A 576,716-nucleotide genomic window follows, 5' to 3' on the forward strand; every position below is an offset into this window, starting at 1 on the left:
TAAACAGCATGGTGTAAATGATTAATAATCAGTTTTGTGCTTGGATCTCTGAGAAAAGTGGAGTGGATGAAAGGTAATCTCTGAGCAGAGGTATGTAGGGAGATTAAGAGTTCACCTAGAGGTTGAATGGCTGGCTTAGTTGCTTCAGTTGTGTCCAACTCTTTGTGACCCTATGGACCATAGCCCACCAGGCTCCTCTGTCCATGGGATTCTCCGGGCAAGAATACTGGAGGGGGTTGCTGTTTCCTCCTCCAGGGGATATTCTCAGCCCAGGGACTGAACCTGCGTCTCTTTATGTCTCCTGCATTGACAGGCAGGTTCTTTACCACTAGCATCGCCTGGGTTGAATTGAGAGAATTCAAAGCAAAGGGAAGAAGGTGCAGAGGCCCCAGGTTGAGACTTACAGTTGGGTATCTGGAAGCTCTAAGGATCCTGTAACTGATGAATGTAAAGTATATAGTCAAGCAGGGACCAGGCAGGAGCTGAAGATAGATGAGTGGACAGGGGCCAGCTCAAAAGCAGATTTTTGTGCTGAGCTGAGGAGTCTGACTTGATTCTGTAAGCAGTGGGAAGCTGTAAGGTTTAAATGGATCTGTAATGTGAACACATTTTTGCTGTAGCTTTGTAGTTCAGGTGGCATGGAGGAGGGCATCTTGTATGGAGGCAGAAGCTCGAAAGAATGAGATCAATTAGAAGACCACTGCCATAGACAAGGTGACTGATGATAGGAAACGGAGTCAGTAGTAGAAGTGGAAACGGAGGAGGAGAGACACAAGAGATAATTAGGTGAAAAATTGAGACGTGCTGGTAATTTTATTTTTGATGTGTAGGAAACAAAAATATGGCAAAAGACATCTGGTTCTTAGGTTTTCCAGTAAAGCAGTGGCGTCACCAAATAGTCAGCTTTGGCCATGATAATTCTGTACAACAAATAATCCCCAAATCCTGATGGTTAAGCAGCAAACATTTATTTCTTACTTTTGAATCTTCAAGAGGCTATACTTCAATCAGCTTTGGTGGCTGTGATCCAGATCACAAATCAGGGTCTGGTCTGCTTCATGTGTTTATTCATTTCAGGACCCATCCTTCAGGACTGAAGGGTGCTTTTACCTGGTATCTGCTGTTCTGGTGGCCAGAGGATCAGGTAGGAACATGCTGTACCTCCTCAAGGGTCTGATTAGGATTAAAAGGAATCCGAAGGAAGGATTTCCCAGGAAGTAAGGGAAAAAAGAAAGAAAGGAAAGAGAAAAAAAAAATTTGCACATATGGAGAGGTATATTCCTCTATTTCACTGTGAGGTCACTTGGCAAAGGGCATGTATCTTAATTGTATTTAATCATATTATTAGTAGAGAACTCCAGAATCTATCCCACAACTAACAGGATACTCATGTAACGTAGTGATATAATGCCTTCGGCTTAGGCATGTAATTCTAAGCATCTCTAGTACATCTAAATGGACATATGGACAATTGAATAGTTGGGTCAAGAAAAATATCAGAGCTGGATTTATGAACCTGTTGGTCATTGAGTGTCAAGTAATAAATGAAACTGTGGAAATAGGAAGAATTGTCTAATCAGAGTGAAAAGAGAAAAAGAGAGTTACAGATGGAGCCCTGAGATGAACTGCATGTAGATAATCTGAGAAGAAGCTTCCCTGATGGCTTAGTTGGTAAAGAGTCTGCCTGCAATGTGGGAGACCTAGGTTCAGTCCCTAGGTGGGGAAGATCCCCTGGAGAAGGAAATGGCCACCCACGCCAGAATTCTTGCCTGGAGAATTCTGTGGACAGAGGAGCCTGGAGGGCTGCAGTCCATGGGGTCACAAAGAGTCAGACACAACTGACTGACTAACACTTTCACTTTTAATCTGAGAAGGAATGGTTAGAGGATTAGTTGAAAAATTTGGAGAGAGAGCGGTGGTACTGAGGAGAGAAGAGACTTACAAGATGGAGGGAATGGGAATGAATGGTCCAAGGATGCTGAAATTCGTTTTAAATTGGCCTCCACAGAGAACTGGTGTGAAGACTGAGATCTTATCTAATCTGAGAGGTTTCCTTTTAAAACTAAATTGCAGATTGATGCTCACAGAATCACTAGGGAAGCAACAGATAATGTAAATAAAAGCCAGGGTATGGTCCCTAGCACTCAGTAAATGGTAGGCATTATAATCCTATTGAAACTATGGAGCTTTTTGCTGCCAGTTTCATACAGAATTTGATGTTAGACCATTTTGCTTTGCATTTTATCAAAAAGCATGTTATTATTAGACCCAGGAGAAGCAGAAAAATGTAACATGATGTGATTTTTATGGCATCACCTTGAAGTTAATTATGGTGAAATTCTGGTGTAGTTGTTTTCATTAATTTGATGTTAAAAAGGGAAATTGAGAGTTTTTGCATCCCTGAGATATCTCTTACTTAAAAGCTGTTTAATCCAAGGCATTCTTATCATTTTGATCTTAGGGCTGAAGGAACCATTTGTTCCCTGCCTGTATGAATCACCTTATTTTTAAGTTCTGTCTTTATATTGCCAAATCAGAAAGAAAGCTGAAAAAACATATGTTTCAAAATATACATGTACTTTAGATTATGGAGGTGAAATATGCACTTTTCAGAATTGCTTCTGATTTTCAGGTAACCACAGGGCTTGCAGTTTTTTTCCTCATAATTTCTTCCATCCCTACGTGGTTCAGAGTCCTGCTGTCCTTCCTGGCTGAAAGCATATGCTGTATTTTACTTTATTAACAGAACATTGGTTATCAAGTTCTTTATCTTTACTGATTCAGCTTTAGGGAACTGGCAATTAGTAATCTCTAGAGGGCCCACCATGAAGAGTTTCAGTAATTAGATTATAATGCAAAGGTTTGCTTAGTCACAGTATTTTTTAAAATTTTAATTATGATTTTTGGGCGATGACCCCAATCTTTCCATCTTTTACAACCAACTGCCTTTTCAATGCTGATTTTCTGCAGTTTCTCTTATTGTGTTTATTCTCTTTTTAAAGTCTGTGAGTATAATTAAAACTATCCTACCTTTGAGAACCTTGTGTCGTCACCTAGCAGAATAAATGAAATATGGATAGAAAGACTGAGCATATAAATTACCTCTAAAAAAAAAAATGCCTTCTACTTAAAGCTTTTTGATTCCCTTTATTTTTTTTTTTTTAAATTCTAGAGCTTGATGGCTATTTTCTCTTTAGCCCAGTGATCTTGTTATTAAAGCATCCTTGTAAAGGTAATATAGCACACATGCCTCATAGTTATTAGCCAAATTCTACTATATTCAAATATCAAATCACTTTGCAAATGATACCTCCTTCCTTTAGCAAAATAGCTTGGGGTGTGGAGGGGTCTGGGGGTGTTTAATTGTTCTGAGTGACATGCAGGAATTCTGCAAAAGTAGTGGAAATGACTTTGTGTCTTTTAAACAAATATTCATATGTATTATAAAGGTGCCACTCTCAGTATAGAGTCTCATAAATCAATGACATCAAAAACATGTGCAGAACAATTTATATGAAAAAATTGTGTAACTAATGCAATAGAGCTGACCTTTGACCTAGGAGAAAGGGTATGAGGATGAGGCAGAGAAGAAATGCCCCAAAAAGCCTTAAGCTCACAAACACACTAGACTTAAAATCTTTGAAATGCACTGAACAGAGTATATTCTTTTAAATTATTAATATCTTTGAAAACCCTAATACATTATAAAATTGTTATTTGTGAAGTAAATTTTGTAAACCTGCGATGGCTTCACATTTTATCATACAGAAACTGAATAAAGTTATTTTAGAACCGGAAGGCACTTCAGACATCATCTAACCCTACTTCCTCATTATATAGGGGAGGGTTTTGAGGCCAGGCTTCCCAGGTGGTGCAGGGGTAAAGAATCTGCCTACAATGCAGGAGACCCGGGTTCAATCGCTGGGTGGGAAAGATCCCCGAAGAAGGGAATGGCAACCTACTCGAGTATTCTTGCCTGTAGAATTACATGGATAGAGGAGCCTGGTGGGCTACAGCCTATGGGGTCGCAAAGAGTGGAGCATGACAAGCGACTAACACTTTCACTTTCACTACTTTGAGGCCAGGGGAATCTTCAAGTACTTCCCCCAGGTCATGCCACAGGTGAATACCAGGTCAAGGCAGATGGATAATGTATGCTTTTTAAGTTTTTTAGCACTATTAGGGGAAAAAATAGGTACACTGGACTTACTATGTACAAAGTGATACAATTTGGCCTGAAGCTTAAGCAGGACTATAGCTGGGTGATTCATGACAACATATTTACTTGGATTTGGGTAAAAGATGATGGTATTCATGCATTTTTAAGACAGGTTCATTTTAGAGCAGAGTTTTATTGAACTAAAAGTTAATCTCTCTCTCTCCTCTCCCCAGCCCCAAGATAATTCAAACTTTCAACTCCTGTCTTCCTTCTCTCCCTCAGAAAAAGAGAATCATACAAATGAACCAAAACAAATCAACCAAAACAGCTAATTACAGTTAACAGGATTATCAGTTTATTTCAGATGAATTCTAATTTTAATTTGTTCTGGTTTTAATTATCAGGAAAATTGTTTAATATCACTGTTTCCTTTTTGAGGTCAGCCATTTTTGGGCTTCTAAAAATTCTTCTAAAAATATATTTCTTGCACATAAATATATATTATTGCTTTATAATATTCATTTCAGATTGGATCAGATAGACTTGGGAAAAAGCCAAGGGCAGGGGACTGTGTTTTACTGTGGCTATAATTCAATCTGTTTATATGTATATTAGGTTGCATCACAGAAAATTTAGAGAATGATTTCTGAAAGGATTCTCAACATGACTAAAGTCTGAAAAAAAAAAGGGAATGAATACTATATTCCTTAAGGATAATCATACTTTTGTTCCATCTTTATAAGGCTGATTGTGGATGAATTCTAAGAGTGCATTTTAGATAGGATATGACTTTCAACAGAAGAATGTACGCGGATCATGTTTTTAGTTCTTTTTAAAGCAAGTGGTAGGAGAGAAGGGTGAACCAGCCATCCTTGTCTCCCCTACCCTCACCCCCACCAATGTTATCTTATTAAAACTGGAGAAGTTTAACAGAAACAATGATAAGTTTTTTTTTTTTTTTTTTTTTTTTTTAAATTTTATTTTATTTTTAAACTTTACATAACTGTATTAGATTTGCCAAATATCAAAATGAATCCGCCACAGGTTTACATGTGTTCCCCATCCTGAACCCTCCTCCCTCCTCCCTCCCCATTCCATCCCTCTGGGTCGTCCCAGTGCACCAGCCCCAAGCATCCAGTATCGTGCATCGAACCTGGACTGGCAACTCATTTCATACATGATATTTTACATGTTTCAATGCCATTCTCCCAAATCTTCCCACCCTCTCCCTCTCCCACAGAGTCCATAAGACTGTTCTATACATCAGTGTCTCTTTTGCTGTCTCGTACACAGGGTTATTGTTACCATCTTTCTAAATTCCATATATATGCGTTAGTATACTGTATTGGTGTTTTTCTTTCTGGCTTACTTCACTCTGTATAATAGGCTCCAGTTTCATCCACCTCATTAGAACTGATTCAAATGTATTCTTTTTAATGGCTGAATAATAATGATAAGTTTTTCAGTGTTCCTTAGCTTAGGGTCCTTTTCTGGTTGAGTCCTATAGGAAATGAAGACTCCTACAAAGAGACAAAAAATGACAAACCACTGTTGTTTCATATCCCAGGCCAGGAGTCTTATAGGATCCATGAGAGTTGAATGTCAGGGCGGAAGGTCTCAGATCATTACCATAAAAAGCTCTTTGGCACCCTGTGTCATAGAACAAAGTGTCAGGCCAGTCCCCATTACTAGTCGCCTGTGGTGCTTTTCTTAAATAATCAGTTCCATTCAGAAAGAGATTTTAAGGTCCTTGATCGTCAGTCTTTCTATTTCACAAGCAGTAATTTTTTAAGGCTAAATGGTCCTGGAGGCAGAATGTTTTTGAAGTAATGTTTAGAAAAAGAACTTATATCCCAAAGCTGACCTGATTCTTTCTCTCTTTTCCCAAAGGTCAGATGCAAGCTCAGTACTAAGGGCACTGAAGTTGAGCTGTGGACAGAGGCAGGCGGCATTCACTCCAGCTCCATGTTCCAGCAGGGGAGGGCCTAGGAGCTAATAAACAAGTGGGAGTCAATTTTAGGATGGTTGCCAAATCCCAAAGGGGAAATCAGACAAAGCCTCCTTTGCCCTACTCTGACCCTACAGCCTCAAATATGGGTGCTTATTTTTCTTCTTTAAACTTTTTAAGAGCATGAAAAACCTAGTAAGTGAAGATAGCCAAGATAACATTGCAACCATGCTATATATAAATGTGTATCTTTCTCAAAAGTGCATTTTCAGAGTCCCAATTAGAAAATGTGCTTCACCACTTTACTCTGCATATGCCCCAATGAATTCCAAGAGGTCACAGAGGCAGTGTGCAACTTCCCAGAGTAGAAGAGCTTGCTCTTTAAAGAGCTATTTTTAGCTTGGAAGGGGGAGTGTAGGCCAGGAAGTGCCTGGCAGGTATGTCCTACAGCAGGGATCTAAACTACAGGCCTGAGCTAAGCCTCCTGATTTGCTCTAGGAAAGGGTAGTTCTGCTGATTGTCACTGCTATTTTGGGGGGTGAGGGGTTGCCAGCTTTCCTCAGGGGAACTCAACCTGTAGTCCTGGGAGACCTCTTGTGTAGAGGGTACACTGTGTCTGGGCCCTGACTGACCTGAGCGGGAACACTAGAGCCCGAGGCATGCAATAGCCACGCTCCAGGAAATGACAATCCGAGACTCATTAAAAATCACGATTCCATTTTGATGTTCAATAACTAGGGTTCCTAAGGTAAATTTCAAACCAACACTTATATCGAGTTGTTATCCTTCAGAGTGCACCTTTCCAGGCCGGGCACTAGTGACGGGTAGGCTTGCCGAGGTAGCAGGCGAGGGAGGAGGAAGAAAAATGTCCCTGGCCGCACTTGGACTAGCGGACCGAGTTTGGACCCCTTGAGGAGGTGAGGTGCTGGCGGCCCCACTGGCAAGAGAGCGCCTGGTCCTAGGATGTCACCGGACATGGTCGAAGCTGGCCTGAAGGAGTGCGATGGACAGGGTGAAGGGGAGAAGATGAGGACAAGGTTTGAGAGGGAATGGCAAGGGTGAGGTAGAGACACATATACAGAAGAGGAGAGAGTCAAAAATCCTGAGAGAGACCCAGAAAGGGGTAGAAAGACACCGAGGGACAGGCATAGAGTACAAGAAAAACAGAGGAGACAGAAAAAATATTGAGGGTAGAGACAGCAAGGGAGATATGACGAAAAACAGTGACAGCGGGAGTCAGAGCAGAGTCGGAGTCCGGGAAATACTGGTTGAGGAAGAAGTATTAGCAGTGAGGGAAGTGGCAAACGCTCCAAGCTTCCTCCATCACCCACCTCCCCTCACAGACCACCCCCCACCCCTTCCTCTCCCTTGCCCAGCCCGCGACGAGGAGTGGAGCGCAAGGTCGCCCAGTCCTCTCGGCGGTGGCGCGCTGAATGGCTGGCGGTCCGCAGCGCCCGGGCCCCGGGGCTCCCAGCTACAGGTCCGCGGTGCCCCGCTTAGGCGCTCAGGGTGGGCCGGGCAGAGCTGCACCCTCCTGCGCCCATCCCCGCCCTCCGCACCGCCCCACGACGCTTCCCGCCACTCCTCCGGCAGTCTCAGTCCTCCTCAAGCCCCCCAGGGGGAAGGGGGCACTGCGGCCGCCAGAGACACCGTGAGAGCCACTTCTCCCAGCGGGCCCGGCCCGCCCAGAGCCTGGGAGCGGGATCTGTGTGCACGGGGTCCTAGTTGGTCTCCGAGGAGTCGTTCACCCACGTGCCGAGGTCATTGCCTGAGTCAGGAAGGTAGGCGAGCCGAGCGGCGAACCTGCGGAGAAAGCACCGGGGCACCGGCGCCAAGAAGCCCCGCGCGCTCCAGAGCGTCCCCCAGCGGTCAGGCAGGACCGCGGCCAGAACCCGCGACTCCGCTCCGGAGTGGCTTTCGGGCTTCTCTGTGTCGCGGGGAGAGGTGCAGCCGCGGATGACCCGGGATCCTACAGGCTCTGGCCGCCCCACCCCTTCCTCAGAAACTCCAAACTGCTTGCGCCTGCTGTGTGGCATTTTTTTTTTTTTCTTCCGAAAGGCCAGCGTCTTATCTCTCAAGTTCAAGTCCTGAGGACTTGCCCAGCCTCTTCCCCTGAAGTCACTTCTACCATCCTTCGGCATCCTTGGGAAGCAGGGTGCCTTGGACTGCTCGTCCCAGAGCCAGCGCGGGCAGTCCCGTCCTCCCTCCGGTGCCTGCCGGAGCCCGGCGCATTCGCTTCGCACCCTCCCTCTCTTTCTCCCTCCCTTTCTCCCTTCCTCTCTTTCCTCCTCTACTTCCCCCTCCCTCTCTCGCCTCTTAAGTTTCCTGCACCGTGAATCCAACTGTGCCAAGCCTAGGCTCCCGCGGAACCAATCCTGAGCGCGACCCGGGCACTGGGACGCCGACTCCGGCGAGGGGACGAGGCAGCGGGACCCGTCCGCGCCCGAGCATGGAGATGAAGCGCCAGGGAGGGCATGTCCGGGGCGCCGGAGACGCCAGGCCCGAGTAGCTAGCTCCTCCATGGAGCCTTCCCAGAGCGGTCCTTGCTCGCTGTATTCGCCCCCAGTCCTGTGCGGTACGTACCCTTCGCTTTCACAGTCCAGATACGGGGGATATCTTGGGGTGGGGTGGTGGGGCAGCACGAAGGGGCGGCGAGGAGAGCCACTGGTTGGGAGACGGAGTGCGCCTGGCGGTGACCCTTACAGACCCGGGCAGGCTTCCGCTCTAGAAGTTAGCAACTGGCTGTGCCCCTTGCCTCGAAAAAAGTAGTACGTGTGTATGCGCGTGTTATCTCTGTGTGTACCCGGCGCTCGAATGGGTAAACTGAGCCTGGCTTTCCTGTATGCAAAATTGCATTCCCTTTTCCCACCCCCACCGCACCAAACGCGCGGAGATACCCAGCACCTAATCCTGGTCAGCTCTACCTACCCCGTCTTCTCCCCACGCCCCACTCGCTCAGTCTTGCTCGCTCGCTCTCCCTCTCTCTTTCTCTCTCCTTCTCTCTCTGCTGGTGTGGATGTGTGTGAGCACTGCCAGGGCTGGCGAAGAACCAGCCGCCGCCTTTAGTCCGAGCCGCCCGGCCATCAAACGCGGGCAGGTCTCGCTGACAGAGAGGCTTGGGCTCTGAACCAGCCTGCACGCGGCTCTGTGTGCCCCGTCACCTCCCGGCTCCACCGCCCGGGAACTCGCACCCGAGGAGCGCAGGGCGCAAGGAACCTCTCCACCTCCAACCCTCCTGCCCGCCTGCCTGCGGACGACGGCGCGCTCTCGGGTTTCAGGCGCTGGATTTACTCGCTTTTGCATTTCTCCTGCCTCCCCCACCTCCGGGTTTTTTGGTCCACCCCTCGCGCCACGACCCCCTTTCCCTGCTTGGTCGCCAAGCCTAACCTTGCCCGCGTGGTCATGGGATGTCTAATTTCATTTGTATCTAGGCTGCTGAGAGCGCTCCTGGCTCTGTAAAGTGGATGTCAGGTGGATCTATGTTTGTGAAGGAACAAAGACTCAGCGAAGGCACCGCCGAGGAAGTTTGAGACGCGGGAGGATGCAGGCTGCGTGCTGGTACGTGCTTCTCCTCCTGCAGCCCACCGTCTACTTGGTAAGTCGCTGCCAATCCCGCGCCCCCTCGATCCCACCTTGGTCGCGAGGCCAGGCAACTGGGGGCGCGCGGGAGGAGGGTGAGACCGTCAGTTCAGCGGGAGCGGCGTTCCTAGCGACGGTGTTGGGACAACTTTGGCAAGCTGGTCTCTGGATCCCTGTGGGATTTTCTGGGGTTTCCAGCCCCGATACACCCTCTCCTGTGCCTGATTCTAAACCGCGTCCAGGGCGCCCTAGACACCCAGAAACCGAGGAGATAGCTGGACGGGATGCTTTATGGGGAGAGATGGCAAAGAGAAGGGGTGGAAGACAGGGAACTCTCAGTAGTTCATCCAGAGGCTTTGAAGGTGAATCCATCCGCCTAACCAGCAGATTGGAGATGTGGCACGTAAAGAAGTGCGGGCAACTTTGTTGGGCTTGCAGGGTTCAGACGGGGCAAGTATAGCTGTCAGATAGGAAGACCACAAGCCTTCGGATAGAGTTAGGTCCGAGATGCTCCAGCAAACATATAAAGGCTCCCCCTCCTTCTCTCCCAGTCTCTCCTTTCCACTAGTACCCCAGTTCCAGTGCTGAGCCCCTTACTAGGGACTGGCAGACCATGTCACCAGGGAGCAAATACTGCCTAGTCCTCCTGGAGCCGAGTTTTCTGGGCTCTGGACTTGGCACACTGTTGGAACTGGGATTGTCATGGGGTGGGGGCTGAAAGGGAAGCACTTTGCCGTGGTGGTTGTGGATGGGTAGTTTGGTAGCTGTGGGCACCGCCTGGAGCCAAGACCCAGAGCGCAGTTTTTTGGGTCTGGCTTCAGGGAGGGCCAGGGACAATCTTATCCTGCTGGTGAAGTTGTGTGCCCAGAGCACGGAAGTCCATAATCCACCTCCGGGCCGCAGGAGCACACGGAGGGCTCTGTGTGTTCTGTCTGGGGGCAAGAAGCACTGGGGAGGCCCGATGGGTTGCGTAGTGAATGGAGTGAATATTGCCATTCTTTAATCCCAAGGGCTTCAGAATCCACAATCCTGGGTGTAAAAGGGTTGCTATCCCTGCAATAGAGAGCGTTTCCCAGCCGTTGTCTTGGTGCCTGTGACTTCAGGGCTGCTAGTCGCGTGAACTCTCTGTATGCTAATGAGTGTGTAAGTATACGTGTGTGAATATGAATGTGAGGGTGTTTCAGCTTGAATCCAAGAACCTTCAGTGTATGTCTTTGCACCTTTATCGCCTGACCATGGCAGCTGCGGACGCCAGAGGGCGCTGCACGTCAGTGTCCTCGCCTACAGGACACCTTGGGGTAAACAGGTGAAAGCTGGGGCAGCCAATCCTAAAGAACGGCCTTTCTGACTCCGTCACCGAAGTCTGTGACTTCCCCGGCTGGAACGCAGACAGAATGCAAAAAGTGTCCTTCCCATTTCTCATCTTCAATCCACCTTGCCCCCACCTGTGTCCAGTAAACCCTATGACATTGAGAGCTTAGAGATGCAGGGCAGAAAGTTTGGCCTAAGGAAACCCAGGAATTGCTTATTGAAAGAAAGGGGAGGGACCGCAAAGTGAAAGCGACCGAGGGGGAATATGAAGGATTCCCTCGACCACGGAAACCCTCCTGCCCCTCTCTCTGCATACCTTTACGCAAGACCTGAACCTCCGGACTGTTCCTCCGTCCTTGAAATGTGCTCACGAACGCACGGCAAAAGCTCGCGGCTGTGGTGCAGTTTATTGCTTGGAGCAAGTATTTCGATAGTCTGGAAAATAATCTATCAAAAGCAGAAGTGAAATCAATACGTTGTGTTAAATTTTAAATGTGTTTGTTGGCAGTTAAACCGTTTTCCACTCATTACAACAACAGTGCTGGATTTATTCTAATGCTCTGCGTTCTCAACAACAAGCGCATTAATTCTCCTTTAATTGTAAACTGGGAGCATTTGAAAACCATTCAGTGTGCAAATTATGCTGATTCAATTACCGTTTAGTTACAGACTTCATTACCTGAATGCCTTTTGGCAACACAGAGAAAGGAGACAATTTTTCCAGTTTCACTCAAAACCATACAAAATGTGAACAATAAAATAGAGAAGGCGATTTAGAAGTCCATTCTTTTTCTCTTGGATCTAAAGTTGTTTTGTGTTTCGGGGATTAGAAATCAGACACACCACGAAAAACAAAAGGCTGGTGGCTGTGACCCAAGGCAGTGTTTCCAGGGATTGTAGTCCCATGGTTATTTGTCGGCAAAATCCGGAGCTGTTTTCCTAGAGGAGCAAGAAGCTGATTTTCCCCATGAAAATGAATTTAGAAGGGTGAATTGGGCAGTTAGAACAGGATGGCTTTAGGCAAGTAAATAAGTGGAAACCCTTGATTAAACCTCTAGGGCAATGAGGTGGACCAAGAAGTGGTCAAAGCTTCTCTCTCCATCTGTTTTATTGAATAGCAGGTACAGTAATTGAATTTATCATTTGTTGGTAGTCACACCCCACAACAGCCCAGACCTCTGTAAGAAACTGCAATAGATGCCTTCAGGTTGTCGGGAAATGCTTCAAGTTGCTCTCCAAAAAGTCAGGGGTGGCATAAACCTGATTTTATTTTTCCCCTTGAATTGACACAATCCAGGGAGGAGTTTAATGAATAATTTTTTGTGTGTCTTTATGGACTCACACAAGTTCAGTGACAGGGGCACTGTTTGTACCTTGTCTCATAGCTGATATTACAGTGCACCTTTCTCTTTAAGACCCTCGAAACCCAGTTATATTTCCCAAGAACTAATCACACATTATGTTTGAGTAGTAGGATTTGTTTAGGTATCTCCTGTACAACAATATTTAGGCATCTGCTTATATAGAGAGATATGCCTAAATACTCCCAAATTTGGGGAGGTTTATTGAAAATGAAAAACAGTTCTCTAACCAGCAGCTCAGTGTTCTGTATTTAAGCCATGGTTCCCTGCTTATATTTAGGTGAATGTTCTCAGAGTATGTTTCTTGGCCCAGGGTTCTTTGAATACCTGTTCTAGGTTGTATATTTTGAGTCTTTTTGTGTTTTGAGAGATCAGTCTGTTCTGTTTCAAACGAGAAGCTTATTTTAGTACTACTGCAATGGCAAGTTAATTAGAAATGTATCTGTAAAGTTACCTTCTGAAGCATACTAGCTAAGATACTCAAAAGTCACCACAGGATTAACTCCAGCCATAAATGCAGGGAAGTGGGAAATCTTTTTTTTTTTTTTATTTTAATAGAGGCAAGGAAGTCTTCTGTTTACTGAATGTTATTGAATTGCAGATTTAAAAATCTGAAGTCAGCAGGAGAGGAACCTATAGTGTAACAATACTTGTTAAAAATAAAAAAGTCCTGTAATCTTTATTCTCCTGTCAGTTCTGGACTGATTCCAGAATATTTTCAGTATGATATAATGGGGTAACAGACAATAGCATTTTAACAGAGTTGAAGCACATACTGAATAATCTAGGGAATTGTGGTTTCTGACTGTGAAGAATGGGGGTGGGTCCTACACTGAGTTGTGAGCTGAAGGACAGGTATGGGCACACAGAGAGGGACCTCCCAGCAAAAGTCAGAGGGGTCCTGCTTGGGGGTCACCTGTGACAATTTTCAGAGTCAAGAAGTAAGTCTAATGAGCAGTCCCAGGGCATGTTAACAAAAAATTTACTCAGAAACTGAATCCCTAGATTCTGACCAGAGGTTGAATGATGTTACTGTGATCAAGTCAAATATTCAGTCTATTCTAAGAAGAGTTCCCTTGTCCTCCCAATGTACTCTCCACCATTTCTTCTAGGATATAAATTTGCTAATGATCTAGTTGTTTTTTTTTTAATCAAGAAGGGCAAAAAATGGAAAGTTCTTTCTAAAACTTGTGCTTAAAAAACCATTCTGATTCGTCTATTCCCTCGAATTTAGGGTATCTTTAAAATATGAATTCCATGCCAGTTGTTTAACAGAGGTTAAAGTGTGGTTAATATGTTTATGGAATGCTACCTCTACACTGTTAGAAGCCAGACTGTTTGGGTGAATTCCACTCTTTATGAAGATGGCTGTTAAGAAATGTGGAAACTAAGGGAAAATTAGCAGGAAAGGGACCACCAATGCTTATCCTTTGGACTAGATATATATATCTCCCATCCTTTGAAAATTAAGCCAGCTACCCACTGAACATTTTAATTAATTTCAGCTTATTCCTGAAAAGAGAAGCCCATTAACCACTAACAGCGGCTGTTCAGCGTTCTCTGTTAAGGCCAGTTCTTGGAGGCAGTACTGTAAGTTACCCAGTTCCATTGAATTTCCTCACTCTTCTGCCCTAGCTGAACCTTCCCTATATAGGATTAAACCTAACTTTGTGAAGGAGCCTATACCCCAGCAGCACAAAATGAGAATTCATGTCTCAAGACCTGTTCCAGGGCTCTGTAAGAGGAGAAGGTGTTACTATTCCAGGTATTTCCCTGAAATATTCAACCCTCCACTGATCAGCAAAACAGCTCCCTGGGTGTGTGGAAAGCGCTTGGCTGGTTGCACTTCTGCTCACTTCCAGGAGGATGAGAGTGGTCTGGGGCCTTCCAGTGACAGCTTTGGGAAAACCGCTTTCAGTATTAGAAGGAGAGAACTAGAATTGCTCCAACTTCCTCAGCAATATTTTCCCAGAAAGCCATTAAGTTCGTGGCTCCTCTTTGTGTGAAGTTGATTTCCATTTGGCTTCAAATTGTTGACGGCTATTTCCTCCTTAATGAAAGTGTTGTCTGGGTGAAAAATATATCAGGTGGCAGGGAAATTGGTTGATTTTTTTTTTTTTTTTTTGAGATTGGTGCCCACTGGCTTACTTTTCTATCTGAGGGAAGATTTCCTGTAGACTACAGAAATTGACAGTATTGTTCCGGTAATAACCACCAGCGACAATATTTTCAAGAGGGCATTTGAGTGATGAAAGCATTTGGATATTGCCTTTTCAAATAAGCAATTTTCTGGGCTTCTTTGGTTTTTATAAGGGGTGGGGGAAAAGGGGCCAGGCATTGGCAGAGGGATGCCTTCTTGGTTTCACTTAGTTCTGAAATACCCAGGTACTTGTCAGCCTTGTTTGGGATTCCAGGGTCTGAACAGCTCTCAGTGAGTTTGACTGTCCTGGTGGTGATATTAAGGGAATCCTCAACATCAAAAGGGAATCCTCTTCCTTGCACTCTTCTGGCTATAAAGAAAGCTGATGGAAGCTGTGAAAGTTTGTCTGCTCTCAAGTGACTAGTTAGGAAGTGTACCTTCTTTCAGATTTTTTTTTTTAAAGACAGTGTCTAGGTCTGATTCGATTCAGGAAAGTTCCCTTAAAGCAACTCTGTGCTTTAAGAGCTTCAGATCTCATTTCAAGACCTTATCGAGTCCTCTCCATTTAAATTAATAGGGAGAGGTAGGCGAGTCAGGCCGTCAGGTCAGAGACTTCCAGGAGCCGCTGGATGGCCAGTCGGGTCTGCTCCCTCGCCTCCCACTACATTCTTCTAGCCAGTCCTGCCGACTGTTTGCAGGAAGTTGCGATCTTGATTTATCCGCTGCTTAAGCTTGCGACCAGCTTTTGCTCTAAGTCAGCACTAACCCCTTCCGGAGCTTGGTAAACACAGCGCGCGCGCATTTTTCTGCTGCCGATTGGCATGTTGACGACTCCGCTTGAAGGAATGTGACAATAAAGTGGGAACCAAAGCTTGGCAAGCACTTAATCAAGGATAAAAAGGTTCCGCTGTAAGGATGTCACTCAATTTATTGTGAAAGTCGAATGAATTACGTTTAATGAAAGTGCTCCCCAGATGAATATTACTGGCAATTTCCTGAGTTGGCTCTGTCAGCTCAAGATGAGAAAATGCCAACCCAGATCAGGAAAGAGCGCCCGTCTCAATTACTATGCAAGCTTTCCAAGAGTGGCTTTTTATTGAGATGATATATACCGGCGGCTTCTTCACGCTCCTCGGCGCGCCCAGGAGCGCGTGTGCGCATTTTCCAAGTTTGCTGTCTTACCCTCCCGGGTTGCTGGCTGTTGTTTAAACTTCTAATGAGCTCGCCGCGATTCAGCTGCGGGCTGAAAACCTAATTACTTCCTCTGTAAACAGTTTTCCCTAGTATATTTTGTTTACTACCGAGGTGGGGGCTGGCAGGGGGTAGGTGGGGGTGGAGTGGAGAGACTTCCCTTTCTCGGGATCCCTTTGTCATAGAAAGATCCTTGGCGTCTGGTCGGGGGCTTGGGGTATTGGAAGGCAAGGCGGCACCCGGAGTGGGGGCGTTGGTGTGTGCCAGCTGTAGGGTCTCGGGAACAGCCAGAGTACAGCAAGTACCTCTCCCGCCGCGGCTAGCGAAACGCCTTCTCTGGTTCCTACTTCCTTTAAATTAATGAGGGCTTTTTACTTGAGCAAGCCGGAAATACGATGGGGAGAGGGATAGGCAGGCCGCAGCCTCAGCTCACCGCTTCATCTGCATGAAAATGGGAAACAGTGAGGCTTTTCTTGTACCATTTCTATCTCCTACAATAAGACAAATCGCTGCTTATAAAAACCTAGTGTTTCCTTAGAAACTGGCTCCTGGGGGCTCGGCTTGTCCCTGCGGAACCTGACTCTGGCCAGGTCGCCCCCATCATCCCCGCCACCGTAATGGATTCTGACAGGAAGGATCCGAATCAGCGGCTCGAGGCGCGCAAAGAGAGGCTGGGCGCCTTCGCCCCACCGGAGGGAGCAGGCGTCCTCCTGACAAATTCCGCCCTACGTCTCAGACCCCCTTCCCACCCATTGATTTTCAAGGCCATTTCAAGTAGTCTTCTACAGTTAGAAGCGAGAAACTTTCTTCGACGTAGGCTTCGTACCCTTGTCTCGGAAACTCAGTCTTCCGACCGAAGCCTCGGAGTGTTCACGCCGGGAAAGTTGCCCAGTTGGAATCCCCGCCTTCACAGCTGCGAGCTCTGTTGTTTGCTTTTAGCTTCAGGTGACCTCCAGCAGTCCCAAAGGGTTTATGAAAACGCAGGTGCAGCCCTCTCGTATCTGGACCCCAAGCCCTCACACCAAAGCGTGGCATCTGGGGGAGCTCTTCGTCGACGCTATTGAGCTTTGGTACTCCTGGGGTAGCAGGCAGAACTGCAGCGATTCTCCGAAGGGAGGCCGCAGAGCGGAGAGCGAATGGGGCGGTAGCTGGCGGCCTGCGGCTGGGCAAGCGCGGCCCGCAGAGCGATTCTTCAGGACCGCGGACAGCGCCACAGGCTCCGCCCCGCCGGGGGCCAGCAGCCTGGCCTGGCTTGCAGCCGCCTCCCAGGCTCGGCCCCTGCAAGCGGAGTGGCGCTTCCTGCGGACTCCTTGCTACCGCCCAGTCGCGACCTTAACGACCCGCCTCCCCCTCCCAGTCTTTGGGGAGCACTAAGCTGAACTGAACTGAAGTGAACTGAAGCTCCGATCGCTAGGTCCCCGAGGTTTCTTGCGGTCTTCTCATTAGCACCCCTTCTCCCGCCCCCTCCCTGGTTGCGGCGTCACGTGTTTGCCACAGAATTTGTCCCCAAGGAGATGAATCCTTCTTTTCCTCCACTTTCTCCTCTCCTGCCCCTCTTCCCTCACACAGTTTGTTACATCTACCCCTCCTCCCAAACAGAAACGCGAATCCAGTGAGGTAGAGCTGTGTCTTTAACAATGTAAAAGCCTCTTTTGACAGACAAGGAAACTGAGGTAGGAGGAGGGGAATCAACTGTCTCGAAAGAGTAAAACCAAGAGGGGAAAAGTGATTCCCGCCCTATCTCCCACCTGCGGGGAGCACGGCTGAGGCCCCCAAGTTCCCCTCCAGGATGTGCGCCTTTAAAAAGCAGCGCGGATTGGGGTGGGGCGAGGGGTCCTAATTATTATGAATTTCCAAAGGAGCAGTAATTATTCACGGAGAGCAGGAGAAACCACGGCCCGAGCAAGGGAATCGATATATTTGCTATCGAAAGTGCCTGGCTCGCCTTTAATGCAGACGAATGGGGATGTAGCCTCATTATTTTCCGTGGTTAGGCTCCCCGGCGTGGGGCCTGAAGCCGCGTGAAATCTATCATCATTAGATCCAGGATGGGGAGAGGGGTAATTTCTCCTTATTTATTTAGCAAAACAAACAAACATCCCACCAACCCTAGCTCCTCAAACACGGATACACAGCCGTCGTCCCTCTTCTTCTTCCCCTCCTCTCGCCCCCTTGCTGTTGCACACTCCCCCGGGGCCTTCCACAGCGCTCCAAAGCCAGACACCGCGGTCACTTAAAGTGCGCGCACTTCCTCCTCGGCGGCGGTCACACGTTGATTTGGTCCAGAAATAAGACGGAGAGTACCGAGCGTTGGCGCTAGGGGTTCTCTGTGTCAAAGGCGAAGGTTGGCGGGGAAGTTCCGTCCTGTGCTCTCGCCCCTTGCGTCAGAGTCAATCCTTTCTGGACGCCCGATTCTGCAAATACCCGCAGTATTAAAGGAGCAGCGGTCTGGCAGGTAGTGTTCCATCAACCCGTGTGAGAAGCCAGCTTGGAAAAAAATGGAAGCCTGTGAGAGCAGAACGAATCTGGAGGCGAAGAGAGGTCGGAAATTGAATAGAAAGGGAAGAGAAGGTTTAAGCATAACGCCTCCAGGGTATTCTCGAGGGCCCAGTGAGAACGGCCTCTTCTTGCTCCAGGTGAGATGCTGGCCTTTTGCCTGCAGGCCAGCGAGGTGCAGTTTTCCAGGAGTGGGAGTGGGCCCCACATGCTCACACTGAAGTCGCTGAACTGTTGAGGGTCCTGCCTAGTAGATTGCGTAGCGTTTCCCCATTGCTCTTCCTTTGTGGAGCCCTCACTCCATGGCACAACCTTTCTCACTCTCAGGAGTTGTCTGACATTTCTGGTAGGCCCTTGCTGGGATAAAACTTGTATTTCTGTACAAGTGTCTTCACTGTTCTTTAAAGTGAGGGGTGTGTGTGTGTGTGTGTGTGTGTGTGTGTGTGTATGTGTCTGTCTGTCTGTCTGTCTGTGTTTGAGTGCTTGGTCTTCATCTGACCGCCCTTCCCTTATTTTAGCACATCAGTGCTGCAGAGAAGATAGGGAGTGGCCCTAAAAAGAAACCTCTAACTCCACCTCCTTAATTGCAGTAAAACTATGATAATTATAATGACATTTATAAGAACATTGATAAGAACAAAATTTAAAATTGTAGACTTCCTTACAGTCACTGAATAATAATAATATCCTTCTCCTCTGGGATTTTCTTTTTTTCAGAGCCCAGCTTCTCATGGTATATTATGACTACTCAGTGTCTTTGTTTCCTTTCGGGCAGAGACAGCCAGCCAACACAATACCAGGACTATATGATTTATTGGCATCTTTTCCCCCACCATCTTCATTTTCAGAGGCTTTATAATTAAACTCTGTGAGATGTATGTAACATAAATCCAGTGGAGGACCTTTTTATTTATATTTATATAGCCTGCTGAGAAAGGAAAATTAAGGAAGTGCTTATATTGAGGTAATAAGCCTGCTTTGATATTAACAGAAATATCCCTTTAATTTACTTTTCTCAAGTCTGGTAAAACACTGTCTTTATGAAACCAGACCCTATCCCATAGTCATGCCTATTTAAGGAGAGATCCCAATCAAGTGAAAAACACCTTTATTAGCTTGTACTAACTTAGTGGAAAAAGCCCACCAGGCTAACCACTCGCTGGAAATACATACTAGGCTAAACATGGCAAAGTTGTAGTATGATGTGGGGAGCTGAGCAGCTAGCTGCGCACAGCTACAAGGCCCTGCATTTTTTGGCTTATTGCTGCCTCTGACCCATAACACTGCACATTTACAAACAGAGTAATAGGGCTTCCAGAGCCAGCATAGAGACATCATGCTGTACATCAACAGAAATATTAATAAAACCGTCAGTCTTAGGCTAAAAGGAAGGAGGCACAGATTTCTTTCTCTAAGATAAGTTATTTCCAGAAAGATTATGATAGAAAGTCTTGTGAAAAGGTCCTGGCTTGGAAGAGCCTTTTCTATGTACAGGTTAAATACACTTACACATGTAAGAACAAGACTGGGTATACATCTGTACATCTACTCTTTGAAGGAGTCCATGGAAAATTATAATGGGGCAATTCTTTTCTTTTTGTAAGTCGTTGGACTTGAAATTCCAACTTGAGTCTGACAGTACCATTTCCTTGATAGGGATCTAGTACCTGATACTACACTGTTGTTCTGTTTATGTCAGTATTTTCAGCTGTAGAATGAACACAGCTTGGGTGAGGAAGAGCTATTGGCACGATAGCTGGAATTTTAGTGAAGTATATATATGCCAACCTCTCCAACAGAACTTTGGAAAATGATACTTCTTGTAACCTTGTAGCTGAATGCTATTAGAGGCCCACAGGTATATAAAACAGCTTATATAAAATTAATGGACTGCTTTACATTCACAAGCTCTTACTTGTGAAGCCCTTGTAAAAAATCACATCTATTTAAAATAGGAAGAATATAAAGTCAGGTTTGGTGTGTAATCAGTAGGTGTAAATGGTTCGGTGAAATATTTGTTTTGAGTGAGTTTGACAATGTGATGGAAATTTATTGTTCACCTTTGTTCACTGATGTGCTAGTCCTAAGGCTGCTTCTTCTTTTATGTACTTGGACAGTTTTGAAACTGATTATAAGCTTCAAAGGCAACATCAAAGTACATAATCAAAATTTTAGGAAAGATGCATTTATTGACTTAGTAGATTGCAAAGAGATCCATGAGTTACCATGAAGTTACACACACACACACACACAATACCCTCCAACATTGCCTTTTTGTTTTGTTTAAAATGATCAACAATATACTTATTGGCATTGCATAACTAGATATTCTATATGCATTTTTTAATAAGAAAATGGAATCGAGTGCCTGATACTGCACTGCTCTATGCAGTATGTTTTAAGTTAGCATCAAACTTCATAAAAATAGACTTTCTGAATATAATGAAATTATTAAAGTAAATCTCTTCTTGTTTTTCATTCATGTGGGCAAAATTTAGAAAAATGAGAGAGCCTCATTCTTTTTTCCCTCCAAACATATATTAAAGATGACATTTTTCTTTAATCTGTTACTTGGTTTATGATCTCAAAGACAAGCCATAAGCCCCGCTATGGATATTTTTTTCCTTATTGTGCATTTCATTTGGGGAATGAAACATTTTTTCCCCTCCTACTTTATTGAACTGAGAATTTAATTATACACAGCATGAAAGCATAGCGACATCTTCAAAATCTTCCTCCTTCTGCCCGCTTCACTCAGAGTTTACTGGGTAAACTTCTAGAATAGTCATACTTTGTTTTTTCTCCTTGTAAAAATGGCCACTAGACTACTGTGTTAACATCTCCTCTAAATGAGAAACAATTCTCTAGTTTACCAGTCATCTACATGCATTGCTAATGCTGCTCAATATTTGATGGAATACTCTTTAAAGCATGTGTTGGATTACCTGAGATTCATTATACTTTTTGTTTGAGAAGTTTTCAATGAAAATGCCACAATTAAGTCCAGGTTTGATTCTAAAACTGAATTGTAGAATGATTAGTTGTGATTTGTTGTTGGAGCAGCTATGGTGTTGGTAATAGGGCTGACTACATGGTCTCTGAAATTGGAAATATAAAATATCTTTACTCACATATTTTTTCCAATTAATTTGTGAATAGTTTTTTGTACCAGGGCACCATCATTTATTGTCTTACAGAATTAAATGCAGAGAAAGATGCAAACCACTGCATATGAAAAGACATTATGCAAGTGTAGTTACTGTAGTATTTCTCTGGTCTTGATGTGAAACTTAATTGCTATTGATGTCGAGATTTTGCAGGACATGGCAGAGTTTTTGCCTCTTTCACAAGAAATATGTAATTGAATGATGAGTGCCTTGTGTTATATTTTCAACCTTAACTTCTTTGCGTTTAATAAGGCAGAGTTATGAATAGCTGTACCAAAGGCAGCCACCATCTCTAGCCATTATCAAACTAAAGCAGATCTGGCAGCAGCACATGGGAGCTGAGCACCGTTTCCAGATCTGCAGCTCTGCTGTCAGGCTGAAAGGCTCTGGAGTGTGGAAGCATGAAAAGTGAATGATTTGGCCTGAGATGTTTAATCCTACCTTGCATTCTTGACTGAAATCCTTCACAATTAGAACAGCTCTAATTAATGTGTGGCCAGATGGATTTGCATATTTCTCAGATTGATGGTTTCCCCCCTTGGCCCCCCAGACAAATGCTGAAAAAAAATGAGAAGTTTTAACAGAAAATTGACGTACCCAAAGATGGTTGATATGCTCCCAGAGACCACTACTGCAAGCTAGGTGGATGATATCCTGGCACCTATGCAGTGTCAACACTGAATTCATGGTAGGAACGGAAGAGTTATGATGAGAAAGTAGGGGACTTCCTGGTCCAGTGAAGACTTGGCCACAGGAGAGAGAAAATAGGCCCTGTTCAGTCAATTAAAATCTCTCTTCTTCCTTTCTTTCTCCTCTCTTATCTCTCACTTCAATTCTTAAGGGAAAAGGTATTGATAAAACACTTATTAGGAGAAAGTGAAAAAGTGAGAGTGCTAGTCACTCTGTGGTGTCCGACTCTGTAGCCCACCAGGTTCCTCTGTCCATGGAGTTTTCTAGGCAAGAATACTGGAGTGGGCTGCCATTCTCTTCTCTAGGGAATCTTCCCGACCCAGGGAGTGAACCTGGGTCTCTTGCATTGCAGGCAGATTCTTTATCATCTGAGCCATCAGGAAAGCCCCATTAGAAGAAAAGAGAATGACAAGGTATTTTCTTAATTCTAAGACCTTGGGCAAACTTTTTAACCTCTCAAATCTTAATTACCTAATCTGTAAAATGAGGCTAACAATACCTCCTACTCCACAGAGTTGTTATTGAGTATTAACCTCAATAATGTGCTACAGAGAGCTTCGAAAGGTGGCTAGCACATAGTGGCAAATCAATAGTAAAGGAAGAAGGAGGAGGGAAAGGTTTATGAACCAGGTTCCCATGCTCCCAGCATAGCTGTTCCAGGGATGACACACATCTTGACCCTAAGACCAAGCCCACATTTTGTTGCCCTCTTGTAGCTGGTTGACTGCTGTATAGTTTGCCCAGGGCTGCCCAGTAAGCCTTATGAATTTAATGGGAATAGTAACCACTGTGATTAAAACAAAAGAAAATGGCCTACATTTCTATAACAACTATCCAAGTGTTTACAGAAATGAAGAGATGATTCAGTGGCAGGCCCAATGAACAGACTGCCCAATTGAAATGAGAATTCTTGTGATGTTTTAATTTTAGGTGGCAAGCACTGTGGACAGTTATTAAGATCTAATTTTAAGTATTGATTAATTTGTGGACACTATTTGCTTTTATTTACTTTTAACACTTGACATTCTTTTAAAATTTGCATACAAGGTAATGCAAATGTACAGCCCACTGGGTTTTAAAGTCCAAGGACGTCTGGACAGGGGATACAAGCTGCCTTTCTGCTTTGAAGTTCATTCTAGCTGCACACTTGGATGTGGTAGCACATTAACCACCCCCCCCCCCCCCCACACACAGAAGTACTAGATGAAATAGTTTAGTGGGATGAGAGACAGCACCCATCCCATCTGCTGCTCAAAATATCTCCTGTAGGCTGCCATATGCCTTCTTCCAAGGCATTGTTCTGGGTACCCAGGAAGGGTTCCTACAAAGAGACAGTATTTTGTGTCTTGGATTTGACTTGAGAGTGGGGAAGGTGTGGAGATGACTGCAAAAGATAAAATCTCCTTTCTTGTTTACACCCTGAGCCAAACACTGTGCCCAGTTTTTGCATTGCTTTTTAAAAAAATTTAGTTCTCTGGCTACCATTAATATCAATGAGTTACCTTTAATATCATTGGGCTTCCTCAGTGACTCAGTGGTAAAGAATCCACCTGCAGTGTAGGGGACAATGCAAGAGATGTGGGTTTGATCCCTGGCTTGGGAAGATCCACTGGAGGAGGACATGGCAACCCACTCTAGTACTCTTGCCTGGAGAATCCCATGGATAGGGCAGCTTGGAGGATTACAGTCCATGGAGTCCCAAAGAGTCAGACAAGACTGAGGCAACTTAGCACACACATGCATGCAACCACATGTATTAATGAGGCATATACTCTAGTTTCGGAGAAGGCAATGGCACCCCACTCCAGTACTCTTGCCTGGAAAATCCTATGGATGGAGGAGTCTGGTAGGCTGCAGTCCATGGGGTCGCTAAGAGTCGGATACGACTGAGCGACTTCACTTTCACTTTTCACTTTCCTGCATTGGAGAAGGAAATGGCAACCCACTCCAGTGTTCTTGCCTGGAGAATCCCAGGGATGGCGGAGCCTGGTGGGCTGCCGTCTATGGGGTCAGACAGAGTCGGACACGACTGAAGCGACTTAGCAGCAGCAGTAGCATACTCTAGTTTTTCTTATGGCATTTGAGAGCCCTATTTTTCTGACAGCTGGTCAGGTACAACAGAAGAGGCAAACCTATATACTTTCTCATATTATTTTATAAGCAATATCTTTGCACGTTGATGCAAACTAAGAAAGTTTTAAAAATCGGTCTAGCTTAATACCTTATAGTCAAGATAGCCCCAAACCTTTAACTAGCTTAGCATAGGCATTTTTACTGTGGGTTGGATATGTGATTTAAAAGTAAAATAGAAAAATGCTCACAAAATATTTTATAGAATTGCTCAGCCTATGCTGAATTTAGGAATTTTTCTATTTCTGAAGAATAAAAGTAGATCCAAAATATTCCTGCCCAAAGCGGAAGCCCTTTGGCATGAGATGAGGGTAGAGAGTGTGGCTTCATTTCAGTCTTGTACTACATTTGACCTTGGGAGAGCTCAGTTATGCCTTGGGGCAAAAAATTAAATGTTCCATTTTGCAGCAGTATCATCCTTCACCTTTATGTGGATTTAAAAATGTAAATAAAATTGCTTTCTGTAAATGGTATACATGAAGGTCATATTCATATTCTCTGCAAGGATTTCAAAATGCCATTTGACCCATCATTGGCTCAATGGATAATAATGTATTCTATTAGTTTCTAGTAATCTACTTTTTAAGCATTTTATGACCCAATATTTTTACACTTAGTTCCTAGTTTGTGAAATAAGAAATCAGAAATAAACCTTTTAGCACTTCATTGTAGATTTATTTATAGAATGTGGGCTTTCAACTTTGAACTTTTAAAAATGCCAAGTCTTCCCAGAATACAGTTGGGCTGAAAAATCTGCGATGAGAGAAGAATGTGCTTTTGAAAAATTTTGAGGGCTCAAGCTTATTCTAATTATTATCGCTGTTCCTTTCCCTGTAGGTCAGTCAGGAAATGAGATTTGAGAACCCTCATAACAGAGTGCAACCAATGGACTTAGAAAGTAAAGTAACTGCTCTTTTGAGAGAGATGGTGTTTGAATTCTTTTCATTGCAATGGGGATAATAAGACTCTGATAGATCCTTGTATTTAATTGTCATGATTTTGATCGTTAATGACTTTTGATTGCTTCTTCTGGAGGCACCTGTCAGCCGTTTCTGAAGCACAGATGGCTTTATCAGCAGCAGTAGGAGTTCCTTTTTCTTACTAACCTTGAGCTGAACAAATTATTTTTGGTAAGATGAGCAGACCAATGTCATCACAAGTTTTCTTGTCTTTGGGAGATTATTTTGCTTTTTGAATAATGAATTGAGATCTCTCTGTTTCAAAAACTTCCAACTGTTTTTTAAATTGTAGAGTGTATTAGTCATGAGTATTCTCTGAGTAGATACATTATGAATATTCAATGACCAAGGCCATAAGACAAAGATGATAATATACCCATTTGCTTGAGGCAGTCTTGTTTTATGCCTATCATCTATATCAAAAATACCTTCTCACTACTTTCAAAAGTGTTTTGGTGTAGATAATAAATTATATGGTCCTCTTATATACAACTTAATCTTGGATGGCTGAGAAAGGTTGGTTACAAGTCTTTATGAAAGGCTTATGATTAGGAAATTGTTGAATAGACAAGAAAATCATTCCCATCTTTTATGCTCTGTTTCATATGGGACATTCAGGGTCTTCATGAACTTGGGTAAACAGAGTTCACTACCGTAATGTGCTCCATGGAATGTATTCCATACTCTTTATTTAAAAATTTGGTAACATTTAAAATATTTGTACTGCACAGTCATGGAAAAAGCAGATAGAAAAGGACTGGATTATTAGCCACTCACAGGTCCTGCAGGGTGGTACCTGCATGGAGAATTGCTTTGGTCCAGGGCCCAGAGACTGAACATTACCAGTGTTAACTCTAAGAAATAGACTCACTGTAACAAGAAGATCATGTTGATAATGCACTTTTGCTGTGAGGAGAATATCTGAAATTCTATTCAGACCACTTTCCTTTCATTATGGTAACTCTGGATAATCCAACTGGTAACCAAAACTTTATACACACATATTCTGAAGCTGTATAGTCAAAGCTATGGTTTTTCCAGTAGTCATGTATGGATGTGAGAGCTGGACCAAAAAGAAGGCTGAGTACTGAAGAATTGATATCTTTGAACTGTGGTGTTGGAGAAGACTCTTGAGAGTCCCTTGAATGGTAAAGAGATCAAACCAGTCAATCCCAAAGGAAATCAATCCTGAATATTCATTGGAAGGACTGATGCTGAAGCTGAAACTCCAGTACTTTGGCCACCTGATGTGAAGAGCTGACTCATTGGAATAGACCCTGATACAGGGTAAGATTGAAGGCCAGAGGAGAAGGGGACGACAGAGGATAAGATGGTTGGATGCATCACCGACTCGCTGGACGTGAGTTTGAGCAAACTCTGGGAGATGGTGAAGGACAGGGAAGCCTGGTGTGCTGCATTCCATCAGGTTACAAAGAGTCAGACATGACTGAGCGACTGAACAACAACAAAACTTCATATACATATATATGTATACATGTATATGTAAGCCATATATACATATGGTTTCCCTGGTAACTCAACAATAAAGAATCCACCTATTAATGCAGGAGATGTCAGTTAAATCCCTGGTCCAGGAAGATTCCCTGGAGAAGGAAATGGCAACCCACTCCAGTATTCTTTTTTGGGAAATCCTGTGGACAGAGGAGCCTGGCCAGCTACAGTCCCTGTGGTTGCAAAAGAGTTGGACGCAACTTAGTGACTAAACAACAACAACTATATATATATATATATGTATACATACATGTATATATATTTGACTTTGGGGTTACTTCATAAGAGGCATAGTAGAACCCAGAGTAGAGTCAAAAGTTCCCTTTTTCTGTCTTGTGTCTTCCTATCCTTGGGAGTTCTGAGCACGCATCACCTTGTCTGCCTCTATGAATCCTTATTTTCTATGCTGACAAACCTATTCGGTCTTTTTGATACATTTTTCTCTAGATGTTTTACTCTCACCGATGAAAGTTCAAACAGCTGCTCCTGTGGACCTATTGGATATTCTTCCGATTCCCATTTTTTATTTTCTTACATCTTCCAAAGGCACTAATTTCTTCCTTAATGTCTTGGTTCTTGATGGGCTAGAACCTAATTGACACCCTTGATCCTTCATCATGTTTTACATTTGTGTTTTTTTTTTTTTAGGGCTCTGCATGGCCTTGAGACTAGGAATGTGAATACATGATGTTGATTTAATAGGTTTCTTTTTTCTCACCTCTGCTGCTGCTGCGTCGCTTCAGTCGTGTCTGACTCTGTGCTACCCCATAGACGGCAGCCAACCAGGCTTCCTGTCCCTGGGATTCTCTAGGCAAGAACACTGGAGTGGGTTGCCATTTCCTTTTCTAATGCATGAAAGTGAAAAGTGAAAGTGAAGTTGCTCAGTCGTGTCTGACTCTAGCGACCCCATGGACTACAGCCTACCAGGCTCCTCCATCCATGGAATTTTCTAGGCAAAGGTACTGGAGTGGGGTGCCATTGCCTTCACCGTTTCTCACCTCTACTCAGGGGCTATTCATAATGGGTAATTCAAGCAATTAGGCCACGTCATTTAGTGTTTAGTGGATGAGGGCAGAAGATGGTGTTTTCCATGCCTCTGTGCAAATGCTTGATCTGTTTTTATAGTACACATCCTGTAGGCATGTCTTGGTTTTTCCAGTTTTCATGGGATGATAGAGGTTGGTGCCTGATAAAGCATTAAAAAAAAGTGGGGGATAGGGTGAGGTGGCTGTGGGGATAGATACTAGAAGCACTTCACATTCTCTTGTGTTTTGCAAATGGACTGAAGTTAAGTGGATCCTCCTAGGTAAGAAGCGTCAATGCAGATCACTCCTTCTGACGGTTCAGGACATGAATGTGCTTCTTACTTTGCTTTTCTGGGAAAATTTCATGAGGTATTGTTCCCTTCGAATCTAATTTGTGCTGGTTTCTGGCAGGGACTGTTAAAATTTTGTAAAAATTTAATTTTTATTTTTCATTGTGGTAAAATATATATAACATAAAACTTACTATCTTAAGTTTTGCGATACTTTTGAGTGTACAGTTCAGTGTTGTGAAGTACCTTCGCACTGTTGTGCCACCAATTTCCAGAGCTCTTTTCATCTTGCAAAACTGAAGCTCTGTCTATATCCATTAAACAACAGCTCTCTATTTCTCCCTCCCTCCAGGCCCTGGCAAATACCATTATGTTTTCTGTCTCTTTGAATTTGACTACTCTAAGTATCTCGTATAAGTAGAGTCTTATAATATTTGTCCTTTGGCGATGGCGCTTATTTCTCTTAGCATAAAGCCATCCATGTTCTAGCATGTATCAAAATTTCCTTCTTTCATAATAAATTTACTTAATCGGACCATATTTATCAACTTTTTTATTATTTGTTGATTTTGAGTCATATAAAACTTTAGTCTACACCCAGATAATATAATAATTATCCATATTTTCTTTTTGCACATATTTGGTTTTACTTTTTTACATTTAGAACCTGGATCCATTTTACATTTATGTCTTATGTATGGTGTTGTATTCGTCTAATTTTATTTTTTCAAATGGCTAACCAGACATTCTGGCAACATTTGTTTAAAATTCTGCATTTGCTTTGGTGGTTTCGGATGGTGATTTTTTCATATACTAAATATCCTTGCATCTGTTTCTCACCCATTGGTCTGTTTGCCTCTATGCTCCAGTACCACACTGTGTTAATTAAAAAGGCTGTCTTCTTCTTGCTGTTGTTCAGTCACTCAGTCATGTCTGACTCTGTGACCCCATGGACTGCAACATGCCAGGCTTCCCTGTCCTTCACCATCTCCCCGAGTTTGCTCAAACTCATGTCTCTTTAGTTGGTGATGCCATCCAACCATCTCGTCCTCTATTGTCCCCTTTTCCTCCTGCCTTCAACTTTCCCCTGTATCAGAGTCTTTTCTAATGAGTCAGCTCTTTGCATCAGGTGGCCAAAGTATTAGAGCTTCAGCTTCAGCATCAGTTCTTCCAATGAATAGTCAGGATTGATTTCCTTTAGCATTGACAGGTGTGATCTCTTTACAGTCCTAGGGATTCTCAAGAGTCTTCTCTAACACCACAGTTCAAAAGCATCAGTTCTTTGGTGCTCAGCTGTCTTTATGGTCCAAATCTCACATCCATACACGACCACTGGAAAAACCATAGCTTTGACTAGATGGACCTTTGTTGCCAAAGTAATGTCTCTGCTTTTTAATATGTTGTCTAGATTGGTCATAACTGTTCTTCCAAGGAGCAAGCATCTTTTAATTCCCTGGTTGCAGTCACAATCTGCAGTGATTTTGGAGCCCAAGAAAGTCTGTCACTGTTTCCATTGTTTCCCCATCTATTTGCCATGAAATGATGGGATGCCATGATCTTAGTTTTTTGAATGTTGTTTTAAGCCAGCTTTTTCACTCTCCTTTTTCACTTTCATCAAGAGGCTCTTTAGTTCATCTTTGCTTTCTGCTATAAGTGTGGTGTCATCTGCATATCTGAGGTTATTGATATTTCTCCCGGCAATCTTGATTCCAGCTTGTGCTTCTTCCAGCCCAGCATTTCACATAATATACTCTCCATATAAGTTAAATAAGCAGGGTGACAATATACAATCTTGACATCCTCCTTTCCCAGTTTGGAATTCGTCTGTTTTTCCTTGTCTGGTTCTAACTGTTGCTTCTTGACCTGCATACCAATTTTGCAGGAGGCAGGTAAGGTGGTCTGATAGTCCCATCTCTTGAAGAATTTTCCACAGTTTGTTGTGATCCACATAGTCAAAGGCTTTAACATAGTCAATAAAGCTGAAGTAGATGTTTTTCTAGAATTCTCTTTCTTTCTCTATGATCCAGCAGAGGTTGGCAAGTTGCCCTCTGGTTCCTTTAACTTTATCTTATGTCTGTTGGAGCTGGTTTTCTCTCATAGTCTTTTTTCCCCTCAGCTTTATTGAGACATAATTGACATATAACATTGTATACATTTAAAGATAGAATGTGGAATATGATGATTTTGGTGGCGCTAGAGGTAAAGAACCCACCTGCCAATGCAGGAGACATAAGAGACGTGGGTTCGATCCCTGGGATGGGAAGATCCCCTGGATGAGGACATGGCAACCCACTCCAGTATTCTTGCCTGGAAAATCCAATGGACAAAGGAGCCTGCCAGGCTACAGTCCATAGGGTCACAAAGAGTCAGACATGACTGAAGTGACTTAGCATGCACACACACACACACACACACACACATGCACACACACACACACACACACATATAAATACATAGGGAAATATTTACCACTATATGGTCTGTTAATATATCCCTCACCTCATATAATTACCATTTCATTGTTGTTCTTGTTTTAGTGAGAACATTATTGCTCTACTCTCACAGCAACTTTCAAGTTTATAATATAGTATTGTTAATTTTGGTCACCATAGTGTACATTAAAAACTTCCTTGGTAGCTCAGATGGTAAAGCGTCTGCCTACAACGTGGGAGACCCAGGTTCTATCCCTGGGTCAGGAAGATCCCCTGGAGAAGGCAATGGCAACCCACTCCAGTACTCTTGCCTGGAAAATCCCATGGCCGGAGGAATGTGGTAGCCTACAGTCCATGAGGTCGCAAAGAGTTGGACGCTACGGAGCGACTTCACTTTAGTGTATATTGGACTTCCCAGGTGGTGCTAATGGTAAAGAACCCACCTGCCAATGCGGGAGACATGAGACACAGCTTTGATCCCTAGGTAAGGAAGATCCCCTGGAGGAGGGCATGGCAACCCACTCCAGTATTCTTGCCTGGGAAGGTCCATAAACAGAGGAGACTGGTGGGCTACAGTCTGTGTCTCAAAGAGTCAGACTCGACTGAAGTGACTGAGTACATAACGTACATTAGATCCATCCCTGCAACTTATTTTCTAACTGAGCGTTTGTACCCTTTGACCAACCTCTCCCCATTTTCCCACCCCTCAGCAACCCCCAGCAACTACCATTCTACTCATTGTTTTGATGAGTTTGATGGTTTTAGATTCCACATATCAGTAAGATCATTTGTCTTTCTCTAGATGACTTATTTCACTTAGCATAATGCCCTCGAAGTCCATGTTGTCACAAAGGCAGGATCTTCTTTTTTTATTTGATGGATAATGGTCCCATTGTGTGTGTGTGTGTGTGTGCCTGTATCTATATCTCACTTGTTTGCATCCATGCATCTGACAGCAGACACTGAGGTTGTTTCCATGTCTTGGCTTCTGTGACTAGTGCTTCAGGGGACATTGGAGTGTGCATATCTCTTTGAGATCGTTATTTCATAGTTTTTGGGTGTATACCCAGAAGTGGAATTGCTAGATCATGTAGTAATTCTATGTTTAATTTTTGAAAAATCTCCATATTTTTTCCCGAGTGGTTGTACTGATTTGCATTCCCATCAATGGTATGCTGAGGTTCCCCTTTTTTCCCAATATCCTCACTGGCATTCATATCTTTACTTTTTGATAATAGCCATTCTAACAGGTGTGAGTTTATATCTCATTCTGATTTTGGTTTGCATTTCACTGATGACTAGTGATGCTGAACACTTTTCATGTATGTGTTGGTCTTTTGCATGTCTTTGGGAAAAATGTCCATTCAAGTCCTCTGCCCATTTTAAAGTCAGATTGTCATTTTGTTATTGAGTTGTATGAGTTCCTTGTATAGTATATTTTGAATATTAATCCCTTTATCAGATATATAGTTTGCAAATTAGGTTGCCTTGTCATTTTGTTGATTGCTATTTTTGCTGTGCAGAAGCTTTTAAATTCAATATAGTCCCACTTGTTGATTTTTGCTTCTGTTGCTTGTGCTTTTAGTGTTTTAGTGTCATATCCAAAGAAATCATTGCCAAGCCCAATGTGAAAGAACAAGGAAAGAAACAGTGTGATGGGCCAAATATTTCACTCCAGTCTGGAAACTAAAATGGACTGAAAGATAGAAATCATCATGTTTCTTTTCAAAGATGCTTTTTTCTTTCCATTGAATTGGAAGGAGAGAAGGTGAGGAAAAGGAAGGAGAGGGAGAGAAAATATTCAGTATGTGCATCTAGTCTATATTTAGAAACTATCATCATAAAAATATTACCCTCTTCAATATGCTGAACAGTTGGCATGATTGTCTGCTTTCTTAGTTACTCAACATGTGAAAATGACTCTAAATATTTTAATCAGCAGAAAAGAGACCAAAAGGGAAAAAAACACAACCAACCAACCAAACAAATAGGAGTCATGAATAACCACCAAAATAAATGTATGGAGATGTCTCAGTTTCCAAGATGTCTGTATATCCCTGACAGGGCATTTTGTGGTGGGGGTGTTTTCCTAAATATTGTAAATGTACAAATATGCTCTTAACCCAGAGCATGTAAAGAACCATTTGCTTTAAGAAAATTCAGTGTCTTATTTATTAAACTTCCTTAGCTTAGGAATTACTGAGTTGTGTGGGATATAACTGATTTGAAGACTATCATGATATTGGTACTGATAAATTCCAAAAGTGAATGATGTTTCTAATATATGCTCTATATATAATTTTGAAAGAAAAATAGAGGACTGCCTTTGTGGCTTGGCAGATTGCCAGTGAACACCAAAATAATGGACAGTTTTCTGTGTCTTTGGTGTTTAGGGTTTAAAGGGGATGGTCAGTTTTAACCACTACAGGCTCTAGAACAAAGCCCTCCTCCTCTTCACTGTGTACTTTGCTTCCCTGGCTGCACACTTCCTTGTCTTTTCTAAGCCCTTAGGTCTTTTCCATGTTAAGCAGCTAATGACTGAAGAAGTGGTGGTATTAGGACAATTCATGGAGAAGGATGCAGAAGGTTCTCTGATGGTATGTTTTAGCCACTAGGTCTTCTTTCCATTTTCCACTGTGTCTCTCACCCCTCAATCTGTGATATACTCAAAATTAAGAATGAGTACAAAACGGCCCTTTAAAAAGGAACACGTGGTTCTAGAGAATTTGCTCGCTCATAGGAAAGGTGGGAAGGATGAGGCAGCTTTTCTAGCAATCAGTGTTCACTGGAGTCTCAATGATGAAACCAGATTTAACATCCCCACTGGGCGATGTAACATTTTTTTGTAAATCATGTATTTCTCTATTCATGGGGATTGCCATGCTAGACATTCATCCTCAGGGGCCACTGCTGTGTATTTATGTGCTTGTGGTAAATTGTGTTTCAGAGATGGGAAACGGATATGGAAAAACATTGTGTAGAAATCTTTTTTCTTTGGTAAATGCAAAAGACAAGGATGATTTTTAAAAAATGGAGTCTAGAAGTCTAACTTTTACTACTGATTTCATCATTTGAGTTGCTATGTACTGTGGAGTGAATTGTGGACAGATGAGCTGAATATTTGTGTCTCAAATTATCAGGAGTAAACTTGTAATGGTATGCCGTGCCATGCTTTCCGTACAATCCCAAATGAGTCACTGAATTATTCTATGAATTATGTTATTATTCTCCTATGTATAAATCTATCAAAAGGGGTACTCTCCTTTTGCAAGCTGTGTTTGCAAAACTATAGTATAGGGCTGAAAAGAAAATGAATTGGCTTAAACTAAAGATCAACTTGTGACCACTTTAAAAGACTTGATTCCAAGACTTTAATCAGCTGGCGTAATATTCCATACGGGAAGAAAATGGACATACTAAATATTGTGTCTTGGTGAGTAACCTCTGGTCCTATTTTCCTTTGTGGTGCTATTAAAAAAGGAAAGGAGTGGATCTTTTAATGGAAATCAGCGCTGTTACAGCTTTAGCAGAAGGGTGAAAGATAAAGCTTCATTTCCAAACCAGGGCATTTCAGCTCACAATGAGAACAGACTTCCCTCTTCCTGCATACTGTCTGCTCAGTCTTGTGGCCCGAGTTGCATTCATTGTCCAGGCAGAATGGCACTTCCCAGAGAGGGCCAGAATTTGAGTAGTGTTCAGTCCAGAATTTTAACATTCACAAGTCATTTGTGAGCACAAGTTGAGAAGAAATTGCCAGATGTTTATCAGCGTCCACTTTTTGTCACTTCTTCCAAAGGTGTTTGGGCCAATATTAAATATCAGATGCTATTGGAAGCCACTAACCTATACAATAAAAAGTGGGTTGATACAATACACATTGTCATTCGTTCGGACCCAATATGAGATGCGGAGTTTTCCATGTGTCCTAAGGGCTGTTTCTTTGCCAATCATTTATTTGCTGACTCTTACAGAAAAGAACAGTTCTTTGGAAAGGTACTCACCATTCTTGTAAAGTCATCAGGAACTTTTCTAGATAGAGCCTCTGCTCTGAAATGGGAAGGAAGGAAAGCTAGGTGCTGGTAATTTATTTTATAAGTGGTGATGCTGAGGCACAGGATAGTTAAATGTCTTACTTCAGTCAGACATGTTGAAGACAGAACTCAAGTCTGCTAACTTTCACCTTGCCAAGAGAAATTAAGAAACACAGGATTTCACTATTTTGCCACTCCCTGTCTGCATAAGGGTGAAAACCTAATATACTGACTTAGGGGGATCTTACCTAAAAGAATAACATTTGGAAAAGGAGATAAAGAATTCTGGTTCATCCTGGTGATAACTGATTAACTCATTAATTATTCCCCAGTCAGGAGTAATATAAATAATTTTGTGATTGTTCACCATTATTACTTGATTTCAAGGTTTCTGTAGTTTGAGCAATTTTATACAGTAATCTGCCCATCTCTTTAGAATTCAGAGGCAGTGGGACCTTGAGTCTGGTCCAAGTGGCTGTGTGTGCTCAGCATGTGACAAAAATGATGAATGAAGATGCAGGTTCAAGGAAACAGAGGTCTTATTGGAATGACATCTGCTTCTCTTCCAGGCCAGACATGACATACCAGGGATCAGTGAATCATGGTGGAAAAGAAACTCGACAGGCTTGAAAACATAACTTTTTTTCTGGCTTATTTGATTTTGAGCAGAAAAACGAACTAAAACAAAAGTGTTGGATTTTTCTATTTCTCATACTCTGTGTATTCGAATTCATAAAGCTATATTAAATTAACTATAAAAGGAAACAAAATTTTGGCTTTATGAGACTTATAATTTAAGCCATGGTTGCCCTCTTATATCTATTCACTTATTAAGGTCCAGCTTGCTGAAAACAAAGATTTGCTTTTGATTTATATTTTCAATTTACTTCCTTGCCATTGATTTCTAACTCTCCATTTGCACCACTGCCCCCCACCACTGTCTAAATAAACTCTTCAACTCAAACTATATTAAATTGTCAGAATAGTAGCACATTACCATAGGTATACTTCCAAACACTGTACCTCATGTGTAGAATAGAGGCTCTCTTATATCCATAAAGCTCAATTGGATATTGATGCTCAGCAGATGGACCTCTAAAAACACTTTGTAGAAGCTATGGGTTCTGTGCATTCAAAAATGGCTTTTAAGAGGTATTTTTGAACTCTTTCATTATGGAAGAGTCATTACTTCTTGGCTTTTTCACTTAATTTCTTGTAGCTTTAAAGAAATATCCTTTGTGTTATAGCCGTTTACAACCATTGGCAACCGATGCAAATGAAACAAATCTCTGCTTCTCTAGTCTGAGTAGTTTAATTTTCTCTCGCAGTTCCAGAGCTTCTTCCTAAATGGGGGAAAGAAACAATCTGTAGATACTGCCTATGACTGGTATATGCTGGGTCAGAATTGGTACTCTGACAGAGAAAACGTTTGTCAAGCTACGTAGTTAAGAATCACGGTGCCTGTGAGAGCTTGGCCTGGAGGCCCAAATCCTTGACATAGTTGAGAAACTGAGGGTCTAGTCACACACCATATTTTTCGTTGGTAGGATGCTTTTCATTGCCCTAATTCTTGGCGATTTTTTTTTTTTTTTCAAAAACATCTGAAAGAAGCCTCAGAAAGCAGGCAAACCAATTTCATTGGTCCATTAGGTCTCATAGCTACTGGCACTCTCCTTCACTGTTCATGCTTAGATTTTCTCAGCATTCTCTTTGGACTAAGTGCTCAGTGAGGATCCACGTAAAATACTTGCATATCTAACCTTGCTTCGCAGTCTTCTGGCAAAGACTGCATGCATGCGTGCTAAGTCGCTTGTTTCAGTCGTGTCTGACTCTGTGCTACCCTATGGATTGCAGCCTGTCAGGCTCCTCTGTCCATAGGATTCTCCAGGCAAGAATACTGGAGTGGGTTGCTGTGTCCTCCTCCAGGGAATCTTCCTGACCCAGGGGTCAAACCCGTGTCTCTTAAGTCTACCTGCATTGGCAGACAGGTTCTTTACCACTAATGCCACCCGGGAAGCCCTTGGCAAAGACTAGGTGCAGGCTATTTTTATCTGTGTGTGTGTATGTGTGTTTCTTTGAAGACTAAGGTAAGCATTTCTATAATCTTTGTTGCCATTGATTGGAACAATTAAAATTTTCAGAACTATAAAAAAATTTAGAAATTATTCAGACCAGTTCCAGTTCACTTCTTGTTTAAGGTCAGACAACTAATTGAATGCTTGGTCAAGGTTCCTGGAGCAGCTCTTAATAATGTCATACTAAATGTTTTTATTTCCTTTTTTGAGCTTTGTTTTAACTGAATTGATATATTTTAAAAAAATTATGAAGGTAATTGCTGGCCCACAAAAATAATATCAGGGTCTGAATAAATTTATGTCTAATGAAATTTCATGTATTTTGCCCTTTTTCCTTCATAGTCTGTTGGATTGTTTTGATGGGAAATGATGAACAAAGATGTTCCAAAGAGGCAGGATCTTTGACTTTCAGGTTTGTTGACTTAAGCAGTGGATAAAGGACAGGATGAGTAAGTGAAGACGTGTATCCTAATTCTCCCCAGTGGTTCAGTGAGTCAAGAATCTGCCTGCAATGCAGGAGACGCAGGAAACGTGGGTTCAATCCCTGGGTCGGGAAGATCCCCTGGAGAATGACCTGACAACCTGCTCCAGTCCAGTATCCTTGCCTGAAAAATCCCATGGACAGAGGAGCCTAGTGGGGTACAGTCCAAAGGCTCGCAAAGAGTCAGACATGACTGAGCGGCTAAGCAAGCGCGCGCGCACACATACGCGCGCGCGCACACACACATGTGCATCCTAATTCCAGGACTTCCTCGGTTGCACAGTGGTAAAGAATCCACCTGCTAACGTAGGAGACTAAGGAGAAGTGGATTTAATCCCTGGGTCAGAAAGATCCCATGGAGGAGGAAATGGCAATCCATTCCAGTATTCTTCCCTGGAGAATCCCATGTGCAGAGGAGTCTGGCAGGCTACAGTCCACAGTGTCGCAGAGTCAGACATGACTGAGAGCATGTATGCGCGCGTGTGTGCACGCGCACGCGCACACACACACACACACACACACACACACACACATCCTAATACTCATTCTCTCAGTGTTGGGCAAGGCTTATAATTTAGAGCTGAAATGTACCTTACAGTTGATTTATACTAAATCTCATCTTATTGCTAAAGAAAATGAGCTAAAAAATGAAGAGCTGTCAAATCCAGGAGCACCTAGCTCACTACAGGGGGAGTAAGGAGTAGAATCTGGGACCCCTGACCTCAAATTCTTCAGTATTTTTCCTACCCTAAACTACTGTCAAAGTCATTCGGCAGTCCAAGTCTCAATTTTCTCATCTGTTAACTGACATGGACAGGGAGGTCTGGCGTGCTGCAATTCATGGGGTCGCAAAGAGTCGGACACGACTGAGCGACTGAACTGAACTGAACTGATGACTGTGGTATTTGCTTAACTATTTAACAGTAGTATTGAAAAGAGTAACCTGCAATCCATTAGAGATGGGGGGAGGAATGAGAGGGAGGGATACAGAAGGAGAGGTGGAGGGGAGAAGGAAAGTAATGTTAGAGTGATGTAGTAGAGTAAGAATTTTGGGTAAAACAGTACATTTCTGGGTTGAAATGATCATGATGGAAAGCACCACTTTACACAACTTTTTGAAAAGATGCTTTTTGGCATGGAAATGGAATTTTAGGGTAAGGTTAAGAAGGAGCAAATTACACCCTTTTTTTCTTAAACTAAATTTATAAACTGATTATTGTCCTGGGCATTCTTAGCCATCAACTTACAATTACATAAAACACCCCCCTTAGCCCCCTTACCATATGGTAGTATTTTGATGCTGATCTACTAATGATTTTTCTTTGATTTTTTTTCCAAGCAGAAGGAGTCAACTTAATGAACATCTTGAGTTGTCTCTGTGGTCTAATAATTTAATGCTTATCTAAGAATTTTAGTATTTTGCAACAAAATGGTTAATGAGAACATAAAATTATTCATTTTTAACCTGAATTTTAGATGAAATGATATGAGAGAAGGATGACTAATTTTATCATGTAGAGACTTTACTGGATTTTACAAATTAAAGCCAGATACCCTTCATGAAAATTCTTGGAGATGTGACAAACTGATTTATATTCCATTAATTTAATTCTATTTAGTCAGAATCATGAACTTTTGTAATAAAACACAAAATTAATTAAATTGCCCAATAGTATAATTATATCAACAGTGAAAACAACTGTGAGTGCCAGAGTTTTGAAATGTTCAACTGCATTTTCAGTTTAATTTGGGAAAATGTGTAATTGTGTGTGCTATGCTGCTCTCTTCATCTTGCTAGAAATATTAATGCATAAGCACACACTACTTTCCCCTACTAATGACTTCAACTTTGATTCCATCCTATTAAACTTGTCCACTGTGAGTCCTCAAGGCTGGAAGAAACTGTGAGGTTGGGAAGACAAATACACTGAATGAAATGAAGTGGAAAAGGTAAAGGAAATTCAAGGGGGAAAAATTATGGTTGAGTAATAGGAATAAATCCCATTATGAAATCTGTGTATCTGTGAAGAAAATGATAGAAAACAAAAAGAGCTTAGTAGGCAATAAATATTTGTTGCATGAATGAATTCATGAATGAATGATATAGGGTTGGAGACCCTTTGAAAATGAAAACAGCCACGAGGCATATAAAATATGAATGCTTAGCCAAACTAAGCTGTGCCATGGTGACCCACAAAGTTTAATAACGTAAGTGGCTTTTCTTAGGATTACAGTCTGTTACGTGACATTTCTTGTTTTTCTAGGTCCCTTGTTAGTTTTGTTCAGATAAGTAAAAACTTCTCTGCATATAAAAGGAACTTAATAAATGTTTTATTTACAAATTTAGCACAGGGAACTACACTTAATGCCTTGTGTGTGCTCAGTCACTCAGTTGTGTTTGACTCTTTGTGGCCCAATGGACTGTAGCCCTCCAGGCTCCTCTGTCCATGGGATTTTACAGGTGAGAATACTGGAGTGGGTAGCCATTTCCTTCTCCAGGGGATCTTTCTGACCCAGGGATCAAACCTGTGTTTCCTGCTTGGCTGCTGCTGCTGCTGCTAAGTCGCTTCAGTCCTGTCCAACTCTGTGCGACCCCACAGACAGCAGCCCACCGGGCTCCCCCGTCCCTGGGATTCTCCTGCTTGGCAGGTGGATTCTTTACCACTGTGCTACCTGGGAAGCCCCATTAATACCTTGTATTAACTTATAATGAAAACGTTTCTGTAAAGAACATATATAGGTATATTAATAGATATTTATACCTATATCTCTCTATGTATATCTGAGTCACTTTGCTGTACACCAGAAACTAACACAACAGTGTAAATCAACTATGCTTCAATAAAAGAAGAATGACAGTCTATTATGTTTGTGTGTGTGTGTGTGTTAGTCACTTAGTCATGTCTGACTCTTTGTGACCCCATGGACTGAAGCCCGCCAGGCTCCTCTGTCCGTGGGATTCTCCAGGCAAGAATACTGGAGTGGATTGCCATAACCTTCTCCAGAGGATCTTCCCAACCCAGGGATCGAACCCTGGTCTCCTGCATTGCAGGCAGATTCTTCACCATTTGAGCTACAGGGAAGTCCTATTAATATTTTATTAATTTTATCTTAAATTTGTCATGTGCCAATTTTACACCTCTGTTCTTTTTCATTCATTCTTCCTAATGGCCCCAGACGTACTGTTCCAAAGGAAGATGAAGGTAAAGAGGGGCTCTCTTTATATCTTTTCTTGTCACTCTGGTGGTTTTGGATTAGATTCCATTAAGGATAAATTAAAAAAAAATCAAGCAACAGTGTGCATATCTAGGTGTTTTTTAAGCCTTGATAGCAAAATTTATTCCTCTTTGCATGATAGTTGGCTTAAGAGTTTCCTGAGGCAAGTCTGTTTTGTTAGTAAGAAAATGGAATCAGTGGGAAGGTTTTCAGTAAGAAGACCAACTTTCAAATGTTGCATGGACCATTGGATGTCCCTAGCTCTGATATTTTCAGAAAAGGTGTAGGTTAAGTGCAGTGAATCTGCAAGGTTTTTACTTCTTGTACTCAGGAGTTTTTGTCTCCTTGCATAATGAGAAGTAGAAAGTGAAACACCATGAGCCTTGGGCCAGACATACCTGAGTTTGAATCTCAGCACTCCCAATCACGGGTTGCCTATTTTTGGCAAAACTATTTAACAACAGCCAAGACTCTGTTGCCGCATCTGTAAGTAGGGAGATTATAGTTACCATCTCCCAAGACTGTGTGAGAAATAAATGCAATCATACAGGTGAAAGATTCTGGACCTCATTACCTTTCCCCATCTTTTGTTTTCTTTCCTTTTGGCTCTTTATATTTGGAAATTTTTGATATTAGATATTAAGCAGGACTAGCTTACACTGCTGACAGAGTATTATTAAAAATGTGGAAGCTCTTATCTGTTTGGAGAGTTGGGAAAACACACAAGGATCTGAGGACTGTTTGGGGGTGATCTCAGCACTGAGTTGCAGAGGAAAACATTTGGGGAGTGGACCCTGTCCCTCAGCATTTGCTGTCTGAGTGTTTTTAATTCTTTATCTTCCCTTTCTCATGTTACACGATTGGGAAAAGATCCTAATTGGCACAACTCCATTTCTAACTCTCCAGTTTTGTCTCTCTTTCTTTGTTTAAAACATCAGTTGAACAAAGAATAACTTCAGCTACTACCAGGTTCTAAGGAAGAAAAAAAGAAAAAGAGAGAAGGTAAATGAATAGAAGCGAAGAGCCTAGAAGGCAAAGGAAGTCCCTGTAGAGACTCTGGAAAAAGTGAAAGTGAAGTCATTCAGTTGTGTCCGACTCTTTGAGACCCCATGGACTGTAGCCAGCAGGCTCCTCCATCCGTCCATGGGATTTTCCAGGCAAGAATACTGGAGTGGGTTGCCATTTCCTTCTCCAGGAGAGACTCTGGAGCTGGTATCATTAACTTGAAGTAGATAGGATTATCTAGGTCACTGAATTTCCTCCAAATCCAAATAGCTTTATTGTTTGTTAACTGTAGGATTCACACCTCCTCCAAACTTTCTTTTACAAATATACCAATACTAAAATTTCTTAACAGTGAAATTATAGGGCTGAGGCCTATAAATTTGAAATTATTATAGGTATTTCCAAATTGCCCTTCAAAAATTTTGTCCCAAATTGTATCCCTACCAACAATGTATCCTCATCAAGATTTTGATCATCAGTATTTTCAGAGGTGAAAAATAAGAACTTATTTTTATTATTCTCATTTACTTTTTTTTCAGAGTTGGAGTACCTTTCATGTGCTTAAAGCCGTTTGTGTTTCTTTTACCATGGAGGGCTTAGGTTCTTTGCTGTGTTAGTCACTTAAGTTCTCTACACTTCAGTTTTCTCATCTATCAACTGAGGATTTTGGAGACTAAATGAGAATATAAGATTTTTTTTTTCTTTCATAGTACCTGGCAGTAAGTAGGCCATTAATAAATGCTAACTGTTATTGTTGTTTTATCATTTCTGCTACTCCATACCAACACCTTTTCTTTGTCTTTGTTTGAACCTTTCTCTGGATTATCAGAAAAAGGTTTTTTCCTACCCCTCTCTTTTGCTTAAAACAGTTTCTTCTCAGAAACTTATCTCCTCTTCCTCTTTCTCCTCTTCTTTGTTCTCTGCCTGTGAAGTGGCTTCTTCATGCTCTGACTAATGAGGTTTCACAATTCTCATCACTTTTCATACCTCCCTCTTCTTCACCCAGCTCTTTTTTCACCCCCCATATCTAACCAGCCACCAGATCTTATCTATTTTACCTCAAAAGTCAGTCCGTTTAATCTCCTTTCTTCCTAGCCCTCCTTAGATATCTTTATATGCATTGGGAGAGCCTTTTCTACATTCTTGAACTGTGCCCTCTTCTCTCCAGTCTGTCTTCCTTGCTCTTTTGCCAGTTTTTCTTTCTAAAAAATGAATGCGTTATTGCACATCTTTTAAAAGTTATTTGATAGACGCCTGTTGCTCACAGGCTAAAGTCCAAACTCCTCAGCTGGGCCTACAGAGCACTTTGTAGTTTCAGGCTTCACCCCGCCATCCTAGTCTTCTCCATCAACCAAACCATCATCTGGATACGTAACCATTCTAGTTGCCTTGTTCTCTACTCCCTAAACATGCTCCATCTGTTCTCTCCACACCTGTCATTTGCCTGTTAAAGCCTTTCCCATCCCATAGGGACACTTAAATGACCAGTTCTTGAAGTGGTGTTCTTACTTCCTTGTGGCTGGAATTAATCCTTTTTATGTGAAAATAGCACTTTGTACCTATGAGGCCTTTTGAAATAATGTGACTTGTTTTGAAGTAGGAGTCAAGTGGGTCTAGATTCAAATCCTAGTTCTATTAAGGTAACTTGGGAAAGTTATTTGGACTCAATGTCTATTAAAATCTAGTATAACAAAAATGAAATGACGCTTGTCAAAGAGTTTAGTAGAATAAGAGGCACATAGTAGAGATATATTGCATGCCATTTCCTTTTCTTATCCTTGAAGACTGTCTTTGATGGCTCATCTGGAAGTCTCTTGAGAATTCATATAGTGTGTGTACTGTTCATGGGGCTGAGTCCACTTATTGCCAATGATTCCTTTGTACTTACTCTTGTGTGTGTGTGTGTGTGTGTGTGTGTGTGCGCGCACTCAGTCATGTTCAACTCTTTGCAACCCCACGGACTATAGCCTGCCCAGCATCCCTGTCCATGGAATTTCCCAGGCAAGAATACAGGAGTGGGTTGCCATTTCCTACTCCAGCAGACTGCTGCTGCTGCTGCTGCTGCTAAGTTCATTCAGTCGTGTCTGACTCTGTGCAACCCCATAGACGGCAGCCCACCAGGCTCCCCTGTCCCTGGGATTCTCCAGGCAAGAACACTGGAGTGGATTGCCATGTCCTTCTCCAATGCAGGAAAGTGAAAAGTGAAAGTGAAGTCTCTCAGTCGTGTCCGACTCTTGGCGACCCCATGGACTGCGGCCCACCAGGCTCCTCCATCCATGGGATTTTCCAGGCAAGAGTACTGGAGTGAGGTGCCATCACCTTCTCCGCCAGCAGACACTCTAAAGAGCCTTAAAGTTAGCCTAATTAGTTTAGACTTTGGACTTTGATTTCTTTTTGCTTTTTTGAATGAGGAAGAGTCTAAAGCAAAGTGTACTCTAGGAAAACTCTGGCAATATCACACAGGTTAGATGTGAGAGAAAATTTGGAGACCAATTAAAAGATGGATGTAGATACTAGAACTGGGGAGTAGGGGGACAGGGGAAAGAAGTGCTAAGTAGGAATGTTGGTGCTTATAATAAAAAGGACAACAGGAAAAGCTATAGCACAGGAGGCCTTCCCAATCTCTAAAAAAGCTTTCAGTTGCACAAGGAGTTCTTGCTTTGATGGAAAAGCAAGAGTGAAATCCAGTTAAAACATCCAGGGGATTATCATGGCATCCTCACAGAAACACTTCATTTTCCTTTAGAATCTCTGATATAGCCCCTTTCCAGTGTGATCTACATAAAGAATTTAGAGTAGTTGAATTTGCTACATCTTTCTCTATGCTCAGGTGACATTGGGGATTGCGTCTCCTGGAGAATTAATTACTATAAAATGCCTGTCACCCCTGAAAAGCTTCCTTTTAGGTCGTGGTCTGGCTCAACCCAGGTCGAGCTGCGAAGGCTTGTACGTGGAGTGCCTGCAGCGCCTCTGACAAGTAGATAGATGAGCTCTTGTTTCCCATATTGTGCTATTAGACTCCAGAGCCAGTGTAGCTCAGGATACCGGGAAAGTATTGCAAAGCAGGGGGCATTGCACAGTCCCTTTCCAGCTGTTGGCTGTTAGCGACAACATCCATTCTGCTGCTGACACCCTGCTCTCCCCCGCGGCACTTCTGCTTAGAAATTATTTAAGCCACTTAAAGACAGTAGAATATTTAAAAGTCAAAATGCCTGCTTTCTAATTATTCCCTAAACCTCACTTAGCGATAGCTGGCTTCATGTCACACAATGTGACTGTCGTGGGGATTTCAGCAGCCCCCTGAGCAGAAGTGACAGCGTTGACATGTGAGTAACAACACTGGAGTATGCTGTGCCCGCAGCCTTTGACGAGGGAGGCGAGAGGCCCCTCCCCCTCTCTCATCCACCCCAAAGTCTCTGACCCGGAGGACAGTGTGATTTCAATGGGTTGTTCTGAGGTGTTTCGGGGGAATTTTGAGGCTATTCCTTGACTTGCATCAGTTCATTCAGGTCATTCCTAATGAAATGATCTGTGAAAAATGGGGAGCAGTGAAAAGGGAATTTGGTACTGTTGGCCTGTATTGACCCTCCCTGACTTTCCTGAGCATTTTGAAAAGTGGTGACAACATATAAAAGAAGTAATGGGTTAAAGGAAATCAAGACCAGGACCATCATATTGTCAGGAAGTTTGTTGAATAGGCTTTTGAATTTGCTTTGTTACATCTCAAAATGGCATTAAGCAGCTAATGGAGTTGATATATTAAACACCACCCTCATCCATACACAAAATGGACCCTAGCTAATCAGTGACTTGGTGCATCAATTGATATGGGAAATATGAGCTCTTTTTATTAGGTCAGCGAAACCAGTGATGTATGGAGGCACTAAAATGAGATTAGGCTGCTCTTTGCAATTTTAATTACAAATTTTTATGAACAAAAAAATAAAATGTAGACATCTTTGACTGGGAGAATAAAGGTGTCTGCCACATTTGCTGGAGTTCTGAGCTATTGATGTTCCATTTTTCTTTAGCCTCACATCTAGATAAAGATTGGAAGGAACATTATGAATTTACATATTCTCAATTTTCAATATGTAAGGAAGATGAATTGGAAAAAATTCCTTTTATCTGATTTCCTGTGATATTACTCATGAAAAAGTGAAAGTGTTGTCGCTCAGCAATGTCTGACTCTTTGTTACCTCATGGACTGTAGCCTACCAGGCTCCTCTGTCCATGGAATTCTCCAGGGAAGAATACTAGAGTGTAGCCGTCCCCCTCTCAAGGGGATCTTCCTGACTGAGGGATTGAACTTGGGTCTCCTGCATTGCAGGCAGATTCTTTACCATCTGAGCCACCTTTATTCATATTACCCATTAAAAGATGAAAAGAAACAGAAAGATGAAAAGACCCAGCAAACATAGGAGATGCCAAGTCCTAGTCCTTTCCCCCTTAGTCCTGGAAATTTACTTTTCTTTTCATTTGTTTCCCCCATTTGTGTGTGTGGGAGGTGACCTAGAGTAGTGGTAATGAGTCCAGGATCTGGAGTTATTAGGGTTGATGCAAAAACAGACTTTGCATCTGCTAATTAGTTGACTCCCTTAATCTTTCTAGACCTTGGTAGTTCCTATGTCTGTACAATGGAGATAATGCCTCCCATAAGGCTATCTTGAGACTGAATAATACAAATTAGAGAAATATGAAACACTTAGAACACTGCCTGGCACTTAGAGTTGAGTCAGTTTGTTTTATTATTTGAGTATGAGTCCTGCAAAGTCCTCCTGTTGTACAGTACGTTTTACTATATGGAATTTTGTGACCACTTTGGACTTCTCCTAATATGGCCAAGTTTAACTGGAATCTAGTTTGAAAGGTCAGTCCTTTATAAGTCTGTAAAAGGATAATAGTATCTAAATATAGCTAATGAGAAACCATAGAAGCATTGGGTGATAAGGCCACTTCTAGAATCTCCCTAAAGCCAGAGCGTACATATTTGCATATAGTTAGCATATGATTTATAGATGCTTGAAATGGCAACCCACTCCAGTACTCTTGCCTGGAAAATTCCATGGACAGAGGAGCCTTGTAGGTTACAATCCATGGGGTCGCAGAGTCGGACACGACTGAGCGGCTTTACTTTACTTCCTTCCTATCTGTTCTATGTTCAGCCTAGGCTTTTATTATGTCTCTTTTTAGAATACAAATTTCCTAAATTTCCTGAACCTTCTTGCAGACTTTCTTGTATCTTACACTGTTTATTGTTAATTTTCTAAAAGCAGGAGCCTGAAACAGCATATAAACTAGCTAAGTGAGAGGTAGGGTAGGGGGCTGGCAGAAACCTTTGTGAGGGCATTTTAGCCTATGGATGAAAATGTTGAATTTTCAGTCTGGCATCTTTAGATCTTGCTAGAGCATCTAGGAGCCTGGTGGGCTGCAGTCCATGGGGTCGCTAGGAGTCAGACACAACTGAGCAAATTCACTTTCACGCACTAGAGAAGGAAATGGCAACCCACTCCAGTGTTCTTGCCTGGAGAATCCCAGGGACGGGGGAGCCTGGTGAGCTGCTGTCTATGGGGTCGCACAGAGTCAGACATGACTGAAGCGACTTAGCAGCAGCAGCAGAGCATCTTGGTGGTTCACAGGCATCAAGTTGTAATTAGAACCAGTTGGTTAAATGGTGATCAGTAACAAGATAGCAACCATTTTCAATTTAGAGCTTTTTGATTTAAAGTGAATAATCATGAATAGACATTTCTTTGGAAGAAAGGAGTTACTGGGTAGTTTGCCTATTTTCTGCTACAAATTTATTACCAAGCACTGCTATTTATTTTGAGGCCAATTCCAAGTTTTTTGGGCATCTTGTGCTATCACTGTTATTGATTGCACTCTGTAGGGATGCCTGTAATTTGTATGCAGTTAATTAATAAAGTTTATTGAGCATTTCATTGTGAAATAAATTGCACAAAAATAAAAAAGAGGAAAGAACTTGTGATCCATCCATACTCCATGTAAATGAAGTGGAAAAAATAAGTAAAGAAAAATGTTTTGTGCCATGTTTTAATATACTTCCACCAAAATTTCTAAAGCAAATATATCAGGTTATAGAATAAATGATAAACATAAATCCTTCCAGAATATAACATATAGGATGCTGTATGAAATCAAATCTAGAATTGGTTAGAGCATTAAAAGTAAAGTCAGATAAATGTTTTAGCAAATGGCCATGTAAGTGTAATCTTACCTTAGAATTTCTTCTAAAATGGGTAGGCAGATGAGTTTACAGAAACTGAAGAAGATTTAAAACCATTTCAAAAATTTAAAGCATATTTGCATTTTATCTTTGAAAGCCTCTTCTCTGAAATTGCTGACCATTAGATAAAAGGCATGCTTGCCGTAGTCTATATTTATTTTCATGTATCTCATTCTACCAATGAGATTTAGTCCTTGAATAGAAAATCTTGTGCTTGGTTATTGGTTTTGAACTTGTGTTGTGTAACCAAAGATGTGTCCCATGGCCTGCTACTCTATTTTTTCACCATCACTAACCATAAATCAGGGAACTATAGCCTGGAATGCTTCTCCATACCTGAGGTTGTGCACTTGCCCTGAAAATCTCTGAGATAATCTTGGCCTTAGGTAGAAGGTTCAAAGCTTTGGCTTAAGTTTTTGTGTTGCTTGCAGTTGATCTGTTGAAGATACTTTTTCTTTCTTTATAAGTTTCTCCCTAGTAGCTATTTTTATCATCATCATTTCAGTTCTTGGATTAGAATTATAATTCTAATTGTATTGTGTGTGTTTTAGTTGCTCAGTCATGTCCAAGTCTTTGCAACCCCATGGACTATAGCCTGCCAGGCTCCTCTGTCCATGGAATTCTCCAGGCCAGAATACTGGAGTGGATTGCCACACCCAACTCCAGTGGATCTTCCCAACCCAGAGATCGAACCCAGGTCTCCTGCATTGCAGGCAGATTCTTTACTAGCTGAACCACAAGGAAAGCCTAAGAATACTGGAGTGAGTAGCTTATCCCTTCTCCAGCGGATCATCCTGACCCAGGAATCAAACCAGGGTCTCCTGCATTGCAGGCAGATTCTTTACCAACTGAGCTATCATATGGTGCAGAGGGACAAATATATCTTTGTGCTCCCAACTATTTCTTTTCTGAGTCTTGTTTCTCCAGTAATGGTTCCTTCTCCCCTTATTCTTTCATGAGACTACTAGTGTTTTATCTTTCTTTTTCAAAGCATTGTCTCAGGAGACAATGAGAGTCAGATAATAAGATAACCTTTTTCTTATCTTGCGTAACTTCATGATGAACTAGTAGAATAAGTTCACTATGAAGGCTCCCAGAAATCTTTACACTTCTAGATGTGGATTGAAACATACTATATTGAGGATAAAATACATACTTTAACTATTATTGCTAGCTATAGAAGTCTACCAAATGTATCAGTTCAGTCGCTCAGTCATGTCCGAATCTTTGCAACTCCATGGACCGCAGCACTCCAGGCTTCCCGGTCCATCACTTAACTCCTGGAGCTTGCTCAAACTCACATCCATCCAGTTGGTGATGTCATCCAACCATCTCATCCTCTGTCATGCCCTTCTCCTCCTACCTTCAATCTTTCCCAGCGTCAGGGTCTTTTCCAATGAGTCAGTTCTTCACATCAGGTGGCCAAAGTATTGGAGTTTTAGCTTCAGCATCAGTCCTTCCAGTGAATATTCAGGACTGATTTCCTTTAGGATTGACTGGTTTGATCTCCTTGCAGTCCAAGGGACTCTTAAGAGTCTTCTCCAACACCACAGTTCAAAAGCATCAATTCTTTGGCACTCAGCTTTCGTTATGGTCCAACTCTCACATCCATACATGACTACTGGAAAAACCACAGCTTTGACTAGATGGACGTTTGTTGGCAAATTAATGTCTTGCTTTTTAATATGCTGTCTATATTGGTCATAAATTTTCTTCCAAGAAGTAAGTGTCTTTTAATTTCATGGCTGCAGTCACAGTGTACAGTGATTTTGGAGCACAAGAAAATAAAGTCTGTCACTGTTTCCAGTTTCCCCATCTACTTGCCCTGAAGTGATGGGACTGGATGCCACGATCTTCGTTTTTTGAATGTTGAGTTTTAAGCTGGATTTTTCACTCTCTTTTTTCACTTTCATCAGGAGGTTCTTCAGTTCCTCTTTGCTTTCTGCCATAAGAGTGGTGTCATCTGCATATCTGAGGTTATTGATATTTCTCCCTGCAATCTTGATCCCAGCTTGTGCTTCATCCAGCCTGGCATTTCATGTGATGTACTCTGCGTATAAGTTAAATACGCAGGGTGACAATATACAGCCTTGACATACTCCTTTCCCAGTTTAGAACCAGTCCATTGTTCCTGTCCAGTTCTGTTGCTTCTCAACCTGCTTACAGGTTTCTCAGGAAGCAGGTCAGGTGGGCTGGGATTCCCGTCTCTTGAAGAATTTTCCACAGTTTGTCATGATTCACACAGTCAAAGGTCTTGGCATAGTTAATAAAGCAGAAGTAGATGTTTTTCTGGAACTCTCTTTCTTTTTCAATGATTCAACAGATGTTGGCAATTTGATCTCCGGTTCCTCTTCCTTTTCTAAATCCAGCTTGAACATCTGGACATTCTTGGTTCATGTACTGTTGAAGCCTTGCTTGGAGAATTTTGAATATTACTTTGCTAGCATGTGAGGTGAGTGCAATTGTGAGGTAGTTTGAGCATTCTTTGGCATTGCCATTCTTTGGAATCGGCATGAAAACTGACCTTTTCCAGTCCTGTGGCCACTGCTGAGTTTTCCAAATTTGCTGGCATATTTCTGATAGCTCAGTTTGTAAAGAATCCACCTATAATGCAGGAGACCCCGGTATGATTCCTGGGTCGGGAGGATCTGCTGGAGAAGGGATGGACTACCCACTCTAGTATTCTTGGGCTTCCCTTGTGGCTCAGCTGGTAAAAAAATCTGCCTGCAATGTGGGAGATCTGGGTTCAATCCCTGGGTTAGGAAGATCCCCTGGAAGGGGAAAGGCTACCCACTCCAGTATTCTGGCCTGGAGAATTCCACGGACTGTGTAGTCCATGGGGTCACAAAGAGTCAGACACTACTGAATGGGTTTCACCATATGTGTAGCATCTATCATAGGCTAGACATTATGGTGAATATTTTATATATATTATCTCTAGTCCATGCGCCTATTTCTGTAAGATGTCATTATCATTACTTCAATTTTACATGAAGAAGCTGTACTTCAGTGATGTTGGGCTTGCTCATGTCCGTGTAGCCTGTAACTGGAAGAGCTGAGATTCTATGTGTTTTTTGATTGCTTCTGAAGTCAGTTCCCCTTTCACTCTACTTGGCCTCTGAGTGTATCTTAATGTTGGAAATATCAGAGAATGTGGATTGTATGTCTTGTCTAAATACTTAATGTACATGTGCTATAGAAATTCACCTCAAGCTCACTCAAAGTGATTGAGCTGGGCTGAGTTGACCATGGCTCCACCTTATAGAAAGACTCTGCTGCTGCTGCTGCTAAGTCGCTTCAGTCGTGTCCGACTCTGTGCAACCCCATAGATGGCAGCCCACCAGGCCCCGCCGTCCCTGGGATTCTCCAGGCAAGAACACTGGAGTGGGTTGCCATTTCCTCCTCCAATGCATGAAAGTGAAAAGTGAAAGTGAAGTCGCTCAGTCGTGTCCGACTCTTAGCAACCCCATGGACTGCAGCCTACCAGGCTCCTCCATCCATGGGATTTTCCAGGCAAGAGTACTGGAGTGGGGTGCCATTGCCAGACTCTAGTATTTGCCATTTATGATGTATTCCCATTGCCAGATAGATCATGCAGGGACCTACAATGACCACTAAAATGGTTGAAATATAGATTCCAATAGTTACTGCATGTATAAATGCTGTTAGTATACCTCATCTAAGAATGAGAGGGATTTAAGGAGCTAAAACTTTTGATATGTGGTCAAGAGTAACAGACTAACTTTCCTGATAAATCTTGAGTCAGGAAATAGTTTTCCCACAAGGGTATCCAAAATCTCAGAAAATTTATACTTTATTTAAAGCTGAACTGCTTTTGAATTTTAGACCATTCAAGGCTAACTTGAGCTTTGTAGTGAAAAATACAGAGTATGAACAGAGATAGATCTCAGGGAAGGAGACCTGGTGACTTGCTGGGCCTGTGGGAAAGGGGAAGACCCGTACTGAAGCTCGAGGAGGTGTGCGTGCTCAGTTGCTAAGTCGTGTCTGACTTCCCAGGTGGCACAGTGGTAAAGAATTCCCCTGCCAAGCAGGAGATGAGGGTTTGATCCCTTGTCTGAAAAGATCCCCTGGAGAAGGAAATGGTAAGCCACTCCAGTATTCTTACTGGGAAATCCCAGGGACAGAGGAGCCTGGCAGGCTACAGTCCAGGGGTCACATTGGAAACTTGATGAGGAAATGAATATAAACAAAGCACCCACATTTAGAATTCTTCATGACGCATTTCACAGTTTATTTTCATGTGGATTTTATAATGGCTCTTTATCAACTTATTTCAGATGTCTTGTAATCTTAAAAACCTTATTTGTAAGATTTTCTTGTATAACGTTCTCAGGGCCAATGATTGTGAACTCTGCTCCTCCCTACCAGCTGTGCCTCCGGGATCATGAAAAGTGACCCTTTTAGTACAAAGAAGTGGCAGGATAGCATGGACATGAGGATGAGATAGCATCCAATTCTGTGTTTCAGAGACGTAACTGCAGGTTAGGGCAAGAGCAGGAAAAGGAGTAACTGCTGGGAGTTCTTGGGTTTCCTTTCTGGGCAGTTAGGTAGTGGGCAGAAGTAAAATGGTGGCATTTGGGTTTCCAGTGGATTTATATTTGAAAAGCAGAGCTACTTCAGGAGGCTTGGATTTATCCAAATGGGGTCTGATTGGCTTATATGGAATTGGAGTTTAGAATTACAGACAATAGGACATGCCATCTTTGAATTTTACTCTTTAAGTTAGAGTCTTTGAATTTCACTCTTTAAGATGAATTAGGCCAATGAGTTAGCACTCTACCAAAACGATTGCATTTAAGGAAATTTATAAGTAGGATGAGCCCTCAATTTGAGAGAAAGGATTTGTGAGGAGTGAAAACTCTGGGTCACAGACATACCATTAACATAAAAGATAAATTCTCATAAAACTGACCTTTTGTTCAGAAGATAGATGGAAGGGTGAACATTAAAAGTCACAGTATCTCAGTTTTGTAATCAGGGTAGGAATTGCCGAGTCAGCGATTGCTTTGGCAATAGATTGTAAATACAATAGAAGTGACTTCTCTCGGGATTTCAGTTTCTTACTTATCACTGAACATATCTTGACTTAACATGGAACATTAGGAAAATGGATTTGTCCATAGTCTTCAACTAACTGAAGAAACCACTTTTTAAATTCTTAAGCTATCTGTATTTATTCTTTTATTTCCTGGAGAATAGATCAAGAACTTTATAGAGTCATCCTTTTCTCATGAAACCAATTACTCTTTCATAGTTTTCATCATTAACGCGTCTCATCCATGTCACTTTGCTGAAAGATATAGAATGGCGTTTTTAATTCTTCTTGTTCAAAACAGCAGATTCTAAAATAATATGTAGAGTATTATCTCATGGTAAATGGTGCTAACCTTAATGTTAACACTGGTATTTTTCTGGAGAGAGGGATTATAGATACTTTTTCATTTATTGATTTATTTTTTTGCTGTCCTAGACTATGGCTATAACAACTGAAAATGTAGATTGTATTATTTTATCATGTTTACAGTGTAATAACAATAAACCATTCATCATTTATTCCAAACTTGGTGGCCTCCCTGATTATCTCATTTTATTTCTGTAGGCAATGTGTCTCTTTTTGTGCTCAGAAGAAAGAGAAATACATCATTAATATATTTGCAGTCACACTGGAATTGTGTTAATTTGTAACAATTGTGTTCTGACTTGTATAGAAGCTCTGCTTATGCTTGACCTTGCTTAAGACATTTAAGCACTTGGGGACTGTTTCCTCATCTGTATAATAAGGGACAGCACTAAATTAAATGATCCGGCCTGGCGTGCTGCGATTCATGGGGTTGCAAAGAGTCGGACACGACTGAGCGACTGATCTGATCTGATCTGAAAGTCCTTCTAAAATTCTCCAATTTTATGGGTGAACATTTTTCGAAGTATTTTCATACTCGTGATTTTATTTGATTTCCTGAACGCCAAGCAAGGAAGTAAGATCACTGGTGTTTTACACATGAGGGGCTGGACCACAAAGGGGTAGGCTGGTTTGTCCAAAGTCACCCTGAATCTGTGTCAGAGCCTGTGTGAAGCTGTGGCTGTCCTTCTCTGGGCCCCTGTCTCTGCTACTTGGCTGCCTGCTGCAGTGCCTCCAGGGCCCTCAGAGGCTCTGGTGTCAGGAAATGCTGTGAATGCCCTTCTCTTGGTGGGCCCATTGGCCTGGAGGGAAAGAAACTCTGGCTGGGACCTCACATCCCAAGACTGCCTCCCTGGTGGAGAGCAGGTGGAAGAATTCACCAGGCCAAAGCAGGGGAGCTGCTGACTGCAAATCATCCTTCTCAGCCTAATAGAGAGTGGAACTAGGCTGTGGGGGGAGCCAGCCCTTCAGCCACAGTGTGTGTGTGTGTGTATGTGCGTGTGTGTGTGTGCGTGTATGCATGCTCAGTTGTGTCTGACTCTTATGACCCAATGGACTGTAGTCCTGCAGACTCCTCTGTCCATGGAATTTTCCAGTCAAGAATACTGGAGTGGGTTTCCATTTCTTATTCCAGGGGATCTTCCTGACCCAGGGATTGAACCTGGCTCTCCTGTGTTGCAGGTGAACTCTTTACCAGCTGAGCCACAGGGGAAGCCCCTCAGCCGCAATAGATTCCCATTTACCTAATGGAGACAGCGGGCTTGAATACAAGCATCTGGATTAAAAGAGGGAAATGTGCTTGGTTTTAGTTTTGGCCTGGCCACAAGCTTCTAGAAGCCATTACAGTTCTGATACTCCAGTTTCTCCATAGTTTAACAACAGAGTCAGACTACTTCCTCAATGAAAACCTCACCTTGTGGGTCTCACGTTAAAAGGGTAGAAGACTACTAGTGTTATTTGCTACCCTCCAATCCTAGAAGCGGATGATGAGAGCTACTTTATGGTGTTCACATATGGCATGACCGGTGGTCCTTTCCACTCTTTCTTAATTTTTTGATCTGGAGTTTTCAAGGAATGCATTTGGATTAATTCTCTGATATAGGGGAATAGCTGCTCTCAAGTGCCTAGAACAGTAAATGCTTTAGCAGTGCAGCTGTTCCCAACCAAGGCTTGAAAATCATTGACCAAAGCAGTCTGCATCATCTAAGTTAGTTGTTTCAATGCATTACACCCAGGCTGTGTTATCCATCATAAATGTACAAGAAAGCCTTTTTCCCACTGCTATTGATTTTTGCGTGGTGACTATTTGTCTGCACTCTTGACAGGATGACAGTTGGCTGACATTGCTAGCCTTGAGTGTCCTTTCATACCTCCTGCAGTCTAAAACTGGCATGTGGGTGGGAAGATTCAGATTAAAACTCACTTAAATAATTGCTCCCTTATTGGATTTTTTTCCATCTCACTTTACTGTACTGTCAGTTCTAACGTCTCCCTCCACCAAATTTTAGCCCTATTTTTTCAGTATTCCTTCTCCTTATGCTGTTTTCTATAAAATAAATTTGTATTCTCATTTACTAGATCCTAAAGTCATTGTTAGTCAGTAGACAGTTACCTGGGGCAGATACTAACATGCTATGCTTTCTGGAAGAGGAGGCAAGTTGCCAAACCCCAGGAATGACAGACTTTCCATTTAGTTAACTTCTCAGACCTACTTGACTAGTCTGTGTGTATCTACCCCCAAAGAGCAGAGGTTTTCAGCTTGGGCAGGATGCCATTTCCCCTTTATAGGCTACTCAGATTTCATTTTCCACATGAACTGCTGCAGGTATCTTGAGCTTCCTTCAAATTAACCCAGGGGCTTGATGAATAGCTGGACTCGCCTGTGAGTGGACAGCTCATTAGCCAATCTACGAGGGCCTGCTGTGACTATTCTTAATCAAAAAGCCAGGTTTTTAATGGTGGATAGCCAATTAACAGCAAAATGTACCCTCATGAATTTTAACTGTTGCCTTGTCAGAAGTCTTGAATTTGATGTTCCCTTTCATGATGTTTATTTTCCTTACTGTAATTGGGAACATGGGAGGACCTGGTTGGAATTAAGAGTCAGGTGTGAACACAATTTTGGGGATTGTGGTGATTTTTAGGCATGCCTTGTGTTATTTTTTTCTTTCTCTTCAACTAATACAAGCAGTTCTGAGCATGAGTTTCCATCAGTTGAGTCCTGGGAAAAAGGATACAAAAAAAGTAGTAGCAAAGCTTTTTTGGTTTCTGTTTATTATTATATATTTTACAAAATTGAAAAATATAAAAAAGCATATATGGAAAAAACGCAGAAATATAAAGAAGAAAATCACCCATTATTCCATCACGCAAAATAAACTTTGGCTAGAATTTTTTGGGGCTACATTTTCCTGTCTGTGTGAACTTTGTGCCTACTCACATCTTTCACACACACATCTAATAGAATAGATATACAAGTATACTAACCTCTATCTGTTTAGTTGTTGTTTTAATCATTAAGTTGTGTCTGACTCTTTTGCAACCCATGGACTGTAGCCCGCCAGGCTCCTCTGTCCATGGGATTTCTCAGGCATTGTGGGTTGCCATTTTCTTCTCCACTATCTGTTTACACATATTTACAAAAATAAGTAGATTCTGCAAACTATTTTTAACCTGTTCTTATGGTTGATCATTACATTGTGAACATCTCCCTCCAATCATTCCATATATTAGAAAACATGGTTTCAACAGTTTCATAGTTGTTCACAGGTTTTATTCAACCCAGCCATAAGCTTTCGCTTCTTTCTTCTAGATTGCTTCATCTATGCCCACACTTTTTCACCTTTCCATTCTCACTGTCATGTACTTTCTTTTATCTTTCGTACATTATCCACCTTCCACTGGCTTTTCCTTCCCTCTCAGCAGGACTTCACGATGAATACCTTAGGAAGTCATGGCCACACTGTTTCTTCCATGAACCTTCTCCCAAGGTGAGCAGAGTAAGTGTAACTGAGACCTGAGTGTAAGGACCGAGGCAGGTGTAAGAGCAGGGGTGCCTCTGGCGAAGTCTTGGTTCTGGGCATCACCTCTGCTGGTGCGAGGCCGTCCTTGTTGGGCAGAGGCACTCTGATTTGGAGGGTGACAAGTGTGGTTTTCCTGAACTGTGTTCTTCCCTTTGCTTTTTTCCAGTTTCTTAGACTCCTTCTTCACAAGTCCCTAAACTTCAGTCATTTGAATCCCAGGTAGATGGCTGTAGGACATGGAGCCTGATTCCTGTTCTGACCTGTCCCCCATGTAAGAGCTCCATGTAAGTTCTTCTGCTTGGGCTCCTCAGAGGGAGTCTCAGGGACTTGATGCTTTCTTTAATGTTTCCCTTTAATATGAGCCTTCCTGTTCCATAACCAAGCTGTAAAGTTGTACCATGCAGTTTTGGTCAGAAAGCAATGGATCATTTGGGGAGGTTTGGGATTAGGTATATAAAGGCAAATTTGGATGTAATTTACAGTTATAGAGTAAAGAAACCCATGGAATGGAGAGTCTTTATAAGAAATGGCACTAGCCGTACTGAAAAGTCAACTGGACAAAAAGATAACCCTTCATGAATTACATGAAGCTGGCTACCTTCAAATGCCCTCCCGTTCTGTTGCCCAGAGCATGATAATCATTACAGAACAGAAGGAGAAATCTAGTGTGCAAAGTGTTTCTTCTTTGGTGGGAATATCTTTTAACTTCTTCCACCCCTTCTTTCCTTTCCTCTCCCCCCTGCTCATTAAAATGAGGAGGATCTGACATCACAAATCTAATTGTTGGTTAGGGACTGCTGAACAATTTAACTGAAGTAAAACTTAAGTCATAGTGAAATGTTATCTCATACAGGTGTCTGGATTCTGTGACCTCTATCTCTAATTGTTTTTATTCCAGATAATAGCCATGTCCTCCATCCCTGACCAATCTCTCCAAGTTCCATTCACTTTGTGAACAATGAATTTTTTTTTAATTTGTTTTGGGGATAATGAAAGTAGGGGTGAGTCTGAAACAATACATTATTCTGTCAGTTTGGAAAGCAGTTCTTCTATGGCAGGATTCTTAACATTTTTGGGGGGATCATAGTCCTTTTTGTGAAAATGAAGATATTCATGGTTTCTCTATTGTAAAGATTTTGTATTTTCTCATCCCTTTATGGATGTTTTTGAGGGAAATTTGAATTTCCATTAAAGTGAAAAAATGAATCCTTGACTATGGCATGTATTCTTAGCAACACTCTGAGTGGTATCAGAAAGTGTGAGAAAACCCTGGTTCTTCTCTATCAACTGATCACCTTCTCCCCTGAATATCTGACCTACTTTTAAAATCTTTTTTCTATTACTTCAGACCTGGTCGTGTGTCTTCATGTCCCTATCTCAGAGAGGCTCTTTGTCTCTCTCCCTACAGAACCTCTTACCCTAAGTCATTTCTTATCTTAGAAAAGACTAAATTAATTTTTTCCTTTTCCAACATTGCTCTTACCTTAGCTTGTGTTTTTTCTTCTCAAGAATTTCCAGATTCATATTTGACATTGTTTGATACATATGGTGTTATTTTAGTTAGTTTTTAATGATATGTTTTTACATTAAACTTCTGATCTGACATCCTGAAAGGCAATTCTACACATTGTGTTTTCAACCTTAGCTATGAAGTATGTCAACAAAAGGCAGGCTTTCTGTTAATAAATGTATGAACATGCTTTTTATTAATAAATATAGTAAATCTATCATTGCATTTAAAATCTAAAAACAGTGCAGAGCTATTCCCAGAGCTGATTTTTGGAGCAGATTACAAATGTATTTCAAATTGAAGATGGCTGGGGATTTTAGCTAAAGCAAGGTGAGACTTGGGGTTTGTCCATATCAAATAATATCCCCAGAACATTGCATCTGCACAGTTGAGAGAGTGAGCAGGCAGGTGAAGAATTCCTCCTCTCCTTCTTGGTTCTAAAAGGGAGACAACAGTCTGAGGTACAGTTCTAAAAAGAAAAGACACTTCCCTCAGAGATGAGCTAGGACAGCAAGCTTCCACACTTCCCATGAGTGATTAAAAAAAAAAAAAAAAAAAAAAAGAGAGAGAGAGAAAGCTCTGGTTTGCCCAAAGACTGGTATATTACTCCACATTGTGCTTACTTACACTTTTTTATTTCTTTATAATTATGTTGCTTTACTGTAGGTGACTGATGGCCATAGGCTATCACTAACTGAATAAATATATATCTCCTTGGGGTAAGGATGATGATGGGGAAACAGTAGTAATTCTCTTTCCTTTCTAGATTTTTTGCTTAGAAACATATATTAATGTAATATAGGACAGAATGAACTGCATAATTAAAAAAAGGAATATGCCAATGTACCTAATTTTAACACAAGTTTTTAGTGGGCATTTTAATATAATTCTGTGTTTAGTGCTTGAGTTAGTCTAATAGTTCTTGTCTTTTTTTTTTTTTAAGTTTAAGGTGTATAGCATGATGGTTTGATTTACATATATTGTGAAATGATTACTACAATAGATTTTGTTAACATCCGTTATCTCATATAGATACCATTAGAAGAAAAGAAAAAAATTCTCTTTATTATGAGAGATTTTAGGATCTACTAACAACTTTCTTATATATCATAGAGCGATGTTAACTATAGTAACTTTGTTGTACATTATGTCCCTAGTACTTACCTCTCTCTGATATATAGAGATAATAACTGACAGTTTGTACTTCTTGGTCACTTTCCTCCAGTTCCACCTACCCTTGCCTCCCACCTCTGGTAACCACAAATCTGATCTCTTTTTCTATAAGTTCAGTGTTTTTTGCTTTTTCTTTTAAAAAAAAATTAGATTTCACATATAAGTGAAATTATACAGTATTTGTCTTTATTCATCTGACTTATTTCACTTAGCATTATATTTTTAAGGTCCATCTCTGTTGTTGCAAGTGGTAGGATTTCTTCCTTTTTTAGGGCTGTATGATATTCCTATGTATATTCACAACTTCTTCATCCATTCATCTATTGAATGGACATTTACATTGTTTCCATGTCTTGGCTAATGTTAATAATGCTGCTTTGAAGATGGAGATGCAGATATCTTTTTGAATTACTGTTTTTGTTTCCTTTGGATATATTCTCAGGAATAGAATTACTGGATCATGTGGTAGTTCTATTTGTAATTTTTTGAGAAACCTCCATACTGCTTTCTGTAGTGGCTATACCAATTTACAATCCCACCAACAGTAAAAAAGGGTTCCTTTTTCTCTATATCTATGTCAGCACATATCTTTTTGATGAAAGCCATTGTAACAGGCATGAGATGATATCCCATTTGGTTTTAATTAGCATTTCCTTGATGACTTGTGATGCTGAGTGGCTTTTCATGAATTATTGGCTATTCATATATCTTCCTTTGGAAGATGTCTATTCAGGTTCTTTGTCAATTTTTAAATTGGATTATTTGTTTTCGTTATTGACTTGTATGAGCCCTTAATATGTTTTGGATGTTAATTCATTCTCAGATAGATGGACCATTGATTCTTCTAGGAGTCACCTCTTGCTGCTGGAGTGGTGGTGGGGAGGATGGCTGTATCAGAATCATGTGGAGAACTATTTGATATGCTGCCCTAAGGAAACATGTTTTCTGAGCTGAAAATTCATCACTGTCTAGTTAGCCTATTGCCTATTGCTATTCTATGTCTCATCAATATTACAGTAGAAGAAGATTGAGGACTGGACCACAGAGTTAGATTGTTTTCAAGGACTTCACTATAATTACTTGTTTGATTTTATGACTCCTCCATTAGGTTGTAAATCTGTAATGGCTTAGACCATGCCTGTCTTCATTGTATTAATCATCACTTATCTTATTAATAACTTGACCTTTATTACATCAGGAGCACCTGATGAGTAGGTGCTCGTTAGACACTTGTTGAATGAATAGAAGAATGAATGCACATTGAATAGGGAGACATTGCAGATGGAAATTTCTCTGTGGTTTAAGTTGAATTCTTTACTTGGGCATTAGCTTGTGTGGGCACTTGCAAAAAATCTACTGCTTCCCCTGCTGCTGCTGCTGCTGCTGCTAAGTTGCTTCAGTTGTGTCCGACTCTGTGCGACCCCATAGATGGCAGCCCATCAGGCTCCTCTGTCCCTGAGATTCCTTATTCTTTCCAAAATGCCACCAGAAAAACATAGTCAAAAAATTTTATTATTTAAAAATAAGCTAAAACATTAGAGAATGGTTCAGTAAATGGATCAATCAAAGCAAAATTAAAACTATACTTAGAAATTAGGGAATGTAACTCAGGCAATAAGCAGAAATAAATGAAAAGTCAGCTCAGAAATAAAGACTATACTAGAATAAGCAAAAATAAATCAGCACAACAGATATTGCCTTAAAAGAAATATGAGGTGAAAAGGAGGAACATTTTAAAGTTCAAAAAGAAATGAGAAAGGAAGGAAAAAGGTTTTGAATGAAAGAAGATCAGCATCAATGTAATAGGAATCCCTGAAGAAGTAAACAAAGAGAATAAGACAGAATAAACAATAAAAACACCATTATTCAAGAAAATTTTTTAAAGTTAAAAAAAGTTTGAAACTATATATTCAAAAATTTAATTGATAATATCAATCCTGAAAAAATAATACCAAGACATACTCCAGTCACATTTGTTCAATAAAATCATTTGGGCATCTTGACAAAACTGAAAGTGACTTATATGGGAAAGAACATTAGATTATCATCACACTGTTTTTTAGACAGCAATGCTTTATGGTAGAAGAAAATGGAGTAACATATTTTAAGAAATTTATAGGAAAAAATGTGAACCAAAGAGTTTTATACCAAGAAAAACTGATTTTCAAGTATAAAGAGCATGGTCTGTTGTTAATATACAATATTAATTATGTAGTTAATAATAATTTATTTCCTTTCAGAGTTTTCTGAGAAATCTACTAGAGAATGAACATACAATGAAAATTATTAGAGAAAATTATTAGCCACAAGGACTAGTGATGAATGTTAAACATACAGTAACTAAATAGAACTAAGACTAAGCTAAGTCATTTCAGTCATGTCCAACTCTGTGCAACCCCATAGATGGCAGCCCACCAGGCTCCCCCGTCCCTGGGATTCTCAAGACTAAATGAAAGCTAAAAGGAAGTAAGAATTTATAAAATAGCTATAAAATAGTATGCTATAAAATGGAAATAAAGAATAGTCATGTATGGATGTGAGAATTGGACCATAAAGAAGGCTGAGCACTGAAGAATCGATGCTTTTAAATTGTGGTGCTGGAGAAGACTCTTGAGAGTCCCTTGGCCAGTAAGGAGATCAGACTAGTCAATCTTAAAGGAAATCAACCCTGAATATTCATTGGAAGGACTGTTGCTGAAGCTTCAATACTTTGGCCACCTGATACGAAGATCTGACTCACTGGAAAAGACACTGATGCTGAGAAAGATTGAAGACAAAAGGAGAAGAAGGTGGCAGAAGATGAGATGATTAAATAGCATCACTGACTCAATGGACATGAATTTGAGCAAACTGCGGGAGGGAGTGGAGGATCCTGCTGTGCTACAGTCCATGGGGTTTTAAAGAGTTGGACATGACTTAGTGAATGAACAACAACAACAAATAAAAATATATGTGCAAAGGGCACACCCAGTGTTCAGATTGTGGTGGCTTTAAAATAATCAGTTCAGTTCCGTTCAGTCACTGAGTTGTGTCCAACTCTTTGTGAACCTATGGACTGCAGCATGCCAGGCCTCCCTGTCCATCACCAACACCTGGAGTTTACTCAAACTCATGTCCATCGAGTCAGTGATGCCATCCAACCATCTCATCCTCTGTCATCACCTCCTCCTGCCTTCAATCTTTCCCAGCATCAGGGTCTTTTCAAATGAGTCAGCTCTTTGCATCAGGTGGCCAAAGGATTGGAGTTTCAGGTTCAGCATCAGTCCTTCCAATGAATATTCAGGACTGATCTCCTTCACAATGGACTGGTTGGATCTCCTTGCAGTCCAAGGGACTCTCAAGAGTCTTCTCCAACACCACAGTTCAAAAGCATCAGTTCTTCTGTGCTCAGCTTTCTTTATGGTCCAACTCTCATATCCATATATGACTACTGGAAAAACCATAGCTTTGACTAGATGGACCTTTGTTGGCAAAGTAATGTCTTGCTTTTTAATATGCTGTCTATGTTGGTCATAACTTTCCTTCCAAGGAGCAAGCATCTTTTAATTTCATGGCTGTAGTCACCATCTGCTGTGATTTTGGAGCCCCCCAAAATAAAGTCTATCACTGTTTCCATTGCTTCCCCATCTATTTGCCATGGGACCAGATGCCATGATCTTAGTTCTCTGACTGTTGAGTTTTAAGCCAACTTTTTCACTCTCCTCTTTCACTTTCATCAAGAGGCTCTTCTTCTTCGCTTTCTGTCATAAAGGTGGTGTCATCTGCATATCTGAGGTTACTGATATTTCTCCCAGCAATCTTGATTCCATCTTGTGCTTCATCTAGTCCAGCATTTCTAATGAAGTACTCTGCATGTAAGTTAAATAAGCAGGGTGACAATATACAGTCTTGATGTACTCCTTTTCTGATTTGGAACCAGTCTGTTGTTCCATGTCCAGTTCTAACTGTTGCTTCCTGACCTGCATACAGATTTCTCAGGAGGCAGGTCAGGTGGTCGTGTATTCCCATCTCTTGAAGAATTTAAAATAATATTCCTCATTAAAAAAAACTAAAAGTTGGAGAATTGGTTAATTTTAGGCCTGGGGCAGGAAATACACAAGATTAATCTGGAACATCTTATTATACCATGAAGTTAGGAAGCCATCAAAAACTACTGGGGTTTGTCAAAAGAACTCAGGAACCAACTTTAAGATCTTCCCATTGGGACAATTTAAGCTTCAAAAGAGATAATTGCAATTGAATAAAACATATAAATTATGTTTAAATCCATTGATACATAATTTTGTTTAAAAAAACAGCCACTTTCAGAAGATTCTAAGGAACCAATTCATTTTCTTGAAAATGGGTAAGTAGCAGAATTAAGAATCAATATTAAGAATTAAGAATCAATATTAAGAATCAATATCAATAAAGAATCAAACATTATTCTGCCTTTCCAATATGAGCCATGGGAAAACCAAATAGTAGATTATGAGAAGCATTTATATACAAAATTTTTAAACTAATAAATGAAAGAAAAGGATAAAATGTAACTGTCACCATTTTACAAACCGCAAATGAATTACTAGACTTAGGCGTTAAGCCTCTACAGCTACTAATGGAGAAAGAGAGATAACTAGACATTAAATGCTTTTTGATGAAAGGCCACACTAATTAGAGTCTTTGCAAAGGGATGGAAGCCATACCTGGTCAAGGTTCCTACCAATTTGCAGGAAATACACTGGGCAGAGGAATGTGCTGAACTGTACTGTATTCATCAGTGATGTCTGGACTGTGAAAATCTCTGCAGGTCAAATGCCCCAGATACTGGAATAAAAACTTGTAAGGCAAAGAAAGGGATGATTGAGAAACCTGTAGATTAAAAGAGACTTAAAATATGTATAAGATTTAATAAAATGGGCAACACTAAAGTATGATGTCTAGGAATGTGTATTTATGTGATAGAACTTACATGATAAAAAAAATGATTATTATAAAAATTAGGATAGTGCCTGCTTTTAGGAGGAGGGTGGTGTTTGAGATACAGATGGTACACATGGATGGGGTATCTTAGGTGGCTGGCAAAGGTCTATATCTTGACTTAGGTGTGGTTGCAGGATGTCTGCCTATAATACCTCATTAAGCTACACATGTTTTGTGTGGTTTCTTTTCACAATTAAAAAGTTAAAAATCAACAAGAGAGAAATAAGGTTGGACAGGGCTTTTATTTCCTTTCGCAAGTAAATTCTATGATTCTTGCTCTGCTTATATATGTGGTCTGAGACCTTATTAATGCCTAAAGTTCAAAGACTTCTAAAGTAGGGGGCAAATTCATCTTTACATGACTGTATGTCCAATGCTCTAGAGACTTGACATGGTTCAAAACAGTCATAACTTTCTTTGAGAATTCAGCATTTTTCTGTGCTTTATTTGTCTCCAGGGAAAATAATGTGACTTTATAGGTTCTCTGTAATCAGTGAGAATTTCTAACACCGGGGTGTCAGGGATCTGGGCAGTAAATCTCAGTGGACTCACCCACTGTCCTAAGTGGCTTACTTCTGCCATAGTACTCCTTGAATAGCTGCTAACAATGACTGCAAGCTGTACTTTGCAGAAGCTAGAGTTGATCTTTATTTAATCTATCCATCCACTGTGTGAACTTGGCCACCTGGGAGTCGTATGAAGAAAAATGAGTCACCAAGACTTGTAGATAGTGGGAAACAAACTCTCCCTCCTCTGAAGCAGTCCTAGAAATTAAATCTTTTTTTTTCCTTAGTGGTTCACTGTTTGCAGTCTTGGTCCACACATTTAGTCATTGTCAAGATGGATGTTTCTCAAGGAATTATATTTTCATTTCATGGTGAGATTCTTTTTATCTTCCAGACACTTCAATTACTAACAGAAACTGGACGTGAGAGGCTCAGGTAGTAAGGCTTCATGTGTACATCAGCGCTCAGGGATGAGGGTCCCACGTGGACTGTGTTGTGTCCACATCTGATGAGCCATAGCATACTCATCAGCCTTTTCTGATGAGCCTTTTCTGACTCCAGCCTTTTCTGTGGACGATGATAGACATTTCTGAACTTCCATCCTGGGCCCGCCTTTTCACTTAATATCTAAAAAAAAAAAAAAAAAAAAAGAAAGAAAGAAATAACCAGTGATGATCAACACAGTCAACATTTTTTTCTTCTTTGCAGAACTCATGTAGAATAAATTGCTTCATAAATAAGGCTAAAATGACTGTAGAGGGCTGAAGGCAAATGCTTTGCATTAGACCATGGAACTTGTATCAGAGAGGCATTAACAAAGGTGCAATTCATCCAGTTGCAGAGGTGATCAGATGTGTATAGAAACATCTTAAGAGAGAGAGAGAGAAAAAAAAAAAACCTTCCATAACAACATATGTGAGCGCTTAGGGGGATTTTTAAATTTGAGGGTTTGGGAGTATTGGGGAATGAAATAAATACTATGAAATGAAACCCAGAGGTCAGAAGTGAAAGAGTGAGTTCATTTACTTTTAGATTTGATTACAATTTAGAGTCATTTCACTGTGAGGAAGGAATGTAATTTCTAAAGTTGAAATAATAAAACCATTTATAAAATGCTTTATCTTGCTCTAATAATTAGTTTTAAAAATGAATCCCAATGACTTCAGTTCCTCTGAAGTTGTTGCATAGACCTGACTCAGTGCTGCAGACTAGGCTGAACAGAAGCTGATGTCCCCTTTGGACTACTTCCTGTTGCCTGCCCCTAACGCACATGGAGTCCTGTGGACTTGCTACTGAGCTCCCCTTAAGACTGGCTCGGGAGGCCCTGAGCATCTGGCCAATGTAACAGAATCCATGGGCTGGGACTCTGCAGAAGCTTTGGCCCAACAGAGTGAAACTGCTGAACTTCAGCTTTTTCACTAGTTTGCTTAACATTAAAGAGCAGCCTCAGCTTGAACAGCTGGGGCTAAATTGCAGGGGAAAGTGTTTCCATGAGCTTCGCTGGCTTTCCCAAATGAGCTTGTGGAATCTGGCCACTGTCAGCAATGCCCAAACATGCCATCTGATTGTGCCTCAGTGAAATGAGGGCGGTTTCAATTTCCTTTTGAAAGTCCATTTCCCATACAATCAAATCTCCTCTAGTCGGGCCCACTTACTTCTGTTTTTCAGCAGGGAGCTGCTTAGGTGAGGGAAATATTTGGAGGCACTTATTGTTTATATGACTTCAGGGGACTTTAGGGCTTCCCTGGCTCAGATGGTAAAGAATCCTCCTGCAGTGCAGGAGACCTCAGTTTGATCCTGAGGTTGGGAAGATCCCCTGGAGAAGTGAATGGCAATCTACTCCAGTATTCTTGCCTGGAGACTCCCATTGACTGAGGAGCCTGTTGGGGCTACAGTCTGTGGGATCGCATAGAGTCAGACACTTAGGTCTCTTTCTGAGCTTCCCTAGCCTAAACTGACAGATGATGTGCCTTAAAGTGAAAGTTAGCTCAGGAATTAGGTAGACTTTTCCTCTCTTCTGAACTTGTCATTTTGAATCAAGAATGGGATGCCTCAACACACATGCCTGCCTTTCTTCCTTTCTGTGTCAGTGACATCCCTTATGAACACTGATGCCTTTCTACTAAATTTGTGTTCAAATTCAGAATACTTATTAACATGGCTTATCAATGAAACAGTCTGTGTGTTGAATTCTATTCCCTATCCTTGGTAAGAGATGCTTTGGTGACAGTGGAGTAGAGTGGCCCAAGAGACTGGTAAGCTGGCTTCCCCTCCATATTGTAATGGATGAAGCCTTGGATAGAATGGTTAGAAGGACTGTGTTCTTGTCTCACCTCTGTCCCTTATCAGTTAACTAAAACTGCATTTGATCTCTTTGAGACCTAGGTTTCCTCATCAGAATAAATGATATACCTATTCTGAATATCTTACAGTTTGTTGTAAATATATAGAAATAAATAAACGTGTGTGGATGCCTTTGCAAACTGCTTGGTATGACAGAGATAAAAGCGGTTCATAACAGAATGTATTGCAGATTTCTGCTTCCTTCTTTCCTAGACTTAGAGGAACTATTAGGTAGTAGGTACTTTAAGTAAGTACCAGAAACTTCCAGGACTAATAGTGCTATACTAGAAAAAGTACTAGATTGGGATTCAGCATATCTGGGGTTTTGTTTATATCCTATAACAAATTACTTACAACATCTTGGGTGTCTGGGCTCTATATCCATATTTGTAAAACTGGAAGGTTGAATTAGATGAGTGAATGTTAAGCATTGTTTTTGGCACTTGAAACCATATTGCTAATAATAAAATCTTATAAAATCCTGGTTTATAAATAAAATACATGCAAGGAGCTATGCTAAATCATGTGGGAGTGGGATGTCCAGAGACCTGCGTGCCTGACCTCTTCTGAAGTGTCCCAGAGGCGCCCTTGTGGCACCTTAGGGTCCCCTGGAACACAATTCAAAAAGATTAGACATTCTCCAAGATCCATTCAGACTAACGTTCTGTGATCCCAACTCAGCAAAGAAGACTAATTTCTCGATACTTTGATAATTTTTTTCTAATAGAAACAACTAGAAATTTATAGTCTTGGCTGTGCAAGTTAGACCAAATGACACACCTATTTTTTTTTAATTTGTTTGTTTTAATACATTACCTGTAAAAGACCTTGGAAGGAAAGTTATGACCAACCTAGATAGCATATTGAAAAGCAGAGACATTACTTTGCCCACAAAGGTCCGTCTAGTCAAGGTTATGGTTTTTCCACTGGTCATGTATGGATTTGAGAGTTGGACTTTGAAGAAAGCTGAGGGCCGAAGAATTGATGCTTTTGAACTATAGTGTTGGAGAAGACTCTTGAGAGTCCCTTGGACTGCAAGGAGATCCAACCAGTCCATTGTGAAGGAGATCAGCCCTGGGATTTCTTTGGAAGGAATGATGCTAAGGCTGAAACTCCAGTACTTTGGCCACCTCATGTGAAGAGTTGACTCATTGGAAAAGACTCTGATGTTGGGAGGGATTGGGGGCAGGAGGAGAAGGGGACAACAGAGGATGAGATGGCTGGATGGCATCACTGACTCGATGGACGTGGGTCTGAGTGAACTCCGTGAGTTGGTGATGGACAGGGAGGCCTGGCGTGCTGCGATTCATGGGGTCGCAAAGAGTCGGACACGACTGAGCGACTGAACTGAACTGAACTGAACTGAACTGAAAAGACCTCAGAAATGTCTATTGCACTCCACAGAGCCATCTTATCTATGTAGACATTCATGAAACCGCGAATCCTTCATTCTCTTTCCTTGTAACAAACGCAGGTCCACAGACATGTGTTTCCTGTCGTCCATATTGCCATCCACGATGCTGCCTTCGTGCTAAGGTTACAATGGGCACAATCACACACGCCGCCTTAAAGACCTCACACAGTCACAGGAGTTTTCAAACTGTGCCCAGCGAATTACAGCTTATGTATTAGGCAGTGCGTATCAGGACTGTATTAGTTTTTAAGTGTTGGCGCGACGCAGTAGTTTGATTTTGCGCCTGAAATATTTGGTCTGCTTTTTCTGCTGTAGCTTGTCTAGGTTTGCACCGTCAAGCAGGATGATGGCAATGCTTGCAACTGAGGACTCAGTGATGGCAGCCCTCAAGAAATAGATTCTGGCCTCTTTTGTAGTTCCACAAAGCATTTGGACTGTCTTTTATTTAAAAAAAAAAGAAAAAAAGATTTAATAAATACATTTGAAGGATATTTTAGAAATTAAAGCAATAATGAAACGGATTTAGCCCTCCACTTTTTGGATTATAAATTGCTTTTGGATTATTTATCCTGAACTTGGTTAAGTGTCATAGAACTGAACTTCTCCAAAAATGATGAAAAAAGTCTTCAACAAGCTGTCACTTTTGGGAGTAGGAATAGGAAAATGGGCATACATATGTGTGTTTAATTTTTCCGTTTCCTTCAATAAAAATAATGGTCTTTTCTCATCCAGGAAAAATATTGTGTCATTCAGAAATGGACTTTTTCACCATTCAGACTGCATTCCAAACGTAGTCAAATTTCAACAATAACCTTTAACCTTTGTCATAGTCCGTACTGTACTTAGATATGGTGAGCATCAGCTAAGCAACTTGCACAATACATGTAGCTTCTGACCAAAGTACACTTATTAAGACAGCAGACCCACAGCTAGTCTGTCCACTCATCCTGTAGAGTGTCCTCTTCTTAGAGATCTCAGAAGTTTCTGTGAGGGAAATTTTGATTTCTCATCACTTCCTCTTGCTCTGCAGAAAGATGACACAGAGAATTATCTTATTCTCCAGAAAGGCGATTCCTTTATGGCTGAGAATATAATGAGATGGAGGTGGGCTAGGAGAGAGGTTAACTGGGGAAGGGGGCTCAAATGGCAACTTCCCACTTGGCAGTTTTTTTGTATGTTTTAAATACAGTATTAAAAAAAAAAAAGGAGACCCATTTTTCCAATTTCAGGCTGGTACATTTTAAGAGATACATTGGAGCTAGAATACAAGAGGCAATAACTATAAATTATTTTCCTGAAGGGAACATTTTGGATTCAGGTATTGATTAGGATTCTCTGTGAAAATGAGAGGAGCAAAGGTTGATAAGCTCAAATCAATGTCATAAAAACAAAAATAGTAGCTGCCAAGACCATTTGTGGATTAAACATTATTGGTGTTTATCTTGTATTGATGCTGGTTATAAAGATCAGTTTCAGCGTACCTAGTTTTTCCTTTTCAAACTGAATAGCTAGGATAAAATACTTAGAAAAAGAGTGTCTCCCTAGATTTTAAAATTGTACATATATTATGGGTATATTATGGGATCTAAGATAAGTATCATTTCCCCTTTGAGTTTGAACAAGTCAAGAGATGTCAGGAGTTTAAAATATCGTCTTTGTTTTTGATAAAACTGATTTTGGAGAGTGAGTTTTTTATCTGCTTCTGAGTAAATTCCCTTTCTGAAGGCAAAACTAGTCAAAATTCACATCAGCCACAGATAGCAAAATGGCATCCTGAGACTCCTCATATAAGATAGGGAGGGGCAGAGCAGAGTGTGTGCTTCTTTAAGGAAGAGAAAGAGAAGAAGCAGAGCCTAGCCTCTGAGCACTCCATTCACCTTCCAAACTCCTTTACTTTCTCCTTCTCCTCATCTGTAGCATGGCCATTGGAAAAGACCCTGATGCTGGGAGAGACTGAGGGCAGGAGGAGAAGGGGGCAACAGAGGATGGGATGGTTAGATTGCATCATCCACTCAATGGACATCAGTTTGAGCAAACTCTGGGAGACAGTGAAGGAAAGGAAAGCCTGGCGTGTGGCAGTTCATGAGGTCTCAGAGTCGACACAATTGAGCAACTGAACAGCAACAGCAAGCTGGACATAATAAAGACCTACGTCTATCACTTCATTGATTGAGATAATACATTCTTGACAAGCTGGATCTGACCCCTGCCTGCCTCTCCAAGCTCATTCTACCTTTATCTCAACATTCTGGCTGTACAGTCTTTCAGTTCTGGCACACAGCATGTCCTTGTCTCAGAATTTTTGGTTTGCAATTATCTCTACCTGGACAGCCCTTACCATTTTTCTGGATATGGTTAATCCATACTTATTCTTCAGTTCTTTGCTTAAATGTAATTTCTTTAGTTTTTTCCCTGACCCTACTCATTATCTAAACTACCTTCCCTTTTATATTTCTCACTCATAGCCTTTATATGTCAGACTTTATATTTACTCAAATAATTATTTGTTCAGGGTCTATTTTCTCTGACCACAAATTATGCATATGAGAACAGGAGTGTGTTTATTTTGTTTACCATTATACAGAGAGCCTTGCAGAGAACCTGACCTATAATAGTTACTTAATAAATATTTGTTTAATGAATATGTTAAGTGCCTAGCACATAGTATGTGTTTCATTGGTATTAGTTTCCTTCTCTCCTGCCTCAAAACCATCAGCTCACTGGTTTATATGATGGTAAATGCATCTTAGGTTAGCCTCTCTCTTGTTCTTCCATTTTATAATTCTAGTCCATAAGTGGGGCACTCCTTGTGAATTAGTACCATGTCTCTTTAATCACTGTGGAAAATTTTTAAGCTTCTTCAAATACAGTTTTTTAAAAAATTTAACTTTACTTACCAGCTGGCCCTGAAATAAATAGCGCTACCCTCAAATGGAAAATCATAGAGAGCGTAGCTAATCTTCTCATAGAAATAAAAATGAACCCAGGCCTTACATCTTTTATGTTCCTTCTTCCAACTGTGTTCACTTAACAGAAACTACACGACAATTCCATTTTGTGTATTTTGTTCTAATTTAGATCATTTTGTTCTTCAGAAAGGTAATAGAGGACTTATGTCTTTCACACATCTTTCTGTGTCAGGATCTCTGAGTAGGTTTGCCACCTACTGGATGTGTGGCCTGGGGTAAGTTACTTAACCACTTCTAGACTGAGCTTCCTCCTCTGTTAAATGGGCATGATGGTAGGACTCATCTCAAAGGTTTGTTGTTATTGTTCAGCTTCACTCAGTCGTGTCTGACTCTTTGTGACACCATGGACTTCGGCATACCAGGCTATAGTCCTTTACTGTCTCCCAGAGCTTGCTCAAACTCATGTCCATTGAGTCGGTGATGCCACCCAACCATCTCATCCTCTGTAGCCCTCTTCTCCTCCTACCCTCAATCTTTCCCAGAATCAGGGTCTTTTCCCATGAGTTTGCTCTGCACCAGATGGCCAAAGTGTTGGAGCTTCAACTTCAGCATCAGACCTTCCAATGAATATTCAGAGTTGATTTCTTTGGGACTGACTGGTTTGATCCCCTTGCCATCCAAGGGACTCTTAAGAGTCTTCTCCAGCACCACAATTCAAAAGCATCAATTCTTCTTTATGAAGGTTAAGTGACATAATTTGCTATGCATGGTATATAGTTTCTGGCAGAGTTCAGTAAATGATAGCTAATGCTTTTGTTTCTGTTCCACAGTTGTCCATCAACTCTTTTAGTAGTGTACTGAACATCAATAACTGTTCTGAATTCTGTAGTAAGTCTTCTCAGCTCTCAGTATTGATTCTAATGTAGGGTGTCTGGACTCAAGCCTTTCAGAGGCATTTTATGGAGTTCCTTGAATTTGTGAATCATAACACATGGAGTTCTGAAGGAGAGCATGGATATAGAATTTCTGCATAAGAGAACTTCATGTAATTGGCAGCTTCATTATGCAGGGCTGAGATTTGAGGGTAAAATCAGTTACTTCTGCCTCCCCATATGTTAGTGCAGATTTGGCCTGTTTGCAAGATGTCCCGTTCTTTCCTCAGTGCTCCATGTGGGACCTTCTGGAAGGTGGGTGATGTTTTCAGATAGAAGAAACTCTATTATTCAAAGATATCTGAGTTTTTCTGATGTCAGTCTGCTCCAGTTCCAGAAACTTCTGGTGCCATAGTCCAGGGCATTAAACCACTAACCAACCTAATGAGAGAGGAAAAAGGAACTAAAATTTATTGACTGTGAATGATGTTCCAGGTACTGCACTTGGGTACTTTAAGAGCCATGTTCACAATTAGTGGCTATAACACCGCTGGAGGTCTAAGTGGGGCTAATGGTTGAGTGGGTGGTGCTGTTACTATATATGAATGATTGATTCACTCATGAGTCTGTGGGCTGTATAGAGAGAACTTTCTGTTACCTACTAGTGGTCCCTCCCAAAATAGATGTCTGTCAAGTATCCCAAGGTAATCCCAATTTAGGAAGAAAAACTCATGATTTTTGCTTTCTGATTCTGCTCTGTAAAACCACTTAGGATTAGTGTTTTGAGTGGTTGTCAAAAGGACTGGCCACAGCATTCCCTCAGCTCCCTAGCTGGATGCTCAATCTCTGTCTGCTCTAGGTTCAGAGACCAGTTTAATGGCTGAAATCAGAAAAACTTCTCTGCATCTCAGTAACTCAGAACAGTTATTGAGGTTCAATATGCTGTTAAACGGAGAAGGCGATGGCACCCCCACTCCAGTACTCTTGCCTGGAAAATCCCATAGACGGAGGAGCTTGGTAGGCTGCAGTCCATGGGGTCGCTAAGAGTCGGACACGACTGAGCGACTTCACTTTCACTTTTCACTTCATGCATTGGAGAAGGAAATGGCAACCCACTCCAGTGTTCTTGCCTGGAGAATCCCAGGGACGGCGGAGCCTGGTGGGCTGCCGTCTCTGGGATCGCACAGAGTTGGACACGACTGAAGCGACTTAGCAGCAGCAGCAGCAGCAGCATGCTGTTAAAAGATAGAGTTGATGGTCAATGGGTCCTATTTTGGCTTGATTTCTGGTTTAAAGTGATTGGGTTCTTGATTTAATTTAGCCACATTCCACCTTATTCTCTGCGCCTTTACCTTGGTTCCTCTTGCTCTCAAATCCTACTGCATCCTCATTGGTAAAACCAGAAACTTAGGACCCTGAGACCCAGTCTTGAGAGGGATTTCTTCTCAGTTACCTACTAATCTTGCTCTCTGGAAAATCTCTCTCAAGGTAAACTCTTGATTTGGGCATTCAAATTCCATAATTCTCCAAACTATATACTCAACCTCTTTTCTGTTAATAAGAAGTACTTCATAAATACTGCTTAGAAGTTAAAACCAAATAATTCTTCAGATTAAGACTAAATGAAAAAAAAATCATGAGAAACTGAGTCCAGTTAGCATAGAAATCGCTGAACTAATGTTTCAATTCACTTTTTTCCAGTATTTTAGCAGGAGGTTGGGGGAGGGGAAGAAACTATTTGTCCTGGTATATATGCAGGCTGTTTTTTCCAACACATTTAACTCACCAATTGCAATTTTGTAACCAAACTTTGTACTTGGTCCTTCATAGAAAGAGCCCTATCTTTCATTTTCGTTCAACCTTGCAAGTGAAGAGACATGGAAGTGATAACTCATTTTATGTGACTCTACACTTACACTTGGGAGAGCTTGGCTTTCTGTGAAGTACATCAGCTCCAACATTTGTGGGAGCATTTGGACGACCACAGTTTACTAGTATAAAAATCTGTGTTAAAACATGTGAGAATCACTGCTTTCCATGTAAGATGTCAATAGTTTCATAATGGCAATAAATATTTGAGAGAAAGGAGGCACAGGGTTTAACTTATTCTAAAGCTTGACATCCCAAGTGATATAATTTAATCACAACAGCCCCACCCTCCAGTTCTTTAATATTTTACCAAATACATTTCATGAATAAATATTAGTCAAGTACTTCTGGTACTTTGTGATTAAATATTAACAGGGTTATTTTTACAAAATGCACAGGAACATGTCACAGGATTGTGTCTATGAATGTAAATAGGTCTACAGACGTTTTGATAGAAACTTGTGGTTTCTTTTAGTGACATGTGCTTTTGAATATGATTTATTATTAGAAAAACAATTATTTTGCTTCTTCCTCATCTATGTGACTTATGGTTTATCATCATCTGAAAGTGTGATTTTTTTTTTTTTACCAGGGCAACAAAGAATAAAAAATTTTGTAATTTATCCTAATAAGCTTGAATGGGAATCCACTTGTTTTGGACATTTCCAGCCAGGCATAATTTATCCCCATCCTTGGCTGTGAAACAGTGTGGATCTTCTTAACTGAGTCCCTGACAGATGGTTTCAGTGTTTTCAGGACTTCATTTCCAATCATTTTGCCCATATTGCAAAATTGGCCTCGAAAAAGGGTAAAGAGTTGTTATGCTGCATTAACATCCCTTCAGAATTGCTTGCTGTGAAGGGCATGAAGAAATGAAGGCAATCAAGAGAGAAATGCTCGAAAAAATCTGCTTCTGGAAATTAGAAATGTTAGCAGCATACCGATGGTCCCAGGTTACATCACAATCTCCATTTAATTTTGATAGTAAATCCCAAAGACACGTTAAATGCAATAATAAAAACACAAATATCCAGTTAATGTGGCTCATAAGCCATTCTGATGGCATCCATAATGTGGAAAGTTACAAAGGGCTGTAGTGTGAGCTGGCTTCCTGTCGTCTTAAATCCTGCTGCTAGGTACCACCACTGACTATTAGGGGACAGAGATGCTCATAGCACCATTCAAGTCTTGCTACCAGATCGTAATGAAAGCACTCAAATATCTACATTCATTTTCCAAGAAACATGAATTGATCACATTCAGCATGCCAAATTTCCATTTTCTCTTGCAGCTTCAGCTGACTGACTTCTTCATCTAAAGTGCTGTTCTTTTCTTTTTGTCGCCTTTTAGTTTATGATCAAAATCAATGAGGACTGAAGCTTTCCACAGCCATCTATAAAATGCAATTACTGTATACAACACACAGTAAAACTCCCGTGGTGTATATGTTGAGACATAATTTATGCCACTTACCTCCAGAGAGGTATCGATCTTTTTCTGTGAATGTTTTACAAAAGGGTCTCTTGAGTACAAGTGCAAGAAAATATGTGGCTATTGGGGCTGATCTATAATTTGATTAATAATGACCAATCTCTTGAACTTGACTCCTCACTGCACTTTTATTGTGATCTGAACTTAGAATTTTAGCTTTTTTTTTTCTTTTGCCACTCTTTTCAGAGGCATAGTTATTGCTGCATTTTGATGTGCTAATCTTGTTACTTGCCTTATACATGATACAGCTTTCAAGTTAGGCAGCACTGTAGGGGATGAACACTAAATTTGGTCAGAATACTTTAGAGCATCTCCTGGCTCAGGCACTAAATACTGTGTACTTCGAGTACTCTGCTTGCCTCCCTGGATCTTAGTTATAGTCTCTGTTAAATGGAACCAGGAATCCATGTCCAGCGACATTATTTTTGGATGATTAAATGAGGTATGTAGTTTATTTATTCGAGAAAAATTTATCTCCAAGCAGTTTGACAGGCACCAGGCATTTTGACAGGCTTTGCAGGACAGGATGCTAACTAAGACAGACATGATTCCTGCCTTCATGGAGCTTACATACTCCACAGGTATATAAATAAACTCCATATACTTGAAAAATTATACATATGGGAGGTGGCTTCATCATCATTATTGTTATGCTGTCGTTGTTGTTGACATGTCTGAGAGTGGAAAGCAGAATTGTCCTGATGCTGTTCCTGACAGTCAGTCCCATTGGTGGAGGGAGTAGTTAGAGCTAATGACATGGGGATTGTTCTGACGCTGCACAATGAAACTTCTTAATGCTCCAAAGCTTAGCATTTACTTGTTTATCCCCTTAAGTTTGGCTGGAAGCTCTATTTATTGATTATTTCCCTTGTAGCCAGAGTGTTCTAACTGAAAGAGACAGAAAAAGAAGGAAAGGCCTTTTCTTTATTCTCTTCTGAAATGTAATCTATCAAGAGTCAATGAGCATGGGAAGTTCATTTTCAAAGAATAAACCTTCCTGTTTCATCCATGATCCCTCAGGATGTTATCTTGGGTCATCATGTGATGGATAATTCACCATCTCAACTGTCTCTGTGAGGCAGGACAAATCCATGATTAAGGGGTGTGCCCTTTGAACTAGAAGATTTTAGCTGTCACCAGGGTTATGTTGTGGGATTTGATGTCTTCTAAATAATGTGGGGATGATGGTAAGCTTACTTGGAAGAATGTCTCCTTCTGAGCCTTCTGTAATAGCCATGGAAGGAAGTGTGTTTTAAGTCACTTGCAGTTTTAACCCTATAGCCGTAGCTCTTTCAATGCTGCTGAATGAAAGGTAGGGTTCAAACACAGTACTTCACTGTTGTAAAAATGGCACCAGGTCAGTAAATGATACATGATCATAGGTCTTGTGCTTTGACTTTGCTTACTGCTTTTCCCAAAACCTCATGTTCTCCTGGAATATTTGTCTGTACTGTGTGATGGAAGAACATTTTTGTCCTGATAGAATGCAGGATCAACTCAGGCTGATTTTACCTTGAGCAGGAATCTGAAGAGTAGTATAAACTTCGTGGTTATATGACTACAATATATTTTCCCACCTTGACCTGGGGCTAGTGTCCTGTTTTGTGTTCAGAGGAAAATTAATTGCCTATTTTCAGCTCACTGAGGTCAGCAACATAATCAAATGCTCATATATATGCAATCAGAAAGATATAGTCCAGGAAACTTTCCAGTAAGTTCAAGGTCCACTTTTTGGCTTGAGAAGATTCTGGAAGAAGCCACTTTATTCAGACAAGATATTCATATGTACAAGAAAGTGAACTCTTTCTCTCTTGCATGTTGAGAGAATTTTCTGCTTGTTTGTGGCTACAGGAATAACATGTGGGATAACATCAATAGGATAGGGCATTTAATGCTAATTTTATTGGTTTAAATAAGAGTGAGTATCCAAAAGTTAAGTGAAGGAAACCATAGGGAGTAGTTGGTAGATCTTAAAAGCATTTTTCTGTTAGGAAGGGCGATACCTATGTACCCTAGATTTTTTACTGTCTCTAGTATTGGAGGCCCTAGTATCCAAAGGCCTAGAATCAGGTGATCAGCAAGCTCACAGGAGTTATGTATTGTACCAACGTTGTTTTCTGTTTCCTTCCTACAATTTTTTTGAAAGAATAAAAGATTTAGGCAGATAAGTATAATTTCTCTAGGAAGGTATTTATTTCTGCAAAGAGGAGGAGAAACTAATATTTCTTGAATATGTAGACTGTGCTAAACTCTGTGATAAACACTTTCACAGGTATTATTCAGTTTTCCTCTCTTTGTATCAAATTATGAGTAGGAATTAGTTTTTGTTTTACTGCCCAGGGAGCTAGGACTTAAACTTATTTGCTCTGCAACTTTATTTCATGTCTGTGAACCTCAGTTTTTTATTTATTAAATGAGTTAATAATACGTTCTTCATAGATGTTTAGCAATACAGTGTGTATAAAGATCACACATAGTAAAGATTCCATAAAATGATTGCATCGAATTTTTTTTTTTTTGGCTATTGTTACAAGTATATTTCCTCTCCAAATACCTTGACAAGGCAAATCAAATGCAATCAGTCATCTGAATGGTTGATCTTTGTGAAATGCCAACCAGTTGATTCAGTCAAGTTGACAGAATTATCTTGAGCTTAAATAACAGAATTCACTGTTCTTGTTCTAGGCATATATAATTTCATGGGTGAATCCACATATGAGATGCAACTGATTTGGTGGTTCAGCTTTTATGGGCATGTGGTAATACTTTGTGGTAGTGAGAGAATATGATCTTTAGAGTCAGAGAGACCTGCTCAAATCCCAGGGCTGCATCCTGACAATACCTTCACTGAAAGCTGTCTCCTTTATTGAGTTTGCACTTTTATTTCCTCTTGTGTAAAATGGGGAGAGCATAGATTCTTGTGACGTTTTACAAAGGGATGTTAAAATAGAAGTCTCAAGGAGACATCATGCATTTTTCAATGTTCTCCAGAGAAACACAACCAGTAAAATATTTATCTATCTATCTTGAGATTGACTTGCAGATATTTTTAAGGAGTTGGCTCACATGGTTGTAGGGGCTGGCAAGTCTGAAGTTTGCCTGGTAGGCCACCAGGCTAGAAATTCATGCAAGGATGACGTTGCAGTCTTGAATCAGAGGCAATCTGGAGGCAGAATTCCTTCCTTCTCTGGAAACCTTAGTTTTTCTCTTAAGACTTTTGACTGATTATTAACAGATGAGGCCCACCTACATTGTGAGGGTGGTCTTCTTTATTCCAAGTTTACTGAAAGAAATGTCAGTCATATCCAGAAAGTATCTCCACAGCAGTAGTGAGACTGATGTTTGACTAAACAATTGGACCTTATAGTCTAGCTAAGTTGACACATAACATAAACCATTACACACCATGATATAATGGATAAAAAACTCTGAAGGTGGTTTTTCCTAGGTTGAATTCATAGAAGCAATAACCAAAAACCAATTCCACATTTTTCTAGCCCTTTTCATACTTTGAAAATGTGAAAGAGCCCAGGGAGAAGGAACAGGAGTCAAGGTTTGTGAAGAGATGTAATTGCAGAGGGGTATAGTGTATCAGTCTTTCATTGGAAGGACTGATGCTGAAGCTGAATCTCCAATACTTTGGCCACCTGATCTAAAGAGCCGACTCACTGGAATCTGTTGCTGGGAAATATTGAGGGCAGGAGGAGAAGGGGATGACAGAGGATGAGATGGTTGGATGGGATCACCGACTCGATGGACATGAGTTTGAGCAAGCTCCAGGAGATGGTGAAGGACAGGGAAGCCTGGTGTGCTGCAGTCCATGGGGTTGCAAAGAGTTGGACAGACTGAGCAACTGAACAATAGTGAATTGTGAATCTGTACCCTCCCTTGCCCCAGGGGCATTATCTCCTTTGCTTCAAGCTTTGTGAGAGAGATCTCCATAGGTCTACTTGGAAAACCTGAAGTGCAATCCTTGCAGTTGGGATAAGACTTAGAGGACCAAGGCTTACACATGCATGAGTATGGTAGCATGGCCGTGGCTGCCATGGGATTGGTGTGTATTGCTGGACTTTGTTGGGCAAGGTATGTGGTGTTGTTACTAGTGAACCACATGAGAGAGAGCTAATGTGGATGAACACGTGTCTCTCCAGTAAGGCTTCCTGAAGGGACCAAGGGTTCTTGAGGCAAGAATCTAGAGGGTCAACACTAGATTTCTAGAGGCTGAACAAGGAGTAAGTGGAAGTTGGTTAGAATAGAAATAGATCAGATAACCTGCAGCCTTGAGATTCTCCAATAGTCTCTCCCACTAGAGCCCCAGTATAGAGCGCCCACTATAGAGTTAGCTTCAAACTCTGACCAAGAGCATGGGAGGCTGTCACAGCAGCACCAGTTCACATAAGGGCTTTTTCTTCACCCTCTATCTCTATTTTTTATGCCTCCACAAAATGCCGTCCACTAACCACAGAGGCAATGGCACCCCACTCCAGTACTCTTGCCTGGAAAATCCCATGGACGGAGGAGCCTGGTAGGCTGCAGTCCATGGAGTTGCTAAGAGTCAGGCTCGACTGAGCAACTTCACTTTCACTTTTCACTTTCATGCTTTGGAGAAGGAAATGGCAACCCACTCCAGTGTTCTTGCCTGGAGAATCCCAGGGACGGGGGAGCCTGGTGGGCTGCCGTCTATGGGGTCGCACAGAGTCAGACACGACTGAAGCGACTTAGCAGCAGCAGCAGCAACCACAGAGGAGCTGGTATATAGGGGTGGGGGGAGCTCAGGGCAGGGAAATCCTCAAGCCAGCCACACCCCTCTTTCCTACTCTGCAGTCTGTCTTCCAGCCTGAGAGTGCCTGAAGAGGGAGAGGTTTTAATATTAAGTTCAGCGTTTTGATTAATATCATAAACAGCACATTCTACTTTCTGAATTAAAATTGTTTGTAATTTAGAGCAATTGTATTTGCAGTTCAAAAGAACCCAACAGAGAGCAGAAAAGCCTTTTGACTTGCTCATGTTTCCAGTTGGGGTCAGTGGGAGACAAAAGAAAATTGTCTTGAATGCCTGACAAGTAGTTCTCAAATTGTGGTTCCCTAGACCCTCCACGGGAGAAGGCAATGGCACCCCACTCCAGTACTCTTGCCTGGGAAATCCCATGGACGGAGGAGCCTGGTGGGCTACAGTCCATGGGGTCGCTAAGAGTCGGACACGACTGAGAGACTTCACTTTCATTATTCAGTTTCATGCATTGAAGAAGGAAATGGCAACCCATTCCAGTGTTCTTGCCTGGAGAATCCCAAGGACAGAGGAGCCTGGTGGGCTTCCGTCTGTGGGGTCGCACAGAGTCGGACAGGACTGATGCGACTTAGCAGTAGCAGCAGCAGCAGCAGTAGACCCTCCACACCAGTGTTGCCTGAGAACATGTTAGAAATGTGACCCTCCTGAACCCCAGCCTACTGACTCAGAAACTCCGGGCAGTGGGGTTCAGCAACCTCAAGCCCTTCAGGTGATTACGATGCAGGCTAAGTCTTGAGAACACTTGTCGTAGAACAATGTCTGACAGTAGCATATGGAAAACGTTTTGCTCTCCTGCCATGCTCAACTAAATCTACTTAATGACCAATGCCTCTCTCAATATATGGAGACGAGACATGTAAATAACAGAAGATTTAACCTGTTTCCTTACAGCAGTAATATTACAACTGATGTTTCCTCTTCTACAGGAGATAATCAGTCCTGCTCTTCTTATTTTGTGAAAATATTGCATCAAATGAGCTAATGTATTTGAAAATGCTTTTTAAACCATGAAGCACTGTACCGATGCAAGTTATTATTACAAGTACCTTATTTACATGGACATCAGTTTCATTTTGAAAGGGATATCCTTGGGGCTTGCTGATCACTTAGCTTTCATTATCACACTTGTCAAGCAGCTCCTACCATTAACCAATAAGGTATCAAGAAAAAGAACCAAATCAGGGGGGGAATTGGGCAAATTATGGCCGAATGCTTTAATTTCAGTGAGAGAAAAATAGAATTGATGGATTTTGTCAAGGCTGAGATTAGGTGTTTCGAATAAGTTAATGACCACTGGTTTATCAGTATCCCTGCTTCCCCTAAGTCCCACTTTCAAAAATGTTTCTCCCTATCATATAGACCCAGCCTTGGGTGAAGTTAATAACACTTGCAAACCAAAAGCAATTTAAAGATGATATTGACTGTTTTTGAAATTTTCATTTGTGGAAAATCCTTTCCAAGTTGAAAATAATATCTTTTTACTTGTTCATATTGGAACACATTATTTTTCACTTCTTTTTGGGAATTAGAGTGCAATGAAATTTTTGCCTTTTTAGACACTGATAATTTTGTGTCATGAATTTCAGTATTGGTAGCAGTCAATGATCATACTATTCTGAGGAGCTGTTATGTGCACAGTCCTTTTTTTGTTTGTTTTATGCTTGTTTAATCAATAAGACGTGTTCAACTCTTTTGCAACCCCATAGACTGTAGCCCACCAGACTCCTCAGTTCATGGGATTTCCCAGGCAAGAGTACTGGAATGGGTTTCCATTTCCTTCTCCAGGGGAACTTCTTGACCTAGGGATCAAACCCACATCTTCTGCATTGGCAGGCGAATTCTTTACCACTGAGCCACCAGAGAAGCCCACAAAGCCCTGGGATGGATATCAAATGTGATACTTGTTCCAGGTCTTTCTCAGAGCTCAGTTAGATAGAATAATAAGATGTAGACCCAGGAAAGCTGCTACTGCTGCTGCTGCCAAGTCGCTTCAGTCGTCTCTGACTCTGTGAGATCCCGTAGACGGCAGCCCACCAGGCTCCCCCGTCCCTGGGATTCTCCAGGCAAGAACACTGGAGTGGGTTGCCATTTCCTTCTCCAATGCATGAAAGTGAAAAGTGAAAGTGAAGTTGCTCAGTCGAGCCCGACTCTTAGCAACCCCATGGACTGCAGCCTACCAGGCTCCTCCGTCCATGGGATTTTCCAGGCAAGAGTACTGGAGTGGGGTGCCATTGCCTTCTCTGGACCCAGGAAAGGGAAACATGTTATTCAGTCAAAAGAGTAGTAGTTGTTGTTATTCAGTCACCAAGTCATGTCCATCTCTTTGTGACCCCTTGGACTGCAGCACGCATACCACTCTTCCCTGTCTCTCGCTACTTCCTGGAGTTTGCCCAAGTTCATGTCCATTGAATTGGTGATGCCATCCAACCATCTCACCCTCTGTTGTCCTCTTCTCCTCCTGCCTTCAATCTTTCCCAGCATCAGGGTCTTTTCCAGTGAGTCAGCTCTTTGTATCAGGTGGCCAAAGTATTGGAGCTTCAGCTTCAACATCAGTATGAACTCTATTTAGAGTCTAGGTTAGGGTCAGGTAGATAATGCATGTGTGTGGGTGACTTAATGGAGAATTTGGGAATTTTTTTCTCTAATCAGATGGTATCTGTTTTATTTAACATCAAAGTATAAAGTTTGGCAGTTGGCATTTCAGAGTTTGGACTTAGGAATATTTAGCCTGAAGTAAATAGATTTTATATAGTGTAAACCTCATATCAAACAAAATGAGGTGAGGTAGTAATGCTAATAGAAACCCCCACTCCAGGGGCTGGGGTGATGATTAATGGTGTGAAACAGGAAGTATCTCTGACTGTGCCAGTGGAAGATTCTTTTTTAGTTCCTACATCATTTAGGAAGAAGCTATTTGTATGGAAGGGGCTTAAAAACCCTCTCCTCACTACAAAAAAATAACAAGTTGTTTAAGCATAAGAATTTTCCTTCTATCTGAGACCACTCAGACAGAAGGCCCAGGAAACCCCCAGGCTGGACAGTCTTCTGCAGTCACACCCCAGGTTCACAGTGAACAGTCAGTGCTCCAGAACTGTATGCTTTCAGCAAGTGCTCAGGCAACGACCAAGACTTAGTAATAAGGGTCCGATGCAAACACTAGAGATCTCCGCTGAGTTTTGCCAGCCTGCAAAGGCCACTCCAATGTTGAAGATTAGCGAGAATGAGACTTGGATTTGGGTTAAGTTACTTACCCTTTGGTTTACTGCTGAGCTATGAAAGAAGCAGTGTAAAAAGATGGGTGTAAATGAGTGAGTGGGTGTAGCACTTTCCCAGTGCCTCTTAGGTCTGCACTGAGATAGAGGCCCCCAAGTTCTGTAAATGACACTAAGACCTCATGGGAAGCTGGGTCAGAATAGCCAAAGCTGGGTGCCTTATGCTGCTGGGCTGGGGCAAGGCCCAACTAGCCCTTAGAGGTTTGTCTGTTGTGGGAATCTTTCTTCTTCATGCCATGGTTGCACACTTGTGAGTGTGGGCCCGTGCAGCTGGCCTAGGCATAGCTTCCATAGCACCCTGGGCTTCACAGTAGAGGGAAGGGCTGGAGCAGCAAAGAGACTCCCTCTGCAGCTTCCTTAGCTACAGGTGGTCTCTAGTTCCCTCATGAGGAAGAACCACAGACCGGCAGAGAACTCTGTTCACATCCTTTACCATTTGTTTTGTATGAAGTCACTGAACTGTCAAATAAAATGAATAATTTTTTTTCTCTATATAATAGAATGTGGGTTCCAATATTCTGAACAAACCTTTTTGTTATTTTTGTATATTTGTGAGTTAAAATACTATATCCAGGCATTGTTATGTGCAGACTTACACTGGCAGAAGTTTCCTGACCATCAGGGTCAAGATTCTGCAACTCAAATGGGGCAAGACAGGGCAAGGCTTTTTGTGGTGTCTGGGGTGCATGGACTTAACTTAAAAACATGGCAGAAGGCTCAGATGACAGCAAGCTCAGTGTTCTGGAAGTGTGGAGTTAAGTAGTGGTCATTTTGGCATCTTAAAACTCAGTTTCCCTTCAACAGCCTCAAATCCCATCTTTCAAATAGCCCCTAATGGTAAACAGCATTGAATCAGGCATTTGAATTTCTTTATTTATGGTTTCTCTTGAAAATTGATGACTCATTGATTCATAGAAACAGTTCCTGATTGGAAAGTTTTGAAGTTTGTTGAACTGGGAAGACGCAGGATGTTACACACAGACTTTAGGATCTGACTGCTTGTGTAAATTCCAGCCTGGCATTTCCTAACTGGTGATTGTAAGGATTAAATGAATTGCTGGGTTTTAGTACTTTGGCCACCTCATGCGAAGAGTTGACTCATTGGAAAAGACTCTGATGCTGGGAGGGATTAGGGGCAGGAGGAAAAGGGGACGACAGGGGATGAGATGGCTGGATGGCATCACCGACTCGATGGACGTGAGTTTTTGTGAACTCCGGGAGTTGGTGATGGACAGGGAGGCCTGGTGTGCTGCAATTCACGGGGTCGCAAAGAGTCGGACATGAATGAGCGACTGAACTGAACTAAACTGAAGTTTATAATGGTGCCTGACATGTAAGTGTTTGAAAGTGAAAGTGAAAGTCATTCAGTCATGTCTGACTCTTATATAGTCCATGGAATTCTCTAGGCTAGAATACTGGAGTGGGTGGCCTTTCCCTTCTCCAGGGTATCTTCCCAAGCCAGGGATCGAACCCAGTTCTCCCATATTGCAGGCAGATTCTTTACCAGCTGAGCCACAAGGGAAACCCAAGAAGACTGGAGTGGGTAGCCTATCTCTTCTCCAGCAAATATTCCCAACCCAGGAATTGAACTGGAGTTTCCTCCATTGCAGGCGGATTTTTTTTTACCAACTGAGCTCTCAGGGAAGCCCTCATGTAAGTGCTATTACTCTATTTCCAAACACAAGCCTCCTCTTTTGTGAAGGGCACAGTATTGTCTAGACTGCTCAGTCGTCTGCTGCTGTAATGTAGAATTGTTGAAAGTAACTTGTTTCTTAACTAGAATGGTGGTAACCCTGCCCATAACCATTGGAACCAGCTGGTGCATTATATGTAATCTTTTAAAAATTTTTTAAAATCTATTTATTTTTGGCTGTGCTGGGTCTTTGTTGCTGCATGGGCTCTTTTCTAGATGTGGAGAGCAGGGGCTTTTCATTGCAGTGGCTTCATCTGTTGTGGAGTCCGGCTCTTCGGCATGTGGGCTTTAGTAGTTCTGGCACCTGGGCTCAGCAGTTGCAGCTCCTGGGCGCTAGAACACAGGTTCAACAGGTGTGTCGCATGGGCTTAGTTGCCCCGAGGCATGTGGGAATCTTCCTGGATCAGGGATCAAACCTACATTGGCAGGAGGATTCTTTACCACTGAGCCTCTGGGGAAGCCATCTGTAATCTTAATAGCAAAATACAAACTTTTCACAGAATCATCACATTTTAATGCAGGCTTTCTCCACTTTGACCTCTTCACTTTTCAAAGGTTAAACAAGTAGGTGATGGTCCCCTAGCTTGTAGTTAGAGTCTGATTTTGATTACTAGTCTTTATACTCTCAGCTCTAAGAAGTCTCCAACAAAACATAATGTTCAAAGATAAATGCCACAGATGAGGACGCTGTAACCCTAATCTTGAAAGATCTGGTCTGTGATCTTGGAAGCTGTCTTATTAAACCCTTTAATGATACTTGTTTCTGAGTTGTGATCTTCAGCATGATTTTGGTTTTGGCTTTTAGAGCTTTGAAAAAAATTCTGTCAGCTGTCACAAATATGATTTCTGCCTTCTGGCTCTTTCAAGCACTAAGGATTTGTCATTTCTAAATTTCATAATATAATGTGGCTATCAGTTCTCACCATTAAACTGAAGTTGGACTTTTCATGTGCACAATGCAAAAATGAGAAACTGAAATTTGTTATCAAGTAATGAAATGGCAAATGACCAGTTCCTGGAAGCTTTTAGGAGTTGTGCTGTATAACATATGACTGTGAAACAAGGCGCCCAAGTGCCTCGGAGCAGTGACGGTGACACCAGCCATGCAGTCCCTCACACCCAGGACCTTCTAGAACCTAGATTTCTGGGCATATTTAGACCTTTGGAAATAGGATGTCTAGCAGATGCAATTATACAGTGATTCCCAAATGACATATTAAAACAGTCTTGAAAGTCTGGAGTTATATTTCAAATATTAGAATCAAAGCAGTTAGGCACTGGTAAGAAATTTAATGTAACATCCAGTTCAATTGTAAATTTTGTAGATGAAGAAAATAAGATTGTGAGTGGCTTAGCAGTGTTAGGATCATAGAGGTTTAGAGGAGGAAGAAAGCTCATAGATGATCTGATACACCATTAACATTTTAAAGATGAAGACACTGAGAACCAGAAGGGCTGTGTGGCTGGCCTAGGTCACAGTCAGAGCAGCAAGTTGAGATCTTTCAAAGCTCTAATCACAGAGATAATGGAGCTCTAAAGGGATGTATACAAGGTCTTTTCAAGGTTGTGGACACCAGTAGTGGAGACAGGAATGATAGGAATTGGAAGGTAAGGCCCAAGGCCTGTTATACCCATCAGGTTGGCCTGCAACTTGTCTTGCAATGTTTCACATTTACAGAAAAAATTGATTCAAGATGTCATTTGAGAGCGTATCTGTCTTGATCTTTGTTGTTGGGGGTTAATATGTTGGAAGGGAAAAAAAAAGTGTGGTTGAGAACTGGCAGACCTACATCCATCACTGATTGTGCCACAGGATCATAGGTAAGTCATTTGACCTCTTCCAGTTCAGTTTTCCTATCTCAGAAACTGTAGGCTAATATCGTCCCTTAATACTCTACAGAATCATTATGAATGTCAAATTGTAAAAATATGCAGGAAAACACATTTAAAACATACTAATCTTGTTATATGGGAAACCATTTAAATAGAAATGAGTTTTATGATATAGAAGGATGTTCGTAAACTTAACTTATCATCCAGTGTTAACATTGCCTACCAGTTAAAAACACTAAAATATATATGCTTTCACTGTATATTTGTTTTTAATATCACTTAATTAATATAAATGCCTGGTCTTTACCTAGTATGACAGGCAATGGGTTTTATTGTATAAACATATTTAGTGGCAAAAGCTGTAGGTGAAAAAGAAGGAAAACAAATAGTTTTTCTTTCCCCAAGGATACAAGGTCATAGGAGACATTTATGTGATGCTAGAGCTAAAACTTATTCCTTTCTTTTCTGGCCCTCATATTAGATTAATGTAACAAACATTTTAAAAGTGCTTATTATGTAGAAGGCACTGTTTTACACTTAACAAATAGGATTTTATTAATCCTCCTACATCAGTCAGGGTTCAACCAGAAGACAGAAATCACACAGTGATTTGAGTAGTGAAAGTAAAACGTAAAGCATTAATGAGCGTAACAAGGGATTGAAGTAATGAGCGACTGGCTAGTATGAAGTAAGTGAAGTGAAAGTCGCTCAGTCGTGTCCAACTCTTTGAGACCCCAAGGACTGTATAGTCCATAGAATTCTCCAGGCCAGAATACTGGAGTGGGTAGCTTTTCCCTTCGCCTGGGGATCTTCCCAACCCAGGGATCGAACCTAGGTCTCCCACATTGCAGGCGGACTCTTTACCAGCTGAGCCACAAGGGAAGCCCAGTATGAAGTAAAGAGAACTCTAAAAAATATAGGATTAGCAAATGCAGGCGCTGCCACTATCCCCAGGCTAAGAGAGCTCCCAAGGTAGAAATAAACCTGAAAGTGGGTCTCCCCACCCAAGATCCAGACCTCTGGTGTGGCCACGGCACGCTGAGTGGCAGACGAGAAACCAGCAGGGTCCACTGGAGGGACCTGCGCAGAATTCATCCTCGGGGGCTACTGGTGTTGCTAGCTGCTACGCGCTGCAGAAGCTGGGTGTTAGAAGACAGAATTCATTCTCTACAAAAGCTGGCTACTGGAAAGACCACAAGCAGGGAGCCTGATGAACGACACAAGCTGAAAGTGGGAGGAAAACCCCTTCCTTTTCCAGCAACTCTCTGTTGCCCTCTAAAGATGGTGCTTAGCGTCAGGCCCACTGGCAAAGGAGAAATATTTAAAGGGCCATCTCCATTTGTGCAGAGCAGGCAACAAAGATTGAATTTGAAGCTTTGAGGAAATAAATCGATAATTGGAACACCTTTCAATAGTTCTGTGAGATAGGAACTACTGTTATTTTAGTACCCATTTTACAGATGTAGAAACTGAAACGCAGAAAGGTAAAACAGCTTGCCCAAGGAGGGTCACATGGGCATTGAGTAAAGCCAAGATCCTTGTGTTTTTGGCTCTGGCATTTTACTCTAAATTACTCACCTATGAAGCCTCAGTGTTACTTTCTCTCCTGTAATGCATATTCAGCATTATCTCATGGCTTCACTATACTCCAGTTTGATGACATAATGTCATCATATAAAATCCTTAAACTTTAGCAGATTTGTGGCCCTTCTCCTGCTGGTTTTCCGTGTTTCTTCAGTTTTTTCTAAAATTCTATATAACCAAACCAAACCTCAAGTCTCTTCCCTTTTAACATTTCCTGTTGTGTATGAGGACTTCCCTGGTGGCTCAGACGGTAAAGAATCTGACTGCAATGCAGAAGATGCATGTTCGATCCCTAGGTCGGGAAGATCCCCTGGAGATGGAAATGGCAACCCCCTCTAGTATCCTTGCCTGGAGAATTCCATGGATAAGAGGAGCGTGGTGGGCTACAGTGCATGGGGTTGCAAAGAGTTGGACATGACTGAGCAATTAAAACTTCACTTTAGTTGTGTTTGAGGGAGAAAATGTGAAGGAGCAGTCTGTGGTCTCCACATCTACACATTTCTATTGTCTGTTTTCTGCTTTCTGTCTCACTACCCTGGTGCAGACCCATCCAACCTATTACTGGACTGTGAACATGGCCAGCCTGCCAGTATGTCTATCACCAATCAGAGGTCCAGTTCACCTTGAACACCATCACCATATTAGCTTTCATGAAGAGCAGCTTTGGTCATATCACCACCCTCCTCTGTCACCTCCAGTGGTTCCTCAGGCTCCACCCTACTGAAGCACATTCCCTCAGTTCAGCCTGCAAGGCCCTCTGTGCTCTAATGCTGACCAAACAACTCTGCAGGTCTAAACCTCCTGTCTTCTAGTAACACTGGTTCTCATAGCTGAAGGGACTATTAGTGAGTGAGTGACTGAGTGAAGTCGCTCAGTCGTGTCTGACTCTTTGCGACCGTGTGGACTGTAGCCCACCAGGCTCCTCCGTCCATGGGATTCTCCAGGCAAGAACACTGGAGTGGCCATTACCTTCTCCAGGGGATCTTCCCGACCCAGGGATCGAACCCGGGTCTCCCGCATTCCAGGCAGACGCTTTAACCTCTGAACCACCAGGGAAGCCCAAGGGGCTATGAAGTGTTCCTCTAACTTTGTGTCCTGCCTTCATCCTTTGTTTCCGGTATACATTTTGCTGGAAGCTTTTCTGCCTGGCGGCATGAGTCCAATCCCACCTCATCTCAGAATCATCTCAGAAGCTGCTGCTCCCACAAAGCCTTTCCTATTTTCAAATAATCTTTTTCTCCTTTTAAGCTCAAGAGTACTAAATTCTTCTCATATCATAGCTTTTTAGGATAGCAATATTGTTCTTGATCGCTACCCTACTATTAGGTAACAAATTCCTTGAAGGCAGGGGCAAATTTCACTAATTTTCTTTCTTGTATCTGTGTTTCTATGTATTTATCTATCTACCCATCATTTACCTATCATTCATCCAGCTATCTATGTATCTCTGTATGTATCTATCTAACTGATTGATTGTATTTCTTTTGTTAAAAAACTATTTATTTCTTTATTTTTTTATCGTGCTGGGTTTTCGTTGTTGCACGGGCTTTATCTAGTTGTAGTGAGCAGGGGCTACTGTTCGTTGTGATGCTTTTTCTTCTCATTGCGGTGGCTTCTCGTTGTGGAGCACAGGCTCTAGGCATGAGGGCTCAGTAGTTGTGGCCCCCAGGCTCTAGAGCACAGGCTCAGTAGTTGTGGCTCACGGGCTTAATTTGCCCTGTGGCATGTGGAATCTTCTAGGACCAGGGATTGAACTCATGTTTCCTGCACTGGCAGGTGGATTCTTTACCATTGAGCCTCTGCTGCTGCTGCTGCTAAGTCACTTCAGCCATGTCCGACTCTGTGCGACCCCATAGACGGCAGCCCACCAGGCTCCCCCGTCCCTGGGATTCTCCAGGCAAGAACACTGGAGTGGGTTGCCATTTCCTTCTCCAGTGCAGGAAAGTGAAAAGTGAAAGTGAAGTCGCTCAGTCCTGTCTGACTCTAAGCTAGACTCTGACGGTCTAGCCTTGATTGTATTTCTTGAGACCAAGAAATACAGTCTGGTTAGCTTCATGAGTCTCAGTTAGACTTGGCATCAGATTTCCTTTGAAGGATGTGGAAAGGAGACACAAATGTGTCCAGCAGCAGCGTCACAGAGGCTGCAGCCATTCAGGTGCAGTTTCTGTTTCCTGGTCATTGATGAGACGTTTCTATCTCAAGATTAAGAGTAAACGAACGAAGAGCAAGGTGTATCAGGGAAATCATTTGTTCTGGGGTTCACCTGCTCAGCCCCTATTTAGCTCCAAAAGGATCAAGGACATTCTGTAGCACGGTATCCTGAACATAGTAAGATTAAAAGCTTTAACTTTTAATTTTATGTCATTTTGGATTAGATTTTTGGTTTTGCTCTGCATTTGTGAATCAATTTTCCTGCTTATCAGCAGAATGCTGGTCCTCTGAGTCTCTGCTGCCTGTGTTTCTGTCTATATATTCCCTTACTTACCTGTTTTTAATTCCTAACCTCATTTAGGAACCTTCAAATAGATCTTCAAAACTTTCCTACTGACCTGGGATCATTTTCAATGCTAACAACCTGCTTGATCCTTGAAGGCTTGTCTTAGCCTCCTCTTCAGCTCTAGGTCCTTATTGTTTATTGTAATTAGCCCCAGAGTCACCTGAGTGGCCAAAACAGTCATTTATGAGCAATACATCATGAGAATACCTGCATCTAGGAAGAAATAACAGAGCTCAACATTGCAGATTGAGTTCCTGAACCACTCAGCAGAAGTTTTTGGTGGAAGTCATATATATAAGAAAAAATAGTTTTAAAATCACATTTTTCATATTAACAAACTCTAGAGATATATTATTCTCCAGAATAATATATTGTTAGATAATTTTCATAAAACTTTGTAAAATGTGCACTTTTAGTGTCCATTGGGTTTCCCATGTGACTTTTCAAAGATTTCAGTGTGCACTAAAGTTTTGCATACACTTAACATTTAACAGCTGTTAGTTGAATATTGTGTAAGATACACAGTATTTTTGTTCTCAATTATTAGAAATCTCACTGTTTGCTAGAAAACTAAATTTGAAGAGCAGGCAAATATCTCTGTATGATAGCTTATGGTGAACGGAGTTGGATTCCTGATCTCCGAAGAAGAGAATATTTAGCTTCAGGACAAGAGACAAGGCTTGATCACTCAGAGCTTTTGTGTAGCAAGAGTCTTGTTAGAGTATAGCAAGGGACAGAGAAAGCTTCTGACATCGACATCAGAAGGGGACAGAGAGTGCCCCAGTCTTAATCAGTCTTTCAGTTGGTTGCTTACCGTAGAAAGGTCTTACCAGACCCACTCCCACAACATACACTTTAAGATAACAGGATTAGAACTAACAATAGAAAGATTTTACCAGATCCACTCCCAAAACTGGTGGCTCAGTGGGTAAAGCGTCCGACTCTTGCAACCCCATGGACTGTAGCCTACCAGGCTCCTCTGTCCATGGGATTTTACAGGCAAGAATACTGGATGTGTTGCCATTTCCTTCTCCAGGGGATCTTAAAGAAAGTTAGTCTTATAATAAATAGATTGTTGAGGTAACAACTCAGAGCTTAAGGAAAGAAACGTCTTATGTGACTAAGATGAAGGAAAGTAGAAAAAAAAAATTGTGCTTTTCTCCTCCTTGAGGGCCCTGGACTGCTTATCAACCTACCTAAAAATTACCTCTCTTATGTACAAGGTCTTAACCAGGTGATTAGCCTTCTCCTTGAGGACATGTGCCTTTTTCAAGCAGTCCTGGTGTACAGAGAGCACTGTTTCTCAGCCTCAATGTGTGTACAGACCACTTCCCACACACATTAAAAATGTAGCTTTCTGGGATCTCATCCCCACCCGTTTTGGATTCAGTTCTGGAAATGGACCCAGGCAGCTGCACTTTTACAGCATCCAGTGCGATTCTACGCATATAGTGTGAGGACAGCTCTTTAAGAATACTGAAGTCGCCTCTAGAGTCGATGGTCAAGTATTTTAGTAGTTTTTGAGGTGCTTTCTGGGTTGACTTCCAAAACGTCACTTAGGAGTTGTGATTTTCAGAAACAGTCTTCTCAAAGTGTAATTTACATGGCATCAGCTTCATCTGATCTTAGTGGACAAGCCTATATTTTAGCACATTTGCTGAGTTGTGCAACTGTTATGATGACTGTTATCTCTTTGCCTTTGCTTGGGTTCATCTAATACTCAGTCTATCATGCCAGTTGATGACAATGTATACAATACAGTTTCTTGTTTGGAAGTCAGCTAAGTGCTTTGGGAAGATCATAAAGTCAGAAGACCCAAGTTTGAGCTGTGTTTCCATCACCCAGTTGCCCTAAGCTCTAGGGCAAGGGACATGGCCTTTCTGAGTCTTAATCACCTCATTTATAAAAATGGAGATAATGTTACTTAATCTCTCTTCCATACAGCTCTTGTGAAAATTAAATGTGAAAAGGTATTTGGAGTGTAATTTGTAAGTAAAATATTTAATTAATGAGGACCTGCCTTTGGTTGCTTAATTACTGATCCAGGAAGTGAAGAGACATTAATAAGTAAGACAAAAAAATCTTCCTGAACAGATAGTAAGGGAAAAGAGTATAGTCCTCTGAGGGAATATAACAAAAAAATTTTGACTTGAGTGGGGAGTGAGTAGTCTGTGCAAGGAAGGCAGGAAAGTTTTACCCAGGGAGGTAATGTTTGAGATGAAGGATGACAGATGAATTAGCATTCACTAAGCAAGGGAATGATGGTACTAGCATTCTGGGTGGAAGAAATGGGGCACAATGTGGCAGAAGGTACACTGTACATATGAAGGATGTGAACACATGCTGTGGCAGCTGGAGGGAGAAGGTGGTGCCAGGGAGCAGGCCCCAGACCCCGTAGTGCTCTGCAGTGCATGTAAAGGTTCAGGACCTGATCCTTGAAGGATGTTAAGTGCAATAGCAGTAGAGTTTGTGATGTAACCAGATTTGCATTTCTAGCACCTGCTCTGGTAGGATTAATGGGGAGTGGAGGGAGGGCAGAGGATGCCAGCAGGCCAATTTGGAAGCTATTGCAACAGTTTAGATGAGAGACATGGGCTAAAGTCTAGGTCTGTGGCAGACCTAGAGAGATGCTGGTGTATTAGAAATAAATTTAGGGTATGAGATAGATTGGATTTGGCTATAGATTATATTTGGAAGGGGCTTTCCTTGTGGCTCAGATGGTAGAAAGTCTGCCTGCATTGCGGGAGACCTGGGTTTGATCCCTGGGTTGGGAAGATCCCCTGGAGAAGGAAATGGCAGCCCACTCCAGTATTCTTGCCTGGAGAATTCCATGGGTAGAGGAGCCTGGAGGGCTATAGTCCATGGGGTCGCAATGAGTTGTACGTGACTGAGTGACTAACACTAAATAACTAACTATATCTGGGAGATATGTAGAGGGTGGTGCCTGGATGACACTTAGATTTCTGACTTGCATAATCAAATAGTGGTGGTTCATTCAGTAGGATATGAAACATTACAAGGACAAAGTGTTTGAAGGTGAACGAGAATCTCTTGAGTGTATGTAAAGCACACAGCACTGTGTCTGATGGTCAATGAATGGTAGCTGCAGTGAGGATTGTGATGATGTTAAGATGCCTTCAAGGCATCTTAGTGAATATCTTGAGCAGTAATGAGCTATACAAATGTTGGTTATTACTATTATTTTGGTCATAAAACATGGCAAGCACTATATTAATTCATGTTTTAATTTCTTTAACTTATACTTCAAAATTACTTATAATTTTGATTATAAGTTGATCAAAGCCCCAAAGATATAAAGCTTGGATTTTACTGTATTAAACAGGAGGCCATGTTTCATAATCTTCCAAGTTTATTGATTGAAACTGAAAGCTTCAACTAGATCATTCCTCAGAGCTCCTCTAGGGAGTGTTACATTAGAAAGATAACAGCAGGCTTGTAAATTAGTACAGTTTACCAACCCACAAGCATTTGTCACTTCTCCCCTCCTCATGAGAGAACAGAAGGGAAATAAGCAGTCTTTCCTCAGAGTGCCTCCTGCCTCATGATTTGTTTGGCATAAATTGCTACCTGCCTTGTGGCTGGGAAGTTAGCTAATTTAAGGGCTGAATGAGAAAGCTCTGAAAACAGCCAGAGTGTTCTATCGAAGTCGATGGCCAGTCAATAGGGAAAAAGGAGAATAAGCTGATTAATGATGAAATCAGGAACACCCTTTAAAAAGAATCCTTAGGCTTTGCCAAGCTGATTTAAGTGGATCTCGTATCACTAGTAACCTGGTGCCCATCCAAAGTTTCTGATTTCAACTTTAGACAGTTCTCAGTATCTCATTATTAAATCAGGACTAACATTTTTTCAGTGGAACAATACCCAGATAATTGTGACCCATTTTTTTTTCTATTGTAAATTTAGTTGTCTCTCTACCTGTGAAGCAAAATTATAATTAGATGAATACTTGCTTATTTACAGGTGTATTTCAACTCAAGAGAAAATCTAGATGTTTTCAGCTAACAAACTCAGATTGTGAAGGGCACCTGGAGCTAGTGGTTCCTTGGTGTCTGATTTAGGTTAGCATTTTGATTGCTTCATTAATTGTGTGGCATTGCCATGTTGAGTTTCATAAGCTTTGCTATTCTCATCAGTGAAATGGAAATGATAATAATATTTCCTCTCTCAAAGGAAAATTTCCAGAGTTAAATGAAGCAAATATCTACAAAATGCTCTGAATGGTGCCTGACACTTCAAGAGTCTTACTCCATTTGGGCTGCTGTAACAGAATACCACAGACTGTCATATAAACAACAGGAATTTGTGTCTATAGTTCTGGAGGCTGGGGAAGTCCAAGATCAGAGCACTGGCATGTTTAATGTGTGATCAGGACCCACTTTCTAAATCACAGATGGACGTCTTCTGTGTCCTCACATGGTAGATGGTGCGAGGGAGCTCTGGGGTCTCTAAAATAAGGACACCAATCCTGTTCATGAGAGCTTTACCTTTAGGACCTAATTAACTCCCACCTCCAAATCCTCTCACATTGTGGACTAGGTTTCAACGTATGAATTTTGAAGGAACACAAACATTCAGTCTGTTCAGTAAGTATTCATTCACAGAGGGCTATGCTTACAAGTCTCTACCTAGATTAATATGGTGAGGGAGAATGTCAATATATTTCTCCACCAGTGGGTGAGCACAGTGAATAGTCTGAGCCACACAAAAAGAAGCTGTTCTTCACTTCTGAGATCTCATATTGGCTCAACATTTGTCTTCTAAACATCTAATGTCTAGAATGTGAGTCCTGCAGGCAGAGGCTCCCTATCTCTCTCTAACCCCAGCGTCTGACCCTATGTGCCATGAAGGGTCAATCAGTGTGCAATTGTGTAAATAAATAATAGTACCATGATTTATAGGCTTTTCATTGGTTCTCAAGTCTCTGTGGAAGGGAGAAGGCAGGGTCTTCTAAAAGGAAAGGAATCAATCTGAGGTTGTTAATAACATTCCCATTGTCATTTGAGGAGGTGGGGGATATGCAGAAGCAATGGGACTGGATCTGTGGCAAAAGAGAAAACTAATTCTTATAAAACAATGTCTTATAACACAAACACAATCCCAACAAGTGAGGTTTGAAAAAAACAGCTCCATTTTGATGGATATTTCCTTGTTTTAGAACCAGAATCACCTGAAATAGGCATAAAGCACCATGAAACAGTCCAAAGGGTTGCAAAGCATCAGACACAACTGAGCAATTAAGCACACATGCACGCACCATGAGACAAAAATTCCAACACTGCGTAATTTTGATATCTTTGTTAAATGGTACTATCCATTAGTGCACGGCTGCTGAGTCCACTGTTGACCAGCCTGATAAGACTACAAAACTTACAAAAATTATTTAAAAATAAAATGTTGATTCCACAGGGTTATTGAAAAATCCAAGTCATGCTGATTTAATATTGCAAGATGAAGTTAATTTTAGAAGGCTTTCTGTATAATTTGAGTAGCTTAATTCCCCATTAATAAAAATGCTTTGGTGTCTAGGATAAACCCTTTGCTTTGGAGGAGCATGTTTATTTTCCAAAGATGGTGTCTACTTATGCCTTTTGTAGACAGTGCATCATACATGGAGTGTCTTTTTCCTCTCTTCTTTTCTCTTTTCTGTCTCTGAGGGCAAACATCTTTGTTTGCTGAGGGTCTGCAGTAATTAGAGTTACCCTTAGGAAACTGGTGGAGGGCCTGATTCTCCCCATTACATTCCCTCTCCATTTCCTGCCTGTGGGGTTTGTAAGGGAACTTGTGAGGGTCTGCTGTGGGTAGAAGCTTGTGTTTTGTTTGAGGAGAAGAGATTTAGGACTAGGAAAGCTGGGCATGATATGTCTCCTTGATGTGACCTGAGTTTCTTTCATTGTTGGTAACCACGAGCTTCACTAATACCAGTGGAGTGGTTAACACATGTTCCAACAAAGGCGAAACCAGTCTCATCAATGCCTTTGTGTGTTGACGAACAGGAAGTATGGGGGACGGCGTTTTATCATGTAGCCGAGAATTAGCAATGATTATTTCTACTGAAAGCATCTGCTTAATGACAGCTCTTTCAAACTCCATCAGAAAGGAGTTAGAGAAAAATCTGTAGTTATAAATCTTGCACTGAAGGGTTCCATATAGATGCTTACTGTTTCCGAATCACCAGCTCTGAGCTGTGTTCAAACTTTAGGGTGCTTATCACAGACTCTGACAGTCGGACTATGTGCCAAGCACTGCTCTTTGCAGCATTCCTGCATATGCCGGGAAAGGCATTTATAAACAAAGAAGCCCAGCGAAGGGTGGGGTGGGGCTGACATCCAGGAGTGACCCAAGGGTAGTCTAGAGAGGCAAGAACCATAAACTTGACATTTTGCCTCCTTCTGCCCTTGAAACAACTATTTATAAGTCAATGATGAATATAATCATAATCTTATTAGTAATTCCTAGTGTTTGTTATTGTGTAAAAATAATAAGAAGGATATTTTCATAAGCATTATTTCATATAATTATCACAATTACTCTATTGAGGTAATTATCATTCTCATCTCACAGGTGACAAAATCAAGGTTCAGAGAGTTTGAGACATTTGTCTATAGTAGAATTTGGACTTATATGCAGGAGTTATTTTTTCCACATATTTTGCACATACAATTCCAGCATTAGCCCAGGGATGGCGGAGCCTGGTGGGCTGTCTATGGGGTTGCACAGAGTCGGACACGACTGAAGCGACTTAGCAGCAGTAGCAGCAGCAGCCCCATTAAAATATAGGATTAGAGGGAAATGCATAGTACTTTGAAAGTTTTTGAATTTTGATGATTGAAGAAATATTAAATTTTGGTTGTAGGTAGGGTGAGAAGTGGAGAAGGCAATGGCACCCCACTCCAGTACTCTTGCCTAGAAAATCCCATGGACGGAGGAGCTTGGTAAGCTGCAGTCCATGGGGTCGCTCAGAGTTGGACACGATTGAACGACTTCACTTTCACTTTTCACTTTCATGCATTGGAGAAGGAAATGGCAACCCACTCCAGTGTTCTTGGCTGGAGAATCCCAGGGGTGGGGGAGCCTGGTGGGCTTCCGTCTGTGGGGTCGCACAGAGTCGGACACAACTGAAGCAACTTAGCAGCAGCAGCAGCAGGGTGAGAAGTATGGGAACAAAAGCATGGAAAACCTGCTGCTTTTCTGGTAATTATTCCCGGGTCGGGAAGATCTGCTGGAGAAGGGACAGGCTACCCACTCCAGTATTCTTGGGTTTCACTGGTGGCTCAGCTGGTAAAGAATCCGCCTGCAATGTTGGAGACCTGAGTTTGATCCCTGGGTTGGGAAGATCCCCTGGAGAAGGGAAAGCCTACCCACCCCAGTATTCTGGCCTGGAGAATTCCATGGACTATTCCATGGGGTCGCAAAAAGCAGGACACGACTGAGTGACTTTCACATACTCATAAAATATAGGGGTATGTAACTTTAAAAGATACCTGTATATGTATATATTCATATGTGTATGTATTTATATTATACCCACTATTAATATTTATTTTAAATATTCTGTTACAGGGTCAAGCTGAGGGACTAGCATAAATGTAAGATACTTGTTACTCTTAGCTGGAGCTATAGTCTCTCAATAAACACTTGCCTTCTGGCTTCAATGCATTTCAGTTTGAACTTCTGAACCCTTTGACTGGAAGGTTCCATTTATTTTGTCAGGGGATCTTGGGGAATGAATACCTGTAGTTTGCTGGTACTGGTTTGATCTTTGACTCCTTGACCTTGGATCAATAAAGGAGAGGCTGCAATAGATGTTTTTAACTGTGCAAACAAACCTTATTTTAAGTAGAGCAACTTTGGTTTTAACTGGGATCTAAAAAAGAAATCAGACTCGATTTATAATTATAGATAAATCCTCTGAAGAATGCATTGTGTACAGCATTAAGCAATCGTTCCAAACCTTAAAGATAACAGATGAAATGGGGCATTATGAATACCTCATTTATGGGTCTTTGCTGTTTTATCAGGCTTTGTGTTGGTGACTTCTGAGTTAATTCCTATAGAGTTTATATTACTCTTATGTCAGAGTCTGCCATCCACAGTTTTGTATTTCCTTTCTAAGTGTAGGAACTGCCCTGCCTATGCATATTGTCCTGGCCTTTGATTTCAGGTTTTTGCTGTGAGTGGCCTTGGGTCTAATGGCCTCTGGCACCCTGCCCCTCTCTCAGATGTGAAGCTATTGTGTGCAGAGTAGGCTGATCACTCATTCAATCAGAGACCTTGAAATGTCTCCTTCATTTTATAAAGATTGGAGAGGAACAGACTAATGGGCACGGGGGTTGCGGGGGAGGGAAGGACTCTGAACATTGTACCCACAGGGTTTGAGGAAGACCCTTCCATCTCTACCTGACTCTCTTGGCCCCAGAGAACTGGTGGGCTATATGCCACTTTCACCAACATAATACAGCTAATAACATTTATTTCTGTTTTGGTGCTGAATTAGATGCTTAGCTTCAAAGCCTCACACAGCAGGTTTGGAGACCCTGCAGAAGATTCTGGCACCATTTCAGTCTAGTGCAGGCAGCTTCAATAAGACATGGGCCAGGGGACTGATTTAAAGGCACATTTCCTTATATCAAGGTTGACTGAAAGAAAGTAGCCACCAGGAGGTTCTGACAGCCCAGGAATGGGTGACCCTGCCTCGGCAGCTCTGGCCTTTGGAGCCCAGCCAGGGCAGGCATTGGAGATGAGTCTCACCAACAGCTGCAGATGCCACGGCTCAGGATGCATAATCCAAAGCTTGACAGCTGCCAAACTAGCCCCCTGAGTGCCTGAATGTGTTGGCTCTTCTGAAGGAGATGACAGGAAGGAACCAGAGGGACCGCCATGGCTCCTTTCCAAATACAGCATTAAAGGGAAGTCAGGGGAACATTACAATTTCCTCTGTATTTTAAGAAGCACAGGAATCATATAATAATCTTAACCCAATGTATTGCTATCATACCTAGAGGGGGATGTGAGCTAAATCCTGTACGTTTTTGTAGCCCTTTTCAGTTTTTAGAGCATTCATTAATTCAATCCGTTGACAATCCTTTATTAAATGCTTACTCCATGATAAGCAGCAAGAATACAGAGGTTGAATAAAAGCATAGTAACTTACTTTCAGGTGGTGTTTCTCAGACTTTATAACTCAGCCTACTTAGGAGGGGCTGGAGATTCTGTGGCTCACCAATTCCAGCCTCTTCCTCCTTCCAGTGGTAGAAAATTTCAGAGGGTGATTATGATGAATTAACTTTAGGATTACTAAAATACACAGGCTAAAATTTGAATCATAACATCTAGTCTAGTAATGTAGAAACTACTTTATTTTGTGTGTCAGTTTCTCAAGGCTGCCATAGCAAAGTACTACATACTGAGTGATTTAAACAGCAGAAGTTATTGTCTCATCGTTCTGGAGGCTAGAAGTCTAAAGTCAAGATGTCAGTAGAGTCGGTCCCGTCTTAGAGTCGGGAGGAAGGAGCTATTCACGGACTCCCTTTTTGGTTTAGATGACTGTCTTTGCTCTGTGTCTCTTCACATTGTCTTCCTTCTGTGTGTATTCTGGGTCCAAATTTCCCCCTAAGGACACCAGTCCTATTAGATTAGGGCCCAGCCTAATGACTTCATCTTAAAATTACATCTGTAAAGACCCTGTCTCCAAATAAAGTCACATTCAGCTCTACAGGGAGAGAGGAATTTCCCAGGCCCAAGAATACTGGAGTGGGTTGCCATGCCCTCCTCCAGGGGATCTTCCCGACCCAGAGACTGAACCCAGGTCTGTTGTGTCTCCTGCGTTGACAGGTGGGATCTTTACCACTAGCCCCACGTGGGAAGTCCATGGATTTGGAGGGTACACAATTAAACCTAAAACTCTTCACATCTTGCCTGTTCTCAGTCCCTTCTGTTTCTTACATTACTTGTTGCTGTTCAGTCACTCAGTTGTGTCCGACTCTTAGTGACCCCATGGAAGGCAGCACACCAGATTTCTCTGTCCATCACCATCTCCCAGTGTTTGTTCAAACTCATGTCCATTGAGTCGGTGATGCCATCTTATATTACTAGACTGAAGATATGCATTGCTTCTCCCTCTTAGGTCCTCTTCCTCTCCAGATAATTACTGACTTTAATATTGGCAAGACTTGTATATTAATTATTACCATTCTCATTTCTAAGGATGACTCAGAGAGGTCCAGTAGCATCTCAAAGGCTACACAATAAATAGCAGACTTGGAATTCAGTCTTTGGCTTTTCTATCGTTACAGACAAGCTTTGGAATCTTGTCTGCTCTGCTGAAAAATGGTTAAAGGAAATAGAGGAATCCACCCCTAGATACCACCTCAAGATGGTAAATAAAACCTCACTTTCCCTTTTTGCTGCTCACATGATTGTGGATTTTCAAAGGTTATAAGGTATATGGGTCAGCTGGGTAGGACTGGCTATCTCTTTGGTGTTTTACCCTGTCATCTGTGATCCAAACAAACACGCTGCAAGGCAGTATGTCAAGAACTCCAGAAACACTGTTCTGTTTCCCCTCAGGGGAATGTCCACCTTAGTCCACCTCCTGCCCATCTGCTCCTCTCCCCTGGCTACAAGTCATTGGTTCAGTTGAGATGACATAAAACAGATTACACACTCTAAGGGAAATTTACTTTACTGTCTTATTTCCCCAATGTTTTACAGTCAGTTTAATTCATATGGCCCATATGTCCTCTGTCCCACACAGAAGCAGCTGCATACTTAGCACCTCCTGTCTCTTTCCAGGAACATCAGGATACACAGAACAGTGCAGAAAGTGATGTGTACACACACACACCACAATAGATAGTGAGAGCAGGAGTGAGAAAGAAAGAGAGAGATGCTTTACAGTTTTCAAAATGCTTGCCAGACAAAAATGACCTTTTCCTAGTTTCTGATCTAGCTCTGGGCTGCAAATGTTTCCCATAAGGGACCAATTTTGAGTGAGGCAAAAAAGTCTGCATTTCTAGGCAGATGTTTGTCTAGGTGGGAGGTGGGGTAAATAAGAGAACAGTTCTACAGAACTCTCACTAGTCTGTGTGATTCTGCTTCATCATCATCAATTAATATTTATTGAGTCATAGATCATGGGGCACATGGCACTGTATGCTGTTCCGAAGGGTAATATTTTATTTCCTGCCATGGGATCCTGCAGAGTTGCTACATTTCACAGCTAAATGGTAGATATTTTTGAACAGTTGGTTAAAGGGACTCATTTATATATTCATTTATAAAATTACCTCACAGTCTTGGGAATCAAGAGAAACCTTTTATGAGTATGTATCATTTTTAGCTGATTATCACAGAGAGGAAATAAAATGTATACATTACAGTAAAAGCTAGCTTTTCTTTTTCTTTTCTTCTTTTTTTTTTTTTTTTGCTAAAAGTATAGGAAAAAATACAGCTTATTAGCTCCATATTACACTTTGGCCAGGTGTTCTAAAGTGGTTTAGGTAAGACCTAATACATATCTGGACTCATTGCTGAAGTGTGTTTATTGCAGGTGATAGCATCTCTTCCCTTTCAACAGTAGGGAAAACTGAGACATGAAGCACTTTAATGATGTCCATAAACTCACATATGGAACATGGATCTCATCACATACACCCTCTAAGTCAGGGCAAGTTGAATAAAATATAAAAATTCCTTTGTTGTGGCCCATGAGTTGCTTGTTACTCTATAGTTTTATCTCCCTGTAATTCCTCCCCTCTTCCTTTCTTACTCCAGCCCTCCTGCCCCCTCACCCACTCAGCCACTCACATGCTCGTACACACAGTCCTTGCCAAGCTGGACTACTCACTACTTTCTGGTGTAGTCATATATTTTCCTGCCACCAAAGCTTTGATTTTATTGTTTACTCATCTGTAACTCCATAGGCTATTATCCAAGCTCTTGGTTAAATCTTGGGCATCTTTCAGTTCAGTTCATTTGCTCCGTTGTGTCCAACTCTTTGCGACCCCATGGACTGCAGCACGCCTGGCTTCCCTGTCCATCACCAACTCCTGTGGCTTGCTCAAACTCATGTCTATTGAGTCGATGATGCCATCCAACCATCTCATTCTCTGTCATCCCCTTCTGCCTTCAATCTTTCCCAGCATCAGGTCTTTTCTAAGGAGTCAGTTCTTCGCATCAGGTGGCCAAAGTATTGGAGTTTCAGCTTCAGCATTAGTCCTTCCAATGAATATTCAGGACTGATTTCCTTTAGGACTGACTGGCTTGATCACCTTGCAGTCCAAGGGACTGTCAAGACTTTTCTCCAACACCACAGTTCAAAAGCATCAATTCTACGGCACTCAGCTTTCCTTATGGTCCAACTCTCACATCCATACATGACTACTGGAAAAACCATAGCCTTGACTAGACAGACCTTTGTTGGCAAAGTAATATCTCTGTTTGCTCAAAATTCTCCAAGCCAGGCTTTAGCAGTATGTGAACCATGAACTTCAAGATGTTCAAGCTGATTTTAGAAAAGGCAGAGGAACCAGAGGTCAAATTGCCAACATCTGCTGGATCATGGAAAAAGCAAGAGAGTTCCAGAAAAACATCTATTTCTGCTTTATTGACTATGCCAAAGCCTTTGACTGTGTGGATCACAATAAACTGTGGAAAATTCTTCAAGAGATGGGAATACCTGCCTCTTGACAAACCTATATGCAGGTCAGGAAGCAACTGGACATGGAACAACAGAATGGTTCCAAATAGGAAAAGGAGTACGTCAAGGCTGCATATTGTCACCCTGCTTATTTAACTTCTATGCAGAGTACATCATGAGAAATGCTGGGCTGGATGAAGCACAAGCTGGAATCAAGATTGCTGGGAGAAATATCAATAACCTCAGATATGCAGATGACACCACCCTTATGGCAGAAAGTGAAGAGGAACTAAAAAGCCTCTTGATGAAAGTGAAAGAGGAGAGTGAAAAAGTTGGCTTAAAACTCAACATTCAGAAAACTAAGATCATGGCATCCGGTCCCATCACTTCATGACAAATAGATGGGGAAACAGTGGAAACAATGTCAGACTTTATTTTTGGGGGCTCCAAAATCACTTCAGATGGTGACTGCAGCCATGAAATTAAAAGACGCTTACTCCTTGGAAGGAAAGTTATGACCAACCTAGATAGCATATTCAAAAGCAGAGACATTACTTTGCCAACAAAAGTCCATCTAGTCAAGGGAATGGTTTTTCCTGTGGTCATGTATGGTTGTGAGAGTTGGACAGTAAAGAAAGCTGAGTGCTGAAGAACTGATGCTTTTGAACTGTGGTGTTGGAGAAGACTCTTGAGAGTCCCTTGGACTGCAAGGAGATCCAACTGGTCCATTCTAAAGGATATCAGTCCTGGGTGTTCATTGGAAGGACTGATGCTAAAGCTGAAATTCCAATACTTTGGCCACCTTGTGTGAAGAGTTGACTCATTGGAAAAGACTCTGATGCTGGGAGGGATTGGGGGCAGGAGGAGAAGGGGACAACAGAGGATGAGATGTCTGGATGGCATCACTGACTCGATGGACATGAGTTTGAGTGAACTCCAGGAGTTGGTGATGGACAGGGAGGCCTGGCGTGCTGCAATTCATGGGGTCACAAAGAGTTGGACACGACTGAGTGACTGAACTAAACTGAACTGAAGTTTGTCATAGCTTTTCTTCCAAGGAACAAGTGTCTTTTAATTTCATGGCTGCAGTCACCATCTGCAGTGATTTTGGAGCACCCCAAATTAAAGTCTGTCACTGTTTCCATGGTTTCCCCATCTATTTTCCATGAAGTGATGGGGCCAGGTGCCATGATCTTAGTTTTTTGAATGTTGTGTTTTAAGCCAAAACTTTTTTATTCTGGGTATCTTTAGGGAACTACTCAAATCCGACAGGTTCTCAAGGCCTGTTTCATACCCCTTTCTTCCATTATTAGTAAGCTTCTTTTTTTTCCCCCTCTTCCACCATTACACAGCTTTTAGATAATCTATTATAGCCCTTTCCCCTCTTCCCATTTCTCATGCTCTAGCTACTTGGGATTTGCTTATCAGTTGCTGAGTATCTCGTCATTGGCTGAGTGCTCTCTTGGACTTCAAGGCATTGGTGTCATCAATCAATAAACCAATCAATCAATGAATTAAGACAATGTGCTCAATTGTCCACTCTGAAGTAACAAAACAAAGATCAAAGAGCATTACAGTGAGCCTTAAAGAATTGTCTGATATTGTTTTTGCTGAGTAGGAAATCAATTGTTTTGTATGAAGTATTTTTTGAAACTCTTCAGATATTATGTGATGCTCAGAAATCTTGATCCTGTTGAGATTTTCAGTATGTTGATCGATAAAAATAATGTTTTTTCTTTAAAGAAAGTATTTCAACACCTTTGCTTTATTCAAGTTATTCTTGCCCTTAATGGCTAGTTGCCAAGAGGCGGTAGAACTCTAGAATCTTTTGAGTTTAGAACTTTTGTGAGAAGTAAGAGAGAAAGAGCGTGAATCTCTTGTCATTGGTCTCCATTCAAATTGGTTTATAAAACTATTTATCAAACAAAACCATAAATAACTGCAAAGGGGTCCAATAACAGGTTATAGAAGCACAGATAGAAAAGAAAGAAGGCAGTTATTTTCCCATGATAATCCTCTGTTTGGTCATCTTAGGGGTTTTGTTTGTCTGTTTTTTCCTTTAGGGTTAAATCTGATTGGATTTATCATTAAATATTTAATAATCCATGCATAAATTAATACATTATAAATAGACATTAATGATGGATTAATTCAGTCCACAAATATCACTGACTACCTACGTTGTGCAGGTGTAATATGAGGCACCAGGAATACACAGTGAAGGCCGTGGAGGCAGGATTTGCCCTCACTGAGCTTGTAGACTAGTGTGCATGACAGCAATTCAACAGGGGGCAGCAGTGGCATATGATCAGGGCATTACTGGGGAAGAGCAGGGTACTGCAGGGGCCCCCAGATATGGGGACTCAGAAGAAGGCTTATCTATACATGTGGAACTGAAGGTTATGTAGGAGTTCATTGGTCAGAATGAGAAGAGATAAAAGCAAAGGGAAGGGCATGAACGAAGTTCTGGGATGAAAGAGACCATGGAGAGTATGAAGGTCCACATGGCTGAAGGACAGAAGCCAGGGCACACAGTTCAGTGCTGCCCAGATGTGAGACTTGTTTCTGTGGGATCCCACCTCCTGACTGTATGGATGTGAGAGCTGGACCATAAAGAAGGCTGAGCACCAAAGAACTGAGGCTTTCAAACTGTGTGGTGCTGGAGAAGACTCTTGAGAGTCCCGTGGACAGCAAGGAGATCAAACCAGCCAATGCTAAAGGAAATCAACCCCGAATACTCATTGGAAGGACTGATGCTGAAACTGAAGCTCCAGTACTTTGGCCACCTGATGCAAAGAGCCAACTCATTGGAAAAGACTTTGATGCTGGTAGAGATTGAAGGCAGAAGAAGAGGGTGGCAGAGGATGAGATGGTTGGATGGCATCACTGATTCTATGGACATGAACTTGGGTGAACACTGGGAGATGGTGAGGTGCAGGGAAGCCTGGTGTGCTGCAGTCCATGGGGTGGCAGACAGTGGGATACAACTTGGCAACTGAACAACAGCAACCTCTTGGCTGGGAGAGAGAGAAGCGGAGTCTGGAGTGGTCCTAGAGTAAGGACCACTTACTTTCATGTGTCTTACATGTGTGTCTTATGATCTGACTCTGAGCTTCAAGCAGACAGATACTCACACAGGCTAAAGAGGTGCTCTGATTGCTTCTCTTTAAAAGGAACATATGGTGCTGGAATACGGTATCCTCCCAGGAGAGATCTCCACCCACATTTGTGCCTGGGCTTCTGTTTATAGGAAGAATGAAACAGGGCTTGGGGAGCAGGGAGAGAAATAACATTTATTTTCTTATACTCTACAAGGGACACTTACGCAGAGGCAGTTCCTGGCAGGTCTTTGAGATAATATAAAACACGTGCCGTGGAGAGAGCTGCAGAGATGATCTTTGACATCTCTGAAGAACTGCTAAGCATGGACTGAGCTGCCTGGGACTGTGTTTTAGAAAACAGAATTGTATTCGAAATGGAAAGTTTCACATATTTGATGCCCCGAAGCAGCTTCTTTCCACCATTACAATATTTGTCAAACATGCAGATAAAAGGTGGGTAGAAATAGCAGTGCTTAGGTGCTGAAGTTTAGCAGCTGTATTTGTCATACTTTCTAAGCCTGAGGTGTGCTAGAGTGTGACGTGGTACTTTGGGTGTCATGCATGTGCCAAAATACTATCGGATTGAAGTTGAATTTTGAATATATCACTAAAGACTGCAGGTCAAAATACAGTTCCAGGAAAACCCCGGATTTATTTTCTTCCACATGAAGGACAATTTATTTAGCTCTTTGGATTTGTCCCTGGTACTGAGCCGGGAAGGAGTGTAGTCCTGCATAAGAGCAGCGTAAGAAATGCAGTGTCAGTGACACAGTGTTGTGATGTCTCACTTCTCCCAAGGTATTTTTCTATGTACCTGTTCTAGGTCATACTTTTAAAAGAGAGGAAATATTGATAGTATGAGCAGAGAAGAATTTGTAAAATAGACATTTATTTTCTAGCTCCCCGTAGCTCTTTCCAATCAGTGGATTTTGGAAACATACAAGTTTATGTTTAAACCTAATTCCCCTGGGAGGAAGGTAAAACAAGCTCTTCAATTCTTTGTCTTTCCTTCCCCAGGGCCTCTTGCCTCATGACTGCTTTTTCTTCCAAAATGGAGATAATAGCAATGTTATAGGATGTCTGTGATGACACAATGAGTATGTATTTTTATGTAAAGCATGTGGCAGAGGGCGTGCTCAGAGAAGCTGTTTAATTGATGCCTGTGTGTCTTCTTCCCATCATCCTTTCCTTTGCTCCAAAGATCCAAGCTTTAGAGCAAAAAAGCTCAGCCTCATCAGTATTATCTACTTACTCTGTATTATTTATTATTTTGTTAGGAATAGATAGAGCCTTGCTTTGTATACTCATTAAGAAAGAAAGTGTCAGTCACTCAGTCATGTCTGACTCTTTGCGACCTCATGGACTGTAGTCTGCCAGGCTTCTCCATCTATGGGATTCTCCAGGCAAGAATACTGGAGTGTGTTGACATTTCTTTCTCCAGGAGATCTTCCCAACCCAGGGATCGAACCTGCGTCTCCCACATTGCAGGCAGAGTCTTTACTATCTGAGCCACCAGGGAAGGGAAGTTTCTTTAAAAAAAAAAAAAAAAAAAAGAAAAAAAAAAACTGTGTCAAGAAAATGATAGGAAATGAGTTGAATACACTTCGAAAGCATGCTTTTTTAAATGGTGAAGTAAGTGATGCTGACGTTAACCAGATTTGCCCTGTTGTGCAGAGATAGTTCCCAAGTGAGTTGATTAAGTATCACATATTCTCTAATTTACGTCCAAATTCCGAATGACTTGGCCATGGTGTTTGCTTTAATGGTTACCTTTTCCAGCATTACAGATATTGTTTTTGTTTGTTTGTTTGTTTTACCAACAAACACATTTAAACTGAAAACACAGTTGAACTAGGGAATTTCAAGGGAAGAAAACGAACAGGCTACACAAAGAAAGAGAATATGGAACAAGGACATTTGCTGCTTTTTTTTTTTTTTTTTGGTATGAAATTGAATGTAAATACTCCTATCTTGATAAATTGCAAAACAGCATTCCTTTCCCTCTGATTTCTTCTCTTTTTCATCCCTCTGTCTTTTCACTGTTTCATGTTTGTGTGCATTAGTTGAAAGCCAGGTATGGGCTGAAGGATGCTACAGTAGAAAAATAAGAAAAAGGCAAACAAAAGCTTATCAATTTTTACTGTTTGTTAACATGAAAGGGTATATATCGGTGGGCCTGTACTTGCATGTGAATTAAGATGTAAGTTGACATGGAAAAGTATATGGGAAAATATCACCTAAAACTCAATGCCACATTATCAAGTAGTTTTAGATAAATGTGCTAGTGTTATTCTCCAATTCTCTTTGTGATAAAACTCCTTGCTGCTGCTAAGTCACTTCAGCTGTGTCCAACTCGGTGTGACCCCATAGATGGCAGCCCACCAGGCTGCCCCATCTCTGGGATTCTCCAGGCAAGAACACCGGAGTGGGTTGCCATTTCCTTCTCCAATGCATGAAAGTGAAAAGTGAAAGTGAAGTCGCTTAATCGTGTCCGACTCTTTGTGACCCCATCGACTGCAGCCTACCAGGCTCCTCCATCCATGGGATTTGCCAGGCAAGAGTACTGGAGTGGGGTGCCATCGCCTTCTCTGGATAATACTCCTTAAGTATTAGTTATAAAGATATGCAGATACATATTCTTTATTGTATAAAAAAGATTGGGTATATAGACCCCAAATTTAAAGTTGAGAAGTTGAGACTGAAAAGCAGCTTGAGCATGATGTCATGAGGCTCTGGAATAGTCTTTCTATCTCTCATGCTGACCTGGGTGAGGCACTCAGCAAATCCACCACCGTGATCCATCCTCTCCTGCCAGTAGGGAGACAACCTAAAAGAAAGGTTTTATTGCAAGTCATCGTCTGACTTTTCCAGACAATTCAACAATTTCTTTTTAAGGAAAAAAAAAAAAGCAGCAGCATTTGTTTTCCTTCAAAGCATTTTTGTCCTATGATTGAGATGACATGGTTTTTGGACTGCTCCCTGCAGGAGGAGAAGCCAGACGGAAGACAGCTTTCTCTCAGCTCTGGCAATTATAACAAAGTCATAAAACCCCAGGTAAATGGGAGCTCTTTAAACATTTGCAGATATAAATCCGACACAGTAGGAAAGTGACCCAAAGGGAAGTGCTTATTGATCCATTTTCCCCCAAAGCTGTCAGTGACGAATGAACATCATCTAATTTAATAGGAACAGCTCCAAGCCTGCAACCTTGTAGGTATTCTCCCTGGCTTTGCTTGGGTGACTGTTTGACTATGACCAAGAAACTTAACCTTTTCAGGTATCACTTTCCCCATCTGTTAATGGGGATAACAGCATCTCAGCTCTGAGTCTTGCCCTGGAAGGCAGTTCAGGGGCAAAATGCTATTTTGCTGTATTGTATCATAAACATATTTCTTGCCAGGTTTTGTCAGTTCATTTTCTCCTCAATAGGGTCTTGTCCATCACTGTTGATTTCCTTTCATCCTAGAGTTCAAAGCAGTGAAGGGAGAGTTGCAGAGCTGTAGCATTCACATGTAGTCGATTGAGATAGCCACAAGAAATTCTGACATCCCGGTCACATTCATTTGTCTTGGAAGTGGCACTTTTTCATCAGCGAGAAAATGGGGCAAAGAGCTATGGGAAGAGACATAACTTGATCAGATATGATGTTTTCCCTGTCAGTCTTCAGATTAAATCCATCAATAAACACTTCTGAGGCAATTCTATTATATACGAGGCTCAATTCCACGAGCTTTGGCAGAATTCCAGAGATGTGTGTGATGAGTACCTAGAGAGCTCAAACAAGCCGGCTCACTACCAAATGACCAAAGCCCAGTTTAACTTCAGTTCGCATTACCGATGTCCTGGTTTATTTGGGAGACATGATGTGTTTCACTGTGCTGGAGAATCCTTAGGCTCACCCATATCCAGGTCTTCTATTCTTCTGGAATATATGGAAATGCTACACTTTTCAGCTTCCTTGTTGGTACGTAGGCTGTATAACCAGCCGGACCTGTTGGAGAGCATGGTGTCTGTCACTTTGGGGCTGGGGCATTGAAGAGCTGAGAAACCTACCTCCTTGCCCTCTCTTCCCTCGCCATGGTGTCTTTGATGGTCAGATGTTGAGATGGCAGTCCCCAAGATGGAGAGAGCTTGTATCTCTGAGTCCTTGTATGGTGAAGAGACCCTAACATTCCTCATTTATGTGAATGAAAATAAACTTTAAAAGGTTACACTGTTAAGATATAGGGTTTCTTTTTTATACACCACAGCATAGTCTGGCCTCTTCTGCCTAATGGAATGATGAACAAAATAATGAGAATTAAATGGCAACATAAGACAACGACAAAGTAATTGTCACCAGGAAGTATAAGTATATTCGCCAAATAAGAAGTAAGGTCACTGCGTTTCCTTAGCACAAGGAGGATGAGTTCAGTAGGCATGGAAGTGATCTGCGGATATGGAAGCTTTGAATGGGAGGGGGAAGGGGACAGGAGGAAGATGTTCTAAGAAGGCATTAGTGCAATGTTGTGAGCCATGACTTGTGTGGCTCACAAGTGAGTCATGACTTTGTGGCTTTGTGGGAGAGCCTCCATGGAGGACATGGCCCTGCTGCCTTGGATAGGGGGAAGTGAAGGGAAGCAGGAGGCCTTATAATTCAATATTAAAGTTAGAAACCTAGACATACAAAGTAATTATCGTTTTTAATTAAGAGACAGTGTTGTAGAATTTTGGGTCACAGTGCATTACTAACACATTCAGGGGAGAGAAGACACGTCATAACTGCTGACAAGTCAGCAGACAAGTCATAACTGAACAAAGATAATAAGGACCTGTGGGCGATAGGCCATTCCTGTGACATCACTGATGTCAGCTCTGTCCCTCGGCCCCACTCTCTGCCGGGCTAGTTTTTCGGAGGTGTGTAGTTTTCATAGCACCAGTGTACTTTCATTGCAGCATGCTTGGGCCTGTAAATAAGTTTGTTCATGCAATTGAATGTGATGACTAATTATTCCACAACATTGCTAGAAAATGGATCTAATTTGTTTGTATGCAGTTCATATTTTTATTGAGTATGCATTATTGATTTTATAGAGCACACAGTTCTTCGAGAAATATGTTCATGAATTTGTATCAACTTCAGCACCATTCTTTTAAAGCCCAGGTGATGCTGGTTAGGGACTTCGAAATTCAAGTCTGAACTTTGTGATTGTTAATTTTATTCTGTTGTCATTTAGATTAATTTCCTCTTAAGGTAATGGGAAACCAGTTTTCCTGTTTAAAGGCTGAATTGCAGCTCCAGCTTGGTCTCCTCAGCCTGTATCTTCCAGTGAACTGGGTTTGCTGCTGCCTCCCACCTTCATGTTCAGGCTCCGTGCATACCCCGTCTTTCTGATGGTGAGTGTGATTATACCAGGCTCAGAGCCCACTACAGAGGCTCTGAAGGGTCTGCTGAGGCCCTGTGGGACTTCCCCTTGGAGAGGGTCACAGTGTGACAATGGCTTTGCAGGCAGATGGACCTGGATTTCGATCTCAACTCAGACTGAGCTTCAATCTCAGTCACATATTAACCGTGTGACTTTAGGCAAATCAGGTTGCCTCTACTTGCTTGAGTTTCCTCCTCTGTAAAATGGGAATAATGCAGGGCTGGCAGCTTCAGGAATTGTAAGAGATGATGTGTTTCATGTTTGAAGACCACAGACATTCAGCAGGATCACTGCATGAATGAACCCAACCTCCAGTGCTGGTAGAGTGCTAGGACGTCCCGCAGTTGCTGGGCCCTATCCATCTTGAGCCTGCATCTTCTAGAGTTAAGGCAGGGAGCCTCATGCTGCCTCTCACATGTGGTGCCTTATTGCAGGCACACTCAGAATGCCCTAATATTGGAAGATGTTGTTTATTTGACCTCTGTGTTACCTGCATCTTGAAGCCAGGGTCCTCCCAACTCCCATGTATGAAAATTTTTGTGTGTGTGGGTTTTTTTTTTAAATCTTAGGGTTGTATAAAATGAAAGAGTTGATATATTTAACTATACACTTGCTTTTTTATGAGAATTAAGTGCAATTTGCTTTATAACAGTATTTCTAAAACCTTGTCTCAGGGAATACTAATTCTCTGAGATGGTCAAAATATTCTTAGGAGGAAAACAGTAGTCTTCTAAGGATTAATTACATTTGGGGAACATTGAGTTAAATAATAATTTTTCTTAGTTCAGTATTAATCAGAGATTTTGTATTCTAATTTGTACTATGGATCTGTAAGAAACCTAATACAGAGTAGGTATGCAGCAAATATTTGTTCCGTGAATGAATAAATAAAGGAATGGCAGAGTTAAACTTCGATTGCTTTTTCTGGACTCAGTTTTGGAGCTCATCAGTTTCCCTTTGCTCTCACTTTTCACCTTCATCCCTTCCTTGCATGGGTCTGAACACAATTTGTTCTCTTTTTCTACTAATCGTATATATTTATAGACCTGCATGCCCCTGTCCAGATTTTCAGGTGTAAGAACACCAGTGTTTTCAGTATGTCAGTGATTCAGGAATGTTATGTCCATGTTTGTGAGTCCTTATGGCACAGATAGGATGACCCAGATAATTCTCAGTCAGTATCCTCTTGAGGCCCTGCTCTTTCCCCCAGGGATCAGTTCAGTTCAGTCGCTCAGTCTGTCTGACTCTTTGTGACCCCATGGACTGCAGCACTGCAGGCTTCCCTGTCCATCACCAACTCTCCCAGGGATACTCAGCTCTCAAAAAGAGCACCCCAGGGAAGACTTGCTGGTTAGTCTGCAAGGTCTGCTTCAGAGGCTCACCTGCCCTCTCCTTCTCCTCCATACTTACGTAGACTTGGCAACTGCCCCTGGAAATACACAGTGGCTTGTTGGTTTATTCCCTTTCTTTGCCCAAATAAGAAACTGGGCACTGTCTTTTCTTTAGAGAGACAATGCAGAGGTGTCTCAGCTGAGCTAAATGTTATTATTCTGCTTGGATGACATGGGCTATCACAGCTTTTCATTCCTGTTCTTCTAATGCCAGCCAGGACCACAATGATGATAATACCTTATCAGGAATTCCCCTCTAGTCATTTCCCAATAGAACTTTGAAAAGAAAATGCATAGAATTTTTCTGCTACCTGAAATTCAACTAAACCAGACCCAACAACCTAACAGTTTATGACATTCTTTCAAGAATAGCTGCAGAAATAATGGCCACTGGGTTGTAGAAGTGAAAGTGAAAGTCAGTCATGTCCCACTCTTTGCGACCCCATGGACTATACAGTCCATGGAATTCTCCAGGCCAGAATACTGGAGTGGGTAGCCTTTTCCCTGGGTTGTAGAAGGTGAGCCATTTTGAATGGCAGAGATTCTGGTTGGGGTCCTTGTTGCCAGGCGCCTATGTTGACTTATCGCCTCACCTCACATGCAGAGCACATGGAATCAAAAGCCTGATTCTTGCATGTTGACTAAGCAGTAAGCAAGGAAGGAGCCGGCAACAGACTCAGAGACAATCTAAATCAGGGAAGCTCAGACGGCGTCCGAGTTGCTTTCAGGATCTTATCTTCCGTGCACACAGCTGGTATTCCACTTCAGTCTTATTCTTTATGAGGAAGTAGAAGTCTGCTCATTAAAAATGATAAAAAGTGTGGTTTTGGCAACTCAGTAGAGAAGACGAGCCAGATCCACAAAATCAGAAGGGGTTGACCTAGGTCATTAGCTGAGACAAAGACTTAATTATTTTTAAGTTTGGCAGGAATCAGCACAGGTAGGCCACACTTTTGAATGAGACTTCTTTATGAGCCCCCAGTGCATATATTTTCATGGATCCAAACTCTAGGAAGGGAGAGAAATGAACTTGATGGATTAGCCCAATCTTTGATAGTGTCCTCCAAATAGCTTATTCATCCAGGATCCAGTCTGAAATTGTTGTACACACATTTGTCCCTCCTTAAGAGGCCTTACCATAGTGATTTAACATGGCAAAGAGACAAACGTAACTCGATGTGCTATTTTAGTGGGAGAGTTCAGGAGAAGAAGGAACATGGGAAATGGGAAATGACTGGATGTGTTTTGAGCCACTTTTTCATGGCCTAGGCCATGCTAGCTAGTTAACTGATTGGCGAAAAGATTCCTGGGTTAAAAGTTTCCCTCTCTAGACTATTCTTTTAGTCTTCACTTTGTGTCTGACAGAACTCGAAAGGGTGGCCCTTTGACCCAGCTCCCAGAGCGCAGTAACTGATGTACTGAGAGAGAAGCTGTGGTGTGAAGGAACCGTTTCATTTATGGAAAACAGAGGATAGAGGAGGGCAGAAACAAAGCTGCTCTTGCAAAGGCCCTTCCTCCCCTGAAGGGCGAGTTTGGAGGCCTGTGGCGGCGCCCACCACCGGCAACGCAGAGGGCGCCCTTCCCCACCGTGCCTGGGCTGCCTGCTGGTTGACAGCTCTGTGGGGAGCTGGGGTGGGCGGGAGTGCCCACGCAGCCTGGGGCTACAGGCTGGACGTGTTTCAGGCGGATGTGGTGCAATTTAGACACGACTTTGGATGGTAGAGAAGCTTTTGTTTTCTCAACAGATTGCATCCCACGCATAAACAACAAGCACAGACACACGATCCGTTTTGACACGAAATCTGCACAGATGAAGTCCAAGGCACAAACCATATTGAATTGTCTTTGTTTTAAGACTCTGTCTGGAATGATGCCTCATTTCCATATGAAAAATATGTTCCTTTTTGCAGTGGTCTCTTTCCTTTCAAGAAACAGCTTGAAGAGTAAAGGGAGTGGCTTAGGGCTGTAAGGAGAGATGTCAGAGAAATTGCACACACTTGTTTAATGTTTGAAGTTCTAGTTTAAAGTTGAGATGCCTGCTTGTCCTATCCCAGGTGGACCCTGAAAGAGGAGTTGAAGCTTATTAGACGGAAGGCAGTGTATTAGTTTCCAGTTGTTGCTGTAACAAATCACACAAAATTAGCAGTTTCAACCACACCCATTTATTATCTTACAGTTTCTGTAGGTCAGAAGTTCAGCAGGATGTGGCTGGATTCTTTGGTTGGGGTCTCACCATGCTAAAATCAAGGTATCAGCTAGGGCTGTAGTTCTTCCCCGGAATTCAAGGTTCTCTTCCGTGTTCACCGGTTGTTGGCAGAATTCAGCTCCTTTCAGTGGTAGGACTGGTCCCTCTTTCTTTGACAGGTGGCTCCTTCATCATCAGATGTTGAATGGTGTATTGAAACGTCTCATGTTTCAAATCTCTGATTTCCCCCCTTAGTCAAGAAAAAGTTCTGCTTCTAAGAGTTGATATAATCACACTAGACTCACCCAAATAATTTGTATCTCCTCCCTATTTTAAGGTCACTTATTAGTAGCATTATTTATATATGCAACATTCCTTTGGCAACATAAAGAAACATATTCATGAGTGTGGCACTGGAGAGCCAAAATTCTGCCTGCCAGAGGGAAGGAGGAGGAGATTTAAAGCAGGGGATTTAGCACAAGAAAGGTGTGGGCATGGTATATGTGGGAAGGAAAAGGGAGATATGATTGGCATTTTTAGTATTTTTACAATCATTAGTATGAGTTTAAGCAAACTCCAGAAGATAGTGAAGGACAGGGAAGCCTGGGTGCTGCAATCCATGCAGTTGCAAAGAGTTGGACATGACATGGCTGCTGAACAACAAAAGTATGATTGTACTTTAGAAAGAATACTGGAGATAAGGTGGCTAGTTCGGAGTTATGATGGGCTCTACATTTGCTGTGGCTCATTTTTCATGCTGGCAAGAATAGGCTTCACGGCTAGTACTAGTAAAGTGGAGAAGGATCAGACAGCTTATGCTGTTCAAGTCTTGGCCTTGCCACTTATTAATTTACTCCTTTGGTCAAATTTTTCCCCCCATCCCCTTTTTGGTCAAATTTTACTTTATTCTGCTAAGCCTGAATTTTTTTCAGGTGTATAATGAAGATAATAGTAATACCTACCCTATAATAGGTTGTGAATATAAATGAGCTAGGGAATATCCTGGCATGTTGTCAGTGGTCAATAAATGTTTGCAAATTTTCATTTTGCTTCCTCCTTTTCCTGGTTCAGAGTAATTCATATTCAGCTGAAAATATTTTGAATTTAGTTTCTCTTCTCTCTTGTCTACTCACTAGCTGTGTGACGATCCCTTCTTTGTCTCACAGTTTTGTCCCTTTAAAAATGAAGATAACGTGAAAAGTAAGTTGTTGATATTAGAGTACTTTGAAATAATCACTGGTTATTTATGAAAAGGATATGATTATGTAGAGGAAAACAGTCTTGATTTCTTTTAGCTCATTCTTTATCAGAGTCACCCTACAAATGATGGAAGAAGTCCAGGAAATTTCCTATGGGCCCATCATTCAATAAGACATAGAAAAAACTAGTCATCATGAAAAGCTTGTTAGAAATTAACTTACCCCATGGATGGGTGGAGTAAGCTGGCTGGCCAAGAGATGTTAGTTGAGAAATGTCAAAAAGTTAAACTCACCTTCAAATCTCTTCTATCAATGTGTAGTGAGCAACCCCAAATACTAATATTAGAAAATTTGTACTTTTACAATATTAAGACCTACAAAGCAAAGTGGTAGAGTACAAAGAATAAATGGCTCTGCATTCAGGTGGGCTTCAGGACTAACTAGCCATAAAGTCCTGCAGTCTTCTGGGTCGCATTTGTAAACGATACAGGTTGGTGTAGGATCTCTGTGGTTCTTTCTTCCTTTAAGATCTTGTGAATTAGGCTGCTGAGAGAGAATGGGTTCCTAAAACCTTTGATATTTGTAAGAGTTGGCCAACCATTCTGGTGAGCAGCACATGCTCCAGAAGGATTACTCTGAGGAGAGTGGACAGAAGAGAGGGCTGTTGTAGAGATTCTGCCGGCAACAGTGGAGACTGGCTGGCTGGGGCTGGAGCTGCAGAAGAATGAGAAATGAAGTGGGTCAGCGAGGGAGATGGGCTTGCTGGGTGTGGTGAGAGGGAAGGCTGCTGTGCTGACTTACCCACTTTCTTTGCCCTGCTGACCAGTTCTGATTAGAGACCAATCATTCTGACATCCGGTTTGTACTGTAAAATTCTTAGCCTGTTTCTTGGACTGATTGAATTCTTTTGGTGAAGTCTTCATCTACAAATGAGGGTTAATGCTAATTTACTTGTCTGAAGGAGGGGATAAAAGCTCTATAGCTTTTTGAAGTTCATTTAGCAATGAGATGTATTTATTCTGGGAGGTACGTTATCTCATTTGCCTTAAAAGCAGGCAAAAAATTTAACCTAAAGTTTTGTGTATTTTAGTTGTAGGAAAACTAGAATGGGGATCAGCAATTGGTTTTAGTCTGAGCTCTGGCACTTAGAGATATGAACCTGGGCCTCAGTGACCCTTCAGAGTTTCACCCCTATTGGAGATGTGGGGATAGTATCTGACCGTGCCAGTCAGTGAAGCTGTGTGAAGAGCTCTGCACAGCGCTGTGCAGCCAGTAAGTGCTCCATGACGAAGGGCTATTATTTTTTCAATCCTGGTACAGTACCTGGAAATTTGAAATAGTAAAGAAAACATAGTTATTGAATGAATGAACAGCAACAACAAAAGGGTGTTGTGAAGTTCAAAATAAGTCCATGTGTGAAGTGCCACATCAGAGTTAAGTATACCCTGTTTGTTGAATGAAGCAACAGTTTCACACATACAGCAATGTTGTAAAAAAAATTCCCACACCTGAAACATCTCTTCCTACCTAAGTGAGGTGCGTGGTATGATTTCTAGTGTGTTACCTACATTAGCGATACCTCCCCTTGCAACCCTATCTAAACTAGTGTGTGTGTGTGTGTGTGTGTGTGTGTGTGTGTGTGTGTGTGTGTGTGCTCAGTCGTGTTGAATTCTTTGCGACCCCACGCACCAGGCTTCTCTGGTCATGGGATTTTCCCAGCAAGAATACTGGAGTGGGTTGCCATTTTTTCCTTTAGGGGATCTTCCTGATCCAGGGATCAAACCCACGTCTCCTGTATTGTAGATGGTTTTATTTTTTTTTTACTGCTGAGCCACTGGGGAAGCCCATCTAAACTAGAATTCCCTCTAATTACTCTTTACCTTTTATCTGGCCTTCCTCTCCATCTTACCACCTGGCAAATTTATTTGTATTAATTAATATTATCTAACTCTTCTCCCTCCTCCCTTTTTAATGTGAGACCTATGAAAGTGGGCTCTTTTGCCTGTTTTTGACTTTTCTCACTACTACAAATGGCATTTATAGAATGATACATGCACATCATAAGCACACACACACACACAAATATGAATTAATATCTCTTGTGCATGCTTCATTTGTGATAGCAACTTTTCTTAAATGATCAAGCCCTTTTTACCCTATCTACCATTAATTAAAGCCTACAATGGGACTTCCCTAGGGCTGCAGTGTTTAAGACTCTGCACTTCCACTGCAGGGGGCACAGGTTCCATGCCTGGTCAGGGAACTAAGATCCTGCATGCTGAATGGCACAGCCCCTACAAAAAGTCAAAACTATATCACATCTAGTTTTAAAGCAATAGCAATACAATTTCTTGGTGACTCATTGGCAGTATCACTGTGTATAGATGGACCTTATGAGCAGGACCTGGAAGCTGTTAGTCTGTGATCATGTGTGCCTTTAAGGATGGTCAAGATCACTGCTTCCTAGATGGAGGTGCCCTCAGTCCTGACAGCTCCAGAGTTGTCTAAATCAGGAGCAACACCAGTAATTCTGCTCTGTGCTCCGTAAAAAATTAATAGCCATAAAAGTCAAATTGGCTTCCTCACTAGCAAATGAACTTTACTACCTTCCTTAGCTTACAGACTCTTAGTAGCCAGTGTGTAAAAAATACCAACCAGGGAAAGATATTTTCCAGCTTTATAGGCTTAAAAAAAAAAACCCATTTAATTTAATCTGGCACCCAGGCTGAATGTAAAATAGCTGCAAAGCAGTATTGATGGGATGACACATGATATAATTAAATATTTGTATCAGTTCATCAAGTGAAATATAAAAATCATATAAAAAATCTTATAAGATAAAAATCATGCTCAGTAGCATCTGACTCTTTGTAACCCCATGGAGTATAGCCTGCCAGGCTCCTCTGATTATGGAATTGTCCAGGCAAGAATACTGGAGCAGATTGCCATTTCCTACGCCAGGGGATCTTCCTGACCCAGGGATCGAACCCCGGTCTCTTGTTTGGAAGGTGGATTATTTACCACTCAGGTCACCTGCGAAGCCCAAGATAAAAATCAGTCAGACACTTTTAAGCGGGACTAAAGGCAGATGTTTGTTGTACCCCTGCTCCTACGTTGTACATGGTTGTTCTCTTTTTGGAGCATTATCTCATCTGCTGCAAGATTATCCGTTGATATTTTCTGAGGGCCTGCTCTCTGCAGGGCTCTGAATAATATTTAACAACTTTTGAGCCAGAATCTGGGGCCTAAAACTCACCTGGGGAACTTGTTAAACCTGTAGGTTCTTGGGCCTCGTTACAGGTATTCTCATTATACTGAAGGTGGTCCCGATGCCATACTTGGAAAAGTAGTGTCATTTCCACCCACAAGCCCTGGGTAAAAATCCAGGCTTCATCACTTACAAACTCTATGGCCTTGGGCAAGATAATGAATCTTTTCCTAAACCTCAATTTTCTCATTTGTAATTCAAGCTTTTGGATGATAAAGTGCTCTGGATACATTATCATTTAATCCTACTTTCTAGGATAGTGTAGGAGTAAATGAGGCAATGTATGTAAAACATTTAGCTCAGAGTCTGATAAATATTGTGCTGTTACTGCTGCCAGAAGCTAAGATGTACTGACTGCTTACTCTCGGAGGCACACTGTTCTAAGTGCTTTACATGTATTCACTGTTTTAAATCTCAGATAGGTACTGTTTTATGCCTGTTTGATACAGCTGAGCAAACTGAGGTGCAGAGAAATCAAGTAACCTGTGTGCAAGTCACACAGCCATGAGCAAAGACAGGAATCCAGGTTTGTGTGATGTCAGACTCCACATACTTTGTCTGTTCTTCTTTTCTCCTTGAGCCCATCTATCTTCCTTCTTCTAGCTTTACATTTGGTCCTTATCAGCCCCGCACTGGTTCATCTGTTGTTTTCCTCTGTGTTCTGGCACCAGTTCATTCGTTCCTGAAGGGGAACTCTGGACACTGTTATGCTTGTTGTACTCAGTCATGTCTGACTTTCTGCTACCTTATGGGCTGGAGCCCGCCAGGCTCCTCTGTCCGTGGGACTTTTCAGGCAAGAATGCTGGAGCGGCTTGCCATTTCCTGACCCAGGGATTGAACTCAGGTCTCTTGTGTCTTCTGAATTGGCAGGAGGATTCTTTACTACCACGTGGGAAACCCACATTTATTGGTGAAGGGGAACTCAACATACATTCTAAAATAAGAACCTACCTCAAAATTTAAGAACTGCAAATATTCTGCTATTCCCCACCCTTCCCCACAAATATATGTATAAAAGCAACATTAGTTGACAAATCTGAAAAATCAACATAATTTTTATTTTGGCTCAGAGAAGTATATGTACATCAAAACAAATCAGAAAGGAAACATTCAAAAACTAAACTGAAAATTTCATGTTTTTTATGGCTAGCTTGGGCTAGTGGCATTGTAGGTAATTACATTTTTTAGACTTTCTACCTCTTCTGAATTTTGTACCACATTGAACTTATATTACTTTGCAATCAGAAAAAAATCCCTTTCTTCAAAAGAAAGCAAATTAATTGCAAATACATCTTCACAACATTTTTCTTGTATTTCTTCAGGCTACTGCTCACTCTTAGGCACGCATCCTGGTCACCTCCGTAGGACGCACAGAGAAGCTGATCAATATTTTAGTGCCAAGGGGAGGAAGGAGGGACTGGTGAGAGAGAGAATATTTTAAAACTGTGTGAGCTCTGATAGAGTTATGCCTCAGTTCACTGACCTTGAAAATTAACCTAGGGTAACCAGAAGGACTAAGCCCCAGAATAAACAAATAAGCAAGAAAATTCATTTCCAATTTTGTGCAAATGTTAACAACATGTTGTGTTTCCGCAATGCCAAAACTTATTAATTTAAATGAAAAACAACGTCAGTCAAGTCATTGGAAACACACAAAAATCAATATGGGTGTTATTTTATAGATCAGGCTATCACTTTATAGATGGAATTTTTTTACTGTTCCTGTGTTTATTTAGTTACCACTTGAAATAGTTAGAGGTCATACTGGATTCTTCACAGACACTGATGCTTCAGAGAGAAAAATTATGAAAATACCACACTGCAAAAGGAAGTGTGATGAAAAAGACTCTAGTACCTTTCAGGGCCATAAAAGAGCCATCAGAAACATCTTGTTTTCTAATAAAGTGGTTGCTAATTTTTTTTTTTTCCTCTTTGATAGCACAGTGCAATCCATTTACTAGTAGGTTGGAAACCTTTGGGTATAAAGAAATTGTAGACTATATGGAACAATTCTCCACACCAATAATAATCTTCCAACCACATTGATGCGTTAAGCTACTTATAATAGGAGTTGCTTGGTAGCTAATGGGAAAGAAGGTTCTGGAACTAAGGTCTTTCATAATCTTTTGTATAAAAGCAGAGTTTCTGAAATGAGGGAAGATGTTATTGTGAGCGCTTGAGAATGCGGAGAGAAAAAGCCTATTATAGTGTGTAAGCCAAAGAAGAGAGATCATACAATGATGGTACTTTACATTTATAAATTAGAATACTCTCAAATATTTGATGTGTTCTCAGATCTATTTTATCACTCTGTTTCTGTCACAGCTGTGTATCAGCTGGGCATTTTCACCCCAGGTTGATGAAAATACTAAGGCATGGTTAGGTCATTTGCCAAATTTACTGGTCGGGTAAAAATTACAGTGGTGGGCCAGTACACTTTACTAAGTTGGAGTTTACTTATACTCTGTGTTTTCGTCTTTCTTGATAATTTTTCTCAGGGCATAAGAAGATCTGCATGAAAGTAAAAGCAAACAAACAAAAAGAAAACATAGCGCAGCATCAGTTTCCTCTGTCTGCATCAACTTTAATATCCAGAAATGCTCAAGTCAATAACTGTGAAGCACAGTATTCCAAAAATTTTGGCTCATTAACTGTTTTTTTTTTTTTTTTTTTAATCCGGATTCTTTGACATTGTTTATGCCCAGCTGAAGTTAAGATGTAGACAGACAGATGCACAGCAAAGATTATCTGGCTCAAATGATGCATTTTTATGGTAGTTGTGATGTGGTTTTCAATATAGTTTAGATGTTTGTCACCTTCAGGTTTGTGCCAAAAAGGCAGGCCATGTGAACGGCAAGGACAAATGTAGAGATGCATGGTAGAGTCTCATGCTTCACTTGGGATTTTTGGAAAAATTCATTGGAAGGATTTTCCAGTTTAAGCCTATGATGATGGGCCTTTTCCTGCTTTCTCTGCCCCCCTCCCTCTCTCCCCTCCCTGTCTACTTTTTAACAGAAAAAGAGATTGAAATCAGTGAAATTCCTATCATACGGGCCTGATGAAAATATGCGCTGACTCTGTTGGTGACTGAGATTAATTAAGGCACGGCACAGAGAAAACTCAGATGATCCCTTTTTCAGACAAGCATTGTCTTTTCAAACCTCCCTAAATACTTCATCCTTCCACTTTGGCAATTACACTTGTAATTACGTGTTTCATACCAGCCTGTCCTACTTGATTGAATTACCAGAGTGCTAAGACCAGGCATCTCTGTTCACATTTGCATTTTCTTCCTTCTATTCCTATAAATGTGGAGATTTAGGGTAAGAAAATAAGAGCCTGTCTTCTATTTGGAGGACTGGACTCCCATGTTTAAACACATACAGTGTTTGAAGTTCACCTATAATTGTCTAGTAAAGATGGGTCACAGCAGCAAAGATAGGTGATAGTAAGTGGATTCTGGGGTGATAAGAAAATGATTTTAGAATATTTCTCTCTTTGTACTATGAAGATTTAATGAACAATGCACTTTTCTGCTACTTTTGTCTGCTCTTCTAAAAAAACGTGTTGTATAGCATATTCTGTTACTAAAGTCGAATGGCTCTTTTTTGTTGTAGGTTGCACTTTAGGGATGCTAGTTTAGGGATGTTATACCTCCTTGGGTTTACCTGTGAAAGTACATAACAAGCTCAGCTATGGAAAGGAGGCTATTATAACCACTGGTAGGCTTAAGAAAGGGAGTGACATCATCTGGTTCACCTGTTTTGAAGACGTCCTGCTTGCTACGTAGGACATGTATTGTTCTGGAGCAGAGTGAAAGAAGAAAAGCTGTATTAATAGCCTGGGCAAGACAATAGGGTGGCTTAGACTACGGTTGTGGAAATGGACAAGAAGAGAAGTGGGTATGTTTGAGATGCATCTTGGAAATAGGATCAAGAGGATTTATATTGTGGATTGGATACAGGATGTAAAGGAGCTAAAAGTGCCTGATGATTTTTGCCATGAGTAACTGACTGAATCACCTTCCCTGGTGGCTCACATGGTAAAGACTTTGCTTGTAATGTGGGAGATCTGGGTTTGGTCCCTGGTTCGGGAAGATCCCTCAGAGAAGGGAATGGCAACTCACTCCAGTATTCTTGCCTGGAGAATCCCATGGACAGAGGAGCCTGGCGGGCTACAGTCTGTGGGGTCACAAAGAGGTGGACACGACTGAGCGACTACCACTCTCACTATTCAACTGACTGAATAGAGCTGCCTTTTACTGAGATGATGACTCTTAGATGGTGGATGAGTGAAACTGAGAGTTCCATTATGAATTTGAAAAATTCTAGATGCCAAATTATATATCCAACTCTTGTTTCTGGATTAAATTTGCAAATTATTACCTTTATTATGTTTTAAATTAGTCTATTGTTGTTTTTAATTGTAAACTCCTAAGGATGGAATGCTTTGGTGCTCACTTTTGTACTGCTTGTATTTCTGGGCCTCTTAATTAGTTGAATGATGAACAGATGGTGGTAGGGACTTCCACACTGTTTTCCCCGCCCTTCCTTTCCCTTCCCTTCCCTTCCTTTTCCTCCTCTTCCTTCCCTTCTCTTTGCTTCCCTCCTTCCCTCCCTCTCTTCTTTCCTTTTTCTCAGTGCCATCTCCCTGCCTTCTTCAATGTAAGAAGCAGTACTAACCTGGGAACCATCACATTTGGGTACTAGTCTTCGCCGGCTGTGTGACTTTCAAAGTTCTAATGAATATTTTTTGAGCCTCTGTTTCTTCAACTGAAAAGTGAGGCAGTTAGAGGTGATCAGTAAAGTTTCTCTGAGTTCTAAAATTCTGTAATTAGCATTTTTCTCTCCAAAGTGTGCAAATCCAATGTGTACTTGTGGGTTTACCTTCTAACTGTTTCAAGGGAAGGTATTTATAGCAAGAGACAATTTAGAGGTAATCAATTAATCTCACTCATGTGAAGGGTGAGGGAAGTAGAATCCTGAGGTATGCTTCCTCACTTATAAAATGAGACTTAAAATGATAATAATGGCAATAGTAATAACAGTAATAATACTGACATCAAAAAATTCTCCTGGGACTAAAATGAGATAAAACATGCAATAGTGCCTAGCTAGAAAGAAATGTTCATACATGTTGGCTCTCACAATGATTATTGTTGTTGGATGTCATCTTATTTGCCTGAGGATATCCAATCAGCTGGTGGCAGACCTGGGGCTAAATTGTTTCCTTATGAGGCAGAAGCCTTCAATTTCTCTTCTAGGTCCTTCCTGTCTTCTTCAGCAACCAGAGCTGAATACTTGGTACACTGTGGAGATAGTACTCTTACTTTAGGGGTGAAGTAAAACCTGGATTTGAAACCAGGTTCTGGTACTTTTTCCCTGTGTGACATTGGATAAGTATCAAATGTTCCTGAATCTCAGTCTCCTCATTTATATCTCAAAGAGATGTAGTGAGGATAAATGATGTAATGTAATCTGGTACTTGACCATGTCCATGGCATGAATAAAGTCAATAAACCATACTTGACTAATTATCTTCCTTCCACCACACTTGCTAAATGCAGAAAATTCTCCTTATTGCCTACCTAGAGTTATTAGTGAAAGTCGCTCAGTCATGTCTGACTCTTTACGACCCCATGAGCTGTATAGTCCATGGAATTCTCTAGGCTAGAATACTGGAGTGGGTAGCTGGTCCCTTCTCCAGGGGATCTTCCCAACTCAGGGATCAAACCCAGGTCTCCCACATTGTAGATAGATTCTTTACCAGCTGAGTCACCAGGGAAGCCCAAAGGGAGAGTGAAGTTACTCAACTGTGTCCGACTCTTTGTGACCCCATGAACGGTAGCCTGCCAGGCTCCTCTATCCATGGGATTCTCCAGGCAAGAATACTGGAGTGGGTTGCCATTTCCTTCTCCAGGGGATCTTCCTGACCCAGAGTTGGAACCTGGGTCTCCCACTCTATAGGCAGACTCTTTACTGTCTGAGCCGCCAGGGAAGCCCTAGAAGTTATTATATATAGTTTAAAAAAATTGTTTCCATCCATTTACAGATTCTTTTATTAAAGTTGATTACTTTTAATTTAACTATTTATTTTTGACTGCTTTGGGTCTTCATTGCTATGTGCTCCCTGCTGAGCAGGGAGGAGCTAATCTTCGTTGTGGTGGCTTCTCTTGTGGAGCACGGGCTTTAGGACATGGGCTCAGTAGTTGTGGTACATGGGCTTAGTTATCCCATGGTATGTGGAAATCTTCCCAGACTAGGGGTAGGACCTGTGTCCCCTGCTTTGGTAGGTAGATTCTCAACCACTGGACCCTCAGGGAAGTCCTACGTGTACTTTTTGAAGGAAGGTCTGGCCTTGCAATCTGGCAGACAAAGATATCAGAATCAGACTGATTCCTTACCAGCTGAGCCACCATGGAAGCCCAAAGGGAGAGAGAAGTCACTCAACTGTGTCCGACTCTTTGCAATCCCATGAACTGTAGCCTGCCAGGTTCTTCTATCCATGGGATTTCCCCAGGCAAGAATACTGAAGTGGGTAGCCATTTCCTTCTCCAGGGGATCTTCCCGACCCAGGGATCAAACCCAGGTCTCCTGTACTGCAGGGGCATTCTCTACCATCTGAGCCACCAGGGAAGCCCGCCAGGTTGGAATGTTAGAAGACGACAATAGTGCTTTAAGTCTGGACAGCAATCAGTGTGACTTGAACAGAAGCGTGGAGGGCCATGGAAGGGAGGTCTCTAGAAAAGAAAGAAAATTGTTTGGTTAACCAACATGTTTGAACATAAAAAATATTATTGGTGTTTGAAAGGTCCTTAACAACATTTAGAAAATGTTAGCTATTGTTCATGTAAATCTAAATAAACGAGACAAGAATCTTCAAGAAAATGTAGATAGTAAGGGAAATGTCATCATGGTACATCATTTGGCTTGATCATCAATATTACACATAGAGTTATTTGAACTCTGATTTTCCATGTAGCCCCCAATAATAACTTAGTTCTACTGAAAAGATGGGTAAATGGAAAAAAAAGAATGAAGGTAGTGTGGAAAAAGAGCTAAATTCTCATCTAAAAAGCCAAAAAATCAAATAATAGTGTCTAAGCTTAATAATCGGAGAACTCAGTGGCAACCCACTCCAGTACTCTTGCCTGGAAAATCCCATGGATGGAGGAGCCTGGTAGGCTGCAGTCCATGGGGTCCCTAAGAGTCAGACACGACTGAGCGACTTCACTTTGACTTTTCACTTTCATGCATTGGAGAAGGAAATGGCAACCCACTCTAGTGTTCTTGCCTGAAGAATCCCAGGAATGGCGGAGCCTTGGTGGGCTGCCGTCTATGGGGTTGCACAGAGTCGGACATGACTGAAGCGACTTAACAGCAGCAGCAGCAAGCTTAATAATGGCACTGCATTCCAGTACTCTGGCCTGGAAAATCCCATGGACGGAGGAGCCTGGTAGGCTGCGGTCCATGGGGTCGCTAAGAGTCGGACACGGCTGAGCGATTTCACTTTCACTTTTCACTTTCATGCATTGGAGAAGGAAATGGCAACCCACTCCAGCGTTCTTGCCTGGAGAATCCCAGGGACGGGGGAGCCTGGTGGGCTGCCATCTATGGGGTCGCACAGAGTCGGACATGACTGAAGTGACTTAGCAGCAGCAAGCATAATAAATAAAAAAGCAATATTTATAGTTAGAAACATTAAGGCAATTATAAGGAAAAAAAGCAAAAGTGTTGAAAGTGGTTCCTGCTGGGGAATAGGACTAGGGATTGGGAAGTGGTGGGAAGGAGGCTACTGTGTTTCCTTGTGTGCCTTATATACCGTTTGAATTAAAATGATGATTGATAGAGAAGTATAAAAAAGATGATCTACACCTGTCTTTACTTTCTGTATCTTTCCTAAATGAGATAAATATGAGTTATCTGTGAAATATGTATAAAGCTTTTTTAACTGAAGCATAGCTGCTTTACACTGCTCTGTCAGTTTCGTCTACAGCAAAGTGAGTCAGCCATATGTATGCATATATCCCCTCTTTTTTGAATTTTCTTTCCATTTACGTCACCGCAGAGTAGAGTTCCCTGTGTTATACAGTAGGGGGTCATTAGTTATCTATTTTATTTATTTTAGTGTATATAAAATATATATTAAAATATATATTTTAATATATATCTCAATATATATTTTATATATATAGAGATATATATATATATGTATCAATCCAAATCTCCAGTTCACCCCAGCTACCCCTCTTAACCCCTTTGGTATCCAAATGTTTGTTCTTTACATCTGTGTCTCTATTTCTGCTCTGAAGATAAGATCATCTCTACCATTTTTCTAGATTCCACATATATGTGTTAGTATATGATATTTGTTTTTCTCTTTCTGACTTACTTCACTCTATATGATAGTCTCTAGGTCTCTCCACATCTCTGCAAACGACAGAGTTTAGTTCCTCTTTATGACTGAGTTATAGTCTACTGTACATATGCACCACATCATCTTTATCCACTCCTCTGTTGATGGACATTTAGGTTGCTTTCATGTCCTGGCTATTGCGAATAGTGCTGCAATGAAAAAAAAAAGTGCTGTCTAGGCTCTCACTGTGTTTTCAGGACTACAGTTCCCCCAGATGATGTATAAGCATGCCTATAAAATGCAGTATTGGGCAATAGAATTTTTCATGAAATTTAGATATACTTAAAGTGTTATTTAGGCTACCCACTCCAGTATGCTGGCCTGGAGAATTCCATGGACAGTCCATGGGGTCGCAAGGAATCGGACACAACTGAGCGACTTTCACTTCATTTCACAAGGTGTTATTAGTGTTTGAAGTAAAGTTTGTATTGATTATATCATCAGGAGACTTGTGTTAATAATATTATAAAATATATGCTTTGAAACAAATGCAGGTCACAAGCATTTTTTATAAGTAAATGTGATAATAGAACTTGTTATTTTTTTACTGTACTTTTACCTCATGAAGTATAGGAACTCAGTCTTTTCTTCTTTGGTGACTCTTAGAACCCAGTATGGAATATATAAAAATTTTATGGAAGTGAGCTCAGAGCAAAGAGCATCTACTCCCACTCCCTCATTTTATTTATTTTTTAACTTAATTTTATTTTAAAAAATTTATTGGAGTTTATAGTTGACTTACAATAACGTATCAGTTTCAGGTTTACAGCAAAGTAAATCAGTTGTGTGTTTGTATATAGGTGTATATATATATATATATATATTTATGTGTATATATATATATATCCATTCTTTTTTAGATTCTTTTTCCATACCGTTCATTACAGAGTGTTATATAGAGTTTCCTGTGCTATTCCATAGGTTCTTATGAATTATTTATGATATATACAATAGGGTGTACATGTCAATCCCAATCTCCCAGTGTTTGGCACCCCCTTTCCCCATTGGTAACCTTAAGTTTGTTTTCTACATCTGTGACTCTATTTCTACTTTGTAAATAAGTTTATTTGTACCATTTTTGTTTTAGATCCACATATAAATGATATCATATGATATTTGTCTTTCTCTGTTTGATTTACTTCATTCAGTATGACAGTATCTAGGTTACTGGTAATTCTTATTTGGGAATGAAGGTGAATGATGTCACAGACTCATAGAATCACATGGGAGGTAATTTAAAAAGATAACTTATTTCCCGCCTTGGATGGTCAAGCTATACCTCCAGTGCCATGGGGGAACTTAGATAGTGGTTCTTATCAAAATGTGAGAAAAATGGCATTTAAAAATATTCCACTAAGACCTTACTGAAAACTACATTATAAACTTAATTTACTATTTCCATGGGTTTCCCTGATGGCTCAGTGGTAAATATTCTGCCCGCCAATGCAGGAGACTCAGGTTCCATCCCTGGATTGGGAAGATTCCCTGGAGGATAAAATGGCAACCTACTCCAGTATTCTTGCCTGGAAATCCTATGGACAGAGGAGCCTGGAAGGCTATAGTCCATGGGATTGCAGAAGAGTCAAACATGACTTGGGGACTAAACAACAATTATTTCCATAATTATAGTAAGAGCTGATATTCCCATATAAGGTTTAAAAATAATATTAATGGCATTGAGTCAAGTAATTTTTAAGCATGGTAATATATTTAAATAATCTGCTTGAACTGGTCTTCTGTTTCCAGTGAAAATGAAGTAATGGGGGTTGAATTTGTACTTCTACTGAGAACAACCAAAGATGGACAAAGTGTGTGAAACAACAAGTTTGAAGACATTGGACATTATATTCCAAGCCATAAAACTGTTTCAGTAAATTGAAAGGATTCAAGTCACGAAAATAATCATAATGGAATTAAATTAAAAATCAATAAAGTAGTCCATTTAACAAATTAGCAAATGAAATTATTTATATTATATAACTATTTAAGTGAAATATCCTTGGATTTTCTTTTGGAGGTTGGGGAACCTCTTAGCTCCCACCTCCCAAGAGAAAAAAAAAATCATGTTAAAGTGTATGTAAATGGCCAGTGTAGGAATGTCATTTTATGTTTGAGTTTACACTGGCAAAATAATACGGGTACTACAGGGAAATAAGACTTATTTGGCAAATAAGCACAATGCTTTCAAGAAATAAAACGAATTAGGAGACTTTGAGATCTAGAAGTTTTAATGTATGGAGTAATTTTGTTTTCTTCTTGAATTGCATATGTGGCCTAAAAATCAGTGAAACACATTTTAATCAGACAACATGTAAATAGGATTTAAACATCTTTGAATTAATTTTTTTTTCCAGGATGGTTTTCTTTTGGGGAGATAGACATTTTCAAGTTGATTCTACCATACATGTATACAACTAACTTACTTTATCTAATATTTCTGTTCAATACAAGTACTTCTGTCATGAGACTCTTCATTGACCCCCAAGTACATCTCATCCACTCCCACAGCTTGGCCTTTGCTCATGTTGAATCTCCACATGAATATCTTTCTTGGCTCTTTCCAAACCCCATCTATTTATACTTCCATCTTATGAGCTAGGGACTTCACTTCAGATATTCTGACCTGCTGTTAATGTTCCTTTCTCTGGTACACTTAATAGGAACATTTAATGTTCCTATAGAAGTTCATATATAACCAAGACTAAAGAAGTATAATATAATGCAGATTCTCTTATTCATTATTCTGTGGGTTTTAAACCATAGTGAGTGGTTTTAACCAAGTGAGGATACATATTCACTTGAAAGTGGTGGTAATAATGCAAGTTTTTTCCCAGTCCTTGGAAACCCCAACCCATGAGGACTAAGGGATCAGGAATTTGTATTTTACCAAAGATCCTGCAATATACTGATGTGATATCTGCATATTAATTTTAAGCAAAAACCCCATATCTTTAATGGATTTCAATAATTCAGTGTAGTTTACTCATAGTTTATAGTCCTTCTTTTATATCTTTATATCAACAAGTGGAGTGCTAAGCATATAATGGATTCTCAATAAATGCTCACAAATTAATTGAAGCAGTGCAGTTACACATATGTTTAATGTATGTACTTTTTAGATATTTTTGTTTTTAATGATTGTATAGTCAGGAGGCCTGGCATGCTGCAATTCATGGGGTCGCAAAGAGTTGGACACGACTGAGTGACTGATCTGATCTGATCTGATAGTCAGGTATCTAATTAAATTTTTTTTCCCCAAACTTGTGATTTGGCTTCTCATTTGAATAATAGAATTTTAGTGCTAGAAGGAATTTCTGGAATTAACTTGATTCTCTTAGTTTTCAATGAAATAGTTAAGGGCATGAGAGGTTAAGTGACTTGCCCAAGTTCATGCAGCTAATTAGTGAGAGTTGCATGTACAGAATTCAAGTCTCCAACCTCCCAAACCTTGTGTTCTTGCTGTTGCCCGTGTTGCCTCTTACTAAGAAATCTTCCCAGTAACCCTAGGTAGTGACACAAGTGATAAGATTTAAACATTTGAAAGAACTCACAGCAGCTGTTACTTTAGCTTATTTGGCCAGGATTATTTTGGGTCAGATAATTCATTTTTTGTGGTTATGTCCCATGTGGTAGAAATTTTAGCAGAATCCCTGGCCTTTAATAATTGGTTGCCAATAGCACCCTTTACCCCAGTGCCAATAAAAAATGTCTCTAGACAGTGCCAAATGTCCCCTAGGAAACAAAACCACTCCCCGTTGAAAACCTTTGCTTTAAACAGACAAGCACATAAATGCTTGGATCATTGGATTCTTAAATTCTTGGAAAGACTCGTAAAGGGTCTTTCAAGATCCTTACTAGACAGAGATTTTCACTGGAGGATGCTCAGCATTTGAAGCAGTCTCTATGTGGAGGTGCCATACACATATTCTGTAAACTGAAGGCTAGAGAAGTTGAGTGTGGTGCAATGTTATAAAGCAGAATTACTAAGCCATATGATCTTGCGATTTAGATGGATTTCTATGGCTTTTTTATTTACATGAATTTTTGTTATGTTTCTTTTTCTATTATTCTTAAGTCTACTATGCCTATTATTTCTTTAAGTGGAGCATTATGTTATGATAATGCTTTTCATCATCTGTAATCCAATGTGTATAGATTCTAGACGTGAAACATTTATCTTGTGGATTTTTCAAAAGTCAAGAAAAACTATGCAGATATACCCTTTGGAAAATGTAAATATATGTAACGTTTTATCATATGCAATGAGTCTTTTTCTCCACCCCCTCCCCCCCGCCCCCCACATCCCTTTCCTTGAATGTAGAAGCTCAGGAAAGCCTGTTTGGCCACTTTAGTCAAGCTTGACATTAACAGTAGCATGTCTTAATGGATATATGCTTATCTTTGCTGCTGCGCCGAAGGAAACAGCACTTTCTGCTCTCACAGGATAGGAATTACGAACTGAAGTTTAATGGATGAGCAACATATTATCAAAGAGAATACATCTCTTTAGTGTGAGTCAGAAATAAAGGGAGAGAAGTATTCTTTAAGGAGAGCTTTATCCCATAGAGTAGCTTGTGGAATAGAAACATGAAGCGGGAGTGGAAGGTTGAGTTCTAGTGCTGCTTCTGTCACAAGGACACTCTCTGATTTGGGGATATTTTTTATTTATCCATTAATAATGATGTTAGGCTAGATGATCTTATACATGCATATATTGCATATCTACAGTAAAAATTCAATTATTTATATTGCTCAGAATAAATTTTTTTAGTAGAAAGAAGAAAATAGAACTAGAGAAATGCCCCAAGTAATAATGTGAACTTCATCAGGAAAAACTGTCCTCTTCTAGATTTGAACATGGAATTTTACTTAGAGGACATATAAACATAGAAGCCTTGTATACAATGGTTCTAATGAAATTAAAACAAAATACTAGCCTCCAAATGATTTTCTTCTCCTCTAGCTAAAACAAAATACTGTATTTGCTCCTAGTAATATTCTGCTCAATTAGGTCAATTAGTGGTTTAATAGTCAAAGGAAATAGTACTCAATGATGATAATATTGATGATTTTCATAATTAAAATATGGAAATGATAAATATCAACTGCTTAGACTCCAATTAGCTTATTAATATGCAGCAGAGAATACACACCTACACTACTGATATCATTTTTCTTATTTAGTTCTTGGCAACTAAGCACTGTCAGCCCTTAACATGATTATGTCAAGCTCTCCTACAAGTTAGCTCCTGGCCAAAGTCTGACACACACAGTCTGTATCTGGGTTTAATTATGTTGATGAACAAAAAAAAGTCACTTTTTTTGTGTGTAGGCTAACTGTTCACTATGTGTAGGGAGACAAGCTGTTGCTCTTTTGATTTACCCTAAAGATTGGAACGAAAGGTCAGGGATCTTTTGATACAAGCTAATTAAAATATCAATGATTATACACACCTTGTAAGCTTGTTTTTGGATCGTTGTAGAATGCCGAAATTTCTTTTTCATATATATTATGACTGTAAGTGCCAAGAAGATCAACATATTAACTTTGGAAAGAATACTTGAACATACCTGGGGTTGCTTTTTATTTCTTTACAAAATTGAGTACATTAATGTGTGTTTCTCCCACTCATGCCAGAGGGCAGTTGAGTTTGGGAGGAAAATTGCAAACGTGGAGAAAACTAGGTCCAGTCAGATCATTAATGAAAACAGATGGGCATATTCGTCACTGGTGGTTATTAGGCCTCTGGTCATGTAACTGTGGATATTCCAGCTCAATTAATTGGATTAGCTTTCTTAAAAATTTGTCTCTTTAGATCAAAGTGTGATCTATGAACTACCTCCTTTAGAATCACCTGAATTTCTTAAAATGTGTTCTCCCTGACCTCACAACTAAATATTTTATTTCCTTAGGTCTGGAATAGAGCTTTGGACTAAACACTGCCGAACAAAAAATTCCAGGTGATTCTGATACTCTTTAAAAATTCTCAACCTACTAACTTAGATAGCAGCAGCCAGAATTTAGTCAGAACAAATACCTTATCTTTTGCTTGCCTACTTTTCCTAGTGATCCTCTCATCCCTCCTCCATCTCCAGGCCAGAATAATAGAGTGGGTAGCTGTTCCCTTCTCCTGGGGATCTTCCCAACCCAGGGTTTGAACCCAGGTCTCCTGAATTGCAGGCAAATTTTTACCAGCTGAGCCACCAGGGAAGCCCAAGAATACTGGAGTGGGTAGCCTATCCCTTCTCCAGTGTATCTTCCTGACCCAGAAATTGAAACCAGGTCTCCTGCATTGTAGGTGGATTCTTTACCAGCTGAGCTACCAGGGAAGCTCCTTCCATCTCCTACCATTAGCTTATCTAGGTTTCAATGAACTGCCAACTAATGCCTGCTAATGAGAGCTTAAAGCATTAGACCCTTTTGGGGGCATTTTTACTTTAATAACAGTAGTAGTAGTGTTGGTGTTAGTAGTAATAATATCTGGTTCTATACATTTCAAACCTTGTGTTTATTTACCCACATAATTCTGGTGTCAGAGGCTGCAGGGCATTTTCATATTGTGAAATGACCTTGGCCCTGGACTTTTGTGTGATCATGCTAGATGAGTAGGTGCATTGGGAGGGAGGTGAACTCTTGGAAACACTCCTAAACTGAGATGGTTCACAAGAATTTAGGTCTATGTGGAGGTGATGGTGAGTCACATAAATATATTCCATTAAAATCCAGCTAAATATAATTATTCACAACTCAATTTCCCGTAGGTGGATGCCGATAATCTATGCAATCATTCTGAAGTCACAGTGCATAGGAGAGGAAGGAAAAGAGAAGGGAAATTCAAGGGGGGAGAGACAGTGGTCTTAACTGTAGTTAAAGTATCTTCTTTTGCAAATTTTGGAAAGATATATGATGGTGAAAACACATTGTTGTCCCTCACTGAAGGGGCAAGAGAGGGGCCCTCAAACTCAAGCTTCATTGGCTTTTCAATAAATTTACTTTTGCCTATACCTAAGATAGTGACAGACACCTGGCCGCTGTACAAAATTGATACATAGTAAATGGATGAGTGAATAGAAGAGGTATAATCTTATTCTCCCAACATTTTAGATGAGGAATTTAGCAACATTTCTAAAGTCACGTAACAATAAAATGAAATTCATATTAAGAAGCAAATTTGCTCTATGTGGACTTTGCTAGAAGCCTCAAACATCAATACTTCTAGTATAATCCATTCTTGCTGGGGTACATTGCTTAGCGTGGCCTTGGGTTCAGGGAGCAATTAATTGTGCAGTGATAATCTCTCTCCAAGAAAATTTCCATCTGCAGTTAGGTCCATTCTCTGTTAAAAAGAATCCAGGAGAAGGTAATGGCTAAAAATCAGGTTATTTTTTTCTGGATATTAAAATGCTCTGACTTAGTTAATTTGCGAACTCATAAGAAGGCTATTAGGTGGTTGTATAAATGCTGTTGGGGAGAGAGGGATACAGTTGGCCCTCACTGCCTGTGGGTTCCACATCCCTGGATTCAACCAACTGCAGAGCAGATGGAGGGCCAAGTGTACCATGGTATTTATAGGGGATTTGAGTACCCTACAATTTTGCTGTTCACTGGAGGTCCTGGAACCAATCCCCTGCAGATACTGAGGGATGACTGTATTCATATTTTCTGATGGTTCTGCAATCAGACTGCATAGTATATGTGTGACGTGGCCTTTGACACGAGAACTTTCGGGTCAGTTCATAGTCAGGACTGTATAAGATTGAGAGCGTGATTTCTGGAGTTGGAGTTCCTTAGTACAGTCTGCTGTGTGTGACTGTTAGCTAGTCACTGAGTCCTGTTGTGTCATTATATTTTTTTACATGTTAAATGGGACTGTTTTGAGGGTTGAATGAATTAACATTTTGATTCATTAAGTGCTCAGTAAATACTAATAATTACTGTCATTATTCTTGGTCTTGTCTTTTGACACTCACCAGCTCTTGACACTGGCAAGCAGATTATATTTGTGGGCCTCAGTTTCCTCATCAGTAAATATAATAGTTAAAAGATAGTTAAGATTCATAAACTTTTATAATAGGAATAGCCCCAGATAACCATATATCTTACTCAGAAAAATATTATTTTAAGTCAAAGCTGTTGTAGAACTCCTTGTTTAGTAATTGAAAGACAAAAGCCCACTCATTATCTAGTATCTTGAAAAATAAATGAAAAAAAAAAAAATCCCACAAGTTGGTCTTTTATTTTCTCTTCGAAACTAGTATATTGAAGAGCCAGTCTTGTTGCCTAATGAGCCAAGAATCCAAACCTTGGATTTCATTACTGTTATGATTCCAGATCCCACCAGAGTCTCTTATCAAATGTGGCCTCATTAAGTGCAAAGGCAATGTACTTCTCCATTAAATTGTGCTGAGCTAACTTGTGGGTGATGTGAGCCCAAATGAAATGTACTTATTTTAAATCTGTTCCTATTGGATTGTAGTTGTATATCACAGACAGATATAAACACATGTAAAACCACTTGGGAATCCTCATTTATCTAGACTCTATTCTGAGGAAGTATACTGGATACAGACTTATTTAATGAGGCTCTGTCAGTATAAAAACTAAATATAAAACAACTCCAGTGTGTTATTCTGTGTTGAGTAAGTTACCTCTAGGACTAACCCAATAGATTGGATTCTTTTTTTTCCTTCACAGAAGATATAACAGCTTGTGAACAGACCCTCCAGCATGTAATCTTTACTTTTTAGTAGCCAGGAATTTTGTTAACATATTTATAAGCTTGAAAGAAAGAAGACACATTTAAAATTTTTTAAATATTTATATTAATTAGAGGGTAATTACTTTACAATATTGTGATGGCTTCTGCCATACATCAACATGAATCAGCCATAGGCATACATTTTTATCTGGGGCCAATCTCAGCCAATATCATGTCTGGCCTGGCTCTTGTGGTTCTTACTATGATTGCAAGTTACTCTCAGCAATAACTATCAGAGAAACTTTGAAAAAGTTTATTGTTTGCAAGTACTGAAAATTATTAATATATGGCATACCTGGGGCCACACTGTGAGGTTGGAGAGAGACAGAGACAGAGGACATGGGGACCCAGGGTTCTGCTTTTATTGGGGATGAAGGGGTAGGGACCTAGAATTTCAAGGACTTACTCTTTCTCAGTGAATTTGAAACATAAAAGCAGGAATTTAAATTGCAGAAAAAGGGGCGGGGGGAAGCTGTCCAATAGTTAGTTATCAGGAATTAACCAAGATCTCTAAAACAAGGGAGCCTTCAAGGGAGGATGAGGCAGGAGGCATTTGGCTGTTTATCTATTAATAGTCCTATGGCTAGAAATGTGTTCATTTGAGATAGCCGTCTTTCAAGTGGATACTGCTTTGGAGTGGATGCCTCAGCAATCAAAACTTAAATCAAGCACCTGCATTAGTAAAAGAAAAGCCACTGTCAGGACTTGCGCTGCAGCTTTATAATAATATTTGCTAACATTTGCTTTATTCCAGAAATGGTTTAAGTACTATATAGGTGTTCACTCACTTAATCTGTTTCTACAGAGAAGGAAATAGAAGCAATTTACCAAGAACATATAGCTAGTGAAGGGCAGCTGGATTCACATCCAGGAAGTCCAGTTGGAGTATGTGGTTATAGCCACTCAACTATTACTGTCTCTTGAATTCCTTCGAAATTATGTCAGTTACCTTAAGGCAGAGAGACATACTAGAAGCTGAACAGTGAGGACTGAAGCCACAGAATGCAAGTGTCTATCTGGTTATCTTTATGTCTTATTTTGTCTCCCAGGGAGGAAGAATATTATATAATATGCAGCCCAATTTTGAAATAGGTGGTTACAAAACTTGCCTGAGGTGACCTGGAGATGTTAGTGAAAGCAGGAATAGGTATACGCTTCTGACTGACACTGTTTCTTGGCTGAAGCCACTAGAGAAAGTCTTCCCAGTGACAGCCATCAATGGCTGTAGGGGACAGAAACAAGTAGGAGATAATTAGTGATTCCAGAGGGAAGCGAGAGAACACGAAACGCTTGGGGGTGAAAGGAGGGTGTAGGGATCTGGCTTATGCTAATAACTTCACTGCCAACCTCAAGTTAAAGCAAAATTAATGATATATTTTTAAATGTCATTCTAAAAGTATCTTGCTATTCAACACTTGAGCACCAAACATCCACATTATAGAGTTAGCTCACATTTTTCGTCTCTGAAGTCTTTTTTTCAGAGACAAAGACACATGGGCAAAGTCTACCCAAGACTTTTTTGGGATCTATAATGCTTCTGTATTTTGTAGATTTTGGAAGTATGCTGCTAAGTCACTTCAGTCGTGTCCGACTCTGTGCAACCCCATAGACAGCAGCCCACTAGGCTCCCCCGTCCCTGGGATTCTCCAGGCAAGAACACTGGAGTGGGTTGCCATTTCCTTCTCCAATGCATGAAAGTGAAAAGTGAAAGGGAAGTCGCTCAGCCGTGTCCGACTCTTCATGACCCCATGGACCGCAGCCTACCAGGCTCCTCCATCCATGGGATTTTCCAGGCAAAATTACTGGAGTGGGGTGCCATTGCCTTCTCTTTGGAAGTATAGTAATAATTTATATCTGTAACAATGGCTATTCAATGAACATATTGGGGCTTCCCTGGTGGCTCAGACAGTAAAGAATCTGCCTGCAATGCAGGAGACCTGGGTTCGATTTCTGGGCTGGGAAGATCTCCTGGAGGAGGGAATTTCAGTATTCTTGCCTGGAGAATCCCTGTGGACAGAGAAGCCTGATGAGCTACAGTCCATTGGGTTGCAAAGAGTTGGACTCAATTGAGTGACTCAATTGATTTAACAAATGAACATATTACATGCAAAATAGGAGCTTCCCTGGTGGCTCAGTTGGTAATGCAGGAAACTGGGGTTTGATCCCTGGGTCAGAAAGATCCCCTAGAGAAGGACTTAGAAACCCACTCCAGTATTCTTGTCTGGAGAATCCCATGGATAGAGGAGACTGGTGGGCTGTAGTCCACGGTGTCATAAGAGTTGGACATGACTTAGTGACTAAACCATTGCTATGCTATGCTATGCTAAGTCACTTCAGTCGTGTCCGACTCTGTGCGACCCCATAGACGGCAGCTCAGCAGGCTACCCCATCCCTGGGATTCTCCAGGCAAGAACACTGGAGTGGGTTGCCATTTCCTTCTCCAATGCATGAAAGTGAAAAGTGAAAGCGAAGTCACTCAGTCCTGTCCGACTCTTAGCGACCCCATGGACTGCAGCCTAGCAGGTTCCTCTGTCCATGGGATTTTCCAGGCAAGAGTACTGGAGTGGGGTGCCATTGCCTTCTCCGGACTAAACCATTACCACCATGCAAAACAAGATGAAACACCAACACATTGGAAAATAAAAATTATTTATAATCCCATTATTCAGAAATTTGCAACAACTTTAGAATCACATACATGTATAATTTTAAATCTTGTATTTTGTGAATATTTCTCCAGATCATTACATGTTTTTAAATTTTGGATCTGAAAACACCATTGAATAAATGGAAAATAACTCAGTGCACATTGTACCATAGCCTGATATGTATTTGATATTGAACAATTATATTGTTTAAAGATATTTGTTACTTTTAATAGTAAGTATTTGTTATTTTGAATAGTAAGTATTTTTATATGTAAATATTTGTTAGAATGTTAAAATTATTTTTAAGGTTGTCATTTGTAAGATAGACATTCACTTTCAAAGACCATACAGTCTTAAATCTTCACTAGGGATTATAAAATTATTTTATAGAAACATTGTGCTGATTTTTGTTCTGTCAGCTGTATAAAAGGTTATGGTTCACCAGATCCTCACAAACATTTAGGATTATTATGAAAAAATATCTTAGTTAATTTAATAGGCCAACCATCACATCCTATTCAATTCCCATTTCTTAAATGTTAAATGCCAAACAACTTCATAGGAATTAAAATATTTTCCTTTACCTGTGTTCATCAAGACTGTTTTTATAAGAATGTGGAAAGATTGAGTCAGAACAAATAATATGTTTATAATATCTTATAAAAAGTCAGTAAATTATTAGTAAAGCAGAACTACAATTTTGGAAGAAGGGAAATGCATTCTGTGTATCTTTATCTATGTTATGCATAGATATATTCCTGAGCCTTATTTACTACTCAGAGTATATAATTGATTGCTTCTGCATTCCTTTAACATATAATAACAACTTGAAAGAGAAAAAACACGTGAGCAAGAAAACAGAGTTATACAAATACTGTCAGATGTCTCTCCCCATGTCCAGCCCCTTTGGGTAAAACTGTCTAATGGCTTCTTTGACCCTGTTCACCGAATTAGATTTCAATTTGTTCAAGTAGATCCCAAGCTTTGAAGATGTGCCTTTTCTTCCCCTCTCTACCCTCTGGAGTCTCTTTTGCTTAAACAAAGGACACAAGTTGCTTAGCGGTAAAATTTGTCTGTACTTTTCATAAATTAAAGTGAATCTTCCCAAGTCTGAGAACAATAATTCCATTTGGCTTACCTCCAGTAATCTTCAGGAAAAAAACAAAAACAAAAACCCAAACCCACAACCTGTAAGGAGAGTAATGATTTGTGGAAATCTGCAGGAGGCCTTGGTCCTTGGTCCAGGAGTATTACTGCTGAGAATTACACAAATAGTGTTCCTATGCAATTATCCCAGCAATAACCGACAGCAAGCAAAAATTATAGAGGCCTGATGCGATTTATGCCCAGAGGTTTCTGCGTAGCACTTTGTCTGAATCAAAATGGCTATCTTTATATTTTTCTTTTCTTTAAAGAAAATAATGGGTCAACTCCTTAGGAGAATATAATTTTCTTCCATCTAGTTTTAGATGGCATTAGCACAGCAATCAGATGTCACAGTGAAAGATAAACATGCCTGCTCCCGGGTGCATAAATGGTAAAAATACCAGGTAATGTGGTACCATCTTCTTGGATTTTGCATTTTAAATAACATTAACCTTGTGCGGTGTGGAGTTATGATTTCTTAAACTGTTTTATCTCTACAATGGACAATCAGTTGCATGATTTAAAAATATAGTGGGTGTTGTCAAGTTTTTCTATTGAATGAGAGTGCATAGAACAAATTTCAATTTGTTTTGTTGTTCATTTGTGCATGATGAGTGCCTTGTATTTATTTCCGCGATTCCTTCAATGTCACCATTCAGCTGCCCTTAATTGAAAACTGCTTGTGTTTACTCTTTGCCTGGGAGATTACATTTCAGGATATTTGCAGTAAATTTTACGCAAATCAGATTGGAAGAAAACAATTTTTTTTTCCTTTTTGAAGATATAGGTATTGATGGTAATGTGGGAAGTCCATTTATGAACTCTGGTAGCCATTTAATAAAAAGCAAATGCAACTGCAAAATGAAAGGGGTAGGGGAAGCTCTTGGGCACCAAATCCTTCTCAAATGACCCCTTCTATCAAAGAAGACTAGAAATGAGAGACAGCTTTAGTGAGACTGCCTTTGGAGATTGTGCAGACTCTGTTCGGCTGAAAGGGGAAAAGGCAGAACTGGAAAAACAAATCTATTTCTCTAACTTTAATGCAGTAAATAGAAAATGGATTTCAGTGGGCAAACAAGTTATTGCCTCATTGGGTCTTAAAAAGATGACATCTCCAAATATTGGAAATTTGGTAGCTTTTTATACAATTTTCAATTTCTTTATTTCTGAGGGAGATGGTGCACATTTTTTGATTATTACAACTATTATAATAGAAAAACAGAAACAATCTAATGTTTTAATGTGTTTAAATGCTGGAGCAGAAATTGCCTGGCTCATGGTTATTGTTAAATAAATGCTTCTTAAATTAAATGTTACTTGGCATAGTCTTGGCTTGAAGCCTGAGCCAGTTTCATGACTGTTTGGCTTACTGGGACTGTACACAGGTTTCAGTCCTAACCCAGGACTGGTTTTATAAGGAGAGAGGGACTACTCAGCAGACTTTGTCAGGGTGTTAATTATGTAGCGGTTCAGCTCCAGCTTCATCTATCCAGCCAAAATCTCTTTGTCCTTCAGTCTTCCAACCATCTTATCTCTACGGTTTTAATGAATCACCAAAAACCATCAAGCTAACATGCCAAAGAAGGGAATCAATCATTCTGTGTCATGATCATCTGAATTATTTGTTCTGTTTGATAAAGACTCCATCCAGAGTCTATGGGCTTCCCTTGTGGCTCAGCTGGTAAAGAATTCGCCTGCAAATGCCGGAGACCTGGGTTCAATCCCTGGGTTGGGAAGATCCCCTGTAGAAGGGAAAAGCTACCCATGCCAGTATTCTGGCCTGGAGAATTCCATGGACTACAGTCCATGGGGTTGCAAAGAGTTGGACATGACCGAGCGACTTTCACTTTCACTTTCCAGAGTCTGTAGGTCCTCACTAGGAGAAGGAGCGAGAGAACATGAAATGGTTGGATGGCATCACTGATTCAATGAACATGAGTTTGAGCAAAACCTGGAAGCCAGTGAAGTACAGGAAAGCCTGGTGTGCTGCAGTCCATGGGGTTGCAAAGAATTGGACATGACATCAACTGAACAACAACAGTTGAGACATATCACTAATTCCATATCAGAACATAGTTCTCTGATTAGTTTGGGGATTTCTTGTGGCACTGGGAAAACCTTTCAACTACATTTCCAAACACATTTGTTAGAAGAAATTCTTTGATGTAACTCTGGAATTTAGTATTGAATCTCTAGAGAACTGAAAAGATCATATTAGGAGCGAGGGTGTGACTTTGACCCACAGAGCCTTAAGAGATTTACAAGGTATTTAGGGTGGGGAGCTAAGCTTGTGAAGAGTCAAAATCCTGGTCCCCAGAGCATATGGGACCCAGGGAGCTTGTAAATCAACAAGGAAAACAAGAAAAAGAAAAAAAAAGGATATGAAAATTTTCATGTACTGTCATTGTTTAGGTCTTAGTCTGCTGGCATTTAGAATGATGCTGAAGTTGTCTAAAAATACAGTAATAGACAGGGGGCAGTCAGTCCTTCAGTCTAATGTGACAGATGTGATCTAAACCCAAACGTGGAGATGATGCACTCATCAGTGGAGGACAGAGGTGGACCATCTGGTGTGAGATCAGCTCCCATCCATCAAGATGAGCCTGTTGGTGTTGTCTGGGATTGAAGGTGAGGGTGTTGTGCTGATGGGGTGTGCACATTTGGGCATATGTGGGTAGGTAAGGAAGCAACAGTCCCCAGCACACTGAACTGTGACATAGAAAAACACTTCAGTTCAGTTCAGTCTCTCAGTCGTGTCTGACTCTTTGCGACCCCATGAACCGCAGCACGCCAGGCCTCCCTGTCCATCACCAACTCCCGGAGTCCACCCAAATCCATAAATACACTCAGAAGGTTCTTATTGTATTAGTGTATGTTATTTATATTTTCTTCATACTTTCCATATCGCTTCTCATTTTCAAAATTCAGGAAAAGCAAAATAGTATTTGTGAAGAAAAGAGTTTCTAGAGATATTTTCTTTGACATTTATAAATGAACAGAATATTATTGATCTATTTCCTGGATTCTTTAATTTTTTCAGTTTTAAGTCCTCCTATTACCTAGGAAGGGTTTCCAGGTGGCACAGTGGTAAAGAATTCACCTGCCAACAAAGGAGAGTGTCAGGAAGATCTCCTGGAGAAGGAAATGGCAACCCATTCTGATATTCTTGCCTGGAGAATCCCATGAGCAGAGGAGCCTGGCAGGTGACAGTCCATGGGGGTTATAAAGAGCTGAATGTGACTGAGCACACACACACCCACACACCCACACTCATACGCACACACACACACACACACACAAATACACCTTCTCCCTGGGAAGGGTCTTTGCTTGAAATGGTATAATCTGGCCCAGAACAACAGGGTTTGTAACAGTATGTGCAGGAAGTTCTTTGAAAAGGAGAAGCAGTAAGATCTCAGCTTTTCTAATTGCAGTTTAAAATTTTATTGGATTCTATTAGAACTCCAGAGGGAGATTTGCTGAGCTCAAATTGCTCAGAAATTGTCATGATTTCCTGATTCACACAGGCTGGAAGTCTCATGTAGATCAGGACATATCTAGATGCCATTTTCTCCCAAAGCTTGGCAGTGGGAAGGACAGCCCTCAGATGGCAGTGTGGTAGGGCCCTGCAGTTCAGCTTCAGTTCTAATAAAGGGTAGGTCTTCAATAGAAGGACTGAATGAAAAGATAGCATGCAACGCAGGTATGCTGGTGTCAAGAACCTGTGGTTTGAATGGTCAGGAGTGAACACAGTCCACTGGTTGGGAAAAACTGACATACAACTAATAGACTGAAGTCCAGTGGGAGTTATTTTCCACTCAGCACTCCATTGGTGGCTATATTTGTGAACCAACTAAGAGCAGTTTTTATTGATATGGTCACTTTGCTTTCAGTTCCCATTTTGAAGTGTGTCTCTTTGATGGATGTATAAGGAATCCTCTCAGACACCTCTGACAGAAGACACCAGGCAGAAGATACGGCGAGATTTTGAGCAATCCTGATTCCACAAAAGAGATGACATGGACTGCTGAGTAAAACACAGCAAGCCAGTTTGTGAAGAGACCAGGCATTATATAACAGAAGCACCTAAGTCACTGTTCAGGCTGCTCGTCTTTGAGGGCTAGAGAGGAGGCTTCTGTCTGAAAGGAGAAAAGAAAAACTGTCCCAAGGCTAAAGCACACCAGGTTGTAAAAGCTTCGAGTAGAGATTAGTTGACCCTTTGTCCCGATCTTCCCAACCTCATCTCTTTGTTCTCTTGGCAAGGACCCTTTGCTGGGATTTGAGCAGAATCCCTTACAGGTCTTAGCTATGACTTGCTCATTACTGGTTTTGTTCATTACTTGTTCATTCACATAGGCCATTTCTAACTTACAGAATATATCTTCTGGTGTATCTACTCTTGTGTTTTTGCTTTCCTTCAAAATTCTGGCTTAAATCTAACTTTTGGAAAGCATTTCATGTCTAAGCCAGTCCTGGCCATGTACTCCTTGCTTAGCCTTTTATCTATATATGCAGCAGATGGACCTGGCTTCTGCTTCTATAATTTGTAACCCCTGCACTTGGGTTAAGTACTTGGTAATTCTGTGTTTTGGTTGCATACAGGTAGTCATTCTCCCCAACCATAGTTTTCTATCTAAAGACTGGAATGAATTTATTTGTGCAATGCTTTCTTCCCTCCTCCCTCCATCCAGAACAGTCTAGTGACTGGCAAAGTACAGGCACTAAGCACATGTCATAGTTATAGGTTCTAAAACAGGAAGTATCTTTATGTTAGACCTTTAGAGGAGGTGAGCACCAGAAAAGTGGCGGGAAAAAAGTGATATGTAAAGTGCTATGTTCTGAGGATCTACTGCTATGTAACAGACTATCCCAAATTGTAGTGACTTGGCACAGCAATAATCTTCCATGTAAGCAGACTGCAAAGGAACTGCTTACCTCTGCTCCATGTGGAGTTAGATGGGCTCTGGAGTCTGGAGAATCTACTTCCTAGGTTGCTCAATTATCTGATTCACAAGTTAGCTCTGGTTGTTCACTGGGAGTTCAGCTGCAAGTCTTGGCCAGGGGCCTTGGTTTCCCTCCACATGGGTACCTTCACGAGGTTATTTGGGCTTCCTCTGAATATGGCGGTTGAGTTCTGAGGGTCTTCCAAAAGACAGGAGATAAAAGCTAACTGGCCAGTTCAGGGCTACATTTTGAGGTGGTATAGACTGACTTCATCAGACACGTATTCTACCTTTCTCTGGGTGAGTGGCGTGGTCATATTGTAGAAGACCGCATGCTGTAGGAGAAATTATTTTGGTCATATTTGGAAAATATAGTCTGTCACATGCTGCTTTACTAATGAAATTACTCAAGGTCACAGTGCATAAAGACAGGAAGTGCTTTGACAGTGAACTCTTCTCACAGTTAATGATTAGAGTTAATATTTATTTATTTATTTTTAACTCCGTGTCAGGCACTGGCCTAAAAGATTTATACATGTTCACTCATGTGAGTCTCACAACTCATTTGGGAGACTTATTATTGTCCGTATTTTGCAGATGAAGGAACTGAGATGCAAAGAGGTAATAGTTTGTTCAGGATCACAATATTAAATGGCAAAGGCAGGATGTTAATCCAAATGGTAACTCTAGAACTTGCACTCTTCTATCTCTTGTTCAGTGACTATCTAGAGTGAGACGTTATAATGTAGCACAAAGACACAAGAAATAGCAGCATCATTAATCCAGGGGTTAAGGAATGGCTTGGGCTCATGTGCTCATGGATACTTGAAGCCTCGATGGTTATTATACCGCATGGGTCGTGTGTGTGTGTATCTTTTGCTTTTATCAGATCCTTAAAAGGGTGTACTCCATAAACTCGTAAATGTTAAAAAAAAAAATAAGTCACTCCCTTTTTCCAGAGACAGGCTCACTTTTAAATATCTTAAAACAAGATTAATTAAATTCTTCCTCAAAGCCCTCTGAAGAGACATGCGTGGTACACTGGGGCATACCTGCTTTGGGTCTGTGGCAGACTTGGTCAAATCCCTGAGACTCTTTTGCAATCCTTATAATTTAGGATAAATTACTGACCACTCCCCTCAGGACTCATTTTCCTGGTTTGTAGAATAGGACTGATACTTTAAAGGTTGGAAGGTCAAAATAATATGTTGTGTTTAATGTATTTGGCAGTAATAGATTTTCATCTGGTGTTATTTTCTTTAAAGTTATTTTGAGTTTTGCACAGAACTGGTGCAGTAAAAACATTTCCTTCTCAAGTAGCTGCAACCCTCTAAAGGCAGGACAAATCCCCAAAGAAATCCATATGCCAAATGGCTTGCATGTGGCTATATAAATGGCCCAGCTCACATCTCAGTGTTCAGTAGCATGCCAGGCACCATATTTTCCTCCTTGTGTGAAAGCATCCTGCAGATTTAGTACTAAGTGAAGGGAAACAGAAAATCAGTCCAGGCAATAGTGTCTTCATGTCCTGGTCAGTTCTTCCCTGTTTGTCCTCAGCTTTGAATATACTTTATCTCTTTTGTGTAGACCCGTATCTACTTCTTTCTGCCCCCAGTCTTGCTGTAAAAAGAAAGGCTCCAAGTACTTCACACAAAGACTTGAAGTCTCTCTCCTGCCTTCTCTAATTTGCTGTTTTCTTAATTAAATTGGGGAGAGATTTTTATTTGACATTTACATCTGAAAAACACTTTGATTTTAAATTCTTCTAATTACTTTGGTTTTGGATGGGTTCCTTTATTATCAGCTTTCATGAGGCAGGATGTTATCTGTGTTTTTTTTAAGAACAAACACAGAACTTGTCTTTGTGGGAGGCGGGAGAGCCTGTGTGTAATGGAGGTGGAATGAATGATTCTTCCAGGGTGCTTTTCTCAAGTGACTACTGGGACATCCTTCTAGATGTGAACACTTAGAATAGCTGAGGTCTGAGAGAAGGTTAATAAGGGGTTGATGGTGAAATAGGCTTTTGATTTGATCTTTTTATCTTTTTAGTGTCTGAGAGACAGAGAAACCAGTAAAATTTGCTTATTATTCAGAATATTTACTAACAGTGCTTCTGATTTGATCTCTTTCTTTGTTCCTGGGGCCTTTACTTGTAAGTAGCTTTACTTTTTCAAAATTTTAAAGAAATTTCCAAACGGAGCTAGATTCTTACTTCTGCTAGACACAAGTCACCTATAAACCCACCTTTTCCTTGTAGGTGAGTGTTACTGATATTTAGTAACTTTCTAATCTCTCTTTGTTATTTTTTAATTATGTTTCATCAGACTACAGCAGAATTCAAATTATTTTATGGTTAGAATCAGTTGATTGAACTACGTAGAGTTCTTGCTTGCTTCCCCTTTTAATTGTTTCAGTGATGACTGCTGTCTTTTTTGCTGATTTCCTATTTTGCTATAGCTTTTGTTTTGTTTTGTTTTTTTGGTGTTTACTTGGTTTTTGGAGGTATAGGAATCACAGGAAAAAGAAAAAAAAATGGAATATTGATCACATCCTAATAATTTTAGAACATCGATGTAAACACAAAAATACCTTCATTTGATTAAAAAATTATGCCTTTTCTTTCTTCTGTCACTTCCTTTGTGGTTTAGGAGATCTTCATTTTACGATTTCCCAAGCCATGCTTTTGTTTTATGCATTTTTGTTAGAAATCACAACCAAATTGGGACTTTCCTGGTGGTTCAGTGGTTAAGACTCCATGCTTCCACTGCAGGGGTCACAGGTTGGATCCCTGGTTGGGGAACTAAGATCCCACATGCCTCATAGTGCGGCCAAAACTGCGCCCGCATCCCCGCCCCCCACACAAAACAAGCAAACAGAAACAAAAAAAATCACAACCAAACTCATTTGAATACCAACATTTAATAAAAATATAAATGTGTTGGTTCTCATTTTCTTCTTAATTCCTTAAGACATAGTGACTGATATGCTGAAAATACTTTTTGCGTTAGCTGAGTCCCTCAAATTTCCCGCTGTTAAGTCCACTGATGTGTGAGTTTTCAGATGCAGTTAATCCATTTGGTGTTAACAGCTTGGGCTAGATCTAATGCCTCCAAGTGTAGCTCCTATCAATTCGAAGCAACGTGAAAGTCGCTTAGTTGTGTCCAACTCTTTGCGACCCCATGGACTGTAGCCTGCCAAGCTACTCTGCCCATGGAATACTCCAGGCAAGAATACTGGAGTGGGCAGCCATTTCCTTCTCCAGCGGACCTTCTGGACCCAGGGATTGAACCTGGGTCTCCTGCATTGCAGGCAGATTCTTTACCGTCTGAGCTACCAGGGAATTTAGGGCTGTAGATTTTATGTCATACTCTTTCTTCAGGATAACTCTAAGGAGGCATACAGTTCAGTCATAGAAATTCAAGTACGTCAATGACTACAGAATGCATGATGTCACCAGTTTAAAGTGGGTGTGACGTTCGGAGCCAATTCTCACCTTGCTTGCCAGCTCTGATCCATTTGTGTTGGTTGCTGGAGGAGCTGGTTTTCTGTAAACAGAACCGGAATGGCGTGAAATATTGACGAGATTGATGATACCCTCCATATCTTTCATAGAGGGAAAGTGGTAATGGGAGAGCCATATCTAGGCATTAATTATTTATTAAGAAAACAAAGAAAGGCTTCTTTTCATTTTATTTAGATGCCTTGGCTACACAACAGGATTCTATGTGAAAGGTTAAGATTACTCATTTCTGAACATCTTAACACCCACTTAATTTCCATATATATAGTTATAGTTAGGTCATATGAAAAAATAATAGCATAAGTAGAAGTTTATCATTATTACAGGATTGCAGGTTGTAAAGTTTAATTTCTCAGACTCAACCTTATTTTATGAAACTAAAGACAGTCACAGACTCGCTTTACTCCTTGGCAGTAGGTACCTCGAAGACTGCTGACATTCGAAAACCAGAGAAGCTGAACGCTGACTCTCTAAAGAACTCATTCTAAATTCTAGAAAAAAAGGGCGGTCTGATCTGTATGACTGTGTTTGACGTGATCTACTGTAAGGGAGTGTACTTTGTGGTCACAGAAATGTTCTCATTTTGGAAGCAGCTGCTTATTTGAACCCATATTATTGATATTTCTGTTGCGCCCTCCTTTGGTAGGCTGTTGGCAAGTATTTATTATCCTTTCTGCAATGTGTTGGTTAAATTCCTTTTCTAAGGTGATGGGGCCCTGAGGGAATGTCAATGAAAGAAGAAGAGAGAGGGGAGTCTGGGATGAGCCGTCTGGTTCTATAACTTCCTTCTAGACCATTAGTTGATCTATTAGATCAGCTTTTCTCAACCTTTTGTGTGTAACTTTCCTGGCAGAGTTTGTTGAATTATGTGCAGCCACTTTCAGCAAGCTGCTTAGGTCAGGGGGCTTTTCTTTGGCATTTAGCTCCCACGTATTTAAACAAAACCTCAATTTGCTAAGGTTTTTAACACTAGAGGCTTGTTCTCCTTATCCATTTTTATTACTTCTTCCACTCATTGTTATTCATAACACATCTGGCTGCAGGTTATGGCATTTTGACTGTGTTTTGCCATGCTAACCTCTGTTACCTCTCCTAGGGTTTAGAAAACAGTTCCCTCTGGATTGAAATATTAATGATCATAAGTACAACAGCAACCCCTTTGCTTTTCAGTAATGCAATTCTAAGCCGAAGGGCAGCAGCGCCAATTATAACCACGGGAATCCTATATACTCTCCCAGTAGGATACGCAGATGCACACACAGGGACTCAGCGGAGCTCTGGTACTTGTAACATGGTGCTTCCTTGTGCTTTGGTGTTTTGAGACTCTAAAAGAGAAAAATGATTCCAGCAAGGAGATTCAGTTGGTGAGGGAGAACCATTCTCAACTCTTGAGCTGGCTGTGTAGGAAATTGCCCTTGGGTGCGTGGCAGGGTCTCCTCACCTCTTCTTATAACACTCAGTTGCAGAGACAAGGGAAGCCTCTGTGACTCACTCTCTCTCTCTCTCTTTCTCAATTTCTCCTCACCCTGGGCTGTTTTCAGTAATTAGAATAGCGTAGTAGGGAATGTAGTATAGTAGGTTTTATTTTTGACTCAACTGCCACCTGATAGACAGGCCCTCTATGCCCAGGGACATTCAGCCCAAGGGTAAAAACAAATGAGCGAAGATTATAAAATGGGTCGAGTCACATGGTGTAGGAAGCCTGTGGCAGAAACAGCTCCACAGACTGAATCTTTTGAGGATGGCTTTTCTGCTAGATTATTCCCTAATTCCAGGCTGACAGTCAAAAGCCTTGACTTTAGAAGGCATAATCAGGTTTAATAAAGACCCACAAGTTCCCAACAGGACGGGAGACAAGAGAAAGTAGAACAAGCAGCAGGCAAGGAAGAACTGAGGTAGTTACATAAAAGAGAGTTATGCCCAAACAGTAAAATCACAGAAAATAGGAAAACAAAAATAATTGCCAAAAGACAAACCAAAAACAATTCCAAAACAGTATGTGATTAAGTGACCAAATGAGAGTTATGGATAATGGCACTAAGCATTTACAAATGACCTATAGTGTTCCAGGTATTATTCTAAGTGCTTGATATATATTGATTTATGATGCTTATAACAATTTTGTAAGCAAGGGAATATTTTTATCCTCATTTTATAGATGAGGAGTGGGAAGCACACAAGGTTTAAATAACTTGCCTAAAATCAACTTCATATTCTTAACGGTTATACTTCAACTTCCAATGAGTTTTTCTTTTCTTTACCTTAAACCATCAGTTTCTTGAATGTGATTTTACAAGTATTCTTTAATGATTAATATTTTGGGCTTTTGAAGTTTGTTAACTGGAAACTTTGAAGACTAATTTAAAAATAAATACACTTCATGGAATAGTATTAAGATGTATTTAACATAACTAGGAATGCCTAGCATGAGCCCAATATTATTTAAAAATGTATATATGTATGTGCTGCTGCTGCTAAGTCACATCAGTCGTGTCCGACTCGGTGTGACCCCATAGACGGCAGCCCACCAGGCTGCCCCATCCCTGGGATTCTCCAGGCAAGAACACTGGAGTGGGTTGCCATTTCCTTCTCCAATGCATGAAAGTGAAAAGTGAAATTGAAGTCGCTCAGTCATGTCCGACCCTCAGCGACCCCATGGACTGCAGCCTTCCAGGCTCCTCCATCCATGGGATTTTCCAGGCACATATTCTAAAAGAGTAGGAAGATATACCTCCAGTTATTTCTGAGAGTTTCAAGGATTTACATGTGTTTCTTTTTACTCCTCTGAAATTCACAGTTTTTAAAACTGGCATGTATTACCTGAATAAGCAAAAAAGATGCTATTAAAAGTGAAATAAATACAGTTCAAGCATCATGTTTTAGAACTGGCTCCAGCAGATACTTAATCAAGTTATGAATCCTAATCAACCAGCATACATATCTCTGCTTTTTTTTTTAAATTAAATCTTCTGACTTTATAAGCAAGACAGAACATTGACTTCCGAATCTAAAATAGGATTAGTCAAGCTTCAGAAGGTCAAAATGGAACCAATTCTCAATCACATAATGCAAAGAAAACTGTCAGCTCCTGTTCTAAACTTCAGGTCCTTGGAATCTTTTGCTGTTTTCTTGGTGTATAGCACTATTTAGTTAGGGGAAGAAAAACCACCTTGTGTGTTAAAAAGAGAAGAAAATGTATCTCAACTTAAAAGTCAGCCTTATTTTATGTGGGTTATATTCAGCTATTGGCTTAGAATTTTTGGAGCTCTTTGAGAATGTCTATTCAATTAAGATGGGCTCAATAAAGGACAGAAATGGTATGGATCTAATAGAAGCAGAAGATATTAAGAAGAGGTAGCAAGAATACACAGAAGAACTGCACAAAAAAGATCTTCATGATAATCACGATGGTGTGATCACTCATCTAGAGCCAGACATCCTGGAATGTGAAGTCAAGTGGGCCTTAGGAAACATCACTACCAACAAAGCTAGTGGAGGTATGGAATTCCAGTTGAGCTATTCCAAATCCTGAAAGATGATGCTGTGGAAGTGCTGCACTCAATAAGCCAGCAAATTTGGAAAAGTCAGCAGTGGCTGCAGGACTGGAAAAGGTCAGTTTTCATTCCAATCCCAAAGAAAGGCAATGCCAAAGAATGCTCAAACTACCGCACAATTGCACTCATCTCACACGCTAGTAAAATAATGCTCAAAACTCTCCAAGCCAGGCTTCAGCAGTACGTGAACCATGAACTTCCAGATGTTCAAGCTGGTTTTAGAAAAGGCAGAGGAACCAGAGATGAAATTGCCAACATCTGCTGGATCATCGAAAAAGCAAGAGAAAAACATCTCTTTCTGCTTTATTGATTATGCCAAAGCCTTTGACTGTGTGGATCACCATAAGCTGTGGAAAATTTTGAAAGAGATGGGAATATCAGACCACTTGACCTGCCTCTTGAGAAATCTGTATGCAGGTCAGGAAGCAACAGTTAGAATTGGACATGGAACAACAGACTGGTTCCAAATAGGAAAAGGAGTATGTCAAGGCTGTATATTGTCACCCTGCTTATTTAACTTCTATGCAGAGTACATCATGAGAAATGCTGGGCTGGAAGAAGCACAAGCTGGAATCAAGATTGTTGGGAGAAATATCAATAACCTCAGATATGCAGATGATACCACTCTTATGGCAGAAAGTGAAGAAGAACTAAAGAGCCTCTTGATGAAAGTGAAAGAGGAGAGTGAAAAAGTTGGCTTAAAACTCAACATTCAGAAAACTAAGATCATGGCATCCAGTCCCATCACTTCATGGCAAATAGATGGGGAAAGAGTGGGCACAGGGGCTGACTTTATTTTTTGGGGCTCCAAAATCACTTCGGATGGTGACTGCAGCCATGAAATTAAAAGATGCTTACTCCTTGGAAGGAAAGTTATGACCAACCTAGACAGCATATTCAAAAGCAGAGACATTACTTTGCCAACAAAGGTCCATCTAGTCAAGGCTATGGTTTTTCCAGTGGTCATGTATGGATGTGAGTTGGACTATAAAGAAAGCTGAGCACCAAAGAATTGATGCTTTTGAACTGTGGTGTTGGAGCAGACTCTTGAGAGTCCCTTGGACTACAAGGAAATCCAACTAGTTCATCCTAAAGGAGATCAGTCCTGGGTGTTCATTGGGAGGACTAATGTTGAAGCTGAAACTCCAATACTTTGGCCACCTGATGGGAAGAGCTGACTCATTGGAAAAGACCCTGATGCTGGGAAAGATTAAGGGCAGGAGGAGAAGGGGACAAGAGAGGATGAGATGGCTGGATGGCATCACCGACTCAATGGACATGGGTTTGGGTGAACTCTGGGAGTTGGTAATGGACAGGGAGGCCTGGAGTGCTGTGGTTCATGGGGTCGCAAAGAGTCAGACATGACTGAGCGACTGATCTGAACTGAACTGAACTCAATTAAGAACTTGCATACGTATGCTTCTAGTTGCTCCTAGAAAGGCAATGAAATTTAGTATAGCATAGTACAGTATAGTATGGTATGGTGTGGTGTGGTATGCTATAGTGTAGTATAGTATCTGGAGACCAGAAAGTTAGACTTATAAAAGTATTATATACCAAGGTTATCATTTTCACTGATGGCCTAAGAAGGGAGAAAGCAAGAGTTAGAAGAGACTTTAGGAAGCTCTTTCTGTTAACATTGAGATGTAGTATGAGTGCTGGTAAAGAGAGAGGATTTCAGGAGAGATGGCCCAGATGGTAAAGAATCTGTCTGCAATGCAGGAGACCCTGGTTCCCTCCCTGGATGGGGAAGATCCCCTGAAGAAGGGAGTGGCTACCCACTCCAGTATTCTTGCCTGGAGAATTCCACGGACAGAGGAGCCTGGCGGGCTACAGTTCATGGGATTGCAAAGAGTCCGACATGATTGAGCAACTAATACTTTCACTTAAAGCTACCTTGGGGTGATTCTGGTTGGGGGGTGGACTCACATTCTTGAAAATTCCTCTATCTCACAGGTTGAGACATACTTCACCAGCAAATGTTTTATCTTTTTCCTGGAATACATAGCCACTGTGCTATCCTAGTAAAGCACACAAATGCCTTAAAAAGTGCTGCTTACCCTGGTTAACTCGTCTGCCCAAACTATAAGCCCTGGAGGCAGCTTAGTTAAAAAGCTGATGGCCCAGTAAAATTAAAGGAGCACAACAAACAGCCAAAGCAAATGAATAAGTGATGCTTCTGCAGTTTGTTAATTCCAGGACTGTTCACTGCCAGTCAGAACTTATGCAAAGGACAGGGAAAATGTCCATCTCAGTTCTATTTCATAGAGCTAGGACAATCTCCCCCTCCCCCATTTCTGTTATTGCATCCAGAGGCTAAAAGATATAGATTTAGCACATGCTTTATGTTTATCTGCTTGCTTCTTGGTCAAGAATACCAATAATCTTGCCAAACACTTGCTCTGACGGAGCTGTGTGGTTTTTCTTGTTCATCGTCTGCTCCCTGTCCTAATCTCTTTTTGCAAAACAGATTCATGCCAACTGCAAAAACAACAAAAACGTAAATATTTTAAACCAGTGTAGCAATAAATTAATTTCATGCCTATTGTAAATGATCCCGCTAATAAAAATAGAACTCCTCTGGTTCTTGAGAACACCAGAAGATGTGATTTGCTGGCTTTCTTCTTGGGATGTGACATTGCTCACAGCTCTTCCCAACTGCTGCCAGCGGCTGTGTGGGTCGTTGCTTGTGGGTGCCTGACAACCATCTGGAAGGAAAGTTGGCATCACCTTGTTGAAGGCATATCTCAAATCGAGGGAGTGTGGCTGCCAAATCAGTTAGTAAACACTGTAGCGTCCCTGCTGGATTGAACTCCCAACTCCTGACGGGGATTGAAGATCAAGAAGGAAGGAAGAGGATAAGCGTCACCTGAATGCTTTGCTGACTGGCAATTCATTAAGGCAGGATGTTTTTCTTTTATCCCGGAACTCAATTCAGGTGAAGTGTGGCCTGGTTTTGTTCTTAATCTCATTAGACAGAGCTAGTCCATTGCTGCCCGTGCCTAGAAACTGTGCACAGATGACCATGATCTTTAGAAATCAGAGTTTGAAACAGTCTTTGCTGGAAATAAATGAAGGAGTAGGAGGCATAGAACTATTTTGTTCTTTATTTACTTGACACTTCATTTGCTCGTTCCAGAAGGCACAGGCAGTTGTTCTAAGGAATTTTCTTCTATTATTTTCTGGACTGTGTCCTTTTCAGAAGGTGGATATCAAGAGTCCCCTTAAACTTTGGATCAGAGGTAGCAAACAGTGGAGATAAAATACATCCCTTGTGTTGAGAACTCTTTCTGGTATGATCACCTCTGGCTTATAAAATGGTACCTCAAAGCAGATGTGACCTGGTGTATTTTTTCTTATGATGATTCTCACAGAATTTTTATGGCCTTGTGCAGAAACCTGGAGAGTGAGGATGGATAGATTCCAACCCACTGTCACTGTGGGTGGTTCCTTTCAAAACAAGTAAAACGTGCTTTTACTGTCAATAGATTGTCCATTTTTTCTCACTCAAGAGTATTTCCTAAGAAAATGGCTAGAAAGTGTCTTATACTCATATGTTAAGCATGCATGCAATATAGGATCTTGGCATTTTTAAAGCCAGAACACCAAAGAGAGCATGAGCCAACAGAAAAATTGAACCGTAAAATCTCTTTGCTGCTTAAATCTGATTAAAGAGCTCTGGGTTTCACTGGTGTGTTTAGGTGCTCCCATCACATATTTTGTGGAATAAGCCGACACTGTCTCTTGACCCACTGCTGCATTTTACCAGAATTCTGGGAAAAACATTTATCGTGGGTGTACATGTTTAAGGCCATAACCTGGTGTTCACAAAAATAAATAACAAAAAGTTTCTTTCGATTCACTCTTCTCCCACAAATCTTGCTGTGGTTTAACACCTTTCACTGGTTTAGAGATGGAGGATTCCTTTTATGTCTTGATGTATTAACATTTCTCTTGAAAATTCCCCTGGCTTTGACCACTGCTAACCAGGTGGGATGATGCCAGGTAAGGAGGCCTTGTCAAGAGAATCCAGTCCTTACTGCTGCTTCTTTGTTTGGTTTTGTTTCCAGGAGAGCACAGCATCATGGTTTCTGAGTCTCCCGTAGAGACCAGCAAGGGAGCTTTATTCTCCCCACCTCTTTCGCATCACCTCTTCTGATGACTCAGACAGTTGAACATTTGGAGTCATTGGAAACTTCTCTATGCGACCCTTTTGTATGACTGTGAAACTGTTCCCAAACTAAACCTGTTCCTTAACCTCAAGTGGGTGGATGGAGGCCTGTCATTTACTCAGATTATTTCAAGGAAGAAAATATTAAGAGTAAAGATTCATGATGGCCACAATTTCAGTGAGAACGCTGTGAGAAATCCAAGCCTCTCTGTTGACTTTCTGTCTTTCTTTTTTTTTTTTTAAATTTTATTTTATTTTTAAACTTTACATAACTGTATTAGTTTTGCCAAATATCAAAATGAATCCACCACAGGTATACATGTGTTCCCCATCCTGAACCCTCCTCCCTCCTCCCTCCCCATTCCATCCCTCTGGGTCGTCCCAGTGCACCAGCCCCAAGCATCCAGTATCGTGCATCGAACCTGGACTGGCAACTCGTTTCATACATGATATTTTACATGTTTCAATGCCATTCTCCCAAATCTTCCCACCCTCTCCCTCTCTCACAGAGTCCATAAGACTGTTCTATACATCAGTGTCTCTTTTGCTGTCTCGTACACAGGGTTATTGTTACCATCTTTCTGTCTTTCTTCTCTCCCACACAGGCAGCTCTGATAGGAAGCTTTGCTTTCCTTTTACATTCATTATGCCTTTTAAACTAACTAGGTTTCTTGACTGATTGTCTCCTTAAAGATAAAGGAGAGAAAACTTTATTTTATTCTAAACATGGACATTTTTATTGATGTTATGTTTTGAATGACTCAAAGGAGAAATGTGAAATTATGGAACAAAATATTGAAATATGATTTGCACTAAATCTTTTCAAATTCTACTGTTCTCTTTGTCTTGGGTATTTAGTACCAGGAGATTGGAGCCTGCACATTTTTCAGAGGTGGGCTGTATTTGCTGCTCTCTGAGGTTAATTTTCTGCTAGTGAGGCTACATTGAGTATGATGTTCATAATACTCAATAAACTTGTTCAAGTGTTTCTCAGGGAATAATTTCATCAAAGTAACTCAATTGTGTACACTTTTCTGGGTAGTGCTTAACAAAATCAACTGGTAAAGAGTCCGCCTGCAATGTGGGAAACCTGGATTCAATCCCTGGGTCGGGAAGATTCCCCTGGAGGAGAGAAGGGCAACTCCAGTATTCTTGCTGCAGAATTTCGTGGATAGAGGAGCCTGGTGGGCCACAGTCCATGGGGTCTCAAGGAGTCGGACACGACTGAGTGACTAACATTTTCAATTCACTGACAAAATCATAGACAACTTGAGGTAGGAGTGGTTTTATACTGTCTCATCCAATCTCTTCATATATATAATTCATATAAGGAAGGATTTGTCTGAAGCCAGTAGCTAGTGTGGGTGTGGGAATTAGGAGCTAAGTCTGCTGAACTGAAGGGTGAGGCTTTTGCCAATGTCCCACGCTATTTCCAAGGATGGAGAAACATAATGGCTTTAAAACTTATACTCATCATGAGCCCGTTAAATATAGGCAAATAGAATAGAGAAGATTATGTTGACACTATTGTATCCTAAGGATGGTACAGGTCTCTGTCACTTATAGATGGTACAGACCTCTGTCACAGATGGTGGAGACCTCTGTTACTTGTCCTGAACCAAGATGCTTGACTTTAATTTCCTCAGATACTTTCAGTTTAAAATTTCCCTTGTATATTTCTCTTTGGGATGCAATTTCCTTTGTCAATGAATAGGTAAACACGAGCTAATAATGTACTTTCATTAGCTACATTCTCCTCCCAGATACTATTTTTTTTATCTGATGCTCTGTGAAAATGATATGGATGATGTTTTTTACACAATGCCCAGCATAACAGCTTATTATGTAGACTCATAAAGAAAAGGCCATATTTTTACTGGGTTGGCTATATTAATGTGACGAAGGACAGTATTTTTATTTAAATTTCTCTTCACAGTATTATGACCTCTTAACTATGGTTCTACTTTTTTTGTATGTATGGATCTCCAAAGTTGATGAATTGGTCAAACAACAGGTAATCAAATATCTCTTTCTTAATGTAGAAAAGAAAGTTTACTTAGCAAAATCCTACTTTGAACAGGATAAATGTTTATTGAATCAAATGTTCTTTGAATAACCAAGTACCCTTTGAAGTCTATGTCAATTATAATTTGATGGAGGACTTTTTAATTTGTCCTAATATGAATAATATACAATGCCAGGAGCATAGACATGTCTGGGATTGAGCCCTGCTTCACTGCTTACTTGTGTGGCCTTGGGCAAGTGTCTTCATTGCTATAAACATCAGTTTCACTATCTTTATTTACTTTTGGCCACACCAAGCAGCTTGAGGAATCTCGGTTCCCCTACCAGGTACTGAACCCCTGCCCCCTGCAATGGAAGCATGGAGTCCTAAGCACTGGACCACCAAGGAAGTCCCAGCATCCTTTTTCTTTTTAAATTAAAGTTTATCTACAACACTTTGTTAGTTCCATGTGCACATAGTGGTTTGATGTTATTAGGTTGGTGGAAACATAATTTTTTGCTTGGACTGCGGTTTTGGACTGTGAATTTTAAATCATTATAACGAGGCTCAAACAACATATTTATTAATCAAAATAGGAACCAACACATGTTTTGGTTGTACAATCAACACATTTTTGCCAACAAGAAATAAGCATGTTCATTCCTATAGCGTAAAAATCTGTGATTTGGGATTCGACAAACTCTTGGAAAGCATTTTCTGCCTGCCGCTGGTTGTGGAAGCATTTTCCCTGCAAAAAATTGTTGAGATGCTTGAAAAAGTGGTAGTCAGTTGAATGAGGTCAGGTGAATGTGGCAGATGAGGCAAAACTTTGTTGCCGAATTCGTTCAACTTTTGAACCGCTGGTTGTGCTTGTTGTGGTTGGGCGTTGTCTTGGAGCAGAATTGGGCCCTTTCCTGTTGACCAATGCTGGCTGCCGGCGTTGCGGTTTTCAGTGCACCTCATCGATTTGCAGAGCATACTTCTCAGATATAATGGTTTCGCCAAGATTCAGAAAGCTGTAGTGGATCAGACAGGCAGCAGACCACCAAACAGTGACTATGGCCTTTTTTTGGTGCAATTTTGGCTTTGGGAAGTGCTTTGGAACTTCTTCTTGGTCCAACCACTGAGCTGGCTGTTCCTGGTTGTGATATAAAATCCACTTTTCATCACATATCACAATCTGATTGAGAAATGGTTCGTTGTTGTTGCATAGAGTAAGAGAAGACACTTCAAAATGACAATTTTCTTGATTTTCAGTCAGCTCATAAGGCACCCACTTATTGAGCTTTTTCACCTTTCCTGCTGCTGCTAAGTCACTTCAGTCATATCTGACTCTGTGCGACCCCATAGACGGCAGCCCACCAGGCTCCACCGTCCCTAGGATTCTCCAGCCAAGAACACTGGAGTGGGTTGCCGTTTCCTTCTCCAATGCATGAAAAGTGAAAGTGAAGTCGCTCAGTCGTGCCCGACCCTTAGTGACCCCATGGACTGCAGCCTTCCAGGCTCCTCCGTCCATGGGATTTTCCAGGCAAGAGTACTGGAGTGGGGTGCCATTGTTGCTTCAAATGCTGAGCCATAGAATGGTTGACATTGAGTTCTTTGACCACTTCTCGTGTAGTTATAAAAGATGAGCTTTGATGATCCTCTCCATTGGTCATTGTCGTTGCATGCTTGTCAACTCTGATGGCTGGCCACTGCGCTCCTCATCTTCATGGCTTTTGTCTCCTTTGCAAAACTTTTTAAACCACCACTGCACTGTACATTTATTAGCAGTTCCTGGGTCAAATGCATTGTTGATGTTGCGAGTTATCTCTGCTGCTTTATGACCCATTTTGAACTTGAATAAAAAAATCACTCGAATTTGCTTTTTCTGTAACATCATTTCCCTAGTCTAAAATAAACATAAGGAACTTCCCTGGTGACCCAGTGGTTAGTATTCTGAGCTCCCAATGTAGAGGGCCCAGGTTCAATCCCTGGTCAGGGAACTAGGTTCCATATGCCGCAACCAAGAGCTCACATGTTATAACTAAGATCTGGCGCAAATAAAAAGAATATATTTTTAAAAAATAATAAAATAAACATAAAATAAACAGCAAGTAGTGTCATTAGCAAAAAATCATAAAGTGAGAAATGAGCATTAAAATTATGTATAACATAACCACATTTATTTAAGAATGTATTCCAGTATCAAACAGCAGCATTCAACAATGTAAAACCACAATTAGGTTTGCACCAACCTAACACTATACACGGAGAAGGCAATGGCAGCCCATTCCAGTACTCTTGCCTGGAAAATCCCATGGACAGAGGAGCCTGGTGGTCTGCAGTCCATGGGGTCGCTGAGTCAGACACAACTGAGTAACTTCACTTTCACTTTTCACTTTCATGAATTGGAGAAGGAAACGGCAACCCACTCCAGTGTTCTTGGCTGGAGAATCCCAGGGGCGGTGGAGCCTGGTGGGCTGCCGTCTCTGGGGTCGGGCAGAGTCGGACACGACTGAAGTGACTTAGCAGCAGCAGTAGCAGTAGCAGCAGCAGTATGAATGATAATTTTTAACACTAGAGACTTTTATCAGTTTCCAAGCCAATACTGAATGCTGCATTTAATATCTTTGCATTGTACCCTGACCCATTTGCTGAGCAACATAATGGGTGGTTGGCTGATAATCAATAAGAATTCCAGCTTATAAATGCAAAAGAAATGATATAATCAGAAAAAAGTGATCATTTTAAAACTCTTAAAAATTAGTCCTTGAAAACAAAAGTTAATGACTAAAACTATTTTGATAAAATTTGTTGGAGCACAGAGTAATTAGTAGATCAGGCTGACAATTCTTGAACCTACTGATCAATCTTAACCTCACTAAATTTAGGACCACCAGACATTTAGTCAGTTCAGTTCAGTCGTTCAATCATGTCCGACTCTTTGCCACCCCATAAATTGCAGCACACCGGGCCTTTTGTCCATCACCAACTCCCGGAGTTTACTCAAACTCATGTCCAATGAGTAGGTGATGCCATCCAGCCATCTCATCCTCTCTTGTCCCCTTCTCCTCCTGCCCCCAATCCCTCCCAGCATCAGGGTCTTTTTCAATGAGTCAACTCTTTGCAGGAGGTGGCCAAAGTACTGGAGTTTCAGCTTTAGCATCAGTCCTTCCAATGAACACCCAGGACTGATGTCCTTTAGAATGGACTGGTTGGATCTCTTTGCAGGCCAAGGGGCTCTCAAGGGTCTTCTCTAACACCACAGTTCAAAAGCATCAATTCTTCGGTGCTCAGCTTTCTTCACAGTCCAACTCTCACATCCATACATGACCACTGGAAAAACCATAGCCTTGACTAGATGGACCTTTGTTGGCAAAGTAATATTTCTGCTTTTTAATATGCTGTCTATGTTGGTCATAACTTTCCTTCCAAGGAGTAAGAGTCTTTTAATTTCGTGGCTGCAGTCACCATCTGCAGTGATTTTGGAGCCCCCAAAAATAAAGACTGACACTGTTTCCACTGTTTCCCTATCTATTTGCCATGAAGTGATGAGACCAGATGCCATGATCTTAGTTTTCTGAATGTTGAGCTTTAAGCCAACTTTTTCACTCTTAGTGCATCCTTATTAGCGTCATAAGACATATATAGCACCACCTATGAAGATTTTTGTCAAAAATGATTGAACCTGAATTTAATTAAGCCCCTTGGGGTTCCCTGGTGGTTTAGATGGTAAAGAATCTACCTGCAATGCAAGAGACCTGAGTTTGATCTCTAGGTCAGGAAGATCCCCTGGAGAGTATTCTTGCCTAGAGAATTCCATGGATAGAGGAACCTGGCAGGATATAGTCTATGGGGTCACAAAAAGTTGGACATGACTGAGAGACTAACACTTTCAGACTTAGCTATCAGTTCTTCAACAAATAAAGGATTTGTGAATAGCAAAGGGAGGGGGAGCCATTACAGATGAAAAGAAACTTAACATACATAAGAGTCAAGCGTAATGGGTAGTCATTGCTCATATTCTAATTCAATCACATCACTGTAAGAAGACATTTTTTGACATAGACTGGGTATTAGATCATATTAAGGAATATTAATTTTGTTAAGTGTGATAACTGTCTTGTGGCTATTTTAACACATCTGTTAGGGATATATACTGATGAATTTACATGTGAAATGATATGATATTTGGGACTTGCTTTGAAATTGTTCAGTGATAACACACAAATAAAGTGTGGGGAGGTAAATGAAATCAAGAATCTTGATAATTTTGAAGCTTGGTGATGGGTCCATGGGAGATTATTTGTTCTTGTCTCTATTTTTGTGTCTATTTCAAATTAAAAAGATACAAAGCCAGCTGACAAAGAAGCTTTGTTTTCATCCTCATCCTAAAATATGTAAATTTTTTAAAAGCCAGAACTTATGTTTGACTTAGTGAGAAAGATACATATTCTTCAAGGTCCTATTCAACCTAACACTGAAGGCTGACACCCTGTCCCTTAGGGCAGGTCGGATTGGGTACTCCTTTGCTGTGTCACTGGTTGTGTGCCCATAGGCATTTATCCTAGGAACTAAAGAGTTAGTTTGTATTGTGAAAATAATCGTATCCATAGTCCATGTTGTAATGAGATTTAAATATGACAGTGTGTATGAAGCACTTGGTATGGTGCCCAGCATGCATTCACTTCTCAGAAAATGGAGCTATCTTTGCTTCATTTAACAAAGTCTATTTACGTATCAGGTATGTTCTAGACCTGTGCTTAATCAAGGGAATTTTTATGGAGAAAAAGATGAGGCATCTGTCCATGTGTTATTCTTAATTTATTGAAAATGTTGAATCATAGGAGATTGCTGTTTTATAGCTGTATGAGAAAGAAATACTAGGAGTTCAAATGATTCACCCTAATACTTGAAGTGAGATATAATTATACAGGTAGTGTGGTGCGATGGTTAAGATGCTGGATTCTGATAACAGACTGCCTGGGCTTGAAAATTGGCTTTGATATGAAAAAACTATGTGATCTGAGCAAACGTGCCATTGTTACCCTGTTCATGGTCTGTAGAGGCTTCCCAGGTGGCGCTAGTGGTAAAGAACGGAGACGTGGGTTCGATCCCTGGATCAGGAAGATCCCCTGAAGGAGGAAATGGCAACCCACTCCAGTATTCTTGCCTGGGAAATCCCACAGACAGAGGAAGTGTGGCAGGCTACAGTCCATAGCGTCATATAGAGTTGGATATGACTGAAGGGACTTAACATGCACATATACATGGTCTATAAAGTGGGGATATAATAGTACTTACCTTATAGGATTGTTATGATGATTACACGTAAAACAGATACAATCATGTATATTACACATAATTTACATAGTGAGCCTTGTATATTATTGTTATCAGTGCATGCACAAAGTGGCTTGTGAAGACACCCTGTTGTGGGAAATGCGGCTAATTGTATTAGGTGCTGCCGAATGGTGATAGAAAGTTTCACAGACTATGTGACATTTGAACTTTAGCAGGAAGAGGGAGCCATTAGAGGCAAAGATTATTGTAAGGACAAAAGTGGGAAAGGAGAGTTTCAGAAGCAGAAGGAAGTCAAGTGGGATCAGTTTAGAATCTGAATCTGGGAGCTGGAGAGGATTGGGTCGTGGAACTGTCATGATAGCCTAGGTGCTTTATGTCTTCATAATTCAGTAGGCAAAGGAGTCACAGGAAAATTTTACCCGGGACAGTGACCTTAGTGAGGCAATTAGTTGGAATGGAAGAAAGACTTGCTGATAGCCTGTAAAAATAATCTACAGCCTTGCTGTATCAAACTGTGGTTCCTGGACCAGCAGCATCAGTATCAGCAGGGATCTGTTAGAAATAAAAATTCCAGGACCTCACCCTACCCATGCTCTCAGAACTTACATTTTAACAAGATCTGGAGGTGGTTCATGTGCACATTGAAATTTGAGAAACCCTGGTCTGGAGATAGCTGAGGAGAGACTAGGCTAAGGCAGGGACAGAGAGGATAGAAAAAAGAAATAAGGACCACTAACAGATATATTTAAGAGGTGAAACTGAGAAGATCTGACTGATAAGGATTGAGGAAGGGATAGTTGGAAAGGATGAATTTAAATATATCTGTGATTCCTTATTGCAATTTCTGAATGAGTAATTGAGAATACAGGAAAGAAGGAAGTTTTGGGGAACAAAGTAGGGAAAAAGAATTCATCTTATGGCATGTTGATTTTAAGAAGCCTCACGGCACCCCACTCCAGTACTCTTGCCTGGAAAATCCCATGGACGGAGGAGCCTGGTAGGCTGCAGTCCATGGGGTCACGAAGAGTCGGACACGACTGAGCGACTTGACTTTCACTTTTCACTTTCCTGCATTGAAGAAGGAAATGGCAACCCACTCCAGTGTTCTTGCCTGGAGAATCCCAGGGACGGGGGAGCCTGGTGGGCTGCCGTCTGTGGGGTCGCACAGAGTTGGACGCGACTGAAGCGACTTAGCAGCAGCAGCAGGGACATTAAAAAGTGGACCGAGGGAAATGAAGTCACAATAGTCAGAAAATCTGAAGAAAAGTAGCTTAATGTTGAGGAAGAAGCCAGCAATGACAAATGCTAGCCATATCCCCTCTAGAAAGAAGTGACAGTTGCTCAGTCGTGTCCGACACTGTGCGACCCCATGGACTGTGTAGTCCATGGAATTCTCCAGGCCACAGTACTGGAGTGGGTAGCTGTTCCCTTCTCCAGGAGATCTTCCCAACCCAGAGATGGAACCCACGTCTCCTGCATTGCAGGCAGATTCATATCCCCTTTACTGTTCTATTAAAAAAAACACACAAAAAAAACAAAGGCGTATTAGAGTTGGTTCTCTACTGCACATTAAATACTCTGAAAAAAATTTTGAGCATCTAAAGGCAAACATTTTTGGCTCCTCTGTTAAGCATAAATGCATAAAAATAAAGTGTAAGGCACAGCAGAACCTGATCATTTGTATGTAATTTTCCATATAGACTTGATAAGAGGGAGTTCAGGCTCTGGAATTTGGAGAGGTTAGGGAGTCCTGGTGATTCCTTGGCATCAATATTAGCGGATTTTCTTTATAAAACTTAGTTTGGATGGATGCTGAGAATTCAGATATCTGAGTTCACTGTCTGCTGAGTTCAAATGAGATACTACCCAGGAGTAGGTTTAAGAGGTTATTTAGCCAGACTACGAAATCTCTAAATATGCAATCACTCTCCCACCCAGAGTTGCCAGAGTTAGCAAATAAAAACCCAGGACCTCCCGTTAAATTTGAATCTCAGATACACATGAATAATATTTTAGTATAAAAAGATTATAGCAAATATCAAATAAGATAGACATATACTAATAAAGGAATCACTATTTATCTGAAATTCAAATTTAACTAGGTTTCATATATTTTATCTGACAACTCCCTCCAATCTTATAACAAAGATACATATATGTGTATATATATGTATATATTGAAAATTTAGAGAATTATAGCAAATATTAATGTTTAAAAAACAAAGCTGGTAATTTTGCAAGATATTAGTTAAAATTTATAACATTAATTCATACAAACATCTGTATATCCAATTTGGAGGAATAAGGCAGAATAGTCTTGCTGGGAGAATTATGCCATGATTTTTATTTCTGTGCTTATGATAAAATTACTGGTTTATTTTTTAACCCCTGCATATATTTTCACACCTTGTTCCATAATGTTAGTACAGCCTTTAGTAGGAAGAAAGTCTGTTATTAAGGCGTGAATTTTCAAACAAGCTGCAGATGTAGAGCTGTGAGGGTAGGCTTGATGTTTCTTCGTTTATAAAGGAGACTCTGATGTTAGACAGATGTGCTTCTACTGAACAAGATGGTACTGTATTACAGGTACCATTTAAGAGATATAGAAAATGCCTCTTCAATTGAGCCTATTTTTAGAAATTCCAAGACATGGATCTGTGTTATTCTTTTCTTTTTCAATGAAATTCAGCAAACATAGCAGGCAGAAAATATGATTAAGAAATATCCTATACTGCAAAATTAGTATGGGACCCAGAGAATAAGAAATTAATTCCATCAAGGGGTAATTTGAGAAGATTTCACAGAGGGTGGCATGTGAGCATCTACTTAAAATATATAATTTTTTGAAAAAACCTTTCTGGTGTGTTATTCTGTTTTCTGATTTAAAGGTAATATATGCAGAATTGTTTTTAAAGCAGAGGAGAGTTTATAAAAGCAGCAGCAGCAAAAAAAAAAAATTACCCCAAATCTCAAGATCTAGAATTATCTTGATATTATCAGTTTGGTATATTCCCTTTGAGTCTTTTTCTCATGTTTTTGCATAATTAAGATCATATTTTGCAATTTCTGCCATGTGTTAAACCTTAAACATTTCTTCTTGTCCTTAAAAACCTTTTAAGATCTCTTGACAGCCAACCAATAGTCCATTATACAGATGAATAATAATTTTTAATATAATCCTTCAATATTGGGTTCTTAGGTATCTTCCAGGGATTTTTTTCTCTTTTTGTTATTGTAAAATACATTGTCATACATTAAAAAAAAATCTATAGCTCTTGTTATTTCTAAGACTTAGAAGTAGAATGACTGAGTTAAGTGTATAAAATAACATTAATGATCTTGATGCACATTCTATCAGACTGCCTTCTGAATAGAGTGTCCAAATTTAAACTTGAAGAGTCAACAGAAGGAATGAAAGGGGAGCCCTTAAGGACAGAGGTGGGAAAATGTGATACGTGGTCAGAACCAGGAATAGTCAGATTTGTTTGGAGGATAAGGTATGGATGATAGAAGGGTGAAATCAAGCTAAAAGGGTAGTTTAGAACCAGATTATGCAAGATCTTAAGTGCCTTCTATTCCAGTAAGTCTTCCTTCTGCAGGAAGTTGTGAGCCACAGAAGGCTTCTGAGCAGAGAATGTCATGACTTTAGAACTTTCTTCCAGTTAATTATAGCTTACTAAATGTCTCTGAACTTTTGGACCATGCCCAAATAATATTTAAGGTCATCAGCTATCAAAATTTGAATGTCTGGAAATAAACTATGCCATTGGTTCATCATGTTTAAAGATATCATTGACATTTACCTTATTGAACATAAATTGATTTTTACACACTTCTGTCAGTGACTGCATAAAGCACCTGGAAGGCAGAGGGTGCTAGGTCAACTCTATGTCGCGGAAACCTTTTAATGTGTACTCTGGTGGTATATAGAACTGTGAATGTTATAAAGATTTATTGAGGATTTAAGGTGTTTCTAAGACCTTCTTGTTTAATGATGTGCCCTGTAACCATTCTTGGTTCAGAGCAGGACTAGAACAAAACTGCTATAAAAAGGTCGATTTGAGCACATACTGTCTATTTAAAATCAGGACACTGTGTGTTGCTTTCCCCCAGGTACTCTTTCTCTGTGACACTAAATATTCGTACTAAAAGTTAAAGAAATAAATTACTCAAATATTTGTATTTATTTTTCATCTTACAGGCAAAACTGGGTGATTTTATCTTCTCCCATCACATAGATGCTTTCACAGAGCAAGTGTAGAGTCAGATTACTGTTGCTCAGTCTAGTCAGTGGAAACTGTCTCCTTTTGAAGGGAAGAGATGGGATCTGTTAACTCCTTTTATGTGAGGCATGCCCACAGAAAGGAAGCGAGACACTGCCTGACTCTACAGTCACATGGTTCTTGCCACGGGTTGCTTTCCTGGTGTTGCTGTGTCACGCACATGGGGCTGAGACTACAAAACCTTCCACATTTCACATCTATTTAAACACTGAAGTTTCTGAGTTTCAAATTCAGCTTGATCTTTTTTGTCTTTGGATTCTGTCTTTTGCTGTCATAACATCACTTATCCATTCAAAGGGGGAAAAAGAGATTCATAGCATCCCAAATAGAGCTTCTCTGGCATGGCCGTGCATCAAACATAAATGAACCACAAAACTGAGCATTAACTTTTACTTGAAACAGATAATACTATTGAAAAATAGGGATAAAATTGCATTGATGGTTTGAAATAGCTATTCAAGTATTTTATGGCACCTACTACCAGACATGCTTGGCTAGGAGCATGAGGTCCTCCTTCCAAGTTATCACAGCTACTGGGGACGTTTTGTTAAATCTAAAATGTAATTAGCCTTTCCGTTTTATACTATGCTTGACTCTGACAATAATGCTACATCATTTAAGTGACTAAAGGAGTATTTCTGACCAGGCTTTCTAATTTTGTCATGAGAATGAATTTTTGCTTAAAAGGCCAACCATTTAATACATTTTCCTTTTGCCAATTTAAAGCAAATAAATCAGGTCAGTTCTTTTTATGACACAAAAGGGAAAAATGATAAGTTTTCTTACTTCAGGTTCTTTTATTTTTAAATTTCTACAACTGAAATGTCTCTTCTCTCCTTTAAGTACAAGCTGACAGGTCATTAATCCTTAATGTGGATTTGTACCTCTAGGTATTTTGGGGAGAAAACTCATTAAAATTCTTTTGTTTTATATGTGATGGTCCTAATAGAAATTTGTAATTCATGTTTAGAATTTGTTAAAATGAATACAAAGCATATAAACCCTTTTTTAAAGAGTTGAAGTACACGAGATTACTTCTGACTACAGTCAATGTTTTCACTTTATTCTTGAATATCTGCTGCTAACTTTTCTACAGAAAGAACATAAGTTCTGTAAGCTCCATATTTTCAATATGACTATTTTTATTCCATTTGCATTATCTGAGTAGGTCTCATGTCTTTAATGTAATTTTCTATATAATATTTTCCTATATTTCTGAGGAGCATTGGCTATTTTTTCTTTAATTCTACGGAAAGGTAAGGCATTGGACAATCATCCTGCTTTTCTTAAGGAAATAGATTCTTATTTAATGAAAGTTAGCTAGCAGTGGTTTGTATGTAGGCAATGGAGAGTGCTCTATAAATCCTGGAGAATCTATTATGTATTGTTTTGCCACACTGTATTATCCCCTTACTTCCTTTTTTCCCCTTCCCCTCTTCTACTGACTGAAAGTCTTCTTAATGGAAAAGAACCAACATCAACAAACTTACATTTCAAATCTGTCTAGAAAGATTTTTTACTATCTGTGAAAAGTGTAGCTGCTCAGTCGTGTCTGACTCTTTGTGACCCTGTGGACTGTAGCCTACCAGGCTCCTCTGTCCATGGGATTCTCCAGGCAAGAATAGTGAAGTGGGTTACCATTTCCTTCTCCAGGGGATCTTCCCGACCCAGGGATCGAACCCAGGTCTCCCACATTGGAGGCAGATGTTTTAACCTCTGAGCCACCAGGGAAGCCCTTTTTCCTGTCTCTAAAACCTCCCAACTATTGATAAATTGGGGATTGAGATGCCCTTTTCTCTGACTGTCCAACATAGCTTCTATCTCTTTCTGTTCTAGCCATTGATAGTAATACAAGAATCCATCAACAGATACATTCTTGATGCTTTTATTCTTTTGCTTTTTAATTTTTCTTAAGTAAATCAAATTCTTCCACAGTCTAAACTGCATTCGGGGCATGCATCTGAAATCCTTATTTATTCAGTTCATGTGCTCAGTGAGCACGGGCTCTGTGTTGAGCCTGCTGTAGGGCACGGGAAGCCCAGCAACAAGCATAGCAGTGTCTGTGCCCTTGGGCTGGGATGGTGAGGGTGTGGGTGGGGGTGGAGGAAACAGAGTATCAACACTGCTCACTTTGTCTCATGAGGAGTAAAATTTACAGTTGTGGTAAAAGCTCCCAAGGTGATCTGTAGTGCGGTGAAGTGTATAATAGGAAGAACTAACTTCCACTGAGGCCTTTCCACTGAGAGGAGGTGTCCTTGAAGACATGATTTTTAAGAAAGCGTGTAATGATGGACATTCTAGCCCAGACAATAACATGGCAAGAGAATGTTCTAGGATTAAAGGAAGGCTGGGGGAGGACAGCACGTGAGGAGGGGTCTCGTCAGGTTTAATGGGAGAGTTACATCTGGACCAGCTCACACATGAGTCTACAGGTCATGTTAACAATATGCATCTTTATTCTGTATCTAAGATGTAAAAAGCCATTGATGACTTTTGAAAAGAGGAGAGACATGACAAATCATTTTTTAAAAGGTCAGTGTGGTTGTTAAGGGGAGTAGGGATTAGAGTTTTTAGAGCATGTGTGTTGAAACCTGTGTGGGACTATTATGATGGTCCAGGCTGTAAGGAGTCGATCCAGGGGCTGTTAATGACTTCATGAGGGAGGTAAAGGAGAAGAAGGTGTCCAGGATAACTAACAGGTTTCTGGCTTATTCACACTGAAATACCGTCCTGCTCCTGGGTTCATTAGATCATAAACCCCCATAGGGTCAGAGCTATGTTTCTAGAGTGAACTAATAAGCTTGAATATTAAAGTAATCAATTCTGGTCTGCAATATTCCCTCTTACTCTGAATGGCCTTTACTGTTTCATGGTCATAATTTACAAATATTTACTCAAGTATTTAGAAATTCTTTCTAAAAACAGTGTCAAGAAAAATGCAAATAATGTTATTATTAGAACTTTGAAGTGATAATTATAGTAATGCTTGTATTAGAGAAGAATTCTAAAGGCTCACATCCCCCCCCTGTATTGTCTAATGTATTTGCATAACATTCTTCAGGGTAGCTAAAGTATACATTTCCATAATAAGGATAATGCAGGAAAAAAAGAATTTGGCAGTTTCTAAGCCTCTCACCATTTTTTTTTTTTTTTTGCAATAGACAAGTCTATTTATCTATACATTTGGTTCTTAGACAAATGATTAAGAGAAGACTGGGTTCAGATACTAGAGAATTACTCCAGGACACATGTCCTCTCCAGCTATCACTAACACCTGTTTTGCATCTCTTCCCAAACCAGTCACTGCAACCTTGGCTGTGGTGATTGGGGAGTATGTATGTGCAGTCTTATTGCTTTAGCATTCCTTCTGGTTTTTCCATTGCTAGGCTCAGAAAGTAGGTAGCATGCACTTCTTGGCCCACCCTTTCATCTATTTATCCATGATTTCAGCTCTTGATCCCATCAAACATTTAAGTACATACTGTCCATGAAGAAAGCACTGCACCAGTGACTTTGGACTGAGAAAAAGGTCTGTGGAAGCCAGATTTGATGGGCTTCCAATGTTCCTGTGGAGAAGGCAATGGCACCCCACTCCAGTACTCTTGCCTGGAAAATTCCATGGGCAGAGGAGCCTGGTGGGCTGCAGTCCGTGGGGTCGCTAAGAGTCAGACACAACTGAGCGGCTTCACTTTCACTTTTCACTTTCATGCATTGGAGAAGGAAATGGCAACCCACTCCAGTATTCTTGCCTGGAGAATCTCAGGGACGGGGGAGCCTGGTGGGCTGCCGTCTATGAGGTCGCACAGAGTTGGCCACGACTGAAGCGATTTAGCAGCAGCAGCAGCAGCAGCAATGTTCCTGGCCTTCTGGGGCTCATGCCCTTCTTATGTGAGGACAATTAAGCTGTTTTGTGGCAAGACCTCTGTGGAGAGGGACTGAGGCCTCTGCTTTCTTTCCCCACAAAAATGGGGAAAGGTAATAAATGTTTCTCATTGTTTTAAGCCACCAAGTTTTGGCGTAATTCGTTCCCTACAAAAAGATTTTAACAGTGGCCTCTGTCATCATCTTTTACTTCCTACGGTAGGAGAGGGGGATAGTGTGCACACATCTCAGCCATGTTTCAGTCGGTAATAAAGGAAGCTCAAACATAGCTTCAGCTCAGAGAAATTCAGTTACAATTTGAGATTTTTGAAATTCAAAACATAGAGATAAGAAGTAGTGACTTTGATTTTTGTAGCAATCTGCTGTTTACTTTTGCAATTTATGAAGTGCTCTCACACAATGTGTTATAACCACACCCCTCTGAAAATGGTGAGGATTTCAGAAGAGAAGTGAGGTACTAAATTTGTATTGAGGATGCACCATATACCAGTCGGTGAGCAGGGATCAAGGCAGACAAAAACCTGTTTTCACTGAAGAGGCAGAAACACTTCCATGAATACCATAGTCACGCTTGCTACCAAGGTTCAAGTACTGTTTGCTATGAAAGCATAAAATAGAGGGGAGTCAAAGTAGTATGAGCATCAAGGCTTCTCAGAGAATGCTACAGTTCAGGTGAGACGTAAAACTGAAGGAGTTATCTAAGGAAAAAACTGTGGTAGATGACAGAGAGGCTGAATATTAGTAAGTAAAGCCTCAAGTCAGGGGGGAGCCATCTGTGTTTGGAAAACTGAAAGAAGTCAGGTGTGGCTGGAGTAGGAGGAGGAAAAGGACAGATGGTGCTCGGCTGTGCTGGAGAAGCACGCAGGAGCCGCTTCTTCATTATTTTAGCCCAGTCGTCCCCAACCTTTTTGGCACCAGGGACGGATGCATGGAAGACAATTTTTCCACGGGCCAGGGGGTGGGGAGGATGGTTTTGGGATGAACCGAGGCACATTACATTATTGTGCGTGTTATTCCTGATCTAATGCCACCCCTGATCTGACAGGAAGTACTGGTCTGTGGCCCAGAAGTTGGGGACCCCTACTTTAGACTATGCTTAGACCATGTCTCACATACTTGTGAGAGCTAAACCTCTGAAAAACTTATGGTGCAGGGTTGTATGTAGTTGAACTAAAACTTGAACTTGAGTTTTATTTTTACCTCTTTTCATTTTACAGCATTTGCTATATCTTTATAACAGTATCCTGGTCATATAGAGAGCAAGCAACCAAATATCTACTTTAAAAGGGAGGAAGGCAACTAATATTTTGTGATGGCAAGGAAAGATTTACCTTAAATTAAAACTTATCAAGGTAGAGCCAGAAACTTGGATGTTGGTCTAGGGCTCATAGAAATCAGGTTTTATGACTCAAAATTCAGAATGTAACTCACTTTATTTACTTAATTTCATTTGATCCATATAATTGTTCCACTTGATCACTTGAAGAATCTTTAGTGTGTTGCAGACGAGAGATCACAAGCTGACTTTTAGAAAACCTGAAGTCTTGTCCGGTGAGAGCCAGCCCTGTCAACCCCTGTGTGGGGGCTGCTGGGAGGGAGTCAGGCATTTGTCATCATTGAATCCCCCTGGCTTCAGTACCTATGGAGAGTGAAAGCAATGTTTTTACCTTAAAAAATGACTTAGGGATTTGTCATCAAGAACAGTGAGCAGAGACAAATGGGAAGAATCTATGCTATTCCAGTTCTTTGGTCAAGAACAGAAAAGTGTAAAATGGGTGGTGACTGCTAGTTAGGGAGTACAAATCCGGTTGAGTGCCTGCAGCCTGCTTCCCTCAGAAAGGGAGACATAAGGATATGGATTGGACTTATGACCTTTCACAGAAGAGAACAGAGAGAAGGTGCATCAGGGTTCTCAGAAACTCCAGAGAACGAATAATTTCCCACAGTTTGATGTGATCCACACAGTCAAAGGCTTTGCTGTAGTGAGTAAAGCAGACATAGATGTTTTTCTAAAACTCTCTTGCCTTTTTGACGATCCAGCGGATGTCAGCAACTTGATCTCTGGTTCCTTTGGCTTTTCTAAATCCAACCTGAACATCTGGAAGTTCACGGTTCACGTACTCTTGAAGCCTGGCTTGGAGAATTTTGAGCATTACTTTACTAGCGTGTGAGATGAGTGTAAGTGTGAGGTAGTTTGAACATTCTTTAGCATTGCCTTTCTTTGGGATTGGAATGAAAACTGACCTTTTCCAGTCTTGTGGCCACTGCTGAGTTTTCCAAATTTGCTGGCATATTGAGTGCAGCACTTTCATTGCACCATCTTTTAGGATTTGAAATAGCTCAACTGGAATTCCATCACCTCCACTAGCTTTGTTCATAGTGATGCTTTCTAAGGCCCACTTGACTTTGCATTCCAGAATGTCTGGCTTTAGGTGAGTGATCACACCATCGTGGTTATCTGGGTCGTGAAGATCTTTTTCATGCAGTTCTTCTGTGTATTCTTGCCACCTCTAAAAATCTCCTGCTTCTCTTAGGTCCATACCATTTCTGTCCTTTATTGAGCCCATCTTTGCATGAAATATCCCCTTGGTATCTCTGATTTTCTTCAAGAGATCTCTAGTCTTTCCCATTCTATTGTTTTCTTCTATTTCTTTGCATTGATCATGGAGGAAGGCTTTCTTATCTCTCCTTGCTATTCTTTGGAATTCTGCATTCAAATGGGTATATCTTTCCTTTTCTCCTTTGCCTTTAGCTTCTCTTCTTTTCTCAGCTATTTGTAAGACCTCCTCAGACAGCCATTTGGCCTTTTGGCATTTCTTTTTCTTGGGGATGGTCTTGATCACTGCCTCATGTACAATGTCACAAACCTCTGTCCGTAGTTCTTCAGGCCCTCTCTCTATCAGATCTAATCCCTTGAATCTGTTTGTCACTTCCACTGAGTAATCACAAGGAACCTGATTTAGGTCCTGCCTGAATGGTCTAGTGGTTTCCCCTACTTTCCTCAGTGTGAATGTATGTGCACACACAACCACACACATGCATGTGTGCTCGGTCTCTCAGTCGTATCTGACTCTTTGTGACTCTATGGAGTGTAGCCCGCCAGGCTCCTCTGTCCATGAATGAAAGATAGTGCTCATTAAATATGGGGTTTAGAGGAGACAGTCTATGACTGTGAATTTATACTTCCACTGTCTTTGACACCTTGAAAGATTGAAGGGACCAAGAAAGAGAGAAAGAGGGTTTTCCATGGGGTCCTGCATTTAACTAACATCCACTGATTTATTCCTGGCAGGGAAACATTAGGAAACCAAGGGTTCTTGAAATACTAACAAGAGATTGCTCCCCTAGTCAAGGAGAAGCTATTACTTTGCCTGGAGATTAGGGGAGTGAGAATAGGAGCAGGGCTGATCCTTGGAAAATTGCAAAGCTGCTGAAGAGACAGCAGCTGAACATATTTTCCTTTTATTTTTGAATGTTGCTATGTCTGAAGAAAAAGATATCAGTCATAGTACTGACTGGCAGTGGTCCAGCCAAACCTCTGGATAGCTTAGAATTCCGGTGATTGGCATTTGAGTGAAGTTTCCTGACATCCAAGCTGAATCGGCTCTATTCAGGCAGGCTGATTTGTGTTGGTCATTTTTTTTCCGCTTCTTGTGGGGAGGGAGACAAGTAGCTGTGCTTGATACTGGGCCCTGTGAGGCTTCTCAACAAATTAAATTCCTTTTGGACCATTTAGGGAAACTCTCTTCTTCAAGCTTTTGTCCTTCTAGCAGTGAAATATTTTATGTTCTGGAACCTGGCAGATGAAGCTATATTCTTATAGTCTTGGCATTTTCCTTTTCATTTGGAGGTGTTTGTTTGCTTAACCTAGCCATCCATCCATCCAGTCCTCTAGGGTTTCTGATATCTTCACTTCTGAGGACTCCCAAACCCTTGAGCAGGAAACGGACCAAATGGGATTCACCTTCTACCTCTGCAATTATAGACATTTTGGGCCGAACATCCTGGAATGCTCCAGGTTTATTGAAATTTTCTCTATAGAGGAGTTAGGATGGAAGTTCAGTTCAGTTCCATTCAGTCGCTCAGTTGTGTCTGACTCTTTGCGACCCTTTAGACTGCAGCATGCCAGGCCTCCCTGTCCATCACCATCTCCTGGAATTTACCCAAACTCATTTTGAGTTTGACTCAAAATGAGTTTGACTCCATTGAGTCGGTGATGCCATCCAACCATCTCATCCTCTGTCAGCCCCTTCTCCTCCCGCCCTCAATCTTTTGCAGCATCAGGGTCTTTTCAAATGAGTCAGCTCTTTGCATCAGGTGGCCAAAGTATTGGAGTTTCAGCTTCAACATCAGTCCTTCCAATGAACACTCAGGACTGATCTCCTTTAGGATGGACTGGTTGGATCTCCTTGCAGTCCAAGAGACTCTCAAGAGTCTTCTCCAACACCACAGTTCAAAAGCATCAATTCTTCAGTGCTCAGCTTTCTTTATAGCCCAACTCTCACACCCATATATGACTACTGAAAGAGGAGCAAGCAAATAGTTTATATTCTTCTTTTCTCATTCCCTTTCTTCCTTCCTTTTAATAAATATATATTAAAGACATGTTGTATAAGACCCTGATTCTGGGAAAGATTGAAGGCAAAAGGAGAAGAGAGTGGCAGAAGATGAGATGGTTGGATAGCATCACCAATTCAATGCACATAACTTGGGCAAACTCCAGGAGATAATGAGGGACAGTGAAACCTGGCATGCTACAATTCATGGGGCTGCAAAGAGTTGAACATGACTGAGTGACTGAAAAAAACAACAAAAAGACATATGTGTATTGAGCCTTGAGGGAAGCAATGATAATTGCTAGCATGACATGCTAGTTTAGCATGACATGCTAGACTCCTCACAGAGCTTAGAGTCTAGAAGGAAACACAGGTGTGAAATATACCATTGCCATCTAGTATATTAAGAGCCGTAATAGGAAACTGTAGGGAGCTGGAGGACACAGAAGTAACACTTAGTTTCTTTGGGGGGAAGGTTGGGAAGAGATCAAAAGAGACTCCATAGAGAAATGTCTTTTAAACTAAATATTTAATAGAGAGTCAGGTGAAATGGAGCTAAGCAGAAGGTTCAAAGCAGAGAGTGGTAAATTGAAGAGATCTGGAACACAGATGATTGGATCATCATACATTTAAAAAGGTTTTGAGAGAAGTTCATGCAGATGGGGGGAAGTTTGGTGGTCATGGCATTGGGAGACAGTGTCACTAAGGGTGGGGATGGAGATGTTGAGAAATGGCACTGGAAGGATAAGTAGGGAAAATCCATGAAGAGCATGGAAGTCATGCTTAAGAATCTGTTCAAGTTGAGACTAGAGGCTAACTTAGCCACAGAGATAGAAGGAGGACTCCTGTACTGATGTCTATATTGTCTTCCAGTACCCAGGTTTATTGTGACTTCCCAGACTGGATGCAGAGACCTGACATTCACAGAGCATTGGCATTGCCAGGCATTGTGCAGCGGTTTATAGGCTCTGCTATAACAGTGTCTGAATTTGAATCCTGACGCTGCAATTTATCAGCCATGTGGCCTTGGACAAGTTACATGACTTATCCATAAAGCAGCTTCCTTATGTATAGGTAAAGCTTGGGTCCTAACAGTACCTATAACCGTATGATTGTGTGAATTTTAAATGATGTAAAGTCAGTGCTCAATAGACTCTAAGCATTCAATACATGTTTGCAGTTATTATTATCCCCATTTTGCAGATGGGGAGACTGGACTGCCGAGTGTTTCAGTTTGTGTGTTGCACCAAACTTGGTGATGGAATTGGGGTTTGCATTATCCTGGGGAAGGATGCAACACTCCCTTTTTCTGAGAAGGTATTGAGCCAGGGATAGAAGAGCAAGTCTGGGAGGAGCCAGAGCAACAAGTGCAGAGACAGTGGTTCCCAGACATTTGCCAGATGGCCAGGACTTGACAAAGGACGAGGAGGAAGGCAGCCCCAGCCGCTTCCTTCTTTATCTCCTGTTGAGACTCCTTTAAGAGGCAGCGGAGAGGAAGTTATTTCACGCTACATGGCCTGGTCGTGGATCTCTCCTGCAGAGATGGGACGAAGTGTTCAAGCTTCCCATTGCTAATGGCAGGCAGTCAGAATGCAGTTATCCGCATTGTCTCGGACAATCCCCTAAAACTGTTAACAAGTAAATAAGTTAACTTTTCTTCATCTATTACTCTGCATCGGGTGCTGTTCCATGTGCTTTACATGTATGAACTCAACCAATATTCATAGCAAGTCTGTGAGGTAGTTATTATTATCCTCATTTTATGTATTATTAAACTGAGGCACTGAGAGGTTGCAAAAACCTGCCGAAGTGCATGCAGCTGGAAAGTGGAGCCAGGTTTGGCTGTAGGCAGACTCCAGATTCTGTACTCTTAACCTTCATGCTTAGAACCTTTTAGGTTGTGAAAACTAAAATATTATATCACAGCATCAGTAACTTTGTGCCTCAGTGACTTTTGGAGCTCAGAATAGGTTAGATTTCCTTCTTTCCTTATAAGCTTTCTTCAACAGAACAAGTTAGTTTTACCTGATTTAACAATTATGCATTCATATTTTTATTATATGCAAGTTGTTACTTTAGGTTTCCTGAGGGGACCAAGGGTAAATGAGATGTCTTAGAAGAGGTTGGGATCCAGTTAGCCAAACATTCACGCATAGAGACACACACCCAGAAGCTTAACTCAAGACAAAGTATTGATTTCTATCATAGAGGGATAAAGTGACATGAAAGTATAATCCATAGTATGGGTTCTGAGGAGTTGTTCAAATGCATTTGTGACTTATTACATCTTTAGCCACTGATTCCAAGTGGAATCTTTGGGATCAGAATGGACACTGTCCTTAGGGTCCAAAGCTGTTTGTGTGGATCTTTTTATCATCCAGTTCATTTTATAATTCTGTTGTGGTCAAGGTAGCTCACTTTAAATTATTGTTTATCTCAGTGGCCATTTCCCATTACTTATGATCTTGCATTGGTTTCTTTGGATCTTTAAATATTTCTCTAGCTCATTTTGGTCTCTTTAGACTGACCGTATAGGAACTGCTTAGGTAAGCAGTACAATTTATGACTCTTTATACATTAAAAAAATAAAAACAAAACCTTAAAACGGACTTAAGGCTACTCTGTGCATAAGAAATTTTTATCATTTTGCATTTTGATTGCTTTTCTATATCAGATGTGTCAGTAGTGTCCAAAGTCTAGAGAATAGATCTACACAATATTTTTATAGACCCCCTTTTATTGGTAAATATCAATGATGTGATTCTGTAAAATCATTCCATTTCCAGTAACATGAGATACTTCAGCTGGACTACTTATACTTCAATATCTCTCTTTCTTTTGTGTTTTTAGAATATGTAAGTATGCGTGCCTCTTCAATATATTGGTGCCCATTTCTACCTCTGGTGTCTAAATAAGGCATGCTTACTCTGCCCCAGGGGTGGGGAGATCACTTAGCTTTGTGTTTCTGCTACAAACAATCCTTCATTAGGGATCTTGAATTGGGGTTTTCATAACACACAGAATTTCTTATGGAGTAACTCGGTTGTTTCAGTAAAATTTGATATGTTCATCCCTGGGTAGGTCATAACCAGGGCAGAGAGAGTCTTTGGAACCAGGTGAGTGTGCTCCAATCCTGCCCCTCTTTCATCTGATCCCAGCGTCTCTGACGCTTTAAAGCTTACATCAGTTTTGTGAATCTATTTTCATTCTCGCCCTCATTCTGGCAATGTGACATGCTTTGGCTGGACTGGTTTATTTCAAGAAGCTGCTTTTGTGTTTTAAAAATAAAAGGATGAGTGTGCCTCGCATATGTTGGAGCACTTACAATTAGTTGGTGTTACTCTCTTAAGTGATTGGGCAGGGCAGGCAGACTGCCAGCCTTGGCAATCTTTTCAGATTCTTTTTTTGTGCCAATTTGCAATTTGTGACAGTGCCATGATTTTATCAGGAGCATTTTGTTGAGCTTCAGAAATGACTACTTTTTGACCTGTCTAGGTAGATGCTTGCCTGAAGTCATAAAACTGATTTTTCTTCAAATATTTGTTCCATATTCCACAGGGATATTTGGGGTAATAATTCAGGAAGCTCAGTGTGGAATAGACATTGTCACATTGCCATTTATTATGGAAGGATTTGGCATAGAGTATGCTACAGAGATGGAGAAATATAGTGACATAGAAAGTCTGAGTGGACATACCCTATTTTAGTTGATTAAGTAAAAGTGGAATTAGTTGACTAAAATAAAATTTCAATCCCCTAACAATGAGAAACCTGAAGCACTGAAAATTCCAATCCCCAAACACTGTGTTTGAGAAACTACTATAGCCCCAGAAGGTGAGACTGGAGGGGAGAATGTTGTGGAGGAAGGCTGTGTGCAACTGGGTTTAAGAATTGAATTCTGACTTCAGAGAAGTAAATAGTTTAGTTTGAAATGCAGGATTGATTCATACAAACTTAATAAATGAAATTCTATGTCATGTCTCAGAGTTCCATTGCTGGAATGCAGATAAGGACTAAAGGACTATGGTGTCCAAGAGGAAATGAGGTTCCTGGGTATTGAGATGGTCAGAGAAGATTCCAAGGATGATATAAGTTTTGTTTATTCTTGAAGGGTAGATACAAGTTAAACAGATTGAAAATGAATCAAAGAAGAACATGACCACAAATTCCAGGAGTATGAATACATGTTAAGAGAATAATGAATAGAAATATATTGTGCAAAAGCTTTACATATTATAAGTTGAAAATTTGTCTTAGAATAAAAGTAGTGACTTTCCAATCTTTTTTTTTTCAACCTGTTGCATTCTTGATGGAGCAGTCCCTGGTTCTTTCCTTGGGTTAGTTTTTCTCTCTTGCTTTTATGCATTCATACACATGTAGTTATGTTTGACATGTCTGGGATAAGATATGTCAGCTGACTTGACTTGTGAATTTTAATTCATAAGACTTTGAAGGAAAAAATAAAATACCAGGTAGTAATATAGCCCTTAGAAAAAAGATCATTGTTGACATTATATAAATATCAGGCAATCCTCTATGAATATATAAATCAATGGATGAATAGATATTTGATAGATAATATGAAATAATTTTATAAAACAGGTCATACTATACATCTTTAAAAATTCTATTCTTTATTATCTTTAGTGATATACAGTTTCAAAATACAGAGAATTCAAAATGACATTCTTTTCATTGCCTAGTTATATCTCAAGGGCTGTATTTCTCATAAACTTTAATATATTTATAAAACATTATATATGTATACACACACATTTATGTAGTTGCTTGGGGATCCTTCATGTTTAATTTTCTGAGTTTGCATATATAATTCTAATTCTTATCCACAATGTTGCATTTATTCAGGGGTGACTTTAAAATCTGTTAAAAATATTGTATTGATTGATATCATTGGAATCAAAGAGCAGAAAGATTACTTGAACTAACTCAGGAAAGAGGGAATCTACTGGACCTGTACTAAGATGTCTAATGTAAAGCAAGGAGAGAAAAACTAGGCCTTGGGACAGGAGGAAAAAAGGAATTGTATTTCTGCTTCTCTTAGCATGTTGGCTTCTACATGGTGGAGAATGTGGCTGCTGAAGGCTGCCAGGCCTGATAACCTGCAGCCCTCCATAGAAGGACCAGCTCTCTCCCTTTAGTTCTAGCTCGAAACCATGTCTGATTGGTTTGAGTTGGGTTATATGCCCAATTAATTTTGGATGGCATCACCTGGCACATGCATGGTGATTGGGGTCTGTTCCTGTATATCTGGACTAATATAATATAAAAACTATATACACTCTCCCCTAATTGGTTTCAAATACATTTATAAAATTACACTTGGCTTAAAGTATAGAGAAACAGGGGAGGGGTAGTTAAAATGCTGTTTTAAGATCATAAAAGTTCAGAGCATTCTGGCCCTTCATTGTTTATAGAAATAACACTTGATAGATATACAGTTTATTTACATGCATGCTACATCTTTCTTTTTATCCCTTTACATACTAGCATTAAATAGAAATTCATAGGGAAACTATCTAGGCTGTTTGTGTTTGTAATTTAGAATAAAGCAGTGTGTTGTTATCATTGCAGAAAAAAATGATTCAAAAAAGTTGCTGGTGGAATAAAGTTTGCCTGCTTTCACACCTGGATAACTGACCTTTAGAAAAAGAAAATTTAATTTCTGAAATATTTTTCCTCTGTTCTGGGCTGTGGAAAGCAGACTATAGATGAATAGTAGAAAAGGGGGGACTAATCTTAAAGTATAATATGAGAAGAGATGCCTAAAATAGAATCTGGGAAGCAGAGAATTAGAGGTAGAGATGAACTATCTTTGTTTGGCAGGCTTGACCATTTCTGTTATATTAAGCCACGGGGTGTAAGGTTTAAGAGCACAACTTCTGGAAATTATAATTTTGTATGAGTGCAATATTGGTTCTCCTAAAGTGTAACTCTGTCCACAGGGGGAAAGTAGCTGTGTTCACCAGTAGCTAAGAGAAGATAGCTGAGGGCCGTGTGGGTGAAATCTTGCTAAAAACAGGAGATGGAGGAAGATTGTTTCTGAGCGAGTATACACCAGACAGAGTACCAAGACCAGCCCATTCTCAGCAAAGGCGAGGCTGGGCACTGGACTCTGGGGGCAGGACATGGCAGCATGGGTCACACAAACAGGACAGGTCAGTGAGTCAGAAAAGGCAAAAAGTCATAATCTGAAAAGAAGTTGGTGAATAAGTATTCAATCTTTAACACAATGTGAAACTGAAGCTGGCTGGGAACTGTTAAAAAATACGTTGGTAGAAAGGACAGTGGTATTGGATGGCAGGGTTAGCATTCCAGCTGTGCTGTCCAATAAGTAGCTACCAGCCACGTGTCTATTTTACTTTAAAATTAAGCCAAATAAAAATACAGTTCCTGTTGCCCTAGTCACATTTCAAGTGCCCAAAAGCCAGGGATGGAGGCCATTATATTGGATGGTAGAGGTATAGAACATTTCCATCCTAGCAGAAAGTGCTATTGGGTGGCGCTGAGAGGCCCTGACAGGTGGCGGTAAACCTGAAGGCTTGACGCAACCTTAAGTCTGCACTTTTCGTGGTTGGAGACTGACTATGTTGGAAAAAAGCTTGGATCATGACACTAAAATGACATTTCGGGGCAGCTGAGGTTTTGTATCTAGCTTCACTAGAGAGACAAATATTGCATTGGGTTTAGATATGTAACTTTGCATCCAGGATCCTTCAGTTCTTCCTTCCAAAAAAGTCAACACCCCTCTGTAGGCCACCAGGCAAGGACTTGTATTAGTATCATTAGCCAAATGCTAGTTCGAGTCCCTCTGCTTCCAGTCGAGGCTGCACCTAAGCTTTATAAGACAGCAGGTCAGCTAAACTGTTTTTAGATGCTGCTCCACTTCCCAGTGGAAATTCTTCCTAAAGCTGGTACTTAGTGGCAAGACCAGAACCTTCACCAGTGTCAAGTACACATCTCTTTTCATATACATTCAGTTCCTGTCCTGTTCCAAGAAAACAGTAGTTTAACATCCTGAGACTAAGGTCATATATTTTCTTGCAAAAGCTTAATGTGTTCTTGGTGGGGGAGGGCGCGGATAAAAGATGTTAAAAACATTTTACCTTTTGGAAACATTAATTCTTTGACTTGGTGTATTTATTTTAGCTTAGATCTTCCTTGCCCTCATCAATGATTTTCCAAGGGATATAAACCTCTGTTCATAGTAATTGACTCTGATTGTATTGAATTGGTGAGCACTTGTGGATTTATATATTTATTTTACTTTTTGCTAGATCTTTTTGGTCTTTTTTAAAAAAAGTGTTAAGGAAGAATGTCAAGGCCACTCATAAAGCTCATTCTCTCACTGCCTGAATTGTTCCTATTTTTAAATCAGCTTTTCTTTTTTTTTTAAATTGCAACAGCTTTCTGAGGCTATTAGGCTACTATTCAATTAGGTATTGCTTCTGTACACAATGGCACCCCCAGAGTTTTAAAGTGCTCACGCTGTTTCAGAAATGTTTAATTTGCTGCCAGGGAATCGCTTAGTTCAGAATAGCATGAGGGAAGCAAAAAGGAAAAAAAAAGAAACAGGGCAGTATTTCTCATAGTAAGGTACTAAGGAAAGATAATAAGGACAATGAAGATAAAGGCAGGCACAGACTGTCACCATGAGATAAAAACTGTGTTTCATCTTAAACGACCTTCTCAAGAATGACTAGAGGTTAGTATGATTATTCCCATTTCTCTGTTGAGAAAACTGAGCCTTGAAGAGGTAATTTACTCAGTTACACAGATAATAAATGGTGAATTTAGGATTTGTACTCAAACTGTTTGATTCTAGAAACCATGTTTTTAACCATCACTATTCCTTAGTAGACTAAAATGCCGAAGAAGGTACTAAGCACATTCCGTAGTTTTCCCAAATGTCTTTTCTCAAGTTGGACTGAAAGCATGCTGTTCCTCCTAATTACCTTTTGAAGTTTTAATGCTTTAAGATCCAGATTAACTCTTATATTCTCCAAGAACACTTTCTGTATCTCTCCAGCCAAAATTCGCATCCTTCTCCTCCCTTAACCCTGTAACATTTTGTGCTTCCATTATTGTAATTTTCAAAGTCTGTTTTGTATCAGAATTTTATGTTTGTTCTGTGAGCTTCTGGAGTCAGCATTTTAGCTTGTAAAAGTTATCTTTCTCTGGTGTCTAGAATTGTGTCTTGAATATAGCAGGTACTCAGAATAGTTTTGTTGATTTCGAAACTTCGCTAACAACTAACAAACATTGTATTTTTCTGATTCTGGATTGAAAGAAAGAATAAAAGGGCTGCTTTTTTTCTTTTTTCTCATAGTACCTTCTGTCGCATTTCATTATGTTTGAGGACAAGTTATCTTTTAAAGGTGACTTCCAGGATTACACGCATTTATTCACCAGGTAGTAATTGTCACCTTTCAGTCTTCTAGGAGCCAGGCATGTAATGACCACAGAAACAGATTGTATAGCTTTTTTCTTGGAGTTCAGAATCTAGTGGATGAGACAGATAATCATAAGCAATTTTCTCCCTAAATATACAACTATAAATGATCTATGAAGGAAATAAAGGTGATGTTAGGATAGAGTGATGGAGGGAGTGATATTTAAGGGAAGACTTGATGGTGGGAAAAGAGCCCGGGATGAGTAGAGGGAAGAGTGTTCTTAGAAGATGGAATGTCATGTGTGAGAGTCCTGAGGTGGAAAAGAGCTTGAAGAATGGAGTCTCCATTAGCTTAGATGTTATGGAGTAGAAAATAAAGCAGTGATTCCTCTGGCAGTTAGTTCTCTGCCATGCATGCATGACAGGCTCTATCTGTGTCTGCATGGTTATAGGTTAGACCATTCAAAATTTCCATTTTCTGAAAGAGATTTTAGTGGTCAATTACTTAATGAGTTATTCATGTCTTTTGTAGCCTTGTTTACTTTTGCTTATCAACTAAGAGTTAGTGATCAAACTATGCAGTACTTTGTGCATTCTGGTTTTAAAAGTATTTTATTATGTATTATATCAAATCAGTCACTGTATGAGTGGGAATTAAGCCTTTATGTAGTTTTGTATGTGTAGCATTTCTTAATAATAAGTCTCTTATAAATATAAAAAGAGTTGTTTTTTGAAATTGTACATTTGGTTCAAATTATAGCTTCTTACAAAAGAATCATAATATTTACTATTTGTTGAGTGTTTATATGCTAGGTTTTGTGTTAATCATTTCATTAATGTTATTTCTCTTAATTCTCTACAACAAATGTCTTGGCAAATTTTTGTATCAAGGGCCTGGTAGAAAACACTATAGACTTTGTAGGACACATGACCTCTGTTGCATATTAAACTTTGCTATTTTAACACAAAAGCCTCTCTACATAATATGTAAATAAGTAAGTCTGGCTGTGTTCTGATAAAACTTTATTTCTGGACACTGAAATTTGAATTTTATATATTTAAAAATATCAAATATTCTTTAAAAAAACTTATTTAACCATTTAAAACTGTGAAAACTATTCTTAGCCCAGTGCTCATGCAAAAACAGGCTCTGGGCAGGCTTTGGTCCATGGGCTGTAACTTGCCTATCCATGTCCTCCTGATTGTTCCCATTTAATTGACAAGGAACCTGAGATCAGTGAGAATTAATTTATAACCAGAATTGAGTCTCAGGTCTGATAGATTACAAGTTCCATATTTTTAATCCAAATGCCTCATAGCATTAACAGTTCTGTTGGGTTTATGGAATGATTTCCTAATTGTTTCTGGTGTGTAAATCCTGTTCCCCAACCAGATTGCATGTTTCTCAGAGGAAGACATTCTTCTATTTGTCTTATTTCCCTCTACAACAATGATGGGCTTGTTGTAGCAGGTATTCAAAAATGGCTTAACAGTCCTTCAAACGGTTTATTTGAAAGCAATTCAGAACTGTAGGATTTGGGGGAATACATAGCAACTGTATTTCTATTGCCCACATAATTTAGTCCTCTAAATTGCTGCCCTGAAGACTGATTAGAAAAATGATTAAAATTCTAGGTGCAACTCTCATGTCACATTTGTAGAATTAGTGTCATTTTATTCGTTTTCACATGCAAATCTTGTAAAACACAAAAAAGTTGATTTCTCTTCCTTTGTGGAATAAATTGCCCTTTAGTCCCCTAAACCATAGGGGATTTCTTTAATTTCTTGTTTTGAAATTGTGCCTGTGGAGTCAATTAAAGGTGAATGTAGGAGCTTTTAGAACCTAAAAAAATGAGTAAATAAATGGAAAATGCTTGAAATGATTTGTAATTGTTAAATAATATGTAGGTAGACAGTCTGCCTTGCTGTCTCTGTCTCTCCATCTCTCTCCCTTAAAATTACCTTAAAATTAAAATTCAGATGTGACAAAATTGTCACAGAGATGTATTAACATTTAGGATATAACTAATTCTTTTATCAGTGAGAACTGACTTCTTTTTTCATTTTACTCGTTATTGAGTTACAAGTTGAGAGATTAGCTTTGTTATGTAAGGTACTGGTTATGCAGACATTTTCTATAAATCAAAAGACCTAAAATACAGAGTATTGAGTATTTGGTAGAAAATATATTTAAAGCAGATATACAATATATCACATGCCAGAATACATTTTGTTGTTCAGTCTCTCAGTCGTGCCCAACTCTTTGTGACTCCATGGACTGCAGCATGCTGGGCTTCCCCTGTTCTTCACTGTCTCCCGGAGTTTGCTCAAACTCATGTCCACTGAGTTGATGATGCCATCCAGCCATCTCATCCTCTGTCACCACCTTCTCCTCTTGTTTTCAATCTTTCCCGATTAGGGTTCTTTCCAATGAGTAGGCTCTTATTGGAGCTTCAGCTTCAGCATCAGTCCTTCCAATGAATATTCAGGGTTGATTTCCTTTAGGATTGACTGGTTTTATCTCCTTTGTCCAAGGGACTCTCAAGAGTCTTCTCCAGCACCACTGTTTGAAAGCATCAGTTCTTTGGTGCTCAGCCTTCGTTATAGTCCAACTCTCACACCCGTACATAACTACTGGAAAAACCATAGCTTTGACTATACAGACCTTTGTTGGCAAAATGATGTCTCTGCTTTTTAATACACTATCTAGGTTTGTCATAGCTATCTTTTAGAAACATTTCAGCTTATGATAAAATTTTAAGCTGTCAACTTAAAAAATGTGTCAGTAGATAACAGTGTTTCAAAATTATTTTGGAGGGTATGATGGCAACAAATTTGGAAATCCACTAGTTCAGGGAATTTCTTTTAAAAGAGTTCCTCTGAGACAGGACTTCTTCAAGATCTCTAATGACTATCTCCCGCTAGAGGCATATGTTTTACCAGACTACCCTCTCCACCTCCACATTTGCTTGAATGGTAAATGTAAGTGTGTGTGCTCAATCATGTCCAACTCTATGCGACCCCATGGACTGTAGCAGGCTACACACCTCTGTCCATGGAATTCCCCAGGCAAGGATAATGGAGCAGGTTGTCATTTCCTTCTCCAGAGGATCTTCCCAACCCAGGGAAGATTCAAAACTGTGTCTCCTGCACTGACAGCAGATTCTTGACCACTGAGCCACCAGGGAAGCCCAAATGTAAGCCTAAGATGATAAAAATGAAATGATGCACACACAGGTCACAGTGGTTTTGAAATAAGTCTCTTGAACCTTCTGGTATTTGCAGAAAGAGGAAGTATTTTTTTATGTTTGTTCTGGATAGAAATATGAAAGATCTGTTTTGAACTTTCCTATATTTCATACATGCAGGAATATGTTATTGTTGAAAATGGTAAACAGCTGGGGAAGATTACTGCCTTGAACAGCTGGATAAGGGAGTTAACAGCACCCTGCTTAGAAATCTGGAAACAAAGAAAGTATATTTTCTTAACTACATTTACTTTAGCACTATAGATGCACAGTCTGTATGCCTATAAAACAGCCATTCAAGGTTAAAAAATGCATTCCTTTTTGCTTGTTTGTGGGACAAGGCCTTGAAGAAAATAAAGTGAGTAGATTCTGACCTCAGCAGCCGATTTTCACAAAATTATAGCAAGGACTGAAGGGAAGAGACATGAAGTTGGTTTGGCCTCAGTGAGTCTTCTCAAGCGAGAGTTGGTAGCAAGTTATACTTCTTTGGAAGTTGACTTAACTTTCCTGTGGGTTGGTGAAGGAATAGTGTACTTAATAGAGTGCTGGTGTCCCCAGAGAATCAATGCTGCTTCCAACTGGCACTTCAGATTTAAACAAATTATTGTCTTGTGGAGGAACAACCTTTTCACAAGGTGTTCATGGGGAATAAAATTCCTGAATTTGCTGCAGGCTGAGTGTGTATTTCCATTAATTATTAAGACAGGAAGCAAAGAAGAGCTAGCCTAGGTAAGACTTGAGGGTTCAAGAACCTGAAAGGTACCTAGGTTAACAAAAACAAACTTTTAACTTGGACACCATTAAGTAGAATTTCAAGGCCACTCTCTGGGATTCTTTGGCCACAATTTTTTAATTGCAACATCATCACAATCTTCTTCAGTTCAGTTCAGTCGCTCAGTCGTGTCCGACTCTCTGCAATCCCATGGAATACAGCACACCAGGCTTCCCTGTCTATCACCAACTCCTGGAGTTTACTCAAACTCATGTCCATTGAGTCAGTGATGCCATCCAACCATCTCATCCTTTTTCATCCCCTTCTCCTCTCGCTTTCAATCTTTTGCAGCATCTGAGTCTTTTCAAATGAGTCAGCTCATCGCATCAGTTGGCCAAAGTATTGGCGCTTCAGCTCCAGCATCAGTCCTTCCAATGAATATCCAGGACTGACTTCCTTTAGGATGGATTGATTGATTGGGTCTCCTTGCAATCCAAGGGACTCTCAAGAGTCTTCTCCAACACCATAGTTCAAAAGCATCAATTTTTCAGTGCTCAGCTTTCTGTATAGTCCAACTCTCACATCCATACATGACCACTGGAAAAACCATAGCCTTGACTAGATGGACCTTTGTTGGCAAAGTAATGTCTCTGCTTTTTAATATGCGCTCTAGATTGGTCATAACTTTTCTTCCAAGGAGCAAGTGTCTTTTAATTTCATGGCTACAGTCACCATTTGCAGTGATTTCGGAGCCCCCCAAAATAAAATCTGTCACTGTTTCCACTGTTTCCCCTTCTATTTGCCATGAAGTGATGGGACCAGATACCATGATCTTAGTTTTCTGAATGTTGAGCTTTAAGCCAACTTTTTCACTCTCCTCTTTCACTTTCATCAAGAGGCTCTTTAGTTCTTCTTTGCTTTCTGCCATAAGGGTTCCACAGTCTTCTTGGAAGTACACATATCTGTAATGGTAGTAAGTTTTCTTGTGGTATAAAAAGGAAGCTTCGATTTTAAGAACTTAGGGTTATCTAATTTTGAGAAACCCCAGTATAAGAAAATGTGAAATAAAGGCAAATATGAATTTAAAGATGCATGAACTATCTTTTAGTACATTTAAAATGTGACTGGATTTACAAATAAAACAACTTATTTTTGACTTGAGAAAAAAGTGGATGTTAAAGTCATGTTTACCACAAGTTAAAATGTTGAAAAATGATAGCCATTTGGAAATAATTTGGTAGCTTAGATGGTAAAAGCATCTGCCTACAGTACGGGAGACCTGGGTTCGATCCCTGGGTTGGGAAGATCCCCTGGAGAAGGAAATGGTAATCCACTCCAGTACTCTTGCCTGGAAAATCCCATTGATGGAGGAGCCTGGTAGGCTACAGTCCATGGGATCACAAACTGTCAGACACAACTGAGCAACTTCACTTTCCTTTCTGGTGTATATAGAGACTTCTTAATTTAATCTATATTAAGGAAAGCTATAAACACTGTGATTATAACTTGGTAATTGGTTATAAGATATTGACTTCATCTGCTGGTATTTCTTTGGAAATTATTTTAGTAAAATTCAGTTTCTAATGCTGGAACTTTCCACAATTTGAAACAGTGGAAACAGTGACAGATTTTATTTTCTTCGGCTCCAAAATCACTGCAGATGTTGACTGCAGCTATGAAATTAAAAGACACTTGCTGCTTGGAAGAAAAGCTATGGCCAACCTAGACAGTGTATTAAAAAGCAGAGACATTACTTTGCCAACAAAGATCCATGTAGTCAAAGCTATGGTTTTTCCAGTAGTCATGTATGGATGTGAGAGTTGGACCATAAAGAAAGCTGAGTGCCGAAGAATTGATAATTTTGAACTGTGGTGTTAAAGACTCTTGAGAGTCCCTTAGACTTCAAGGAGATCAAACCAATCCATCCTAAAGGAAGTCAACCCTGAATATTCATTGGAAGGACTGATGTTGATGCTGAAGCTCTGATACTTTGGCCACCTGATACGAAGAGCTGACTCATTAGAAAAAACCCTGATGCTGGGAGAGATTGAAGGCAGGAAGAGGAGATGACAGAGGATGAGATGGTTGGATGGAATTATTATTGACTCAATGGATATGAGTTTGAGCAAGCTCTGGGAGATGGTGAAGGACAGGGAAGCCTGGCATGCTGCAGTCCATGGGATTGCAAAGATTTGGATGTGACTGGATGACTGAACACAAAATAACTCACTTCTATAGATTCTAGAGTGCATTTAGTTGAGCTTAATTTTTTTGTTGTTTATGGTTTTTTGGGGGGAGGGTTGCCTGTTTTTCTTTTGTATTTTAAACTTCATGTTCTAATGAAAAGAGCATTGAACAAAGACTACCCTGCTCCACCATTTTTAATGGGTCATGTACCCATTTGTGGCTCAAATTTACAATGTGCTGTTTATTTTTAAAAGGTTGTTATGAGGCCAGATAGGTAATAGATTCAATTATTTTAAGTTATCAGATAAATTGATTTATAAATTACTATTATACTAAGACTCAAATAACAATAAACTGTGGGAAGTTCTGAAAGAGATGGAAATACCAGACCACCTGACCTGCCTCTTGAGAAATCTGTATGCAGGTCAGGAAGCAACAGTTAGAACTAGACATGACATGGAACAACAGACTGGTTCCAAATCAGGAAAGGAGTATGTCAAGGCTGTATGTTGTCACCCTGCTTATTTAACTTATATGAAGAGTACATCATGAGAAATGCTGGACTAGATGAAGCACAAGCTGGAATCAAGATTGCTGGGAGAAATGTCAATAACCTCAGATATGCACAAAACACCACCCTTATGACAGAAAGTAAAGAAGAATTAAAGAGCCTTTTAATGAAAGTGAAAGAGGAGAGTGAAAAAGTTGGCTTAAAGCTCAATGTTCAAAAAACTAAGATCATGGCATCTGGTCCCATCACTTCATGGCAAATAGATGGGGAAACAGTGGAAACAGTGGCAGACTTTATTATTTTTGGCTTCAAAATCACTGCAGATGGTGACTGTAGCCATGAAATTAAAAGACACTTGCTCCTTGGAAGAAAAGTTATAACCAACCTAAAGCACATATTAAAAAGCAAAGACATTACTTTACCAACAAAGGTCCGTCTAGTCAAGGCTATGGTTTTTCCAGTAGTCATGTATGGATGTGAGAGTTGGACTATACAGAAAGCTGACCACTGAAGAACTGATGCTTTTGAACTGTGGTGTTGGAGAAGACTCTTCAGAGTCCCTTGGACTGCAAGGAGATCCAATCAGTCCATCCTAAAGGAAGTCAGTCCTGGATATTCATTGGAAGGACTGATGCTGGAGCTGAAGCTCCAATACTTTGGCTACCTGATGTAAAGAGCTGCTGCTGCTGCTGCTAAGTTGCTTCAGTCGTGTCTGACTCTGTGCGACTCCTTAGACAGCAGCCCACCAGGCTCCCCCATCCCTGGGATTCTCCAGGCAAGAACACTGGAGTGGGTTGCCATTTCCTTCTCCAATGCATGAAAGTGAAAAATGAATGTGAAAAGTGAAAGTGAAAGTGAAAAGTGAAAGTGAAGTCGCTCAGTCGTGTCCAACTCCTAGCAACCCCATGGACTTCAGCTTACCAGGCCCCGCAATCCATGGGATTTTCCAGGCAAGAGTACTGGAGTGGGTTGCCATTACCTTTTCTGGATGTGAAGAGCTGACTCATTGGAAAAGACCCTGATGCTGGAAAAGACTGAAGCAGGAAAAGAAGGGGATGACAGAGGATGAGATGGTTGGATGGTATCACCGACTCAACGAACATGAGTCAGAAGACTCCGGGAGTTGGTGATGGACAGGGAAGCCTGACATGCTTCAGTGAATGGGGTTGCAAAGAGTCGGACACAACTGAGTGACTGAACTGAACTGAACTGAAGACTCAAAACTTAAAAATCTTAGTTTATAAGTTTGACATGTCTATTGTGCATATCACAGGAAAGACAAACAGTATGTATGTATATTCACTTGCACATTACATAGATTTTCTGGGGATCTTGTATTATTCCTTTGATATAATGATATAAAGTTAAGTAAAGTTAAAGACTAGTAAAATTGTGTTTTTTCAATGTGAGCAGTAAAGTTGAAATTGGGAAGTTGTTTCCTGAAGAATAAGCAAGAAAGCTCATTAGCTCTTTATATTGTACCTGGGAAAGTTCTGTTCAGGCCAAGAAAGACCATATTGGGACCAAAATAAGACTCTAGAAAGGATGAATGTGCTTGAGAATCAGAATTTTAAAAGAATAGCAATACTGGAAGGAGTTAACGAAGACATGTAGATATCAGGGCTCTTGAAAGAATGTTCCTGCTTAAATGGCTCACAGAATCTATTATCTACCACTGCCAGAGTGTTTCTGTTAGAATGAACTTTACAATCTCTCAAGTCAGGTTACACAGTCCAGTTCAACTATCATGTCTGGATCTTTACCATGTGTCCACTGGAACTGCAATATGAACACCACTGACTTTTCATTCTGATAAATGACATTAATTAAGCATTGACTCTGCTGTACAGAAATTAGATTTTCTAATCTTCACAACAGCTCTCTAAGGTATATATTGTCCTGATCCTCGTTTTACAGTTGAAGTCACTGAGTCACAAGAGAGATCAGGTAAAGAGTGGTGCCAGGATTTGAAATCAGAGAGCTCCAGAGCCTGTGTTTCTCATCACTGCTTCACTTCGGGAGAAGCACTTGAAGAGCTCACCATTTTGTAGAGGAGAACAGGAAGCATGTGCTCGTAATATGGTAGGATAAATGCAATCAAAGAACTGTGCACAAAATGCAGGAATACTACTAAAAAAGAACTGCTAATATTGCGTATGGGGGTGTTTTTGTGGAAGGAATTTACAGAGCCAGTGACCCCAAAGCAAAGTATTGAGGCTAAAGAGAAGCTTTCCAAGTGGGTCAAGTGGAGCTGATCATTCACAGCTGAGGAAGGAGTGTATGCAAGTGCGAAGGCCTGGCATGGTAAGATGAACTCAACTACAAGTAGTTCAGTGGTGGGGACGTTTAATGTTAAGTGGGGTTAGAGGACGTGGAGAGGCCAGGAGGTAACAAAGAAATCGGCATCAAACAGCAGAGGTCGGTCTTTTCAGCTGGAGGAAGGGGCTTCAGGGCTTCCCTCGTGGCTCAGCTGGCAGAGAGTCCACTTGCAATGCAGGAGACCCTGGTTTGATTCCTGAATTGGAAGATCCCCTGCAGAAGTGATAAGTTACCCACTCCAGTATTCTTGGGCTTCCCTAGTGGCTCAGATGGTAAAGAATCCACCTGCAATGCGGGAGACCTGGGGTTTGATCCCTGGGTTGGGAAGATCCCCTAGAGGAGGGCATGGCAACCCACTCCAGTATTCTTGCCTGGAGAATCCCCATGGATAGAGGAGCCTGGTGGGCTACAGTCCATGGGGTCACAGAGAGTTGGACAGGACTGAGCGACTAAGAACTGCACAAAGCGCCTCAGCCGTTAATGGGTCAGATTTGTTAGTTAGCTAAATTGCTTAGGTGGGCACATTTGTGGTGGGCAGATGGGGTGGGTGAGAGACCAGTCAGGGGGACAAGGTAGGAATTTAACCAAGGGAAATACCAACTCTGAGGTGGGCAAGCAGTGGATGGTGGATCATCTGTGTTAGAGAATACAAGAACAAGTGCCGTTTGGGGAAGATGGTGAATTTGGTTATATGATTACTAGTTGAGTCCCTTTGGTAGTATTTTATATTTCCTTTTTGTCTAGCATTTCCTTTAATACCACGTTTTAATGTACAAATATTCTAAATACAGTCATCCCCCCTCATCTTTAATTTTGCTTTCTGTGGTTTTGGTTACCCATGGCCAACTGCAGTTTGAAAATATTAAATGAAAAATTCAAGAAGCAAATAATTCATAAGTTTTAAATTGTGAACCATTCTTAATAACATGGTGAAATCCCCAGCCTTCCTGCTTCATCCTGCCTGGGATTTGAATCATACCTTTGCCCAGCCTATCCTACCTGTTAGTCACTTATCAGCCCCCTAGGTTATCAGATCAACTGTCTCAGTATAGCAGTGCTTGAGTTCAAGCACTTCCCAGGTGGCGCTAGTGGTAAAGAACCCACCTGCCAATGCAAGAGACCTAAGAGATGGGTTTTTGATCCCTGGGTTGGGACCAGATCTCCTAGAGGAGGCACAGCAACCCACTCCAGTATTCTTGTCTGGAGAATCCCATGTACAGAAGAGCCTGGAGCACTACAGTCCATGGGGCCACACAGAGTTGGAGCCGACTGAAGCGGCTTAGCAGCACAGGCTCGTGTTAAGCACCCCTCATTTCACTTACAAATGGCCCCAAAGCACAAAAGTAATGATGCTGTTGGTTTGAAAACACCAAAGAGAAGCTCTACAGTGCTTCCTTTAAGTGGAAAGTTACAAGTTCTTGACTTAATATGGAAAGAAAAGTTTGTGTGCTGAGGTTGCTAAGATCTGCAGTAAAGAATCTTCTGAACTTGTTAAGGAAAAAGAAATTCTTGCTAGTTTTGCTGTTGCACCTCAGATTGTCAGTATGATGGCCACCATGCATGGGAAGGGCTTGGTTAAGATGGAAAAGGCATTGAGTCAGTGTGATAAGATATTTTGAGAACAAAAGAGAGAAATAACATCTACATAGCTTTTATTACGTGCATTGTTCTATTATTACTTTAATTATTCTATTTTATTATTAGTTGTTGCTGTTCATGTTTTACAATACTAATTTATAAATTAGACTTTTTCATGTGCTATGCTTAGTCACTCAGTCATAGGTATGTATGTATAGGAAAAACATTGTATAGTGTTCAGCACTGTCTACAGTTTCAGTCATCCACTGGGGATCTGAGAACGTATTCCCTGAGGATAAGAGGGCTACTGAATTGACTCTGAATGATCTATTTTGTGGGGACAGATACTCAGGGGAGCCTGTGTTAAAAACTAAGCAGCTTCTCTCTATTTGCACTTCCAGACTTCAGAGCTGTCTACAGAAGAACCAGAACAGTCTGAGTAAATGGCTATAGCTTTGCTCACATAGTCAGATCCAAGATATAAAAGCAGAGGACAGGGAGTAGCTGCTAGAACCTCTGTATCTGTTCACATGCTTTCTGAGTTGAAAACCAGTCCTTCTTTAGCTTCTGTTAATGCTGATTATATAGAAAATTGCACAACGCTTCACTTTGGTTTGTCCAATTGAAATGCCCTTTTTAATAAATAAGTGGCATTACCATATTGGTCAATTCCCAGATCAATGCGAATCTGAGATTTCTTTTGAGGCAGACGGTGCTCCTATCATTTCAGTGCAGTCAATTAGCAGAGGTGATATGAAAATAGCCAGCTCGGCCACAGAAAGCAAATAGCCTTCAGATGATTATTAAGCAGTTTTCCTTCCTTGCTGGAGTTAAAAGCATTAGGATTTGAATCCTGCCCACGCTCACTGTATACAGCATATGTCATTCTCTCCATCCTTATTGCTATTCATATTGAGGTCAATTATGAGCTGCTGTTTAATGTCACCATGAAATTGTTCAATTATTTTCTCTCAGCGTCTAAGCAGCTATCCTCAAAGGGATTTAGGAGGAGTGGTATTAATACTGAGGAATTCTTAGGAAGCCAGTAGCCCTAGATGGCTCTCCTTTTGTGTCTCACCCCTTCTCAATTATGAGATCCAAAATGCCTGATAAGTTGTTAATGAATAGCTTAGTAGTCAATCTCCTCTTCGGTTAATATTGGGGAAAATAAACAGAGTTCCCTTCGTTGGTGGTGAAGTCATAATTAAAAGAGAGAAGCTGCTGTGTTTTCCACTTCCCCCCACCTCCCTTCATAACTAGACTCTTCGAGAGCCTCAGGGACTTGCGTTTATTCCTAGCTAAAGAACTTTCTTTTTCCATTTGAATGTTGAAGTGAAAGGAGGGGAGAGATAAACATTTTTCTCAGTGAATCACAAGTATCTGTGTACAATGCCAGCTGTTTTTTCAGTTTACAAGTAAAATGGCCTTGGATCTCTGTTCCTATTGTCGTAATTTGCGGGGAGATGCACAGAGAAACGTTTCAACAAAGAAACGGATGTCAGTGCTTACCAAGAAATATGTTTCAGTTACTCCTTTTTCTCTCTATAGCTTGGTTTGGGTCTTCTGACGTTAGTCCAGTTGCTCCTCATCATTTTGTGTTTGCTCTTAGCTCTGTAATTTGGTTATCTCTATAGTGATGCAAAACCAACAAAGTGTTTCTTTGAGGCATTTCAGTTTATTTAATCATCCAAACTATTATGTGCGAGGTACTGTGCCTGATGTTGTCTGGTGAAGGGAAATAGCTGGAAGGATCGGCCAAGGAGCCACTTTCAAGGGGGTTGTGGTATAACCGAGGCAGTGTCCACGGAAGGGCTGACTCTGATCCTGGCAGAATGAACTAAATGTCCTAAGAGGATGTTGGATTGGATCCCACAGGCCTTAAAGGGCCTGTACTTGCCCAGCTTCAAGATCAAAGAAAGAGCCTGGAGTCCACAACAGAAAACAATGGTTTAAAAGGGGAGCTTACATTTCTGAAGCAAGGGCCTGGGGCTACACCCCACCATCAGCGACAGACAGTGGGTAGGACTTGGTGGCAGTCTTTGTTCCATGTAGTGGTGGGAGAGAGGCCACTGGTTATGGGGGAAGTGGATGTCAGGTTGGCTCAAGGGCTACCAGCGAAACCAGCAGTGGGCACCACCGCTTGGATAAGCTAACAGGGGGAGACATTCTGATCTATACTCCTAAGCTGAGGCAAGGATAAGTATGCAGGAAGATAAGTCTTGTGTGTAGGTGTAGGTGAAGCAGATGCTAGTTGAGCAGGGGATGTACAGAGAACAAGAGAACCGCCGTCCTGAGAGACCTGAACATACAGAGGAGCAAACAGAAGCCTATGGGAGAGCAGAGCAAGCACTCTCAAATACACGGCTTCGTGGGAGAAGAAACCTTTGAGCTGCACCTTGAGAGTAAGAAGACGTTTTACAGGCACATGGGGTTGAGCATTCAGGCTGAGGGAATGCCGAAACGGTCACGGATGTTGTTACACTCTATGATCTCACCTTCTTAACCAGTCCCTGACACCACTTTTGTCCTGGCCTTCAGGAGTCTCCTCTTTCCTATTGTTGTACCCCCTCTTCCAGTCTCATTCATATTGATCTCATTCTCAATATTGCTATCATAGTAAGCTTTATAACTCACTAGTTTCATCTTGTCTCCTGTGCCTGATAAGTACAGTAGTGTCCCCCATTGCCCCCCAAAATAAAACCTGAGGTTCCCGTCTTAGTATATGATCCTACAATGGTCTGATAGTACCTATGTCGGCCTTCTTGTCTTTCTGCACTCTAACTCAGGATCACCTATTTGGCAAGCATCTGTCGACTTAAAAAAATATTCACAACCTGAAAATTGAGAGTTATGCTTTATTTGGTGGGAATTTTTAGGACTTCAAGCTCGGGAGACAGCGTCTTCAGTAACCCCTGCTCTGAGGAGGGGAGAGGAGGAGCCAGGTTATATACAAGTTTTGTAACAAAGAGCAGGTAGTCTGAACATAAAAAAATTGTTATTAACTAAAGAAATCCTGATGACCCAAGTTAAGGAATTTAGTGTTTTTTTTTTTTTTTAATCTATGGAAAGATGCAAGAGTCTGGGCTCACTGAAATCATTCCTTTGAAATGTACCTCAGCTTTATATGGGCTTCCCTGGTGGCTCAGGCAGTAAAGAATCTTCCTACAGTCCAGGAGACCCAGGGTCTATCCCTGGGTCGGGAGGATCCCCTGGAGAAGGGAATGGCAACCCACTCCAGTATTCTTGCCTGGAGAATTCCACGGACAGAGGAGCCTGGCAGGCTGCAGTCCATGGGAACGCAGAGTCAGACACGACTGAGCGACTAACACTTGCACTTTCAGCTATATGGGATCAGTATCCCTTGTTTTTCACGTCCTGAGCTTCCTTGGGGCTCTTTGTAGGGAGAGGCTGTAGCCTGATGACTGTGAGGTGACAGGTATCCCTTTCCTTCCTGTGTTCCCTCAGGGTTCATCGGCTCACACTGGAGGGCTGCAATTGCTGATGACTTTGACATCCTTGTTTACTGATATGGCAGGAAATATTCCATTTCTCACAGATGTTTGCACTTATTTGTCTTTCTGTCTTTAATGCTTTCTTCTCTCATCTGCCTGTCAAATTCTAAGTTCAGTCACTTCTATCTCTGTTACATGGCAGTCTGCCAGGTTCCTCTGTGGATGGAATTCTCCAGGCAAAAACACCGGAGTGGATTGCCATTTCCTTCTCCAGGGGATCTTCCCGACCCAGGGACTAAACCTGGGTCTCCTGTGTTGTAGGCAGATTCTTTACTGTCTGAGCCACCAGGGAAGCCCTCATATGGCTAAGGTACATATCAAAGGAATGATTTCAGTGAGCCCAAATAGAGATCAAGACCTGGTTTACTCCACTAGTTCTGCAGGCTAGTGTGAATAGAGCAGGAAAAGAACAACCTGAAATGGTGCTTAAGCAACCGTATTCATATCCAGTTGTGCCCACTTTACCCTCATGTGGTAGGGATATTTTTTGTGGGGGAGAAGTGTTGTTGATGTTAGGTATGTATGTGCTTAGTCACTCAGTCGTGTCCGACTCTTGCCACCCTTTGGACTACAGCCCAGCAGGATCCTCTGTCCATGGGATTTTTCAGGCAAGAATACTGGAGTGGGTTGCCAATTCCTTCTCCAGGGGGTCTTTCTGACCCGGGGATTGAATCCGTGTCTCCTGTGGCTCCTGCATTGCAGGCAGATTCTTTACCCACTGGGCCATGTTAATTTATTAGTAAATAGAATTTCCATCTTTAATGCTTATTTATGTATCTTTTAGTCATAATAATGAAGCAAATACTAGAATAGATTCATTCTGAAGAAAGAGCTTATGAAACAAAAGAACAAAGGATTGGGGAACCAGAACTATTTGAGAGAAATATTAGTTGAAAGGAAGAAAGTGGCATGGTAGAAGCTACGTCTAACATGCACATTTCCCTTGCTAAGAAAAACATGTATTTATGTGGTCCTCAAAAGTTGGATTCATTCAATAATTACTAAGAGAAAGACTAATTACAGTATACTGGTACATGTTTGATCAGGGGCCTCTGCCTGGAATTTTTTTCCTGGGTCAACTCTTTTAATGGATACTGGTAAACCCATGCCAAGGATGGAGAGCAACCATGTAAAAAGTTCATTTGGAAACCAGCTCAGAGGATTTTGCAAGGCTCATTTTATTTCCTCTTTATGCGTCAGTTCACTCAGTGCTTGATCTAGTTGGTTTCTTGTGGTACTGGCTTTCTATCTATTTAGGCCTGGTTCCTGGGCTTCAGATTGTATTTCTCTGCCATTCGTTTGACAGGTGGGAGGTCCACTGTTCTGACCCAGCCTGGCTTGTCGACCTGCAGGAGCTTATAGAATCTGTCCCCAGGGTGGGTGGGTTGATCAGACAGATGTGCAGGTTATGTGGCCTGGCCAATCAGACCTAAGTTAACTTTAAGCTGGTTGCCTTCAGTGATTCTTCTCTCCACTCATGATTTATGAGTTATATTTGACCTTTGGTTAGAAAAGAATATTTAAATGTTATCACATAATATAAATAGACTGCTTTATTCTCTTCAGGAAACTCCATACAAATGCAAATATTCCACTTGTCAATGGAAAGGATATATATATATGTATATATATATGTATGTGTGTGTATATATATATAGTAAATATAGTATATATATATATATATATATAAAATAAAGAATCTACCTGCAGTGCAGGAGACTTGGGTTGGATCCCCGGGTTGGGAAGACCCCCTGGAGAAAGGAATGGCTACCCATTCCAGTATTCTTGCCTGGAGAATTCCATGGACACAGGAACATGGTGGGCTACAGTCCATGTATTTTTTTTCCATATGGTGATCATTCTTTTCTTTCCTGAAGATTATATATTGTTACCATCATTCCTCTTCTTTGGGTGTTTCTTTTTTTTTTATCTAACTTTAAAAAATAATCAAACTTCTTTTCTAGTATATAAATTTTAATCTACCATGGGGTTAGGTCATAGAGGAACCAGACTAAGAAGATATAACAAGAATAATTTTTTTTTTCAAGATCACTTAATACATTAATGGAAAAGAACTAAAATAATGCCACCAAGGTGGTATAACCAGTGACCCTGAAGTTACCAACATTCTCAGTGTGTGACACCCATTCTTCAGGACGACGTCTCTCAGAATTCCCTTTACTGTTTCCCCCTGCCCCCGTTAGAGAGCAAGTAATGTACCAGGAGAGGTAAGTGATGCTGATCCTTGTCCTCACCAATGTTGTATCCAGATCACCTTTTATTGAAATGGTGACTGAGCCCTGGGAAGGAACATCTAGTCACCCTGGAATGATGCTGATCCTTGTCCTCACCAATGTTGTATCCAGATCACCTTTTATTGAAATGGTGACTGAGCCCTAGGAAGGAACATCTAGTCACCCTGGAATATATTATGTCAGGACTTGATTCGCTAGAACCATGATGAAGACAGAGTGCCCTTGTGCTTATCTGATGCCTTCCTGTTTTGTGATGAGAAACTCCTTCCCTTCCTAGATTTGTAATCCAACTGGTTCTTCTTCCTGTAACTCAAGGAGTCACCGTGCTATTCTAGGACCAGACTGCAGGATATTCGGGGAAATGCCATCCTTTGCTGGCTGCTGGAAATATATGGCTTTAAATCAATTTCAATAAAAGTCCTGACCAAAGACCAATGGCTGCATTTTGGCTTAATCAATACTGCAAGTTAAATACTGAAAGTTAAATATGGCTTTGGTTTTTTTTTTTTTTTTTTTTTTGCCTTCAACCTCTTACATTTAGGTAATAGTAATAATAAATAGTGTATTTATATTGATGGATATAGTATATCAGAAAAAGTTTGCTGCTTGCTTTAAAAGATACCAGCAACATTCACTTTGATTATCAATAAGCAAATGGGTATAATTACCTGTAGTCATTCAAAAATATCACTTTTGTGACTATTTTAGTATGTGTTCTTTTACTCATTTCTCTCTGTATTTAAAATGGTTCATAAAAGCTTTCCAAAAATTTCTTTCTGAACCAGAGGTCTGATCACATTATTGCTGAACTCAAAAAGCATTACCTGCCTTCCCGTGCCTATAGCATAGACTCAGGTTTCTTGGCTTGGCTTTTAAGACTCCTCATGGCTTTCTGACCATCTCCCCTCAATCCCCTGATCCTTCCTCTGGTCTGTGTCATTTTAAAAGGTGCGCCCTTATGTGCTTGGTCCCATTGTTTCAAATGTCCTTCCCCCATCATTATCCTTCTTGCTAAGCCTGTTCAAATCCTCCTTCCCTCAGAATGTCCTCAGTTAGAATTAACGCCTTGCTTCACTCTGTTTCACTGCTCATTTCTCTCTATTAAGCATCTCTCTCAGTCACCCTTACCTTAGCTCTAAGTTTGCATGCCTGCTTTCCTCACTAGATTTTGAGTCTGGAGGAAAGGAATTATCATCCTCACACTTTGTTGTGATGGCTTGTTTAATATCAGTTTTTTCCACTCTTCTATAATCCAAATAAAGAGAGGGCCACCTTTATAACTTCAGCACCATGTCCCTGTTTATTGGGCATGTAAATAGTTCAGACTCAACAATATTTGAGTACCATTTATTCTGTGTTGATTTGCAAGCGTCTAGCATAGTGCCTAAAACTTGGTAATGCCTAAGAGATATTGGCTGGATTACATTATTTCTTATTGACCACAAATAAGGAGAAGGCATGGGTCAAACACCAAAGATCTATGACTTGTTCAGATTTTTTGGAAGATTTTCAAAGGAAACAAGCTCATTACTTTGAAACTTACTCAGGAGTATAAAGCATTTTGAACAGATAAGACAGTAAATATTATTCCAGGCAGTAGTGGGTAATACAGTTCTACAGGACCTCAATAGCTCTCATAAACTTTTGACTCATTATTGCTGCTACTATTTTTGTTTTTTTGTTCAGCTGGCCACATCATCATTAAAACTGGATCAATAATTGTGTTATCAGCTACATTCCAGGCAAAGTACTACCCATTTATATAAGAAGACCACTCAAGTCTGCCTTCGTTATTTTGAGTTTTATTGGTCATTTTTGTCATTTGCTTAGCTCTTCCACAATTCATGGTAATTTTTCAGACTTACCTATTATGGCTAGAATTATCTTTCCTAGTTTACTTTTGGATAGAAAATGACTTTACCTTTTTTGGTTGTTCTCTAAGTGACCTTGAAAGGTACATATTCTTCTTACTCTTTCTAAGATCCTAATAAGAAATAGTACATTTTCTTTTATTTCACACCATGTGGTCTCTTCATTCTCTCTTCCTTTATTTGTTGGGTATTTCTTTTAATTAAATAAAAGTCACATATGGTTATATTTTTTTTTCCTTAGTCATCCTTTTTTTTTTTTTTAATTTTCTGGCAAACTAACTAGAAAAGTTAGTCTTCAGATCTATCTGAAAAATAAAAATTTTTTGAAATCTATTATTTTGCATTCTTTAAAATGAATGCCCCAAATTGTTGTTTTCTCATGGGACAAATGCAGTGATGATAGAGTGTTAGCTATATTGTATTAGCAAAAGTGGGCTTCCCAGATAGCCCAGTGGTAAAGAATCCACCTGCCAATGAATGAGACACAGGAGATGCAGGTTTGATTCCTTAGTCGGGAAGATCCCTTGGAAAAGGAAATGGCAACCCACTCCTCTATTCTTGCCTGGGAAATCCCATGGACAGAGGGGTCTGGAGGGCTATAGTCCATGAGGTTGCAAAAGAGTCGGACACAACTTACCAACAAAACAACAGTTAACAAAAATGCATGTAACTGAGACAAAAATTCTGTGAATGGATGTATCCCTTCTCCTAAAGACTGAGCTAGCAAATCTGCCTTCAGTGTTCGTGGCATTTTCTGGGTCAGGATCATGTGCTATTTAATAAATTCTGCATTTCATGTAAGAAGGAGAGGTTTGTATATTCAGTTCTGATATAACACCATGTTCCTTTAACAAAACGTTTATTGATTCAACATTCTCTACAACCATTTCTAATGTAGCCTGGTCCTTTAATTTCTAGTTATCTTCTACAAGTATTTCTTGAGTGTTACAATATTCTCAAACTGCAGTGAACTCTCAAAGGGGTACAAATGGAGTATAAGAAATTGCAATTAGAAAAATTTTCATCTGCATTTTTTCTTTGGTTTTCTTTAGTTGCACTGTTCTTGCTTTCTTACTATGAGATTGCCTTTTTCTTTCCATGTTGTTATTGCTGTTTAGTCACTCAGTTCCGTCCGACTCTTTTCGACCCTTTGGACTGTAGCCCTCCAGGCTTCTCTGTCCATGGGATTTCCCAGGCAAGAATACTGGCGTGGGTTGTCATTCCCTTCTCAGGGGATCTTCCTGACCCAGGGATAGAACTTGGCAGAGGGATTCTTTACCACTGAGCCACCAGGGAAGCAGTCTGCTTTTCTCATTCTTGTCTGACTAAAATTGTGCAAAAGGGACTTTGAAACCAACAATATTGCAAAATACAACTTGCAGACAAAGTTTGAGCTTTAAGCTTTTATGTTTTCCTTTGCATTTTGAAATTTCTAATATTTTATCATCATATTTTTGATTGGAATTTTTGTTGAGTGTTTTTTCAAAGAAGGTGTTACAATCAGGTTCTAGTATGGTGGCAGATTACTGCTGACAATAGCATAATCAAATATAAGTTTTTGGTATATTATATATAATATATTATATAAGTTATAGTATAATTTGTGAATACAAATCACATTCTTAACAAATTTGTGGCTGGTCAAAGCACTGATATTCTGACAGATTATAAGCCCGTAGCCTAACATAAGCCTAACCTTACTTACTTATTACATAAAAAAGATATATAGGTTTCTTCCAAATAGTATAAATTATATGGAGATAATAACATACCTGTCCTTTCTTTGGTGTCATTTTAGATTGATGCTTAAATATCACAATATTAAACACCACTGCTAATTCTTGAAACTGCGTGGCATATGGCATGTTTAATTTTAGGGCTTTATAACTTGTACTATAAGGTTTGAAACCACATCAAGTGAGCTTATGCACGTTCATTTTTAATTACTAGATTCTATTAGAACTGTTTAAGGAATGCATCATCTTTGGTGTGTGCAAAATGAAAGGTGATGTAAAAACACAGTTTTGTGGAGTGGCTTCTGTGTAATTTTGGCTCCCTGGAATGCCAGTTGGGGAATGGCAAAGGCTAATACTCAACAGATGGCAAAGTCCTAAAACCTATAATAATGGCTGCAGTTATTTTCATTACTGTCATTTGATGACACATACAATAGTGTGAAAAGGCTTGAACTGGGTAATCACGGTAAATATACTCAAAGGGACCAGATGCATTTCAAACAATCAAAATGGTGATGGATATTCAGGCTGAGTGCCACTTCGGCACATATTCTAGGTACATTTATTGCTAGGAATTAGAAGCAACATTACTTGTCACAGAGAGGAACTCCATTTCCCCTTTTAGTAATAACAAGCAACAAAAATTGACATCTGCTGTAACACAGACAGATTATTTCACATCCTTTATGATTGTGTGTCATTACCGTGCATATAAATTTAGTTTGCAGATGTTCAGCGTCAGAGATCAAAATACCAATTTTGCCCACAAAAGAGCTGCAATGGATACCGGAAACCTAAGCACTTTTGTGAATAGAATAAGTTAAATCTTTTAGAGAGAGGACAATAACAAGCAAATGAGATTAGCAAGAAAGCACACCAAAGGCTCAGAAAGGAATGTGTGGAAGTTCCAGAAGATCTTAATTGTTTTATTTCCAGCTCTGTTAAGGTACCTATTCTTGATTTTCATTTCCAGAGACTGTAGTTGGAGATGCCTATGTCATTTTCTTCAGTACCATGTGTAAAATGAAGCCATGTTTTTTCCTTGAAAGATAGATTCTGCCAATCAAGAACATTTATTAGATCATCTTTGAATATTTATAATTCTTCCTGTGCTAAATATGTAAAACCAGTTCTTGGTGACTGCTTGTGGGGTCAGGGTGGCAATCACCTACAATGATCTACAATGCTAGAGACAAGCTTACCTTTCGAGGTGCTCAGTACTCAGTTTAAAATCACTGTTCATTCTATGTCTATTTCACTTTATTAATTTTAGGAAGCATGGATAGAATGTGAGAAGAAATATTTTTGTATTTTGAGATACATTATAAAATATCTAATAGTACAAACATAATTACACTTTATGGAAAACACTTTTCCTTTTCCCCACCCCCAAGCAACCTCAAAGCCTAAACAACTTCAAGGAAAGGAAAGAAACCCGAGTCACTTATTTTAACAATCTTGTCCCTGCTCCAAAGGCACTGTTAACAATGTGGATATATTTTGCATTTGCCTCTGGGGATTTACCACTCAATATTAAAACACTTCCCACTGTGACATTTTTTAAACTGTCTCTTTCCTCTGCTGAGCTAACAACATAATGGGGATCAAGAAAACAGTCTGGGACAAGTACAAAATAAAATCCCTGCCGGGCATTGGAAGCTAAGGCATAGTTTTTGACCCTCTTTTTGTTAATAGGCAAAGATACAGGACTGCTGCCCTCTCATACTTTGCTGTTTTCAAAGCTTGTTAAATGAATTGGCTCTTTTCTATCATAAATTTGAAATATTTACACAGAATCCTTAGGTCAAATCTAAGTATATATCCTGTTTGATTAGTGAAAATATATATAGAATTTGTTGTTGTTCAGTCACTATGTCATGTCTGGTTCTTTGTGACCTCATGGACTGCAGCACACCAGGCTCCTCTGTCCTCCATTATCTCCCAGAATCTGCTCAAATTCATGTCCATTGAGTCCGTGATGCTATTTAACCATCCCATCCTCTGCTGCCCCCTTCTCCTTTTGCCTTCAATCTTTCCCAGCATCAGGGTCTTTTCCAATGAGTGGCTCTTCACATCAGGCGGCCAAAGTGTTGGAACTTTAACTTCAGCTTCAGTCTTTCCAATTTATGTTCAGGGTTGATTTCCTTTAGGATCAACTGGTTTGATGTCCTTGCAGTCCAAGGCACTCTCAAGAGACTTCTCCAGCACCACAGTTCAAAAGCATCAATTCTTCCACACTCAGGAAGAATGGAACTTCCACTTTCACACTTCTTTATGGTCCAACTCTCACATCTGTATATGACTACTGCAAAAATCATAGCTTTGATGATACAGACCTTTGTTGCAAAGTGATATCTCTGCTTTTTAATATGCTGTCTAGGTTTTTCCTAGCTTTTCTTCTGAGAAACATGCGTCTTTTATTTTGTGGCTGTAGTTGATATCCACAGTGATTTTGGAGCCCAAGAAAATAAAATCTGTTTCTACATTATCCCCATCTATTTGCCATGAAGTGATGGGAATGAATGCCACGATCTTGCCTTTTTTTTTTTTTTTTTTTAATGTTGAGTTTCAAGCCAGCTTTCTCACTCTTCTGTTTCACCCTCACCAAGGGATTCTTTAGTTCCTTTTCGTTTTCTGCCGTTAGAGTGGTATCATCTGTATATCTGACATTGTTGATGTTTTTCCTGGCAATGTTGATTCCAGCTTGTGATTCATCCAGCCTGGCATTTTGCATGAAGTACTCTGCATATAAGTTAAATAAGCAGAGTGACAATATACAGCCTTGACGTACTCCTTTCCCAATTTTGAACCAGCCTGCTGTTCCATGTCCGATTCTAACTGTTGCTTATTAACCTATATTCCTGTTTCCCAGGAGACAGCTTTCCCATCTCTTTAAGATTTTCCAGTTTTTTGCGATCCATACAGTCAAAAGCTTTAGCATTATCAGGGAAGCAGATGTAAATGTTTTTCTGGAACTCCCTTGCTTTCTCCACGATCCATCTGAGGTTGGCAATTTGACCTCTGATTCCTCTGCCTTTCTAAATCTAGCTTATACATCTGGAAGTTCTCAGTTCATGTATTGCTGAAGCCTAGCTTGAAGGATTTTGAGCATAACCTTGCCAGCATGTGAAATGATTACAACTGTATGGTCGTTTGAACATTCTTTGACATTGCCCTTCTTTGGAATTGGAATGAAAACTGACCTTCTGCAGTCCTGTGGCCACTGCTGAGTTTCCCAAATTTGCTGACATATTGAGTGCAGCACTTTAACGGCATCACTTTTAAGGATGTGAAATAGCTCAGCTGGAATTCAGTCACCTCCACTAGCTTTGTTCATAGTGATGCTCCCTGAAACCCACTTGACTTCACACTCCAGGATGTCCAGCTCTAGGTGAGTGACCACACCATAGCCACCATAGCAAGTTATCTGAGTCATTAAGACCTTTTTTTTTTTTTTTTGTATAGTTCTTCTGTGTATTCTTGCCACCTCTTCTTAATCTCTTTTGCTTCTATTGGGTCTCTGATGTTTCTGTTCCTTATCGTGCCCATCCTTACATGAAATATTCCCTTGGTATCTCCAATTCTCTGAAGAGATCTCTAGTCTTTGCCATTCTATTGTTTCCCTCTATTTCTTTGCATTTTTCACTTCAGAAGGTTTTCTTATCTCTCCTTGCTATTCTCTGGAACTCTGCCTTCAGTTAGGTATATCTTTCCCTTTCTCCATTGCCTTTCACTTCTCTGCTTTTCTCAGGTATTTGTAAAGCCTCCTCAGACAATCACTTTGCCTTCTTTTTCCTTCATTTCTTTTTCTTTGGAATGGTTCTGATCACTGCCTCCTGTACGGTTTTGTGAACCTCTGTCCATAGGTCTTCAGGCACTCTAAGAGATCTAACCCCTTGAATCTATTCATCACCTCCACTGTGTAATCATAAGGGATTTGATTTATGTCATACCTGAATGGTCTATTGGTTTTGCCTACTTTCTCCAGTTTAAGTCTGAATTTTGCAATAAGGAGTCCATGATCTGAGCCATAGTCTGATCCTGTTCTTGTTTTTGCTGACTGTATAGAGCTTCTCTGTCTTCAGCTGCAAAGAATATAATCAATCTGATTTCAGTATTGATCATATGGTGATGTCCACATGTAGAGTTATCTCCTGGGTTGTGGCAAAGGGGCCTGCACAACTCAATGAAGTTATGAACCATGCCATGCAGGGCCGCCAAAGATGATGGGTCATAGTGAAGAGTTCTGAGAAGACCTGGTCCTCTGAAGGGGGAAATGGCAGTCCACTACATTATTCTTGCCACGAGAACCTCATGAACAATATGAAAAGACAAAATTACATAATACTGGAAGATGAGCCCCCCAGGTTTGAAAGTGTTCAACATGCTTCTGGGGAAGAGTGTAGGGCAATTACTAATAGCTCCAGAAAGAATGAAGTGGCTGGCCCAAAGCAGAAATGATGATCAGCTGTGGATGGGTCTGATGGTGAAAATAAAGTCTGATATTGAAAAGAACAATATTGCATACAAACCTGGAATGTTAGGTCCATGAATCAAGGTAACTTGGACGTGCTTAAGCAGGAGACAGCAAGAGGGAACATGGACATGTTAGAAATCCATGAACTAAAATGGATGGGAATGGGTGAATTTAACTCAGAGGACCATTATATCTACTGCTGTGGGCAAGAATCCCTTCCAAGAAATGGAGTAGCCATCATAGTCAACAAAAGACTCTGAAACACAGTCATTGGGTGCATTCTCAAAAATGACAGAATGATCTCTGTTCGTTTCCAAGGCAAACCATTAGCATCACAGAAATCCAAGTCTATGACCCAACCCCCTGATGTTGAAGAAGCTGAAGCTGACAGGTCCTATGAAGACCTACAAGACCTTCTAGAAGTAACACCCAAGGAAGATGTCCTTTTCTTCATAGGGGATTGGAATGCAAAAGTAGGAAGTCAAGAGACACTGAGAATAATAAGCAAGTTTGGTCTTGGAGTACAAAATGAAGCAGGGTAAAGGCTAACAGAGTTTGCTCAAGTTAACATGCAACTCATAGCCAACATGCTTTTTCAACAACCCAAGAGACAGCTCTACAAATGGACACCACCAGATGGTCAATACCGAAATCAAATACATGGAACAGTATGTGTAAATCAAGAAAATACTGGTGGCAATAGCTGAAAACCTGATGCAGTCATAGAATTGGTAGGCAGCTATGATTACATGAGAAGAACATGCAGGTCCTTGGAATATTGAAGAAGACCTGCTTTCTTTTCCTTCAATATTTTTCTGTTTTGAGTATAATGCTAATTTTAATAACTGAGTATTTTCTTGTCTTATTTGGATATAATCTATTTTAAGTTATTTTGACAATCCAAAGAAAAGTTTTGCTGAACAATTTTCCTTGGGATTTAAATTCTGATTTGTTCTGGGACCAAGAAATTTAAGGATATAGTAAATATTTGTAAAATTACTTCAAAGAAATTTGAACCCAAGTAGTGTGAAATCACATTGGGTCATTTTTAATTTAGTAAAAATTATTGGCCTGTCTGTAATGCATACAATACTTGTATGTATTATTGCTTAAATAGGTGTTTAAATTTTACATGCTCTGAATAATTTTAGCTTAAATGAGTTAAAGGCACAATTTAATTAAGACTAATGAGATGCTGAAAGAATGCATTTTGCTTCATACTTTGCCTGGATGGTATCTCTCTTTACAGTACTCATTTACCAGTGACAAATAAAAAAGTCAATAAAGTCCTGTTTTCATCAACGAGACTAATGAACTTCATTAGTTGATCATGTTATCAGTGTAATTACTACATACTACGTTTTGCCCTTGGTTATTAAGGCAATAGATTTCTGCAACTTAGGAGAACTGACTAGGAGGACAAGAACTCAGTTTAGCTCTAGAAATAACCTTGGTCCTTCTTTTTAAAAGCTCACCATTAAATCCTCCAGGAAATACTTTGGATATTCCATATATTTAGTTGCAGTGGTTTTGACACTCTACTTAGGAAATATTTTACTAGAGAACTTTGTTTTGTTATGGTTGAGTGTGCCTTTTTAAGATACTATGGTGGATGGAATCATGGTCCCCAAAACATATGTTGAAGTCTTAACCCCTGATACTTGTAATGTGACCTTATTTAGAACTAGGATCTTGGCAGAAAAAAGTTGAGATGGAGTCATACTAGAGTAGGGTGAACCCTTAATCCAATATGACTAGTGTACTTATCAGAGAAGAAACACAGGGAGAATGCCATGTGGTGAGAGAAGCAGAGGCTGGAGTGATACAGATGCAAACCAGAGTCAAGGATTGGCACTGACCACCACATGCTAGGAAGAGGTAAGGAGGATTCTACCATGAGTCTCCAAGGGAGTATGGCCCTGCCAACACATTGATGTTGGATTTCTACCTTCCATAATGGTGAGGGAGTAAATTCTTATTTTTAAAGCCACCCATTTTATGGTACTTTGTTATAGCAGCCCGAGGAAACAAACACAGATATCTTACTTAAATTGTTAACCAGGATAGATTAACTGCTTAGCTAGTGAGGAGGAGGTGATCAGTTCTTCTCAGGGGTAAATGGGAGGCTCAGAAGTCAATGTGCTGGTCATCAGGACAAACTCTCAAAAATGTGGTGAGATTTACATCAGAGGAATAGGAATGAGGGTAGTGGTTTGGAAGGGGCAAGAGATGGTGAGAGAGAGGTGGAATTAAACTACAGAACTTGGAGTATGTTATTCAAGTGAAAAAACCTTTTCTGTGCCTTTAAAATGTTTGGGGGGTTGGTATGTCACTTTGAAAACATGGGAGTTTTTCATGCATTACAGATTGCTGTTGACAAAACTCCAAAAAACTACCACAAACTTCAGATAAAATGAATCCCAAATAAAAACCTGGTTTTGATGTGATATGAGTGGCAAATGATTGCAAATAATTTTAGTAATTTATATATAAATCAAATGAATTGTATTTTACAATTGACAGTTACCCTGGGGGAATTTTGGATCACATTTAAAAATCACTTGTATAGGAGATACAGCATTAAAATGAGAGCCAGAGGTGGGGGGGAAATATATCTATATCTATATCTATATCTATATCTATATATATCCTTTTTATTAATTTTATATCCAATTATTTATATTCACAAATAGTTACATATATAATTTAATCATATATCAGTCCAAAGATATATCTCAGGCTTTGTAATTTTTCTAGATACAGTTGGTGTCCATGCTAGCTAAGCTATGAAAAGTTTAGAACCTCAATATATAAGCAACTCAAAAAACCAAAACATCCATTTTGATGATTCTTCATTTACTCTAAAACTGGGGCAGGAATGATAAATAAGAGTTTTCGACTCTTGTCTTTGTAGGTGGAGAGTATGACAATTAGGAAACAGTCTGAAAGTTTGTCAGTGGGAGGAAAAAGGAAGAAAATGCAAGCCTTCGCTAATTCATGATTTTGACTCAAATAACAAGAAACTGGTGTCATGAAAACAGATCTTCTGGGGGGAAAAATTGGGATCGTGATGATGCAGTACTTTGAGATACTCTCAGAAGAGCTTAAGGGCAAAGATGTTTCATGGTCCACAGTGCATTCTTATTGATGACAATTTCTGGACAGTTATCTTTGAACTAATATTTTTACAAAGGAAAATCCTTATCACCTGTGTAATCCTCCATGTGTACCTGGGTTTTAGTGATCTCATAATTTTATGTGAACAAAGAATGAGCTCAACATGATACAATTTCTACCAAGCTCTCAGATCTAGTTTTTTCTACTAATGCATCATAACAGAGAAAGTCGTTTTCTGATTCTGCAGTTCTAAGGGAGAACTATCTTTATCTTTTACTTTATGCTAGGCAAAGGAAAAACATTTTTGCAGTTCAAGTAAATAAGGATAATTATTTGGCATTAAGACTTTGAAATCCCTTGGTGAAGGTGTTACAGTATTAAAATGTACTTGTTTGATTTAGAAGTGCTGCTGTTGGACATGCTGAATTTTGAAGTTTAATTTTGATTTATTTCATTGCTAGAGTGATCATTTTGATGAAATCTTAACATTTTGTTTTAATGTTGCTAACCAAAATAACCATACTTTAGAGCCTTTTTGAGACAGTTTTATTATAAATTCACATTTGTCTATGAGTATTAAGAGAGATGATGCCAATCAAAGGAGGTGGCAAGCATTTCTCTTCAAACTTTCCAAAAAGAACTTACTGCTTATCTGTGAACCAGAGCATGAAAGTGAAAAGTGAAAGTGAAGTCGCTCAGTTGTGTCCGACTCTTTGCAACCCCATGGACTATAGCCTTACCAGGCTCCTCTGTCCATGGGATTTTCCAGGCAAGCATACTGGAGTGGGTTGCCATTGCCTTCTCCAGGAGATCTTCCCAACCCAGGGATTGAACTTGGGTCTCCCGCATTGTAGGCAGACTCTTTACTGTCTGAGCCACCAGGGAAGTGAACCAGAGCATAGTTTGACATATACAGCTGTGTGTAACTCAAGCACTCTCCATGGTACAAAATGGAGGTTGAACTAGACAGGAATTTACATTCAATGCCATTTTATACACCTATAAACATTCTCCCCATTTTGTTGTTGTTTGTTTGTTTTGGCCATGCCAAGCAGCTTGTGGGATCTTAGTTCCCTGTCCCAGGATTGAACTCATGCCCTTGGCACCCTCGGCAGTGAAAGCAGGGAGTACTAACAATTGAACTGCCAGGCAATTCCCTCCCCTTTTGTTTTTAATTCATTAGTGTCTATTTCCAAATCTTCATTCCCATGATTATATCACCCTTTGACTTGTTAGGATTACAGATGTGGTAGCTTATAGCTTTTAGTTGAAGGCTAGTCAGCTATCCATATGATATGATTTGATGGGTTCCATGAGGTCCACATGGGCTTTCCTGGTAGCTCAGCTGGTAAAGAATCCTCCTGCAATGAAGGAGACCCTGGTTCAATTCCTGGGCCAGGAAGATCCCCTGGAGAAGGGACAGGCTACCCATTCCAGTGTTCTTGGGCTTCCTTGGTGGCTCAGATGGTAAAGAATCCACCAGCAATACGGGAGACCTGGGTTTAATCCCTGTGTTGGGAAGATCCTCTGGAGGAGGTCATGGCAGCCTACTCCAGTATTCTTGCCTGGAGAATCCCCATGGACAGAGGAGCCTGGCGGGCCACGGTCCATAGGGTCACACAGAGCCGGACACATGAGCAACTAAGCACAGCACAGCACAGCATGAGGTACAGATGCACACGAGGTCATCTTCCCCTAAATCTCTCTTTACCAGCCAACCTAAGGGCTTATGGTTCCCCACATATTGCTTTGGGTTAAATCACTGTGTCTTCAGAAAGCATGTTAAAATATAAATGTGTTAGATGGGAGGAACAATCTTTCTACATAGATTACCTGCCAGAGATCAAACCTCCAAAGAAATAGGCACAAAACAAGAATCTTGACAGAGGAAAGATGACAGCATGATGTGCGTGGTGAAACACTATAAGTAGGAGTTAGTTGAAGGAACTGCAGTAGAGGGTTCTGAGTCACCAGGATTCAGTGTGAGAATCATACATGCTTGGAGGGAATTTGTGAAGAAGATGCTATAAAGGGGAAAGTAAAATTAAGAATATGTTTTGTGCTATGAATCCTTGTGGCACATTGTACAAATATGTTTTCAGTATTCCAAGTGGTCACTTAGTATGTTGAAATTTATACATTTTGTTGAATTTAAATCAAATTCAAGTGGGACTTCCCTTATGGACCAGTGGTTATGACTTCACTTTCCAATGCAGAAGGTGCCAATTAGATACCTGGTCGAGGAGCTAAGATCCCCCATGCCTCGAAGCTGAAAAACCAAAACGTGAAACAGAAACAACATTGTAACAAATTCAATAACGATTTTAAAAATGGTTTGCATTAAAAAAAATCTTTTAATAAAAGTCAAATTCATGGCAAAGTGATGATGGGAGCTAGTAGGTGCAGTTAACCAACCCCTCTGCGTCTGCTTCTCAGCAGAGCTTTGTTGTTTGACCTAGTACTACAAAGTCTATGGTAGTGTGGAAAGTTATCTTGTGGTGACAGGAAGTTCCCAGCACACATGTAACTCTGCAAGAAAATAGCCGAATAAGTCAGACGTACTGACAAACATTTCAAAATTGAAAATTTCTTGAAATTTTCAAGATAATAACGAATATCAAGAATGACTTCCTGGGAATCCAGGGTGTGATAAAGGTAAGCAAGAATGTGGAGTTTATTTTATAGGCATGCTCATTGTTTGGGTTTCTAGTCTTTATTTTCTTTCATTCCCTTTCCTTCTGTTTCTTACCTCCCTCCTCCTTTTCTCCAGTTTGTTCTCTCTTCTTTCTCTTTTTACCTTTTGAATATTTATAGTTATATAATCAACCAGTTCAGAGCATTTGGCTGTAATAAAGGATTTTTTTTTTGGTGAATCCTGACTTCTCGGTCATTCTCTCAAAAATAGTTGTAAGGAGATAGATTAAGGAGTTACAGGAGCACTAAAGAGAAACTTTCCTTGCCTTCTAATTTCATAAGCTTTCCAGTGCTATCACATTAAATCCATAAAGTATTGATTTGGGCAATTTTGCCAAGAGTAAATTAATAGGCATTTGTGTTTCTTAGATTATAAAACAACCTAATCAACCTCCCAGCCTCACAGTAGCTCTTCCTTCCACTTCTGTTACAGTTCAAAAGGAATATTTAAAATATTATATGTTTATGTCTTTTTTAAATATGTGTTAGATTACTACTTACTTTTTAGGGCTTCCCAGGTAGTGCTAGTGGTAAAGAGCCTGCCTGCTAATGCAGGAGACTTGAGAGATGCAGGTTTGATCCCAGGGTTGGGAAGATCCCCTGGAGAAGGGCATGGCAACCCACTCCAGCGTTTTTGCCTGGAGAACCAAATGGACAGAGGAGCCTGGTGGGCTATAGTCCATGGGGTCTCAAAGAGTCAGACACGACTGAAGTGACTCAGCACACACTTACTTTGTTAATATTTTTTCTTTACAGTATATCTCATTCATTCATCAAACCCCTTTTCCAGTCGGGCATCATTAACCTTGCTTTGTAGATAAAGAGACATGGAGGTCAGTAGTCTTGGCAAGTGTTTTGTCCACTCATTGCTATTGCTGATAATAGATAAAAGTATTGGGAAAACTGCAGCTTTATTACCTTGTTTACCTTGCCCGAAGTTAGGTCTTCATTATGCATCAGGGGACTGTATGCTGCAATGAAACTGCAAAAACTGAATAAAGCATATTAAAGATGATCTGTGTGTTGCCAAATTACAGATATATGAGTGTTTTTACCTGTAGCTGTATAGGTAAGTGTCTGCTTTTATTTACTTGTATGTTTGTGTTTTCATACCAGTACCACCTTCTGTTCATTTAAAGTGGTTAAGAGCAGATCCTGGGTTTTCCTTAGAGTATAGGTCTCAGAGGATGTTTCATCATTAGCTCATTCCTTTTACATAGCCAATTTTAATAATTATAGTCATGTCTTAAAGTATGTGCACACTTGTTTCTTCAGCCAGAGAAGCTCCATATTAACTGCTAGCAAACTCAATAACTCGAAAGCTTTCAAACATAGTCTATTGTCCAGGGCTTTTATGGTGCATGTCAACAGAGAGAATGTCTGTGCTCACTCAATTTGCAAACATCTGGAGGAAAATAATGTGATAATTAGGAGGCAACATGGGTTCATCAAAAACAAATCATGCCAAACTAACTTAATTTCTTTCTTTGATTTCTTAACAAGCTGAGTGGAACACAGTGGTATTTTTATTATAGAAAGGCACCCGAGGTAGCTTCTGAACATTCTCAAAAGACCTAGGGAAAATGCAGATGAGGCGAAATAACCGACTGAGGTAGGATATCTTTGTAAAAAGGTGTAGGTAACCATTATTTATGTGTGGTTCAGTATATAGTTAGGCAAAACTGTTAGGTAAATTTTGTTTTATTAGCTGTACCTTTATTAAATATCTTAAACTTTTGACTTTGATGTATATTTTATTTCTTATTATTTTTACCTGGCTATAAGGATTCAATTTCTAAAAATTGGTAGTTGTTTTTTGAGAGAGAAATGTAAACCATGGCCAATTTTTTTCCATTGGAAAATTGTGAAAATCATATATATGTATCTTTGTATCTATACATACAGAGTTATACATCACATGCATGCATTGTGGTAATTCATAATCTCAGTTTCCATATATAACTAATATTATTTTGATAATTGTTCTTTCAGACTTATTTCTGTGTGTAATATGTATGTTTTAAAAAAGTAGAAACATGCTTACTATTTTTTTTAATTATGTATTTTTTTGGTCATACCACATGGCTTGTGGGATTAATCTGACCAGGGATTGAAACTATGCCCTTGGCAGTGAAAGCAAGGAGTCCTAACCACTGGACTGCCAGGGAATGCCTATGCTTGTTATTTTTAAACTAACTTTTTCACTTAATTATGTACTGTTAACACAGTCCCAGGTCAGCAAATGTAGTTTTGTAGACTCATTTCTAAGGGCTGCATAGTATTCCAGTATTTGGATATGCCATATTTATGACTGACTGTCTCTAGTTGGATTATATCTTTGTTGTTGTTATTACTATAAATTATACAAAGATAACTATACTTAATCTTTCTATACAGTCATAAGATAAATGACTAAATGTAGTATTATTGCTATTTTTATTGAAGTATAGTTGCTGTATAATACTATATAAGTTACAGGTGTACAATGTAGTGATTCACAATTTTTAAAAGTTGTACTCCATTTATAATTATAAAACATTGGCCGTGTTTCTTGTGCTATACAATATATTCTTGTCACTTATTTTATACCAAATTGTTCGTACCCCTAACTGTCCCTTCCTGTTTCCTGCTTCTCACTGGTAACAGCTGGTAAGCTCTCTGTATCTGTGAGATGGCTTCTTTTTGTTATATTCACTGGTTTGTCGTGTTTTGTAGATTCCACATTAAAGGGATATTGTACAGTACTTGTGTTTCTCTGTCTGACTTATTTCACTTAGTATAAGGCCCTCAAGGTCCATCCATGTTGCTGCAAATAGCAAAATTTCATGGTTTTTTTTGTATCGCTGAGTAGTATCCCATTGTATATATATGGTTTGGTGGTTTAGTCTCTTAAGTTGTGTCTGACTCTTGCGACCCCATGGATGCAAGGAGCCTGTCAGGCTCCTCTATCTATGGGATTCTCCAGGCAAGAATACTGGAGTGGGTGGCCATTTCCTTCTCCAGGGGATCTTCCCAACCCAGGAATCGAACCCAAGTCTCCTGCACTGCAGGCAGATTCTTTACTGACTGAGCTATGAGGGAAGCTATATATATGTTTGTATATATATATATATCTATCTCACATCTTTCTCCATTCATCTGTTGATGGACACTTAAGTTGCTTCCATATCCGGGCTATTGTAAATAAAGCTGCTATGAACTTTGGGGTGCATATGTCCTTTCAGATTACTGGATTTTGGGGGGATATATACACCAGGAGTGAAATGCTGGGTCCTATGGTAGTTCTGTTTTTAGTTTTCTGAGAACCTTCCGTACTGTGTTCCACAGTGGCTGCACCAGTGACATTCCCACCAACAGTGTACGGGCTTCCCTTTTCTCCATAGCTTTGCTGGCATTTGTTGTTTGTGTTCTTTTTGATGGTAGCCATTCTGACAGTTATGAAGTTCTTTGGCATTTCTAACTAGTGATGTTGAGTACCTTTACATGCGCCTGTTGGCCATCTGCATTTCCTCTTTGGATAAATGTCTATTCAGTTATTCTGGCCATTTTTTCAACAGGGTTGTTTGATTTTTTGATGTTGAGTTGTACAAGTTGTTTATATATGTTGGATATTAATCCCTTATCAGTCATATCATTTGCAAATATTTTCTCCCATTAAGTAGGTTGTCTTTTCATTTATTGATGGTTTCTTTTCTGTGCAAAAGCTTTTTAAGCTTAATTACATCCCATTTGTTTATTTTTGCTTTTATTTTCTTTGCTATAGGAGATAGACCCCCCAAAAAAAAAATATTGCTGTGATTTATGTTGAAGAGTTTTCTGCCTGTGTTTTCCTCTAATAGTTTTTTAGTGTCCAATCATGTTTTTAGGTCTTTATTTTGATTTTATTTTTATGCATCATGCTGGGAATGTTTTAATTTTATTCTTTCACATGCAGCTGTCTGGTTTCCCCAGAACCTCTTATTGAAGAGACTGTCTTTTCTCTATTGTGTATTCTGATGTTCTGTTTTGTGGAGTAATTGACCATAGGTGCATGGATGTATTTCTAGGCAATCTGTTTCATTGATCTGTGTGTCTGCTTTTGTGCCAGGACCATCCTCTTTTGATTACTGTAGCTTTGTAGTATAGTATGAAGTCAGGGAGTGTGATTCCTCCAGCTCTGTTCTATCTCAAGATTGTTTTGGTTATTCGGGGTCTTTTGTGTTTCCATACAGATTTTAAATTTATTTCCTCTAGTTCTGTGAAAAATGTCATTGGTATTTTGATAGAGATTGCATTGAATCTGTAGATTGCCTTAAGTAGTATAGTCATTATAACAATGTTGATTCTTCAAACCCAAGAACACTGTGTGACTTTCCAGTTGGCGTTGTCTTTCATCAGTGTTACGGTTTTCTGAGTAAAGGTCTTTTGCCTCCTTAGGTAAGTTTATTCCTAGATATTTTCTTATTTTTGATGCAATGTAAATGGAATTGTTTCCTTAATTTCTCTTTATGCTAGTTTGTTGTTATGTATAGAAACACAATTTCTGTTTATTAATTTTGTATCCTGTAACTTTACCAAATTCATTGATGAGGTCTAGTAGTTATCTCAGAGAAGGCGATGGCACCCCACTCCAGTACTCTTGCCTGGAAAATCCCATGGATGGAGGAGCCTGGTGGGCTGCAGTCCATGGGGTCGCTAACAGTCGGATACGACTGAGTGACTTCACTTTCACGCATTGGAGAAGGAATTGGCAACCCACTCCAGTGTTCTTGCCTGGAGAATCCCAGGGACAGGGGAGCCTGGTGGGCTGCCATCTATGGGGTTGCACAGCATTGGACACGACTGAAGTGACTTAGCAGCAGTAGCAGCAATAGTTATCTGGTGGCTTCTCTAGGATTTTCTATGTGTAGTGTTGTAGACAATGTATCATTGAATCAATCAAGAATATGAAAGTTATATAATAATGATTTGACGTGTGCTTAATTGCCTTCTAAAAGGTTAAACTAGTTTACATTCCTACCAGCTGTTTATGAGAGAAAGATATATATATATATATATATTCCTATTTATAGACATATATGTACCTATATACTTATGTATCTCTGTCCCTGTCTCTAACCATATATATGTTTATATATGTATACCTATAGGGCTTCCCTGGTAGCTCAGCAGTTAAAGCATCTGCCTGCAATGCGAGAGACCCGGGTTTGATCCCTGGGTTGGGAAGATCCCCTGGAGAAGGAAATGGCAACCCACTCCAGTACTCTTGCCTGGAGAATCCCATGGACGGAGGAGCCTGGTGGGCAGCAGTCCACGGGGTCGCAAAGAGTCGGACACGACTGAGCTACATATGCATGCATTCTTTTAAGAAAAATAGTAGGTTTCTCTTTGAGAAAAGTAAAATTCACTGTAAATACTTTAAAAATGAAAGTTTTCATAAATATTTTAGAAACTACATGTTTCATTATGCAGCTGTGATGAAAGAATTTCAAAGAATAGCCTAAAATTGACTTTTCTCCTGTTTCTCTCTAAAGATTTATCAAAAGGAGAGATTCATTTTTGTGGCAATTATCATTCTTATTGAACACTTTGAAATAAGAATTTTTCTATGCCTCACAGTGACATTAAATTATATTCTTTGTTAATATATTAAACAAACCAAGGCCTTTTAAATGGTATTTGAGATGAAAGATTCTGTTTTGTACTTTAATACTGCAGCAAATACAGTTTCTCAGATCTACGGTTAGGTAGCTCTGATTTCCCATTCTCTTCTCTTCCTCCTTTTTATTTGTTGTGCCTCATTAAAATTTCAAATGAAACCATATGACACTGATTGGAATTGTTTCTGTTGGGGGGAAATGTACACACTAGATGAGAGGCAGAAATTCATCTGCATTTGAGCCCTGCTATTTGTTTGACACAATGGATTTTCAGAAATGTGATTGCAGGAGCTAAGTCTTTAATAAAATTGCTATTGACTGTCCCTGCAGGAGGCAATGTGCATGGCAGCTAAACAGGAAGGTTTGAGCTCTAAGCTCTTTAGATTATTGGCTGTGTAACTAACCTCTCTTAAGCACATTTGTTCATCTGAAAAATGTAGTAATATAAACTCCTTAAGGCTGTTAAGAGGATTCAACAAGATAATTTAAATAAGCACTTGGAATCTAGTAAGCTCTCAATAAATGTTAGCTTTTACTGATATTTCTTGATGAACCAAACTTTCCTTGGATGGTGGGGCATAACCCTTCCTGCATCTTTGGCAAAAACTCCTCTCTGTTTGCCCCAAAATTATTGCATCATTTTGGAGCAGTTATATCAAAATCTGCAAAATAACTCTTGTGTGAATGTTTTTCCTCTCCCTTCTCCTCTTCCTTCTTGCTTTCGTATCTTCCTTCCTTTCCTCCTTCCCTCCTTTTTCCTTCCTTCCTTTCTTTCTTTATTTGCATTTATTGTGTACTACTTGTTTTATATACTCTGCTAGACACTGGAGAAGGAAAAGCTGATTGGCTCTTTTTCCTGGAGGAACTCGTAGACCGGTGGGGGAGACAAATAATAATCAGATAATCACATAAATAAATATAAAGTTGCAAAGATGCCAAGTACTATGTTAATGATAGATACACGGATTATAAGAGAATATAGAAGATTGGAAAGACTTCCCCAAGGAATTGAAACAGGGATATAAATTAATATAAGCGTTAAATGGACATGAGTTTGAGCAAACTCCGGGAGATAGTGAAGGACAGGGAAGCCTGGTGTGCTGCAGTCCATGGGGTCGCAAAAAGTCGGACACGACTTAGTGACTGAAAAACAAGAGTTAAATAGCAAAACAGTAGACCTTTAACTAGTCTCCCTGTATCTGCTATTGCTACTTACACTGTCCTCCACGAAGAAGGCAGAGTCGATCTCATTACAATGAAAGCCAGATTACATTAGAGCTCTGCTCAAATCTCCCATCACTGTTACTGAAAGCTCAGCCTCTCTAAACACCAGTGCCGAATAAAATCCTAGAGACCAGAGTTTGGGGTGAAGCAGAAAAGGATAGCTTTATTACTTTTCCAGGCAAAGGGAGTCACATCAGGCTTCTGTTTGAAAAAACTGTGTCTCGGGTATGGGGAGGGAGGAGGGAAGAGGGTTCAGGATGGGGAACACAGGTATACCTGTGGTGGACTCATTTCGATATTTAGCAAAACTAATACAATATTGTAAAGTTTAAAAATAAAATAAAATTAAAAAAATATAAGAGCAGAAATAAAAATACAAATAAATATTGAAGAAACAAAAAAAAAAAAAAAAAAAGAAAAAACTGTGTCTCAACCTCAGTGAACTTGGTGAGGGTTTTTGTAATGGGGGGCAAAGGTGGGGTCTCTGACAAGATTAGGGTATGAGCAGGGCCTGCAGTCTCTTAATCTTATTTTAGGTGGTGGTGGTGGTGTTCATTTACTAAATTGTGCCCTACTCTTTGCAACCTCATGGTCTGTAGCACACCAGACTTCTCTGTCCTTCATTATCTCCCAGAGTTTGCTCAAACTCATGTCCATTGAGTCAGTGATTTTATCTAACCATCTCATCTTCTGCTGCCCACTTCTCCTTTTGCCTTCAATCTTGCCCAGCATCAGAGTCTTTTCCAGTGAGTCAGCTCTTCACATCAGGTGGCCAAAGTAATGGAGCTTCGGCTTCAGCATCAGTTCTTCAAATGACTATTCAGAGTTGGTTTCCTTTACATTTGACTGGTTTGGTCTCCCTGCAGTCCAAGGGACTCTCAAGAGTCTTCTCCAGCAATTTTGATGCACAATTCAAAGCATAAGTTCTTCGGCACTCAGCTTTCTTTTGGTCCAGCTCTCACATCCATACATGACTATTGGAAACACCATAGCTAAGACTATGTAGACCTTTGTTGGCAAAGTGATGTGTCTGCTTTTTAATATGCTGTCTAAGTATGTCATAGCTTTCCTTCCAAGGAGCAAGCATCTTTTAATTTCATGGCAGCAATTACTGTCCACAGTGATTTTGGAGCCCAAGAAAATAAAGTTTGTCACTGCTTCCACTTTTTCCCCTTCTATTTGCCATGGAGTGATGGGACAAGATGCCATGATCTAAGTTTTTTGAATGTTGAGTTTTAAGCCAGCCTTTTCACTCTCCTCTTTTACCCTCAAGAGGCTCTTTAATTCCTGCCCTTAGAGTGGTATAATCTGCATATCTGAGGTTGGTGATATTTCTCCCATCTCACTTGGTCAGTCTCCTTATCTTGATGAGCTTCTCTGGTCCCTTTAATCTTGCATCAGGAAATTTCTTGGCTATTCCTCCCTTGATCAGCAACTGTTAGAATCTACCCTTTGGAACTCCAGGAAAGTCATAGTGGCTAGAGCCTTGCGTACAAGAAACGGGTGACAAAAAGGCTCTGTGCCTGGGAGTCCCACATGGCCCCACTAAGTTTCATCTTAACTTTCCATCTCAGAGTGAATCTCACGGTCCTTAGCTCATTTTTATAGAGAGCTATCGGAGAAGGCAATGGCATCCCACTCCAGTACTCTTGCCTGGAAAATCCCATGGATGGAGGAGCCTGGTAGGCTGAAGTCCCTGGGGTCGCTAAGAGTTGGACACAACTGAGTGACTTCACTTTTATGCATTGGAGAAGGCAATGGCACCCCACTCCAGTGTTCTTGCCTGGAGCATCCCAGGGACGGGGGAACCTGGTGGGCTGCCCTCTATGGGGTCACACAGAGTCAGACACAACTGAAGTGACTTAGCAGCAGCAGCAGCAGCAACAGCAGCAGCATAGAGCCCTATGTGACTGTCTTCTTGCTGGCTATCTGACCTCATCTTATACCACTCTCTTTCTACGCATTCCTCTCCAGCCACACTAGCCTCCTTGATGTCCCCTGAACACACAGGTAAACTCCACCTCAGAACCTCTCATCTTGCTTCTCTGTGCCCCATACTCTCTTCTGCAGATGCTCCCTGACTCCTTGTTTGCAGCCCGTCTCCTGGTTTGCAAGCAAAATTCAAGTGTCACACACAAATATCTCAGTGCCTCAAAGTTTGCTCCATTAAAAAAATATACACACACACACACAAATACCACTCTTCCTGTCAAAAATGTATGTGAAAGTACCACACTGTAGCCACACTATGGTTTTTCATTTGTTTTATAATGACAATAGATGTTAACTGGATTTATAGTGATGATCAGTTTGTAATATATAAAATATAGAATCATTGTGTTGTATATTTGAAACTAATATAATATGAACTGAAAGTTGTTCAGTCATGTCTGACTCTTTGTGACCCCATGGACAGTACAGCCCATGGAATTTTCCAGGCCAGAATACTGGAGTGGGTAACGGCCATACCCTTCTTCAGGGGATCTTCCCAACCCAGGGATCGAACCCAGGTCTCCCGCATTGCAGGCAGATTCTTTACCAGCTGAGCCCACAGGGAAGCCCAAGAATCTTGGTGTGGGTACGCTTTCACTTCCCCAGCAGATCTTTCTGACCCAGGAATCGAACCGGGGTCTCCTGCATTGCAGGCAGATTCTTTACCAGCTGAGCTACCAGGGAAATGAATGTAATATTGTATGTCAATAATATCTTAATATAAAAGAATAATAAGAATTTGTCTAAAAGCATATAGAGGTTACTAAAATATTTCAAGCAGGAAGTGGGTTAACATGATTAAATTTCTGTTAAAAAAAAAAATGAAAAAACCTTACTCTGGCTACAGTGTGATACTTTCACATACATTTCCCCTTCCTACTCTTCATGTCCTTGTATAGACAAGAAGAGGCCAATTTAACTGTATTTTTTAACGGAGCAAACTTTGAGGCACTGAGATATTTGTGACACTTAAATTTTGCTTACAAACTAGGAGGGGCTGCAAAGGGGGAGTCAGGATTTGACCTTTTACTAATGTATTATTGTTCTTAGAGGTGTAATCACCGTGTCATTCTTTCATCTTGAGGGCCTCCTGAGATTATTCAAGGTATTTAATTCTATATTTGTATATGTTGAATCTGCATATAAAGAATTCATTATATTCTACATATTATTTTTTCTATTTTGCTTGTTTGAATTTCTGCTAAACACACTACCCAGAATTCAAGTAGTGTCTAATTCTGTGTATGTCAATTGACCTTATCGGGACCCAGTTCCTTCTCTTCTCCCAAAGTACATTTTACAGCAGGAATCTGGTAGAAGAGAAAAATCATAAAATTCAATTTTTTTTTTCATTTTATGTCAACATTTTTAGGCAGAAAGACTTTAGGAGGGACAAGTGAGGTGGGAATCAACAGATTCTTGTGGCATCAGTTCGTTATTTTCTCTTTTTGCAAAGGAATTTGAGAACTTGCTTGTCAAGCTTGAATTTAAGATTGTGGCTACCATGATGAACATTTCTACATGTGCTGTGTGTTCATGGCATAGTTTTGCATTTTGGAGGAGCACTAATTTCTGTTCAGAAGAAATCAGGCCTGCTTAGTCAGCACTCCTTGTCTTTGGAATCTTCTCCTTCCCCCACTTAACTTCTGTAATTTGCTTCCGTGTTTTTGTTAACATATGTTCTTGCTTAGGGGATTAAGCTCACCATCATATGTCCATTGTGACCCTTTACTATGGTTGTGGTTAATCCTGGCCCTACTTTCTGTTTGCTTAGGCAAATGAGGCTCAGTGTTCTTTCAGATATCTTTTAAAGTAATGATATCAATAATTTAAGATTTAATAAGTTTGCATATCCTGGCTGACCCTGTTTGACCAACATGTGTTCATAGTGTTAGTTGTCTCTTGAGCAACCTCACGGATCTCTATGGATCCATTTAGCTATGAAGTAAAATCATATAGTAGTGTAAACTCAGTGTAAGACATTTTTGGAGAGATCTCCTATATCCCAACTTATTTTTCAATTGGTTAACTCAGTTCCCTCAAATAGGAATAATGCCTCACATTTGTATAACACTCTGTAGTTAACAAAATACACTGAGAGGCATGCTTTTATGTGGCTTTGCCCCCAACAATTCTGTGAGGCAGGCTGGACATGTATTATTATCCTTATTTTACCAATGAGGAAAAAGGAATTGAGACTTGCCTCACCTGCTTACAGCAAGTAAGTGGCAAATCTGAATCTAAAAGCCAAGACTTAAGATTTCACTTGACTAGGTGGTTTCTCCACATAATCATGCTACCTCCTAGGCACAGCTTTCCCAGCCATGAGTTGCTGTTCTAGGCAGTGTTGAGACCCTGGCTTTCTCAGCACTCAGTGTAATGCAGGATTATTATTATTTTCTGTATACCAAGACATTAAAGAAGCCTGGAAGCACAGTCTTAGTACTTAGTGGAAGAAGAGAAACCTGCTTAAGTCACTGAATGAAAGATTTAGTATATGCCTAGTAGTCTGTGAGTTCAAATGTTTCTCCAGTATACCTTCACCCACTCTCTAATACCTGTATCCATTTGCCTCCAAGGAACCTCCCCTCCTGACTCTCTGTCTCTGTGGCCCCAGGAAGCCTACTAACCACAGTGACCCAGAGGTGTGGGTGTAGAGGTGTGGGCCTCTTCTGGTCCTGGTGATTGGCTCAAAGGTGCTCATAGGATTCAATCAGAGAGACGTCCTTTGTGACTTTTGGGAAAGAGAATATGACCACCCTCCTGGAACTGAACCAGGAAGCATGCAGACTGGAGCTGCTGCCATCTTGGCTCCTCCTGAAGCTAAGATTGTAAAGAAGGGTGGCTAAGAGATAAACTGAGCCCTGCTAATATCATTTGATATCAAAGTAGCACACACTAGCTCCATACTTTAGAGTTATAAACTAGTAAATTCCCCCTTTCCTTAAAATAATTGGATTAGGTTGTTGTCACTTGAAGCCTAATGAAGCCTAATACATTTCTGCTTGAACAACACAAAAAGTCATTTGGACTCTTTCACAAGTGATTAGAAGTTTTTATTTGTCACCTTAGAGGCCTTGGGAGACAGGAATGATTTAGAAATGAAGGTTCCAATTTGATATTATCTCTTCCAGCTTAAGTGTGTTTTTCTTCTGTCTCTGGAAAGATGATTCATAACCCTATGAATAAAAACTATCACTGTATAAAGTTTCACAGAATCTATGTTTACAGAAGGTGCTTTTGTCACAGTCTGTTACCTGTGTTAATTCAACAAATAATTACTATTATGACACTGAACTAGGCTAGGGAACAAGACATCATCCTTGCCCTCAAAATGTTTAATTTAGTTGGTCGAAAAGACACATTATTGTGGAAAGGAAAGTAGTTACAAGTCAGTAGAGAACTAAATGTGATTTGAGTGTCACTGGGGAAGGCAAAGGAGGACAAGGCCATCAAAGATTGAAAAATGATAATCTCCATGAAAGAGACAGGGCTGGAGTCACGTCTTTAAGATTTGGGCAGGTGACGTGCAAGAAGTCCTTCCAGGAGCTGAAGCATAGCATGGACAAGGACTCTGAGACAGGAGAGAACGGTGATGGAAGATGGTAGTGACTCAACAGGATGGGATGCAGCAGAGGAGTAGGGGGAGGGAAATATAGCTTGGAAAATTCCATCTGTTACTTCTGAGAACAACTTTGGAATAAAGCTCTTTGCTTAGGATTTGCATTGAGAAACCACAGTAAGATAGTAACCTTTGAGCATTTACTGTACACATGTGTTGGTGTTCAGTTGCTCAGTTATGTATGAACCTTCGTGACCCCATGGACTGCAGCACGCCAGGCTTCCCTGTTCTTCACTATCTCCCAGAGTTTGCTCAAACTCATGTCCATTGAGTCAGTGATGCCATCCAACCACCTCATCCTCTGTCACCCCCTTCTCCTCCTGGCCTTGGATGAAACACTTCACAAGGATTATCTCACTTAATAATGTTACCTTTGAAGTGGTTATTGTGTTTACATCTTATTCAGACTTACAGTTGTTTACCAAGCCTATGAGTGGTTGAGGCAGAACCACGAAGGTCAGTTTGCCTTTGAAACATATGCAGTTGTGTTGGTCATGAAATTCCCTCTCCTGTCTAAGATGAACGGAGCAGTCACTTTGCACAACCTACTTGATAATCATGTTCTCACAGTTCAATGAGTATTCATATTTTTGGCACGTTTAATATTCAGAGTTACTATCTACACATTCTTAGAACTACTGGGTTTCAAGCATTTGAAGAGCCTCTTTTTTAACAGGAAATGCATTTCATTTCTTCTAGACTTTAAGCAAGAGAATGAAATCTCATGAATTAGATTCAGTTAATATTGAGAACATCACAATAGCTGGGATGCACTTGTATCATTATTATTTTGTTTTTCTCCAACAAACAGGGAAGGTAACTGTCTTTATTCCCATTGTAGGGACTATAAAACTGAGATTAAAAATATTTAAGGAGCTTGCCTAAAGGCATACCATTAGTGTGGGCAGAACTGTGCCTTTTAAAGTCTTGTTCTTTCCCACTCCCTTAGGCTATTGGTGGCTGAAGGGTATGGTTCTAAAGGTTGGCATTTGTTAGTATTAAAAATTCCAAGTAAGTACTGAGTATTAGTGATGCCTTGACAGAGATTAATCTTCTTTCAAACTGTACTTCTCATTTGGAATTCTCATTTGTCTGTCTCATTTTTTAATAATCTGTCAACAAGTCAGATAACAAACATTTTTTGAGTATATATTTTTATGTAATATTATGCATATTATGCAACTTAAAAAGAACTTTGCATGAATTCCACACTAACAGAACTTAAAATATGGTTGAGGGACCAGGTAGAAAGTTACACAACAGTACATGAACAATTGTGTGGTATAAGAGATGCATGATCTATGACAAAATATTAAACAATTGCTTTAACTAACAGCTAATTGCCAAAAGAATGATGTCACATAAATATTAAGGTCAGTGAGTTCACAGGAAGAAAACAATTATAGGCCTTGGAGTGGTTCGGAAAGGCTTCATGAAAGAAGTATGTGAAGTCTGGAAGGTAGGACTTGAAGAGATGAGAGTGTCCTGAAAAGCTGAGAGGTAGGGAAGAATGTGGTGTGCTCCAGGGAGCAGTTTGCCTGAAACCAAGGTTGGAGTAGGGAACCACAGACGTGGGTCAGGACCAGCCTGAGAAGGTCTTAAAAAGAAAACAGAGGAATGGTGTTCTGGAGGGGTTGGTTAAGAGGGGTGGGAACAGGGCAGAATTTTGCAGAGGAATTAAAACATGAGGGGAGAGGAAATAAAGGTTCACTTGGTATATAAGAAATTGGGGAAATTAGGTGAAATAAAGAGGATAAATTAAAGTGACTGAAACAGATCTAGCCTCTGCAGGCTATAGGAGAAGAGGTAAAAGACAAATGCATATCAAGGAAGCAATCAGATAAATTCAAGCTATCTGGCATCCTCTTAGACAAAGTAAATGATCATGAATAATAAATAGAAGGGAGGAAAATAAAAAGGAAATCAAAGAGATAAGATATTTAAATAAAACCACAACTTGTAAACTGTGATTGAATTATAGTTAAAAACCCCACAGTAGCTATGAAAGCCATTTGATGTAGAATATTTGAATGTGGCCTAGACTTTGGATATTAGTGGATCATTATTTATAGTTTTGATAATGATATAGTGGTAATGTATGAGAAAGTTCTTATTCTTAAGAGAGGAGTGATGTATGCTGACAAGTATCTTAATATCTGCTCTTTACTTTCAAATTACTTGGCAAAATATGTTGCTATTCAGTTGCTAAGTCATGTCTGACTCTCTGCGACCCCACAGACTGTAGCACCCCAAGCTCCCCTGTCTTACACTGTCTCCCAGAGTTAGCTCAGATTCACGTCCATGGCAAAATATATGTCTGTGTGTATGTATATCTCTACTGTATGTGTATCTGTGTCTATAGGTATATTCATACCTATGCCCATACTCATCCACCCTCATTCCTATCTCTATCCCTATACTTAGAGCTAGATCCAGACATGGTGGTGGTGGTGTATTTGCTAAGTCATGTCCGACTCTTGTGATCCCTGGACTGTAGCCTGCCAGACTTCTCTGACTATGGGATTCTCCAGGCAGTAATACTGGAGTGGGTTGCCATTTCCCTCTCCAAGATCCAGACAAAGAAAATAAATATTATTAATATATATTTATGTGATATAATGTTATAAATCATGAAATCTAGTTTGTTTGTCTACAGATGAGCACTGTGTTATTCTTTTAATTTTTCTGTATGTCGAAGATTTTATGATAATAATTGAGCCAGAGGGAAGAGGGAGAAATAGGTCAGGCCTTGGAACCTAAAGCAGAAGCAGTGTGAGTGGGAAAGAAGGAACAGATGTGCAGGGATAATTGGCAACTCTGGGAGATTTGTTTTACCCAGAGCATCAGAGGACTCTGTTACGCATGAGTTTTGACATAAGGCCTTGCTGATTGGATGTGGTCACATTTATATCAAGACAGGAAAGTCTTCAGGGGAGGTAAGTTGGGGAGAGAGTATATTCTGTTTCAGAAGGTTTAGTTTTGAGTGAACCTGGGCTTTCCAGGTGAACACTTGTTGAAGGAAGGTGGCCCAAACTCTGAGGAAATAGAGCCAGTCCAGAGATGCCACTTTGCTATTCAGTCACGGAAGGTGATGGTTGAAATCATGGAATTGGAGACCAATTAGGAGCAAGGAAGTGCTCAAAAAGGAAAGTGAGATAAGGCTTGAGAAATGCCTGTAGTTAGGTGGGGAGAAGAATACATGGTGGCCACAGAGCAGATAGAACAGGCCAAGTCAGAAGGAAATAGGTTAGCATCTTGAAAAAGATCAAGGGAGGACATGACGCCCAGCAAGCAATCTATAAATCTTTCTGAACAAATGAATGAACAGAGTTTTAAAAAAGTCTGTCAAAGTAGAAAGTTCATCAAAGTAAAGAGATAGAAAGCAGTCAAAAAATTGGTAAGTCAACAAAAAAGGTATTTAAGATTGGGTGTTAAGAAATTTAAGAGTTTATTTTAAACTCCGACTAGAGATTTATGCGAGAATTTTGGAGTGGTCCTTGAGCAAGCACAAGTCAGCATGGGGAAGAAAAGATGAGTTGAGGATGGCTCTTAAGGGCAGCTTGGAGACAGAGAAACCTGAGTTCAACTCCTGGCTCTTAAATCATGAAAGACTTCCCTGGGCTTCAGTTTTTATTTCCCTAAAAAGTGGCTGGACTAACTAATGTACAGTATTTCTCTCAATGTGTACAGTCTGTTGGCACTTATATTTTTTTAAAAAAAGGTATGTAGACAAGATTGTTCTAAGTTCCATTTTATGGTGTCATTTTAAGAATCCTATGCGTCCACAATTGTGTTGACTACTGAGACTGTATAAACACTTTACTGTCTTTCTTTTGCGCAAACTAATTAAAAAAGTGGATTTATAATCAATTATTAGAATAGTCGATACATATATCTATACAATATTTTGATATAAATAAAATGTGACTTGGTTGAATTGCAAAAGTATATTTTAATTTTTTATTTCCACTATCAAAGTTTTTTTTTTTTTAAGAATCTGTCGTAATTGGTTGCTATGCAATAATAGTTATTTCTATAGGAAGTTAGGGGAAGACCTACTCAAAACTCTTTACCTCTTCCCTACTCCTTTATAAAATTTGTATATCCTATTAGGTCCAAATATACAGAAAAGATTATGCAGATGGTACTATTCTGCTTAAGTGACAAACCTGGAATGATAAATGTCTTCTCTGGTCAATTAACCTCTGACAGAGCTCTCAGTGACTAAAAGAAATGCTGTGGAATACAGTCTCAAGTAGACTATAAAACATGTGAATTACAGATCCTCTGAAGAGGAGAGTGTTGCATTAGAAATCTACCAGCTCCTTTCAACTCTACAATTCCCCATTTCTCAGAACATTTACCAGAGCTTGAGCAGAAACTGGCTCATAACCGGTGTTCTTAACAAAGCTTTCTGATCTTTGTTATCACAAAAAGAGATAAAAAAAAAAAAGTCTGAAATGCTTCTTATGATTCAGGCATCATCTGTTATCCTAGATCAATGTCAAGCTAAGGATTTTTGGAAAGGATTTTGGCAAAGTGCAATTGTAGATTAACCCACAACAATCCGTTAGATAAGTAACATAATGGGAGATTTAAACACTGAGTCAGAGGCCTAGGCTCTAATCTTGAGATGACTGATTTTCTCTGTGACCTTCAATTAGTTACATAATCTTTTAGTTTGTGAATCTGTTATCTGTGATGTATGGACACCATTTTTCTTTTTGTTAGTGTAAATATAGGAAATGCAAGGTGCTGTCCTTTCTCATGTTCTAGGGAGATCCAATCTTCTTAACATTTCTGCTCAGAGACCTCTTTCTCTTTAAGCACATCAGACTTCACTGCAAACAAAGGATGCATTAAATCTGATAAGGAAAACCACTGAAAAGGGCCAGAAACTTTCAGTAAAGAAAGTGCTGACAAGCACATCATAGTGGGTGGGATGTACCATGATTGGATATGCATAATGAATTAACATATCTTTGGGTCTTAGTCTCCATTGCAGCCTATAATTTATTGAATTTCATAGAGCATAAATCTGACATTTCAGAATATAATCATGTCATGCAGTTTCTTTTTGGCAGATTCTAATACTTTCTCTACTCTAGGTACTTCTTTCTGCAGAGGGTGTCTTGGCACCCAGCTTAGAATCCCTGACTTTTTCACTGCCCTGAAGGACCCTTGAACAAGTACTTGAGTTTCCATCTTTTCCTTTTATTTTAAAAAATCATTTATTTACTTATTTATTTTTGGCTGTGCTGGGTTAGTTGTAGTAAGCGGAGTCTCCTCTTCCTTGCGGTTCTCAGGCTTCTCATTTTAGTGGTTTCTCTTGTGGAACACGGGCTCTAGGTGTGTGGGCTTCAGCGGTTGCAGTTCTCTGGCCCAGGAGTTGTGGCTCGTGGGCCCGAGGGTGCATGGGCTTCAGTGGTTACAGCATGTGGCCTCAGTAGTTGAGGTTCCTGGCTCTAGAGCACAGGCTCAATAGTTGTGGCACATGGGCTTAGTTGCTCCTCGGCACATGGAATATTTCTGGACCAGGGATCAAATCCGTGTCTCCTGCATTGGCAGGTGGATTCTTTACCACTGAGCCACCAGGGAAACCCCATCCTTTTCTTTTAAATGTCTCTTTACAATGGTTAGTAAGGATGGGGTTCATTAGCATACTTTGCCAGTGTTTTGTGCTAATATTACACTCAAGTCTGAGACTTCTGGTATACACAGCTAACGTCTTCTTTAATTATGCATTTTGTGGATTCAGAATGCTGCATAGGGCTCTTCATGATTTGGTTCACGACAATGGCACTCTTTGTGCTGGCATGCTGCACTCTCAAATTTCATGCTTTCATAACAGCAAGTGATTCCCCACATGCGATGTGGTGCTTATCATCGTTGCTTGTTCATGATTCCCTTTTTCTTGGGATGCTTGTTCCCACACTGCCTACTTAGCTCCTTCTCATTCTGTACAGCTCTGCACAGATTTCCTCTTTTGTAGTTGATCTTTCCTGATCTCCTTACTTTCATCTTCAACTAAGCTAAGAGCCTTTCTGCACATTCTCTTAATGTTCTGTAATATTTCTGACTGTACACCTCTCATCTTGTTTATATTTGTGTTTATATATGTTAGCTCTGTTAGACAATGTTATCCTTGAAAACAAGACTAGAATTTTCTTAATCTTTGTATTCCAGTACCTAGCACAGTGCTTGGCACACAGTAACTGATTAAATAACCATTAAGTGATAGTGAATTGGCCTACTTGGAAGGAAGAGGAAAATTACAGACTCATGCAAATTTTCACATATGCTTGGTGTCCCAGTAACTATTTTTTGGGTAGCCGGGCACTCGTGTGTGTGACTTTGGGCAAGGGAACAAAGGGAATGTTCATTGCCTAAATGGAACAGGATAGGGAACCGCTTGTTAGGCTAGAAATAAAGGCCATTTGTAGATCGGCAAGCCTACGTGGGAGGGGAAAATGGACTCAGGGATGTTGTCAACACAATAAGCTTCTTAATCATGCATTATGCATTCTTTAACTAGTATCTCATGTAAAGCAAAACAAAAAGACTTCCAGGTCTTCAGTGCTCCAAATTGCCATGGTAGCAGCACCACCATTCTTGGCTCTTGGAGTAGTAGGATTGCAGGGGGAATGGCCTGACACTATTAGGCAGATTGCCAAGGGGCTGGGAGAGGTTACTGAAGCATTTTATTACTGACACCGAAGAAATGATTATAGATCTTGAAGCTGGAGAGCCCACCATACCGTGGCAATGAGATTCATTGGTTTCTAGAGAGTTTTGCTGTAACTTTTAAAAGGAGATTTTTTGAAAATGATAGTCAAATGCACTTCAATGCATTAAAAAGAATAACCATTTTAAAAGTGAAAAGGTAGAAGCTGCTAGAGAGTGAATTCAAATCCATGCTTCTTAGCAACCAGACCAGATTTCACCCATAAAAGAAGACTAGAGCTACAATAATAATAATAAAAGAAGCCTCTTTGGTCTCTAGAGAATATAAAAGCATATTAGAGAAAAAGAACCACTTTGAGTTCTTTAGATGAAAGGCACGGCATGGATGTAAAGTATTTTTATAAAAAGAGAAGGACAAGGAAGAAGTGATGTCTAGACGGGATAGGTTATCTTGGGTATATACGAGAATAAATGCCAAAGTCAAAATGAGAGAAGATCATGGACAACTAGAATCATTAAAATATTCAGAAGTTGTTGTTATTATTATTATTATTATCAAGATGAACATGACCTTTTCCCCTCTGAATCAAAGTAAGGGAAATGTAAAGTAAGACTATGTGGATGACTTGGCAACTTGAGAATATTTCCTTGAAAGGTTTTCACAGTGAAGCGAGATGAAAAGGTGCAAATATAAACGTCACTCATATATTACAGAGTTAGATGTCATCTATCTTCAGGCTACATTTCAATGACATTCTACACAAAGACTAGGTTTTTAGTGACTCAACCAGGCAGGGAACACTGAGGCACTTATGCATTGTTCCTTGATCATCTGAGGTCAGAAGAGTCCTCATAAGCACAATAGAACACCTAAAAAAGAAGGAAATAAAAAGGAACTCAAAACCAACAAAACTAACTTTTTTTTTTTTTTTTTAAGAGGAATGTCAGTGGCAAGAATACCACTTCTGGTGATATGATAGAAACAAATTTACTATTTAAACTAGAATGTTCTTTTCCTCTGAATTAAATGAGACCTTTTTGTGTTAGTGTAAAGAACGATGGGGTGTGAAAGAAATAATTCTATTCATATGCCAAAAACAATGCATAGATTATCTTCAGGGAGATTCAAGTATGCTCCAGTGGTATAAAAAAAAGAGTGATGGATTAGGATAAAAAAGAAATGCACATCACTGTTTCCTGGATAAACAAAGAACCTAAGTTTGGAACTGGCATGTATAAATTTAGCAGAGATTTGATGTTTTGGTTTGAACAGACTGTGGTGCAGTTGTTATCTGCCCAGGTTATTTTATAATGGCTGCATTTTCCCTCGAAGCCAGACCCCATATGGTATGGGAGGACAAAACCTCATATATCTCACTATCATTAGGCTAATGAGTTTGGTCAAGGCCATGTGCATTTTAATTCTGGGCAAAATTTAAGGCAAATCTAGTACTCTGTTCTAATTGCTTTGTACCGTTTTGGAAAGAAGGAATAAAAAGAACTAAGGAATGAATAAAAATGAATCAAGTACATGAGGATCTATTTCAGAAATACTGTTGCATTATCAAAACAAGTCTAAGAAAGATTGTTTATACACATTATTTTAGAATTTTGTGGTCACAGAAAAAATTTACTCAGATGTTTATGAAAATCCAGTTGTTTTTGTTGTTTAGTCGCTAAGTCGTGTCTGACTCTTTGAGACTCCATGGACTGTAGTCTGCCAGGTTCTTCTGGCTAAGGGATTTCCCAAGCAAGAATGCTGGAATGGGTTGCCATTTCCTTCTCCAGATTATCTTCCCAACCCAGGGATCAAACCCATGTCTCCTGCCTTGGCAGATGTATTCTTTACCACTGAGCCACCTGGGAAGCCACAAAAATCCAATATGGAAATGCAAGATATTATACATTTGCTCCTTAAGTTTTCCTTTTATACACAAAAGTTTTCAGTTTTTAAGTTAAGAGTTTAGAAAATTAAAATGCATGGATGTTGAAAATAGGTTAGTTAGCTTAGTTCTGGAAAGTTTATTGATCTTAAAACAACTCTGTGAAATTATGCCCAATTTATAAATCACTAAAAGTGTTAAATTGGTAGGAACCATAATGAATGCTTTGGACATAAGGTTTATAATGATTTACATGCAGTTGAGGAAGATATCATTTCATTCAAGATCTTTGGATAGATTTTCAAAGCTAGTTAAAAATAGTAAAAACTCATTTTAACCTTGCTCTCTTAAATAATATTACAAGCTGTAATTTATTGAAATTACTGGAGTTGCTCTTTATATAGATAGTTAATAACTACCAAGTACTGTCTATAAAGTATGGGGCACTGGTGAAAAATGTTCAAATTACTGTCCAAAGGCTAAAGTTATGATACAGTGCAGAGCAACACTCTGTAATAAATGGGAGGACCATCTGCAGCATATTACACATGAGTCATTCAAAAGTGTGTGCAGAACACCCTACACATAGCTGTAGCCACACAGAGAAAGTAGAGAGTTTAGACATTATCAGTATGTTTATCAGCTTAGGTAGTCATTGTGGATAATTTAAGTGCTACTACACTTCTTCTCTCTGAGAAGTAGATATTCTTGCCCTGAGTACCCTATAGATTAGTTTTAAGTTTATATGTCTCTTTGCCTGATTTGGCTGTACTTTGCTGAAAAAACTGAGATGGTGGGTTGGTGAATAGTTTCCTCCCTCCACATTTCACCCCTATGTCTTAGAAAAAAATATACTATTAACTTTGCCAGAACAACTTACGTTGTCAGGCTTACTGATAGTAGTTCAGTAGCATCACATTGATATAATATTACTATAACAGATAAGAGACTTCACATACGAAATCATTCCTACTAATACATTTTCTAAAATTATAAGGGTTCAGCTAAATTCAATCCAATACTGAATGGAAAGCCAATTGAAGCATTAAAATTGTACAGTGTTTTTATAATTACTATTCTCAAGACAATTATTGCTGCATTTTGTGCCTATTACTGAATGTTGTGGGCTTCCCAGGGGGCTCAGTGGTAAAGAATCCCATGGATAGGAGAGCCTGGAGGGCTATAGTTCATGGGGTAGCAAATGAGTCAAACATGACTTAGCTCCTAAACAACAACAGCAGCCACTCAATATTGTTCCAAATGCAGTGTATTCCCATGAATGCTCTAAGATTTGACCAAAGTAAAAAACAACAAACAAATATTTTGAGAAAGTAGTGAAAACAGAACTAGATATTAATAGTTTGATAGGATGTTTAGAAAAATATTTTGATAAGCATAGGTAATAAAATTCATTAATGTTCTCAGTAAGTTGTCAATTTATCAGCAAAAGAAATATGCCCTCTCTTTAAAAATGTTGAACTGACTTTTATGAGTACGGAATTTTTCAGTTGTCTTTTTGCCTGTGATGTTGAGCTGAAGTCAAACTATTGAAGATTATGCATGATTTGACTTTATTTTGTTTGAAAGTACAAATGCAGGGATTTTTTTCCCCAGCATGCCACTAGTGGTAGAATTAGTACTATTTCAACTTTTCACTTTCAATACTTTGCTTCGAGTTGCTGTTTCGTTAGTAGTGTGTACATGAAATTGCCACTCACAAGCACTTTACCAATCTTCTGTCACCCCAATATTAAGGTACTCTCGAGTAGTCAACATCCACAGGGCCATGGATTATTGGGTATTCTGATGTTAACTCATTATAATTCTATTCCATTCTTTCCCAATGTTCTCTTGTCAGAAGCAAGTTATACTTTATAACTCTAGTCAGGACCTGAAAATCATAATTCTAATTTTATGTCTTTCCATTATTTCAAATGTATTGGATCAAAATGGGCATTGCATCTTTCATAGTACTGATGGCCTCGGTCCCCTGGTCTGATAGAGGACGTGTAGTTTACAGGATGTTCTTTAGCGCACCCTGACATATCTAGGCACTCCTGTAAGCCCCAAGACCTCGTATCTGCTGTTCAGGGAGCTGCCTTTAGAGGGCCATGGCAAACCTGAAAATTGCCATGTACTTCCTTTTCTCTCCAGGGACTGGTACCTGGGGAGTAGAGATTTACTTATAATTGAAATTTTCTGTCTTCTAATTAATCTTTTTTGTTTAAAATAAATATACTAAATTAGAAAAATTACTCTTTGATGACTAAGCCAAGAATTTTAGCCTGAGGAAGATTTAAAATATAAAACATGTCATGGCTCATCTATCTCACAACTCTCAGTATTTTTTCTAAAATTGCTATTTACTTCTATATGGGTGTTTTTGTTCACCTGTTTATATGTAAGTCTATCTGTAATTCTGTGTCTTTATGTCTTTTTTTCTGAAAACCTCATTTCTGGCTACTATGAGGCTTACCTGAGGTGAGTAGGATATCAGTCATTTTAGGGGCTAGACTTTGATTTTTCTTACTTACACACTTAATGGAAAGTCTCCTCTTTCCCAAATGTAGCAGCTAAAACAGTGACTGGAACATGAAATCTCTCTGTTTTTGATTGCTCCTGGTTCCTCTGAACTAGAAAACACTCTCCTCAAAGATGTCAGCTGTGTGGCTAGATGTCTTCTTATAAGTCAACACTGTGTCATTTCAACTTTCCTGAAAACCTTCCTTCCCAGCATGACAAAAGTTTCCATGGTTTACAGTTGGAAATATAAAATAGTGCTCTGCAGCTTCCAGAAATCTCCCAGTTTGCTAGAAAGTTTTCTTAACATAGATTTTTTTTTTTTGAGACATACTTTATTTGAATGAACATTCTAGTAGATCAATTGTTGCTCTTCATCCCTCAGTTGTGTCCAACTCTTTGTGACCCCACGGACTGCAGCACACCAGGCTTCCCGCCCTTCATTATCTCCTGGAGTTTGCACAAACCCATGTCCATTGAGTCGGTGATGCCATCCAACCTGTCATCCACTTCTCCTCCTGCCCTCAATCTTTCCCAGCATCAGGGTGTTTTCCAGTGAGTCAGCTCTTTGTATCAAGTGGCCAAAGTATTGGAGTTTCAGCTTCAGCATCAGTCCTTCCAATGAACACTCAGGACTGATCTCCTTTAGGATGGACTGGTTGGATCTCCTTGCAGTCCAAGGGACTCTCAAGAGTCTTCTCCAGCATCACAGTTTGAAAGCATCAATTCTTTGGGATTCAGCCTTCTTTATGGTTCAATTCTCACATCCAGTACATGACTACTGGAAAATAGTACATAAATTACCTAGGAATGAATAGAAAAGGAGGCACATATAGTTTGGGAAAGATTCTTTACTGTTCTGTGCAATATCCATAGATGTCCGGATGATTCTTTTTCACAATGTCATGGATTCATGTGTCTAGTAGGCAGAAGAGTAATTAATAAAAATTTTACACAGATTACCAGTGATGAATCTAGGTAATTGCACATGCAACTAAATAACTCATATGAACTCAGTTAATAATGATGAAGTTAATAAAACAGTTAGAACTGGACATGGAACAACAGACTGGTTCCAAATAGGAAAAGGAGTACATCAAGGCTGTATATTGTCTCTTTGCTTATTTAACTTATATGCAGAGTACATCATAAGAAACACAGGGCTGGAAGAAGCACAAGCTGGAATCAAGATTGCCAAGAGAAATATCAATAACCTCAGATATGCAGATGACACCACCATTATGGCAGAAAGTGAAGAAGAACTAAAGAGCCTCTTGATGAAAGAGGAGAGTGAAAAAGTTGGCTTAAAGCTCAACATTCAGAAAACTAAGATCATGGCATTTGGTCCCATCACTTCATGGCAAATAGATGGGGAAATAGTGGCTGACTTTATTTTTCTGGGCTCCAAAATCACTGCAGATGATAATTGCAGCCTGAAATTAAAAGATGCTTACTGCTTGGAAGGAAAGTTATGACCAACCTAGACAGCATATTAAAAAGCAGAGAAATTACTTTGTCTACAAAAGTCCATCTAGTCAAGGCTATGGTTTTTCCAGTGGTCAGGTATGGATGTGAGAGTTGGATTATAAAGAAAGCTGAGCACCGAAGAATTGAGGCTTTTGAACTGTGGTGTTGGAGAAGACTCTTGAGAGTCCCTTGGACAGCAAGGAGATACAACCAGTCCATCCTAAAGGAGATCAGTCCTGGGTGTTCATTGGAAGGACTGATGTTGAAGCTGAAACTCCAATACTTTGGCCACCTGATGTGAAGAACTGAGTCAATGGAGAAGACCCTGATGCTGGGAAAAATTGAGAGCGGGAGGAGAAGGGGATGACAGAGGATGAGATGGTTGGATGGCATCACTGACTCAATGGACATAGGTTTGGGTGAACTCCGGGAGTTGGTGATGGACAGGGAGACCCCATGCTGCGATTCATGGGGTCGCAAAGAGTTGGACATGACTGAGCAACTGAACTGAACTGAACTAAATAAAACCATAGCATGTTATTAAGTGAAATTGCTCAGTCGTGTCCAACTCTTTGTGACCCCATGGACAGTAGCCTGCACCAGGCTCCTCTATCCATGGGATTTTCTAGGCAAGAGTACTGGAGTGGGTTGCCATTTCCTTCTCCAGGGAATTTTCCCGACCCAGGGATCAAACCCAGGTCTCCCGCATTGATAGACAGACGCTTTACCATCTGAGTCACCAGGGAAGTCCAAGCATGTTATTAAAATAACAGCAAATTAAAGCTATAGCCAACTCAAGACATTCCTGTTGAACTGACAACAAAGCTTCCTTCCCTAAAATTGTGGGAATATGAAAGGACAAACACAGTATACCCTAGTGTTGTGTGACAACCAAATTTCTTAACAGAAGAGTTCATTTCAGCTTCAGTGTGCTCTAGTAATGAGCCAACATTTATTTATGAACTAGGAACTTCAGAGACATTTAATAAACCATTCAAAAGGATATTTCAGTTTAGTTCAGTCACTCAATCATGTCCGACTCTCTTCGCATCAGGTGGCCAAAGTATTGGACAACAGAGGATGAGATGATGGGATGGCATCACCAACGCGATGGACATGAGTTTGAGTAGGCTCTGGGAGTTGGTGATGGACAGGGAAGCCTGGCGTGCTGCATTTCACGACATTGCAACTAGTCGGACACGGCTGAACGACTGAACTGAACTGAGGTGGAAGTAGCGTGTCAGGTTGTACTAAAGATAAACATTTTTTGTGTGTGAGGTAGTATTTGCTTAAGAATCTCAACTCCTAGGCTACATAGCAGGCCTGGTTTTCTTATTTAATACAAAGTCTTAAGAGCATCTGTAAATAGGGATTTCTTCCCCAAATGGAGATATTTATTCTATTATAGGGCAACCCTGATTGTTTGAAAGTTGAGTTTGATGGTGATTGGAATCTGTCTCATGATAACTTCTATTTATTTATGCTTTTCCTGGTAATAAGAAAGTTTGTGTTGTTTTGCTGTGACTCTTGTCTGAGTGTTTCAGGCCCAAGACATGGCCACATATGCATTAACTAACAAGGTTATAGAAATTAAATTCTTTGGAGTGAAATCTTTCTCCTGCAGTCATTTGCATTAGAGACATTGTACAGAAGATTTCCATCCAGAGAGAGCTGCCTCTCCTTTACCTGGGAATTTTCTTTGAAATGGAAGTGGTCCAGGAAATGGCAGGGTTTATATTTATTTGCTTACCTAGTAGGGAAGTAAGCAGACACACAGTGTTCATCTCTGTTCTCAATCTCTGATAACTTCCCCAAGAATAAGTATTGAGCATTCCAGAATGCAGAAGTTCCAACTCCTTCACCAGGCACTTTTGGAGTGCTTGAATACCTTTTAATTTCTATATAACTTCCTACCATATGTAGCAATAACTCTTTTGCTTCCTATCAGCATATTACTGGAGCACAAAGAATATTCTGAGGATGTAGTTATAACACTGGGCATTTGTCAAAATAGTGATTTGTGATTATTTTTGTCAAAAGCAGTCTAGAAGGCTTATCTGTCTGAAGCAGTCAACCCGTAGGCAGTTTTTTAAGAGACGACCTAAAATGCTGAATAAGACTCGAAAATAGAAAAAATGCTTTGTCACTGAGGTGGAGGGAAACTTGGAGCCTGAGTGCTATACTCATTTCTTCAAAGGTTATGGGAATGACAGCCATTAGCAGGCTGAAGGTACAATTCTTTAAGAAGTAATACACAGCAGTCTTTGCTGCCTTTGCCCTAAAATCTCACATCACATTCCATTTAGTTAGACAGCTATTGAACTCAAAAGAACTTTAGAGTTTCTTTCAAGTTCTTTTTCTACCTTTCTCCTTTTGGCGTTATAAATATACTGAATCTCTTGGGCACCATTTGAATTATTCTATTAAATTCTACAAGATCTTAGTAATTGGTTTCTGGGACTTACCTCATTATCAAGATGACTGTTAAGTCTTAAGAGCAGTGCCATGGTCATAGAAAACAGAAAATAAAGACGCATCAAGCTAGATAATATGGAAGAAGAACCATTGCTCAATTATCTTCTGGAATGTTGGAGAGTGTGTGAAAACATTAGGTTTAAATAAATCTATAGTATTTAAATAAGTAAAGGAAATATTAAAAGAAATCAATATCCTATTGATGTATTCATTCTACTGAATTGTGTTTTGGAGCCATTTATCTTAAGTCTTTAATCAATGAAAAGATAAAACAATTTTTTTAACAATTAAGAATATTGGTCCTGATGTATGGCAGAAACTAACACAATATTATAAAACAGTTATACTTCAATTAAAAATAAATAAATTAAAAAATATTGGTCCAACCAAATTTAGAATATACAGTTGCATTTGAACAGGTTGCCCAACTTTTTGAATTAACTGAGTTTTAAAATGTATGTTAATCTTTCCTTTGTTAAAGAGTGTTATTCTTAAAGGGCGAGAGAGAGGTAGAGACACAGAGAGAGATAATCCAAGGAATATGATGCTTAAAAGTAATGCTTCTTATTTACACCTACTGAAGGTCACTTTATTTATCCAAGGGTAAGGCTTTTCTTTCTCCCATTTATTTTTTATTGAAGTTGGACTGCAGCCTGCATAGACTTTCTTTTTCCTTTAAAAATATCGTTTTCTGCCTAATTGTGCCCAGCTTCATTTATGCCCTGAAAAGAATTGTGTTTGAGCTTATAGACTCAGGAGACTGTTTCACTCAATAGCCAAACTCCAGCCACAGCCCTTTGGGATATTTGGGTAAATGTAAGTGAAAGCTCCCTCTGTTTGTCTCTGTTCCCTTTAAACAAAAGTTTAACTCAGGACACTATGGGAATACTTAAAGAAATTTATCTGTAGAACTGTCTTCCAGATAAGATCTGAAAAATAGTTTGTGGACTCCAGAAGTGTTTATCAGTCAGCAGAATTTCCAATAGCTCCTCTGATGTTTCTGAGACACCTTCTCCCCATGTTAATAGGTAAAGGCACAACATCTGCCTACAGGAGATAATGATACTCCTTTAAAATTTTCCATAAAAACCGAACAGCAAAGGATTAAAAGGGAAAGGACACATCAAGGACAGCAAATTGATTTCACTTCCAATGGAATGCCAATTACAATCAATTAGGATGTGACATCAGTTCCAGGCTAAGGGAGATGATAAGAATGTATCTGCAGTCAGTGGGAAAATGTGCTGTGATTGATTTTTGATATCTGCCGTGGGCGGGCATGGGGGGCAAGTCTTGTATTTGAACATATTCTAACGTTGACATGTTCCACCTCTTGCTTAAATCCTCAGCATCAGGTTTGTAAAGGCCTACAACCATAGGGACCTGTTTGGTTTTCTGTTCTATCATTCATCTTCTCTTAATTTGGGCTACTGCTGCTGCTGCTGCTAAGTCGCGTCAGTCTTGTCCGACTCTGTGCGACCCCATAGACAGCAGACCACCAGGCTCTGCCGTCCCTGGGATTCTCCAGGCAAGAACACTGGAGCGGGTTGCCATTGCCTTCTCCAATGCATGAAAGTGAAAAGTGAAAGCGAAGTCGCTCAGTCGTGTCCGACTCTTAGCAACCCCATGGACTGCAGCCCACCAGGCTCCTCCATCCACAGGGTTCTCTAGGCAAGAGTACTGGAGTGGGGTGCCATTGCCTTCTCCTAATTTGGGCTACCTAGGCCCAGCTCAATTTCTCAGACTCTAAGGCCACTGGATCCCTACAATCAATGAAATGTTAGAATCGGAGTAATAACAGAAGGGTCAAGAACAGGCCAGCTTTGCTAACTTAGTCCTCAAGTTCCAAAATGAGGGATGTGGCTTTGATATTGTGACCATAACCTCATTTCGTGTTATAGTTCTAGTTGAATAGCCTGGCTTCCTCTCCCTGGGGACCCTGCTTATTGTACTCCTGTGCTACTTTGGTCTACCACAGAGCATTGCACAGACCACATACATGTGGTCATATGGTACACACACCAGGGAACTTCTGGATCTCTGCCTTTTGTAAGCTACAATCCCTTAAAAATGATGTCCCTCCTACCTTATGTCCCTCATCTTGCCTGTTGCTGAGACTGACTCATTTTCTATTGTGGTCAGTGAGGCTGGACTGTCCCTGGTTAACTTGCTTTCATCACAGATAGGTCTGCTCCTCTGACAGCCCCTTTTTATCTAGATATTGTGCCTGTCATCTTTTAGGCTTTGAGCTACTCTAACCTTTATTAATTTGTGGAATAACTCACAGTGCTTCATGTTCTCTTCAGCTTCATTGAATTTATTGCTAAAATTTATTTAGAGATAGGTATTTCTGTTAGGTATGTAGTTTAAGACAGAAAAGAAATAAGGTATCTATATATTAATAGGATCGCCTCTAGTGACATGATATATAGCAAATCAAAGGGATTTATTTTAAATGTGGCATTGGGTTATAGTGATGCATTGAACAAGCTTAGCCCATATCTGGCATAGGAGTCCCATTCTAGTCTATCAAAGTAAATAACACAAACTTCTCCACAAAATGAAAAGTCTGCTGAAGAAATTTTGAAAATTGAATACAAAAGTGGATAAAGTGCAGGAGGCCATTACTTTGAAAAGAAAATACCCCAACGTGTAGCAACGGAGATGGAGAACCTGGAGAGGAGAATGCTGATCTAGTGAAGCAGATGGTCCAAACAAACACGAGCTGGGAAAACAGAGCAGAGAATCTGGGAGGAGAGCCAGTATCTACAATGGACTAATAAAAGCAAACAAACACCTCGGCAACCGTGTCAGACAGCTAGGAACACGAATTGGCACTGTTCAGCTCATTGTCTTGAACGTATCAGAAGAGCAGCGGGACCACCCGTCGGTAGATGCTCACGTTTACTGTGGACCAGCAATCCCTGGAAAAAATTAGAGTCCTCTTGGTGCCAGGAAGTCTCCTGAAGTTTGCATATTAGCCACTGCTGGTGCTATTCTTATTTAGATATATCAGCACACCAGGGAATTATGTAAGGTATTATATGAAGAAGTGGTAATCTACATTGGAAACCTTTAAAGGAGAATCAGTAGAATGAATGACTTATTTGGGGATTCATTGTGGTATCATACTTTTCACAAATAGTTGTGTTTTTAGAGAGATAAATACTTTGAGGGGTTCTTAAAAGGGGGACAAAAGAGCACATTAAAACTACCTTGCTCTGTCTCTATGGCATTGTGAATATTAATTCAGTAAAGGTTTTTTTTTTTTAATGTTTCAGTAGTATGACTTTAACAATGGATCCAATAGTTAATTCTATGTGATCAAATATTTATACTCTAACCAGTCTTGACTGCATTATACTTTACTCTTTGCAATTTATTTATCGTTCATATTTTATAATCACTATATAGGGATTGAGACCTTTGGAGATGTAGGCTTGAATTACCCTCTAGCTTGCTGTGTGACCTTGGATAAGTTACTTAAGTTCTCTGAACCTCTTTTCAAAGTGAAGATCATAATAGTTACTTCACAAACATTGAAACTATGTAATGCAGTTTATATAAAGTGTCTAGTATAGTTTTTGCATGGAGCAAGCTGTCAGTAAGTAATAGATACATTTCTTTTTCTGTGAGTGCTGCATATACATAAAAATAACTGCATAATTATTTTTAAAATTTTATATAAACTAAAAATGAAACCTTTAGTACTAATCATGGATGGAATTAATATTTTGAGAGTTATGAATTTCCTGATATCACATTATCAAACTTCAGACCTGTCTCGCACTGGTTTAATTTTGGAAAAAGAGTTGTCTGATAGCTGCATCTATATGGGCAAATGGACATGTGAGGAATTATCTAGTAAAGTAGATACTGTGTATGCAAATAGACTTTCATATCTCAACCCCAGACACTATGACAAAAGGCCTGAGCTAGGTAGATATTGCTAAATTTTCCTCCAAAACACTGTACTAATTGACATTATTACTAGCAATAAAAAGAGAAAGACAAGACTGTTTCTATATATCTCTTAATTTTTTCCAATTTGGTAGCTAAAAATTGTAACTCATCATTGTTTTCCTTGATATTATTAGTGAGGTCAAGCATTCTTTTTATGTTACTGGCTGTTTACGTGGCTTCTGTGAATTGTTTGATCCTATGCTTTGATCGGGCCTCCCTTGTGGCTCAGCTGGTAAAGAATCCGCTTGCAATGCGGGAGACCTGGGTTTGATCCCTGGGTTGGGAAGATCCCCTGGAGAAGGGAAAGGCTACCCACTCCATTATCCTGGCCTGGAGAATACCATGAAATGTATAGTCCATGGGGTTGCAAAGAGTTGGACATGACTGAACAACTTGCATTTCACTTTCACTTTCATGCTTTAATTACTTTTCTATTGGATTATTTGTATTTTTATTATTGAGTTATAGGAACTTTTTAATAAGATATTGATTCAAAACGTATGTTGCAAATCCTTATTTCCAATGTTACTTGCCTTTTAATTTTTGATTCTGTTTTATTTTGGTGGTGGCTTAGTGCCTAAGTCGTGTCCGACTCTTGTGATCCCATGGACTGTAGCCCTCCAGGCTCCTCTGTCCATGGGATTTTCCAGGCAAGAATACTGGAGTGGTTTGCCATTTCCTTCTCCAGGGGATCTTCCCGACTCAGGGATCAAACCCAGGTCTTCTGCACTGTAGGCAGATTCTTTACCGACTGAGCTACCAGGGAAGCCCCTGTTTTATTTTAGTCCATAGAAACTATTGACTGTGTGGATCACAATAAACTGTGGAAAATTCTGAAAGAGATGGGAATACCAGACCACCTGATCTGCCTCTTGAGAAATTTGTATGCAGGTCAGGAAGCAACAGTTAGAACTGGACATGGAACAACAGACTGGTTCCAAATAGGAAAAGGAGTTCGTCAAGGCTGTATATTGTCACCCTATTTATTTAACTTATATGCAGAGTACATCATGAGAAATGCTGGACTGGAAGAAACACAAGCTGGAATCAAGATTGCCAGGAGAAATATCAATAACCTCAGATATGCAGATGACACCACCCTTATGGCAGAAAGTGAAGAGGAACTAAAAAGCCTCTTGATCAAAGTGAAAGTGGAGAGTGAAAAAGTTGGCTTAAAGCTCAACATTCAGAAAACGAAGATCATGGCATCCGGTCCCATCACTTCATGGGAAATAGATGGGGAAACAGTAGAAACAGTGTCAGACTTTATTTTTCTGGGCTCCAAAATCACTATAGATTGTGACTGCAGCCATGAAATTAAAAGACGCTTACTCCTTGGAAGGAAAGTTATGACCAACCCAGATAGCATATTCAAAAGCAGAGACATTACTTTGCCAACAAAGGTTCATCTAGTCAAGGCTATGGTTTTTCCAGTGGTCATGTATGGATGTGAGAATTGGACTGTGAAGAAGGCTGAGCGTGGAAGAATTGATGCTTTTGAACTGTGGTGTTGGAGAAGACTCTTGAGAGTCCCTTGGACTGCAAGGAGATCCAACCAGTCCATTCTGAAGGAGATCAGCCCTGGGATTTCTTTGGAAGGAATGATGCTAAAGCTGAAACTCCAGTACTTTGGCCACCTCATGCGAAGAGTTGACTCATTGGAACAGACTGGTGATGCTGGGAGGGATTGGGGGCAGGAGGAGAAGGGGACGACAGAGGATGAGATGGCTGGATGGCATCACTGACTCGATGGACGTGAGTCTAAGTGAACTCCGGGAGTTGGTGATGGACAGGGAGGCCTGGCGTGCTGCGATTCACGGGGTCACAAAGAGTCGTACACGACTGAAGCGTAAATCTCTTCCTTTAAGGCCTCTGGACTTTATATCTAATTTAAGAAGATCTTCTCAACTCCAAATTTAGGGAAATCTCTGTGTTTTAAACACTTTTACTGTTTCAAAAAATGTTTCAATTTTGATTTGAAATTGATTTTTTAACCTAATGGGAATGTCCCGTGGTCCTCATTTAGTTTTTGAGTAGTCCATTTCTCCTAACTGATTTGAATATTACTTTCATTAGTAAATTTGTGTATATAGGGACAGTATGGCTTTATGGTATGTTTTGACATAGTATGGCAAATGCTAACTCTTCATCTTTTTTTGAAATGATAGTCTCATATATTTCTTTTTTTATGTTAAATGTAGAAGTGGCATATAAAATTCTATCAAAAACCTATTTAGATTAGGTTGAGCTTTCAATTAATTAAAAAATTAATTAGTGATGCTTTCGCATTTTAGTTTTTTGAGTCTTCCATGAAAGAACAAGGTCTCTTTTTGGCCTTTAAATATCTTCAGATAAGTTTTCTAATTTTCTTGATGTATCTTTAGCATTTCCTATAACATGTATTCCTAGGTATTTTATAATTTTTATTATTTATAGTAATGAGATCATTTTTAGAATGTTTCTTTTTTATTTTAAGTTATCTTACCATCTAGTCTGTTTAAGTACATTATTAAAGTAGTACATGTACAGAGTTTTAACATCCAATAAATATAGATATCCTTATATCTAGAACACTGAAGCCAGTGTGGGCTTTTCCCTGTTTTTATCTTCAGGGACAACACATGGGTAGCTTTAAATCAGCCACAGTGGGAGTATTTCCAACATAAAAATTGTCACATGCTACAAATTAGGGTTTTTCTTTTTCTTTATTTTTTCTGGGAGAGGGCAAATTTTAAGCATTTACCAGCCTACTGCTGGAGTTACACTGCTCCACTCCAATTCCCATTCCCAAGAATAGCAGTTTTCAACATTTTTAGCAATTTATTCAGCTCTGTTTATCTGTTTCTAAATATCATGCTTTGCTGGTAAGGTATTATTTATTTATCTTTTTAATTTTTTAGACATTGTTTATGATGTTTACTTCCTACCCTGGGTACTGAGAACTTCATATTCTTATATGTACATCCCTCTCTTCCCATTATATTATATAAATTACATCACTTTTTAAGTTAATTCATTACTAAGGTACATTATTATGACTAATTTTTCACAAGCTGTATTATATGCTATAATTTTTTCTGTTCTTATACAATCCCTTCATTCTTATTCAAGTTAATAATTGTCTTATTTTTCTCTGCCTAGTTTTCTGTGAATCAACTATATTCATCATAACTGAATATGTGAAACCCTTCTCAATAAAGTCAAACACACTGGGTAGTTAGAATCAATTAATTTCTTCCTCCTTGAAGGTTTTCCTTCTGGAACCCTCCATCTTCCTGTTCTGTTCTTCTCTTTAGATCTACAGTTAAGTGTTATCCTTGGGCTTTCCTTTATGCTATAGGAATTCTTTTTCCTTTTACTCATTGGGATTTCTTTTTCTTCCGTTTGAGGCATTCTAATTAGCTCCCTGAAAGAGTGTGTAGCAGGTACTTTTTTATTTTCTGAGACTTTGCAGGACTGAAAGTTATCATTAATCTTGTCTCATGAAGATAAAATTCAATTGAGGATAACACTTGAGGATAACATTCAATTTGGGAGTCATTTTCCTCTTAAACCTCTAAAAGCATTGATTTATCATCTTATAACTTTCAATGTTGTTGTTAAAAAGTTTGATGTCATTCTCATTCCAAACTGTTTGCAGGTGGCCCTTTAGTTCTCTCTGGAATTGTCTGAGATTTTTTTTTTTTAATCCTGGACACTCTTAAATTAAAATGATATGCTTTAGGTAGGTATTTTCCCCATCACTTGGTAGGTCTTTTGAGAGTGAAAGTGCGTGACTGGTTCCCTTTGGAACTTTTGTTTTTAAAGTTAGTTACTGAAAATATGTACAAAAACTTTTATTACTTTTTAATGTTTTTTCTTTGGCCATCTGATATTTAATTCTTGTTTTCTGTTGATTTTCTTGGATATTTTTGGCAAGCAATATTATCAACAACTAATGACTTTTCCCCCTTATAGTTCCATATTTCCATATTTATTTCTTATTCCTTCTTGTCTTATTTCATTGGCTGGTATATCTAGACCAATGGAGAACAGTAACTATAGTAGCAGAGATCCTTTTCTTTTTACTGACTTTAATGGGAATATTCCTAATACTCTGCTATGGATGTCTGGGCATATAATTCAAGTTAAGAAAGTTTTTTTTTTTTTTTTCTTCCATTTCTAGCTTATATGATTAGCATCAGGAGTAGGTGTTAAGTTTTTGCCAGTCTATTTTGGCATCAATTTTTAATAATATATAGGCATGTGTGTGTGTATGTATGTGTTCAGTTGCTCAGTCATGTCTGACTCTTTGCATATATGTACATAACATTTCGTTTGTATTCTTGGAGAATTCATCTGAAGTTATGACGCATTGTTTTACTAAGAAACTGGTGGATTGTTGATGATTTTTTTTTTTTTGGTAATTTAGCATACATGTACAAAAAATAGATGTTTTCTTCTCCTGTTTGATTATTGGATTACGTTAGCCTTTAGAAAATTTCTAGCTAAGCTTTGTGAATTTGGTTGGCTTGTTTAAATATCACTTGTATGAGTGTATTGAGATTTTTTTGTTAAAATAATACATATTCAGATTTTATTATAATGATTACATAGGGCATTTGAAATAAAGTGTAATTTCTGTCATATGCAAAATTTCTCAACACAGCTGCTTATTATAAATGTATTAATTATCATTAAAATGACTAAAATTTTACTTTGGGAAATTTTATTACTTTATTAGCTTTGCATAAGTGATTTATTAATGTGCCCCATTGTGGTCATAATTTTTGACAATATCTTATATATCTGAGAATTTTATCTTTGAATGTTATGTTGTTTGATCTATAATATTTGTAACTCTATATGGATCGGGCCTTTTATCAATATAAATATTCATATTATCTCATTAATTCTTTTAGTCTCATGTTGGTATTACATTTTATCTGATAGTTTATCTTCGTAGAAGGCTTTCTTTAGGGTTCCTGGGCAGCAACAGGCTGGACGTCTTTGGTCTGGGGTTAGAGAAGTTTGGTGTGTTCCCTTCTGTGCCTCACATACTACTTAGCTTCCTGCCTTTTGTGAGAGTTCTGGTTTTCTTCTCTCTGGAGCCCAGATATCTAGGCTAAAGGCCCTCTCAGGAAAGAATCTCCTTTGTTTGGAAAGAAATTCTTAATGCTTCATCCTGGGAAGCAAGTGCCCCTGTTTTCAGCTGCTTTGTTTTTTCGTCTAAGAGAAGGAGGACCAATACTGGCATATTCACTGGTGTTTGATGGATGGTCTTTATTGAATTGTTCTGACCGTTGTCCTGGCCTTTCAATTTGCTGACTCTAAGCTTGGAGTTTCTCTGGAGCTCCTTTTGGAAGAAAGGTTCTGACCTTGACAGTGGCCTTCTCTCAGGCCATTTGGGTCAAAGTTTACTCATAGTGGTTTCTGTTAGTTTGTGCATCTTTATTCACGTATCTAGAGATTCTCCTATATTTCTGGCTTGCTTATAGCCTCATTTCTTCTTAATGGCGACAGTGATTGATGAGTTTTTTTCACCCATGTATAAGTCTGCAAGGTTCACATCCAGCAACATTTTCAAGCTTTTAAATTTGTGCATGTAAGTTGTGTATAAGGTTATATTTCACTGGGCTTTTAAGTTTACATTTTCTTGATTACTAATAAGCTTGAGCATCTTTTCATTTGTTTTGGATATTCAAATTCCTTCTTCTATTAAATGCTTCTTTATATCATTTGCACTTTTTTCACACTTTTGTCTTTTTCATTTATTTGTAGGAATTTATTAAAATAAAATTTGGGTATCAATCCTTCCTTGGTGATATGTAGCACACTTACTTCTGATACATTCCTTCTGATTTTTGGTTCATCTTTTAATTTCGTCAATCTTTTTTCTCAACTTTTGCCTTTTTATAGAAATCTTTCCCTATCTTGAGATCTTAAAGTCATTCCTTTATATTTTCTTCTAAAAGTTAAAATTTTTTCCTTATAGTTCAGTGTTGAGTCCAATTGGAATTAAGTTTCAGGGTATGTTACAAAGTCATTACACAGTTTTATGGGTTTTTCCAAGTGGAATTACTAGCATTGGTATTCTTCCACTGGTCAACAATTCTACCTGTTATATATCATGTTTACCTTTAGTACTTGTTGGTCTAATTCTTTCTGTCTGTAATCTCTTTATCATCTTTTTTTTTTTCTAATCCCATATTGTGTTGATTATATTCTTTATAATAAGTGTTAATGTCTACAGGGAAAGTATGTCTTATCCTTTGTATGTATCTTAGTATCATCTGGTTAAGTCCTTTAGAAATCCTGAAGGTTTTATGATTTTGATATATATCAAATCAATTAATTTTTAAAAATGGACATCTTTTAAATTTAATCATTCTATCCATGAATGTGGGCAATCCCTCTATTTTTAAAAAGTCTTCTTCAATGTCTTTTAGCAAAGATTATATTTTTTCTGTGAAGGTCACTCACCACTTTTCTTAGATATGTTACAATATACCTGTTATTTCTTTAAATTCTTATTGTAAATGAACTTTTGGAGACACATTTGAACTCTTTAAGACTATTACATATAAGTGCAATTGATTTTTGTTACATTTATTTCGTATTTAGTCATTTTAAAGTTTTATTATTTCTTACAATATCTGTATATTATTTCAGGCTTTCTGTGCTTAGAATGTGTGAATAATGATAATATTGCTTCTTCCTATTTTGATCTATTTTATTTTCTTGTCTCATTTTCTTGGCTATGGTAATTGAGAGCATTCTTTTCTTGCTTTTAAAAAATATGTATATAAACTTTATTGGAGAAGGCAATGGCAACCCACTCCAGTACTCTTGCCTGGAAAATCCCATGGATGGAGGAGCCTGGTAGGCTGCAGTCCATGGGGTCACGAAGAGTCGGACGCTTACTGAGCGACTTCATTTTCACTTTTCACTTTCATGCATTGGAGAGGGAAATGGCAACCCACTCCAGTGTGACGGCGGAGCCTGATGGGCTACTGTCTATAGGGTCGCATAGAGTCAGACACGACTGAAGTGACTTAGCAGCAGCAAGTTTTATATTGTACTATTTAGCTTATTTTTTTTTATCAAGTTCAAAGCATTTTTTTCTGTCCTGATTTCTGAATTTAAGAAATCATGATTATCAACTTAATTTTCCTATATGCTTTCTCTAATCTATTAAGGTGATCATATGATTTTTCTTGTTAGATGTGTTAATATGATAAAATACATTAATAAATTTAATAATGGTATATAATCTTCATCCCTGGAGTAAGCCCAGTTTGATGCCAGATGTGTGTATGTGTGTGTGTATATATGTGTGTGTATATATATATATATATATATATAATTTTCTTGACTTCTATATATGTTTTTGGATCAAATGTGTAAGTTTCCTTGGAAACATCTGAACCTAATTCATTTTTGTTCTGTTTGCTTAATCTATCAATTATTGAGAGAAGGACCTACTCAGAAAGCCAATACCATGATGGTAGATTTGTCAATTTCTTATTTTACTTCTCTTAATTTTTATTCTGGACCCTGTACTTTAGTCCATGGGGTCTCAAAGAGTTGTATATGACTTGGCAACTGAACAACAACAGCAATTTTTATTTTATGTAGAATTAAAGCTAAGTTGATAAATATATGCAAGCTTCAAATTGATATGTCCCTGTCTTAGATTAAAGCATTATTATTATGAGAACTCTTCACCACTATGCTTTTTTGAGCTAAAATCTGTCTTTGTGATATATGTATACTCTTTGCTTTTGGTAGTATTCAGTTGACATATTTTCTAGACCTTTTCTTTAACATTTATATACATCTCTTTAAAACAAACCAAAGCTGTATTGAAAAAAATTAAAATTCTCTCTGAGTACATTTTTCTTTTAACCAGAGCATATTGTCTGTTTATATTCATTGTGATTACCAATATATTTGAGTTAATTTTTGCTATTTTTTAATTTTGCTATTTTTATTTTCTCCTTTATATTTTTATGTGATTTTTACAGTAAAAACATTTCTTTCCTTTCTTAGTATTCATTGTTTATCTTATTTTCCTCCTTTGTTTAGAAATTTATACTCAACTCACCTGTTTCACACAGACAAAACCTACCATGGCTTTCTACACATATGCATGTGGATAGACAGACACACACACATACAGAACCAAGACCACAAAAAGTATTTCTTTACCATCTCTGTTTGGAGGGTGGATTTAAAAAAAGATATGCTTGGGGCTGGTGCACTGGGACAACCCAGAGGGATGGAATGGGGAGGGAGGAGGGAGGAGGGTTCAGGATGGGGAACACATGTATACCTGTGGCGGATTCATTTTGATATTTGGCAAATCTAATACAGTTATGTAAAGTTTAAAAATAAAATAAAATTAAAAAAAAAAAAAAAAAGAAAAGAAAAAAAAAAAAATAGAGAATTCAAATTAAAAAAAAAAAAAAAAAAAAAAAAAAAAGTGGAGTCAGGCAATATTGGCCCTTCTATGACTGGCTCACTTCACTAAATATAATGTTCTGAATGTCTAATTCATGTTGCTACATATGGCAGGATTTCCTTCTTTTTAAAGACTGAATAAAATTTTATTATATCATAAAAAAAAAAAAAAAATAAAAAAAGATCACAAATTATATGATATATATATATTTTATCTTTCTGACTACTTAACTCTGTATAACAGGCTCAGTTTCATCAAACACACACTACAGCTGGCCCAGGTTCATTCCTTTTTATGTCTGGTAATGTTCCATTGTATATATGTACCACAACTTCTTTATCCATTCATCTGTGCAGTGGGATGGTGGGGAGGAAGGCTCAAAAGGGAGGGGATATAGACATAATTATGACTGGTTTGCATTGATGTATACTACAGCATTGTAAAGCAGTTATCCTCCAATGAAGAAAAAAGAACAGCTTACTCAGTTTATTGGATACAATTAGCACACAGCACAGGTTAGTCAAAGTAGGGGAAAAGGGTAATGGCCCATTCCAAGGAAAAGTCTCAGCCGGAGGAACAGTTTCTGATCTGGCAACGAGTGAGTCTCTGACAGGCAGGAGTGGGGAGTTACCCTCTGCTCCCTCAGGGCCTCCGGCAGCATCCCTCTGGAACCATTCTCAGCAGCGTGGAGTCTGTTCTTCAAGCCAAGAGCCTTCTGGAGGGTGGATTCTTTTTAATTTATTTTTTCACTGCTTGTGTAGCCCTTTAGAGAGGGATTTTTTTCCCCCAGCTCTATATGCCCAGGTTCCAAGTATGTGAGTCTTGTCCTCATGGGCTATTACTAGAAACAGGTTTCTTGGGCCAGCGGACACCCTTATTGCAGCCAAAGGCTTAAGTTATTGCTTACAGTTTTCTATTTTACTCCTACTTCATTATTCTCTTTTGAGTATTTTCCTTACTTGTTTGCAAAATCAGTTTTTAATATATATTTAAACATTTTTGGTGTTTGGTAGTGGGGATATTTCAGCAACATCTAATCCACCATCTTACCAGAAACAGCCTCCAAGTGCTCTTTTATTCTCCATCCCTTTTCCATGTTGTTCTCTGTACAGGTAAACAGGGCTTAAACTAAGGAAAGACTGAGCAGTTGTGATGTGTAATGCCTAAACTGGATATTAAAGAGTAATACTTAGTGAAACCCATTCACCTGGGGCCCTGTGTTCATGACTTGGGAGTTGTGTTGCTGGTATTCTTGGGTAACTATATAATTAGGAGACAGTGAACAACTGTTATTTCTATTTTCTTCTTATTTAAGAGAGAAAATGATACAGTCTTTGAGTGATATAGAAAAATTGTATCCAGTGACTTTTGCTCTTAATGCTTCATCTGTAAGATTTGAGATTAAAATGAATTAAAAACATCCAAGTCTTCCTTTTATTCTTCCCTTCCTATTGAAATTATTAGCTGAAAATATGACAAATTAAAAGATTTCTAATAAAATATTAAGTTTACTAGGTGATTTTCACTTAGAAAGAGCAGATTCAATGAAAGAAGCCTCTACCACGTGAGATTTGTATTAAATTTAAATGAATGTCTTATGATCTAAAGATTCAGTCTCTTTGAATGAGAAGTAATCAGGAAGATAGGCAGTCTGAGTTTTAATATCACCTTGTCATTGTTGCAGTTGGTCAATTTCTATGTTGCAGCTTTGTCTTCTACAATGCTTGCCTAACCATGCTCCCAGAGGTATGAGAATGTAGTGAAGTCCTTGCAGCCCTCTTCTTTTTATACTTGACTTTAAAAATACTTGCCTGTCTCTGCATTACAATACAATACAATATGCTCTCTTTGCCATTTTGCTAAACATTTGTTACCATATGACAATATTCTCCTCCATTCGTCAGTTCAGTTTTGACAACATGCCTGTCATTATTCAGGAGTGTATAGGCAATGATTAGAGAAAGAGAAATGACTGTGCTGTTGCAACAAAGGTGGATGCCATTAAGATGAGCCAAAGCCACAGATATTTAGCTGCAATTAGACATTCATTTGGAGAAGGCAATGGCACCCCACTCTAGTGCTTTTGCCTGGAAAATCCCACGGACAGAGGAGACTGGTGGGCTGCAGTCCATGGGGTTGCTACAGTTGGACACGACTGAGCTTCACTTTCAGTTTCATGCATTGGAGGAGGAAATGGCAACCCACTCCAGTGTTCTTGCCTGGAGAATCCCAGGGACGGCGGAGCCTGATGGGCTGCCGTCTATGGGGTCGCACAGAGTCGGACACGACTGAAGTGACTTAGCAGCAGCAGCAGCAGACATTCATAGTCTGGTTATGAGTTCAAATGTGAAGAAGATAAACACAATTAAAACTGCATGGATAAAATGTTGGAAACAAATCACTGAAGATTTATCCTGAAGATGAGATTTATTTTGGTATGCTGTAATTTTAAGTTGTCAAATAGAGTTCCTCTGTACCTGCAAGCCTTTTAGATGATTGACTTTAGAACATTTAGCATTGGCTCATCATTTCAGTTCGGAGAAGGCAAAGGCACTCCACTCCAGTACTCTTGACTGGAAAATCCCATGGACGGAGGAGCCTGGTAGGCTGCAGTCCATGGGGTCGCAGAGAGTCGGGCATGCCTGGGCGACTTCACTTTCACTTTTCACTTTCATGCGTTGGAGAGGGAAATGGCAGCCCACTCCAGTGTTCTTGCCTGGAGAGTCCCAGGGATGGGGGAGCCTGGTGGGCTGCCATCTATGGGGTTGTGCAGAGTCGGACACGACTGAATCGACTTAGCAGCAGCAGCAGCAGCATCATTTCAGTTTGGTATTTTGTCTTTATCATATGCTGTGATACTTGAAAAAACGTTTCAAAACTCTTCCAAATTGGAGTTTATCAACTCTCTGATCATTATCAGAACACTAGAAGCATTTTTCAACACATTTTTGAAAATGGTTGTAATGGATAACTCAAGGTTAAAGTATTTAGCTCATCCTCTTTTCTGTGTAGTCTATAAGTTATTGAGAATAAGTATAATTTTTGGGGGGAGATTTTTTTCTGTGACTTTTTTTAAATATTGTTTTTCTGGCTCACAGAACAACATAGGGTCATTTATCCTCACACCCCTAGTCTATTCCCTGCTCTCTTTTATTAATTCCAGAGGATTTTTACTTCTTTTAATCAGTTTTTAAGTTTTCACCTTTCTATGAAGGACTTTCAATTTCTTCAGCTCCTAGCTTTTAGTCTCAGCCTTTACCTGACCATATCAGCCTTCTATGTAAAAATTTACTGGGCTTCACTTTCTTTTAAAAATGATTTGGAAATTCCACAAGCAACAAATTATTATTATATACATAAAATTAAGAAAAATCTATAAAAAAAATCACCTATGTCTCATACCCAGAATTAACCAAAACTACACTTTGATATGGGGCTTCCCTGGTGACTCAGTGGTAAAGAATCCTCCTGCCAACTTCAGTCTCTGGGTCTGGAAGATCCCGTGGAGAAGGAAATGGCAACCTACTCCAGTAATTGTGCTTGGAGAATCGCATGGACAGAGGAGCCTGGTAGGCTACCGTCCAAGGGCTTGCAAAGGGTTGGACATGACTTAGCAACTAAACAACAGCAACACACTTTGATATATACTCCTCAAAGTGTTTATATGTTTATAGAGCCATTACATATTTTATTTATCTCATATACATTAATAAAAGGACTCATACTTCCTGTGATTTTATAATCTTTTTATTCATTCAATCTACATCCTAGAGAGAAACCTCCATCATGAGGATCTTCCTATGTCAATAAATAAACCTCTAAAACTTGCATTTTATATCTGCTCAAATTCAATTACAGGGATGTGCCAGAATTTGCTATACTAATTCTTGATATTTAGGAATTCAGGAAGTTTCTAAGGTTATTAATTTATTAAACACGTGTTTTGAGTATCTACTATATATCAGTCTCTATTCTATTCCCAGATCTTAGAAATAAAGGGACAGGTAAATTTTTGTTCATATTATTTTTGAAGTGTGCCTGTGTGCTCAGTTGCTCTGCCATGTCCAGCTCTTTGCAACCCCATGGGCTGTAGCCCGCCAGACTTCTCTGTCCATGGGATGAGATTCTCCAGACAAGAATACTGGAATGGGTTCCCATTTACTTCTCCAGAGGATCTTCCCTACCCAATGATTGAACCCACGTCTCCTACATTGGCAGAAGGATTCTTTACCACAGCACCACCTGGGAAGCCCTATTTTTGGAGAGTAGCATTCAAATGATCTCTCTTCTTTGGGTGACCTACTCTCCCATGACCACAGAGGTACTTGGTTTGTTGCTGACAGATGATCCTTTTTATACAACTTAGGGGAAAACATACTTCTCTGTACTCCATCCCTCCATCCCTTAATGATATAAGTCACTGTTAGGTTTCTATGCTTTTGTTTGGAGACATTGATCACACAGAGAAATTAGTGTTCTTGTAGAAATCTAAAAGAAGAGCTGGGATTTTTAGTGGGTATTTACTTCAGAGTCATCTTTTCATGTCACTCTCATTCAAAATAAATGCTCCTAATTGAACATAATTTAGTACATACGAATTACAGTTTCATCTCTTAGAGGTTATATGTTTTAGTAGTTGTTTTGGTGGTAGAATTTTAAAAATCCACCTTGTACTCCAGTATTAGTGTGATTTTGCTTTATATCTTCAACCATAAAACAGAGTTTGGCTACGTGATTTCTATACTGCTTGCCAGCTCTGGACAGGGAAGCATTGCGCTATCATAAAATAGTTCTTAAGGCATGGATTGGCTCAAATGATTTTAAACCTTGTTGGTATACACACATCTATGCAGTCTCTAAGCTTCTGGTTCTGATTTCCCTTAAATATGTTATATTGTTTTCTCAATCATAGGAATAGCAGGATTTTCAATAGTCTGTACTAATAGTCTATACTTTGATTTCTCTCCTCTAGATTCTGGGGGATGTTTGCCCTCTCAAATGCAGAAGGGCAGCCTATTCTCCTTAGCCAATTTTCTTAACAGTCAAGTTGGTCTATAAACTGATAGGAGAACTTTTCAGAGGATTTTTCATTTTATCAGAAAGATGATGTACTGTTGGACATTTTCTTGTTTTTGTTTCTTATAATACACAGGTGACTATTTCCCCTCTATGTACTTTTGCATGGCCAGGTTCAACTATTATCATTAGGAAATATAGGCTAAAAGTGGTAATATTAACACAATAGTTAACCTTTTTGGATTCAATTGGACTTGCATTGCAGCTTTCCTTTTCTCATCTCTCTTGATACATAATCTATTTTCAGAAGATGGAACGCCAGGAGGATAGGAGAAATCAGAGACCTCTCCAGCCTTTAATTCTTGGAAAACTCTTCAAGTTGCTTTTGGATATTCTCAATTTCTTTCATCATTTCTCCTGAGAGAATTCAGAATTAGTGTTCAATAATTTTTTTCTTTTTGGCAAAAACAAACTCTATTAGATTTTTTTCAAGTGAGTCACTTACTACAGTTTTCATAAGGTCAGATTCCAACTAGTATTTGCATTTTTAACTGACATTCAGGGAGGATTTTTAGCTGAAGTTAAAGACCAAGAGAGAAGGGACAAGCACTTATTATAGCTTGACTGTTCTGAAAATGATCTGATTTTAAAAAGGTTAAAAAATGAATATGATTATCTTATTATTCCTAATTTGAAATTACACCATTAAAGCCACATTCTACTAAAGGAATATGTAATGCAAACTTATTACTATATAGTGTCACACTGAGGGATTCAGGTGCAAAGGGAAAACCCACTCCTTTGGAAATCAGCCCATCCCCAGATGTTGATAGGATTTGTGTAGCCCATAAAACATTCCATGAGGCATGAGGCAATGGAAACAGCGATTGATGGTGGTCTCATTTCTGTTAACCCTTTCATTCCCACTCAAGTCACCTATTGGCTTGGCCACAGACTTTGAGTCTGGGGAGAGGTACTATAGATACCACATCTTGGTCAGCTCCAAATCATTCCCAGTGACTTCCATGGTGTTTCAGTCTGTCTCACTGAGCTGGAGATTCAGATATTCAGGGTGGAAAAAGCAAAGAAGAGGTTTGGGGCAATGTTGGCTGAATGAGTTTGAAACAGTCTCCCTCGTGGTGGGTGGAAAGGTAGGTGGATGATTGGGTCTAATAATATAAGGAAAATGAAATGCAACCAAAACTGTTTGGAAGGTCCAAAGGCAAGAAACCATAAATATTTAGAATGTTAATTGCATAGTCAGAACAATTCAGCTACCCATGAAGGCAAGACTCTTCACTGTGGTTTTTCTTCTGGAAATTGACCAATGTCTGAGTACATGAAGAAGTCTAATAGATGGTAGCATCTGATCTCTACTATTTCCAGTGCATGGCAATTGACTGGCACAAATTAAATGTGAGATAAAAGTTTATTGAATGAAAGCTCTTAATTTAAATGACCTACCTCATTGGCTTCAGTTTAGGTTTGTGTCTTGGTTGCTTGTACAGGCAGTTATATATGTAGGAAATGTACTAAGGAAGACTATTCTAGTTTATTCCTGAGAATATGAATAGTAAGGTTGATTGATAGTGAATAACTAAATATTACTTGCTTTTGTGTTATAAAACACACAGTAGGACCTTCAGTTCAGTTCAGTCGCTCAGTCGTGTCTGACTCTTTGCAACCCCATGAACCACAGCACTGCCAGGCCTCCCTGTCCATCACCCACTCCTGGAGTTCACTCAAACTCACGTCCATGGAGTCGGTGATGCCATCCAACCATCTCATCCTCTGTTGTCCCTTTCTCCTCCTGCCCCCAATCCCTCCCAGCATCAGGGTCTTCTCAAATGAATCAACTCTTCGCATGAGGTGGCCAACGTATTGGAGTTTCAGCTTCAACATCAGTCCTTCCAGTGAACACCCAGGGCTGATCTCCTTCAGAATGGACTTGTTGGAGCTCCTTGCAGTCCAAGGGACTCTCAAGAGCCTTCTCCAACACCACAGTTCAAAAGCATCAATTCTTCTGTGCTCAGCTTTCTTTATAGTCCAACTCTCACATCCATACATGACTACTGGAAAAAACCATAGCCTTGACTAGATGGACCTTTGTTAACAAAGTGATGTCTCTGCTTTTTAATATACTGTCTTGGTTGGTCATAACTTTGTTTCCAAGGAGTAAGGGTCTTTTAATTTCATGGCTGGAATCACCATCTGCAGTGATTTTGGAGCCCAGAAAAATAAAGTCAGCCACTGTTTCCACTGTTTCCTGATCTATTTGCCTTAGTAAATGAATAATCAATACAACTTGTTTTTAAAATACTTAATATATGCTAGACACTGGGTGTACTGCTTTATTTGCTGCTGCTGCTAAGTCGCTTCAGTCGTGTCCGACTCCATGTGACCCCATAGACGGCAGCCCACCAGGCTCCGCCGTCCCTGGGATTCTCCAGGCAAGAACACTGGAGTGGGTTGCCATTTCCTTCTCCAATGCATGAAAGTGAAAAGTGAAAGTGAAGTCGTTCAGTCGTGCCTGACTCTTAGCGACCCCATGGACTGCAGCCCACCAGGCTCCTCTGTCCATGGGATTTTCCAAGCAAGAGTACTGGAGTGGAGTGCCTTTGCCTTCTCCGATTGCTTTATTTACATTATCTCATTTCTTTTCTATTACTCCCATTTGGCTGAAGTCTGTCTTATTCACTTTCTCACTATGCTCTTAACCCTTCAACATGTTGCTGTGAATTTATAGTTCTTCATCAATGAATTTAAAACTCTTCTTTATAAATCCATTAATGGATATTTTATTTTGGTCCTTATTCTAGTTATGTATGGCAGAGTAGTATTGTGTTTCCCGTAGTTGGTGTCTTTTTGATTCAAAATTTATTGAACTTCTATGAACATGATGTTGTCCTAGCTGCTATAAGACATAGTTTTAACTATTTAAGGGCAGAGATTATGTTTCACTCGTTTCTTAGCCTCAGAATATCTACCTAATAGAGAATTTTACCTATAAAAGCTGACAAACATTTTGCTGTGCAATTGTGAATTAAAATAGCAAAAAACAATACCATAAATTCTGTAAGGTAATATAAATGCCAAAGAAATATTTTAAGCAAAAGGAGCTATGAATTCTAAAGTGAGAGAAATCATTGCGGGTGGGGATAGCTGGGACAGTTGGCTCTGGTAGTTTTGTAAGAGGCTTTGAAATTCCCCCAATTAGGTTGTTTCTGGTAATCCCTAACTGCTTTTCAGCAGTGATTTGCAGGACATTTCCTTACATGAGAAGAATATGAGCACTTGTTTTGGGAACAAGAAATGTGAGAATGGAAGAGCCCTGTTTTACTCAGGCAGTGGGGAGAGTCAGGGTTGGGATGGCAGAGTGGGACCACGTCAAATCAGAGATGGGGTCATGGCAGCTGAAGGGAAAGTGGACAATAGGCTGGAGAATCAATCAGATTCAGGTATCATTTATAATCAACAGTCTAATGGCAGGAAACATCAAAGAGAACTCCAGTATCGTAAGCTTCAGAGATTAAATATTTCTTGACCTCAATAATAATGGGAATGTTAAAAAGGAGAAAAAAATCAGTAAAATGTAACAATTCAAAATCAATTTCACTTTACACACCAATTTTCAGACAAGTATCTGATGACTTTGGAAATATAGTATATCTAATAGTGCACTCATGTTTGTGTGTAAATTTTGAATCAAATTAGTCATAATACTTATATGTTTATGTATTATTTTCTAAGCACCACGATTATAATTTCTTAATGCCGTATTTTGTTCATCTTTTTATCCTTGGTACTTATCATAGTGTCTAATTTATAGTAAGTGCTCAACGAGTGTTTGAAATATTAATAAGTTTTCATTAGAATATTAGAAGTAACAGTTCTAATGAGGTGGATGAAACTGGAGCCTATTATACAGAGTGAAGTAAGACAGAAAGAAAAATACCAATACAGTATACTAACGCATATATATGGAATTTAGAAAGATGGTAACAATAACCCTGTGTACGAGACAGCAAAAGAGACACTGATGTATAGAACAGTCTTATGGACTCTGTGAGAGAGGGAGAGGGTGGGAAGATTTGGGAGAATGGCATTGAAATATGTAAAATATCATGTATGAAACGAGTTGCCAGTCCAGGTTCGATGCACGATACTGGATGCTTGGGGCTGGTGCACTGGGATGACCCAGAGGGATGGAATGGGGAGGGAGGAGGGAGGGGGGTTCGGGATGGGGAATACATGTATACCTGTGGCGGATTCATTTTGATATTTGGCAAAACTAATACAGTTATGTAAAGTTTAAAAATAAAATAAAATTCAAATACAAAAAAAAAAAAAAGAATATTAGAAGTATTCAGAACTTTAGGAATTCATTCTTGAGCTTCAATTCGTTTATCATATCAGAATGCATTGTAGCCCCAGTTACCGTAAGTCTACTATGATATGAAACACACCACACCAAGGAAACTTTGTTTTATTTTGATTGCTGGGTTTTGAACTGATTTTGAGATAAGAAACGTGTAGATTAAATGTGGCCACATTCAAACATTAAAAAAAAATAAGCCCCTTATCTATCCTTGTCATTGATGTGTACAATATGCAATCAAGTAAGATTAGAACAGTCATTTGAAATCCATCCTGGTTTCTATAACACCAGTTATTTGTAACAGTTTATTTACTTTCACCTTTCACTAAGAAGTCTATTATTTTATATAGACCTGCTCTCCAGGTGCCCTCACATTAGTATGAAAAAAAAAAGAGGTCAATCAATTTAGGATACATATGAGAAAATAAGATAATGCAGAATAACATCTAAAAATCAGTGAGAAGCAGAATTGTTTGATTGTATAGGAGTATTTTAGGAGAGAGTAGATTCGTTTTTAATAGTCGAAAAGAAATGATAAATTATGCAGGTAAGCTGTGTATGAGATCTTTAACGTTTGAGCACTCTGACTCAGGGAAACATATCTGGAAAGCTGGCAGGAGAATAGTTTTTTTTTTGTTGTTGTTGTTGTTGTTTTTTAGCTGGAGTCAGAGAGTTTGAACTGGATCAACTGGCAACTGAGTCTGTTTCATGGCTTTGGAGTCAAATAGCAGGTGGCTTTATGAGACTATGTTTTTGAGCCCTACCTGATGAGTTGGTGGGAAAACCCTGAAGATTTTACAGGCTATTAACATAGTTAAAAAGGAAGATTACCACAGTGCTACTGCCAAGAACTAAATAGGATAAAAAGGAACCTAAACAGGTTTATTAGTCCAGGAAACATTCTTATTTAGAAAATCTTTGAATATCCCCAGAACTAAGGATGGTTATTTATTAGACTCTTTATTAAAAATCAGAAAGTAATAGTCTTTAAGAGGAATGGATTAATAAGATCTAGTATAAATGAATTAATTAATTTATTTAACCAGTTCAAAATGATTGCTTATTGTGAAGTTTCCCGGTGACAGTAAACCAATGGTCTCAGCCCTGATGACACTCATCATCCAGTGCTAGGCAACATGAGTGGTCATACCAACGAGAGACTGGGCAGCGCCACAAAACAGAGAGAAGTGCTACGACGGGATTGGTGTTGAGTCTTTTGGGAACACATAAGGATGGCATAATTGTGCTTAGAAAAATATCCACTGTTACTTTCTGCATCTGGCAATATTACTTTAAATTAATAAAATTGCTCATAATATGGTAATGGTAAAAGCATAGCATATATCAAGCCTTTTGTTAAGTGTCAGCCCTGGGAAAATGTTTCATATGCATTATCTCACTTTAATCTGTAAAACTACCCGGCTGGATAGGCTCTAGTTTGTTTTCTTGTTGTTATTATTATCCAGATTAAGTAAAGTGAGACTTAAAAATTTGACTGTCTGTCTAATGGTCACAGAACTGGTCAGAAGTAGAGATGGGCACAGACTAAAGCTTTGCTTTAACTTTCATAAACACATATGTGAGACTTCTGAAAGAAAACACTAAGCAGGAACACAGAGTATGAATAGCTAACACAACCACTGCTCAAGATGAAAAACAACTCTCCTGCAGTCAAGTAGCTATGTGCGTGCATGCGTGTGAAGTCACTTCAGTCGTGTCTGACTCTTTGTGACTCTATGAACTGTAGCCCAACCAGACTCCTCTGTCCATGGGATTCTCCAGGCAAGATTACTGGAGTGGGTTGCCATGCCCTCTGCCAGGGGATCTTCCTGACCCAGGAATCGAACCCACATCTCTTATGTCTCCTGCATTGGCAGGTAGGTTCTTTACCACTAGTGCTACCAGGGAAGCCCCTCAAGTAGCTATCCTTGCCTAGAAAATCTCATGGACAGAAGAGCCTGGTGGGCTGCAGTCCATGGGGTCACAAAGGGTCAGGCACGACTGAGCGACTAACACTTACTTACTTGTTGAACAGTTTTAGATCCATGAGGCTCAAATGTAAAAGTTACCTTTTGGCATCTGAGGACAGGAAATGTAAATTTAAAATGAATTGGACAGCAGCAAAGTCACTCACTAGGACAGAAATCCTTTTCAATAATAGCAACTCAAGTCTTCTTTGGTACAGAAGAATTGTGAAATATTTATGTATGATTGAAGCAGCAATACCAGACAAAAGATTCACAACCCTTCCAATAATAGGTTTGGAAGTAGGCAAACATCTTTTTACTGCAGTGTAGGAACCAGTTTAAGGTTAGTTTTTAAGCTGAAATATTTGATTTTTAGTTTTCTTGTTTGTCGTCTGTGTGTCAAAATTTTCCAGCTTAAAAATGGTTACTGTAAACAAATAAGGAAAGATACCAATTTCATGAAAATCAGAGAACATAATTTATGTACCAGCCTCTTATTTCTTAAAAAGTGGCTAATGCCTTTGTACATAACATAACCTTTGATGGAGTGATCGTTTCCTCAGGTGATCTCTTGTGATTAAGAAGCCATTCAGTGGCACAGAGAAGGACAGTGGCATGATTGCTTCCTCTCCAAATCGTGCCTGAATAATAAGTAGTCCAGGTAAGAATAACTTGGAATATTGAGGTGTCTTCATTTTGTAGCCTTAGAACCTTTCATCAGCTTTTTTAGCCTCACAGGGTGGATTTGAATATTTTAGTTCTTTTAAAGTCACATAACACACAAAATACTATCGGGGGAGAACAGCTGGGACCGAGGGTGAGTTATAAAAAGTCATTTTTTTTCCCATCCTAACACCAGTATCAAAGTGATTATATTCTGCATCTACTGATTCTTAAAGAACAATTTGGCTCATCAAATCCAGACATATCAAAAGAACTCAATCTAGTTGAATCTAACAACTGCCTTGAGCAATAATTAATAGATAAAAGAGGAGGGTATTAAAAATGCACTACAAAACAAAGGCAAAACAAAATGTAAGTGGAATTAATGACTTTTGTCCAATTATACCCCAAATATGTAGTAACCAAAAGAAATAACCAAATTGATATGAAAATTCCTCAAGTAGAGTGATATTGTGTTGAAAGTGAAAGTGTTAGTCACTCAGTCATGTCCAGCTCTTTGTGATTTCATGGACTTTAGCCCACTAGGCTTCTCTGTCCATGGAATTATCCAGGCAGGATTACTGGCGTGAGTAGCCTTTTCCTTCTCCAGAAATCTTCCCAACCCAGGAATTGAATCCAGGTCTCCTGCACTGCAGGCAGATTCTTTACCGTCTGAACCACCAGGGAAGCTGATTGCTACATTCTTAAATTTCCTAAATGATAAGGAACCCTAGTTCCTTTATAATGTAAAAACAATTTGTTGTACTGTGTCTAAATAATGAACTATAAAGTAAAACTGACATAAAATTATGCATCTTAAAGCTAAGAAAAAGTTAGAGATATTTGGTACACACCAGGTACAAAAGACTCAAGTACAATAAAAAGACTTTTCAGGTAGCTTCCGACCAAAAACTTGCTCAAGACCTTGGGAATGACAGTGTATTAAAAAGCAGAGACATTACTTTACTTTGCTGACAAGGTCTGTATAGTCAAAGCTATGGTTTTACCAGTAGTCACGTATGGATGTGAGAGCTGGACCATAAAGAAGGCTAAGCACTGAAGAATTGATGTCTTCGAACTGCAATGCTGGAGAAGACTCTTGAGAGTCCCTTGGACTGCCAGGAGATCAAACCACTCAATCCTAAAAGATATCAACCCTGAATATTCATTGGAAGGACTGATGTTGAAGCTGAAGCTCTAATACTTTGGCCATCTGATGCAAAGAGCTGACTCATTAGAAAAGACCCTGATGCTGGGAAAGATTGAAGGAAGAAGGAGAAGGGGATGACAGAGGATGAGATGGTTGGATGGCATCACTGACTCAATGGGTATCAGTTTGAGCAAACTCCAGGAAATAGTGAAGGACAGGGAAGCCTGGAGTGCTGCAGTCCATAGGGTCGCAAAGAGTCAGACAGGACTGAGCAAGTGAACAACAAAAAGTACAAAAGAAGCAATTAATTTAAAGTTGTGAATTAAATAACATATGTTAAGTAAATAAAAAGACTTTTCAGGTAGCTTCCATGAAAAACTTGCTCAAGAACTTGGAATTGACTTCAGAAGTGCTTTAAGCCTCAGCTCATATTCCCAGTTTAAATGGTTATTGTATATTCTTTGAGATATTACATATTTTTTGAGGTATCAAGAGGAGCTGCCTAGTCTGTGTTTGTTTTCATATTTGCTTCAAATTGCTTATAAACTTGTAACTGGCAGTAAATGATGTCAATGCCTTGTGACCCCCATAAATAAGAAAAGCAGGCAGTTGCTTGTCATTTAATTCAGCTTATAACTGTCAGAACAGGTTTTGTCATTGGAGATGAGTCTGGCTCAATTTACTAGATCTTATTCATGAGCGTATTTAACCAGAATGAGAAAAGTATATAATGATCATTTCAAACAAATATCATTTTATTTTTAAAGGAAAATTGTCAAAAATTAAAAATTTCATCTATATGGAGAGATGTTTGCAAAGGAAAAAATTCTTCATCAATTCTGGGTCATAAGTTGGTGTTATTGAGCTGCTTTTTTGCAAATTAAAAAACTTGGAAGTAAAGTTACCTTGCCTAATGTCAGATAGAAAGGAAGTATAAGAGTCAGGGCTTAAACCATGGGTATCTGATTTTTGGTTTAATACTTTTCCCACTAAACCATAATTACTATTTTAAATCTATTTAATATTGCAGTGTTACCCAGAGCCATGATTTACAATATTTGTACTGTTGCCAATACTGTTACCTAAATATTCAGTTCAGTTCACTCGCTCAGTCGTGTCCGACTCTTTGCAGCACGCCAGGCCTCCCTGTCCATCGCCAGCTCCTGGAGTTCACTCAGACTCACGTCCATCGAGTCAGTGATGCCATCCAGCCCTCTCATCCTCTGTCGTCCCCTTCTCCTCCTGCCCCTAATCCCTCCCAGCATCAGGGTCTTTTCCAAAGAGTCAACTCTTCACATCAGGTGGCCAAAGTATTGGATTTTCAACTTTAGCATCATTCCTTCCAATGAACACCCAGGACTGATCTCCTTTAGAATGGACTGGTTGGATCTCCTTGCAGTCCAAGGGTCTCTCAAGAGTCTTCTCCAGCACCACATTCACCAATTCTTTGGCGCTCAGCTTTCTTCACAGTCCAACTCTCACATCCATACATGACCACTGGAAAAACCATAGCCTTGACTAGATGGACCTTTGTTGGCAAAGTAATGTCTCTGCTTTTGAATATGCTATCTAGGTTGGTCATAACTTTCCTTCTAAGGAGTAAGCGTCTTTTAATTTCAGGGCTGGAATCACCATCTGCAGTGATTTTGGAGCCCAGAAAAATAAAGTCTGACACTGTTTCCACTGTTTCCCCATCTATTTGCCATGAAGTGATGAGACCAGATGCCATGATCTTCATTTTCTGAATGTTGAGCTTTAAGCCAACTTTTTACTCTCCTCTTTCACTTTCATCAAGAGGCTTTTGAGTTCCTCTTCACTTTCTGCCATAAGGGTGGTGTCATCTGCATATCTGAGGTTATTGATATTTCTCCTGGCAATCTTGATTCCATCTTGTGCTTCTTCCAGCCCAGCGTTTCTCATGATGTACTCTGCATACAAATTAAGTAAGTAGGGTGACAATATACAGCCTTGATGCACTCCTTTTCCTATTTGGAACCAGTCTGTTGTTCCATGTCCAGTTCTAACTGTTGCTTCCTGACCTGCATATAGGTTTCTCAAGAGGCAGATCAGGTGGTCTGGTATTCCTATCTCTTTCAGAATTTTCCACAGTTTATTGTGATCCACACAGTCAAAGGCTTTGGCATAGTCAATAAAGCAGAAATAGATGTTTTTCTGGAACTCTCTTGCTTTTTTGATGATCCAGCGGATGTTGCCAATTTGATCTCTGGTTCCTCTGCCTTTTCTAAAACCAGCTTGAACATCTGGAAGTTCATGGCTCGCATATGCTGAAGCCTGGCTTGGAGAATTTGAGCATTACTTTACTAGCATGTGAGATGAGTGCAATTGTGCAGTAGTTTGAGCAATCTTTGGCATTGACTTTCTTTGGGATTGGAATGAAAACAAATATTCATAAATGTGTGTAATTATTAATCATTTGGAAGATACAACAAAAGGTTGTGCATTATCTTCCAGCTTTATTAGGGTATAACTGAAAAGTAAAACTTGTATATATTTCAGGTTCAGTGTGATGGTTTGTTATACTTACCCATTTTGAATGATTACCATTTCAAGCAAATTAACATATTCATCACCTTTCAAAGTTGTCTTTTTGTGTGTGTGTGGAGGGAGGTGAGAACTCTCAAGATCTACATTCTTAACAAATTTCAATATGAAGCATAGTGTTATTAACTATAATGACCAAGCTGTATATTAGCTCCCCAGAGCATTTTCATCTTATAACTGAAAGTTTCCATACTTTGATCAACATCTTATTGCTCCCATCCCCAGTCCCTATTGAACACCAATATACCTCTGGTTCTATGTGTTCTTTCTTAGGTTGCACACAGAAGTGAGATCATATAACATTTGTCTTCTTTATTTTGCTTAGCATAATGCCCTCAAGGCTCATCCATGTTGTCACTAACAGCAGGATTCTTTCCTTTTTATGGCTGAATTATACTGCATTGTTTATTTATATAACATGTCCTTTTCCATTGATCAGTTGATGAACACAGGTTGTCTGTGTCTTGTCTATTGTGAACAAATTCTTTAAGATACTGATTTCATTTCCTTTGCATATGTGCCCGGTAGTGGGATTGCCTGATCATGTAGTAGTTTTATTTTTTATAGTTTGAAGACCTCCAGTGCATTTTAAAAGTGAAAGCACATTTAAATAAGACCATCAATGTTATCTGCTTTTATCTTTCTGAAAATTTTCAGTGGTTGAATGGTCAGATGGGTGCAATACTCTGATCTGATATGGGTGTGATATTTCAGATGTTACAGAATGAGAGAAAGAATGCCTGCCTACAAAGACTTGACAACAAGGTGTGGTTGAACAGGGAGCTAGAAAATTGGACACTGGGAATCACTTTTGTATATGAGTGTCAAATATTATTAATTGTAAAAATGAAGTAGAGGATTCCCTATGGTGTCTGTTGGCTCATTCTTTCTTCTCTCTCCTTTTCTCTCCCTGTGTCCACACTCTGTATTTCTAACAATCTGTCTGATTCACATGATTATTACTTGTCTGGTCCCAAAATACATGAATTCCAATGTCTTTTTTCCCTCAAGAATTCTGTAGCTTTTTCATTTACAATGGCCTTATCGTATGTCATTGCATGAGTGCTAAGTCACTTCAATTGTGTCCTTGTCTGACTCCTGGGTTGCCACGCCCTCCTCTAGGGGATCTGATCTCTTACATCTCTTGAATTAGCAGGCAGGTTTTTTACCACTAGTGTCTTTTGGGAAGCCCATATATGTCACTACAAACAAATAATAGCTAAGGTCTGCTTCTGTTAAAAGACTATACAATTTGGGGGCTAAAAGATCTGTTTTCAATTTATTTCAGGATCTTCAAATACCAAAACAAAACGTGTCCCTCACAAAATTAATGAAGTTAATCTAATTTGTAATTTATGGAAATTCATAAGAAGAGCATTATTTTTTGGACTCATCAGCCAAGGGAGGCAAAGTTAGTTTTCTTAAGCCTAACTGAGCTGAAAGGAATCGAAACCTGTGATATAAAAAAATAAAAAGGTTTCCAGTGTCTGTCTGATAGTCTTGATTCATGGAGGTGGCTTCCCTTTCTTGAAGCCTCTCATCCCTAATCCTGATTTCTTTTTAAAAGAGGATAAGAAACACAAGCTGGAATCAAGATTGCCGGGAGAAATATCAATAACCTCAGATATGCAGATGACACCACCCTTATGGCAGAAAGTGAAGAGGAACTCAAAAGCCTCTTGATGAAAGTGAAAGTGGAGAGTGAAAAAGTTGGCTTAAAGCTCAACATTCAGAAAACGATGATCATGGCATCTGGTCCCATCACTTCATGGGAGATAGATGGGGAAGCAGTGGAAACAGTGTCAGACTTTATTTTTCTGGGCTCCAAAATCACTGCAGATGGTGACTGCAGCCATGAAATTAAAAGATGCTTACTCCTTAGAAGGAAAGTTATGACCAACCTAGATAGCATATTCAAAAGCAGAGACATTACTTTGCCAACAAAGGTCCGGCTAGTCAAGGCTATGGTTTTTCCTGTGGTCATGTATGGATGTGAGAGTTGGACTGTGAAGAAGACTGAGCGCCAAAGAATTGATGCTTTTGAACTGTGGTGTTGGAGAAGACTCTTGAGAGTCCCTTGGACTGCAAGGAGATCCAACCAGTCCATTCTGAAGGAGATCAGCCCTGGGATTTCTTTGGAAGGAATGATGCTAAAGCTGAAACTCCAGTACTTGGCCACCTCATGAGAGAGTTGGCTCATTGGAAAAGACTCTGATGCTGGGAGGGATTGGGGGCAGGAGGGGAAGGGGACGACAGAGGATGAGATGGCTGGATGGCATCACCGACTCGATGCACGTGAGTCTCAGTGAACTCCGGGAGTTGGTGTTGGACAGGGAGACCTGGTGTGCTGCGATTCATGGGGTCACAAAGAGTCGGACACGACTGAGCGACTGATCTGATCTGATCTGATACATGTACACTATGATCTATCTATATATACATACATACATACACATATATACATATACAAACACAAATATATTATATATACTATGCTATATATAATCATGTATGTATATATACTGTTGTGAAATATATATTAATAGTTATTATACTCTTTTTGTATATTGCTGTAGCATGAAAACTTTAAGTCATCGAAGACTGCAAAGTACACATTGATTTCAAGTGAATATGGAATGTTCTCCAGGACAGATCACATACTGGGCCAAAAAAGAAGTTTTACTTATTATCTGAAAATATGATTTTAATGGTTATTGATATTTTGTTATGTACCATAGCTTCAAAACTTAATCTTCAGTAGTTAAACATTTAGGATGTTTTGCTAATTGGAATTGCTCTTTTCAAAGTTAGAAATGGCTGTTATTTATCCAACCCATGATATCTTCTGGCATTTTAAATGGCTGCTGCCTCTTCTGATAGAAATGTCCCCTGCCTTTGATCTTCTTTCCTTTTCTCTGACTTTGCATTCCTCTCTCTTTCTCCTAAATGTAGACAGTCCTTAGGGTAGTATCCTTGGCTTTCTTACCTCAATAGACTCTCCTCTGGAAAATTCACTTTTCCCAAATCTACATTTTTCACTCTGGAAATCTCTTAGAAAGTTCTATCACCATTTTTCTCTTTCTTTTACAATTTCTTTTTCTAATTTTTTTTTATTGAAGGAAAATTGCTTTACAGAATTTTGTTGTTTGCTGTCAAACCTCAACATGAATCAGCCATAGGTATACACATATCCCCTCTCTTTTGAACCTCCCTCCTATCTCCCTCCCCATCCCACCGCTCTAGGTTGATACAGAGCCCCTGTTTGAATTTCCTGAGCCATACAGCAAATTCCCGATGGTTATCTATTTTACATATGGTAATGTAAGTTTTCATGTTACTCTTTCCATACATCTCACTCTCTCTTCCCCTCTCCCCATGTTCATAAGTCTTTTCTTTGTGTCTGTTTCTTCAGTGCTAACCTGTAAATAAGTTCTTCAGTACCATTCTTCTTGATTCTCTATGTATGTGTTAGAATACGATATTTATCTTTCTCTATCTGACTCACTTCACTCTGTACACTAGGTTCTATGTTCATCCACCTCATTAGAACTGACTCAAATGCATTCCTTTTTATGACTTTGTAATATTCCATTATGTATATGTACCACAACTTCTTTAGCCAATCATCTGTCGATGGATATCTAGGCTGGTTCTATGTTCTAGCTATTGTAAATAGTGCTGCAATGAACAATGGGATGCATGTGTCTTTTTCAATTTTGGTTTCCTGAGGGTATATGCATAGGAGTGGGATTGCTGGGTCATATGGTGGTTTTATTCCTAGTTTTTAGAAGAATCTCCATACCATCTTCCATGTGGCTATATCAAATTACATTCCCATCAACAGTGCAAGAACATTCCCTTTTCTCTACACCTTCTCTGGCATTTATTGTTTGTAGACTTTTTGATGATGGCCATTCTGACTGGTGTGAGGTGATAGCTCATTGTGGTTTTGAATTGCATTTCTCTAATAATGAGTGATGTTAAGCATCTTTTCATGTGTTTGTTAGCCATCTGTATGTCTTCTTTGGAGAAATGTCTGTTTAGGTCTTTTCCCCACTTTTTGATTGGGTTGTTTGTTTTTCTGGCATTGAGTTGTATGAGCCGCTTGTATATTTTGGAAGTTAATCTTTTGTCAGTTGTTTCATTTGCTATTATTTTCTCCCATTCAGAGGGTTGTCTTTTCAGCTTGCTTATAGTTTCCTTTGTTGTACAAAAACATTTAAGTTTAATCAGGTCCCACTTGTTTACTTTTGTTTTTATTTCCATTACTCTAGGAGGTGGGTCATAGAGGATCTTGCTTTGATTTATGTCATTGAGTGTTCTGCCTATGTTTTCCTCTAAGAGTTTTATAGTTTCTGGTCTTACATTTAGGCCTTTAATCCATTTGAGTTTATCTTTGTGTATGGTGTTTAGAAGTGATCTAGTTTCATTCTTTCACATGTAGCTGTCCAGTTTTCCCAGCACCATTTATTGAAGAGGCTATCTTTGCCACATTGTATATTCTTGCCTCCTTTGTAAAAAATAAGGTACCCATAGGTGCATGGGTTTATTTCTGGGCTTTCTATCTTGTTCCATTGGTCTATACTTCTGTCTTTGTACCAGTACCATACTATCTTGATTACTGTAGCTTTGTAGTATAATCTGAAGTCAGGAAGGTTGATTCATCCAGCTCCATTCTTCATTCTCAAGGCTGCTTTGACTATTTGGGGTCTCTTGTGTTTCCATATGAATTGTGAAATTTTTTGTTCTAGTTCTGTGAAAAATGCCATTGATAATTTGATAGGAATCGAATTGAATCTGTAAACGGTGTTTGGTAGTATGGTCATTTTCACAATATTGATTCTTCCTACCGAGGAACATGGAATATCTCTCCTGTTTATGTCATCTTTGATTGCTTTCATTAGTGTCTTATAATTTTCTATGTAAAGTTTTTTGTCTCCTTAGGTACATTTATTCCTAGATATTTAATTCTTTTTGTTGTAATGGTGAATGGGATTAATTTCTCTTTCTGATTTTTCATTGTTAGTATATAGAAATGTAAGTGATTTCTGTGTATAGATTTTGTCAGTCAAGTCCAAGAGGCACAAAGAGTCCCATACAGGGTAAACCCAAGGAGAAACATGTCAAGACACATACTAATCAAACTAACAAAGACTAAACACAAAGAATAATAAAAACAGCAAGGGAGAAGCAACAAATAACATACACATTAAGCCCCATATGCTTAACAGCTGACCTTTTAGCAGAAACTACAGTCCAGAAGGGAATGGCAGGATATACTTCAAGTACTGAGAGGGAAAAATCTACAACCAAGATTACTGTATCCAGCAAGGATCTCATTCAAAATTGATGGCGAAATAAAAAGATTTTCAGACAAGCAAAGGTTAAGAGAATTCAGTACCACCAAACTAGCTTTACAACTAATGTTAAAGGGACTTATATAGTCATGATATACAAGAGAAGCAAAAAAGATCTACAAAATCAACCCCAAACAGTTAAGAAAATGGCAATAGGAACATATATATCAATAGTTTCTTTAAATGTAAATGAATTAAATGCTCCAACCAATAGACAGAGACTGGCTGACTGGATACAAAAACAAGACTCATATATATGCTGCCTACAAGAAACCCACTTCAGACCTAAAGACACATATAGACTGAAAGTGAGAGAGTGGAAAAACATACTCCATACAAATGGGAAGCAAAAGAAAGCTGGAATAGCAATCCTCATATAAGACAAAATAGACCTTAAAACAAGGAGTATTACAAGAGATAAAGATGGCCAATACATAATGATCAAAGGATCAGTCTAAGAGGAAGACATAACAATTTTAAATATCTATGCACCCAACATAGGAGCACCTCAATACATAAGACAAACACTGATAAAAGGGAGAAATTGACAGGAACACAATAAAGGTAGGAGATTTTAACACCCCACCTACAGAGAGTGCTACCGGTGGTTGGGTGATGCCAGGTCTTGTATTCAAGTGGCTTCCTTTGTGTGAGTTCTCACTATTTGATACTCCCAGGTTTAGTTCTCTAGTAATCTAGGGTTTTGGAGTCAGTGTTCCCACTTCAAAGGCTCAAGGCTTGATCTCTGGTCAGGAACAAAGATTCCACACGTGGTTTGTTATGGCATTAAGTAAGATTAAAACAAATATCCAAAAATGAGAAACCAAAGATGAACACTAGACAAAGGGCAGTTACAAAATCAGGTAAATAATAATTAATGGAATATACACATATACATATACACCCATGAGCAAAGTCAAAACAGTCTGGCAAAAATAAAGTACAGTAGATTGACCTGGCAGAGGAACAGAGGAAACCAGAAATTATATCTACCAGAACAAAATTAATTAGAGCACAAACTGGAAAACAAAACTAAAGCAAGGTGCCAATTGGGGAATAAAGCAGTGAAAATAAATCTAACAAATATTTTAAGAGGAAAGGAAAGAAAGAAGAGAAAGAAAGAATAGATATGCCAAGTTAGATAGAGATAGATAAAGAAGATTTATATACATTAAAGATTAACTTCAAGGGGAAAAGAACAGTAGGAAAAGCAAACTAAGGAATAAATGTAGAAAAATAATAATAGGTTTAAAAATTAAAATTAAAAAAAGAGAGAGAAAAAAAAAAAAAGGAAAACACTACAGAACTGCAAAAGCCCAATGCAGAGGCCGAGGTTTATAACAACAATAAAAAATATGAGGAAAAAAAAAAAAAGCTCAAAAGCCTAATTAGATCTCATTGTGCCAATAAAATTGACAGCTATGGCAGAAATGGGATAAAAAAGGAAAAAAAAGAAAAAAAATCCAAAGAATCTACAGAATGAGTCAAAACATAATAATAAATGCTTTTCCTGAGTCACTGCTGTCAGAGTCCTTTCCCCAGCTGGGAGTCACAGTCCACCTCGCCTCCCTAGGATGCCCTCCAACACTGCTGATCTCTGGACCTGCTGTGGGTGCAGCTCAGATTCTGATCTGGTCCTGCTTCTGTGTGTTCTCGCCTCCAATGTCCATGCTATCAGAACTAGTGCGTTTTCTTTTGTGGGAGCTCTCAATGTCCTTTTATATATTCCATAGACACAGAGTCTGCCTAGTTGATCGTGTGGATTTAATCTGCTGCTTGTATAGCTGGTGGGAAGGTTTTGGGTCTTCTTCCTCAGCCACACTGCCCTTGGATTTCAATTGTGGTTTTATTTCCACCTCTGCATGTGGGTCATCCACTGGGGTTTGCTCCTGAGGCTGCCCTGGAGGACTTGGGTTTGCCTCTCTGAGGGCCAGGTGTGGAGGTGGTGCAGCTGCTGGGGTTGTAGGAGTTCTGGCAGCACCAGGTACTCAGGGGAGTTGGTGGCTAGGGCAGCAGGAAATATAGTGCCTAGAAGGGCATGGCAACCAGTATTGGCCAATACGCTCCAGTATTCTTGCCTGAAGAGGCCCCCTCCCTGACAGAGAAGCTGGTAGGCCACAGTCTACAGGGTTGCAAAGAGTTGGACACTACTGAGGTGACCCTGAGCGCATAGATGCAAAACATTTTTTGCCTGTGGCAGCTCTGCCCCTGTGAGAGTTGAGCATGAAGGTGGCATAGCTGCTTGGCTTGCGGGGACCCTGGCGGCACCAAGCGTGCAGGATATGGACTACCTCCATCGCAGGAGTTATGGCCCCATCAGAGTCTTTTTTCCAGCCTCTTGTAGCTGGTGATCAGAAGGCCTCTTTGACCAGTCTTTTTCTGTAACTGCCCATTCAGGCACTTAGAGGGCTCCCTTGCCTGGGGTCCTTCTCTGTTGTTTGGTGTGTCAGGCACATAGAGGGGTCCCCCTGGGTGGGCTCCTACTCTGTAGTTCAGTGCCTCAGGCATTTGATGGGCCAGTCTTTCTACTATTCAACCGCTGATGCTGGCGTGTGGAGAGAGAGAAGCTATGCTGATGGCTCCACCCCTACGCGTGACTCAGCACTCTCGCCTTACTTCTGTGGCTGCCCAGCCTCCCTCCACGGGCATCTCCCACCACAGGCATCTCCCACCACCATCTCCTCCCTCACATCCCCTTGATCCATCTCTCCACAGTCAACAGCAGCCCTTGCCCTGGGATTGCTCTACAGTCCCTAAACTCCAGCTCCCAGTTGCTGTACCTTCCAGGGCACCTGCGTCCCTGTCCGGGGTACGTGTGGCTGCGGCAAGGACTGTCTGATTCTCATTCCATTTAGGCTGCCACAGATCAGCTGTTTCCCTCTCAGACTTAAATGTTTCTCCTCTGACTCAGACAATTCCCCTGATGTGGGGATTGAACTCCTGCCTCAGTTCCCCCACTGGCCGAGGGCAGGTCCAGTCCTACTAATACTCCTGCTTTTCCCCCTAGTTCCTTCATCCTACAGAGTTTTGCATGATTTTATATATTCTTTTTGACTGGTCAGGTACTCCTGTCTGCTCTCTGCTGGTGTTCTGCACGCACTTCTGTGTCTGAAGGTATATTCCTGATGTATCCGTGAAGAGAGATGTACTCCACGTCCACCTACTCCTCTGCCATCTTGTTATCCCCCACCTTTTTTCTTATTAAACATCTTTATCTCACACCTATGTTTAAAACCAAGTTGAACTTACACAAGTTTATATAAGACTGAACTTAACTAACCCAACTGAATACTTTTTGTAACCTCTAGATTTCTTTTAATGGCACCAACCGTTGTCTAAATTGTCTAACAGAAAGATTCCTGTGTAAACTCCTTCTCATTCATCTTTTCTGCCAACATATCCAAGTCCTTTCTTTTTCCTCCTTTTCTTTCCCTTTAATCTTATTTAAATTCATCTTTCACCATTTCAATTGACCATTAAATCAATTTACTTCACTTTTTAGGCTGCCCAATATCCTCATTAAAAAAAGCAAATGTTCTCTTTGAAATGGAAATCAGTGGTAAAACAGGGTCTTTCACATAACATAAACCTATAGAAAAGCAATTTGAATGACATTTTGATTCTTGAAGTACCTAGAACCTGCATCAAAGCAGATTTCTTTTCTTTAATACAAGGGGATGGGGACAGGAGTGTATTTTTTCCTGTTTGCCATGGAGTTCCGGCCTGTAACAACTTTCAGTATGTGCACCCCTCTGGAATTACTTTGTAATCTCGAGATCAATATTCAGTGTGTTAGGTACACACAAGATGATGGCACTTTTGATGCAGGTGTGACCTATCTATTATGTTCCCATCTCCCTGAATTTTTGTCATGCTCTTTAACAAGAGATCCCTCAAAAATCACAGATCCCTGGTCTGTGGACAAAGTCAAGCCAGGCATGTCACTGATATGTGCCAGTCAGCTCTAATGATGTGCATATTTTAAATCCCTATTATAATGGCAAAATTTTTTCTGTACAACTATGTTAAATGCATAACACATACTATTTTTGTGTATTGAGTTGATTAAATAGTTTGATTTCTATGTGAAATATTTAAAAAATTGGGAAGGTTATTATAGTACTGTCATGTGGAGAAGACCATAAGAGTTGTATCATATTAAGTACCCAGCTGTCTTTGGCCATTGAAGCTTTCTTGGACAGGTATGTGCCCGAGCTTTCTAAAAGCACTTTTCTGATTGCCAATAGAGTTTGGCTTCAGGGGCTCTCCTATATTTGCCAGAGAGAATGAAAATACTGATGCTTTTCATCAATTTTAGAGAAATGTTTCTGAGCACAGGAATGAGACACTTTGGAAGGTCGTATAATTACCTCCCATTAAGCCCTTTAAAAACAGAATGGCTATTTATATTCCTGGAGTTCTTAAATGAAGCTTTTTTCTGCAGTGAAGGAGCGATTTTGTGATGATTTCTGAGGTCATTCTAGGACTTATTTTGAATAGCTCTAATGTCTTAGATAAGTTTGGTTCAGGAAAATAGTCCTATTGAGAAAAAAAATTGGTCTGGTATGGCTCTATCGCAAAGTTATTGGGTAAATCTTAATTCTTTCACCATTTTTGAAGAGAGGGGTTTAAGGACCAAAGAAATAAAAAATGTAAACACTCCATTGCCTCTAGAAAAGAGCTTGAAAGCGAAATTCTAAATCATTTCGTCCAGTTGCTTTCTAATCTCTATACAGCTAAATGCTAGAATGGTTGAGACAATTAATAAAAGAGGTTTTGTATTTTGGAGAACTAAACAGTGAGAACCAAAGCCAAGCATCACCTTGTTTCATAGAGGTGACCTCGTAGTTTCAACATGACGTGCTCACTCTGTGGGTTACATGAGGAGTCTTTTCTCATTTCCCAGCTTTGAGGATTTTGTACCTTTCATGTCTCACTGTCCCCTCTTCCATCTCTTTCCGCATTACTCTTCCCAGCCCCAGCATCTTTTCTTTCCCATGTGCGATTCAGAGAAGAGACAAGGTGGTAGAGTGAAAAATATGAATTTTGCATCAGACAGACCTGGGTTTGCATCTTCATCATTTGGCGTCAGGATTTCCTTTGTCAAGTTATATATCCTCACGTGAAGACACTGAAATAAACTCCACCTCTCAAAGTTTCTACAAAAGGAGATGGTATCTGGAAAACGTCCCAACACAGTTGCTGACACAAAATGAATTCTCAATAATTATTATGCATTACTGTTCTATTTTCACATGTCGTGTTGAATACCACTGCCAATTTGAATATAATTATTTTAAGCCTGATAAAAGGGAAACAAATTGACTCTAAAAAAGGAATGCATGATAAATAAAAGCAAAAGATATTTAAAAGAGACAGCCCAGAATAAAAAGAAGCAAGTATTAGTAACATAAACCATTACAGTTGAGATATAGGCTTTTAAACTAAATAAATGCTAACAATAGCATTATGTTTTCAAATATAATTTGATGATACATCCTCTAGTAATCTTCCTAAATTGGAGGCCACTATGGAGACAATATTTCAGATATATTCTTAAAAATGCAAGTGTATATACAGGTTGTGTATTTATCTAGGAAAGATAGGTACAATTTTTCACGTGGTGTTTTTCAAGTTAGAGAAGCTGTATCAGTACAGTTCAGTCGCTCAGTCGTGTCTGACTCTTTGCGACCCCATGGACTGCAGCACGCCAGGCCTCCTTGTCCATCACCAACTCCTGGAGTTACCCAAACTCATGTCCATTGAGTGGGTGATGCCATCAAGCATCTCATCCTCTGTCATCCCCTTCTCCTCCCACCTTCAATCTTGCCCAGCATCAGGGTCTTTTCGAATGAGTCACTTCTTCACTGTATAGCATGAAGAAGCTATATAGCATGCGAAGCTGTATAGCATGGAAGTTAAGACTGTGGGTTCTGTTTTGAATAACTTTAAATGGAGTATAATCTATAAAAGCATTGAATCACTATGTTTACACCTGAAACTAATATAATATTGTAAATCAAATATATGTCAGTAAAAAAATAAAATGAAAGTTTAAAAATGTATCATCAGGCAAACATCTGTAACACAAGAGCCTTGGTTCTACAGCTGAATACCAGGGTTTCTAATCCAGGTTCTTTAGTTAGTAGCTCTAGCACCTTGGCTAAGCTACCTAACTGTGCTTCCCTGGTGGCTTGGTGAGTAAAGAATCCACATGCAATGCAGAAGATGTAAGACATGTGGGTTTGATCTATGAGTTGGGAAGATCCCCTGGATGAGGGCATGGCAACCCACTCCAGTATTCTTGCCTGAAAAATCCCATGGACAGAGGAGTCTGGTGGGCTACAGATAATAGGGTTGCAAAGAATCAGACATGACTGAAGCAATTGAGCGTGTGCACACACACAAGCTACCTAACTACTTTAAGCTTCATGCTTTCATGTATAAATTTGGGATAATAAGAATTCTGTGCAATATAGTTTTTAGGTATGTGCATGCATGTGTGATAATTAGCTGAGTAAATACAAAGGGATTACAGCACTGTTTGGCAAAGAACAAATGATCTATATTTATTTAAAGTGCTATTATTATTATCCTTATTAATATTATTATTATCATTAATAGTAGTAGTAGATGCAGGGAGATAGTAGTACTTGGAAATGGTTATGTTTGGTAAATGTCCCAGAATTATTTTATGGCTAATGCTGATTAAACATTGAATATCTCCAAAAGACTAGAAAAGTCCACTATTGGAGGATAAAATAAGAAGATCAATATTATCAATACTTTATTAACTGATAAAGAAATTAAAGAGAGCTACAGTTCAGAAAGCTGGATTCATGTGACAGAGTAAGGATGTGTTTGCAAACAAAATACAGTATTGGGCTTGTAACATCTATTTGAGTTTGCAAACGAAATACGGTATTGGGGTTGTAAGTAAATTTAAAAGATAATTTTTTTCAAGGAGGTATAAATCTATGGTGAAAACATGAATCATGCCATTATTTTATTGTAAGATGCAACTGTAACCTGAGTTCTTGGTATACACACACACACATACACACACACACACACACACACACACACACTAATACTCACTCAGTTCAGTCCTTCCTACAGTTCTGCAAGGCAGTTCTTAATATTTCTTATATTTCAGGTGGGAAAACTGAAGATTGGTGAGATTTTGTGGCTTGCTTAAAACACACGAGTGTGTGGGAGATTTCTTTACTCTTTACTGGGTCACTCTGTGTCTCTAAAAGTGACTTCATTTCCTGAAAGCATTGCTGTTATGCCACTCTATGGACCGTAGCTATATATTATGTTCAGAAAATGTATCATATTTAAAAAGAAAGTTTATTTTTTATAAATTAATCTTTATTAAGAAACAAGGGTGCAGTCAGATGGGGAACAACTGAAGGTCTGGGGCTTGGAGTTAGAAAAGGACGTCACCTCACCCTATAGAAATCCAGGGCTCCGGGTACCACAAAAGTAGAAGCCCAGGAGAAGCCGGTCAGCAGATAAACTGCATTAATGAAGCAGGCTCATGTCAATTTTGGGTGAATCATGCTGACAGCCAGCAGCATGCACCAAAGAGTAAATCATGCTCTCTGGAGGCCTATCACAGAAGGGATGCAAGTAATGATTCCCTGCATCACTCTGATGAGGTATGAACGCATACTCATCAGGAACAGTTGACCTAGAAATGAAGACCAGTATTTCAAGGGATATCTTAGCGCCAAGCCCTCTTGGGGCAGGAAGCTCCAGATGAAATGTGATTTTTCTAAGGCAACTTAGTGACAGAGCAGTCCTGACTTTTCCCTACCACCGCTGCCAGGGTTTTATGGACCTGGTGTGCATGGATAAGTCCTAAAATAGAACAAAGCTAGAGCAGGCTAAATCTTCCCAGTCTTGGGAAGAGAATAGGAACTCTGGTGTCACAGAGACCTAGATTCAAATTCCAACTCTTCCATTTCTTTGCTGTAAAATGGGGTATGTTTCATCTCTGAAATGGGACTAAGAATACTTACTTCAAAATGCCTGAGATGTTATATGTACTTCCCTGGCATGTAATACCTGTTTAATAGACAATGGTTCTATCAGCTGCCTTCTATTTAGAGACAAAAATTGATATACAGTGTACTATGTGTCTTTTCCAATTATAATTTCCTTGCATCTCTTGCTCTTTCTCTAAGGTTTAAGATTCATTCATTCAGCAATCAGATATTGAACATTTACAATGAGGCACAAATGGGACCAGGTCCTGGGATGTTAGAGAGAGAACACAGCCTCTGCTTCCACGTTGCTCACTGAACACTGCAGGATCAATGGAGAACTTCCATTCAATGTGATGAGTACAGGATGTTAAGGAAGCAACTAAGAAAGGTGGGGATTTTGGTCATCTGTACAGCTTCCTACAGTATAAGTATGGGTTATTCGAGTAAAGAAGGGTTAGGGCAATTGTGTAGTCCCCCAAAAGGATAACATATATAAAGATATGAAGGTCTTGTGTAGACAACCATAGATCTTTTACAGGTATTTTGAAGGCCAGTTGTAAGCTTTAAATGGCTTCCAATAAATTAATTAATTGAACCCTAGTCAAGAACACATATTTTCATTTAATCTCTCCTTTGTCACTCATTGCTTCCCACTCTTGTTTCCATTCACTTCTTAGACTCAAAAATTGTCTATGCTGTTTGACTGTGTAAACTAAGCAAGTTCTAGGGCTAAGATCTAGAGTTTCAGGCACAGTCTTAGATATTTTTCTAAACAATTTAACAATTTAGCCACAGTGATAATTGTCACAGATATCTTAGTTTGAAAATATGTAAAGTTTTATTAGGTATTAACACTTCAAAGGAGTTGCTGTTATACTTTACATACAACCTTTAAAAAAGACTATTATAGATTGAATAGCCAAAAAGAATTATTACTTTCTGTTCTGAAGATGTGTGTCATCCTAGGTACCTATTGTGTGCTATAATGGAACCATCTTAAAAAACTATTTAAGTTTTGTTCATGATATTCTTTCAGAGTGAAAAATAGAGTTCTGGAGCTCTCTCTGGTCCTTACTTGGGTTGTGTGACCTAAAGTGAGTAGCAAAAAACTGAATCCATTTGCATAATGATCCACCCAAATCAGTTCTCACCTATAAAATTGTGATTTTAATTTTAGTTAAGAAAAAAAATGTTATAAAAGACCTTTTGGATAAAAAGTTCCTTGTGTTTGTATAATATTGGAATACACTTCTTTAAAATATTGCTTTGCCTAAGTACAAGGAAATACATGGATATATAAAGAAAATTCTGAATGTATCCATTTATATTACTAGAAAAGAAAGGAAGTGATAGCTCAGGACTCAATATTTCAAGGGGTACTTATTGATTTGTGTAGAGCTTGGCTGTATTGACTAATATGACATATTGTCATAGTCAATACTATGACATATTGACTAAATGCTTAAATGGGTAAAATAGTTCTTTAAATAAATCTGATACTTCATGATACTGAGTTTTGAGGGCAGAAGAAAACTTAGGGGTAAGACCTATAGTTTTATACTCTGTTGTTTCAAATCTCATTATTTATCAATAACTAGAAGAAGCCAACTAAAGTGATTAATGAGAAAAAATGATTGTGAACAAAATATGTTTACTTGTCATTCTGAAGTATATGGGCCAATGCAGAAAAACCAACCCTGTTATAAATTTAAAATATTAATGAGAAAATATTGGATGCCTGTATTTTATTTCAAGAATCTAATTTAAGTATTCTCTGAACGAGTGCTATAGGTTACAAGAGAACCAGCCACCTGTGGCCTCCTGTCTGACAGATCAGAGATCTCTTGACAACAGAGAACCGTAGGTTTATAGATGTACTTTATTCTTCCTAACTTGGTGTTAAGACCTAAGAAACTAAGAGGATGATTATGAAGGGCAATTTTTGCAGAAATCCTTTATGCTGCATTTAACTGGATTGATAATGGTAGAATTTCCTGAAGTTATTATGTTAGAATTCTTGATTCTCTAAAGAGTAAGTGTATCAGTTGGATTCCATTTAAGTATAAAGTTATGGGGTTATGAATATAGAGACTGTATAGATTTTTAAAAAATTACTTATTTGTGGCTGTGCTGGGTCTTCATTGCTGTGCCCAGGCTTTCTCGAGTTGCAGCAAGTGGGAGTTATTCTTCGTTAGAGTGCAGAGGCAACTCATTGTGATGGCATCTCTTGTTGTGGAGCACAGGCTCTAGGCAAATAGGCTTTAGTTACTCTGTGGCATGTGGAATCTTCCCAGACCAGGGATGGAACCCATGTCCCCTTCATTGGCAGGCAGATTTCTATCCACTGTACCACCAGGGAAGTCTGAAACTGTATAGATTTTTAATGGAAAGATATTTGGAAGTTCATTTGAGAAATGGCAGACCAAAGAGAGTGCTAATTTGTTAATAGGGATGGCAGGTATTAGATAAATTATTTGTTAAGACATTTACAGAGAAATTGAGGGGACAGATGCCAGCAACAAACATGAAATTCCCCAGAGAGGAAAAGAACTTTGATAGCACAAAACCAGATGATCAAGGTATTAGAATGTGAAGTCTGACAAAAGCTCCAGGCCATATGGAGCCCATCTCATAACTGTGAAATAGAGAAGAGAAGAGATAAACCTTTCTCCCCATCCTCAGTTTGCAAAGAAACAAGACCTCATGTTTAAAGTAAACTTAAATATGTTTAATTTAGAACAAGCAAAGCAAGGCGATTTACCTATGAAAATGATATTTTTTATCGATAACAAAACTATGCATATCTAGGCTATAAATTAATCAAGGCTTATTTGAAACTTATTCATATAAAAAGAATTGGTAAAATGTCCTCTCAGTTCAACATATTATGTAATAATGTGGTTAGATTATAGTGCTAAACAGTTGGCCCAAGAACGAGTTCATAGTAGATATAGATTATGGAATGAGTTGAAGTGTGATGGAGCTGAAGAAAACTGTGAAAATCTGTTGTGGAAGAAACTCATCCTTATTTCAAAGCACATTCTAAAGGTGATTTCCTGTTTCTTAAATTTCTAGTGCTGTTGTTTAGCAGCTCAAAGGTCAATAGGACTCATCAGGTTGTGGACACCAAAGTTATGCTGGCAGTTAGTCCAAAGGCTCAACGTACCCCACTACTGGCTGCTTGGTCTAATTGCCAATCTGTAAATTTGCGTTTCTCCCCAGAGTAAGGGATACTTTTCCTTTTCTTGTTTTCTGCTTAGGATCTTGCACTTTGCCCTTTTGCCTCTATGGCATATTCTCCACAATTCTGGAGTATATCTGGAAGTCTGTGGGAATTTCCCATATACAGTCTCTGTGTTTACAGCATAGTTTTTCTCCAGTTACCTTTTACCTTCCTCTAGTTGTTGTTTACTGAGACTTGCATTGGCGCTGCTTGCACGAATGGGCAGCACTGCTGTGTTCACGAACATCCACTTCAGAGGAAGTTATCACCAGCTCTCACTGCTCTCACTCTGCTGTTCTCTGCCAAATCATAGACCCCCATAGGTCTCATAGGGCCTCCTGCTGGGTAATCGGTCACTTTGTACTAATTGTTAATTCTGCCATTTGCAACTTCAGATTGTCAACTACTGCCTCCAGGTTTGTGGCATGCACATGAGCTACTTATGATACATACATATTTTTTCTTATTATTGTCATTTTGCTTATTTAAAGTGGTCCCATAGAATAATTGCTTGGGACTGTAGTATCACATTTGTCTTATTCTCACAGATCTTTCCTCCCCTCATTTTTATTCACCTTCCTAGATTTATCTCTGCTTTACTTAACTTGCCATGATACTTGAGGCTTCTGTGGTGGCTCAGACAGTAAAGAATCTGCCTGCAGTGTGGGAGACTCGGGTTCAATCCCTAAGTCAGGAAGATCCCCTGGAGAAGTGAATGGCTACCTACTCCAATATTCTTGCCTGGAAAATCCCATGGAAGGAGGAGCCTGGTGGGCTACAGTCCATGGGGTTGTGAAGAGTCGGACAGGATTGAGCGACTTCCCTTTCACTTTTCACTTGCATGCATTGGAGAAGGAAATGGCAACCCACTCCAGTGTTCTTGCCTGGAGAATCCCAGGGACAGGGGAGCCTGGTGGGCTCCCGTCTATGGGGTCGCACAGAGTTGGACATGACTGAAGCGACTTAGCAGCAGCAACGTTTTAAGAGACATTTACATTTAAATGTAATTCACTGCAATTTTTGTTTTGGTGTACTACACAAATATATCTTCAAGGTGCTGAGGTACTAGAAATCTTTATGAAATAGGATCTGCATTTTATTTATGTATATTTTATCTTAATCAATTTAATATGTTTAATTGATAAATTATCAGGTGAAGAAGGGGCACACTAGTCACAGAAGTACTATTATTAGTTAAAATCTTATTTTCAATTTTTTCTCTTAATTTGTTTTTGTAATAATTATTATTTTTATTTTTGGTATGAAAGTCCTTTGTTGAGATTAACATATATTTGATCAGATGTGTCTGAATTGGTGAAGGATTGTTTCTTGGTGCCCATATCATCCAGGTCTAATTGTTTCATTTTTTTCATCAAGATTTAATCTAAATCAGATTTTGATAATTTATTATTTCTTCAGTTGGGGGTTGTATTCATTCATGGTGTGGTTACTATCACTAATATCAGAAACCTTTCATTTAGTGCTATTTGTGGGCTTGCTTATATTGGTAACTGTACGGAAGAAGTTAAATTCATTTCAAACATTTTGTGCATAAGGTATTACATCAGGTCCCAGGGATATGGAGATGCACTAAGTGTGGTAAGGGTGCGCTGGTGGTGAAGAGAAAAGAAGAGAATGTTTTAGATGGAAGAAATAGCCAGTCCAGAAAGCACAGAGTGGGGAAAATGCATGGACTGTGTGACATCAGATGAACAGTCAGTCATAGCTAAAGTTACTAAGATAGGAAGTCTGTTCCTCCAAGCCATATAATCTAAGATTATAAATTTCAATGAGCAAAACAAATCTCATGTTTTACAGATTATTTCCCCAAGTGATTCAAGAAAAAATGCTAGGTAGCATACACACATGGTGAGGTAAAATACATCTGATGATAGGAAAGCATTTGCAAACCAAACCAAACCAAAATATATTCCTGGTAGAATTGGGAAGATGGTGTAGATATGTTTCAGAGAATTAAGTACTTTGTCAAGAGGCTTGGTAGTGACTGAGGGAAATTGTAAAATCATTATGCAATAATCAAAGAAGTGAATTCTCAGAATACAAGAGATCATTGTAAGAGTTATTGATATGAAGGTAACACCTGGAGCTGCCACTGCTAATGAGATAGCTTCAGTTGAAAATATCTGCTATCAGCATCTTTTGTAAGAAAAAAAGTGCTAAAACAGCTCCCTCATAATCCATGAGGGAAATTTTCTACTAACAGAACATTAGTGCTAGAAAAGGATTGTTGTGACCTGAAGCTATCAGAAACCTTCTGAATACTTCAACTAGGGCAGTCTTAAGAGACTAATTCAATCCCTCATTTTATAGATGAGCAAACTGAGGTTCAGAGAGGTAAATCGAACTACTCAGAAAGATGGTCAGTAACAGAGCTGGTACTAGTGTCTAGAGCTCTTCTTACAGACTTTTCTGTCCATCCCCTTTATATCAGCGAAAGAAAAGCTTTTTCTGTACTCAACATTTCTGACACCAAATGTGTAGGTTTCTGATACAGTGCAATTCTGACACTAACTACCTGGACTTAGTGAAAACTCTGCATTGTTAAGGACTCAGTCCTTCAAGACTAAGGTTGTGACCTAGCCGCCCCCCTCCCAGATTGTCTCCAGTACTTTATCTTTTTTTTTAATTTTTGGCTGTGTGGCCTGTGGGATCTTAGTTCCCTGACTAGGGATTGAACCTGTGCCCCCTTCATTGGCAGTGTGGAGTCTTAACCACAGGACCACCAGGGAAGTCCCATGTTACCTGTACTGCTGATCAATAGAGTATGAATGCGGAGTTCCCACGATACCCTCCTTAGGTTCAGTTCCCACAATACCCTCCTTAGGTTCACAGAGCTTAGGAAAGTGCTTTACTTACTCTTGTTTGTTATTTTTGTTTAGCAGCTGGTCATGTTCAACTCTCTGCAACCCCCTGGACTGTAGCCCGCCAGGCTCCTCTCTCTATGAGATTCTTCAGGCAAAAATACTGGAATGGTTGTCATTTCCTTCTCCAGGGGATCTTCCCAACTCGGGGATTGAACCCGAGGATTGGCAGGTGGACTCTTTACCATTGAATCACAGGGAAACCCATATTTACTATTACCAGTTTACTAAAAAGGCATAGACAGGGGAGCCCAGTGGGCTACTGTCCATGTGCTCCCAAAAGGGCTGGACATGACTGAGTGACTAAACAACAACAGGAAAAAGGATATAACTCAGGAACTGCCCAATAGAAGACAAGCATAGGACAAGGACACGGTGAGAAGGGGTGCAGAACTCCCATCCTGTCCCCCAGAATCTCCATGTGTTTACCAACCTCATAGCTCTCTGAAACCCATAATTTAGAGTTTTTATGGAGTTTCCACTACATAAGAATAATTGATTAATGACTGACCATTGGTAATCAAGCTCTGTCTCTTGCTTCTCTTCCCTCCTGGGAGGACTTAGAGCTAGAGCTGAAAGTTGTAACCCAGGAAGCATGTGCACATGGTTGGCTTTTCTGTTTACCATCTCCGATCGACCTGGAGTCACTTCCTTAGCTTAAACTCTAGTACAATCAATAAGGATTTGTGTAAATAATAAAAGACATCACTAGCTCTCTTATCACTCAAGAAATTGTAAAGGTCCCCAGTTCAGTTCAGTCGGTCAGGACTGTCCAACTCTTTGCAACCCCATGCACTGCAGCATGCCAGGCCACCCTGTCCATCACCAGCTCCCAGAGTTTACCCAAACTCATGTCCATTGAGTCGGTGATGCCATCCAACCATCTTATCCTCTGTCATCCCCTTCTCAACCCACCTTCAATCTTTCCCAGCATCTGGGTCTTTTCCAATGAGTCAACTCTTTGCATCAGGTGGCAGAAGTATTGGAGTTTCAGCTTCAACATCAGTCCTTCCAGTGAACACCCAGGGCTGATCTCCTTTAGGATGGAGTGATTGGATCTCCTTGCAGCCCAAGGGACACTTAAGAGTCTTCTCCAACACCACAGTTCAAAAGCATCAATTCTTCAGTGCTCAGCTTTCTTTATAGTCCAGCTCTCACATGACTACTGGAAACACCATAGTTTGACTATACAGACCTTTGTCGGCAAAGTAATGTCTCTGCATTTTAATATGCTATCTAGGTTGGTCATAACTTTTTTTCCAAGGAGTAAGCATCTTTTACTTTCATGGCTGCAATCACCATCTGCAGTGATTTTGGAGCCCCCCCAAAATAAAGTCTGTCACTGTTTCCACTGTTTCCCCATCTATTTGCCATGAAATGATGGGACCAGATGCCATGATCTTCGTTTTCTGAATGCTGAGCTTTAAGCCAACTTTTTCACTCTCCTCTTTCACTTTCATCAGAAGGCTTGTTAATTCTTCTTTGCTTTTTGCCATAAGGTGATGTCATCTGCGTATCTGAGGTCATTGATATTTCTCTCATCAATCTTGATTCCAGCGTGTGCTTCCTCCAGCCCAGCGTTTCTTATGTTGTACTCTGCATATAAGTTAAATAAACAGGGTGACAGTATACAGCCTTGATGTACTCCTTTTCCTATTTGGAACCAGTCTGTTGTTCCATGCCCAATTCTAACTGTTGCTTCTTGACCTGCATACAGATTTCTCAAGAGGCAGGTCAGGTGGTCTGGTATTCCCATCTCTTGAATTTTCCATAGTTTATTGTGATCCACACAATCAAAGGCTTTAGCATAGTCAATAAATCAGAAATAGATGTTTTTCTGGAACTCTTTTGCTTTTTCAATGATCCAGTGGATGTTGGCAATTTGATCTCTGGTTGGTTCCTCTGCCTTTTCTAAACCTTGAACATCTGGAAGTTCATGGTTCATGTATTGTTGAAGCCTGACTTGGATAATTTTGAGCATTACTTTACTAGCGTGTGAGATGAGTACAATTGTGTTAGTTTGAGCATTCTTTGGCATTGCCTTTCTTTGGGATTGGAAGGAAAACTGGCCTTTTCCAGTCCTGTGGTTTTTCAAATTTGTTGGCATATTGAGTGCAGCACTTTCACAGCATCATCTTTTAGGATTTGAAATAGCTCAACTGGAATTCCATCACCTCCACTAGTTTTGTGTCTGGCTCTAGTTGGGTGATCACACCATCATAATTATCTGGGTCATGAAGATCTTTTTTGTATAGTTCTTCTGTGTATTCTTGCCACCTCTTCTTAATATCTCCTTCTTCTGTTAGGTCCATACCATTTCTGTCCTTTATTGAGCTCATCTTTGCATGAAATATTCCCTCAGTATCTCTAATTTTCTTGAAGAGATCTCTCTTCTTTCCCATTCTATTGTTTCCCTCTATTTCTTTGCATTGATCACTGAGGAAGGCTTTCTTATGTCTCCTTGCTATTCTTTGGAACTCTGCATTCAAATGGGTATATCTTTCCTTTTCTCCTTTGCCTTTAGCTTCTCTTCTTTTCTCAGCTATCTGTAAGGCCTCCTCAAAGAGCCATTTTGCTTTTTTGCATTTCTTTTTCTTGGGGGTGGTCTTGATCCCTGTCTCCTGTACAAAGTCATGAACCTCCATCCATAGTTCATCAGGCACTGTCTATCAGATCTATAGTCCCTTAAATCTATTTCTCACTTCCACTGTATAATCATAAAGGATTTGATTTAGGTCATACCTGAATAGTCTAGTGGTTTTCCCTACTTTCTTCGATTTAAGTCTGAATTTGGCAATAAAGCGTTCATGATCTGAGCCACAGTCAGCTCCCACTCTTGTTTTTGCTGACTGTATAGAGCTTCTCCATCTTTGGCTACAAAGAATATAATCAATCTGATTTTGGTGTTGGCCATCTGGTGATGTCCATGTGTAGAGTCTTCTCTTGTGTTGTTGGAAGAGGGTGTTTGCTATGATTGGTGCGTTCTCTTGGCAGAACTCTATTAGCCTTTGTGCTGCTTCACTCTGTACTCCAAGGCCAAATTTGTCTGTTACTCCAGGTGTTTTTTGACTTCGTAGTTTTGCATTCTAGTCCCCTATGATGAAAAGGACATCTTTTTTGGGTGTTAGTTCTAAAAGGTCTTATAGGTCTTCATAGAACCTTTCAACTTCAGCTTCTTCAGCGTTACTGGTGGGGCATAGACTTATCTATTATCTATTATTTCTGTGATATTGAATGGTTTGCCTTGAAAATGAACAGAGATCATTCTGTCATTTTTGAGATTGTATCCTAGTACTGCATTTTGGACTCTCTTGTTGACTATGATGGCTACTCCATTTCTTCTAAGGGATTCTTGCCCACAGTAGTAGATATAATGGTTATCTGAGTTAAATTCACTCATTTCAATCCATTTTAGTCTGCTGATTCCTAAAATGTTGATGTTCACTCTTGCCATCTCCTGTTTGACCACTTCCAATTTGCCTTGATTCATGGACATAACATTCCAGGTTCCTATGCAATATTGCTCTTTACAATCCTAGAAGCTCTATGTCAGTAATCTGGACAAAAGCCAAATATTAATGTATTGTATTGCATTAGGAGCTCTGTGCTAGGAACCAGGGAGGAAGAACAAATATAGTCAGCCTTCTGTATCTGCAGATTCCACATTCTTGACTGTGTACTATGATTAAGGTTGGCAGTGTTGAAACTTCAGAAGAGGATCCTGAGGAAGGCAGACTGACTGTGGGATTGAGCATCGTCTGATTTTGTTGTCTTCAGTGGGTTCTGGGACCAATCCCCTTTGAATACTGAGGGGAACTGTATATATATTATATCATATCACATATTAGGTAGTTAAATAAATAGATATTTGTGAGAGAATTATGTGGCCTTTCCAAGTCAGTTTCAGAGCTATAATAATAAAAATAAAAAGCAGCCCTTTTAGATATGAGATCTTTCTATCACATCATATGATATCATATATCATATGATTATTAAGTATATGAATAAATTTAGGTATACATCCAAAAGATATTTCAGGGTTGGTTCCAGATCACTGCATTAAAGTGCATATCTCAATAAAGCAAGTCCCAAGAAATGTTTGGTTTTCCATTGCATATAAAAGTTAAGTAGTCTATTAAGGAGGCTTCTCTGGTAGCTCAGTTGGTAAGGATTCCTCCTGCAATGCAGGAGACCCCAGGCCAATTCTTGGGTCAGAAACTTCCTCTGGAGGAAGGGATAGACTATCCACTCCAGTATTCTTGTGCTTCACTGGTGTCTCAGCTGGTAAAGAATCCACCTGTAATGTGGGAGACCTGGGTTTGATCCCTGGGTTGGGAAGATCCCCTGGAGGAGGGCATGGCACTCTAGTATTCTTGACTGGAGAATCCCCTTGGACAGAGGAGCCTAGCAGGCTACAGTCCATGGGGTCAAAGAGAGTCAGACGTGACTAAGTGACTAAGCACAGCACAGTCTATTAAGGGCTTCCCAGGTGGCACAGTGGTAAAGAATCCGTCTTCCAGAGCAGGAGACACAGGAGACATGAGTTTGATCCCTGGGTCAGGATCCCCTGGAGAAGGAAATGGCAACCCACTCCAGTATTATTGCCTGGAAAATTCTATGGACAGAGGAGTCTAGCGGGCTATGTCCATGAGGTCACAAAGAGTCAGTCAAGACTTAGCAACTTGGCACACATACATAGTCTATTAAGTATGCAATAGCATTATGGTTGGGCTCCTCTGGTTGCCCAGCTATAAAGAATCTGCCTGCAATGCAGGAGACCTGGGTTCGATCCCTGGGTCAGGAGGATTCCCTGGAGGAGGGCATGACAACCCACTCCAGTATTCTTGCCTGGAGAATCTCCATGGACAAAGGAGCCTGGCAGGCTGCAGCCCATAACATCACAGAGGCAGACACGACTGAGTGACTGAGCAGCAGCAGCAGCAGCATTATGGCTAGGAGAAACACACACACACACACACACAATGTACATATATTAACTAAAAAATACTTAATTGCTAAAATATTTTAACTGTTATCTGAGTCTTCAGTGAGTTATAATCTTTTTTTTCTGGTAGAGAGTCTTGCTTTGTTGTTGATAGCTGCTGACTGATCAAGGTGGTTGTTGCTAAAATTTGGGGTGGCTTGATAATTTCTTACAGTAAGATGATAATGAAGTTTGATGCATTGATTGACTCTTCCTTTCACAATCAATTTCTCTGTAGCATGCACTGCTATTTGATAGCATTTTACCTGCAGTAGAACTTCTTTCAAAACTTAAGTCAATCCTCTTAAATCCTGCCTCTACTTTGATTTATGTAATATTGTAAATCCTTAGTTGCCATTTCAATAATCTTCACAGCACCTTCACTAGGACTAGACCATCTCAAGATTCCATCTCTTATGCTCATCCATAAGAATCAACTACTTATCTCTTCAGTTATATCATGAGATTGCAGCAATTCAGTCACCTTTTTCAGGCTCCACTTCTAGTTCTCCTGCTATTTCCACCATATCTGCAGTTACTTCCTCTACTAAAGTCTTGAACCCCTCAAAGTCATCCACGGAATCAACTTCTTCTAAACTCCTGTTAGTGGTAATATTTTGACCTCTTTTCATGAATTACAGATGTTCTTAATGGCATCTAGAATAGTGATTCCTTTCCAGAAGGTTTTTAATTCACTTTGCCCACATCCATCATAGGAAGCACTATCTATGACATTTATAGTCTTATCAAATATATTTCTTAAATAATAAGACTTGAAAGTCAAAATTACTCTTTGATCCATGAGCTACAGAATGGTTGTTGTGTTAGCAGGCGTGAAAGCAATATTCATCTTGTTGTGTATCTCTATCAGAGCTCTTGAGTGACCAGGTACATTGTCAATGAACAGTAATAATTTGAAAGAAATATATTTTTCTGAGTAGTAGGTCTTAACAGTGGGCTTAATATATCAAGTAAACAATGTAGTGAATGATATGCTGTCATCTAGGCTTTGTTTTTCTGTTTATAGAGAATGAAGAAATTGGATCATATTTAGAAAACAGTGAATAATTTAGCTTAGTATGCAGGACATGCAAAGGAGATCCTTGGGAAAACAGCTGAGAAGATGGGTTGGATTTGTAATTTGTAGCACCTGTAGTGAGGCTCACAGGTAGCAATTTTCTACAGATCAGGCCATTTCTGGTCTTGTTACTTTCTTATTTCTGCCTTTTAGGCCCCTTTGCCTTTAGTTCTGATCACCGCAATAGTGTGTGTATGTTTCCTCACACCAGGTCTTATTTTCAGCAAAACACTTAACTGGTATCATGGCTTTGAAATTTGGCCTTTGATACACGGTACTGGGATGCTAAAGGTTATTCTCAATCTTTTTATTTTCTTGACTGTTTTCCCTCAGGCCATACTCTGATTTTATTAATTCTTAATCTTATCCCTTTCAGTCTGTTTCATGATGGTGTATAGGTTGGAAGAAAAGACTGTTGCTTGGAATAAAAGAGAAAATCTAGGCATCCTGGTACTAAGTACTAGAGATTCAGGATGTTTAGAGCTTTGTTATTTTCTTCCTAACAATCCTGCAGACTTACAAGTCTGTAACTGCAAGAAGAGACTGTATATATTTGAAGAAGCTTTACTTTAAAGAACAAGCCAGACTTAATCTTTAATTATCTTCTAAAACCAGGTTTTGTCACTGTGTAAAGAAAATTCCAAATCATTTTCTCCACTATCCAATGTTTCCTATGCTACTTATCCTATTCCCCGGCAACCATTTTGCCTACCTCTTGTAAATCTATTAATTTTGTTTCTTTGGTGACATTTAGAATCTTCCACAGGATGTGTTTGCTTTGTTAATTATTTAAATATATTCCAACAAAAATAACATGTGGATTTGGAGAGTGAGTAATCTGAAATGTGAGTTTTAAACAACTCCAATTCATGTGCTGCTTTGTCTACCTGGATTAGGTGAATTTTGGACTGTTTCTGGGCAGAACTGGAAGTAGAAGAAATATTTTCTCATTTCTTAGCCTTGTCTCCTCTCTTCCCTTTCTTGCTAAAGTGGCCTTGACTGTTCTTCAGTAAAAGTTTCTGCCTTTCCCTTCAAAACTTGTTCTTAGAATTATCTTAAACTTTTTCACACAAAGGTTTAATAAACTGATAACTCTCAGTCAGCTTCCTTTAAAATACTTATTTGCTTTAAACAGTTTATGTTACCCAAAGAAGTTATTTTCTAATTGGTTATGTTTGAGATAGAGGGACATTCCTGGCTTCTTAAAATAATTAATGTACTTTTCACCCTCTTCCAGCCCACTCAAAGAGTATCATTTTTTGGTATTTCTAAAGCCCCTTGTTAGATATGACCTTACATTTAACAAATGTGCCTGATATTTTATACCTAAAAGCCTCCTGCTTCTAGTTTGCATTTAGAATATATTCCATTCCTTAAGTGTTTGGTGTATTCTACTTACATCTAATGAAAATTCTGTACTGCTGTCAAAATTCAAAAAGCACAGTTATTATTTCACTGTGGTAGTTCAGGAAAATTTAAATTAGATTTGTACTCTTCAGAATCATAGTCTGTTTAGGCATAAGCAAATTACATGCAAATAATGTAGAAAATGTCAGGTGTATTCGTTACACTTGAGTATGACCTTTGGGAAAATACTATTGGAAAGTGCCTGACTGTATTGTAGGACCGCTGGAGTGGTCTGACAGAATAGAAGGTCATCTGCACACAGAAAAACTATAGTTTCTGTATACAACTGTGCATATGAGATTTGTTCTCCTGATCTATAAGTGAAAACCCAAAGATGCTTTGCACCACAAATATGCTAAAGACAAAAGGACAAGTGGCATTTTTTTCACCTGCTTTTAATGCTGCTGCTAAGTCGCTTCAGTCGTGTCCGACTCTGTGCGACCCCATAGACGGCAGCCCACCAGGCTCCCCTGTCCCTGGGATTCTCCAGACAAGAACACTGGAGTGGGTTGCCATTTCCTTCTCCAATGCATGAAAGTGAAAAGTCAAAGTGAAGTCACTCAGTCGTGTCCGACTCTTAGCGACCCCATGGACTACAGCCAACCAGGCTCCTCGGTCCATGGGATTTTCCAGGCAAGAGTACTGGAGTGGGCTGCCATTGCCTTCTCTGGCTTTTAATGCTAATCTTTGTTAAATTAGGAAAGAGAATAATGTTAGGAATGCCATGTGTTAGGAGAATGCAACTTGAATCTAGGTTCCTTCAAATTAGCTTAATTTTATGATAAATGATGATAAACTTCATGTCATTATTAGGTATTTGTAACAGAATGCTGCAGTTTATTCTGACTTACATGTTATGGTGAACAAAGTATGCTAATTTTCTGCCTATAAGAAGTTGTTTTAAACAAAAAAAAGTGGGCAAAAAGTTGGTAAGATAGGTTTTCCATAAAGACAAAATAAACCACTGCCAATATGGTATAGTTTGGGAAATTCTAAATAAAAGACTTTCATTCTCTAAAAAGCTCCCTTCTTTGACCTAAAACTATGCTACAGTGTTATATTGAACATTATATTGAACATGATTTTAGCCTCATTTTTCTAACCATGCTATGCTATGCTAAGTCACTTCAGTCGTGTCCGACTCTGTGCGACCCCATAGATGGCAGCCCGACAGGCTCCCATGTCCCTGGGATTCTCCAGGCAAGAACACCGGAGTGGGCTGCCATTTCCCTCTCCAATGCATGAAAGTGAAAAGTGGAAGTGAAGTCACTCAGTCGTGTCCGACCCTCAGCAACCCCATGGACTGCAGCTCTCCAGGCTCCTCCATCCATGGGATTCTCCAGGCAAGAGTACTGGAGTGGGGTGCCATTGCCTTCTGTTTTCTAACCATAGAAACAGTTTTTTTTTCTGTCAAATTTATGTGTCTGAGTGTTTCTTTCTCTCAAAATGCAAGGACACAGAATCAGAAGAATATGGATTTAAACACTGGTATTGCTACTTAGGAGTAAAGTGATCTTGGGCAAGTGAAATAATTGCACTGACCATCAGGTTTTTTTTTTTTTTTTTTCCTGGAAAAGGGAATTGCTACCCACTCCAGTATTCTTACTTAGAGAATTTCATGGACAGAGGAGCCTGGTGAGCTATAATCCATGGGATCTCAAAGAGTCAAACACCCCTGAGTGACTAACACTTACTTAATCCATTTTTTTAAATTTGTGAAATTGCCATAATAATCTTGATGAAAATTTTGAGGAGAAATATGGTCATATCTTGGGCTCAATAAAGGACAGAAATGGTAAGGACCTAACAGAAGAAGAAGATCTTAAGAAGAAGTGGCAAGAATACACAGAAGAACTGTACCAAAAAGATATTGACGACCCAGATAACACGATGGTGTGATCACTCACCTAGAGCCAGACATCCTGGACTGTGAAGTCAAGTGGGCCTCAGAAAGCATCACTATAAACAAAGCTAGTGGAGGTGATGGAATTCCAGTTGAGCTATTTCAAATCCTGAAAGATGATGCTGTGAAAGTGCTGCACTCAATGTGCCAACAAATTTGGAAAACTCAGCAGTGGCCACAGGACTGGAAAAGGTCAGTTTTCATTCCAATCCCAAAGAAAGGCAATGCCAAAGAATGCTCAAACTACTGCACAATTGCACTCATCTCACACGCTAGTAGAGTGATGCTTAAAATTCTCCAAGCCAGGCTTCAGCAATATGTGAACCATGAACTTTCAGACGTTCAAGCTGGTTTTAGAAAAGGCAGAGGAACCAGAGATCAAATTGCCATCATCTGCTGGATCATTGACAAAGTAGGAGAGTTCCAGAAAAACTAAAATAAATCTATTTCTGATTTATTGACTATGCCAAAGCCTTTGACTGTGTGGATTGCAATAAACTGTGGAAAATTCTGAAAGAGATGGGAATACCAGACCACCTGACCTGCCTCTTGAGAAACCTGTATGCAAGTCAGGAAGCAACAGTTAGAACTGGACATGGAACAACAGACTGGTTCCAAATAGGACAAGGAGTACATCAACGCTGTATATTGTCACCCTGCTTATTTAACTTCTATGCACAGTACATCATGAGAAATGCTGGGCTGGAGGAAGCACAAGCTGGAATCAAGATTGCTGAGAGAAATATCAATAACCTCAGATATGCAGATGACTCCACCCTTATGGAAGAAAGTGAAGAACTAAAGAGCCTCTTGATGAAAGTGAAAGTGGAGAGTGAAAAAGTTGGCTTAAAGCTCAACATTCAGAAAACTAAAATCGTGGCATCTGGTCCCATCACTTCATGGGAAATAGATGGGGAAACAGTGGAAATAGTGTCAGACTTTATTTTTGAGGGCTCCAAAATCACTGCAGATGGTGACTGCAGCCATGAAATTAAAAGATTCTTACTCCTTGGAAGGAAAGTTATGACCAACCTAGACAGCATATTAAAAATCAGAGACATTATTTTGTCAACAAAGGTCTGTCTAGTCAAGGCTATGGTTTTTCCAGTGGTCATGTATGGATGTGAGAGTTGGACTATAAAGAAAGCTGAGTGCCGAAGATTTGATGCTTTTGAACTGTGGTGTTGGAGAAGACTCTTGAGAGACCCTTGGACTGCAAGGAGATCGATCCAACCAGTCCATCCCAAAGGAGATCAGTCCTGGGTGTTCATTGGAAGGACTGATGTTGAAACTGAAACTCCAATACTTTGGCCACCTGATGGGAAGAGCTGATTCATTGGAAAAGACCCTGATGCTGGGAAAGATTGAGGGCAGGAGGAGAAGGGGACAACAGAGGATGAGATGTTTGGATGGCATCACTAACTCAATGGGCATGAGTTTGGGTAAAGTCCAGGAGTTGGTGATGGACAGGGAGGCCTGACGTGCTGAGATTTATAGGGTCGCAAAGAGTCGGACATGACTGAGCGACTGAACTGAACTGAACTGAACTGATGATGATAACTGCACATGATCTGCTTGAGTGCTGGTACATGGTAAATGTTCAATATCCTCTAAAATCATTAGTATTGATGTAGTTACTTCTCTTCGGACATATTTTGGAAAACATTTCTTTCTGGGACTAAGTCTCCTGGTCAGACTTCACAGAAGTAGATGTAGTTTCATTTTTCTTCATATTTGTTATCAGAACCATTGGGCTGTGTCATTCTGTTTTCCTCAAATGGAACAAGTGTGTGCATAGTTAACCTGATGTCAAAAAAGTAAGTAAAGAGAATCTTGATTTAACCTTTTAATGTCAGGACATTTAAAGATTCCATGTGTGAAAATGAGCGTGGCTCTTGGAATGAATGTACTCTTTATGAAATGTGCGTTACGACCTGCTTCTCCCTGGCATATTGGACAGGGAGCCCTGCTTACTTTGCAGAGCTCTGTGTGTAAAAGGATGTCTTCAAAATGAGCTGATGGATGCACTACGAGCTGATGTTCTCAATGTGGGTAAATCTCATTATTCAGAAACTTGATAAATAGAAATGCAAACTTTTTAAAAAACACTAATGTAAGTCATGGAACTGATTCGTCATATGCCATAAATTCCTTTACATATCTTATGGTTAACTCGACATTTTCAATAAGTTTGTTTTCTCCTATTATTTAATATACTATTGAATGTGTCTTGGTAAGTATGGTCATTTTTTCCAATTACCATATTATCTTAGATTGTTGCTTCTACTTTTACTTTGTATATCCTCCTCTATTTAGTCCAGATCCATCTGCAAATTTCTCACACCCTAAGTTTTGCAACAGAGCTGGGAGGGAAATATAGTTAAGGAAAGAAAGGTTCACAACTCCTTGTACTGATCTGGGCTCAGCAGGTAAGAGACGTTTGAACTTAGTGTGTTGTATTCAAGTTAGATAGATGAATTTATCTTCTTTTAACTTTAAGGCTTTGGTGCTCATCAAGACTTGTGTATTTGCGTGTGTGCTATGTCGCTTCAGTAGTGCCCAACTGTGTGACCCTATGGACTGTAGCACCACCCCCCAGCTCCTCTGTCCCTGGGATTTCCCAGGCAAGAATACTAGAGTGGATTGCCATACTCTTCTCAAGGGGCTCTCCCCAACCCAGGGATCAAACCCTGGACTCTTGTATCTCCTGCATTGGCAGGCAGGTTCTTTACCACTAGTGCTACCTGGGAAGTCAGGTTAAGTCATCAAGACTTAATCATCCTTCAAAGTGAGGAGGAGCCCATGCTAGAGAAGGGGAAACATGGGTCCTGTTTTTATCTAGGTTATCATCTGAGAGTCTTATTGAGAAACTGACTTTGAGATTGCAGATACATTTTCTTTGTTAGGACATATTTAAGAATCAGGATTTCCATTAATCTAGAAGGTAGTCAGTGTTACAGAGCTGGATCAGTGCTCTCAGGCACACCCTCCTAAAGATGCTCCTGACTGCTGTATTGTCCCATTTACACCTGACATCATTTAATGTTCCAAGGTACCTCTGTTTTCCATGGCTTTTGTCTTGACGTCCTCTGGTGCTTTTCCTAGTAACTACATTACCTACTTCATACTGGTCACTTGCTCAAAAGTATTTGTCGAATGCATGTATGTTCATATATCACCGGAATATTAGAGCTTATTGTGTCCTTCATTATCTAGTATAGGAAGGGAGTCTGTAGGTTGACTAACTGGATATAGTAGGCTAACCCATAGGTTTCACCTTTGGGGGTACTCGGGTTTGATTCTCTTATTGTTTTTGTTTAGTCCTTCAGTTGTTCAGTTGTGTCCAACTCTTTGCGATCCCATGGACTATAGCCCGCCAGGCTCCCCATGAGATTTCCCAGGCAAGAATACTGGAGTGGGTTGCCATTCCCTTCTTCAGCTCTTCTACCTAACTGGAAAAATAAAGTAGCTTTTCTGCACCTTAATTTTTTTCACAAGTAAAATGGGTATATTTTCTAAGTTATAGGATTTCTAAGTAGAGGAAGTAAAAAACAAACAAACAAACAAACTCTCAGTCAGCTTCCAGGAAGGAAACATAGGTCAGTTAGTTCAGTCGCTCAGTCGTGTCTGACCCTTTGTGACCCCACGGACTGCAGCTCGCCAGGCTTCCCTGTCCATCACCAACTCCCGGAGTTTACTCAAACTCATGTCCATTGAGTTGGTGATGCCATTCAAGCATCTCATCCTCTGTCATCCCCTTCTCCTCCCACCTTCAATCTTTCCCAGCATCAGGGTCTTTTCCAATGAGTCAGTTTTTTGCATCAGGTGGCCAAAGTATTGGAGTTTCAGCTTCAGCACAAATCCCTACAATGAATATTCAGGACTGATTTCCTTTAGGATGGACTGGTTGGATCTCCTTGCAATTCAGGGGACTCTCAAGAGTCTTCTCCAGCACCACAGTTCAAAAGCATCAATTCTTCTGTGCTCAGCTTTCTTTATAGTCCAACTCTCACGTCCATAATTGACTACTGGAAAAACCATAGCTTTGACTAGACAGACCTTTGTTGGCAAAGTAATGCCTCTGCTTTTTAATACGCCGTCTAGGTTGGTCATAGCTTTTCTTCCAAGGAGTAAGTGAAGAGAAGTCACTCAGTCATGTCCTACTCTTTGTGACCCCCTGGACTGTAGCCCACCAGGCTCCTCGATCCATGGGATTTTCCAGGCATGAATACTGGAGTGGGTTGCCATTTCCTTCTCCAGGGGATCTTCCCAACCCAGGGATTGAACCTGGGTCTCCTGCATTGTAGGCAGACGCTTTACCATCCAAGCTACCAGGGAAGCCGGTAGGAGTAAGCATCTTTTAATTTCATGGCTGCAGTCACCATCTGCAGTAATTTTGGAGCCCAAGACAATAAAGTCTCTCACTGTTTCCAGTTTCCCCGTCTATTTGCCATAAAGTGATGGGACCGGATGCCATGATCTTCGTTTTCTGAATGTTGAATTTTAAGCCAACTTTTTCAGTCTCCTCTTTCACTTTCATCAAGAAGCTCTTCAGTTCCTCTTTGCTTTCTGTCATAAGTGTGATGCCATCTGCATATCTGAGGTTATTGATACTTCTCCCAGCTATCTTGTTTTTTTGCTTTGCATACAAGTTTAGAATATTTTAGTTTCTGAGAGACCTGGGGTATTTTATATCCATGGTAGTCTCAGTTCTGCTCTTCTCAGTTTTTTTTTTTTTTAATTTATTTATTCTTGACTGCACTGGGTCTTTGTTGTTGCACATAGGTTTTCTCTAATTGCAGTGAGTGGGGGCTAATTTCTAGTTGTGGCATGGGGGATTGTCATTGTGGTGCTTCCTCTTCTTGCAGAGAATGGGTTTTAGGGTATGCAGGCTTCAGTAGTTGTGGCACTATGGCTCAGTCTAGAGGGCAGGCTCAGTGGTCATGGCCTTCGGGTTTACTTGTCCTCCGGCATGTGGAATCTGCCCAGACTGGGGATCAAACCTTTGTCCTCTGTGTTGACAGGTGATTCTTTTTTTTAATTATTTTTTATTGAAGGACAATTACTTTACACAATTTTGCTCTTTTCTGTTAAACATCAACATGAATCAGCCATAGGCACACTTATATTCCCTCACTTTTGAAATTCCTTCCATCTCCCTCCCCATCCCACCCCTCTAGATTGATACAGAGCCCCTGTTTGAGTTTCCTGAGCCACACAGCAAATTCCAGATGGCTATCTATTTTACATATGGTAATGTAAGTTTCCATGTTACTCTCTCCATACATCACACCCTCTCCTCCCCTCTCCCCATGTCCATAAGTCTATTCTCTATGTCTGTTTCTCCACTGCTGCCCTGTAAATAAATTCTTCAGTATCATTTTTCTATATTCCATATGTATGCATTACAATATGGTATTTAGCTTTCTCTTTCTGATTCACTCACTCTGTATAATAGGTTCTAGGTTCATCCACCTCATTAGAACTGACTCAAATGTGTTCCTTTTTATGGCTGAGTAATATTCCATTGTGTATATGTACCCCAACATCTTTATCCATTCATCTGTTCATGTACATCTAGGTTGCTTCCGTATTCTATTTTAAATAGTGCTACAATGAACATTGGGATACATGTGTCTTTTTCAATTTTGGTTTCCTCAGGGTATATGCCTAGGAGGGGGATTTCTGGGTCATATGGTGGTTTTATTCCTAGTTTTTAAAGGGATCGCCATACCATCTTCCATAGTGGCTGTATCAATTTACACTCCCACCAACAGTGCAAGAGTGTTCCCTTTTCTCCACACCTTCTCCAGTATTTATTGTTTGTAGGCTTTTTGATGATGGAGCTATTTCAAATCCTGAAAGATGATGCTGTGAAAGTGTTGCACTCAAAATGCCAGCAAATTTGGAAAACTCAGCAGTGGCCACAGGACTGGAAAAGGTCAGTTTTCATTCCAATCCCAAAGAAAGGCAATGCCAAAGAATGCTCAAACTACTGCACAACTGCACTCATCTCACACGCTAGTAAAGTAATGCTTAAAATTCTCCAAGCCAGGCTTCAACAATATGTGAACCGTGAACTTCCTGATGTTCAAGCTGGTTTTAGAAAAGGCAGAGGAACCAGAGATCAAATTGCCAACATCTGCTGTATCATGGAAAAAGGAAGAGAGTTCCAGAAAAACATCTATTTCTGCTTTATTGACTATGCCAAAGCCTTTGACTGTGTGGATCACAATAAACTGTGGAAAATTCTGAAAGAGATGGGAATACCAGACCACCTGATCTGCCTCTTGAGAAATTAGCATGCAGGTCAGGAAGCAACAGTTAGAACTGGACATGGAACAACAGACTGGTTCCAAATAGGACAAGGAGTACATCAAGGCTGTATATTGTCACCCTGCTTATTTAACTTCTATGCAGAGTACATCATGAGAAACGCTGGGCTGGAAGAAACACAAGCTGGAATCAAGATTGCCGGGAGAAATATCAATAACCTCAGATATGCAGATGATACCACCCTTATGGCAGAAAGTGAAGAGGAACTCAAAAGCCTCTTGATGAAAGTGAAAGTGGAGAGTGAAAAAGTTGGCTTAAAGCTCAACATTCAGAAAACTAAAATTGTGGCATCTAGTCTCATCACTTCATGGGAAATAGATGGGGAAACAGTGAAAACAGTGTCAGACTTTATTTTTCTGGGCTCCAAAATCACTGCAGATGGTGACTGCAGCCACGAAATTAAAAGACGCTTACTCCTTGGAAGGAAAGCTATGACCAACCTAGATAGCATATTGAAAAGCAGAGACATTACTTTGCCAACAAAGGTTCATCTAGTCAAGGCTATGGTTTTTCCAGTGGTCATGTATGGATGTGAGAGTTGGACTGTGAAGAAGGCTGAGCACCGAAGAACTGATGCCTTTGAACTGTGGTGTTGGAGAAGACTCTTGAGAGTCCCTTGGACAGCAAGGAGATCCAACCAGTCCATTCTGAAGGAGATCAGCCCTGGGATTTCTTTGGAAGGAATGATACTAAAGCTGAAATTCCAGTACTTTGGCCACCTCATGCGAAGAGTTGACTCATTGGAAAAGACTCTGATGCTGGGAGCGATTGGGGGCAGGAGGAGAAGGGGACGACAGAGGATGAGATGGCTGGATGGCATCACTGACTCTATGGACATGAGTCTGAGTGAACTCTGGGAGTTGTTGATGGACAGGGAGGCCTGGCGTGCTGTGATTCATGGGGTCACAAAGAGTTGGACAGGACTGAGTGACTGAACTGAACTGAACTGATTCTGACTGGTGTGAGGTGATATCTCATTGTAGTTTTGATTGCATTTCTCTAATAATGAGCGATGTTGAGCATCTTTTCATGTGGATGTGATACATCTGTATTTCTTCTTTGGAGAAATGTCAGTTTAGGTCTTTCTCCCACTTTTTGATTGGGTTGTTTGTTTTTCTGGTATTGAGTTGTATGAGCTGCTTGCATATTTTGGAAATTAATCCTTTGTCAGTTGTTTCATTTGCTATGATTTTTCCCATTCTGAGGGTTGTCTTTTCACCTTGCTTATAGTTTCCTTTGCTGTGCAAAAGCTTTTAAGTTTAATCAGGTCCCACTTGTTTACTTTTGTTTCTGTTTCCATTACTCTAGGAGGTGGGTGGGTCATAGAGGATCTTGCTTTGGTTTATGTCATTGAGTGTTCTGCCTATGTTTTCCTCTAAGAGTTTTAAAGTTTTTGGTCTTACATTTAGGTCTTTAATCCATTTTGAGTTTATCTTTGTATATGGTGTTAGGAAGTGTTCTAATTTCATTCTTTTACATGTAGCTGTCCAGTTTTCCCAGCACCATTTATTGAAGAGACTGTTTTTGCCCCATTGTATATATCTTTACCTCCTTTGTCAAAGATAAGGTAACCATAGGTGTATGGGTTTATTTCTGGGCCTTCTATCTTGTTTCCTTGGTCTGTATTTCCGTTTTCGTGCCAGTACCATACTATCTTGATGACTGTAGCTTTGTAGTATAATCTGAAGTCAGAAAGGTTGATTCTTCTAGCTCCTTTCTTCATTCTCAAGACTGCTTTGAATATTTGTGGTCTTTTGTGTTTCCATATGAATTGTGAAATTTTTTGTTCTAGTTCTGTGAAAAATGCCATTGGTAATTTGATAGGGATTGCATTGAATCTGTAGACTGTGTTTGGTAGTATAGTCATTTTCAAAATATTTATTCTTCCTACCCAGGAACATGCAATATCTCTCCTTCTATTTATGCCATCTTTGATTTCTTTCATTAGTGTCTTATAATTTTCTGTGTAAAGTTTTTTGTCTCCTTAGGTACGTTTATTCCTAGATATTTAATTTTTTTGTTGTTGCAATGGCAAATGGGATTGATTCCTTAATTTCTCTTTCTGATTTTTCATTGTTAATGTATAGAAATGCAAATGATTTCTGTGTATTGATTTTGTATCCTGCAACTTTGCTTAATTCACTGATTAGCTCTAGTAATTTTCTGATATTATCTTTAAGGTTAGATATGTACAGTATCATGTCATCCAAAAACAGAGAGATTTACTTCTTTTCTGATCTGGATTCCTTTTCTTTCTTTTTCTTCTCTGATTGCTGTAGCTAGGACTTCCAGACCTATGTTGAATAATAGTGGTGAAAGCGAACACCCTTGTCTTGTTCCTGATCTTGGGGCAAATGCTTTCACTTTTTCACCATTGAGAATAATATTTTCTGTATGCTTATCATATATGGCCTTTACTATGTTGAGGTAGGTTCCTTCTATGTGCATTTTTTTAAGAGTTTTAGTTCTGAAAGAGATGGGAATATCAGACCACCTGACCTGCCTCTTGAGAAACCTATATGCAGGTCAGGAAGCAACAGTCAGAATTGTACATGGAACAACAGACTGGTTCCAAATAGGAAAAGGAGTATGTCAAGGCTGTATATTGTCACCCTACTTATTTAACTTCTATGCAGAGTACATCATGAGAAATGCTGGGCTGGAAGAAGCATAAGCTGGAATCAAAACTGCAGGGAGAAATATCAGTAACCTCGGATATGCAGATGACACCACTCTTATGGCAGAAAGTGAAGAAGAACTAAAGAGCTTCTTTTGAAAGTGAAAGAGGAGAGTGAAAAAGTTGGCTTAAAGCTCAGCATTCAGAAAACTAAGATCATGGCATCTGGTCCCATCACTTCATGGACAATAGATGGGGAAACAGTGGAAACAGTGGCTGACTTTATCTTTTTGGGCTCCAAAATCACTGCAGATGGTGATTGGAGCCATGAAATTAAAAGTTGCTTACTCCTTTGAAGGAAAGTTATGAGCAACCTAGACAGCATATTAAGAAGCAGAGACATTACTTTGTCAACAAACGTCTGTCTAGTCAAGGCTATGGTTTTTCCAGAGGTCATGAATGGATGTGAGAGTTGGACTATAAAGAAAGTTGAGAGCCGAAGAATTGATGCTTTTGAACTGTGGTGTTGGAGAAGACTCTTGAGAGTCCCTTGGACTGCAAGGAGATACATCCAGTCCATCCTAAAGGAGATCCGTCCTGGGTGTTCATCAGAAGGGCTGATGTTGAAGCTGAAACTCCAATACTTTGGCCAACTGATGTGAAGAGCTGACTCATTGGAAAAGACCGTGATTCTGGGCAAGATTGAGGGTGGGAGAAGAAGGGGATGACAGAGGATGAGATGGTTGGATGGCATCACCAACTCGATGGACATGGTTTTGGGTGGACTCTGGGAGTTGGTGATGGACAGGGAGGCCTGGCGTGCTGCGGTTCATAGGGTCACAAAGAGTTGGACACGACTGAGTAGCTGAACTGACTGACTTGCTAGTCCTGACAATATCAATGAGATCCATTTCATCTAATATATCATTTAAGGCTTGTGTTTCCTTATTAATTTTATGTTTTGATGATCTGTCCATTGGTGTGAGTGGGGTGTTAAAGACTCCTATATTACTGTGTTCCTGTCAATTTCTCCTTTTATGTCTGTTAGTGTTTGTCTTATGTATTGAAGTGCTCCTATGCTGGGTGCTTAGATATTTATAATTGTTATGTCTTTCTCTTGGATTGATCCCTTGATCATTATGTAGTGTCCTTTCTTATTTCTTGTAATCGTCATTATTTTAACGTCTATTTTGTCTGATATAAGGATTGCTACTCCAGCTTTCTTTTGCTTCCGATTTGCATGGAATATGTTTTTCCATTCTCTCACTTTCAGTCTATATGTGTCTTGAGGTATGAAGTGGGTTTCTTGTAGACAGCATATATACGAGTCTTGTTTTTGTATCCGTTCAGCCAGTCTTTGTCTTTTGGTAGGAGCATTTAATTCATTTACATTTAAAAAACTATTGAGATATATGTTCCTATTGCCATTTTCTTAACTGTTTGAGGTTGATATTGTAGATCTTTTTACTTCTCTTGTATTTCTTGATTAAATAAGCCCCTTTAACATTTGTTGTAAAGCTAGTTTGTTGGTACAGAATTCTTTTAACCTTTGCTTGTCCGAAAACCTTTTTATTTCTCCATCAATTTTGAATGAGATCCTTGCCGGGTACAGTAATCTTGGCTGTAGATTTTTCCCTTTCAGTACTTTAAATATAAACTGCCATTCCCTTCTGGCCTGTAGCATTTCTGCTGAAAGATCAGCTGTTAAATGTATGGGGGTTTCTCTTGTATGTTACTTGTTGCTTCTCCCTTGCTGCTTTTAATATACTTTCTTTGTGTTTAGTCTTTGTTAGTTTGATTAGTATGTGTCTTGGTGTGTTTCTTCTTGGGTTTATCCTATAGGGGACTCTTTGTGCCTCTTTAGATATACAAAGTTAAATAGAGGTAGATAAAGAAGATTTATATACAATAAAGATTAACTGCAAGGGGAAAAGAACAGTAGGAAAAGCAAACTAAGGAATAAATGTATAAAAAATAATAATACATTTAAAACTTAAAAATTAAAACAAAAAAAAAAAAAAAGAAAAGAAAAGAAAAGAAAAAAAAAAGAGGAAAACTTTGCAGAATGGCAAAAGCCCAATATAGAGGCAGAGGTTTATGACAATTAAAAATGTGACTGAGAAAAAAAAAAAGCTCAAAAGCTTAATTGGATTTCTTAGTGCCAATAAAATCAACACCTACAACAGAGGGGGGAAAAAGTGGGGAAAAAAGCAAAAAAATCCAAAGAATCTAAAGAACAAGTCAAAACATAAGAATAATAACTGTTTTTCTTGAGTCACTGCTGTCAGAGTCCTTTCCCTCGCTGGGAGTTGCAGTCTACCTTACTTCCCTAGAAAGCCCTCCAGCACTGTGCTGATCTCTGGTCCTGCTGTGGGTGCAGCTCAGATTCTAATTTGGTCCCACTTCTGTGTGTTCTTTCCTCCAGTGTCCAAGGCTATCAGAGCTAGAGTGTTTTCTTTTATGGGTTCTCTCAATGCCCTTTTATATATTCCATCAATACAGAGTCTGCTTAGTTGATCATGTGGATTTAATCTGCAGCTTGTACAGCTGGTGGGAGGATTTTGGGTCTTCTTCCTCAGCCACACTGCCCCTGGATTTCAATTGTGGTTTTATTTCCACCTCTACACGTAGGTTGACCACTGGGGTTTAGCTCCTGAGGCTGCCCTGGAGGACTTGGGTTTGCCCCTGTGAGGGCCAGGTGTGGAGCTGGTGCAGCTGCTTGGGTCACAGAGGTTCTGGCTGCACCAGGTACTCAGGGGAGTTGGCAGCTAGGGCAGCAGGAAATATCGTGCTCTGGAAGGGTATGGCAACCAGTATTGGCCAATACGCTCCAGTATTCTTGCCTGGAGAACCCATTCCCTGACAGAGAAGCCTGGTAGGCCACAGTCTACAGGGTTGCAAAGAGCTAGACACACCTGAAGTGACCCTGGGAGCATAGATGCAAGTCTTCTTTTTTGCCTGTGGTAGCTCTGCCCAGTGAGAGTTGATTGTGAAGATGGCTCAGCTGCTTGGCTCGCGGGGACCCTGGCAGTGCCAATTGTTCAGGGACACAGACTGCCTCCACTGCAGGAGTTATGATCCTATCAGAGTCTTTTTTTGAGCCTCTTGTAGGTGTCAATAAGAAGGCCTCTTTGGCCAGTCTTTCTCCATAGCTCCACCTGTTCAGACACTTAGAGGTTCCCTTACCTGGAGTCCTTCTCTGTTGTTCAGTGCATCAGGCACATAGAGGGGCCCTCCTGGATGGGGTCCTACTCTGTAGATGGGCGTGTCAGGCACTTAAAGAGGCATCCTGGGTGGGGTCCTACCCTGTAGTTCAGGGCATCAGGCCTTTGATGGGCCAGTCTCTCTATTGTTCAACTGCTGATGCTGGCGTGTGGGGAGAGAGAGGCTATGGTGATGGCTCCACCCCCTGTGCGTGACTCAGCAGTATCGCCTTGCTTCCATGGCTGTCTGGCTTTCCTCCACTGGCATTTCCCACCACGACCTACTTCCTCACATCCCCTCAATCCAACTCTCCACATCAACAACAGCCCTGGCTCTGAGATTGCTCCACAATCCCTAAACTCCAGCTCCCAGCTGCCATGCCTTCCAGGAGACCAGGGGTATGTATGGCTGCAGCAAGGACTGTTTGATTCTCATTCCATTTTATTAGCTGTTTCACTCTCAACCTTAAATGTTTCTCCTCTGACTCAGTTTCCCTAATGTGGGGATTGGACCCCTGCTTCAGTTCCCCCACCCACTGAGGACAGGTCCAGTCCTACTAACACTCCAGTTTTTTCCCCTAGTTCCTTCATCCTACCAAGTTTTGTGTGGTTCTATATATTCTTTTCCACTGGTCAGGTACACCTGTCTGCTCTCTGTTGGTGTTCTGCATGCACTTCTGTATCTTAGGGTGTATTCCTGATGTATTCATGGAGAGAGTAGTACTCCACATCCACCTAATCCTCTGCCATCTTGTTCTCTATCCCAGCAATCTTGATACCAGCTTGTGCTTCATCTAGCTTGGCATTTTGCATGATGTACTCTGCATGTAAGTTAAAAAAGCAGGGTGATAATATGCAGCGTTGACGTATTTCCTTTCTCAATTTGGAACCATTCTGTTGTTTCATGTCCAGTTCCAGTTGTTGCTTCTTGACCTGCATACAGATTTCTCATAAGGCAGGTAAGGGGGTCTGGTATTCCCATCTCTTTAAGAATTTTCCACAGTTTATTGTAATCTACATAGTCAAAGCCTTTGGCATAGTCAATAAAGCAGAGATAGATGTTTTTCTGGAACTTTCTTGCTTTTTCAGTGATCCAATGGATGTCGGCAATTTGATCTCTGGTTCCTCTGGCTTTTCTAAATCCAGCTTGGACATCTGGAGTTCATGGTTCATGTACTGTTGAAGTTTGGCTTGGAGAATTTTGAGCATTCTTTTGCTAGCATGTGAGATGAGTGCAATTGTGTGATAGTTTGAACATTGTTTGGCATTGCCTTTCTTTGGGATTGGAATGAAAATTGACATTTTCAAGTCCCTTGGCCACTGCTGAGTTTTTCAAATTTGCTGGCATACTGAGTGCAGCACTTTCACAGCATCATCTTTTAGGATTTGAAATAGCTCAACTGGAATTCTATCATCTCTACTAGCTTTGTTCGTAGTGATGTGATGCCTAAGGCTCACTTGACTTTGCATTACAGGATGTCTGGTTCTAGGGAGTAATGACACCATCACGATTATCTGGGTCATTAAGATCTTTTTTGTACAGTTGTTCTGTGTTTTCTTGCCACCCCTTCTTAATATCTTCTGCTTCTGTTAGGTCCATACCATTTCTGTCCTTTATTGTGCCCAACTTTGCATGAAATGTTCCCTTGATATCTCTAATTTTCTTGAAGAGATCTCTAGTCTTTCCCATTCTATTATTTTCTTCTATTTCTTTGCACTGATCACTGAGGAAGGCTTTCTTATCTCTTCTTGCTATTCTTTGGAACTCTGCATTCAGATGAATATATCTTTCCTTTTCTCTATTGCCTTTAGCTTCTCTTCTTTTCTCAGCTATTTGTAAGGCCTCCTTAGACAACCATTTTGCCTTTTTGAATTTCTTTTTCTTGGGAATGATCTTGATCACTGCCTCTTGTACAATGTCAAAAACCTCCGTTCATAGTTCTTTAGGCACTCTATCAGATCTAATCCCCTGAATCTATTTGTCACTTCCAGTGTATAATCTTAAGCAATTTGATTTAGGTCATGCCTGAATGGTCTAGTAGTTTTCCCTACTTTATTCAATCTAAGTCTGAATTTGGCAATAAGGAGTTCATGATCTGAGCTACAGTCAGGTCCCAGTCTTGTTTTTGCTGACTGTATAGAGCTTCTCCATCTTTGGCTGTAAAGAATATCTGTCCATCTTTGGCTCCATCTTTGCAGCCAAAGATAGACAGAGGGAAACATAGGTAACACTCAAATGGGAAATTGAATGGAGAAGGTAGCCTACAAAGGTATGGACAAAGTTAAAGGACATCTACAAGGGATTATGAAGCACTGTAGGGCAAGGAACAGAAATACCACGAGAGCTAGATCTGAAGAAGCAATTGGAGTGAATGATTTACAGATGCTAAAAATAGTGCTGTGCTTGTGGGAGAGACCCTTCTGGAGCTGTGGCCTTTGGTAGAGAGACCATACCAGTTAGACCACAGCCAGGCAGGGGGTGAGATCAGGGAATAAATATCCTGACTACTTCCCTTTATTCCCACCCTCCCATTTTCTGCTGGTTCCTGAGTGGCCAAATTCACTCAGAAGAAACACAGTAATATAGCTGATACAGATTAGCAACTGTGGAATGGAGAAGGAGTGATGGGGAGAAAAATCTCTCTCTCTGTCGATCTGTGGATCCAAGATGAGCATGCTGCTCACTACTGAACACACAGGATAACCATATAACTTGTTATCTAAATTGCAACATTTTTGACAATGAAAGGGAATACTATGATTAGTAATTGCACAGGGATAGAAGGCAGAAAATAGAACTGTGCTGGACGAATCAGGACTTACTGTCACCTTACTAACGGAGCATGACAAGGGTAGATAAATGTGAATTCCTTTCCTTTCTTCACCACGTTTTTCAGATTTTCTTCTGTTGTAATAGAGTAGTGGGGATATTTTGAGAAAGAAGATTGGGTTATTTTAATAAAGCAATTTAGACTCACCTCCCCATGGCAGGCTTTTCAAAGTTGGTAATTATTACTGAGTCCTATGCTAACATCTGCTGAAAGAATGTGAAGATACAGGTTGTGCTTTAAACCTGAGACCTGATTATCTTGTTTAGTAGGCTCTCTCTGCTTAGAAACCTCACTTGGAGGCAGTGGAGGCAAGAGAGAGTCTGTTATTCAATAAATGGAAAATACATACTATGCATAGGGGGATTTGGTGAGATATTTATTCTTCTGTGGCCATGGTGTTTCTGTCTTATTTATATCTTAAAACCAATTGCTACACGCATTGGGTGCTTTGATTTGGAAGATACCTGTGATTAATATTTTCACTCTTGGTAAATGTGATTGACCAGGAGTGGTGTTCCATGTCTTTATATATAACACAGACTAAGACAAGGAATGCTAACAAATGCAAGCAATTATAGAGATCAACAAGCCTTTCGTCACATGCTGATAGGTATATTGAAGTTTCAAAGGTAAAAATAATTTCAGTTAAGCTAAGAAACATCAATATGATCAAATGTTATGGAGCGTATTTGAACAAAGCAAGCTCTAATTGTGGAAATTGTGTGTGGTTTACCTTCTACACAAGCTTTTGCTGGAATTTTGAAGTACATACTTGGGAAATAAATAACCTTGGTTATTTCTGCTTCGTAGTATTTCAGCTTGTGTATTTATGTTTTGACCACCCTGTCTGTGACAGCTCTGTTAACATCAGTAACCTGATGCTTTCCTTTGAGGTTCCCTGAGATCAAGGACAGTGTGGGCTTGAACTCACCTGTGGTGCCCTTGCTCTTGGCTTACTGACTTCCTCAAAACCATTACCTTTGCTCAGCTTACATGAGTCTCTGCTCATAGGCTCTTGCACTGCACCTTTGCCATCCATCCAGATTTGAATAAGGTCTCCTCAAGGAGTGACTTACTCTTTTCCTTCAGAGATTTCTTTTTAGTTAACAATTAGGAGAGTCACTTAACTGTGACTCTAATTGGTTGGGGTGACATATGGCTCACTTAGCCCTCATGTTTTGACAACCCTATTGGAAGATAGGTATATTCTTCAAGGAAAATGCTTACTAACTTTCCAGTGAAAATTTTGACATTAAACGTTTTATTAGTAAGACAGCTTTTAACTAGGTCATTCCACCTGTTCTGTGCACCAATGAAGTCTTAACTCTCTAGAGTTCAGACTAACTGTGCATTGTATGATGTTGTTTATCTGGAGAAGCTGCAGACTTCTAGATTTAGGATTTTGTGTCCTTTGATAGCATGCTATTGATAAGAATGCAAGGAGATCAAAGCAGTCAATACTAAAGGAAGTCAGTCCTGAATATTCACTGGAAGGACTGATGCTGAAGCTGAACCTCCAATACTTTGGCCACCTGATGGGAAGAACTGACTCACTGGAAAAGACCCTGATGCTGGGAAAGATTGAAGGTGGGAGGAGAAGGGGATGACAGAGGATGAGATGGTTGGATGGCATCACTGACTCGATAGACATAAATTAGAGAAAGCTCCGGGAGTTGGTGATGGACAGGGAAGCCTGGTGTACTGCAGTCCATGGGGTTGCAAAGAGTCAGATACGACTGAGTGACTGAACTGATTGATCGATAAGAAAGCCTCTTAAACCCAGGTTAGTCACAGTCCCAATTAAGGGTTAAGCCTTCCTAAAAGTAGAGTCAAGCCCTCACTAGATTTTTATAATGTATCCATGCAAGAGCTTGTACTTTTGTGAGTTCTTTCCTGGAGCTATTTGAGGTCACCTTCATGGTGGCTCAGTGGTAAAGCAGCCACCTTCAGGAGACCCGGGTTCAATCCATGGGGAAGGAAGACCCCCTGGATGAGGAAATGGCAACCCACTCCAGTATTCTTGCCTGGAGAATCCCATGGACAGAGAAGCCCAGTGGGCTACAGTCCTTAGGGTTGCAAAGAGTCGGACATGGCTGAAGCGACTTATCATGCACTCACCACAAAAAAAGAATCAAGGTATTTATACAGTTAATATTGGCAAACATAGTTTTAAGGAGTCATGTGTAATTATAAGAAACTATTTTTGTTAGCAAATATGTTTTTAAGTTAAAAAGTGAAAAAAAAATGATCCAGTTATTATCATATAAGGGTATAGCAAGAATTCATAAAAAAATTGGCTGGGTAATTTATTTATTTGCTCACTAATACTTTCTGAGTCCTGCTATGCACCAGATGTTCTTCTAGACACAGAAGATATAGTGGTGAGGAAGATGAGCCTCTTCTCTAATCTGATGGAGTTTATATTGTCAGTGAGGGAGATACACAGTCAGTTCAGTTCAGTCACTCAGTCATATCTGACTCTTTGAGACCCCATAGGCTGCAGAACACCAGGACTCCAGGAGGTAAACACCAGGAGTTCATCACCAATTCCTGAAGTTTACTCAAACTCATGTCCATTGAGTTGGTGACATCATCCAACCATCTCCTCCTCTGTCCTCCCCTTCTCCTCCCACACTCAATCTTTCCCAGCATCAGGGTCTTCTCCAGTGAGTCAGTTCTTCGCATCAGTTGGCCAAAGTATTGGAGTTTCAGCTTCAACATCAGTCCTTCCAATGAACACCCAGGACTGATCTCCTTTAGGATGGACTGGTTGGATCTCCTTGCAGTCCAAGGGACTCTCAAGAGTCTTCTCCAAAACCACACTTCAAAAGCATTAATTCTTCTGTACTCAGCTTTCTCTATAGTCCAACTCTCACATCCATACATAACCACTGGAAAAACCATAGCCTTGACTAGATGGACCTTTGTTGGCAAAATAATGTTTCTGCTTTTTAAAATGATGTCTACATTGGTCATAACTTTCCTTCCAAGGAGTAAGCGTCTTTTAATTTCATGGCTGCAATCACCATCTGCAGTGATTTTGGAGCCCCCCAAAAATAAAGTCAGCCACTGTCTCCACTGTTTCCCCATCTATTTCCCATGAAGTGATGGGACCAGATACCATAATCTTCATTTTCTGAATGTTGAGCTTTAAGCCAACTTTTTCACTCTCCACTTTCACTTTCAAAAGAAGCTCTTTAGTTCTTCTTCACTTTCTGCCATAAGGGTGGTATCATCTGCATATCTGAAGTTATTGATATTTCTCCCGGCAATCTTGATTCCAGCTTGTGCTTCATCCAGCCCAGTGTTTCTCATGATGTACTCTGCACACAAGTTAAATAAGTAGGGTGACAATATACAGCCTTGACATACTCCTTTTCCTATTTGGAACCAGTCTGTTGTTCCATGTCCAGTTCTAACTGTTGCTTCCTGACCTGCATACAGATTTCTCAAGAGGCATGTCAGGTGGTCTGGTATTCCCATCTCTTTCAGAATTTTCCACGGTTTATTGTGATCCACACAGTCAAGGGCTTTGGCATAATCAATAAAGCAGAAATAGATGTTTTTCTCGAACTCTCTTGCTTTTTGATGATCCAGCAGATATTGGCAATTTGATCTCTGGTTCCTTTGCCTTTTCTAAAACCAGCTTGAACATCTGGAAGTTCACGGTTCACGTATTGCTGAAGCCTGGCTTGGAGAATTTTGAGCATTACTTTACTAGCGTGTGAGATGAGTGCAATTGTGCGGTAGTTTGAGCATTCTTTGGCATTGCCTTTCTTTGGGATTGGAATGAAAACTGACCTTTTCCAGTCCTGTGGCCACTGCTGAGTTTTCCAAATTTGCTGGCATATTGAGTACAGCACTTTCACAGCATCATCTTTTAGGATTTGAAATAGCTCAACTGGAATTCCATCACCTCCACTAGCTTTGTTTATAGTGATGCTTTCTAAGGACAACTTGACTTCATATCCCAGGATGTCTGGCTCTAGGTGAGTGATCACACCATTGTGATTATCTGGGTCATGAAGATCTTTTTTGTACAGTTCTTCTGTGTATTCTTGCCACCTCTTCTTAATATCTTCTGCTTTTGTTAAGTCCCTACCATTTCTGTCTTTTATTGAGTGCATCTTTGCATGAAATATTCCCTTGGTATATCTAATGTTCATCCAGCTTGAACATCTGGAAGTTCACTGTTTAGGTCCTATTGAAGCCTGGCTTGGAGAATTTTGAGCATTCCTTTGCTAACATGTGAGATGAGTACAATTGTGCAGTAGTTTGACCATTCTTTGGCATTGTCTTTATTTGGGATTGGAATGAAAACTGACCTTTTCCAGTCTTGTGGCCACTGCTGAGTTTTCCAAATTTGCTGGCATAGACAGTAATCCAAGTCTGTCCCCTGACCAGTAATGCTGAAGAAGCTGAAGTTGAACGGTTTTATGAAGACCTACAAGACCTTCTAGAACTCACACCCCAAAAAGATGTCCTTTTCTTTACAGGGGACTGGAATGCAAAAGTAGAAAGTCAAGACATATCTGTAGTAACAAGCAAATTTGGCTTTGGAGTAGAGAATTAAGCAGGGCAATGGCTAATAGAGTGTTGCTAAGAGAATGCACTGGTCATAGTAAACAGCCTCTCCAACAACACAAGGGAAGACTCTACATATGGACATCAGCAGAAGGTCAATACTGAAATCAGATTGACTATATTCTTTGTAGCCAAAAATGGAGAAGCTCTATACAGTCTGCAAAAATAAGACCGGGAGCTGACTGTGGCTCAGATCATGAACTCCTTATTGCCAAATTCAGTCTTAAATTGAAGAAAGTAGGAAAACCGCTAGACCATTCAGGTATGACCTAAATCATATCCCTTTCAATTATACAGTGGAAGTGACAAATAGATTCAAGGAATTCGATCTGATAGAGTGCCTGAAGAACTATGGACAGAAGTTTGTGACATTGTACAGGAGGCAGTGATCAAGACCATCCCCAAGAAAAAGATACACAATAAACAGCTACAAAACAAGTAAATCAATAAACTTTCAGACAGTCTTAGGGTGCTGTGTGATGATCACTATGCTAGGGAATAATGGAGTGACTGCCCTTTAGGTTAAGGAAGGTCTTTTGGAGGAGGTGACTTTCAAAGCCAAGGTGTGAGTGACACGAGACACCAGCCAGGCTACCATCTGGGTTCGTACCATGTCTGTCAGTGGAAGCAGTGTGTACAAAGGCTCTGGGGCTGGAACCAGCCTGGCCCATTCTAGGTCTTGGAAGAAGGTCAGGGAGGCTGAAGTGGGCCTGAAGAAAAGTACTGTAAGATGGTAGGAAGGGCCTGCAAGGTCCTGTTGGGGTTTGAAAGTGGGATAAGGAGTTCAGCTTTTGTACTAAGTGCTGGGAGATATAACTGGAGGGCATACATAAGAGAGTGACATGATCTGATAAATGGATTTAAAAGATACTCTGGCTGCTGGGTGAAGAATTAACCATACAAGGGCAAGAGTGAAAGCCTGGAGACCACTGATAAGCTATTACACCACCAGAGAGCAATTTTAGTGGTTTTTACTAGGGGATATCTGAGATGACAAGGGTGGAGAGAAGTAGGCAGAATGGGGAAAAGTCTTGCTTTGGAATGTTTGACTTTCAAATACAGTCTATATGAATGTAATCATCAATGACTAGCATCAGAGCATAGTTTGTTTCTTGTTCACAGAACAAGATTGCCTAAGCAAGAACCCAAGAGGAACTTATAAGCGTCCTTGCTGTACTCTTCTTTCATTAGTTTTCTTGGCCTTTTGTCTATAATGTGTGCACGTGCTAAGTCACTTCAGTCATGCCTGTCTCTTTGAGACCCTGTGGGCCACAGTCTGCCAGGCTCCTCTGTCCATGGTATTCTCCAGGCATGAATAGTGGAGTTGGTTGCCATGCACTCCTCTGGGGGATCTTCCCAACCCAGGGATCAAACCCAAGTCTCTTACATCTCCTGCATTAGCAGGCAGATTCTTTACTACTAGCGCCACCTGGGAGGTCCTTCTCATATAATACTGTGGGGAAGTTCCTTTCAATATGCTCATAGTGAGAGAGTGTTTGTGTTAGCCTGCCTCCCTCCAACTTTCTGTACACAATATAGTTTATAGATTTTCATGTTATTTAGAAAAGGGTGCTGGTAAACTCAAGTCAGTTTGAAAGTAGTACAAGTATGGCAGAAAGAGACACTGAATAAGTTGATGTGGAGGATGAAATGACCCATACTGAATGAATTTCATAAGAAATAAGGGGATGTAAAGAAACACATATTAGATGATACACGGACTGGAAGTGATGTGAGGGGTACATTACAGAAGATCCTAAATAGTAAGCTAAGGTTTCTGACAAGCCCGGTTCTGATATCTTGATTAAATATTTAGAAGGAAGTCTAAGGAAGAGAGTAAAAAAGAGGCAGGAGAGGTATAAGGAGAGGAAAGTTTAGAGTGGAAATGGAGCTTAAGCAAAGCCCACACAAGAAGAGGGGAAGAGACCCACACCCCATTCCCCTCAGAAAACCCAAGACAAACCCCAAACAAATGAACAAACAAAACCTCAGTCTCTGAACAAAGTCCAGTCAATATTTTGGTAGTAAGAATGTTGACTTAAGAGTCAGGCAGGTCTGAATTTGAATCCAGATTCTATGTTACACAGGAATCCTTGAACGGGGCTGTCTCTGAGCCTCAGTTTCCTATTTATAATACGGAAACATAATGCCATTTATATAATTGTAGTAACTTTGAAGCAGATTGAATGAGCTGGCATCATTGGCAAGATTTCCATCTTTTTCTTTGTGTGTCTCTGGCAAGAGGTTTAACCCTTTTACAGTTTTGATTTCCTTATCTGTAAAATGTTGTCTAAAATATTATCACTACTATACATATTACAGTTGTTTAAAAACTTGGTCTAAAAAGGGCAATCAGTAAATGTTATTTTCTTTCTGCTATTTTATTTCCTTCAACTCTTGTATCATTTTACCACTCCTCCTCCGTTCTATAAAATCTTTCTTCCCCCCACAGTGTTCAAGTTGTATTCTACAGGTTTCCATACACAAGTATATGCTTGCCTTAAGCTTTTTTCCTCCTATGTGATTTCTCCCTCTGTTTGGCATAATTATTAATAGTTTTTTTTTTTTTTTTTTTGCTCTCAGGTTTCCGAGTTTGAATAACAAATTCTGTGCCCATTCCACTCATGGTCCTTGTTACTCATTCAGTGTGTTATTAGAAATACATATCTTTGGAAAACAGTGCTCTGTGGTGGAAGGCTCAAGTCAGGATTACTTTTACAAAAGTGATTTTCTGAAAAAAAATAGTGTCTTGTTAACCAAGCAGACAATGGGTCTGCCCTGATTGATGGGGGGTTGTGGGGGGTGCTGATGATAACCTGTCACTCTTGGAACATTCTGAGGCAAACCAGATGCAGTCCTGTGGGTATTACCTCAAGCTGGATGTTACAAAAGTGCTTGTGATGTTGGAAAACTTCCAAGGCTCCTCTCTCTCCCAAGCACAGATACAGGGCTGTCTCTGCATTTCAGGTACCATTATGTGTGTGTGGGGAGAGGTTGAATTGTCTTTTGTGCTTGTCAAAGAGCCACAGCTTTCTTTGGGAAAATTTGCTTTCTATGTCCCAACAGAAAAGACAGCAGGGTTTTCCTGGGGGAACTACTGGAATGACATTTTTCTGGCATGATGGTTATATTTCTCAACCTGTCCATTTGGTGGAGGAAAAATTCTTTAAAACTTTTAATCTGTACCTTGCCCTAGCATCATATTAGATGGGAGGAACCATACAACTTTGAATCCTGAACATTTCATTCCTGCTTGTACAGATTATCATAACACTTACCTGTTGTCTTCATAGAGTGATATTTGATTCATAATTCAATTGATTACTATATAGTCTTGCAGGAAGTGAGTGGAAGAATTAATTATACTATAATTAACAAATGCCAGGCAATTTTAAACATTCATCTCACTCCTCTTCCTTCTCTACTATATGACTAGAAATTCATGTAAAGCGGTCATGCAAAATACCTCTGCCTTCAGGTAGCTTGCTAATGTCTTAGAGATGTCCACATGAAAAAAAGTTGAAGAAAATGAGAATTTTATTTATTTATTTAAAATTTAAATTTACTTATTTTAATTAGAGGCTAATTAGTTTATAATATTGTATTGGTTTTGCCATACATCATCATGAATCCGCCACGGGTGTACACGTGTTCCCAATCCTGAACCCCCCCTCCCAACTCCCTCCCTATACCATCCCTCTGGGTCATCCCAGTGCACCAGCCCCAAGCTTCCTGTATCCTTCATCAAACCTTTGATTTTTAAAAAGTACTAAATTGAGTTGAAAGCAAATGCTTCAGAATAGGATTTGAAATTATTTTGATTATTCAGTCTATCTAGCCAAGAGAATCTCTGAATACATTATTACTTTAGACCCAAATATTAGATGATATAGACTTATAAAAGCATTGGCTATAATTTTAGATGTCTGAAAGAACTAGGGTATCAACTTTTATTAAAACATTTCCTTTAGAAAAAAAGCATGAAATATTCATTGCTAATATAAACCAAACTTCCTTTCATATTACATCTGGAATTAAAATAGGGTACTTTTAATTTTTGTAATGATAGGTACATTATTCCATAACAAAAATAGCTATAATTTAAGGGCTTGGTGGATGCTAGGTCTGCGATATATATGGTAATCTTTCCAAGCTTCTTAAGAGTTAGGTATTATTATGTTTAAACCACAGACAAGACTAGTAATTTGGTCAAAGTCACACAGTTAGTTACTGACAGTTTTTAATGCCAGGCAGGTCTTGCTGTTACATCCACTGTTATACAGAATGTAATTTGTTTATCGGGATGATCATTATTATATTTTCCTCCCAGATTTATTCAGTATTTTAGTGGAAGTCACAATTTACTGCTGACCTAAATGCTTGTCAAACATCTTTTTATCCCTTTCTTAGCAGATTATCATCATTGGACTTTATTGCTTGGCTATTTCTATCACCACTACTTCTTAGTTTCCTGAAGGTTAGGTAGATATGAAACTATTTTGCCTTTCCTTGTTGAGGAATTTTGGATGTCTCTTGGTCCTGGTCTTCCACCTTGACCTCTAATACACGAAGTATTTGGTGCCATAGTTAAAGTTTACTGCCACTAACAGGAACTAGCAGCACTCCAAGCTTTTCTATAAAAAAAAAAAAAAAAATTTACAAATGTTTTGATTCAGAATATTCAAAATTACACAACCAATAGGAAACTTTGCTCATTTCTATGGTATTATTTTTAAATATAACATTAAACATGGGCTTCCCAATGGTTGACCATACTTAATGTTCATAAAGTAATTCCTTGGCTTCCTTGATGGCTCAGTGGTAAAGAATCTGCCTGTAACGCAGGAGGAGCAGGCTTCATCCTTGGATTGGGCAGATCCCCTGGAGGGGGAAATGGCTACTCCAGTATTCTTGCCTGGAAAATCCCAAGGACAGAGAGCCTGGTAGGCTACAGGCCATGGGGTCGCAAAAGAGTCAGACATGATTTAGTGACTAAATAACGACAACAACAACTCCTTGGAACAGAAGAATGACACTTTATACTGGGAGATTTGGAGGCAAGAGTCTGAACCAACTGTTAAAATTATGAAGTTTCACAGAACTTTATTTTGTATTAAAAGTCCATGTAAATATTATATTCTAATTCATTATATACTTTATCTTTTTATATAAATACACTGTTTTAAGTACTTTCATGTAAATCTGATGTTTCAGGAAGATACGCCGTATTTTTCGTGGAGTTTGAGCAAACTGTCTCATGTTTCCTGGTGATGCACATACTCTAGATTGAAAACAGTAAAGTTAAAGAATTTTCTCTAGGAAGATCTTGTTAGAACACTGAACCACTCATTCATTTATTTTTTCAGTGTTCATTCTGAGTAATGACTACTTAGATGTTGAGAACAGAGTTATAGTGAATTTAATCAAAGTTCTGCTTCCATGGATCTTACATTCAAGGGATAGGCATTAATAAATGATGAAGTAAACAAAAAAATACTAATCAATTTTATGATGCAGAGAAAAGAAGGTATTGTGAGAGGGACTAAATGGTGATTTCTTTAGACATGGTAGATGAGGAAAGACTTTTCTGAGTATGTAATATTTTAAACTTACACCTGAATGATACGAAGTTGTTATTGTTGCTCAGTCACTAAGTTGTGTCCAGTTCTTTTGCGACCCCATGGATTGTAGCACACGAGGCTCCTCTGTCCATGGGGTTTCCCAGGCAAAAATCCTGGAGTGGGTTGCCATTTTCTTCTCCGGGGAATTTTCCCAACTCAGGGATGGAATCCCTATCTCCTGCGTTGCAGGTGGATGCTTTACCACCGAGCCACAGAGAAGCCCCAGGGGAAGAAGGAAGCCGTGTAATGTATGTCACAGTAATTTCCAGCATATAGATGCAGGATACAGCAAAAGTCTTAGGGTGAGAATGAGTATGGCTTGTTCTTCTATCAGAAAGAAGACTGCTTATATAGAGAGTGAGTGGAAGAAAGGTGAACAATGAGCAGAGGGACCAGATTTTCAAAGCCTTCATAGACTATGGTGGCCAGAGTTTGGTTTCTATTCTAGATATGAAAGATGTGATTGGATCTTTGACAAATGGGGGAATGACATGATCTGATTTATCCTATTTAAAGATGACTCTGATTGCTGAGGGGAGAAAGGATTATAGAGGGTAAGAATGGAAGCAGTGTACCAACTAGATGGCCTGTAAAATAGTTTCCTTGATAGCTCAGATAGTAAGGAATCCTCCTGCAATGCAGGACACCCCGGTTCAATCCCTGGGTCTGGAACATCCACTGGAGAAGGGATAGATTACCCACTCCAGTATTCTTGGTCTTCCATTGCGGCTCAGCTGGTAAAGAATCTGCCTGCAATGCGGGAGACCTGGGTTTGATCCCTGGGTTGGGAAGATTCCCTGGAGAAGGGAAAGGCTATCCACTCCAGTATTCTGGTCTGGAGACTTCCATGGACTGTATAGTCCATGGGGTCACAAAAAGTCAGACATGACTGAGTAACTTTCACTTTTCACTTTCAAACAGAAATAGTAGCAGTTGTTATGACAAATATGGGATATGTTTTAGAGTTACAGAGGAAAGGACTGACTCACTGATTAGGTGGACAAACACATTTGGATGAGGGGAAAATTATCAAAGGTTTTAGCCTGAGTAACTGGATGTGCCATTTGGTAAGATAGAGAGGATGATGATTTGAGGAGCAACTGAGCCCATCTTCATTTTGGGAAATCCACCATCCAGGTGAAGCAGTCAAACAGGGTACAGGAGCCAGAGAAAGGCTCAGGTGAGTGTACCTCCCAGGGGGAGAACAGCAAATACAAAATCCCAGGTATGGGATAATGTTGATGAGTTTTAGGACCATAAAGAGAGCCAGTGTGTCTGGAGCGTGAAACCAGAGGGATACTGGTAAATGAGATCACAGAAGTGGGCTACAGGAAGGATCATTCTGAACCTGAAGATTGTGCAAAAGAGTTTGGATTGCATTCTATGTATGACAAGAAATCACCGATGGGTTTAGTCCAAGTGACAAAGTCTGATAAACCATTTTTAAAGAATGACTCTCACTGTTATGTGATGAACTGATGGGGAGAGAGTGGTGCAAGAAGCAAAAGTAGAAGTTCCTTTACTAATGAGTAAAGGAATTCATTAGAAGGCTAGTGGAACCAGGGATGTGAGGTATCTTGCCAGTGTGAATGAGTTCTGCATAATCACACATTTTCCCCACCCACATTTTACATGAACTGTGAACATCCTCCTGGAGAGTCACAGAGGGGAAAAACCTGTTTACAATGATATATATATAAACACAAATCATTTGTGCATAGTTTTATCCACAATAAGTTTTCTAGGAACGCAAGTGTTGTGTATACTGAAGGAAACACGGTGCTTGTTGTGTACTGAACTGTGCTAATAGATGCTCGCATTTGGAAAATCAAATCATGATGGCGGTGTCACCTATGGTATTTAAGTAGCCAGTAACTCACATCCGTATCTGTCCTCATTTAAATTATCTTATTGATGGCTTTATGCAAGTTTAAGTATCTGATATTGTGTCTTACGGAGTAGCAGTACTCATACATTTACATATTTAAATGTATCTTACGGGACACTATACTGATTTTTTGAAAAATACATTACAATATTGAAGTCCTTCATTGGAATGACTGATGCAGAAGCTGAAGCTCCAATACTTTGGCCACATGATGTAAAGAACTGACTCACTGGAAAAGACCATGATGCTGGGAAAAATTGAAGGCAGGAGGAGAAGGGGATGACAGAGGATGAGATGGTTGGATGGCATCACCAACTCAATGGACGTGAGTTTGAGTAAGCTCCAGGAGATGGTGAAGGACAGGGAAGCCTGGTGTGCTTCAGTCCATAGGGTTGCAAAGAGTCAGACACAACTGAGTGACTGAACTGACTGATACTGATCTTTTGAAAAATAGGTTACAATATTGATGAGTTTTATTACAAAGTGATTAAACTATTGTTATATAAAGAGAGCCATGTATCTGATAAATTGAGGCCCATAGATCTAGGTAATAATGAATGACCTAGGAAGCTTAGGTTTCCACTGATGACTGATGTTAATCTAGGTGGAATTAGACCTGAAAGTCTCTTGGATTAATGTAATTTGCCCAAGAACACATAGTTAACTAACTACAGATGCTGATGTTGAATCCAGCATAGAATGTTTCCAAAGCCCATGTTGACTATATCATACACACCAGAAAGATTTATTTTCAGAAGTTTATTCATTGTACTAATAGTGTCCTGCTTAAATTCTTGGCCCAGTGAAAATATTTTAAAGCTGTGTTCCTGCTGGTAATAAGATAAAGGTGTTAATTCAGTCAATTTAATGATTAAAATAATTAAATTTGGAGAGTAAGAACATATACAGTAATTGTTTGGTCCATTATGTGAAGAACAAATCCTGATTGTAGCTTCTTTTTTCACTTTTAGTTGTTGAGATACTTGTAGAAAAGACTGGGTTTTCTCATGATTTCTAATTTAAACTTGAAAATATATTTCTATGTGGTTTTAGTTATTTCCTCTTAGCACAAATTTCTCCCGTATTGGTTAGGTAAATGCTTAATGATTGCTACAGATAGGAAACACACACAGATTTTTACTCTAGGATTTTTAAAACTAATACTTGTTTACTAGAATAGCTGCTCGGGTTTTTTAATCCCTGATTTTCCCTTTGTAGAAATTCACCTAATAAAACGTTATTTTTAGTGTCAGTGTTTTATATGAAGTACCAACAATATTATTATTCTGTACAAGAATAATTGAGAAGGATTTAACTAGACAGAAATTATCATGCAAAAAAGTAATTTTTAACAGTTAACGATAGTTTTGTGAACCATAGTTCTAGGGACTATCACTAAAACATCTTAGTTTTAATGTTGTAAGAATTTGTAATATTTAAGAAAGATAGTTGCAACAGAATATATCAACAATATTTTGTTACTACATCGAAGGATTTTTTGATAGGGTTTTGACACTGGGGAAAATACAAGTTAAAACACTCAAACTAAATGTCTTCTATTTGCATTGGAAGTTGACGTGGTATTAAAAATTGATTTTTAACATTTCACTTTTATTGTGAGGCAATGCATAGCTCAGATCCGTCGCATCATAGGAGATTTCTTAATCTTCACATTGCACCTTGCTCCTCATGGTGATTTGTGTCTGGCCTTGTCTTATGGATAGAAAGAGAAGATCTACTTACTTACTGTGTTGAAGATATAAAAGAAATTAATTACACTGCCTGTGGTTACTATCTGCACAGAATCAAATTACTTGGTTTAGGAAATATTTCATCTGTTAAAAATCCAATGTGGACCAGAGATAATGCACCTCAACCAAATAAATGGTAAAACCTCAAGATAAATTTACTTTTCATTACTCTGCCTGTGAGAGGCAGGGCACACATGTCCAGAACCTCTCCAGTGAGGCACCTGAGACACAGTCATCCTTTCTTTACCAAATTGAATTGTAAACTATTCCTATTTAGGATCGTTTTTCAATGGTTTGAATGTTACTTAACAAGCAAAATGCTGTGGAGTGGTGCTCCATATTCTCTAAGAAGACTTCTATGACTTCTATTTATCTTTTGCATCAGGATTTGACAGGTAACAAATGAAATTCCTTTTCTAAAATTAAATCTAGCTTCATTTCTATCTTTCACTCATAAAGGATGAAACATTATTTGCTTCTTGGACAGTTCCTGTGCTCTATCATCTTTCATTACTTTTATAAGTTCTGTCATAAAAGCTTTAGTCCTTTGGCCTTGGTTTCTAACTGCCTATTATACAGATAAGTGTCTGCATTTGATAATATAAAATCCTCAAATATTGCCTTATCTGCAATTAAAAAGTACTTTAAAAGCAGCATTAGGATATGATATTGTCTCTCATTTCTCTGTTGTATTTGCCTTCTCGTATAGTTTTAGTTCTTTATGACCATGAAGAACAGTGTTTCTAGAGCACTTTGGACACTGTACTTCCCTGAGGTCCAGCCCTGATCACGTGCCTTCAACACACATCCTCACCTGGATGTCCCATGGTACCTTAAACTTAACTCAGATGCTGTTCCTTCTCCTGCTTTCTCTATTAGACAGGTTGGCAGATTATGGTCCTTGGGCCAAATCTTTCTTACTGCTTATTGTTGTGTGGCCTTTCTGAAAAGTGAGAAGAGTTTTTACATTTTTAAAAGAAAATGAAAATAATATTTCATGACCTGTGAAAATTAGATGAAATTCAAGTATCAATGTCCATAAAATGTTTTTACTGGAGTCCAGCCCCACTTATTTATGTATTGCCTATGGCTGCTTTTGCACTACAATAGCAGATTGAGTGTTTGTAAAGGAGACTGGTTCTCAAAGGCTTAAAATAGCTTAAGCTACCTGGCTCTTCACAAAAAAAGTTTGCTGACTCTTGATCTATTTGAATAGAATATTTCACCGCTCCTCAACTCTTAATCTCCCAATATCAAAACCTCTGAATTATCTTCCAGCCTTTCTTCTTATTCAGATGCATATCCTATTGCTGTATATAAGGAATATCTCCAGACCAGACTCCTTTATTGTGTTTCTACAACTTTAGCACATAAATCCTTACTGTCTGTTTCCTAGACAACTGCAATATTTCTTCCTAACCCCAGCTTCTCTCTCATAAAATTCAAATTCTATATTAGTACCAAAGCTATCATGTGAAAATCAATAGATTTTAGATCATTTCACTCCCCTGTTAAAGATGGCATTGGGACCCTGCTTCCCATAGAATGAAGTCCAAGTCCTTAGCATTGTAACAAATCCCTTCATTCACTGGCCCTGACTTTTTCTCCAGTTTCATCTCCCTTGGCCGCCTGTACCCTCCACTCCCACCCTTGCATTTTAAATTCCCACAGCACAGTACTTCTTATTGTCCGCCTGATATGTTGATGCCTTTCATGACTCTCTGCCTTTGCCATGCAGCTGCCTTTTTCTTTACTCCCCTTTTACTACTTTCTAAATAGCAAACTTGAATTAAATTTTGGAGATTCAGCTTAAATGTCACATTTAAGAATCCTTTCTTAGATCCTTCAGGTAAAGTTAATTTTTCACCCACTGCATCTCATCACTTCTTTGTGTTGTCATCATCTGTGTAGATATCCGAGTTCTTTCTCATTTTTATATGCTAGGTCCTAGCATTTCTCATAAAGAGGATAGTAAATATTTACTGTGTAAATAAGTGATCATGTGCTTTTAGAGAGATTCTTTAATTTAGCAGAGCTAAAATTATAAAATGATTACAGTCAAGTCTGTTAATTCTATCATGCCTGGAATAAAACTCTGAATCTTGTGGATGATTACCCAAAAGTCTCAGACATCTCCAACCACTATAATTCTCATTATTTAGTTTTGTGGTTTCTTAACATGCAAAGTTATTGAATCAAATGCATCAACTTACCTATTAACAATTTCCTTCCCCCCCAAATTATTTATGACCTCGTGTAAAAAGAAAGCCATTTCTATTTTGAATTTGATATTTAAGTTGGCTTGCATGTGTGCTAAGTCACTTCAGTTGTGTCCAACACTTTGTGACCTGGTAGACTGTAGCCCACCAGGCTCCTCTGTCCATGGGATTTTCCAGGCAAGAATACTGGAGTGGGTTGCCATGCCTACCTCCAGGGGATCTTCCCAGCCCAGGGATTGAACTCTTGTCTCCTGCTGCTCTTTTGCTGCAGGAAGATTCTTTGCCTCTGAGTCACTGGGGAAGCCTTTAAGTTGGCTTACTAGTTACTTATTTGTTTTTGCTATTTTTTCTGTAGGCAGTTAAGTTTTCAGATTCAGCTTTCAAGAGGAGCAGGTTGTACAGAAATAGTTTATGTCTATGTTTTAGTTATTTGAACAGGCCATTCATCTGAAGCATTAGTTAAGCTCCTCATATCCTATCATTCTCCCCTGGTACTGTCTTTGAATTCACATTACTGTTTGTTAGCATCCCCATAGAAAGCTAGACATGGAGCTTACTGAGCTGTTTTACACGTGCGCTGTAAAGACTGGTTAGGTGGGAGAGAATATAAAACCGTCTGAAAGAAGATTTTAAGATTATCTATGAGTTTCATTCATCTATTATTTTCCTGGCTCCGTTTAGTATGGATAATAATAGTGAGACAGGCTTATGATTATATAGCACTCTATACTTATTCAAAGTGCTTTCCCCTACATTATCCCTCCTGGGAGGAAAGTATTGGTGGTATTGTTACAATGATTTTTTTCAGGTCAAACGGATGCTCAGAAAGTTGAAATTATCTGGTGAAATTCTTTTAGTTTGCTAGTGATGAGGCTGAAACTAAAACCTAGTTCCTGACTCCATGTAAGTTTTCTGTGATTTTGTTTTCTTCATATAAAATATGTACTTGTTATTCAACTGTCACCTCGGCTGTAAAGCTATACTTCCATACTCTGATTTGTACTCGGGCTTTGCAGAGTTCCCTTATTTACCAGTTGGCTTCTTGGTGGGTTTTGTCAACAGAGAGTATATGGGGAGACTGGATATTAGGAGGAGAATATTCTGCTTGCTGTGCTTGTCAGCATATACCTAGCAATAGAAGTTGAATAGAAGCTTCTTTTGACCATTACAGAACCAGTCTCATTTTACCTCTCAGAACTACCAGCACCAGCTAGGGTTGTTCTGTCACTAAGTTGTATCTGACTCTTTGCAACCCCATGAATTACAGCATGCCAGGCTTCCCAATCCTTCACCATCTCCCAGAGTGGCTCAAACTCATGGCCACTGAGTCAGTTATGACATCCAGCCATCTCATCCTCTGTTGTCCCATTATCCTCCTGTCCTCAGTGTTTCCCAGCATCAGGGTCTTTTCCAATGAGTTGGGTTTTCACATCAGGTGGCTAAACTATTGGAGCTTCAGCTTCAGCAGCAGTCCTTCCAATGAATATTCAAGGTTGATTTCCTTTAGAATTGAATGCTTTGATTTCCTTGCTGTCCAAGGGACTCTCAAGCACCACAGTTTGAAAGCATCAATTCTTGGGTGCCCATGCTTCTTTATGGTAGTGTCTCTATTCACCTCTCTGAGTCCCCAGTCCCTCCTCTCAGCTTCTAAGTTCTGATAACCACCATCCCTGCCTTCTATTTCTCTAGTCTTAGAGGTGGTAGCTGCTTTTTATAATTCTTTGTCCATGTTACTTCACTGTTTTCTTTGTGCTTTTGCAGTCCTTCAATACCTATGATCCAATATGCCATGCTGTTGACTCTCATTGGAAACACTTGGTTTGGTTTCCCTGAAAAAATGCTGCATGACAGACATTCCTGTCTCTGCTGGGATAGCAAATCTAAAGTACAATTACAGCCCTAGAAAAACTGCAGAATAGTGGCACTATCCAAAACTTGAAATATGCAAGGGTAGTGATTTCCATTATATCCTCATTGAATTCACTTGGTTGAACTTTGAAGAAGATAGATGTCTCTTAGAGAATTGCTGTGGATTATCTTAAATATAATCAGGCAGTGATTCCAATGGCAGCTGCAGTTCCAGATGTGTGGGTTTTTTTTTTTTTTTTTTTTTTTTTTTTTTTTTTACTGAAACAAATCAACTCAGCCCCTTGGACCTGGTGCAAAGCTATTAATCTGGAAAATGTTTTTGCCTCTATAATAATTTGCAAAGTTCACCAGCAGTGTGCTTGCTTTTACTTAACAGAATCAACAGTTCATCTTCATAGTCCTGCCTTAGGGTTGTGTCAGCCACTCCTTCTCTCTGCCTTAATTTATTCCTCAAAGATTATGGTGGCTCAAAGCTTTGTTGGGCTTCCCAGGTGCTGCTAGTGTTAAAGAAATTGCCTGCCAATTCAGGAGACATAAGAGTCTTAGATTTGATCCCTGTATTGGGAAGATCCCCTGGAGGAGGGCATGGCAACCCATTCCAGTATTCTTGCTTGGAGAATCCCACAGACCTCCAGAGCAGCCTGGCAGGCTATGGTCCATAGGGTTACAAAGAGTCAGATACAATTGAAGTGACTAGAACTCATGCACACAAAGCTTGGTTGGTTAATTTGGATTTTGGAAGCAGCATATACCACATTTGAGCATGCTGTTCCACCATATTTATTAACTCAAAGCATAGCAAGAAATGTTCTTCAACCAGTAACACAGCTGTTCAAGCTGTTCTTCTGCTTTAGCCTAATGACCCGTCAGATCCAATAATATTTGTTGTATCTGGAAATAGAGGCACTTGTAAAACTGACGAACCCCTGGAGGAGAATCATAGTTATGATATCTGGGATTTAGAGCAAAGCTATGACTATTGCTGCAGATACCTTTTTGAAAAACAGTTCCTGGAAAGCCTGGGTAGAATTGGAATGCCTGGTCACAGACAATCAAGTGATCACAGAGGTTTGGCTGCCATCATGAACTTACTTTTCATTAGCATGCGCAGCAGCAATTTATTATTAGTGGAATAATATGTTTGAGATCAGGTGTTCAGTTCAGTTCAGTTCAGTCGCTCAGTTGTGTCTGACTCTTTGAGACCCCATGGACTGCAGCACACCAGGCTTCCCTGTCCATAAACAGCTCCCGGAGCTTACTCAAACTCATATCTATTGAGTCAGTGATGCCATCCAACCATCTCATCCTCTGTCATGCCCTTCTCCTCCCACCTTCCATCTTGCATCAGGGTCTTCTCCAATGAGTCAGTTCTTTGCATCAGGTGGCCAAATATTAGAGTTTCAGTTTCAGCATCAGTCTTTCCAATGAACATTCAGGACTGATTTCCTTTAGGACAGGCTGGTTGGGTCTCCTTGCAGTCCAAGGGACTCTCAAGACTCTTCTCTCCAACACCACAGTTCAAAAGCATCAATTCTTCAGCTTTCTTTATAGTCCAACTCTCACATCCATACATGACTATTGGAAAAACCATAGCTTTGACTAAACGGACCTCTGTTGGCAAAGTAATGTCTCTGCTTTTTAATATGCTGTCTAGGTTTGTCATAACTTTTCTTCCAAGGAGCAAGCATCTTTTAATTTCATGGCTACAGTCATCATCTGCAGTGATTTTGGAGCTCCCCCCAAAATAAAGCCTGTCACTGTTTCCATTGTTTCCCCATCTTCATGGGACTTCCCCATCTTCAAATCCCATGAAGTGATGGGACCAGCTGCAATGATCTTACTTTTCTGAATATTGAGTTTTAAGTCAACACTTTCACTCTCCTCTTTCACTTTGATCAAGAGACTCTTTAGTTCTTCTTTGCTTTATGCCATAAGGGTGGTGTCATTTGCATATCTGAGGTTATTGATATTTCTCTTGGCAATCTTGATTCCAGCTTGTGCTTCATCCAGTCCAGCATTTCTCATGATGTATTCTGCATATAAGTTAAATAAGCAAGGTGACATTATACAGCCTTGATGTATGCCTTTCCCGATTTGCAAGGTGTTGGTCCATGTCCAGTTCTAACTGTTGCTTCCTGACCTGCATACAGATTCCTGAGGAGGCAGGTCGGGTGGTCTGATATCCCCATCTCTTTAAGAATTTTCCACAGTTTGCTGTGATTCACACAGTCAAATGCTTTGGGATAATTAATAAAGCAGAAGTAGATGTTTTTCTGGAACTCTCTTGCTTTTTCAGTGATACAGCAGATGTTGGTAATTTGATCTCTGGTTCCTCTGACTTTTCTAAATCCATCTTGAACATCTGGAAGTTCACAGTTCATGTATTACTGAAGCCTGGCTTGGAGAATTTTGAACATTCCTTTGCTAGCGTGTGAGATGAGTGCCAATTGTCCAGTAGTTTGAGCATTCTTTCACATTGCCTTTCTTTGGGATTGGAATGAAAATAACCTTTTCCAGTCCTGTGGCCACTGCTGAGTTTTCCAAATTTGCTGACATATTGAGTGCAGCACTTTCACAGCATCATCTTTTAGGATTTGAAATAGCTCAACTGGAATTCCATTACCTCCACTTTATTCATAGTGATGTTTCCTAAGGCCCACTTGACTTCGCATTCCAAGATGTCTGGTTCTAGGTCAAGGAGCACACCATCGTGGTTATCTGGGTCATGAAGATCTTTTTTGTATAGTTCTTCTGTGTATTCTTGCCACCTCTACTTAATATATTTTGCTTGTAAGCAGATCCAGAAGGCATCAGCAGGTATTTCAGACTTTTACCACACATCTTCCTACTGTGATACCTCTCCTCTTCCAATGCATAATCAAGGCTTCATGGGGGGAATAAGTTCATGATCTCATTGGAAGGACTGATGTTGAAGCTGAAACTCAAGTACTTTGGACACCTGATGCGAAGAGCTGACTCACTGGAAAAAACCCTGATGCTAGGAAAGATTGAGGGCAGGAGGAGAAGGGGACGACAGAGGATGAGATGGTTGGATGGCATCACCGACTCAATGCACATGAGTTTGGGTAAACTCTGGGAGTGGGTGATGGACATGGAGGCCTGGTGTGCTGCAGCTCACTGGGTCGCAAAGAGTCGGACATGACTGAGTGACTGAACTGAACTGAACTGAATTTCTTGGGATGGTCAGAGTGTGAAGATATTTGTGTTCCATGTGAATGGTCAGCAAAGGGCATCTACCAGAGAACCAGCTCTGTATAACTATATGGATGAGATGACCCCTGCTAGACCATCAGTTTGCTTCTTTCCTCAGCCACTCTTATTCTTGCTCAGTGGGCCAATGGACACAGTGTCCGTGGCCAAAGAAGTAGAGGCTATTCCTGGGTTCAGTAACATGGCCATCCCCTTTCCAAGAGTGGTCCAATTATTGCCAGTCCCGAATGACTAACATGACAACTATGAAGGCCAGCATGATTCCTCATTATGGTCCTTTACCCATTTGATAGGGAGAAGCCTCACCTGGGGGGCAGGTTGATTACATTAGACAGACTGCTTTTAATTGTCTAAAAATTGGTGTTAAGAAGTTTTAATGACTTATTGACTTTGTTAGATTGACTATTACTATTTAAACTAGAAACTTGTGCATATCTTTCATTTCATTTCTTTCTCTCTAGCTCTAAACTCCCCCATCCAGTACTTCTTACAGTTAAAATTATTTGGCCTTAATGCATTATGCTTTTCCACACCCTTGTGCTTTGGGCCAGCCCAGTTTCTCTCTTCGACTTATCCAAAATATTTCCAACTTTCAAAACCCATCTCAAGTATAGTATCACCTGCTTTAATTCCGGGCAGCACTTTTTATGTTTGTAGTGCAGTCCTTCTCAGATTGTATTATAAGTACGAATGCATGCTTACCTACTAAACTGTGTATTCCACGAGGAGTTGGCAATGCTATCCATTACTGCACAGTGTCCTTTGGGCCCAAGTCAATGACTGTCGTGTCAGTGGTTCTCAAGGCATATTCAATGATTGAACAAAATATGCCCCTCCTTCCATTTTTTTCTATTTTTCTACTATAATGAATCATAATGATGTTGAGGTTCATAGGTCAATTTGCATAATGATAGTAAAGCAGTGTGACATGGGAGAGATTTAGTCAAAAGTCTCTCTGGGATTTGTTAGCTATGTGACCGTGAGAAAGTCATTTGATCTGTCTCAATTTCTTCCTTTCTAAGAGGAGGCTTCTTTAACATGGTAATTCTACTGTTTCATAATTCACTTCAAACAAGAAATAAATATTTTATAGAAACAATTAACTTAAAAATTTTGCTTATTTTTTATTTTCACATAGTTTAGAGTAATTGCTTCAATATTGCAGATAAAAGCTTTTTTTTCTTTTGAAGATGATCAATGGGTGAAACTTTGCTTGAATAGAAAACATAAATCTTAAAATAATTTAATATGCATTCATATATATGAATATGCAAATTGTACATAGAATTAATTTGAAACTGAAAATATTTATAACACTATTACAAAGGATTGAAGTAGGAAATGGCAACCCACTTAGTATTCTTGCTGGGACAATTCCATGGACAGAGGAGCCTGGTGGATTACAGTCATGAAGAGTTGGATACGACTGAGTGAGTGAGCATGCATGCATTACAGAGAATTGATCCCACATTTTGAATCACTATAGTAACAAAGAACCAAATCAGTCTATCAAGAACACATGTATACCTGTGGCGGATTCATTTTGATATTTGGCAAAACTAATACAATTATGTAAAGTTTAAAAATAAAATAAAATTTAAAAAAAATTCTTAATTTGTTTCTTCAGAAAAATTGTCACAGATGAGGTACTTATTGCCTTAATATCCTTGATAGTCCCTGTATCCTGATGGTCCATGATGTCCTTGGCCTTACCTAAAAGTTTATTAGAAATTCAAAATTACAGGCTCCAACTATAGACATTCTGAGTCAGAATCTGCTTTTTAATTAGATACCCTGATGGGCCATATGCATGTTAAAATGTGAGAAGCAGGATGTCACCCAGTGATATCTTATGAGATTCCTTATAATAATAATAGCATTATTATTATCAGTATATATAATCAAGGGAAAAAACTGTGCTTCTCCAAAATAAGAGATTTCTGTTAGTTGTTTTTTAACCTATTGAACACTGTGAATTTGGTAGTTGACCCTGGTTTCCTCTCTGTCTTGGCCACATCATATAGCCCATGTTATATCTGTTGACTACCATTTGGTGGTCTCTTTGCAAGTACCTTTCTTGCCTTTTTCTTGTTCACTTGCATGTTATCCACAGTTTTTCTTTGCCTGGATACCTTCATTAAAAGACGAGTCATGTGATGTATTGGGTGCTTCAAATACTTTGTGGAATGAAGTATAAAGAAATAAAACCAACACAAACAGCCTAAATATTTCCAGGGTTTGCTATATGATTTAAGCATTGCAAACGTAGACACTTCCCTCTTCATCACTTACCCTTCTGAGCATCATAATTAATGTTCAGTATGAAGATCTCAAGATACTCTGGGGGGTACAGTTATCAGAGATGTATTAATTATACTCAGCATACTATACTGTACTTACTGAGCCAGAAACATGAACTAATGTGTTTTATAAAGATTTTAAACAAGAGTGGAAAGCCCCAAAGATTTCTGACTGAATCAGAACATTCACTTCAATTAAAACATCACATTTTGTAAGCACACTGGTGAATATCAGTCTTTATGTCTTTTATAGACAAATTATTTTTCTATTCCTTTTGTTTACTGGGTTCAATCACTTTCTAGGAATTTAGAAATATCAAACATGTACTGAGAAAACACATAGCAGGTAAATATTGAGCTAATGTCATGCTATATATCTTTACCAGCAGGCTGCCAAACAGTTGAACTTACTGCCTCGGGAAGCCATTGAACTGACTATGTTGGCTGAATAATTTTATGACCAGTAATAAGGCTCACACATTATCCATGCTAAGAGAGGGGTAATCAGATCTTATGCTTCAGGGCATAAATTAATCACCACGGGGGTCAGAAAAGAATCTCCTTTACCCTATGAACAGAATTGAATAATTAGGCAGTGACTGTATTGATGTTTTTAAAGCCTTCTTCTTAAGGATCAGCATTGGTTTTAAGAACAATTCCGAGACTTCGTGGGGGTGTTGGAGATCTTGATTAGAAGAGGAGGGTGCTGCCAGTTGAGCAGTTCATTCTGGCAGGCAGGCAGGTTGGGCAGCTTCCTGATACCACACTGTTCAACTTGATTTTCATTAAAAGCTCAAAGTGCCTGCTGTTAAAATGTCTCCAGGCAGCTGGGGCAAATGGGCCTCCTTGCCTATCTTGAGGTGAATTTTTATCTGTTAATCAAGTTTCCTTGTAAGGTGGTGGTGGGAGGGTAGAGTTTTACTAATGTGGGAGGTTCATTCTCTTTCTTCTGTGATTCGTATTTTACATTTAAAAAACACATATTTCTCTAGGATTGGGGAATTAAACCTTGAGTTTTTTATTTTTTTAGTAAAATAGGCTCAAGGGGAAACTTGTTAATTAAGTGACATCGAAGGTCAAGTATGATCAATTGCCAAACACTTAAATCTTTGCGCATTTGCCCACATGTTTATTGAATGGAGCATGTCAAACATGATTTTGTGATAATGCAAGGATACTATATTTCATGGAAAATAAATTTTACTTCCTATATCCTGCTGCTTCCCACCCCTCATATTCAGCCATTTTAAATTTAGATAAAGCAAAATAACTTTCAAGTCATATCCCAGGAGTGTTTCTAGTAAAAGGAAAACTGAAGAATGAATCATTTCCAAATAATGACTGCACACAAGTGACCTCAATATTCAATACTCCTGGAATTGAAAACAAAATCTTTATTGACATACCTATTTATTGACTCCACTAGCCTTCTAGATGTTTGTATATTTGGTTTTCTTTGCCTTTTCTCTGTTTTCACTTTGAAGCCAGTCAAATATTGTTGTATGGCCAGTCCAGCAGTGGGTCAAATATATTTACTTATAATCAAAATAGTATGATTTTCTGTCAAAGGATTTACTGTATTCTTCCTATAAACCTGACACAGAGACAGGCAATTGACATGAAGGCAGTAGCTTTTCCCTTTAGACATTGCAAATCTGGTTGGGGACATAGGACAGACCCGTCATATGGTTCAGTCATGTTACCAAGTGTCAGGGTAAGTGTCAGTGAGGCCTCGGTATGTTCAGAAAGAGCGATAATCATGGTCTGGCATGATTCATGACAGGGAGCTAGATGAACTCTGGACCTGAAGAGTATGCATGCTGTGCTCTTCTTGTAGGAAAAGGGGTATTGTGTATGGGCATGAGAGGGTGCATGGATGTGTGTACATGTGTGTATGTGTGTATATGCATGTGTGGGATGCACATGAAGGGGGATGCAGCTGCTGCAGAATGAATAAAGACTGGAATTCTAGAAGGAGCTGAGAATGATCTGGGAAGGACCAGGAAATTTTTTTTTTTTTTTTGCTTAATTATCAGATAGCAACATTTCTTTTTTTTAAATTGGTTAAATGAATAATTGAGTTTATTTTTGGCTGTGCTGACTCTTCATTGCTGTACACAGGCTTTCTCTAGTTGAGGTGAGCTACTCTCGAGTTGCAGTGCTCGGGCTTCTCATTGCAGAGTGGCTTCTTCTCTTGTGATGGAGCACGGGCTCTAGGGTGTGGGCTCAGTAGTTGTAGTTCACGGGCTTAGTTGCTCCTCAGCCTGTGGGATCTTCCTGGACCAGGGATCAGACTCGTGTCCCCTGCATTGGTAGGCAGATTATTACCCACTGTGACACCAGGGAAGTCCTGGAATATGTTTTAATGATAATCAGGCACACATTTAGGTAGATGGAGAGGAGGCTGATCCTTGAAGAACTTGAATGCCAGCCTAAGTAATATCTTACAGAGACTGATCTTACAGAGTCAAACCACTGACTTTCTTGATTATGGCATGTTTTGGGAAGAATGGAGATCCAGCCAGTCAATCCTAAAAGAGATCAGTCCTTGGTGTTCACTGGAAGGACTGATGTTGAAGCTGAAACTCCAATACTTTGGCCATCTGATGTGAAGAGCTGACTAATTTTAAAAGACCCTGATGCTGGGAAAGATTGAGGGCAGGAGGAGAAGGGGACAACAGAGTATGAGATGGTAGGATGGCATCACCAACTCAATGGACTCGAGTTTGGGTAAATTCTGGGAGTTGGTGATAGACAGTGAGGCCTGGCGTGCTGCAGTCTATGGGGTCATGAAGAGTTGGACATGACTGAGTGACTGAGCTGAACTAAACTGAACTGAATATGTTTACAGTATAGAAAGTGAATTCCAGCAGAGAGGGGTTGGATCAGGTATACTCATCTGAGGGCCATCAAGTCCTGAGACAGTTATGTTTATATTATCTGCCATTCATTTTCTCATTTCACAACCTTAAAGTCTACTTGATCATATTGTCTGTTTGGGTTTTTTGTTTGTTTATTTTATTTTTCTGAAAGCTCAAGGTTGTCCTTTGTCAAAAGAGAGATGAGAGGTCCAGTTTGATTTACTGAATGTGTGCCAGTGTATCCACAACACTGGTATTGCCTAAGCTCTAGATTCAAAGATCTTTATGTTTAGATTGACAGTGAACACAATTAAGTATGTGTCCCTAAATCAATTTTGTATCCAGTATGCTTAATTTCAGGATCTGTTCTCTCTCTTCTTTTTATTTTTCAGCAAAATATCCAACACTTTACAAGGCTGTTTTCCTGAATTAAGCATACATTAAATATCTCATCTAGATAATAAATCTTTATGTCAGCAGCTATCATAATTTTGCCAGATTTCATATTGCTACATTTTCATGACACTAAGATAGCAAAGTAAATCAACTGCTCAGACAAATGAGCAGTTCAAACTTCTCTGAAAAGTCTGTCAATATTGGTAGAGTGCCCACTGAATAAAGAATTCTTCCCTCTGTCTGTTGGGAAGATACAAATAATTAAATGAGTAGTCCACCCTTAGTAAGACTGCATCAGAAAGAGGGAAAAAGGAAAAGCAGAAATTAGAAATTAAACTAAAACCTAAAAGACCCCTAAAATAGTAATAGCTCTGGGTCAAATAATTACTCTGTACCAGACACTTCATAGACATCTCGCTAACTTCTCATATCCACCCTATGGGTTATAGTATTAGCATCTCTGATCTTGCAGACAAGCAATCTGAGGCCCAGAGAGGTTAGCTATCTTGTTCATGGTCACACAATGGCAGAACCAGAATTTAAACTTGTGGCTCTCTAACTTTTGAACCAGATTTCTTTTCAGGCTGCTATAATTATTTATGAGAAGGCAAAAAAATGCCAAAATTATTGTTTTTTAATTCCAAATAAAGTGACTTGGGGAGGCTATTTAGAGTTATGATTTGAAGTCATGAAAAAAAAAAAAAGTAACACAGATTAGGAAAAAGTCTTTAGGAGAACAGTCCATACTGGGAATAAAGGCAGACTTGTAATCAGAATACAACAGACTACCAGTGTGGGGCAGTACATGGGAATAGTTAATTGAAGTGAATGATGAAGGGATATATGTCCCCAAATTAAAACATTACTAGGACTTAAAATCCTGATTAGAGTATTTAGTGCTGGGCACATATGACGTGATTGATATATGCATATTGAGGTGATGCTGAGCATATGCATATTGTGGTGCTGAGCACTGATGGGGGTTCATGTGGTGAAGACAACAAAGGGGGAAAAGTAGATAGGGAGACAGAGCTGGTTGCTTTTGGTATTAACCTCAGATCATTCTCTAAAACTTTCCTTACAGTAGCAAAGGTAAAGCACCCGCATATCAATTCAGGAGATGCGAGTTCAACCCTGGGTGGGGAAGATCCCCTGGAAAAGGAAATGGCAACCCACTCCAGTGTTCTTGCCTGGGAAATCCCACGAACAGAGGAGCCTGGAGGGCTACAGTCCATGGGGTCACAAAGAGTCAGATGCAACTGAGCACACACACACTGCATTGAGACATACAGTTGACCCTTGAACAACATGGGTTTGAACTTTTCATATCTGTATATACACAGAATGTTTTCAGTAGTAAATACTACAGTACCATTTCATCTATGGTTGAATCCCTGGATGTCGAGGAACTGCAAATTTGGAGGGCCTACTACAAGTTCTCTGGGGATTTAAAAAAAAATTATTGGGGTATAGTTGATTTACAATGTTGTATTGGTTTCAGTTGTACAGAAGATATACAAATATTCACTCTTTTTTAGATTCTTTTCTCGTATAAGCCATTACAGAGTGTTGAGTAGAATTGCATGCACTATATATTGTGTGTACAGTGTGCTATACAGGTCCTTATTAGTTATCTATTTTATATACAGTAGTGTGTATATGTTGATATCTATGGGGATTTTGACTACGCTGAGGATCTGCCTCTAACCCTCATGGTGTTCAAGGATAACTTGTATTTGTGTTGTAGGCTGATGAAAGGTGAAGTGAAAAAAGGAGGATGGATATTCAGCTAGTACGCTCTAGTGTTAAACTCTTTAAATACTCTTGTACTGGTAAATCAGAGAAGGCAATGGCACCCCACTCCAGTACTCTTGCCTGGAAAATCCCATGGATGCGGGGCCTGATAAGCTGAAGTCCATGGGGTTGCTAGGAGTCGGACACGACTGAGCGACTTCACTTTCACTTTTCACTTTCGTGCCTGCTATGCTGGGCAGTCTGGCCCTTCCCCCCAGGACAGTTTCTTTCCCTCCCTAAAGTCCAGCACCTAAAGAGTTGCCCCAACACTGATCCTAGTGTTTCGCAGTTATTACCCATTTAACATGCCAGAGTAATTAGTTGAATATGATAGGAAAAGTAGCCTTTTCTACTCCTACTCATGTGTTCCTATTCCTACAACTCTCCCCTGCTACTTATCTTCCATACATAGGCTCCCAAAGGAGGATAAAATATGAGCTTGGAGATGATACATCCTTTCTCTTAAATTAAGGCTGCCTTCAGGTATAATCGGGGCTTCCTGGGTGATGTTAGTGGTAAAGAACCTGCCTGCCAGTGGAGGAGACATAAGCGATGTGGGTTTGATCCCTGGGTCAGGAAGATCCCCTGCAGAAGGGAATGGCAACCCACTTCAGTATTCTTGCCTGGAGAATCCCATGGGCAGAGGAGGCTGGAGGGCTACAGTCCATAGGGTCACAAAGAGTTGGACACAACTGAGTGACTGAGAATGTATGCATGCACCAAGTATAGTCATTTCCCATCTCTTGCCCTATTTATGCTAACACTTGTGAATATAATAGAATAAGGACAAACATTTTGGTTTTTACAATATTTGTGTCTAACTATAAATGGCTTTTAGAGTAATGGAGTCTAGATTTCCCTAATAAATGTTAAACTATAAAAAAACTGGATCATGTGTCTATGTATGTATAGGTACAGATACAAAGAAAACCTCATATTGATGTGTGTGTACTTATATACACATACATATATACATATTCATTTTGGCTTGATGATTAGGGTTTATTTAAGAAGTCATAACTCCTAACAGTATATTAATGTATTCTTGGCACAGTATTGCTTTAGGCGCGTGTAACATTTCTTATAATGTGACACCATTATTCCTTTGCATTTCTCCTTGAAGTACATTTGCCTTCTCTCAAAAGAGTATTTATGTAGTCAGATTCACTGTGAAAAGGGGATCTTTCTTTGCACATATTGTATGTAAAGCAGGCATGAACTCAGCTTTTGATTAAAATGTAGTTGTGTGGCCCTCTAGCTCAGCTTTAATTGCATTTAAAATTCCTTTCTGCACCTGTTCTGAAGATCGCAAACCAATATTAATAAAGTGGGCTTAGAGCAGTACAGCACCTGAGTGGTAGCTTCTTGACAAAGTTATTTACCTAGCTAGAGTTTCATTTCAAAGTTAACATGATTCTGTGCTACTTGACTAAAGCACTCATCTGAAAACTGTTAGACACTTTAACCCAATTTAATTTATTCCCTGAAAGTTTAATCCGCTGAAAAGAGTAGTTGCAAATTTTCCAGAGTCACAATCCACTGAAGTGAAAAATGTTTAATGACATCATAGGTACTGAACTTCAAGAGTTAGTTAAAAATCTTCAAAATGTAAAACAGGGGGCAAGAGTTAATAGGATATTTTATATAGTTATATTTCAATCCTATTCCAAATCCTTCTAAAGCCCCTTGCATCTCTACCATTAAAGCTGTACAAAATGAGTTACTTAGACATCTCCAGTGAACAGAGGAGGGAAAAAAAAAAACAACACTTAAATTTTAAACCCTACAAGCAAATCTCTTCTGAGCTTTGACATTTAAGTGGCTCATTCAGTCATTTTACATTTTATAAAACCCTCTTTGTAATCACATCAACCAAACAAAGCAAATATTAAGCGCCAACCATCCACAGTGTCCTGCGTAACTGTACAAGTAAGCAGCCCACAGTTCACAGCACAGAATGCTTTGGCACCCACGAAACAAACCCAGACTCGGCTTTATACAGTTAAATTGTGCAACAGAAGTCTATTTATTGGTTATTAAAATATTTTTGGTCTGACTGCCAGAGAGTGAGGATAAAAACAGGGGAGGAGAGAAAATAAAATCAATTGACTTTGTTTTTGGCACAGTAGAAAGCATTTTGGTACTCTTTATAGTCTCCTAAAAATTTAATTATTCATTTGGCAGTTGTACCTCCACAGCACAACTGGGTAGTTGTTTTAAAATATGCAAAGCACAGATTTCCAATTTAATAGGTGATAATGATCGCGTTATAGCCTGTCAGGTCATGGCCTATTTGGCCCAGTTACAGAGAGATTGCTTCATGGTTCAGTGCTTGAGAGCTGATGATGGCTCCAGGCCAACAAAGGTGTCGTTGACATGATAGAAAGTAAGGGTTTCTCTGGAACTCTAATGGGATGTTCTGCAAAGAACACATCAAAAATGTCATGGCTTGGAGAGTAACCACTCTGATTGGGTCAATGGATGGTATTTTCCTGTACTGTATCATTAAAAAAGGAAGGAAAGAGGAGAAAGAAAAGGAAAGTTTAAGTCTGTAGCTTAAATCAAGTTTCTTTGTAAAGTCGTAATTTCACATTCTAAAACTAGGATTATGTGTGAAAATCGTATTGTGTTTGGAGTATTACCACTTCAAAAGGATACCCATGCACTGTTGCCAAAGTGACTTGGAATGTCACCATTTAGGCAGTTCCCCTAGACGAGGGCATTTGCCTTAAGAGCTGGGAAGTGAGTCTGTGGCCTGGCTCCAGAGTCCCTGCTTTTACCACTATACCAAGATACCTCAAATGTGCATTTTTTCCTACATGAGTTAAAATTTTGAAAATTAAATTGTTTTGTACTAAATAACCACATGGATCCATATAACCATTTTGATGAGGTTTTAAAAAATAAAGGCAGTGTTATTAACATCTACCATTTACTGAAAAGAAATATTCACATGCATTTTCTCTAATTTTCAAAATAATGCTGGGGCAAGGTATCCATATCAATTTATCATGAGAAAATTGAGGTTAAGAGATTGTGGCTGTGAAATTAATTGCTATTTGGCCACGAAACACCTTTTGTATTCATAGTTGTGTGTGTGTGTACCTGAGCACCAGGTGTGTAATGAACACGGGTATGCTATCCTTTGGGGGAATGATAATTCAAGTTACACTTGAAGCTCTGTATCCAGGGTTGAAGTATGAGGATAACTCTACTTGTTGTTGTTGTTCAGTCACTAAGTTGTGTCTGACTCTTTGCGACCCCATGGGTTGCAGCATACCAGGCTCCTCTGTCCTCTGTCTCCTGGAGCTTGCTCAGATTCATGTCCGTTGAGTCAGGGATGCTATCTTACTATACTTGGTCAGGGTTAGTTAGCTCATGCCCACTCAAGGAGCTGAATCACCAAGCTTTCTCCTGTTAAATTAGCAAAAGAGAGTACAGTGATGGTAACAACAGAATAGTCTGGAAATTTTGACATGGAACCTGAATGTGGCTTCTTGGATGTGTGATTCAACAGAAGTTTCTTTGCCAGTGGGTCTTAGTTCCCTCCAGTCTGTCATTGGGATATTGGTGTCTACATCCCAGAAAGGTTGTCAGAGTTCAGTCTACTCACATAACATACTAATTTTTGATGGGAAAATAAATACTATGCAAGTGTTACTTTAAAAACCCTTCAGATTTAAACAAAAGAATGTCAGCCTCAGATTGATTAGTTAATCCACCAGGCTTTTTTAAAAAACATTAGCTTCATTTAAACAAAATGTGAAATGAAAGAGCCATAAAATGACAAAATTAAATGAGTTTATTATAAAAAATAGTAAGACAATTATTCAAAATGCAAATTAATTATCTGTAAAATTATATTAAATAGTCTAAATGACTTATAAGGCTATGATTTAGCATCATACAGTAATATTATTCCCACCACTGCTACTCAAGGCATTGCTTCCTTCACTGTGAAATTCAGGAACACAATTTCCCATTATCATCTTTGTCAGTTGAAAACTCTAGAACTGAATTATACAGTGATTTTCAGCACACAAATCCAAACTGAGGAACGTTTTACAGATTAAGTAGCCTATAATCTTTACAGTTTACAAAAATGTAAAGGACAAGAAACAGAACAAAAGTCATTGAAGGGTCATAACAATTAAATGCAGTGCGTGGCATTGGAATGGGCCAGAAAACTTAGTAAGTGTACAAGTATTGTTGGGACAATTTGATATTGTCTATAGATTATTAAAGTATTGGCTCCATGGTAAAGAACCTGCCTGCCAATGCAGGAGACGGGAGTTTGATCGCTGGGTTGGGAAGATCCCCTGGAGAAGAAAATAGAAACCTACTCCAGTATTCTTGCCTGGGAAATCCCATGGACAGAGGAGCCTGGCAGGCTGCTGTCAGTGGGGTTGCAAAAGAGTCAGACGCAATTTAGTGAATAAATAACAATAATAGATTAAATTAGAAAGTATCAAGGTTAAATTTCTCAATTTTGATAGCTGCATTGTGCTCATATATCAAATGTAATATTTCTTAGGAATTTAGAACTTCTTTAAGGATAAATGGGCATGATATCTCCAAATGGCACCAACACACAGACTCAGACACAAATATACAGGCACATGCATACATACAAACACATGCATACATACAAACACATGCATTTACATACAAACACATGCATTTACATACAAACACATGCATTTACATAAACATCAGAAAATGAAGATCATGGCATCCGGTCCCATCACTTCATGGGAAATAGATGGGGAAACAGTGGAAACAGTGTCAGACTTTATTTTTCTGGGCTCCAAAATCACTGCAGATGGTGACTGCAGCCATGAAATTAAAAGACGCTTACTCCTTGGAAGGAAAGCATATAGATAGCATATTCAAAAACAGAGACATTACTTTGCCTACAAAGGTCCGTCTAGTCAAGGCTATGGTTTTTCCCGTGGTCATGTATGGATGTGAGAGTTGGACTGTGAAGAAGGCAAGTGCGGAAGAATTGATGCTTTTGAACTGTGGTGTTGGAGAAGACTCTTGAGAGTCCCTTGGACTGCAAGGAGATCCAACCAGTCCATTCTGAAGGAGATCAGCCCTGGGATTTCTTTGGAAGGAATGATGCTAAAGCTGAAACTCCAGTACTTTGACCATCTCATGTGAAGAGCTGACTCATTGGAAAAGACTCTGATGCTGGGAGGGATTGGGGGCAAGAGGAAAAGGGGATGACAGAGGATGAGATGTCTGGATGGCATCACTGACTCGATGGACGTGAGTCTGAGTGAACTCCGGGAGTTGGTGATGGACAGGGAGGCCTGGCATGCTGCGATTCATGGGGTCGCAAGGAGTCAGACACGACTGAGCAACTGAACTGAACTGAACTGATGCATGTGCATGTGTGTACATATGAATGAAAGAGAGAGCAATAAAACAACATGTAATCAGATGGAATTGATTGGTGAATTTGGGTATAGAGTATATGTAAGTTTCTTGCAACTTTCTATAAATTGGAAATTATAGCTAAATTTTAAAATTGCAAAAATAAATAAACACAAATAGTATTTCTGGTGCAAATTCCAATTAAGATGGATCATGCCTGCAGTCCATCTAAAGAACCAAGATTACTTAGCAAACGATGATTTCACTTATAAAGGCATTTTTTGACTATTTAAAATCAGCCTCTACTTTGAGAAAAACCATATATATCACACCTTCTTTAACATGATGTCAAACTATGAAATAACTATTTTAACTGGAAGCAAGTCACTGATACACTTGGAATAAGCTTTTTAATACAGTACATCTTGCAATACCCCCACTGTCAATTCTGTTATGATTCTCAGTGTAAATTACAGCTCACATTTCCCTGGCTTTACTTTAGTAATCTGTATTGAGAATCACTGACTTTCAAGGCTCCATAGCAGGAGGGTGGCTCCAAAATAGTAGTACCTTTATCTGTGAGAGAGCATTAAGTACTGACGCTGGTTATCTAGAATGAGCAGACATAGACAGATTTAGAGTGAGTACAATGACTTCCCTGAGGTTAATTTTTGAAAGTTTAAAAAATCATAGTCACTTAACAAATGCTTGCTGATGGATTTATAGAACAGAGAATCTGACAAACTTTTGCTTTAACTTAATTTAAAAAAAAAAAATCTTCTGAAAATAGGAACTAACAAAATTTCCCTGGAAAACAAATATAACACACTGTTTCTTTTAGAGACTAAAGAATAATTCCCTCTATGTTATCATTGCTTAACGGAAAACCTATGACAACAGTCTCCTCATTTTGATTCCCACTCCCCTCAGAATAGTCACTGTTCAGACTCAAGTCTTAGAAGGTCTGAGCCTAGGTTCACGCACTTAGTCAATCCAGGAGACCCCAAGCTGTAGTTGAGAGGCACTGGGTTACTGCCTCTTTGTTTTAGGGTTAGCAAATGATGGCAGATCTCCTTCCACAAAATTAAGAGCAGAGATAAGCCAGTTCCACACTTTGCAGTTGACACCCTGGTTCCAGTTTTGGTAAACTCTGAGAAGACATAAGGTATCAGCTCTCAATAAAAGGAAGCTTTGGAACTCAAGAAGAGTGGACTGAATACTAGGAAACCTTACCTATAGTTTTAACTCTGCCCCTAACCACCTTGGGAACTTTACGTGAGTTACTCTGTGAGACTCAGCTACCGAAGTTGTGAAATGATTTTCAAGGTCCCTTTCAACTTCAGATATTTTGTGATTCTCTCAACAGTCATGGATTTTAGTGACACAGACAAAAAGCAAAAGTGTCATAAGTCATACTGTATTTATACTCTGTCAACTCTAAAGCCAAAAATGTTTTTAAGATTCCTATTTTTAATAACAATTTAACTTGCACTGTTAATGAATATTTTATGGCTCAATTTGAACCTTTGCAAACACATCCATGAAACTGGTTATATTGGGTCACATTTATAAAAACCCACTGCATTTTCCAAACAAGTGGACATTTATGTAAAGAAATAGCCTAACATTAACTGCCTGTTTCAAAGCAATTATTGTTTGTCAATTCAAGTGTCCACTCAAATACTGCAGAGAAAATGCCCCTAGAAAGTTTGGCTGACTCTTGGTGAAGGAACTTCTGCATTTAGCATCCCATCAGCATTTTCCTTCATTTCTGTCTTAACATCAAATTTCTGGAAATTCAAGAGAGAAAATCCAGAAGATGGCACTCGCTTTCCTGCCATTCAAGAGACCACACTCATGTTTCATTAAGCTTTTCTGATATTTGTAAAACTTCTAAAATTCAGTTATGTTCATATAGATGTTTTGCTCTTATTCACTTTTCACTTTGACTTAAATAATACTCACATTTATTTGGAGATTTTTGATGTGATAGTCCTGACTGATTATAATAACCTGTAGCATCCACTCACTTGTATTTTCCTAGAAAAATATCACCTTTTCCCTTGCATCACTGTAGATGTTTATAGAATTATACAAAGTCTCTGTGAAGGCTTACAATGCAAACACATTTATCTATGTCAGAAAATGAGCTGTTTATCTGCTTATGAGGTAAACTCATCTGTGAAGGAATAGCATCATGTGCAGGTAGGCACTCCATTCAAACAGGCATTTATTCATGCAGCTGATAATTGTAGAGCACCTCCTTGGAACCTGGGATTTTATGAACTGCAGTTAACAATAACTAAGGTATTGAATAGCCAATCCCAACCTCATGGAGATGACAGTTGAGAGAAAGAAGATAGATACGTATGCATATAGGTATGGATACAGATAATAGTATTACTTTTATGAACAAACAGTACAAGGTACTATGAGAGGATCAACCATTCCTGTAGAAAGTGAGTTTAGATTGGGCTAGAGTGCCACTCCAGTACTCTTGCCTGGAAAATCCCATGGACAGAGGAGCCTGGTAGGCTGCAGTCCAGGGGGTCGCTAGGAGCCGGACCCGACTGAGCAACTTCACTTTCACTTTTCACTTTCATGCATTGGAGAAGGAAATGGCAACCCCACTCCAGTGTTCTTGCCTGGAGAATCCCAGGGGCGGGGAAGTCTGGTGGACTTCCGTCTGTGGGGTCGCACAGAGTCGGACACAACTGAAGCAACTAAGCAGCAGCAGCAGCAGAGGAGGTCTAGGGCTTCCCAGGTGGCACTGTTGGTAAAGAATCCACCTGCTGATGCAGGGGACATAAGAGACTTGGATTTGATTCCTGGGTTGGGAAGATCCCTGGAGTAGGAAATGGCAACTCACTCCAGTATTCTTGCCTGGAGAATCTCATGGACAGAGGAGCCTGGTGGGCTACGGTCTGTGGTGTCGCAAAGAGTCGGACATGACTGAAGCAACTTGCACAGCACAGAGGATGACTAAGAGTTAGCTACGCAAATGGGAGGGGGTGGAAAGGATTCCAGGATGGAGAAGCAGCCTTTGCAAAGGTCCTAAAGTTGAAAGAAATGTCTAGATGGTCGCTCAGTTGTGTGCAACTCTTTGCGACCCCATGGACTGTAGCCTTCCAGGCTCCTCTGTCCATGGGGATTATCCAGGCAAGAATACTGGAGTAGGTTGCTATTTTCTTCTCCAGGAGATCTTCCCAACCCAGGAATTAAACCTGAATCCCCTGCATCTCAGGCAGATTCTTTACCATCTGAGCCACCAGGGAAGCCTGGAAGTTGGAAGAAAGAGAACACATAAACAGAAAATGATGTGATCTGAACTCTGAGGACAAAGTGAAGAGCAGCCAAAAGTGCCGCTAGAGATGTAGAAATATGTTGCATTGACCTAGACTCTTATCCAGTCAGTTTAGTTCAGTCATTCAGTCGTGTCCAACTCTTTGCAACTCCATGGACTGCAGTGCGCCAGGCCTCCCTGTCCATCACCAACTCCTGGAGCTTACTCAAACTCATGTCCATTGAGTTGGTGATGCCATCCAACCACCTCATCCTCTGTCGTCCCCTTCTCCTCCCACCTTCAATCTTTCCCAGCATCAGGGTCTTTTCCAACGAGTCAGTTCTTTGCATCCAGTGGCCAAGGTATCGAGCTTCAGCTTCAACATCAGTCCTTCCAATGAATATTCAAGACTGATTTCCTTTAGGATGGACTGGTTGGATCTCCTTGCAGTGCAAGGGACTCTCAAGAGTCTTCTTTTCCAATAAATAAATATAAATACCTTAACACTGAACATACCCTCTATGGGGAATCAAAGGCTCACAACAGCTGCTTTAGTTGGCAATGACTTCAGTAGTAGTTCTTTGAGCGACAGTTATTCCCTCCTAGTCTCTGCAGCTCATAGAAGAGGTAGATCCCAGGGTCTGTGTCAGTCAGCAGGTACCATGAAGTTTCCTGATTCATCTTCTTTCTTCAAAGAGGTCTGCGACCCTTAGTGACACGATTCTGCCTGACTTCAGCACCAGGAATAGAGACAGCTGTCAGATGTCCTGGCTGCGCCCTCTAGTGGCATCTGGAGTGTTACCCAGTTCTTAGGAAAAGAATAAACTCCCTCTTGGAATCTGGACATTTGAATGTGAGGACGAGGGAAAAGGGAGAGAGGAAATTCTACTCTAACAGTCTGTCTTTCTTTCAATTCTTCTGTGATTCCCTCCATCCACAGTGTTCACAGCAGTTCACACTAATGCTGTGACAAGTCATTTTAAAGTGCATTAAAGGTCAAGGGGATCTCAGAGCTCTCCTTGCATACACACTTTCATCCAGCCTTCCTACTGTGCCTTCTCTTACAGCATCCTCAGCCTCTTTGGACTCTGCTCTGTTCTCTCCATGACCCATCTCGTCTCCTCCTGTAACATAATCTGGGTGAGCAACCTTCTTTGATTTAGTGAAACTGTCCACTTAATTCCCTCGGTAACAAAAAGAGCCAAGTCCTTTTCCTTTGGGAATCTAGGCATATCACTCAGTTTTACATCTGATCAACTTTAAAGGCACAGCACCTAAACCCAGAGGCCATCTTTTCCCTTGTGTGTGAGATCTCTTTGCCTAAGCGTCCCTTTCCCTCAGCACTTGGCTCTTTGATGTGAAATTCCACATGCTGTACTTTGAGAAGCTGGGAACAGACCAAAGTAAAATATAGCCCAGGGTCCTGGTGCATCTGATTCCCACACTGGCTGTAATTGAATAAGAGATCTGCTTTTCCCAAGTGCTAAGAGTCTTACCTGGCAGAAACAATGATCATAGATGCTAATCTTCTCACCAGAGGGACTTTAGAAAAGAACAGATTGGTTTAAGAGCTTTCAAGGGAATTGTTTTGTCATAGACATAGTGAGAAAGCTTGAAGTTCCCTCAGTCTGTGAGTTGGGTCCTCCCTGAGCTACACCCAAGTGCCATTGCGGGGCCTGTAGCTGTAGGCTGGATACTCGTTACCACTCTTGCTGTGCCCAAGGCATGATCTAAAGTATTTACTCAGTGTCGAAAGGTTTTACCTAACTCAAACTCCAGCATCACCATCCTTTGATAAAAGAGTAAGGGGTCAATTCTCTTTGTTGGTCTTCTCTGTTCTCAGTGGATTTGTTCCACTTCAGGAAGCTGGGGACTTCCAGCTTACAGGGCTTTTACAGGAGTGTGGAGGGACTTTATTTTTAGGATCTGTATGCCCTTTTGTATTCCTCAGTTGTCTTTCTGCCTTATCCACTCTGTACTTGGGAAGCTCTGAGCAGTGTTCATGTGCTGGAGTCTGATAAGAAAGATGCCCTAGAATAATTCTGGAATAAATCTAGGATCTAAATGGTGCCAGGATGATATTCCACTGTAACTAGTCTCTATCGCTTTCTTTATATAATGACTTCTTCCTCTATTAGAAGATTTTCAGATCAACCACTGGATAATCAAAGGCTGTTGAGTAGAATATTGTCTCAAAAACATCAAAGTTATTATTTGCTCAGGATTTTGAGCTTCAGTTGGATAAAGTGAACCATGATTACTACGCAGTGTGTTGTCATATACCAGTGCTGTATTTGGGAACGTATGTATGTATAGGTCACTGGAAATGGCATTGAAATGTGAGTCAGTCTTTCCTCATTGGGTCCATTTTAGAGAGGTCTGTACCTTGTTTGACTTTAAGAAGCTAGAAACATCCTAAAACCTCCATGTTACATGCCTTATTGTGGACAGTCCTCACAGTTCAGTTCAGTTCAGTCGATCAGTTGTGTCCGACTCTTTGCAACTCCATGAATCGCAGCACACCAGGCCTCCCTGTCCATCACCAACTCCCGGAGTCCACTCAAACTCACTTCCATTGAGTCGGTGATGCCATCCAGCCATCTCATCCTCTGTTGTCCCCTTCTCCTCCTGCCCCCAATTTCTCCCAGAATCAGACTCTTTTCCAATGAGTCAACTCTTTGCGTGAGGTGGCCAAAGTATTGGAGTTTCAGCTTTAGCATCAGTCCTTCCAAAGAACACCCAGGACTGATCTTCTTTAGGATGGACTGGTTGGATCTCCTTGCAGTCCAAGGGACTCTCAAGAGTCTTCTCCAACAACACAGTTCAAAAGCATCACATGTATACCTGTGATGGATTCATTTTGATATTTGGCAAAACTAATACAATTTGTAAAGTTTAAAAATAAAATAAAATTAAAAAAAAACAAAAACAAAAACAAAAGCATCAGTTCTTTGGCACTCAGCTTTCTTCACAGTCCAACTCTCACATCCATACATGACCACTGGAAAAACCATAGCCTTAACTAGACAGACCTTTGTTGGCAAAGTAATGTCTCTGCTTTTGAATATGCTATCTAGGTTGGTCATAACTTTCCTTCCAAAGAGTAAGCATCTTTTAATTTCATGGCTGCAATCACCATCTACAGTGATTTTGGAGCCCAGAAAAATAAAGTCTGACACTGTTTCCACTGTTTCCCCATCTATTTCACATGAAGTGATGGGACCGGATGCCATGATCTTAGTTTTCTGAATGTTGAGCTTTAAGCCAACTTTTTACTCTCCTCTTTCACTTTCATCAAGAGGCTTTTGAGTTCCTCTTCACTTTCTGCCATAAGGGTGGTGTCATCTGCATATCTGAGGTTATTGATATTTCTCCTGGCAATCTTGATTTCAGCTTGTGCTTCTTCCAGCCCAGCGTTTCTCATGATGTACTATGCATATAAGTTAAATAAGCAGGGTGACAATATACAGCCTCGACGTACTCCTTTTCCTATTTGGAACCAGTCTGTTGTTCCATGTCCAGTTCTAACTGTTGCTTCCTGACCTGCATATAGGTTTCTCAAGAGGCATGTCAGGTGGTCTGGTATTCCCATCTCTATCAGAATTTTCCACAGTTTATTGTGATCCACACAGTCAAAGGCTTTGGCATAGTCAATAAAGCAGAAATAGATGTTTTTCTGGAACTCTCTTCCTTTTTCCATGATCCAGCGGATCTTTTATAAAAATTTAAAGTAGATAGGTATTTTTAGTGGTTTTACTCTAATTTATTTATTTATTTTTTTGTTTAACGAGTGAACTGGGCTTCTACTGTACCAGACTTCTTCTGTAGTTGCCTTATTATGGACACTCACATTAGCCTCCAATTCAGATAGAAAGACCCTGGATTTAACACAGCTATTCCTACATATGCAATATTTGTCTTTTCTTTAAAGACAGCTAGATTTACTGACAAATTAAAATCTCTTTATGGATAATGAGAAAATAACACTGGCTTTGTTTCAGCCAAGAAATAGCTTTTCAACATGTTATTTTAAATGTTTTGTTTATTATTATGATGAGGTACCCAGGGTTCCTCACATGGGATATTCCTTATACATTTTAAATGAACATATTGTAAAATACTAAAGAAAGAAGTAACTTTTGCAATGCAAAGCTGGGTAAGGTAATCTTCAACTAAGTTTTGAGAGAATGGGTTAAGTGGGATTATAGAGAATATAATTTTTAATTTCTCATCAATGTTAATGTGTCTGTATGTCAAAACTTATATGTGCATCTATATAAAGTGTGCAGAAGGGAAGAGACAATATTTTTTAAGATGAAAAATTCTGTTTCTCAGCAGTAGAAACAATAGTTCATGGCTCTTCTCAAGGCATGCTTTCCCCCTTGCAGGTAAAGAAACAGAAACATTTCCAAGATAATTTTCATGAGAGGACCTAAAGGAGGAAAAATCAAAAGGAAAACTAATTTTCATAGTTACACAAACTTGCGAGGTGCTCAGTGACCCACAACTTAGACCCAGTCTCCGATACAATAATTTGAAGGGACTCGGTGTCCTATGTTAAAAGTGAGCCATCCTGCATGGAATCATGAAAGCTCATGGAGTAACATGCCTAAAATTCTTCGCCACTTCTTCAAACTCATAGAAACGTACCATGTTTCTAGTTTTTAAGGGTGATGTCGAATGTCCAGGCTGATCAATATATCTTCTCTTAATGTTATGCTAAAGATAAATTATTGCTTACATTTGCCAGCACTAAATTGTAACATACAGAATCAGTGTGATCTCCTCCCACCACCTACCGCTAAAGATGACCACAGAGATGTTGCAATTATGCTCATTTCCATCACAGTTTGTTTGGCCCACTTGAGCAAATGTAATGTCTCCAGTGAGAAGATGGGGTTATAATAGCAGGGTGCATTCTGAGAGCCTTGTTTTCCTTTTCTTTGGGGTTTCATAGCCTACTTCAGAGTGTTAGCTCTCAAGTGTTGAACTCATACCGTTTCCCCTATTTTTATTTCTGCGGCATATAAAATCTTTTATCTTCACAAAAACCCAGTGAGTGAGGTGTCATCTCTATTTTCTAGTTGGAAAAAATCTGACTGTTCAGGTTATTGGTAACAGATTTTGGGTTTAGCCCTGTGATCTCTGACTGCAACGCCTGTTTTCTTAGTTTCTGTGCTGTACAGTCTCCAGCAATGACTACGCTAGGGGAGAGGCTTGGGGTTCTTTTCCTGCTTTCCCACTGTTCATGCAGCGTGGCTGCTGCTGGAGCACTGCTTTGAGGCAGAAGGAAATGATGTATTTTTGATGTATTAAAATACTAACCCATTTCCTCTGGCTTATCACATATAATACAGGCACTCTGAGAATTATCAGTGAAGTGTAGGCTCTAAACTTGTAAGAGAGAGACCTCTGTGGGCTATGTGTTCTACCAAAATCTTGGTTGTGGCTAAAGAATCAATGAACCCTCCCTATTGAAATTAATGTAAGTAAGAATATAAACCATGTATACAATTTATTGAGTACTTACCCTATGCGAGGTAGTCCTTTCCTCAAGTTACAAAATGGAATAATACAGGAAAAACATTCCCCAAAGGGGTTACAGTCCTTTTGGGGGAACACTATGAAAAAGAGCCTAGCATGGCTGTGAATTTCTGCATGCTTTTCCCTAAACTAGTTAAGAAAAGGTCTGGAGAAAGCACCAACACATGTAGCTTACCTTGTGAGATTTCACAATACCTGAAGTGGAAAAATATCCTCGCTTTTTTGGAGAGAGGGAAAAAAAAATCACAGAACAAAAGGAATTGAAAGATGAACGACTTTTCTGCCCAATGTAAGCCTATGGCCAGTAAAGACATTTTTAGGCATAGACTACTCAGAAAGCTTATTCCATGTGAACTCTTTTTAAAAGGATCACACAAATCTATACAACCACAGAAATGAAAATCCAGAAGAGGGACGAAGTTATCTGAAGCAATAATGAACAGAAAAACCAATGGAAGGAAGGCTAAAAAAATAAGTCTGTGAAACAGTGTAATGATTAAGGATCTATCACAAAAGGTAACCCCAAAATAGAAATATGATACATTTATATTCTAGAATTCTATTTCCTATTTAATAAAGATGATATACCTTTATGAACTAAGAGCTATGCATCTCAAAGACATTGTTGATTGGAAAAAATACAAATCATAAAATACAACACTAGTGATGTAAATATTTATACATGAAAAATAGTGAAAATGTTTAGGAACAATATACATCAAAAATTTGAGGTTTTATCTTTACAGAGAGAGGTGGGATTATAAGGGAGCAGGGGTTGATTATAAAGATAGGCTTTTAATTTTTACTTCATAAATCCTCTAATGTTTAAATGTTTTGATAAACATATATTCATGTATAATTGTATATAATTAAAATAATTTTAAAAATAAAGGAAATACCCAGTGGAGTAATAAGCAGTAGCTCTTTCCCTTACCAGCAGTAATCTTGAACAAGTTCTCAAGCTTCCATATCTCTGCCTGTAAGTTGAAAATAACAATACTGTGTGTGAGTCAGTGATTGAGTGTGTGTGTGTTTGTGGTTTAAATGAAGTGCAATGCCATATGTAAAATGCTAATTACAGTGTCTGAAGATAGCATGCCCTTAACCAATAGCAGTTGATAGTATGCGACATATATTCAATGTAGCAAATCATAAACTGCGAAAACGAAGCTGTAATCACAGAGCAAGGTCGTTTTGTTGATTAGTTATTCACTGATGAGAGATATTGCTTAAGCATCAGGTTATCCAGAATTTTTGTTTGGCTTAAATATTCATACAGTTGATGAAATAAACACATGATTTTCAAAGTAATCTTGAGATAATTTATATTGAACAGTAATAGATCAACAGTAAGTGTGAGGGCTGGTAGAAATTAAAAGGCACCTATTGCTCTTTTATAAAAAGAGATACACAGACCATCTGGAGGTTCCTCTAGTTGGAGATGTACTTGTCAAAGAGGGACCTGTTTACATAAAATCTCGTAAGGCCAGGAGCATAGTTGAAGTGTTAGTGAAGTATCTCTTCCAAAAGTGATGTCTTTCAACAATATTTTAAAAGATAATATATTGACATTAGGATTATAAGCCTGTAATGAAAAGATGTTAGAGGAAGCAATGTGAAAGCATAGCCCTGAGAGATATAAAGGAGGAGCTAGACCAAGGTGTCTCAACTCTTTATATGCTTACACCCCCACCAGTCAATAGCAGTCTCATTTTTCTAGCCCCCAACACAGGTCCTGCCCCAGACAAGCTCCCTTAATGTTAGATTCAAGCTCTGTCTTTGTTTATGGTTGAAGAAAATGACCCTTGTCTTTGTACCTATTTTTGAATGTTGTCAAAAGAAACATGTGCTTTAGTATGCATATTCCTAATCATGGTAAGAGTCTTTATGGTTCTCAGTGTTTCTAAAGCAATTAGACAACTCACATAATTTGTGGAAATGGTATGATTGGACTAGTGAGTGGGTCAACTCCTTTGGAGTGGGCATTGGCCATGTCTTAAAATTTTTATTTTTGAAGCATTGGCTACTTTAAAAAGTTAATTAATTTATTTTAATTGGAGGCTAATTACTTTACAATATTGTAGTGGTTTCTGCCATACATTGACATGAATCAGCCACAGGTGTACATGTGTCCCCCATCCTGAACCCCCTCCCACCTCCCTGCCCACCCCATCCCTCAGGGTTCTCCCAGTGCATCGGCTCTGAGTGCCCTGTTTCATGCATCAAACTTGGACTGGTGATCTATTTCACATATGGTAATATACATGTTTCAGTGCTATTCTCTCAAATCATCCCATCTTCGCCCTCTCCCACAGAGTCCAAAAGTCTGTTCTATACATCTGTGTCTCTTTTGCTGTCTCGCACATAGTGTTATCATTGCCATCTTTTTAAGTTCCATATATATGTGTTAATATATTGTATTGGTGTTTTTCTTTCTGACTTACCTCACTCTGTATAATAGGCTCCAGTTTCATCCACTTCATTAGAACTGATTCAAATGCGGCCACTTTTGACTTGGAAAATTATATTCAGTTAGGAAGTATCTTCAGTGCTTTCACTGTGATAGAAAAAATGACTCTTCGTAGAAAAAAGTTCACAGAGCGTTGCCTTTTTGGAATTGAGTTAGTTAGCAATTGTCAGGTTTCTCTTTGGGCTCATTTTATGCCATCTTCACAACCTCTGTCATCTTTCTGATATACTCATGTGAAAGGATCTTTAGGTGACTTTTCAGAAGAAACTCTTCTCTTGTGTTTGTAAAATCAATGATAGATGGTGTTCTGAGTCTAAGATTTTTTTTTTTTTTAATATACTGTTTATTCAGTAAGGCTCAAAATCGATTTCAATTTTATGTGTGCATTTATGTGTTTCAAAAATGAAAACCCTTCGTATGTAAAGCAATATAATAGAGTGAGAAAGCTGAGGATTCTTGACTGCATCTGGGAGCAGATGTATTAAGATAGCCGCACTTCTTTTTCATCTTACATCGTTTCTTTACCACCGCTAACACTTGCTTCGAGAAGGTCCTCAGTAGTTAATTTAAAAGTCAGGAGACTCCTTTTCAAGGAGACTTCTTTTCAATATACTTTTTTAACGTGTTACTTTTGTATTTCTTACGGATGCAAGAAAATTCATTACTTCTCAACTTTTTCACATTCCTGCTTAGCCAATATATATCGTCAAATTAAGTTAATCCTGCCTCTGAAATATCTTTTATATCCATTTTTTTTTCTTTCTCTTTTTCTCTGCCATTGCCTTGGTTCAGGCTCATTTACTTTCTCAAAAGAAGTATTACAATTTGTTATTGAACTAATTATTCCCTCAAGGTTTCTCCCTACCAAACTACCTTTCAATGTCCAGTCAGTGATTCTTTTAGAGCTAGGATGACCTAATTAAAAGCAAAATAAGACAAAATTTAAGGACTCCTCATTATCTATAAGATTAATTTTAAATACCTTCATAAATTGACCCTAGAAACTTCACAATTTGACTATAGCCTACCTTCTTTGAAGTGAAAAGCAAAGGAGAAAAGGAAAGATATATTTGAATGCAGAGTTCCAAAGAATAGCAATAAGAGATAAGAAAGAGAGATAAGAAAGCCTTCCTCAGCTATCAATGCAAAGAAATAGAGGAAAACAATAGAATGGGAAAGACTAGAGATCTCTTCAAGAAATTAGAGATACCAAGGAAACTTTTCATGTAAAGATGGGCTCAATAAAGGACAGAAATGGTATGGACCTAACAGAAGCAGAAGATATTAAGAAGAGGTAGCAAGAATACACATAAGAACTATACAAAAAAGATCTTCACGACCCAGATATTCATGATGGTGAGATCACTCACCTAGAGCCAGACATCCTGAAATGTGAAATCATGTGGGCCTTATGAAGCTTCACTATGAACAAAGCTAATGGAGGTGACCAAATTCCAGTTGAGCTATTTCAGATCCTAAAAGATGATGCTGTGAAAGTGCTGCACTCAAATTCAGCAAATTTGGAAAATAGCAGTGGCCACAGGACTGGAAAAGGTCAGTTTTCATTCTGATTCCAAAGAAAGGCAATGCCAAAGAATGCTCAAACTACTGCACAATTGCACTCGTCTCACACGCTAGTAAAGTAATGCTCAAAATTCTGCAAGCTAGACTTCAGCAATACGTGAACAGTGAACTTCCTGATGTTCAAGCTGGTTTCAGAGAAGGCAGAGGAACCAGAGATCAAACTGCGAACATCCACTGGATCATTGAAAAAGCAAGAGAGTTCCAGAAAAACATCTATTTTTGATTTATTCACTATGCCAAAGCCTTTAACTGTATGGATCACAACAAACTGTGGAAAATTCTGAAAGAGATGGGAATACCAGACCACTTGACATGCCTCTTGAGAAACCTATATGCAGGTCAGGAAGCAACAGTTAAAGCTGGACATGGAACAACAGACTGGTTCCAAATAGGACAAGGAGTATGTCAAGGCTGTATATTGTCACCCTGCTTATTTAACTTATATGCAGAGTATATCATGAGAAATGCTGGGCTGGATGAAGCACAAGCTGAAATCAAGATTGCCGGGAGAAATATCAGTAACCTCAGATATGCAGATGACACCACCCTTATGGCAGAAAGTGAAGAAGAACTAAAGAGCCTCATGATGAAAGTGAAAGAGGAGAGTGAAAAAGTTGGCTTAAAGCTCAACATTCAGAAAACGAAGATCATGGCATCCGGTCCCATCACTTCATGGCAAATAGATGGGGAAACAGTGGCTGACTTTATTTTCTGGGGGCTCCAAAATCTCTGTAGATGGTGATTGCAGCCATGAAATTAAAAGATGCTTACTCCTTAGAAGGAAAGTTATGACCAACCTAGACAGCATATTAAAAAGCAGAGACGTTACTTTGTCAACAAAGGTCCATCTGGTCAAGGCTATGGTTTTTCCAGTAGTCATGTATGGATGTGACAGTTGGACTATAAAGAAAGCTGAGCGCTGAAGAATTGATGTTTCTGAACTGTGGTGTTGGAGAAGACTCTTGAGAGTCCCTTGGACTGCAAGGAGATCCAACCAGTCCATCCTAAAGGAGATCAGTCCTGGGTGTTCATTGAAAGGACTGATGCTGAAGCTGAAATTCCAATACTTTGGCCACCTGATGCAAAGAGCTGACTCATTTGAAAAGACCCTGATGCTGGGAAAGATTGAGGGCAGGAGGAGAAGGGGATGACAGAGGATAAGATGGTTGGATGGCATCACTGACTCAATGGACATGAGTTTGGGTAAACTCTAGGATTATTGATGGACAGGGAGGCCTGGCGTTCTGCAGTTCATGGGGTTGCAAAGAGTTGGGCACAACTGAGTGACTGAACTGAACTGAACTGACCTTTGTGTTCTGCCAACATTTTCCAACTTCTGTTTATCCTTCCTGTCAATTCTCCCTGAAGTTCAGAGATAAGGAACTATTTTCCATTCTTACATTTGACATGTTGTTTTTCAACTTTTTACTTTTGCATAGTATGTTCCTTATACTTAGAAGAACTTCTCTAGCCTGTTCATTATCTGTTGAAGTCCTAAGCCTTTTTTTTTTTTTTTTAATTCTCCCAGATCTGAGTATAATCTCCTCTGTTATATCTTCTCTACCTTTTAACTTTGACTCTAAGAATATTGTACATTGTGTTGGTCACATCACTATACTCCTTGCTTAACTGATCTCACCATCAGATTGTGAACATCTTGAAAATAAGAACCACATCTCATTTGCCTTTGTATTCCTGTTATTTTACTCAATATTAGCAGAATCACACTATATAGTTGTTGAATTAATAAAGCAAGATGAATCATGGACTCTTCCTGATTTTTCATGACCTAAACTCTCCTAGACATTGCCCTGATTCTCTCCTAGCCCAAATGAAAGGGAGAGGAAAGGAGAATAATAGTCAAGGCAGTGCTGGTGATTATTAGCCTACTTTGATTCTGTACCCAAACTCAGATGTTGCAGAGGCCTCTTGACTCCACCACTAGAAGCCTTTCACATCGCACCATTGAGGGCTAATAAATTCATTGCATTTGGTCCTTGAACAGTTTAATAGCTGAAGTTCTGCTCATGTTTTATTCATCTGAATTTTGCTAACAACTCAGTTTGTTATGTTTTTAGGTTGTGGTAGCGCCTAAATACTTTGGAAAGTATATATGTGTGTGCTTAGCCACTTCAAGCTTCCCTGGTGGCTCAGATGTTAAAGATTCTGCCTGCAATGCAGGCAACCCGGGTTCCATTGTTGGGTCAGGAAGATCCCCTGGAGAAGGAAATGGCAACCCACTCCAGTATTCTTGCCTGGGAAATACCATGGACAGAAGAGCCTGGAGGGGGCACTATGGTCCATGGGGTCGAAAACTACTGAGAGACTAATACTTTCACTTTCTTAGTTGCTTCAGTCATGTCCAACTCTTTGTGACCCTATGGACTGTAGCCTTGCCCTGCACCCCGCCCTCCCCATCCAGGTTCCTCAGCCCATGGGCTTCTTCAGGCAAGAATAATGGAGTGGGTTGCCATGCCCTCCTCCAGGGGATCTTCCCAACCCAGGGATCAAATCTGCCTCTTACGACTCCTGGACTGGCAGGCAGGTTCTTTACCACTGTGCCACCTGGGCACCATATATATGTATATATATATATATAAATAAATATATATATATATAAATAAATATATATATATATAAAAGGGAGATTTTCTTATAAAGATACCCTTGCTCTCAGATCCTATTGTCTGTTATTTATTTACATAAAATAGTACCCCGTGGAATTCAGAGGTAAAATGTTTGAGGATGATAATAGTTGGAAATACAAATGTTGAACACTCATTCTGTCCAGGTACTGTCCTTCCGTGCTTTTAATGGACTGTCCAGTTTAATTCTTCAAACAGCCATGTGAGGAAAAGGGATATCATTTTTCTACTCTGTGGAAGAGAAATACAGAAATGTACACAAGTCAAGCAACTGGCCCAGATCATACAGCTGTGAAGGATCATAGCCTGCATTGGGATTCAGGGTGTCTGACTCCAGAGCTCACACTCATAATTACTACAGCTGTGGAGAGTATAATTTAGATGTAAATTTCTATTCTGCCTGAAAATCAGAGGTTGTTCTGCTGTCAGAATCTTAGCATCCTGTTAAATGGATTCATTTTTTTTTTTCCCTTGAAACCTGCCACTTCCTTTTTTTTCTTTCTCTTTTACTCTCTATATTCTGCTGGTAAATGCACTCTAAGTCCCTTTTACTTCTTCTTTAGGACAGTTTCATTACTGCTTCATGAGCCAGTGTACCATGGATTCATCTCACTATACTCTCTCTCCCTGATGAACTATGTTGTTGCTGAGATACAAGTGCCAAGCCATTATCAAATACATTTATTCTTTTTGCCACCCAAAGAATGGGAAATTATCTGTGTAATTTGAGAGACTGGGATATGTATTTATTTCTTTTATACTAAGAATAAATATAGAGGCTGCAGTAAGAACAAAGACAATAGAATTAGGCAAGTACAGATTTGGATGTTTGACCAATCAATTAGATTCCATCGAAACAAAACAAGTACACAGGCCAAAATAAACTCTAAAATCAAAAGGTCTGTACTCCTATCAATTAGCATTTGTTTTACTAGATCACATTTAAATCTGTTAATGGAAAACTTATCTTATACAGTATGTTTCTTGCCATTAATAGGTGATCATAAACAAGTTATTTTGTTTTGACCAGAAAAAAATAATCTAGAGTCTCCCTGCAGAACTAACTTTTCTTATGTGACTGCGGCGTGGACTATCAAAAGTCTGTAGAATGTCAGTTGATGTATTTCTGAGAATCATACCATTTTAAAGCTTATGGTGAATTCAAAGTAAAAAAGTAACATAATCCTTTGTAAAATTTTATTTTAAAAGTGTTTGGATTTTGGCGCTGAGAAGTAATTCAAACATAAATCACACTAAGGTGCTTTGCTGTATTCATGTTATGTGGCCCTTTTCAAAGTCAATGTTTTTATATAGTCTTTCTGTCATGTTTAATGGTTTTTATCCACCTCCTCTCTCCCATCCTTGTATAAAAATAGCAGTGGTATTCAATCACAGCTTAATAAGCATTGGCCACATGCTGAAGGTACTTGAATCCCCAGCCACCGAAAGAAGGCTTGAATCTGTGTTATGTGTTCTCAGATACAGGGTTGTAAACACCATTTTTCTGTTCCATTTTCAGGTCACATGTGCCAACTTAACAAACGGTGGGAAGTCAGAACTTCTAAAATCAGGAGGCAGCAAATCCACACTAAAGCACATATGGACAGAAAGCAGCAAAGACTTGTCTATCAGCCGACTCCTGTCACAGACTTTTCGTGGCAAAGAAAATGATACAGATTTAGACCTGCGATATGACACCCCAGAACCTTATTCTGAGCAAGACCTCTGGGACTGGTTGAGGAACTCCACAGACCTTCAAGAGCCCCGGCCCAGGGCCAAGCGAAGGCCCATTGTTAAGACGGGCAAGTTTAAGAAAATGTTTGGATGGGGTGATTTTCATTCCAACATCAAAACAGTGAAACTAAACCTGCTGATAACTGGGAAAATTGTCGATCACGGCAATGGGACGTTTAGCGTTTATTTCAGGCACAATTCCACTGGTCAAGGGAATGTATCTGTCAGCCTGGTACCCCCTACGAAAATAGTGGAATTCGACTTGGCACAACAAACCGTGATTGATGCCAAAGATTCCAAGTCCTTTAACTGCCGCATTGAGTACGAAAAGGTTGACAAGGCTACCAAGAACACACTCTGCAACTATGACCCTTCAAAAACCTGTTACCAGGAGCAGACGCAAAGTCACGTGTCCTGGCTCTGCTCCAAGCCCTTTAAGGTGATCTGTATTTACATTTCCTTTTATAGTACAGATTATAAACTAGTACAGAAAGTGTGCCCCGACTACAACTACCACAGCGACACACCTTACTTCCCCTCCGGATGAGGACGGACGCGGGAGTGAGACTGAGGCCTGAGGAATTCCAGGTCACATGACAGGGCTGTCACCTCAAGAAGAAGGTCCCATCTGTTGCCTGGAACGTGTCTACACTGCTGCTCTCGTCACCTGACTGCAAATACGCTCGTGGAAAACAACCTGATGTAATTTCTGCCCAGTCAGCTTCATCTCTTGGTATAGTCGCAAAATCACCACAGATTCTAAAGCCACACCTAAAGACACGCTCTCACACTTAGACGTACACCAACACATTCACATACACATTTCAGCCGGCGTCGGTCATGATTCCTGTTGAGAGGGCTTTCATTGTCTGACTCATAATGGTTCAGGATAAAGGATCATCAAGCAAAAGGATTAACTAGACAGTGAATGGTTTTTAGCACTTGCTGTTATGGAAATCTCTCTTTAATGTCTTGAGTACATGCTAATCAATAGTCCCCACTCATGCATTTCTACTGCTTGGAGTAGCTGTACTGGTAAATACTACTGTAGGAGTATAATGCTTGTTAAAATGGAAACAAAAATGTGTTTTTAGAGCTCAGTATTCTTTATTTTATGAACACAACAAATGTAGTAATTTTTTCCAGCATTCAGTAGGCACATTCAAGGTGATCCAAGATAGCTCTTTTTTCTATGGAGGGAGCCTGTTCTCAGTAAAGATGAGCAAACATTTGGAATTTACATGTGGGCAGACACTGGACAACAGCTTTCATCACCAGTCATTGGACTTTGGCAAAGTCGAGACCAGCTAAGGCTGCTTAAAACAAGTTCTGATCATTATATAAGAAGGGAAATGCCTGACAGACACCATGTAAGTTATAAGTGTCTGTCTTATCTTTACTAAACATATTGTAACAAATTCAATATCCTAGTCTTCATTTGTATGAATGGTTTGTATTGTACATAGTTTAACCAAGTGTAATTTGAGCTGCTTATTAATATTAACTTGTACTTGTCTCTCTGCTTGTTATTGGTTTAAAAAGAATAAAAAAAAAGGATATGAGGAATCCATTCTATCGATGTAGCTGTGAACTCCATTAAAAAGACAAACTTAATGTACAAAGCATTTATTCAGCTCAAGTATTGTTGAAACCTATACATATACAACATTACAGTCTGTCTGTATTTAGATATTTTATTTCTGGACAAAATGAAATGTACATAAAAATAAAATGCTTAAAGTTGAGTTTCAATATGTACTTGTGTAAGATGGTGATTTAAATGGTTCTGACAAGAAGAATGTGCTGGAACACACTCATGGTTTTGCATCTCATGTCTCTAAATTTGTATAGGACTATCTAAATTGTTATTAGTTACCTAGTCAAAACAACTTAGGAGTCTCAGTCTCAAGCCTGGGAAACGGTTGTGGCATTTGGTATTACACCCATTTTCGGTTTGTTGTCATGGTAGTTGTTCAAGAACACCAAAAAAATCAATGAACATAAAGAGATAATTGAGGTCTCCTGAATTAATTATAGCTAGTTGTTTTTTACTTTTCCTGTACAACATCTTTATTTAGTAGGATGTTTAGAAGGTATTTTTTTTTTCTTAAAAGAAAGCCAGAATGCCTGAAGATTGTGGCTGATTTCCCCTGATTCTACCATATTGACTCAACTGAGGAAATGACAATAGTAATGGAGGGCTTCGATGCTCAATTTACGTATAGCAAAAGGGATCAATTTATGTATAAAGCATTATTTTTGGACATTAAACTTTATTTTTAAAAAATAATTATGGTATACAATCCCAGCATAATAAACAGAAGAAGAAATACATTAAGGTAATATCCCATATTTAAGGTCACAAACTGGGGATTGGGATATGAAAAGTCTCAAAGGTTAACCAGAGAAGTCAAATTAAGAACATTCACTCATTCTCATCTTCCCTTCATGCTACAGAGAAATAAGTATGTTTCATAGAGAAAATGATAGAAGTACTACAGGGAACCACATACTATAGAGTTCTAAAGCAAGAACTCAGTAACTGGTTTGACTAAACAGAGCCTTCAACTGCCAATTAAAGGCAAATCATTCTGTTCAATGTCCATCTCCCAAATCCCTCCAATATAGCTAGACAACCATTTATATCAATGTATCAATTAATTTGCCATGGGATTTAGAAGCTAATGTTAGAACAGACTTCCCTTGCATGATTGGCAAGAGGAGCTTCTTGAGTCCCAGCTACATAACATATTTTCCACAGATAAATCTTACTATTCAGGGGTTTACTTATCAAAATGTTCATTTAGGAGTTAATTCTCTCTTAACAAAAAGGAGAGTAAGTCAGAAAGCAAAAATCTTTTATTTTTTTTATCATTTGATTAGTGGCCTGTGACTTTCATTATGTGGTCTAATCTGCCCTGTGATCCAACATTCAAGATGAGAAGAAAATATGCTTCAGTCCTCACCCATCTGCCCTACTTTCAAAGTCCCTTTGAAATATTGCTTTTGTTTTTATGAACATATGCTGCTGCTGCTGCTGCTAAGTCACTTCAGTCGTGTCTGACTCTGTGTGACCCCATAGACGGCAGCCCACCAGGCTCCCCCGTCCCTGGGATTCTCCAGGCAAGAACACTGGAGTGGGTTGCCATTTCCTTCTCCAATGCATGAAAGTGAAAAGTGAAAATGAAGTCGCTCAGTCATGTCTGACTCTTCGCGACCCCATGGACCGCAGCCTACCAGGCTCCTCCGCCCATGGGATTTTCCAGGCAAGAGTACTGGAGTGGGGTGCCATTGCCTAATGCAGCAAATAAAGCATTGAATTATTTTTTCTGTAGTTTTTCTTTAGAAGAAAAAAGTAGAAAACTCCTAATGAAGATTTCAATTTTTTAAAATCCAAACTTTTAGGATTCTTTTCGGGACCTGTACTCACATATCACTAACACCCCCGTCTGTGGTATACATAAGTCATGATGACACAGAAGTAGGATTCAAAAGATAATTTACTTGTATGTATCTAATATACTCTTTCTGTTTTAGATAAGGAACTGGATGATGGACTGTGATGAATATGAAGGTTCAAAGGTTCAGATGAAAAACTTTTACTAGGCCAACTTGTTGCTTCAACAAATTGGTTATTTAAGTTTTAATTATGCTAAAAAATCATTTGTTATTTGGAAAAAATAAATTTTAAGCTATACTAAGGAAATTGCTTTTTCTTACCTTTGCTAAGGTATAGGAAAAAAACACGTCAAGGTGGAAGTAGATAACATCTGATGCAAACATGGGTTTGTCGTCACCTATTGTTATTTTCAGAAGCATTTTAGTATAATTGAAATTATTATAAAGAAATGATAATTGCAGTGATATTGCCTCATGAAAGGAAAATGATACAAGTTACCGGTTTATACAGTTATGATGAAAACAATGAATTGTCATGGTATGGTTTCAATTGGGCATTTTGGGGTCACTGACTCTTGTGAGAATTTCTCTGCATGAGTAGAAAGGGCATAACTGTTAATAGTACAGTACTAAATTCTGGAAGTCATTATTCTGAAAGTAATAGAAATACTTGTTAAAACTGTGGACAGGAATCTTCAGGTTCCTACATTGCAGCAATAAACTGTAAGCCATATTTTTGCACAGAATAGATTAAAACAATCCTAAGAAGCCTGAGAAAGTGTTTGTCTTTTCCCTTTTCCCCACTGCTTTACATGTAAGAAGCAGTTTAACCAATATGAACAGTTGTTTGGAAAAACAATTTACATCTCCACCATCGACTCTGAATGCCAAGTTTTAGCCTGAAACAAAATCAAATGTCTGTGTTTATTAACTTCTGAGAGATTAGGTTGGTGTACTAGTTTCAGACATTTATTGGTATTTATTCAATTGGTCTATCTATTTTATCTTTACACTTTTATTAAAATGAAAATCAGTAGATGCGTTCAAAAATTAAAAATTTGAAAACATGAATTTGCATAGAAATGTTTACTATTTACTTAGTTTGTAGGTGACAAGAATTGAGGATTTTAACAGTCAGACTTGAATCCTAAACAGCTGATTGCTAGGTCAGGTTTGTCCCATGCATATCAAAGAAGGATTTCAGGGCTGGGGAGCAAAGGAAATAATCCTTCTCAGTTTAAAATTATGATGTGTCATTAATTTTTGTATCCTATACCATCAAATACCTTTAGGTAACAAATTTGCAATTGCTTTTATTTTTACTAGAATGGCAAACAGCAGACATCCCATGAGAGTTTTAGCTTCAATGTTTGTGTTAACAAAGTCTGGAGGAATCACCTACAATTAGGAGACTACTACTGCCAAGTAACTGGCCAAGTGTCTGAGTTTGATGAAAAGCAGTTTAATGTTTATAATTCTGCATTTACAGGATCATGCTTTTTATTACTGCTGGATTGCAGGATGACTCTAAAGGCCCTAAAAGTGACGGATGAGAAGGCTTAGAGACTTCCTTTCGTTGGCTGTAGTGGTTGTCACTGTTGGAGGTGCCAGGAGTACATTCTCCTAAAATTAGACATATAGCCAAAGCTCTGTTCACATCCTCCTCACCTAGCAGGTGCTGGGTTTCTGTTTGCTAATTCTACCAATGGCCCTAAATAGATCACTGGAGTTACTTATTTCTGATACACAAATTCCTTGATTCAAACATAGGAGTAAATTTGGCCATGGAGATAGTGACTGTTTAAAGAAATACTGCTAGAAAGTTGTAGAAAGCCTCTATTGTCAAATAAGTATTAAATCTATCTATATACCTATCTATCTATATCTGAATCTACTATTTTTTTACTGCCAAAATTCACTTTGCCAATTTTCTGCAATCCAGTTTTATTATTATAATGAATTTCTTTTCTGCATTTTATAAAAGCTTTCAGTAGAAGGCGAAGAAGAAGCTAATTGTGTTTAGTGTAAGATAGTAGTCCAGTTTTTATTCTTTCATATGTGGCTGTCCAGTTTTCCCAACACTATTTATTGAAGTTTTTTAGTAAAACTAAATGCTGCTGCTGCTGCTAAGTCACGTCAGTCGTGTCCGACTCTGTGCGACCCCATAGACGGCAGCCCACCAGGCTCCTCTGTCTACGGGATTCTCCAGGCAAGAATACTGGAGTAGGTTGCCATTCCCTTCTCCAAAACTAAATGTGGACTTATATAAATTCAAGTTTCCCCCAAGTGGTTGCTACAATTCCAAATTATCCAAAAGTTCATCTGTTATCCAAAAAGTCACACGATTCTGATTCACAATGGATATATGTACAGAACTCAGGGGTTTTCTGAGGGAGGTGGAACCCATCTTTGCATTTAGATTCCCTGCGAGGTCATCACTTCAAGGGGACCTGTATTTCTTAAGAGCTGTTCCAAAACACAGGGACTCATGTTTTTCTCACTATTGAACAGAATAGGGTACTTACCAAGGAGACTTAACAAACAGAGGTATGCACAATAAAGCGGGAGAGCTTAAAATACAAAGGTCACGGAGCCTGGACCCAGGAGAGAATCACCCTCAAATCCCAGAGTGGGCAAGAAAGCGAGGAACTCAGTGGACACTGTGGGTACCAGCATGAGTTGGCTCACCAGCCTCCTCGGAGTCACAATGCCATCTTCTCTCAATCCCACTCTTGATGGTACAAGCTGCCAAAAGTTCAGAAACAACAGAAGTAAAACCGACAAATCCTTAAAGTAGTGATTAATAAAAGTTTACTGTGTACACACCAAAAGGACAGTTTGCAAACTGGAAGTAGTCAAAACCAAAACACAGACCGAGGCTCAGGAGTAGTGCATTGTTATAAAGCAGCTTATGTAGCGAGACAGCAGTGACTGTTTATACTTCCTAGTGACTGGCTATAGATTTGTATTTTCTTCAATGATGGGAAATTAGTTAGAGGTTGTTACCTCATATCAATATTGGAAAACAGTTTTTAAGTTTTGCCAACAATTTCTAGAGCCATAAGCATGAAATGACCCAGGACGAGTTAGTGTTGCAAAATAAGCTAACATAAGCTTTGTTTGGATGACTTAAGTGGTTTTATCCTCTCACAGAATTTTCAAGGTTGGTTATTGGGGTTTGATTTTAACAAGAAAGAAAAAAAAAGATGGCTCCTACCTGCTTTAATGAAGACAGTGCCTACCACCTCTATTGTGAGAGAGGATCCCAGCAGGCCCTTGCCCCTGTCTACCAGCTTTAAAATGAGCAAATGAGCTTGTTTCACACAAAGTCTGGCACTTTTTAAAGGGCTGCCTCTGTGCTGGGTGCCGTGGCAGGTGAGCCCTTTAAGAGTGGTTTCTCAGTCCTCACGGTCTGTAGGTCTTGTGCTCATGGGCTTGAGCTCCCTCTAGATTTTTCCAAGTGAGGCCTTCTACAGGCTTATCTCTCAGGTGCAAGTTCTCATAGTTAGCGTGCCCAAACTGGAGTAGAAGCCCTTCCTTCCTCAGAGAGACCTTTTAGGTTTTGAGCTCACTCAGATTGTGGGCTGCCGTGGAAAGACCACACCTCAGCCTTTCCCACCACTGCTAATACGGTTTCCATCTATCTGTTCATATTCCCTGCAGGAAGGGCTCCACTAGCTTTGGTTTTTTTCTCCAGAGAAAACTGTTCCCTATGCAGACTCAGTTTGTGCAAGGGAGGGATAGCGTTCAGGGTTTTTCTGTGTTGCCCTCGGAGCTGCAGTGCCTCAAACTTTTTGTGGAAGGAGAGTCATTGTTATTCTGTCTTACTTTCTTCACCCACAAGAGAAAGGAGTGTAAGTTTCTGGTAATGGCGAGTGTTTGTTGAACACTTAAGGATGAGCCACTGACTTGTCCGTGTTTCCCCTCAACCTCACAGCTTTTTGAGGATATAGAAACTCTTTATTGGCCTCATTGCAGTTAAAAAGTCTGAACTGGGAGACCAAGTAACTTCACCCAATGTAGTATAGGCCCTAAGCTATACCTCTAGGAGTCAAACCGCGCCTTCATGACTCCAGAGTCTGACTTGTAAACTGGTACTTCTCTCTGTTACTCCAAGTTCTTATTTTTCAAATTGTGGTGGAAAAAAGTCTTGGTATTTGCAAAATCATCATGCCTATTATGAACATACAGCATGCTTATATAAAAAAGATGAAGAATTCATTGAATCTCTTTGTTTTGCTTCAGCTGCTTGCTGTTTCTCTTACTGCTTCAGGACCCTGAGACTCATATGGCTGGTTCAGTGGGCTCCAAGGGCCAACCAACCCGTGGTGGGAGCCAGTGTGGTCCCCCAAAGCAGAAAGACAGAGAGAGAGAGAGAAAAAGAGAGAGAGAGAGAGAGAGTGTGTGTGTGTGTGTGTGTGTGTGTGTGTGAAGTCATTTTGATTTGAAGCCAGGGAGTCTTTGAGCTTGCTGAGTAGGGAAGTGGTAGGTCAGGGATGAATAGAGCTGAAATATAATTTTGAGTTACTCAATCCCTGCATCAGAATCTCATTTCAGGGAACTCCTATGATATGTTTAGGAAATTTCAGATCATGGCTTCCATCTTTCCTCAAAAATGAGTCAAGTAACTTTATTATTATTATTTTTTTTAATATAAGCGACCTTGGTAAAGTTTACTTTAATTTTAGTTTTTTGGCTGGCCGTGTGGCATAGGGGATCTTAGTTTCCCAACTGAGGACTGAACTCAGGCCCCAGGCTGTGGATCATGGAATCTTAACCACTGGACCACTGGAGAAGTTCCTAATACGGGGTTTCAGTCACCATTCTGTGTCATTTCTTAATATGGCTTTTTGCCTTTCTGCTCTGGGCTTTAATTCTTCCCCCTCCATCCCCCACATACACCCACAAAGGGAAAACAACACGTTTCATTTTCTCTCTAAAGCTTAGTGGACAGGGAGATTGGGAGAAATTGCTCAATCTACTTTTCTGACATACTTTTTCCTTTGTCACATCTTATTCTTGAAACAAACACATGAAAACATTGTAATCGTTTTCCTGCTTTAATTCCTGGACCCAGCTGTAAACATACAAACAGGGAGTAGAATACCCTTTCTACCCTGGCCTTCTGCCTATTGCAGAAATGTGTGTTCTGTTTTTTCCCCCCTCTTACTCATGTTTCGCTCATGTTCAAAATTAATATTCTTTAAGAGAACCTGTAAGTGTGAAGGCAAGTTATACTCCATGGGTGTGACTGGGCTCCAGCTGAAATTCTATCATGTTACAAATTTATGAGCCCTCCCTTCATTGTTAACTGAACCTTAGCTCTTACCTTTTCATTTTCCCACAGATTTTAGAGAAAAAATCAAATATATCATTAACACTTGCTTAAGTCTGTAATGTTTATAATATTTTACTCTGCATAAGTCATGAAAACTAAAGGATAAGTTGAGTTTGCAAATGTGGTTCTTCATTTTCTTTAGTTCACAGGTTTTTCCTTTCCTTTCCTCCCTTCCTCCCATCCTTGGTATTTGTCAGGTATTACTCATTCAGGGCCTTTCGAAGTATGTGCTCCCAAAGCCTTCATACACTCATTTGCTCCTTTGAAGCACGTGGGCTTTTCTTGACTTAGTCAACTACAGCTTTCCACATTTAGTACTCTGCTGCTCCTGCAAATTTATCTTTGAAAATTTAGCAGAGCTAGCGGGTTTGACCAAAGAGAAGAAAATTTGTTTGTTGCTTTGTTTAAGCTGGAGTTATGTATATAAAAATGGAGGCCTTGGAGCATTAGACCACAAATTTTTGTATAATAGAAAAAGTTAAGATTACAAAGAAACTGTCTCTTCACACTCATTACTCACACTCAGAATAGGTGTTCCTTATACATACTATGCAAATAGGAAAAGGAGTTCGTCAAGGCTGTATATTGTTACCCTGCTTATTTAACTTATATGCAGAGTACATCATGAGAAACACTGGACTGGAAGAAACACAAGCTGGAATCAAGATTGCCAGGAGAAATATCAATAACCTCAGATATGCAGATGACACCACCCTTATGGCAGAAAGTGAAGAGGAGCTAAAAAGCCTCTTGATAAAAGTGAAAGTGGAGAGTGAAAAAGTTGGCTTAAAGCTCAACATTCAGAAAACGAAGATCACGGCATCTGGTCCCATCACTTCATGGGAGATAGATGGGGAAACAGTGGAACCAGTGTCAGACTTTATTTTTCTGGGCTCCAAAATCACTGCAGATGATGATTCCAGCCATGAAATTAAAAGATGCTTACTCCTTGGAAGGAAAGTTATGACCAACCTAGATAGCATATTCAAAAGCAGAGACATTACTTTGCCAACAAAGGTCCATCTAGTCAAGGCTATGGTTTTTCCTGTGGTCATGTATGGATGTGAGAGTTGGACTATGAAGAAGGCTGAGCACCGAAGAATTGATGCTTTTGAACTGTGGTGTTGGAGAAGACTCTTGAGAGTCCCTTGGACTGCAAGGAGGTCCAACCAGTCCATTCTAAACGAGATCAGTCTTGGGTGTTCTTTGGAAGGAATGATGCTAAAGCTGAAACTCTAGTACTTTGGCCACCTCCTGCAAAGAGTTGACTCATTGGAAAAGACTCTGATGCTGGGAGGGATTGGGGGCAGGAGGAGAAGGGGACAACAGAGGATGAGATGGCTGGATGGCATCACTGACTCAATGGACGTGAATCTGAGTGAACTCCGGGAGTTGGTGATGGACAGGGAGGCCTGGCGTGGTGCGATTCATGGGGTCGCAAAGAGTTGGACATGACTGAGCATCTGATCTGATCTGATACATACTATGAAGAAAAGGAATTTAGTAGTGGAAGGCCAGCTTACAAATGCCAGTATGATTCTGGGAAGAGCTGTGTGCTCTCAGGGTTTGTTCTGATAACAGAGCTACTTTGGGATAGAGTCTAGGGAAGAGAGTTGCAGCAGAGTTGAGATAGCTGTGCACAGTATCTAAGCCCATGGTAATGGGGTATGAAAACAGCAGAAAAGTTTCCTTTTGTTATGTGAATGTGCTATAAACTTTGCAGAGGTCAGTGTATGCACGAGGCCTTGAGTTTGGGGCAGGATTTGCAGGAGAAATCGACCAGACCTGAGTCCAGATGGATGCGTGTCTCTGGGAGGCCAGTGTGGGCTGATAATGAATGATAGTCAGGTAACATCTCCTGCCAGCACGATGTGAAAGTCATTTGTAACCTTTGGAAGGGGTTGGAGGACCCTTCATTGTTGTTGTTGTTCAGTCACTAAGTTGTGTCCGACTCTTTGTGACCCCCTGGATTGCAGCACACCGAGCTTCCCTGTCCTTCACTATCTCCAGGAGTTTGCTCAAATGCATGTCCATTGAGCTGACGATGCCATCCAACCATCAGTATTTCTCAGCATCAGGGTCTTTTCCAGTGAGTTGGCTCTTCACATCAGGTGGTCCCAGTATTGGAGCTTCACCTTCTGCTTCTAGAACCTCTAGATAGACTGAAATTGGCTTTACTTGGCTGAGATTTAGTGCTCTCCACATGGTAGAATTTGGGCTTAAAATGAGCATTAAGTTGTAGAAAGGTAAAATTACGTCTATTCCACAATTGATTATGCAACTTGAAATGAACATCTGCTGGTATTTATTCCATTCATTTGCTGGAAGGTGTTGACATCCGTTTTGTGGAGACTGGAGTCCTAGCACACCGATTCTGAAACAAACACGTTTTAATATAGAGATTAAAGCCTATATTGAAGGACAAAGTAATTTATTAAAATGCAGGGAGGATTTTGTGACCTTTATGATGATTTCCATCCAATATAAATTTTTAATTTTATATTGGCTTAAATAACCTTTATAAATAATGGTTTTGGATGAAAGGGATAATTAGACATATGGAGGAGATGGAGAGAAGGTAAATAATCTTTTCAACTGACATCTTTAATCATTTTTGTAGTCCTCCTTTTTTCAGTCATGTTTTTACAGGTTGTGAATAAATACAGAATTTATTTCTAGGCACTGGCACACTGAAAGAAATAGAATGTTTAGGATAGATTACAGAACCCTGTCAAGGGAAATGCCTGGTAGTGGGAATAGAACTCAACCTAACTCAGACTTCAAGCTTAAAACTCTTTTCCTTACACTCCAATTATACTTTTCCCATTCCATGGGGTAGCAAAGAGTTGGAGAAGGCAATGGCACCCCACTCCAGTACTTTTGCCTAGAAAAATCCCATGGACGGAGGGGCCTGGAAGGCTGCAGTCCATGGGGTCACTAGAGTCAGACACAACTGAGCGACTTCACTTTCACTTTTCACTTTCATGCATTAGAGAAGGAAATGGCAACCCACTCCAGTGTTCTTGCCTGGAGAATCCCAGGGACGGGGAAGCCTGGTGGGCTGCCGTCTATGGGGTTACACAGAGTTGGACATGACTGAAGCAACTTAGCAGCAGCAGCAGCAGCAGCAGCAGCAAAGAGTTATACATGACTGAGCGACTAATATTGACTCAGACTTAATCTTACTGGGAACTCTTGCTTGTGTATTTGTTTAAAAAAAAAAAAGGTATTTCTAGACTGGAGTCATAGTTTATGTTATCCGAGAATCCCTAAATTTCCAAAGAGGTGCCTCCTGAGCCTTAAGATTGGGACACAGTGGCCAAGGGCAGGTGGTACTGAGCCATCTGCTGAACTCTTCACTCAGGTATTCACTCCCTCATTTGACAGATTTACAGAACGTCTACTATATGTCATGCACTGGTATAAGAGCTGAGGATACATCAGTGAACAACACAGACAAGGTCTTTGTCCTCATGCAGCTTAGAATCTACTGGAAGAAGAAGAAAGCAAACACCAAATAAATGTATGTCTAGTTGTCTAATAGTAATAGACACTACGAAAGCAAATGAAGCTGAGAGAGGGTGTAGAGTTTAATTTATTTACTTTTTAATATTGGTGGTTTGGAAAACTGGTTCCTTTATGATGACATTTGAAGAAAGTGATGGAGATAGTCATATGGATTTCTAGGGCAATAAAATTCCATTGTCAAGGAAAAGCGATTGGTCAATGCCTGAGTCAAGGCTGGTTTGTTGTGATTTTAATGAAAGGCAAAAATGGCTAGAGTGATTGCAAGACAGTTAGCACTGTAGTGAACCTTAGAAGATGAGCCAAGGAAGGAAGCATGAGTCTGACCTTACCTAAGAATGTGAAAGGAAACTTGAGAGGGCTTAGAGCAGATGAGTGATTTGATGTGATTTACAGCAGCTGGGAGGAGCAACCCCACATCGTGGCTGTGCGGGCACAGGAGGGCGTAGAGCAGCTATCCCACGTTGAAGGTCAGGAAGGGCGGTGGTGAGGAGATACCCCTGGTCCAAGGTAAAGAGCATTGGCTGCACTTTGCTGGAGCAGCTGTAAAGAGATACCCCACGCCCAAGGTAAGAGAAACCCAAGTAAGACAGTAGGTGTTGCAAGAGGGCATCAGAGGGCAGACACACTGAAACCATACTCACAGAAAACTAGTCAATCTAATCACACTAGGACCACAGACTTGTCTAACTCAATGAAACAAAGCCATGCCCGTGGGGCAACCCAAGATGGGCGGGTCATGGTGGAGAGATCTGACAGGATGTGGTCCACTGGAGAAGGGAATGGCAAACCACTTCAGTATTCTTGCCTTGAGAACCCCATGAACAGTATGAAAAGGCAAAATGATAGGATACTGAAAGAGAAACTCCCCAGGTCAGTAGGTGCCCAATATGCTACTGGAGATCAGTGGAGAAATAACTCCAGAAAGAATGAAGGGATGGAGCCAAAGCAAAAAGAATACCCAGCTGTGGATGTGACTGGTGATAGAAGCAAGGTCTGGTGCTGTAAAGAGCAATATTGCATAGGAACCTGGAATGTCAGGTCCATGAATCAAGGCAAATTGGAAGTGGTCAAACAAGAGATGGCAAAAGTGAATGTCGACATTCTAGGAATCAGCAAACTGAAATGGACTGGAATGGGTGAATTGACTCAGATGACCATTATATCTACTACTGCGGGCAGGAATCCCTCAGAAAAAATGGAGTAGCCATCATGGTCAACAAGAGAGTCTGAAATGCAGTACTTGAATGCAATCTCAAAAACGACAGAATGATCTCTGTTCATTTCCAAGGCAAACCATTCAATATCACAGTAATCCAAGTCTATGCCCCAACCAGTAATGCAGAAGAAGCTGAAGTGAAACGGTTCTATGAAGACCTACAAGACCTTTTAGAACTAACACCCAAAAAAGATGTCCTTTTCATTATAGGGGACTGGAATACAAAAATAGGAAGTCAAGAAACACCTGAAGTAACAGGCAAATTTGGCCTTGGAATACGGAATGAAGCAGGGCAAAGACTGATAGAGTTTTGCCGAGAAAATGCACTGGTCATAACAAACACCCTCTTCCAACAACACAAGAGAAGACTCTATACATGGACATCACCAGATGGTCAACACTGAAATCAGATTGATTACATTCTTTGCAGCCAAAGATGGAGAAGCTCTATACAGTCAGCAAAAAAGAGACCAGGAGCTGACTGTGGCTCAGACCATGAACTCCTTATTGCCAAATTCAGACTGAAATTGAAGAAAGTTTCAAGGGAAAATCACTAGACCATTCAGGTATGACCTAAATCAAATCCCTTATGATTATACAGTGGAAGTGAGAAATAGATTTAAGGGCCTAGATCTGATAGATAGAGTGCCTGATGAGCTATGGAATGAGGTTCATGACATTGTACAGGAGACAGGGATCAAGACCATCCCCATGGAAAAGAAAGGCAAAAAAGCAAAATGGCTGTCTGGCGAGGCCTTAAAAATAGCTGTGAAAAGAAGAGAAGTGAAAAGCAAAGGAGAAAAGGAAAGATATAAACGTCTGAATGCAGAGTTCCAAAGAATAGCAAGAAGAGATAAGAAAGCCTTCTTCAGTGATCAATGCAAAGAAATAGAGGAAAACAATAGAATGGGAAAGACTAGAGATCTCTTCAAGAAAATCAGAGATACCAAAGGAACATTTCATGCAAAGATGGGCTCGATAAAGGACAGAAATGGTATGGACCTAACAGAAGCAGAAGATATTAAGAAGAGATGGCAAGAATACACAGAAGAACTGTACAAAAAAGATCTTCACAACCCAGATAATCACCATGGTGTGATCACTGACCTAGAGCCAGACATCCTGGAATGTGAAGTCAAGTGGGCCTTAGAAAGCATCACTACGAACAAAGCTAGTGGAGGTGATGGAATTCCAGTGGAGCTATTTCAAATCCTGAAAGATGATGCTGTGAAAGTGCAGCACTCAATATGCCAGCAAATTTGGAAAACTGAGCAGTGGCCACAGGATTGGAAAAGGTCAGTTTTCATTCCAATCCCAAAGAAAGGCAATGCCAAAGAATGCTCAAACTACCGCACACTTGCACTCATCTCACACGCTAGTAAAGTAATGCTTAAAATCCTCCAAGCCAGGCTTCAGCAATATGTGAACCGTGAACTTCCTGATGTTCAAGGTGGTTTTAGAAAAGGCAGAGGAACCAGAGATCAAATTGCCAATATCTGCTGGATCATGGAAAAAGCAAGAGAGTTCCAGAAAAACATCTATTTCTGCTTTATTGACTATGCCAAAGCCTTTGACTATGTGGATCACAATAAACTGTGGAAAGTTCTGAAAGAGATGGGAATACCAGACCACCTGATCTGCCTCTTGAGAAACCTATATGCAGGTCAGGAAGCAACTGTTAGAACTGGACATGGAACAACAGACTCTTTCCAAATAGGAAAAGGAGTACGTCAATGCTGTATATTGTCACCCTGTTTATTTAACTTATATGCAGAGTACATCATGAGAAACACTGGACTGGAAGAAACACAAGCTGGAATCAAGATTGCCAGGAGAAATATCAATAACCTCAGATATGCAGATGACACCACCCTTAAGGCAGAAAGTGAAGAGAAACTAAAAAGCCTCTTGATGAAGGTGAAAGTGGAGAGTGAAAAAGTTGGCTTAAAGCTCAACATTCAGAAAACGAAGATCATGGCATCTGGTCCCATCACTTCATGGGAAATAGATGGGGAAACAGTGTCAGACTTTATTTTTCTGGGCTCCAAAATCACTGCAGATGGTGACTGCAGCCATGAAATTAAAAGACACTTACTCCTTGGAAGGAAAGTTATGACCAACCTAGATAGCATAGTCAAAAGCAGAGACATTACTTTGCCAACAAAGGTCCGTCTAGTCAAGGCTATGGTTTTTCCTGTGGTCATGTATGGATGTGAGAGTTGGACTGTGAAGAAGGCTGAGCGCCAAAGAATTGATGCTTTTGAACTGTGGTGTTGGAGAAGACTCTTGAGAGTCCCTTGGACTGCAAGGAGATCCAACCAGTCCATTCTGAAGGAGATCAGCCCTGGGATTTCTTTGGAAGGAATTATGCTAAAGCTGAAACTCCAGTACTTTGGCCACCTCATGCGAAGAGTTGACTCATTGGAAAAGACTCTGATGCTGGGAGGGATTGGGGGCAAGAGGAGAAGGGGACAACAGAGGATGAGATGGCTGGATGGCATCACTGACTCGATGGACATGAGTCTGAGTGAACTCTGAGAGTTGGTGATGGACAGGGAGGCCTGGCGTGGTGTGATTCATGGGGTCGCAAGGAGTCGGACACGACTGAGCAACTGATATGATCTGATGTTTTAAAAGGACTGTGGAGAATGGAATATAGGGGGAATGGTTGAAGCAGGGAGGCCAGGTGTGCAGCTGTTGTAACAGGTGGGAGAAGACAGCCTCAGATTTAGGCCACAGGGGTAGCAATATTGGTAGTGAGAGCCCATCAGATCCTTGGTATAGACCCTAGGATTGTCTGGACTGGTTCTGATGTGTGAGTGAAATCAGTGATGCCTTCCCTATTTGGTATCTTCAGGTTACACATAAAGATAAATGCTTTTAAAGACACATGCTTTAAAACCTGCTTTGAAATTAGTTGAAGTTACAGATAAGCATGAGTCATCTGTTCTTTATTAACTAATAAGGTTGTTCTAGCTCTCTAGAACCTATGGAATGGAAAGGAATTCATTTTATATTTTGAAAAGTCCTGGTATCTTCTTTATCCATTCTGGCAGTCACTTTATTGCTCTTAAAAGCATTGTGAGGTTTGAAATTTTTCTTTAGGTGTTGCGTTTAAAAATATATAAATCATACTATATGAAAGAGCTCTTTATTTGTACTGATCCATTGTGAAAATATGAGACAAAAAAAAAGCTTTTATGTAAATTGGAGGGAACAAGTAAATAGAAAAATGTAATATGTAAATCTCTTCATGTTCATTTTGAAGCTCAGTTGATGTCTAAGCAGACCTACATATAATCTGCAGGAAGGGCATGGGTACAGAGCTGATTTTTATGGAAGCCAAGAGATTTCCCAAATTGTGTGTATATTCTTTTTTCTTATAAGAGGGATCCAATTTTCCTCCATATTTACAAAACAGTTTTTAAAAGTAAAAAGTCAAGAACAACAAAATTGGGTGATAAGAAATTTATGAACAGATAGGTTGGACCAATGTTATCAACAAAAGGAAATTCTGAAAGTTGTTATGAATACTTTATGATTCTATTTTATATTTAACTACCTTCAATTTGACTTATTTGAATTTAAATGACTCATTTGAAAAGACCCTGATGCTGGGAAAAATTGAAGGCGGGAGGAAAATGGGATGACAGAGGATGAGATGGTTCGATGGCATCACCGACTCAATGGACATGAGTTTAAATAAACTCTGGGAGTTGGTGATGGACAGGGAGGCCTGGTGTGCTGCAGTCCATGGGTTCACAAAGAGTCAGACATGACTGAGAGACTGAACTGAACTGAAAAAACAAAATAATAAAGTTTTAAGCTATTACTTTATCCTAAAATGTTTGGAAACATATTTGAGGCATACTTTAAAATCAAGTGTTGCCCCCAGAATTATGTTAATCTACAAATCTTTTCATAATCTGGGTACTAACATTAGACATTAACTCAGTTTATCTAGAAATGTTCAACCAAACCTTTGAAAACTGAGAATCTACAAGCCACAAAATGGAGAGGCTGTAATAATTCATATGTCTAGAAACAATAGCTTATGTGATTATTCATGTCATTAAGTCCTGGCCAATGTATTAACTCCATATAGATGTACTATAATCGGACAATTGATTGAAAAGTATTGTGCCTGGAGATTGAATATTTAGAATTTATGTTCATTTAGAAATTTAAATATATGTGGTATTGAATAGCTAGTTATAGCCAGTGGTTGATACTGACTCTTGTCATTAAAAAAACAAAATAATAAAAACTCTAAGTGTTTCACTTTGTATGTTGGAATTTATATTCTCTTAGACCTCTGGGATAACGTTTAGTGCTCTCTTGTTGTAGAATAAAAATTGTTAGATATAACACTCAAGTGTCTCAAATACTATATTAGGAAATACATTGCTGCTAATGATTGATCCCACCGAAGAACTGATGCTTTTGAAAAGTGGTTTTGGAGAAGACTCTTGAGAGTCCCTTGGACTGCAAGGAGATCCAAACAGTCCATTCTGAAGGAGATCGGCCCTGGGATTTCTTTGGAAGGAGTGATGCTAAAGCTGAAACTCTAGTACTTTGGCCACCTCATGTGAAGAGTTGACTCATTGGAAAAGACTCTGATGCTGGGAGGGATTGGGGGCAGGAGAAGAAGGGGACGAAAGAGGATGAGATGGCTGGATTGCATCAGTGACTCGATGGACGTGAGTCAGTGAACTCCGGGAGTTGGTGATGGACAGGGAGGCCTGGCATGCTGCGATTCATGGGGTCGCAAGCAGTCAGACACGAGTGAGTGACTGAACTGAACTGAATAATTGATCCAGGGAGGTAGTAGGTTTATGCCAAATAAAGACCATTGCAGGGAAAAAGAATAGTATGTTCTCTTCACAGTGATGTGTATTTAATTTGATGGTGACTAAATTCAATGGTTTTTACATTTTCCAGCATAGTTGAAGACCATAAACCTCACTTTGTGTTCAGTTCCCGTGGCTTAAGTCTCCATAGTTGTAAAAGATGTGTTAGTCTTGAAAACAAAGTGGAGATAAACGAATAAAGAATCCAAAGTTGTCTTTAACTCATACCTGCAGGGCTAAAATTTCTGAATCACTAAGACCCTGATGCTGGGAGGGATTGGGGGCAGGAGGAGAAGGGGACGACAGAAGATGAGATGGCTGGATGGCATCACCGACTCGATGGACGTGAATTTGGGTGAACTCCGGGAGTTGGTGATGGACAGGGAGGCCTGGCATGCTGCGGTTCATGGGGTCGCAAAGAGTTGGACACGACTGAGCACCAAACAGAACTGAAGGTATTTTGAACTGTTGAGTGTTCTTTTCTGGTAACATTGTAGCAGGCACTGCCAGGGTCCTGCCCAGGTCCCTGTTCCCCTTCCCACTTCAGTCCACGTCAGCTCAACTTCCAGCTGTCAGTACCTGCATTTTTTTCTCCTCCCAAAGGCATTCTCTGTCTGCTGGAGCCTGCTTTGCTACTTGTGCAGCAGGCCAGATTGCCCGGGAACTAACGCTCTGCAGGAGCACAGGGAACAGGCTTCCAGCAATAACCGGAGCAGCCCTCAACCACTGATCCTCAGGTGGGATCATTTTTTTAGGGGTGTGCTGTACACTGGTTCACCAAACCCCACAGTAGTAACTTACTTCATGGAGCACACCTTACTGAATTCCCTTCTCTGTCTCATTTCTCCATTACTGATGCCTTCTACAATCATCTCCAATATTAACTGCTTTCATTCAAATCTTTATCTCAGGAAATGCTCTGGGGAATCTGCATTAGGAAAAAGTAGATTTTACAGCTTCAGTTGCAATATTTTCTCCTGGTCATAAGTGTAGAGTAATACCTTTTTATTAATATAGATTTTAAAATCACATTAATTGAAGTATAAAGTGCAATCATTTTAGATGTATAGTTCAGTAAGTTTGTGTAGAACTGTAACGACCACCATTGCAATCAAGATACAGAACATCTCCCTAAATTACTTAAAAATTTCCTTCATATCTCCATGTGTAGTCAGTTCTCCACCATGTTCAATGTATCCTCTCACTACAAATTAATTTTTCTTCTAGAGTTTCACCTAGAAAAAAATCTTCATCTGGCTTGCTTTGAATTATTAATATGTTTTTGAGATTTACTTGTTGTGTGTTCTATGAATCAATAGTTTTTATTTTCATTGCTAAGTACTATCCCACTGCATAGAAAAACTACAGTTTATCTATTCACACTTGGGTTGCTTCCAGTTCTTGACTATAACTGAAAAAGTTGCTTTTTGTGGACCTGCTTTCATTTCTATCAGGTAAATGCCTAAATGTGGAATTGTTGAGTTGAACTTGCTGGATTTGATGACGAAATTATGTTTACTTTTAAGAAAAAAGTCTAACTGGTTTACAAAGTGGCTTTATGCATGTTACATATCTACCAACAGTCTCTGAGTCATAGTTGCTGTATGTCTTCCCCAATAATAGATATTATCAGTCTTTAATCTTAACAGTTCTGCTGCTGCTGCTGCTGCTAAGTTGCTTCAGTCGTGTCCGACTCTGTGTGACCCCATAGACGGCAGCCCACTAGGATCCTCTGTCCCTGGGATTCTCCAGGCAAGAACACTGGAGTGCGTTGCCATTTCCTTCTCCAGTGCATGAAAGTGAAAAGTGAAAGTGAAGTCGCTCAGTCGTGCCCAACTCTTAGTGACCCCATGGACTGGAGGCTACCAGGATCCTCTGTCCATGGATTTTCCAGGCATGAGTACTGGCGTGGGGTGCCATTGCCTTCTCGTAGCAGTTCTAGTGGACATGTATTAGTATTGCAGGATGAGTATGCTTTTAATTTGCATTTTTATGATTCCTCATGATGTTTGACTGTCTGTTCAGATGCTTATTGACTGTTTAGATAACTTGTTTTTGTGAAGTGTCTATGAAATATTTGCCCAGTTTTAAATGATTGAGTTCAAGTTTTTAATATATATAGGATACTATCTTTTTGTTATATGTAATACACATAATTTCATTCAGTTTGCCTTTTCATTTTCTTATTAGTGTCTTTAGAGGAGCAGAGTTCAGTTTATTGTATTTTTTTTTTATGCTTAGTGTTTTGCCTAAAAAATCTTTGTTTACTTTCAAAAGCTTTAGAGTTTTCTTCTGAAATACCTTTACTAGCTGTGACGGTTTAGTGGTTTTAATAGTCTGCATTGTGAATCTCCTTTATTATTCCACCTGTGTTTAGATGCTTTCATTAAATTCTATAGAAAATCAAACAATTACCTGCAAATGTTTAAGAATTTTGAGAGGCATTTGTGCTATTAAGCTTCCTATTTTACATTAATCAACGGACTCTGGCCTTTATGTGAGTGTCATGTTGTTTGGGAGCCAATCCTACGTATTAATCTAGGAAGGGTCTTATTTTCTGTAAAATAGACCAATTCTCTTAAGGAATTGACTTATATGAAACAGAATCAAAATGTCAAGGCCTTCTGGCAAAATCTTGTGGTTGAATCTCAACAGCAGCCTCAAAACAGATGCACATTTAGTTTATTCCTTTCTCCTCTGAAAGTGTCACACCAGAATACTTACAGAGCATATATGAATTGTTAATTTTCAAAGGTGATCAATTTCAAGTTTGATGGCCAAGTCGAAAAGGTAGGAAACATGAGTAGATGTCATGGCTCAGTCACTGTCACAGGTGTTTTACGTCCGTTATCTCTTTTAAACCTAAAGGTAATGCTTTGAGGTGACTATTTACTATAGCATTTGCATATAGATATATGAGTAGAAATGTGTACATAGAATAGTTTGGCATTAAGGCATAATATGCAAAACAACACAGTGATCTTTAATGCAATGAAAACCAGATAAACTATTTCTTTTTGCCTAAGTGAATAAATTGCTTGAAAATACATATGTTAAAAAGATGTGGATTTTCACATAAAAACAATTCATTTATGTTATACCACAGAATAACCTGGCAAGGCTAATGCACAGATATAATTTTGGCTTAATACTCTGTTTCTCAACCATAGCTTAGCTTTATTCTACCCAGAATATATTGATCTTTTTTCCATTCACATTAATGATTATTCACTTTATGAGAAGTATTTGAAGAAATCAAATAATATTTAAATTAAGCTCTTTATTTGTTACGGTCATATTTTTTTTAATTTTTAACTTTATTGACTTTATTTTTTGAACGTTCAAAGGAAAATTGAAGGGAAAATACAGAGATTTCTCATAACCCTATTTGTACACATGCATAGCTTCCCCTGTTATCAACAGCCCCTATCAGGCTGGTGGTTGTGGTGGTTTAGTTGCTCAGTCATGTCCGCTTTTTGTGACCCCGTGGACTGTAGCCCGCCAGGCTCCTCTCTCCATGGGATTCTCCAGGCAAGAATACTGGAGTGGGTTGCCATTTCCTTCTCCAGGGATCAGAGTGGTACATTTGTTAAAATTGATAAGCAAATATTGGCACATCATTATCACCCAAAGTCCATAGTTTACATTAATTAACTCCTGGTGCTATATGTTCGATGGGTCTAGATAAATGTACAATGAAATGTATCTATCATTATGGTAGAATACAGAATGTTTTCACTGCTTTAAAAATCTTCTGGGCTCTGCCTATTCATCCTTCTCTCCTCCCCAATGCCTAGTGATCGCTAATGTTTTTTACTGTCTTTATAGCTTTGGCTTTTTGTAGTTTAAAATCACACTTAGCAAGTAATTATTGAGCATTTTTAATATTCTAGGCATCATGCTAGGTGCTGAGAACATGAAGTTCAATATTTTTAAGAGTTGATGTTTTATAGAGGTGTAAAACCAATTTATATCTCATGATTGGTAATATAATATGATAATAAAATGATATGCTTGAGGAACCTATATGCAGGTCAGGAAGCAACAGTTAGAACTGGACATGGAACAACAGACTGGTTACAAATAGAAGGAATACGTCAAGGCTGTATATTGTCACCCTGCTTATTTAACTTATACACAGAATACATCATGAGAAATGCTGGGCTGGAAGAAGCACAAGCTGGAATCAAGATTGCCGGGAGAAATATCAATAACCTCAGATATGCAGATGACACCACCCTTATGGCAGATAGTGAAGAGGAACTAAAAAGCCTCTTGATGAAAGTGAAAGAGGAGAGTGAAAAAATTGGTTGAAAGCTCAACATTCAGAAAACAAAGATCATGGCATCCGGTCCCACCACTTCATGGGAAATAGATGGGGAAACAGTGGAAACAGTGACAAACTTTATTTTTTGGGCTCCAAAATCACTGTAGATGGTGATTCCAGCCATTAAATTACAAGATGCTTGCTCCTTGGAAGGAAAGTTATGACCAATCTAGATAGCATATTCAAAGGCAGACACATTACTTTGCCAACAAAAGTCCGTCTAGTCAAGGCTATGGTTTTTCCAGTGGTCATGTATGGATGTGAGTGTTGAAGAAAGCTGAGCACTGAAGAATTGATGCTTTTGAACTGTGGTGTTGGAGAAGATTCTTGAGAGTCCCTCGGACTGCAAGGAGGTCCAACCAGTCCATCCTAAAGGAGATCAGTCCTGGGTGTTCACTGGAAGGACTGATGCTAAAGCTGAAACTCCAATACTTTGGCCACCTCATGCGAAGAGTTGACTCATTGGAAAAGACCCTGATGCTGGGAGGGATTGGGGGCAGGAGGAGAAGGGGACGACAGAGGATGAGATGACTGGATGGCATCAGCGACTCGATGGACATGAGTCTGAGTGAACTCCGGGAGTTGGTGATAGACAGGGAGGCTGGGCATGCTGCGATTCATGGGGTCACAAAAAGTCAGACACGACTGAGCGACTGAACTGAACTGAACTGAACTGATGCTATGTAAGATGTGTTTCATATATAACCATGATAAAGAAGTAAAATAGTTTGCCTGCAGATAGCATGGGAGGACATTTTAAGTTTAGTATTTATTTGGGAGGTAGAGAAGTGAGATTGAGAGAAAGAACAGCCAATAAAGGGGGCTTACAGGTAAGCAGAGGTAATTATTACACAGGGGACTGGAAATAGCATAGAAATAAGCTGAGCATCCTCTGAAAGCTGTAACACCTACTTGGGAACCTTAACTGAAGCACTTGACCTTGGTTCTAAGACAAAGAACAAAGGATTTGGGGGTGGGGGCCCTAACTGAAGACATTACCACAGAAAAAAAAGTGAACTTTGTGAGCCCTTTCTCAAGATACAATCATTTCAGAATTTTCCTAATCAGTCCAATGCACTTTGAAGGAGCAACTTGAAAATAGCAGACCAGTATGAAACTGATCTCTGCTACAAACATCTCATCTGTGAGATGTTCTATGAAACACGTGGATAACTTCCATCATTTTGGTTAGAATTTGATGAGAATTTTGTGAGACACATTGTTGGAATTGATGACAGCTTCCCAAAACGGCAATATTTTTTTCTACTTAGATTCTAAATAATTTTTGAAATTAAGTAAATAATAAATTTGGAGGTCAAAGCTCAATTCTCCTTAATAGTGGGTTTCTATAAGAGTGTAATTTATTGTGAGGGCCATATCCATCAGATAGTCACACCCTAGAAAGAGGTTGTTAACCAATGGTTGAGGCAGTCCCCTTCTCCCCATGGTTGGCCTGCCCTGGGAAGACTGAGCAAGGTGAGAATAATTCTTACTCTTGGCCAGTAAGCTTGTTCTCTAGTTATTTGTCAGATCTACTACTCTGCTCTTCAGGGATGAATATAGCAAAGGAGTAGAGAGAGACCATGAGTTATCTTCACAGTAGATTTTTCCTTATAGAAATCAGGATTTGTGTTGGAGTAGTGGCAGGGGAGAGATGTTTCCTCTTTTACAGGGATTATATAAAAATCATTAGAGGTTAAAAAGATGAGAGAATTTGATCTAATATTTTTCCCATTAGAAAAAACTTCAGGGGTTATTGTTTATGACAAAATGAAAAAATATAGCCACTCATGATGATAGGAAGGAAATAGCAGTTTCAAAATATTCCTTAAACTGAGAGTTTTATATTTGTTTAAAAATTCTTTATTGCATTTTGGGCACAGTCTTATTTTCTAATTAATAAATTAGAAACTGAAATTTAACTTTATTCCAAATCAAGCCTAATTGTGTATTATCACTATACTTTGCAATTTAATGCACTAGATACCTTCCAGATTATACTGTACAGCAGATCTAAGCAGCAAGATGCTCACAGTCAGAAAGTAGCATGGTCAAATTAGTTGGGGAAATACTGAGCAAAAGATCAAGTTTTACAGGTCTCCTTACTGTGACTATGGGACTTGTTAAAATATTTTGACATTTTGATTATCAATTGCTAGTTTCCTAGCATTTTCCAAACTTACTTGACTGCTGTCCTTTCTTTCATAGACCACTTTACAGGACCAATTTTCTTTGCATCATGCTTTGGGAAGTAATGTTTTTAATTAAAAAAATTTTTTTTCTATATATGATTTATTTTGTTATCACAGTCATCTTCTCAATTGATACTGGCTTGTTTTTAATAGCAGAATAGGGGAGATGAGGAAATTGAGGTGTTATGTTACTGGATCAAACCATAAGTCTAGAGAAAACTGGGAGTCAAACTTGAGTTACCTGACTCTCCACTCCTTCAGCCTTTACACTGTGTTGTTATTTCTTATTAGGGAAAATTCAAAGTCCATGTATATAAGTTGATAATTGAAAAGTGAAAAGAAAAGAAACTAACTTAAAGCATGTTAATAAAAATAATATGACAAAACTGACATTATTCAAAATAAATGTTATAGACATATTTTCTTTTACTGGATTGAGTTAGCTTGGAGTAATGCAGAAAGAACTCAGTTACAATGTTTTATGCCAAACAGTGTCCTTGAACCTGAATCCAGTTCATTTCTTTGATTTTGAGATAGGGTTCTGTGAGGTGGAATCAATTTTCTAGAAAATCTCTTGCATGATATGAATAGAAGAATACCACTTTCTTATAAAAAATGTTCTTTCACTTTCTATTTGAAGATGAAGTGTTCATTGATATATTTTCTCACTAACCACTGGATTAAAAATGTAAGAAGTGTAATCTTTATTGAAGATTGTGAAGGAATAAACATGAATCCACTCCTGATTTATGAAAAGTGATATCATGTGAAACAGGAAAGGTGTAACTTGATATTGCAACATCTCTAACATGATTTTATAACTTCAGTGATATGGGACTTTATCATCTTCTCATTTGCATGACATTTAACAGGTCAAACATCCCTTTTAGCTGAAACTAGGCCAATGAAACATTTAACCTGGAAGAAAGAATTTTTACCATATTACCAGGAGGGTAATAATAAAGACGGCAGAGTAGAAGGATGTACATTCATCTTCTCCTGTGAGAACTCCAAAATTACAACTCGCTGCGAAACAACCATCAACAGAAGAATGTTGGATCCCACCAGAAAAAGATACCCCATGTTCAAGGGCAAAGGAGAAACCCCAGCAAGACAGTAGGAGGGGTGAAATCGCATTTAGAATCAAACCCCATAACTGCCAGAGATGCTTGGAGGGGTCAAAGACAACCTTGAGCACATCAGAAGAACCCACAGAGACTGAAGCAGACCTGCCTTTGAATGTTTGAGTGTCTCCTGCGGAGGTACAGGTCAGGAGTGGCCTGCTGCAGAGTCGGGCTCTGGGTCCAGAAGACACAAAAATTTGTGCACACCAGGACCCAGGAAAAAGGAGAAGTGACCCCATAAGTGACTGACCCAGTCTTGCCCCTGAGTGTCCAGGAGACTCTGGCAGAGGCATGGACCAGAGGTGGGCTGCTGCAGGGTTGGCAGCACTGAGTGTGGGAGTGCCTGCATGGAACTTTTTGAAGGAGGTCAAAATTATCTTCATTACCTCAACCATAGTTTGGCCTCAAGTCAAACAACAGGGAGGGAACCCAGCCTCACCAATCAACAGAAAATTGGATTAAAGATTTACTGAGTGTGGCCCCGCCCATTAGAATAAGACCCAGTTTCCCCCACTGATGGGTCAGTCTCGCCCATCAGGAAGCTTCCAAAAGCCTCTTATCCTTATCCATCAGAGGGCATACAGAATGAAAACCAGTCACAGAAAATTAATCAAGCTGATCACATGGACCACAGCCTTGTCCAACATAATGCAACTATGAACCTTTCTGTGTAGGGCCACCCAAGACAGATGGGTCATGGTGGAGAGTTCTGACAAAACGTGGTCTACTGGAGAGGGAATGACAAACCACTTCAGTATTCCTGCCTTGAGAACCCTATAAACAGTATGAAAAGACAAAAAGATAGGACACTGAAAGATGAACTCCCCAGGTCAGTAAGTGCCCAATATGCCACTGGAGAAGAGTGGAGAAATAACTCCAGAAAGAAATGAAGGGACACAGACAAAGCAAAAACAACACCCAGTTGTGGGTATGACTGGCGATGGAAGTAAAGTCCCGTGCTGGAAAGAGCAATGTTGCATAGGAACCTGGAACGTTGGGTCCATGGATCAAGGTAAACTTGAAGTGGTCAAACAGGAGATGGCAGAGTGAACACTGACATTTTAGGAATCAGTGAACTAAAATGGACTGGAATGGGTGAATTTAACTCAGATGACCATTATCTCTACTACTGTGGGCAAGAATCCCTTAGAAGAAATGGAGTAGTCATCATAGTCAACAAGAGAGTCTGAAATGCAGTACTTGGATGCAATCTCAAAAACAGCAGAATGATTGGTGTTCATTTCTAAGGCAAATCATTCAATATCACAGTAATCCAAGTCTATGCCCCAACCAATAACACTGAAAAATGAAGTTGAATGGTTCTATGAAGACCTACAAGACCTTCTAGAACTAACATGCAAAAAAGATGTCCTTTTCATTATAGGGGACTAGGATACAAAAGTAGGAAGTCAAGAGATACCTGGAGTAACAGGCAAACTTGGCCTTGGAGTACAAAATGAAGCAGGGCAAAGGCTAACAGAGTTTTGCAAGAGGGTCTTGGCAAAAACCCTCTTCCAACAACACAAGAGAAGACTCTACACCTGGACATCATCAGATGGTCAACACCAAAATCAGATTGATTATATTCTTTGCAGCCAAAGATGGAAAATCTTTATACAGTCAGCAAAAACAAGACTGGGACCTGACTGTGGCTCAGATCATGAACTCCTTATTGCCAAAATAAGACTTAAATTGAAGAAAATAGGAAAAACCTCTACCCCATTCAGGTATGACCTAAATCAAATCCCTTACGATTGCACAGTGGAACTGACAAATAGATCAAGGGGTTAGATCTGACAGACAGAGTGCCTAAAGAATTATGGACAGAGTTTTGTGAAACTGTATATGAGACAGTGATCAAAACCATCCTCAAGAAACAGAAATGCAAAAAGGCAAAATGGTTGTCTGAAGAGGCCTTAAAAATAGCAGAGAAAAGAAGAGAAGTGAAAAGCAAAGGAGAAAAGGAAAGATATATCCATTTGAATGCAGAGTTCCAAAGAATAGCAAGGAGAGATAAGAAAGCCTTCCTCAGTGATCAGTGCAAGATCAGATCCGATCAGTCACTCAGTCGTGTCCGACTCTTTGCGACCCCATGAATCGCAGCACGCCAGGCCTCCCTGTCCATCACCAACTCCCGGAGTTCACTCAGACTCATGTCCATCGAGTCAGTGATGCCATCCAGCCATCTCATCCTCTGTCATCCCCTTCTCCTCCTGCTCCCAATCCCTCCCAGCATCAGAGTCTTTTCCAATGAGTCAACTCTTCACATGAGGTGGCCAAAGTACTAGAGTTTTAGCTTTAGCATCATTCCTTCCAAAGAAATCCCAGGGCTGATCTCCTTCAGAATGGACTGGTTGGATCTCCTTGCAGTCCAAGGGACTCTCAAGAGTCTTCTCCAACACCACAGTTCAAAAGCATCAATTCTTCAGCGCTCAGCCTTCTTCACAGTCCAACTCTCACATCCATACATGACCACTGGAAAAACCATAGCCTTGACTAGCCGGACCTTTGTTGGCAAAGTAATGTCTCTGCTTTTGAATATGCTATCTAGGTTGGTCATAACTTTCCTTCCAAGGAGTAAGCATCTTTTAATTTCATGGCTGCAGTCACCATCTGTAGTGATTTTGGAGCCCAAAAAAATAAAGTCTGACACTGTTTCCACTGTTTCCCCATCTATTTCCCATGAAGTGGTGGGACTGGATGCCATGATCTTCGTTTTCTGAATGTTGAGCTTTAAGCCAACTTTTTCACTCTCCACTTTCACCTTCATCAAGAGGCTTTTGAGTTCCTCTTCACTTTCTGCCATAAGGCTGGTGTCATCTGCATATAGATGGGGAAAAATGATAGACTTTACTTTCTTGGGCTTAAAAATCACTGCATATGGTGACTGCAGCCATGAAATTAAAAGACACTTGCTCCTTGGAAGAAAAGTTATGATCAACATAGACAAGAGGGTAAAGTGTCTGCCTACAATGCAGGAGATCTGGGTTTGATCCCTGGGTCTGGATGATCCCCTGGAGAAGGAAAAGGCAACCCACTCCGGTACTCTTGTCTGGAAAATCCCATGGACAGAGAAAACTGGTAGGCTACAGTCCATAAGGTCACAAAGAGTCAGACACGAGCAACTTCACTTGCTTTTACTTTGTCAACAAATGTTCATCTAGTCAAAGCTATGGTTTTTCCAGTGGTCATGTATGGATGTGAGGGTTGGACCATAAAGAAAGCTGAGCACCAAAAAATTGATGCTTTTGAACTGTGGTGTTGGAGAAGACTCTTAAGAGTTCCTTGGACTGCAAGGAAACCAAAGCAGTCAATCCTAAAGGAAACCTGTCCTGAATATTCTTTGGAATGACTGATGCTGAAGCTGAAACTCCAGTACTTTGGCCATGTGGTGTGAAGAACTGACTCATTGGAAAAGACCCTGATGCTGGGAAAGACTGATGGTGGGATGAGAAGGGGATGACAGGATGAGATGGTAGGATGGCATCACCATATCAATGGACATGAGATTGAGCAAGCTTTGGGAGTTGGTGATGGACAGTGAAGCCTGGCATGCTGCAGCCCATGCATCACAAAGAGTCAGATGTGACAGAACAACTGAACTGAAATGAATTGAAACAATTTTATTTTTGAGCAAATTTTGTGTATCACTTGATAGTAAATGGTTCTACTGCTTTGTGTCCCTTAAGTCCTGTAAACCATTACTCTGAAGTGTGTTTATGGCTTTGAATAACTCTCTGTTCCCACTGCTCTTCAGAAACATCTCGTTTTGGATTCAAGCCTTCTAAGAAGGGGAGAAATAATTCATACAATTTTTTGAATGTTCTCTTAAATGTTTTCCCATTATTGATATCTTTTTGAAGCCAAAATACAGACACATTTTTATATTAATTAGTTGAGGACAGTTCCCACACTCTGAAATGTGTGGACTTGATTTCATAACCAGTAGATATAAAGCTGGATCTTTTTTAAAGAAATTAAAGTAGAATTGAAAAGTGGGGGGAGAATGGGAATGATGTTCCTTATGGATTTGCTTTATAAACTGTTTTGGTTTCACTTAGTATAAATCGTTTAATCTCTCTTGAATCTCAGATTCCTAATATGTGAAATAGATGTGATAGTTTACATCTGAGTGAATGTTGACATTTTAGGAATCAGTGAACTAAAATGGGCTGGAATGGGTGAATTTAACTGACTATTTTCTCTACTACTGTGGGCAAAAATCCCTTAGAAGAAATGGAGTAGCCATCATGGGCAAGAAAAGAGTCTGAAATGCAGTGCTTGGATGCAATCGCAAAATGACAGAATGACCTCTGTTCATTTCCAAGGCAAACGATTCAATGTCACGCTAATCCAAGTCTATCCCCTGACCAGTAATGCTGAAGAAGCTGAAGTTGAATGGTTCTATGAAGACCTATGAGACCTTCTAGATCTAACATGCAAAAAAGATGTCCTTTTCATTATAGGAGACTGGAATGCAAAAATAGGAAGTCAAGAAACACGTGGAGTAACAGGCAAACTTGGCCTTGGAGTACAAAATGAAGCAGGGCAAAGGCTAACAGAGATTTGCCAAGAGAATGCACTGGTCATAGCAAACACATTCTTCCAACAACACAAGAGAAGACTCTACACATGGACATCACCAGATGGTCAATATTGAAATCAGATTGATTGTATTCTTTGCATCCAAAGATGGAGAAGCTCTATAGAGTCAGCAAAAACAAGACTAGGAGCTGACTGTGGCTCAGATCATGAACACCTTATTGCCAAATTCAGACTGAAATTGAAGAAAGTAGGGAAAACCACTAGACCATTCAGGTATGCCCTAAATCAAATCCCTTATGATTATACAGTGGAAGTGAGAAATAGATTTAGAGGGCTATAGATCTGATAGACAGAGTGCCTGAAGAACTATGGATGTAGGTTCGTGACCTTGTACAGTAGACAGGGATCAAGACCATCCCCAAGAAAAAGAAATGCAAAAAAGAAAAATGGCTGTCTGAGGAGGCCTTACAAATGGCTGTGAAAAGAAGAAAAGTGAAAAGCAAAGGGGAAAAGGAAAGATATACCCATTTGAATGCGGAGTTCCAAAGAATAGCAAGGAGAGATAAGAAAGCCTTCCTCAGTGATCAGTGCAAAGAAATAGAGGAAAACAATAGTATGGGAGACTAGAGATCTCTTCAAGAAAATTAGAGATACCAAGGTAACATTTCATGCCAAGATGGGCTCAATAAAAGACAGAAATAGTATGGACATAACAGAAGCAGAAGATACTAAGAAGAGGTGGCAAGAATACACAGAACTGTACAAAAAAGATCTTCATGACCAAGCTAATCACAATGGTTGATCACTCACCTAGAACCAGACATCCTGGGATATGAAGTCAAGTTGCCCTTAGAAAGCATCACTATAAACAAAGCTAGTGGAGGTGATGGAATTCCAGTTGAGCTACTTCAAAACCCAAAGGTGATGCTTTAAAAGTGCTGTACTCAATATGCCAACAAATTTGGAAAACTCATCAGTGGCCACAGGACTGTAAAAGGTCAGTTTTCCTTCCAATCCCAAAGAAAGGCAATGCCAAAGAATGCTCAAACTACCGCACAATTGCACTCATCTCACACACTAGTAAAGGAATGCTCAAAATTCTCCAAGGCAAGCTTCAGCAATATGTGAACTGTGAACTTCTAGATGTTAAAGCTTGTTTTAGAAAAGGCAGAGGAACCAGAGATCAAATTGCCAACATCCACTGGATCATTGAAAAAGCAAGATAGTTCCAGGAAAACATATACTTCTGCTTTACTGACTATGCTAAAGCCTTTGACTGTGTGGATCACAATAAACCGTTGAAAATTCTTCAAGAGATGGGACTATCAGACCACCTCAACTGCTTATTGAGAAATCTGTATGCAGGTCAGGAAGCAACAGTTAGAACTGGACATGGAACAACAGACTGGTTTCAAATAGGAAAAAGCATATGTCAATGCTGTATATTGTCACCCTGCTTATTTAACTTATACGTAGAGTACATCATGAGAAACGCTGGGCTGGATGAAGCACAAGTGGAAATCAAGAATGCCAAGAGAAATATCAATAACCTCAGATATGCAGATTACACCACCCTTTGGCACAAAGTGAAGAAGAACTAAAGAGCTTCTTGATGAAAGTGAAAGAGCAGAGTGAAAAAGTTGGCTTAAAACTCAACATTCAGAAAACAAAGATCATGGCATCCGGTCCCATCACTTCATGGCAAATAGATGGGGAAACAGTGTCAGACTTTATTTTTTTGGGCTCCAAAATCACTGCAGATGGTGACTGCAGCCATGAAATTAAATTTCTTACTACTTGGAAGAAAAGTTATGACTGACTTAGGCAGCATATTAAAAAGCAGAGACATGTCTTTGCCAACAAAGGTTCGTCTAGTCAAGGCTATGTTTTTTCCAGTAGTCATGTATGGATGTGAACGTTGGACTATAAAGAAAGCTGAGCACCAAAGAATTGATGTTTTTGAACTGTGGTGCTGGAGAAGATTCTTGAGAGTCCCTTGGACTGCAAGGAGATCCAACCAGTCCATCCTAAAAGAAATCAGTCCTGAATATTCATTGGAAGGACTGATGTTGAAGCTGACACTCCAATACTTTGGCCACCTGATGTGAAGGGCTAACTCTTTTGAAAAGACCCTGATGCTGGGAAAGATTGAGGGCAGGAGGAGAAGGGGACGACAGAGGATGAGATGGTTGGATGGCATCACTGACTCAATGGACATGGGTTTGGGTGGACTCCGGGAGTTGGTGATGGACAGGGAGGCCTGGTCTGCTGCTGTCCATGGGGTTGCAAAGAGTTGGACATGGCTGAGCGACTGAACTGTACTGAACTGAGGGTAATAAGGATTAAGTAAAGTTTATAAAGTAATCCAATCTGGTACTTTACACATTAGTAGACAGTCCATGAATTCCTGTTATTACTGATGTTATTACTGATTTTTATATTGGGTATGTCTTAACTAGTGAATCCAAATATAATGTTAATGAAAAACAATATTATTTTAAATTTATCCTCAAAGCAAGCAAATAGGCTTTTAAAGATCCTTAATCCAAACTTATTCATAGATAACTGTCCTTTTTACCTATGTTTATGTGTCTATAAATGCACTTTTAGTCTAAACCAGTAGTTCTTAGTCACTTGCGTATTAGATTTGACAAGTGAGCTAGGGAAATTAAAAAAAAAAAAACATACAGATTCAGATACCCACCTCACACCACTTAAATCTCTAGGGTGGAGTCCATGTATTGGTAGTCTTTAAAGGCTCATCAAGTGAGTTGCAGTCATTGATGAAAACATTTGGCCTACTGTCCATCTGGCTTCAAGGTTGATATCTGCAATAAGACAATTTAGGTGAAGAATGTAAGTTACAGTGTAGAATGTAATGCCTAACCACTCTAAACATTAACCACCTAGGCTATGGACAAGATTGTTGTTGTTCAGTCACTCAGTCACATCTGACTCTTTGCGACCCCGTGAATGGCAGCACACCAGGCCTCCCTGTCCCTCACCATTTCCCGGTGTTCACCCAAGTTCATATCCATTGAATCAATGATGCCATCCGACCATTTCATCCTCTGTTGCCCTCTTCTCTTTCTGCCTTCAATCTTTCCCAGCATCAGGGTCTTCCAATCAGTCAGCTCTTCAAATCAGGTGACCAAAGTATTGGAGCTTCAGCTTTAGCATCAGTCCTAATGAATATTCAGGGTTGATTTCCTTTAGGATTGACTGGTTTGATTTCCTTGCAGTCCAAGGAACTCTCAAGAGTCTTTTTCCAGCACCACAGTTCGAAAGCACTAATTCTTTGGTATTACTGCCTTCTTTATGGTCCAACTCTCACATCCATACATGAACTACTGGGAAGAGCATAGCCTCAAATATATGGACCTCTGTCAGCAATTACATTAACCTGTAATATTTTGTTCAGTGAGAAATGAAGGTGTTAATGCCTAAAGAAAGGACATGGCATCCTCAGAGATAGTAGATAGATTGGTACATGGACTACTTTGAGGAGAATGATAGATGTAAATATGAATGTTTGCTAGCATTATAAAACATGGCATAAAAAATACTTCATTCTTGGGCAATTTGGATTGACTAGCTACCTTGAACTAAAAATTATGTGAACTACCCAATTTCTTCTTTACTTGTTCTTTATATCTGACTCATTTCTTTTGACTTATGGGTTTATATTGTTGGGCCTTTTGTTTGTGCAGTCTTGTCACAACAGACTGCATATTTCTCTGACTTACTGTAACCCAGTAGAATCAACTACATTATTGAGACTGTATCTTACATGCCTAATGAATTTGGGTTGAATCAACTATGCCATTCAGTGTTGCTCTGTATAAATAATAGTTTCCTTGCTTTCAATTTCTTTAAAAGTGGTTTTTTTTTTTTGTTAAAATACATGTTTTTTACATATAATTGTATCCTAGAGGTATTAAAAGTATTTCACACATTTTGAAGATATGAGTGTGTATGCATGCTCATGGTGCTCAGTTGCTTAATTCATGTCCAACTTTTTGTGACCCTGTGTAGTAATCTGCCAGGTTACTGTCCATGGAATTCTTTAGGCAAGAATACTGTGCCCGCTTCTAGGGGATCTTCCCAACTCAGGGATCGAACCCGCGTCTCTTAGGTTTCCTGCATCGGCGGTGGTTCTTTACCACTAGTGCTACCTGGGAAGTATCGTTCCAACATGCCAGAGGCTGTTCACCTTGGAGACCTGCTGTGGATGTGGGTACGGCCCTGTGGGAGATTTACACCCTCCCCTCCGGATTTTCAAGGGCTAGTGAGAGCTCACCAGATGCCGCTGGAACCACGACGCTTTTTGAAGGTATACTTATTACAATGGATTGTATTAACTATCATAATTTAGTCCATGAAGATCAAGATAGCTTTATTGCATGAGCATTCTGTGAATAATTTTATGAAATAATGTTAGATACCACTTGGAAAAAAGTAGTATATACTGTATGTTCCCTCTGTCCTTAATGGATTTCAAAATGAAAGAAAGCATTTATAAGGAAGCATCTTTTGCTCTAGTTTTGTTATTGCTTTTTAAAAAAATGTTTCAAGTTACCTCATGAGCACTCAGTTAAAATTATTGATTCATTGTGAATATTTTGTATATTTGCTTGTTTTTTGGTATTAAGTACTTCCAAAATGGTCATAGTAGGGAATTAATAAATATTAAATTACTTATAATCTTTTACCTACTCTTTCCATCATTGCCATCAGTTATCCATCTTAGAAAAAAGAGAGTATACACGTGTTCCCCATCCTGAACCCTCCTCCCTCCTCCCTCCCCGTACCATCCCTCTGGGTCGTCCCAGTGCACCAGCCCCAAGCATCCAGTATCCTACATTGAACCTGGACTGGCGACTCGTTTCATATATGAAATTATACATGTTTCAATGCCATTCTCCCAAATCATCCCACCCTCTCCCTCTCCCACAGAGTCCAAAAGACTGTTCTATACATCAGTGTCTCTTTTGCTGTCTCATATACAGGGTTATTGTTACCCTCTTTCTAAATTCCATATATATGCGTTAGTATAGTGTATTGGTATTTTTCTTTCTGGCTTACTTCACTCTGTATAATAGGCTCCAGTTTCATCCACCTCATTAGAACTGATTCAAATGTATTCTTTTTAATGGCTGAGTAATACTCCATTGTGTATATGTACCACAGCTTTCTTATCCATTCATCTGCTGATGGACATCTAGGTTGCTTCCATGTCCTGGCTATTATAAACAGTGCTGCAATGAACATTGGGGTACACATGTCTCTTTCAATTCTGGTTTCCTCAGTGTGTGCCCAGCAGTGGGATTTCTGGGTCATAAGGCAGTTCTATTTCCAGTTTTTTAAGGAATCTCCACACTGTTCTCCATAGTGGTGGATTCACGTTGATATATGGCAAAACCAAAACAATATTGTAAAGTTAAAAAATAAAATGAAATAAATAAATTAAAAAAAAGAAAAAGGAGAGTAAATTGGTATAATTCTTTTGAAGGGCAGTTTGGATGTCTGTACTGAAAGCCTTTAAAAATGCTCATACACTTTGGCTCAGGAATTCATCAAAGTATTTAACCTTAGGTGATAATCAAAATTCTGTACAAAAGATTAATGTCCAAGGACCTTCATTACATCTTTTAATATACAGGAAGACCATACAAAATGATAAAAGAAAAAAGAAGGTAAACTGTTAACTAAATTACTGTATATCCATACAGTGAGATGTGATAAGCTTTTCAAATTTGTATTTTCAAAAGGTATTTAGTGGCATGAGGAAGTCCCATAGTATGATAGAATCTGAAAAACTCAGGATTGTAGGCTGTTTGTAGATGCGGTCCTTGTTGTTACATGGTGGAGGCCACAATGTGTGACACTGTGTGTCTTAACACATTCAGAGGGAAATGTAATGAATGTTAAGAGATCATTACTAGCTGTTTACACTACAAGTAATTAAGTGTTTCTTCCTTATTTTCTACATCTTTCCATCTTTTTACAGTAAATATGTATACTTTTGCTGTTAGAAAAATGTTATAAAGACCATCATTTAAAAGCATAATTTTGTTTTTCCCCAGGGAAACACAGCCTGGAAGGTGACTGGTCAACAACCAAGAAAGCAGATAATCCCAATCAAACAAAGGAAGATGTAAGATATTCAGAAGCCCCCACTGACCTCATAAGAAACTCAAAGACTTTGTGTCAACTCTGTTATTCTCAAGTTGAATAACCTTGCTACTAAGTTGCTTCAGTCGTGTCCAACTCTGTGCGACCCCAGAGACGGCAGCCCATCTGGCTCCCCTGTCCCTGGGATTCTCCAGGCAAGAACACTGGAGTGGGTTGCCATTTTCTTCTCCAATGCGTGAAAGTGAAAAGTGAAAGCAAAGTCGCTCAGTCGTGTCCGACTCTTAGCGACCCCATGGACTGCAACCTACCAGGCTCTTCCATCCATGGGATTTTCCAGGCAAGAGTATTGGAGTGGGGTGCCATTGAATAACCTTGGTAGCAGCAAATATTTGGTTCAGATCAAATGATAAGAAAGATGATGTAGTAAAGTTTTAAACATCATAATGTGAAAAATATAACTGTTTCAGAAGCAGCTGCCAATAAATCATGTAAGCCATAGAAAGGTTCATACTTTCCACTCTGAAGATGAATCCTAAAGAAAAAACTTAAACATTGAACTAATTTAACATAAACATAAATTTAGTGGAGTATTGTTTTCAATGGAAAATGTTAGATGTGAGCTAAATATCAATCATTAAATTGATTATAGTCTGTTTACCAATGGATATTGTACAGATATTAAAAACATAACATTTAAAAAAAATGCTTAAGATGTTTTAAGTGTGCTGCTGCTGCTTAGTCACTTCAGTCATGTCCGATCCTCTGTGACCCCATTGACCATGGCCCGCCATGCTCCTCTGTCCATGGGATTCTCTAGAATACTGGAGTGGGTTGCCATTTCCTTCTGCAATGATAAAGTAAGAAGTGAGTGAAGTGAAGTCGCTCAGTTGTGTCCTACTCCACAACCCCATGGACTGTAGCTTACCAGGCTCCTCCATCTATGGGATTTTCCAGGCAAGAGGACTGGAGTGGGTTGCCATTTCCTTCTCCAGTTTTAAATGTAAAAGCATCTACAATGAATCTACATAGAGTTTTAACAAGTTTGCATGAGGAGCCCTGTATAGAAAAAATGGTATGCCAGAAAGGTAGCTTTTTCTTTTAATTTTCTCTGTATTTTAATTTCTTTTTTGAGTATCTTTTTATAAGATAACACAGGAGTCCGTAAAGAGAACGTCCAATTGGATGTGCTTTGTAGTGGGATAGCCAAAGGAATTTTAAGAGTAGAGATAATGTTCAATACTTGTTTGCTTATTCTGCTGTGATGTCAACCTCATCCATTGACTCTGATCTCCAATAAACGTCAGTTGCAGACATAGCCTTACATCAGTGGCTGTTTTGAGAAACAGAACAACCAGGATGCTTTCCAGGATGGAGCAATTCAATAAGGGAAATGGACAATATTTATGGGACAGCAAGAGAAGCTGAACTAATTAAGAGAAAAGGACTTGAAAACAGTGATGAGTAGGAGGAATGTAAGCTCCCAAGATTTCCAAGAGACATTGAGGTACTCCTTCACATTTGATTGGCCAAAGCTAAATTTTTTATTTCAAAGGGCAAGATAATACCACTTGGCTTATCATTTATAGTTGTAAAGGGAAGAATTTATTATATAAAGCCTGGAATATCAGTAGTGATCCAACTGATGTAGAGTAAAATCAGAATGGCCCATCTTGTTGTTTCTGCCAACTTTCCTTTTACATCTAATAGTTAGAAGAGGGTTCTAACATCAGCAATAGGGAGTTTGTTTTCTAAAATTGATTCATTCTTCCAACAGTATTTTATAGTGTCTAATAAATGCCAGAGCCTACTACAGGCACTTGAAATACATTAATTAACACAAAATATAAAAAGTCACACCCTCTTAGGATGTTATTGTTGTGGTTGTTCAGTCGCTAAGTCGTGTCCGACTCTTGGTGACCCCATGAACTACAGCTCACCAGGCTTCTCTGTCTATCACTATCTCCCTAAGTTTTCTCAAACTCATGTCCATCAAGTTGGTGATGCCATCCAACCATCTCATCCTCTGTCATCCCCTTCTCCTCTTGCCCTCATTTTCTCCCAGAAACAGGGGCTTTTCCAATGACTCAGTTCCTTGTATCAGGTGGCCAAATTATTAGAGCTTCAGCTTAAGTATCCATCCTTCCAATGAGTATTCAGGACTGATTTCCTTTAGGATTGACTTGTTTGATCTCCATGCTGTCCAAGGTACTCTCAAGAGTCTTCTCTAGCACCACAGTTCAAAAGCATCAATTCTTCGGTGCTCACCTTCTATGGTCCAACTGTCTCATCAGACCATGACTATTGGAAAAACTATAGCTTTGATATACAGACCTTTGTCGACAACGTGATGTCTCTGCTTTTTAATACATTGTCTAGTTTTATCATAGCTACTCTTCCAGGAGCAAGCATCTTTTAATTTCATGGCTGCAGTCACCATCTGCGTTGATTTCAGAGTGCAAGAAAATGAAATCTGACATTGTTTCCACATTTTCCCCATCTATTTGCCATGAAGTGATAGAACCGGATGCTATGATCTTAGTTTTTTGAATGTTAAGATTTAAGCCAGCTTTTTCACTCTCCTCTTTCACCTTCATAAAGAGACTCTTTAGTTCTTCTTTACTTTTTGCCATTAAAGTGGTATCATCTGCATATCTGAGGTTGTTGATATTTCTCCCAACAATCTTGATTCCAGCTTGTGCTTCATCTAGCCCAGCATTTCACATAATAACTCTGCATATAAGTTAAATAAGCAGGGTGACAATATAGAGCTTTGATGTACTAATTTCCCAATTTGGAACTAGTCCATTGTTCCATTCCTAACTGTTGCTTCTTGTCCCCTTCTCCAGGGGATCTTCCTGACCTAGAAATTGAACTGGGTTCTCTTGCATTGCAGGTGAATTCTTTACCAGCCTAGCTACCATGGAAGTCCTTTTAGGATGTAAATCTGTTCTAAGATTAAAATCTCAAAGGAAAAAAAAATCAGTAACAAAATACAGACCTACAATAACAGAAATACAGACATGTTACTGCATCTAAGTGTTGATCTAGTCACAGTTTAGAAGAGAAGAGTGGTTGTTTTGCAGTGACATTACAGGGACTTTACCAAGTATGGGAAGATGAGAATGTTATCTTTATGTGGCTTTGAGCTATGTTGAACTCTTGCTACCAACTGAGTGATTTTAGTTTGAAAATTCTGGAGTTTTAGGGTTAAAATAGAGCCCTCTCAATTCTTCAAGTTCGAATAATCTACAGAATGCCTGGACTGAGAATAATTATCCAGAAAGAATTTACTCCACTTTCTGGTTGGAGAAACATGGAAGTAGATGTGGGTTAGAGATGAGCTATGGAGATGAACAGTGAAAACACTGGTCATATATAACCTCATAAGTTGGCATTCCCCTCTAATATTATGGATTTTACTGATTTCCAAGCCAAATGATCAGACCATATGGCTAGAAGTCTCTTGACATCATGTTGAGAATTGGCTCTTCCTGAATCACTGCTACATACTCTGGCAGCAACTGAAGTGAAACAAAAATGCAGAAACAGATGAAAAATCCAATAAAGTAACACAGAGATTGTGTTTTTTTTACTACTCTTTGGTTACAAATCCTTAATATGGCTTTTACTGGGGAAATTTAGAATCATAGTCTCTTGTGATACTCCTGGAAACAAGATTTAATAGTCAGATGAGTTTAGAAAACCATTTCTTTCACAAACAGGTTCACAAAGCATATTGGTTCAATTAAGTCTCTAAGATATCCAACAGTGAAGAAACCTCTTGACCTTTGCTTACTCAGTTTTCTGAAAGTTTTGGACCATGAAATATAGTCGCTTTATTTCTTTTCATGTTTTCTTGTTTTAAGAAACATTATCATCCCATTAATATACTTCAAAAATGTTACTTTAAAATGGTTTGTTTTATACTAAAAGGGTAACTATGTTAAGAGAATGTGCTTGAAGTTCATAAATGGTGCATAAAACTGTATTGGGTAGGCATTGACAAATCTGAAAAAATATTTGAGGTCTTTGTGATTGTGTTTTTCTATTGAAAGTCAAAATGATTTGAAAGTAGCAAATAGGTTCCTAGGCCAGTACAAGGCTGATAGCAATTTGCTGCACAAATTTGCACTGGTAGATAATCAAATTTTTATCACTCATTTCAAACTGATTACACTCTTTGAAGATGTTCCACTTTTCCCCAACTTTGCATCTGAGGCACACATTAGCTGGGCAATTGCTCGCAGCTTTTGTTTTCCATTCTCTAGCTTTTAATGCCACTTGAAGATCCAAAAACTTTCAAGAAGCAGCAAAGCACGAAAGTACTATTCTGCTTGCTAAAGAAAATAAAACCATTTTCAAGGTATTCTTATTCCTCCAATTTCATGGATGCTAAAATCCATGAATGGGTTCCATCTCAAGGCCATCTTGAGCAGAATCACACTGCTTTAGCTCTAACCACGGATTTCTCCACCTGGGAGTGTTTTTCCTAGGGGAGCATTTCCCAAGATGAAGAAAACTCTGTAATGACCTGGGTTTTAGATACCGGACAGGATATGCTAATACAATCAGAAGAGCCTCTCTGAAAGAACAGCATCCTATGGGAAAAATAAAAGTAGGCTATGCCTTCTTACTTTTGCTTCTAATTAAGATGTTATAATTATAAAGCTAATGAGTACATTTCTTGCCCTGTATAAAGTTGTTATCTTTTCTGATGAAAATATTGTTAACATTTTAAAACTATATTTCATTTGTGCACAGAAACCACTTTTTCTAGACTGAAGTTCACAAGAGTGGCTGGATTATGATAAAAATTAATATCAATAATATACTTTGTTATTTTAAAAAATAATCCAATAAAAGTGAACTTTGAAGACCCAAAGAGATTTTAAGTTTTAATCCTCTTAAATAGAAGACCCAAGGGAACTTGGTAGACATACCAGGTATCAAAACCAAGCAAATTAATATTTATCAAACTGACATGTATTAATCTTATGGAAGAGGCATTATGACAGAAATTGGTAAGATAGAAAGCAGTGGCACCCCACTCCAGTACTCTTGCCTGGAAAATCCCATGGATGGAGGAGCCGGGAAGGTTGGAGTCCATGGAGTCGCTGAGGGTCAGACACTACTGAGAGACTTCCCTTTCACTTTTCACTTTCATGCATTGGAGAAGGAAATGGTAACCCACTCCAGTGTTCTTGCCTGGAGAATCCCAGGGACGGGGGAGCCTGGTGGGCTGCCATCTATGGGGTCGCACAGAGTCAGACACGACTGAAGCGACTTAGCAGCAGCAGCAGCAGAAAGCAGTAACATAGTCCCTTGACTAAAGAGGTTATAGTGAAGTAGAGGGGAAAGCACCTTCAACAATTATGCCTTGCCCCATCTCGGAGAGCAGGGAGGGAATGGCAATTCATAAATGTTTCCAGAGGAAATGAATCTGAATTGAGTTTTTATAGATGACTGAGAGGCCTGGTGAGCTGAAGGTCAGGACATTTCACGTAGAAGTTACAGTATGTGCAGTGGGGTGGGGTGAGGGGGGTACATGTTGTATTCTGATAATTGAGATTAATTAGAATGGGAGTAGAAGAAATTGGCATGGAGTGAGGCTGGAGAAGTGGGCAGGAGCATGGAAATTTGCATGTCAGGCTAAGGAGTTGAGATTTTATCCTGCAGGCAGTGAGGGTCATTAATAAATCTTATTATGGGTTCTCATGGCTGGGCTTTATCAGGCACATGGCTACACTTAGGGTGGGTGGCATTCAACACAAGAGGTGGGAGAGGTGTGGGGGAGGAGGGAGCAGGTGAGGGAGATACTATAGAATTCAGTGTTGGAGGGATTTGTGGGGCTTAACAGTTGAGCATCATGATAGTGGAGAGGGACTGGAGTGTGAGAGCATACTGCAATGCTGGTAGATGACACTCATTTTTGTTATTTGGCTCCATTTGGAGCCAGAGGTCAGAACAAGGAGAAGTTGTTCAAGGGAATAGTGGTGATTCTGCCTGTGGTGAGGCAAGGAAGTGAGTACTTTTGGGATCTGGGTCTTGGTCTGGGTGGTAAAAATGACTCCTTTTCTGCTTTTGACACTGTTTTCTCCTTCATAGACTAGTTTTACTTCTTCAATCATGTATCTCTTTTATATATATATATTTTGCCATGATGTGATTAACATCATTTTTTTCCCAAATGAAATGTACAGCTGATTATGAAATGAAAACTAAACTTTTCTACTGGAAGTATATCAGCTTTATTAATCGAATGTTCAAACCCTCCCCCTTCTATTTATCTTAAAAAGCTGTCAGATTCTTTTCTTTTAAAGCACTATTTTCCAACCTTCCATATATATATATATTTCTCAACCTTTTACATATGTATAGAGAATGGAATGGCAACCCACTCTAGTTTTTCTTGCCTGTAGAATTCCACGGAAAGAGGAGCCTGGAAGACTACAGTCCATGGGGTCAGAAAGAGATAGACATGACTGAGTGACTAACACTTTCACTATATATATAATCCTCAGTGGCCCTTTAACTCAAATAGAATGCAGTACTATTTCCTGACACAGAGCACTAGTTCATCTTTAAAAATCGTTAATATTAATACTAGTTGGACCCCAAGTTTCCTTAATGCTCCAGTCGTGACTTTTTTGGATACAAAGGATTCTTTTAGATATGAGGAAGAGAATTCAACTTACTTAAAAAGACAAGACAGAAATTGAGGGTAGTTTTGGGAAAGGTTCAGGAGTCAGACTTTTAAACTTAGGGTCAGGAATTCTTGGCAGGCATATGAGCAACCAGAACCAGAAATCCGTGTTGTACCAGTTTTGTGCTGTATGTTCTTCCAGACTTACGCAGTCTTTTAGCTCTGCTCTTCTCCAAGTATGTTTCAGTTCTTCTTTCTCTAAAGACTGGCTCTGTGTAAGTCACAGCTCTATGCAATCTCTCCAGTTAAGACCCCAATAAAAATAGCCATGTGTCAGTAATACAATTCCAAAATTACAGGAAGGAAATACTAATTAATTCATTTTTGGTCAACTACTAGCCCACTCACATCTTTTAAAGCCAGGGTACTAGATCACACGGGCCAGCACCCACTTAGTGGGGATGTAGAGCTGAGGGTTTAAGAGAAAATGAAAAGATTCTTGAAAGTACCAGATATAGGTATCTGAATCACCAGCTGAGCCTTACTCCTGAACCTGCTGTTACTCTCCCACCTTTTTTTCCTCAGAGCATCTAACACATCTCAACTTAACCTAAGTTCCAACTCTTTAATTTAGATGCTAATGAGCAGCAAAATGACCAAACCATGAACATGAATAAGGAAAAGATAGAGAACAAAGGTCTAAGGGGAAACTCATGAAGAAGATAATGAACCCTTAAATAATCCAGAGTTACCTGGCATGTCTGTGACCTACCGTCTGCAGGGCAAGAGGACTCACTCTTCTTCCCAAACTGTTGGTATGGTTACAGAGACCTGAATTTTCCCTGCCAGAGTAGAACACGCTGAATTAGTTCTATGAATCTTTCCTGGAAACTGCTTGGTACTTAACCTCTCCTCACCCTCTGCTAGTAATTCAGAAGTGGTTATTTGTCTTGTTTCTATTTGTGCTGTTTTATTCTTCTCTTTTCACAAACTGCACCCTTAGTATCAATATATTGCTTTGCTTCTGTAGTAATGAGAATACAAATGTCCTTAGTGGCAAGTCGTGTAAAGTTTAACCCTTTGTACCTTTTCATATGGACAAAAACCTTCTGGAATTTTCTTTCTTCCCTTTAGCATGTGTGGAGCAATGAGGTTGTATCTGCTGCTGCTAAGTCGCTTCAGTCGTGTCCGACTCTGTGCGACCCCATAGACGGCAGCCCACCAGGCTCCCCCATCCCTGGGACTCTCCAGGCAAGAACACTGGAGTGGGTTGCCATTTCCTTCTCCAATGCATGAAAGTGAAAAGTGAAAGTGAAGTCGTTCAGTCATGTCCGACTCTTAGTGACCCCATGGACTGCAGCCTACCAGGCTCCTCCGCCCATGGGATTTTCCAGGCAAGAATACTGGAGTGGGGTGCCATTGCCTTCTCCGATGAGGTTGTATAGGTACAGGAATGTTTTCTTGCCCCCGTGGGTAATCCAAGATTATAAATAATTAGGGGTAAAGGACACTGGTCTTCTGTTCACACCACTTTTAGCTGTGGGTCAAATAGCAGTGGCGCTGCTACCATTTTGATGCTGAAGTAGTGACTCAACAATGAAAAGAGACAACCTAGTTTTTAATGGATTTATGTAATTGTGGTTTGACATGTGTCATTTCAGGAGCTACTTCCCTAAATGAGACCTTTTCTGCTGAACAACTGTCTACTCTGACATTGGCAGAAAAATGGGGAAATAGTTTATTTTATTTTTTTAAATAAGACCACTAGCTTGAACCAATGTTTTCTTCAAGTCACTGATGCTTGGGGTTCCACAGAGGTATGTGTAAAGCATTAGGGAATACAGAAGTGAGGCTAAGTGGCCAGTTGCCCTTGAACTGAAAGAGGTCCAGCCTTGAGTGTTTTATAATCTATGTGGAAAATAGAGCACTAGCTTTCACTTGCTAATTTGTTGACCTTTTCTCTTCCAGTTACAGCTTTTCTTTCACCTTGACAATCTGCAGTCAGATTTTGTCCCATAAATGCTTCATCATGCAATTGCTAACTCAAGAATATAAGTTTCTAACCCAAATCTCCTCTTTCTAACTTACTTGCTAGTCACTCTCATGATGGTTGTTCTTGTATCTCTACAGATCTTTCCATCCCCTGACTCATTTCCCAGTTCATCAGCTTCCTCCTTTCTTCACCACCATCATACTCAGTTTAAATGACAAGGCTTATCCCATCAAACAACTCTCACTAATATCATATTTTTTTTGTCCCTTTCCCTTTGTCACAGAATCCCATTTCTGGATGAATCCAAATATCTGTTTTATTTTTACTTATGTGTAAGTAGCCCAAAGGAGAAAATATTATAATAAAACAGATTGATGCTTCTGTATATTCATGACTTTCAATTTCAGATTGACTCTTAGCATTTAGCAATCCTGGTCCACTTCTCTGGTCAATCCTCCCACCCTTCCTATTGATAGTTCAGCATTTTTCCACTCTTTCAAGAGCTTCTCTGGTGGCTCAGATGGTTAAGAATCTGCCTGCAATGCAGGAGACCTGGGTTTGATCCCTGGGTCTGGAAGATCCCAGGAGAAGGAAATGACTACCCACTTCAGTGTTCTTTCCTAGAGAATCCCATGGACAGAGGAGCCTGGAAGGCTACAGTCTATGGGGCCACAAAGAGTTGGACATGACAGAGTGATTAACATATACACAAAACAAACACAAGAATAAGTAAACAACCTTTTGTACCACATCTTCTTAAAGGAATTGGCCATACTCACTGCCCAATGCTCAATGAGTACTTTTGCAAAAATAATTTGAAAATATTTGGTAATTTAGCAATATAATCTTTTAGAAAGTAAAGTATCTTTGCATGAAATTTTAAAATCACTGAATAAATGTTTGCAGAGGTCATATATACTAAGTGTTGGAGATATAAAATGTGTGGCAAAGTCCTCTATATTCTGATGGACTTAAAACAAAGAAGCATGAGCAACCCAGTTTGATATATGCTGCATGGAGGTATATGTCTAAGACTATAGAAGCATGTCTAAAAGAAATTGAAATTTTAAAATGAAGGCACAGTACAGTTCTCATGAGGACAGAATACAATAAGACAAATGTTTTTAAATTAAAATTTTTAAAAGCTAAAAAAAAAAACCCTCTAGTGTACTATATATTTTGTCCATGAATTTTGTGTAAATTCCATTTTGTGAGATCTTTTAATTGAGATCAGCAATTGCACAGGAATTTTAATTACATGCAAAACTCTGAAATCCTGTTTGAGACCATGAAATCTTTCCAATATTTCTGTTCAATTGCTTAGTAGTGTCCTACTCTTTGGGATCCCATGGACTGCAGCATGCCAGGCTTCCTTGTCCATCACCAATTTCTGGAGCTTACTAAAACTCATGTCCATCGAGTTGGTGATGCCATCCAACCATCTTATCCTTTATCCTCCTCTTCTCTTTCTGCCTTCAATCTTTCCCAGCATCAAGGTCTTTTCCATTGAGTCAGTTCTCCACATCAGGTGGCCAAAGTATTGGAGTTTCAGCTTCAGCATCAGTCCCTCCAATGAATATTCAGGACTGATTTCCTTTAGGATTGACTGGTTTGCTCTCTTTGCAGTCACGGGACTCTCGAGAATCTTCTCCAGCACCACAGTTCAAAAGCATCAATTCTTTGGTGCTCAGCTTTCTTTTTAGTTCAGCTCTCACATCTGTACATGACTACTAGAAAAACCATAGCTTTGACTAAATGGATCTTTGTTGGCAAAGTAATGTCTCTGCTTTTTAATATGCTGTCTAGGTTGGTCATAGCTTTTCTTCTAAGGAGCAAGTGTCTTAATTTCATGGCTGCAGTCTCCATCTGCAGTGATTTTGGAGCCCCGCAGAATAAAGTCTCTCACTGTTTCCATTGTTTCCCACTCTAATTACCATGGAGGGATGGGCCTGGATGCCACGATCTTAGTTTTTTGAATGTTGAGTTTTAAGCCAGGTTTTCACTCTCCTCTTTCACTTTCATCAAGAAGCTCTTTAGTTCCTCTTCACTTTCTGCCATAATGGTGGTGTCATCTGCGTATCTGAGATTATTGATATTTCTCCCGGCAATCTTGATTTCAGTTTGTGCCTCATACTGCCCAGCATTTCACATGATGTACTCTGCATATGAATTAAACAAACAGGGTGACAATATACAGGCTTGACATACTCCTTTCCCAATTTGGAACCAGTCTGTTGTTCCATATCTGGTTCTAACTGTTGCTTCTTGATCTACATTTGTATCTAATAATATATTTTCAAAGCATAGGAAGCAATAATATAGGTTGAACTAATCAATTCCATAATCATAGTCTGAGATTTGAATGTGTTTCTTCAATAAATAACAGAATAAGCACATAAGAGAAAAGTATGTGGAAAATTTAAAGACATTAATAAACAAGTATGTAATGGACACGTTTTTATAATATATATAAGCTTTTGTTGTTGTCTTTTAGTCATTAAGTCATGTCTGACCCTTTGACCCCATGGACTATAGCCTATCATCCTTCTCTATCCTTGGGATTTCCCAGGCAAGAATACTGGAGTGGGTTGTCTCCTGCATTGGCAGGTGGATTCTTACCACTCTGTCACCAGAGAAGCCCATATAGAAGCTTACTTGTATATATTATATAAACATATGATTATATATTATATGAAAGTGAAAGTCGCTCAGTCATGTTCAGCTCTTTGCGACCCCATGGACTATACAGTCCATGGAATTCTCCAGGCAAGAATATTGGAATGGGTAGCTTTTCCCTTCTCCAGGGGATCTCCCAACCCAGGGATCGAACCCAAGTCTCCCACACTGCAGGCCAATTCTTTACTATCTGAGCCACAAGGGAAGTGGAAGAATACTGGAGTGGGTAGCCTATCCCTTCTCCAGCAGATCTTCCTGACCCAGGAATCGAATCAGGATCTCCTGCATTGCAGGTGGATTCTTTACCAACTGAGCTGTGTAGATATACACGTGTGTGGTGTGGTGGTTTAGTCACTAACTCATGTCCAATTCTTTATGACTCTGCACACTACAGCCTTCTGGCTCCCCTGTCCAAAATATACACATAAACACACAAAGAATGTGCGTAAATTACATAACCAACAGAAAAACATGTCATCTTTTCAGGGGCACTTGGAAAATTTATCAGATTTTGCCAAATTACAAATTTCAGAATTTGTAAAATCCCTAAATTTCCAGTCTCAAAATTGACCACATGATGCTGCATATGATAGGCTTTAACAAATCTTTTGAAATTCAAATATTACATACTGATTTCTGGTATTGAAATCAAAGAAGAAGTTAAACAAAAACATATATTGAAATTGAAAATTAAGCAATACTCTTCTTAAAAATCTATTGGTTAAAGAAATAAATCATAATAAATTTTATAAAATACTTCAGTTGAAGGATATGAAAAGATACCATTTCAAAACTTGTGAGATGCAGCAACTCAGGGCTAGGAGAAAAATTATAGCCTTAAGTGTATTAAAAGCAAGATTAAAGTAAGTATTGATTCATTAATTCCATACATTAGGAAAAGAACTGTGAATCAAATTTAAAGAAATTAGAAGGAAGAATTGATGCTTTTGAACTGTGATGTTGGAAAAGACTCTTGAGAGTCCCTTGGACTGCAAGAAGATCAAACCAGTCAATCCTAAAGGAAATCAGTCCTGAATATTCATTGGAAGGACTAATGCTGAGGCTGAAACTCCAATACTTTGGCCACTTGATGTGAAGAACTGACTCATTGGAAAAGACCTTGATGCTGGGAAAGATTGAAGGCAGGAAGAGAAGGGGATGACAGAGGATGACATGGTTGAATGGCTTCACCCACTTGATAGACATGATTGAGCAAGCCTTGGGAGTTGATGATGACCAGGGAAGCCTGGTGTGCTGCAGTCCATGGGGTCACAAAGAGTCAGACATGACTGAGTGACTGAACTGAACTGAGAAGGAAGAATAATAAAGGTAATGGCAAAAACTAAATAAAATAATAATAATAAAGATAATGGCAAAAGATCAATAAAATAATAATAAGACCTAACAATAGAGAAGAGCAACTAAACTGATAATTAATTCTTTATAAATGTATAAAATTAGAGTTCTAGCAAGCTAGGTGGAGGGAGGTGAAGAAAGAGAGAGGGAGAGAGGAGAGGTATGAAATTTCAACATCAATATTAGTAATGAAAAATATCAATTAGAAATTCCACAAACTTTCTAATGATTATTAGGGAATATTATGAACAATTTTGTGGTATTAAAATTGAAAATTTATTAATGAGATAACTCTTAGAAAAATAATCAAAACAAAATAATAAATAGCAAACCTATTAAAGAAACTATACATAATTTTGATGCTTGCCACAAAGAAAACTTTTAGGTTCAAGTGACTTTCCTGGTGAAGTATTTCTGCCAGTAAATTTCAGGAAGAAATATCAGTTCTATACAACATTTTCCAAAAAAGGAAAAAAGGGGAAACACCAACATTTCCATATAACCTTGATAATGAAAGCTGACAAAGACTTTCAAAAAAGGGAAAATTATGCATACTAAACTTTTCATGAACATATATGTAACATTTTTTAACACAATATTAGAAAACTGAACATGGTGGCATATGAAAAGGATATTATATCCAGGAATGTAAGCTTTTGAAAATTAATTTGATAGATTCAGGACATCAAGGGAGTAATAGGTCCAGAACAGTCATTTGATAATTTCTTGACCTAATCATGATAATAACTTTTGGAAAATAAGGAGTAGAAAAGAATTAATATGACATAGCATGTACAGAAAATAAAGGCTAAAGCAAATATCATATTTAAGTGTGGAATATTGACATTAAATCAAACAATAAATGGAGGAATATTGTATATTCTTGGATTGAAAATCTCCATATTGTACAAATGCCAATTCTTCTTAAAGTGATTCATAGATTTAGTGCAATCCTAACCAACACTTCATGAGAAACGCTGGGCTGGAAGAAGCACAAGCTGGAATCAAGATTGCTGGAAGAAATATCAATAACCTCAGATATGCAGATGACACCACCCTTATGGCAGAAAGTGAAGAGGAACTAAAAAGCCTCTTGATGAAAGTGAAAGGGGAGAGTGAAAAAGTTGGCTTAAAACTCAACATTCAGAAAACAAAGATCATGGTATCTGGTCCCATCACTTCATGGGAAATAGATGGGGAAACAGTGGAAACAGAGTCAGACTTTATTTTTTGGGGCTCCAAAATCACTGCCGATGGTGACTGCAGCCATGAAATTAAAAGACGCTTACTCCTTGGAAGGAAAATTATGACCAACCTAGATAGCATATTGAAAAGCAGAGACATTTACTTTGCCAACAAAGGTTTGTCTAGTCAAGGCTATGGTTTTTCCAGTAGTCATGTATGGATGTGAGTGTTGGACTGTGAAGAAAGCTGAGTGCCGAAGAATTGATGCTCTTGAACTGTGGTGTTGGAGAAGATCTTGAGAGTCCCTTGGACTGCAAGGAGGTCCAACCAGTCCATCCTAAAGGAGATCAGTTCTGGGTGTTCATTGGAGGGAGTGATGCTGAAGCTGAAACTCCAGTACTTTGGCCACCTCATACGAAGAGTTGACTCATTGGAAAAGACTCTGATGCTGGGAGGGATTGGGGGCAGGAGGAGAAGGGGACGACAGAGGATGAGATGGTTGGATGGCATCACCAACTTGATGGACAAGAGTTTGGGTGAACTCTGGGAGTTGGTGATGGACAGGGAGGCCTGGCGTGCTGCGATTCATGGGGTCACAAAGAGTTGGACAGGGCTGAGTGACTGAACCGAACTGAACTGACTGAACCAACACTTCAACATTTTTTATTCTGGTAAAACTGATGAGATTACTCTAGAATTTATATGGTGATACCTGTGAAAATAGCCAATGCAAACTGGACAGAGATCAAAGCTATAAGACCTAATATAAGTTATCAGGACTTAGAAATTATATTAATCAAAAAGTATTTATTTATTCAAGGGGAGTAAAAGAGACCAATTCACCAGAAATGCTACCCAGAATAAAGAACCACACAAACACTAGATTTATGACAAGTGCAGAATTTCAGGGCATCAGGCAAAGGACAGTCTTTTTCCATATTGATGCTGAGACAGGTGAAAAAGTATATGAAAAGTCTTCTAAAAATAATAAAAAGAGAACATATTCATCGCCTTTGGATATACACATATTTCTTAAATAGGACAAAAATATCCTAGTGAATATTAAGAAAAGGAAAGCCATATTATACTTAATAAAGATAAAATATTTTTCACCAAAAGTCAACATTATGTAATAAAAAATATCCAGAGATTCAGAAATATTGTACAGTTTTACAACTTAAAATCTGAGCTCTTGTCCAGAATATATAATAGTCTCTTAAAAGCCAAGAAGAAATAGAAAAAATTGGGCAACAGACTAGGATGAGATACAAAAAAGTGTCTAGCCAAATGGTTAAAACAACATGAAAAGAGTATAAAGTAGTCTTCAAATGAATGTAAATTAAATCCATGAGCCCCGGTTGCACATCTGCCATAATGGCTAAAACTGAATGATTTTACTTAGGATTGGAAAGGTTGATGGGTAATAGAAACTCCCATGCGTTGCTGGTGGGAGTACATATTAGTACAACCACTTTAGAGAACTGTTTGATATTATCTGATAAAGCTGAACCTAGCCCAACCTCATGACTCAATACTAACATATCCAGGTGAGTAGCCATCAGAAGGCATACATATGTTCATTAAAATTAAAAAAGAGTGTTAATAGCATTAATAGTGATAGAAACTGCGATCTACCCCAACATTCACTAAAGGTAAGATGCATAGATACACTGAGGCATATTAATATAAGGGAATACTGGATAACAATGAACTATTTCTCCACCAATAGAAAGGTCACATCTCACAAAAGGAACATGTAGTGAAAGAAGACTGAGACAAACACAAAAGTTTGAACACACAAAATTGTTCAGACTGTATTATTCTATTTAAATAAAATTCAGACTTTGGCAGGATAAATCTCTTATATTGCATGCTCAGTCACTCCAGACATGTCTGTCTCTTGCAATCCCATGGACAGTAGCCTGCCAAGCTCTTCTGTTCATGGCATTTTCCAGGCAAGAATACTGGAGTGGGTTGCCATTTCCTCCTCCAAGGGATCTTTCTGACCCAAGAATCGAACTAGATTCTCCTTCGCCTCCTGGATTGCAGGCAGATTCTTTTCCGCTGAGCCACCAGGAATCAGGAAATAAATTACTGCACTGGGGAGGGGTCATGTCTTAGAGGGGTACGAAGGAGTTTTTGACTTGATAGTGCACTGTTTCTTGGCTGGTAGAATTAGGTGGATGTGTTCACACTATGTACATTCATTGAACAGTACCTTTACAATGCGTGTGTTTTTCTATATAATTGTTGTACTTGAACATACACATTTATTAATAATTTTGAAAATGCCTGTAATTTGGAATATTTAGAGTTATGGAGAATTGTGGTGGGGGGAATCTCTTTTATTGTTTTAAGCAAAGAAAAACAAAAAAGCAAGATGGTACAATAAAAGCATGGATTTTGGCAATAGGCAGTTTTGAGTCTGAATCCTAGGTTTACTGCTCATTAGCCTTATGTCCTTGAATATATTACTTAATATGTCTAATCCTAAGCTTCTAAAGAATGACTTTAAGAAATATATATATATATATATATATATATATCAATTGACTTAGAGTCTTTTTTTCCCTAAAACTTTCTGTTTAGCACTGCTTAAAGAATAAAGTCACTGTCATCCCAGGATGGCCTACTGCCAATAGATGTGGCTTGGGTGGTTTCTGTATCTCTGCTTTACTCATTTGGCTAAAGCCAACTTTGAAAAAATATAAAGTACTTCTTATACCCAAGCCATAACTACTTTCCTTTGCAACACTTGCTCTTTCATGGCTAGCCTCCTAGACACGCAAAAGCATAGCAGCAGTACAAAGACTAATCATTTTCCTCTACTGAAGCCTCACTCAGGAAACTCACTTCTCTCACCTGTGCCAAAATCGAATATCTCCACAGTCCTCCCAGCTTTGCCTTTTAGGTGACTCAGAACACCTGGTTGCCAATTGCTAGCTGACGATAATTAGCTCTCAATTATCACCAGTTACATTTTCACCTGTTCAATTTGCAAATTTCTTGATTTTTGGCTTGTCCTATTAACAAGTTCTGATTTCTTTTGTCTTCGGTACACCTGCTCTGTATGTGTGTGCGTGTGTGTGGAAGAGGGGAGGGCTCCCACTGTGGAATTCCCCCTTCAGCTGCCATCCTGTCCATTCCCATCCATCTGCTGTCAGACAGGTACATGCTCCGCAAAGAGATATTTGGAGAGACCCAGGTTCTTACTCTCAGTATCTTATCGACTGTCCTGCTTTCCCGGAATTGTTTCTACAGATTTTCTCACTAAAACTGTTCAACAATCACTAGGCAATCCTTTTATTTCTGTAAATGAGCTTTCTTAAAAGATAACCAAAATAAAAGCTAAACAATATAACAAGAAGTGAATTTTTAATCATGTAGGAGTCTCCCAGATTAGACAATGGATTAAGAATAAACCAGGATATAAAATGAAGTTAAAGGAGATGTGGAGTAAGATTTTAAAGAGGAACAGAAAAAATTATTCTAGTGAAATTTGTTTGTGGTTATATTTGAAGAAGGGTTTCTCTGGAGGCTCAGATGGTAAAGAATCTGAGACTTGTCTGCAGTGTGGGAGATGGTTCGAGCCCTGGGTTAGGAAGATCCCCTGGAGAAGGGAATGACTACCCACTCCAGCAGTCTTCCCTGGAGAATTCCACGGACAGAGGAGCCTGGTGGGTTACAGACATGGGGTCACAAAAAGTCTGACAAGACTGAGCTACTAACACTTTCACTTTCATATTTGAACACATGTCAATTAAACTGAATATATCCATTATGAATATATCCATTAAATGTCTGATTGGTAGTGTTGGAATTAACATGAATTAAAGTGGAATTCTCTAAATAATATAACATCATGAACAAGGCGATATCACAAGATATTAAATCTAGAATTAAGTGGACATGTGACTTTGATTTATGCATTAAATAGCATGAACATAGCTCATATATAATTTTAAAGTGATATAAAAGGCACAGCACATAGGAAGTAGTTAACTTGAATCATGTTCTTTCCTTCACTTTCTATTTAAAGATGGTTGTTTAAATTTTATTTTTTTAATTTATTTATTTTAACTGGAGGATGATGTTAAAAGAAAAAGTTTTAATAAAAAAGAACATATAGCTTTTTTCTGTGACATGATATTTATTTATTTATTTTTTATTTTTACCAACATTTGTTTTACATCATTGTAGTTATACATTATAATAAATATTATGCTTTTAATTTAACAGTATGTTTAAAGTTTTTCTATGTTTCCATAGTTTTCATGACTGTAAAAAATGCAGATTAGTTTTCAAAATGATATTTTACAATTGCTAAATCATCTACTTTGGGGGGAGATTTGTTTTGCATCTATTTTTAAAATTATTGTAAGTAAACTACAATGGACATTTTTGTCTCTTTATTACTTTTAATATATTTGAAGGGAATTATGTGTTAAAGGGTATGATTCAATTCTTGTATTCTTACTATATTGCCAAATTGCCTTTATTTGGCAATTTTCTTTTCAATTTGTGCTTTCCACTTCCAAATCTGCAGTACTATTATGCTGTGCTTAGTCGCTCAGTCATGTGTGACTCTTTGCGACCTGATGGGCTGTAGCCTGACAGGCTCCTCTGTTCATAGGGATTCTAGAGGCAAGAATATTGAAGTGGGTTGCCACGCCCAGGGATTAAACCCAGGTCTCCCACATGGCAGGAGGATTCTTTACCGTCTGAGCCACCAAGGAAGAGGTACTATAATTCTAAAATTTTTAACCCCTTTTATATTTTTGTCAGAAAGAATATATTTTTGCATTTTTAATATTGAAAAAAATTCATGCATTATGAAAAAAAAACCTATAAAAACAGGAAATTGCAGAGAAAAACAAAAACAAAATTACCATAATTCTATGACTCAGAAAATTCTTTAATATTTTGAAATGTTTCAGTCTTTTATAGGAAAATATTTAAAAAACCCGTTATAAAGCTTATATTTTGTAACAGTGAACAATAACCACTTGATAGTCTAATTCCCCTAATACATTTTGATTTTTTAGGTATAAGCATTATATCTTATATTTATTTTGAATCTACACAGTGCAGATCATGGTTTTATCATATGAAAAATACCAAAATTTATGAAAAATTGTTGTCCACTTTTTTTCTGAGAGCAGGAGTCCACATTTATTTTAATTCATTGTAGACTTTAATATTTTCTTTGTGCATTCTCTCCAATATGAATTTTTTATGTTTTTATTCATTCACTCAAGGGACATTTATTAAGTGGTTAGTAAAACACAAAGATAGGCCTGGTCATTTTGTGAAGAGGGGTCGTAGGCTAGTCAGAAAAGTCTTTACTGCAAGATAAAAACTTTACCTGGATCTTGAATGACAAATAGGTCTTGAAGAGGCTTCAGCAGGCAAGAGAAAGAACAGTATTTCAAGAAGGCATGATACGATGAAGACAAAGCGTACAAGACGATACGATGCTGACAGTAGCTTGGTAGGAGAAAGTGGTCCTAAGCAAGGAGCTGGAGAAATCAAGAGGGGCCATAGCCAAGTGGGCATGATGTGTCATGGGAAAGATAGTTGTTACCCGAGACCCTGTAAAGCAGGTATTGACGTAGTAATAGAAAAATAACTATAAGCAATTAAATAAGCTAGATATTTATTACATCAAATCTCAGATTTCCTATATTCCCAAAAATGTTTCATCTGAACTAGTCTAAACAAGTATAAACAATAAACATAAACAATAGATGAGAATAACTTCTTAAACATCAATACTGCATAATCATTGTTCAAATACATGCTCAGACTCTAAGCAGTGCAAACAGTATGTTTCATGGACATCTCTCTCATGGTAAATATGTGAAAAAGCAGTATTTTGCTTCATCTCAACTAAAGTGTAGGCTCCATGTCTCTGTTGTTCAGTTGCTAAGTCATGTCCAACTCTTTACAATCCCATGGGCAGCAGCATACCAGGCTTCTCTGTCCTTCGTCATCTCCCGGAGTTTGTTCAAACTCATGTCCATTGAGTCAATGATGCCATCCAACCATCTCATCCTCTGTCTCCCTCTTCTCCTCCTGCTCTTATTCTTTCCCAGAATCAAAGCCTTAACCAATGAATCAGCTCTTCACATCAGGTGACCAAAGTGTTGGAGTTTCAGCTTCAGTATCAGTCTTTCCAATGAATATTCAGGGTTGATTTCCTTTAGGATTGACAGGTTTGATCTCCTTGCTGTCCAAGCAACTCTCAAGAGTCTTCTCCAGTACCACAGCTCAAAACCACCAGGTCTCTGAACACAATAAATACTATCACATCTCTTAAACAGTAGGCTCTAACTGTGAACATAAAATGCTAGAAGATAACCTAGTCCCATACAGATGATTTAACCTTGAAACTAATATTCTGATTATTTTTAAAATGGCAGTAAAGTGTAGAAAAATGAAGACTATATTACTTCGGGATGATAGCTAACTTGAGCATCCATGGGTGGTCAGAGACTGAAAATATACTCAGTATGTGGACAGCAGATGCAGATGACACCACCCTTATGGCAGAAAGTGAAGAGGGACTAAAAAGCCTCTTGATGAAAGTGAAAGAGGAGAGTGAAAAAGTTGGCTTAAAGCTCAACATTCAGAAAACAAAGATCATGGCATCTGGTCCCATCACTTCATGGCAAATAGATGGGGAAACAGTGGAAACAGTGTCAGACTTTATTTTTTTGGGCTCCAAAATCACTGTAGATGGTGACTGCAGCCATGAAATTAAAAGACGCTTACTCCTTGGAAGGAAAATTATGACCAACCTAGATAGCATATTGAAAAGCAGAGACATTACTTTGCCAACAAAGGTCCATCTAGTCAAGGCTATAGTTTTTCCAGTAGTCATATATGGATGTGAGAGTTTGTGAAGAAAGCTGAGTGCTGAAGAATTGATGCTTTTGAACTGTAGTGTTGGAGAAGACTCTTGAGAGTCCCTTGGACTGCAAGGAGATCCAACCAGTCCATTCTAAAGGAGATCAGTCCTGGGTGTTCTTTGGAAGGAATGATGCTAAAGCTGAAACTCCAGTACTTTGGCCACCTTATGCAAAGAGCTGACTCATTGGAAAAGACTCTGATGCTGGGAGGGATTGCGGGCAGGAGGAAGAGGGGATGACAGAGGATGAGATGGCTGGATGGCATCACTGACTTGATGGACATGAGTTTGAGTGAACTCTGGGAGATGGTGATGGACAGGGAGGTCTGGCGTGCTGTGATTCATGGGGTCGCAAAGAGTCGGACACGACTGAGCGACTGAGCTGAACTGAACTGAGTAGTTCACCAGAATAAGGACTGCTGACTTCAGTGGTTCACCAATTCTATGATTTATATTTGTGCAATCTGGCACATATTGTGTAAAAAATGTACTCTATTGTACTCTTAAATTGTCTTGGACTTTTAAAGTGATATGATTTTTTAAATCTTTATTTACTTGATGAGAATTAAGTATACTGACTACTTTTATTCTTATGGTTATAATCTTCCTTTTGAAATAAAATTATGACAGACATATCTCATTTACATGAGGAAGCAGAGTGAGGAACGCTCCCCCACCCTGCATAATTGAGTTTATATAAATCATCTGTGCTTGTTGCTCTCAAAAATAAAGACCTTTGAACTGAAGTGGCATCTGAATGTTGAGTAGCAAGGAACCAATGATTAAAATGATAGTATTTCCATACTATGGAATACAGCCCATATATTGTAAATGTTGGGAAATATTTGATAAAATGTGGTTGCCAGATGTTTCCTTTTAAACGAATGCAAAGAGGATACACATACATTAAAATGAAATAGATTAAAACCAGTAATCAAGACAAAACGTTAAAAAGCAGAGGACAAAAAGATACATCACAAAGGAATAAGTATAAGAGAAATTAAATATTTTTTGATCAGAAACTATGTAAGACCTAAGGAAATCAAATAACATCTTTACAATCTTCAGAGGAAAAAAATAACTGTCAATTTAGAATTTCATCAAAAAAATTTCAAAAATAAGGAATAAATAGACTTAAAAAATGGGGAACACATGTATACCTGTGGTGGATTCATTTTGATATTTGGCAAAACTAATACAGTTATGTAAAGTTTAAAAATAAAATAAAATTAAAAAAAAAAATAAGACCTTATTTTTTAAAGAAGTTTTAGATTCACAGCAAGATTAATGGGGAGATAGAGATTTCCCATATATTCTCACCACTTCTCCCCAGCCTCCCCATTCCCAACATCCTCCACCAGAGTGGTACATTTGTTACAATTGATGAACCTACATTTCCCCTGCTATGGCTTACTTTCAATGTTGTATAGTCTATGAGTTTGGACAAACATATAATAACATGTATCTATCATTATGGTATCATACAGAGTATTTTCAACATTCTAAAATTCCACTTTGTTTTCCCTGTTCATCCCTCCCTCCACCCCAGCCTCTGGCAGGCACTGTCTTTTCATGTTTCTGTAGTTTTTTTCCCCCTTTCTAGAATGTTATATAGTTGGTAGCATACTATAGGTAACCTTTTTAGATTTGTTTCTTTCACTTAGTAATATGCAGTTAAGATTCATCCATGTCTTTTCATGGCTTGGTCACTCATTTAATTTCAGTGTTGAATAATATTCCATTGTCAGTTAAAGTCTTTGACCTATTTTTTAATTGGGTTGTTTTAATAGTGTTGAGTTTTAAGTGTTCTTTGTATATTTTGGTTAATAGTCTTTTATCACTTAAGCTTTTTGCAAATATTTTCTTTTTAATAATAATTACCATATTTTATTCTCAATATTATTACCCTTTATATACTTTTATAAACTCTTTTGTATAGTTTTATACAAAAACTATAGTTTCTAGTTTATAAACTACTTTTATAAACTATTTTGTCTTGATAAATGGAAAAAAATTAAAATAGAAAATAAACATTTTCTATTTGGGGTTTTCAGGGTTGAAATATGCAGATTAGATTTTGACCTAATAGGTTTATCAACATGAGTCCAAGCTATTTCCTCTGGCATTTTTTGCAGACAGCATGCTTCCCTGGTGACTCAGGTGGTAAAGAATCTGCCTGCAGTGCAAGAGACCAGGTTCAGTCCCTGGGTTGGGAAGATCCCCTAGAGGAGGGAATGGCTATCCACTCCAGTATTCTTGCCAGAAAAATTGCATGGACAGAGGAGTGTGGTGGGTTACAGTCCATGGAGTCACAAAGAGTAGGACCCAACTGAGGAACTAACACTTTATAAAGACATCATGATTATTTACAAAAATCAAATTTCATTCCCTTAGCCCTAAACAATCTGTTAAAACATCAACTTTTGTAATGTCTAAATGACAGCATGAGTTTTCAAGGGAAATATAAATAGGCCTTGATTTGATTTAACAAAATGATAGTGTTTAGCAAAATCTTACATTTATATATCCTAAATCCAGTATCTAGTGTTTGCAGAAAACCCTCTATAGAGAACATATTTTATTTCATTTCACACTGTGTTAATTGTGTAATACACTGTAACCATTACCTTTCACCAACTACAATTACTCTTCTAATGAAAACTGATGAATTTAACAAGAAATTATTAGATCTGTTTGATCTAAGCATGAACAAGTGGTTGATGGGAAATGATTCTTAATGAATATTTCATTCCCTTTACCACTCCCTCCTTCCATTTTATAATTGAATTACATGCCTCAATTTAGTTAAATAAAGAAATAATCATTTAAGACACTTAGTGTACAGAATACCATAATACATAACATCAGCTATAAGGAATTTTGTTTCAGACCAGAAAATGTATTGCCTGCCGTTTGCTTTTTTTTTTTACATCTAGTATATGAAAGCAAATCTAGTTTTTCTCATAAAATTTTTTCCTAAGTTTTCTGCCTCCTAAATATCTTCAAAATAATATATTCATATGTTCTCTTCTCTCTTCGTTGCTGTCAGCAAAAACCACCATGATTTCTGGCATCCCAATTTGCTGCTTCTCTTTTTCTCGCTCCCATTTTTTCTTCCAATTTCCTATCAGAAACTTCTTTTAAAGATGCTTAAATCTTGACTTAAATCTTTCAGAGGTCTCCCGTTGCCTTTAGAATAAGGTGCTAATGCCTGTAAGAATTCCTGTGGGGTTTGTTTCCTATCTATTTCTCTGTGCCATCTTGGACGTGGCCCCCAGTGCTCCAGTAATATTGGACCATTTGCCGTTCTTCGAACATTTCATGATATGCTTGCAGGCTCACCTCTTAATATTTAATTTTCTCTGCTTGAATTGTTGTCCTCAGTCTTTCTCTGCCCACCCATCTCAACACAGTTTAGTAAATTTCTGTTCATTGTTCAAGAAGCAAATTTAAACTTTTTCTCTCAGTAGAAGGGCAAGATGTTAAAGTGTGCCATAAGCATAAACTTTATCTTAAGAATACTGTAAAATAATCTATATTTTGAACCCATCCTCCATATCAATTTCTCATTTCTTTATTTCTACCATGTTTACAAACAAAGCCTTCAAAATACTTGTAATGAAGAGTACTACAGATTAGTACTCCAACCATATCTTCTCTGCCTCGTTTCTTTACTGGATACCAGAAATTCAGAGAATTAATAAAACTCAAGGAGCAGCACTCTCAACCTGTTATGCAGGAAACTTGATGTGTAAATGTTACAGTTCCTTTGCCCCTAGGTTGGGGTCTGGATGAGGTATTCCTGAAAGGAGTTAAGATCCTATAACTTACAGTGGTAACTTGCCAGATAATTCATCCTTTATGGGTTCTTTCCTTCCCTCTTAAATTTGCCTTGATTAATTTCTTGGGAACATATCCAAAATAAGCTACTTGTACTAAAATCTTTGTTCAACAGTCAACTTCTGGGAGAACACATATTGAGAAAGACATTGGTAAATACCATTTACTCATTGAATAGTTTGTACATGTTGTAATCTATTAATGTTAGGCTTAGATAATCGGAATGTTTTAGGAGTTTCAAAGTAAATAATTATAGCTTCCATGCAAGGATACCAACTTATGTATAGCTCATAAATAAGGATACAAATTTAGAGCATGTTTTGCTTTGGCCAAAATGTTTGTTGTGGTTTTTCTGTAAGATCTTAAACAAGAATGAACTCTTCACCCAGCCCAAGAAATTCCATTCAAGCTCAACTGAGGGCATTTTGAAAACTAAGTGATAGAACAAAATAAACCAAGGATGATGATATAAAATCCATCACAATCTATGGGAGTCTGGCATTATCTGATGTACGGGATTCTTTTTTTAGCATTGGAAAAAAATTCCTGAGTCAATTTTAGCACCAAAATATTACTTAGATCTCCATGTATTCTTTCAATCTTATAACATAATGTTAGGCTTTGGCTAAATTTTAGATCTGATTTTCTTATTTTTCTCATTGCATTTGAAGACAAAATTATTATAAATTAATATAGCAAATCAAAATACACAAGAAAATAAAAATTATACTGCTCATCATTTCTCCCCAAAAGATATCACTATTTAAAGTATGGCATAGCTTCCTATACAAATGTCCATATGTATAGCGTTATATAAATATAGGCTAACACTGTTCATATCATTTTGTGAACTTGCTTTCTTGGTAAATAGTCTGAAATTTTCAGTGCCATTAAATATTTTTCTTCAAAATTATTTTTGCTGGCTATAGGAAATTTGAAGTGAGAAATAGATTTAAGGGCCTAGATCTGATAGATAGAGTGCCTGATGAACTATGGAATGAGGTTTGTGACATTGTACAGGAGACAGGGATCAAGACCATCCCCATGGAAAAGAAAGGCAAAAAAGCAAAATGGCTGTCTGGGGAGGCCTTACAAATAGCTGTGAAAAGGAGAGAAGCAAAAAACAAAGGAGAAAAGGAAAGATATAAACATCTGAATGCAGAGTTCCAAAGAATAGCAAGAAGAGATAAGAAAGCCTTCTTCAGCGATCAGTGCAAAGAACTAGAGGAAAACAACAGAATGGGAAAGACTAGAGATCTCTTCAAGAAAATCAGAGATACCAAAGGAACATTTCATGCAAAGATGGGCTCAATAAAGGACAGAAATGGTATGGACCTAACAGAAGCAGAAGATATTAAGAAGAGATGGCAAGAATACACAGAAGAACTGTACAGAAAAGATCTTCACGACCCAGATAATCACGATGGTGTGATCACTGACCTAGAGCCAGACATCCTGGAATGTGAAGTCAAGTGGGCCTTAGAAAGCATCACTATGAACAAAGCTAGTGGAGGTGATAGAATTCCAGTTGAGCTATTCCAAATCCTGAAAGATGATGCTGTGAAAGTGCAGCACTCAATATGCCAGCAAATTTGGAAAACTCAGCAGTGGCCACAGGACTGGAAAAGATCAGTTTTCAGTCCAGTCTCAAAGAAAGGCAATGCCAAAGAATACTCAAACTACTGCACAATTGCACTCATCTCACACGCTAGTAAAGTAATGCTTAAAATTCTCCAAGCCAGGCTTTAGCAATATGTGAACCGTGAACTTCCTGATGTTCAAGCTGGTTTTAGAAAAGGCAGAGGAACCAGAGATCAAATTGCCAACATCTGCTGGATCATGGAAAAAGCAAGAGAGTTCCAGAAAAACATCTATTTCTGCTTTATTGACTATGCCAAAGCCTTTGACTGTGTGGATCACAATAAACTGTGGAAAATTCTTCAAGAGATGGGAATACCAGACCACCTGAGCTGCCTCTTGAGAAATGTGTATGCAGGTCAGGAAGCAACAGTTAGAACTGGACATGGAACAACAGACTGGTTTCAAATAGGAAAAGGAGTATGTCAAGGCTGTATATTGTCACCCTGCTTATTTAACTTATATGCAGAGTACATCATGAGAAACACTGGACTGGAAGAAACACAAGCTGGAATCAAGGTTGCCAGGAGAAATATCAATAACCTCAGATACGCAGATGACACCACCCTTGTGGCAGAAAGTGAAAAGGAATTAAAAAGCCTCTTGATGAAAGTGAAAGTGGAGAGTGAAAAAGTTGGCTTAAAGCTCAACATTCAGAAAACTAAGATCATGGCATCTGGTCCCATCACTTCATGAGAAATCCATGGGGAAACAGTGGGAACAGTGGCAGACTTTATTTTTTGGGGCCTTGAAATCACTGCAGATGGTGACTGCAGCCATGAAATTAAAAGACACTTACTCCTTGGAAGGAAAGTTATGACCAACCTAGATAGCATATTGAAAAGCAGAGACGTTACTTTGCCAAAAAAGGTCCGTCTAGTCAAGGCTATGGTTTTTCCTGTGGTCATGTGGATGTGAGAGTTGGACTGTGAAGAAGGCTGAGCACTGAAGAATTGATGCTTTTGAACTGTGGTGTTGGAGAAGACTCTTGAGAGTCCCTTGGACTGCAGGGAGATCCAGCCAGTCCATTCTGAAGGAGATCAGCCCTGGGATTTCTTTGGAAGGAATGATGCTAAAGCTGAAACTCCAGTACTTTGGCCACCTCATGAAAAGAGTTGACTCATTGGAAAAGACTCTGATGCTGGGAGGGATTGGGGGCAAGAGGAGAAGGGGACGACAGAGGGTGAGATGGCTGGATGGCATCACTGACTTGATGGACGTGAGTCTGATTGAACTCCGGGAGTTGGTGATGGACAAGGAGGCCTGGTGTGCTGTGGTTCATGGGGTCGCAAAGAGTCGGACACGACTGAGTGACTGATCTAATCTGATCTGATAGGAAATTTAACTTAAGGTGCTTAATTTTTGGTTTGATTGGCTATTTAAGTGACACATTTATAAATCCTTAAAGTCAAATTTTGTAAACTGATAGTTGTTACAGGGCTTACCCATAGTAGTCACACCCTGGCTCATAAAATCTTGGGGCATTTTATCATCTGAAATCAGAGAATAAAGTAATTCAATTTTTAAAACTACTTCAAATGTCTCTACATAAGTTTGGTTATTAGAGATACCTCTAATATATAAGACTCTCATGTTAGAACTAACCCATACCTCTTATTCTGCTGCTTCTTCTTTCCCCATAACACATATTACTACCTAACTTACTATATAATTGGTCATTTTTAATGTTTGTTGTATATCTCTTCAATAGATTTTAAGAACCATGAATGTGAGAGTAGTGTCTAGCACATGGTGGGTATTTAATAAACTTTTGAGAAATAAGTGCAACTTGAAAAAGGCCTTTCTACATTGTATAATCTCTAATTCTAGTAATTGTAAGTCATTATGATAAGAACCAACATCCCCAAATAATCTTTAGATTATATCATTTCTTCACTTTGTCCACAGGTTGCTCAGTTGTTAATTTTCTTGTGGGTTCTCGAGCTATTTTGATGTATGCTAGTTGTTCATCTGGACTAGAAAAAATTTCAAAATTAAACTGGATGCTTTGAACTCAAAGGGGGAAAGGACTGACCTCCAAATGTGTGTATAAAATCTGAGATCTACATGTTATATCAAAATGCAGCATCAAAGTTAGATTGTATCAATACATGTAGCTGTTACAACTATTAGAGCAGTAGATGTAAATTATCACTTGATAGGTATCTAAAAACTTATTATATGTTGAAAGTCTATACTAAAGCCATATTTTCCCATGGGCTATCTTTCTAGTAGAAATAAGTGCATGGACATTTTAAGGCTGTTATGTGTTTCTTTTCAGTTATTTTGGTATGTTAAAGATGTTCATATAACTTAAATCAGGTGAGTAAAAGAAATTTTCATTTACTTATATTTTGTCTCCTCTTCTAAAGTTTTATTTTCCCTTGCCTGCTTCTTCTTGAAGCGATGCTAGGTGTTTGCTGAGGAGGAATTTTCCATCCTCCCTGCTGAGCTCAGGCAGCAGAAGAGGCACCACAAGGCAGGGAATTCCGTAGTGATGCTGCTGCTTATCAGCTCTGGTTGTGTCATATGAGCTTTGATTATTATCTTAACAACTGAAACTTCTTTATTTACCAAGAAATTATTCATCTCTCTTTAGAACCAGCTTTGGTAGTTGACTCCACAATCTCTAGAGTTGAGTTACTGCGCCAGGTAGATTTATGAGATTCTACAGAAAAAGGAAGAAGTCCCTTGATTATAATTAGTTTGTTATAATGCAACCAAATCCCTTACTTGCCCCAGAAAATATAATTTTCAAAAGTTATACAACATTCACAGAGAAAAATAAAACACATATGCATTTAGGTTACAAAAACTGAGAGAAATAGTTTGTTACACTGTGAAAATGATTTTTTAGCACCTTTGTGATGCCAGCACAACTCAAACTCTACACCCATACTTCTCTACACCAGTACTTGGAAGATTGATGACTCAGATTACCCAACCTCAATAAACACAAAACAACAAACAAAAAACAAAGAACACTGATACTTTGTTTAATTACAAATTGAGTAATTTACATTCAAGCCAAAAAAAAAAAAAAAAAAGCACATACACAAACTTCAAAGATAAGCCAGAGGGTAGAAATTTTCAATGCATGGGACACCCAAAATACCAACACCTAGGATATATAATGATTCTTACATCCAGCAGAAAACAATCCCCAAGAAAACTGGGCAAAAGAAATAAAGACATAATCTGAAGAAAAAGAAACCCGAATGTCCAATGAACATATGGAAAAGCATGTATTTTTAATAGTAAACAGAAAAGTGAAAATAAGACATCAATGAGATACTGTTTCAACTCCAATAAAAGTATGAGAGCTTCATAGCTTTCATATATGATGTCAATAAAAGTTGGTATAACCTCCTAAAAAGCATTTTGGCAATATCTAATAAAATTGAGGGTGCAGTCCAGTAATCTACCCCTAACCATATATTCAGAAAACTAAGATCATGGCATCTGGTCCCCTCACTGCATGGCGAATAGATGGGGAAACAATGGAAATATTGAAAGACTTTATTTTGGGGGGCTCCAAAATCAGTGCAGATGATGACTGCAGCCACGAAATTAAGACGCTTGCTCCTTGGAAGAAAAGCTATGACCAACATACTAGACAGCATATATATATATTTTTTTAATTTTATTTTATTTTTAAACTTTACATAATTTTATTAGTTTTGCCAAATATCAAAATTAATCCCCCACAGGTATACATGTGTTCCATATTAAAAAGCAGAGATGTTACTTTGCCAACAAAGGTCCATCTAGTTAAGGCTACGGTTTTACCAGTAGTCATGTATGGATGTGACAGTTGGAGTATAAAGAATGCTGAGCACTGAAGAATCGATGCTTTTGAACTGTGTTGTTGGAGAAGACTCTTGAGAGTCCCTTGGACTGCAAGGAGATCCAGCCAGTCCATCCTAAAGCAGATCAGTCCTGGGTGTTCATCGGAGGGACTGATGTTGAAGTTGAAACTCCAATACTTTGGCCACCTGATGTGGAGAGCTGACTCATTTGAAAAGACCCTGATGTTGGGAACGATTGAGGGCCAGAGGAGAAGGGGATGACGGAGGATGAGATGGTTGGATGGCATCACTGACAAAATGGACATGGGTTTGGGTGGACTCTGGGAGTTGGTGATGGACTGGAAGGCCTGGCATGCTGTGGTTCATGGGGTGTCAAAGAGTCGGGCATGACTTAGTGACTGAACTGAACTTAACTGAACTATATGGATGTGAAAGCTGGACTATAAAGAAAGCTGAGCACCGAAGAATTGATGCTTTTGAACTGTGGTGTTGGGGAGGACTCTTGAGAGTGCCTTGGATAGTGAAAAGATCCAACCAGTCCATCCTAAAGGAAATCAGTCCTGAATGTTCATTGGAAGGACTGATGCTGAAACTCCAATACTTAGGCCACCTGATGTGAAGAACTAACTCATTGGAAAAGACCCTGATGCTGGGAAAGATTGAAGGCGGGAGGAGAAGGGAACAACAGAGGATGAGATGGTTGGATGACATTGCTGACTCAATGGACATGAGTTTAAGCTCTGGGAGTTGGTGATGGACAGGGAAGCCTGGCATGGTGCAGTCCATGGGGGTAGTAAAGAGTTGGACACAACTGAGCAACTGAACTGAACCATATATTCTAGAGAAAATATTTCAAAAACAGCCTGCCAACCACCAACACAAGGATAGGTCTGACCTATGAGTCCACTTGTCTCTGTCTGATATCTGAGTACAGCTATCACACAAATCAACCCAGACCAGAAGAATTGTGAGAAATAAATAAGTATAGTTTCAAGTCACTAAATTAAAGAGAAATTTGTCTCACATAAAAGAAGCTATCATACCTACTCATGTTTATGCTGTATATGAATAAAAATACAAATACAGTGAAAATAAAAATGGGATTATATTATCATTTTGAAACAACAACAGCATAGAATAATATTTTTCCTATATGGAGCAAGATTGTTTTCTCCATAGCTCTAGAAAATAAAAAAAAAGTAAATAAGTAGAGAGTGGTATATTTCCCTTATCATTCCAAAATAGTAGCCAGAGTTTCTGTATGCTGAATGTGGGCTCCCTTGCATCACATGATCTTTGTGGACCTTAGTACATCTCAGTCTTTGTCTTCATTTGCTTTGTCTTCACACACTGGCAGAGGCTAGTGCTTAGAGTTGTGGTGGCTGTGTCCCAAATGTAGAAGGAAAAGGAAATTATGTTCATTTAGTTTGTCCCAGAAGCAGACAGTGAGAAAGAAATTTGAGTGCCAGAGGTACATTTGGGAAGTGCAGAAAATAATAACAAGGGAGAGGAAAGGTGATACAGGGAAGGGAAGGAGAAAAAAGGTATATTATTCAGCCTGCTGTTGCTGCTAAGTCACGTCAGTCGTGTCCGACTCTGTGCAACCTCCTAGACGGCAGCCCATCAGGCTCTGCCATCCCTGGGATTCTCCAGGCAAGAACACTGGAGTGGGTTGCCATTTCCTTCTCCAATGCATGAAAGTGAAAGTGAAGTCACTCAGTCGTGTCCGACTCTTCGTGACCCCATGGACTGCAACATACCAGGCTCCTCTGTCCATGGGATTTTCCAGACAAGAGTATTGGAATGGGGTGCCATCACCTTCTCCGATTATTCAGCCTACTCTCCCACAAAGCCAACTGGAGCTCAGTCCTATAAGGAAACCATAAACTGGTGTAAACACCTGACTCAACTTTGCCTCTGCAACACTGCTCATCTACCACATAAGGATGAGAGAGCTGGAGTATCAACACACAACCTTCAGTGAGTTCCTTGGTCAGAGGAGCCTGGCAGGCTACAGTGCATGGGATCGTGAAAAGTCAGACACAATTGAGCGATAAGACATCACCTTCATGAATTGAGGCCTGATCCAGTGGAAGAGTGGTGTTAATTCCTTTGAATTTCCAGACTGCTATGTGGAAGGAATGCTTTTCTTGGCTCTGGGGGGAAAAAAAATTCTCAGATATGGGGAAGTTCATCAGAGAACAATGAAAAGTTTAAGACGTAGCAGCAGACCTGATGGTGTCTGTTCCAGAGATGTATCCCATAACTGGGCAAAGGAGAAACTTGGTTTGAAAACTTCAGAGACTGGCCTACTTGCTCAGAGATGGGAAAGTGGGGACTTGAATGACTCCATTTGCCGTGGTTACTATGAATGGAGACCTTGAAGATGAAGTAGAAGTTGACTCCAGATTTGCTCTGCTGGCGCCTCAGACCACCAGGCTTTCAAGGGTCCACATGCTGCAGGGAGCAGGCTCTAAGGTAGCCAGGTATTGCAGAAGGAGAGCCAAATTTTCAACCTCAAAGTCCTTGGAGATGCATGTATTGTAGAGAGTGGGGATGCCCTACATAAGGTTGTTATGTATCATTGGTCAGTGGGGCATTAGCCCGGGTGATTCAGGAAGAAAATCCATCTAAGGTTTCCTGCACTTAAAGTGTTATGGAACAAATTATAACTAGTTTTCTCTAGTTAGACATCAATATATTCTGAGTAAAATCAAGACGATTAACTTTTTTTTTTTTAATTTTACATAAGTGAAGCTGTCTGAGAATTTTCTCAGGAGAAATCCCTAACTGTGGAAATCTAGATGAAAAGTTTGGGTTTTAAAATATACTGCAAAATTGTCTTTGAAAATGGGTATATTGATTTGTACATAGTTCTACCAATGTATTTGGAGTTATGATGATTAAGTGGCATTAAAAACATTTCTTATAACTGCATACAGCTATTCCTAGCTTCCATGTCTTAGTTTTCTCTTATTTCATAAAAGAACAGAAAGTCATGAGTTATCAACACAAGGATGTCAAAAGGTGCCAAAATGTTCTTAATTAGGCCAGTTGATTTTGTTTTCATTTTTGTGTTATTTCTGAAAACTTTGAAAGAGATTTTTTCAAGTTATCCAAACTCATTTGCTAAATTTAGTGATCCAAACTTATCTGCTAATTCTGCTTGCTTTTGATTGTGAAATTGGAAAGTGAAAGTCATTCGGTGGTGTCCAACTCTTTGTAACCCCATGGACTGTAGCCTGCCAGGTTCCTCTATCCATGGAATTCTCCAGTCAAGAATATTTGAGTGGGTTGCCATTCCCTTCTGCAGGGGATCTTCCCAGCCCAAGGATCAAACCCAGGTCTCCTGCATTGCAGGCAAATCCTTTACTGTCTGAGTTGTCAGGGAAGCCCTTCATTGTTTTTGTATAATATTAAATTCATATTTCATTTAATGTCAGGGGGTTACTAGAATTCTAGTTCTGTGACTCATTTTCTGTTTTGTTCTTCATTATTTTATTATTTAGCATGTATTCTAGAGAACTGATAAACAGAATTCCAGGTATATCATAAGTATCACTTGGTTGATTTACAATACTTAAAATTCCCATCAATCACATGGACCACAGCCTTGTCTAGCTCAATGAAACTGAGCCATGCCGTGTGGGACCACCCAAGACGGACGGGTCATGATAGAGAGTTCCACTGGAGAAGGGAATGACAAACCACTTCAGTATTCTTGCCTTGATAACTCCATGAACAGTATAAAAAGGCAAAAAGATAGGACACTGAAAGATGAACTCCCCAGATCAGTAGGTGCCCAATAGGCTACTGCAGATCAGTAGAGCAATAACTTCAGAGAGAATGAAGGGATGGAGGCAAAGCAAAAACAATACCCAGTTGTGGATGGGACTGGAGAGGGAAGTCAAGTCCCATGCTGTAAAGAGCAATATTGCATAGGAACCTGGATTGTTAGGTCCATGAATCAAGGCAAATTGGAAGTGGTCAAACAGGAAATGGCAAGAGTGAACGTTGACATTCTAGGAATCAGTGAACTAAGATGAATTGGAATGGGTGAATTTAACTCAGATGACCATTATATCTACTAGTGTGGGCAGGAATCCCTTAGAGAAATGGAGTAGCCATCATAGTCAACAAAAGAGTCTGAAATGCAGTACTTGGATGCAGTCTCAAAAATGACAGAATGATCTCTGTTAGTTTCCAAGGCAAACCATTCAATATCACAGTAATCCAAGTCTATGCCCTGACCAGTAATGCTGAAGAAACTGAAGTTGAATGGTTCTCTGAAGACCTACAAGACCTTTTAGAACTAACACGCAGAAAAGATGTCCTTTTCATTATAGGGGACTGGAATGCAAAATAGGAGGTCAAGAAACACCTGGAGTAACAGGCAAATTTGGCCTTGGAGTACAGAATGAACCAGGGCAAAGGCTAATAGAGTTCTGCTAAGAGAATGCACTGGTCATAGCAAACACCCTCTTCAAACAACACAAGAGAAGACTCTACACATGGACATCACCAGATGGTCAACACCAAAATCACATTGATTATATTCTTTGCAGCCAATGATGGAGAAGCTCTATACAGTCAGCAAAAACAAGACCGGGAGCTGACTGTGGCTCAGATCATGAACTCCTTATTGCCAAACTCAGACTTAAATCGAAGAAAGTGGGTAAAACCACTAGACCATTCAGGTATGACCTAAATCAAATCCCTTATGACTATAAAGTGGAAGTAAGAAATAGATTTAAGGGACTAGATCTGATAGACAGAATGCCTGATGAACTATGGATGGAGGTCTGAGGCATTGTACAGGAGACAGGAATCAAGACCATCCTCAAGAAAAAGAAATGCAAAATAGCAAAATGGCTGTCTGGGGAGGCCTTACAAATAGCTGTGAAAAGAAGAGAAGCAAAAAGCAAAGGAGAAAAGGAAAGATATACCCATTTGAATGCAGAGTTCCAAAGAATAGCAAGGAGAGATGAGAAAGCCTTCCTCAGAAATCAGTGCAAAGAAATAGAGGAAAACAATAGAATGGGAAAGACTAGAGATCTCTTCAAGAAAATTAGAGATACCAAGGGAACATTTCATGCAAAGATGGGCTTGATAAAGGACAGAAATGGTATGAACCTAACAGAAGCAGAAGATATTAAGAATACACAAAAGAACTGTACAAAAAAGATCTTAATGACCCAGATGAGCATGATGGTGTGATCACTCACACTCACCTAGAGCCAGACATCCTGGAATGTGAAGTCAAGTGGGCTTTAGGAAGTATCACTATGAACAAAGCTAGTGGATGTGATTGAATTCCAGTGGAGCTGTTTCAATCTTAAAAGATGATGCTGTGAAAGTGCTGCACTCAATATGTCAGTAAATTTGGAAAACTCAGCAGTGGCCACAAGACTGGAAAAGGTCAATTTTCATTCCAATCCCAAAGAAAGGCAATGCCAAAAATGCTCAAACTACTGCACAATTGCACTCATCTCACATGCTAGCAAAGTAATGCTCAAAATTCTCTAAGCCAGGCTTCAACAATACGTGAACCGTGAACTTCCAGATATTTAAGCTCATTTTAGAAAATGCAGAAGAACCAGAGATCAAATTGCCAACATCCCCTGGATCATCAAAAAAGCAAGAGAGTTTCAGAAAAACATTTATTACTGCTTTATTGACTATGCCAAAGCCTTTGACTGTATGGATCACAATAAACTGTGGAAAATTCTGAAGGAGATGGGAATACCAGAGCACTGCATCTGCCTCTTGAGAAATCTGTATGCAGGTCAGGAAGCAAAAGTTAGAACTGGACATGGAACAACAGACTGGTTCCAAATAGGAAAAGGAGTACGTCAAGGCTGTATATTGTCACCCTGCTTATTTAACTTGTATCCAGAGTACATCATGAGAAATGCTGGGCTGGAGGAAGCACAATCTGGAATCAAGGTTGCTGGGAGAAATATCTATAACCTCAGATATGCAGATGACATATGCAAATGACCACCCTTATGGCAGAAAGTGAAGAAGAACTAAAAAGCCTCTTGATGAAAGTGCAAAAGGAGAGTGAAAAGTTGGCTTAAAGCTCAACATTCAGAAAGCTAAGATCATGGCATCTGGTCCCATCACTTCATGGCAAATAGATAGGGAAACAGGAAACAGTGGCTGACTTTATTTTGGGGGGCTCCAAAATCACTGCAGATGGTGATTGCAGCCATGAAATTAAAAGACGCTTACTCCTTGGAAGGAAAGTTATGACCAACCTAGATAGCATATTCAAAAGCAGAGACATTACTTTGCCAACAAAGGTCCATCTAGTCAAGGCTATGGTTTTTCCCGTAGTCATGTATGGATGTGAGAGTTGGACTATAAAGAAGCCTGAGTGCTGAATTGTTGCTTTTGAACTGTGGTGTTGGAGAAGACTCTTGAGAGTCCCTTGGACTGCAAGGAGATCCAACCAGTCCATCCTAAAGGAGATCAGTCCTGGGTGTTCATTGGAAGGATTGATGTTGAAACTGAAACTCCAATACTTTGGCCCCTTGATGGAAAGAACTGACTCATTTGAAAAGACCCTCATGCTGGGAAAGATTGAGTGCAGGAGTAGAAGGGGACAACAGAGGATGAGATGGTTGGATGGCATCACTGACTCAATGGACATGGATTTCGGTAGACTGCAGCAGTTGGTGATGGACAGGGAGGCCTGGCATGCTGCAGTTCATGGGGTTGCAAAGATTTGGACATGACTGAATGACTGAACTGAAGTGAACTGAACTGAAAATTCCCAATAAGTAACAGGAAAATGAAATTTCATCTTTGATAAGGTTAGATGCTTATCAAGAGGTAATAGTAAAATTTTCTTTCTGAATATAATCAAACATTTGTCCAATTATCTTTAATTGATCTGCTATAGATATGAGACTGCAAATTTTAGAAGGAATTGCAATGCTTTACAAATTAAAGAAGAGGATAAAATACAGCAATAAAATAGGATGGAGGTTTTTTCATTTGGGCACTCATGGGCTACTTACTTTTTTTTCAATATTGCTAGTGAGGGGGAAATTTTCAATATTTTAAAATCAACCTGGTCTTTGAAATAAAGTTTTCATAATTTTGGCTACTTTTCATTCTAAAAGGGAGTTCTATGACAGGTTGCTTATTACTGCCTTGTCTGACAGCCTGGAGAAACTACTCAAGCAGGCAGCATGAGTGAAGGGCTAATTATGGCAAGGAGGGAAGAAAGGGGATAGAAATTCATGAGCTTTCATCTCTCCAGTGCCGTTACTCCCTTTCTCCAGCTTAAGATGAAGGCTTGTAAAGATGCCCAATTCTTCTTTGACCAGAAGTGCTCAGAGAAATGGATAAAACCATGGACTTGGGCATTGCAGTGATGGAAACTCATCTGTCTCTTACTAGCTAAATTGAAGTTCTTCTTCTTCTTTTTTTTTTTTTTTGCTCACTTGCTTCAGTTGTGTCCAACTCTTTGTGACCCCTGGACTGTAGCCCACCAGGCTCCTCTGTCCTTGGAATTCTACAGTAAGAATATTGGAGTGGGCTGTCATTTCCTTCTCCAGGGGATCTTTTTGACCCAAGAATCAAACCGGTGTCTTTTATGTCTCCTGCATTGGCAGATGGGTTCTGTACCACTAGTGCCACCTGGGAAGACCTTTTCTTTCTTTCTTTTTTTTTTAAATTGAAGTGTAATTTATCTACGGTGTTAGTTTTAGATGTGCAGCACAGTGATTCGGCATTTTTATCTCTTTTACTCCATTTAAAGTTACTACAATACAATGGCTATAATCCTGTGTTGTGTCCTCATTGCTTATCAGTTTTATACACAGTAGTTTGTATCTCTCAGTCCCTCTCTTGCCTCCTCTCACCATCCCTCTCTTGTTAGCTGCTGGTTCGTTTTCTCTATCTGTGAGTCTTTCTGTTTTACTATACACATTAACTTGTTTTATTTTTTAGGTTCCACCTTAAGTTGATAGTAATATCATATTTGTCTTTCTCTGAATTATTTCACCAAGCATAATACTCTCTAGGTCCATCCCTATTGCTGTGGATGGCAGAATTTTATTCTTTTATTTCTGAGTAATACTCTGGTGTGTGTGTGTGTGTGTGTGTGTGTGTGTAAGTGTGTGACATCTTTATCCACTCATCTCTTGATAGACACTGGGTTGTTTCCATATCCTGGATATTGTAAATAGTGCTATTGTGAACACTGGAGTGCATACATCTTTTCAGATCAGTGTTTTTGTTTTTTTTTGGGATATATTCTCCAAAAATGTAGAAGGTGAATCACTAGATCACATGCTAGTTCTATTTTCAGAGTTTTAAGGAAACTCATACTGTTTTCCATACAGACTACATCAATTTTTTTCCATCAACAGTGTAAAAAGCTTCCCTTTTCTCCACATATTCACCAATATTTGTTATTTGTTGACTTTTGATGATGGCCATTCTAACAGTTATGAGGTGACATTTCATTATTTTGATTTTTATTTGTCTAATAATTAGTGGGTGAGCATCTTTCCATTAACCTCTTATTGGTCATATCACTTGTAAAAAAAAAAAAAAACTCCCATTCCATATGTTGTCTTTTGGTTTTGTTGAGGGTTTCCTTTATTGTGCAAAAGCTTTTAAGTTTGTTAGGTCTCATTTGCTTATTTTTGCTATTTCCTCTTCCTTAGCAGATAGAGCCAAACAATGCTGCTATGCTTTATTTCAGTGTTCTGCCTACAGTCCCTTCTAGGAGTTTTGTGGTTTCAGTCCTTACATTTAGTTCTGTAAACCATTTTGAATTTATTTATATTTGATATTGGGCTTCCCTTGTTGCTTCAGTTCAGTTCAGTTCAGTAGCTCAGTCGTGTCCGACTCTTTGCGACCCCATGAATCGCAGCGCGCCAGGCCTCCCTGTCTATCACCAACTCCCGGAGTTCACTCAGACTCCCATCGAGTCAGTGATGCCATCCAGCCATCTCATCCTCTGTCGTCCCCTTCTCCTCCTGCCCCCAATCCCTCCCAGCATCAGAGTCTTTTCCAAGGAGTCAACTCTTCGCATGAGGTGGCCAAAGCACTGGAGTTTCAGCTTTAGCATCATTCCCTCCAAAGAAATCCCAGGGCTGATCTCCTTGATGGTAACAAATCTGCCAGTAATGCAGGAGATCTGGGTTCAAGCTCTGGAGAAGGGAATGGCAACCCACTCCAGTATTCTTGCCTGCAGAAATTCATGGACAAAGGAGCTTGGTGGGCTACAGTCCATGGGGTTGCAAAGAGTCAGACATGACTGAGCAACTAACACACATATATGATATTGGACAATGTTCTGACTTTATTCTTTTGCACATAGCTCTTCAGTTTTCCCAACCAACTTCTTGAAGAGACTATCGTTTCTCCATGATCATCTCAATAGTTGCAGAAAAAGCACTTGACAAAATTCAACATCCATTCATATAAAAACTCTCATGATTGTTGGTATAAAGGGAACATGTCTCAACATAATAAAGGCCATTTATGACAAATGCACAGATAACATACTCATTGGTGAAAAGATGAATACCTTTCCTCTAAAATTAAAAATAAGACAAAGAAGTCCACTCTTGCCACTTACATTTAACATAGTAATGGAAATCCTAGCTACAGCAATGAGACAAGAAAAAGAATTAAGAGGCATCCAAATTGGAAGGAAAATAATAAATCTATCACTATTTGCAGATGATGTTATAGAAAACCTTAAAGTCTCCACAAAAACTCTTAGCATTAACAAATTCAGTCAAGTTGCAGGATACAAGATTAATATACAGAAATCTGTTCATTTTGTATATATCAATAATGAACTCTCAGAAAGAGAAAAAAATTGTTTAAATTACATCAGAAAGAATGAGGTGTAAAGTCTTTAATCTCCTTGAGTCTCTGTTTCTTTGTCTATAAAATGGGAAAAATAATGATGATCTCACTGGGTAATTGTGAAGTTGAAGCAAGACAAAAATATGTGCATTGTCTATGTTGGTATGTGTCATATACTAAGTCTTGAAGAATAGCAATATTATTTTAATTTGCTGTTTTTGATACTATTCTTACTACTGTTTACTGAATTGCTTTACTTTGATGGGATATTAAATAGTTTACTAGAAATGAAGGGAACGTTCCATAGTGTTTGTATCTCCTAACAATCTCACTTAAAAGATGAATTCCAAATTATTATTTTTTGACTAGTGTCAGTAGAATTGGCTTTCTCTTAGGTCTATAGAAGGAAGATTCTTATTAAAAATTTTTGCTAAGTTTTGTATAAGTCTATGTCATTGTTCAGACTATTATTTCACAAATGTAAGTATATAATTCATTCTTGAGAAAAGCCATAATATAAAATAGTTCAGTAGCTATTATTAAAACTGGATGATAATCAGAATCACTGAGAGCATTTTAAGATATACAGAACCTGAGGTCTCACCCTGGTCTTTCTCAATGAGACGTCTGAGGTGGGCTAACTGTTATCATAGGGAGCACTTCTGTTGGTCAGGCCAATGAGGCAAGTGCTACTGTTGTGTTGTTCAGTCGCTAAGTCATGTCTGTCTCTTTTGCAACCCTGTGGACCCACAAGGCTTCTCTGGTCATCGGACTTCCTAGGCAAGAATACTGGAGTGGGTTGCCACTTGCTTCTCCAGGGGATCTTCACGATCCAAGCGATCAAACTCGCATCTCCTACATTGGCAGGTGGATTCTTTACCTCTGAGCCACCAGGGAAGCCCCAACTGCCACTGTATTTGAAGATTAAATTTTAGAAAAGTTATGTCTTTAGTAAAATGGAGTAAATGTCACCCTTCTTGTTGCAGGTAACATTGTGCTTGTGGATTACTTTTCAGAAATGGTATGAAGAGTAAATGTTTTCTCTGCCTTCCCTTTTACTTTTCTAACAGTGTAGACTTTTGAATTATTCTAATTCCTTCCATATGCAAAGATTCTGGCAAAACTGACTTACTCAATGATATATACTCTCCATGTATATATCACTCCATGAATACTTCTCAACTAGTTTACTAAAATCTTTCTTCTGGGAGCTAAAAGACCATTTTGTAACATTCATAAAAATTTGGGGGAGATAACCCTCTGATGTATTTCTCTGTTTACATTTTTAGGATTATCTATTATTTAAAAAATCAACATTGTATATAAGGTGCTGGGAAATAAAATGCAGCTGTGGTTTGTGGGAAAGAGATGTGAGAGAATTTCAGTGATTTTTCTAACCATTGGGTTTTTGTTTTAAATTAATTAATTTTTTATTGAAGGATAATTGCTTTACAGAATTTTGTTGTTTTCTGTCAAACCTCAGCATGAATCAGCCATAGGTATACTTATAGTCCTTCCCTTTTGAACCTCACTCCCATTTCCTTCTCCATCCCACCCCTCTAGGTTGATACAGAGCCCCTGCTTAAGTTTCCTGAGCCATACAGCAAATTCCCATTGGCTATCTATTTTACATATGGTAAGCTTACTCCTTCGAAGGAAAGTTATGACCAACCTAGATAGCATATTCAAAAGCAGAGACATTACTTTGCCAACAAAGGTCCATCTAGTCAAGGCTATGGTTTTTCCAGTGATCATGTATGGATGTGAGAATTGGACTGTGAAGAAAGCTGGGTGCTGAAGAATTGATGCTTTTTAGCTGTGGTGTTGGAGAAGACTCTTGAGAGTCCCTTGGACTGCAAGGAGATCCAACCAGTTCATCCTAAAGATCAGTCCTGAATATTCATTGGAAGGACTGATGCTGAGCCTGAAACTCCAATACTTTGGCTACCTCATGCAAAGAGTTGACTCATTGGAAAAGACCCTGATGCTGAGAGGGATTGGGGCAGGAGGAGAAGGGAACAACAGAGGATGAGATGGCTGGATGCCATCACCGACTCGATGGACATGAGTTTGAGTAAACTCTGGGAGTTGGTGATGGACAGGGAGGCCTGGCATGTTGTGATTCATGGAGTCGCAAAGAGTCAGACATGACTGAGTGACTGAACTGAACTGAACTGAATGTAAGTTACCATGTTACTCTTTCCATACATCTGACCCTCTCCTCCCCTCTCCCCACATCCATAAGTCTATTCTCCATGTCTGTTTCTCTATTGCTGTTCTGTAAATAAGTTCTTCAGTACCATTTTTCTAGATTCTGTATCTATGCGTTAGACTATGATATTTATCTTTCTCTTCCTGACTTACTTCATTCTGTATAATAGGCTCTAGATTCACCCACCTCATTAGAACTAACTCAAAGGCATTTCTTTTTGTGACTGAGTAATATTCCATACTAGCGTCAAGACTGTATATTGTCACCCTGCTTTTTGAACTTATATGCAGAGTACATCATGAGAAACGCTGGGCTGGATGAAGCACAAGTTGGAATCAAGATTGCCAGGAGAAATATCAATAACCTCAGATATGCAGATGACACCAACCTTATGGCAGAAGGTGAAGAAGAACTAAAGAGCCTCTTGATGAAAGTGAAAGAGGAGAGTGAAAAAGTTGGCTTAAAGCTCAACATTCAGAAAACAAAATAATGGCATCTGGTCCCATCACTTCATGACAAATAGGGAAACATATTTCTCCATCTATAGTGGAAACATTGACAGACTTTATTTTTGGGGGCTCCAAAATCACTGCAGATGGTGACTGCAGCCATGAAATTGAAAGACACTTACTCCTTGGAAGGAAAGTTATGACCAACCTAGACAGCATATTAAAAAGCAGAGACATTCCTTTGCCAACAAAAGTCCATCTAGTCAAGGCTATGGTTTTTTCCAGTGGTCATGTATGGATGTGAGAGTTGAACTGTAAAGAAATCTGAGTGCCAAAGAATTGTTGCTTTTGAACTATGGTGTTAGAGAAGACTCCTGAGAGTCCCTTGGACTGCATGGAGATCCAACCAGTCCATCCAAAAGAAAATCAGCCCTGAATATTCATTGGAAGGACTACTGATGCTGAAGCTCAAACTCCAATACTTAGGCCATCTGATGCAAAGAACTGACTCATTTGAAAAGGCCCTGATGCTGGGAAAGATTGAAGGCAGGAGGAGAAGGGAACAACAGAGAATGAGATGGTTGGATGGCATCACCAACTCAATGGACATGAGTTTGAGTAAACTCCAGGAGTTGGTGATAGACAGAGGGCCCTGGTGTGCTGCAGTTCATGGAGTTGGAAAGAGTCGGACACAACTGAGTGACTGAACTGAACTGAATATTCCATTGTGTATATTGACCACATGTATTAATCCATTCGTCTGTTGATGGACATCTAGGTTGCTTCCGTGTTCTAGCTATTGTAAATAGTGCTGCATTGAACAATGGGATACATGTGTCTTTTACAATTTTGGTTTCCTCGGGGTGTATGCCTAGGACTGGGATTGCTGGGTCATATGGAGGTTTATTCCTAGTTTTTTGAGGAATCTCCATACTGTCTTCCATAGTGGCTATATCAATTTTCACTTCCACCAACAGTGCAAGAGCGTTCCCTTTTCTCCACACTCTCTCCAGCATTTATTGTTTTTAGACATTTGATGATGGCCATTCTGACTAGTGTGAGGTGATGTCTCACTGTAGTTTTGATTTGCATTTCTCTACTAATGAGTGATATTGAGCATTTTTTCATGTTGTTGTTAGCCATCTGTATGTCTTCTTTGGAAAAATGTCTGTATAGGTCTTTTCCCCACTTTTTGATTGTGTTTTTTGTTTTTCTGCTGTTGAGTAATATGCTGCTTGTATATTTTGAAAATTAATCCCTTGTTTCATTTGCTATTATTTTCTCCCATTCTGAGCATTGTCTTGTCACCTTGCTTATAGTTTCCTTTGTTGTGCAAAAGCTTTTAAGCTTAATCAGGTCCCACTTATTCACTTTTGTTTTTATTTCCATTACTCTGGGAGGCAGGTCATAGAGGATCTTGCTTTGATTTATTTCATTGAGTATTCTGCCTATGTTTTCCTCTAACAGTTTTATAGTTTCTGGTTTTATATTTGGGTCTTTAATCCATTTTGTGTTTATCTTTGTGTATGATGTTAGGAAGTGTTCTAATCTCATTCTTTTACATGCAGCAGTCCAGTTTTTCCCAGTACCATTTATTGAAGAGTCTGTCTTTGCCCCATTGTATATTCTTGCCTCCTTTGTCAAAAAATAGCTAACCATAGGTGCATGAGTTTATTTCTGGGCTTTCTATCTTGATTCATTAGTCTGTATTTCTGTTTTTGTGCTGGTACCATACTGTCTTGATGACTGTAGCTTTGTAGTATAATCTGAAGTCAGGAAGGTTAATTACTCCAGCTCCATTCTTCATTCTCAAGACTGCTTTGACTATTTGGGGTCTTTTGTGTTTCCATATGAATTGTGAAATTTTTTGTTCTAGTTCTGTGAAAAATGCCATTGGTAATTTGATAGGGATTGTATTGAATCTGTAGATTGTGCTTGGTACAATCATTTTCACAATATTAGTCTTTTCACAATATTAATTCTTCCTACCCAGGAACATAGAATATCTCTTAATCTGTTTATGCCATCTTTTATTTCTTTAAAAAAACTGTTTTCTAAAAAACAGTTTTTTGTCTCCTTGCTGCTGCTGCTGCTAAGTTGCTTCAGTCGTGTCTGACTCTGTGCGACCCCATAGACGGCAGCCCACCAGGCTCCCCCATTCCTGGGATTCTCCAGGCAAGAACACTGGAGTGGGTTGCCATTTCCTTCTCCAATGCATGAAAGTGAAAAGTGAAAGTGAAGTCGCTCAGTCGTGTCCGACCCTCAGCAACCCCGTGGACTGCAGCCTACCAGGCTCCTCCATCCATGGGATTCTCCAGACAAGAGTACTGGAGTGGGGTGCCATTGCCTTCTCCGTTTTGTCTCCTTAGGTATGTTTATTCCTAGATATTTAATTCTTTTTGTTGCAATGGTGAATGGGATTGATTCTTAATTTCTCCTTCTGATTTTTTATTGTTAGTGTATAGAAATGCAAATGATTTCTGTGTATTGATTTTGTATCCTGCAACTTTGCTAAATTCACTTATTATCTCTAGTAGTTTTCTAATGTTATCTTTAGGGTTTTCTATGTACAGTATCATGTCATCTTCAGTGAGAGTGTTACTTCTTTTCTGATATGGATTCCTTTTCTTTCTTTTTCTTCTCTGATTGCTGTAGTTAGGACTTCCAGACCTATGTTAAATAATGGTGGTGAAAGTGGACACCCTTGTCTTGTTGCTGATCTTAGGGGGAATGCTTTCAGTTCTTCACCATTGAGAATAATGTTTGCTGTAGGCTTATCATATATGACCTTTACTATGTTGAGGTAGGTTCCTTCTATGGCCATTTTTTTTTGAAGAGTTTTAGTCATAAATGGGTGGTGAATTGTGTCAAAAGCTTTTGCTGCATCTATTGAGATTATCATAGGGTTTGTATCTTTCAATTTGTTAATATGGTATATCACATTAATTGATTTGTGTTTACTGAAGAATCTTTGCATCCCTGGAATAAACTCAATTTGACCATGGTGTATGACATTTTTGATGTGTTCCTGAATTCTGTTTGCTAAACTTTTGTTGAATATTTTTGCATCTATATTCTTTAGTGATATTAGCCTGTAGTTTTCTTTTTTTTGTGTTGTCTGGTTTTGGTATCAGGGTGATGGTGGCCTTGTAGAATGTGTTTGGAAGTGTTCCTTCCTCTGAATTTTTTTGGAAGAGTTTTATAAGGATAGGCAGCTCTTCTCTAAATGTTTGATAGAATTCTCCTGTGAAGCCATCTGGCTCTGGGGTTTGTTTTTGGGGATATTTTTGGTGACAGCATCAATTTCAGTGTTTGTAAATGGGTTGTTCATAGTTTCTATTTCTTTCTGGCTCAGTCTTGGAAGATTGAACTTTTCTAAGAATCTGTCCATTTCATCCAGGTTATCCATTTTATTGCCATATAGTTGTTCATAATAGTCTCTTATAATCCTTTCTATTTCTGCATTGTCTGTTGTAAGCTCTCTTTTTTCATTTCTAATTTTGTTGATTTGATTATTCTCTCTTTTTCTCTTGATAAGTCTGGTTAATGGTTTGTCAATTTTGTTTATCTTCTCAAAGCATGAGTTTTTCATTATATTAATCTTTACTATTGTTTCTTTCATTTCTTTTTCATTTATTTCTGCTCAGATGTTTATGATTTCTTTCCTTCTACTAATTTTTTTTTTCTTCTTTGTCCAGTTGTTTTAGGTGTAAAGTTAGGTTGTATATTTGATGTTTTTCTTGTTTCTTGAGGTAGGATTGTATTGCTATAAACTTCCCTCTTAGAACTGCTTTTGCTGCATCCCATAGGTTTTGAGTTGCCATGGTTTCATTGTTATTTCTTTCTAGAATTTTTTTATTTCCTTTTGATTTCTCAGTAACCTGTTGGTTATTTAGAAACATGTTGTTTAATCTCCATGTGTTTGTGTTTCTTACAGTTTTTTTCTTGTAATTTATATCAAGTGTCATAGCATTGTGTTCAGAGAAGATGCTTGACATGATGTTAATTTTCTTAAATTTCCTGAGGTTTGTTTTGTGACCCAAGATGTGGAGAATTCTGGAGAATGCTCCATGTGCACTTGAGAAGAAGGTGTATTCTTCTGCATTTGGATGGACTGTCTTGACAATATCAACGAGATCCATCTCATCTAATGTAACATTTAAGACTTATGTTTCTTTATTAATTTTCTGTTTTGATGATCTGACCACTTGTGTGAGTGAGGTGTTAAAATTTTCAAACTGTTATTGTGTTACTGTCAATTTCTCCTTTTATGTCTGTTAGTTTTTTGTCTTATGTATTGAGGTGCTCCTATGTTGAGTGCATAAATATTTATAATTGTTATGTCTTTCTCTTGGATTGATCCCTTGATCATTATGTAGTGTCCTTCCTTATCTCTTGTAATCTTTTTTATTTTAAGATCTATTTTGTCTGATATGAGGATTGCTACTCCACATTTCTTTTGCTTCCCATTTGCATGGAATATATTTTTCCATCCTCTCACTTTCAATCTATATGTTTCTTTAGGTCTGAAGTGGGTTTCTTGTAGACAGAATATATATGGGTCTTGTTTTTATATCCATTCAGCCATTCTGTGTCTTTTGGCTGGAGCATTTAATCCATTTATGTTGAAAGTACTTATTGATATATATGTTCCTATTGCAATTTTCTTGTTTGGCTTTGATTTTGTGTCTTTCTTCTTCTTTTGTATTTCTTGACTATATAAGTCCCTTTACCATTTGTTGTAAAGCTAGTTTGGTGGTACTGAATTCTCTTAACTTTTGCTTGTCTGAAAAGCTTTTGATTTCTCCGTCAATTTTGAATGAGATCCTTGCCAGGTACAGTAATCTTTGTTCTAGATTTTTCCCTTTCAGTACTTTAAATATATCTTGCAGTTCCCTTCTGGCCTGCAGAATTTCTGCTGAAAATCAGCTGTTAAGCATATGGGGTTTCCCTTGTATGTTACTTGTTGCTTTCCCCTTGCTGCTTTTAATAGTTTTTCTTTGTGTTTACTCTTTGTTAGTTTGATTAGTATGTGTCTTGGTGTGTTTCTCTGTGGGTTTATCCTGTATGGGACTCTTTGTGCCTCTTGGATTTGATTGACTATTTCCTTTTCCTTGTTGGGGAAATTTTCAACTATAATCTCTTCAAAATTTTTCTCATACTCTTTCTTTTTCTCTTCTTCTTCTGGGACCCCTATAATTCGAATGTTGGTGCATTTGATATTGTCCCAGAAGTGTCTGAGACTATCCTCAGTTCTTTTCATTCTTTTTACTTTATTCTGCTGTTCAGATATTATTTCCAACTTTTTATCTTCCAGCTCACTGATTCATTCTTCTGATTCAGATATTCTGCAATTGATTCCTTCTAGAATATTTTTAATTTCAGTAATTGTGTTGTTTGTCTCTGTATGATTATTGTTTAATTTTTCTCAATATTTGTTAATTGATTCTTTTGTTTTCAAGGTTTTTGGCCATCTTTACTATCATTATTCCGAATTCTTTTCCAGGTAATTTGCCTATTTCCTCTTTATTTATTTCAACCTCTGTGTTTCTATTTTGTTCCTTCATTTGTGTAGTATTTATTTGCCTTTTCATTATTATTATTTTTTTAACTTATTGCGTTTGAGATCTCCTTTACTCAGGCTTCAAGGTTGAATTCTTTCTTCCTTTTGGTTTCTGCCTTCCTAAGGTTTGTCCAGTTGTGTATGTAAGCTTCATATAGGGTGAGATTTGGCCTGAGTTTTTTTGTTTGTTTGTTTTTCCTCTGTGGGCAATGCTGAGTGAGGTGGTAATCCTGTCTGCTGATGATTGGGTTTGTACTTTTGTTTTGTTTGTTGTTTAGATGAGGCATCCTGCATGGGGTGCTTCTGGTGATTGGGTGATTCCAGGTCTTGTGTCAAGTAGCTTCCTTTGTGTGAATTCTCACTCTTTGATACTCCCTAGGGTTAGTTCTCTGGTAATCTAGGGTGTTGGAGCCAGTGCTCCCAATCCAAAGGCTCAAGGCTTGATCTCTGATCAGGAGTGAAGATTCCACAAGTGGCTTGTTATGGCACTAAGTGAGATTAAAACAAATACTCAAAAACAAGAAACCAAAGAGGAACCTCAGACAGGTGGCAGTTACAAAATCAGGCAAATAATAATTACAATTATGGAATATATATATATATATATATATATATATATATATACACACACATATACACCCATAAGCAAAGTCAAAACAGTACCACAAAAATAAAGTACAGTAGATTGACCTGGCAAACAAAGGCAATCAAAAATTATATTTGCCAGTTAAGAACAAAACTAACTAAAGCACAAACTGGAAAATAAAAGTAAAGGAAGGTGCCAAGTGGGGAATAAAGCAGTGAAAACAAAACTAATAAATATGTTGATAGGAAAGGCAAGAAAGCAAAGAAAGAAAGAATAGATATGCAAAGTTAAGTAGAGGTAGATAAAGCTTTATATACATTAAAGATTAACTGCAAGGGGAAAAGAACAGTGGGAAAAGCAAACTAAGGAATAAAGGTAGAAAAAATATAATAAGTTAAAAAAACAAAATTATAAAAAAGAGAAAAGAAAAAAAGGAAGAAGAAGAAAAAAAAGGAAAACTCCACAGAATTGCAAAAGCCCAACGTAGAGGCAGAGGTTTGTAACAACAATAAATAGTGTGACTGAATATACACATATACCTATACACCCATAAACCAAATCAGTCCAACAAAAGTAAAGTACAATAGATTGATGTGGAGAATAAAGGAAACTAAAAATTACATCTACCAGCTAAGAACAATTTTAACTAAAGCACAAACTGGAAAAAATTTGAACAAGGTGCCAGTTGGGGAATAAAGCAATGAAAAGAAAACTAACAAATATTTTGAGAGGAAAGCAAAGAAAGAAATGAAAGAAAGAATAGATATGCAAAGTTAAGTAGAGGTAGATAAAGATTTATATACATTAAAGATTAACTGCAGAGAAAAAGAACAGTGGGAAAAGCAAACTAAGAAATAAAAGTAGTAATAAGGATAATAGGTTTAAAAAGTTAAAAATTAAAATTAAAAAAAGAGAAAAGAAAAAAATAAAAGGAAAACTCCACAGAACTGCAGAATCCCAATGTAGAGGCAGAGATTTATAACAACAATAAAAATATGTGACTGAGGAAAAAATAAAAAGCTCAAAAGCTTAATTAGATTTCAAAGTGCCAATAAAATCAACAACTACAACAGAGGGGGGAACAAAAGGACAAAAATAGAAAAAAAAAATCCAAAAGAATCTACAGAGCAAGTCAAAACATCAGAATAATAAATGTTTTTCTTGAGTCACTGCTGTCAGAGTCCTTTCCCCAGCTGGGAGTCACAGTCCACCTCGCCTCCCTAGGATGCCTTCCAACACTGCTGATCTCTGGACCTGCTGGGAGGGCAGCTCAGATTCTAAGCTGCTCCTACTCCTGTGTGTTCTCGCCTCCAGTGTCCACAGCTATCAGAACTAGTGCGTTTTCTTCTGTGGGCGCTCTCAGTGTCCTTTTGTATATTCCACAGACACAGAGTCTGCCAAGTGATTGTGTGGATTTAATCTGCAGCTTGTACAGCTGGTGGGAGGGTTTCGGGTCTTTTTCCTTAGCCACACTGCCCTTGGGTTTCAATTGTGGTTTTGTTTCCACCTCTGCATGTGGGTCGTCCACTGGGGTTGCTCCTGAGGCTGCCCTGGAGGACTTGGGTTTGCCCCTGTGAGGGCCAGGTGTGGAGCTGGTGCAGCTGCTTGGGTCACAGGGGTTCTGGCAGCACCAGGTTCTCAGGGGGAGTTGGCAGATAGGGCAGCAGGAAATATAGTGATCTAGAAGTGCATGGAGCCAGTATTGGCCATTATGCTCGAGTATTCTTGCCTGGAGAGCCCCCCCATTCCCTGACAGAGAAGCCTGGCAGGCCAGTCTACAGGCTCACAAAGAGTTGGACACGACCAAAGTAATCCTTCATTAATGGATGCAAAGCTTTTTTTGCCTGAGGCAGCTCTGCCCCAGTGAGAGTTGAGCGTGAAGGTGGCTCAGCTGTTTGGCTTGCGGGGACCCTGGTGTGCCAATTGCGCAGGGACATGACTGCCTCTGCCCCAGGAGTTATGGTCCTATCAGAGTCTTTTTTTGAGCCTCTTGTAGCTGGCGATCAGAAGGCCTCTTTGGCCAGTCTTTCTCCATAGCTCTGCCCATTTGGGCACTTAGAGGGCTCCCTCACCTGGGGTCTTTTTCTGTTGTTTGGTGCATCAGGCACATAGAGGGGTCCCCCTGGCTGGGGTCCTACTCTGTAGTTCAGAGTGTCAGGTATTTGATGGGCCATCCTCTCTATTGTTCAGCTGCCTGATGCTGGCGGTGGGGAGAGAGAGGCTATGGTGGAGGCTCCACTCCCTGTGCATGACTCAGCAGTATCGCTTTGCTTCCATGGCTGCCAGGCTTTGCTCCACAGGCATTTCCCACCACAATCTCCTAGCTCACATCCCTCAATCTGTCTCTCCGCAGTCAACAGCAGCCCTCGCCCTGGGATTGCTCCACAATCCCTAAACTCCAGCTACCAGCCGCTGCCCCTTCCAGGGGACCCGTGTCCCTATCAGGGGTTTGTATGGCTGCAGCAAGGACTGTCTGATTCTCATACCATTTAGGCTGCCACTGATCAGCTGTTTCCCTCTCAGCCTTAAATGTTTCTTCTCTGACTCAGACAATTGCCTGGATGTGGGATCAGACCCCTGCTTCAGTTTCCCCACCCCTGAGGACAGGTCCAGTCCTACTAACACTCCTGTTTCCTCCTAGTTCCTCCTTCATTCTACCGAGTTTTGTGTGGGTCTATATATTCTTTTCTGCTGGTCAGGTACTCCTGTCTGCTTTCAGCTGGTGTTCTACATGCACTTCTGTGTCTGAAGGTGTATTCCTGTTGTATCTGTGGAGAGAGATGTACTCCACGTCCACCTACTCCTCCGCCATCTTTTTCTCTCCCAATAGGAGAGATTGGATTTTCTTAATGCAAACTATCATAGCTTTTCTTCAGGCCAGGATTGCAAAACTAAATGCCTGCTAGCATATTTGAGCAAAGTACGTAGGTATCCTTGCAAAATGGTATCCATAACTGACTGAGAAGTTTCTTTCTGTCTCATTTTATGTGCAGGTTATATATGTAGTGCTAGTCTTTACTCCTGAGAAGTGTATATGTATTTTTCCAGTGTTCTTGAATGCTGTGGTCCTCTTGGTAATATTATATTTTATTTTAAAGTTTTGATAGAAAGATGAGCCTGACAAGTATTTAATTTTAAACTCTGTTTTAAGAAAACTGCAGATATGATAAGTGGCAGCTTATAATTGCAGTATAGAGGTACAAAGACTCAGTGTTCCGGGTCTAACATATTTTTTCCCAAGAGGGCTCCACATTCTTAAGAGATGGAAATACATTTATATGAGAAACTAAAAACAGTTTTAATAGGTGGAAGTTACTTTTACAAATTGAAACTATACTGTTTGCCTACCCAGTTTGGGCCAATCAAAACACATCTATGGGATAAAATGCGGCTCATTTTATATTGTCCAGTATTCTCCATTCAAGACTTTTACTTCAAACGTACTAAATAACCATGGATACTGGCATTAACTCATAGCAGTGATGTGCTCCTTTCATTACTCTTAATTTTTCTGTTGGAATTCCTGAAGAATGAGCTTGTCTTGAGTCTTGTTTTGGTATCTTTACCTTGCTTTTCCCAGCACGTTTATAACAGCTAGCATATTCTAGATTATTTTTCAATAGAATTTGATCTTCTAACTCAACCATACTTGGGAAATAGCTGATGATAACGCAGCTACTTAATTTCTGTTCAGAATCTGCTATTTCTTGGTGCTGAAAGATGCAGCCCAAATCCCATTTCCAGCGTTTATTACTTCTCAGAATCTGTGAGCAAGCATCTCTCGAGGTCTTTTACTTGTCTGTCTTGTCTATTGGCGATTCATTTTCCATTGTTGTCCCAGCTTGGCTGCCAGTGGTACATTTCTCAGCCACTTAATAACTTCACTCAGACAGATTTATAAGAATCCAAGTGCCGTCAAGTCCCTGAGATGTATAGATTGAGGCTTTCTTCCTCTCTTCCACCCCTTCCAACTTTACAGTATACGTCTGTCTCCTTAATAGCACTTTGGTCTTAATAGAGTGTGTCTCTCAGGGTCCAGCATCAGCTCTATTGTTGCAGCATGGCTTATGCTCATCTCTTCTGCGGTGGACTGCAGTTAAACAGGAGCAATTTATTTTTGCTGTTGTCAATATCACATTTCATGAACCTGAAACTCATTACATTTTTTTTTTCCCAAATTACCTTCCTCGGCTTTGTAAGGGCATTTTGTATTTGCCACAGATCATTCCTTTAGGTTTGGAAAGAAGTGAAACTTTGTTACACTTCTGATTGGTATAATAGGGTGCCATTTAGGTTAAGGTTGGTCAGGAGAAGAAAAGCACACCTTTTAACTACAGAAATGCCCTGGCTATACTAAATCACAAGGACAGTGGTTTTGGAGCTTCTAGCTCACTATGCAAAGGAAGGAAAAGAAAAAGTTCTTACATAATGATATATTACTATAAACTTACACTGGAAATACTTTTTCTAAAGGAATTTAAGAACCCTATCCGAGGGGCAGTTATGAGTACTGTTAAGGACAGTGTCTTAGTGGACCTTGCAATACAAGACCCAGTTAAAGTAATTTGCTTTTTCTTCTATGCACATTTTGTATTGCAATTAGATCCTCTGCCAATCTATGTTCTAAAGCACAGTGCTAGGTAACCAGGCATATTTTTTTCTTTTCTTCTCCATCCTGCTACTTGGAGGAAACACTGATACAGGAGCTGCAAAGTCAGGGTTGGCTCTCTGCCCAGATGGAGTTGTGTAAATGAAATGATTTAAGAATGCAGCAAAGTTTCCTCTGCTCACCAATATCTCAATCAGTTTCCCGTCAAGATTCAACTCTTCTATTGACTGACTGGAATCATTCCTTGAGTTCAAGGATCCCAAGGTGATGGGGATGGTCGTTATTCATAGAAGACTATAGAAAAAGTTGTACTATGGAAAAAGTCCTAATCTGAGGCTCAAGAAACCTGGGAACTAGTTAACATTTACCAATGAAAGACTTCAGCTATATGCAGTTGAGTGAGGTGTTTGAGCTTTTTGCAGTTTTCTCATCTGCATGGATGATGAACATCTGTTTTAACTTGCTAGTCTCCATTCTTGTATTTTCCAATAATAAGAGGTCTAGAGTCTAGAGCATTATTTAGACACCCCCCATTACTGTGATTGGATTTCCTACTGAAATGAGTTGTTATTATGGGAAAAGTAGTTCTTTTGTCCCTTAGTGTTAGTCACTCAGTCATACCTGACTCTTTGTGATCCCATGGATTATATAGCCCACCAGGCTCCTTTGTCCGTGGGATTCTCCAGACAAGAATACTGAAGTAGCTTGCCATTCCCTTCTCCAGGGGATCTTCCTGACCCAGGGATAGCACTTGGATCTCCTGTATTGCAGGCAGATTCTTTACCATCTGAGCCATCAAGAAAGTCCTCTTTTGTCCCTTAGTGTACATTATTCACTATTCTATCCCCAACACCTAGCACAAAGGGGATGCGTAATCATCAGTTTTGAATTAATGGATAAATGAATGCACGAATGAAATAATCTAAGCATAACATACTTAGTCTATCTTTTTAAAAATGGATTCTATATTTGCGATTTGTCTTCTTACTTATTTATACCTTCATCCTACACTTACAAACTGGGAATGAGCACACCCTTTTGCCAGCCTTCTTACAAGCATGGCACAGAGCCTCAGACAGCTTTATATAGGCTTTTCTTACCCAGAACAAATAAATCAGTCAATTCATCTGGCACACTAGACCCTTGGCAGACTGAATTTAGACCCAGACAGGCTGATTTCTATGAGTGGAAGCTAAAAACCTTAGGGGACTGAGAAGTAGCCATAGAATGCTAGTTTGGGGAATTAACCCAACAATTAGACAACTGTCAATAATGAACTTTTATACATCTCAAAATTTCCTGGAACCAGTTTTTCATGAGATGTCAAAATACTGATGAGTGTATGTCGGTTTTGTAGGTTTTTGTGTTTGGAAGCCCCTGTAGCTGTAGCTTTTTCTACTTTCAAAGAGCTCCTTATTTTTAAACAGTAGATAACCATACTTAAGGGAGCAAAATGCATAGTCTTTGTCATTAAGAAGTCCATAATTTTGTTTTAGAACTTAAGAAATTTGAAGTACTTAGAAATGAACTTTTCAAACTTTCCCATGTTTGCCTTGGGAAAGGAGCTAGTGTAAAGGAGGCTTTTTTTTTTAAATTAAACTTTCTTTTTTTGGTCCCTTCTGTAGAGTGTTATCTTTAAATATCAGTTTTCTATGATCTAGAGGGATAGAAAAAGTTATTAATATATGTTGATCTAAGAATCATTGAATCATGAAAATTTAGTAAAGATGCTTCTTGGCCAAGCAACTGTAGCATCTCATAAATACAGTGAACTAAACACAAATATTTGCAAGGATATGCCTATTTACCCTCACTACCCTATGGTTTGGCTTTCCTGATGGCTCAGTGGGTAAAGAATCCACCTGCAATGGAGGAGACACAGGAGATGTGGCTATGAGCCCTGGGTTGGGCAGATCCCCTGGAGGAGGAAGTGGCAACCCACTCCAGTGTTCTTGCCTGGAGAGTCCCATGGACAGAGGTGCCTGGCGGGCCACAGTCCATGGAGTCACAGAGTTGGACACGACTGTGTACATGACACGTCTACCAAACACTACCACCCTATGGTTTAAAAGGCCATGCTTATGAGAAGGTGGCAGTTATTACAAGAGTAGAATGGGAAAAAATACAAAACAAAAACACCATCTAAAAAACTTGTAGCTATTGTCTTTTAAGCTGAATATCAACATGATCTATATGTGTATCATACTACAAAATGTCCAAAGTTATTATCCATTACTGATCAGAATAAATAGGTAATTATTATTTTCTTATCATTGTGTACCTACAGTGTAAAATTCAATCACTGTGAAGCTGAAAGACAACTTTGGGTCTCCCTGTGGCTAGCAATCCAGTTTATAGCATGCATTTGGAAGGGTTGAAGTGTGGATAAAAAGGGAAAAAGAATGTCTCATCCAGGTGGCTATTTCTTTATCTACTCTGGTTTTCTATATCCAAATTGAAATAGGTCAATATGTACCTTCCTATCTTGTAAAAGCCAAGATAGAAAGACCTAGTTGCCTTTCTAAGTCAACCTTTGTTAGGTATCATTTTAAAGACTTCTATTGGAGAAATTTCTTAACTTTCTCCATAACATTTCTGTGTCAGCAGTCTTTAAGTAACTTTTTCTCTTTCCATATTTAAAGGTTCTGGTTCCTTACCTAATTCAAGTTTATAGCAAATGTGGAGTGAAATAGTATGATGTCATTTTTGAATTTGATATTGTGTTGATATTAACATAATTATGTTTCTTATGGGCATATTGATACCATAGTGAATGGTAAATAAAAGACCTTGCCAAAGAACAGCAGCTTGTAAAAATGGCTAGTATTTATTGAGAACTTCAATATACCAGCAATAGTTCTAAATAATTTATAAAGTATAATATTTAATTTCAAACTAATCCTATGGAATAGTTACTCATAATGTCTTACATTTGCAGCTGCCAACACTGAGAATTTAGGCAACTTGCCAAAAGTAACAGAATTTGAAGCCAGGTAGAAGGCGATGGCACCCTGCTCCAGTACTCTTGCCTGGAAAATCCCATGGACGGAGGAGCCTGGTAGGCTGCAGTCCATGGGGTCTTTAAGAGTCGGACATGACTGAAGCGACTTCACTTTCACGCATTGGAGAAGGCAATGGCAACCCACTCCAGTGTTCTTGCCTGGAGAATCCCAGGGACGGGAAGCCTGGTGGGCTGCCGTCTATGGGGTCGCACAGAGTCGGACACGACTGAAGCGACTTAGCAACAGCAGCAGCAGCAGTCTGATATCAATGCCTATGTACCACCTACTTAGTTTCTCTTTAGATTCTATTTCTGAGCTTACTGTATTTGTCACAGAAGTGATATTGTTCATTAAATTCAACTTCCATAGTCACATTTTCCAAACTCTGCTCCTTGGAATAAAATTTCCATGTGGTACTAATTCATGGGGTGGTGGTGGTTGGGGCACTGAGGGGCTGGGGAGGTAAGTCCTTGCCTGAATATGTTTGGAAAGTGGTGAGTTAATTAATCAAATGGGTTTCTTTTCCTAGGCCCTCTTAGGGCTTTTATCATGTTAATATACATTGTAGTGCCCCTAAAACTAGGAGACTATGCAGTGTTTTCCTTTCTGGGTCACACTTTGGGAAAGAATTATTTTCCTACTGATTAGAATCTGTAGACCTGCGTTGTGTAATATGATAGCCACTAGCCAAATGTGGCTATTAAAATGAAAGTTAGTTCAATTAAGAATTCAGTTAGTTGCATTACTCACATGTTAAGCATTTAATAATGACATGTGGCTAATGGCTACTACCTTACATGGTGCAGACTGGAAACATTTCCACCTTCACAGATATTTCTGTTAGCATTGCTATTGACTTGCATGCCTGCATTTGAGCCTAGAGAGAAATAATGCTTTGCAGCTTACTGAACTATATGGATAGACCCCTGTGACACTGAAGGTGAATCTTGAGATAGAAACAATGCCTTTTCACTGATTCCATTTAGTTTTTCCTGCTAAAATGAATCTTTTGATTAAAATATAATTGTATTTATAAATCACTAATTCCTTATATCTATGGCAAAACTCAAAAGATTTATAGGACTTGGAGTTCAGTATTTAAATAGATGTAAGCCACAAAATAGAGGAAAGCAAGCATGAAGAAAGGATAGATTGGTAATTGATCTTGAGAGCAAGAAGCCGGATGCAGGGATTCCCTTTTCTGTGTGCTGGGTATATAAATAAAATATAACTGTACGATGCAACTGGCATAGTTAATGCTCTATACTCCAGAGAAACAGCAGTTGTGATACCTAGCTTGAAAAAGCTAATCATTTAAAAACAGATTCTCCCTTCAAACGGCATTAATGGGAGAAAGATATTAAAAGACTAGACCTACGGCTACTTTTTGAATTAGCCAGGAATTCTAAGAGCAATGACCTTTAGGAATCAGGCCGGTTGAGGTAAATACATAAATAAAGAGGGAAATGGTGGTTGAGTAGGGCAGGGATTGGCAGGGTGAATATGACACAAGTAGGGACTTCTCCCCAAATTAATACTTCTGATGCTGTTTGCCAATATGGGGCACCTGAATCCTAACTGTTTTAGAATAAATGGACATCAAAGTCCCACATTCATTAAAGTAAATAGGCAAATGATTTTAAATCATTTTAAATGATTTAAACAAAGGGAACAAAGAATATATTAATATTGCCATGCCTTGGAGAACTAAAAAGCAAGACATCAACACCATCGGGAGGTGTCTGCTCTGAATTGCAGGTACACCATCTCAGAGGTAGACTCACTTTGGGGACTTCCTCAATTGAATATCTGGAATCATCTATCTTGTTTCATGTTAAACATTAGTCACATTAATGAGATTCTAAACTGTTGTGAAGACTGAGATTTCAGAGGTATTTATAAAATTGTAGTCAACTTGAAAGTAGAGACAATGCCTTATTTTAAAATTATTATTTGTATCAAAATAATACATGTATAATTTATAATGTATATATCTATAAATATACACATATAGATACATATGTCTATTTTCCTTTATAGGACAATATATTATTTGATTCAGTCATCAATATTTCCTAGACCCCTTTCCCAAATTTGCAGCTTCCTGTGGCTAAGTAATATGCTTCTATTGATACCACTTATGCATCAATTTTATTTGCAAAATTGACTTCCTGTTAGAGAAGGTAAGATAACCCTCTTGCATCCAGTTATTTAAATCAATATTCAGCATTCACATCATATAGCTATATAGGTATGATTCCTGCCAAAATATCAATACATATCAAGTGCATTTCTGCTTTTTTGTTCTTTTCCTGTAATGATCGCTTTTTTCTTTGCTTACATTTGTATGTCATCATCACGTATTTTAACCACATTTTCAATCCATATTGTAAATATTTTATGTAAACCCAAATGCATTAAAATCCTACCCCATGCCTTCCCCCACATCCACTTCCTTGGAGACATCTCCCTGGAATCCCCCCATTTATCTACTCCAGTCTGGGCTGCATGTTCTCTAGTTGTCATTCTGGGATTTCCTTATTCTGTTTTCCCGGTCAGAGCACGTGTGTTCTGTGTCTGGTATTCAGTTTTCCTCCTTACTGCTATATGCCCTCATTCTGCACAGCCTGCTCACCTTTCTACAGTCCTAGAGAAAGAGGAGATGGAATTTTGTGTGTGCTTGTATATGTGCTCAGTTGCTTCAGTCGTGTCTGACTCTCTGTGGCCCCAGGGACCGTAGCCCGCCAGGCTCTATCCATGGGATTTCCCAGGCAAGAATCCTGGAGTGTGTTGGCATGCTCTCCTCCAGGGGATCTTTCTGACTAGGGATCGAACCTATGTCTCCTGCATCTCCTGCATTGCAGGCAGATTCTTTACTACTGAGCCACAGGGGAAGCCCTTAAAAATCAATATTATCCCATTTATTGAGAATTTTAGTTTTTCATTAATATTTCACAATTTTACTCAAATCTTGTATGTTGATTATCACATGTATTGCTTTGTTTTTAACAATATAAGTGGTATGTTAATTAAAATGTATTTTTCTAAATATTGCTTGACAGTATTTAGAAATACTATTGACTTTTTAAAAACTGAATCTGAATTCAGTGGCTTTTAAAATTTTATTATTAATACTAATAATTCAACTAGAGCTTTTGAGGGGATTTAAAATATAGTTTATATTGCCTGCAGATAACAGTAATTTTATTTCTTTCTTTCCAATTCTGTAAACTTTTTCTTTTCACTTGCTACACTATATATTTCAGTTATAAATCAATCCTCTTATTTTTAATTCTACACCTCACCTATCTACTGATCTTTTAGTGTTTCCAACATGAATTAACTGCCTTTTACAGTGGGGGTATGGAAAAATAGATAATATTGAATAAAACTGATGATAGTGGAATGGAATGGGATGTATAAAACAGAGAAATTAATGTATTTAATAGAACAAACATTGTTGACTAAATGGTTCTTAAAAATAACTCTTTAAAAGAGTTATTTTAAAAATGTTTTGAGTATTTTAAATAAAAATAAAATTATTTATTTGAATAAGTGCTTGCAATTATCCTATATAACAGATATTGTAAGGTTAACTCCAGGGACTTTTTAAATTAAAACTATTTCACTGGGTACAGTATATTTTCACTACCATGAACAGAATTTCATTGAGAAAGAATTCTGGACTCTGAAAAAATGAATGTAGGCAAATCCTGGAAAGTATTGATGTAGGCAGATATTTGGCAGTTTAATGAAGCAAAAATACATTCTACCAACAATCATGTGAATCATACATAGTAGAGTTGCAGAGGGACTACATACAGAGAAAATGGAGCCAGAAATATAAAAAAATCAGAACTCTTAACAGTGAGCAGGATAACCTCAATATAACCTCACAGTCCAAGAACAAAGTTCATCAAGATTTCATGTTTTAGTTTATCTGCTATAAAATTTGTAACTGAGGCTATTTACATCACTCTTTTAATGTAATTGTTCCCTTAGATGTCATTGAAATAAGGATATTAAAATACCCTCAGTCCTGAATAGGGTAACATTCTGTCTACTTTGTGACCCCATGGACTATACAGTCCATGGAATTCTCCAGGCCAGAATAATGGAGTGGGTAGTCTTTCCCTTCTCCAGGGTATCTTCCCAACCCAGGGATTGAACCCAAGTCTTCTGCCTTGCAGGCAGATTCTTTACATGCTGAGCCATTGGGGAATTAAATAGTAAAAGATAGCCGCCATGATTTTAACTGGCTGCCTGCTTTTCACTGGAGCTTTCTTTCTTATCTTCAGTTTACCTCTAACATACTCTTCTGCCATACAGAGTTCTAGAATTCCATCAATATTCCAGGTATTTTTTCAACTATGGGTAGCTTTTGCTTTCCTGTGCATATAACCATAACTGGTTATTTCCTGCTATTTCTCTCTTGTCTGTTTTTCTGATGGAGAGACAATATATTACGTTCTTGGATTGGAAGAATCAATATTGTAATTCTTTTTTTCATTTTTTACAGTTTATCAATTGGAAGTTTGTAAACAGAATAAAGTCAGGTCTTGCTTTCTCAACATGATTAGAAAATCTGCTTTTTAATTGGAGGATTTAGAACATTAAATATAATGTAATTGTTTATGTGATTTGGCTTAAATCTATTATCTATTTGCATTTAAAAATTGTTTTTCCATTTAATTTTTATTTTAGTTTTATTTTCTTTAACTTTTTATTTTGTGCTGGGATATAGTTGCTTAACAAAAAATGTTGTGTGATAATTTCAGGTCAACAGTGAAAGGATTCAGCTATAGATACACATATATCCATTAATTGGATAAATCCTATTATTTCTTGATATCTCCATTTAGATGCTACTTTTTCTGAGACTTTTCCCTAAACCTCCAGGTTTGATTTGGTGTTTCTTCTCTGTAAGTTCTTACAGAACTAAATTGATGTTTGTTTATCATGCTACATTAAAATATTACTGTCCTTCTTGCTACCCTGTAAAAGGGTGGTGATTACATTTTTTAAGTAAGTCCTCAGTCCCTGTTACTAAGAGGAGACTAAAACTTATTGAGTAGATGGCTGCTCACTGAGTGTTCATTCATAAACATGATACTGTTGTAGCCACGCGTTCCGGGAAGCAAACTCACTCAGAAGGACAATGCAGATAGTGGAGTGCAGTTTATTACACCGGCGGGCCCAAGGCAGAGTCTCCTCTTAGCCAAGGACCTCGACCAGTTTTTGTGAAAACCTTATGTACCCTAAGTGTACTTGCTCAAACCCACCTCCCCAAATTCCTTGAAACTAGTCTGGACAAGGTAAAAGAGAGATATGATCCAAGTTAACCCATGATTCATGTGTTATAAGCCTTGATAGAAAACAGTAGACATTTATCAATAGGCCTGTGGTCATATCTCCATAAACATAATGGAATTTATGACTTTGTTGGCAATCCACTCCAGTACTATTGCTCGGAAAATCCCAGGGACAGAGGAGCCTGGTAGGCTACAGTCCATGGGGTCGCAAAGAGTCGGACATGACTGAGCGACTTCACTTTCTGTTACTGAGATAATTAGCATATTCTTTTAGGCAACAGAGAGGACAATCCAAGTGCAAGTCCTGAGGCTCTTTTATCTGGGGCCGGGGTGGGGGTGGGGGTGGGGGTGTCTGGTTTTCCATGGATGTGCCATTATTATAGACACCGGGCACAAAGTTCAGAGTCCATTGGGAGGGTGACCATGCATGTAGCCTAATATTTGCAGCCTGGCCTAAGATGGAGTCCAGTTCTGTCTGTTTCCTCCTTCAATACAATTTAGGAGTTCAATTTTGGTTTCCTGGATGTAGTATTTCAGAGTTGAAAAGCTATATTATACAAGTAATTACATAAGGGATCATTGAATTATAATTTTTATTGGCGCTACAAGGAAAAATGACAGGAGTAGACACTTGAAACAGGGAATCTTGGCCAAAGTATGATTGGTGAATTGTCAATCTGTGATGGCTAATCCTATCTGTTCACTTGGCTGGGCCACAGTACCCAGTTATTTGATCAAACACTAGTCTAGATGTAGCTTTGAAGGTATTGTTTGGATAAGATTAACATTTATGTCAGTAGATTTGAGTAAAGCAAATTACCTCTTCCACATATGAGTGGGGCCTATCGAGTCAATTGAAAGTGTCAACTAAAAAAAGATGTACAACTTTCAGAGTTGTGAGTTAAGTTTTATTTGGGGCAAAATGAGGACTGCAGCCTGGGAGGCAGCATCTCAGATAGCTCTGAGAGACTGCTGCAAAGCAGCAGTGGGGGAAAGTCAATATATAAGGTTTTGCTGAATAAGTTCAGTATCATGAAGCACTCATTTTACAAAAGGGTTTTTGTTAGTCATGAGATTCTGATGTCACCATGAAGGGATTTAGTGCTTTTCTAGATATGAGGAGATGCAAAGATTGAAATCATAAAATCTGTTCCTAAAAACATCCAACTATCTAAAGACCTGTCCCACCAGATTCCCTGGAGCACAGAGTTCCTCACTCCACCCTGAACTCCCTCAGGGGTTGTTGAAGGCCGACAGCTATAGTGACATGGGGTTCACTGTACATGAGGCAGATGGCAAATGTCTTTCTTGTTCAGTCATTGGCAATAGTCTTGATAAGTACCAATGTGTTGTTGACAAAAACTTTCAAAGGAAAAGCTTGGGGATCCCAAGTGAAAGTCACTCAGTTGTGTCCCCTCTTTGTGACCCCATGGACTAACAGTCCATGGAATTTTCCAAGACAGAACACTGGAGTGGGTAGCCTGCTCCCTTCTCCAGGGGATCTTCCCAACCCAGGGATTGAACCCAGGTCTCCTGCATTGCAGGCAGATTCCTTACCATCTGAGCCACTAGGGAAGCCCTGGGGACCCCAAGGAAGAGAGAATTCTGCTTCCAGGTTGCCTTTGAACTCAATACCACAATATCGACTTTTCTTTGGGTCTCTAGCCTGCTGGCCTGTCTTGCAAATTTTGGCGTAGGCATCACCCACTATTGTGTGAGCCAATTCCTTAAAATAAATCTTTCTTTATTCACATTGGTTCTGCTTCTCTGCACAACCTGATATACAGCTGGAGAAAGACAACATTGAGAAAGTGATGTTTTGGTTGGAGTTTTGAAAGAGAAGGGATTAATATGTGAAAAGAGAGGAAGTAGAAAACATTCTGGCAGAAGTAAAAACATGCCCCAGGGCCTTCGGATGGGAAGACACACAGTATCTTTAAAGAATTCAGAGGGAAGTGAGGGGAGTGCCTTGAAATGGGTTGGGTAAGACAAGTAAGGTCAGATCATGCAGAACCTGGTCATTTCACTGGAAGAAAATTCATGGCAAACCATCTTTATTTATGTTTGACTATAATTATTAAAGTACTTTATAAAATTAGATCTACACAGCACTGGGATTAGCCGTAATTTAAATCATCTGTGCCCATCTCTTCTCTCCTTTAATGAAACGATCAAGAGGGAATACCTGCTTTTTTACTACCCAAGCACAAGCATATTCTGGAAAAAGTAATGAACACAAGTCCCATGTGGCTGAAATAGATGTTTGAAACTGTAAGAAAAGACCAAATATCATCTGCTACATTGAATCAAAACATCAGTAAAACATTAGCAGAGCTTGAATGAACCTGACAAAAGTTCACAAAACAATTCACTTCAGATAATGAGAAAGAAGTTCAAGTGTGAGGGAAGCAGAACGAGATTCAGATTATTTAATATTCCTTAGTTATTGTATTTAAAAAATACAATCTGGCCTTCTCCTAAAATGTCAGTGCACATTTTTTGAAATTTCACTGCACATCTAGTCATTACATAGCTTCTTTAAACCATTTAATACTATTGTGCCTGTTCTCAGAATTATCAGATATTTCTGAAGCTACAAATGTAGTGGTGTTAAAGAATTAGGAAAAAGCAAAAGTGTAAAAAAAAAAAAAAAAAAAAGAAATAGTGTTTTTTTCCCTGGTGGCTCAGTAAAGAATCTGCTTGCAATGCAGGAGACCTGGGTTTGATCCCTGGGTTGGGAAGATCCCCTGGAAAAGGAAATGACAACCCACTCCAGTATTCTTGCTGGGGAAATCTCATGCACAGAGGAGCCTGGAAGACTACAGTCCATGGGGTCACATGAGTCAGACACAACTCAGCAACTAAACCACCACCATAGATATTTTTACAATAATCAAAGATTTAAAAATGATAGTATGTTTTAAAGGAAGTGTTAGGCAGGTAGAATAGGGAAAAGGAGTCCAAAATGGCGGTGGCTAAAAGACAAGGAAGGTCCGAGGACCAGAGTGAAGACTTCAGGCAGGACAAACAGAACAAACAGCATTCCTGGCTAAGCCCAATTTGCATAGGGCAGGCCCAGGTGGAGGAAAAAACATATAAAAGGAGGAGCCAAAGCGTTTTCTCTCGGACTCTCTCTCCCGCGTGCATGCGCTCTCTCTCTCTCTCTTTCTCTCTCTCTCTCTCTCCCTCCTTCCCCACGCACTCCTCCACTCTCTTCTCTTCAAGTCTTGGATTCTCCTGCTATCTTCTAAATAAAATAGAGCTGTAACACTGATTTGCCTAAGAGCTGTAGCAAGGTTTGTCCAAGACCCAAGAGCTGTGACGCGCCGAGGGCTTTAATGTCCATCGCTCCAAATCTTTGTTGTGACGAGACAAAGAACCGAGGAACACACACTCGCATGACAGAAGGAATATGATAGCAAATGAATACATGAGATGAACACATGAGGTGTTTCCTAATCTTAAGTCAGTGTTTCATAATTAAGAAGCTGGATGTGATGGTGGGAGGATGGATTTTTATGATATAAGGAGAACAACAAAGAGTCAGACACGACTGAGCGACTTCACTTCACTTCACTTCACTTCACTTCAAGGAGAACATAAGCTACTTGTAAAGTAAGAACTTAGTGAATAACCTTCCAGGGAGTGCATTAACTTATGTGCATTGTAGAGAGGCCTGAACAAGCTGGGGTGACAGCAAGGCAGACAAGATGATAATGGCAAGGACCCACCTTTGATCAAGTAGCCAATGCCTAGGGAGCAGGTTATTGTTCTTGTTCAGTCACTAAGTCAGGTCCTACTCTGTGTGATCCCATGGACTGTAGCCCGCAAGGCTCCTTTGTCCATGGGATTTCCCAGGAAAGCATACTGAAGTAGGTTGCCATTTCCTTCTCCAGGGAATCTTCTTAGTCCAGGGACTAAACCCACGTCTCCTGTTTTGGCAGATAAATTCATTACCAGTGAGCCAGATGTAGCTGACCAAATCTGAGTGATAAATGAATTGAGTCTGTTACAAATGGGGTATCAGTTTTCACTCAGTTGTATATTAAACCATGGAGTTAATTTAATTGTAAAATATTATCCATTTTTTTCCTCCAGATTTATCGAGGTATAATTGACAGACAATATTCTGTAAGTTTAAAATGTAAAACTCAAAGACTGTATATAAATGATTATCACAGTGAAGTTAGTTACCACATCCATCACCCCATAGTTACTTTATTTTTTCTATAAGGATACTTAAATTCTATTCTCTTAGCAAATTTCAAGTATACATAAAGCATCTATAATTAAAATCACCATACTGTACATTACATATCCAGACTTTATTAAACTTGTAATTAAAAGTTTGCAAGTTTTGGCTCACATCTCCCCATTTTCCTTACCCTACAGCCCCTGAAAATGATCAGTCTATTCTTTGCTCTTATGAGTTCAACTTTTAAAATTTCCACATATAAGTGAAATTATACAATATTTGTATTTCTATGTTTGATTTATTTTGGTTACAATAATGTTCTCACGTTCATCCATGTAATTGCAAATGGAAAGATATCCGTACTCATCATGGCTAAAAATATTCTATTGTATATATCTTAATCTATGTCTGTGTCTATACATTATATTGTTTTTATCTGTTCATCTCTCCATGGATATTTAGATTGTTACTATGTCTTGGCTATTGTGAATGGTCCTGCAATGAATGTGGGGGTGCAGATATCTCTTTAAGATGGTTATTTTGTCTCCTTTGAATATATACCCAGAAGTGGAATTGCTGAATCATATGGTAATTGTAGTACTTTTAATTTTCTGAGGAACTTCCATATTGCTTGCTATAGTGGCTATAGCAATTTATATTCCCACCAATAGTACACAAGTTTCCTCTTTTTTTCTGCATCCTCACCAACATTTTAAAAGATATGAGGTGATATCTATTGTGATTTTCATCTGAATTTTCCTGATGCTTAGTGATATTGAGCACCTTTTCATGTACTTGTTACCCATTTCTGTGTCTTTTGAAAAATGTCTATTCAGGTTATTACTCTCTTTTTCTTTTTTTTTATGTTGCATTTTTTTTTTCTTTTTGCTATTGAGTTGTATGAGTTTTGTATATATTTCGGATTTTAATTCCATATCAGATATATGGTTTTCAAGCATTCTCTCCCATTCCATAGGTTACTATTTCATTTTGTTGACTATTTCTTTTGCTGTGCAGAAGCTTTTTAGTTTGATGTAGCCCTTCTTGATTTTGCTTTTATAATTTGTGCTTTTCGTGTTGTATATAAATCAACATTGTGAAGACTGATGTTAGAGCTTTCATTCTATATTTTCTTTTAGGAGTTTTACAGCTTTAGGTCTTATATTCCATTTCAAGTTTATTCCATTTTGAGTTTTTTTTTTTTTTTTTTTCTGAGTGGTGTAAGATAGGGTTTAATTTCATTCTTTTGCAAATTGTGACTATCCAATTTTCCCAGAATGATATTTTGAAGAGACCATCGTTTCCCCATTGTGTATTCTTGGCTGCATTGTTAAGAAAAGGGGCTGAACATATATTCATGGGCTTATTTCTAGGCTCCTTATTTTCTTCCATTTGTCTGTGTGTCTGTTTTTATGCCAGCACCATACTGTCTTGATTATTATAGCTTTGTAGTTTAGTCTGAAATCAGGAAGTGTGATGCCTCCAACTTTTTTTTTTTTTTCATGATTGCTTTGAGTATTCAAAGATTTTGCAGTTCCATATGTATTTCATGATAGTTTGTTAGTGAAAAATGCCATTGAAAATTTAATAAGAGATTCAATTGTATCTATAGATTGCTTTGGGTACAATGAACATTTTAACAATATTCAGATCCCTGAACATGGAATATCTTTTCATTTATTTGTGTTTTCTTTAATTTCTTTCATAAATGTCTTATAGTTTTCAGTGTACTGATTTTAATGTCCTTGGTTAAATTTATTTTTAAGTATTTTATTGTATTGCTATTGTAAGTGAAATTTGTTTTTCTTTTTCAGATGGTTTCTTGTCAGTGTATAGAAATACAACTGATTTCTGTGTGTTGATTTAGCATCCTGCAACTTTACCAAATTTGTCAGTTCTAACAGTTTATTGGTGATCTATGTTATACACAGAAAACACTATAGATCACCAGTAAACTGTGATTTTTTTTTAATCCTCCTTTCTATTAACATGTATCACATTTTTATTTGTATCCATTGAACTATTTTTATATCCCAGGCATAAATCCCACTTGGTCATAATATATGATGTTTTTAATGTGCTATTGAATTCAGTTTGCTAGTATCAAGAATTTTTTGCATCTATGTTCATCACAGAAACTTGCCTTAATCCTCTTAAGCTGTTTTTTATCCCTCTTTGTTATCAGGGTGATGCTGGCCTGACAAAATAAATTAGAGAACATTCTTTCTTTCTTTCTGAAAGAGTTTGAGAAAGATTGGTATTAATTCTTCTTTAAATATTTGGTAGAATTTACCAACTAAGCCATATTGTCTTGAGTTTTTCTTGGTTGCAATATTTTTGATTACTTATTCAATCTCCTTATTAATTCATGATCTGTTCTGATTTTCTTTCCTTATGATTCAATATTCAAAGGCTTCTTTTACGTTGTACAATTTATTAGCATATAATTTCTTATAGTAATCTTTTATGATCCTTTGTATTTTTGTGGCATCAGCAATATCTTCTGTTTAATTTATAATTTTATTTATTTGAATGTTTTTTCCTTGGTTAGTCTAGCTAAAAGGTTGTTGGTTTTGTTCATCTTTTCAATAAACCAACTCTTAGTTTTATTGATTATTCTTTTCTGGTCTATTTTTCATTTATTTCTGCTCTAATATTTATTTCTCCCCTTCTGCTAACTTTGTACTTAGTTTGTTCTTTTTCTAGTTCTTTGAGGTGTAAATTTAGGTTGTTTATAAAAGAAATTCCTCTTTGCTATGCATTCTGAAGCTAAACTATCCAAAAGATTTCAGAAAAAGGTGCATAAGAACACAGTGGTTAGTGTTGGAGAGTAACAATAAAATTGAGAGTAGGCTTACCCTTATTACTGCGCTACTGTAGTGCTCCCCATCTTTTAGGGTGGGAAATCATGGTTTTTCTCATGATAATTACTCTTTTATTAAAGTCTAAGATTCTAGAGAATGTTAAAATTAAAAAGAAATTAAGAAACACTTACTCCTTGGGAAAAAAGTTATGACCAACTTAGATAGCATATTAAAAAGCAGAGACATTATTTTACCAACAAAGATCCGTCTAATCAAAGCTGTGGTTTTTCCAGTGGTCATGTATAGATGTGAGAGTTGGACTATAAAGAAAACTGAGCACCAAAGAATTGATGCTTTTGAACTGAGGTGTTGGAGAAGACTCTTGAGTGTCCCTTGGACTACAAGGAGATCCAACCAGTCCATCCTAAAGGAGAACAGTCATGAATATTCATTGGAAGGACTGATGCTGAAGGTGAAACTCCAATACTTTGGCGATCTGATGTGATGAACTGACTCATTTGAAAAGACCCTGATGTTGGGAAAGATTGAAGGCAGGAGGAGAAGGGGATAACAGAGGTTGGGATGGTTGGATGGCATCACTGACTCAATGGACAGGCGTTTAAGTAAACTCCAGGATTTGGTGATGGACAGGGAGGCCTGGCTTGCTGCAGTCCATGGGATCACAAAGCATGGGACATGACTGAGCAACTGAACTGAACTGAACTGAACTGAGGGAATATTGGCATGCAAATACAAATACTGCTATTCTTGGCACTATAACTTTAATATTCATTTTAAATTGTGGAAGCAGAATGTAGATCATCAAGCAAGTGCTCAATACTTAATACAAGTTATCTCGTTTAATCCTTACAAACAACTTTGTGAAGTATACATTAAATACATCATTTCATAATGTTAAATAAAACAGGAGGGAATATTTGTTTGAGAGGATGGATACAAAGGAGAAGGACTTGAATTCAAACTCAGTCTGTTCACCCCTCAAAATTGCTTACCTTCCAGTACAATCATTTAAGGTAAAATAAAAGGAGGATAATACCTAGTCCAAGAGTATCCCATTGCTAGTGTTCTACTGCAAAAGAAATCCAAATTAATATATAAATGTTACATATTCTGACAAACTGGAAATAATGCTTATGCTTCTGACACCAAATTTCCTTTGGAAATTCAGCTTTACCTTGATGATCTTTCTCAGGTTCTTCTCTGGGTCACTGACCAGTTTGGTCTTGCATGTGTGTGTGCTCAATCGCTTCAGTCGTGTTTGACCCTTTGTGACCGCATGGACTGTAGCCCATCAGGTTCTTCTGTCCATGGGATTCTCCAGGCAAGAATACTGGAATGGGTTGCCATGCCCTCCTCCAGGGGATCTTCCCAACCTGGGGACTGAACTGATATTTGCCTGCATCTCCTGCATTACAGGCAGATTTTTAACCCATTAAGCCACTGCTAAATTCTCACATTTTCATTTTCTCAAATGACTATGTGCCTTTTAAAGTCAGTTAATATTGTGATAATAAGTTGTCTTTTTATCTTCTTCTTTTTTGTTTTTTAGTTTGTTGTTGCTCTAGATGATTAGGAAGAGGATAGATAAGATGAATTAGGAGATGCCGAATGTCCATGCTACTGTAATTAATTGTCACATCTTTAAATTCCTGTTTGGAGCCGCTGCAACATGGTTCACTGGAATCCACAAGGTCCTCTGAAGCCTTGGCTTTCAACATCTGGCTTCTTTCTGCCAGGAGAATGCAAGAACAACTCAACGGCTTCTTGTTCTCATGGTATTTCTGTGATGTTAATCAGATACTAACTTTAAGCTCAGTTATCAGATGATTTATAAGTTACAGTGTACAAGTTTTATCAGAAGCACTGACAATGACCAAAATATCACTTATAGAAATAAAAGTAATGTAACTTCTGGGCTGGTGATTTGCAATATTTTTCAAAGTCAAGGAATTGGATTACTTCAGTAAGGAATGGTTGTTCTGGAGTCCCTTATATTTAATATTGTTCATTGATCCTTTATTTCCATATCTACTTCCAGGTTGCATTGCAGAAGAAGTTCACTTATTAGAATGCATACTCACAGGTATTAAGGAAATGTGAAATTAGATCACCAATGATATGACTAAGTTAAATGTTAGGACAAGTTCCCAGAGTTAAAGACTTATATCCTTAGGAAATAAATCTTTGTTTCTTCAACCCTGAAACCACTTCTGGGATGTCGTCTATTTTAGTCAAACACTGTATACCCCCTCATCACCAATTGTGTGTTAACTGTGTAGTAACCGCATATATAATTTCAATTAAAGCCAAGATTCTTAGCTTTTAACCTGGTTTTCTTGTTAGTTTTTAGTATTGTTTCTCCTCAAGAGGCAAGAGCAAAGGTATAAGGAGCAATTTGAGTAAAACTCACCAATATAAACCATCATCATTTTTCATCCTCCTGTGCTGTATACCCAAGGGCTTGGGAAGTCAGCAACATGAGATTTAGGGGTGGATTTTCTTGCCAGAGGTATTTGCTGTGCAACTATCAATAGATAGAAATACCGAACTCTTGTTTTCTTACCAAAATTTCCTTTCTTCATTGAGGAATGGATACGCCTCATCTATTGATTAAGTGTTTTATAAACCAAACAGTTACTGAGATGCAATTTGATTTTTAAAATTAAACGATAGGGTGAGAGTGGGGCTTTGATTAAACCTCATGAAGCAATGAATGAGCTACAATGTTGAAAGGGAACAGTGATGATTTTTGCTTTTCTTGGACCACCAGCCTTTGGTATTGAATATAAGATATCATACCCACAGAAGATTAGTGAATGAATGGAAATTTTAAAATTATAGTAGTGCTTTGCTGCATGATCAGCTTTTAAAAATGTGTTTTGTTCAAATAGCATTGCTTCCTGAAAATGACAAAAATGAAAAAAAGTAGCTCTCCCTTAATTTCAAGCAGTGTTATCTCAAGCAACAATAGTTCAACGATTTTGTTCTTCTTTCTAATGACCTAAGCCCTGAGTAAATGATTGATAATGTTTTCTTCACAGTCACACCAGTAAAGTCGTATTGTGAAATGATCTCTTCATTTTTCATGATAGATTACTTTGAATAAAATCATAGTTAGGCAATAGCCAATATTTACTAGCATTTTCCAGATATATCTAAATTACAACAAACAGGAGGCATCTAGCTGCAAATTGGTATATTTCCATGACAGAGATTTGTTTTTCTTCTTTCTTATAGCCCTTACTCAAATTAGGAGTAATGATGTTATTGTAAAATTATGTGGATTAATTGTGCAACTGTGTGTGCTAAGTCTCTTCTGTTGTGTTTGACTTTTTGCAATGCCATGGGCTGTACCCTGCCAGTCTGTCCATGGGATTCTTCAGGCAAGAATACTGGAATGGATTGCCAAGCATGCTCCAGGGGATCTTCCCTACCCAGGGATCAAACCCATGCTATGTCTCCTACAATGGCAGGGAGTTTCTGTACCACTAGTGAAACTTGGGAATCCCAGATTTTGTACAAATGCAACCAGTCTTTAGGGACTTCCCTGGTGGCTCAGAGGGTAAAGAATCTGCTTGAAATGCAGGAGACCTGGATTTGATCCCTGTGTTTGGAAGATTCCCCTAAAGAAGGGAACATCTACCCACTAAAATATACTTGCCTGGAGAATTCCATGAACAGAAACTATAGTCTACAGGGTTGCAAAGAGACATGACTGAGCGACTAACACACTTTTAACCAATCTTTGGAAAGCAGATATGAAACAGACTTTTGCTATAAAAATTCATAATAACTTTACTATATTTAGTCAGATATATACATTTACATGTGCATGTTTATTGTACAGAAGTGTGTACACTTGAAAGTGATTTTGAAGCCTTAAAACAAACCAAGTTGATCACTTGGATCACAGCCTGGTCTAACTCAATGAAACTACAAGCCAAGTCATGAAGGGCCATCCAAGATGGATGGGTCATAGTAGAGATTTCTGATAAAATGTGGTCCGCTGGAGAAGGGAGTGGCAAACCACTTCAGTATTCTTGCCTTGAGGAACCCATGAACAGTATGAGAAGGCAAAAAGACATGACATTGAAAGATGAACTCACCAGGTTGGCAGGTGCCCAATATGCTACTGCAGAAGGGTGGAGAAATAACTCCAGAAAGAATGAAGAGACTGAGCCAAAGCTAAAACAATGCCCAGTTGTAGGTGTGACTGGTGATGGAAGTAAAATCTGATGCTATAAAGAACAATATTGCATAGGAACTTGGAATGTTAGGTCCATGAATCAAGGTAAATTGGAAGTGGTCAAACAGGGTATGGCAAGGATAAACATTGACATTTTAGGAATCAGTGAACTAAAATGGACTGGAATGAGTGAATTTAATTTAGACAACCATGATATCTACTACTGCAGGCAAGAATCCCTTAGAAGAAATGGAGTAGCCCTCATAGTCAAAAAAAGAATCCAAAATGCAGTACTTGGGTGCAATCTCAAAAACAACAGATTGATCTCTGTTTGTTTCCAAGGAAAACCATTCAATATCACAGTAATCCAAGTCTATGCTCCAACCACTAATGCTGAAGAAGTTGAACAGTTGAATGGAAGACCTACAAGACCTTATAGAACTAACACCAAAAAAGGATATCCTTTTCATCATAGTGTACTGGAATGCACAAGTAGGAAGTCAAGAGATACCTGGAGTAACAGGCAAGTTTAGCCTTGAAGTACAAAATGAAGCAGAGCAAAGGCTAAGAGAGTTTTAGTAAGAGAACTCACTGGTCATAGCAACAACACCAGAAATGACTCTACACATGGACATCACCAGATGGTCAATACCGAAATCAGATTGATTAAATTCTTTGCAGCCAAAGATGGAGAAGCTCTATACAGTCAGCAAAAACAAGACCAGGAGCTGATGTGGCTCCAATCATGAACTCACTGCAAAATTCAGACTTAAATTGAAGAAAGTAGGGAAACCACTAGGCCATTCAGGTGTGACCTAAATCAAATCACTTAACGATTATACACTGAAAGTGGCAAACAGATTCAAGAGATTTGATCTGTTAAACAGAATGCCTGAAGAACTATGGGCAGAGTTTTGTAACAGGAGGTGGTGATCAAAACGATTTCCAAGAAGAAGAAATGCAAAAAGGCAAAATGGTTGTCTGAGGAGGCCTTACAAATAGCTGAGAAAAGAAGAAACATGAAAGGCAAAGGAGCTAAGAAAGCTAAATACATCTGAATGTAAAGTTCCAAATAATAGTAAGGAGAGATAAGAAAGCCTTCCTAAGTGACCAAGGCAAAGAAATACAGGAAAACAATAGAATTGGAAAAGACTAGAGATCTCCTCAAGAAACTTAGAGATACCAAGTGAACATTTCATGCAAAGATGGGCACAGTAAAGGCCAGAAATGGTATGGACCTAATAGAAGCAGAAGATGTTAAGAAGAGGTGGCAAGAATACATAGAAGAACTATACAAAAAAGATCTTCATGACCCAGATAACCACGATGGTGTGATCACTCTCCTAGAGCCAGACATCCTGGAATGTGAAGTGAAGTGGGCTTTAGGAAGCTTCACTGTGAACTAAGCTAGTGGAGATGATGGAGTTCCAGCTGAGCTATTACAAATCCTAAATGATGATGCTATGAAAGTGCTGTACTCAATTAAAAAAAAAATCCACAGAAAATGTGCAAAACTCAGCAGTGGCCACAGGACTAGAAAAATCAGTTTTCATTTCAATCCCAAAGAAAGGCAATGCCAAAGAAAGTTCAAACTACCGCATAATTGCACTCATCTCAAACACTAGCAAATTACTGCTCAAAATTCTCCAAGTTAGGTTTCAACAGTATATGAACTGAGAATTTCCAGATGTACAAGCTGAATTTAGAAAAGGCAGAGGAAGCAGAGATCAAATTGCCAACGTCCAATGGATCATAGAAAATTCAAGAGAATTCCAGAAAAATGTCTACTTCTGCTTCACTGACTATACTAAAGCCTTTGACTGTGTGGATTACAACAAAATGTGGAAAATTCTTAAAGAGATGGGACTAGCAGACCACCTTAACTGCCTCCTGAGAAATCTGTATGTAGGTCAAGAAGCAGCAGTTAGAACCAGACATGGAATAATGGACTGATTCCAAAATGAGAAAGGAGTACCTCAAGGATGTATACTGTCACCTTGATTATGTAATTTATATACAGAGTATATCATGTGAAATGCTGGACTGGAGGAAGCACAAGCTGGAATTAAGATTGCAGGGAGAATTAACAATAACCTCAGATAGGCAGATGACACCACCCTTATGGCAGAAAGCAATGAGGAACTAAAGAGCCTCTTGATGAAAGTGAAAGAGGAGAGTGAAAAAGCTGGCTTAAAACTCAACTTCCAAAAAACTAAGATCATGGCATCCAGTCTCATTACTTCATGGCAAATAGATGGGGAAACAATGGAAACAATGAGGGAAACTAGTTTCTTGGGCTCCAAAATCACTGTAGATGGTAACTGCAGCCATGAAAATAAAAGACACTTGTACCTTGGAAGAAAAGTTATGACAAAGCTAGACAGCATATTAAAAAGAAGAGATTTTACTTTGCAGACAAAGGTCTGTGCTGTCAAAGCTATAGTTTTTCCAGTAGTCAATTATAGATGTGAGAGTTGGACCATAAAGAAAGCTGAGTGCCAAAGAATTGATGCTTTTGAACTGTGGTGTTGGAGAGACTCATGAGAGTCCCTTGGACAGCAAGGAGAGCATATAGTCAATCCTAAAGGAAACCAGTCCTGAATATTTATTGAAAAGACTGATGCTGAAGCTGAAGCTCCAATACTTTGGCCACATGATGCAAAGAACTGACTCATTGGAAAAGACCCTGATGCTAGGAAAGATTGAAGGCAGAAAGAGAAGAGGATGACAGAGGATGAGATGGTTGGATGGTATCACCGACTCAATGGACATGAGTTTGAGCAAGCTCTGTGTGTTGGTGATGGACAGGGAAGTATGGTGTGCCGCAGTCCATGTGGTTGCAGAGTTGGACATGACTGAGCAACTGAATGGAACTGATTTATTTTATAGGCCTTGAGTGCTGTAGTTTCTCTCTATATTTAAACTTTAAACATAACTTTATTAATTAAAACAAAATGACATCTTATTTGGAGGCTTCCTATCTGAAATCTGGAATTCATTTACTCTATTGTATAGCTTGAAAACTCCAAACTCTTAATATGTTAACATAAATTAATACCAACTTAACATTAAATAAATTTTCTGTTATATTATTTGTAAGTCACTATCAAAGATTTACAATGTATAAAATAAGATTTTGAAGATTGAGCATCTGTTAAATTTCCTTAAAATGTTTTTTGGGAAACTTTGTTAAAGTTGCAGTTCATTTATTATAAAATAATGGGTTCATTGTTTTCAGGGATTTTATTTTTGGTATTCATATTCTATAAATACGTTTCATGGAAACAGGACTTTGTTTTGTTTTGGAAGACATATCACTTTGGGCTCTTTACCAAAGCTAGCAGCATTGACTCAGTGATTGCTTGGTATAATATATTTAGCTACAGATCCTATTTATATCAGATACAGATTTGTAATACAGAACAACAGACTGGTACCAAATAGGAAAAGGAGTACGTTAAGGCTGTATATTGTCACCCTGCTTTTTTAACTTATATGCAGAGTACATCATGAGAAACACTGGACTGGAAGAAGCACAAGCTGGAATCAAGATTGCCGGGAGAAATATCAATAAGCTCAGATATGCAGATGATACCACCCTTATGGCAGAAAGTGAAGAGGAACTAAAAAGCCTCTTGAAGAAGGTTAAAGAGGAGAGTGAAAAAGTTGGCTTAAAACTCAACATTCAGGAAATGAAGATCATGACATCTGGTCCCATCACTTCATGGGAAATAGATGGGGAAACAGTGGAAACAGTGGCAGACTTTATATTTTGGGGCCCCAAAATCACTGCAGATGGTGATTGCAGCCATGAAATTAAGAGATGCTTACTCCTTGGAAGAAAAGTTATGACCAACCTAGATAGCATATTGAAAAGCAGAGACATTACTTTGCCAACAAAGGTCCAGCTAGTCAAGGCTATGGTTTTTCCAGTGGTCATGTATGGATGTGAGAGTTGGACTGTGAAGAAAGCTGAGCGCTGAAGAATTGATGCTTTTAAAATGTGGTGTTGGAGAAGACTCTTGAGAGTCCCTTGGACTGCTAGAAGATCCAACCAGTCCATTCTGAAGATCAGCCCTGGGATTTCTTTGGAAGGAATGATGCTAAACCTGAAACTCCAGTACTTTGGCCACCTCATGAGAGAGTTGACTTATTGGAAAAGACTGATGCTGGGAGGGATTGGGGGCAGGAGGAGAAGGGGACAACAAAGGATGAGATGGCTGGATGGCATCACTGACTCGATGGACATGAGTCTGAGTGAACTCCGGGAGTTGGTGATGGACAGGGAGGCCTGGCGTGCTGCGATTCATGGGGTCGCAAAGAATCGGACATGACTGAGCGACTGAACTGAACTGAACTCACTTTTAAATACTTTTTAAGTGGACATAAAATTGTTTTCTATTAAAAAAAATGTAGAAAACTGCTGCTACTGCTGCTAAGTTGCTTCAGTCGTGTCCAACTCTGTGCGACCCCGTAGACGGCAGCCCACCAGGCTCCCCCGTCCCTGGGATTCTCCAGGCAAGAATACTGGAGTGGGTTGCCATTTCCTTCTCCAATGCATTAAAGTGAAAAGTGAAAGTAAAGTCGGTCAGTCATGTCCGACTCCTAGCGATCCCATGGACTGCAGCCTACCAGGCTCCTCCGTCCATGGGATTTTCCAGGCAAGAGTACTGGAGTGGGGTTCCATTGCCTTCTCCAATAGAAAACTAAAGAGGGCCTAATAAATAAGTTCTGAGAGGACATTAAAAACAATTGAGATCATAAGGTCAAGATCTCTAGTCAGTCTTGGTTCCACTTTGATATGTGATAGGAGAGCATTATTATTACTCTGCAATTATACTTTGTACCTGAGAACCTCTAAATCCCTCAAAACTGTGAGGTGTTTCGCATGATGTACATACTAGCCAATGATATGGGATGGGGAGAGCAGGGTCATCTACACATAAATGTCAGGGCATTTATTTTGACATAAACATGCTTATTTTTAATTTCTTGGAGCTAATTTCTTTTTAGAGAGGTGTCATCAAGCATGGAATGAAAAGAAGGGGAAGTGAAAAAAAAATGTAGCTAGAGCAAATATGAATAAGCAAATTGAATTAATTAGCAAAAATCCAAACTTTATCCCTTGCTCTAGGATTTAATATGACTTTGAGAGTACATAATCTCTGTAAGAACAATTTGGAAAATAAAAGAATGGTGTTCTAGTCTGAATGTATAAAAAAGATTAAGTGTTCTGAACATAATAATAAACTCAGAAAAATAATGAAATTCACTCGAATGTTAATATGCAAGCTCCAGGGGGCTCTAGGAAAAATATAACAATAAAATCAAGTTTCACATTAATTACGCCATTTGACAAACTGAACATTGAGTCACTTATGTCCAACAGCCTTATATAGGTGTGATCACAGACATAGTCTGAGATGTTAAAATGCTGGAAATCCATCTTCCTGGGAGGATTTTTGCCAATTAGTTTGAGACTAAAGAATCCTGCCAGGCTTGAGCCTGCCCAGCAAGGTAGAGGATCAGAAATAGGAAAAAAGAAGCATTTTATAAGAGACAGCTCAAAAATCAGTGACTCAGCTGGCAGCACAAAACTATGCTTGAAAGCAACTTTAGGTTATGGAAACTTTCACAGTGAATTGCATTATACTTTTAGAGGTCCATCTGGGGAGATTTGTTATATTTCTGGCATTAGAATATTGTTTAAATACTGTATGATAGGCTTACTCGTTGTGGTAGCCTACACTTAGTGCAACTGATGGGACTCTGATGGACTAATTTCATAACTTTAAAATCTGAAAAATATTCCTGGGTATTTATATATCTGTAATAACTGATTAGAAGACCGGGAGCTGACTGTGGCTCAGATCATGAGCTCCTTATTGCCAAATTCAGACTGAAATTGAAGAAAGTAGGGAAAACCACTAGACCATTCAGGTATGACCTAAATCAAATCCCTTATGAATATACAGTGGAAGTGAGAAATAGATTTAAGGGACTAGATCTGACAGATAGAGTACCTGATAAACTATGGACAGAGGTTCGTGACATTGTACAGGAGACAGGGATAAAGACCATGGAAAAGAAATGCAAAAAAGCAAAATGGCTGTCTGGGGAGGCCTTACAAATAGCTGTGAAAAGAAGAGAAGCAAAAAGCAAAGGAGAAAAGGAAAGATATAAGCATCTGAATGCAGAGTTCCAAAGAATAGCAAGGAGAGATGAGAAAGCCTTCTTCCATGATCAACGCAAAGAAATAGATAAAACAAAAGAAAGGGAAAGACTAGAGATCTCTTCAAGAAATTGGGATATCAAGGGAATATTTCATGCAAAGATGGGCTCAATAAAGGACAGAAATGGTATGAACCTAACAGAAGCAGAAGATATTAAGAACAGGTGGCAAGAATACACAGAAGAACTGTACAAAAAAGAGCTTCATGACCCAGATAATGACCAAGGTGTGATCACTCACCTAGAGCCAGACATCCTGGAATGTGAAGTCAAGTGGGCCTTAGAAAGCATCACTACGAACAAAGCTAGTGGAGGTGATGGAATTCCAGTGGAGCTGTTTCAAATCCTGAAAGATGATGCTGTGAAAGTGCTGCACTCAATATGCCAGCAAATTTGGAAAACTCAGCAGTGGCCACAGGACTGGAAAAGGTCACTTTTCATTCCAATCCCAAAGAAAGGCAATGCCAAAGAATGCTCAAACTACAGCACAATTGCACTCATCTCACATGCTAGTAAAGTAATGCTCAAAATTCTCCAAGCCAGGCTTCAGCAATACATGAACAGTGAACTTCCAGATGTTCAAGCTGGGTTTAAAAAAGGCAGAGGAACCAGAGCTCAAATCGCCAACATCCACTGGATCATGGAAAAAGCAAGAAAGTTCCAGAAAAACATTCTATTTCTACTTTATTAGCTATGCCAAAGCCTTTGACTGTGTGGATCACAATAAACTGGAAAATTCTGAAGGAGATATGAATATCAGACCACCTGACCTGCCTCTTGAGAAACCTGTATGCAGGTCAGGAAGCAACAGTTAGAACTGGACATGGAACAACAGACTGGTTCCAAATAGGAAATATGTCAAGGCTGTATATTGTCACTCTGTTTATTTAACTTATATGCAGAGTACATCATGAGAAACACTGGGCTGGAAGAAACACAAGCTGGAATCAAGATTGCCGGGAGAAATATCAATAACCTCAGATATGCAGATGACACCACCCTTATGGCAGAAAGGGAAGAGGAACTAAAAACCTCTTGATGAAAGTGAAAGATGAGAGTGAAAAATTTGACTTAAAGCTTAACATTCAGAAAACAAAGATCATGGCATCTGGTCCCATTACTTCATGGGAAATAGATGGGGAAACAGTGGAAACAGTGTCAGACTTTATTTTTTGGGGCTCCAAAATCACTGCAGATGGTGGTTGCAGCCATGAAATAAAAAGACGCTTACTCCTTGGAAGGAAAGTTATGACCAACCTAGATAGCATATTGAAAAGCAGAGACATTACTTTGCCAACAAAGGTCCGTCTAGTCAAGGCTATGGTTTTTCCAGTGGTCACGTATGGATGTGAAAGTTGGACTGTGAAGAAAGCTGAGCACTGAAGAGTTGACGCTCTTAAAATGTGGTGTTGGAGAAGACTTTTGAGAGTCCCTTGGACTGCAAAGAGATCCAAGCAGTCCATCCTAAAGGAGACCAGGCCTGGGTGTTCATTGGAACGACTGATGCTGAAGCTGAAACTCCAATACTTTGGCCACCTCATGCGAAGAGTTGACTCATTAGGTAAGACCCTGATGTTGGGAGGGATTGGGGGCAGGAAGAGAAGGGGACGACAGAGGATGAGATGGCTGGATGGCATCACTGACTCGATGGGAGTCTGAGTGAACTCAGGGAGTTGGTGATGGACAGAGAGGCCTTGGCATGCTGCGATTCATGGGGTCGCAAAGAGTGGGACATAACTGAGCAACTGAACTGAACTGAACTGAATAACTGATTAGCTGAATTTTTATTTTCTGTCTTTATTTGAAGGTGAAAGATCAAGATAGGTGGGGGCGGGAGGGGAACCTCTACCCAGTAGAGACAAAGCCCAAAAAATAAACTTTAAATAACTGAGCAGCTCTCACACATGAACTAGGGTACACACTTTATTCATAAGATCTGAGTTAGCTGTACAACTCCTAAAAAAAAGAAAAAAGGGAGTAAATTTTCTGTTCACCTTTTTCATCTTATTTCTAAACTCTTTAGACATAATTTTCTTCCCTGGGATATCAGAAGCCCATGCTTGTTGGGTGGAGATGACAGTCTAGAAGCTCTTTAAAAACCTGCAAGACTTTACTTACCTTCATTGGATCTTCTGTCAATTTCCAACTTCTATATCATACAATTAAAATTATTAATGGCAGGAGGAGTAATTGAATGACAAAACTAGGAGAATTTAGGAATCATGAATTAACTCTGTAATCATAAATGAACTGAATTTGCACTGATACTTTTCACTATGTTCTTACTAAAACATTTTATTGCCTTGGCTTAGGTGATACTACACTCTTCTAATTTTTCTATTTTTTTTTTTTTTGGATAAAAAACAGATAAGATCTTCAGTGTATTCCACAAACATCCAGGATACTCCTGAAGATCCTGTAAAGATACAAATAACACCTTTTGGGTGATTAGCATACTGTAGAGAAAAAAAAAAACCACCACCAACAACAAATGAAATTTGCTCACTCTTGTCTGACTCTTTGCAGACCCCATGGACTATATAGTCCATGGAATTCTCCAGGCAAGAATACTGGCATGGGTAGCTGTTCCCTTCTCCAGGGGATCTTATCAACCCAGGGATCAAACCTAGGTCTCTGCATTGCAAGCGGATTCTTTAGCAGCCACCAAGGAAGCCCAAGAATACCGGAGTGGGATACTGGATAGCCCAAGAAACCTGTCCCTTCTCCCAGGGATATTCCCATCCCAGGAATTGAACTGGGATCTCCTGAATTGCAGGTGGATTCTTTACCAGCTGATCTACCAGCAAAGCCCCCTATAATGTAGAGAGATGGCCAGTAACTGGGACTAGAAAAATGTTGTCCAAGCAAGGGACCACCATTTTTTCCTTAAAAAAAAAAAAAGAGAATAATTGCTTTACAAAGTTGTGCTGGTTTCTGCCAAACATATATATGAATCGGCCATAGGTATACATATGTCCTCTCCCTCTTAAACCTCCCTCCCTTCTCCCACCTAGGCTGGGACAGAGCCCAACCCCTCTCGTTGTCACAGAGGACTGGGTTGAGCTCCCTGGGTCACATAACAACTTCTCACTGGCTATCTATTTTACATATGGTAGAATTCTTTCCTAGTGCAAAAATTAGCTTTATGAAAGAAAAGTCCAGAACATTTAAGTGTTTGGGTATGAATCAGTCGGAGTCCAAGCAAAGAAACAGAATCAGTAGGTGATACATATTAATTTATTTCAAAGATCTGCATTACAGAATTGTGAGTGCTAACTATGCCAGTCCAAAATCCATAGGGTGGGATGTTAGGAAGGGCAAGCTGGAGCACTAAAGCATGGGCTAAAGCTGCTGTCCACAGTTAGAATTCCTACTTCTTCAGGAAAACCTCAGCTCTGCTTTTATTGTATATCACCTTTTTGAATCAGGCTGACAAAAATGATCTGGGATAATCTCCCTTACTTAAAGCCAAGTAGTTATAGGTCTGAATAGTATCTGTAAAATATGTTCAAAACAACATCGAGGTTAGAGATTGGTTGAACAACCGGGGATGGTAACCTGGCTATACTGACATGTGAAATGGACATACAGGTAACTCTCAGGAGGACTTTTTGGCATAGAAAAAGAGGAAACCATTGGATGTGGTACGAGTTGGGCATTAACTCAAACTTTACGTATGACCTGTGGGATCCTGAGTAAATTACAAAACCTTTCTGTGCTACTTTATTTCTAAAATTTGACATATCCTTGTTAATGAATTTTATCATTACCAAAATGGAGACAGTATTGGTTTAACACCCTTCCTGGCACATAGTACTCAATGGGTGTTAACCTCCAACCTTTAGAAATCACATCTTGTGGTGAGCACACTATTGTTTCTATATACCAGTGCTTTGTACAATTTTACACAAGAATTAAAAAAAAAAAAAGAGTAACAAAAGCAATGACAGAGTTGGTAAAATATATTAAATTTGCTGCAAGATATATTCTTAAGATTGTTAGTGAGAGATAAAATTGAATGTTATCTTAGTGAACAGTTTTGACACCTTGGCATATTTTTAAATTATTTTGAACCTCAGCTTATTCACCTATAAAATGGGGAAATAAATGCTTGCTCTACTTACTTTATTTGAATATATATTTTTTATTGAAGTATAGTTGACTTACAATGTTTCAGTTGCACAGCAAGGTGATTCAGTTATACAAATACACATGTATTATTTTTGAAATTATTTTCTGTCATGTGCTTAGTCACATAGTTGTGTTCAACTCTTGCAACCCCGTGGACTATAACCCACCAGACACCTCTGTCCATGGAGATTCTCCAGACAAGAACACTGGAGTGGATTGCCATTTCCTTCTCTGATTTTCCATCATAGGTTATTACTAGATATTGACTATATTTTCCTGTGCTATTCAGTAAACCTTTGTTTCTTGTTGCATATCTAGTTTTTAATTGGGAATCTAGCATTTCATTCATACTAAGTCAAACAAGTGGAATCAAAATGTCTTAATTTTTTTAGTTAAGCAAAAATTCATAAATTTTCAAGTATATTTTATACATATATTATATATATACATATATATATAAAAACATGAAAGCTTTTCTACTACACTTGATAAAGACTTGAGAAAGAATCCCAAAAAAGTAAAAAAGAAGAGATGAAGAAACTGGAGAAAATAAACTAAATGAAAAGGGAGCACTGAATATGAAATAGAAAAAGTGAAACAAACTAGATAAAAATAAAGGATCATCATATAGTACAGTTGTTTCTAAACATGGCTGCTCATTAGAAACACATCTGGAGCTCTGGAGAAAAAAGCAACACCTGAGCATTTGTATTTTTCAAAAAATTTTAAGATAATTCTGATGTACATCTGGCTTTTAAAGAGTGATTGCAGGTTTTTCTATTAGATCCTAGTTTTGGTGATATCATTTTTGTGTTGACCAATCATGATATGATGGTATTGAGTAACATAATCACAACAGTAAAAGATGTTTATCAGTTTTCACAATCAATAGCCAGACAAAAAAGAAAAGATCATTACAATTGCAAGCCAAAATAATTACATACAATGTAAGGGAGTCAACCAGAGTATTGTGGCAAGTGGAAGTGCATATATACACATTTTAATCCACCTAGCCAGTCTACGTCTTTTGGTTGGTGCATTTAATCCATTTACATTTAAGATAATTATCAATATGTATGATCCTATTACTGTTTTCTTGATTATTTGGGTTTATTTTCCTTTTGTGTTTCCTGCCTAGATAAGTTCCTTTAGCATTTCTTGTAAAGCTGGTTTCAGGCGTGCTGAATTCTCTTAACTTTGACTTCTCTGAAAAGCTTTTGATTCCTCCATCAAATCTGAAGGAGAGTCTTGCTGGGTAGAACATTCTTGGTTGTAGTTTCTTCCCTTTCATCACTTTAAATATATCATGCCATCCCCTTCTGGCTTGTAGAGTTTCTGTTGAGAAATCAGCTGATAGCCTTGATGTTATTTGCAGTTTTTCCCTTGCTGCTTTTAATATTTTCTCTCTGTCTTTACTTTTTGTCAGTTTGATTACTATGAGTCTAGGTGTGTTCTTCCTTGGGTTTATCCTGCCTGGGATTCTCAGTGTTTCCTCGACTTGGTTGACTATTTCCTTTCCCATATTAGGGAAGTTTTCAGCTAGTGTATCTTCAAATATTTTCTCAGGTCTTTTCTCTCTCTCTTCTCTTTCCGAGACCTCTACAATGCAAATATTGATGCATTTAATGTTGTCCCAGAGGTCTCTTAGGCTGTCTTCATTTCTTTTCATTCTTCTTTCTTTACTCTGTTCTGCACCAGTGATTTCCACCATTTTGTCCTCCAGGTCATTTACCCCTGCTTCTACCTCAGTTATTCTGCTATTGATTCCTTCTAGTGTATTATTCAAGGAGAAGGCAATGGCAACCCACTCCAGTACTCTTGCCTGGAGGATCCCAGGGATGGCGGCAGAGCCTGGTGGGCTGCTGTATATGGGGTCGCACAGAGTTGGACACGACTGAAGCGACTTAGCAGCAGCAGCAGCAACAGTGTATTTTCATCCCTGTTTATTTGTTCTTTAGTTCTTCTAGGTCTTTGGTAAATACTTCTTTTCAATCTTTGCCCCCCTTCTTTTTCTGAGATCCTGAACCATCTTCATTTCTTCATTATCACTATTCTGAATCGTTTTTCTGGGAGGTTGTCTGTCTCCACTTCATTTAGTTGTTTTTCTGGGGTTTTATCTTGTCCCTTCATCTGGGACATAGCCTTCTGCATTTTCATCCTGATTAACTTTCCGTGATATGTTTTTTGTTTTAGCCCCTGCGAGACTGCTTCTTCTTGCTTCTGTCTGCCCTCTGATGGATGGGGCTAAAAGGTTTGTGTTAACTTCTTAATGGGAAAGACTGGCAATGGGAAAAATTGGGGCTTTCTCTGGTGGGCAGGGCATTGCTCAGTTTGCTCAGTAAAGCTTTAATCCAATTATCTGCTGATTGAGTGGGGTTGCACTCCCTCCCGGGTAGTTGTTTGGCCTGAGGCGACCCAGCCCTGGGATATACAAGCTCTATGGTAGGGTTAATGGGGTTTATGCCAAAAGGGACCTTCCAATGGGCCCATCCCTGTGGTGAGCCTCTGCTGACCCATGTCTCCACAGTAGACCCTCCAATACTTCGCAGGTTGTTTTGGTTCAGCCTCCTGTGGGGTCACGGTTCCTCTCCTCTGGGTCTTGGTGTGTGCAAAGTTTTGTTTGTGCCCTCCAAGACAGGAGTCTCTGTTTCCCCCAGTCCTCTGCAAGTCCTATAATCAAATCCCATTGGTCTTCAAGGCCAGATTCCCTGGGGATTTCCAGTCTCTTTTTCTGGTCCCCAGGCTAGGAAGTGGGGTTCTGAACCTTCACAACAGTGTGAGAATGTCCTTGGTATTAGCGTTCTCCAGTTTGTGAGTCACCCACCTGGAGGGTATGGAATTTGAATTTATCATGATTGTGCCCCTCCTAATGTCTTGTTGCAGCTTCTTCTTTGTCTTTGGACATGGGGTATCTTTTTTTGGTGGGTTCCAGCATCCTCCTGTCAATGGTTGTTTAAGACCTGGTTAAAATTTTGGTGCTCTCACAGGAGGAGATGAGCACACGTCCTACTCCACCGTCTTGATTTGGAAGCCACTTTATTGAAATTATGAAGAACAAATAAACATGCATATGGATGGACTTTGTAAACTACAAAAATAATTATATTGGTCAACAATTCTTATCCTTCCTCTGTTGAGTGGATATAAGGAAAGATTTTCATGCTTCTTTAAGATTTGGAAGATCATAGAATTTTTTTTAAATGAATAAAGTGAGGAAGAAAAGCACCTAAAACTTCCCAGCTATTATAAAAACTAATTTCTTAAGGCTGAGAGGAAAAATAAGAAGTAATTAAGATATTATGGTGTTTTGCCAGGCTTTACAAAAATTATTTTAAAACAATTTATCTTAGCAAATGGTGCTGCTAAGTAAGTTTAAAATTCTCTTATGACACAAAACTCAGTTTGAGCAAGTTATGAAAATTTGAAGTTATCAACAATTTACTTTTATGTTAGTATAATTAAACAGATCTCCTTGTACTTTCTAAATAGGATTAAAAAATATGAAGTTTGTGCATATATAAATTCCAGTTATCTATTGCTTGGTAACAAACTATCTTGATGGTGGCATCAGAGAAACAATTTTTTTATATTCTTGGATTCTGTGGGACAGGAATTCAGACAAGGTATAGTTGTGATATCATGATGGTATCATGTCTCTATTCCATAATATTTTGAGCCTCAGCTGGGGACAACAGAATAAGGGTGCCTTGAACAACTGGGGACTTCAAACACAAAGAGGTTTGGCACAAAACCTGAGATGTTGCAAAGGCTGAGCTCATCTGAGAGTATAACACATTGCCTCTGCATGTAGGTTTCATGTCCACAAAGTAGTTGAGGTTCTTATATAATGGGTTAGTGCTCCAGTTAGTGAGCAAGGCAGATGCTGCAGCACTTTTTATGACCTGTTCTCCGAATTCATGAATCACCATTTCAGTCACACCTATAGGTCAAACAAGTCACAAGCCTACTCAGGTTAAGGGAGAAGAGACTAAGAGCACAAATCTTTTCTTTTTTAATTTGGTTTCATTGGGTCTTAGTTGCAGCATGTGGGATCTAGTTCCTCAACCAGGCTCCTTTGCTTTGGGAGCATAGAGTCTTAGCCACTGGACCACGAGGGTAGTCCTAGGACACAAATCTTAATGCATCTAAGAATTGGTTTTCGTTTTTAAATTTAGTTCTGTGATATATTCCAAATCAGGTTTTGTATATGGGCTAAGATATTGGTTGAGGTTCATTTTACTTTTTTAGATTGTTGGTGTTCAATCTGTAAGTTGTGTCTGATTCTTTGTGATGCCATGGACTGCAGCACACCAGGCTTCCCTGTCCTTCACCATCTCCCAGAGTTTACTCAAACTCATGTCCATCGAGTCAGTGATGCCATTCAACCATCTCATCCTCTGTCATCCCCTTCTCCTGCCTTCAATCTTTCCCAGCATCAGGGTCTTTTCCAATGAGTCAGCACTTTGTATCCTGTGGCCGAAGTATTGGAGCTTCAGCTTCAGCATCAGTCCTTCCAATGAATGTTCAGGGTTGATTTCCTTTAGGATTGATTGGTTTGATTTCCTTGCTGTCCAAGGGACTCTCAAGAGTCTTCTCCGGCAGCACAGTTTGAAAGCATCAATTATTCAGTGCTCACCCTTCTGAGCAACCTCACTTTAACTTTTCACTTTCATGCATAGGAGAGGGAAATGGCAACCCACTCCAGTGTTCTTGCCTGGAGAATCCCAGGGACGGGGGAGCCTGGTGAGCTGCTGTCTATGAGGTCACACAGAGTCGGACACTATGGAAGCGACTTAGCAGCAGCAGCAGCAGCCGCCTTGGTTATGGTCCAGCTCTCACATCCATTCATGCCTACTGGAAACACCAGTTGCTTAGTTGTTCAGTTGTGTCCGACTCTTTGTAACCACATGGACTGTAGCCCACAAGGCTCCTCTGTCCATGGGGATTCTCCATGCAGGAATACTAGTTTGACTATATGGACCTTTGTTGGTAATGTGATGTCTCTGCTTTTTAATATGCTATTTAGGTTTGTCGTAGCTTTTCTTCTAAGGAGCAAGTGACTTTTAATTTCAGGGCTTTTTTTGGGGGCATCCAAATTTTCCAACTCCATTTGCTGAGTAGATTATCATTTCCCACAATACTGTATATATATATATATATATATATATATACTATATATATATAGTATATATATTTCCCACAATACTATATACACACACACACACACACACACACACATATATATATATATATATGCTCCTACTGCTGCTAAGTCGCTTCAGTCGTGTCTGACTCTGTGCGACCCCATAGATGGCAGCCTACCAGGCTCCTCCGTCCCTGGGATTCTCCAGGCAAGAACACTGGAGTGGGTTGCCATTTCCTTCTCCAATGCATGAAAGTGAAAAGTGAAAGTGAAGTCTCTCAGTAGTGTCCGACTCTTCGCAACCCCATGGACTGCAGCCTACCAGGCTCCTCCCTCTATGGGGTTTTCCAGTCAAGAGTACCAGAGTGGGGTGCCATCACTTTCTCCCTGATATATATATATAATTTAAAAATACTTCCTGAATATATATTATACATACACATATACAGTTTTTTGTATGAATTAGAAAAAAAATGGGAATATTAAGATGCTTTCTACCTCATATTATATATCAGATGAAATAAAGGAAATATAATGTAAGGGTCAGGATGTGATGTAATCTCAGAATGTGACATATTTTTTTATATGGGCCTATATGTTCCTTGGTCTAAAAGACTGAGCACATGTGTAAAGCTCTGCCTGCACTTAGAGACTGAGATAGACTTAACCATCTACTTGTTCCAGATTGAAAGTGAAACTTCACCTACCAGAATGCCAGCGTCAGAGTAAACTTGTAACTGATTGAAGTTGGAAAGCATTTCCCAGTGTGTGTACAGATTCACTGCTGCTGCTGAGTCACTTCAGTCGTGTCCAACTCTGTGCGACCCCACAGATGGCAGCCCACCAGGCTCCTCCATCCATGGGATTTTCCAGGCAAGAGTACTGGAGTGGGATTCACTAGCAAAGACTTAAAACTTCACTGTCTCAGAGTTTAAGTATATCCTCTTACCAGTTATTGGCTAACAACTAAGCTATGTTGAGCCACGTGTAACTCCTAAGAAACTGAGCTTGGAAAGAAAAACACCACAGAAGAGGTACCACCTCAGAAATAGCACCACAGAAGAGGCAGACATTAGTGTATTAGCCCTGACAAGTAAATGGACAAATAAAACCAAAAAACTGAAATAGCAACAACAGAGAAATAAGAATCCAAAATTGCCTTAATTTAGCTCTAGTATGTCCAGTTTTCAGTGTGATTATGCTACACAAAAAGAAATTGGAAGCTAAACCATACAATGAAAAAGGCAGGAATAATAATGATAAAAGTAAAGCAATATCCATCAGTTCAGTTCAGTCACTCAGTTGTGTCTGACTGTTTGCGACCTCATGGACTGCAGCACACCAGGCTTCCCCATCCATCGCCAACTCCCAGTGTTTACTCAAACTCATGTCCATTGAGTCGGTGATACCGTCCAGCCATCTCATCCTCTGTCGTCCCCTTCTCCTCCCGCCTTCATTCTTTCCCAGCGTCAGGTTTTTTTTCAAATGAGTCAGTTCTTTGCATTAGGTGGCCAATGTATTGGAGTTTCAGCTTCAGCATCAGTCCTTCCAACGAATATTCAGGACTGATCTCCTTAAGGATGGACTGGCTGGATCTCCTTGCAGTCCAAGTGACCCTCAAACATCTTCTCCAACACCATAGTTCAGAAGCATCAGTTCTTCAGCTCTCAGCTTTCTTTCTAGCCCAACTCTCTCATCCATACATGACTACTGGAAAAACCATAGCTTTGACTAAACAGACCATTGTTGGCAAAAGAATATCTCTACTTTTTAATATACTGTCTAGGTTGGTCATAACTTTTCTTCCAAGGAGCAGGCATCTTTTAATCTTATTGCTGCAGTCTCCGCTTGTGGTGATTTTGGAGCCACCCAAAATAAACTCAGTCACTGTTTCCACTGTTTCCCCACCTATTTGCCATGAAATGATGGTACTAGATTCCATGATCTTGGTTTTCTGAATGTTGAATTTTAAGCCAACTTTTTAACTCTCCTCTTTCACTTTCATCAAGAGGCTCTTTAGTTCTTCTTTGCCTTCTGCCATAAGGGTGGTGTCATCTGCATATCTGAGATTATTGATATTTCTCACAGCAATCTTGATTCCAGCTTGTGCTTCATCCAGCCCAGCATTTCTCATGATGTACCTTGCATATAAGTTAAATAAGCAGGGTGACAATATACAGCCTTGACATACTCCTTTCATTATTTGGAACTAGTCTGTTGTTCCATGTCCAGTTCTAACTGTTTCTTCCTGTCCTGCATACAAGAGGCAGGTCAGGTGGTCTGGTATTCTCATCTCTTTAAGAATTTTCCACAGTTTGTTGTGATCCACACAGTCAAAGGCTTTGGTATAGTCAGTAAAGCAGAAATAGATGTTTTTCTGGAACTCTCTTGCTTTTTTGATAATCCAGCAGATATTGGGAATTTGATTTCTGGTTCCTCTGCCTTTTCTAAATCCAGCTTGAACATCTGGAGGTTCACGGTTTACATACATACTGTTAAAGCCTGGCTTGGAGAATTTTTAGCATTACTTTATTAGCGTGTGAGATGAATGCAATTGTGAGGGAGTTTGAACATTCTTTGGCATTACCTTTCTTTGGGATTGGAATGAAAACTGACTTTTCCAGTCCTGTGGCCACTGCTGAGTTTTCCAAATTTGCTGGTATATTGTGTGCAGCGCTTTCATAGCATCACCTTTTAGGATTTGAAATAGCTCAACTGCAATTCCATCACCTCCACTAGCTTTGTTGTAGTTGGGGTAACTTTATCAAATCTTAGAAATTAACATTGGTAAAACAGTTTCAATTAGATTGTAGTTTAGCAGTTTTTTGGGGCCATTTCCTATTCATTTAAAGGATGCAATTCTGAACCCTCATTGAATTTAAGCATCATGGTTCCCTAGTTCCTTCTACTCTGGTACATGGTTTCAATCTTTTGTTGGTAATTTTAAACTGTATTGGTTAGGTGATTTCAGAATGCACCCCAAATTTGGGTTTGTTAGATGTTTTCTAGTAATTAGATTTGGGTTATGAGTTTTGGTGAAGGACATCATAGAGATGAATTATCTTTCTCATTATATCAGGAGATTCATGATACTGACATGCCTCATTACTTGTGATACTAACCTTGATATGTTGGTTAAGGTCATATTTTTCAGACTTTTCTACCATAAAATTATCAATTTTCACCTTTTGGGGACTCTTAAATATTACCAAGTGAATATTTTTAATAGTTGCAGATAGTTTCTATTTTTCATAAATTAGTTTTGCTAAGTTGTATTTTACAAAGGATATGTCCATTTTTATGTTGTCAAATTTATTGGCACAAATTTGTTTTAAATAATCTATTTCCCTTTTAGTGTCTGTAGGATCTGTAATAATTTCTGTACAAATTTCTTTCCTCATGTTAATAGTTTTTTCTCTTTTTTCCCTTTAATCAGTTTTGTGAGTGGTTTATCGATTTTTTTTTAAACAACTTTTGGCTTTGTGATTTTCTCCATTATGTGTTTCTATTTCATTCATTTTTTGTTGCCTTATTAAATATTTTTATTTTGATTTCTGGTCTCTTAAATTTTTTTTCATTTACTCTGATTTAGTTTGATATGGTTCTTATAGTGTCTTAAGATGAAAATATAGATAATTTCATAAATTTCTCTCAATGCACTGTACTAGCTCCATCTCACAAATTTCTGTATGTGTTTTTATAATATTATCATTTGGTTTGAAAATTTTATCTTGAGATTTTTTTTCTTTGACCCATGGGTTATTTAGAATTATTTTTACAAGTATCTAAACTTTTAGAGATTTTATATGTATCTAATATTTATTGATTTCCACTTTAATTTCTTTGCATCAGGGAATATTTTTAAGGTATATATTTTGTAAGGTAACAACTGCTTGACTGTATAATTATAAGGGATTTGATTTAGGTCATACCTGAATGGTCTAGCAGTTTTCACTACTGTCTTCAATTTAACTATGAATTTGGCAATAAGGAGTTGATGATCTGAGCCACAGTCAGATCCCAGTCTTGTTTTTGCTGACTATATAGAGCTTCTTCATCTTTGGCTGTAAAGAATATAAACAATCTGATTTTGGTGTTGACCATTTGGTGATGTCCATGTGTAGAGTCTTCTCTTGTGTTGTAGGAAGAGGGTATTTGCTATGACCAGTGCGTTCTCTTGGCAAAACTCTCTTAGCCTTTGCCCTGCTTCATTCCGTACTCCAAAGCCAAATTTGCCTGTTACTCCAGGTATCTCTTGACTTCCTACTTTTGCATTCCAGTCCCCTATAATGAAAAGGATGTCTTTTTTGGGTGTTAGTTCTAAAAGGTCTTCATAGAACTGTTCAACTTCAACTTCTTCAGTGTTACTGGTTGGAGCATAGGCTTGGATTACCATGATATTGAAGCAACAGTTAGAACTGAACATGGAACAACAGACTGGTTTCAAATAGGAAAAGGAGTACGTCAAGGCTGTATATTGTCACCCTGCTTATTTAACTCATATGCAGAGTACATCATGAGAAAGGCTGGGCTGGAAGAAGCACAAGCTGGAATCAAGATTGCTGTGAGAAATATCAATAACCTCAGATATGCAGATGACACCACCCTTATGGCAGAAAGTGAAGAGGAACTCAAAAGCCTCTTGATGAAAGTGAAAGTGGAGAGTGAAAAAGCTGGCTTAAAACTCAACATTCAGAAAACTAAGATCATGGTATCTGGTCCCATCACTTCATGGGAAATAGATGAGGAAACAGTGCCAGACTTTATTTTTTGGGACTCCAAAATCACTGCAGATGGTGATTGCAGCCATGAAATTAAGACACTTAACTCCTTAGAAAGAAAGTTATGACCAACCTAGATAGCATATTGAAAAGCAGAGACATTACTTTGTCTACAAAAGTCCATCTAGTCAAGGCTATGGTTTTTCCAGTGGTCATGTGTGGATGTGAGAGTTGGACTATAAAAAAATTGAGTGCCAAAGAGTTGATGCTTTTGAACTGTGGTGTTGGATAAGACTTTTGAGAATCCCTTGGACTGCAAGGAGATCCGACCAGTCCATCCTAAAGCAGATCAGTCCTGGGTGTTCATTGGTAGGACTGATGCTGAAGCTGAAACTCCAATACTTTGGCCACCTCATGTGAAGATTTGACTCATTGGACAAAACCCTGATGCTGAGAGGGATTGGGGGCAGGAGGAGAAGGGGATGACAGAAGATGAGATGGCTGGATGGCATCATGGACTCCATGGACATGAGTTTGAGTAAACTCTGGGAGTTGTTGATTGACAGGGAGGCCTGGTGTGCTTCGAATCATGGGGTCGCAAAGAGTTGGACACGACTGAGCGACTGAACTGAACTGAACAGGTTTGACATTTTTTGAGACTTATTTTGTGGGTTACCATGTGGTTTATCTTCACAAGTGGCATATGTGTGCTGAAAAAATAGTTTATGGCAGTTATTTTTTTTTCCTTTATTTTTAGTTGAAGGATAATTGCTTTACCATACTGGTTTCATTTCTGCTATCTATCAACATGAATTAGCCATAGGTATACATATATCCCTTCCTTCTTCAACCTCCCTCCCATCTCCCACCCTTTTCTACCCCTCTAGGTTGTTACAGAGGCTCGGTTTGAGTTCTCTGAGTCATATGGCAAATTTCCATTGACTATCTATTTTACATATGTATATATGTATACATATATACATATACATAGTGTTTAAACTTCCATACTACTTTCTCCATTTGTGTCACCCTCTCCTTCCTCATCCTCTGCCCATGTCCATAAGTCCGTTCTCTATGTCTGCAAGTAGGTTCATCAGTACCATCTTTCTAGGTTTCATATATATGCATTAATATATGATATTTGTTTTTCTCTTTCTGACTTACTTCACTCTGTATTATAGGCTCTGGGTTTATCCACCTGTTTAGAACTGACTCAAAGAGCTATCCTTTACAGATAGCTTTTTTTGAACTGTAAACACCATTTGTGCCTTATTAAGCACAGTTTTTCAGATCTAAAACATTACTTGTTACATCATAACTTGTCATTTATTTGCAATCTCAGTTCAGTTCAATAACTCAGTCGTGTCGACTCTTTGCAACACCATGAACTGCAGCATGCCAGGTCTCCCTGTGCATCACCAACTCCCGGAGTTTACTCAAACTCATGTCCATCAAGTCACTGATGCCATCCAGCCATCTCATCCTCTGTCGTCCCCTTCTCCTCCTGCCCCCAACCCCTCCCAGCATCAGGGTCTTTTCCAATGAGTCCTCTTCACATGAGGTGGTCAAAGTATTGGAGTTTCAGCCTCAGCATCAGTCCTTCCAATGAACACCCAGGACTGATCTCCTTTAGGATGGACTGGTTGGATCTCCTTGCAGTTCAAGGGACTCTCAAAAGTCTTCTCCAACACCACAGTTCAAAAGCATCAATTCTTTGGTGCTCAGCTTTCTTTATAGTGTAACTCTCACATCCATACATGACCACTGGAAAAACCATAGCCTTGACTAGATGGACCTTTGTTGGCAAAGTAATATCTCTGCTTTTTAATATGCTATCCTGGTTGGTCATAACAATCTCAGACCACTTATATTCAGCTGCACCTGTGAGGTTGTCTAGCACATGGTAATGTGTGAGTTTTCATTGGTCAACATACACAAACAAGCACGTGTGCATTTATAACCAGTTCCCCTTGTTGCCATTAGTTGATAGGCAAATAACACCTTGGAGTAAAGTAATGACAGTTGATGTGACAGAAAGCACTTTGGATGACAGGAAAAATTTAAAGGTATTTACCTCTGGTGGATTGAAGATTAGTAAATTGGACTACTTAATTTCTCAACGATATTAAAAAACAAAGAAAATCCTTGATCTAGTGTAGAGTAGGAGAAATTAAAAGATGTTTTAAAGAGTGTTTCAGCTGTTTATTTGCTTTACTTGTGTTATTATTTTAATAGATTCGCAACATATTTGAATCACAGATTTGACTGAATTACCCTAAATGTCTGTTGCTGCTGAACAACCATTTATGGGAAAATGCTGGATCCTACCAAAAAAAGATACACCACATCCAAGGGAAAAGGGGAAGACCCAGCAAGATGGTAGGAGGAGTGAAATCATGTTTAAAATCAAACCCCATACCCTCCAGAGATGCTCTGAGGCTCAAACAGAACCTTGTGTGCACCAGGAGGCCCCACAGAGACTGAGCCAGACCTGCCTTTGAGTGTCTCCTGCAGAGGTGCGGGTCATCAATGGCCTGCCACAGGTGGAGGGGCTCTGGGTACTGCAGACCTGGGTATGGCATAAGCACTCTTGGAGAGGTCGCCATTAACTCCACCATAGAGCCACCAGAACTTACACAGGGCTGGGGAAACAGACTCATGGAGGGCACGAACAAAACCTTGTGCCCGTCAGAACCCAGGAGAAAGGAGCAGTGACCTCAAAAGGGACTGAACCAGGCTTACCCACAAGCGTCCAGGAGTTTCTGGTGGAGGTGTGGGTCAGTGGTGGCCAGCTGCAGGGTCTGGGAAACTGGCCTAAATCAGATCCCTTATAATTATATAGTGGAAGTAACAAACATTCAAGGGATTAGATCTGATAGACAGAGTGCTTGAAGAACTATGAATGAGGTTCATGACATTGTACGAAGGCAGTGATCAAGACAATCCCTAAGAAAAAGAAATGCAAAGAGGCAAAATGGTTGTCTGATGTGGCCTTACAAATAGCTGAGAAAGGAAGAGAAGCTAAAGGCAAAGGAGAAAAAGAAAGATATACCCATTTGAATGCAGAGTTCCAAAGAATAGCAGGGAGAGATAAGAAAGCCTTCCTTAGTGACAAGTGCAAAGAAATAGAGGACAACAATAGAATGGGAAAGACTAGAGATCTCTTCAAGAAAATAAGAGATACTAAGGGGAATTTTCATGCAAAGATGGGCACAATAAAGGACAGAAATGGTATGGACCTAACAGGAGCAGAAGATATTAAGAAGAGGTGGCAAGAATACACAGAAGAACTATACAAAAAAGATCTTCTTGATCCAGATAACCATGATTGTGTGATCACTCAGGTAGAGCCTTACATCCTGGAATGTGAAGCCAAGTGGGCCTTAGGAAGCACCACTATGAACAAAGCTAGTGGAGATGATGGAATTCTATTGAGCTATTTCAAATCCAAAAAGATGATGCTGTCAAAGTGCCACACTCAATATGCCAACAAATTTGGAAACTCAGGAGTGGCCACAGGACTGGAAAAGGTCAGTTTTCATTCCAATCTCAAAGAAAGGCAATGCCAAAGAATGGTCAAACTACCTCACACTTGCACTCATCTCACACGCTAGCAAAGTAATGCTCAAAATTCTCCAAGCCAGGCTTCAGTAGTACATGAACCGTGAACTTCCAGATGTTCAAGCTGGATTTAGAAAAGGCAGAGGAACCAGAGCTCAAATTGCCAACATCCATTGGATCATCAAAAAAAAAAAAAAAAAAGAGAGTTCCAGAAAAACATCTATTTCTGCTTTATTGACTATGCCAAAGCCTTTGACTGTGTGGATCACAACAAATCATGGAAAATTCTTAGAGATTGGACTAGCAGATCACCTTACCTGCCTCCTGAGAAATCTGTATGCAGGACAGGAAGCAATAGTTAGAACCAGACATGGAACAACAGACTGGTTCCAAGTAGGGAAAGGAGTACATCAAGGCTGCATATTGTCACCATGATTATTTAACTTATATGCAGAGAACATCATGTGAAATGTTGAGCTGGATGAAGCACAAACTGGAATCAAGATTTCCATAAGAAATATCAATAACCTCAGATATGCAGATGACACCGCTCTCATGGCAGAAAGTGAAGAACTAAAGAGCCTCTTGATAAAAGTGAAAGAGGAGAGTTTAAAAAGTTGGCTTAAAATCAACATTCAGAAAACAAAGATCATGACATCAGTTCCATCACTTCATGGGAAATAGATGGGGAAACAGTGGAAACAGTGAGAGATGTTATTTTGGAGGGGCTCCAAGATTACTGCAGTTGGTGACTGCAGCCATGAAATTAAAAGACGCTTACTCCTTGGGAAAAAAGTTATGACCAACCTAGATAGCATATTAAAAAGCAGAGATATTGCTTTGCCAACAAAGGTCCATCTAGTCAAAGCTGACGTTTTTCAGTTGTCATGTATGGATGTGAGAGTTGGACTACAAAGAAAGTTGAGCACAGAAGAATTGATGCTTTTGAACTATGGTGTTGGAGAAGAGTCTTGGGATTCCCTTGGACAGCAAAGAGATTCAACCAGTCCATCTTAAAGGAGATCAGTCCTGAATAGCCATTGGAAGGAATGATGGTGAAGCTGAAACTCCAATATTTTGGCCACATGATGCGAAGAACTGACTTATTTGAAAAGACTCTGATGCTGGAAAAGATTGGAGGTGGGAGGAGAAGGTGATGACAGAGGATGCAATCATTGCGTGGTATCACTGACTTGATGGACAGGAGTTTAAGCAAGCTCTGGGAGTTAATTATGGACAAGGAAACCTGGCATGCTGCAGTTCATGAGGTTGCAAAGATTTAGACACGACTGAGTGACTTAACTGACCTGAACTGACCCTAAACTTATGTGGATATTATTCTTATATAGATATTTAAAATGTGAATTTTAGAAAATTTTATTTCAAGGAGAATCTTTTGATTTTTAATCACTCAGTTAATTAGCTAGTGAATTTGCTACACTCTTACCAATGCTGGATCAATCATTCTGGAGTAATAATCTCTCATTATAATGTACAAATTCTTATGTATGCAACCAGACAAACAAAAAATGTTATTTGTGAAATATAGGTAGGAGATATATAGATGCACAACGTACAATCCTCCAACTTCTCTGAACATTCAAAAATTTCATAAATATATTAATTAAACATAGAATCACTGGGTCTCATTTGTTACAAATTTCAAAAGTATCATAGAATAGAATAAACTCATCACAAAACTCCACTATTCTGCATTGTAATACCTGTAGAAATCTTACAAAAATTGTAGGGGTATTTAATTCTGAAGTCTAATTTTTGTCATTCGGTCCAATGAGTGTAAGTTGCTAAAAGTATTTTGTCTTTTTCAAAATGAAACACCCTTTCTTACACTAAACCAACACAGATATGCAACTATTGAGTGGTTTTAAAAGAACCATATATTTTATATTACCAATTATTATGGCTAATTTTCAGGCAGGGTGTATTTTTCATGAATTAGTGATATAAGATGGGCCTCTCCCTCCCTTTCTTTTAGTTGCATGCTGGATGACTTTTCAGTAGGGTCCTATATTTATGTTTCTTCTTATTTTAATTTTTTTGTTACCATATAATATTTTAAGTTTAATCAAAAGTCAACTTAGAAAGGCCATTCTGCCTAAGGGATATTTTTCCATTAAGAATTATGACATATTGGTGGCCTTGAGGGATTATTGGTTTTTGAAGAAATATTAACAGCTGGAAATTTGCATTTTAATACAGTTCTCCTCGGCTACTCAAGCAATTTTATTTTTAAGACCTGTGACAGGTTTCAAAGCTTTAGTTCTAAAGCAATCTAGTCAAGAAGAGCTAGCATAATTTTATTAAAAATAACTAAGTTTCTAATAGTTTTTTTTTTTTTTTCCACCTGAAATTTTTAGTTTGAAATGTCGGGGAAATCAACACCCAAATTTTACATCAACACTAAAAGACAGACTCGATAATTGAAACAAGTGAGGAGGAATTTTTTTTAAACCTCTAGTTTCAAAAATTGAGGAATAAGAAAATAGCACATCTAATTAGGTTTTTCTGATTAGTAGTTAACAATGAATTTGATACAAAGCAACCATCCACAACAATTGTTTCAGTCTAACTAGGTGATGTCTCTGGGGAAAATGATTCCTAGGATAGCAGAGGATACTGTGAAATGAGAACAGAATCCATCCCCCTTGATTTGGTATTAAATACATATTCAATTGCTATTGAAATTAATTGAGGATTTTCAGTCAGGATCAAGTGATTTATCATCATTAAAAATGGAGACAGTGAATAGGATTGAATGGTAGCCTCAACAATTATAAGTGAATTTTTCTTCTAAAAATGAGTATATGTGACTAAATACCTTAGGATGGTGCAACAGGAACACTGATTCCTCTTTTCATTTTCAGTATGAATTGAAAATTTGATGTGTTACTCAAATCTAGATATCTAAATTTATAAGACCAGAGCTTGGACAATTGCTCATTTGCTGATGACTAAAATCACCAAGAGCTTTCCAGGTGGTTCAGTGGTAAAGAACCCGCCTGCCAATGCAGGAGATGGGGGTGATCCTGGGTTGGAAAGATGCCCTGGGGAAGGAAATGACAACCCACTCCAATATTCTTGTCTGGAGAATCCCATGGACAGAGGGGCCTGGCAGGCTATCTGGCAGGCTATTGTACATGAGGTCTCAAAGAGTCAGACATGACTGAACACACACACACTCTACAATCTCTACAATCTTATTGGATAGTAAATAGAATATTTGCAAAGCACTCTTGGGGTCTTTGGACTAAAAGTCATAAGAGCAAAATGTGCCATCGTGAAGCTATTCTTTTGTGTTTTTGTTCTTCTTACTTGTTTTTCAATGACCTCAACCAACTTGTTTTATTATTGAGAAAAATGAAGTTGCTGTCAATGCAAAGATCAAAGGGAAATCTCGTATATGTTCTTGTTTTTTCTCTGAATTTTTAGGTTAAAAATTAAATGAAATGAAGTTGGCGTCAAAGTCATAGTTCTTTTGCAAATTGATATTCAAGTATTAGACTTGATTGAAGACGAAATGTCATTTTAAGTGTCAAATCCTTTCTATAAAAGGAGCCAATAGAACTTTCCACAGCAAGATGCAACACTAATTCATCATTTATTTAACAGCAGTGTTTGAGTTAGCAGATTAATGGGAAGGAATGGATGAGAACTTGAGACATAGGACAACCCATATAGAAGAAATAAAAGAAAAAATATTCTAAAGTTCATAATATAGTCCTTAAATTGTATTCTGTGAGCCAAGAACTCAGAAGTGTTAGCCAGACAGTTTCACATTGGTTCTAGGTACAACTTAGTAAAAGCAACATCTGTTTAAGTTTCATATTGTTGTTGCTGTTGTTCAATTGCTCAGTTGTGTCTGACTCTTTGTGACCCCATGGACTGCAGCACACCAGGCTTCCCTGTCCTTCACCATCTCCCAGAGTTTGATCAAACTCATGTCCATTGGGTCAGTGATGCCACCCAAACATCTTTTCCTTTGTCATCCCCTTCTCCTCCTGCCTTCAATCTTTCACAGCATCAAGGTCTTTTCCAATAAGTCTGTTCCTCACATCAGGTGGTCAAAGTATTGAAGCTACAGGTTCAGCATCAGTCCTTTCAATGCATACGGAGGGTTTCATTGTATATCTTACTATAAGATCAATGTGCATTTGCAGCTTAAACTTATATGTAAATGATATAAAGCCATTTCACACATTTTACTTTCATTTAGTATCTAATAATCTTGTAGAGTAAGATTTAGACTCACTCTCTTGATAGGGACACTGACTTTTAGAAAGAGTTAAGTAGTTCCTTGTCATATAGCGCTATAGGCATGTGTAGGGAATGGGTAGGGAATGGCTGTCACTGTGATAGTGATGAGTGTAGACAATGTCCATATTCTTCTGGAGCTTATATTTGTGTGTGCCTCTATGATGGGTGGAGAAAGAAAACTAGAAATGAATAAAAAACGTAATATCATACATTGATAAATACAATAAGGGGTTGGGGGGCAGTTCATGCCTAAGTAATTTGTGAGGGAAATTCCCCTCTGAGGAAGCGATGTTTGAACTGGGAGGAGTCAGCCAAGATATGAGTGGTAATATTCTAGATGAAAATACATGTTAGGAGACACTGCAGTATTACTTTTGTAACAAGTAGATCAGGATGTACAGAAAAAGTCCTGTTTGAGGTCTCCATAGCACATATCTGCTTGTGAAAGTTTGTCGTGGGCGCTGCCTTTTAAAGTTGTGTTTCGGTTCAGTTTAGTTCAGTCGCTGAGTTGTACCCAACTCTTTGCCACCTCATGGACTGCAGCATGCCAGTCTTCCCTGTTCATCACCAAATCTTGGAGTTTACTCAAACTCAGGTCCATTGAGTCGGTGATGCCATCCAACCATCCCAACCTCTGTTTTATCCCCTTCTCCTCCTGCCTTCAATCTTTCCCAGCATCAGGGTCTTTTCAAATGCATCAGCTCTTCACAGCAGGTGGCTGAAGTATTGGAGTTTCAGCTTCAGCATCAGTTCTTCCAATGAAAATTCAAGTCCTAAAGGATGAACTCGTTGAATCTCCCTGCGGTCCAAGGGACTCTCAAGAGTCTTCTCCAAAACCACAGTTCAAAATCATCTATTATTTGGCACTCAGCTTTCTTTATAGTCCAACTCTCACAATCCACATGACCATTGGAGAAACCCTGTTGGCAAAGTAATGTCTCTGCTTTTTAATATGCTGTCTAGGTTGGTTATAACTTTTTCCCAAGAAGTAAGAGTCTTTTAATTTCATGGCTGCACTCACCATCTGCAGTGATTTTGGAGCCCCCTAAAATAAAGACTGTCATTGTTTCCACTGTTTCCCCATCTATTTGACATGAAGTGATGGGACTGGATGCCATGATCTTAGTTTTCTGAATGTTGAGTTTTAAGCCAACTTTTTCATTCTCCCCTTTCACTCTCATCAAGAGGCTCTTTAGTTCTTCTTTGCCTTCTGTCATAAAGGTGGTGTAATCTGCATATCTGAGGTTATTGATATTTCTTGCAGAAATCTTGATTTCAGTTTGTGCTTCATCCAGCCCAGCATTTCTCATGATGTACTTTGCATATAAATAAGGAGGGTGATGATATACAGCCTTGACGTACTCCTTTCCCAGCTTGGAACCAGTCCATGTTCTAACTGTTGCTTCCTGACCTGCATGCAGATTTCTGAAGATGCAGGTCACATGGTCTGGTATTCCCATCTCTTTCAGAATTTTCCACAGTTTGTTGTGATCCACACAGTCAAAGGCTTTAGCATAGTCAATAAAGCAGAAATAGATGTTTTTCTTCAACTCTCATGCTTTTTTGATGATCCAATGAATGTTGGCAATTTGATTTCTTGTTCCTCTGCCATTTCTAAATCCAGCTTGAACATCTGGAAGTTCACAGTTCACATATTGTTGAAGCCTGGCTTGGAGAATTTTGAGCATTACTTTGTATTGTGTGAGATGAATGCAACTGTGTGGTAGTTTGAGCATTCTTTGGTATTGCCTTTCTTTGGGATTGGAATGAAAACTGACCTTTTCCAGTCCTGTGGCCACTGCTGAGTTTTCCAAATTTGCTGGCATATTGAGTGCAGCACTTTTACAGCATCATCTTATTGGATTTGAAATAACTCAACTGGAATTCCATCACCTCCACTAGCTTTGTTTGTATGATGCTTCCTAAGACCCACTTGACTTCACATTCCAGGATGTCTGGCTCTCTAGGTGAGTGGTCACACCATCATGATTATCTGGGTCATGAAGATCTTTTTTGTATAGTTCTGTATATTCTTGCCACCTCTTCTTAATATCTTCTGCTTCTGTTAGGTCCATACCATTTCTGTCCTTTATCGAGCCCATCTTTGCTTGAAATGTTCCCTTGGTATCTCTAATTTTCTTGAAGAGATCTCTAGTCTCCCATTGTATTGTTTCCCTATTTCTTTGCACTGATTACTGAGGAAGGCTTTCTTATCTCTCCTTGCCATTATTTGGAACTCTGCATTCAGATTTTATATCTTTCCTTTTCTCCTTTGCTTCTCTTCTTTTCACAGCTATTTGTAAGGCCTCCTCAGACAGCCATTTTACTTTTTTGCATTTCTTTTTCTTGGGGATGGTCTTGATTCCTGTCTCCTGTACAATGTCACGAATCTCTGAACATAGTTCATCAGGCACTCTGTCTATCAGATCTATAGTCCCTTAAATCTATTTCTCACTTCCACTGTATAATCATAAGGGATTTGATTTAGGTCATACCTGAATGATATAGTGGTTTTCCCTACTTTCTTCAATTTCAGTCTGAATTTGGCAGTAAGGAGTTCATGATCTGAGCCACAGTCAGCTCCCGGTCTTGTTTTTGCTGACTGTATAGAGCTTCTCCATCATTGGCTGCAAAGAATATAATCAACCTGATTTTGGTGTTGACCATCTGGTGATGTCCATGTGTAGAGTCTTCTCTTGTGTTGTTAGAAGAGGGTGTTTGCTATGACCAGCGTGTTCTCTTGACAAAACTGTATTAGCCTTTGCCTTGCTTCATTCTGTACTCCAAGGCCAAATTTGCCTCTTACTCTAAGTGTTTCTTGAGTTCCTACTTTTGCATTCCAATTCCCTATAATGAAAAGGACATCTTTTTTGCATGTTAGTTCTAGAAGGTCTTGTAGGTCTTCACAGAACCATTCAACTTCAACTTCTTCAGCATTACTGGTTAGGGCATAGACTTGGATCACCATGATATTGAAAGGTTTGCTTGGAAACAAACAGATCATTCTGTCGTTTTTGAGATTGCATCCAAGTACTGCATTTCGGACTCTTTTGTTGATGATGATGGCTACTCCAATTCTTCTATGGGATTCTTGCCAACAGTAGTAGATATAATGGTCATCTGAGTTAAATATACCCATTCCAGTCCATTTTAGTTCACTGATTCCTAAAATGTCATTTAAAAGCTGTGTTTAAAGAGCTGTTTCTTATATACATACTCTTCAGTATTCAAGAATGTCCTCGCAACTCTGACAATAATTATATAGGTAAGTTTAGGTCCAGTGTGAGCTTTCTTTCTTAAAAAAAAATTCTTATATTCTCTGGCAGCTGTAATACACCATGAATATTAAATTAAAATCAATTGCACACTTACTTATCCTACTCTAGGGATAAAAAGCATAAGCTAACTTAGAATGAACTTGCACTTTAAAAATATGACTTCACTTTGAAAGCTTAGCGTACTATCCAAGAAAGTTTGATATCCTCATGTCCCTTCATTAGAAGTCTTATGTAGCTGGTTTGAGTAGAAATAGTGAAGAAGAATAGTGTTAAAATGTACATCAAGCAGACTGAAGATCAACTCAAGCTTTTTTCCTGGATACTTTAGTACTTTCAGAATGCCTAACAGATAGGAATCATAGAACATGTGGGTTCACTTGATCCTGGCTAAGCAAACATATTCTAAACTAGGAAAAATCTTAATACTCTCTCAGTTAATAATGTTTCAAGGGCTGCCTGTTACAAAGAGGGTGTATTTAAGAAGTTCCAGAAGAGCCACGTGTGTGATCAAGTACGATCCTAGAACTCTGGTTAGTGCTGAGGCCCAAGAATTTGGACTGACCACGGAGAGGTGAGATTTGAGCACAGAGAAATGGATCTTAAGTTATTTATGATCGTGATGAAGAGTTACTTATAATGATACATCCATGCTTGTGTGAAAGGGTGGAGGAAAGGGAGAATTCTAATCCATGCTTTAGAGAAGGGCCAACTGACCCTGATGCTGGGAAAGATTGAAGGCAAAAGGAGAAGGGGGCAGTGAAGGATGAAGTGGTTAGATGGCATCACTGACTCAGTGGACGTGAATTTGAACAAACTCCTGGAAATGGTGAAGGACATGGAAGTCTGGTGTGCTGTAGTCTATAGGGTCACAAAGAATTGGACTGACTTAGTGACTCAACAAAAACAACAACAACAAAAACACAACATTTTATCACAACCAGGGAAGATGGTGTAGAGATCATTCACAGAGTGGTTGCCTATATGATTTTGTAGATCAGAATGGATATTCATGAATAAGTTAGAAGTTCACCTGCCTGCAATGTGGGAGACCTAGGTTTAATCGCTGGTTCAGGAAGATCCCCTGGAAAAGGGAATGGCAACCCATTCCATTACTGTTTCCTGGAGAATCCCATGGCCAGAGGAGCCTGGTGGGTTATAGCCTGTGGGGTTGCAAAGGGTTGAACCTGATTGAGTGACTAACACTTTGACTTTGAAGGGGTCATTAGCAAAGATGTGGTATTGAAGGCAATAAGATGATGGGTGTTATTTAGGGAGAAGGTATGAAGATTAGGAGTTGCAGAGCCATGTACTAATTCCAATAATTAATGATACAGTAAAAGAGATGAATTCAAGTATAAAATGTGAGAAAACTCATGTATGTAAAAGAACACTAGGACATTTTGTGTAATGGCAGCCAAGGAGAAGTTTCAAGGAGTAAAATGTCAGTTATGTTTCACCAATGCTGAGAGATAGGAAGGATAGGGAAAGAAAACTCTCTATTAGACTCAGCATCCATTTGATTTAGCATGCGTTTGATTTAGCAAACTTGAGGTTATGGGTGACCTTCTCTAAAACAATTTTGGTACATGGGTGGGAGGAAGAAGCCATAGTAGGGTAAGTTTAGGAGTGAATGGTGGTGATGGAATGGTACCAGGCTGTGTGTTCAAGCAGCTTTTTCAGGAAGCTGGAATATGAACCTGACATGGAAATTTGTTGAACAGTCATTGGTGTGGGACCCAAGAAATTAATTAATGTATTTTTTGGACTATGAGAAATGGTATAGATTTCAGAATGTTTCTTAATCTTGGGCCAAATCCACTAAAGAAAGAAAAAATATAAGGGGAAAGAGGGAGTCAAAGTGGAAGAACTAGCTTTAATTTGAGGAGAACCACTTATTCCTAGCTGAATTGGAAGAGACTATAGAGAGAGAAGCAAGAAGGGAAATGGCTAGGAGTTGGTAAGTTTCTCTTCTCTGAAATATAGTTGGGAGGGGAGGGGTGGAAAGCTATTAAGTACATGAAGCTATTTTAGATGTATCATTCAAAACCATCAGAATTCTACTCCAGTGGCTTCTCCTTATGGCCTGGGTCTAAGTCTAAAGTCACATTCCCTTTGCTGACTATAGGTAGTTGCTGTTGTTCAGTCACTAAGTCGTGTCTGACTCTTTGTGACCCCATGGACTGCAGCATGCCACACTTCCCTGTCCTTCACCATCTCCCAGAGCTTGCTCAGTCCATTGAGTCAGTGATGCCATCAACTGTCTCATCCTCTGCTACCCTCTTCTCCTCCTACCTTCAGTCTTTGGCAGCATCAGGGTCTTTTCCAATAAGTCAGCTCTTAGCATCATGTGGCCAAAGTATTGGAGCTTCAGCTTCAGCATCAGTCCTTCCAGTGAATATTTAGCGTTGATTTCCTTTAGGATTGACTGGTTTGATATCCTTGCTGTCCAAGGGATGCTCAAGAGTTTTCTTCAGCACCACAATTTGAAAGCATCAATTATAGAGAATGTAGCAATTCCACAAAGGCCAGATCTAATCTAAAACAAATACTCTCTCCTCTTGCTACCCATCCCTAGGGAATGTGAAGGTTTTACAAGGCATTACAATTTGGGGCAGTTGTAAAAATGTGAGGAAAAAACCCTAAAATATTTTGAATACCATCTATGGGTCAGCCTTTTCACTTTAGTACTCTAATTTTCTTTGATGAAAAAATTCTACTTTAGGGAATTAAGTCATTAAGAAAATAACTAAAAGTCATAGAGTCAGGAAGCAGCAGAGTAAAATTATCCCCCATTCTCTTCAGGAGAAGGATGATGATGTAAATCAACTAAAGTGGCTTCTTCCAAGTTATAGCTAATTGCATAACACTTCATAGCTCTGGAAACCTGAAGTTGTTCTGTTAGATTTATTTAAAACATTATTTTGGTTAACAGATGACTTAACAGTGCCTCCTCTACGCAGAGGACTGAGCTCATATTTAGAACTTCCTGTTGTAATACATGTCCCCTCTTTACAAAATATTCAGTTAAATGTTTAAACATCTAAGCACTAACAAGCATTCATGAATAAGAGATGAATGACACATGAATCATGTCATTGCTATGTTAGTATTGATAGAATTGTATTTTAGAAACAATCTTACCCAAAATTATTAAGAAACTTTAAGCAAAACTCTGTTGTTGCTGTTGTTGTTTAGTTGCTCAGTTGTGTCTGACTCTTTGCAACCCTATGGACTATATAGGCTGCCAGGCGCCTCTGTCCATGGTATTCTCCAGGCGAGAATATTGGAGTGGGTTGCCATTCCCTTCTCCAGGGAATCTTCCCAACCCAGGGATCAAACCTGAGTCTCCTATATTGACAGGTGGATTCTTTACCACTGAGCCCAACCAAACCTCTGCTTTCCCCCAAAGTATTCATAACTACTTTCAACATGTACTCTAAATGACTGAACTGTCTAAAGGATAATTTATCAAATGATTTTATATATAGAACCTAACTATTGCTGGCATTTAGTAAACAAGTGGTTAATATTGGTTGCTTGAGTAAATGAAAAATGGAAATAAGGTGGAGTGCTTCACAGACTCCTGTTACTCACTAACACCCCTGGCATCTCTGGAAATGATACTCTCACTCAGTGAGAAGTATACTCTAAAGATTAGTTTTATTCATGATGTCTCATCATTTGATCATGACTCTATCATTTATTCAATTTCTGTAGCATTTAAGGACAGAATAAAATCACTATGGTTACAACTTAAATAGATAAAATGCTTCTAAACTAGGCAAAGGAAAGTCTGTAAATGAGTCAACTATTTTCCACCTTTTACTTCAAGTCAAGTATGAATGATTCATAGCACTTCTATATCTGTGACATTTTCATTGTTAAAAGTTTATTTAATTATCAGTTTTATGCCCCTTTATATTAAGAAAATAATATTTTACATTGACCATTCCTTGTGAATGGAGTTATCAATGTCATTCAATCCACTTGGAAACTGAACATCAGGTCCATTAAGCTGATGGGGTTTGCTATTGACAGCTTAAATAGAATACATTTTCCCAGGGCTCTGGCAACTTTTCCACGTATTCAATTGAATTCTTTTGTGCAAGTAATTGAATATATATAAAGTGGATTTCTTGTTGTTTCCCATTTATTTCTTTTAGATTCTGGAGTGCTGATAAATTCAACTACGGGGCCCACTCTTTACTTTTTTTCAGATTAATTTATTTTGCTGCTATTTCATTATAAATCCATGCATGACAAGAAGTACGACAATCACTACTTGTAAATTAATAACTGGACTCAAGACTAACCACATTTGTTATTTTCTGTTAATATTGGTTGTTTCCAGTTTGTCAAAGTACATTAAAAACATATTATAATATTATGTGAACAGTAAAATTAATGTATTTTAATGCATGCATCTATTTTTGTCTTCCATTGCCGATTGAAATCTATTATCAAGACTGATGTTTTATTCCTCTTGTGCTTGAAATTGAATTCTTCATCAGAGTAGATAGTAACTATTTAATATGAGAAAATTAGAATTCCTCCAAACAGAAGAGGATTTCCCCTCCTTGTTAAATTGGTTGTCATGCTCAAATAGCATATTTTACTTTGTCGTTAGTCCAGTTGTTTTTGCACTGTGGTGTCATTATATTATAGATAATATTAAAAAATGAAATCCTAATATTTCTTCACTTTGGTAAATGGCTTGCCAGGATTTATTTACCACATTTGCATCTTTGCTACTTTCTCTGGTAACTGGTAACCTGGCACAGAATTCTATTACTAGGGAGTCATTTTCTTAATATGCCTCAGAGCTCATATCACATTTCTATTTAGGAATTTCCAGGATAATAGGTATTCTAATTAGATCCAATCAGCCACAGTAAAAAGATATGTATTTCTAGGTATTTTCAGGGGATATGCTGGTGTGTCCTTGTGTGAAAAGCTTTGACAGAATGAAAATCAGACAGATTTCATTAAAAAATATTTTAATGAAAAAAATATTAGTTTTTCCCTAAAACACTTATAAAAAATCTATATTGTGCCAAGAGGCTTTTTTTTTTTTTTTTTTTAAGGCACGTCTAGTCGACTTCCCTTTCACTTTTCACTTTCCTGCATTGGAGAAGGAAATGGCAACCCACTTCAGTATTCTTGCCTGGAGAATCCCAGGGACGGGGGAGCCTGGTGAGCTGCCGTCTATGGGGTCGCACAGAGTCAGACACGACTGAAACGACTTAGCAGCAGCAGCAGCAGCAGTCTTTATAACAGAAGAATGGCATTTCCTTCTTTTTCATTTAAAATTTTTATTGTAGATAATTTCTCTCATACACACAAGTAGAAAGAATAGGACATTGAAACTCCTAGTACATTATCTTTAGAATCTCAATTTTCTGATATTATTTGACTAACTGAAGTGAATTAATGACTAGGTTCACAATTAATTACAAAGTTGCCTGACGACCCTTATGCCTAAAAAAATCAAAGGTGTTTTTCCAGCCATTTTCCCTTCTACCTGATAATAAATTCTGTAATTTTAATATACTTAAGCAATATCACAGGTACATTAATACAAACATATCTTTATTGAACAGCACATTTTCTATGAAAATGTTACAGAATATAGATTAGACTTTGTTTCTACCCTCAGGAATCGTACTTATTTATTGAGGAACAGGATGTAAAGATACTGCATATACATAAGCCCAAGCTAGACCTAAGTTGATATTCTATTATCATATTAATTAATTAGGATCATATTTGCATTTCTATTGTCATGAAAAAAATATGTGTTCTAATTTAGATTTCCTGGTTATTAATGTATTACTCTCATTATTACTTCTCAGTATTTTACAAATATATGAATAATGCTGGCTTATGTTTGGCAGAAGAGAATCATCCTGGTCAATATTTCACAACATGACACCTTTCCAACATAATAAGCTTGAACTCAGATTATCAGAGAGTCATGCTTTACAAAGTAGCTATTAAAGAAACAGCAGTGGTGAACTGTGCTTATAGATCTTTCATGTATTTGAACTTCAACCTGTGCTTGTTCTTTTGCCATCCAATAAAGTGACATGTAGACACACCCATGTATAGACTCTAAGTGTGAACTTACATTGAGAAAGCCGAGATAGTCTTAAAATTAAGCATACGGATCAGTTCCTGACTTGTCTGGACAGAAGAATATCTCATAAGTAAGTGAATTTTGCAATGAGAAATAGGAGTAAAAAGAACATATCTTGTGGTTGGAAAGATGGTGTAAGACTACTATAATCAGGGGACAACAGAAAAAACTTGCTCAGAAGTGGAAAGTAATGGACATCAAAGAAGACTGCAAAGAGGCTGATATCAAAGTAACCTGAGATATTTTGAGTAGCTAAATAGAGAGTACTAGAGATTTAGAATTAGACTTTCATAATTTAACGATGTAACTTTTGGAAGCCTTGACATACTAGTATAAAGTCCTTAAACATTAGTTAAAAAAATGAGTAATGGGTTAAATACAATGGTTAATTTCTCTCATGCTCTATATAGTTGAATATGCTGATTTGTGTTGAACTTGTTGGCTATAAAACAAAAATATAGATGGGCCATATTTTTATCCAATCAATATGTATTTAATAATTATGCCCTAATAATTTTCTAATTCAAAAGTGTCCCTGTCACAAACTAATCAATAGTTAAAATTTTGGCCATTTGATCATTTAGGAAATATGACTGGTTTGCAATTAGCATTACAAGTGAGAATTTCATTGGTCTGATGATTTTATCATCTAAGGATAAAAGAAAAACTTGAGATCAGCATATCATTTAGCACATTCTTTTGTGTTTACTCATTGAATTGGAATATTCAGCAGAAAAGCAAGGCTGATTTGATTGTAAAAATCTTAGCTACCAGAAGGGATTAGAGTCCATCATTGTGAGAAAGATCCTCTCTTATTACAGCAAATGTAAAGATAGGCTTGCTTATTCAGCAGAGTATACACAGTGTTAACCAACTGTTTTGCTTCAGTACTTATTAAAGCTCCAATTATTGTGAAGAGCTGTTTTTTGATTAATGTTGCTATTTCTATGTGATGGTTTTGCCTTAAGGTTATAACCGTTTCATGGAACATAATGCTGCTTAAGCTTGTTAGACTGATCAATTCCCCTATCAGATAGTCATAAACACTTACAAACATCTTTTAATCTAAAAGTTACATAATAATACGTTTCAGAGGCTCTTTAGTATATGTCATGTTAGCCAGCTGTTCATGTAAAACTTTATTTTACAAAATATCTGGATATTTTTATATGATACAACCACATGTCGGTTTGAAAGATTATGTAGTGGATGTGTTAGTACATAAGTAAATTCTGTGTAAGGCCTTTAATGATTTTTAAGAAGACAAATTTAATGCATTGTAAACATCCTCAAAATACTATTATTTTCTGGTACAATATGTTTGTTAGTCACTCAGTCACATCTGACTCTTTGAAATCTCATGGACTTAGCCCACTAGGCTCCTCGTCCATGGAATTCTTCAGGCTAGAATACCGGAGTGGGTTGGCCATTCCCTTTTCCAGGGGATCTTCTCAACCCAGGGACCGAACCCAGGTCTCCTGCATTGCAGGCAGATTCTTTACCAGCTGAGCCACCAGGGAAGCCTATAAACATGACTCTAAGGTTCAGAGATAAATAACAGCACAATCAAATGCAGACAATTAAAGGTAATTTGCAATCTATACATATTTATGCAGTTAGTGAGCACTTCTTTGAACCTGAAGAGTAACTAATATTTGGGATACATTCCGGTGTCCACACAGCTCAGCTTTTCAGATGGATGATTTCATTTGTCTCATGGCTGAGGAAGATGTCAGAAATCCAAAGGAGAGCTATGAGCACTGTTGATACTGGCTTATATAAATCAGTATAAATACTTTGTAATTAATGCAAAAATTGACTGATAAAAACAAAAACATAGCCAAATACAAATGATCAGCTACTCTTGCCTAGAAACATTGTCAGCAAATGCAGTACTTATTGCAGCATATTAATCAAATGAGTCAGATTGCCAATAAATAAAGCATTACCATATTTCACAAAGGATATAAAAATGGATCTAGGATTTTACATCATCTCAAAAGAAAAAGCAAGACAAAAGTTGAATATGCCCTCTGGATGCAGAACACTCTTGACTTAAGGAAATCAGTGTTATTATTATTTTCTGTCAGTGTCCTATGGTTTAATTGGTAGTGTATGTTAGATAGAAAAAGAGGCTCTTTTGGAAGATCCACATGACTTGAAAGAACAATATTCATGTTGATTCTAAGAACTACTGGCTATTTCCTCACACAGTGGTAATTTTGAAAATATCAGTATTGAGCAACACAGAAGAATTCAGGAGGGGTTCAGTAGTGATTGCGGCTTTGAACAACCAAAACTCCATGATTCTTTGTCCATGATACACAAAATAATAGTCTTTAGAGAAGAAGAAGTGGATTCACTATGTAGCTAGGCTAGGGGGAGGAGAAACATGGAACCCCCTATTTGATAATTATGCCTTTGTGTGAAATGAAAGAAGTGCTACAGTCAGAAAAGAATTAACTCATAATGTCCACTAAGAGAAAATATAACAAAACAATAGACATATTAAAGTAGCTTTCTTAATCCTTAAACCACTTGAACTAACTAGGACTTTTTCCTTGAGATAATTCATGTGTAAGTATATTATGACTAACAGTAAGGAGACACAGGCCACATTAAATGTAGGTGCTGTTTTGTCACTTATGACTCACGTATATATACCTGGTTATACACATCTAAATTATTCATACTTATTTTCACTTTTATGGTCACATAAAATATACATAGTTATATAGCATTAAAGTGAACGATCCTCAAATGTGCACAATATCCAAAGCAATCATAAAAATATTTCATGAATCTTTTTTGAAATAATTTTCTGCTTATAATTGCTTCCAAAATGAAGTTCTAAGTTGAAAGTTGTATCATAATTTAAGTACTTAAATTTATATACAAACATTGTATATAAATTTATATTATGTTTATGCATATATTTGAATTTGTATCACTTTTACATCAGAATTCTGATTCACCAAAGGGTTTTCTGTAGCAGGCAAGACTTTGGCCTGAATCTTGAGTTCTAATCCTAAATGTGCCATTAACTTGTTGGATGACCATTACAAATGATTTCAAAACTTAACTAAGTTATTTTGGAAAACAAGAGTGCTTGCCTCTTTCTCCATTCATCAATTTTTTTCTATCAAAGTGATTACTAACATTAGTAGTGAAATATGATGTTATTTTTTCCTATCATAAATAATAACAATTGCAATAATCTTCTTTAGATTGTGCTTTTTCATTCATTTGACACTCCGTTACAAAATTTCCCATAGTTGAAAACAGCTTTCCTAGTGGCGCTAGTGGTGAAGAACCTGCCTGCCAGTATGGGAGACATAAGAAACACGAGTTCTATCCCTGGGTGGGGAAGATCCCTGGAGGAGGGCATGGCAACCCACTCTAGTAGATCGCAGTATATTGCACAGTCAGGCATGACTGAGTGACTAATACTTTCACTTTCTAACAATTTATATCTATATTGGGGTTTCCCCAGTGGCTCAGATGATAAAGAATCCCCCCATCAATGCAGGAGACACAAATTCCATCCTGGGTGGGGAAGATCCCCTGGAGGTGGCTTCTCACTCCACTATTCTTGCCTGGAGAATTCCATGAACAGAGGAGCCTGGCAGGCTACAGTCCATGGAGTCACAAAGAGTTGGACACGGCTGAGTGACTAACACTTCACTTCCAATCTTCAGTTCCTTTCTTCTTACTCACTCTTAAACCTGTGCATACCTGCCTTTCTCTTCAAGCAGTCATGGAGATTACTACTGTCAGGATCACAGAGACTCACTGGGGAAACGGAATGCTTAATTCCCAGTTTGTATCTTGCTTGTCCTTTCAGTGGCGTTTGACAGAACTGATCATTCCTTTGCCCTTGAAACAATTTCTACACTTGGATTTCCTTCTCTTTTTGGTCTTTTGTTTTGTTGTCACCTTTTTATCAGATCCCAGTACTGAGACTTCCTTATCTGTTCAACCCTTAGATGTTGGACAGTGGAAGGTTTTTTATTTTTTACAGCACACCCTATCTATTTCTTTTAGGTTCATGGCTTTAAATACCATTGTTTTAGCAAAACCAAATCAGAACACAGAAACCTATAGTAATTTGAACAGAAGAAATTTACTAGGAATCACTATTGTATATTACAATATAATATGCCTATTAAGGGGAAAAGAGAACTAAAGAATATAAGAAGGCAAATATAAGGAGTAGCCACTGTTTCTAAGGCTAAGACAGAACTTTCAAGATAGAAAAAAAAAAAATATGGAAAAGGACCTCTTTCTCCTGGGAATGAGGTCCAGATTTTATTGGAATGTGTGTGGCCACGGCTAAATAGATATGGAGAGATGCTGCATGCTAACCCCTCACTGTAGAAGCCTGGCCAAAAAAACAAAAGCAAAAACAAAAACACTCCATTGCCAGCTACACTTAACAACCTTCCACTTAGGAAGTGTTTCCTGGTACCAATTAGCAAGGAATGAATATGCTAGTCTCACGTAGAGATACTTACAGCTACCTGTGTATTTTTTGCTATTCTGTATTTACATGTCTCTCTTTCTCTTTATATATGTATATATGTATATGTGTGTGTGTGTGTATACATTACATATTTTATATATATATATAAAATCTATCCTCTCCCTATGCACCAGGCTGCTGCTGCTGCTGCAGCTAAGTCACTTCAGTTGTGTCCAACTCTGTGCGACCCCAGAGACGGCAGCCCACGAGGCTCCCCTGTCCCTGGGATTCTCCAGGCAAGAACACTGGAGTGGGTTGCCATTTCCTTCTCCCATGCATGAAAGGGAAAAGTGGAAGTGAAGTCGCTCAGTTGTGTCCGACTCTTTGCGACCCCATGGACTGCAGCCTACCAGGCTCCTCTGTCCATGGGATTTTCCAGACAAGAGTACTGGAGTGGGGTGCCATTGCCTTCTCCGATGCACCAGGCTAGTTTATCCAAATGTCTGCTTGACGACTTCATTTGAATGTCTAATTGATGTCTCAAAGGTAATATGTTTAAAACTGACCTTTGGACCTTTCCTTTAAACTTGTTTTATCCAAAGTCTTCCCTGTCTCATTAAATCTCAACTCCATCACTCCAGTTACTGAATATAAGAACTTCAAAATCGCCCTTACATCCTCCATTTCTCACTTTTAAAATCCAGTCTTTAATATACTTTGTTGACACTACATTTATAACGTGTCCAAAGTTTCACTGCATCCCACTGTAATCAACATTGCTACCAGCAGGAGCATGGCAAGAAACGCCTTTTGCCCATTTATTTCAGTGCTTTCCTAACTTTTTTCTCTGCTTCTGTCCTTGGTTCTCTAACATTATTCTCATCAGAGGATCTATAGTAAATCTTTTAAAGTAAGTCAGGTCAAGAAGTCTCTGTTCAAAACCCTTCAGTATCTTCCTGTCTTAACAATATCTTCCTCTTTAAATGGCCTATCAGTTCAGTTCAGTTTAGTTGCTCAGGCGTGTCCGACTCTTCGCGACCCCATGAATCGCAGCACGCCAGGCCTCCCTGTCCATCACCATCTCCCGGAGTTTACTCAAACTCACGTCCATGGAGTCGGTGATGCCATCCAGCCATCTCATCCTCTGTCATCCCCTTCTCCTGCCATATGAATCATCAATATCTAAAGCACTATAATTTCTTTATTTTACATATTGGCTGCCTCTGACACTAGGATTTATATTCTATGAAGGCAAAGTTTTTGTTGTTTGGTTCACTTGTGTTTGACCAATGCCTTATCCAAAGGAAATGTTCAACAAAATTTTTTAAAATTAATAAATGGATGGTTATTTGATAAGAAGGACTTCCCTGGTGATTCAGATGGTAAAGCGTCTGCTTACAATGAGGGAGACCCGGGTTTGATCCCTGGGTTGGAAAGATTCTCTGGAGAAGGAAATGGCAACCCTCTCCAGTACTCTTGCCTGGAAAATCCCATGGACTGAGGAACCTGGTAGGCTACAGTCCATGGCGTTGCAGAGTCAGATATGACTGAGCGACTTCACTTGGATGCTAGAAACTAGTATAATTTATGTTAATCTCAAAGAGATGTTTAAGAAAAAAGGCCCATCAAATATAATTTAAAATTTTTCCTTTCATAAAATGAAGCTAATATTTTATTATGCTAAAATATAATATACTTTTCTTTCTTCCTCCACTCAATATAAGTACATATAGGGCTTTCCTGATAGCTCAGTTGATAAAGAATCCGCCTGCAATGCAGGAGACCCTGGTCTGATTCCTGGATGGGGAAGATTCACTGGAGAAGGGACAGGCTATCCACTCCAGTATTCTTGGATTTCCCTTGTGGCTCAGCTGATAAAGAATCTGCCTGCAATGCGGGAAACCTGGATTCAATCCCTGGGTTGGGAAGATCCCCTGGAGAAGGCAAAGGATACCCACTCCAGTATTCTGGCCTGGAGAAATCCATGGTATAGTCTATGAGATCACAAAGAGTTGAACAAGACTGAGCAACTTTCACTTTCAGAGACGATTTCGCTTTTTCAGTGCTGCATATTATTGTAGTGGGTAACACTTCTTTTTTCAGAATAAAATTATTTTATGCTTCTGTATTTCTGGTCAAGCTCAATGTTAAACAAATCATAGTCATGAACAAATAAATGTTCTAAAGTAAGGAAACAACTTATTGCATGTAACTTTAATTATTAAAAAGTAGGACTGTTATAGGTATTAACATACCATGTTCATTGCATTGATTATAGGAGGTGATTAAATACACTTCTTATAAAACATGCCTAAAGAACATAGATTATTAATTATTGGTATACTATATATAATGAATACTAAATTGTAAATTTATCATAATTCTGCTCACTTTTATTTTTAAATAACTTTTTATAGGATAATTTAGATGCCATAGACTTTTTAAAATGCCCCCAAATTAAGAACTGTTTCTCTTTTCCCTCTTAGCTTTTCAAAGAAAGCTAAGGAATTCAAAGCATTCACTGGCCAGACTCTGAAATTAATTATAGCACAACACACAAACTGTAGTCAATGATGATGTTATTTTTCCTTCCGTGAGTAATTTTAAAAAACAAGACCTAAAAAGTAGGAGCTCTATCATCTTCTACCTCTTCAGATGACATCATACTATTTACTGGCAATACTTCGAAGAATCCATAGTTCTATTCAATTACTCGCTTCAGCTTTTTCTGAGTATGTGCAGCAGGAGCATGTCACACATCATTGGAAGGCCAAGGAAACTATTTCTGGATCATTATCATAAACTCTGAGGGGTTGCTCACAGGATTGCTTGCTTAGCATTAATGTTATCTTCTTTGAGACAGCTTCACTGATCAGCTTATTATCAACCTTACCCAAGTATACTTGTTCGGCCACCCTTCTGGTTTAACACAGCACTGTATGTAATCCTCTATTGACACTTTTCATATTTTATGATTATAGCATAATTTCTGTCTTATAGATTCACAAAAATCATAATTAAATATATACGAAAATTTGTTTCTAAATTTTTCTATATTGTCAAATATCTATCTACAACACCTTAATGTTCACATTTATGTAATTGTCAGTATTATGCAAGAAAATTAAGTAGCCACTTTGCTTTTTAAAGTCTATCATTTGTGTCACACTCAACACAGATATCTATGCTGTGTAATGTGAGAGTAAAATTAATCTAAATAGTGACTACATATCTTGTGCATCCTTGGTACATATGTTTTATAAAAGCAAATGCTTACAGTTAGAGAATATTAATACATTTTAAACTACTGAGATAAGACAGTTATTAAAAAATTAAATATCAAAAATGAGATGTCTATCATTAATATTTGTATATGTATCACTGATTATAAATTTGCTTTTTATAAAGCCTCATGTGTGTTTTCTTCACCAAATAAGTTATGATATCTGATTCACCTCTACAGCTTTATGAACTGCATGATAATGGTTACAGAAGAGACAATTAAATGTCAATTTAATATCTTTAAAGATAGTTTATTTTGAGTTTGGATTCTAGAAGTGGAAAACTGGCTTTTTATCAGACTGTCCCTCATGGAGATACCAATTATAATCTCTACTAAAATATTAAAATGCATATTTTAAGACATTGAAAAGTAACTCAAGCAAGCAGAAATTGGTGGCATCTTACCTTTAAAGTAAGAAAACACCACTGAATGAAATATGTATTTATATGCCTTTCCTCCAGAGAATATTCCCAATATTCTGTATAAAGGATAGCTAGAGCCAAGGAAAAAGCTTCAGGTCTTAGAGTATGGAGTTCAGGGCTGTAAAAACAGTTGTCAATTAAGAGAGAAAATTATAAATGGCTAGTATTCACAGAAGAACCCAAACACCTGTGATATCTTCTCCTTAAATCCTACAAACATGTAGAGGGGAATTCCAAAGTCCAAGAAAAAACAGTAGCTGAATTCTAATGGCTGAGCAGAATTTGACCATCTTCCCACTGCAGTTTGAATTCTCCCATATCTGAAGTATTTGGTAATAAATACTGTGGGTTTTATATTAAAGCTGAAAAATGACCACATTTTAGGGTTAGTAACTACATTTCAGGACTATTCTTTAACTTTTTTTTCAGAATAAGATCAAAACCAAAACAGACTTTCTGGAAATGTATAAAGGAAGATGAGTCATCAACTGAACTTGTTGCCAGAAGGAAAATGCATATACGTCAGAAGATTCAAAGATCCTATAGTGGTTCAGCTACTATGTCTGACACACCAAAAATAACTTGAAACAAACAAGGTGTCCCATGTAAAGCCATGGGAGTGATTCAAGTTCAGGGAAAAAGGAATCAATGGAATTGGACCACAAGATGCCTCCAATATTAATTAGCATGCAAGAATTTAGAAGCAGATATACTGAATTAATTTATTTATATTAAGTTCAAAAACAGGGCAGATTAACCTATGCCTAATAAAATCAGAACTGTGGTTAACTATTTGTGTTGTGGGATTGATTGGAAAGGAACATGAGAGCTTTCTGTGGTAATGGGAATATTACGTGTTTTACTTGGAGGTAGTTGCTGCAGTATATGGACATGTCTAAACTCAGTGTTCTATAATCCAGATCTATTCATTTAAGCAAAATAGACCTTTTCTAGTAAAAAAAAAAAAAAAATAGAAAAACACAGGGACAACAAAAGCAATGGAAAAATACTTTATCCCTAAAATTCTAAATGTATGTTACTTTTGACCAGGCAGTGTGTTTTGTTTTGTTCTAGTAAAATGTTAATTTTGAATACTGGTCTAGAAAAAGATGAAGATTTGTCCTTCAGCAAATGACTTAAATTACTGTTTTAACTTTATTACAAAGTATCTTGCTGTCAATAGTTTTATTTACAGACTTCCTAATATATAAATTGAATGAGTTGGGATAGTATATTACACATCTGTTGGTCTATTGCACTGAATCCAGCTTGATTTTGTTTTGTTTTTTAATATATACAAACTATATTTCAGAAGTCTTTCAGGATATGTATTGATTTCCTTACCAAGTGTGTATGTGATCTTTGTCTTTGAATTTTACACTATCCTTGGAAAATATTTCTAAAATTTTGAACATTAAGTGAGTAAACTGTAGGATGCTATGAGATTTATAGAACTTAATGATATCTATAATAAGTTACTAATAAGACATAACAAAATTATGACAATGCCAGTGAAAGAATAATTACTGTTATAATAGAGGGTTGGGAAATTATGTGAACGAAAACATTAAAGGAAGTTGGAAAAAAAAAGCCTCAGTGTATCTGTGAGTGAAAGAAAGAAAAAGAGGTATCATACATTTGGATGTCTGGACTTAAGGTAATTTCTCTGTATTGCTGCTGCTAAGTCGCTTCAGTCGTGTCCGACTCTGTGCGACCCCATGGACGGCAGCCCACCAGGCTCTGCCGTCCCTGGGATTCTCCAGGCAAGGACACTGGAGTGGGTTGCCATTGCCTTCTCCATTGTGTGAAAGTGAAAAGTGAAAGTGAAGTCGCTCAGTCGCGTCCAACTTGTAGCGACCCCATGGACTGCAGCCTACCAGGCTTCTCCATCCACGGGATTTTCTAGGCAAGATTACTGGAGTGGCTTGCCATTGCCTTCTCCGATTTCTCTGTATTAAGGACTTCCAAAAACCTCAGAATGGCCAAACTGCCGGGTAAAATGAACAACAGTTCCATAAAAGAGGAATTTGTGAAACTCTTGGATTACCTTTAAAAAAAAAAAAAACTCATAGAAGACTCATTATTTCTTTTCAATTCAAACTGCACCTCAGTTCTCTTTCTACCAAAGCTAGTGACTTTGAGTAACTGTGGACTACATGCAGGAGTGGGCATGTGCATTTATTTGCCTACTTCAGTGTAACTTTGTACTGTTCATCACATCTAGTTCTAGTTCTGTGATAAACACATCAGGAAAGAAGTAGGGCAGGCAGGTGGCAGAATGTGGACCTGGCATATTCCCTGCATAACTGGCTCAGTGTATACATTTACCATTCTCCTTTACGATTACATGCAGCTCTACACTATAAAAAGAAAAGCAGCCTACTGTTTAAAATGCATTTAGGGGGCTATGAAGGTCACAATTGAAGTGTGAATTTATTTTAGTTGGTTTGAGTTTCAATTCTAAATGCTTTTACTTTACTGTGTAAAATCTCTCTCTCGTGCTGATTTGAAAATTGCACCTGTACAGAGAAAGGTCTCATTTAATTCAATATTACTTTACTTTTATATATAGTCTTTCTTTTAAATCATGTTCCAAAAGGTTGAGTTAAATAATACTGCTTCAAAGTGAAAATTAAAATGTAAAGCCAGGGAGAGAAAAAGCAAGTGTCCACCAAAATGGTGAAACACTAAGATGGATAATTTTAACGTGCTTATGCACAAAGCCATGCCTTTGGAGGTATCTTCCTTATGTTACAGCCAGCACATGTAGAATCATAGCTAAATAAGCATGTGTAGTATTGGTATAGATTGTTTCCTCTGTCTTTTCCCCCACACTTTTAGCCCCCTGCTCTGGAGTTGCCATACTTAATCAATAAAAACACATAATACCCAGTTAAATTGGAATTTCAGATACACAATAGATGCTTTGTTTTGTATAAGTATGTGCCATGCAATATTTGAAACCCACTTATCCTTTAAATATATCCATTTGATTTAACCTGACATCCTGTATTTCATTGGCATCCTATTTTTCTTATACTCAGATACTCAGAAACACAGTAGTGGTAGTTTCTGATGATCAATAACTAGAAGATCAGATCGGATCAGATCAGTCTCTCAGTCCTGTCCAACTCTTTGCGACCGCATGAATCGCAGCACACCAGGCCTCCCTGTCCATCACCAACTCCTGGAGTTCACTCAGACTCACGTCCATTGAGTCAGTGATGCCATCCAGCCATCTCATCCTCTCTCGTCCCCTTCTCCTCTTGCCCCCAATCCCTCCCAGCATCAGAGTCTTTTCCAATGAGTAGACTAATATAAATTTTTGCTTAAGACTGTAGTCTTTAAATATAACTCATGGTATAGTTGTTGTTATAAATTGTTGTTGTTGTTCAGTCACTAAGTTGTGTCCGACTCTTTATGACCCCATGGACTGCAGCATGCCAGATTCCTCTGTCCTCCACTGTTTCTTGGAGTTTGCCCAAGTTTATGTCCATTGAATCAGTGATGCTATCCAACCATCTCATACTCTGCTGCCCTTTTCTCCTTTGGCCTTCAATCGTTTTCAGCATCAGGGTCTTTTCCACTGAATCAGCTGTTCACATCAAGTGGCCAGAGTATTGGAGCTTCAGCTTCAGCATCAGTCCTTCCAATGAGTATTTCAGGTTGATTTCCTTTAGGATTGAACAGTTTGGTTTCCTTGCTGTCCAAGGGACTCTCAAGAGTGTTTCCCAGCACTACAGTTCAAAAGCATCAATTCTTCGACACTCAGTCTTCTTTATGTCGAACTCTCACATCCATACATGACTGCTGGAAAAACCATAGCATTGATTCTATGGACCTTTGTCGGCAGTCATGTATCTGCTTTTTATGGTATCATTGTGATTTGGCAAAGGGACAATGAATATATATTAGAAGGCAATGATGGCTTTACATTATAAAACATACATGGCAAAATTTCTAGAGGGAGGCTGCAATGACACCCATGTACGTTATATTTCTTTAACTGTTTCTCAAGATTCTAAGTACTTCCAAGATCCATGGTTCCTTGGCACTGGCTTGACTCTTATACAGACACTTGCTTCCATTCTGCAGCTTCCAAACTCCTCTTCTAACCACAAGTTCCAGTCTCCAGGACCTTGAATCACCATAAAGCTCCATCTATCTATGCTTTCTTGAGGCACAGTTACATCATCATCAATAGTGATAGTGGGTTTTTTCTATACACCTCCTTTTTCAGATTTTTTAAATAAAATGAATCTTATTGCCAATGCATTTCAATTAAAAAAAATCTATTCTCTTTAATCACTCATCAGACTAAAATTGATAGTTAGGTATCATAGTTTTTCAGGCTGATGATACTTTCCACTTTCATATGGGGTGATTAATTCAATAGAGAATGTACTTCTCTTAACATGTAGGCTTATCATCCATGACAGATTTATCCATCCTATTAGGGGATTAATGGTACTGTGAATATATCAGGAACACAAAATGCAGACTTTTTGCTAGGATATTTTATCTACCTCGATAAGCCCTATTTAATAATTCTACCATATGCAACATACTTTACCTTACAACAGGATTTAATCTCAAAATACATGACAACATATTATCTTGTGGATTTATTTACCATTAAGAAGAATCAAAACAATATGCATGATAATAACATTTAGAAACTGATATTTCCCAGAACCTAGTGTCAGCTCCCAGATAGCTGTGGAGAAGAAAAACGCTGAATCCCACTGAATACAATTAATACAATCAGAAGCTTTATAATTAAGAATAAAAGAATAAATACATGTGTAATCATCCTTAATATTGGTATCTGGCAAGCAAGCTTTTCAGGATTCATTAAGAGTTTCACTGATACTCTGTAATAGGATGTGAGTAATAGGATTAATATAGCTATGGGCAGTGTTAGGTCAGCTGGCAATGGATCAATCCAAAAAGCAGAGCATATTAAAAGGATTATAGATTAGCAATTAGATGGCTTCACAAACAAGGAATAGTTCCTTGAGCATCTCTAAAGGTTAACAGAGATAGAATGTCAATTTTTTTTTCAGCTTATAATCCAGTAGTGTCTGAAGAGGAAAGGAGAGATGGGATTTAAGCTATGATTAAGATTGACATAATCAAACCAAACCATCCTTGAGTATCAGCATCTGGATTTCAAAGGAAAGAGATCTTAGTATAAGGTGAAGGGAACATTTGTGATATAATAATGAAATAGCTTAAAGGACAAGAGTTTAGGTGTTAGAATTCTGGGAGACAGGTCATAGTCAGTTATTCAGATCTTATATTCAGTGTTAAGCTTCCAAGCATTTGTGTAAGTGAATTCTCAGTTTCTGTGGATGAAAATCAATGTTGTGCTTTATGATTACCAGATTCTGTTGGAACTTCAGCTTGACATATACTTTAAATTTATCAGTTATATATAACTATCTGAGTTCCTTTTGTTTGATTGTTTACTACTGGGATATTTCCAAGTGATACTATTATATTGCTTTTGATTATACCATATATAAAAAAAAGTCTTCTGTAAGAACCTGCTTATATTTATGATTTGATTTTTTATGATTTACAAATTCATGTCTAAGGAATTTCCCCCAGGGAGCAAATGTAACTCTAGGAATCAGTTTTTTGAATGTCCTTATAAAATGATATAAAATGACTGCAGTTCAGGAATGTAGAGTATATGAGGCTATTTATTTGGTTTAACAATCAGTGTGAAAGCCTGGGAAACATGCCTTCTGTATCATGTGAACAAGAGGGTGTAGAGCAAACCTCATGCCTCTACTGTGTTAACTCCCTTATTCTGCCCTTCATCCCCTCTTCAGTCTTTGATCTCCTTGATTAGGCAATTTGGCACTGTAAAAAAGTTTAGTGTGTAAGAGGCAAGTTTCTATTATGGTGTTTTAGTCATGTGTAAACTTCTCCATGGCCTTCTGAGAGCTACTCATTGATTTGAACTCACTCACATATTCAGATGCATGGTACTCATGTCTGATTTACTACATATAATTGGTAAGGGACCGTAGCCTGTGGTTAAGTTAGGACAACATAACAGTTTATAGTCTTAGAGTTCTATTTCAAGTTTATTCACCAGTTAATAAAGATATGTCGAGGGAGCCTTTCTCCAAATTGGCAGATGTTGTCTTGATGTTTGGTGAGGCTGTCACCAACTTTATATTAGGTAGGTACCTGAGAATCTGAGATTATTTGAGAGTTATCTGCTTATTTTAAAAGAATAGAGTTTCAGAATTCTGTGGAATTTTGGCATGAGAATTTTTACTAGGAAGATACTTCATTCAGTCAGTTCAGTCACTAAGTTATAGTCATCTCTTTGCAACCCCATGGACTATAGCACTCCAGGCTTTCCTGTCCATCACCAACTCCCGGAGCTTGCTCAAATTTATGTCCATTGGGTCAGTGATGCCATCCAGCCATCTCATCCTATGTCATCTCCTTCTCCTCCTGACTTCAATCTTTCCCAGAATCAGGATCTTTTCCAATGAGTCAATTCTTCTCATCAGGTGGCCAAAGTTTTGGAGTTTCAGCTTCACCATCAGTCCTTCCAGTGAATATTCAGGACTGATTTCCTTGAAAATTGACTGTCTTGATCTCCTTGCAGTCCAAGGGACTCTCAAGATCTTCTCCAACAGCACAGTTCAAAAACATCAATTCTTTGGTGCTTAGCTTTCTTTATGGTCCAACTCTCACATACATACATGACTATGGGAAAAACCTTAGTTTTGATTAGACAGACCTTTGTTAGCAAAGTAATGTATCTGCTTTTTAAAGTGATGTCTCTGTCTAGGTTGGCCATAGCTTTTCTTCCAAGGAGCAAGCATCTTTTAAATTCATGGCTTCTATACCATCTGCAGTGATTTTGGAGCCCAAGAAAATAAAGTCTGTCACCGTTTCCATTGTTTCCCCATCTATTTGCCATGAAGTGAGACTGGATGCCATGATCTTACTTTTTGAATGCTGAGTGTTAAGCCATTTTTTCACTCTCCTCTTTCACTTTTATCAAGAGACTATTTAGTTCCTCTTTGTTTTCTACCATAAAGGTGATGTCATCTGCATATCTGAGGTTATTGATATATCTCTGAGAAATTTTGATTCCAGCTGTGCTTCATCTAGCCCAGCATTTTGCATGACGTAGAAGGGGATCATCAACAGAAGATGAGATGGTTGGATGGCATCACCAACTTGAAGAGCATGAGTTTGAGTAAGCTCCAGGAGTTGGTGATGGACAGGGAAGCCTGAAATGCTGCCATCCATGGGGTCACAAAGATTTGGACACGACTGAGTGGCTGAAATGAACTGAACTCTGTGTATAAGTTAAATAAGCTGGGTGACCATTTTCAGCCTTGACAGGCTCCTTTCCCAATTTGGAAACAGTTCACTGTTCCATTTCCAGCTCTAACTGTTGCCTCTTGACCTGCATACAGGTTTCTCAGGAAGCAAGTAAAATGGTCTGGTATTCTATCTCTTTAAGAATTTTCCAAAGTTTGTTGTGATCCACATAGTCAAAGGCTTTGGTGTAGTCAATAATTCAGGAGGATGTTTTTCTGGAATTCTCTTGCTTTTTCTATTATCCAGCAGATGTTGGCAATTTGAACTCTGGTTCCTCTGCCTTTTCTAAATCCAGCTTGAACATCCTGAAACTCTTGGTTCATGTACTCTTGAAGCCTAGCTTTGAGAATTTTGAGCATTACCTTGTCAGCGTGTGAGATGAGTGCAGTTGCCCAGTAGTTTGAGCATTCTTTGGCATTGCCTTTCTTTGAGGCTGAAATGAAAACTGACCTTTTCCAGTCCTGTGGCCACAGCTGAGTTTTCCACATTTTCTGGCATATTGAGTGCAGCACTTTCACAGCATCATCCTTTAAGATTTGAAATAGCTCAGCTGGAATTCTATCACCTCCACCAGCTTTGTTCAAAGTCATGCTTCCTAAGACCCACTTGACTTCACACTCCAGGATGCCTGGCTCTAGGTGAGTGATCACACCTTTGTGGTTATTTGTGTCACTAAGATCTTTCCTGTAGAGTTATTCTGTGTATTCTTGCCATCTCTTAATATCGTTTGGCAAAACTAATACAATTATGTAAAGTTTAAAAAAAAAAAAAAAGTAGGACTCTACCTTTCCCAGTGCTCTGTCATCCTCATTGTATGATGGCTACATATTTTTGGCTATCAAAAGAAAGAGGATACTTCCTTATGTATGAAGAAATAAAGGTTGATAAAACTAAAAAAAAAAATATATATATCGTCTGCTTCTGTTCGCTGCATACTGTTTCTGTTCTATATCTTCTGCTTCTGTTAAGTCCATACCATTTTTGTCCTTTATAGTGCCCATCTTTGCATGAAATGTTCCCGTGGTACAAATGTTCCCTTTGCATGAAATGTTCCCTTGGCTTTTGAGAAGCCAAGGAAAATACCTGGATTCTCAAGAAAAGTAGTGACTGTGGGCTTCTTTGACCTAAAAGGTTCAGAACTTATTTCACTACATATCCTGTTAGATATCTGCCATCCAGGGACTTTTCTGACCCTTTATTATTATTATTATTTTTTTACAAACATTGCGATGAGGTTTTATAATTATATAATGCCTGGAAATAATAAGTAAGTGAATGAATGAATGAGTGAATGAACATACAGAGCAAACATCAATATAAATTTATAACTATCTATTATAATATCACTTTAATTGGCTGGGCATTTTAAAGTTTAGAAACTATTATGGAGATGGTGTAGCTTATGCATTAGTTATATTTACAAATGTAGAATTCATATTTTGGAGTCCAGAAGTCACCTGGAGCCTCAGGCAATCATACTGCTGGATAGCTGAGAATGAGAGAGGAGGTTGCCTATGTGACTGTTGGCAGGGAGAGCAAGGCCACATGTGGACAGTTCCCCCAAATTGAAAGTCAGATATTTAAATGTTTGCTATTAAGTTGCTTCTTTTTGGATAAATTAATTCTGTTTTTTATTTTTTTAAAAAGGTACTTTAGTCTATATACATTATAGAATAGGGGTTTTTGTTAATAACCTTACTTTTTTCATAAAATTTATGAAATATGAAAATCTGTTTCTTTTTTGATTTCTGGAAATATTCTCAATCATCTTGTAAATTATTGATCTTCTTAAATATACTTTGCATTGGTTAATTTTCTGTTAACTTTTTATATACAATGACATTGATTTCTTAGAGATTTTAAGGTTTAAGTAGAATACAGTTATGCTTAATATAACTTGATTTTTATAACAATTTACATTTATTGTCATTTTCCTTTAGCAATTTCTAATTTTACAAATTATGTGACTTCCTTTAATCTTGAATTTTTAACGTGTTTGTATATTAAGTTTATGATTTATCTGTTAAAATGAGTACACTTAATATTAAGATTATTTTGCTCAGTACTACTTAAAGTATAGATTCAAAGTTTCAGTTATTACATTTCTAAGTGATTTCATATTTTATTCTGGGTGTTATTTTTGAATTTTTTTAGGGTACACTTTAAAAAAATATCAGTTGGGTCTTTTTTCATATTTAAAAATTAATGTCTGGGTTTATTGTGTTATTTTGGAAGAGTATAGACTACATAATTATATTAATTTTATTATTAAGAGTTTCCTTAACATAGTGAAAACTTGTTAACAATAAGAGGTTAATAACTTTTGCATCTCACATTTAACATATCAGTTTTATTATCAACTTAGTAATACTGTAAAGGTAAAATTTTACCCTAAATCAATGAGATTAAAAAAAGGAAATCCAGAAAAAATGATTTAGTTCAGTTCAGTTCAGTTCAGTTGCTCAGAGGTGTTCGACTTTGCAACCCCATGGACTGCAGCATGCCAGGCCTCTCTGTCCATCACCAACTCCTGGAGTTTACCCAAACTCATGTCCATTGATTCGGTGATGCCATGCAACCATCTCATCCTGTTGTCCCCTTCTCCTCCTACCTTCAATCTTCCCAGCATCAGGGTCTTTTCCAATGAGTCAGTTCTTCACATCAGGTGGCCAAAATATTGGAGTTTCAGCTTCAGCATCAGTCCTTCCAATGAATATTCAAGACTGATTTCCTTTTGGATGGACTGGTTGGATCTCCTTACTGTCCAAGGGACTCTCAAGAGACTTCTCCAACACCACAATTCAAAAGTATCAATTCTTCGGTGCTCAGTTTTCTTTATAGTCCAACTCTCCCATCCATACATGACTACTGGAAAAACCATAGCTTTGACTAGATGTAACTGTGTTGGCAAAGTAATGTCTCTGCTTTTTAATAAGTTGTCTAGGTTGGTCATAACTTTTCTTCCAAGGAGCAAGTGTCTTTAAATTTCATGGCTGCAAGTGATTTAAAATGCATCTAAACTTCCACTTCTCTAATAAGACTGGGACATCATAAACTGTTTCTCAGAGCATAAACCTCCTAATTAACTTGCACAGGATGAATTGATTGAGTCAGTACCAGAAGCAGAGAAAGTGTAAGCTTGGCAGTAAGGGGGCATGCAAAAGGGCACTATGACAGAGAGCACCTAGGAGAAGACGGGTCTGTGTGATCTGTTTCTGGACTGGGTGACTAAGTGAATGATTACGGTCTTTGCTGCTGCTGCTGCGGCTGCGTCGCTTCAGTCGTGTCTGACTCTGTGCAACCCCATAGACAGCAGCCCACCAGGCTCCCCTGTCCCTGGGATTCTCCAGGCAAGGACACTGGAGTGGGTTGCCATTTCCTTCTCCAATGCATGAAAGTGAAGAGTGAAAGTGAAGTTGCTCAGTCGTGTCCGACTCTTAGTGACCCCATGGACTACAGCCTACCAGGCTCCTCCGTCCATGGGATTTTCCAGGCAAGAGTACTGGAGTGGGGTGCCATTGCCTTCTCCTGATTATGGTCTTTACCAAGGGACAATTCTAAGCAGATTGGGAGAAAGGAAGATATCAAGTCCAGTATTAGCTGTATAACCATGTGATCATACCATTACTTGCACTTTTCAAAGTAATTTCAATGTATTTGAAGGGTGCCAGTTTATCCTCACAACAAAATAGTGCAAGAAATAAGGCAGTTAATATCTTCATTTTACAGGTAGGAAGATTGATTAAAGTGATTTGTTGAAGGTCACAGAGCAAATCAAGGGTTAACTCAGGAATCAAATTCTGGTTTCTAAGTTACAAATCCAAGGATTTTTCTGCTGCAGTACTAGTTATACCCATTGTAACCATTTAACATTCTCTTATGCACATGGGTTATATATGACTTTGAAGTAATACTGATGCTCATTCGTGTCCATTGATACTTATCTGTATCTATCTAATCATCTCTCTGAGAGGAAAGAGGTGACTTCCTGACATAATATTAATTAGGCAACTTCTTTTTATAGAGTTCTGATATTAAAAAGTCCTCATTTTCTACTCCAAGGGAGACTGCAAATGATAGCCCCACCCCCAAAAAGTTTTTACTCCATGACACTAGTTCTGGAGAAAGTTATTTCTAAAGGCAAGAATTTAGCTTAACTGGTAAAATGAAAACCAACCCTTTCATTACAAATAGCTTAAATCTGTAGTTTCATAACTCCCCCCGGCCATGAACTTCAAAGCCCTCCCAGAGCAGTCCTGAAACAGGTTTCTTATTTTCCATTTGAACTTCTTAATCAATCTTTTCCACTACCTAGCATTCATGCTTTGGAAGCAGAAGGAAATAGGAATCTGAGTTTTAGCTGAATCAGACATAAACAAAAGCTAGGAGCTTGAGTAAAATGTGCCATTCTGTCTAGCTCTGTTTTAACTAACCCTGTAAAAAAATTTCTGAACTCTTATCTTCTTTAGAATACACTGGATTGAATTGGTCACTTGGATTTGTGAAGAATCTTGTACTTTAAAAATTAATTTATTTGTGTAATCATAGTATCATTTAAATAGGAATAGAAGAAAACAGGTAGTGGTAAGATACCCTGAATGCATTAATTCCATTTTATCTAGTTTATTCTTGTGATAGAGGCCAATTTATTGCAGTGGTCTGATTGTTTTTTTTTTTTTTAACCATCTGACCCACTATGGGAGTTCCATGAAGAACAATACATAAGAGCTGGGATTTTAAAGAGGGTAGGGAGTGGTACAGGGTAAAATCAGTTATTGGCAGAGTGTGTTTTTTTAAACTTTTTATTTTGTAGTTGACCTAGAGCCAGACATCCTGGAATGTGAAGTCAAGTGGGCCTTAGAAAGCATCACTATGAACAAAGCTAGTGGAGGTGATGGAATTCCAGTTGAGCTTTTCCAAATCCTGAAAGATGATGCTGTGAAAGTGCTGCACTCAATATGCCAGCAAATTTGGAAAACTCAGCAGTGTCCACAGGACAGGAAAAGGTCAGTTTTCATTCCAATCCCAAAGAAAGGCAATGCCAAATAATGCTCAAACTACTGCACAATTGCACTCATCTCACATGCCAGTAAAGTAATGCTCAAAATTCTCCAAGCCACACTTCAGCAATACGTGAACAGTGAACTTCCTGATGTTCAAGCTGGTTTTAGAAAAGGCAGAGGAACCAGAGATCAAATTGCCAACATCTGCTAGATCATGGAGAAAGCAAGAGAGTTCCAGAAAAACATCTATTTCTGCTTTATTGACTATGCCAAAGCCTTTGACTGTGTGGATCACAATAAACTGTGGAAAATTCTGAAAGAGATAGGAATACCAGAACACCTGACCTGCCTCTTGAGAAATGTGTATGCAGGTCAGGAAGCAACAGTTAGAACTGGACATGGAACAACAGACTGGTTCCAAATAGGAAAAGGAGTTCATCAAGGCTGTATATTGTCGCCTGTTTGTTTAACTTATATGCAGAGAACATCATGAGAAACGCTGGACTGGAAGAAGCACAAGCTGGAATCAAGATTGCAGGGAGAAATATCAATAACCTCAGATATGCAGATGACACCACCCTTATGGCAGAAAGGGAAGAGGAACTCAAAAACCTCTTGATGAAAGTGAAAGTGGAAAGTGAAAAAGTTGGCTTAAAGCTCAACATTCAGAAAATGAAGATCATGGCATCCAGTCCCATCACTTCATGGGAAATAGATGGGGAAACAGAGGAAACAGTGTCAGACTTTATTTTTCTGGGCTCCAAAATCACTGTAGATGGTGACTGCAGCCATGAAATTAAAAGACGCTTACTCCTTGGAAGGAAAGTTATGACCAACCTAGATAGCATATTCAAAAGCAGAGACATTACTTTGCCAACAAAGGTCCGTCTAATCAAGGCTATGGTTTTTCCTGTGGTCATGTATGGATGTGAGAGTTGGGCTGTGAAGAAGGCTGAGCACCAAAGAATTGATGCTTTTGAACTGTGGTGTTGGAGAAGACTCTTGAGAGTCCCTTGGACTGCAAGGAGATCCAACCAGTCCATTCTGGAGGAGATCAGCCCTGGGATTTCTTTGGAAGGAATGATGCTGAAGCTGAAACTCCAGTACTTTGGCCACCTCATGTGAAGAGTTGACTCATTGGAAAAGACTCTGATGCTGGGAGGGATTGTGGGCAGGAGGAGAAGGGGACGACAGAGGATGAGATGGCTGGATGGCATCACTGACTCGATGGCCGTGAGTCTCAGTGAACTCCGGAAGTTGGTGATGGACAGGGAGGCCTGGTGTGCTGTGATTCATGGGGTCGCAAAGAGTCGGACACGACTGAGCGAGTGATCTGATCTGATCTGATCTGACAGCCGATTAACAATGTTGTGATAGTTTCAGGTGAACAGAGAAAGCACTCAACCATACATATACATGTATTCAATCTCCTTCAAATCCTCTTCCCATCCAGGCTGCCACATAGCATTAAGCAGAGGTCCTTGGGCTGTATAGTAGATCCTTGTTGGTTATCCATTTTAAATATAGCAGTTTATTTTTAAAAATTAGCTACAGTAATATATCTGGTCCTCCCTGTTCCAGAATCTCATCAAACTACAAAAGCAACAGAGTTGATTTTGCATCCCTTTGAACCTAGTAGGGCTTTGTTACCACCTTGATGAATAAAATGTATTGCAAGTGACACTATGTGATTTTTAAAATTATGTCATAAAAGGGGGCTTGACCTTCCACCTGGTGCTCTCTCTCAGGAGGTGTGTCTAGGGAACTGTAAGATTGTAAGAAATTGGGATTCCTAAAGCTGTCATGCTTGAGAGACAACAATTAGAGGCCACAAAAAGATAGCCGCCTGAAGACTTGGAGCAGTTCAAGCCCCCAGGCTTGAAGAAGCTGGGAGAAGCTATTTGAGTCTGCCCGCATCAGCTGCCAGTTATATGAGTGAGCAGGCTTTTAGATGATCCTATCTCTGTTTTCACAGTGTTCTAGCTGACACTAAGTAGAACAGAGACAAGCTGCTTCCTCTACGCCCTGCCCAAACAGCAGATTTGTGAGGAGACTAAATATTGTGATTGTTTTAAGCCTGTAAGTTCTGGAGTGATTTGTTACATAGCATTTGATAACAAGGAAAAGTTGTTATACACTCTAAATTGCATGATATTGATTAATCCAGTCCTTGCTTATCTAGGAAGTAGTATCAGTTTATGATTTATTTATGCACTTTTATTCTTCTACATCTCTCTTCTTCTGCCCATGCCATGGGTTTTATTTTCCTAATAATGTTTAGAATGCAAAAATATTCTAAATGGAGAATGTGGAAAATAAAAGTAACATCAGGTAATTTGGTTGCCAGAGTCTTTTAAGAGCAATAGTTAGGGAAACAGGAAGGGGAAAAATGTTTGCAATAATAGAATAAAATAAGTTATAGGCAGCATTCTATGTGATTTTCCATTGGGGTCACTGCTACTTCAGCAAACAAAATATCTGTTGCATTGCACTTCAAAATCACTAAGTGATTTCCACTACATGCAATCTTCAGAATTTCCACCCCAAACAATAGAAGGAATTTTTTAAAAGTCAAATAAGCACGGTGACAAAGTTATGACAAACCTAAAGACAGTGAAAGTGAAGTAGTTCAGTCGTGTCCGACTCTTTGCAACCCCATGGACTGTAATCTACTAGGCTCCTCCCTCCATGGGATTCTCCAGGCAAGAATACTGGAGTGGGTTGCCATTTCCTTCTCCAGGGGAACTTCCCGACCCAGGGATCGAACCTGGGTCTCCCTCATTGCAGGCAGATGCTTTAACCTCTGAGCCACCAGGGAAGCCCATGACCAACCCAAATGACTTATTAAATAGCAGAGACATTACTTTGCCAACACAGGTCCATTTAGTTAAAGCTATGGTTTTTCCAATAATCATGTATGGATGTGAGAGTTGGACTATAAAGAAAGCTGAGTGCCAAAGAATTGATGCTTTTGAACTGTGGTGTTGGGGAAGACCCTTGAGAGTCCCTTGGACTGCAAAGAGATCAAACCATTCTATCCTAAAGGAAACCAGTCCTGAATATTCATTGGAAGGACTGATGCTGAAGCTGAAACTTCAATACTTTGGCCACCTGATGCGAAGAACTGACTCATTTGAAAAGACCCTGATGCTGGGAAAGATTGAAGGCGGGATGAGAAGGGTACGACAGAGGATGAGATGGTTGGATGGCATCACTGACTCAATGGACATGAATTTGAGTAAACTCTGGGAGTTGCTGATGGAGAGGGAGGCCTCATGTGCTGCAGTCCATGGGTCACAAAGAGTCGGACACGACTGAGAGACTGAATTAAATTGAACTTTAAAAGTCAATGTCACTTGGACTACAATCTGTCCCTTTTTTTCCATTAGATTATAAACCTAATTAGACTGATCAGTTCTCCATGTTCCACAAAAGTCTTAAATACAAGTTCATGCAATGAGAAGATGGGATTATTGTTTGATAATATGTAACAAAGAGTTACATATTATTGTAACTCTCATATTATTATTGACCCATCCCATAGATGCCGCTAAAGACCTCTGAGCCACAGAAAGGTTTTTACATCTGATTCCAATGAGACAGGCAAAGTGAAGGAATGGGAAGGCTGCCGTGCTGCAGTCCTTGGGGTCTCAAAGAATCAGACACGACTTAGAGACTGAATAACCAATGGGACAAAAGCCCTTCATCTCAACAGTACTTACTGCTGTCCGCTTCCAAAGAACAGCAGTTTCTCTGGGGTAGTCCAGCTCTTTCCATACCTTGGCTAATTAACAAGGAGTGGGCTCCAGAACATAGGTTCATTCTTTAAAATAAAGCCTCCATTTATTTCCTGCTAGGGCAATTATTCTATAATTATCAGGCATCTCTGCTGACTTCTTTTTTTTTTTTCTGCTGACTTCTAATCATACATTTTCTTGTCCATGTTGGTCACTATCACTCTGGTGCACGCACATACACACACAACTATTTTCTGACACCTTGGAAGAGGCACAGGTAACACTGATAAAAATGCAAAATGAGATCAAGAGTATAAGGAAAGGGGTGGATTGAGAAAGAAGATCAAGTTCAGTGTTCTCAAGTGAGACTATAGCTTTAAAAAGATCCATGATGCTATGTAATTAAGAACATTTTTATTCTATAGAGCTACTGAATCACTAAGAAAAGCATATTTTAGAGAAAACAATGTTGCTGTTTTATTTCTAAGACCCAGTTTATTCCAAGTTGCTAATTCTCTGAAAAAACAAATGGGCTATTAAATATTTGATAAAGTACTCAATCTGACTTGAAAGAGAGAAAGAGAAAAAGTGCCACAAGTTATGTTTTTTTGCTTAGCAAACTGGCAGAAGTTAAAAACTGGAAGCAAGTGGAGAAAGGGGTACACTCAGGCATGTTGCTGGCGAACATAAATTGGTGTTATATTCATGGAGAGTATATTAGTTTTCTACAACTGATGTAATGAAAATTTGAGTATCTTTGAACAGAAATTAACGTCTCACAATTCTGGAGGCCTGGAATTCAAAATCAAGGCATTGGTGTGGACTTGGTCTCTTTGAAACCTCTAGGAGAGTATTCGCTGCAGGTTTTTCTCCTAACTTGCGGTAGTTTCCTGGCACCATCAGACACCTGGGTTATCACATTCCCAATCTTCACATGGCATTCCTGTGTCTGTGTGTCTGTTTCTAAACTTTCCCTTTTTTAAATGACATCAGTCATACTGGTTAGGAACAAACCCTACTCATCTCATCTCAACAAATATGTCTGCATTGACCTTGTTACCAAATAAGGTCATATTCTAAGTTACTATGGGTACTGTATTTGGAGGAGATGACACATTTAAAGGGGCTTCTCAGGTGGCTCAGTCAGTGAAGAATCTGCCTGTAGTGCAGAGACATAGATGATGCTGGTTTAATCCCTGGGTTGGGAAGATTCCTCCTCCTGGAGGAGGGCGTGGCAACCCACCCTAGTATTCTTGGCTGGAGAATCTCATGGACAGAGGAACCTGGTGGGCTACAGTTCACGGGATTGCAAAGAGTCAGACATGACTGAAGCAACTGAGCATGCATGCATGCCACATTTAAAATCAACAGAAAGCTATTTACAAATACCTGTCAAAATTTAAAATGCACATACCCATTAAACCAACACTAGGTACTGCACAGATAGGCTCATACACATGGAGATGTAATAAACATAGAAATTAATTGCACCATTGAGTATAATAGCAAAAGGCTAGAAACATTAATGGATGACCAGTAGTAGATAACTGATAAATGAAGTACATCTATATACACTCATAGAAAAATTACTAAGCTATACTTTTAAGAAAGCAAGCAAGGTATACAACAGTTTTATGATATTTTCCCATTTGTATGAATGTGTGTATGCCATACACACACACATGCTTTGAGAACATGTCTAGAGTATTTTTCAGCTTTCCCCATAAAATGTGGCATCTGTTCCCCATCCCTTCAGTCTGGGCTGACTTTGTGACTAATTTTGACCAAAAGCATGCAGATTAATTTCAAACCTAGGCTTCAAGAGTCTTTGACTCTATCTTCTGCTCTTGCCTTCTTGACAACCTGAAAGTAACAACCAACATATGAAGAAGCCAGGCCTGGCTCTTCTGGGAGGAGAGACCGTGTAGAAACAAAGGTCCAGTTGGACCACCAACACCGATTGTCAGAAATGGAAGCGAGGCCATGCTTGTCTTTTCAGGTCTGTATAAGCTGCTGATGATTATGGTCAATTAAGTGACCCCGAAGAACATTTCCAGAAAAACCACCCAGTTGATGCCAAGCCAGCTCAAATTAGTAAAGAACAGAATCACAAGTAAAGAAAATGGCTTTTATTTTAAGCCATTGATTTTGGGGTATTTTATGCTATGCTAATGCTAATGCTTAGTCACTTCAGTTGTGTCCGACTCTGTGCGACCCCATAGACGGCAGCCCACCAGGCTCCCCCGTCCCTGGGATTCTCCAGGCAAGAACACTGGAGTGGGTTGCCATTTCCTTCTCCAATGCATGAAAGTGAAAAGTGAAAGTGAAGTCACTCAGTCGTGTCTGACCCTCAGCGACCCCAAGGACTGCAGCCCACCAGGCTCCTCCATCCATGGGCTTTTCCAGGCAAGAGTGCTGGAGTGGGGTGCCACTGCCTTCTCCGTTTATGCTATAGCAGTAGTTAACTGATACACACAAATATATGAAATGGGTTTGTTTGCATGCATCTATGCACAAACATGCACATGCATGTATATGTTTGTAAACAAATAGAATATTTCTGAATGGAGATGCAGAGAATGTATAAAAGTGGTTGCCTCCAGAAAAGGGAAGTGAGTGTTTAGGGGACAGGGTAAGGAAGGGCAACAAACATATCACTTTTTCAAAAGGGGTGCACTCTAAATCTTTCAAATTTGTGTCATGTGTATTTAGTATCCATTCAAAAATTATATAAATTTTAAAAATTCAGTATTGTATTGAGGTACCAAGCAATATGATACTTTCACAGGTTATTTGTACTGGTACATGCCACATCTAAGAGAAAGGATCTGGCAGAGGGAATGCTGTGGAATGGCATTGCTGTGGAAATGGCAAACCTAGTTTCTGAAGTTTTTTAATGCTAAAAATTCACAAAACCTTATCAGAAAGTAAGTCAGCAGTGAAGCTTGTTAATGAGGACCCAAGCAATTTCTGTGCAATACTCAGTGACATTCTGTGGATGGACTGAAAAAGTAGATGAGAAATGTTTACAACATCTGTTGCTGCTGCTGCTAAGTCACTTCAGTCGTGTCCGACTCTGTGCGACCCCAGAGACGGCAGCCCACCAGGCTCCCCCGTCCCTGGGATTCTCCAGGCAAGAACACTGGAATGGGTTGCCATTTCCTTCTCCAGTGCATGAAAGTGAAAAGTGAAAGTGAAGTCGCTCAGTCATGTCTGACTCTTCGCGACTCCATCCATGGAGTGCAGCCCACCAGGCTCCTCCGTCCATGGGATTTTCCAGGCAAGATTACTGGAGTGGGGTGCCATGGCCTTCTCCATTAAAACATCTACTACAGTCTTTTAACAGTCTGTCAAAAATAAATAAATAAATAAAACTATAAGAAACTAAAAAATGAAAAACAATAAAATACAAACCTTTCCTTTGTTATTTAATGTTTTATATTTTTCTTGGGTTCCCCTGGTGGCTCAGTTGATAAAGAATCTGCCTGCGATGCGGGAGACCTGGGTTCCATCCCTGGGTTGGGAAGATCCCCTGGAGGATGAAATGGCAACCCACTCCAGTATTCTTGCCTGGAGAATCCCACGGACAGAGGAGCCTGCAGGCTACAGTCCATCGGGTCGCAAAGAGTCAGGCACTACTAAGCGACTTTCGCTTTCACTCTTGCTAGAATAATACACATGTACTTCTTAGTAGAGAATAAATAATTCCACACAAATCCCACAAAGAATACATATGTGTGTGCACCTGCTAGACTGTTCTGGTTATCAAATTATTAATTAGGAAGAATGTCTGTATCAAAGATTTTCATTGTGAAATGTTGCCTAATGTGAGATGGAAAAAAAAATAAAACACCAACATTGTTGCTCAAATTGGAAAGAATTCAAATTATTAATGATTAGGGAGATGGTTGTAGAGAATAATTCCAAGTGCAGGCAGGTAGTAACATATATCTGTATAATTCAGCTAATTAGGGAAGTTCTATTCAAAATGTGAATATCAAACATTTTTCTCCAAAATCTTCATTATAGGAGAAAAATTAGTGGTGTTATGTTCTCTGTCTTAGACACAGATACATACACACCCCTGGTTTTGCTACGAAAATAACAAATTGTTCCCTGGGAACAAAATGTTCCTAGGAAGGCATGTTTTATTATTTAAAATTTTATGCTTTTAACAGTCACAGATCTATAAACTGTGCTGGTCATTGAAAAACATAATTTTAAGGAATGTCAAGAATTACATTGTTGCAGTAGTTCTTTGTGTTAAAAACATAACAAAAACTGAAATTATATTACAAAAGAAAACATAATGAATTAGGAAGTAATGAGAATATAATTTACTGTTTTAAATACTTACTGTGTGCCAGGTATTTTTTATTCATTATCTTTAGTGTTTAAAACTACCATTACTCCAATTGCTTTGATTCTCGCCTTTCCTGACTCCAGTAATTACTGATATATTTGCCTGAAGAATACTTCACAAATTTATCCCCTTCTTTCCATTTCTACTATTTTCATCCCCTTCTTGGCCACCAAATTTACCATAGCCTCTAATTCCTTTTTTTCTCTGTATCTTGCCTTACTATATATTCTCTACATCGTTGTAAGCTATTTTCCAATCAAAGCTAATGAAAACCCTTTAATAACTAATCATGACCCTAAGAATAAAATACAAGCTACCTACTATGGGACATACATTTCTGTATGATATGGCACTTCCCAACTCTCTTATCTCATTTCAGTCCACTCACAGTGGCTAAGCTTCAGAGATCCTGTATTGTCACCGTGCCTGAAACGCCTACTCCAAACTCAGAGCCTTTGTAACTGTTCATTACTTCGTTGGTTAGGGTACTTATGCTACTCTTCGTATTTTTAGCTCCTAAGCTCTGCTTAAATCACCCATAATTGAGGGGTCTTTCCTTAGTATACCATTTAAAATAAATAGTGCCTTGTCCCTTCATTATTGTCCAACTCAGTCCGCAATAGGTAATCTCCACAGCACTTCTCATAATAGATGCTTATTTTCTTTCTATTTATTTTTCAAATCTTTCTATATTCAAATTATCATTCAAGTTTAAGCATGAGATGAAAACGTTTTCAAACACTAACTGTGTTCATCCTCAGAAAAGGCTAAAAAATATACTTAAAAAGATACATTAAAACCAGAATATAGGAGCAGAATAAAAGTAAAATCAAGGCACTATATATCTACAGTAATGATAAATTATATTTATGGTATTTAAAAAAATTGAAAAGGGTACAAACTTTTATCTATAAGATAATGTCTGAATAGTTAATATAAAGCATGGCAAGTATAGTAGATAACATTGCATTCTATAATTTTTATGACAGTATCAGTACAGTTCAGTCGCTCAGTCATGTCCAACTCTTTGCGACCCCATGAATCACAGCACGCCAGGCCTCCCTGTCCATCACCAACTCCCGGAGTTCACTCAGACTCATGTCCCTTGAGTCAGTGATGCCATCCAGCCATCTAGGCCTCTGTCATCACCTTCTCCTCCTGCCCCCAATCCCTCCCAGCATCAGAGTCTTTTCCAATGAGTCAACTCTTCGCATGAGGTGGCCAAAGTACTGGAGTTTCAGCTTTAGCATCATTCATTCCAAAGAAATCCCAGGGCTGATCTCCTTCAGAATGGACTGGTTGGATCTCCTTGCAGTCCAAGGGACTCTCAAGAGTCTTCTCCAACACCACAGTTCAAAAGCATCAATTCTTCTGTGCTCAGCCTTCTTTACAGTCCAACTCTCACATCCATACATGACCACAGGAAAAACCATAGCCTTGATTAGACGGACCTTTGTTGGCAAAGTAATGTCTCTGCTTTTGAATATGCTATCTAGGTTGGTCATAACTTTCCTTCCAAGGAGTAAGCGTCTTTTAATTTCATGGCTGCAGTCACCATCTACAGTGATTTTGGAGCCCAGAAAAATAAAGTCTGACACTGTTTCCTCTGTTTCCCCATCTATTTCCCATTAAGTGATGGGACTAGATGCTATGATATTTATTTTCTAAATGTTGAGCTTTAGGTCAAATTTTTCACTCTCGTCTTTCACTTTTATCAAGAGGCTTTTTAGTTCCTCTTCCCTTTCTGCCATAAGGGTGGTGTCATCTGCATATCTGACATTATTGATATTTCTCCCAGCAATCTTGATTCCAGCTTGTGTTTCTTCCAGTCCAGCGTTTCTCATGATGTACTCTGCATATAAGTTAAATAAGCAGGGTGACAATATACAGCCTTGACATACTCCTTTTCCTATTTGGAACCAGTCTGTTGTTCCATGTCCAGTTCTAACTGTTGCTTCCTGACCTGCATATAGCTTTCTCAAGAGGCAGGTCAGGTGTTCTGGTATTCCCATCTCTTTCAGAATTTTCCACAGTTGATTGTGATCCACACAGTCAAAGGCTTTGGCATAGTCAATAAAGCAGAAATAGATGTTTTTCTGGGACTCTCTTGCTTTCTCCATGATCTAGCGGATGTTGGCAATTTGATCTCTGGTTCGTCTGCCTTTTCTAAAACCAGCTTGAACATCAGGAAGTTCACGGTTCACATATTGCTGAAGCCTGGCTTGGAGAATTTTGAGCATTCCTTTACCAGCATGTGAGATGAGTGCAATTATGTGGTAGTTTGAGCATTCTTTGGCATTGCCTTTCTTTGGGATTGGAATGAAAACTGACTTTTCCTGTCCTGTGGCCACTGCTGAGTTTTCCAAATTTGCTGGCATATTGAGTGCAGGACTTTCACAGCATCATCTTTCAGGATTTGAAAGAGCTCAACTGGAATTCCATCACCTCCACTAGCTTTGCTCTTAGTGATGCTTTCTAAGGCCCACTTGACTTCACATTCCAGGATGTCTGGCTCTAGGTCAGTGATCACACCATCGTGATTATCTGGGTCATGAAGATCTTTTTTGTACAGTTCTTCTGTGTATTCTTGCCATCTCTTCTTAATATCTTCTGCTTCTGTTAGGTCCATACCATTTCTGTCCTTTATTGAGCCCATCTTTGCATGAAATGTTCCCTTGGTATCTTTAATTTTCTTGAAGAGATCTCTAGTCTTTCCCAGTCTGTTGTTTTCCTCTATTTCTTTGCATTGATCACTGAGGAAGGCTTTCTTATCTCTTCTTGCTCTTCTTTGGAACTATGAGAGTATAGTTGTACAATATTATATAAGTTACAGGTATACAATGCAATGATTCATAAGTTCAAGTTATACTCCATGTATGGTTATTATAAAATATTGGCTATATTCTTATGTTATAAAATATATCCTTTAGCTTATTTTATACCTAATAGTTTGAACTTAATTCCCCATCCCTGTGTTGCCCCTCCCCTCTTCTCTCTCCTCACTGGTAGCCACTATTTTGTCCTCTCTATCTGTGGGTCTGCTTCTTTTTTTGGTATGTTCACTAGTTTGTTATAAGTTTTAGATTCCACATATACATTAAATCATACAATATTTGTCATTTTCTGTTTCATTTCACTTAGTGTAATACTCTTCAAGTCCATTCATATTGCTGCAAATGGCAACATTTCACTCTTTTTTATGACTGAGTAGTATTCCTGCATGTGTATATGTAAGTGTGTGTGTGTTTATCACAATTTCTTTATCCATTCACTTACTGATGGGCACTCAGGTTGCTTCCATATATTGGCAAAAATTGTAAATAATGGTAGTTATTGTAAATAATGCTGCAGTAAACACTAGGGTGCATGTCTCTTTTTGAATTAGTACTTTTTTCATATATATACCCAGGAGTTGAATTGCTGGGTAACGTCGCAGTCCTCTATTTAGTTTCTTGACAAATCTCCATTCTTTCCTGCAGTGGCTACACCACTTTCCATTGCCACCATCAGTGTACAAGAGTTTTGTTTTGTTTTTTCCACATTCTTGTCAACATTTGTTGTGTTCTTTATGATGGTAGCCATGCTGATAGGTGTGAAGTGATATTTCATTGTGGTTTTGATTTGCACTTCCCTGATGATTTAGGGATCTATGAGCATCCTTCATGCACTGTTGGGCATCTGCTTTTCTTCTTTGGAACAATATCTAATCAGTTCTTCTGCCCATTTTTTATTCAGACAGTTTTTTTTTTTTGTTAAGTTGTATGAACTATTTATATATGTTAGATATTAACCCCTTATTGGTCATATCATTTGCAAATATCTTCTCCCATTCAGTAGGTTATATTGTCATTTTTCTGTTGGTTTCCTGTGTTGTGCAAAATCTTTTAACTTTTATTATATCCTACTTGTTTGGTTTTGCATTTATTTTTTTGCCTTAGGAGACAGATCCAAAAAATATTGCTATGATTTATGTCAAAGAATGTTCTGCCTATGTTTTCCTCTAGGAGGTTTATGGCTTTCTGGTCTTACATTTAAGTAGTTAATCTATTTTGAGTTTATTTTTGTGTATGGTGTTAGAGAATGTTCTAATTTCATTTTTATTCATGTAGCTGTCCAGTTCTCCCAGCACCATTTATTGTAGACTCTAACCATTGTATAGTCTTGCCTACTTTGTCATAGATTAATTGACTGTGAGTGGGTTTTATTTCTGGGCTCTCTATTCTGTTTTATTAATCTATGTGCCTGTTTTTTTGTGCCAGTACCATACCATTTTGGTTACTGTAGTTCTGTAATACAGTTTGAAGTCAAGGAGCATGATTCTTCCAACTCTGTTCTTCTTTCTTAACAATGTTTTGTTTATTTGGGGGTCTTTCTATCTCTATATGGGCTTCCCTTGTGGCTCAGCTGGTAAAGAATCTACCTGCAATGTGGGAGACCTGGATTCAGTTCCTGGGTTGGGAAGATCCCCTGGAGAAGGAAAAGGCTACCCACTCCAGTATTCTGGCCTGGAGCTATCTCCATACAAAATTTAAAAATGTTTGTTCTAGTTCTGTGAAAAATACCCATTGTGTTTTGATAGGGATTGTGTTCAATCTGAACTTTGCCTTACATAATATGGTCATTTTTACAATATTAATTCTCCCAATCCAGGAACATGGTATATCTTCTCATCTGTTTGTGTGGTCTTCAATTTCTTTCATAAGTGTCTTATAGTTTTCAGAATACAGGTATTTTCTCTTTAGGTAGGCTTATTCTGAGGTATTCTTTTTGATGCATATTATATTCTACTTAAAATTTGATGAGAGAGTAGACTTAAATGTTCTGACCAAAAAATAAAGACAAATATGTGAGGTGATGAATGTGTTAGTGAACTAAATGGGAAAAGCCTTTCACACTGTACACATATATCAAATCACCATGATATACCCTCAAAATATATTATAATTTACTTTTAAATTATACCTCAAACCTGAAAGTAAAAAAAAAAAAATACATAAAAAGTGGCTTCTGTATCTTTAAGTCAGTTTTTTTGAAAACTCAGATGAAACTGACAATTTCCCAAGGAACTATGACTCAATAAGTGATATAAATATAAACAGAAAATTTATAGTTATATAAGTTAACATATAAAATACCTCTTTTCAAAAAGCTTTATATCAGAAATTCTTATTTTTGAACATCAAAAGAACACACTGTTGTTATTGTTCTGTTGCTAAGTAATCTCTGACTCTTTGTGACCCCATGAACTGTAGAATACCAGGTTTCCTTGTCTTTCACCACCTACCAGAGTTTGCTCAAACTCATGTCCATTGAGCTGGTGATGCCATCCAACCAGCTTATCCTTTGTTGCCCCCTTCTCTTCTTGCCGTCAATCTTTCCCAGCATCAAGGTCTTTTCCCATGAGTCAGCTCTTTGCATTAGGAACATCAGCTTCAGCATCAGTCCTTCCAATGAATATTCACAGTTGATTTCCTTTAGGATTGAAAGATCAATGCATATCATATATAAATGTTAGTCACTCAGTCATGTCTGACTCTTTGCAGACTGATGGACTGTAACCCACCAGGCTCCTCCATCCTGGGGTTTTCCAGGCAAGAATACTGGAGTGAGCTGCCATTTCCTTCTCCAGGGACCATATATAAACTCTTTCAGAAGGAAATATCTTCCCCAGTGTTTCACTGGGTGGTTATTACCTTGACAGGAAAATATTTCAAGAACTTGATAGACTCTAAAATTAAAGCTTAGCTTTATAAAGAAACATAGAGGCAAAATTCCTAAATAAATTTCTAGTACACGGAAATAGTACACAAAAATAAAATATCTTGACCAAATAGAGCATTTTCCACAAATGAACAGGTGAGCCAGTGTCAGAAAAATTTATTGATGGAAACCACCATGTTAATGGGTTGAAGGATAAAACTCAGTGATAATTTTAAAAGACAAAATAAATTTAATGAAATTTAGCACTCATTTGTAAAAAAAAATTAAATCAACTCAGAACAGAAGAGCATGATTTTAATTGATTAAGTGTATTTACCTGTATCAAGTTAATCATGATTTTGAAAACATTTCAGCAAAATTAGAAATAGGACATGGATGGCTGTTGCCACTCTTCATATTTAGTATGTGTCAAAGACACTGGTCAAAGTTATTGAAGAAAAAATGTGAGAGGGAGATGGATATGGAGAGGAGAAGAAATAAAATTGTTGATTCCTATGGATATTAGATGTTTACACAGAGAATCAAAAGAATCTAGACATACAGTTAGAATAAAATAATTAAGAAATTGTGATGTATAATAGGATTAACATATAAAAATATTTCATCAGCATTTTTCAATGAGAATATAAATTCATATATCTAGAGTGACTGATTTGAATAGAACTATTGTTACAGCTTAAAAAACTACTAGCAATTTCTTGTTTTCTGTGAAGAGATACTAATTTCTAACAATGTATGATTCAGTCAAATGGGAGAAAACTAGGATCAAGTCAAAAAAGGAAAATGAATTAAAATGTGCACAATAGGCTTCAATTAATTGGAAGAAAATCTCAGATTGTTCAGGAAAAGTATATTACAATGCTAAGTGTTAGTGAAAATGAGGGGGGAAATTCTCTTAGACATCTACTAGTATTGAAAATTGCTTATTGTCTTCTAGAGACATGGTGTTATACATGGTGTACCTAGCTAGTGGTTGTTTTTCTAGTTACATGCTACCCTTGCAACTTAGAGTGAGGTCTTTAGACCTGTAGCAGCAACATCACGTGGGATTTGTCAGAAATGTAGCCTCTAAGTCCCCACCTTAATCTTAAATCAGAACCTAGAGTTTACTAAGCTCCCCTGGTCATTTCTGTGAACATTAGAATTCAAAAAGCCTTGTTCTAGAAAAATTTGCACATAACTTTCAAGGAAATATGTTGAAAAATGTTCATTCATTCTTAAAGAGACAAATAGAAAAATAAATATAAATTTGCAAAAACAAAAATGAATGAATGGATATACTCATACAATGAAATATTTAGCAGTTAAAATAAATGAGCTGGAGCTACAAGATCAATACTGATCATTTAAAAATACATAATATTGAAAAAAAACACTAAGCTAGAGGACAATAAGTATGATTTGACAACATTATAAAATAAAGGGCTTCCCTGGTGGCTCAGTGGTAAAGAATCCCCCTGCAGTGCAGAGCTGCAGGAGACATGAGTTCGACACCAGGATGGGGAAGCTCCCCTGGAGGAGGGCATGGCAACCTGCTCCAGTATTCTTGCCTGGAGAATCCCAAGGACAGAGGAGCCTGGTGGGAAATAGTCCATGGGGTCGCAAAGAGTCAGACCCTACTGAAGCAACTTAACACACACAGACATATAAAACAAAATCACTAAGGGTATGTAAGTATAAACATGTAGATAGAAAATATATACTCAAATATGTGTTGGAGAATTTATGTCTGAAAGGGAGAAGAGAGGAAGGTTTGAAACTTAGTAAAGGAAAAGAACTTCAACCTCATCAGGGCTGCTTTTGTTTCTTAAAAATAAGGAAATATTGACAGATGTTACTAGTAATTCTTTTGTTTACTGGAAGCAGAATTAATGTATTTGTCATGGTATCTTTTTACTTTTATAGGTGCAATTATAATTAAAACATAAACATATAGAAAAATTGGACAAAGAATATAAAATAATTCACAGAAGAAGAAATGCAAAAGTGCTAAGCATATAAAAAGTAGCTCAGTCTTTCCATAGATTTAAAATAATGAATCACTTACATGTATACCTGTGGCAGATTCATTTTGATATATGGCAAAACCAATACAATATTGTAAAGTTAAATAAAATAAAATTAAAAAAATCATCAACTAGATTAGCAAAGAAAGAGAATACTTTTGATAGTTTTCAGTAAAGTAAAAAAAGTAAAACTCTCATATGCTATTGTAGCAATGTAAATTTGTCCAGTTTTAAGATTGGTTTATGTCTATTATGATTTCTTAATTTTCAAGCCTTATTGACAGCAATTCCAATTCCAGGGACTCAGTGTCTAGCTAATAACACTATGTGTAAAGATTTGTGTTCAGTAATGTTGATTACTGCATTGCTGAAAATAAGTAATAACTAAAACAATGCAAAAATAGAAGTTAAAAAACGGCATACAATGATGAGGGTTAGTTAAAGTAGGGTAGATACATCTTTTCTGTAAAGTGTAGGAATGATCAGAGATCATGGGAGAATTTAAATTTTACTTTATGAATTTTTGTTTTATTCAATAGGAATAGTTTTATTTTTTTGAATTAAAAACCCATCATTTTTCAAAATAGGTATAATTCTTTTCATTTATTCCTGTATAGTAAGATTTTTTTAAAGTAGTTTTATTTTTTTTTTAATTTTATTTTTAAACTTTACAATATTGTATTGGTTTTGCCAAATATCGAAATGAATCCACCACAGGTATACATGTGTTCCCCATCCTGAACCCTCCTCCCACCTCCCTCCCCGTATCATCCCTCTGGGTCATCCCAGTGCACCAGCCCCAAGCATCCAGTATCGTGTGTCGAACCTGGACTGGCGACTCGTTTCATACATGATATTTTACATGTTTCAATGCCATTCTCCCAAATCTTCCCACCCTCTCCCTCTCCCACAGAGTCCATAAGACTGTTCTATACATCAGTGTCTCTTTTGCTGTCTCGTACACAGGGTTATTGTGACCATCTTTCTAAATTCCATATATATGCGTTAGTATACTGTATTGGTGTTTTTCTTTCTGGCTTACTTCACTCTGTATAATAGGCTCCAGTTTCATCCACCTCATTAGAACTGATTCAAATGTATTCTTTTTAATGGCTGAGTAATACTCCATTGTGTATATGTACCACAGCTTTCTTATCCATTCATCTGCTGATGGACATCTAGGTTGCTTCCATGTCCTGCCTATTATAAACAGTGCTGCGATGAACACCGGGGTACACATGTCTCTTTCCCTTCTGGTTTCCTCAGTGTGTATGCCCAGCAGTGGGATTGCTGGATCATAAGGCAGGTCTATTTCCAGTTTTTTAAGGAATCTCCACACTGTTCTCCATAGTGGCTGTACTAATTTGCATTCCCACCAACAGTGTAAGAGGGTTCCCTTCTCTCCACACCCTCTCCAGCATTTATTGCTTGTAGACTTTTGGATCGCAGCCATTCTGACTGGTGTGAAATGGTACCTCATTGTGGTTTTGATTAGCATTTCTCTGATAATGAGTGATGTTGAGCATCTTTTCATGTGTTTGTTAGCCATCTGTATGTCTTCTTTGGAGAAATGTCAATTTAGTTCTTTGGCCCATTTTTTGATTGGGTCATTTATTTTTCTGGAATTGAGCTGTAGGAGTTGCTTGTATATTTTTGAGATTAGTTGTTTGTCAGTTGCTTCATTTGCTATTATTTTCTCCCATTCTGAAGGCTGTCTTTTCACCTTGCTTATAGTTTCCTTTGTTGTGCAGAAGCTTTTAAGTTTAATTAGGTCCCATTTGTTTATTTTTGCTTTTATTTCCAATATTCTGGGAGATGGGTCATAGAGGATCCTGCTGTGATGTATGTCAGAGAGTGTTTTGCCTGTGTTCTCCTATACACTTTCTTTAAGTGAGTGCTCATTCTCTCATTTCTCTTTATGTGAGTGAACACAGAATATCTCATTGTTGCCTATCACACAACACCAGGAAAAAAAGGGGGATATTTGATATTAGATCCTGAGAATGTCATCAAATAGAAATTCTACTGTGCCTTTTTAGTTCTTCTCCACTCAAAATAAAACACTTAAAATCATTGTTAATACTGCTAGTTCTCTATTGTTGACAGAGAAATGAGTACATGGCCAAGGCACAGAGTTTTATGTAGGTAGTGGATCTTGGCACTGTTTTAGGAGAAAGTATAGTCATTGTATTAAGGAATTCAATAGCTTATACATTTTCACTCATTTATATTTAAATTTTATGATTTATTTAACTTTTGAATAATCATTAATAATTAAGCATTATGATTTATTCAAATTGATAATATTTCATCAGTTTAAAATTTAACATTAATCAAATTAATCTAAATCATTAAAATCACTGTTATTGAAGAAAAACCACATGGTATCAGGGGATGAAGAATGAATACATTCCAAAAATTACATATATATAGATTTTTTTTTTTTTTACAAAAATTGCACTGAATGTCGTCACTAATTGTTTCATATACATCTGCTTGAAAGCTTCAATTTCTAGAATGTGAAGGATGGCTTTGCTTGCTAATCTGCAACTATCCAAAACATTATAGCCAAGTACTTCTATAATTACTTTGATGACTAGCAAATTTAGGTATACTATATAGATCTATATGCAAACATGGATATGGTTATAAAATTACCTTTTAAAAATTATGTCATGATGTAATCCTCATATTTATATAATCCTCTGTGTTGCGTGTGGTCACTGCATTATTTTTGTTCCTTAAATAGTACTGCATAATTGCAGCTTGCTTATAGCCAGAATTCTCTTCTTTCACAGGGTAGAGAATGAAATAAGATACTATGACTTCCTTCCCATCTTATTCTCCTTTCCTGACAAGTAAATATAAAGTGTTATCAACTTTAGTTTCAGGTTCTTAGTTATGATGATTTCCCTTCATGTAATAAACTCACAAAATGGTATTTTAGCTCTTTTATTCTGTAGTCACTGCCCTGGCCCCCAAAACACACTTTAATAGAGCATTTTCTGGGACACTACTTGCAAAAATGTCAGTACAGCGCTAGAGAATTGGCATTTTCTGTGCCAAGATGTCACTTCTAATAATAGTGTGTCTGAGAAAGTAAAGCTGAGCGAAAGAACCAGCAGGGTGGGGAAGAGCAAGTTTGACGCATCTGTAAATTACAGGGATTTGTGGGATGATGATCTCACCAACAGGGCCCCTCCTCTCCTTCATCAGGATATTCCCCAGCGAAGGGTGGGGCTGTCAGGACCCCACTGTGGGACCTGGGAGTGGTGGGAGAAAGCTCCCTGTTGTGTTTTACATTTTAAAGCCATTCACAGATGTTTTGGAGCTCTCTCCCTTGCAGAAGGTAGAGATCAGGTGATGATGGAACTCTTGCCTTGTTGCTAAGTACAGTTTTTATCCATGACAGAGTTCTTACTCAGTATGCTTGCTTATTTAGTGTCTATCATGTCCAACCCTTTGCTATCCCATGGACTATAGCCCACCAGGCTCCTCTGTCCATGGATTCTCCAGGCAAGAATACTGGAGTGGGGTGCCATGCCCACCTTAAGGGGTCTTCCCCACCGAGGGATCGATCAAGGTCTCCCGCATTGCAGGCGTATTCTTTACCGACTAAACCACCAAGGAAGCCCTCTTGGTACCTCAGCCTAGAGCTATTTAAGTAGTCATGATTAAGTAATGGGCTTTTCTGGTGACGCAGCGGTAAAGAAGTCGCCTGCAACAGGAGATGAGGGTTCGATCCCTGCGTGGGGAAGATCCCCTGGAAGAGGGCATTGCATTATATATAATCAGAGAATAGCATTTAAAAGAGAGATTCCCTATAGACCACAGGGCGGGGACCTGTTTCAATAAAAGCAGTTCTTATTAGGGACAAAAATATCAAATTTTAGGGGAGTCAGGGATGGATAGAAAAATAGAACTAATACAGTTATTTCTGTAGTTCTGATTAGAATGTCAGTTACATACAAGCTGTTTGCTAAGGTAAATGGAAGCCCCCCCGCCCCCGCCCCTCCCCCCCCCCGCCCCGCCACACACCCCAAAGGTAATTTTCTGTGTTTCTGTCTTCATCGTAGCTATTTTGGTTGTTTTTATTTTTATTTTTTTAGAAAAATAGCACTCTATGAAAGTGAAAGTGGAAGTCATTCAGTAGTGTCCGTGTCCGACTGTTTGCGACTCCATGGACTGTATAGTCCATGGAATTCTCCAGGCCAGAATACTGGAGTTGGTAGCCTTTCTCTTCTCCAGGGGATCTGCTCAACCCAGAGATTGAACCCAGGTCTCCCACATTGCAGGTGGATTCTTTACCAGCTGAGCCACAAGAGAAGCCCCTATATCTTTTATTTAAAACCAACGACAATCTTTTGAAATTGTTTTTAGATGAAGAAAATAGGATGGTTGAATAATTTGCTCTTAAATGGAAGATTCAAATTTGAAATCAGTTTTTTGTTAAAACACTGCTGTGTGGCTCCTATATTCTTTTTTAGCTGTAAGTACCTTAAAATCCAAATTTAACTTAACGAGGGTTGTTTCCTAGTTAAAAAAACTGAAAACTCCAGAAACATTGTATTAGACATTCATACTAGACTAGTATCCAATTCCTCCTGGGCTTCCTGGGTGGCACCAGTGGTAAAGAACCCACCTGCCAATGCAGGAGACATAAGAGACATGGGTTCGATCCCTGGGTTGGGAAGATCCCCTGGAGGAGGGCATGGCAACCCACTCCAGTATTCTTGCCTGGACAATCCCATGGACGGAGGAGTCTGGTGGGCTACAAAGTGTCAGACAGGACTGGAATGACTTAGCACACATCACATGATTCTTCAAAAAGGTTATAGTCTAGTGACTGCCAACAGGTGAAAACCAGTACTGCGAAAAAAAAAAAAAAAATTTGCAACAACACTAAAGCCATTTCAGAACAAAGTGGCACAAGACACAATAAAGAGAAAAATTGGAATGGATATGTTTACTGTCTTCAAGTATTATGTAGGCTGTCACATAAGAGAGGGATTAACTTCTCTTGAATAGCCCTAAGGATTAGAATTAGAAGGATTTGGCACATATTTTCAGCTAAATATAAAAAGTTATTTCTACCTGTCAGAGCTGTCTAAAAATAATTTCAAAAATGCTTTTGTGAGAGAACAAAATTTTCTGTATCTGGAAATTTTCCCACATCATGTTTGTTGACATATTCTGGCAAGAGTTTTGTTGGCAGGATTCAAATATAAGGAATTAATATACACATCTTTTAAGGTGCTTTCCTGGTGGCTCAGATGGCAAAGAATCTGCCTGCAATGCAGGAGACAGATCAAATGCAGGTTTGATCCCTGGGTTGGGAAGATCTCCTGGAGAAGGAAATGACAACCCACTCTAGTATTCTTGCCTGGACAATCCCATGGACAGAGGAGCCTGGTGAACTATAGGCCATGGAATCGCAAAGAGTTGAACACAACTGAGCAACTAATACTTTAACTTTCCCATGTTTTAAGGGCCTAAACATTACATGACTTCTCAGCTATTTCCTTGTCGCTGCTAGGACTAAGAGGTACTATAATACCCTGAGTGCATCAAGAATGGGAAGCAAAAAAGAAGTGAAGTAGGAAAATTAAAAATAAACAGGGAAATGAGGGTAAGTGGGTGATGTCTAGGAAATGAGAAGAAAAAAAAAAATCAGGTCATCTAAATCTGTGTCCCATGGGGCTCCTCTGGACAGAGAAGCCAAGATAGAATTGGGCCCCCAGACAGCCTTTCCCTGACCTTTCAAATGTTCACACATTTAATGGTGGTTTAGAGTTGGCTTAACTTGTTGTTATTTTTCCTCTGAGACAGCTTTTTCCTCTTTAGTTAGAAAGGCAGAGCTCTAACTCTGTTGTGGAGAAAAAGCTATTAAAAGGAGATTGTGGTGTATAAAATGGAGACACTTTTTTGATCATATTTCAAAGGATTTGAAGGGAAAGACAAGAAAATCAATAAATGCATGGATTCCTTTACACTTTAAAAAGACAATTCTTTCCTTTCTAGAGTCTGTTTCTGGGTGTTCCTGCTGTGAAATCAGTCCATAACACCCAGATTTAATGGAAATTTACTTGGCAAAAGGATAAAATAGTAAACAGAACAGTGGAGTTTAACTGTTTTTCTTCCTTTCTACCTTTGACAAGTGATGATACTTGCAATGGAAACCATGTAATTTTCTGATTATTTTACTTATTTATTTCATTAGAGGAAGGTTGGCATTCAGTTTTATTTCTGAAGTACAGAATCAAGTCCTTTTAATTTATCATCATACCCCAAAATATTTTGCAGACTTTTGTCTATGACATACGAACTTTTGTTTTACTGTTTTTTTAGCTAACAAAACCCATAAAGCAAATGTTGTTATATGAAATACTTCAGCAAAGAGAACATCAAGCTAACAATAAAATCCCTGGCAGTTTGTAAGGGCAAATGACCATTTTGGATGCTTGATGGGTTATTCTAAAAAGCAATTCATCTTGAGAATAAAGAATATTCTTTGCTTACGGGGATTTTCTCCAAACCAAATCCCTTCTAAAATCTACTCTCTTAATAAATATGAAAAGGAGGCAGAGTCTTCTTTATTGCAATAGGAATTTTATCCTGATTCATCTACATCTTTTAGTTTTTGCTGGGAATACTAGACCCTGTTATTTTCTCTCCCTCCCTTTTTCTCTCTTTGAAGTTCATATCCAGTTTTAATTAAACTTTTTAAAAATGTTGAGATATTGTAGATTCACATATACTTGTAAGAAAATATATAAATCTTATGTATCCTTTACTCTGTTTATTCTAATAGCATTTTTCTAAGCTGTTATACAATAACCAGGATATTAACGTTGATAGAGTGCAGATGCAAAATGCAAAATTCTTTCCCTAGTGTACCTCTCGGAGAAGGCGATGGCACCCCACTCCACTACTCTTGTCTGGAAAATCCCATGGACGGAGGGGCCTGGTGGGCTGAAGTCCATGGGGTCTCTAGGAGTCGGACACGACTGAGCAACTTCACTTTATTTTTTCCCTTTCATGCATTGCATTGGAGAAGGAAATGGCAACCCACTCCAGTGTCTTGCCTGGAGAATCCCAGGGACAGGGGAGCCTGGTGGCCTGCCGTCTATGGGGTCGCACAGAGTTGGACACAACTGAAGCGACTTAGCAGCAGCAGCAGCAGTGTACCTCTTCCTCTTATTGTTATTTTCTAGCCACAGTTTTCCTCCTGCCCCTACCCATTCCTTAATCCCTGGCAATCACTAGTCAGGTCTCTAGTTCACAAATTTTGTCTTTTCAAAAATGTCATTTAAATAGAATCATATAGTGTCTTAGTCTGCTTATGCTGCCATAACAAAATATAATTGATTCAATGGCTTAAACAACAGGAATTTATTTTCTCACAGTTTTGGAGACTGGGAAGTCCAAGATTAAGGTGTTGGACAATTTAGCTTTTGCTGAGAGCTCTCCTTTGAGAAAAGCACATTCTAATTGTGGAGCACAATTATCGAGAGAGAATATAAGCAAATACTCTGGCATCTCATTTTATTCACATCATGAAATCTTTACCCTCATGACCCCATCTAACCCTGTAAATACCATCACTTTTGGGGATAGGGCTTTGACATAGGAATTTTGGAGGGAAACAAAATATTCAGTCTATGATATAGAATATTGAACCTCTGGGGACTGACTTCTTTCACTCATCATAATTGTCTGATTCATCCAAGTTTTTGCGTGGATCAGTACTTTTTTTTTTTTTTATTGCTGAGTACTATTCTCTGCTAAGGATTTGCTGTGGTGTGCTTAATCATTTACCTGTTGAAGGACTCCTGGGCTGTTTTCAGTCATCAGCTCTTACAAATAAACTGCTATCAACATTTGTGTACCATTTTTTTTTTAATGGGCCTGAATGTAACTATTCTTTCCTCTGTGATAAATGCCCAGAAGTACAATTGCAGGGTCATATGTGAATTGCATGCTTAGCTTTTAAAGAGACTGTCAAACTCTTTTCCAGAGGGCTCTACTTTTTCACAGTCACACCAGTGATTTTCCTATTTTCTAATTATTTTTTTTAATTGTTAAGTTTGGGGAGTTGTATATTCTGTTGCTTCATTCTTTGTTGGATATGTGGTTTGCAAACATGTATTTTGTCCTGTCTGGAACTTGTGTTTTAATCCTTTAATAATAAAGTATCGAGAAAAACAAGTTGATAATGTTATTGATGTTCAATTTATCAAAATTTCATTTTGCTTTTGGTGTCAGATTTAAGAATTCTTTGGCTAGCTCTAAATCCAAGGATTTTTCTCTGTTTATTTTTTCTTAAAGTTTTAATTTTACATTTAGGTTTGTGATTTATCCTGAGTCATGCTTGTATAAAACATGATTCCTAGGTTAAGTTTAATTTATTTTGCCTTTGGATATCCCATTGGTTCATCACTCTTTGTGGAAAAGCTTCCTTGATTGAATTGCATAGCATTTTTGTTTTTTAAATGACAGAGAATTTCAAATGAAGCAAAGAGTTTAGCTCTCCATTCTAAACTAAGGTGTTTTTTTTGTTGTTGTTTTTTTGGGGGCTGGGCAGTTTGGTCAGACTCTTCCCATACTCTACATGCCATCATATGATTTGTACCCAGACAAAAACAATACAAAATTGGTGACCATTCTCTTAATTTTTCAATCAATTACCTAAATTCTCATTTAGTTTTTTCTTACTGATTTGTTTTTGGTTGTGCTGGGTCTTCATGCTGTGAGCAGAGGCTGCTCTCTAGCTGTGGTGCTCAGGCCTCCTTATTCTGAGGCTTCTCTTGTGGAGCACAGGCTGTAGGCACACAGACTTCAGTAGCTGTGGCCTGCTGGCTTTGGAGTGCTGACTCTGTAGTTGCGGCATGCAGACTTAATATTATTTCATCTTACTGCCAAACCAATTTGTGCTTGGCGATGGACCTGACAGATAAAACCTGTGCCTGTGGTAATGGGTAACCAGCCTTTGCACATTCAGATCCTTGTGGATGGAGTCTGTAGTGGTTTTTTAACCAAGGAATTGGTAAATTCTTTTAAATTCTGAAAACACAAAATTCTTTGGAACTTCTTTCCTAGGTAATTGGGCTACTAATTCTCAATCTGTTCTTCCAAGAAAGGCTTTTCACAGATACCAAGATGATTTGTTCTTCTTCAATAAAGTACAGTCCATGGCTTTCCTCAAATTAAAAAGAAAAAAAAAAAAACAGAAAACAAAACCCCTGTGTTCAGATGAAAGATGCTCTAATCTCTGAGAAGGGAATGGAGAAAATATGGTTCCCATTGCTAATTTAACCTTAAAATCAGTATCTCTTGGAGATAATATATTTTTAATATCTCTAAAATGTCTGTTTTCTAAAGTTTAAAGAAGGGAGGTGGGGGAAAAAAACAAAAAACAATGTGCTTTTGAAAGCGAAGAAACGTAGAAATCGGAAGGTCAAATGACCTTCTCAGAACTTCTGGGCCACATCTATTTAAAATGTATCTTTGTGTGTCATGTGCACCTGAAAAATGCTAGCTAGACTCCAGAAATGTTTCTTCCAAGTGAAGGTTTTAAGACTCATAAATGTATTTTCTCTTAGATTTCATGTTGAAGACCTATTTGCAGAATAGTGAAAGAAAAAAGGAAACTGTGTACTTGTATTTCATAAATATGCAATATGGACAATCTCAGGTCCCTAAAGTTTATCTTTATTTGCAAGGTCACTTGCTTTCTTTGTGAGTTATCTATACTTCCTCTTCTCAATCCCTGAAATGGATCTCTGTAGAAACGCAATAATCTTGAGATTGAAAGGAGTAACATATTGTTCTAAGGATAGGAAAGTTAAAGGGAATAAAATGCTATGTTTTTTGTGGCAGGCAACTGAGGTGGCACTTGGTGGGAAAAAATGCCTTTTGCTCCTTAGAATGGCAAGTTAGTGTCATAATAGTATTGCCAACTTTGAGAGTTGCCCCTTTTTCAAAGTCATGTCTTCAAAAAAATCTCAAGAAAGGGTAAAGCAAGAGTATTTTGCGGGCAAAAATAGATTAATTTTCTAGCTTGAATTTCTGACTGTTATCTGTATAATTAATGGTTTGACTTCACATCAGTATACCCGAACTTCTTTAAAATAGTTTTTTTTTTTTAATGTTAAATTGTGACAGCTGCTTTGATTTTGACAGACATCCAGTGAAGTGTTTCCGATGCAATGTGACAGTGCCAGCCATGACGTTAATTGCATCTTTTGTGGGAAAATGCCACATATAACATTTCAAACAGAATCCAAGCACCAGGATAGCTATTCATTTATTTCATTTTGCAATAGAACTCTGAAATATTGGCCTTCATTTTGTCTTCCTTAGTTTCATAATTGACTATTTTAACTATATGCACTGATCACATTAGCCAGCACTATCAGTTAAATAGACTGGCATCAAGTATGTCTGTTATCAACAGCATATTATATCCAATTCATTTAAGGAGAATATGTTAGAGCTTTAAGTTGTATTTTATTTTAAGGATAAAAATAATTTGAGAAACAAACAAGCCAGAAAGTCAAAAAATGTGAAATGTAACTTCGACTTAGAGGCTTTGATATGAATGTGTACAAAAAATGGAATTAGAATTTCTTGAATTCTCTGTTGCTTCCTTTCTCTCTTTCTCCCTTTTTTTTTTTTTTTTTTTTTGGTTTGGACATCTTTCTTAATATGAATTTAGTGTTATGGCTAAATTACTGCATTGTATGCATGCATTCATTCATTCATTCATGTGTGTGTGCATGCTAATTCGTTTCAGTCATGTCCTACTATTTGTAAACCCATGGACTGTAGCCTGCCAGGCTCTTCTGTCCAAGGGATTCTCCAGACAAGAATACTGGAGTGAGTAGCCATGCCCTCCTCCAGTGGATCTCCCCAATCCAGGGATTGAACCCACGTCTCTTACATCTCCTGAGTTGGCAGGCAGATTCTTTACCACTATGCCACCTGCATTCATTTGCATATTGATTTAATAAATATTTTTAAATTTTATTTCATTTCAGGAGCAGTGGTGAGCAAAGCAATAACTGGTTGCTGCCTCCATAAGGGTCACATTATATCAAATATTGCTTTAAAATGATGCATAATTAGTATCGTCATGTGACCCAACTTTTCTTACACTTATAGTCAGCTTCAGCCTTTGGGGCATAAAAAGTTTACTTAGAATCAGAAGGTCCAAATTTTACCCCGCTGCTGCTAAGTCACTTCAGTCGTGTCTGACTCTGTGCGACCCCATAGACGGCAGCCCACTAGGCTCCCAGTCCCTGGGATTCTCCAGGCAAGAACACTGGAGTGGGTTGCCATTTCCTTCTCCAATTCATGAAAGTGAAAAGTGAAAGTGAAGTCGCTCGGTTGTGTCCGACCCTCAGCGACCCCATGGACTGCAGCCTTCCAGGCTCCTCCATCCATGGGATTCTCCAGGCAAGAGTACTGGAGTGGGGTGCCATTGCCTTCTCCAAAATTTTACCCTAGAAGCACTGAAATAATTTTATCATAATTCCATTTTTTATGGCTTCCAGTTGTACTCCTCACTGACATGTTGCTTGAGAGCTTTAAAAAAAAAATGCATTTACAAAACCCCAGTGCCCACTTCAGGAAATGAAAATATTCCTGTTTATTTTCTGATTTGCTATTGTCATGGCAGTACAAAGAAAATAAATAATGCACATGGCAATAATTAAGTCTGACCATGGGAAACACTTTCCCTGAACCAACCATTGTCTTTCGGGTTCAGTAGTGATGATCAATTCTATTCTATAATAGCTATCTCCACAATGATAATGTCAGTGTTTGTAACAGATTTGTGTTCATGCTGTTGCATTGCAAAAAAAAAAAAAAAAAATGCTACCAGCAACTGGTACTCTCTGATGTCCTTGGAAACATTAGCCAAAATATAAAAGTTCAATATCCATTATTGATGAGGACTCAGGAGAGACATGTAGAAATAGTTAAGAATATATTGATTATCAGATTTACTAAGATACTGAAGAGACTAAATGTCCTCATTTTGCTATTGAGAATTGTGGGACATTAATAAGCACTAAATAACATGATGCATTATTCACTTGATTACAGAAGATGTTATCACAGGCTGTTTAGAGACACCGGGAATTTGTTTTCAGCTTTGACAAATTACTTAAATATAAGTGATCTTCAAGGTTCTGTAACCATCTCTCTTTTTATCTTTATACTCACCTTGAGTGAATTTGTATATTCTTATGACTTTAACTCCCTGAGAAGGAAATGGCAGCCCACTACAGTATTCTAGCTGGGAAGATCCCATGGACAGAGGAGCCTGGTGGGCTATAGTCCATTGGGTGGCAAAGAGTCAGACATGAATGAATGACTGAACACACACACACGACTTTTAACTGTATTAATGGCTGTCAAATCTAGACTTCACTACTAAAGATGCTTTTCAACAGTTTGTTCTATACGTTCATGTTCTTTATTTTTTATTGTGATATCTTCAAAATTTGAATTGCTGCCCCCAGTTTTGTTCAACATCTTATGTTTCTTTAATTGTTGTCCCTTTCAGATTGCTTGCATAAAACATTGGTAATGACTTTGTCTTCTCATCCTAACCTCCATCTCTAGGTTGCCAAAATGAGCAAATTTTTCTATCTTCGCTTATGTAGGTGTTCTATTTTTCACTCTTACTGCCATTTCTCTACATGAAGTCATATTGCTTCCATACATATTTGCCTATTTACAACAGCTTTCCAACACATACTGTCTCAGAATTTCTGAAGAAAATGTATAGAAATTGCTCCTGTTCCTGTGCTGCTAACAATGATCTTAACACTCCAGATACATCAGCCTGACATCCAAGGCTTCTGCCCATGCCCACTTCGAAACCATTCTCCACATACACCAGAGGGACATATTAAAAATAAATCAGAGCATGTCCTAGATCTGCTTATGAAAATGATGCTAGAAGCTTCCTATTGCTTCTAAAGTACAATCTAACCTCCGTTCCCAGCTGAAGGGCTGTTCATGACCTGACCCTGACTACTTGCCTACCTGCTCATGCCTGTCTGTGCCACTTTATTCTTTGCTTGCTACATTCTGGAAACACTGACTTCGATAATCAAAGCTACATAGTTCATAAGGTATTCTTTTAAGTACTAACTGGGAGAGCAGAGAAAATAATGTCTTGCCAACTTAAAAAGAAAGGAGAGAATTATATAGAGAATAATTGCTATAATTCAGTTTCCATTACCACTAATAAAGAAAACTGAGGCTGTCATAATCACTAGGAATTTTCATTAGTAGGCTTCTATTTTATCATAGAAGTCTGAAAATGGTTGAGTTGTGGTTTTTGACATAATTCCTGAGCTTGTATGAGTGTGTAAATATGAATGTATAACTTCACTCATAGGAAACACGGTGAAGATGTGAATATAATAATTACATATAGGTTATCCCTCTACTTAAAATGAGTTATATTTCTGGAAAAAAATACAGATGTTTCACAATTTTAGTAGATTTTAAAGTAGTCACTTTAGCTTTTCCACAATCTTAGTTGACTTTAATATAGTTTCCTACTCATTTTGAGCACTTTTTTCTTGTAATACTTTTGCTCTGGTTCATCATTATCAGGATACTTCCCTTTATATTATATATAACATATATATATAATATGTTATATTATATATATAATATATACATATATTATATATATGTATATTTGTAATTCAGTATTTAAATTTTGCAGTTTATTATATTTAAAATTTAAATACCTTTTCAGATGTGAATAACTGCATTGTGTACAAAGCAGGGAGATAAACAAGACTGAGTTGCTGCAGCCTGGTCAGGAGACCCCATGATCAATAATAACTTACCTTGTATATTCCTATTGATCCTTTAACTTAATTTCTTTATTTCCTTCTCTTCCCAAGATGAGAAGACAATTGTGAAGTCTCCTAATGATCTAACATAGACTCAAAAGATCATAGGCTCTGGAGGTACATTAAGTAAGGGACTTGAATAAAATCTTTAGGCAGGAAGTAGTTTGACTCTTGAGAAATTTTGTTGCCTTATTTCTTTGTGTGCTGCTTTTATTAGCTGTCAGTTGTTATAAAAACTCTGTGTCTTAAATAGATTTATTGAGAGCTTATCATTTTTATGTGGGACAAAAACTGAAACTAAAGGCCTGGATGTTTATGTCCTGATGTATTAATGAAAATCATAGACAATAATACCCACTTGCACACAGATCTGTGAGTTGTCATATCATGATATAATACTATTAAAATATTTAAAATTTCACTGAATCTCTTTTACATCAATAATAAACATTTACTAGATTTTGTAAGCTGTTGTCAGATGATAACTTGTGTTACTTGTAGAAAAACTGGCAGTTTTGTCATCAAAAATAAATTAGAAATTTATCAATGGGGAATTGTATTTGAAATGTTTTAAATGTAAATTCATATTTTTGAAGCATTTTCTTCAGGAGAATATATGATTATTCCCTTAATTTTTCTAAGATCACATTCTCTAACTTCACAATTCTCTACTTCACCTGTTCATTCATTTTAATAATTAGAACATTGAAAATTCTACAGGAAGCAGTCTGTTTTTACAGTCATTCTGGGCGGTGTTTGTGAATGGTTTAGGGACAGAGAATTAAATCTGCATGAAATCATCACATTTCCCTAGATGTCACCGTGAAATTAGTACTTTCTCCTGAAAATTTCCATGAAATTACAAAAATTATTGCATGTTTGTCTCTGAATAACTTGCTTGAAAAAATAAAGGAGACTGAGTCAATCTGTCTTGTATCTCAATTCCTGGTATAGCTAAATATTCAGGAAGTGAATACCACAAATTAAACAGTCGGAGAAAAGGTGTATAGTTTATATAAGAAAATTTTAGAAGATGTGTCTTTAAACATCTAAATCCATTGACCAGAGAGCCCTAACTTCTGTTTGTTTCCAATGTTTTCATTTTTGTCAGTTTCATATTTAATGGTAGCAACTGTTAGGTAAATAATGGAATACTATATATTATCATTAAAACTGGCTAAACTGATGAATTAACTACAATAAAAGCTACTTTAAAAAATTTTATTGGAATGTCTTTTCAAGTATGATTTAAAGAAAATACTTAGATTAGATTCACACGGCAGCCTAATGTTAGTATGGGACATCTTTTAAAAATATATTTATTTTTAATTGAACGATAACTCATTTACACCATTGTATTGGTTTCTGCCATACATCAGCATTACTTAGCCATAGGTATACATATGTCTGCTCCCACCTGAACCTTCCTTCCAGCTTCCCACCTATCCCATCCCTCTAGGTTGTTGCAGAGCACCACTTTCAGCTCTGTGAGTGATATAGCAAAAGCCCGCTGGCTATTTTACATTTTACATATAGTAGTGTATATGTTTCCATGCTACTTTCTCCATTCATGACACTCTCTCCTTCCCACTGTGTCCACAGATCTGTTCTCTGTATCTGTATCTCCATTGCTGCCCTGCAAATGGGTTCATTGGTACCATCTTTCTAGATTTCATATATATGTGTTAATACACAATATTTGTTTTTCTCTTTTTGACTTCATTCTGTATAATAGGGTCCAGGTTCATCCACCTCATTAGAACTGGCTCAAATATGTTCCTTTTTATGGCTAAGTAATATTCCATTGTACGTATAAACCACAGCTTCTTTATCCATTCATCTGTTGATGATCGTCTAGGCTGCTTCCATGCTCTAGCTGTTATAAATAGTGCTGCAGTGAACACTGGGGTGCATGTGTCTTTTTTGAATTACGATTTTCTCAGGATATGTGCCCTGTTGTGGAATTGCTGGGTCATATGATAGATTTATTCCTACTTTTAAAAGGACTCTCCATATGGACTTCCATAGTGGCAGTACCAGTTTGCATTCCCACCAGCAGTGCGAGAGGGTTCCCTTAACTCCACACCCTCTCCTGCATTTGTTGTTTGTAGATTTTTTGATAATGGTCATTATGACCAGTGTGAGGTGATATCTCATTGCAGTTTTTATTTGTTTTTCTCTAGTAATGAGTGATGTTGAGCATCTCTTCATGTTTTTATTAGCTATCTGTATATCTTCTTTGGAGAAATGGCTGTTTAGGTCTTCTGCCCACTATTTGATTGGGTTGTTTGTTTTTCTGGTATTGAGCTGTCTGAGCTCTTTATGTTTTTGAAAGTAATCCTTTGTCAGTTGTTTCATTTGCCCTTATTTTCTCCCATTCTTAGGGTTGCCTTTTCACTTTGTTTATAATTTCCTTTGCTGTGTAAAGGCTTTTAAGTTTAATTAAATCGCACTTGTTAATTTTTGTTTTTATTTCCATTAAGATAGGAGGTTGTGCGTGGAGGATCTCACTGTGATTTAGGTCATAGAGTGTTCTGCCTATGTTTTCCTCTAAGAATTTTATAGTATCTAGTCTTACATTTAGGTCTTTAATCCATTTTGAGTTTATCTTTGTGTATGGTGTTAGAAAGTGTTCTAATTTCATTCTTTTGCATGTAGCTGTGCAGTTTTCCCAGCACCACTTACTGAGGAGACCATCTTTTCTACAGTGTATATTTTTGCCTACTTTGTCAAATATAAGGTGTCCATAGGTGTGTGGGTTTATCTCTGGGCTTTTTCTCTTTTTCCATTGATCTATATTTCTGTTTTTGTGCCAGTACCATACTGTACTGACTGTAGCTTTTTAGTATAATCTGAAGTCAGGAAGGCTGATTCCTTCAGCTCCTTTTTTTTTCCCCAAGATTGCTTTGGCTATTCAGGGTCTTTGTGTTTCCATACAAATTGTGATTTTTTGTTGTTGTTGTTGTTCTAGCTCTGTAAACAATGCCATTGATAAGTTGATAGGGATTTTATTGAATCTGTAGATTGCTTTTAGTAGAATAGTCATTTTCACAATATTGATTCTTTCAATCCAGGAACATGAAATATCTATCCATCTGTTTATGTCTGTTTATTTCTTTCATCAGTGGCTTATAGTTTTCTGTATACAGCTCTTTTGTCTGCTTAGGTAGGTTTATTCTTGGGTATTTTATTCTTTTTGTTATAATGGCAAATGGGATTGAGTCATCAATTTCCTTTCCACTTTTTCATTGTTATTGTATAGGAATGCACATGATTTCTGTGTATTGATATTATATCCTGAGACTTTACTTAATTCACTGATTAGCTCTAGTAATTTTCTGATACTAATTTTAAAATTTTCTTGTAAAGTATCATGTTGTCTACAAACAGTGAGAGTTTTGCTTCTTTTATAGTCTGGATTCCTTTTATTTCTTTTTCTTCTCTGATTGCTGTGGCTAGGACATCTTTAAGTATAAAATTTTCCTTCATATGTTGGGGTTATACATCCTCACATTTTTATTTTTATTTATCTTTTTAAAGATCTATTCCTCTATTTATGGCTGTGCTGGGTCCTTGATACAGTGCATGAGCCTCTCATTGTGGTGGCTTCTCTTGTTGCAGAGCACAGGCTTCAAGTTCAGGAGCTTCAGTGGTTGCAGTGTATGGGCTTAGTTGCTCTGCAGCATGTAGTATCCTCCCAGACCAGGGACCAAACCCACGTACCCTGCATTGGCAGGTGGATTCTGAACCAGTGAACCACCAGGGGAGTCCCATTCCCACACTTTTAATGTCACATTTGGACTTGTGACTTGTATTGTCCCTCTTCACAATTATGGCTTCCTGTTTCACTGACACCACAGTTGATATGAGATTTGCCTGGGCCAATGACATGCGACTGAAGGGGCTCTGTGCCAACCTTTGAGTATGTTCCTTAGAGCCATTGTATGGCTCTGCAATAGTGTTCTTTCCTTCTGTCATAAGACCAGATTCTCTAGCTAGGGGCTACTTCTTCATCCCAGACTGCATGAGTCACACAATTTGGAGGAATAAAGCTACACAGCTGTCAATCCACAATGATTTTGTGATATGGAGTGAGAATCCTTTACTCTTTTTAGGTAAACACATTGAGAATGAGAATTTTTTGCTTCAGTAAAACTGAAATTGATTTATACAGTGAGCAGGTCAAGTGTAAAATTATTTCAACTTGCTGAATTAGAAGATTATTCATTGATATTTATTTTCTTATTTTTTGAATAAAAGTAAAAGAAATGTTATCATGCTATTCACCCCCACTCCTGAGGAGTGATGTGTGTGAAAAGAGGAGAACCAGGGAGGTGTGATACCTGGAAATCCAGAGGAAAAAAAACCTTTCAAAAAGAACAAAGTATAACAGTGTCATATTATGATGAGTATTGAGTAACAAGTACTGAATAACATTTGGGTTTGACAACATGAGAATCTTTGGAGTTGAAAAGGGTGGTTTCAGTGTATTTGTGCATGTAAAATCTTGATACAGAGAGACTTAAGAAAGACATTAAGGAAGGAATTTTGTTGTTGTTGTTTAGTCGCTAAATTGTGCCCAACTCTTCGTGACCCCATGGGACTATAGTGACCAGCTTCTCTGTCCATGGGACTTCCCAGGCAAGAATACCAGGGTAAGTTACCATTTCCTCCTCCAGGGGATCTTACCAACCAAGAGATGGAGCCTATGTTTATATCTCCTGCATTGGTAGGTGGATTCTTGACTGCTGAGCCCCCAGGGAAGCCTTGGGAATTCTTTTTCTGCAGTTTGGAGTACTCAGTACCCTGAATAAACATATTCCTGAAAACAGCAATCTCTGTAACATAAACAACAAGTAGTAATAAACAAATAAATAAATTTGGAAGAAAATTCTTAGTGAAGGAAATGAAGAATCCTCAAAAGGCAAAGATAACATGAATGTTGGAATCCATAAACATAAGAGTGTGCTCAAGCCACTTTTGAACTTGTAGATTCCTCCTTAACTGGTGACAAAGGAAGCTGATTTTGATAGCCACAAGTTAGTCAGGGGTCAGGGAACTAATCCTAGAGACTGCCCAAGTAGAAAACCTAATTGAAGATGCAGAAATTGAAATCCTAATTGAAATCCCAGATTGATACCAACTCAATATAAGAGAAAACTAAAAATAACCCCCCAAAATGGAAAATAAAACCTGACTATTTAAACTTGGTGCTACATGGGGAAGGTGTGAGAGAGATTTTGCTTTGAATATTTGAAAGCAATTTCTTTATCTCAAGATTTGTACCTAACTGACAAAAACAAAACAAAACAAAACAACAACAACAAAAAACAACTGTAATCTAAAGTATTTTTTTAAAACAGCCCCGAATATGTTGTGCTTTCAGAAGCCTGGCAAGAAAAAGCATATCATCTCTGCAGGAATGCGTTTTCAATACATAACTTAAAATACTAACCTAAAGTACAAGAAAATGAAACCAGAGATAAGAATCACAAAATATGAGAGGAACCTAGACTCTAGGACTGGAGCTGACAAAAACCATTAATAACTGAAGTAAATCTATAAAGCATTCAAGTATTGCAATATCATTATAAATTCAATGTTTCAAAGAGAAAATCCTAAGTCAGAAATGGAAGATATAAAAATTTAAAATGGTATGGATGGATTAAACACCAAAAGGACACAGGTAAGGAAAGAATTAGTGAGCTTATGAAATTCAGAGGGAGGAATTGAAAATTGCACAGAAAGATAACCAATAAAATATATGAAGGAGAGGTTAGAAGACACTGAAGTTAGAATGAGCATGTCTAATACATATCTAATCAATGAAGAATAGGGAAATCATATGAGGGACAAATTTAAACTGAGCATTGTTGGCCAAGACAATAAAACCAGATTCAGGAGGCCCACTAACTAGATTTAAATATTCCACACAAGATAAATAAAAGGATAGTCAGTCAGATCCAAACATATCATAGACCTAGAACACCAAGCATAATATTAAGTTTGTAGAAGTCAGAGATGAATTATATAAAAAGAAAAAAAAAACTGTTTTTTTTTTTTTAATAAGCAAACTGGCAATGCAACTACTCACAGCAGCAGACTGTTAAATCATATTTTCTGTGTGCTGATAAAAAAATAGCTCAACCTCAAATTATATAGCAAGCAAAGTTATATTTTGAGAATTATGGTTTAAAATCAAGACAATTTCAGATAAAAAGAAGGCATTTAACACTAGCAAAACTTACACCAAAATTTCTTCCTGTAGAAATATAATTCAAGACAGATTTTAATTTAATTTGGAAGGGCTGAGAAGTGAGAATAAATAATGCACACAGATGCACGCAGGAAATGGTTAATATTTGTGTTACACATAAACCTTGCGTGAAAACCAAAGTTTAACACTTACAATGTTATATGGGAAGAAAAGTATAACTAAAATGCTGAATAAACATTACCTTGTAAGTTAGGAAGGTGGTCAAAGAGTGATTTGTCTCTTGTATGGCTTGAGAGAATCACGGTACTGAAAAATATAACTTTTCTGTTAAACATAATGCCAAAATCACTAAATTAATAGAAATTGAATGTCTCCAAAATGAAGAAGAAGAAAAAACAAAATGAAAATTATTAAATACATCAAAATAAATAGAGGACTGGGGACTTCCCAGGTGGTACTAGTGGGAAAGAGACCGCCTGCCAATACAGGAGACACAAGATGTGGGTTTGATCCCTGGGTCAGAAAGGTCCACTAGAATAGGAAGTGCAACTCACTTCAGTATTTTTGCCTGGAAAATTCCATGGGCAGAGGAGACTGGTGGGCCACAGTCCATGGGATTGCAAAGAGTCAGACATGACTGAGCACATTCTATCAAAGAAATACTAGAAACCTTTTAAACAGAGGAGGAAGAAAAGAAAAAAGAACAAGAAAAAGAGTACAGAAAATGATAGGATTATCTTAAGTATATCAATAATCACACAAAATTGCAATTAGATGACAAGGATTGCAGATAGGATTTAAAAATTCAGTTATAGTCTATTTTAAAGAGACTAACAAAAATATAAGGAGAGTTTTCCAGTTTTCAGTTCAGCACATAAGGAGCTTAGACGTTGTCACTCTGTCCTAAGGAATAAATAGATGAACAAACTAAAAAATCAACAACTCAGTTCATTCCAAGAAGTGAGGTTGCAGGGCAAACCATTGCCACCAAATGTGAGAGACAGACAGGGAAACAAGACTTACTGGAGCCTAAATTCTCAAGCAGAATTCTCCACAGGAGTATTACTCAGCCATTAAAAAGAATACATTTGAATCAGTTCTAATGAGGTGGATGAAACTGGAGCCTATTATACAGAGTGAAGTAAGCCAGAAAGAAAAACACCAATACAGTATACTAACGCATATATATGGAATTTAGAAAGATGGTAACAATAACCCTGTATACGAAACAGCAAAAGAGACACTGATGTATAGAAGTCTTTTGGACTCTGTGGGAGAGGGAGAAGGTGGAATGATTTGGGAGAATGGCATTGAAACATGTATAATATCATATATGAAACGAGTCACCAGTCCAGGTTCGATACACGATACTGGATGCTTGGGGCTGGTGCACTGGGATGACCCAGAGGGATGGTATGGGGAGGGAGGAGGGAGAAGGGTTCAGGATGGGGAACACATGTATACCTGTGGCGGATTCATTTTGATATACGGCAAAACCAATACAATATTGTAAAGTTAAAAAATAAAATACAATTAAAAAAAAAAAAAGAATTCTCCACAGGAACCAGTACTGGGATAGGAAAATCTAAAAATAATGAACAAGTTGTCAGGGATCAGGGTAAAAAACTCAGAGAGATAAAAACACTCTGGGCACCCCCCAATCATGGGGGTGGGAGGTGGTGGGGATTGAGTATATACCCTTGTGAGTTTTACTTCCAGAACTATAATAGGTTTCCATAGTGAATATTGCAGAGAAAAAGAACTCTCATACTTCCAGCAGGAGAGGAGGGGGACAATATTGAAATAGGCCGGAGCAACCTGTCCTCCTTCACAAAAACTTCCTTCAGAAGAAACTGTTTAAGAGCCTAGACTATGTTATCAGAGTCAACCTCATCTAGTGGAAGGGAAATGCCCAATTCCTGCTCACTCTGCCCTTCCATTTGGGGAAGGGAAGTAAACAACTTCAGCCCACTGTAACTTTCCATGTTGGGGAGGCCCAGGACAGGCATATTGCCCCACAAAATGACAGGGAAAATCTGAGAAGCAATTGTGCAGTTCACAGCTCAGAAGCACAAGTTCACTAAAAAACTAAGATTTAACTATACCACTAGAGAATGCTTGCCCTCATCCTGCACTTACCACTATGCTTGTTATTGATGTTTAGTCACTAAATCGTGTCTGACTCTTTGTGACCCTATGGACCATAGCTTGCCAGGCTCCTCTGTCCATGGGATTTTCTAGGCAAGAATACTGGAGTGAGTTGTCATTTCCTTCTCCAGAGGATATTCCTAACCCAGGGATCAAAGCTGCATTTTCTGCTTGGTAGGCATTTTCTTTACCACTGAGCCACCTGGGAAGCCCCCCATGTTACTAAAGCCTTGTTTACCTAGCTCCCTTTACCCAGCACATTATGTCTGATTAGCAAGAAAAAAATGACAAGGCATACATACCACAGGTCAAAACCACAGTTTGAAGGGACAAAGCATTAGAAGCAGACTCAGATAAGACAGGGAGGTTAGAATTGCCAGAAGAATTTAAACAACTACAGTTATTATGCTAGGGTCTCTAATAGATAAAAGAGACAGCATGCAAGAACAGAAGGGAACTATAAGCAGAGAGTTGGAAATTCTAAGAAACAATAAATAATTCCAGAGTTTTTAACACACTAACAGAAATGAAGGATGTCTTCGATGGACTCCTTAGTAGAGTAGACACAGTTGAGGGGAAAAAATTGTGAACCTGAGGATATGTTAATAGAAACTTCTAATTTTGAAAGGCAAAAAGAAAAAAAATACTAAAAACATGTAAATAATTTATACAAGAACTGTGGGACAACTGCAAAAGGTGTAACAGAGGTATAATAGGAATACCAGAGGGGAATAAAGAAAAGAAAAGCAGATATATTTGAAACATTAATGATTGAGAATTTCCCTAAATTAATGTCAGACACCAAACCATAGTTCCAGGATAAGGGATAAGATAAATGTAGGATAATTACAAAAAAGATCTATACCTAGGCATGTCAAATTCAAACTACAGAAAATCAAAGGCGAATAAAAAATCTTTAAAGAAGCCAGAGGAGAAAAAGTTATCTATAGAGGGGCAAAGATGAGACTTACATGTGACTTATTTTCAAAAATTACACAAGCAAGGGAAGTATGCTGCTGCTGCTGCTAAGTCGCTTCAGTCGTGTCCGACTCTGCGCAACCCCATAGACGGAAGCCCAGCAGGCTCCCCCGTCCCTGGGATTCTCCAGGCAAGAACACTAGTATAGTGAGATGTTTAACGTATTGAGAGATTAAAGAATTAAAATATTCTCTACCCTGTGAAATTGTTCTTCAACAGTGATGAATATAGTGTACATCAATAATATCTCACTAAAAAAATGTGAAGGGGAAGTAAAGACTTTCACAGACAAATAGAATTTGAGGGAATTTGTGGCTAGTAGCTGCTGCTGCTGCTAAGTCACTTCAGTCGTGTCCGACTCTGTGTGACCCCACAGATGGCAGTCACCAGGCTCCCCCGTCCTTGGGATTCTCCAGGCAAGAACACTGGAGTGGGTTGCCATTTCCTTCTCCAATGCATGAAAGTGAAAAGTCAAAGTGAAGTCGCTCAGTCGTGTCCGACTCTTAGCGACCCCATGGACTGCAACCTACCAGGCTCCTCCGTCCATGGGATTTTCCAGGCAAAGTACTGGAGTGGGGTGCCATTGCCTTCTCTGGTGGCTGGTAGCAGAGGACAAAAAATAGGAATTAAGAAAAAGGACAACAAATAAAGGCAATAATAAATATGGTAGATATTAATCCAACTAGGATCAACAATCACTTTAAGTGTCGGTGGTCTACTACACTGATTAAAATACAGTTCAAAAACCCCTGTGATTCTATTGCAGGGGATATTGATTTGATCCTTGGTTGGGGAACTAAGATACCACATGCTGCACATCCCAGTCAAAAAATAGAAAAACAATTAATTATATAATTTTATAATATGTAATATACTGTAATTAACATATTATATGTTATCCATAAGAAGTTAATTTAAGCATAACTATCAGTTTAGTTGGAGAAGGCAATGACAACCCACTCCAGTACTCTTGCCTGGAAAATCCCGTGGACGGAGGGGCCTGGTAGGTGGCAGTCCATGGGGTCGCTAGCAGTCGGATAGGACTGAGCAACTTCACTTTCACTTTTCACTTTCATGCATTGGAGAAGGAAATGGCAACCCACTCCAGTGTGCTTGCCTGGAGAGTCCCAGGGATGGGGAGCCTGGTGGGCTGACGTCTATGGGGTCACACAGAGTCGGACACGACTGAAGTGACTTAGCAGCAGCATCAGTTTAGTTCAGTCCTTCAGTTGTGTTCAACTCTTTGCAACCCCATGGACTGCAGCATGCCAGGCTTCCCTGTCCATCACTTACTCCAAGAGCTTGCTCAAACTCATTCCATCAAGTCAGTGATGCAATCCAACCATCTCATCCTCTGTTGTCTCCTTCTCCTCCTGCCTTCAATCTTCCCCCAGCATCAGGGCATTTTCCAGCGAGTCAGTTCTTTGCCTCATGTGGATGAAGTTTTGGAGTTTCAGCTTCAGTATCAGTCCTTCCAATGACTGGTTTGATCTCCTTGCTGTGCGAGAGTCTTCTCCAACACCACAGTTTCAAAGCATCAATTCTTCTGTGCTCAGTTTTCTTTATGGTCCAACTCTCACACCCATACATAGCTACTGGAAAGACCATATCTTTGACTATAAGAACCTTTGTCAGCAAAGTAATGTCTCTGTATTTTAGCATGCTGTCTAGGTTTGTCATAGCTTGTCATTAAGATCTTTTTTGTATATTTCTTCTGTGAATTTCTGCCACCTCTTCTTAGTATCTTCTGCTTCTGTTAGGTCCATACCATTTCTGTCCTTTATTGTGCCCATCTTTGCATGAAATGTTCCCTTGATATCTCTAATTTTCTTGAAGAGATCACTAGTCTTTCCCATTCTATTGTGTTCCTATATTTCTTTGCACTGATCACTTAGAAATGCTTTCATATATCTCCTTGCTATTCTTTGGAACTCTGTATTCAGATGGATATATCTTTCTTTTTCTCCTTTACCTGTCACCTCTCTTCTTTTCTCAGATATTTGTAAGGCCTCCTCAGACAATCATTTTGCTTTTTTGCATTTCTTCTTCTTGGGCATGGTTTTGATTACTGTCTCCTGTACAATGTTAAGAACCTCCATCTATAGTTCTTCAGGCACTCTATCTATCTGATCTAATCCCAAATATAGCTATACATATAGGTTATAATTAAAGGGATATAAAACACTATTAACACTAACCAAAAGAAAATGTGAGTAGCTATATTAATTTCAGGAAAAGAAGATTCAGAGCAAGGAAATTTATCAGGGTGGAATGAGGCCTTACATAACAATGAAAGATTTCAATTCTTCAAGAAGCTATGTGTGTATTTAGTCTCAGTCATGTTCCGACTCTTTGTGACCCTATGGACTATAGCCTTCCAGGCTCCTCTGTCCATGGGATTTTCCAGGCAAGAATACAGAAGTGGGTTGCCATTTCCTCTCCAGGGGATCTTCCTGACCCAGGGATTGAACACACGTCTCTTACAGCTTCTTCATTGGCAGGCGTGTTCTTTGACACTAGCTCCATCTGGACAGTCATAACAATCTTTAATATGCATGCTCCTAACAGCAAAGGGTCAAAACATGTAAGGGAACAACACTGTAAATCAACTATACTTTTAGAAAGTGTTTTAACTTCAACAGCAGAAGAATACACGTTCTTTTGAAGCTCACATGACACATTCATCATAATAAATAACATTCTGGGTCATAAAACATGCCTTAACAAGTTTAAAAGAACAGAATTATACTATGGCTGCTTTTAGAACACAGTAGAATTAAACTGAAAACTAGTAACAGAAAGATAGTTTGAAAAATCCCCAAATATGTGGAGATTAAACAACATAACTCTTAATAATACATAGGTCAAAGAAATCTTGAAAGTTTTAAAATATTGATACTGAAGGAAAATAAAAACACCGCTTATTAGATTTGTGGGTTGCGGTAAAAGAAGTGCTAAGAGGGAAATCTACAGACTTGAGTGCATATATTAGAGAAGAAAAATCTAAAATCAAGAATTTAAATTTCCACCTTAGCAAACTACAAAACAAATAGCAAATTAAATATAAGGTAAGCAGAGAAAAATAATAAAAATTAGAATAGTAATCGAAAACAAAACAAAAAAAATCACTAGAGGAAATCCAAAAAACCAAAGGATACTTATTTAAATAGAAAATCAGTACAATTGAAAACCTATAGTCAGGCTAAGTAAAAAGAGAAAAAAAACACTAATTAATAATATCAAAAATGAAAGTGGGAACATTACTGCAGATACTATAGACATTAAAAGAATAATACCAGAATAATATGAACAACTTTATGACTACATATATGTTAATCTAGATGAAATGGACCAAATCCATTGAAAAACATAATCTCTCAAAACTCACACAAGAAGAATAGGCAATTTGAAAGACATATCTATTAGAGAAATTGAACTGATATC

General features: G+C 39.1%; 1 protein-coding gene across 1 annotated transcript; it reads left to right on the plus strand.

The window, feature by feature from the left end:
- Positions 1–7,929: 7,929 nt before the first annotated feature.
- NXPH1 (neurexophilin 1) lies at positions 7,930–368,479 on the plus strand. Its single transcript, XM_006058669.4, has 3 exons — positions 7,930–8,682; positions 9,539–9,702; positions 366,511–368,479. The coding sequence occupies exons 2-3, from the start codon at positions 9,649–9,651 to the stop codon at positions 367,270–367,272; spliced, it is 816 nt and encodes a 271-aa protein (XP_006058731.1). The 5' UTR covers positions 7,930–8,682; positions 9,539–9,648; the 3' UTR covers positions 367,273–368,479.
- The last annotated feature ends 208,237 nt before the right edge of the window (positions 368,480–576,716 follow it).

The sequence above is a fragment of the Bubalus bubalis genome, chromosome 8 (assembly GCF_019923935.1).
Source record: "Bubalus bubalis isolate 160015118507 breed Murrah chromosome 8, NDDB_SH_1, whole genome shotgun sequence".
Classification (NCBI taxonomy): Eukaryota; Metazoa; Chordata; class Mammalia; order Artiodactyla; family Bovidae; genus Bubalus; species Bubalus bubalis.

Coding starts and splice junctions, on each gene's coding strand:
- NXPH1 (XM_006058669.4), top strand. CDS start 9,649: ATGCAGGCTGCGTGCTGGTACGTGCTTCTCCTCCTGCAGCCCACCGTC. Junction 9,703..366,510: donor TGCAGCCCACCGTCTACTTG/GTAAGTCGCTGC, acceptor TTCCATTTTCAG/GTCACATGTGCCAACTTAAC.